A 423,765-nucleotide genomic window follows, 5' to 3' on the forward strand; every position below is an offset into this window, starting at 1 on the left:
AAAAGATACGTGTATGCCCAGGTTCATAGCAGCATTATCTGCAATAACCAAAACATGGAAGCAAACCAAATGTCCATCGACAGATAAAGGACTAACAAAATGTAGTATATACATACAGGTCAGCCTTTAAAAAGAAGGAAATGCTGACATACTACAACATGGATGAATTTTGAGGTCATTATACAAAGTGAAATAAGCCGGTCACAAAAAATAAATCCTATAATTCCACTTAGGCACCTAGAGTAGTCAGATTCATAGAGAGAAAGTAGAGAGGTGCTTCCCAAGGGGCTGCTGGAGACAGTTATTGCTTTATGGGCATGAAGTTGCATTTTGCAAGGTGAAAAGAGTTCTGGAGATGAACAGTGGTGAGGATCGCACCACGGTGTGAATGCATTTAATGCCACTGGGCTGTACACTTAAAAATAGTTTGGATAGGGCAGCCTGGGTGGCTCAGCAGTTTAGCCCTGCCCTGGGTCCAGGGCGTGATCCTGGAGACCCGGGATCGAGTCCCATGTCGGGCTCCCTGCGTGGAGCCTGCTTCTCCCTCTGCCTGTGTCTCTGTCTCTGTCTCTCTCTCTTTGCCTCTCATGAATAAATAAATAAAATCTAAAAAAAAAAAAAAAAAAAAACTCAGATAGGAGAGGTGCCTGGGTGGCTCAGTCTGTTGAATGTCAGACTATGATTTTGGCCCAGGTCATGATCTCAGTGTGGTGAGGTCGAGCCTTTTGATGGGCTCCGGGCTCAACAGGAAGTCGGCTTCAGATTCTCTCTCTCTCGCCCTCTGCCTCTACCTCTCCCCTGTTCTCAATCTCTACAAATAAATAATAAATAAATAAATAAATAAATAAATAAATAAAATCTTTTAAAAAATAGTTAAGGAAGTAAATTTTATGTTATGTACGTATTTCCAGAAGTTAAAATAATAATTTTCCTGAGTATTTTAGATTTTTATGTCAAAGCTCTTATTACAAGAAACTTCAACTTTTTCAAAATGTAAGATGCTTTTCACATGACTTTCAAAGTAAATACAATGTTTTGTTAATTCCCTGGGTCTTTCAGGAAACTAAATTTCTTTTTTCTTTTTCATTTTTTTAAAGGCTGTATTTATTTATTTATTTGACAGAGAGAGAGCACAAGTAGGCAGAGCAGTAGGCAGAGGGAGAGGGAGAAGCCAGCCCTCTGCTGAGCAGAGAGCCCCAACTGGGGCTGGATCCCAGGATGCTGGGGTCATGACCTGAACCGAAGGTGTGTGCTTAACCGACCGAGCCACCCAGGCACCTCCAGGAAACCAAATTTCTTATCACTGTTCATTTGAAGAAAGCCTTTGTCTTCCTATTGCTTTCATATGCTTTCCCTCTGGCTCCACGTATAGTCAGATTTCATAGCTATTTGTGGTGATCTGTGGCTTCAGTGGTCTGGTCTTTATCGGAAAATGAAGTGGATGGTTGCAAGCTTTGGTAAACTTGAGAAATGATAGCTGGGTGCCGATCAATCTTTGCCTTGAGAAGCCTGTAACTGTAAAGCATGTTCTTAATAAAAATTAATGGTCTACCCAGTTCACAGAGCTGTGCACAGAATAAATTGCACAAGGCCAGCAGAAGGGCCTAGAGACAATTGACATGCTATCCTAGTAGATATTTGCTTATTAAGCAGTAGCAAGGAACCAGAGCTTGATGTCCCCAAAGACATGATTTTTATCCCTGTTTCCTGGAGCACTAGGTTTCTGAGCAGGTCTTTTAGGAGGCACAGAAGACAGAGCTCTAAATCCCCACTTCTGTGTCATGGAGTGAAGCTCCATTTGTGTATATGTTAGATATTGTTTGAAACTCACATGACAGTGTGTTGCTTGACTGTGCACCTTTCTCTCCTTCCTCCCTCCCCCACCGTTTCAACTCCACGTGGGTATCCACTCTCAGCAATGGGAACGCACCTAGGGCCACAAGCCTTAGGCCTGGAGGATCAGCGCTCTCCATCCCCTGTGGCAGTAATTTCTTCAGGGAGAGGCATTTGAGCTCAGGAGGTGTGGCTAGAGGAAATTCCAGGTCTTCTGCTGATAACCCTCATTGGCCCTAAGACCCTCTCTTTGTGCTGTCCAGGACTGAGGGCTTGTATGTAGCCCCAGGAAACAGCTGGAAGCCTTTTTACAACCAAAGTGTTGGCAGAAGTCAGCCTGAGATGAAGTAACACCAAGGAAGCAGAGCCAAGAAATGGTGAGGGGAAAATTGGTTCCCCATTAAGGCGTTCAAGCTAGCCCCGAAGCTCTTCAGATCTTTTTGGGCTTTTCAGTGACATGAACCAGTGAGTTCCCTTTATAATTTAAGCCAATATGAGCCAGCTTTCCTGTTACTTAGAACCAAAAACATCCCCATACATCATCCATCCATGTGAGGTGGCCCCTTCATTTTGCAGAGGGGGAAACGAAGTCCCACAGATGCTGCATGGTTATTTAAGAGGCATGGCGGTCCCAGTAGGAGGCTTTTCCCTTTCTGCTCTTCTAGTCATTTAGAGCACGCTGGTGATGAATTTGGCAGCAGTGAATGAATACAAGGTTAATTCTCCTTATTACTAAGCACTAATTGGATGGGCTTCAAAGTGCTGACACTGGTTTTCTTCACCTTGGACTTCTGGCAATCAGTCTCATTGCTTTATGGCCACCCTGTGTCTTATGGGTCCTGATGACTCATTAGAAAGAAGAAAGGATCAAATAGTTGCAGCAAGGTGTGGGAACCGAGCTGAAGAATTTTATTCAATTTATAGCTAGTTTACCAGCAACTTAGGCTCACCTATACATGCTACCTTGCCATTTGCTTCTAAACTTGTCATATATTTTCACTTCTTGCTCATCATTCCTATTTTTTTTAATGTTTTATTTTTTTATTCATGAGAGACACAGGCAGAGGGAGAAGCAGGCTCCATTCAGGAAGCCCGATGCAGGACTCGATCCCAGGTCTCCAGGATCACACCCTGGGCCGAAGGCAGGCGCTAAACCGCTGAGCCACCCAGGCGTCCCCCTATTATAATTTCTTAGCTTTCAAAAGCACAACCTCACTGCCCTGGCTTCCTATCTTGTGGGTCTCTCCTCTAGAGCTAGAGTTTCCAGAATTTCCAGGCTCTTCCTCTATAAATATTATATCCTGAAATATTCCTCTGAAAATTATAACATGTTTATCTATACATATCCACCCCTCTCACCCAAACGTTGATCCTATTTTTCCTTGGGACTGTGTTATCTATCTCTAACCCTAACATTCCTTAAGAAAATACTCATTAACTCTTCAAAGAAATGACTTGCAATGGGGAGAAAAGAGAGAGGAACCCACGTTTATTGTGCTAGGGGAGCTCCTTGATGCCTTATAGGTTATTCTTACAACCACCCAATGAGAAACAGATATTAGTGTCACATTTTAAAATGAAGAAACTGGGAATCCCTGGGTGGCTCAGCAGTTTAGCACCTGCCTTTAGCCCAGGGCATGATCCTGGAGTCCTGGAATCGAGTCCTGCGTCGGGCTCCCTACATGGAGCCTGCTTCTCTCTCTCTCTCTCTCTCTCTCTCTCTCTCTCTCTCTCTCTCTCTCTCCCCCCCACCCCGTCTTTCATGAATAAATAAAATAAAATAAAATAAAATAAAATAAAAAAAATAAATAAAAAATAAAATGAAGAAACTAAGGGGTGAGTTAAAGGGCTCAAATTCAAACCTATGTGTATGCAGTTCCAAAGACAGTTCCTTCTACTGCTGTATTGGTCTGTAGGCTTTGCCCCCCCACTTTTTTTTTTTTTGCCAGATCCAAATAATAACAACCACCTGAATCTAGTGTTGAGAAGACCAAGGCCTTATCCAGGTTTAGAGGGAAAGAAAATAGAGATGTTTGTCAAGCTTGTTGAAGGCGAGAGTGACAGCCCACACACCATGTATTTTACATCTCTGTATAACCATGTCACAGCCAGTTCTAGAAGTTTCCCCAGAAGGACATGTGCACCAGGGAGTCAAGCTATAAAGTTTGTAAACTGATGTATTATGGGGACATTAATTAGGAAAAATTATAGGGAAAATGATTTTGCATAAAGATAAGTTTGCATCTGAAGTCTGTATCTGAGAAAACTAGAAGTCAGAGAGCTAATCATTGTTGGCTGGAGGCAAATCTTGAACCCGAGCAGATGAGAAGTTCAGGCCTGGAATGACCAGTGCACTTTTGTACGGGATGCACTGGGGCAGCACACCAGCATCCTCTCACAGAGGATGAGAAGATTTCATTCATACCAAAATATGTGAATGTCACCCTCTGGAGTGACTCATTTAGAAGGAACCAGTTCACATACCACTGTGCAGGCTGATTCACAGGGTCTTTCTGTCAGAGCGTATGGTGTGGCACCTAAACAGTAGTGACAAATGGTCAACTTCTTTTTCTGAGGGGATAGAGCCACCAGGAAAGGAGAGAGGTATTAAACTAGAAGAAGGGGAAGCCACATTCCAGCTGCTGCTTTGAAGACATGTTCATTGTGCATAGACCTTAGCTGTGTGGTAGGCAACACCACCAGAAGTGATATGCCAGATGGTTGCAAAGATGGTGGGCCTCACATGGGGTTATTTAAGATATTCAAAAGGAAAGAAGCTAAATCTGGTGACAGAAGTCATTCCATAGGAAAATGGAGGAATGAGGAAGTGATGTAGTGGAAATTAGTACAAATTATGGATTTAGAAGAGCTGAGCCATATTTTCCTTTTCTTATCTGATGGAGATCTATGATTTTCAGTTGTCCAGAGAGGAATCTTTGTTCATAAAAGGTCAAGAGGCAGATTTGGGGTTCAGTAAGAGGTGGGGGTATCTGGGGTGGAAAGCAGTGCAGAATGATGGCTTCACCAGAAGGCAAGGGGGCATTGTCCAAAGGATAGCACTGAGGGTGACCTGGGAGTCTGAGCCATTAGAACTTTTCTATTGGAGCAGATTGTGGGTTTATCTGAACACAAGGGAAGGAGGCCATCCCCAAGAATGCATACCAGTGGATTTGAAGACAATCTTTAAATTTAGACAAACTAAAGACCAGATATTCACAAAGAGTTTTGTATGATCTCTAGATCCCAGAGCTCTGATTCCCAGCCCTGGCTATACCGAGAGTCACCTGGGAGCTTTTCAGACCTACCAATTCACGGACCCCTCTCCCAGAGAGCTGATTCAATTGTCTGAAGTGGGGCCTAGGTATCAATATTTTCAAAAAGATCTCCAAGTGGCTCTAAGGTACCACCAACATTAAAAATCTGACTCCAGGGATGCCTGGGTGGCTCAGCGGTTGAGCGTCTGCCTTCAGCCCAGGGCCTGATCCTGGAGTCCTGGGATCGAGTCCCACATCGGGCTCCCTGCATGGAGCCTGCTTCTCCCTCTGTCTCTCTCTCTCTCTGTGTCTCTCATGAATAAATAAATAAAATCTTAAAAAAAAAATCTGACTCTAAAAATAAATAAATCTGACTCTATGTATAAGTCAACATAGGTAAATTTTCAAGATTCCATGGCTGAACTATGAAATTTTGAAGCAACTCAAGAGAGACATTTGGGGATTATTGATCCACACCACATGCATCCCTGATTTCTCACCAGCCCCTAGTCTCACAGCCTGGCAGATTGCCAGGGTGACTTCCATCCAGGGGCCATGCCTAGAGGGTCTGGGAAGTGCACCCTTGGAACTGTACTGGGCCAGCTCTAAGGATGAAATCTCCGTGTCTGAGTGGCCTGACAACGTGGGGCAGGAGAAACCACAGTGGGGGGCCTGGAGCAATGGGAAAAGCAAAGGTTAGGAGTCCTGCCTTTCACACTGGACTCTGCAACTTCCCTACGCTGTAGTCCTGGGCAAGTGACTCCACCTCTCTGGGTTGGAGCTCTGTCACCTGTCCACTTCAGTCATAAGTTGCATCTGCAGTCATGACTCTGATTCTAACTCCATTTCTGAGGCCCTGCCAATTTGAGGTCTCAAGGTCACATGAGTTTCTGGCATTGGGGGCAAAAAGGAAGAGGAAAGTGTAATAACGGAAGAAAGCAAAAAAGGTGAGCAGAGGTTATTTGAGCTTTTAAGAGACATCAACAAGGTTCTATAACAAGGGTATTAAAAACATTCTAAAATGTATTTGGTTTTGGATAGAGAACTTAATTAAATTGAGGGAGAAAAAGCAGGACTGAATGAACACTTCTCTGGTGAAAGAAAAATCCAATATAATAATGATAATAGTAATAATGGATACTAATATAGCACGTGGCAGTTTACAAAATACTTTCACATATTAATAACTACTACTATATAGTATTTTATGATAAAAAATACTTTTCAGGGCTTTTTTACCCATCGCTGTAGGAGATGGTATCGGCCTAAAATGGAAACAATACAGTTTTATGCAACTGCCTAACAAAATGCAAATCTCCTTTGTACATATGAAGACACACTTACCCCTCCCAGAGAGGAGGGACACAAAAATCCCAAAAATAAAAATACCCACTTCTGGATGGCAGCCACAGTATCTATCTGTCTCTGGGAGATGTGAATATCAGTGCCATCCCAGGGTTCTGCAGCCAGAGACTAAATTTTGAAGTTTGTGACTGCCACCGATACTTATATACATTCTAAGGATTTTACTTATTTATTTTATTTTAGAGAGAGAGTGAGAGATAAAGAGAGTGCACAACTGAAAGGAGGGGCAGAGGGAGAGGGAGAGAATCCCAAGCAGATTCCATGTCCAGCTCAGAGCCTGATGCAGAGCTCGATTTCACAACCCCAAGACCATGACCCGAGCCAAAACCAAGAGTTGGGCACTCAACGAACTCAGCCACCCAGGTGCCCCCTTTTATACATTATAAGGGAAAGAAGAGAGAGAAGAAGTAAAGGTGTGTATATAGAGATGTGTACATAGCATGTAGGAAAGAAATCATGCATAGTTGTGATAGTCTTTGTTTCCGTAGCTGATATCTAGTCAGAATTGATATTTATAACTTCCTTCCTCCGCTACTCATTCCATGTTTCCTTCCTTTGCCCTAAGGCGGGATATCAGCTGGTGTGGGTTCCTTATATGGTAGACTGACCTCAACTTGCATTTCTTTTTTTTTTTTTTAATTTTTATTTATTTATGATAGTCACACAGAGAGCGAGAGAGAGAGAGAGAGAGAGAGAGAGAGAGAGAGAGGCAGAGACACAGGCAGAGGGAGAAGCAGGCTCCATGCACCGGGAGCCCAACGTGGGATTCGATCCCGGGTCTCCAGGATCGCGCCCTGGGCCAAAGGCAGGCGCCAAACCGCTGCGCCACCCAGGGATCCCTCAACTTGCATTTCTAAAGGGTCTGAATCTTCAGTGGTTCTGCTGGTTTTTCCATTACATAATACTTTTGGACATGGAAGTACTAAGAGGTGCCCCCCCCCCCAATCCTTTGGTTTCCAGACATGGTCCTCCCTTCCCTCACTGTGTGGCAGTCATTCAAGTACTCCTTGGTTACTAGAACCTACCACCTCCGCAGGGAGAGTAACTCTCTTCTTTGCCTTCAGTTTAGTGACCCAATGAGCCCATGATGGTTGACTTCAGTGGAACCTGTTGGATCTCTTGGTGGAAGCATTCTTCTTTTGGGTACTCAGGCCTCCAAAAGAGCAGAACAAAGTTCTATAAGTGCTTCCACCCCTTGGTACTTGGACCTGTGTATTTTATCTGTGGGGAAAACAGAAGATATATTGGTTGCTGATTCAGTATATACCACTCCCTATAAAATAGAAGCCTAAACTTTCACGGTGTGGTCTCCCATTTGTTGCCAGAGATAGGTTTTCTGTAAGCTGTTCTCCCATCTATCTGGCTTGCTGTTCCTTATGGGGTAAGAACTGTAGATCCCATGAGCACAGGCCTGTTGCCTCATGTCCTTTGCCATGAAATGTGTTCCTTGAGTAGAAGTAATGCTGTGAGGAAAACCATGACGGTGAATAACATATTTTGCAAGTTCATGGAGTTGAGACTTATAGCTTAGTATTGGCTATAATTTGCAACAGCTGGAAGGCATCACCACTGCTGGGCCTGAAAGGGCAAGGGGAAGAAATAGTGTTTCTGGCCCAGGTAAGAGCTAGAGACAGGGAGGAGGCAAGTCCCACTCACCCCAGCAGGAGCTGTGGTCAAGGGAGGACACAGCTATTGCCAGGGGCACAGCACCCAAGCAGAAAGGATTTAAAAAAAAAGACTCCAACTTAATCCTCTATTGCCCCTCTATAGCCAGTGCCTCCCTTTGTCTAAACCCAAAGGAAACCATAAAGCAAAGGGCTGCAGCAGTGTTTTCCAGAGGGTTAGCCATCTAGGGCCCAGAGCAGGGCAAACAAAGGCAGATACTGGTCTTTGAGTGATTGGAGTGGGTGTGTGTGTTACCAACACATAGAAAGAATAATTAAGGCAAATAAATCTGGAAGAAATCTCTTGCAGCCTCGAAGTCCTAGTTAGGAAATGGAAGGGTTTAGGATCCCAATTAGGGTACTCATTTCTTCTACCAGTGGTAATAGATTGCCAGAGATATGGCATAAATATAGAGTCCAGCATGAAGATAGGGCTCAATTGTTGGCTGTTAATAATAAAACTTCAATTTAAGTAAGGAAGAGGAAACACATGTCCAAAAAAATAGGATAATAATGATATGAAATGACACTGAGGTTCTAAAGGGCAGGTTCTCCCTATCTTCTCCATCCTGGCATCCCGGGCTCCCAGCCTGGCTGTGGCAGTGAGCACCCACCCAAGGCTGATACGCGAATGGAAGTAGCATGCAAACAGTTCTAAAGGGAGAGAGAAGAGGTCTGGGGCAGCTGGCCACAGGCGGGATGAAGTTAACAAACACTCCAAAATTGGAGTTTCCATCTAAGGATGTACACATTATCTCACATCCTTGGGATGTGGGGGAAGGGAACTACAGCTTAATATTGTTAGAGAAGCCTGAGCCTGTTCAAAGGGAAACAGTGAAAGAAGAGAGTGGACAGAGAGTCCCTGCAAGGGAAGGTCTGAACACACCTGTTTCTGAGAATGAGAACCCAGTGGAGTAGCCAGGCAGAAGCATGGGAGGACTATGTGGGAGCACCTTGGGGCCATTGGCTTAAGGAGGCTGAGAACAGAGATTACCTTAATAATAGCTAATATTTATTAAATCTTTCTGTAAACCATCTTCTTTAGGTCCAACCTCAACCCCATTAGGTTAATACTGTCATGTGTATTTTATAGATGTGGAAATCAGAGCTCAGAGAGGCTAAGTACCTTAATTATGACACCATAGCTAATTCATGGCAGAGGCAGAATTTGAACCTGGGTCTTTCTGAGTCTATGCTCTTAATGACTTCTTGTGGTGGCCAGCATGCGAGATTTCCCCCCAATGATCCTGGCCTCCTGGTACTCATACTCTGTGTGTTCCCCTTCCCCACCCTTTGTGTGGCCTCAATAGGATATGATAAAAGTGGGGGCATCTGGCTGGCTTGGTCAGTGGAGCATGTGACTCTTGATCTTGAGGCTGTGAGTTCATGCCCCATGTTGGGCAGAGAGGTTACATAAAAAATTTTAAAATTTTAAAAATAATGTGATAGAAATAATGGTATGGCACCTCCAAATCTAGGTCGTAAAACACATCACAATTTCTACCTCTTTCTCTTGAACCACTTGCTTTGGGGAAGGTAGCCACCATGTTGTGAGAAAAGGCCCAGTTGATGAGGAACTGATACTTCCGTCCACCATCTAGCCAGGAAGTAAGGCCTTGTGCTAAGCCACATGGGAGGCTTGGAAGTCAATCTTCCTGCCCCAGTCAAGCCTTCAAGTGACTGTTTCTGTGTAGTCATGCAACCTTATGAGATACTATAAGCCAGAACCACGCAGCCAAACCACTCCCAAATTTCTGCCCCACGGAAACTGTGAGTTAAGAAATGTTATTGTTTTAAGCCACCAGGTTTTTAGGCAATTTGTTACACAGAACTGGATGAGTAATATAATGTTATAGTAGCAACACAAGCTCAGAAGCCTCCTGTCTTTCTCAAAAGTCCAAAGATTCTAATCTGGACCTTGAGAGGTGAGTAAGAGTTTATCTGGAAAGAAGGGGATCCAACGCAACATGTGCAAAAATGAGAGAATACAGTGCAGCACTTGAGAACTTGTGAATAGCATGGTTCCACCACAAAAAGAATATGTTTAGGAACAGAAAGAAATGGGTGAGCAGGTTGTCAGGGACTAGAGTATAAGGGTGCTGTTCATGTCATCATAAGATATTTGGACTCTATCCTATAGATAATAAGGAGCTGCTGACCAATAATGACAATGGACCAAGGCAGTGAGGACAGTTTCTTTTTTTAATGATATAAGGAAAAGAAATGACCCAATTTTTAAAAGAGCAAAAGATTTGAAAGTACTTCACTAAAGAAAATATAGGGATGGCAAGCAAATAAACATGAAAAACCAAGCAGCGTTAGCCATTAGGGAAATGCAAATTAAAATCACAATAAAATAAAATAAAATCACAATTAGATACCCATACACACCTATTTGATGGCCAAAGTTTTAAAGAATGTTTTAAAATCTGAAAATGCAAGTGCTGGCAAGGATGTGGAGAAACTGGAAGTCTCCTATAGCAACTGCACACATATGCAAGGTAAATGAAAAGTCATGCTCACACAAAAACCTGTACATAAAGGTATATAATGGCTTTATTCATAGTCACCAAAAACTGGAAACAGCCCCAATGCCCTTCAACTGATGTATGGCTAGAGTACCAGTGGCACTTTCATGCACACAGCAACAAACCAGAAGAATCTACTGATTCATTCCTGCAGCAATGACGGAGAATCAAATGAAGTCAAAGTAATATTGTTAGAGATCTAAAGTTGCAAATGATCCCGTCATTTGAAAATCGGTGTTTAACTCCTTAAGAGACATGATAATTATGTATTTATTCTTGCACAGTTGCCCTACATCTGGCAAACACAATAAAGGTTTGATGAATGTGCTCAAGAGCCGCTCTTCTCCATTTATAAAATGCAGTATAAAATGCAATACAAATGATTTGTATTTTCTATCATTCCAGTAAGTATCTATATCATCAGTATGTGGTTTTCTGTATATGCCCATGTAAGTTTGAATTGGAATGATTTCTGACAGCATTCATTTATCATTGTAGGTGAATAATCATAAATGCAAAGGATTTTTATCAAATCAGACCTAATGTTTTATGCATTTTTTTCTTTTTGTTTTAGTTCTTGCCTACTCTCAATTGTTAAAATTTCTTTATTGCATACCCCAAGTTCTTTTCCTATTGCTATATATAAGAAAAACCAGAAGTCATTTGAAATCTGATATTCAGACCACGTTTTCCTCTCCCTTACCCCAGAATGATAGGAGACCAGAGGGATGGATACTTATTATTAGGAGGCTTGTTGCACAAGTCCTGGTGGAAGACCGGGGGAGTCTGGAGCTGGACAGGGATGTGGGGGTAGAGAGGAGCTAACAATATGGAATAGAATTGGTAGGAAAACTAGGGGCTCTAGAGGAGGTTTGGTTGTGTGTGAGAGACACAGAGACAGACAGTAGTCCTGGCACAACAGACACTGATCTGTTGGTCTTTTTATTCTCAAGATAGAAGGAAAGACGAGGAATTAACACATCAAAGAATCGATTAAAAAAAATCTTAAAAAAGTAGAATCTTTTTTTTTCTTTTCTGCACAGGGGGAATGTTTAAGCTCTCCTCAATATGGCTTTTCAAGTATGAAAGACTTCTTGCGTGCTGTTGAGATGAGCAGACTGGAGAGACCAGGATAAGAGGGAAGGGGAGAGCTGAGGGCTCTAGGCACCTGAAGAGGATAAGGAGCTTCTGGAAAGCTACAGGAACCCAAATGCGGTGTCTTCTCCAGGAGAACCAACCCCTCTGAGGGAGGGGGTGGGCAAGAGGCTCCTCTTGGTGGGGGTGGGGGGGTGGGGGGGCTCTCTTCAGCTCTGCTGTCTGAGATCTGGGGGCAGACGGAGCTCTCTCTAATCTTGGACTCTCAGTGCTGTTCCTGCAATTCAGAGTGTCCTCTTGTCATTCCAAGAGCTTTTTTTTTTTTTTTTTTTTTTTTTTGCCTTCTCAAGTTCCTTTGTCAACAGTCTCCAGGAAGGAGCTGAGGCTGCTGCCTGCAGAAATGAATGCAAGCTCACTCTTCATTTGTGCCTGCTTACCCATCGCCTTGATCACCACTCCGGCCCTGCCTTTGTTTCCAAAGGTTCCCTGTGAGAGAACTGCCCTTGCTATATTGAAACGAAGAGCGGGGCAGAGAGAGTCCATTGAATAAGTAGAACCTTAAAACTCACATTGAGCAAGAACTTTGCTCCAGCATGTGCGAGTGAGCCATGAAGCAGTCAGATGAAGCGATAGCAGCTATCATTGCAGGGTAAGACATTTCTAAAAACATTCTGACACCTCCGTACACTCACGCCCCTCCTCCTGGGCCTGTAAGACAGACTCAGCTGCCAAAACAGGCAGCTGAAAAGAAACTGAAGCTTAAAACAAAGCAAAAAAAAAAAAAAAAAACATTCTGGGTTCAGCAGAAGTGATAGGGTAGGTGTAAAACATGGGAAGGGGGCAGGGCTGGCCCCCTTTCCCTCTTGGGTTTTTTCCATAGCATTTATAACTTGGCATTTATTTGGTCTATACATTTGCTGCTATTACTGTCTGTCTCCTCTCCTAAGATGAAAACTCCTTGGGAGCCAGCCCATATTCAGTCTTGTTCATCACTGTGTCTCTAGAGCCTTGACTGGAAGTAGGCATTCAATAAGTATCTGTTGACTCCAAGAGTGAATGAATGAAGGTGACCTCAAATATAGACTTGGGAAGGTGGGCCTGGGCAGAGGTTTTCTGCCTCTGTTCCATCCGGCTGGGATGCATTCACTTCACTTTGTCATAGCAAGTAGAAAGTCTCATTTGGGCAAACCAGCATCCCTGTGAGCCGCAGCCACCTGGAGTGACCGGGTGGGGGTGAATGGCCATTCCTATCTAACCCGGATCTCAGCCTGAGTGCTTCCCAGGGACAGTGCAATACGCTCCCCAGCACCGACGACATGGGCATTAACAGCAGGTAGACACTGGAGAGTAGGAGAGCCTTGATGCATCCACACTGGCCTGGGCTTAGGACCAGAGGGGAAAGCCCTAGCAGTCAGAGCAGGCTGGTGGAAGAGCGTCCGATGTAAACTGTACCTACTTATTCACAAGTGCTTCAGACAGCTGGGCTCGTGCCTTGGAAAGAAAATACAATTTGTTTCTCGTCTCCTTCTTCTACATCCCTTGGCCACAGGCTCTGCAGTACTGGAACTTGGGTCAGATCTAGTTTCTTCATTTCCTTTTTGAATTCATTTAGTCAATGGTTACTGGGCACAAATTAGTGCCAGAAATTGGGCCTATGTGTCCTCAAGGGGTTTAACTTCTGAATTCCAAAAACTTTTGTGATCTACTGGGTAAAACCTTGCTTTCTAAGAAAATGACATTCTGACAGCTGAATAACATATTTAAATTACCTTGTGGAACACTAGCCATTATTAAATTGGGATCAATCTGCATTGCCTTACGCTGTTAATGAATTCTTTCCCGGGCTGATTGGCTGCTCCTTGAAGATAGGCTCCAGTCTAACCACGCAGTACATGTTGCCCATGCAGGGGTCTAATTTTGCTGATTTTGTGGTTGCTGTGTGGTTTGTTTATCTCTGCTGTTTCCTGTGATTATTTCCTTTTGTGTTTGTGAGTTTGACTGTGGGCTGACATTCAAGAGTGTTTGTGGGATTTCTGTGTAGCCTGGGTTGTAAGTGTGTCTTCCAAGTGATTTTTGCATTTGCTTCTGGCAGCCCTTGTTACCAGGTGCTCAGGATGTTTCTCATGTTGAATTACTGGGGACTCTCTGTCACCCAGGTAGTATACGCTTGAACCTCAGACCCCGGTGTGTATAACCTTTGAGTTAGAATTGGCTTCTGGTTACAGTTTCTCAGAAGACATTTATTTTTAATTACCCAGAGCCCATTACAGGTGGGCTGCATTTCCCCAGAATGTGCTCTTAAAGGTATTGGCTCCCTGCAAGGTCCTCATCGAGGGCCTTTTCTCTGTCCCTGAATGGGTAGTAGAACCCAAACCTGACAGCTCTACCTCCATGGATTGCCAAAGTATCAGATACCACTTGAAACTCCTTTTTTTTTTTTTTTTTTTTTGGCTTTCACTCCACTTCTGGAACCTGAGCATTTCCTTCTTTTTTCCTTTTGCAAAAGTGTATTGCAGTGGGTGTCTGTATCTACCCTATGACAGTGCTCTAATCGTTCATAATTCACAATAGACACTGTTTCAAGACTAAATCAATAGATTTTTCAAAATGTGCTACACAAGACTCCCTATGGGACATGAAGAGGGAGAAAATACTGAGCCCTTGTGTACCAGGAACACAAGAGTGTTCCTCACTCTTAGGAAGCTTCATATATGTTGTCTTATTTGATTCTCATGGCAATCTTATGAGATAGTTATTATCCCCATTTTACAGATTAGGAAACTGAGGCAGATCCAGTGCCTTACTCAGCGTCACACACTAGTCAATAAGAGAACCAGCATTAAACTCATATCTGTCTGACTGCAATGTCTATGTCCTCCCACTATGTCAGGTTGAGGGTTCATTAGAGAGAGAAAACATGCCCAGAAAAAGGCTAAACACAATATGAAACTATAAAAATAAGACACTAAACACCATATTGCAAGAGATGTTCCAAGGAAATAAGGACTTGAGTAATTGCTAGTAGAATGGGCCAGAGGCTATGACTTCAGAGGGGCCCTGGCAGGGATAGAGACTTGGTGGAGGCCTCAAATGTACTGTCTCAGGGGAGAAATGGAGAAGCACATTCCTGACAAAGGGCAGAGCAAAAAACACATGCACGTATGGTCTCCATGAGTAGAAAGGGCATGGTGGTGCAGAAGGATGGCTGGGACATAAGACAGCAGAAGTTTGAGGCCAGGTATAGGAGATCTTGATTGCTAACAGATTTGTACCATATTGGGTAGGTAATAAAGAGCCTTTGAAGGCTTTTAGCTTGAGAAGATGTAGCCAAGGCAGTTGGTCTAGGAGTATATAAATGGAAGTCATGTACAAGATTGGCTGGGAAGGAATGGAGAAAGGAGAGAAACTAGTGGGTCTGGATTAAGGGGAACCAGTGAAAAGCAAATGGAAAGGATAGATAAATAGGCATTTCTCCTATTAAGGGTGCCAAGGCCAGTTGTTCTCAATTAAGCACAAATTCAACGGAATTTGTGCTATTATCAGGGTATATAGCATTGCCACATTCTGTGGATTCAGCCTCAGCTGGATCACTGGGGCTAAGTACCTGGGACCAGAGCTGGTCCAGTGACCAATTAACCAAAGTTACTAAGGAGGTCAGTGCAGGCCACACCCTGGGAAACACACTGAATGTCAATGCTGGGGAGCTTCTGAGGTTCTATCTGTAAGCTCATGGGTGGGTATGACCCAGGGAATAGAAGGCAAAGATAAAAGGTAGAAAAATAGATGTTGACATATTATAAGCAAATGGGTCTAGAAGGCATGAATGGAAACTAAGGCTTGTTTTAGTTGGTCTTAGGTTGCCTAGAATATTGTGGGTCAGTTTTGTTTAAAGATATAAGACTGGAGTGAGCAGCTTTAACATGTGAGCTAGAAGGGAATATAGAGAATGCATCCCCTTCTCTAAACTTCCATGCCTCTGCCAGAATGCTTACTGCAATGCACTGAGGCCACCTAGCTCCATATCTGCCTTCCCCACTAGACTATGTGCTCTCTGCTGCAGGGACCAGGTCCTATTTATCTATATTCCAGGCAACTGGCACAAAGGCCAGCACAGAGTAGATGCCCACATAATAGTTAATGATGATTTGGACCAAGGTAGGAGCCGTGGTGGCGGTGAGCACTGGTCAGTTTCTAAATACATTTTGAAGGCAAAAGCCAAATGCTCTCCCGAATCATTAAGATGTAGAGCATGCAAGCAAGAGTGGGGCGAAGAAGGAGTCAAGGTTTTTGGCTTAGGAAACAGGAAGGATAAAGTTAGAATCATCTAACATGGAGAAAGCTGCAGGAAGAACAGGTTTCAGTGAAAAAATCAGGTGGTGAGTTTGTGCGTGCTGATTTTGGGTGCCCATTGGATATCCAGGTAGGGGTATCAGTGGCAGTTGGCTTCTCAAGTTTGAAATCTGATAGAGGTTTGGACCAAAAATATAAATTTTGGAGTCATCTGCATCAAGTGGTATGAAAAACCTTGAAAGTGGGTGTTATCACCAGGGGAGTATGGGCAGAAAAGAGGCCCAAGGTCTGAGCTCTGGAGTATGGCCATGCTGAAAATCTGGGGACAAGAGAATACACTAGCAAGTAAGACTGATAAAGAGCAACCAAGGAGATTGAGGAACAAAAGACATTCCATCAAACAAACAAACAAGAACAACAAAAACAAAGGAGAGGAAAGGGAGTCCCCAGAAGTCAAATTGAGAAGGCCTGTCAAGGAGGAGGGAGGCACCAAGTGTGTCACATGTTGCTGCTGAGTCCATTAAGATGAGGAGTGAGAACCGTCCCTTGGATTTAACATGGAGGAAGACGTGAACTCATGGGAAAAAGAAATAGGGAACTAAGTCATTGTAACCATTGTAACGTGGAGATGCTTGTCACCATGAGGAGACTCCGGTAGCTTGGTGGGGCCCAGCGCCTGGATGGGGTGAGTGTGAGAGAGAATAGGAGGAGTGACATTAGAGATGACAAGTAGACATCTCCTTACAGAAGTGCTGGAAGGAGAAGCAAAAAGATGGGGCAGTAGCTAGTGGGGGTCAAAAGGAACCATTTGTCTTTTGTTCATTTGTTCATTTGTTAAGACGGAAGAAATGCCAGCCTGTTTGCATGCCGATCCAGCACTTTGAAAAGGCTGAGATCTTAGACCTGGGTCAAATCTGCAGTCTTCCATCTTCTAGTAACGACTCTGTTATGAACCGAATGTTTGTGTCCCTACCAGATTCACGTGTAGAACCCCGGCTCCCCTCCCACCCTGTGATGGGCCTAGGAGGTGGTGCCTTTGGGAAGTGATTGGCATTAGATGAGGTCATGAGGGTAGAACTGTCCCCCCACGAATGGGATTCATGTCACTGGAGAGCTTGCTTCTTCTCTCTGCTCTCCAGATGGGAAGACCTGGTGAGAAGTCAGAAGTCTGCAACCCAGGAGAGGGCTGTCACCAGAACCAGTTCACGGAGACTCCCAGCCTCCAGGCCTGGGAGGAAGAAGTTTCTGTTGCTTAAGCCCCCCAGTCTGTGGCACTTTGTTATAGCAGCATGAATAGACTAAGACGGACTCTCATCAGGACGCTCTTACACATTCTGAGCTCATCAAAGGTGAGGACTAAATGTCGTCCCGTGATTTTTGACAACTGATATATAGTAGCCACTCTGTCATGGTTTATCAAATAAATGTGCGTAAAATATTGTGTAATTTCTTTGAGTCACAGTTCCATCTGTTAAATAAAGGTAATAGCACCCAGGCCAGAGGGTTGAATAAAAGAAGGCATAAGCCGTGCACAGAAAGGGGCCTGGTTCTGAGTAGATGTTTAGTGAATGTGACTTTTATTATTAGTTCCGTGCCTTCATTTTACAGATTAGGCATCTGAAGCCCAAGAAATCGTTGGCTCAAGATTGCACAGCTAGTGGCAGATCTAATCGTCTTAGGACTCACATTCCTTAGTTCTCCCCACATAATCAGGGGAGTCACCCACAATGCCAGAGGAAATGGATGTGACAGTGTTGAGGGTGGACCGGTGAGAAGCCTGGATATTAGGAATTACTAGCAGCTCTGCAGTCTCCCTATGCGTAGGTGAACCAACATGTGCCTCCCCGCTTAATTTCTGTGCGAGGTGATCCTCACACAGTGTTCTCTATTTTTTTCACGGCTTTTTTTCTTGTTTTACCAGAATTCTGGTTTTAGCATGTTGGGTGGCAATTCTTGTTACTCTCTTTGTACCCAAGTCAAGGGACAAAGCTATGCTATCTACCTGTTTTGTTCATTATTAGTCATCATGTAATTATAAATCTTGATGGCTGATACTATTAGTTGTGATAATATACATGTAGATCCAAAATATGTTTCTAGGCAATATTAGTATAAAATTTAATAACCTTGGAAACACCCTCTCTCACCATACTTTCAATAGATGAATAGCCTGTCCCTGGCAGGATGAATGGCAAATGTTTACTTTTGTCAACCTTTATTAGTGGAGTACTATAGGCTGCTATTCCTTTCATAAGACAGTAAATCTCCAGCCCAGTTTATAGTTTGTCTTTCATCCAAAGACCTCAAAGTAACTTTGCTAACACTGTGTCATTATTAATCATCCAACTTGCCCAGAGAGGCAAGCCGTGATTGTTTCAGAGGGAGAAACTGAGGATCTATGAAGGTTATGTGACTTGACTTCTTAGGGTCATGAACAGGGTCAGAAAAAAGAGCTGGGCACAGAGCCCAGATTCCTGTCTCTCAGACCGAGGACCCAGCCTTCCCCCAAAGCTCTCTAAACATTTTTTTTAATAGAAAGTGCAATTTTCTACCTTGATGTATTAAGCAGAAATGAACTCTAAACTCTTCTTCAATCATTTGGGGGGGGAGGGGGAGGGGGAAAACAAAGTTTATTTTTGAAGTTACTTCAAGTCATAAAATGCTTGGTTCATTATTCTCAATAATCACATTGAAATAAGTAAATAGCTTTGTAGTCATAATGATAGCTTGGTTTTCAACGGCGCCTGCGCTCCAATTCACAGGCTACTTAAACCCTGCAGTCATTGGGGCTGCCCCTTGTTGGGACGTCCTCCCCTTCCCGCTTCCTTCACTCACACTCCCTCTCCTCTAACTATTTCTTCCTGTGTACCCAGAGCTTTCAAGATAAAAGGAACTCCTTGCTTTTGCTGGATGCAAAGAAAGACTTCTGGGCCCCATGGAACAGGCGGTGCAATCCCACAGAATGGGATTCTCCAAGAGTTTCTTAGTGGGGGTGAGTCTAGATCCTGTTCTGCTTGGAGGTAAAGGATCAAAGTTACAAAGACTGACTGGAATTCATCAAACATTCATACAGTCCTCTAAATGTCATCCAACCGTCCCCCTCCCACCCTACCTTATATTTACACTGGGGCTTTATAACTAGTCTGGCCAAGGAAAGGAAAAGCAGCTGAGGACAGCATTCTTCCTCTCCCTCTCCCTCAGTGTGCTGAGACACTCTGGAGGTCACACCTTCCAGGCTGCCATAACAGAAATCTAAGTGGTGCAGCGCTGGCTTAGTGGCCAGTCTGGACAGATGGCAGTCCATGATATGTGACGGCAGAAACTGAGGGAAGCGGGGCCTGCAGACTTGAAGAGCAGACCACGGGCCAACTGCATTTAGAAGCATGAGGCAGAGGTCAGCAAACTTTTGGTAAAGACCCAGGTGATGAATATGTTCAGCTTTATGGGCCTTATATGGTTTCTTTTGTGACTACTCAGCTCTACCCACTGCGTCATGAAACCAGCCATAGAGAACATGTTAACGAACGAGCACAGCTATGTTCCAATAAAACTTTATTTACAAAGAAAGGAAGTGTGCTGGATTTGGCCTGCTTGCCAACTCCCGGTCTGAGGAAAAAGTCCGTATAACAGAATGCTAAGTTTGTGCTGTCCTTGCCTGCGTTCGGCAAATTTCAGGTAAGAGATGGGTCTCGAAAGCACTGGCTGGTTTGCGAACAGAAGTTAAAGAAAGAGGTCAAAATGTGAGACCTCCAATTTTCCATAAAATTTAAGTAGGCTAAGGATGCTGTGTGGCCCCCGCAAAGCCCATCAGAAATGGAGAAGGAAAATAAATGAACAAGAAGGAACCTCCTGGAGAGCAGAGCAGGGGCAGAGGCAAGGATGAGAGGATTCACAGTTGAATAAAGACCTAAAAAGAGTGAAGGACAAGTTAGGTGGGTAGTTGGGGGAAAATAGAATGATAAGCAAGTACAAAGGCCCAGAGGTAGGAGTGTGCTTCATGCCTTCGAGAAACCACATGGGTGCCTGTGTGGCTGCAGCAGAGAAAACAAGGGGTGGAGAGTAGTAAGGGATGACATCAGAGGGGGAGAGCAGATCGGCACAGGGGGGCGGGGGGATGGTTCCTAGACAATAAAGCACACAAGGCCTCGTAGGTAACTTTGAAGATGGTGACTCTTCTCAATGAGTTGGGAAGCCATAGAGAGTATTGGATCATGTGAACAGAAACACTCTGACTTCTGTTCTCAAATGGATCGTTCTAGTTGCTGGGTTATGCAAAAAAAAGTGGGAGGGGCAGGAGTGGGGAGGATGTAAACAAGAAAACAGCCAGGAGTCTATCGCAGTAATCCAAACAAGGGATCATTCACTCATTCATTCATTCACAGAACAAGCTTTTCTTGGCCACCTCTTGAGAAGACGTCACCACAGATAATATACTAATACGATGGGACACGTCCCTTAAACAACAATGTTGTATTCATGCCATTAGAGAAAAAAAGGTTAAATGTGGTAATAGGTTGTGGGTTCTTTGAGATTTTAAAGGTTTGAAAGAGCATGAGAAAGCTTTTTGTTCGTAAGTTTTGAGGAAAGTTTTTAAAAAGATTAATTTATTTATTTTACAGAGAGAGGGGGGGAGCAAGGGAGGGGCAGAAGGGGAGGGAGAAAGAGAATCCCAAGCAGACACCACACTGAGATGGAGTCCACCGTGGGACTCAGATCCCACGGCCCTGAGATCATGACTTGAGCCTAAATCAGGAGTCGGACGCTTAACTGACTGAGCCATACAGGCGCCACACTTTTGAGGGAATTTTTAGTAAAACTTTTGGCTTATGAATTTGAGGAATGAAAAATAATTTAAGATCAGATGACATCTCCCCTATGTTATTTGTTATATTATACAGTAAGACACTTTTTTAAAAAAAGATTTTATTTATTTATTCATGAGACAGAGAGAGAGAGAGAGACAGAGAAAGAGAGACAGAGAGAGGCAGAGACACAGGCAGAGGGAGAAGCAGGCTCCATGCAGGGAGCCCGACGTGGGACTCGATCCCGGGTCCCCAGGATCACGCCCTGGGCTGAAGGCGGCACTAAACTGCTGAGCTGCCTGGGCAGCCCCAGTAAGACACTTTTAATGTAAATCTCTCTCTCCCCTACCAGGAAGTCAAAGCTGTAAACAAATGCAATGTGTGATTTTAGATTGGACCCTGAATTGGGAAAAAAAAAAAAAACTATAAAAGCATTATTAAAACAATTGGCAGGATGCCTGTGTGGCTCAGTGGCTGAGCATCTGCCATCAGCCCAGGGCATGATCCTGGGGTCCTGGGATCGAGTCCCACATTGGGCTTCCTGCACAGTGCCTGCTTCTCCCTCTGCCTGTGTCTCTGCCTCTCTCTCTGTGTCTCTCATGAATAAATAAAATCTTAAAAAAAATCAATCAACAAATAAAACAATTGGCAATATTGGAATATGGGCTATAGATTAGATAATAGTACTATAGTGATGTCCCATTTTCTGAATTTTATCATTTATGAATTTATTATTATACAGCGTTTATATAAGATAAATATCCAGGGGAAAGGAGAGAAAATGAGTGGGAAATATCAGAGAGGGTGACAAACCATGAGAGACTCCTAACTCTGGGAAACGAACAAGTGGCAGTGGAAGGGCAGGTGGGCGGGGGGATGGGATGACTGGGTGACCGGCACTGAGGGGGCACTTGACGGGATGAGCAGTGGGTGTTATACTATATGTTGGCAAGTCAAACTCCAATAAAAAAAATTTACAAAAAATAAAATAAAATAAAATAAAATAAATAAGTCACAGGAATTTAAAAAGTACAGCCTAGGGAATAGAGTCAGTACTATTGTAATAACATTGTACGGGGACAGGTGGCGATTACACTTCTCGTGGGGAGAGCTGAGTAATGTACCGAATTGTTGAATCACTAAGTTGTAGGCCTGAAATTAATGTAACATTGTGTGTTGACTATACTTGAATAAATAATAAAAAATAAAAAAAATAAGATAAATATCCATGTTCTTGGGAAATATACACTGTGTACAAAATCTAAAGGGGCACAATGCATACAGAAGGGGCATAATGTATTCAACTGATCCTCAAATGACTCAGAAAGAGATATGTACAATACACGTGTGTATGTGTGTGTGCACAGATGGATCGTATGTGTGCGTGTGTATATGTAGGGATGTGTATTACGTATATATGTATGTGCATGTGTATATATATATATGAACAAATATGACAAAATATTAACAATCAGTGCTTCTAGATAAAAGTGTTCAAAAAATAAAAATAAAAAATAAAAGTGTTCAAGGGCTGGGGCGCCTGGGTGGAGCAGTCGGTTAAGCACCCTACTCTTGGTTTTGGTTCAGGTCATGCTCTCAGGGTCGTGAGATCAAGCCCTGCGTCGGGCTCTGCTCCCAGCATGGAGTCTGCCTGAGACTCTCTCCTTCTCCCTCTGCCCGCCCCACTGCCTGCCTCTCTCTTTCTCTCTCTCAAATAAATAAATCTTTTTAAAAAGCACACAAGGGCTTTATATATTATTCTTGAAATTGCTGTGCTAAGTGTGAAATTATCCCCCCCTCAAAATTTTTAAAAACATTTTATAAACACTACTAAATCAAGTTCACTCCCTAAAAAGTTACGCTAGTTAAGCTATAGAGGCCCCCTTCCAAAGGAAGCAGTAGAACTATTTCCAGCCCCAGAGGACATTACAGCATCATCTGAAAGGAAGGATTCTGAGTCTTCTCTGCTTGAACGCTTCCTTTTCCAACCAGAAGCTGATAAACCTTCTCTCCCTGCTGGGTCCCAGGGTCTCATTGTCATCTCAACCACTTGACATGGCTGGTTCTCAAATTTGGTCATAACTTAACATCACTGAAGAGTTTGAAATATGACTGATGCTTGGGGTCCTCCTACCTCCAGAGGGTCTGAATCATTGAGCGTTGGCTGTGGATGGCCTGGGCATCCGGATTTTTTAAAACTCCTTCATGTGATTCTTTCGTGCAGCCAACTTGGAGAACCCACTAAGTAAGCTACACCATGTTGCCTCCTGCTCTCAGCTGGGCTCGGAGCCTGGTAGGACCTGCGTATGCTAGAATCACCCCATCTCTGGCTCTGTCCTTTGCCAGTGAGTACCCTTCTTTGACTGATGGCTTTGGGGTCCCATCTGGGACACAGGACTGCTGGGGCTTGGAAGGTCCATTCTGGAGGGCCTCCTGCATCACCAAGACCCTCATCTGCTCTAGGGTTTCAACTACAGTCAAGCTCAGCACTAGAGGAGTGGGTGGGGGTTGTTGGACGGTATGTGGGAAGGGGACCCTTTGCAAGAGCGACCAGTGGAGGCGGAGTCCCGAGGGTGCCTTCGGGAACTTTCCTTTCAGTTCACATCTCTGTTCTTTCCTGAAAGCCTAGGACTGTTTCTCTAACGGACACTCGTCAACAACTGATGATCATGGGATGGGTCCCTGACTGACACACAACGTGGTCAAGAGGGTGACACCCAAATCTTTCCTCCCACATGGGTAGTAGCTCTCTGTTCTCTCTCCCCGTTCAGCCACCCTCCTTCTACATCCTTAGAAAAAAAGTTCTTTCCAGCAGCCTCAGAAGGCCAGTTCAGAGCAGCCTCTGGCATCACTCTGCACACGCACTTTCCATCTCTAATCGCCCCTGCTCCCCTATTAAAAGATACATTTTCAAAGCAATGGGAGCAAGTTACTCATTCAAATGCTGTTAACAAATAACAGGATTAAAGTGTGTAATAGGTAGGTACTCAGCTTTGAAAATTTGCCCCGAAGAGTTAAAATTTCTGCTTCATTGGAAAAGGGGGTGTGTGTGGGGGGAGGGCGGGAAAGTCCTGGTGGGAGGAATTTTCAGCCCCGGAATTTTATGTCTGATCTCCCTCCCCTGCATCTGAGCTGGAAGGTGAGATGCAGGGTGCAATTGCAGGAGAGGGGGGCTGGGGACAGTTCTGGGGCCTGCAGGTGCGCGGGGCTGCAAGGCGGTGAGGGCTGGTCCCCCACCCAAGCGGGCGCACACCCGCCAGGACTTGCCGGAGCCCATGGCAGGGGAGTGGCCTTGTAAATACTCTCGGGAGGATCACTCCCTGTTGGATGGGATGACGGAGGGCAGAGTGTGGAGGTGCTGCAGCCTAGGCTTCAGGTGGAAGGCTTCTCGGAGAAAGTCCACCAAGGAAAGGCTGAGCCGGTGATGGGGAGGCAGGCTGGTGCACATGGCAGCGGTGCCCTGCCATGACCTCCCCGCAAACTCAGGAAGGCCCTACACCCTACACCTTCCCACTGTTCCTGCCGCCTCCCCAGCAGCCCGGAGCCCGGAGCCTGCACCCTCTCCCACCTCTATTTTAATTATTGATTTTATTTTATTTTTAAAAATATTTTATTTATTTATTCATGAGAGACACACAGAGAGAGAAGAGGCAGAGACACAGGCAGAGGGAGAAGCAGGCTCCATGCAGGGAGCCTGATGTGGGACTCGATCCCGGGTCTCCAGGATCAGGCCCTGGACTGAAGGCGGCGCTAAACCGCTGAGCCACCAGGGCTGCCCTGATTTTCTTTTAATACACATTTCCTGAAGTTCTCTAGTCTGAGGGCATGACACTGAAGTCCTGTGCTAGGAGATGTCCTCCAGCATGGGGACAGCCACACCCTCCAGGGAGGCTGAGGAACCTGGGCCACAAAGTACGAGCTCAACAGAGTGGTATTAAGAGGTAACCTGTGAACCCCCAAATGGGGTCAGTAGTAAGGCCACAAGCATGGTAAGGATAAGACTCCACCCTAGGGCAAGAAAGGGACCTCACGGGATCCCTGGGTGGCACAGCAGTTTGGCGCCTGCCTTTGGCCCAGGGCGCGATCCTGGAGACCCGGGATCGAATCCCACGTCGGGCTCCCGGTGCATGGAGCCTGCTTCTCCCTCTGCCTGTGTCTTTGCCTCTCTCTCTCTCTCTCTCTCTTTCTCTCTCTCTCTCTCATAAATAAATAAAAATTAAAAAAAAAAAAAAGAAAGAAAGGGACCTCACCTGTGTTGGTCAATCACCAAGGAGTCTCAGCTTTGGCTCTTCTGCGGCCAGGTGTGAGTTGAAAAGAGTTCTCATGGTGTAGGAATTCAGAAAATATCGATGAAAGGAAGAAACAATGACTGGATTAGAGGTGAGAGAGGGGGTGTGATGACCAAGGCCAGTGTCTCCAGAGCCGGTAGGCAGAGCTGAGGAGGCAGGCCAGGCCGGTGCACACAGGAGGGCCACTCAGACCCCTCCGGAGCCTCAAAGAGGGTTGCAGGGGAGGGATGGGGGGTGCAAAGAAGCCTAATGTGAAGGGCAGGAAGAGAGGAGTCAGGGGTCAAGTTCTCAAATTCTCCTTTACTAGTGGTGAGAACAGCAGGCTCTCCTCCGGGGGAAATACAGTCCCCCTAATGTCCCATCACGGATTTGACCTCCTCAGCCCCCCCAAGCCTGCCCAGGCCACCCACCGACAGAGACTCACAGATTACAGCCTGAGAGAAGCATTCAGGCCCCAGCCCAGCGCTTTACATATCTCGCCTCCCAATCTAGACAGCTCTGCCCTGGTTCCCAGTGATCCCACACCCCGGCTCTCTCTGCATAAATCGCCTTCAGTGTCTTTGTCATAGATCCAGTTGACACCGATCTACATTTTTGTGATAATATTTTAATGACATTTGTATTTACCCGTGGATTTTCATATCTCGAGTGTCATCCTGAGAAGGACCGGAGGCAGCCTCTAAAGTTGCGGCGCGGGAACCAAGGAATCTGGCTTCCCCCCTGTTTCGAAATAGCTATGCCAGGATCCACAAAACGTAGATGATTTTTTTTTAAAGTTTCATTGTACAAACAAATACAGAGCACCTTTGAAATCTGGCTCCACGTTTTATTTTTTTAATTATTTATTTTATTTGAGACACGCAGAGACAGAGGCAGACAGAGAAGCAGGCTCCATGCAGGGAGCCGAAGGCAGGACTCCATACCCAGACCCTGGGATCACACTCTGTGGCTCCAAGTTTTAAAATAGATGCATTTTACTTAGCATCCCCAGAAGCCACAGGCAGCTTCGCCCCCCCCCGCCCCCCCCCCCCTCCACCGCGGCCACCTGTCAGCAGCCTGAGACACGCTGGGCCCTCCCGCAAGGCGCTGCCCATCCTCCGCCTGGGGTTTGGATCTGGAGCTTAGGATGTCTGGAAGCGAGGCCTTCTTGATTTTGTTCCTTTCATTAAATGACCAGGAAAAATGAGGTACAAAGGTTGATTTGGAGAGAGGGGCGTGGTGCAGCCCGGAGGGGCAGCAGAGCAGGAGGGGTCTCTCTCAGAACCTTCCCCAGCCCCAGGGGACCCCCATCCCATCCGAATGGCTCAGTCCCTGTGGGACCTGCAGTCTTTTGCTTCAAGGCCTCTTGGCCCCAGCCCCCACCCGGGGCAAGGTCCAGCCTTGTCCTTGGAGGTTTGATGTGTGGGGTCCCGCCCTTGGGATCCCTCAGGCCGTGGGAACCAGGCAGGCTCCCCTTCCCACTTTCCCACAGGTGGCTTCTGGGCTTGCGACAGTTCGGGCGGGCTTCTCTGGCGTTGCCTCTGTGAAACTCAGGAATGTCACTGTGCCCTTGCCTGACCCTGAGGCAAGGAGTGGGCCTCCTCTTTCTGCGGGGGACTCAGGGCCAGATCCGTTCCTTCCTCACTCAAAGGGCCACCGAGAGGGCTACGGGCACAAAAAGAGGCATTTTTCTTTGAGTCTAGTTTTCTGTATTGTTTTCTGGTTGGCTGTTCATACATTGAAAACGTATACCTTTCCTCTGGAAACATCCGAGGGGCCTCACAGAAAGCATGACACGGGAGAGAGTTTGCAAACATCGTCGGAAGCCGAATATTTGCTTGCAAGTGCCAGAATGGGCTTGGAGGCCGGGAATGACAGATGAACTTCCGTGTGTGGGAACGCTGGGCCTCGGTTGCCCTTGTTGCATTTTATGGCACCGTCAGGGTCAATGTGGTCACCACATCTCCTAAAGGCAGCAAGGCTCAGATAAATGCAAGAAACTGCCCCAAAACCCACAGCTATGCAGTGGTAAAAGCAGGGTCAGAATCCAGATGGGGCAGGTCTAGATCCCTGCACCACGACACCGCGGAGAGTGCGTCCCCTGTGCTGTCACTGCCTTGGCTGGTGGGCCTTGCACTCCCAAGCCACGGAGGCAAGGCTAAGTTATGCACAGGCTCAATGAATCTGGGCCCTCAGGGGGGCTGAGGAGCCTGGTGTGGGTTTTCTGGTTTGGCTTTAATGGTGAATCCCCGTCGATGCTTCACATGGGGCATCGCTGCCTGCTCCAGGGGTGCATCCGTGGTTACTGCCTCCCAATTCCGTGGACTATGAGAAATTGCAACCTTCTCTCTTATTTCGACACCTGTACACTTTAGGGCCGGCCTCGGGACGCTCCTCAATGCAATCCAATGCTATAGGGCTGCGAGAAGCTGATGGGAGCATGGAAGAGTGCTTGTGCTCACTGAAGGCGGTCCCCCCTAGGCCTGAATCCCTGCGGTGATGTTTGGAAGAAGAAGAAGAAGAAGAAGAAGAAGAAGAAGAAGAAGAAGAAGAAGAAGAAGAAGAAGAAGAAGAAGAAGAAGAAGAAGAAGAAGAAGGGGAAAGAGGTTTGCAAAGTCCTTTCTTTGCTTGGGGGTGGGGTGGGGAGATGCAGGCGAGGTCGCAGCCCTTGGGCAGATGCGGGTTTTCCTGTTTGCTGGCCTCCCGGAGAGCAGCGCTGGGCCAAGGCCCTAGGGAAACTTCTTTCCACCTGACAAAGCAAAGGCCAATAGAAAGGTATTTTCTTTCTTTCTTTCTTCTTTCTTTCTTTCTTTCTTCTTTCTTCTTTCTTTCTTTCTTTCTTTCTTTCTTTCCTTTGTAGGGGCAGAAAGAACTTGTGAAAAGAGCGTGCCTTTTTGGAAACTGGGTAGATCAGGGTTCCAATCCACATTTTCCCACCCAGAGCTGTGTAACCGAGCCCGAATTACACCAAGTTAACATTTTGGAATCCAGGTTCCCATGGGTGCCACGCAGAGGATAATAGAGCCCTGGCTGGCGCGCTGCGAGGATCCCAGGTCACGCCGAGCCCACGGAGGTCGGGGTGAGGGTGGGGCTGCACCTGGCCCGGGCGCGGGCTCCATCCACAGTGAAAGGACCGGCTCGAGATTCACTGGGGAAGGTGGGGTGGGAACAGCACCTGCCGCAGCAGGCGCCGGGGCTCGAGAATGTGGAATTTCTGGTTTGCAGTGAAAAGAAACCAAACAGATAACCAGCCAGCAGCACCCGCACCCCTGTCGCCTGCCCACCCGCCCCATGACCCCAGAAACCTTCGGAAAAGTCGGCTTCCAACCCAGTCCTCGGGGCAAGGAGGCCTGACAATGGCACTTTACTGCCCTCTGCTGCCCACCTGGAAAACTCGCTGCGAGCCTTCCGCAGCTTGGCCCCCCTAAAATCCCAAGGAGCTTGGCCCCCTAAAATCCCAAGAAGTTTGGCCCCCTAAAATCCCAAGGAGCTTGGCCCCCTAAAATCCCAAGGAGCTTGGCCCCCTAAAATCCCAAGAGTTCTGGCCCCCTAAAATCCCAAGGAGTTTGGCCCCTAAAATCCCAGGAGCTTAGCCCCTAAATCCAAGGAGCTGCCCCTAAATCCCAAGAGTTCTGGCCCCTAAAATCCCAAGGAGTTTGGCCCCCTAAAATCCCAAGGAGCTTAGCCCCCTAAAATCCCAAGGAGCTTGGCCCCCTAAAATCCCAAGAGTTCTGGCCCCCTAAAATCCCAAGGAGCTTAGCCCCCTAAAATCCCAAGGAGCTTAGCCCCCTAAAATCCCAAGGAGCTTGGCCCCCTAAAATCCCAAGAAGTTTGGCCCTCAGCACTTGCCCAACCCTGCTCAACAGTGTACCCCAAAGATGAGGGTAGTACCTGGACCAGCCATAAAATCTGGGGGGTCCAGTGAAAAACACAGGGCGCCTTGTTAGGATGTGTATTACGAATTTCAGGACAGCGACAACAGAGCATTAAACCAAACCATGGGCACTTCTGAGGGTGGCGCCCTGTACAACTGCAGGTGTCTGTCCCCTGCCCACGAGGCTGGCTTTGCTTCATTACTACCTGCTCCTGACATTGAACTGGGTGTGTGGCATAGTCCCAACAGTGCCCCGAGGACCGGAAATCTAGTAGAACACGTCCGGGGGACAAGAGGTGGGGGGAGGCCTCCCCTCACAAGCCAGACTGGAGGCGCTGAGTGTCTACTCTGTCCATCTACTCTGTCCCTGTGCGCTGCTGGGTGTGAAGAGGCCACGAAATAGCAGGCCTTGTCCTGGCCTGGGAACCAGGCGACACTCAGGAGTTGGACAGATGGAGTTTCAAATGTCAACATTAGTGCAGAACAGCCCCCCCCGACCCCCCAGGACAGTGCTCACCTGCAACTAAGGTGTGTGCCAAACTCCACCCTCAAATTCCACCAGCGGGGAGCCACCCGAGGGGCAATGCGGCGCAGTCGCTGTCGCCCACTCCCCAGGGAAGTCACTGTGCCTCCCGGGGCACGCACGAGTGAGGAATAGGGCAAGAGGCCGCGAGTAATCAGAGGAAAATGCCTCTGTGGAGACCAGAGCGGTGGGGCGAGTGTTTCTCCCCGTCAGACCGCCTGGGAAGAAAGGAAGCACTTCAGGTATTTACAGCAAAGGGAATTTGATGCAGGGCATGGGGGCCCCGGTGGTGGAGGTGCTGAGAGGTAAAGCACAAGAGGAACAGGAAGAAGTCACCCCCATTTTTAGGGTGGAGGGGTGAAGGGCTAAGCTGGCGCTGGCGCGAGGGTGGGGGTGGTAGGTGGCAGGTGGCAGGCCGCTGGCATCAGCTGGAACCTTGTGGGTCCCTCAGACAGGAGCTGGGGTCACGGAGGAAATATGGGCGCTGCTCTTCCAGGAAGAAGGGGTGGGGGGCGGACAATGGCCTGGCTTCCCCCCCCTTCCCCTCCTTCTAGGACCTTCCACGGCCATGCTCACGTGGCTGAGCGGCAGCTGAAGCAGGGGCCTGGGCCAGATACCTGCCAGGGAGCTGTGGCCCTGCCTTTCCCCGCCGTTCCTGAGCCCTGGACGCAACGCTCCCTGGACAGTTCTAAACTCCATTGGTTGCCCTGTGGGAGACTGTTGGACACGAGGTAAGTTCTGTCCCATGACGCGAGAGGTGCCTCCCAGGCCAGACCACTCCTAAGCCACATGCCCTCCTACTGCCCTTTGTCTTGCCTGCCAGCTTATGTCATTATTCTAGGCTCCTGGTCTCGCTTCCTCCCCGGAATGTCTTTGCCCACATCATCCCCCCACCGACACCCTGCATTCTCCTCACCAGAGCCATGCTTCTACTTTTTCTTCTTGTCTACCTGTTTCCTTCTATTCTTCTTCTTCTTCTTTTTTTTTAAAGATTTTATTTATTCATGACACACACACACACACACACACACACACACAGAAAGAGAGGCAGAGACACAGGCAGAGGGAGAAGCAGGCCCTGTGCAGGGATCCCGACTCGGGACTCGATCCCGGGTCTCCAGGATCACACCCTGGGCCAAAGGCAGGCACCAAACCACTGAGCCACCGCGCTGCCCACCCTCCTCTCTTTTTGCATACTTCGTCCCTCCTTCTGTCTTACTTTCCTGCCTTATTAATGAGCAGATTGAAGTCAAGTTCTTTGTGTTTTTTAGCTGCTATAGTTTTCCAATAATTTTTTTTTAAAAAGATTTTATTTATTTGAGAAAGAGAGAGCACAAGCAAGGGGGAGGTGTAGATGGAGAGGGAGAAGCAGACGTCCTGCTGAGCAGGGAGCCCTATGCTGGGCTCAATCCCAGGACCCTGCGATCATGGCCTGAGCCAAAGGTAGATGCTTAACCAACTGAGCCACCCCGAGACCCTCCAATACATATTTCTTAAATATCAATCATACTGTAACCATTAACCCCAACTGCCACCTAGAGGACCCCAAATCCAGGTGTAAGCAGTGGAAACCAGGCCACACTTTCTTTACCAAGCCATGAGGTGGCATCTTGATTCCTCAGCAGGATTGGGAGAGCCGTGCAAAAGCTCCAAACCTGTACACAAAAATTAAGCCTCTTAATATTCGCCCCTAGAACATCAGTCAGCCTTCTGTTTGCAGTAACGATTGCACCAGATTTCACTGGACAGGTATCACACAAAGTGGAAGCCCTGAAAGTGCTGGAGAGTGAAGGGCAGCAGGTAGATTTTGGTGGGAGGTCCATGTAGAGAGAGAGAAGGTGGAGAAAGTGAGCTCCCCGTTTCTCTTGGTTCCAGCCTGGGCCAGGCGCAGGCCACGTCCTGCAGCCCAGTGGTGGTGCTTCTGGAAAAGCAGCCATCTTTTTAGCCAATGAAAATAGAAGCCTGAGTCCAGGGCAGCTACCACTGCTAAAGGGAGGAGAGGGAGTCCTGAAAGGGAAAAAGCCAGAGAGGGGATCCCTAATTCTACTGGTTTTATCTCTGCCCCCCCCCCCATGCTTACAGAGAACAGATGCAAAGCATCTCAGCTAAAGACGAAAGAGTGACTGGGGTTGCTGTCTTAGAAATAGCTTTTAGTTAGAGTCCAATCAAGGGAAGCACCTGTTAAAACAAAGTGAAATAACACCCATTAGGGGAAAAAAATCAGAATTTAGAGCCTCCACAATTAACATTAATTATATATACAAATCCAAAATAACCAACATAGGAAGAGCCAGAAAAATGGGATATACTCTTGAGTGAAAAGACATTATGTGAATGGAATCAAACACAAAGAACTATATTCTTGCTGTATGATTCTGTGAAACTCTAGAAAAGGCAATATTACAGGGAGAGAAAGCAGATCTGTGTTGGCTCGAGGCTGTCAGGGGAGGGTATGGATTACAGAGGGGTCGGGGAACCTTTTTGGAAGTAAGAGATATGTTCTTTATCTTGATTGTGGTGATGCTTAAACTACTACATCTAGTTGTCCTAATTCACCAAATTTTACTCTTAAAATGTATTGGAAACTGTATCTCAATAAAATTGGAGAAAAAGTAAATGAAAAAAAAGAATCACAGCCAGCGGGTTCTTTCTCAGGACTGCAAGATATTGGTCCATATTTTCAAGTTCCTTTGTATTCATTTCATGGTCCATTATAGAAATGAATCAGAATTCATTTTTAATTCTACTGTTGCTAGGTATTCGTAGTATTTCCTCCTCTTCCTCCTCCTCCTTGTTCTTTTTTTCTGATTGGACTGTCCCTGCGACACTTTTGAAAGTATTTGTTATAAACTGAGGTATCAGTTTTACTGGGTTGTAGATGATACATGCTGACCTTTCTTCAGTAATGCTGGATTGTTTTCTAAGGTGGTTGTACCAACTGAGACGTCTACTAGCATGTATGAAAGCTCCACTGGTCCATATTTTTGCCTGTATTTGATATTTATCAGATTTGAAAAGTTTAAATCTGCTGGGCAAATCTTATTTTAACTTGCATTTCTCTTCTTACTAAAGGAGTTGAGTATCTTTCCATATGTTTACTGGCTATGCAGATCTCTTTTCAGGGCAAGGGACTATTAAGTCTTTCTCCATTTCTGACTGGGTTATTTTACACATTAATTCATGAGGCCCTTTGTGTATTATTTATATGTTATTATCCCTTGTACATATTACAAATATCTTTTACTGTATGGCAGTTATTTTCACTACCTTTGTAATCAACAGAATTTATGAGTTATAATTAGTCTGCCATTTTCCCCTTTGGGTCTTTTTTTTTTTTTTTTAAATTTAAGAACTTTTTGCCTAACCAAAACTTTTGAAAATGTTGTTTACTTCTAGAAACTTTATAGTTTTGCCTTTCTTATGTACATCTTTAACTTACCTTGAACTGATTTCAGGGCATGCCGTGAAGTCAAGATACATTTTCCCTTTTCCCTATGGTTAAGCAATTTTTCCACCGGCATTTGTTGATCCGTCTCTTTGTACCCCCACCGATCTGCAGCGCCATTTCTGTCGTGTAGCAAGGCTTTATATATGTTTGGGTCTTTTTCTGATCTCTTTAGTCTATTCCATTAGCAAATTTGTCTAACTCTGCATTATCAGCACAGTTTTATCTACTAGGGCTTTATAATAAATGTCAATGTCGTGATAGACTCCTATAACAGTCACAGAATCAGGACACAGAAATCACAGTAGGTACTGTGAAAATGGAAAATGGAATATAAAGAATTGTTAACTAGTGACTACAAGTGCTTAACTACTAAAAGGGGTAAAGGAAGACTTGAAGAGTCCAGATGTAGCAGGCAGTTACTACGTCCACGATGAAGAAGGGACAAAGAAGGAACTAGACCTTGGAGAATCACACACCCTCCCAATCAAAGGCTGAGGTCTATGCAACCTGCTTGTTGCAAAGAAACTTGACAGGGGGTATGGGCCAGAGCTGATGTGTAGAGATGGTCTACCACTGCCATGGGATGTGGAGCGGGTCTGTTGAAGCTGCCTACTTAGCCCCTGAGGGCACAGTCAGAGCCACTGTGGATGGAAGTGGTCCCCTGGAGGCCCACAGAAGTGCCCATAGTGAGGGAAAGGGTGGCCTGAGGGCACAGCTGGAGCTGCTTCACCAGGGCTGCTGGCTTCTCTCCTGAATAATAATAATGGGGGACTGAGCCCAGAAAGGAAAGGCCTTCTTGCCACTGTCGCCTTGCAGTATAATTCCAGTGCCCTCTATTGGCAAAGCAAAACACAGTGCCAGCTGGTAGGGAAGAGGTGTTGGCATCCAGCTCCACTCTCACAGAGGGCCATAAAGGTGGATTTGGAGGTAAGACAAAATTAGCTGATAACTGGCTCAGTCTTCTCATTTGTTCTTACCTTCAAAAGTTTCCTAACAATTTTTGGTTCCTTGCATGGCCGTGCGCCTAAGTTGGGGAGTGAGAGAGCTGAATTTTTACTTGGATTTTGTTTAATCTATAGATTTACTTGGTGGAACTGACAGCTTTACACAATTCATTCTTCCATTTCATGAATATTTGGATCTTCATGTATTTAGGTCTTCCTTAAAGCTTTGCAATAGCATTTTTATCATTTTCTCTATAAAGAGCTCTTACAGCTTCTGCTAGGTTTATACTTCAGTACTTCATATTTTTAAAGCAAATGGTATATTTAAAATGTTCTATTTCTTGCTATTATACAAAAATGCAATTCATTTTTGGTATGTTGTTTTGTACCCAGCAACATGTTAAACTTACTTCCGAATTCTAGTAATATATCTATATATTCTTTTGGATTTTCTGCATGTATAAGTTTATCTTCCAAGAATAATGACAGATGAGATTCCCGTTCTTAAGTACTTCTTATTCTTGCCTTACTCTACTGTCTAGAACCTCAGTATGTTGAGTAAAAGTGGTAGATACAAGCATCTTTGCCTCATTCTCAACATTGAAAGAAATGCCACTGCCATTAGCATAAAATAAGTTGGGGAGTAGATGTAGAACCAAGCTTTATACACCTTCTCAGATACCCTTGACTGCCTCCTTTCCCTGCCTTGACTGGCATCCCATACATGCCAGGTTTTCCCTCCACTTTTAGACTTTAATGAAATACCACCACGTTACAAAATATGGGATCTGAATTCCTGAACGGCTCCTAAGAGGTGGATGATGCCACCCAGAGGGACAGGCAATTGTATCCCTATGGGGTGATGACCAGTGAGAACTGGGAGATGGAAGTTACCTGATAGCCAAATTACTCCCTTTCTCCACTTCCATGGACTACTTCACGATACTGTTCTTCCTGGGAACCCTGCAAGTAAAGTCCACACAACGATAGTCTCATATGCTGAACCACCTAATATGTCTATTCAACTCATTGTAACGTGATTAATGCATCACATTGCACGTCACAAGATTTCCCTTTACTTCCATTTCCCTCTCATCTACTCTGCCAATTTTGCATTTCCCAAATAGTTTTAGAATCTTAATCCTTGCCTCAGGCTCTGCTCTCTAGAAGCCCTAAGCTAAGACCAAATAGTACTCTTTATTCTATGCACTTAAGTATTGTAGGATTTTGTTTCTTGGAAGTTTGATAATGCTCCCTAGTGAACTATTTAAGTCTGAGTCTGTTAGGAACTAGTGTTTCACTTTCTCTATGGGTTGTAAGACTACTGTCTTCAGAATTTCTAGTTCTAGTTTTCTAAGAACTCATTACTTTTATCTATCCTTACACATTTATTGGCATAAAATTTATATTTTTATCTCTTTCATTGCACTTTTATTAATATCTATAAGATCTGTAGTGATGTTCGTATTTTCATTGCTGTTACTGATTTTGTCTAGTTGGTTCTCTCTCTTCCTCTCCTTTCCTTACTGATCATTCTAAGGGTTTGTATATTTTGTTAGTATTTTTGAAGAACCAACTTTAGACTTTGTTGATCTCTACCATGTTTGTTTTCTATTTCATGAGTTTGCTCTTATATTAGTTCCTTCCATTTTTTGTTTATTTTGTGCTTTTTAACTTCATGAATTGAATGCCTTGCTCAGAAGTTTATAGTCTTTCTTCTTTTCTAATATGCATGCTTCTAAGCAGTTGGTCTAGCACCCTCTAAATACTGCTTTAACTGCATTCTACATATTTTAATAGGTGGTATTTCTTTAACATATAGTTTCAAATATTTCTTAATTTCCATGACTTGTTTTTCTCATGTGTTAGAAATGTTTAAGAATTCCCAAATATATGGGGCTTTTCTAAAGATCCTTTTTATATTGATTTCTAACTTAATTGCGTGTGGTCAGATAACATTTGTATTACAGCAATCCTTTGAAATATATTGACACTTGCTTAATTTGCCAAGAACATTTTTTTAAAAGATTTTATTTACTTTGAGAGAGAGAGAGAGAGAGAGAGAGAGAGAGAGGCAGAGACACAGGCAGAGGGAGAAGCAGGCTCCATGCAGGGAGATGTGGGACTCCAGGATCACACCCTGGGCCGAAGGCAGGCATTAAACCGCTGAGCCACCCAGGGATCCCAAGAACATGGTTTTCATATATTCTATATAGTTGATAAATTATGAATGACAGTGTTGTGAGATAGATTGCATGTACACACACACGTAATCAAGACTTCAATTTTCCTACATATTTCCTGATATTTGTCTGCTTATCCCATCAATTACTGAAAGATGACTCTGGATCTTTGTGGTTCTCTCATTTTTATGTTAAGATAGTTTCATTAAGCACATACCAATGTACAATATTTCATCTTTATAGGGAATTTAACATCTTATGTATCTTATATGAAGTGAAATATTTAAGATTTAATCTTAATGTCTAGTAAGGCATCCAAACAAACTGCACTCAAGTCCTTTTTTCAAGGTCTACTTCTGGGACCACCTAAATTAAGACAGTCATTCCCCTGGAATGTTGTAGCACCACAATCACTAAGACTGCCACCTTTGATAAACTGGCACTGGATCTACACGGAAAGGGACACACTAATCTATGCAAGCTCTAGCATGTGAGGGTGGTATTAATTTATAATTGTGGGATAGGCTGATTATTGCTAAGTGCAATTAGTGCACAGAAAGAAGAAAATGCCATGCTCAACTCAGGGCATGGTGTAAAAGATCTTCCTGGCAGCATTTGAAAAACTCCTTAGCTCATGCAGCTGGACGACAGACTGCCGAAAACCAAGCCAGAAATTACAAATAAAGCTGAACTCACAGCCTTCACAAGTCTATGTTACAGTCAGGCCCTAAAAGTAAGTAGTGGCACCCTGAAATGTGGGGTGGGGACATTAGGGTGGAAACACTGAGAGCTTTGAACCCAATTCCTCTGAACCCTCTGGGCTACTAGGTCTACTTGCTCTTGCTGGGATAGCAGCCTATCCAGTATGGAGACCATATTAAGGCCTCAACTGAAATCGATGCCTCAAAAGAGGAAGTACTAGCCTCCCCAAGATCTGCCCCACCTCGCCAATTACTAGTGTAAAACCTCAGCATGTCCAGTGCGGAAATTTTGTCTTTAATTCAGGAGGAAACGGCTCATCACCAGGAGTGCAGGATTTGGCCAGTCTGTACTCTTCTTCCCTGCAGGAACTGGCAAAACATGTCTGGAAATGAATTTTGAGGACATGAGATGAGACTGGATCAAGGCATTTATTGGTATAGGTCACAGTCTTCTACAACTCAGAATTTAATATCCTGGCAAGAACATGTAGAGATGATCCTGTGTTAGCTGGATGATGTGCTGCTGGGTGGTGCCTTGAAGGTTGGAGGAAATAATGGTGTAGAAGAAATGTAGAGGTGTTGGAACTGCCTTGGTACTTGGTGCTGGGGCAGAGCTCAGAAAGTTCAGAGAGGCAACACTTGGGGGTGAGGGCAGGGTAGTGGTTATAATTTAAGGGAACACCTACCACCTAGGTGCCCCAGAAGGCCAAGAAAATAGTCCCGCCGCTAAAATAGCAAATGCACTAGAGAATAGGGCATAAGCATTGCTAAGAAACTCTGTGGCAGCCTGCAGGCCAAGGTTGATGGCAAGGACACTGATACGGAATGGATTTTCCTTGTGTGTGAGAGAAGATTCTGGAACAGCAGAGATCAAGTGGCAGCAATTAGCTGTCAGATACAAAGCAGTATCTTACCATAACTTGGCAAGGTATGGAAACCAAGAGCCTGGCTCCATTTTACATTCTGTAAAAATGGCTAGTGGACCATGGCGAGATAGGGACAAGACAGATAGGTGGCCATCAGAGGTGTTGCTTGACCGTTATTAGTCATAAAATAGCAAGATTAGGTGACCAGATGGCAGCTGCTACAATGAAAAATCACTATCACGCATCCTTTTCAGATCTAAGCCTGTTTTTAGACCCATAACTAACTGATCGAGGCTGGGATACTTGAGGAAGAATGCTATGATTCCACATCAAGAGCATCAAAAGAATCGATAGCCAATTGTTAGAATACCTACACACTGGGGAACGGCATACACAGACATCTTTTTAGGACCTTGCTTCTTTGGCTTAGAATGGGAGGTAGAAAACAGTTTTAAGGTAAAGAGCCAGGTAGCAATTATTTTAGGCTTTGTGAGCTATAGGGTCTGTTGCAACTTATCAACTATGCCATTGTAGCATGAAAGCAGCCATAACAGCAAGTAAATAGTAGGGGTTAGTAGCGTGTTTTAATAAAACTTTACTTACACAAACAAATAGCAGGCCACATTTGGCCCACAGACTGTCAAAATCCCTGGCCTTGAATGCAATGTTTTCATAAAAATTCAGTGTGTGCTTAGAAATAATGTATAGTCTCCCAATTGTGCTCATTACTTATTTTGGAAACTAAAACAGCACATTAAATTATGCTGTTTAAATCCCCTGACTTATGTGTGCCTATGTGTGTTTTGAGTCCGCTTTATCTATTAAAAAACCCAATGAGTTTAGTTCCTCAAAAACTTCTGCCTATAGACTTCAAATTTCACTTTATAAATTTGAACCTATGTTATTAGGTGCATACAAATTCAGAGTCCTTATTTTTCCTGGGCAATTAAAACTTGTATCATCTTGAAATAATCCCCATGAGCTCCAGTAATAGTTTTTTTCCTCTAGCTATGCTACTGTGAAAATAGTAAAGCTACATCAGCTTTCTTTTGTTTTATGGTATATTTTTCATCCTTCGTTTTCAACCTTTCTATGCCTTTATACTCTAGTTGGTTCCTTATCAACACAGAACACAATTTAAAAGCCTGAGCTTCTTGGGAGCCAAAGCAAATAGGAGATTGTTTACTGAAAAGAAAAAAAAATGCAGTCAGGTTGCTGGCAGGCTATTTGCTAGTTAAAACAACCTAGATATATCTGACATATAAGATATTAAACAGAACAAAGGTGTCTTTAAAGGCAGTTTAAAAAAACTCTAAGGCTTCACAGGCTTACACAATATTGTTTTTTTAATTGGAATTTTATCAGTGGCTCACTGATGACTTAACGACAGCAGCTAATTTGGCTTTCCATCAGTAATAGCTATGTTTATTAGTCTACTGCAACAGGGAGGCAGAAAGAAATGATCAGGGGTTCACAGCAAAGTTGCTCCCTCAACTTACTAGAAGCCCTTGTTTATCCTCCCCTTTGCTCTTTAAATCCCTTTAGTAGGGCAGCCTGGGTGGCTCAGCGGTTTGGTGCCTGCCTTGGGCTCAAGGCCTGATCCTGGATCCTGGGTCCCAGGATCGAGTTCCACATGGGGCTCCATGCATGGAGCCTGCTTCTCCCTCTGCCTGTGTCTCTGCCTCTCTCTGGGTCTCTCATGAATAAATGGAGTCATCAATCAATCAATCAATCAATCAATCCCTTTAGCCAGTGATGTTTACTTAGTGTGTCTCCATCTTTCTGAACCTAGTTGACTGGAACCACAGGGATGAACAAAAGAAGTTTTCAATGTATTAAAGCACTTGTTTTAAGGAGGGGGAGGTGTAGGGCCAAAGGTGCCATACAGCCAGTGGTAGAGCTAGAACTGCAAGGCAGGAAGCCTTTCCCCCCTTCAATTCTTGTCATTAGCTTTCATGACTTTAACGAGGGCTGAACTTCTCTGGGCCTCCATTTCTTTATTGGAAAATAGGAAAGGACTCCTTTGTTCAAGAGAATGTGGTTTAGAGAGAATAGATTTCTAACAGTGCCTGGCATATATTAGGGCCTCAATGAGGTGTCCCATAGTTCCCTTCCCTCTGCCCTGAGCAGCTCAGTGGACAACAGCATTCCTCTTAAATTGAGGCTTGCGGAAAATGGCTCTTTTCAAAGGAGATGTTCCGTTATTTCTTCTTTGTTCCCACTCCCACCAGCGACTCTTGGGATTTCAGGCATGCTTTACCTCAGATTTCAAAGAAATGGGAGAAGCAAGACCTTCTTGAGGTCTAGTTCACAGACTGAAGAATCCCAGGGTGCACTTGGTCTTGTCAGAAGGCCAAGGTCATCATTGTTTAAAAATTTCTCCCCTGGCCTTAAGCTACTTACATCCTTGGATTCCCAGTAAGCCACAATGTGGGGTGGGCGGCAGGGCAGGGGGAGGGGGCAAGAGTCCAGGTCTGAGCATCAGGGTGACCTGTTTACGGCTCCACCACTCACCAGTCATGATTTCAGAGGATGGGTCTCTTCTGAGCCTCAGTTGGGACTAATGTCACCTTCTTTGGAACTCTTGTAGGAACTAAAGGAAACAATGTATCCACATTGTATCGACACGCTTGGCCAGTGCCCAGCACACAGCACACTCAGTGGATGGAAGGCTTTTTTATGCAGGGCTGTGCTGCACCCACACCGGAATCACAAACCCCCCGGTTCACCCACAGCACATAATCACATGCCATTTTCAACAACATACACTTTTGCAGATAAAAAAGGTAACCCACACTTTCATTTTCTTTATTTTTCATTGATACCGTATGAATACAAAGTTTCTAGAAAGCTACAAAATGTCTACCACTTTATCAAGAAGGCATCAAAATGTGTCACTTTGCAAAGACATGAAAACACCTGCAGGAACTGACACAAAAATAGCATTTTTAGAGTGATGAAATAATTGCACTTAACTGTCATGGATATTAAAGTTATCACACATATGTACCGCGAAAGCTAGAATACATTTTTTTTTTTTTACAAAGCACTTTATAAAAAAATTCTCTGCACACAAACCCTATAATTTTCATATAACTATCATACTAAAGATAAATTCACTTTAAAGCCAACACTTAGAACATTTTTTTTAAACAAAAAGGTACCAGTACCTAAACACAGACATTAACAAATACAAGAATACTGTACTGCCAAGAGGTTTAACCAAATGCCTTTTTGAAAGTTTCTGCAAATAGTTTAAGAAAACGTGTGTGAGAATTGGCCCCCCCACCCCCATCTCTCCAATCGACTGAGGGGAACCTTATCACCCAGGGCCAGGTTCCCGAGCCCCCTCCCAGCTGCAGTACAATATCAAAGCGACCACTGACCAGATGAAGCGCTTACGTCACAAGCCCATCGTATACACGGGACACAAAGACACCGACTGTGAGAATCCCATTAAGTCATTTAGAACGTGAACGAACACACGTGGCAAAACCAATTTACATAAAATTTAAGCATATTCAAGAATTAAAGGCTATTCGGGTTTCTTTTTTAAACGTCACAAAATTTTTTGTTGTTGTTGTTTTTCAGGCACGTACTGTTTTTTTTTTTTTTTTTCCCTTCTCTGCAGGCAAGAGCCTATGGACAAAGGCCTACAGAAGTGAATCTTTCAAGGAGGTAACAGGGAGATGTATTTTTTTGTTGTTGTTAGGAAGTGCAGTTAATATCTAATTTACACAGTCAGACTAATCACAGAAAATGACTGATCCAAAATTAATAATAATAATAACAACAACAATAAAATAAGAGACCGGTTTCCAATTGATTTATACCTAGGTTCTGTTAACCTCTCAGAGACAGGGGAAGGGAAAACCATCTCGTAATGGAAGGCAGACGAAGGAGTCTACCTGAGCGAGGTGGAACCTCCTGGAATCTGACCCCATTTAATGAGGAAAGAGGGAACATAAATGCCATTGCAAATAAACTAAGACGATGTAGTGTGGCGTGGGACTGACCCCACGCGAATTCACAAAGAATAAAACAAGCTACAGCCTCAGGAAGTAGGACAATAAATACCAATATTTCATCTCAGTTAATGGTGCAGGACTTCAGCGAAACTACCCTCGCAATGCAGTAAATTTTAAACACAAAAACCTTCATTCTGAACAATATAAGCAACGAGCTTATGAGAGAAAACTATTGCCAAACAAAGCACAGTAACAGCTGAAAAGAGAAGCAGATGAACAAGTATTTGATTCATTTCTGTCCAGGTGCGGTACAGTACTGACAGGGGGCCTCAACTCAAGCGGCTAACTACCGCTCGTGTTAGCTCATTTTCGTTCTCACCATTTGATTTTTTTTTTCCTTGTAGAATTTTCTCTAAATACTCACAACTTGGTGTGGATAGAAATCACTCCTGAAATTTCAGAGCCCAGACAGGGTAATCTTAAAGACACCAGGGACAGACGAAAGAACGTAACGCATTAAGAGTTCAGAGGCTAACTTTCAAAGATGTCTCATGTCATTCTGGAGTCTATATTGGTAAAGGACAATTTTTTTTTTTTTTTTTTTTCTCCTGGCTTTTGTTTGGCTGGTGTTTTCGCCTTCTGGTCCTTTCCACTCCTCTTCCTTACCTCTATCAGTTTTCCCAATCTACACAAGGTTTGGATAAAAGCCAACAGCGGACTCTTAAAGGGCTGCCCTTTGGAGGGCTGGACCATTCTTTGAAAATGCCGAATTGTGAATGGTGCTCTTTGGAAGTTTCTCATAGCACATTCGTACACAACACTCAGAGTCAACGTTTTTTTGCCGTTGAGAAGAACACTTCGATTGTAATGACCCTAACTCATTTTTTGTTTTGTTTTGTTTGTTGTTCTGCGCTGGCATCTCAGTTTGAGGCTTCCAACTTCCAGAAGTGGTGTCACTGCGCAAACCAGAGAAGTGCGCGCTGTCGTCTGCATGGACAGGAGAGCCTCCACGGAGACTGAACACGAACACGAGGGGAAGGACAGCGCTGTCCACCGGCCGGAGAGTCTGTCGTCTGCGTGGCAGTCCCCTGGCGCGGACGCAGGGCTGGGGGGCGGGCGGGGGCCCCCGGGGGCGCGGACACGGGACGCAACAGTTCCCGGGGGCCGTCCTGCCGCGCCCTGGCGGACAGAGGCCTGTGGTTGGTTACTCATCCTGGTAAACCAAAGGCATTACGGTGATCTCAGAATATTTTTGGTCTCTCTACACAAATTATCGTTATATGGCAGCACTTTTCTAAGCTGGAATCTCAAACCAAAGGCACTTCCATGCTAGAGCGCAGAAGATTCATAAATAGCTAAGTATTTGGTCATGAATTTCGAAGGCAACTTTAAAAGTACAATTTGCTTTTCATAGTAAACCACGAAGTTGGAAAACCTTCCGTTTTGGTATATACGTTTGAGAGTGCGGTCAAGAACCGACTGCCGTTCAGTTTCCGATTTTCGACCAGGTGGGTCGGTTCCCTAGAGGGCTGGAGAAAATTGGGCTTACAAAAGAGAAATGAGAACCGTTTTTTGTTTTTTTTTGTTTTTGTCTTTTTTTTTTTTGCCTGTGCGGTTTCCAATACGGGGCCAATCAGTAAATGGACGCGGAGGGCTGGGTAGGACTAGGAAATCACTAAGGCACTGCTTACTGGAACGCTTTGGCAGCTCTGAATTTAAAACTCCCTAAAAAAAGTAACAGTAGTAAGAGAAATGCTTCCAGCTTACAAAAGGGCTCACAGTTCCGAGGCAGCCTTTTGCACTGCACACCCTACACGCAACGTCTCAAAAGATTTAAGGCTTTTCAGAAATGACATGTGCAGGGCTTTGCCACAGAAATATCAACATAAAGAAAGAAGCAATGCAGACATATGCTCTCAATGTCACAGGTGTGAACACCAACACACAGAATTGGTTCTACCCTTCGTCAGGACAGGTGTAGTGTACCAGACAGAGCATATACAAACTTAGACAAATTATATGTACCTGGTTTGTAAAATTGACTGTCATCTCAAGATGATTTAAATAATTTATGGTTGTACAAAAACAGACCGCTAAAGCCACTACAGTATCGAGACCTAAAGAAGACTTGGGTTTAAGCCATCTGGGGGCTTGTAACACCAAGTGCTGGGAACAGGGGCTGCTTTTTGGCTGGTCTGAGTGTGGGACTTTGCTGCTGGGATGCTTAGCAGATAAAGATTGGACTCAGAGTCTGTGGCGGGTGAATGGTCTTCAGGGTAAGCGAAAAGGCTCATCAGCTTTTGTATCTGCTTTGTGGGTGCCTCGTGTAGCTCCCGTCAGACCCGAGGCTCCGTGGGAGAGGTGGCGTTGGCATCGGGGTGATGCCGTGCTCTGGCCGAGGTGGGGGGGTTCTTAGGTCTCCCTCTGTCCTCTGCTCTGAGCTGTGCACACCTTTGTAGGCATCATTTAGGCATGAGCACCGAAGAGGACCAACCTCCACTGGGAGAGGCTGAGGGTTAAGTGGCGAGGTCCCAGAGCCTCACCCTTACTCTGTCACTAACCAGCTGGGTGACTTTGGGCAAGTCACCTCCCTGCTGGGCCCCAACTTTCTCATCCACTAAATGAAGGAGAATAGATTGTGCTCTCTTTTAGCTCAATAAAGGAAAATCTATCAGCCCTCTTCCAGAACTGGTCCCTCTCTCCTCCATCCTTAAAGGTGCAGCATTCCAAAGGCTTTCATAAATTCTAAGAACAGCACTGAGTGTAGGGCAGAGGGCAGAGGAAGACCAGAGGAAGTTTACCGAAATGATGAAAGCTTTGACAATGAGTCCCATAAGCTCACGAGAATAATGAACACAGCTGGAACTTCTTTTAAAGCTGGTAAACTTAAGGAATGAAGAGCGAATCACAGAGGCACCTTACACGGGTGAGCTGATTGTGGGGATGATGGTGACCAGCTGTTCCCAAGATCCTCAAGGGATGAAGGAATACTCTGTAGCAGGACAGACTCTGCTGTGAAAGAGGCTCTGAGTGGGAAGAGACCTGGAAGTAATGTCATTCGAGTAACATTCCTACCTGCCTCTTAACGACCTGAAACAAGGCTCCTAGGATAGCAAAGGGAAAAAGAAAATCTCAAATATGGTTGTGACCTGTGAGGTCTAGGGCAGTGGTTCTCAACTGGGGCGATACTGTGTTCCGTGGAACACTTGGCAACATCTGGAGATATTCTGGGTTGTGGCAACAGCAGGAAGGGTGTGAGAGAGGCCAAGGGTGTTGCTATACCTCCTACAATGCACAGGATCATCTCAGCAGAACAAAGGACTGCTCCCAACCGTCAACAGTGTAGACGCTGAGAACACCTGGCCCAGAGAAGTTTAGACCTTCTGGGATTCCAGAATCTGTCCTGAAGAAGTCCTGATAGTAATTTTAGGTCTTTTGCTAAGATGGAAACAAATGCCAACAGACCAGAGTCCAGTTCTTCTGCTCCTCCCTGTGTGGGCTGGGGAAGATGGGCCTCCAGACTCTAGTAAAAGTATGAGATGTCCCTGACTCAATGCTGGTAGTACAGGGTCACCAGGATATCTGGTATCTGAAAGAAAGCAATAAGGACAGAGGCCTGGAAAGGCTTTTTTACGGTTTGGGAAGCTTTATAGATGAAGGGAAAAGACTGCTATCAAGGATGAAAGACCCAAGACAGATTTGGATTAGGTGCTACAACACAAACCCCACCCCAGCACCTAATTTGGCAGAGACACAGAGAGGGCTAAGGGTTTGGGTAACTGGGATCAGAGGTTAAGAGAGGGAAACTGTCTGCCCTGGAGAAAATTGTAGAGGAACAAGACAAGAAGTAAATTTTTTAAGGCTCTTAGAAATGTTTTGAGAGCAAAAAGCAAACCTCCAGGTTGTTCTTGTAAATACCCCAAACTCAGCTAGGAAGGCATCTGGGGGATGGGGGCATAGCCTGCCTGGGGTATGCCCGTCTCTGGAGCCAACAGAACCACCCTGTAGGGGCTCTTCTTGGGTGTATTTGTGCTTTGAAAAGTAAATCCCGAGAGCCCTCCCGGCAGCACAGAAGAGCTCCATCCCTGCGTGGGAATGTGAATCAGACCAACTTCTCTCCTGGAAGTTCTGGGATGGCTCTGGCCATAGAAGATCCTTTACACCCTGTCACTGGGTCCTGGCCCTGGGAGGGAGGGGTTTCCTTAAGGAAAGATGGAGGTGACAGGAGCAAAAGAAACATCCATAGGAGGGGTGACCAAGAGACGTCATTAAGTATGATGACCATGGAAGAAGCTTCAGTGCCTGGGCAGAAGGCCAAATGGAAGGCCAGATGGAAGGGCAGATGACTAGGGCAATCCTTCAAAGACCCACTTAGAATCAGAGAATAAACATTAGTTTCTTTGCAGAGGGAAGACAGACATCATCCTACCGGCCTATCTGAGGGATGTGTGTTCCAAATGGGAGTTTTGCACTTTCTTCTCTGGTCTTCCCAGGAACCAGTGGCACGAGTTTGGGAGAGGTCAGGCTTGGTCTGGTGTCCTCCTATTTGCCACAAGCCAGCCACACCCTCGTGCTCATGACCACCAAACACTCTAATCAATGTGCCAGCAGGGTCAGAGCAGGTAACGGGACAGGGAAAGGGGTAAGTTCCTTGGATGTGAAAGAACAAGGTAATCATGTTCCAGCTTGATGAGAAAGCCCTGGTAGGTTTCACGACTTTACAAAACTTATTCCACGTTCTATCGTGTTAACCCACTCCTGGCAATTATAAAAAATGTCACTTTCCTCTGGGAAGTTGGGGCGTATACCCTGTCTCCTTCCCAATGAAGCACTTATGGAAAGAACCCAAGACATGTGGCCATTTCAAACCGACTCTGCCTGGGTGATGCTTTGGAATATTTTGGGTTGGAAAGTTGAATTTCTCCTGGGAAGAGAACCTCCCCAAACAAGTCTGTTTGGAAGAGTCCGAGAGAACACTGGGCCTCTCAAACCTCAAACAAGAACTGTGACTTATTGAGAGACGTTGAGGAAACAGATGTCCTTAAAGAATATATCTAGATCTATGGACGCAGACTGCGATATACATACATATCAGCACCGAGCAAACTGAGTGACACTGAATAGATGTTCAATAAATAGGTGTTTAATAACTATATATGTATATGTGTGTGGATGTACACACAAACACATAAGTACACATACAGTTATAGCAGGTTAATACGCGTGCTGGTTCACCAGAAATAATTTATCCACAGGCTGGTGAGGATGCTTGCAAGTTTCTGGGGAGCAGAGACGCTAAAACTGATGAGCCTTTTACTTGTTTGGTTGATGAAATTTCTCCCAGCCACAGGATTTTTCTATACTTTGCAGCTCACAGTGCAGTATTCAATGCCAATTTTAAATTTTTGTTATTAAATTTCAGTGGTTCAAACATTTACTCATCTTAGTAAAAAATTTGGTTGTCCATATAAAATATAACTGCACACACAAGACTATAAACATTGTACGTTTAGATTTTCAGTATTTATCTACTTATTGCAAAAAGAGCCATCTTTTTTCATTAAATAATCATCACATTAGTACAATACAATTTTATATTTTTTAAATATACTATATATGTTAAGGATAAGGGGTGAAGTTTTCTTCCTTTGTAATACCTGTTCAAGAGTTTAATGGATTAAGAGATTAGTTTTAACCTTGAGAGAGAGAGAAAAAAAAAGTACAAATTTGTCTCATTAGAATATTTCTACCAAGCATTTAAGGCTATATTTTAACATTTGGTTTCAAAAAGAAAGAAAAGTTTCATTTAAAAAATAATTTAGTGAATTACATTCTTTCATAACTTCCACCCTAATTAGTTACAAAGATAAGTCTAAAGATTCTTAGTTTTGTGTACTAATTTACATTTATATTTAAAGATTAATTTTACTTGTATCTTAAAACAAGAATTTTATGTTGGAAAAAAAAAAAGAACTAAATACATTTGTATAAAGGCTGTAAATGTCCCATGGCAAATGCTCTGTCTCAAATTTTTTTCTACCACAATTAGAAATAGGTCTCTGCAGACAGAGACCCGGGTTCTTAAGGATCACCTTTCCCGAGGAATTGTGGGCCGTGGATCTAAAGAACACGTAGAAACAACTCGATTTCTCTTTTTACAACTGTACCAGAACTTCACAGCTACAATGATAGTAGGAACACATGAAAAAATGACTTCACTCAAACAGGATTTAGAAAAAGTCAGGGTGACCTCAGGGTCAGGGCACCCCCCTGTGTGGTGAGGTTTACAGTCATTCAATAATGGAGAGAGTGTGTGTGTGCGCACATACGTGTGTGTGTGTATATACAGATATCTATATATATAAATAACCATGTTCAGTCCTTTACAAGCCTGTAAATATGATGCTGTGCTCCATGTTCACTATTTGAAACTTCAAATACACAGGCCATGCAGAGGAGAGTTTCTTGTGTATCCCTGTTTGTTACCACCTGTTAAAAAAAAAAAGTATATATATGTACATATACAGAGAGAGAGAGAGAGAGAGAGAGAGAGAGAGACCCACACGGATGAACACACTGCCCACCTGTGCCACTAGGACTTGCCTGGAGAGGAACTGTCTGAAGCCCAGCAGGTAGACTGCTGGCGATGCCCCAGCCTCCCTCTACTCCCTCCAGCACAAACTTAGGGTACTTATGGGTCCGACCTGAACCCTATCTGGACTTAGTTACCACGTGTAAGAAACTCCTTAAGGACAGGGTCTCACCCATAATTGGAGCCCACAAGAATTCGTGTTTTTTGGGAGGGTCGATTTCAATAATTCTGTCCCATGCGACAGTCATTTATCCCAGGAATTGCCTCCTAGCTTACTCCTAAGCTCCTACTAGATTTGTTTCAGAGCAGCCCAGGACAGATGTGAGCCCCACGAACACCTGGCTCGGCGCTGTTAGCCAGCAGTGCTGAGACTCTGTGAAATACACGCCACGCAAGGCACTGTGGCAGGGTCACGTCAAGTGACCACTCTTTCAACTTACGCAAGGCTTTTACCTTTTGAAATGAGCTCTGAAATATTCATGTGCTTCCCCTCTTGGCTCAAGACTCTGGACTCCAGCTCTCTCCTCCTTGTGCCCATGGGCCTAGTCTGCGTTATCTTCAGAGACAGGATCTGACCCAGGGCGCCGTGGCTGCTGCCCACCTCCCAGGGCCATTCTCAGAAGGAACTTTCTAAAAGCAGATCTAGCCCAACTGCCCAACAGCTTCTGTGATACTATTTTATGTGGTTTCTAGACAGCTCAGTCTCTTCAAACCCTGGGAATCTGAGGGCCTAGCCCAGTGCATTGGCGTGGGGTCGGGGGGCGTGTTCCCTGCCCTGTCAGGCTGCTTCACTCATTCCGTGTCCCCTACCCTCAAGGCATCCAAGGGTAAGGTCTCTGCCTGAAGAATAAAGATGCACACACTTATCATTTTCCCATCAGAGCATACAGTTCAGTCTGTAAATACACCTAGATTTGTGTGACTAAAAAAAAAAAAAAATGCCCACATAGGCTGTCAGTTCCTGAAGAACAGGGACCGTGCTTCCTAGTGACATGCTTGGCGCTCCAGTTTTTTTTTTCCCCCACAGTTGTTTATACATTTGCTGAATGGATGGCAATGGACAGAACAGCCAACATGTAGTGACTGCTTAGCACGTGTCTACTCGGTCTTAAATGCTTCACACACATCATCTCATACGTGTTACATGTCTGTGAGCAGGTGCCGTTATCAGCTCCTCTTAGGCAGAGACGGAGGCCGTGTGTGTGTGTGTGTGTGTGTGTGTGTGTGTGTATGTGTGTATGTGTGTGAGATTAAAGGTTATAGAACTGTCAACCAGGGGATCCCTGGGTGGCTCAGAGGTTTAGCGCTGCCTTTAGCCCAGGGCATGATCCTGGAGTCCCAGGATCGAGTCCCACTTCGGGCTCCCTGCGGGTAGCCTGCTTCTCTCTCTGCCTGTGTCTCTGCCTCACTCTGTGTGTCTCTCATGAATAAATAAAAATCTTTAAAAAAGGAAATGCCATGTCCTGCTGCTTTTACCTCCCCAATGGTTCTTGAATCCATCCCCTTCTGCGCTGCCAGGGCCCAGAGCAGCAGCCAAGCGCCCAGACCCCCCTGCACCAGCCCCCCCTCCCCACCCCCAGGAGCCACGCTGGCTCATACTACTCCCAGGGGTACACAAGCAGCCACAAAAAACCTGTGAGGAGAACTCTGATAACATCACTCTCTGGCTTAAAAACCCTGGTGGCCTGTATTCAACTTCCAAACTGTAGGGTGAAGAGAAAACCTGCCCTCAAGCCTACAAGGCCCAGGAGACCCTGCCCCACCTGGCTGTTCCTAGCCGGCCAGCTCGCTGCTCCTTGCTCCGCGCTCTCTCCACACCAGCCACCCCACCCTATTTCCAGTCCTCCTGCTTGTCTGCCCACCTGCAGTGCTTTTCTCTACCCTCTCTTCCTAGTCATCTGGCAGGGATGCCTCAACCGTTTCTTCCTGAGGGAAGCCGCCTCTGACCTCCCTCACTAGGTCAAACGCTCTTGTCACACGGTCTCTCGGCACCATGTACCTTCTCCTGCCAACCGCCTGCCACTGTTTGGTTTGCCTCCTTTTTGTGATGGCTTGACAAATACCTGCCTGCCTCGGACGCCTCCACGACGGCTGCCCCGCCCCCAGCTAGTTCACACCCCAACACCTGACACTTAAGAACACACTCATGGAATGGCACTTTTCTTGCTAAATTTGAAAAATACCTGTTTATCCATCAACACCAAGTAAATACCATCTTTTAACATCCCTGGGAATCCCCCCACTTCAATCCAGCCACAGGTATGTAAACTATCCTGTATGTCCAGGTGTCTGTTTCTCAAGAGGACCACAGCCATGTATTGCACAAATGTACTGTAACCATTTATTTACAGGCCTCTTTCCTCCTAGCAGGCCAACGTTTACGATGGGATAGGCACTGTGTTTTATCTGTAGTGTTTTCTGGCAGCTAGTCCCATCGTTTAGCTGAATGAATGAAAATATTCTCAACAACCTTCGAGGTGGCGTGCACAGACCTGGGCATTCTGTTTGTAAATGGAGGAAGAAACAGAGTTTACAGACTTTAAATGACTTACCCAAGCCCAGGTCATAAAAATAGAATTGGGTCTTAAACCCCAGTCTTCTGGTTCCATGATCATGAAATATCCAGCGAAGTGTCTTTCCTATTTTTAAGTCTTAATTTATGTCTGTCGCTAGCTCTGTGACCTCAGTTAAGCCTACCTACCATCCCTCATCCATAAAATGGGAATTAAGATGATCTCAGAGTTCTGCAGTGAAAATTTCATAACATTTACAGAAGATTTAGCACTGTGTGCCTGGAACCTCTCTGATCGACCTGACCTTGCAAACTCTCTAGGAGAGACTATGTCCTATTTATCTTTTTCCTTTTCCTTTTTTAAAGTAGGCTCCAGGCCCAACGCAGAGCTTGAACTCATGACCCTGAGATCATACGCCACATGGTCTACCAACTGGGCCAGCCAGGTGTCCTGAATATGTCCTAGTCTTCCAGATTAAGAGTCAAAAGAAAAAAAAATGTTTCTAGAGAGCTGTATGTATGTCTGAATACAACTTCCAAAGGTGACAGGAATACCTGATCTATAATTTAGTTACTGTGGTCCTCAGTCTGTTTGCATATGGTCACTAAGGCCCCACATTTACAGGTTCACTTCAATCTCTGTATCATTCCGATGAAATCAGAGTCTAGCTCACCAGCCAGTAAGGTCGGACTTGATCTTTCTGACACAGGCTTTGTAACCCAATACCGAGTAAAATATCTACAACTATATCCAGCAGCTGCCTACTTCTGAGGAAGAGCTGGAAAGTACTATTTCTCCTTTCATGATCAGTGAGACGACTTGACCCTCATAATCCAGGAGTGCTGGTTTAGTTTCAGTTCCTCTAAAAGCCAAAATATTACTTCTAGCAGATATTTATTGAGAGCTACTGATTCTTCATAGCAAAGAAATTTCTCTAGTTGCTTACTGATACGTTTTGGAATTAATTTAATGTTCTCTGGACATTTGGCTGCTTGAAGTCACATGTTCTGAAGGAGCACTACTGATTTGATTTCATGGATTTTGTGGCTAACAGATGCCTTAAATTTCTTCCAGGCCTTGTTTTCCTCAGCTATGCTCTGCGAGGTAGGGTTAGGGAATGAGGCATATTCCTTAAAATGCTCAAGCAGACTCAGAACTGGTTTGTATGAACAGCTAAGACTGCTTGAGGGTGGGCTGGCCATTCACTCAGAGAGTTTGGGTTAATTCCTAAGGCTATGAACTGTCCCTCCCAAGGGATGAGACACTCATTTTCTGCCCATCTGAGTACAAGAGTCACCTTTGGAACTAGCAAGAAACAGCTGTGTGACAGGTACCTGCCCGCACCCCAAACCGTGAACTGCTCAATTTTCACTAACGACCATTAAAGAACAAGACACTAATACATTTAATACTTATTAAAGAACAGGTTTTCCAAAGTTTCCCCCAGATTGCTAGTTTCTCATGGACACGGCTGAGAATCTGCTGAGAGTCTCTCTGGGGAATAAATGAAAAGCACATGCAAAACTGTCTGCCAAGTTTTTGCCCGTTATGTGTCTGGGAACTCTTGGGACTCCCTGCAGCTCATTCAGCTATCCCCTAGAGCAGTGGGGCTCCATCTCAATGACCCGGGGACCTATAAAAATGAGACAAATACCGTGATGCTGGGCGGGCCCCACTTTCAGGTATTCTGGTTTTATTTATCTCAGCTGGGGCCCAGGCCCCAGAAATTTAAAGCTTCCTGGGTGAATCTGATATGTAGAAGGATTTTAATTTTTATAGTTTTACTTATTCGGGTTTTTCTACTGGTGTGAGGAAACTGGCTCCCACAGGCTCTTGAGAGTTAAATACGAAGAAATTTCGTAAGCTGGACAACGACTGGTGCCTTGAAGTTGACCTTGGAAGTGAATGTATACCATGGGAATGAGCAAATGCTAATATATCAGGGTGTTGAGGGGAGGTTGAGGGACAGGTTTCTTCTTCTTCTTTTTTTTTTTTTTTTTAAAGTAGCATACCACTGATTGAGAACCCTGATCTCAATGGATCCAAAGCCTCTGGAACCCTGATCTCAATGGATCCAAAGATCTTCTGTTCTAAGTACTCTAGTTCTTAATCCTAGTAACAGATGAACAAAGCAGGGCTTCAGAAGGCTGAATACTTGACCATGATACTAGTATCATCGTTACCCCTTTTAGCAAAACTTTCCAAGTTTTGTTTTGGCATTTTTCCTTTGGTTAAATCAAAGAATGTTAATTTTTTCAAAAATGAGCCTTATGAAACCCATTACTATGTATTTCATAGGCAGATTTTTGAGGACAACCCTGTTTTTATAACCTTACCAGGTCTCCAAATGAAGCCCCTAAGAGAAATCTGTTTTAAAGTTAAATATTAGGGGTCCCTCCCCTACTCCCTGGCATTGCCCTGGGAGTAACTGGAAACTTCTCCCACTGGGACCCTGGCCACCACTGCTTTCACTTTCCCTTGAACTGTCCAAGTTTGGACCATACTTTTCAGCCTATTGAGAGTATTTCCTGGGCATGACATTCTCTTTTAATTTGTGTTTCTCATGGTGCTGAGGGTTTGCCCTTTGCTATTTTAATGTCCGTTATTTCCTAGAAGGCCTTGCAATCCATCGTGAAATGAGTCAAAGACGAACCCACGGACTGTTTTGGTCCCAACTCACTCTCTGTATACTATGCTGCTGGGACTTCCATGTGGCCGACACAGGAAAGACCTCGGCAACTATAAAAAATATAAATGCCTGGCTTCTATCCTCAGACATCCTGATTTCATTGATCTAGGATGCAGCCTTGGTGCTGGGCTTTTAGAAATTCCTAAGTTTTTTAAAAGTTCTCTGTGCCTTTCTAACATGCAGCTGAATTTTACCCACTTGAATTCCAGTTTTCCCAAGCTTAGAAAAGCTTATTAGCCCCACCACATGAGACCCTGTCTCGTCTACAGACTCAAGCGCAAACAGAGCCCAAGCTTGCCCTGGCCGCTGCGGATTCAGATGGTGACCGACCACCAGCTCACGCAGCATCCCTACCTGGCCACCTGCCTGTCCCTCCCCACCAGCCCCAGACTGTGTCTGCCACAAGAGGAAAGAGGCAAAACAGTTACCAATAAAATTGTGAAGTTTTCCAAAACGCTGTTCATCATATATTTCTCTGGTAAGTGTTTGAGCTTGTGGATGAAGTTTATCATATATTCACACATCGGGGAGCGGTTTATTCGGTACACAAACCGGCCGTTCTCAAACCTTGCATACTCCGTCTGTGAGGGGAAAAAGGAGTTGAGCACATTTACACTTCTGACTTCAAAATACATGAAAAAGCTATTGCTGCCTGCAAAAGCATTTTTCCTTTTTCAACACGAATCATCTGTTAAGTGCTGTCCTATTTACATAATTAAAAAAAGAGTCCCAATGCCAAACTTAATGCCATGCTCAGCAATCCATTATATTTCTACAAACGAAAAAAGTGGAAACAGGATAGCTATAAAGAAGGGTTGTCTAGGTCAGAAAGAAATATAATCACCTACTTCGTGATTTTCTGCCTGGAAATCTGGGAGAGCGGGCCCAGTCAACTACAATTCTTCAAGGAGCCCAGAGAAAATCCTCCTCTGCTGTTAATACAGGCCTCACAGGCCAACGACCAAGGTAGCTAATTTCTCTATCTCAGGTAAAACAACTTCACAATGATCACGAGCTCCTGACTGGGAGTTATTTATGTTTTTAATAAACACGGAAAAGAAAGAAAATACCGGTATTGAAGATTCCCCAGAAGCACTCAGAAATAACACACCCCCTAGGTAGACTTGGACCAAAGAGTACGAATTAAAAAGGAAATTACAAACTATCTCAAGAGTAATGAAAAGGAAAATACTTGACATGAAAATTAGGGGACCCGACCAAGCTATACTTGGAGGAAACTTAACAAAGCAGCTTCATTGAGTTCGTCATGAAAGATGAACAATTACAGAACCAACCACGTCTTAATTTTTTTTTTTAAACCCACAAAATAAACCCAAGCTACAAAGAAACCAAAAGAAACCAGGAATAGGAAATTAATAAAGATAAAAGCTCAAATCGATGTTAACAGAAATAAAAAATGTGGACTAAATAAATTTAAAAACTGGTTTTTTAAAAAGTCAAAACAAAATCAAGCCTTCACAAGCTTAAGAGAGAAAAAAGACAAAACCACAATTACAGTAGAAACTGGGAGATTTGTAAAAGGTTACTTCATATAATTCCAAGGCAAAAAAAGACAAGAAAAAGTCTGATTTCCCAGCAAAATATGAATTACTAATACTGAACCATGAAGGAGAAAACTTGACAAGGTCCATTACTGTGGAAATGGCCAAAAAATTGTTCAGAGACTCATCATGGAGAAAGGTACAAAGACCAAACAGTTTCATCGCTGAGTTTTATCCAACTCTTAAAGAACAATTATTCTCTCTGTGTTACACAAACTAGGCCAGACCGCAGGAAAAGGCAGGTATCCCAATTCCTTTTATGAAATTGATGGATATAAGGAAATTTAAAAAGGGACAGACTAGTCACTTAAGATCTCATGTCGACTAGTAAAGAGAATACATCAGTGTGTTCAAAGTACGACTTTCCTCAGGAATGCTGTGGTGGCTCCTGTATAGGACACGTATGAACTCATGTCCATAAATTGGAGGAAAATCATACTAAAAGATGCTGAAAAGGCATTTGATAAAATACTGCGGGGTTGCTAATAAAAATCCTAAGGACAACAGGAATAGAAAGAAAGCAGTTAAATATAAAATAAAGATTATTTATAAAATCCAACAGTAAGTAAAACCCAGAATGACAAAACACCAAAACCACCTCTATGGACAGCGGTAACTACACAGGGATACTCACCATCCTACTTCTTTTTATGACAGTGATGGAGGTTTTAACAAATGGAAAGAAGGAGAAAATAATCATAATAGGAAAAGTGGCATAAACATTGGAAAAGAAGAGATAAAATAAAGTCTTCTCTTTTTGCTGCTATGACTATATATATAGAAAAATCCAAGAATCTAGGGGAAAAAAACTAGAGATAAATAAGAGAATGTAATTAAGATGGCCAGATAAAACATATATAAGCAAAAACCAAGAGTGTTTCTCTATTCTAGTAATTAAGATCTAGAAATTGGAACTGCATTAATAAATTACATAATATTTAGAAATATATTTATTTTTTTATTTTTAGAAATATATTTAACAAAAAGGGCATAACCCTGTATGTGAAAACTATAAAATCTTGTTAAGATAAATGAGATGGAAATGCAAATAGGTTCTCGATTGGAAAGATTTAGTATTGGTAAGTTATCAATTTATCCCAGAATAAAATCTAAAGTTAGTAGAATTACGATTAGATTGATCAAGCAAGGTTTTTGGTTTTCTTTACTTTTTTTTTTTTCTTTTTATAGTGATTTCATTTTTTTGGGAGAATAAATGCTGGTCACCAGCTTAGAAAATATATGGAAAAGAAGAATGGCCAGATTGACTTGCATCAGGAGACGTAAGAATGTACCGTAAAGCCACTGTAATCACATCAACGTGGTCCTGGGACATGCACAGATAAAGCAGAGGGTGGAATCAGAGAGACTCCAGGAACGGCTCCCAGGACAGGTGGTATCTTAAAGGGGACAGATCTCAGATTTACTCAGCGGGAAAAGGATGAATCATTTAATAAATTGTTCTGACACCAATGCCTGTGTATTTGGAAGACGATAGAAACAGACTCCCATTTCACACCAAATGCAGAAATACATTCTAAGTGAATTAAAAGCTTAATTATAAAACGCCACCTGCCACACTCACACTACCTTCTCCATGAAAATTCCTGGGGCTTTATCAATCATAGACAACCTTTTCCTGCTTCCTGAACTGACAGAAAGCTTGGGCTGTGTTGTTGGAGGACCCAATGAAAAAAAGAGTTTTTGGAATCTGGGAAACTAAGTAACTCGTCTGGTTCATTTTGTCCAGGCAGGACACGCATTGAGCTGGCTCCCTTCCTCCCTCATCCTTTGATGTCCTCTGCTGGTGTCACCATTCCACTCACCCCAGGGCTGGCTCCTGCTCCCCAAATTTAACCCCTTGTTCTTGTGCTGCTATTCCCTCTCAACATCTAGTTTTCCAAACCCATAGCTTTCATGATCTATAATGCTTAGGGTTCCTGGTAAGTATTCTCAGTCTTTATCTGTCTTCCAAATTCTTATCTTGCATCTAGAATCATCCCGACTGTGGGCTCTTCAAGACTTTTACTTTCTTGTCTCCGCCGGTGGCAGCACTGTCCTCACAAACACACAACATGGGACCTCTGACTCTTTGTCCTCATGAACTTTTTAAAAATATCCAGTGAGTTCCTAAGTTCTGCTCAAATGTCTTACCCTAGATTCCCACTGCTACAGTTTACTGAAGCTCAGGAGACCTAGGCTCCCCTCAATCCTCTAGCCAATTCGCTTCCATCCTCTCTGGCTAGTGTAACCTCCTCCACAGTGTCCTCAGGATGCCTGTCCTGTGCTTGGGAGGCTACCAGGGGCCGCAGCATCCAGGATCCTTACTCTTCAGCTCGAAGTCTTACCAAACCCACACGCTGGCCCGTGCCCTCCTTCCCAGCACATGCTTCCTCTCCTGTCTCCCGACTTGGCACAAAGTCTGCCACAGTCAAACTGGGCTCTGGGACCTGTGGCTCCGGGACCACCGTGAACAAAAGCTACTCACTGAACATGGATTGGCTGGCTAATGGGAGAAAACACTGGAAAATTCGACTTTACGTGGAATGTCAACTGCAAACAGTATTTATTTATACAAAGCAACCCACCTGTTTTTCTTTCAGGGGGTTAAAAAAAAAAAAGAACATACATTTTTGAAAGGGAGGGAGGAAGGAAATATAAAAACTACAAATAGGTATTTGATCCCAGTATGTGCTGTGCTATAATCTGTCTCAAAGAATTAAAGGAATGGAAATGCAGAAGTGCCACCACTCGGGGTGTCAGGGTTTTAGAAGGCAGGTGCTAACCAGCTGAATTTCATCTTGGCTGTTATCTACAATGCCTGCAAGTGCTCTTGGACTTGGGGGTAGGAAGGGCCCCGTCTGCTGGGTGGCAGGGCCTGTATGGACTGACTTCCACACCAGGGCACCCCCACGAGACCCCGGGTTGGATGGGGCAGGCCGCAGAAGGCAGGGGGCCACAGTCAGGGAGGGTTAGCCTGGGGCTTCCTCTCTGCCTTCCTCCACTTGCTTTCAAATCATTTGGTCTTGTTAAGAAGTAATACGAAAAAAAAAAAAAAAGAAGAAGTAATACGAGAGCTGGGAGAGAGGGGGAGAGGGAGGAGATGCCAAGAAAGTAAAACTCTCTGCTCCAGTGAAAGTTGAAAGGAAGGCGACAGTCTGCCCTCAGGTGAAGATTCCGGCGCACAGACGCCTACTTACCTCTACTTTTTCTACTACTTGCTTCCCAAAGGAGCACACTTTGGTGGAACAGGTGACGGTCATGTTTTCAGAGCTCTCGTACTGACTCGTTACACCATAAAAAGCCCCGGCATCATCCTGGATACTGCAGTTCAGGTCAGCCTGTTGGAAAAGAAACGGAGGTGGGGGTTATCATCTCATGGCCGGAGTCATGGCAGATGTGGCCCGGGGAGGCGGTGAGGTGATGCTCATCTCAAAGCAAGTTCCATGGCCCACTGGTTGTTGCTTGAAGAGTGCGCTAACTCCAGCTGTCTTCCCTTGAAATGACAACCCTACACACATCTACTTCAATTTGCTGTGTTCAGTACACAAGAATACTGTACCCTTGTTATAAAAGATCCACGAGGTCTCTGAAATGTGTGCAAAAGCAGTATGTGAGCAGTGTTCACAGTCACTAATCTGTAGATATATTTAAAGATTTGTTTATTTGAGAGAGACTGAAAGTGTGGAGGGAGGGGCAGAGGGAGAGGGAGAGAATCCTTAAGCAGGTGCCCCACTGAGCACAGAGCCAGATGCGGGGCTCGATCCCAGGACCCTGAGATCACGACCTGAGTGGACATCGAGAGTCCATCGCTTAACGGACCGAGCCACCCAGGCACCCTAATACATAGATATATTTAAAAAAACAGGAGATCTATAGCTGACCAGCCATTTGTTATATATGCAAAAACAGAAACTTCATTACAAATTACAGCATCCAAAGGCAAATGGTTCCTAGTAAAGACTGGCTTAGAAACCTGCTAAATAAAGAATAATTCCCACTCATTTAAGGTATTTCATGATTACCTACTATGTGAGGTTCATGCTAGATACTACTTAGGACTACAAACAGGAGTTATATACATAAAATAGCTATTGTAGATATAGAAATAGTACCACCAAAGGTGCTCAGAGTCCACACAATGGAAGGCATGACTTTCAGCCAAGGGAATTACTTACGGAATGGTTACGATGAGCAGAGATGGGCTGAGGGGACACTGGGGGCAGAAGGGATCTAAAAAAAAAGGTGTGGCGTGCAGGCTACAGGAAACGGGGACCCTCTGAAAGTTCTGGCACATAGTGGTTTTGTGATCAGAACTATTTCTGGGATAGATGTCTCAGTGTGGGATAGTGTCCACTGCAGAGGGAGGCTGGGAGGCCACGGCAATGGCTGGGCCACCAATGGAGGGCTCCCTCCCCTCCAATACCTACCAACTGGCTATGGCACACACCAGACACTGGGCATGGAGCTGGGGATCAGAGTGAGGCAGACCTGGGCCAGTCCCTGCTGCCACGGGCTCTCAATTTAGTAGGAAGGACACCACCATGGGGATGAGTGCTCCTGAAAGAGGCACAGAGGGCCACGAGAACCAACGTCAGGGTCAGGGAAGCTTCCAAGAATGATGCAGCTCAGATCCAACAGAAGGAGAGCCAGCCTAGGCAGGTGAACACGCCCTGAGTGGGTAAAATGTATACAGAAACAGAAACAAGGCTAAGGAATGGCTGGGCTAAAGGGAGCAAGGGCAGGAGGATGGCAGGAGAGGTGGGCGGGTTTCGGTCTTAAATTCTCAAACCAAGGGACACAGGAGATGTACATGCACAGGCGGGCCCCGGTGACAGGTAATGGCTGCACCTGTGCTCCTACAGGGCCCCCTGAGCACAGTGTGGAGACGACTCCAGCCGAGTGGAAGCACAGGCACGGATAGGGCCGGGGGAGGTCGAAGCGGTCCACGCAAGGGATGGACAGTGGATCCACACCGCTGTGGGGTCTGGGGACACACGGGTGGACCTGACACCCAGTCGAGACCCAGTCTGTGAGGTTTGGCACATTGCGGCTAGCTAACTGTAACACCCTGACCGCAGTAACCATTAAGAAGACCTGAGTCATCCCCCATAGATTTTTAATAAGGATCTGCACTTGAATTTCCTTCTTGAACTGAGGACCAAGAAAATGTCCCTTTCCTTAGGCAAAACTTATTTTCTGGCTTCAAATAAAAAGAACCAGATGCTTTACATCCCCCCTCCTCCTTTTTTGTTACATGCCAAGAAATTCAAAGCTAAATTCGGAGCTCAACTTGAGTAATTACCTATCCCAGGTAGTTCTCATAGCTACTAAACCGCCAGCGTACGGCTCCTTTTACGGGATTACAATCTGCTTTTACTTGTACTTGTCCAGTTTTATATTACTCATAAATTTAGTAACACTCTTTCACATTTTGCTTTTGGGAATTATATAGGGTGCAAACTGTAAATAAATAAAAATACCCAGGTGTACATTTTTCTCACATTCAAAGGTTTGATGTTGGCTCCGTGAAAGGATAGCGAGAAAGGATGATGTCTGAACCTGACTGCAATCTGCCCCGGAGCTCCTGGCGGCTGCTGAGCTCCAGCCGCCAGGACAACGTTACCAACGTGTCCAAGGCACACACGGGAGCTCCGAGCTGGGATTCCATCTAGCTTTCCAGGGCAGCTGCCACTTGGCCCGCACCTTTTAAAAGTGGGCCTTCAAGGGGCACCTGTGTGGAATAGTCGGTTAAGCACCTGACTCTTGGTTTTGGCTCAGGTGGTGATCTCAGGGTCGTAGGATTGAACCCTGCGTCCAGCTCCATGCTCAGTGTGGAGTCTGCTTAAGATTCTCTCTCCCTCTTCTTTTGCACCTCCCCTCCCCATTTCTCTCTCAAAGAAATAAACCTTAGGGGGGGAAAAAAAGCAGGGACAGCTGAGTGGCTCAGTGGTTGGGCACCTGTCTTCAGCACTTCAGGTCAGGTCATGATTCCCAGGGTCCTGGGAATCAGCTCAGGTACTTTCCAGTGGTGACATTTATGCTTTCACGATTATGGTACAGTTTGTGTCAAAAGTTTTAGTTTTTTTCTTAAAAAAACTTTAAAAACACATGCGGTAAGTAAAAAACAAAACAAAACAAAAAAGTCAAACTGGAATGTACATTTTATTTCTACCCCCAATCTTGCCAACTTCCCTACTGGTGTCCCGCGTTGTTTCTCAAGTGTCCTTTTGGAGATAGCTACATGCAGATACACAAGCATACACATCCGCTTTTGTGTGTGTGTGTACACAAAAAATGGTGCTCTTCGAAACTTTGTTGAAAAACAGTAGAGCTACATCCTAGGACTCAGACATTACTGATATGAAATATCAGTTTTAGGAATAACAGCCATTTTAAAACCTGAGCAGCCCCGCATTTCAGTGGCTGCATACTATTCCATTCCACAGATGCACCCTAATAATTACTAACTGCTCTACTGATGGACACTTCGGTGCCCCCCAACATGGATGCAGTCATGAGTGCAGGTACAGCAGGTGCCAACAGAAATTACTTTTACTCTCTTTTCTTTCAACTTAAAAAAGTTCCCAACATTGAAAGGGGTTTGATGAACTATAAATACACGGATAGTGAATAGATTCATTTAAACTACTCATTATTTTTGATACAATCAAGTTGTTTTGTAAGACTGGTGAACAGTCAAAAGCAGTCTGGTGTTTTTGGTGTGAGTGGAGCGGGAAGGTGCACAGGGTTGGAGACGTGGGTCAACGGCAGAGGCAACCAAACAGCTTATTTCTTTTAAACTACCAACCTCCGGGATCCCTGGGTGGCGCAGCGGTTTGGCGCCTGCCTTTGGCCCAGGGCGCGATCCTGGAGACCCGGGATCGAATCCCACGTCAGGCTCCCGGTGCATGGAGCCTGCTTCTCCCTCTGCCTCTCTCTCTCTCTCTCTCTCTGTGACTATCATAAATAAAGAATAAAAAACTTAAAATAAATAAAAATAAACTACCAACCTTCACCCACGTCACAGATACCACCAGGAGGAAGGCTGCTTTAGAACGGCAGGCACCTCAGCTTCTCAGGCACAATGCTTTTTCTGCCCTTTTTTCAAATGCTCCACATTTTACTTTATGCACTTCAGTGGCATTAACAATGTAGGCTAATTTGGACACTTAATAGCTGAAGCAAGCACAGAAGTAAACACACTACATAATCAGTCCCTATACACAATTTAAAAATGTTAACAAAGTTCAGAATGGCATTTGCCCCAATGTGATGTGAGCAAAATTGCTGGAAACGCCCACAGCCTCCACGTGCGCACCTCTGAGTTTCCACGCCTAAGCAGCGCCGGTCAAAGCCGCTGTCCCACTGCAGCGGCACGCTGTGTAGACATGACTACACTGGATTCGTTTTTAAGACCCTCTTTTGTCTATTTGACAAAATTATTTGCAGTAATAATCAGCACTCTGTTCCACTGTTTTAGACTTTAAACACACACACACACACACACACACACACTCCTCAAGCAGTAACAGAATGACAATTGAAGTAACTCAAGTTCTGTTTTCCTGTCTTCGTAAGGACTTTGCTCTCATGGCTCATCTCTCAACCTACTGTTTAACCGCGGGAAGCAGCAGGACGGCGGGGCTGCAGCTCACATGGCTCTAGGAACCGACACAAGGCTGAGTCCACATGTATTATTAGAGTAACACAACAGCTACTAGAAGTGTGCTAAATTGAAGAACATATACATATATATATTCACACACACAAAGTATGTGCATGTATGAATAAAAAACACTAACTTCAATCATTTAGGACTTAGGTTACAAAAGAAAAAATCTTTTTAGCAGTGTTTTATCAATGGCATTGTTTAGGCCCATGCGCACATGGTGAGAATAAAAGCGAGAATGATTTTCAGATGGGTTTTGCCACTAACCTTCTCTAAGACCATGGACGTCCTTACTGCCGGCACCTGGGCAGACCATCCCCACCCTCTGACCTTTGGCTCACCACTGTCCCTTAGAATTCTCCCAAATAATTTTAGTTAGTTTTAATTGGGAATGGACGACCTGTAGTTTTAACGACAGGAAGTATAAAAAATGAAGCTAATATATACGTTATGAAAACCTGCTCAGAAATTAGGCCACCAAATTATGAGTTCTAAAGTTACGGAAGTTAACTGTTTTTTTGTTTTGTTTTTTACATAAAATCAAAGCCCGACACACATTCAGAGAAATGCCCAGATCACAGGTTTACAACTCAATTAGTTTTCATAAAGCGAACACTCCATGTAACCAGCACCCAGGTGAAGAAACAGAACAGAAGCCCTCCCACCCATGCTCTCTTCCAGTAATCAACCCCATAACTCCCAGGGGTGATCTAGAGGCTAAAACACTGTATTTTAGTTCTGTCTGGTGGTTTCAACTTCAAATGGAATCACAGAGTGTGGACTCTGTGTTTAGTTCCATATGCTCAGCACTACAGTGTGTAAGATGCATCCAGGGCTGTATGTAAGCTCATTCACCCTTGTCCGTACAGAGTATTCCACTGAATGAAAAAAATAGCACGATCTATGCAGTCTACTACTGATGGGCACTGGCGATGTTTCCAAATGGGACTGATCATGAAGAGTGCTACTCAGTAGGGGTGCCTGGGTGGCTCAGTCAGTCGGGCTTCTGACTCTTGGTTTTGGCTCCAGTCATGATCTCAAGGTTGTGAGATCGAGCCCCACATCAGGCTCCATGCTGAGCACAGAGGCTACTTAAGATTCTCTCTCCCTCCCCACCAGCCCCTCTCCCACTCCCCAAAAAAGTGCTACTCTGTACATCCTTGCATATATTTTTGATGAACATGTGTATGCATTTCTGTTGGGTGGAAGTTCCCCAGGAGTGGAACCGCTGGGTCACGAGGACCATGCACATTTTAGCTTCCATTTAGATAAGAGGGATAGATGGTTTTATTTTTATTATTATTTTCCTTTTTTTTTTTTTTAAGATTTGAGAAAACTTTAATTATTAGTATAAATTTAACAGGTTGGTTTTTAAAAGGCTTCTCAACTAACAGTAAACAACCCATTTGCTATTACAACTGCTCTGCAATTACTCTTGAACATGGAAAATAATCATGTAGCCATCCAACCATATCACAGCTGTTCTTCAGGAATTTTCTAGGAGGAGGTATTGATGTGAAAGATAATCATCTGTCAGCTGAGGATGTTACGATTACCTCCAGAAGGAAATGCATTCTCTGAGCTCCTATGGAGCAAAGGTAATATCAAAGACAGAATTTCTAGCATCGAATCAACAACAAAGGAGGCAAACTCTGTGATGAGCCTGAGATTTGCACGGAGTTCATTACCCACCCTCTTGACTCCTTTTTCCCAACTGAAAACTCAGGGCAAACCTATTTCATACAGTTCTGAAGATAAGCAAATAAAGAATGTGCTGGTATCAGAGATATGATTTCTGTCCACATCAGCTTTTCTCTGACCACAGGATAGTTTCTAAAAGCAAATTAACATTAAAAAATCCGAGAAACGGTGAAAACCCAGCAAACTTATCTTCCCAACAAATCCTAAATTCAAACCACGTCCTATCCTTTCCTTTGAGGTCAAGTCAGCTTAAAATGGTTATGGGCCAGGCTCTGGAGTTAAACACACACACGTGTGCGCACACAGCAAGTGTGGCTGGGGAGGGGAATTCTAAACAGGCCCTTCTAAGGAGTCTTTTGCCCATTTTGCTTTAGAACCTAGAGATCCTACATACGAACTGGGTTTAGAGACCAATTCTTTCTCCTACTACCAAATGCAGGAATCCCTTCTACAGTATGCTGACCTGTGCTGCCTTCGGGCTAAATATCTTTAGGTACAGGAAAATCACTGCTTTAAGAAAATACCATGTGCTAGGCAGACTTGTTAGCTCTTTTTCCTGACGTATTAGTTTTCTACTGCTGCTTTAACGAATGACCACAAACTAAGTGGCTTAAACCAACACATTTGGGGCACCTGGGTGGCTCAGAGGTTAAGCATCTGCCGTTGCCTAGGTTGTGATCCTGGGGTCCTGGGATCGAGTCCCATATCGGGCTCCCCAGAGGGAGCCTGCTTCTCTCTCTGCCTGCGTCTCTGCCTCTCACTGTGTGTCTCTCATGAATAAATAAAAATAAAATCTTAAAATAACCCCAAAACCACAATTTATGATCTTATGCTTCTACAGGACACACTTTGACACTGGTCTCCCCAGGGTAAGCTCAGGGTGTGGGCAGCGCTATGACCCTCTCCAGAGCTTCTGGGGTGAGGGTGGATCTGCTTTCCTTGCTTCTTCCAGCAGTGGTCTGGAGGCCACCCACGTTCCTTGTCTCTGGGCCCGGCCCCCCATTTTCAGAGCCTGTAAAAGCAGGCGGTGTCCTTCTCTGGCCACTGCCATCTTTCCCTGGCCCTCCTCTTCTACTTCTAAGGAACATGGTGATTACCCTGGATCCACTCAGATAATCCAAGATACTCTCCCTAGCTGCTAAGCAACCCGATGCCCCTTTGTGTGCAATGCAATATATTCACAGATCCCATGGCAAGGTCTTGGACATGACTCTGCTACCACACACCTCAAGATGCAACTGGCTCCCCTGTGACTTGCCCTGAGAGCTCTGCCTCCTGGAATCACGCAGGCCCGAGAACACCTCTGTTGGACAGTTACGCAGTTTTCATGTTTCCTCCTTGCTCTTACCTGTCCTTTCCCCTTCTCACCGACAAGGTTCTTCAGGCCCTACCTGCTTCCCCGGATTCAAGTTCTACATTAATCTTTTAAAACCCCATCCTGGGATGCCTGGGTGGCTCAGTGGTCGAGCATCTGCCTTTGACTCAGGGCATGATCCTGGAGTCCTGGGATCGAGTCCCACATCGGGCTCCTTGCATGGAGCCTGCTTCTCCCTGTTTCTCATGGATGAATATATAAATAAATAAACCCCATCTTGATTTTGGATCTCCCTTCCAGCTAATCCAGATATTTGAGAAATCTGACTTTTCCTCTGTACTTACTGTATCCCAGCCATCTGACCGACAGCATGGAGAGCGGTGACTTCTTGGGGTCTCTATCACCTACAAAGAAGACTTGCTTCAAGAAGCCACCAGGGTGATGGGAAGACATAATGCAGAGGAGACCTAACTGGCAGCCTTTAACAACAGAACCACCGCTCCTAGTAACTCGGGGAATCCTTGCACCCCAGGACAGATATGGACAGAGCCTCAAGTTACATGGACATAGATGTGACCCCATATAAATGGGGTTCATAATTAATTATCAAAACCAGTCTCCACAAAGCCAGTCTGAGCTGAGCTTCAGTGCACAAGGATCCAGCATGCAGGACAGCTACAACGATGGCTTTTCCCAAAGAGCAAAATCAGCACTTCTTCCAATCTGTGAGCTTACGATCTGTCTTAAGCTTTGAGTCTAACAGCTCAACAAGCACCAAATTGCCATCTTTCCCACAAAGAGATGATTAGAGAGGTTACAGAATTCTGGAAATAAAAAAAAAGGCAATTGTTAATAAATGTGTATTGAATCAATTAAGAACTTCAGGGTCTGCTAGTGGGCAAGTCCTGCAAAGCCATACGAGGTCAAAGGAGAAGCAGGTCACAGTGCCGGGCAGACAAAGCTGACTGCATCAGACAGCAAAGAAACAAGAACGACAAAAAAAGGAAGCCTCACACTTTCCCGAAACTTTCTCTTAAATAAACATTCTCATCTCATACTCCTCAAATGCAGCTGAAACACTAAGTCACCAGACAGTTCTCTGGATTTGTGTCTCATTACCTCTCATTCAGCTAGCCCGTTTATTCACGTCTGTTCCACTGTTTATGTTTCTGAAATTTGAAATAAAAAAGCAAGATACTTCAAAGATACGATCCTTCCCATTTTATGAGTGAGGGAAAATGAGGCTGAGCACTGTTAAGTAGGATGCAGAGTCCTCGAAGGCGAGGGCTGGGCCAGGGGGCCACGGGTGCAGAGCCCAGGGCTCTGGAAACCTGGCTCCAGGTGGCTGAAGGACCAGGAGATGAAAACTAGAGCTGCCAAGAGGAGACCCAAGGGCACAGCTCACCCAGGAGTGGCGCTGGGCTGCTTCGGAGAGAAGAATCCTGCTGGGGGAACAGGGAGGAAGCAGGGGAGGGGGCAGGGGCACCAGGTTAGGGAAAGAGGCGGCAGCTGGACACTCCCTTCCCACCCAGGCCCCCCCTTCCACTCCCCAAGGCTTGGAAGAGCTGGGTGGGAATGGCTCCGTTGCAAAAATGAAAACATCAAGAGGACTGTCCCTCATAAGAGACAGTCCTAATAGGCACTGATGGATACAAGGAGACGCTGGCATTTTCAAACCGCCACTTTGAACCTCTCCTCTTCATCCTCTCTGAGCCATGATCAAAGGCCCAAGATTTCAAATTGTGAAGCAATTTTTTCCAATGGCAGCATCTGGCTCCTTGGCAGGCGGCACTGGGAGCCGGGCCCTGCAGTGGGCGGCCGGCCAGGCCTGCCACATGGCTAGGCTCGGCCAGGCAGGGCACCACGTGGGCCTGCAGCTGCTCCTGCAGGCGCCAAAGGACAATCGCTCTGCACTGGGCAATAAGCCGGCGGGCAGAAGTAGCCCAGGAGGCAGTGCTGGGGGGACCCCCCTGGTTGAGGGGGGGGGGACAGGCGTGAGGATGCAGGCTGCTCTCAAACCCTCCAGCCTGACTCATTTGCATGCATCTGCCCCCTGGCCCACCCCCTTGGCATCAGTGGATTGAGTTGGGGGATCGCTGGGATGACCCTGGGAAACCTCCCCAACAAGGCAACCTGCACTGGGGGAGAGTGATGAAGCTGACCTCGGGAAAGCAAGCCTTTAATACGTTCCCCTCGGACCATTCCACCCTTGCCCAACACAACGGGACAGCAGCTGTAGGGCTCCTGCCACAGCTGTTTTAAATAAGAATAATAGGAATAAACTCAGCCTCACTCTTCAAGTTACTTTCCACTAATTATGGCATATATTTACATCTACAAAATAGAAGATTTAAAAAAACACCACCAAGAGCCCCTTTATTGTGCAGATTGGCACCCCTATTTGAATTTCATAAACATTTAGTACTTCAAAGAATCTTAAAAGCTTGCTTTAATTACAATATGCACTGCTTGAAAGGCTGGCTGTTTGCATTGCAAATTCCTACAAATACCAGCATTCATTTTTAAAAAAATTCAATTAATATCACCCACACAACTTCAGGTAACTGCCACTGGTGACTTCACACAGTAGCTGGGATGAAAGAGCCAAGGTCTCAGCTCCAAGTACAAAGCAGCTGCACAGGGCAGTTCTTGCCAATGGAGGCGGTTAATGAGTCCTGGGCTCCCAGCTGAGCTAGCCCTGCACACATCACATTCTTCAGGTGTGTGAACACTGGCCAGAGACCACCCTTTCCAAGATGGAAAAAGGACCTTTTTCTGGTCTGGAGTTTTTGTGCAAAAAAGAGTCCTTTATGGAAGGACAACAAATCAATTAACAAGCGTAGAGTTGCCAAATAAAATACAAGACACCCAGTTACATTTGATTTTTAGGTAAGAAACTTTTTTATTATGTGTTTGAAAGATTGCACGGGACACATGTGCACTTAAGTGTATGTTGTTTACCTGAAATTAAAATGTGACTGGGTGACTGTATTTTTATTTGCTAAATCTGGCACCTCTACTGGCAAGTCATGTTTACCAAAAATAATAATAAAAATTGGGGACTTACTTTTAAATCTCATTGCTGTAAAAAGACATTTTCTGCTCACGATATTTTAAGTAAGAAAAAAATTAAATCTCACAACTGACAGCCCACTGACAAGTCCTTGAGACAGGCAGAGTGATCTTCCTCTCGAAATTTAACTGCCTTGAGGATAATAGTTAGCTAAGGGCAAAAGCAATCTTGGCTTAACATTATCCTGACCTCCAGGATCCCATAAACCTACTTTAACACGTAAAAATTCCTTTGGGAAGTTCCCATATCTCTACCCCACCCCCACCCCCCAAGCTATATGTTAGCAATCATCCTCAAGCACGTGGCCCACTGATATACATTTGAAGGGCCTCATGGCTAAGGCCCAACAGCTAGCCCTCAAGGTCCTGCAAACCTTGCTTCCAAATTTCCTTAGAGATTTTGACTATCCCTAACCCCTTTGCAACTTGAAAAGTTCTAATTGGCCACCCCCTCATAACCTCAATGCGATTCTTTCTGCCCACAGGTACTACCCCCGTGATTTAAGAGAGCCACCCTACTTGGGGTGTCTGGGTGGCTCAGTCAGTTTGGTGTCTGACTCTTGGTTTTAGCTCAGGTCATGATCTCAGGGTCATGGGATGGAGCCTCACATCAGGCTTCATGCTCAGCAAGGAGTCTGCTTGAGATTCTCTCACTCTTCCTCTGCCTCTCCGCCTGCTCATGCTGTCTCTTTTTCTCTCTCAAATAAATGAAATCTAAAAAACAAAACTGAATATGTCTCAAGGATTCTTTCTTGACTGTTCACTCTGAACCCCAACATTTGCACATCAAAATATAATTTTTTAGTAAAATCAAATAATGTACAATGTTTGTAGATGCATGTAAAAAGTCCAGAAGGATACATGGCTGTGGGGAAACTTCACTTTTTCTTTTATGGTCTTTTGATCTCCTTGGACTAGTTATAATAAGCTTATATTGCTTTTGTAATGTAAAAAGTAAATTAAAAAAGGGTGGGAGGTTGGATGTACTCTGGGTCTCCACTTGCACAGTGGGGAGGGATTTCATATATCACCAAGGGCCTGGGTCTCATTTTAGACAATTGACCAAGACCCCTGAGGGGTTTATGACTATGTCCAAATAAGTCACTTATTTCTTGCAAAACCAGGTCTGGAGATGAGAACACCCTGACACTGCCACCTTAGTTCTTTCCTTCTCGGGCTTTTCTTGAGGTACAGTTACAGCGAAGCTAATTGTGCCACCATCAACAGGGCAAATACTGTTGTACTGTTGTGCAAATGCATCGTGTGTTTGCCTGCCCCTGGACCCTCTGGTTAGCAGTAGCTCTTGGGAAGACAGGGGCTTAGCATCTCAGCCTGTAACCTTGGGGTGTGGAGTTCAACATCCTCGTGCAGGAAAGGATGGACTCCTGAGCTGGGCTGTGTGAGCAACCACTTGAGCCAGATGACCCAGGTCAGAAAGCATTAGAGGAACAGCTCTCAGACAGGATCTCGCAAGAGGTTAAGGACTTCTAATTTACTTTCTGCCTAGATGTCCCTAAGTGTTCAAGTTAAAAAAAAAAAAAAAGTATCCATAGTGACTGAGGTTAAGGGATTGGAGGAAAAGCAGAGTGAGCTTCTGCTCCTACTTTCTAGGCTGTCCTATTCTGTCTTATATTTTCAGGTGGATTCAGGAAGTCTTTTAAGTAAAGGAATGGCCACAGAGATCAAGGTTTCCACCTCAACACTCGTTGTTCTCCAAGTTCTAGAAGACCCAGAGGCCATGAAGACCTTTAATGCCTCCCAGTAGGATTCCTTGTCTCTGAACAAAAGTCTATGTCCCCTGAACTCCTTCCCACTCCCCTTCCACTGACTAAATTCTTTTAAGATCCTGCTCAAATGCTATGTCTTTGTAAGGCCTCTGGAATCTTCACGGGCAAAAAGGGTTCCTTCTACCTCTGTGCTTCCACCTTTCCGACACAACTCCTATCCCATGGTGCTGTCACTCACCTGCCATCCCATACCAGACCCTAAGGTGTGCCTCTTACTCAGGTCTGTTTTCCCAGGTCTCTAGGATCAGCGTAGAGTTCACTGAATGTTGACTAAATGACTCACCAGTGTGTACATGTTTATTACTTAATGCAAATGATAAAACTCTTAGGAGAACATAGCAAACTCCAGAGATGGCCTGGAAAAGCTCTGGTGTGCATCTCTCAAGGTGTCCTCCCCGGCTTCAGTACATTCCTTTAGAAGCATCCCTCAATAAACTATCCTATGCTTCCTCTACCAGCATGTGATGTCTGTGCTGGCTACCTGGCAGGTGTATCATAGCCCCTGATGTATAGCACTTTCTCTAGGTGTATGGAAGGAAATAAAATGACCTTTCAGCCAACAGATTTTTTTTTTTTAAAACTGTTAAAAATCTGCTATATGCACTGCACTGCTGGAGATGCAAAAGCTACAGATGGGATCCCTGCTTCCTGGGAGTGTGGGGTGGGGGGCCTACAAAGTCCTATCCCTGTGCAATAGGGGAAAGGAAAACAGGAAGGAAGCAACAATAGACAGCGGTCAAAGCAGAAAATGCTAACAAGCTCAGGTAGTTTTCTTAGGAAATCAAACCAAAATGGAAGCATGTGCAGGTTCATGGACTCCCCTTATCCACATGCCCCTCCCCCCCATGAAGTATCAGAACCTGCCTTTAAGAGATAGTTTTTTTAAAAAAAACAGACCACTGGTAAAAATGATCACAGAACCACAGAATACCCACGATATGTTATTATGTATTAGCCTCATAAATACCTCTGAACATAGTGGTTTTACTTGTTAATCTTCCTTCCATCTACGTCAAGCCACCACTCGATACTGCTCTTGTAATTTCAGGACTTAACACTATTTTGAGATGAGACGGAAGTACAGAGACATGAAAGGCTTGTTGAACTGAGAGGCCCTTCCCTTGCTGATAGCAGCTTAGGACATGTGGGGAGCAAATCACTCCATTTTGCTAACTTCCTTTTCCACGAATAGCAACGGGCGGGTTTGGTTCCAAATGATAGACTCAAGTCTACAACTCCAATCAAAATCACGCTGAATCCAATTAGACACAGGCTGCCACTCTGGAGGGGGCCATTCGGGCAGCTTCCATGTGCATCCGGTGTCTCTTCTTACATAAAGCCCAGTTGTTTTATTTATAGCGCCTGTCATTTTGTCCAACAAATGTGATTTAATTCCTACCAAGATAAAAGCATCTTCTAAAGGCTGCTGTCCTCTTTCCAGATAACTAGCCTTCCCTCTCTCTGTTTTATACAATCTCCTCACAGCTGCTCTAGTTAGTAAAACTAGCCTTTTTCTTCCCCTAGAAAAATAAGGTAAAGAAAGTTGAACAACTATACTTGTATTTATTGTTGGGTGCCTGGGTGGTTCAGTTGGTTAAGCATCTGCCTTTAGCTCAGATGATGATCTCAGGGTCCTGGGATCGAGTCCCATATCGGGCTCCCTGCTCAGCGGGGAGCCTGCCTCTCCCTCTGCTTCGTCTTCTCCCCCCTGCTCCGCTTGTGCTCTCTCACTTTCGCTCTCAAATACAATCTTTGAAAACAAATATAAACATATTTATCGTTAATTGCTTAGACAAATGATCATCATCTCAAGAATTTTAAAAAGCAAAACATTATGATTAACCACAGGGCAATATCATATATGCTGGTTTCTAAAATACCATTAATTCAATAATAATTTGAAAAGAAAAAAGAAACATTATATAAGTGCATATAAAATCATCTTTAACAATAGAATCCATAACCAAATTCATTTCCACATTACTTATTATTCCAATCAAAGTTTTAAGACTAAGTCTTCATCATGCTATTCTTCTAAATCGTTTTTATCTGTAAGGTTTTAAGTAACATGCTAGTAACATGACATGTTACTAGCAAGTTTGAGCCAAACTTGACAGTTTTCAACACCCCGGTAGGACAGAGCAGAATTTTTTTGAGGCTCCTTCAAAAATATTAGTTTCACTGTGTTTCTTATTTGGTTAAACCCATTAATTCTGTTTATTTCCTTCAGTAAACCACATGTGGCTGTAAATGAACTTCTCTTGAAAGTCAGCTGCAAGTAGGACTTGGGTTTCTGTCTTTTAGGATTCATGATGGAATCACACCTGCACCTTGTCTAGCTTTGGGAATCCTGTGATCAATACCAAGACAGTTGGCATTTTACCTTAAATTAGCTGCTTCATGTGCCATATCGCTGGCAACCCATGTGCGTGAATCTCAGGGCTGAAATGGAGCAGGACTCTGCTTGCAGGTGGACCTCTTCTATCCTTAGGGCCTACACAGCACCTGATGGATCACTATCTTAGAAGAAAAAAAGTCTGGTTCTCTGCTAATGCAAGTCTGCCTCATTTATCACAAATCTGGTTCCACACATGCCTCCTTGATCATTAACTTTAATGCTAGCTTTTCTGAGATGTTTTAAGTAGGAATTCAAATTTAAGCTAAAATGTGCGCTAGTCGTCTATAGTACTAGTGCAAATAACTAAGGTGACGGGAGGTTGGGGTGGTGGTGGTGAGATGCCTTCAATGTTGGCTCAGGCCCCAAAGGGCAGGTGATGAAAACCTCATCTCTGGAGGGGCCGGCATAGTGCTTATGGCGTCCGCTCTAGGCAGCATCCTATTTCTAGAACTGTTAAGATGGGAACGTGTGTATGTCTTAGAATTGAGGGAAAACCAGGGCACCTGGGTGGCTCAGCCAGTTAAGTGTCTGCCTTCTGCTCAGGTCATGACCCTGGGGTCCTGGGGTAGAACCCACCATCGGGCTTCCTGCTCAGTGGGGAGCCTGCTTTGCCCTCTGCCTCTGCCTGCTGTCTGCCTACTTGTGCTTGCTCTCTCTCTCTCTCTCTCTCTCTCTCTCTCTCCCTATCAAATAAATAAGTTTTCTTCTTTTTTAAAAAAAAAGATTGAGGGAAAATAGTACATTCAACCTTATTAATAGTTTCTTTTTTTTTTAATTTTTTTTTAAAATTTTTATTTATTTATGAGTCACACACACAGAGAGAGAGAGGCAGAGACACAGGCAGAGGGAGAAGCAGGCTCCATGCACCAGGAGCCTGACGTGGGATTCGATCCCGGGTCTCCAGGATCGGGCCCTGGGCCAAAGGCAGGCGCCAAACTGCTGCGCCACCCAGGGATCCCTTATTAATAGTTTCTATAGAGAATGAGAAAAAATTAAAATCTTTGAGTAGAAAGAGAGATGAAGAGGGATTCAAAAAGCAAAGTGACAAGAGAAAATTGTTTTGTTTTATATCATGGCACGCCAGGCTCTGAGGATGCTGGCCCCACTTACTCAGTGCTTGACGACCTTAGAAAAATCAGCGTGGTTATTTACACATGCACACACATATGTAAAGTATTATGATCAATACTTAATAAAATAAGAATGGCTAAATTAGGATATACCCAGTAAATAGGACATCACATAGTCATTAAAAATGGTTATTGGCGATACAGTGGCATATGGCCACACGGAAGGGTGTCTGATAGGGAAGAAAAGCGGGATACCAGGTTTAACGCATTTTTCATTCAAGCTACATAAACATGGATTATATTTGTGGTGCATTTAGGAATGAATTAAAAATTATACATTTCCAAGACTGTCTAGAATATTATGATGTTGCTTTTGTAATCATAATGTAAAGATGATGCCACTCCCCTAGTCCCCCCTGCAAAGGCAGCGAATAGTGCTGTATGGATCTTTCTAGTAAGTCTCAGGATCTGACATGCACTTGCTGGTAGCCACAGTCTGTTCCCTGTAAGCCCCCACGTAAATGGACGCCAGGGCATCCCATGATGGCAGGACTTCAGGAAGAAACTGGTCTGCTTCCCTTTGGCTGGCTTCCCCCTGGCTTCCAGGGAGGAGGACAGGTCAGGGGATGGGCTAGGGAGCTGTGCATGCTCCCTGCAGAGGCCATACACAGATTTCACGGAAAGGGCACAGATTCCAGAGTCCAGCTGACCTGGCACTGATTAGCTGTGTGACTTTGCAGAAGTCACTCTGCCTCTCTGTGACTCGATTTCTTCACGTGTTAAGTGGGAATAACCACATGTGCCTCACAAAGATTAAATAATAATCAAGTATGTGCTTATGCCTGGTGGAGTGCCTGGCTCAAAAAGACTCATTAAGTCATGTTCAACTATTGATAAAGAGAGAAGCCCCTTCCTCCCATTTCCACAAAATCCTTTTTCTTCTCTTTGTAATTAAATATTTAAAAAAAATTTTTAGGTGTAGGATTAAGATGCACAAGAGTGAATGACAAGTAGGCAAGAAGGAAGAGAAAGAAAATAATCAGGAGGTGGTCATGAAAAGAAAAACAGAGAAGGCAAAAGGCAAATAAAGCCACTATAATACTTAGTAAGAAGAATCCAAATATTCTCTTGGCTCAAAAATTGTTAAAACCACTGACTGCTGACATCAAATGCTGATTCTTTGTCTTCCTAATTTTTCCACCTACCTGTGCTGTCCATACAAGTGAAGACCTAGGTGCAAAGCACCTCAAGATACTTGAAGGCACCTGAGCTCACCTAATGCACCTCACCTGTACCTTGCATCTTGGCGCTCTCGCTAGCCAGCCCCTTGTCTACAACGCTGTCATCTCTCCCTACCCTCATACTGGCAGCCCTAGTGGTTGAAGGAGCTGTTGACTGACTCTTAATATCTCACTGATGGGAAGGTAAAATGGTAGAAACTGCTTAAGAAAGCAGCATGGCAGGCAACCCCGGGTGGCTCAGCGGTTTAGCGCCACCTTCAGCCCAGGGCCTGATCCTGGAGACCTGGGATCGAGTCCCACGTCGGGCTCCCTGCGTGGAGCCTGCTTCTCCCTCTGCCTGTGTCTCTGCCTCTCTCTCTCTTTCTGTGTCTCTCATAAGTAAATAAATAAAATCTTAAAAAAAAAGAAAAGAAAAGAAAACAGCATGGCAGTTTCTTAAATCAAACATGGAGCCACCGTGGGACACAGACATTCCACACCTATGGAAAAATGCCAAGAAAAGATGCTGCAAAATGAAACCGTATGTCCACACAAAGACTTGTACACGAAGACTTGATAGCAGAATTAATTGATCAAAGCCTCAAGTGGAAACAATCCCCAACTCGATCAACTAGTGAATGGATAAGCAAAACATGGTATGTTCATAGGACAGGCTCGTCCTAGGCAATAGAAAGGAGCTAAGTAGTGGCATGCTGGAAAATGGATGGGACACCCACACTGGCATCCTCACCTCTGCCAGTCATTTATGTGTCGGGGCCCGAGGCCCCGGGGGCCAGTCTTCCACCCTGAGAACAGTGCACTGACCACTACTTGGTGCGCCACCGTGCCGCTGACCTCGAAGTGCAGGCGCTGGGGGTAGCACTCAGTACTTCCTCCACGGCAAACGCCTGACCTTGTCTGGCCTGGCTGAGCCAGGCTGCAAGTGGCTGATGTTCTGAAAACAGTTTCAGGAACAATCATATGAGCAAAGGAAGACAACCCAGAGACTTTTCAAGGCACTTGGAGACCGAGGAAAACGAGGGAAGAATAAAGAATGGGTGTAGGATCTCTGTTGAAATTTATGGAATTCACACAGAAACAAGAATTCTGATTTTGTTACCTGCTGATAACAAAAAATATTTCAAAGGGAGTTTTAAACCTACTTAAGAAACACCTGCTGGAAACACCTGATACCAAAGATAGATGTTTTAAGTATAATTTATTCTCACTGAGGCAGTAGAGGAAGCCAATGAGACTTTAAGTTGCAGCAAATTGTAAATGTAATTCGAATGGCCTTTCTTCATTGAACATTGTTGCAACTGAATGTCTTTAGAAAGGTTAAGTACTGCCCACAATTATACTGAGGGAGGGAAGTCTCTACCACATTCATAGAAGTGCTCTATTTTAATCTTGCAAATGTTAATAAGTTTATATGTAATCTCAGGGCGGTTATTTCTAAATTTGGACATTTCACACTAGTGACCACACTCTAGACCAAACATCTAGACCTCACTACTTGGGGATCTATGACCAAAAGGCCCCATCACTGAAAGCGTTGATTAAAATTATCCCAAACGAAATGGAAAATTTGGGAAGCAAAAACAAGAACAGCTTTCTAAGGACTTTCTCTTACGCTTTATATCCAAATAATATGCTAATTATAAGAAATCTTATTATCATTAAAAAACCAATACCGTTTCATTTGAAAGTGCTGAAAATGGCTTCCTTTCATCATATCCTACAATTACTGATTAATTATAATTAACCTGAGTAGAATGGCCTCTTTTTATATCCTTCACAATAGTGGCTCTCAAACTTTTTGATCTCAGGACCCCTTTCTGCTCTTAAAATTGATTGAGGACCTCAAAGAGCTTTTGGTTCTGTAAGTTACATCTATCTACACTTTCTGTAGTGGAAATTTAAAGTGAGAACATTTAAAACATATTTATTACCTGCTTAAAAAAATAAACTCATTATATCTTTTTAAATTAGACATACCTATATTTTCAAAAACGAAAGAAAAATTGAAAGGGTAGTACTGTTTTACACTTTGGAAATACATTTAATGTGTGCTTTCATGGAAAACACCTAGATTCTCAAGCATGCTTCTACATTGCTTGCCATCATGTGCTGTTTTGGTTCAAGTATACCCAAAAAAAAAAAAAAAAAAAAAAAAAAAAGAAAAAAAAAATCCAGCCTAACACAAATCTGGAACTAGAAAAGGGAAGAGTATTTTAACAGGCTTTTCAGATCATTGTGGTCATTTTTCTGTAATACTATACCAAAATTTAACAAGTGACAGTTTCTTAAAAATTAGCTGCAGCGTGGAATCTGAAACCGTTATCAATGAACTTTTCATACTCTATTCCATGAAAATCCACTGGTTTATCTCATACAATATCAAAAAAATATATCACTTTTGTTAATATGGCTATGGGTCTCACCAGAAAAGTCTGGTAAGTACTGGGAAGCTGTTGGGGCACCTGGGTGGCTCAGGGATTGAGCGTCAGCCTTTGGCTCAGGTTGTGATCCCAGGGTCCCGGGATCGAGTCCTGCATCGAGTTCCCTGTGTCTCTGCCTCTCTCTGTTTCTCTCATGAATAAATACATAAAATCTTTAGAAAAAAAAAAAAAGTACTGGGAAGCTATCAAGTTTATGGAGGTGGATGCAAGTTTTCCAAAGCTCTTATTTTTACTAGAAAGCTGGAATTTTTCCTTTGGTAATAAATACTGTCAGTTGTTTTCCTTGAAGTGGCAGGCAGGCAGGCTCAGTGTATTCATTTGCAATGTGTATTCTAGGTTCAAGATGTAATTAAATTTATAGAAGACCTTCTTGGTGTAACCAGTTCTCTTTTTAAAAACTGTGTGTGCAGACCAGCTGGATGAAGCCAAAGCTTCAGCGTTTTACCCTGCTGGTTCTGAACTATCAGTGTGCCTATCAGCAGTATTCACACGCTCAGTGTCACAGTGCAAATAGCTCTGGCCTTCTCAGCCCATTGAAAGGATATCGATGAACTCCCTGGGAGTCCGCGGGCCATACTTTGAAACCTGCTGTGTTACCACATAATAACTGACCTCCAACCACCATTCTAATCACTAGTGGCAGCCCCCAATTTAGAAAGGTCTTCTTGCTTGTTCAGGTTATCCATGTATATTACCTGTCCCAAGAACATTAATATAAGTAGAAGGCTATTTCCACAATCCTAATTCAATACAGAATCATGAAAAATGAAATCTAGTTATCATGTAAGGACACAAGAAACTAAACAAACTAAATTTACTATGTAAATTCTCCAAGAAATTTAAAACATTTTCCTTAATTTATCCACTTATGTCCCCATTTGTTGGGCTGTTTTGTGAAGGTGTTTGCTCAGTATTGGAGAATGCTCAGTGGACAGATGGACGGACAGACACCCCCTCTCCCCTCCATGGGCTAGGGTTCACAGGGTGTGAAGCAGTCAGGAAAAAAGAGCAGAGGCGCTACAGCCAAACTCAGCTAATAAGAGGCCCTTGTAGGTCCCCACCCTACAAGTAGCCTTGTCCTTTGTCATCTCCGAGTCTGTTTTCTTAGCTGGACAGGAGGCAAATTCCACTTCACACTGTGAGGACTGGAGGAAGTGCCAGAAAGCATTATTAGCACAGCCCCCAGCAGCTATTCAGTAAATGGGAGCTACTATTAGGAGTAAGGTGTCCCGGGGCCAGTCCTCCGGGTCTAGAGGGGGCGTGGGACACACACCCAAGTAATTATGACTCAGCATGGGATCTGGTTAACAAAATGTGCTGGGAGTAAGAGGAAAATCAATGATCTGCCCTAAGGGAGGAAGGTGCTATCATAAAGGAGCCACCATCTCAGGGAAGTGGCCCTGCAGGAGGGCAGAGAAGGTACAGAGTCCATCAGACACAGAGCAGCCAGGCACAGGGCAGACGGAAGGAAAGCACCCTGGAACCAGCTCACTTTGGGCCTCCAGTGCCACACTAAGGAGTGCAAATATTGGAGGAGATTTTCTAGAGACTGAAGAGAACATATAAACACTCATTGCTAACGGGTCATCTGGTGTCCTGCTGCCTTGGTGTCCTCACCCCCACTAGGCACATGTCCTACGCATGCCTGAGACCTGTTAGCAGTCCCCAGGCCTGGGCCTGACTAGTGTAGAAAGAACAGAAGCCAAGCTCCCCTCCAAAGCCGTGGGACAGCAGCAAGCCCCAGCACCAGGGGGAACCGGGCCTTGTGGTTTTAAAGCACAAAGGAGGCAGCACCTTGGGCAAAGCCGTTTGCATTCTCTCTGCCACTTTTAAAATCCTGAAGCAGGAAATTTGATCTTCATTCATCCCAGCCCTGTTCTGCCTCAGGTCCCGTGCTCCAGTGGAATTTCATAGATCGCCTCGCTCAATGGAGCAAGAACAGAAAGAAGGTCCAGGGCCCCCGTGTTTTCCAGCACAACTCGTCACCTGTGAGGTCTCCGGCCTGGCATATGTGGGCCCCGAAGCCCACGGTGACCTCCCGTCTCTCTTGTTCTTTGGCAGGGACACCAAACGCTGCTTGGTGGCACCTGTGCCCAGGGACGACTCAAGGCCAGGGCGAGCACAGCCCCCCAGGGGCAGGCTGGTGTGATGCCCAGCTGCGCTGCTCCGCACCCACCAACAGGATGCAACCGTGCAGAAGAAACCCACCGCCACCACAGCCATGTCTTACTCACCCAGAATTTTACGAGGAAGAAGGCATTTTGAGGGCCTTTTCCAAACAGTTCCTTTAAGCCACCTTTCTTTTCAGGAAATTTGTCATAAATCTGACGAATGTCCACTGATTCGAGCAATGGGTCACTGTAAGAATGGTTGGCATGCCCAATGTGCACGAAGAGGTGTTTGTTGTACTGTAAGAAACCAACAGAAACATTCCCATTACAAACCCTTTGGTCAACCTGGGGCACATTTATCTTGAACTGGAAGAGCAGTAGTCTCAAAATCCCGGAATCATGCCTTGAATGGCCTAGGGTCTGTGCCTTTGAAAAGACGGTGATGGTAAGGAAAGCCATTATAGCTCAGGGTTAAAACAATCAGTTTAAGGGCATCTATTTTCCCTAAAAAAGCGTTTTTGTAGACAGTAGTAAAAGCTGAAGTTACCCGACTACCAAACCAAGAAACTGTTCTATCACCCAGTGTCACCTGACTCAACTGAAAATGACAGCAACACCCTTTGGAGCCCAAGAGTTACAGTTAAGCCCAATGAGGAGTAGGTGTGTGGTCAACTAACACCGTCACTCAGAATGTACTTCTTGCTCCAGCTCCTCTAGCAACAGCACAGATGTAGTGCTCCGGGCAATGGTACCCACCAACTTCCTCCAATACGTGTCAGAGTGCTGAGCCTCTTTCTCACCAGTTCCCTTGGTAACCAGTCCAAAGCTTCTGCATAGGGGCTGGTCAGTACATGGTTGTCACTGCAAAGTTAGGGTCGGGAGTACAGCTCATAGAGAGGATTTGTGGTACGAGGTTATATGGGGCCAGTCATCAGAGAACACAGGTCACTCATTCACAAACCAACCAGTCAACCAATCAAAATCCTGTTAAGTCATTTAAACTTATGAAAGAGACCCTTTTTTTCTCTTGCTTTGGTATAAAACATGGTAACTGGACCACGAAGGAGTTATCCAAACCAATGGTTCTCAAGGAACATTTAAAAATCACCAATGCCTGGGGCCATCCAGACTAACGTGGAATCCCAGAAAATGAGGTCAGGCATCAGTAATTTTTAATGGGCATTAAATGAATTCCAGTATGCAGCCAGGTTTGAGAAATGGCCTACACTTTCTACCCCAGACCCTCCATGCCTGCCTCCTGGGCTGAGAAGACTGTAACATCAGCCTAATGGGACACAGAGACATCTGGGGGTGCTGGTGTTGCAGGGAGATTAGAACCCATCAGGGCTCATACGAGAGATTCCATGTCCCTACTCCCCTGGCAGTCCCTATTTACTTTTCAATTTTAAATGGATATTTTTCTCCAGCTACATACAGTCCTTCAGAGTACTGACTCCATTAAAATGAGAAATCCTCCCCAAAAAGAAGGCTTGGTCGAAGCGCTTACTAGAAGAGTACAGTATCCTGGGTAAGAGTACGGGGTCTGGACTCTGCCTGCTCAAGCACAAAATACTGTGCCCACTGAAAACAAGCTAAGACATTGGGTGAGTTCCTCCCCGGTCTGTAAAATGGGGGAAGTGCTAACCTCTGCTTCCTACAGGTGCTATGAGGTTTAAATGAGAAATTGCATATAAGGTTACTAGAGTTCACAGATTCAATGAATAGTAAATGATAAATGCCAGCTATTATTGCTGTTTTATGAAACCCCCTCCATTGAGTTTTACAGTGGATATTAGCATAATTAAAAAATATTTTTTAACTTGGTATAACCTGAAGTTTCCTAAACTCACATGGTCATGAAACCCCATAAATGTTTCCTGAAGAAATGCTGGTTTAAATCCATGACTTGCTATGCAGGCATTGGCTCTCTGGCTATAGGACCAAAGGGCAGGAGGTTCGACACCCCTTCCGATATCAGTCCTGCATGATGATGGACCCCTGGGGGCTGTGGCCAGGGCCTAGCATCTTCTGGGAGAGGGCTAAGCCCCTCTTCTTGTTCAACATCAGAGTGATATTTTTACCAAAGCTTCAAAATCTCTAAAAGGTATCAGGTGAAATGAAAAAGGTGAACCCAACAAGCTCTGCCTTTCAGGTGAGCCAGAGGGCTGGAAACCACTCTGCAGGGACAGATGTACCTGTAACGGAAGAGAATTTTTAAAATAAAGTCAAAGCCATTGCCAGGTTGAGGAGCTGAGACTATGGGGTATAATGGAATGTCTTTGACCTTTTTGTAAACATTCCCAAATGTTGTCATACCATCTTTCCAATTATAAGCCAACAAAAGCCCACGGAAGTGTCTGAGGCACTCCCGCTAACAAGCTTCCATTCTCATTAGTAGGTAGAAGGCAGAAAAAATAACACATGCAGAAATGGGGACAGTGATGCTGGTGTAAAGGCAGAGCGGGAAAGGTGAACGAGTCGTGTGCACTTCCTGTCTAGCTTCTCCGCTTAGTGTCCACTTACCCAGCATTCTGAGAGCTGAGGGCAAAAGGCACTCTTCTTTATTATCCAGATGACTGGCCTTCTGCACATCTGTCCATCCAACCCTTATCAACAACCTCTGCTGGCAACCAGCTCCCAGCCCCACCTAGCTCTGTGTGGGAGGCACTGTTTCTGTCACGTCCTGTGCCACCTGCAGGCAGTGAGTTTATGGGCAAGGATGCAACACAGGCAGAGCTCTGGGGACACCTGTGGCCAGAAGCGGAGTCTCTTCTTTGACTGCCATGCTCTTGGCTCCTCCTCCTGGGCAGCCGCCCATTGGCAGGCAGAGCTAGGACAGAGGTAAGAAGCTGAGACTTGCAGCCCTTTTTTTTTTTTGCTCCTGACTTCCAAAGGCCCCTGCACTCTACTCCTGGAACTCAGGACCTCTACATGTCAAGAGGACAGAAAGGCAAATGGAGGGCAAAATTTAGCATACTTTAAGGGGGGCCATAAAGATATGGCTGAAAATCAAGGTGCTGAGCACAAAGCACCAAAACTCTGGAGCCAGATGAGAACCTGAAATCTCAGTTTTGCTCATATGCGTAAGGGGATACAATATAGGTAATACACACGGGACTGAAGATTAAAGGAAATAATGCACAGAGGGCACTCGGCATAGGGCCCAGCATATAAGAAGTGTTGGATAAATTGCAGCTGCTAAGATGACTATTGTTGCGGTTTATTATTATGGGAGATTACTAGATCTTGGGGGAGAAGAAAAGAACTTTCCTGCTTCAGCTACCCCTCCTGCCTAGCAAAGAAAAAAATAAACACAAGTAAGCCAAGAGCTAGGAACAACTTGTGAAGCCATGTGACTGTTCAAATCCTTGATTCTGGCCCACTCATAACAAGCTACTCAGGGTGTGGGCCTCTCTTATGCCTGAAGGAAGGAAAGAGCTAGGTCTGCTCTGTGCAATGTGCTTTCTATACATGTGACCTCAGGTAATCCTGGCCTCACAATGACACTGTAGGAACATTTTATTAAAATCATTGCATGTGGGGAAATGGAAGTTCCCAGATGAACAGACTTGCCTGAGGTCACACTTCCGGGAATAGTCCTGGAGTTAAGAATAAAACTTGGGCCTGTCAATGCCACAGCCCATGCATTTGGCGCAAACTTCAACCACACCGTCTCCCAGATGAAAATGCCTAGACCCTTCTCAACTCAGATCTACTTTTTCTGAAAGTTGATTTCAGAAAAGAGAAGAATAAAAAAAGCTAACTAGTGTTTTCAAAAAGTCTAAGAAGTTAAATTAGAATTCAGGATAAACATAATGATTCGCAGATGCAGCAGACACACTCTTCAAAGGCTTCTATTTTGAGGAAGTTACCTTTGTGCCCGAGTGGCTTAAATGAACTGAGAAGGGCAGGCTGTCTTTGCCAAAGGAAACCGGGCACTGCCTCTCCAAGGCTGGTGACGTGAAACTAAACCCTAACTGTTGGCATCTGGGTGGCTTTATTGCTGCCAAGAGGTGACTTTGTTTCTAAGAATACAAAGGACTAAAGAAGGTATCCTGGAGACCACAGCAGTGACACAAACCACCCTTCCTCTCCTCTTAATTCAACCTGGGTAGGTCAGGAATCCCTCTCCCCCCAAAACCAGAAGACTGAAAAAGCAGAAACCTACCTGAGATGTATGGGTTCAAGTTTTGATGAAACCAAAGCTCTAAAAAACCACTTGGTAAGGCTCTACTTCCCATCCAGCCAGTTCTCCTTATAAGGGAAGAAGGCCAGCATGAATACCTTAGTTCCCTCTCTCCTTCCCAAATATATCCCATTTTCTTTTCAGCAGTGGTAGTTTCCCCAAAACCAAAGAAGGGTGATTCTATTTTAAAGAGCAGGAAACAAATATGTGCAAAAACAACATCAACAACTAAAATCCCAAGTATTGGGGGTAATATATAAGCAGAAACAGGGTGAATGTCAAGAAGTCATGTATGCTAAAGCCCAAGACTAAATTTTCTTGATGTCCAAAATAGAGGTTAATGTTGGTTTGTCCAATTATTAAAAAAAAAAAAGTCTCCTTAGGCACTCAGGAGATAGGCTGATCATTAACATATCAATGACAATAACAAAAAAGAGTATTCACTCTGCTTATTTCTTTTATGGATTTCAGTAGAACCAGCTTTCCTAGGACACATTCTATGGTAGGCACAGGGAATGTGTGAGCTAAGAGTACAAAAATCCCTCTCTTCATAGAACCTACAGAGTTGACTGTATGGAGCTACCTTATTGCCTCTAAGTTGAGAATCCTCTTTGCCTATGTAAATACAGGTTCTCAAGGATTCCTGTAGAGAAGACTGTGAATCAAGACAGTCAACATCCCCTCTCCTGTACATCACTGACTTAAATCAGCATTCATCTGCTCTTTTTATATGAATGACTGTATTCTCCAGCACTAAACATACGATGTTATTTGGTGGCAAGGAGAACACACTTGGAGCTCACTTGAAAATACACTTGGAGCTCACTTGAAAATGTGCATAAAGTTTCGCAAGTGGAAACCGTGATGAGCACCAAATTACCCATCACATCTAAGAGTAGGATACACTCGGATTTGTAAAGTTTCAGAAAATTAACCCTTCTTGCAACTATTCTCAGACAGAGGAGGACGTTTTCACAAAATGAGGGAATAAATTGCAAAAAGGAGAAGGGGCCATCATTCAGAAGAGGGAGAAAAGAATGCACCGGCCAAGTAGCTGGGCAGCTGACCCGGACAACAGCCAGTCTGGGGTGGATGAAGAGCGGGAGAGGTATCACCAAAGGGACAACGGACCTGGAAGGTTCCCTGACTAATCTGACCCTCTGGAGAAGAGTTCGAGAACTCTTTTAGGAATGCTGGTGATGAATTTGTTTAGGTATGCAAAAGCTGGATTAAAAAAAAAAAAAGACAATGACGAATCCTAGGAAAAACAGTGTTATAAAAATGATTCTAATATGTCACACATTAACCATGCTGCATGTGAAATTTATAGGCTTGTAATACAAACGCTGAGTGTTAAATCAAACCAAAAATTTTGACATAACCAACACTGGGATAAGGAGGGAAGAGAACAATGTATTTAGAGAGCTAAGTCCTGGTTTTCCATAGTAAAAAGTCAACAGAAACTGTCTGAAAGTAATGAAGTGTAAGGTATGAACATGTTATTTCGAAATATGGAGAAAATATACAAAGAAATTGCTGAAAGGCTATGAGTAGCTGTCCTCAAGGAGTGGGACTGGGAGGTGGGGAGACAGCTTTGCTTTATAGGCTATGATGACTCTGGTTCAATTTGGCTTAAATACAAAATACACATTATGACTTTATTAAATTAAATAAATAGCCAACCAAAAACTATCTTGGAACATCTTGGAGGTTTTTGAGCAAAAGAAAGAACTATAAAAAGAAACAAAAATATTAAGAGCTGTGCTTCAGGATGTTTATTCTAGGTGGTCACAAGTTCCCTGGACTCGAAAGGAACCTGGTCAGATCACAGAGCCTTCCTATGGCTTGAACACTCAGGGTGACTGAGCAAAAGCTGGGACTCTTGCCTGCCTGCAGGGTTTCCCAAAAACACCACTGCTGCACCAGCAAAATCCTACCTGGATCAAGACTTGTCCTGCAGCTCAGGCACCTGACACAAGCTTAATACACAGATTTCTCTTTTGACTTGGGGAAAATGCTCATTTTCTCATTTCATCGCTATAATCCCTTCAGTTATTCTTCACAGCAGTTGCAACCAGGGACAAAGGTGAATGCAATCCTAAAAACTCCACAAAGTTACTTGCAACAGGTTATTTAGCTACCCTGAGGGATTAACAAAGGACTTTTCTTCCTCTCCCAAATCTGTTCTAAGGTTGTCTTCTTTCCCCTCTCTTCTGCTTGGGGAGTCTGGACAGAGGGGTGAGGAGCACTCAAACTCTGGAGTCAGGGATCCCCAGGTGGCTCAGTGGTTTGGTGCCTGCCTTTGGCCCAGGGCAAGATCATGAGGACCTGGGATCGAGTCCCACGTCGGGCTCCCTGCATGGAGCCTGCCTCTCCCTCTGCCTGTGTCTCTGCCTCTTGCTCTCTCTGTGTCTCTCATGAATAAATAAATAAAATCTTAAAAAAAAAAAAACAAAAACAACAACTCTGGAGTCAGCTAGGGTCCACATGTGAATCCTGACGCAGGTGCCACTTCCTAGTGGGGTCATCTAAAATGGGCAAGTCCAGCCCTCTGGGGCAGCTTCTACATCCATAATGCAGGAACAATCACAACCTATCTCGAAGGAGTGTCACAAGGATTAAATGAGATGAGTGGAAAATATATAATGCTGTGCTTACACATAATTTGTTATTATTACTGCTACTATTGCCCCAAATAATCATGTTTCTTTACTTCAGTCATGATAATGTGAAATTAAGATTGTTCCTCTGACAGCAACGAAATGGAAGTACCAAAATTTAGAGCAGAAATTAAGAGAGGAACATTTGAGACACACAGGGTGATTCCCACTAGCTCCCAAACTACCCTTAGCTACTGTAATGTAGGGTGGCTGAGGTGGGGGTGATGTGCACCCGCAGCCTGGAACGATCTGGCCCCTGAATTTCCCTCAGACACGGTCAGTGACCCCTCTCTGAAGCGTGCAAAGCCGGGCCTTGAAAGTGCCCATCATCAAGATGAAGCAAACCGGAACGCCACAACTCCCCAAAGCGGCTACTGGGGCTATTTTCTTTCTTTTCCCTTTTTTGAGAGCATTGCTAATAGACTCTATTCCAGAGATCCCTGGTGAGGCAGCTCGCTTTTTTGCGCAAAAGGACGGAGACACCCGACAAATGGGCGGCAGTGGCGCTCCTTCCTCACACGCCCAGAGCTGCACTACACTGTCTGGCATGAAGATGGCGGTCTTCTCCCAGACTTGTTTCAAACATTCCAAGTATTTCAAGAACGCAGTAAAACCTTGAAAAATGACTGCTGTCAAATAATACCAAGAGAAAAATTATAATCCACTTAGGAATTTAAAGAAACCAAGACTCATAACTCATGTCAAAGGATGTTAATGTACAAGTTGGAACAGAACAGGGACAAATCACCTACATTTGCTTCCTGCCCCTCTCCTTGCCTGGGCTCCGTCCAGACACCCCCAGGGCAGCCTGGGCAGCCTGTGATAACCCCCGGCCCTGCAGGCACAGGGAGGGGCTGTGGGGCCAAGCCAAGGAGAGTGACCTGCACATTCAGTGCTTGGGGGGAGCCCGGTAGGGGTAGGGAGCGCGTGTGGGGAGGGCTTGGCTGGGCTGGCATCTCAGTAGGGCCTCTCCTCAGCTAACTGCTCAGAGGCACCAGCCCCGATCTGGCTGGTTGGCACCTGGGCACTGCTTCACCCCCTCCCCTGCGCTCTTCTCAGAAACAAACAGTACTGAAAGCAAAGAATAAGGAGCAAGTGAGTCCTTCCTGGCCAGATCTCACACCGCCATGCACCACCTCACCCCGGCCATCTTCACAGAGGGGCTGCTGTTTTCTCAGGAAGAAGTGGGTCTTCCCCCACGGAGGTGCAGCTGGAAGGGCCCACGGGCCGCCTCGTGGGGCAGCAAACGGGGAAGGCAGGCGGGTGGGGTGCTGACCTGCCAAGGAAAGCAGATGGAGCCTGGCTGGGCCTCTGTGAAACGTCCATAAAACCCACATTTCCAGATGCTTTCAATTGCCTCATCCCCCAATGGCAATGAAAAAAAGAGGGTGCGTGCCCAGAGCAGCTCAGACACAGGAGTAAACCACCCACCACTGTGAGAGGGTGCAGCTGGGGCAGCTAGGACAGCTCGGCCGCCAGACGGGACAAAGCGGAGGGGGGGCGACAGCACACCAGTGAGCCATCCCCCCACCCCCAAAACCCGGCATCACTGTGTCCTACCAGAAAAACCTGGGGGCGGCATAAACACTGGGCACCGCCAGCCGTCAGAGCAGCTGCAGCCCTTCTCTGAGAACCAGGAAGGTTTGCGCTTTCTGACCGTTTATTCCAAGCACGTGGTGCGCTGGCGAACAACACGCGGATTAGAAGCCAGGCTTTGCTGATTCCGAGCTGGGGAGCCTGGGGCAAGTTGCTTAACCTCTCTGGGTCTTGTCTTCCTCGTCTGAACCCAGGGATGACACCAGGCCTGCTCTTCTCCGGGGGTCACAGTGAAGGTCAAAGGGAAGAGCAAACGCGACAGTCTGGTCGGGCCACAGGGTGCTGCACACGTGCTGGCACGCAGGGCCACTGTTAACGGGACCCCCCCCCCCCCATCAGGCATGCATGGGGGCAGCAGCAGGAGCCTCTTTTCTGAAGGGCCAGAAACCAGCTCTGGCCAAACAGATGTTTCCCGTGACTACACGACCCCCTTTCTGAGAGGCAGTGCAGCCTCAGTGGCCACCACAAGGCCTGGAAGCTTCTCCAGAGAGACCTCGTCCTTCTCCACCCTGTCACAACACAGGCAAGGATTCTCTTGGCACTCCGTGGAGTGTTCACCCTGCTTCTGATCTTACTCCTTTTTTTCTCCAATCTAGTCCCCATACAAACCACCTGCCCTTCATTTTGCCACAGGCCTCATCAATTTTATATTTCCTTAGAGCCGCGCTGGTCACATTTTCCAAACTAAAACCAGGAATTTTCGTTGATCTGTGAATTTAGGCCTTTGAAAGGAGCTATAAAAATATGAAAATTAAATCATTTTTAGGGCCACACTGACCGACTGCCTTCATGGAAAAGAATAAGGTGACGTGCAGGATGTACCTGCAGAACTACTATGTGGTTAATGCTGCTCCCCTCAAACTCCTCAAATCATGGGCTTTGGATTCAAACTTCAAATCTCCACCCTGCCATCTATGAGCTGATTCCTGAGCCATCTATGAGCGGATTCCTGAGCCGCTGTTTCAAATACCCATTTCAGCAAGTTTATTTTTGACGACAAGAGGCAAGGGCATTATCACACAGGAAGTTCTTAGCAATCCTGCCTCCTTCTCTATTCCATGGCTCTTCAAATTTCAGCACCATCCCTGGTCTCAAAAACACAGTCATCTCCACTACGCTCTTTCTCCCATAGCTAATTGGTCCCCCAAAGCCTTTTAGTTTTATCAGCATGATCTCTCTCCCCTCCGACATTCCTTATTTTCTGTCCCCCTTGGGCACGGCCAGGCCGCTGCCCTGGTTTGGTCCTTGCCACCCAATACCTGGACCGGAGAGTCACTTCCCTACCCCAGCTACTCTCTAACCAGCTGCCACTGTCATCTTCCCAAAACACATCAGACCACATCTTCTCTTTCAAAAGAGGAGTGAGGTAGGAGAATATATACTCACATTATGCTGTATATGTATTAAAATATCTGGAAAGATTCACAGGGATCTAGTAACTGTAGTTAGAAGGAAGGGAAGTCTCCCTCCATTCTGTTATGCTTATCGATTTTGGACTGTCTGAATTTACTACATATTTAAATAATTAATTTAAAAAAATTATTCTGGTTCCCACCTGAATTTCAAGAGGGTTCCAAACCACCTGGTGAGAATATCCTCTCAAGCCTGGGCCCTTCCATGTCTCTGGCCTGATTTTCTGCTACATTACTACAAGATGTTCAGGTCTCGAATACATTTGTGTAGTCCTCGACGTGTCCAGGGACACTACTCACTGTAAGTGTCAGAGCAACACAGTGAGACCACTGGTGCCCACCTACAGAGCAGAGTCTGGCTGACTGCATTTGCCCCAAACCTCACACAGCTATTCAGAGACCAGGCCTCTCATTCCACTAGAATGCAGATGTCGCCACTATGGCACGGTGGGAGATGCATCCTAAAGTCCAGGTGGAAACCTTCTCTGCTTCTTTCACTTCTTTGCCCCAAACCCTGAGGAGAATCACAGCACCACAAGTTGGAAAAGGTGCTCAGGGGAAACCCAGCCCAGCTCTCCACCCAAGGTGAAGGGCACTGTGCTATCCAGCCTGTGCCGAGGGAGCTCACACTTTGGAAGGCAGCTGTCTTTCTGTCTGAATAATCTCTTTATTTCTGCACCAGTCCAGGGAGGTGGTTAAGCACACAGAGTGGAGCCCAACCTTGGCACGGTCACTTCCTGGCGATGGATCCTCATGAACGTACCCTCATGTTTCTGACAGACTGCAGAGAAGAACAGTATCCACGTCAACATGCTTGGCACATGGTGCTTTGAACACAGCTCAGGAAGTGCTGGCGACCCTCGTTACTGCTGCAGTACATAAAGGTATTTCCTAGAGTTGAGCCGAGCTGTGCCTTCCCTGTTCATCAGGTTTGTTCCTGTCCCCATCACAGAACTCACCTCTTTTTTCTGCAAAACACTGCTTCTGTGAAGTCTCAAAAGAATAATCTCCTTGTCCCTCCCTCTCAGTTCCACACTTGTCTCCGGCTGTAGTAACTCCCACCTAAGGAAATGCACACTCTGCCTTCCTGCTTACAGTCCTGCTTGTTCTGGCATCCAGAACACCACAGGCATTACAAGTGCAACCCTGTGCCTGGGAAGCCTGAGCCAGTGCGGGGGGGTGGGGTGGGGGGGGCTGGGAGGAGGGGCAGGGGGTGGCCAGCCCTGGAGCAGCATGGGGCTGGGCTGCAGGCACCTGCTGTGCCCCAGGGTAGGGCTGGAGAAATTCTGCTGGGCTTTATCAGGAAAACCACTCCCCGTGCACACACGGAGAGCCCAGATTTTCATCGGCTGCAAGGAGCAGCTGCCTGACTTCGCCAGGTTTCAGGCAAGGTGCTTTTAAATGGCCCACCCTGGGTGGGGGAGCTTGCGCTCAACACTTGAAGTCCTGGGATATGTAACACTGAAATCATGTAGAAAAGTGTATTTGCAGGCATTACTAACCACTTCTAAAATAGTCTTTGTTGTTTAGATTCTTCCTCCCTTCCTTTCTTCACCCTCTGCTGTTTTTCTCTTAGCTTCAAGTGGAGCCAGAGGTAACAGAGGGACTGCCTTGCTGGTTTTCCACCAATATAAACAACCACCGATCGGGAAACGCCGCCGTCTGGTTCGTCCCCGCTGCAGAGCCAGCAGGGGCCGCTCATCCCCCAGATGACTCTTCCTTTAGCTCCTTACGGATTACAGCCGGCCAGGCCACAGACTACACCAAAGAACCGGCTACTCATCAGATACAAATGGATCCTGCGGCCCTTTGGTCATAATCCCAGGCTGCAGAGTCAGCAGACCTGGGCCGCAATCCTGTTTCCAACGACAGCTGACTGCCCAAACACGGGGCAGGCTGTGTCCCGGGATTACGTGAACTGATGCACAGTCCCGGCTGTCACCACCACCACCACAGTGCTGCCGGTGCTGGCACCGCCAGGGACAGCAGAGTCCTGAAGATGTCTTCAGTGGTGGCAACGGGGACCTATGTCGTGAACTGAAGAGTGATTTTCCAGAATGGGTGGTACCAGGGAGGCCACCCTGGCCCGGGAACTAGACGAACCGGGTCTTCCTCTTGCCTTTGTTGCTACACAAGTGTGTGTTCGTGCCATGATCGCGGACTAGCTTAAGCCAGCAATCTCTCCAGGCCTCCTCCATAAAAAGGAATAGAATTACCTACCTCACAGGGCTGTGACAGAGATGAAAGAGATCACGAATGAAAAACTAGCACAGCACCCAGCTCATTGATTTATTTGTTTGGCTGTTGTCACCATTACCTATAACCTCACTGACTCCAAAGAGCCTAAGTCCTTAGTAGGAGGTAGGGGGAAACGTGTGTGTGTGTCTGTACGCAAAGACTAGAATCCAAACACAGAGTTGAAATTATTTAGGGACCTTTAATTATTTATCGCTTTGTTGGCTTCCATATCAAATTAACGAGCTTAAGGCCTGATGTCAAATTTTAAATGCCGTATATCCAACTTTGTTAAAAGGTACCAGTTGAATTCACTTTGGATGGCTTTAAGTTTTCCTGCAGTTGGAATAAAAGTACAGTAAAATTAAAGTCTGAGGAGCCACAGAAAGCCTGAGAGCCAAAGAAGCCATCCACAAGCTACAAGTTTTTCAGTGTGACTTTGGTCTTAAAAGTGCCATTACACACTCATTATAACATCACCCTGTGTTTGCAAAATAAAGCATGATGCATTATGGAACTGGAGAAGCTAGTGCTTGAGACACTGTCACAGTGCTTTAAATAATTTTGCTAATTCTTCCCTATTTTGATTAATCAATCACCTTTTTCTCCCAGGTTCCCCCAAGCACTTCCTCTTTCCATGAGAAGCATCCTTTTTATTCTTTGAGAAGCATCCTGCAAACTCTCACATTTCTACTGAAATAAATTCACGTGACGTTATTCACAATCCCCCATATATTTTTTGTACACATTAACTCAATTGTGTATTACTCCAAAATAAGTGTTTATAACATAGGAAGGTGAGAAGCCACATCAAAAGTGACACGGAAGTTGCAACATGACAACATAATGTCACAATAGTGATAGAGCTTTGTTTGGCATTGACAGGCCTAATTTTAAAATCATGATATGAGCCGGAAGCACCAACTTATATATTAGAAGGTATTATTACTTTCTGAAATGACACATTTTTAATCTAAAGAGCAAGTAATTTTCAAACTGTGAAGAAGGGCTGTTACTCCACAGAAACACTTAACATCACCTTCCATACTGTGTGCGTGTGTGTACTTCTCGTGTCTTCTTTGGAACGCAGCCTCCATGAGAATAAGGATTAGTTTCCTCTGCTGTTGACTCCCTAACACCTGAAACAGTGGCTGCCATGTAGGAAGTATTTAAAAATTGTTTGTGAATGAATTCCAATTTCTTTCAGTCCCCAACTCATGCTCCCTTAAAGTATCATTATGTCCTCAAGAGGCCCAAGGGAGTTGACTCACACTAGGCTTTGCATTTATTTCAGGGCCTCTGAAGTCATGTGCTCAAGTCGAGTCTTTAGAGCCAAACCTTTTCATTCATCAGGTAAAAGGCCAAATCCAGTTGAACCAGTCAGATTATCATGGGTAATCCTCAACACGTATTAAACATGTATCTCTGGACTCTGTTCCAAGGAAGCCGGCGGGGGGGGGGGGGGGGGGGGGCGCGACTGCCTTTATGAACCTATCCACCAACTTTCACCTCCTGCTTCATATACTCCAGAGCCATCACCTCTGGAATGTTCTCCTTTATTCTCCCCCTGTCTGTATCAATCCTCTCTGCCTTTCAGGGTTAACGCTGACTTCCTCAAAGAAGCCTGCCCTGTCCGTTCATCACTCACAGCATTCGGTGCTCTTCCTTCCCAGCACTCACTACACTTCACAATGACCTTGTGGGGGGCAGCTGCTTTGTGTGTGTCTTCCCATTAGATGTCACACGCCACACGGGCAGACACGGTGCCTGCCCGTGTAGCACCAGGCCCCTCCTCGGGTAGTGCCCTGAACACACGTGCAGGTGCTCATCAGTGGTCATGGACTTGGACTCAATGAATCCAGTGATTCACAATCTATAGCCCAATAAACACGCCCAACGGAAAGAGGAACTGGGCATTCATGGCCCTGACAGGTCTGGAACCGGAGAGGATAGCTGCCAGAGGGGGGCTGCCATAGGCCTTTTAAATTAAAAAAAAAAAAAAAATCATGATAAAATATATTCTATCGTCTTTCAGCCAGGGAAACAACTACCATCTCGGTGCCTCGGAGCTCTGTTCTTTAAAAAACTGGTCCCAATCAAAGAGAGAGATCTGCTCCCACAGGAGATATATAGACTGGAGAGAGAGAACTTCGAAATCCAGGGTGGTTTACAGTGGTGGAAAGAGTAGAATGAAATAGATTTGGGCTCCCGATCCCTGTACTTATTTGCTAAACATCCTAAATTGCTGAATGCATCTGGACCTCAGTTTCTTCATCTGTAAAATGGGGAAGGGAAACAGTACTACAGAGACAGAATGAAATAATCAGCCGGGGCGTTCTCTGTAAGCAACGAAGTGTCCTACCAACACCAGTTATGCAAAGTGAAAAGCATTGCTGGGCTGAAACCCAGTCTTTGGCCAAAGAATCCCCTATGCTTTCCAAAAAGAACAAGAAACAAAGACTCAGGAGGGTAATCTTTTTGTTTACATGTCAGTGCCTCTCACGGAGAAGGATTTTATGCCATCACCATCACCCTTCTTATAAAACCGCTCAGCCACATGAGAAGAGCGATAACTCTTTTCAATAACTTGCCTCAATGGACCCAATGACCTATTACATCTCCTTCATTTTTTTCTCCTAATTTTGGAACAGGCTCTAATTTTCTAGAAACTCACAGAGTTCACAATTCAAAGACAGAAATGTCAGTGGTCCACACACAGTTTGCTCTGAGTCTTCACTCTGGGGGATAGCTTGTGGCATCTCCCCAGTCAGAGGCTTTCCACTGAGCTACAGTACCAAGAGCCCAGAGAAGTCCTGACTGTTCGGTAGGTCGGTATTCACAACAGATGGTGAACTCACCCTTGACAGTTTCTCCCGATGACAGAGCGACAGCAAGGCAGTGAACACACAGAGCCTGGCACCTCTGCGCTTCGGGAGCCCCTGAGATCAGGGCGGTGGGGTGAGACAGAGTGCAGGGAAGGGAGCTGGTGAGGATCCTGAGGACAAACTCCTGATTCCTGCATTTTTGCCTTGGACTCACCCACATACAGATGCAACGCTAAGATGAACAGCCAAGGAGTGAGAGTGAAGAAAGGGTCTGGGGCTGGTTGGGTGGGAAGGTGGGGTGCTCACACATGTATGGCAAGAGATGGGCCGGGCCGGGTAACAATGGCGTGATGGGCATTGGATGTGGCAGGGAAGACAAAAAAGAAGAAAAATGACAGAGTCCAGATGCCAATGTGACCAGTGCTGAGGTCATAATGCATCGCCTTCTGTATCAAACTGCTGAAATACCAGCTTGTTAGGGCTCCCTTAAGAAGAGAGCCACTCGCGGGGATCCCTGGGTGGCTCAGCAGCTTTAGCACCTGCTTTTGGCCCAGGGCCTGATCCTGGAGACCCGGGATCAAGTCCCACATCGGGCTCCCTGCCTAGAGCCTGCTTCTCCCTCTGCCTGCGTCTCTGCCTCTGTGTCTCATGAATAAATAAATAAAATCTTAAAAAGAAAAAAAAAAAAAGAGAGAGAGCCACTCGCTATGTTGAGAAAAGACAAGACTTGCAAAGGCAGCACCAAGCAACTGCTAAATGCTTAGACTTGAGTTTTTAAAGACATGAATTTGAATCTCTAATCTATCAGATATGAACTGTGTGACTTTAGAGTAATTCCTTAACCTGTCTCCTCATCTGTCCGACGGTACCGACACTTACAGGGTTTTTGCGGGTGTAAAACATGACCACATCTGTAAGGAGCTCTGCACGGTGCCAGCCACGTCAGGGTTTAGTAACTGTCACCTGCTGCTACAATTTCCTAAAAACAAGAGCCAATGAAAGTCTTTCCCCTTCAGGCTCCCACATTCTCTGGCGTTTGTGGTCCACAGCATTCATAAATATTCGGCTCTAAAATTCTACCAACTTGTCAACAGAAATACCTTTTTCTTTAAGTGAAAGTTTGATTATTCTTCCCCAGGCCCATTTTCGCCCAGGTTATTTGTCAGGCATGAGGGGGTGGGGGGGGGCAGGGAAGGCAGAGGAGTGAGAAGGTGAAGAGGAATGGGATTGCAGGTGCGCCTCGCAGCACACTCACCGAGTCTGGGTCTCGCTGCTGTTCGAGGAAGGCTGAGAACTCCACCAGGCGAAGTTTGGTTGTGCCAATGGAGCGGCCCTGCCAGGCGGGGACCGAGGGAGCTGGGGCTGATGCAGGCTCGAACCCTGAAAAGACCAAGCATCATCTTTAAAGCAGGTGCCTCCCCTTGGGGTCTGAGGCCAGCGCTGGGGCAGGGCTCTGCAAAAAGGATGCCCCCCTCCACCAGAGTCCAGGGGCAGAATGAAGTCAGGGGTGGTGGGATTCTGGCCAAGGACCCTCGAGGCACAATGCCATGTGGCTCCTCACAGGGACAACTCCTGCCCAGGTTAGGGGCTGGAGGACACTTCCTCCCGGGCAAGGGGACTGGCTGGGTGGGGTCAAGGCCGGCATGGCTGAAGGGCCTAAAGTGAATCCCACATGGATCCCCTGAAACGCTTCCTGCGTTTGCCCATCTCCTTCCTTAAGACTGTGGTCACCAGCACAGCAGAGCTCTCTCAGAAGGCTCGGTGGCCCTGGAACAGAGCGCAGCGTGTGAACGCATGTGCCCGTCTGGGACTCTTCCACTGAGTGGCTCCAATGCCCGGGGGTGGGGAGGGAGCAGGTGGGCCGGCCAGATCCCCATTTCCTAGTCGAGGCTTCTCTGGAAGCTCTTCATTAAGGAAAGGGTGTGAGGAACCGAAACCCACTTATGTAATGAAGCGTGAATAATACCCTATCGGCCCTCAAGATCTGAATTGTCCAATTCAGCCTGTTTATGATGAAGAAGGAACCACAGTAACTTCCCCTTCCAAGGGTGACCCAGGATCCCCGGTGAAAGTGATCGGGCTTCTTCCCTTTTTCTTTTTTTTCAGGTTTTTTTTTTTTAATTGAGATATAATTAGATATATCCAAACCTTTTTTTTTTTTCCTTTTTAAGTAAACTTTATGCCCCACGTGAGACTCGAATTCACACCCCCAAGATCAAGAGTGGCATGCTCTACGGACTGGGCCAGCCAGGTGCCCCTGGCTTCCCTTTTCTTTAAAAACCTCCTGGGAGGTGACTGGGGGGATTGAACATGTCTGTGACCCTTCTGAGCCCCAGGCTTAAGGAGGATAGGGGGGAGGAGGGGGTGCCCCAGCACTGCAGTTAAAGGGGATATGCCACTGTGGAACAAAGCGATGGGCCCAGCTGCCGGCTGCGCAGGACGTTCCTCCGAGTGGCTGGCCCTCGGACACTCACCTGGAATGGGGGCTGTGACCGCTGGCTGGATGGGGTAGGCCTGCTGCACAAAGGGCTTGACGCTGGGGAGGGAGGGGTGGAGTCAGAAATCGAGACTGTAGCAGTGGCTGCTCCCCGGGTCTGGCCTTGGCCTCCCAGGGCTAGGGGCCCAACCTGCACCCCACTCTCCAAAGGTTCCCTGCCTGCAGGTGGTCGCACAGCCCAGAAGAGCTCCGCCAGGACAGAGACAAGACGGTTGCTCTCTCTGATTGAGAGGGTCCAGCAAGGTGCTGGGGACCCAACCATCAAGCCTCACGCCCCTTCAAGTGGGACGAGCTGGAGAGACATCAGCCTGATTCCCAGAAGCTGTGACATCTATTGAAAGTCTCTTCTGGTCCCTGCGGTGGCCAAGGTCAGGGGTCACCATTCCCAGGCACAGTCTGGGACAGTCTTTGGGCTCTCCTTCTCTTGGCCCAACAGCTTAGGTTCTTTTGAAAGCAGGAGGGCAGGATTTCCTTTCTGCTTTTATCTCCAGACTACCCTCAGCTTCCAGTTTACGAGGCCTGCCTCCCTTGCCCTGAAAACACCAGCAGGATTGTCTACACTTCAGGTGGTGGAGAGTTGTTTACACCTCTCCTAGGCCTACGCGGTCTCTTTCTCGCTACTGGCCACAGAGGATAAAGGCAGATGACTTTGGGGAATCTCAGGTTAAATCTCTTTTCTCCTTCAAGCCCCAAGGCATTCTGGCCCCAGAGAAACACCACCCAGGCTCTGCTGTGACCAGACCCTTGTTGTCACTGCCAGCCCCTCCCCGGACTTACTCTTGTGAGGATCCTGGCTGCCCTGTTTGTATCATTCCTGGCCAGAACTGGAAGGCAAAATGCAAGAGGCATCAGGATTAGGAGTTCACATCTAAGCACCATTCAGGATGTCTACACGTTGCAAGCCCTGCTAAAGACGGTGGGCTCAGATCATCGATCAGCTCCAGAGTGACCCTCTCCAAATGCAGATGTGGTCACCGGTGTGCAACACGATAGCAACCTGCATCCCTGGCCTAGCAGCCCAGGGCTCCAGATAATGGCCCCGAGGGTAGGACGAGGCAGCAGCTCTTCTGTGTTCTCCTCACATCTTGTGAGCATATTACAGGGGCTCACACAGACTCCATCTGACTGCTCTAACCATGCACCTACCCATCCTTCTCCTCCTCCCTCCATTCTCAAATGCTCCCCATGTAATATTCTGCTTCCACAGCTCACAGCACCAAGGGCCCGGCCAGGAGAGGACAAAACTCTGAGTTAGAGGCCAGGAGCTCCAAGAAGCGATGCGGACGCGTCCTTTGCCGGGAGCTTCCCTGAGGCGTCTGGTGCGTCACCCCCTGCTGGAGAGGCAGCGAAGGGGGTCGGGAGGCCCTGGGTTTGAGTCCCGCCGGCACTATGCGTGGTGATCAAATCACCTCAACTCGCTTTGTTACTCAGTAAGATGGCAATATCAATTAGAGGCATCTAAAATGACTGCAAGGGCAGCCTGGGTGGCTCGGCGGTTTAGCGCCGCCTTCAGCCCGGGGTGTGGTCCTGGGGACCCGGGTCCCGCGTCAGGCTCCCTGCATGGAGCCTGCTTCTCCCTCTGCCTGTGTCTCTGCCTCTCTCTCTCTCTGTCTGTCATGAGTAAATAAATAAAATCTTAAAAATAAATAAATAAAATAAAATGACTGCAAAGATTAATGAGATTATAATGTTAAAACTTCTCAGCCCTCAGTAGGTATAAAAGAAAACAGTATTAGAATACTTTGTCCCTTTTGGGGTTAGTTCCCTGAAAGGGACCCTGAGGACACGTGAAAGGAGAGCAAGGGGCAGGAAAAAATAAATACATAAATAAAGCAGAAGCAGGTGGCGCCACAGAAGGGCACCAGCAAAGTGATACCTAGTTCCATGTCCGCAGGGCCCAAGGATCCTGGTCTCTTGCTTTCTCTTCCTTCTCTCCCAGCCCCTTCCCTCCCTACGCGCTTCCACCACTGTGCAGCCACATCATCGGCTGCCCACAGGTGCTCCTCCCCCGGCACGCCGGGCCGCCCCCGCGGGGCCACCACCCCTGGACGCCGTGACTTACCCCCGGCGCCCCTGGGAAGGCGGGGCGTGGAATCCCGGGCAGCCCCAGCTTGTTGTGAATGGCGGTGGCCGAGACGATCTGTGCGGACGACATGGCGGCCATGTGCTGCAGGGCCTTATCCTTGGCAGTCTGATCCTTGAAGGCGACAGGGACACACAGACTTACTACGTAACACACGGCTACCAGGCAGCTTCAACAGGCACAGCCACGAGCACATGGACTAAATACAGAGCCACAAAGGAGGCCGGAGAAGCAAACATGCACGGATAAATGAACACAGCCAGAAGGCTAAAACACATCAACCCACTGCAACTCTGAACCTCTACTGAGACGGCCCAGTGGCAAGGTTTTTTTTTTTTTTTTAAAAAAAAGGATGTTTTAATCCATTTTTCAACAGAATGGGAAGCTTCTGAGAAGAGCGGACAATGTTATTTATTTTTCCAGCTTCCAAAGGGAGATTTCTCCAATTACTTAACACACTCAGGGAAAGGGGGGCAAAAAAAGAAGGCCCTGCATTGAAGCATAGAGATGGGAAGAGGGAGAGGGGAGAGGGGTGGTTGTGGATCTGGGGTAGGACCAGCCACAGGGTATGGGCAGGACCCGTCTGTGTGCGCTGTCCCGGGGGCACAGTCCAGGAGCTGCTGGGGTCATGCGAGGCCCGCAGGCACCTGGTGGGGAGGCTCAGAAGCAGCAGGGCAGGTGGGGGGCCGTGACGGGGCCAAGCAGCATGCTGGCGGGGGCGCATGCTTTCTCAGGTACCCCCACCGTGGGTCTAAGGCTACACGGGTTCTCTCTATGGCCAAGGACACGGGGGATGCTACTGGGTAGGTGGCTTCTCCCTTTCCTACGTGGGTCTTTTCTAGAAAAGCCAAGGCTGGTAACACAAAGCTAGCCAAAAAGTCTGCCAAGCACAGCTAAAATACAGAATACTCAATTTGGTGAAGATACTTACCATGCTTGTTACCTGGATACAACAATAAACAATTTGTTAAAAGAATTGTGTAGAAAGGCAGGGATATTTTTCTTCTTCACTTAAAAAATATATATATGTTTACACACAAACACACAATATCAGGTACAGGGGAACACATAGGGCTATGGGTCTTTTTCACATTTTAGCAGGAATGTAGGACCCAGATAACGATCTAGAAAGGCAATCAGCAACCAGTCCACCCCTTTCAAAACCTACTCCCAACCCCTCTGAGCTGGTTCTGTGGCTTCCCCAGTGTAGACAGAGAATTGGTCAGACCCTTGGTACGTGTGCCTGATGGTACAGGCAGAGAGAACTTCATGCTTAATAGACATGTCACGGTTCCTGGGTGCTCACAGAAGGTCTATACAATCTATACCAGGCCCAGACTCCACCAGAACACGAACAAAATGGTGGCACCAAAATAAAGGGATGTTTACAGATTTACCCAAAGGTGAGGGACAAGCATGCTGAAGGGGCCAGAGGCTAGGCCAGAGGGAGAAATTAAAATTATAATGATAAAGCCAAACCTACAAAATAACTACTAGGGGCTTCTAAAAAAGATCAAACTAGGTTCTCTCAAGGTATAGACACCATTTGGCCCAGTAACTGCCAGGAACACCATGTGGATTTTCTTTCTAATTAATTAATTAATAATTAATTAATTTTTTTCCACGTGGACTTTAAAAAACCTTACATTACCCCTTGGAAAAGAGCCTAACACTTGCATAAAATTTTGAATTTTATACATTTCTCGGGCCCTCAACTGGAAAAGAAAGAGAAAGAACCTCATGTAACAGCTTTTTGGGGTTGTACATGGTCACTGGATCGTCTTGAAGGGCATGTGCTGCAGGTGAATGACACTGTGAGGGGCCAGTTAGCCTGCAGGATTCCCGGTCCCCAAAAGAATGGCTCCGGGACTAGCATGGTGCTTTGCTGCCCCTGCTCAGATGGCATTCTTTGAGTTGAGCCTCCACTTGCTAATCTGCTGCATGTTCTACCTAAGGCTAGCTCCCTCTGTAATTTTTTTTTTTTTTTTTAAAAGAGCCGAATCATTTCGGATACTGAGATGCCCAAAAAAGACTTATCTTGATGTCAGGGGAATCAACTGACTAGGTGTGCAAATGCCCTCAAGCCAAACTGAGCCTGACACACACACGTCTCAGCACCAGTCAATCCATTCCTAGCTGGTCCCGTGGCCCCACCTGCCACCTGCCCCATCATCCCCACAGAGGGTGACTTAGGCATATGAACAGAAAATGTTCCAGTCCTACTACGTCCAGTCCTACTACGTCCTTCTCTGTCAGGAGTGTCTTGACATCAATACAAGTGCCCTGGTGTGGTGTCTTTTTGGATCCGTCATCTGGTACGCCAGCCCCCAAGCCACCTAACCCCTAATGAGAGGTTATAAATGTCCTTGAGGTGACTTCTGAGCTCAAGTAATGTCACAAGTATAACCACAGGCGCCTTCCACCACAAGGAACAATCCTGACCACTTGTCCAGGGGCCAGCCAAGGGAGCCGGGACAGTGGCAGCCCAGACTCCTTGCTGGTCTGGCTGATGTAAAATTGAGGAGTAAGAGCCGCGGGCCTGGCTGTATTCCAAAAGTCCATCAGTGGCCCCTGTGTTCATGAGACACTAATGACAAGGGTGACTCGGCTCACCCAAACACAGTGTGTGTCTGTGAACACCCGGTGGAGGGAACTCAAGAATTGGAAGTCCAGGTGCGAATGGAAAGGAGTCGCCCACATCTCCATAGCCTGCTTTTATTCTACCAGAGGTGCTGGAGATGTTCCCCTTTGCTAGTCTGACTGAAAAGTTCTTGGGACACCTGGGTGGCTCAGTGGTTGAGCATCTGCCTTCAGCTCAGGTTGAGATCCCGGGGTCCCAGGATCGAGTCCCACGTCAGGCTGCCTGCAGGGAGCCTGCTTCTCCCTGTGCCTGTGTCTCTGCCTCTCTCTCTGTGTCTCTCATAAATAAATAAATAAATAAAAATCTTTGGAAAAGAACAAACAAAAAACAAGGAAATCAGTCAATGAGGAAAGGAGAAATGTCACCAGCTTTGCTGTTTAGGTCACACAGCATCAGGACAGGGCCATTTTCTTTTGCTAAATAAAGTAAGGTTTGACTCTTACTACCCTGCCATCCAGGAGGTTCCAAGGTTTGACTCCAGCCATCCAGGAGGTTCCCAAATGAAACAAATGCTCAAAGGCCAGAGAGCAAATCAATCTTTCCCACCTCACCAACTCGCTCCATCCCAGTAAAGGGGAGTCTGGAGATGTCGCTCCAAACCTGACTCTGCCTGACATTAATGGATTGCATTACCTTGAGCTCGTCACCTAACCCTCTTAATTTTCTTCATCACTGAAATGAAGACTCATACTTTATGCTCCAAAGCCCTTCTGGCTCTGTCACTATAAGCACGAGTTCCATTTATAATCAAATTCATCTTAAAACATAAAGCCAGAGAGTACTGGTGAAATGATAGCAAGATGTCAAAATTTGGGCAGCTCTTGGCTGCCTATCCTAACAGAGAGAAAGCCAAGCGTGGAGAGGAAATTTTATCTCAAGTAGAGGTTCTTTCTGCACTTGACCTAGCTATTTGAGAATAGGCAATTTTCTGCAAATGGACTGAAATGTCTATACCCGTGATTTCCTACCTTTTGAAGTGGAGACACTCTACCTTCTCATTTAATAACATCTCCTCCTTTATCTAAAATATATATTTAAAAATTAAAAGGATAAAAAATTTTTTTGTCTAAAAAAACAAAAGCAGCCCTGCAGATAATAAGCACTGCCAGTGATATCTCAAAATCGGAACCAAGAGCCTGGCTGTAGACCCAATTAATCTGAAATGGGAGTACGGAAGGATGCCAAGCTGAGAGATTTCAATGGAAGGGCCTCTAAATTGTCATTTTTCAGCCTAGAGATACATGCCTGGCTTTGAAGAAATTATAACTCTTAAGTGTCAGACCTGAGTAAATTGCTTCTCTGTGTCACTCTGGTCTAATATGCTGGACTTTTAGACATTCCACTCCACCCTTACCACTCACCCCAGAAAAAAGGAGGAAGTGGAAGGATTGTTAATCTACCCGAACGACTATGCTAAGGCAAATTCAAGAGTATCAGCAACATTTGTATACCAGAGTAATTTTATTCTCAGATGTTCTCACATCAACATTTCTGAAATGCGGGTGAGATTCACAAAGGTTGAGCACGCTGTTTTATCTTGAAAACTTGTTAAGTCAATACCGAGTTACCCCTGTGATGTCTTAGATTATGGGACATTCTCTCGGTGAGTGTCTCTACAAGAGCATGCATGAACAAGAACACTGTGTCCTAGCAAAAAGCCTGGACAGCTTCACAAGGATCCTCATTACTGGTTTGAAGTCCCTCCATCCCTAAGATTACAAAAGAATGAGGCCACAAAAAGCCAAATAAGTTTGGGGATGGAGAAAGAAAAGGCAAATCTCCCTTTACCAACAGAACCCTAACTCAAGCCCCTGACCTGAAATGTGGAAATAACTTATGCAGCAGTGGGGTGGGGGGTAGGGGGGTTGCTAAAACACATGGCCCGTCTGACCGAGGAATGATGGCAGATGAAACACTGCACCTAGGGATGCAGACCTCAGTACCCAGTTGACTTTCGTCCCTGACCCATTTCTGGCATGCTACGCTGTCAACAGCCTCACCACTGCAGCCAGCGGTGGTGAGGCAGGCTGGGTCACGCATAAGCTCCTCAGCCTGAAGCCTTTCAAACTGTTATTGTCACTTAGTAAACAGGCTTTCATATTCCATGACGCAGAGCAAGGCTGCGGCTATATCTCTGGGCCCCGCAGACTGCCTCCCTGTTACGGTTTAAATGTGCATGATGTTTGCCAAGTACCTACATGTAATATACGTGACAGGAAGGCAGCGGTATCACAAATGTGCTCTTCAAACTCCAGGACATCTTATGCCTCAGCCTCCAGACAGTGTGTGAGTCTTAGTCTCACTTCCCTCTTCTTCCTCGGCTTTTGATTATTTTGAGGAATCAATGAGCTCATAATTTTCCGCCACTAACCATCAACAAGTTTTAAAGATGACAAAGGTTCATGAGCTTGCGTGTACAATGTCATAGCTGTCAGATATGGAATTTTAATGAACAGCATGCTCCAGACCGTTGGTTCAGGGGCCATCGGTTTAAAAGGTAAAGCCTCTAAATCTATTTTATTCATAGGGAAGTCCACCAATACATCGGGGAAAATATGTAACGTTGAAAAAACACCCTGGATTCAAAAACTCTGGACAGCTCTTAAAATGTTTTCCCCAAATATACTTTTCCTCGCAGTACAAAAAATATAATACAAGAGAGGAAAGATAGCAATTTGCTTGCAAAATCACTTTTTCAGAAGAAGACAAAAACACAGAATACTCTTCTAAAAAGTCATTCTGCAGATGTTTCTCAGTCTTGCACTGTGTGGATTCACATGACCTCTGCAATTATTAGCGCTAGCCCCCAAGTAGATAAACATCACAAAACTCTATGATGGTTTGGGAGAAAAAGATGGAGGGCACTTGAATTTCTCTAGCCATGATCTCTAATTTGCTTATTAGTAGAGAAAGCAGGAGTAAATACAAAAGGGGGCTATTTCGGTCGGGCAGCGGCATTAGCGGAGGAGGGAAGGCACATTCATACTTCTCCTGACTTGCCGTGTAATGAGTAGCAATTAATTCATCCTATTGTATTTCCGAATGCCAAAGACTCCATTCACATCAAAGAAAAAATTTTCAAGGCTTTTACCATTGTTCATTTTTAAATGTACTTAGTTATATTTAGTATTTTATAATTGTCGATAGTGTTTCTTTTAATTCTGATGTGGGGCTTCGCATCATAAAAGATTGTAGATGAGGATCCAGGTGATCTGTAGGTATGACTCCACCAGGAAGCCTGGCATTTAGGTCAGCTGCAGCTAGGTCTGGGTGCTGGGGAAGAGGCACCCTCTGACCATGGCCCCCTTTCCCTTGGGAGGCGACAGCAAGAGACAAGAAGTCAACCTCCTCTGAGAAGCCAGAGGAACCCATGCTGGCAGCAGACTCAAGTTTGGCTCCAGACAGAGTATCAGCTCCCACCACTTATCTGCTCTGTTGAATTCAAACACTCGTGAAGAGGGGGCTCAGCTGAGGGAGACAATGCGGGAGCATCTTGAGTCAGGGAAATGAGCTCTCATCCTTGACCGGCATTCTTTGGGGAGGCAGCATGACCTCATGCAGGGAGTTTGGGCTTTGGTGCAGCTAGTCCTGGGATCGAATTCAGACTTGTGACCTTGGGAGAGTCCCCTGCCCATTCTAAGCTTCTGCCTCCTGATTTATAAAATGAGGACATGAACACCTACCTTCAGGACTGCTTTGGGAACTGCATTAAGTATTCCACAACACGGTGCCCGCAGCCTGGCTATTCAGTGAACTTGCAGTCTGATATGGGGCTCAGGTGACCCGAAAGGCTTAGGAGCCCTGGTCTTGATGACATAACCTTTTGGCACTATGATACTCTAGGGCACAGTCTACACTGGAGGCCCATTAACAATGGGAATTCTCTAGAAAGGCATAAAAATGGAGAACGAGGCGGTTTCTATTGCCCTTAAAAAGACCACCCAGGAGCAGCCCAGGTGGCTCAGCGGTTTAGCACCACTTTCAGCCCAGGGCCTGATCCTGGAGACCTGGGATCGAGTCCCACATCAGGCTCCCTGCATGGAGCCTGCTTCTCCCTCTGCTTGTGTCTCAGCCTCTCTCTCTCTCTCTCTCTCTCTCTCTCTCCCTGTGTCTCTCATAAATAAATATTTCTTTTTTTTAAAAAAAAAAGACCACCCAGGTATGGGTTGGTTCACACAGAAAGGTAAATGCACTCAGGCCTCCAGTTTACACTGTGAGTTCCGCATCACCACACCGTGGATGAGAGGTTCTAATTCCACCACGTCCAAGCACAGGAAATTACTGGTCTCCAATCTCAGCTTTAACTCTGTTACATTAAAAACAAGGTAGTGAAACTATCGCTGGGGAGAGAGGGCGCGTGTCACGAATGCCAAAGGAACCCTGTGAAGATCGGGAGATGACAGGAGAGGCGGTGTACCATTTCCCGAATGCCACACGGGCCAGGCCAAGTGTCCCAGTGCTGGCGCTGAAATCCAGGAGGTGGTCATTTCAGGCTTCCTAGGCCTGTGGAGCCCCGACGGCCAATGCCTGAAGGAGCAGGGGGATGCAGAGGGGCACAGGGAGCACCAGTGGGTGAAGTGCAGCAAGCCTCTCTGTGGACAGGCCCATTCCTGGCTGGAACCAGGGGTGATACAACCAGGATGGAGCAGTGTGGACGGCAGCAAGGCCCCAGCGAAGTTCCTGAACTCTTTGGGAGAATTAAATCCACAACTTGAACTTTAAGCTCTCTGCTTATTGGAAGGAATGGCAGATTGGAAAGAATGGCTTGTTCAGAAATCAAATCACAAAAGGCCAGCAGGGCGAGAATGAAGAAAACGGCCCCAGGGAGCACATGTAGCTCGTAAATTAGTCACCAACGACTGGACACAATCGGACAATCTCAGGCCTTTTTCTGCTCTACTGGCATGACGCAATGTCAGCAAGTACAGGCTTTTCTTCAGTGCGAGTCCCGGGCTTGACACGAACACGTCTACTGCCTAAGATGTATTCCTGCCGAGGTCAGGGCAGGATGAAGACCTCCTGTCCTCGGAGTACCGCCTGGAGTTGTGCACTCCCCAAAACACGCTCCGGACCACAAGGGGTCCAGTCCATCTTCTCAAGAGGAAGATGATGATGATGGTCCACGGGTGGCAGAAGTCTACAGGATGCCCTTCCGCTGCCGTGAGGACAGGGAGGCCTCTGGGCAGGACTGGACAGCTTCACAGGGGGACTGAACATATAGACCTAGAGACTCAGGGTAGATACTCTGAGTGGCGTGGAAAGGCTGCTTCATGTGTGGGCGATACTCTTGCATTCGTTCTACGTGCTGGGATAATAAATCCCTGGAGCTTAAAAAAAAATCAGTTGAGGGCCTCTTGGTCACTTAATGGTGAGTGAGATAATTCAGAGGACAGAGTAATTTCTCGAGTTGCAGCCCCGTGTTCAGACCATGCCACATGCTGCCTTCTCGGACAGGCCGCCGCGTCTCAGGGCTCAGTAGGAGATCGCAGGCAGGGGCTGACTGAGGGCCACGGAGCAGACACACACTGAACCTGCTCTGGGTGACGCCACTGCAGATGCAGCTGGTGACAGGAGGTCCAAGGGAGGAAAGCCCACATCCTTGGAATTCCTCACAGAGCCAGAGGTCACTTGCACACTGTACCTGCCTGGCTCCATCCTCTACCTGGCTACCTGAACCAGGCTTTCAAAGCCATGGATCACCCACAACCGACCTCGGGCCTGAAGAGCAGCGGGTCACAAAGGATTCTGCTGGGGCAGGGACCACAACAGGGCATGCCCGTCACCCGAGAAATGATTCCCTCAAAGCTAAGTCTATTGCAGACCAGCAGTTAGCACTCTGATTTGTCTCTTAAGGCACTTTAGTGAAGAAGACTGAAACAAAACAACTGAAGGGTGTGTGTTTAATGTCCCAAATTCTGGCACTCTGGCCACAAATGCCTTGCATTTCCTTGTCCATCTGAGCAGGCTCTTGAATCTCAACTGTGCTCTGCTGACCCCTTGACCCCCAGTTCTCCCTAGTGTCCCAGTTTCTCTGCTCCTGGTTCTTCATCTCCTTACATCACTCCTCAACCACTTCAACTGTTCCCTTCAATCTGCTTGCCCCCTGACATCCCTCCCTTATGTCATAGTCCATGTCCAAGGTCATCGCAAATGATGACATTCTCTTGAGAGTACCTTGGCTTAGGCTGCTATACACTGTAGAGAAAAAGTCTCATGTTGGTGGCACTGGCTTTAGCACACATTCAGAGTAAATGATGGACAAAAACCTGGACGCTGGACTCATTTTAGGACAAGGATAAAGGAGAAAATAGTTTTTGCTGGATTTATTTTCCTAGGGAAATAAGTGGCAAGGAAAGATACTGTCGATGGGAGTAGGAAGAAGAGGGACATCAGTGAGACAGGCTGGGGAAGGAGGTTGGGGAGAGGAAATTAGAAAAAGAAAGAATAATGTTTTGCCTCTTTTTAAAAAATCTTCCACTGGAAAAATAAAATAAAAGAAAATACGTCATAACGAAAACAATCATCCCTGGCTGGGATAAGCATAAACATTTTATAGTAATTCTCTGCACTTTTTAAAACTTTGTTATATTTAAAATTTAGCAACCCAAATTCATAGTTAACATTTTGATGCATGCCGTCAGCGAATTGCCATTACTACTTTACGAGGACCCAACCTTCCAAAACCTAGTTCAAGGCTACTATTGAAAAGTTTTGGTGTGTGCTTTTCAGACTGGGTAAGGACAGAAGTTTTAAACATAATTTGTTCTTTAAAAACACCAAGGAAGGAAGAGTACACGGCTGTCAGGAGTGGACTGGAGTGGGAGCCAGGTGTGGAGGGCAGGGAGGGCTGACCTGAGCCACAGACCTGGGCCCCAGGGGTGTGCAGCTGCCCCGGTCCCGGTGCTCACCTCCATCACTCAGACTATGGCAACCCCTGAATTAGGCTCCCTGTGTCCAGCTCTGCCTCCCTCCTGGCCATCCCCCTGAAAACAGGGAGAGCTTTCTGAAGCTTAAATATGAGCACTCCCTACTTGCACCCTATGGCCCAGAAGTGACCCTCACTCTCCCACAGATGATCCAGGACGTTCGCACTGGGCTCTTGCAGTCTCATTCCCATCCTGTGCTTCCAAGTAACGGTGTTCCTTATGATTCCCCGAGCACCCCCATGTCTCGGGGGGAGCAGTCTGCCTTCCTCAGTGCCCAGTTCTAATGGCACCCCCCAACCCCCCAATGGCAAGGCTTTCCTTAACTCTCCCACATGCAGAAATGCCCACTCTATTCATTCTACTGCAGAGGCCCCCTAGCTGTGGGACAATCTACTGGAAATCTAGTATTTCCCCAAACGTGGCCAAAAACAACAGAAAAGTTGAGTGGTCCTCAAGAACAGAGACTCTGCTTATTTGACTCTCTAGGTCCAACATCTACTCGAGGGTATAGAACACACTAGATTCTCAACTGAAAAGTTTGCTGGACCGAATTAATTTCTGTGTTTTATAAAGTTCAAACCTTTGTGGAAACCGTAAGCTTCCACTAAAACAAATTCTGTTATAAAAGTTAAAATTAGGGGCATCTGGGTGGCTCCGTCGGTTAAGCGTCTGGCTTTGGCTCAGGTCATGATCTCAGGGACCTGGGAATGAGCCGTGTCGGGCTCCCTGCTCAGCTTTCTCAAATAAATAAGTAAAATCTTTTTTTAAAAAGTTAAAATTGGGCAGCCCCGGTGGCTCAGCGGTTAAGCACCGCCTTCAGCCCAGGACGTGATCCTGGAGACCCGGGATCGAGTCCCACATCGGGCTCCCTGCGTGGAGCCTTCTTCTCCCTCTGCCTGTGTCTCTGCCTGTCTCTCATGAATAAATAAATAAAATCTTTAAAAAAATAAAAATAAAAATAAAATAAAAATAAAAAAGTTTAAATTGGGCAGCACCAGTGGCTCAGCGGTTTTAGCGCCGCCTTCAGCCCAGGACGTGATCCTGGAGACCCGGGATCGAGTCCCATGTCGGGCTCCCTGCATGGAGCCTGCTCCTCCTCTGCCTGTGTCTCTGCCTCTCTCTCTCTCTCTCATGAATAAATAAATAAAATCTTTTTAAAAAGAGTTAAAATTAAGTCCACACATTTCGTGGTGATCTGGCTCACAAACAAGTACTTTGAGAACCACTTCTGCAATTAGCAGAAGCATAAAGCTGATCTTTGGAACTTATTTTAACTTATTCAAGAGCCTGAATTTCATAGGTAGGTTGACTCATTTTCAACTATGACATGGAAATGACCACTCTCTTCATGAGTCTGTCTACCTGAGAGGAATATGGAAAGTAGACTGCATGCAGAACATAAGCCGTCCCGTAAAGGCTGCAAGGGCAGCTGAGAGGGAAGTCACCTCCTTTTTCCTTTGCCTAAAGCAGGGTGGTTTGCAAACCTTATTCAGTGAACAGCCAAAGAGGCCACTGAGAAGGATAAAAGAGCTTGGGCTTGAATTAAAACAGCATTTAGTCATTTAGGGGTGTCGGGTGGCGCAGTCGGTGAGGTGTCTGTCTCTTGGTTTTGGCTCAGGTCCTCATCTTGGGGTTGTGAGATCAAGCCCTGTGTCAGGCTCTGCGTTCAGCTTGGAGTCAGCTTCAGATTCTCTCTCCCTCTGCCCCTCCCACTCATGCTCTTTCCCTCTTATAAATCAATCTTTAAAAAGAAAAAAAGTGGGGACGCCTGGGTGGCTCAGTGGCTGAGCATCTGCCTTCGGCCCAGGGTGTGATCCTGGACACCCAGGATCAAGTCCCACATTGGGCTCCCTGCAGGGAGCCTGGTTCTCTCTCTGCCAGTGTCTCTGCCTCTCTCTCTCTCTCTCTCTGTCTCTCATGAATAAATAAATAAAATCTTAAAAAAAAAAAAAGAAAAAAAAGCATTTACTCATTTATATATTAAAGGTTTCAGCTAAGATTTCAATCTGAAACATGAGTTTGTGGCTTAAAAAAGGCTGGAAAGCAACCAGCCTCAAAAATTCTACTCCAGGGAAGGAGGAGGAAGGATTATAGGCAACACATGGAAGCCGCACCTGGCAGCAGCCCCAGGTATGAGCACACCACTTATTCAAACTCCCAGGAGGACAGAGAGAGGAAGCTTGGCTTCATGCTTCAAAGGAGGGCTACAGGTCTTTGTCCACCTCAGAGAATAAAAACCTTGACTTCTAAGCCAGTGGGGAAAAGCCCAGCAGCAGGCTGAGGCAGACAGATAGGCAGACCGAGCGCCTTAAATGGCCAGTCCACAGCCACCTTCTCTCCAGGAGGCCTTGCTACATCTTCTCAAGCAGAGCACAACCTCTCTGTTAAGTCTGGGTATTTCCTGCCACCCTCACCGCCCGCCCAGAAGCTCTCCTCGTCTCCAGGGATGATTTCCACCTTCCATAGACTTTACCTCATTAGCTAGTGTGGGGGACCAAGATGATGTGGCCCTCGCCCTGACCCCACAACGATCTCAGCGAGGAGGTTCATCCTTGCCTCCTGCAAACGTGCTGCTAGACTCGAGAGCTGACTGACAGGGTAAACGGGTGAGATCCACCTCTCCTCTGAGACCACTTCCCGGTGATGGCTGGTCAGGAAGGTTAAGGAAGCCCTCTCTAACATCAAATGCCCACGGGAGGTGAAGGCGGCAACATCTCTGCAGGCAGGCGACAGCCAGTCTCTTTCTCCTCGACTGTCCTAACGTCCTCTGAGGTGCAACATGGCAGCTCTGTGGCTGGGACCTCATCGCCCTGAGCTGCACACCTAACTCCAAGGGATGTGAGGAGGGACACATGGTGTGCCAACACAAGGCCTTCTGCTTGAAAACATTCTCCTACCTCCGCTGGATGCAAACCCGCCGGAGAGGCCCGTGGATTAGGATTCAGAAAGATCTGAGTTCAAATCTTGACAAGTGATATGTGCTGGGCCTGGTGGCTTTGGGCATGTCACTTAAATGCCTGGAGCCCTGGTTTCCTCAATGTTATTCCTCAAAATCTGAATAATGGGACTTACTTCATAGTGAGCTCAACCGAGAGAACATACAAGAGGCTCTGCAGCTCGCTCCCTCCTATCTCTGCATTCCCAAGCAGCAGCACCCTCACCAGGCGGATCGTCCCTGGGATTCCCTCCACGTTTGCTCTTGGCTCTTTCTGCTAACACTTATCCCACAGTGCCCTATATTTCACATTCCCATTTCCACGGCCAGCTTTGTGAATAGGGGGTTGACTGTTAACTGCCCACCGTGATGAACACCATGCCCGGAGCACTCAATTGGTATTAGCTGATGGGAAGGACAAAGGCCTCCCTTCTTCCAAGAATAATGTGGTTGGGAGGAAGGAAAGTAACTGCAAGAAGATGGAGGTGGTTCTTGGAGCTGAAACGCTGAGCTGGTTGCTACCCTACTGCCTCTGTTTCCGCCTCCTCCTTGTGTCTGCCCCAAAGGAATGGGCCAGCGCTGAAAGGAGGGGGAATGTCATCTTTTCTTCTTTTGTAAGAACAAACACAAATACAACTGTGTGTCTGTGTGTACACGCGTGTATAAAGTAATGGTAAACTGTTTCCACTGAGGAAGAGTCTTAAAATCCCCAAATGAGAATTTCCTGCATCCCTACTGGACAGGAGGGCTTTCTTTATTCACCACGCACAGTGCTTTTGGACCCAGGCCGTGTGCCCTGGTGAGTCGGTGGGAACCACACGGACGGTAGAGAAATAGAGCAATTCATAACATCGCAGGTGGAAACACAAAATTGAGGTCTGTAAACTTCTTTGTACATCATTAATTCGTTAGCGCAGAGAAACCAGAAACAGAGTCAGAACTTGAGCGAACACTGGGGTAGTTACATCCACATAGAGAGGACGGCACTTTGGTTAAAAAGCAGAGTCTATGAAGTTATCTTAATCTTTCTACTGCTCAGCCAGTGCAGCTAAAAGCCAGCCACCATCAGCCACACGTGCGAGCGAGCCAGCATGCTGCCCACTGCAGAGGGCCACCAAATGCTCCTTCCTGGTCACTAGTCCTGCTCCACAGCCAGCCTTGTTTGCATTAAAAAAAAAAAAGTTGGAGGACTTTGGGAAGGATCCCAGTGTTCACCATTCAGTGCTGTGAAATCATACTTTGTTCTTTAGGTTTAGTACAAGAACAAATTTCATTAATGTATGGGGGGAAAAATAAGAACGGAACAAAAAAAGCAGGCATGTGGGAAAGGCAACAATATAATGCATTTTTATTATAAAGTAAAGCTCTTCTGTACAAACCAGAATCCCTCTGCATTTCTCAAATAGAGAGCATTAAGAAAAAAAAGGGTCGTATACATCTTATTGCAAATTTTGGAAGGGGAGAAAACAGGGAGGACTTGCACTTAAAACACGTCAATGCCTCCGTTTTTGCTGGGAAATGTATTTTCAGAGACTGGAAAAGGAGACACATGTAATAAAAAAAAACAAAGTAAGCTCAAGTATAAATGGAATTACAAACATGGATTTGATTAAGAGCTTTCCCATCTCTAAGATCTTTTCATTTTAAGGCCTCACCTCAAATTTCTTTTTTAGTAACAGAGCCGTACACTTAAAAAAAATATCGAGCAACTTGGAAGAAATCTGGCAGAAAATACTCTCCGTGTTGAAAGAACACGTGAACAATTACATGGAAAAGACATATGTTCCACAAGTATTCTTTAAAATACACAAAAAGTGCAAAATAACTTCTAAATATTCTTTTGAAGGAATTTCATGATAACTGCTCTAGAAGTGACTCTTATTTTATTTGACTTACGTATTCATTTTATGATTTCTACACTAAACTTTGTGTCTCTGGACTTTTTTTCTTTTTCTTTTTTCTTTTTTTTTTTGTCTCTCCTAGCCCAGGGCTGTTTGGTGGACATTTGAAGGTTAAAAAAAAAAATCAGTTTTCTGTGCTGAAGTTATCAAGACCAGCTCTCTGCTGCATTTGCATTGTTATTAGGGACACACACTCACTCACACACGCGCGCACACACACACACACTCTGAGCTTAATGTGAGGCTAGTACAGAAAGAGAGATTAGACACAAAGAAATGTAAACAGCTCTCACATGCGAGGAAACTAGGTTACGAGAATCCCAGCACCAGGCATTCACCAGTCACCATGGAAAACAGGAAGTGAGATGCGTAGCAACCACAAGCCAAAAAGCAGGAAAGCGCATACCTTTAGCTTGGAATGAAAATCACGAGATTTCCTTCTGGCAAGAACCTGAATGTGACTAGACACCTGCAGGGTAGGGGAAAAGGGAGGAAAACAAAGGAAAAGCCTGTAACCATGGAGATGAAAAGCCCCCTACAACTGGGCAAGCCAGACGTACCTTAATGGCGGCTTGAATTTCTCGAACTTTCTTTCTTGCTAAGACCTGTATATGACTAGACACCTACATTGTTCGGGTTTATGAGGGGAAACAAAACAAAACAAAACAAAACAAAACAAAAAAAAGGAAATCAAATATAAAATCGCTACTCCTTGGGAGGGTTTTGGGGTGGGGTGGGGGGGTGGGGGGGAGGTTATTTGCATCTCAACAAAGCTCTGCAGTTAGGAATACACAGTCCCAGCCAGACACCAAGCCCCCAGCGCTGCTCGAAGCTTTTCAGACTGGGTCATCACTGCAGTGACTTGATTCAGGATGAAAGTGAGGCTGCTCTTCGTTTTCTCACCAGGGAGAAATCATGGGCACGGGATCGAGACGGGGAGAGTGGAGCTGTTTTCTTTTGAAATTTTAAAAGGTGGGGCTAGAGGTAAACGAAAATATTTATAGCTTCTCAGTATCAGGAGGGAAAACCCCTTCTTCTCAATTTAGAAGAGACTATCCATAAATTAGCACATTCTGCAGAATCAAAAAGCTGAAGCTGTCGGTTATATTCTGATCTCATTAAGAGCTCTGGATTCTGTAGCAAATGTTAAAATAATACTGACATGTAAATTAGATCTCAAAGAGAAATGGAAAGACCCAGTTAGCAGAGCATTTTTTTTTTTGCCCTTATAAATATCTTTAATCCTTCCACTCTTTTGGATATTGACTGGGTGCCAAGTGGATTTGCATATTATTACAAAGCGAAAAGTGTGAATACAGCCAGCCAGCCATCCTGTTAAAAATCTGGGTTGAAAACCACACGATTTGCTGAACAACAAATTCACATTGGAGAGGTATCACCAACTGCTGCCTAAAAACATCCCCAGGATGCCGGGGTGTGGAAACCAAGCCAAGCCCAGCTTCTGAAACACAATGATTCCACTGGGTAAACAAATTTGCATCTCTTTCAGTGGGACTTGGTTAAATTTAGAAGAGCCCCCCCCCAGTGAAGGGGTTGGGCACATGACCAGAGCTCACAGACCAGTGGGACAGCTCAGGTCCAGTGCTTTCAATTATGTGGGGCAGGAGATCGGTCTGTTTCAAAAATTTAGAACCTTCTAATTTAAAAGTTCAGCAACTCTGAGGCAGTTACTTCATTTCAAATACTTTCCTGACGATAAAAGCAGGATTTATTTATGGTACTAAAAGATCCTTTTATCTTTGAGTTTCGATGATTAATTTTTTTTTCAATTTGCTTTAAATAATAATTTAAAAAATAAGATATGGAGAAGCAGGAACTCCCTCATCCTCTTCGTCCCTCCTTCTGGCTCCTGCTTTTACTTGTTTTCATCCAAAATTTTGTTCTTGCGTGAATCTCTGACTTGCAGAGGGCCAGTGTCCACTGTTGGGGGAACATCCACTGAACAATGCCCTGCCTCTGCGCGCTGGCAGGAGGCCACGGCCCTCCGTGCTGACTCAGCAGCCAGGCTCCCGGCGGGGGCACATGTAACATTCCTGGGGAAAAGCTCTCCCCGCCATAAACACTCATGAAAACAACTCATCACTGAGCAGAGGACTGGAATCTGCTGCTCACACCGAAGGAGACCACAGTGGAGTCTGCCTTTGGCTATGATGATAGTTTTTAAAATCCATGCCAGATAGATCAGCATAGGTCAACATAAAAAAATAATTTTGTTCTGTTAACAACTCACCCATGAGGTTCGTTTGATTTTTCTCCCCCCCCCCACCTTTTCCTTTCTTTTTCTGTTTGTAGTTAAATACGAATTTCTCATCCATTCCAGTTCTGCACTGGGTCAGAGATTGGGGCTGCTTTACATCAGAAGGAACCAGGAGAGCCAGAGCCCTGACAAAGGGCAGAGGGATATTCCTGACACTACTCTGCACAAAGGTATTCCAAGTTGTAGCTTCATTTCCGTCACAGCAGCTACTGACAAAAAAGCCATAGCTTAAGGAGTAACAGTTCCCTGGACGCACATCATTCGGTATTATATTCAGGCCAATACTCACGGCTGCTAGCGTTACTTTTTCATTGAAATCATGACTAATGTGTAATTGTACCAGGATTGTACAATGCACAAAATCTCAAAATTTCATGATTTCCAAGTGTATTTGCACCTGCGGCTTTTGCACTGTTTACAGATGCACAGTTTGGGAAAGAAACGTTAGTATTAAAGTACGGTACAGGAGCAGTGTGTACACTGTCCTTCGGAGTGACACTTTCCCAGATGTGTATAAAAAGAACTCCGGAGACCACACAGTAAGGGGTCACTGAAATGATGAACAAGTGAAAACTGAGCCAATTGAAAACACCTACACCACTGACGTCCTTACAGGGAACTCAAATTGGGGGCTCCTAGGAGCCAAAGCACAGACAGCCACTGCAGCCAAAATGCCTCGTTGGGGCCATTCGCTGACATGCACAGTGTCCAGGCCAGTTGTTTTACCTGTTTTCTGGTCCTCGTCTTGCCTGTCCTGAGTTTGATGTATCTGGCTATCAATTCATTCCTACCTGAAAGAAAGAAGAATTTACAATAAGATGGGTTACCTTAAAAAAGCAAGCCAACAAAAACCAAAACAAGCACAAAAAAAAGAATCAACTGAAAAACAGCCTGGGAAAGCTAAGAAAAGAATTGAGAGTCAAGACTTTTTTTAAGCTGGAGCTGTACACTCACTAATGCTAGAAAAATAAAACGGTATGATTGTTTGCAAAAATATTTACCACGGAAAATGAGGATGAAGGGCACTTAATTACGAACTATGATTAGCAACTGAGGAAAGAAATGTGCCTTTTTTGTTTCTTTACATGCTTCGACCTAAAGGGGTGTATGGGTAACAAACCCAAGGATTTGTGTGGGAGTCCATAAGCCTGTTTCTGTTCCCATCTAAGTTTTCATGCCCACTCCTCACCCAGATTTCTAGTTCACTCTGGTTACAGTCAGCAGAGCCACTGGAGGATGACTGCTGTGGGTGCAGAAACCCTACCATAATATGGAGGTAACTGTGAAAGCAGACGTTCCCTAAAGGTGGTCACTATGCTAATAACTAACTATACACAAGATCATGTTCGTGAAAAAGAAAAACCAAAAACCAAAAAACCAAAAAAAAACCAAAACGACTTAATCTCCTCAAAGCTCTATAACCTGTAGAGGAAAGAAAATGCCTAAAAGTACAAACAAACACCTCCCGTCCCTACCCCACTAGGGGACAGCCTGAGAGGTCGCAGACTGACTTCGAAAAACTACAGCGTCACGGGAAAATATGTCCCTGAAGCAAAGTAGGGATGTGTGTTATGAATACTACATGAAATAAGAGCCCACTCATGTAGGGAAGTGCAGGGCTGGCTGTAGGATTGGTCTGGGCCATCTTACTTGCCAGACATGCTGCATACCTAAAGATGGCAAGAGCTTGGTCTTCAGCCCCAAAGCCTCCCTGGGACCCAGCACGATGCTGGGCACACAGAACAAATTGAGGAAATAACACAGCCTCTAAGGGAAAGAGAGGGACCACCCCCGCCAGATCTCCTCTGGCAGCATGATGAGGACCGACCCATGAGTAGTCCTTATGGGAACCTCATCTGAGGATTCTAAAGCTCCTGAGCACTGCCTAGATCGGGCCTGTCCTCATGGCTCTGTCTGCAGCCTGTGTTAGGAGCACACAGGGCAGGGCCACCATGGAAGGAAGGCAAAGGATCATGGAACCTGGGGCTGGGAAGTTCCTCTGGGTCATCCGCTCCTACCACCAGAAGTCTAAATTCTTAGAAGCCTAACCAAGCACTTCTAGAATTGAGGAAGCAGTCCATTTTACCTTAAAACATATTAAAGAAGAAGAAGAAGAAAAAAGACCCTTCTTATTTGGGGCTTCTTGTAATTCTCATCCCCAGGTTCTCCTGGTTCCTCTTAACAGGAACAAGGCCACGCAGATGACTGGCTTTCAGATATTTATGATAGCTTTCCGGTCCTCTGGAGTTATACCCAGGCCAAACCGCCTCTGCTGCCTGTGACAGCTTTGAGACACTACCATATCCATCCAGTGACCATCCTTTGTCCAGCTTCCTTTCCTAGCCTGGAGCTCAGGCCTGTAGTGGTGCTCTTCCTAGGACAAGTCCACAGCAGAAGTCTACCGCCTCCCCTGTCCTAAAGTACACTACCTCTGTTGATGCAGCCTAACAGCGCACTGGATTTTGGGGAACCACAATGAACTGTCAATTTATGTCATTTGAACTCCTAGAGGTCTTTTTCTTAGACAGATATATCCTCAGATATATCCCTACCTCTGTGTCCAGTCTTTTCATGCATAGTTGCGATTTTTCTGATCCAAATACACAGCCTTACATTTATTTCTACATTTCAACCCACCAGATTAAGCCTATCATTCTAGCTTCTCAGGATCCTCTCAGATCCTGTTGCTTGTCTGAACTTACCCTTTAACCGCTGGAAAAGGGCCTCTAAATTCAGGTTTAAGAATTGCTTCTCTAAGCATTCTCTTTCAAACTTTTGAGAACTACCAATATCCCCTGTAGTGTCATCGGGTCTACTTCTCCATCTCTCAGATGGTTGTACAGATTTTGCAATTTGTCTCAAAGGCTCGCTGACAGCAGAGCCCGGCCAGGAGTGCCTCATTACCAGAAGCCAGACCAAAATGACAATGTCTGCAGACAAGCCAAGCATCCTCCAGCGCAGGGCCTCACTGTGCGTCCTGTTTGGGGCTGAGTGGCCAGAACGAAATAAATCCAAGGTTCCGTATTACATGCAATTTTATCCGAAACTTGTCCAGATGGCAAAAACGTCTGCCCCCACACGTTTTCCCTGTGAAAGCAGATGAGGTTGTGTGATCTGCGTGACATAACCTCTCTAACTGATTTTTTACAGCATTTGGTTGAGGTGAGATCACCATCCAGGACAGCCACATTTGACTGTACACACCCTGGAGTCCATGCAAATGGCACCGTTGGAGTTCAACAATGTCAACTCAAACTCTGATTGTAGCACTTCTAAAAATTATGATGTCTACAACAGGCCCTCAGTGAGCAGTTACCATGTGCCGAGCACGACGTCATAGCCACCATTTCACCGAAATGTGTCAGGACTCTCCTGTCCCCATTCTTAACATAAACAAGATCACCTTTCAAAACCCTGTGTTCTTTCTTCTATAACATGTTTGAAGCCATGAAGGGGAATTAATGGGAAGTTTCTGGGTGTTTCTTGCCTCCATAAGGAATACTGCTGATTCAGATATTAAATTCAAATTCAACTAACTCTGAGCATTGACCTAACAGTGTTTGTTAATCAATTAATTTCATGTGAATTTTTTAACCACCACAAGGACAGCTTTGTATATAGAAACACTATTGGGTTTACCTGGTTTTTTAAAAATGCATATTTTATTCATTTATTTAAAAAACAAACAGACACCTTAGTTCAACCTCAAGTTTGAAGCTCAATTTATATATCCTATAACTTTTATAATCACTTTTTTTTTTTAAAGATTTTATTTATTTGTTCATGAGAGACACACAGACACAGGCAGAGGGAGAAGCAGGCTCCTTACTGGGAGCCCGATGCAGGACCCAAATCCAGGACCCTAGGATCATGATCTGAGCTGAAGGCAGATGCTCAACCACTGAGCCACCCAGGCATTCCTTTTTTGATTTTTCCCCTTAAAGACTGATTGATTGATTGATTGATTAAGCGAGAGAGAGAGAGAGAGAGAGAGAGTGTGTGTGTGTGTGTGTGTGTGTGTGTAGGAGCAGGGGAGGGGCAAAGGGAGAGAGAGAATCTCAAGCAGACCCCACACTGAGCACAGAGCCAGATGCGGCCTTCCATCTCACAACCTTGAGATCACAACCTGAGCTGAAACCAAGAGTCAGACGCTTAATCAACTGAGCCACCAAGGCGCCTCTATAATTGCTTTCAAAGGGCCATTCAAATAATGTTTGGTTCATTTTACAAAGCAATTAAACTCCTTTACACATTTTAAATTACATATTTAATTTAGAATATATTTAATTCTTTTAAGTATTAGAACTGTTTGACCTAACTTCTAAAACCTTTCTTTAAACTCTTAAAAACCTAATAAATTATCTTAAACGCTCTAATACTGCTTATGAATCTAGTAAGACTTTAACCCTCTCAAAAATAAAGTCTAAATCAATCATTTCATTGCACATTTTAATTTGGAAAAACAGGCTGACCTGTTGAGTGGGCCAAATCATTTTAAATAATCACTTGAAACATCAATATGTGTAGATCCTCTAAGTCAAATATTAACACTATGGCTCTGATTCTATTAATGTCTTCTATTTCCAATTCTAAATCTTCCCAGAATTAAAATATGCCATTATGGAAACAAGTATGACAGTCCAAATGATTTAGGAATATCTTTTTGGTACCTGGGGTTGTACATATTTTGGGGAAATCAACTAGGTTCTGAACAGATTTTTGTCAGTGACCTTGATAGAACATCCTGAGTCTGATTTATATGTATTTCTACAGCACGGCTCTCCAAATGGGGGTGGATCCATACAGTCCAGAGCCCTGGATTTGAACTGCGGTCCCAGTGTGCAGAATTCCTTTACCAAGGCCTGGGAGCTTGGGGCACAATGACATAACTGCCAGCCGGCCTTGGCTCCACACAGCATATTCTTGTTTTATAGCCACGATCACAGTGCTGGGTATTAGAAATGTTAACCTTAATTTCTCTCTCTCTTCTATACACACAAACACACTCAGGGGTACCTGGGTGGCTCAGTTTCATTAAGCATCCAACTCTTGGTTTTTGGCTCAGGTTGTGATCGCGGGGTTTTGAGATCGAGCCTCATATCTGGCTCCGCACTCAGCAAAATTGGCTTGAGATTCTCTCTCTCCCTCTGCCCCTCCTCCCCCTACTTGTGCTCTCATGCATTCTCCCTAAAAATAAATAAAATCTTAAAAAAAAAATAATAATAATACAGAGTGGTGCTAGATCCAAGAAAACCTTACATTACAAACATTCAAGAAAGGTAAGTGCAAAGTTAAGCTCGGCATTCCTAAGTTAATCCTACTGTCAAGTGGGGCCCATCTCCTTTGTACCTTATATCATGCCTGTCTGGTGCACTGAGGATATAAACAGAAGGCAGCCTACCTGCCTACACGGAGGCCACTGCCCAACACAAGAGGTTTCTTTTTTTTTTTTAATTTTATTTATTTATTCATGAGAGAGAGAGAGAGAGAGAGAGAGAGAGAGAGAGAGAGAGGCAGAGACACAGGCAGAGGGAGAAGCAGGCTCCATGCAGGGAGCCCGACGTGGGACTCGATCCTGGGTCTCCAGGATCACGCCCTGGGCTGAAGGCAGCGCTAAACCGCTGACCCACCCGGGCTGCCCCCAACACAAGAGTCAAAAGGGCAAATCCGCACCACAGGTCCCACCACGACCACCGCCATGAAAGAGGGTCTGATAACATGCATGGGTAATCTGACACAAGTAATTCAGGAAGTCTAGAACCTTCCTCCCCAAAGTACTGGAACGTCATATCTAGGCCTTTGAGAACAGATGACATTTTCTCCAACATTTTATCATGAAAAGTTTCAGACACACAGAAGTTTCTTTATAGAAAGAATTTCACAAGTGTGCACCACATACCCACCTCCTGGATTCTATCATGCACATTGTCTAGACTTGCTCTGACACGTCTTTCCATTCCTCTGCCCATCCACCAAGGTGTCTTATTTTACTGCTATTGTTGCATTCTGTGTTGCTGTGGGGGTCACAGGTAGGAAAACACTTTTCCTAATACTTCACTATGCGTATCACTAACTAAGGTGATGAGACTGGATTTTATTGGGTGGGGGGTGGCTGGGAGGCCATTCTGGATGGAAGACGAACATTTCCTTACACACAGAAGCAGGGATCCGGAATCCTACACAAAGATTCCACCTGCTGACCCTTAAGCTCCCGTGGCCACTGCACACCTCCTTTCTGAGCCCGTGAGTTTGCAGATTCTGCGCTCGAGCATCTGCAGGTCATCTTCTCCATCAATACGTGGAATAGCTTATAGAGCTGAGTGGCAATGCCACACTTCAGCACTAGGTGTCATGATACCGCAGCTTGTCGGTGGCATGAGCCTGCTTTGGAAACACACACCCTGTTGCTTCCTGGGACCTGAGGCTCTGCAGCTGTGGTGGCCCCTGGTGTTCCCACAGGCAGGACGCAGCAGCAAAAGACAGACAAAGCCTGACTTGCCACTTTTAAACCCGGACCCTCCCCAGGCACTGCCATCCAGCGTGGATCTTATCCTTGCTTTCTTGTGAGAATGTAGCGCAGTTGAAAGTGAGCCACCACCTCTCCTCCGGCATCCCAACTGCAGTGACCTCTCCCGCTAAGGGGGCAGAGGAGAGTGAGACACCGACGGAAAGGCGTGGGGTTTGCGCTGGGCTTGCCTTGCCTAGACAGAAGGCTGGTTAACGTTGTTGTGGGCTGGGTGTGTGATGGGATGTGGCCTCAAGGTCATGTTTGAGGCCCAGCAAATGTAGGGTCTGTGGCTAGAAATTGTAGCCCAGAGACACTGGGCTTTCACCGTGTAAGAGCCACTTTGTAATTGAATGGAGGCGGGGAGCCACAAAGGGAAGAAGTAACAAATGGAACCTCCTCTTCCTGGCTGCAGCCCAGTTCAGAGGCAAACCATGCAGGGGGAGGGTTGAACAGCCCAGGAGCAGGGCAGGGGCTCTAACTCACCCACAATGGCCCTCTCTTTGCCGGGCATTCCCCACATCTTTTAACCATGTTAAAAAAAAAAAAGAGAGAGAGAATCAGAAAGAAAACCCAAACTTCTCTTGACTGCTAGAACAAAGCAGCATCAAATAGGTGCTGATGCTGTAGCTGTAACCTTGCAGTCCTGCACACCCTCTCAAACCAACCCTAACTCAGCCCATGGCCCCATTAGATGACCAGAAGCTTCCCTGTTAACACCTTGATCTTTCTGCGCTCCGCACCTGCACTCACAACTGCTCTCATGCTCTGTATTGCTCTCACCCATCTCTGCGCGTCTGATTCTGCCCACCTTGCCGATGCCTTGTCCTTCAGGAGCCTTCTAGATGGAAGAAGCCTCTCTCCTTTCCCTCAACATCCACAGCCCCTGACTTGGGCTTCTTCGCTGCTGGCTTATGTCCTGTCTGCCTTCTATTCTATCATTTCGGTCATGGCTCCAACCAGATGATGGAGTTGCTGAGAATAAGAACCAATGGCATTCATGTTTTCTGTTTCTTTCCCAGGCAGCTCAATGTTTGTGGAGTGAGTCACTAGCAGGGACAGGAGAAGTCACATCCCTATAATCCAGTAGGACACTGGGATCATCAACATAAAGTGAAAACAGAAAAGGAAAAGATGACCCAGTGAAAAGAAGCAAAGGAGATGCCTCCCACAACGTGACCCCACCAGGGGACATGGCTCTGTCCCCCGACAGGGCAGTGGTGCCCAACAGAAAGAACGGTTTTTGGACCACTTTCTCAGCAAGATTCTCTAACGTGGTGGATAAATACTTTCTAGCCATCAGTTCTTTGTTTTCTTCTTTTTAAGATTTTATTTATTTATTCATGAGAGACACAGAGAGAGAAAGGCAGAGACACAGGCAGAGAGAGAAGCAAGTCCCATGCAGGGAGCCCGATGTGGGACTCGATCCCAGGTCTCCAGGATCATGCCCCGGGCTGAAGGCGGCGCTAAACCGCTGAGCCACCCAGGCTGCCCTGTTTTCTTCTTTTTTTACATTAGCTGAGGTTCATCTAAAGAAAAAAATACCTTAGGCTATGAAAGTCAACACCGAAAAGCACAAGTGTAGGGGACAATGTGAACCAAGCATCATCAGCTAGAGAGAGGTCTACAGAACGAGGATGTTTAATGACCCTGTCCTCCCAAATATATAGGGATGTAATATCTAGGGATACTGCCAAAGGAGGCAGTAAAGAGTCTTTATTAACCAACCTGGGAGTAGTTAATAATTAACCTTTTCTTCCACACTGCTGCCATTGTACCAGCAATAATTGGGTGGGTGGTGGTGGGGGAGGAGGAAACCTACGGAAGCTGGTCAGTCACCCTCTAGTCAGACAACAGATGGCACCTATGAAAGCACAAGTAACATGCCAGAATCAGGAGGGCATAAAGAGGCCACTTTGCCTTCAAGGAACCTACACCTGTGAAAGGCTCTTGCCCATAAGAACGGGGTCAAGTCACCCCATCCTTCCCCATGCCTGTGCCACAGCCGCCACGTCCCATTTATCTGATGGCTCACCTGATAAATGCCTGCCTCTCCCACTTCCAGATAGGAAGTTCCACAAGAGCACTGACCACACACTGGGTTTTGCTCATCACGCAACCCCTGGGGTCAAGAATACAGCAGGTCCCCAGTAAGTACATACTAATGCAATAAATGATTAAATGACAGGGATGGAGATCAGAGTGGGAGGGGAGCACAAAGCTAAGATTGGGGATAAAGGAGGATTTACCTAAAGAAAAAAAAAAAGGCATCTGAACCAACCCCAGAGCACCCAACCCCAGAGCACTGCCAATAAGGAAGTTTGGACACCAGTGTCTCGGTTAATCACCAATATAAATCATTGACCAAAAATAAGCACCAATATGGAAAATCACCAGAAATGGGCCAGACAGCCTGTTCCGGGTTGTGAGGGGCGGGTACTGTGTGTTCCGGATCTAAAGGTTCACAAAATGGACTGATGGCCTTCAGGAGGTGAACACTGGCGAGTGCCTAAAGGAACCTGCGTCTGCATTCACCCAGGGGCTTACAGGGAGGAAAGAGTACACAGAGGAAGGCTGTGTTAACCTCCGGTTAGTCGGAACTTACTCCTTGCATCCCTTCAAAACGCCTGGCAATAACTCAAATCCTGACTCTCCGAGCTCCGATCAGTCAACGGCAGCTGATAACATTATCAAGCGATGGCCCCATAAAGCCCCATGCGCTCCTTCATCTTAGCGGGACAGCTCACAAACGACACATTTGCCGTAGACTCCAAGGGTCAAAGAGAGACAAGCAAGTAAAACTGTCCCATGCTTCACATGAAATACAGCCCTCCTTCACTGGAGATAAATTCTTTTTGTTGTCATTATTTCTAGAAGGAAAGTAAATATGAATGAAGTCAGTTTTTCTAATGGCTCATCTCTGTGAAACAGTAAGAGATGCCAATCACCTTCCTACTCCTCCAATGGGTAATAAGTTAGTTAGCCTTACTACTTGATGCCTCCGGTTGCTGGTCTTTCCAGTCCATCCTATACACAGCTACCTACAAAGCAGAGCTCTGGCTTAGCCACTCTATTGCCTCAAGACGTTCAACGGCCCGCTGCCCGCAGTCTAAAGGTCAAACCGTTTTAGTGTAGTATTCAATGTTGTCCCACCATCTGGCCCTAACCTTTTGTTCTTCTGACACACCACCTTCACCATCACCCGAATCCACCGCACCATCACAATGCACGTGTAGCTTTCAGTGTTTTGCTCATAGTTGCAATGCCCCTTAAGATGCTCAGTCAAAATCCTTCCAGGCCCAGCTCAAAGGGTATCTCCACCATGAACCACCCCCCACCCCAAAACGTGTATTGGACAGGGAACGTGTGAAGAAGAGTTGGGGAGCCTGGAGCTCACCTCACAGACCAGTGGTTGGGAAAAGGCAACATGACAAAGCAAACTGATAACAGAAGATGGTGTGAGGGACAGACGAACTGCTAAGTGTGGCTTGGCTCTGACGGGGAAAGAAGCAGAGATGAGAGTCACCCTTCTGCCCTGGGCCCACCGTGCCTGATTTCGGCATGTGCCAGCCTGTGGCTCTAGTAAGAGTTCCTTGTGTAACAGATCGTAAGCTCCTTAAAGGTAGGGTCTGTGTCTGCAGCATGTTTGTATCCCACACACTCAAGGTGTGCATGGGGATTTAATGGAACCTATGCCTGTGGCTCCCTAAACAATCTAAATAGACCCCCTACCCAAAGGCTCTCAGGGAACTTTTCGCTTATCTTTTGGGCATTTGCCTTTTCTTTTCATGCCCGCATCTGATTATGTTACATCATTAGGTCCCTGGCCACTATAAGAAAAGCACACCCTTCTTCACCTGGTACCTAGGCCTAATAGCCTGTTCCTGTACAGGGCTCCTCTACTCTAGTACAAGGAGCTTCACAAGTCACTGTCATGGTTTTCTGTACCTCTATGCCTCGGAGTGGACCATGTGTCCTTAAATGTTCGTTCCTTTCTCCTTTGCCTACAAACACTTCCTCAGCCCTCTAAGTCCCAACTGAAGTACTTCCTCCCTAAAGCCTTCTGGGAGCCACCCAAACTGAGCTAGCCATATTCTCCTTCACACCCTCGTGTGCCCAGCACACACCCTTCTGCTCTGTACTACCATGACTCACCTGGGGGACCATTCATTCTCTATTTAGAAATGTGACTGCTCCATGGAAAGAATCTATCTAGTTCTCTCTGCCTGTAGGTCTGGCACCTATTAAGTAGGTCCTCAGTAAGTGCTTTCAATAAATGAATGAAGGAGTGAGCTCTCCTATACCCAGAACAGATGACCTAGGAAAGGATCCTACACAGTGGACAGCGCTGACGGTATCACTTGAGATCCGTAAGCCCTTTCACACTTAACGACTATTTCAGTGACAGGCAGCACAATTTTCCAGACCTTCGTTCTGCTCTCTTAACTTGGCACCAGTGACACCAACCCATGCTCCATTCCTCCTCACCCCTTTCTACCCCCACCGACCTCCACATGCCACAGTCACATGGACCTGGTCCAGAAAAAAAAAAGCTAATCTCAACATCAATTCAGGAGAGTCTTGTTAATGAAAAACTTTGCTAAGAACACTCTGTTTATTTATTAATTATTTGGCCTTTAAAGGAGTGTGAAATCCACACATTCGAAGTGCCAAAAACTGTTGGTCTTTGCTGGAGAATCTTTAATGGCGGTGATGCTACAGGCTTGTTTTTGTTTGTGACTCAGGAGTATGACCGCCTACACCTCACGCTTTTGGGGGAAGCTGGGCTCGTACTCATTAGCTGTGTGAATCTGGGCAACCTACTGAACTTCTCTGGACGTTTATTTCCTCACCTGTGAAATGGAGATAAAGAACCTCCCCCTGGAGGCCTGTTGTATGCATTAGCAGGAACACATGAAGTTTCTGGCACCTCAAAGTGATTTAAAGTGGTCCCGGAGCTATTATGTAAAGCCACTGCACTTGGTTTATATGCTCTCATTGCTTGAACCGGTGTATACAAGGGTTCTGTCAGAACACCATGCCACATGGCATCTTACATAAACCTACAATGCTTCTACTGTCAGGGTTATTGAAACTGAACAGCTTTTCCATGCTGCACTGAAAATGTTGTTCTCACAATCTCTGCAGCACCCTCAACTCGAAAACTGGTATGGCCACAGAAACTGTTTTGGAGTAAAAGGAGCCCTTTATTGTGATTATCTTCGCATTAAAAGGGCATCATGCAAACTACTGACTCGCTACAATAACCTTCTAATTTAGAATAGATTCTTCATTGAGTAAGATAGCAGGAATTAGTTTTTTGCCAAGGGCTAAGTGTGGCCAAAATTCTTGTAATTCGGGGCAGGTCGTAAAATTATCTTTATGAATAGGCCGGCGGCATTGCATTAAATAGCATGTCCCCCACTGGATTTCCAGAATTTAGTTCTTACTATAAAACACAACTCTCACCAGAAGAATAAAGCCAGAGCTCCCGGAGCTCCCGCAGCAGTTGCTGGACAAAGGTGGAGTTACCCACACATTTGGTCAACACGATACTCACACAGGATGAGCCACTGCGGGGGAAACATGCTTTTAAAAAAAGGAGGATTCTAAATGCCCGGGCACTTGGTAATTCTTGTGAAAATAATATGGAAATCATGATCATAAAGGACATTTTTTAAAGTACACTCCGACTAAAGAGATTAAAGTCTGAGGACTAAGCACAATAAAAACCTCACTGTGTGGTAAACAGGGATGCGGTGAGTTGGGGGGTGTGGATGACAGTCCCCCTCTACCCCCTGATAGATCAGCACCGGGAAAGCCCTGTGCTTGTAGGCTCAGACGCTTCGCCTCCACATCCCCCTCATTGCAGCTTATGAATGTTGACTGGGGGGCTGAAACTCGAAGAGACCCCAGTTACCAAACTGGTAAGTGGCGGAGTTGGGATTCCAACCCGGCTTTGACTCCCAAGCTCATCATGCCTTAACTTCAGACCGACGGCTCTGAAGACGGCCTCCACACCACAGTACGGTATACTCCTCGCAAGGTCATTACTAAGTGCTCAGTGAGAACAAGATCTAGGAGGGGAGCACAACCCAACCAGCAAGCAGACCGCACCGCAGAGAGGCTTTATGTTCTCCATTCACCACCTGCAACACGGGATCGAATTCACCTCCAATTTCTGCATTTGAGGCCTTCATCATCTGGCCCCAGGGCGCTCCTCTTGGCTGTTCAACAACACCCGTCGTACAAGGCACTGCACGATAGGAGACACGCTGGAATAACAGGTCTCTGCCCTCGAGGTGCTTAGGGTACAGGAAGGAAACTGAGGCAAGAAGCCACATGATAAAAGCAGGGTACTATGAGGATGAGAGAAGCCAGTAAAGAATAGTCTGAGGGAAATAAATGAATAAATGAATGAATGAGTGAATATCCAGAGATGTTTCCTCCCACGGTTGTCAGGCTCCCTGTCACTCACCCAGCTGCTCCTGGCCACATTCGAGTGGTCTCAAAACGGCGAGCGGCCAAAGGCAAGGACATACAGGCCAATCATTAAGGAGGAAACCGCGGCCTTTGCACTGGGCTATTTGAGATCGTGATCAAGCAAACCAGATCGTCTCTCTCAGCTGAGTTTCACACCCAGGATAGTCAACGCCTTTTTATTCTCCTTTCGAAATTTCAAATTACCCAGGTGATACATATGCAACGCATCCTCCCTATAAAAAATTTAAATATTATACACACAAACCCATTTTTGAGTGTGTGTCTGTGCCTTTGTTCCCCTCTCACACCCCACACATACCATCGTATCGTGTTGGATTCTATTGTTTTCGCGTGACCAACCCCTCGCTCTCCACCGGTGCCCTCAGGATCCTGGCCCACATCTGCTGAACACTTACTTCTGAGATGCCAAAAGCCGGGTCAAATGGTACTTTCCAGGTCCCCGCCAGCTAGCGTGGCCTGCCCCTCCAGCTCATCAGACTTGGTGCATAGGTCTAGCACAGAGCTTGCCATGCCGCACTCTTCCTGTGGGTGTTCTCACACACTTTCTTTGACAAATTATGGGCTTCTTAAAGGCAGCAGATACCTCCTACTCCCAAGCTCCTAGCCCCCCCCCCAAAAAAAAACCTCCTGGCACAGGACGGAGAAGGTGCTACTTAACGGTGACACCACTGCTGATCTTAGCCACCTCTTGAAAGGGAAAATATTTGAAGAACTGACATCACGGCACACAGGAGGTAGTGACTAGATGTTTTCTTTGAAGAGGCAGGAAGAGAGGGAGGAAGATAGAACTGGCAGGCCAGAGAAATCACTGTGCGGGCAGATATCCGGGAGATAAAGATGAACACGACAGGGCTCCTGGCTGCTAGGAACCCACAGTCCAGGGGAATGCTTAGGGAATGCCAACAAGCCAGGAACCTCTCCTCTTCCTAAGCTCCAGGAAATGTACAAGGCACCCCTAATCACCACCGAGACACGGGGTGGGGCGAAGGAAGGGGGAGTGGTTCTTTTATTCCCTAACGGCAAGAACATGGAAAACTCAAAGCCCTTCCTTCTTCAAAATTACAGTGTTTTTAATTCTTGTGATCTTCACCAATTTCAGAATTACCATCCTGCCTCAATCCACCACCTGCCTGGAGGATAACATTCAGCATCTAGTAGAGAAAAACACATGTTCTAAGAGACATCTCAACTTCTTCATAGGTAGAACAGGTTAAGGATGAATTGGATAAAACGCAGATGAGCTAGCTAACCATATTTTGAGGAGCCACAGTATTTTTAAAGACAAGGGATACATACAGTCAACGTGGCTTCATCTGCAAGCTCATTCACCACACAAAAGTTTGATTTTTTTTTTCTTTTTTAAGGAAAAGGCAAAGCCCAAACTACTTATCCTTACATGGCTCTAGCCCTGAAGGTTGCTTTGCAAAGATATCTCAGAGTGAAATTATCCAGCAAACCCTTGTGTGGATAGAAGGTTCCACAAGTCAACAACCGCTTAAGCAGTTTAAACCAACAAGCAAGATGCCCTCTATTTAAATGCTATGAGCGAATCTATTTTAAGCCTTTAAAAATCCTCTGGGCAGGTGTTTAAGCTGTGTACAGACTGAGCCTGTGGAGACTCCGGGGGTGGGGGAGGGTGGGCTCCACTCTCCATGCAGGCAACATTTTGTTCAGACAATCTTCCTGCAGCAGGTCATGTGACAAAGGCCAAATAAACAGCATCTGGGGATTTTCAATTACAGACCTTCGCCCAGCATGCCTGCACTGTAATCTCTACCAGATGAGGCTCAGGCCTCCCTATTTTCAATAATTCACACACTGTGTACACATAACATGACAATAAGGGCATTCATGGAGCGGCCTGATTCGCAGATCAAAGCTAGCAAAGGGCCAGCTGTAAGCATGCTCTGCTGCTGGATGATTCGTGCTTTTCACAGGCTTGGAAAGACGCTCTGCAGGACCTGGCAAGCCGGCCTCTTTCCTGTGCGGTATGCTGAGCAAACTCTGAGCATGAACCGGGCACAGTCTCCCTGGGATGGCCCAAGAGGCGACCAATTCCATGTGCATTTGCAAGTACTGGGCAGCTTCAAACTCCAATCGACCCAACAAGCTGCCCCTCACAGGGGCTTGCTTGCCTTGGCCAGTGCAAGACCCGTGCGAAAGCTCTACTGCTCTCGGGAGAAGGAAGTTCTTGAAAACAAACCTGTTGTAGAAAGAACAGTAAGGTTCCGGAACTTAACAAGCCCTAGGCCAGGTACTCGAGTTTGCAAATCCATTGGCTGTGCAGTGTCCACGTAGCGTCACACACATACAAATGACTCAGGCCCAAACCACACGGAGGTCTATTTCTAATGGCTGTCAGAGAGCTCTGGGTCTGGGAAATGAGAGTGGACACTCTGTTGTTACTCCTGAAACCTCTACACCTTCACTTAATTAACTCGAGTGTGTGAAGACTAACGCAGGTAGGCACTGTGGGTGTGTGAGCATGCTTGTGAGTGCTTTAAAAGCATTAGGAATTCTCAAGTCCACATTTCCAAATGCCAGTTGCAACTGGAGGAAATAAGGACACTGCCTCTTCGTATAAAGATTTCATACCCATCAATCAGGGCAGGAACCCAGAGAAAGCCATAATGGTGACTTCCTCAGCAGCAAACACATGCTGCTCACCAGCTGTGGGCTGTGCATCCTTACCCCCTTTTCTCTCTCATTCAGAATGGTTTCCTCTTAATCACAATAATCCCAAAAGTGCTAAAACATATCAATCGTTGGGTAAGCCCTGCCTACAAAGGGCCAGCCGGCTGGCTTTTATGGCCTTGTCCAACAGCAGCTGATACTTCATTCAGTGACAAATCCAATTTAGCAGTTACAAGAGGTTTAGCATCCCTGAAAAAATATTGGGGTTGATCTGGCACTCTAAAGTCAGCAAATGCTCCATTGCCATATTGTTGCAGAGATTATTCTGCTGTCATATTTGGATGTCTACAACCAAGCGTCTCGCACCTTCTCTACCCTTGCCCCCCACGATCTAATGACAGTGGTTGTTGTTGTTGGTGGCGGCGGGGACAATTTAATCCCTGGGTAAGCTGCAATCATATTTGGAAACTGACCCAATGTGATTTTACCATCCACCCCCCAATATACACACACACACTGGAGTAATTGGCTCTACTCTTCAAATGGGAATTTCTAGCATACTGAAGGAAAAACTGTGGGATGAAATTGATTTTACTCTAACCTTTGGGATCTAAGTCAGCTTTGAAGGGTAGAAGGAGATAAACAACATGTGAAGATTTTAATCTTGGATTGAAGTTCATCATATTAAAAACTACTGCACTAATGTAAAGACTTTGTAATTAAAATCTTCACATTCATTTTTAAACATCAGAATGTTAAAACAAAGAAAAGCTTTGAGCCATGATGGAGGGAAGCACAAAAAAATGACAGAAAAATTTTACACATTCAAAATACATGTGTCCTTTACAGATAATTACATAAATTCAAGTTAAAAGAATCTCCACAGAAAGTAATGTGGATAATTTAGCTATTAAAGGGACATACAACCAACAAAATGCCATTTTTAAGGAATACCACAAGGTAATTTACATAAAAAAAGAATGAGAGAAAAAGAGAGAGAGAGAGAAAGAAAGAAGAAAGAAAGAAAGAAAGAAAGAAAGAAAGAAAGAAAGAAAGAAGAAAGAAAGAAAGAAAGAAAGAAAGAAAGAAAGAAAGAAAGAAAGAAAGAAAGAAAGAAAGAAAGAAAGAGGGAAATGATCTAACAGGAACATGGGCTGATTATTCCTTTAATATTAGGCTTTGTAGTCAACAGGTGGTTATTCATCCCAGCTTTAACGATACCAAAAAAGTGACCACAGAGACATCTGGTTTAAAAAAAAAAAAAAAGTTTTCAGTGCCATAAATGAGACATTCGCAATTGTGGCTGGCAAGATATCAGTGATGGAATATTCCATACATGGAGTTCTTATTTCATGTGGTTTGAAAACTTTATTCTTTTCTCCGGATTTTTTTAAAGCATAAACTGAAAATTAAAACAAAAACAAACACCCAAAGCCTGCAGACTAGAGAAGACACTTAGCTTCTGTGAATAACTAGCCATTAGATTAATATTTTGTCAATGTCACTTGTCACAACAAAAGCAGCGGCATTTATAATTTACTCTAAGACTGGTTTAATTAAAATTCAAAAAACCACGACAAAGCTATATTGAATTTCATTTGCCAGACTATAATTACTTACTTTGTAGCTGACTGTAAACAATATTTTATTACATCCACAAAAATGCACTTAAAAACTAACAGTAATGCAAGGACGACGGAAGAACTGAGGGGAAACAAGTCCCGTCACTTCTACTTTGAACACAGAGTGACTTCCTAATCTTTATGGGACATAAGAAAATGGGGACCCATTTTCCCAATTGGAGGGGACCTAGGGGCCCGCCTACATTATTACCTTCTTTTAGGGCAGGGCTCAGACTCCCCAAGAACACAGATTTGTTGGAACCAGATCCATGTACCTCTCTCCCAAGACCAAGAAAGAGTCTCACTTGGCTCAGACTCAACAATGAGACAATAGAGGCTGCCAGGCATGATGAATGACTTAAAGGCTTAAAACCACCATTTGCATCCTCCCAGATAAACAATTAGCCCTCCCTCCAAAAAAAAAAAAAAAAAAAAAATATTCTGGAGGCAACTTCCAATACTGTTCATACATATATGCCTGGCAGGAGAGAGTTAGTTTAGTGAAATTAGACTTTAAAATCATTTGTCTGAGACCTTTTCGGAAAGTGCTTTACTGAAGTGAGAAGAAAGAAACCTTTCATTTCAGATAAAAGGCAAAGTTTAGAATTTTAAAAGTTAGGGAAGGCTCAGAGACACCTAACGCTCCTAAAGCCACTATCAAGGTTTTCAATGTCTCTCATTACTGATTTTTTCCATTCCCTCTTCCCTTATTTTAGATCCACATAATTCTGAACGGCGGCATAATAAAAACAAAAAAAAATTCAGTTATTGAACAAGGCAGGCAGGCATAAACACGATCTAAGCATGAAAGAAAGGGAACGGCCTTCACACACGCTCGCCAGATTAAAAAAAAAAATCACTGTTCTGAAACTGCATGCGGCCAATTTTCTGGAGCTCGTGAGGATGTGGGGACGAATGCCTGAGAAATGACAGTAGAAACAGCTGAAAAGTCAACCTGCATTTTTCTAGGATGAATTTACAGGACAGGGCAAGAGTACCTCCGGAAGTTCAGCAAGCCTCCATTAATAAATGAGGTAGCAGTGCGGTTTCCATGACAACCGAGACTCCAACTCTGGGGCAAGCTTTAGTGCATAACCGCCAAAGGTTTTTCCTCCGATCGCGATCCCGACTTCCCGTTTCGAGGTGCTTGACAAAACCAAACAGACTTTTAAAGCCTCGGGAAATGGCGCAGGGGTTTTCAGAAAGGATTCTCGTTAACCCTGGCTCGGTTCGATAGTGGGATGGCAGGCATCAGAGAACTCTGCGGCTGCATCTCGCTATCGAGGCTTGCAACATGATTTTAAACGGAGTTAAGGCCCCCCTGAGAAGGCTCTGTGGGTTAAATGTATTTGCTGTAATATTATAATGTGTTATGACAAGTTATATATCATTATAATAGGCTCCCATGATTAACATTAGTCCGACTTTTTTTTTTTTTTTTTTTTTTTGCTCTGTAGAAATGATTTGAGGAATTCAGAATCCGCTTGCTCGCCAGAATTCAGCACCGGGGGGGATAACTGACCATATTTCTTTAACATCTGTAACCTTGAGGCTTCTACCTTCATGAGGTTATGACACATTTTCCAATGAGAGCTTTCCAGATCCTTTTCCACACTCTGGATAAGTAGACTCTAGAACTCTGCCATTAACTAGTCACTGATTTGGGGGAAAGTTATTGACCTTTTGGAGCCTTGGTTTGCCCGAAGGTCTAGTACACCCTGTAATGCTATGATGCCACAATGATGAGATCCAGCTCCTTTCATATCCCTTCCAAACACAAGCAGTCAGAGAACATGAGAAAGCTCTGGTATCCTTCTGTCCTCCACTTTCTGCTTCCCTCTGAGCACCGTAAGAGGAGCATCCCCAAGGTCCCAACCAAATAGAGTTGGCATACTTCCCAGCAAATGCACGTAGGTAGTACAAGGACAGCTACTGTGAGAGCAGAATAGGTCGGGGGTGGGGTGCTGGGCATTGAGGATTCTTGGAAAAGCCCAAGAAAATGAGAAACCAATCCTTCCAAAAACAACGCAAAGCTAACATTCACCGTAGAGTTTCCCTTGGGGAAAAGTGATTAAAGAGAAAACGTACAGTCTGTATGCTAAGGTTGGGAACACACTTCTTAACCAGCACCCATCCCCGCTATCTTAAGAGCTGTGCTAAGAGCAAAGAGACACTCTCTAAAGCCAATAGTTTCTGAGCACCCATTTTGGGTGACTTGGAGGTAGACAGCTAAGAGGACCAAAAGAGGACAAAAAGTAGCACTTCTGCACCTGCAGAACTTAGAATCTATCTACATAAGGCTGTATAAGAGATGCAGTTGGGTGGGTGGATGGGGGAGGCAGATCCATGGTGGTTATATACATTTTTGAGGGTTTTCCTTCTTTTTTTTTTAATTTTTTTTTTTTTAAGATTTATTTATTTATGGGATCCCTGGGTGGCGCAGCGGTTTGGCGCCTGCCTTTGGCCCAGGGCGCGATCCTGGAGACCCAGGATCGAATCCCACGTCAGGCTCCGGTGCATGGAGCCTGCTTCTCCCTCTGCCTGTGTCTCTGCCTCTCTCTCTCTCTCTGTGACTATCATAAATAAATAAAAATTTAAAAAAAAGGTTTAAAAAAAAAGATTTATTTATTCATTCAGAGAGAGTGAGAGAGAGGCAGAGACACAGGCAGAGGGAGAAGCAGGCTCCATGCAGGTAGCCCGATGTGGGACTCGATCCCGGGTCTCCAGGATCACACCCCGGGCTGCAGGCGGCACCAAACTGCTGCACCACCAGGGCTACCCGGGTTTTCCTTCTTAATTCTGTTTTTTCCCTTTCACATATGAATAGTCTAGATTGAAGTCCCTCTCTGGCATCCACATACTAATGTAACTTCCCACACCTGGACTGCCTTTAGCAGGTTCTCAAGCTAAAAGGTGTTAGGAGACAGTAACAAATTCCTGACAGCCAGCACTGATAACCTGAGAAGAGAAAAAGTATTCCAGTATTCCATTTCAACTTTCAGACAGGTCTGGCTCAGCAACAAACCAGCTGAAGGACAGGGCGGGTAAATTTCCAGTACCACTCTCCCTGCGAAAGCTATCCAGGGAGGGGAGCAACCCAATGTCCACCCCAACTCTGAAAGCTGCGCATAATCCAATTTTGTTCCTCTCGTGTAGTCGCAAACAGGGAGTCACCATGTATGTATGATCTCCCCTAACACGAAGTCTCAGCAGAAGGTTTTCTAGCTCAGAGAAAAATGAGAAGCTTCTGATGCGAATACCACCCCCCCATCCTCCATCCTTGAGAGGAGATGTGGCTGGGGGCTGGGTATGCCTAACGGACATGGCACTCCCAAACTACATGAAGAACACACAGAGGGGAGTCACAATGACATCATCTCAGCCTAGACCCAGGCATCTGGAGCCAAGAGATGGTTATTTTGCCATGAAAATATAAGTCGGTAGAAGTTGAGAGAGAAGAGACTATTACTCAGAAACAATCAACCCCATTATATGAATTTTGATTGACCTTCCTCTGCAATTTAATTATAGACCTTTCAGTGTGAGTGAGCAATTGGGAGTATTTACTTAGCTTGGTTTATGAAGTGAGTAGCTAGGAGGACAGCAGAAGCTGAGCTAAGTTGGCTGCAGTGAGAGGGCCCCGTGCTGAGAGTTCAGACTGCAGATGCAAAGTGCCATCACCAGGTGGTCAAGGAGAGTGCTTTAAACATCCTACCTGGGCTGGGTCCGGAATGGAGATCTCACTCCTCTCTCACTCCTCGCTCCAGAGAGATCTCACTCTGGAATGAAGACGAGATGGAGGGAGCTACCTGGAGGCAGCGAGGGAAGCCAGGGGAACAGAGCAACAGTCCGGAGGAGGTGAAGAAAGCCTGAATTTGGGAAGCAGCTCTGAGGAAGAGAGGGGCCTGGATCAAGGGGTGGCACTAACCGGGTCTTCTTGACATGCCTGAGACAGAACGAAGGGACAGGCTCTGATGGCACAGAGTGCGGTCTTGGCTCCCAGATGATACTGCCTCTTGGAAACAAAGAATACAGGAAAAACAGGACACTGGAGCGGGGGAGGCAACCAGTTTCGTTTGGGCATTTGAATTTGAGGGCACAAGAGGATGTCTATGCGGAGCCATCCAACAAGCAGCTGGATAGGCAAGGCTGGGGAGTAAGAGATTCAGGCTGAACAGGAGTCACTGATAACGAATCACCCCCAGGCAGAATGCAGAGGGAAGATGGAGCTGGGGAGAGCAGAGGGTTAAACAGAGGGAGAGGAATCAACAGAGGAGGCTGAGAAATAGAAAAAAAGAAATATTCTCGGTCAAGTAATATCACGGTTAAAGGCAAGGTCAGATAAAGCTTCTAAAAGAGCTTCCAAAGCCACCCACTTAAAATACTGGAGAAAGGTCAAGTAGGATGAGAGCTAGGAGTATGTGTCACGGGACATGTGAAATTACATCTCCTCAATGCTACGATGAACAGGCTCACAGGCAAAAGCTGTTGTGCTTCTACGTGCGGCCCACCATCAGAGAGCCGTGGGGGGAGTTCTGTTTGAGACACTGGTTCACAAGTGGGGTTCCGAGGATCAAGGGCCCCTGTGGAAGTTACAGGACTCCCATGGTCTCGTATGTGGGACTCTGGTTGCTGACCTAGGAAGTGGAGGGAATGAAAGGAAACAAAACCCAAGAGCAGTTACTGAACGGGTGTGGCCTGGGAGAGAATGTTGACAAAGCAGGCCTAAATCCAGCAAGCCCTCCGGTCAAGCAGGACGTGAGGCAGCAAGGCCTACTTTCCCAGACCTGAGCAGAGACAGGGGAGTGCCGGGTGACTGCACTCTCTGCCCACAGCCATCGGTCTGGCTGAGAACGTAAGAGATGATACTGAAAATATTCTGTGAGCACCAATTGGCTACCTGGAATTTATCAAAAACTTAAAAAAAAAAAAGGCACTGTATTTTTATTAGTAGTTGTAGATTGTGTGCTACAAATGCTTTAAATCAGTGAAAATTTTAATCAACACACGTGTGGGCATGTGTGTGTGTGCACAAGGGAGTTTGTGTGTGCATGCACATGTGTTTTAAAATCTCTGTCAGTAAAAATAAATAGAATAAAAGAAAATATCTGTCAGCACACTACTAGCTAACCACCCTCAATTTTAGTCACAGCTTCTAAAGTTTCATCAAAGGGGCAGCAGGTTCCCAAGTCAGCTAGAGATGTCACATCTGAGTGACACCTTGCCAGTGAGTTTCCCAGGGGTGATACAACCAACTCCCACAAGTTAGAAACCCCACAGTCACCCACGACTTCCTCTCCTGGCTCTCCATCTTCACATAATCCATATGCAAACATACAATTGCAGAAACATCTGCCCTTCAGGCTCATCCACACCTCTAACCCTCCCCTGCCTTTTCTGAGGCCTCACCATTTCCTTCCCAGGCTTAGGAAGTAGCCTCCCAACTGCTTGCTGATCCTGCATTTCATCCCCCCCACCTTTCGTTAGGGCTACCACCAGAGTGATCTTCTTAATTAAGATATGAAGGCTTCTCCCGCAGCCTTGAAGGCCTCCTTCTATCCCTGAACTTTCTATCAATGCAGTCCTCTGCACCTAGAATGCCAGCTCATGCAGCCACCTGCAGACTGCTATCATATTTCCTTTTTTTAAGATTTAATTTATTAGAGAGAGAGCATGCACGCAAAAGAGAGAGAGAGAGAGAGAGAGAGAGAGAGAGAGAGAGAGCAGGAGCAGGGAAGTGGGGCTCGATCCCAGGAACCTGGGATCATGACTTGAGACAAAGGCAGACACTTAACCAACTGAGCCACCCAGGCGCCCTTCTATCCATCTTTCAATAAAGCCTTTCATGACCCGCACCTGGGGATTCCCTGCTCATGCTCCTTCTGCTCTCCTGCTCTCGTAACCACTGCCAACACTCATTATTTATTTCAAAACCGTCTTCTCTAGTAGTGTCCAGGGTACGAGGGGGCCAGGAGCTTTTTCCCATCACTCCTCCATCCCAGCCCCAGGATATTGCCCAGCATCTTGCAAGATGATCAATTAATAGTTACTGAATGAACGCACCAGCAATATACACAGAGTGTGTATCATACTTCCTTCTGAAGCTGAGGATCTCAAAAAGTTGTTGTTGTTGTTGTTGTTTTAATAAATAAGTTGGAAGGAAAATATTATTTTAGAAAAAGAATATCTTATTCGGGAGTTTTCCCAAGTCTCTGAAAAATTAACGCTTGTTCAGATGTCTTTCATGATATCCTTGTGTGGTAACATGTTTTCTGTCAAGAGAAATTTATAAGCCTGTTTCTCCACTTTGAGCCACACAGTTTCTGCTGAGAAACCCTTTTATGCCATGTGTGTGGTTTCTCATCTACCCAAGCCTCTTAATTACAAAATATTATCACTAAAACCAACAAAAAACAATGAGAATATTTGTAACCATATTGCCTGGACACTCTTTAGAAGAACTGTCTTAGAGACTTTAATAAAAGAGAATCAGAAATGTCTGGCTCTAGAAGGCACTTGAGGGATAATTTCATCTAATAATTTCAACTTTCTTGCAGGCAAGAAAATTAAAGCAAGGAGAAGTCAAAAGACATGCCTATGGCCACACCACTCATCGCGTTTACAGCGGGGAAGAACTGAGGCCTCCAACTCTGAGGCAGTATTCATTTGAGATCCACCCTATAATAAACCTCTGTTTTGTATCGACTTTTTACTCAAATGTTGAATTTTCTCTCTTGAGTGCATCTCAATCATTAACATTTAGTAAATGCATAAAACAGGCCCTTGACTTTGCTTCCAGCAGGATTTAAATCCAAAATTCTTCTTAATCAGAAAGAAGAAAACTAATCCGGATGTATGTGGAATTACATCCCAGAGTCTATTCTGATCACCATTACATAATCAAACAGTAAAGTCTATTCTCCCCTTAAAGAATCAAAGGCCTTCAGTGCCACGTAGCGTTGACCACATTCGACATTATCCAAAGACAATCCATTGTTCCAAGCGTCCCTCCACGGTGGAACCCATCTGTCACACATTCCTCTTGAATGTGATCTATTTCACTATAGAAAGTCCCATATTAACACCGAACACCTCTATTGTTAGGATTCATAGGGATAAGTTGCATGTCAGAAGGTTTTCAAAATCCCATAGGTTCCAAAATTCCTCTGAAGAGAAAGAAGGAAATATCTTCTCAACCAGATTGATGATATGGCAGAGGTATAAAGGAGGTGAAATGACTCATCTTGTGCAAATCCACAGTGCGTCCTCAAACATTAAAGATGAGGATGTAAAGCAGTTCCGTGAGTCCCTGCTTTATCTCATGAAGAGTCATCTACTAGGGTGTCCATGGACTCATCCCTCCTGCCCTGCCCCTCAAGGCCTAGCCCACCCTGCGTGGGCACCTATAATGTTCTTCTCTGCTGGGGGAGGCATTCTGGTCCTCCACCCATGATCTCAGCCTTAAGAGTCTTCTCTCCAACTACACTGCCTCTCTGGATCATTCATTCTCTGACTCATTGTCTACGAATCATTCCTTCGTCCACAAAGTGTCTGAATCATTTAAACTTCAACTTTTGAGATGTACAGAGTAACAAGATTTGAAATGCATTACGCGACCCTCCGCCCTAAAAATCTTCCTTTGTCATTTCTGATGGCATCTACATTCAAGCATTTAGGAAAATACTGGATGAACCTACATTTACCCTTGACGATTTTAAGCTTCCTTCATGTCTACGTCTCTCTTCCAACTTTCTTCTTTCCAGGCAGAAGGGCCCAATGCTTTCAGTCTATCCTTACCCAAAGGCAATCCCCAGGATCGCCTGTCATTGCCAGGAAGTGTGCTTGTCTCTTTCCATCCTCCTGCAAAAGACGCTTAACACTGGGCATAGTATTCCAGGGGCCAACACACAATGGTGGGATTAAATACTCGTATAAAAACACAGACACAGGATTTTATAGAAAAGGCAGCTTGGTTTAGAAAAAGGAGTCCCACCCAGCCTAGGTGTAGGGACACCTGGTTCGAATTTCAGTTTGAACTTCTGTGAACCTCAGTTTTCTTATATGTAAAAGGGGTCTAAAAGTCCCCAGAGAGAAGAGTCATGAGGACCAATAAAGAACATTCCTATGAAATCAGTTGGCATAGTATCTGACACATAACAAACACAATGCACCCATTGGCTGAATCCGAAATTAGGTATAAATAAATTCATTTCTCATTACCATTATAATTTCTCATTCACATCATTTTCAATGCAATCTGAATGCAATTACTCCCTCAAACAGAAACAGACCCACATGCCTCCAGCATTCATCTGCCAGTTAAACCGGAGAAAAGCGAACACTCCTCCTTACGCAGCACCACCGCACCAACAGAAAGATGGTCAAAGCACTTGGAAGGCTCATTTGCAAAAGAAACAGAAATGATCTGACAAGATGAGAAAAGGTTCCTCCTCACTGGTAGTTAAGTCGATGCAACGTAAAACAGCAATATTCCTTCTGTTCCCAAGAGCACACGTTGCTGTTGGGGGAGCACACTGATACTCTGATTCAACCCTGTGAGCCAACAATTTGATAACATCTATGAAAAAAGCCTTAAAACTACCTTTGCTCCTAATGTAATTTAGGGACATAATCTGGAATACTGAGGAAGAATTTTGCTAAGATAACTTAGCAAACTGTCTGTCACAGTTATCTTAGTGGGGAAAATAAGAGAAACTAAAGATAAGGAATTGTTAAGCTCGCTCTGAACAGAACATTAAACAGACATTCAAAATTATTATTTAATAGGAAAGGCTTATGCCTTACATGAAGAAAGCACAATAAAATATACAAAGAGGATGATCACAACTTTGTAAAATAAAAATCAACTCATATGAAGGAAATCCACAGAATGCTAATCCACAGCATGGCTGGCTCTGGGTGGTAAGTGTCACAGGTGGGTCCCCCCCCCCCCCTTTTATCCTACTTTCTGTTTGGGGCATCTGTCTCACTCACCCAGTCCACCTGCTGAACACAGTGCGTGCATCAAGACAGCACCTGCCAATGGTGGGGTGGTGGGGGAGAATCCAACCACAGCAGCACAGGTGTGTAGTAGGGAGAAGGCCACTTGGTTGATCTCATTTCGTAACCCTGACTCTTCATGGATAAAATCCCATTTTGACACTGAGCACTGCTCACAAATCCAAGGACAAGGTACACTGAGTTCTACAGAGCTGATACAAGACTGTAATTTGTGTGTACATGTATTCAAAATCAAGGCTGAAAAAAAAGTAAGCAATTTCCAAATCCAGTCACACTGAATTATCTGCCTCATTCTCTCTCGTGTCCTCTGCACCTTCAAACATGTAGCTTAAGATACTTCTCCCCTCCTTCTCTGCCGAACCAACTCTGGCTTCTATGTCTATTCCCATCTTAGACAGCCCTGGACAGTTAACATGGTTTATAGACTAAACTGTGGGTCCCACCCACGCCCCAAATTTATAAGCTAAAGCCCTAATCCCTAACATGACTCTGTTTGGAGACTGGGCCTCTGAGAGGTAATTATGACTAAATGAGGACGTAAGGGTGAGGCCCTAATCCAATATGACTAGTGTCCTTCAAAGAAGACAGAGCAACAGAAGAGACAGGGAAGGCCAGGTTAGGACACAGTGAGAAGCCAGGTGTCTATTAAGCCAAGAGAGGCCTCAGGGAAAACCAAACCTACTGACACTGTGATCTGGAACTTTCAGCCTCCAAAACTGAGAGAAAATCAATTTTTGAGAAAAATCCATTTTTGTTGTTTGAGCCACCCAGGCTGTGGTCTTTTGTTACAGCAGCCTTAGCAAACTAACATAATACATATGTGGCCTCCGAAGACACTCTCAACCCAATGAGGGCAGCAACCACATCTGTCATGTCCACTGCTGAGGGCCCAAGGCCTGACACAGGGGAGGGTCTCGATGAAAAAATAACATATCCTGAATAACAAATATGAAATCATGAGTATTTGCAGAAATTAAGATTAATTTCAAGCACACAGCCTTAGAAGAAGATGGGGGTGGCTTCATTTAATAGTAACCACCATGCAGGCAAAGAGAGGGATGAGAAGGTGACCAACCCGGTCAGTCCCTTTTATTCTAAGCAGATTTTTAAACAGGCTTGCAGTGTAAACTCCTGGACATTATAAATAGTTAATTTCCAGATAATTATGGATGGAGAGTAAGTTAATTAAGTTGTTTGCCTTTATGCACTAGGGTATATGTGAGTGTGCCTGGCTTGAGAGTCACTATGGGATGCGCAGCACTAATTAACTTGGGCTTAGTTGCTGAACATAAAAAAAGCAGACACATTAAGGCTGAGGTGGTTGTATTTAAGGAAACTGCATTTCATAATACAACACTTTTCAAAGGTGATCTTTGTCAAGGAAAAATAGATCTACTTTTTCTTCTAACAATGAATGGGCCTTTACTGTCCACCTTGACCCCACATTGTCTGCTGCTACACAGTGAGGATTTCTCAAGATAACTCTTAAGGTAGAGAAAAGGGGGGGTGGTTTACCCAGCAGCATAAGAATGGGCGGAAACCAGAAATTGAAAGGCAGTATTCACTGCCCCTGAAAAGACAATGTGCAGAGTTACATTTCCAGCTAGTCCACAAAATCTGGTTGAACTCATGAACCCAAGACCAGCCCACAAAAATCTATCCAACCCATAAGAGTGAGATGACCCACGGTGCTACCTGTCTTCTTTTCTGAGGCTCTAAAAGGAAACAGGGGACTTCATCCACTTGTTCCCTGATCTAGTAGGAAGCAATGGCTTTTTTCTAGTCGTCCTCCCCAATACCTTTACTTCTCTTCCAAATCCTATTACCTTTTTCTCCTAGTGCTAAGTGCTCTAGCCCTCAAGTCAGCTAGGTTAAAAAATTATGAAGCCCCCCTATCTACTCCAACATAAAACCATATTCCTGCAATGCCAGGATCCCAGCCATGGGTCAGGAGGAATCAGTCTCACTGACCTCATTTGCACTACACTCAGTGCCCGTTGTTTGTTATTGCAGGTACAGCGACATTTTTAAAAGAAGATTATTATGACTCTCAAATAAAACTCCAATAACAGCATTAAGGCTTTCACCCAAGCATCCATCCATCCATTCATCCATCAACTGAAAACCTACTCTGTGCCAACCTTTTTATGTGGAAAGGTATGGTGTCAGTTAAGTCCACAGGTTATGTACCAGCCTTAGTTTCCCAAAGATGAGGTGTCTGAGTTTGCCTCCTTTCAGGGGAAGTCTCATCACTAAATCCGCAGGGAAGACAAAAACAATACATACTTCTAAGACAGACATAAGTTAGAAGCCGAGGTTTGTTTGTAAAAATTTCACCATTTAAAATCTCACTGCCAAACAAATCTATTCTCCTACAAATAAGAAAGTGCTTTGTTAAGTATAAAGTGCTAGACCTAGATTTGGAGCCTCCCAAATCTGGAGTTCAGTGGAAATCAAATGCCGGCTATTGCAATGGCAGCTAGGGTGTTTTCTGGTGTAAGAAAACAAACATGGCTTGATATTACATATACTCACTGCTGTGTGTTGGCACCTCACTTCCTGCCCTCCTTCTGCTACATTTTGAGCTACATGACATGATGCTCTGAATCCTACAGAAGTGACCTATGATCTCAAAGAGACAGGCCATCTGATGTAACTACAGGCAGGGTAAAAATAAATAAATAAATAAATAAATAAATAAATAAATAAATAAATAAATGAATGAATAAATAAATAAATAAATAAATAAATGAATAAATAATAAAATAATCACAAAACTCTAACGTACTTTCTCCGTATACACACCTATATCTCAGTCATCATCCTTCTGAACTCTTAGAAGAATCAAAACATTTTTAATGGGTATCATTAATTGAGTGCCTATTGTGTACCAGCCACTACACAACACACTTCCCAAATATCTCTTTACATCTATCTAGAAGTTCTCTAAGACAGGTGCTATCACTATTCTCAGTTTACAGTTGAGGAAGCTGAGCTTCACGTTAAGGTAAAGAGCTCACTCAAAGCACATAGTTAATAAACAGAGCTAGGGTCTGAGCCCAGGTCTGTCAGAATGCACTGCCCTTAAAGGGAGGTTGTGTCAGATGTTCACAAGTCCAAAGCTTCCATGGTTATCTGTTGCAGCCACTGTCCTGCCTGAGTAACGGAGGACCGAAAAAGAATGAATAACCTAAGTAAATCAAATGCTAGATGATCTATTCTGAATCTCCCATACCTCACCCTCTCCTCTCCAAATGGGAACTGAGTAATATCTTTCACACCTCCAAGGCTCATTTTACACCAAACTGTAATTACCCCCAACGCTGGTTGCCAGCCACTTGTTGACACTGGCTAGAATACATATTGCTTGATGTCCAATTTTAATCCAAGTCCTCTTTCTCCCATTCAACCTTCAAATTCTCCTTCCTCAAGATGTAATACTGCAACTCAATTCGACAAACACTTATTAAGTCTTTACATAATTATATGTGTCAAGTTCACAGATAGAGGCCCTGCCCAAGGACTAGCTCCAGCTCCCGTTGGGGAAACAAGGAATCAAATGTGTAAACCAAAAGAGGAAGCAACTAATCTGGTCGGAAGAACTCTAAAATGGCTAAGCCATAATAGACCTTGGAAATACGGAGTGATTCTGTGTAGCTGAGAGAACAGGAGAATCAACAGTGGTGACAGGCTGTGAACATTTTTATGGTGAACATGAAAAACTATCCCGCTGGAAAAAGGGAACCAAAGCTCTTTTCAACAGCATGGCGGCAGGAGTCAATTTAAGTTTCAGAGGATGAGACAATTCATCCAAACATTCTGGGGGCTGACTGGCTCGCTAATAACTAAGAGGCACACCAAATTCCACACCTTCAGAGTTTACGTGTCCGGTCGGTTAGGCTGCTAATGATGAATGTCAAAAAGTAGTGTTTACCTCCCTCCTTTTCTCATTATCTTAATTCAGATACAGTACTCTCCTGCCTTGCATCTATTAGATTCAAGTTGTACCCTGCATTAAAACGTGTCAACCCCTGAAGGCCAGGGGAGAGGCAGGGCTGCATTTCAGCACACCTCTACGGGGTGAAATGCAATGTTCATAATTAAGATGATCTGAATTCCCCCCCTAAAGCTTTTTCCCCCACACACATCCCCCCCCCCCTCCATTCATTGATAAAGTCTTGATTAAAAATACAGACATTTTGTCATCCTTACTACATTTACCTCATCTCAACACTCTCCTGACTGGGTGAAAGCTAATGCTGCTGCTTCTGTCTGGTCAATTATTGCATGGACACAAGGGACCAATTAATGCCATCCATAAAAGCCTGGATCATTCTGTCAATTAACGAGAACTAACTATGTCATCAGATATATTACTGGTGAGCAAGTCTATTTGGTTGCAATATGTCTTGAAGGAGAGCAGTATCAAATGAATCACAATTGACTTGGACAACTGCTAGCATAATTTCGGAAGATGAAAAGACAGATGTGGTAGTTATTAGTGGTCCCCCGAGGAATTACAGCCAAGCAATTGTAATGTGCTAAGACTGCGCTAGCAGGTGCCTGTGGTACAAATCAGACAGAGGGTTAAATCAATATTTTCAATTTCTTAGGATCAATCTGGTGTTTGAACGAGATGGAAACTTGTTAGCGATTGGCAGGATGTGTAAATGAAAAGTCAAACTTCTTATTATTTGTTAAAAAGGAATGAGTGTACTGAATCATGCCCTTGGCACAAGGTAATGCTTTCATGATCCAGTAGCTAGGGCATTCACTGAGAATCAAGCGGTTCTTAAATTTTAATAGAGTGCGAAAGGTTAGCTTTATAAAGGTTGAACATTCAAGATCTTTACAAATGATTGAAGTGTCAATAGGAAAGTTTTGAGCTGTGACAACAGTATAGTTATTAATGATTAGTGCAAGGACCAAAAGGAGACCTTAAACTCAATGTAAAGAGGGGGGAGATGAGGACTTAACCAAGATGGTACAGATTAAATACAGCCTAGGGAACATGACTGCTTTTTCCTTTGTTTTACTACGAAGCAGTCTGGTTTGGAAGGCCACTTACCAAAAACTTTGAGTATTTCCCCACCCCCCTGGTTGTCTATATTGAATTTATAGGCCTCGTGGAGTGTCTAGATTAGCTGAGTGACTATCTCTGACACTGCTTCATCTTGGTTTTTGTTACTTGGCTCACTTTTAATTTGGGGATTGACAATCCTTCATATGCCGCCAAATTATGAAGCTCCAACACAGACCGAGACAGCTCAGAACTGTAAACAAGTAAAACTTGTCCTAATGCATTTTGTGTGTACATAGTAACCAGCTTAATCATTACTAGGGGGCAGTGTGGTTCACGGGAAGGAGTCGGAGAGATGTGGGCGGGAATCTGGGACCTGGGGTTTCCACGCTGTGTGCCTCTGGGCAGGTCACATGACTATTCTAGGATCAGTTATCCCATATGCTGGAAGGGGGGGGTGGGTTGGGAGGGGCAAGGGAGGGTTCCTACCTCCTATACCTGCTGGGGGCAGTAAATCTCCGGCCAGGCATGTCAATTAGAAATGCAAATGTTTCCTTCCTATTTAAAATGAAGTGGCATATTTCAATAATAGGTAATAAGTACAATATGAAGCTTAAATATATAAAGCTAACTTAAGTAGTCATACATAAATTGAGGTTACAGTATTTTCCTCTTGCTTAAAACAAAACAAAAAAAAACAAATAACGAACTTCCCAGAATCAATAAAAAAAACTAATTCAAACAAGTATCTCTTGACTGTATAAAAGCAAAATTTTTGAGACCCAATGATAATGAGGCAGAGCGTCTGCCCTCGAGGAGTTTGAGGGGAATATGCACCCAATTAATGGTAAACAAAGCGGATCTAAGATCAGCTCAGGTCACTGGGGGAATTCAGGGAAAGGAGAAGGCCTGTGGGTGGCGGACGGCCAGGGGGAGAGCGGGCTCTGCAGGAAAGTCCACGGAAGCAGCGGTGTTTGAGAAGGCCCTGAGGAGAGCCAAGATGCGGCCAGGACAAGCTGGAAGGGAGTCAGAGGGAGAGAGAAGCTCGGCAGGCCTCTAGGAGCAAGGGGCTGTCCAAGTCTAGAGGCTGAAGCATAGGTTGGGGAGGGATTTCGGGTACAGAGAGTTTCATGTGCCAGAGATTTCATCTTTGGAACTGAAAGGGGGTGGGGGGGAGTCGGCCTTCACAATGGGGAGAAGGGGAGAAGGACAGGGAGCCACCTTCCTACCATCAGCCATCAGCGGGGGGGGGGGGGGGGGGGCAGGAGAAACTATGGAGGAAGACCGACCTTGGGTGGGGGGTGGAGGCTGGTTTGCCCATACTCCCTCCATCTCTGGCTTTTCTCACTTTTGCACAGGTCACATATAGGAACTACAATGTCTATGTGATGTCATTATACATATAATTAGCATATAATATACATAGTATTCATTTATAACTACAGTGCAAAAACATGCGTAGGTATGTGTGTGTATACACACACACATACATTTATTTATATTATAGGCTAACAGATTTTTTTTAAGATTTTTTTTTTTAAATTTGTTTGAGACACAGCGAGGAAAAACCAAGCACAAGCAGAGGGGAAAGGGCAGAGGGAGAGGGAAAAGCAGGCTCCCCCACTGAGGAGGGAGCCCAACATGGGGCTGGAACTCAAGATTTGGGATTGTGATCTGAGCTGAAGGCAGACGCTTAACCAATTGAGCCACCCAGGTACCCCCTAAGCCTTGTTTCTTAAGCACACACCAGTAACAGACATCTAAGAGCATGCAGGACTGGGCTGTTATCACACAGGCAGGTAGCTCTCCCATGAGCAATGAGGCTCTACAACCTTGAGCACCACTTCCCCCCCCCACCTCTGAGTCTCAGCCCAGAAGGTAACTGGGTGAAGCCTTCCCTTCAGTGGCTTGTGATGAGGACAGATCAAGTCTCAGGCTGTCCAAACGGGTGGCAAGGTTTGGGTTGAGTCCTCTTTAGGGCCCAGTATTCTAGGCTGCCGGGCCAGGCTCGGAGAGCCATAACAAACTGTCCAGGCAGCCCAACAAATGAGGCGAGGCAAGCCAACCAAGGGGAGGCTGCCCGCTTCCTGCAAAGACGATATAGGTAGATATAATACAAGTAGAGGAATGACAAGATGTGCAGTGCTGATTTCACCAAGGGACTCAGAAATTAAAATAGAAAAAATGAATAATGAGAAAAAAACGAATGTCTTAGAATTCGGTCTCTATTTCTTCTTATTAGAGAAGTGCTCAAGAATTTACTGGAAAAACCATGCGGCTTGGAATTTGCAGACATGTAAGAATAATTGGACTTCCTAAAACCCACCAGGGTATTCCCCACCCGTGTCCCTTGCTCATCCCCACTTTTGTATGTCAGAACACTTCTCGCCCCCAAGCGGCCTTTATGAGTCCCTGTAGGGCAGGCTATCCTCCCGCCTTCCCTACCCAGGTGAGATGAGGCCCAGCTCAGTCTCCAGCATGTTCTTTCTCCTAATGTGGTCACTGTCACTTTCAACCACCTCCTCTCTCTCTCTCTCAATTCCCTCCTCCAATTTCAGCCAGGCTAAGCTCCTCCCTTTCCTAACAACAAAGGGGCGTCTTCCAACCCCAGAGTCCTTTCTCTGATGCTCCCCTGGCCTCCAAGTCTTTAAACCTGTCTCCCTCAATCTCTCCACTCCCAAGGCACAGCTCATCAAACTTCTCTGATCTTGCCCTCTTCAACAGACAGCTACAAAATCTCTCCCTGTCCAACTTTTTCATTAAAAAGCCCTTAAATGTGGTGAGTGCCATGGAGCTGGAAAAAAGATGGCCTCAACAGTCTGATACCAAACGTGTATATTCTGTCCTTCCTTACCCATCACCTAAGGGATTTTAAGTGAAGCCCCAGGCACTGTCTTCAGGACATGACATGTGCTTAATATACTCTAACCCTTGTAGCTTCTGTGATGAATGTACTGCAAACACCCAAGTTCACACCTAATCTGTACAACTGTAGAAAGGGGCCGGCAGGGCATCACATTGGGGGATCCTCCATCTCCCATGCTGAGGCCGAGCCTCCAATGTAGAAGATGCTCAATAAATATGCAGATAAAGAAGAAAACTGTTCGTCTCAAGAGGAGTATGAGCACCATCAGTCAACATTCAAAGTCAGCTGGAATAAGAAATCAAGCTCTTCTTTAGCTCAGCTTTTCTTCTAAAGACAAATGTTAGGGTAAGCAATGTTGTAAGCCTGAATCACAGCTGGAGCTGACTGCTCTGGAGGATCCAGTTGCTCCCCGAGGCACACCCACAGTCCCCTGGTGACCACAGCTACATGGCACCGTCAGTGGGCTGGGGGAAGCTTCTCCGCTGCCAGTGAGGTTTAAGGGATGCTTGCTTACACAAAGGAGGGAAGGTTGAGTGGGCTCATCTGCTCATTCATTTTTCTCATATATTTTCTAGAACTCTTGTCTTGGGCCAGGCACCACGAAAGGCTCTTAAGATTCAAGGGGAAACAGGAGTCTCAGCCATGCAGAACTGTATGGTCGATTAGGGCAAAGTGCACAGGATGGAAATCCTCCTGCCTGCAGCACTTCGGTCTAGGGGGAGCTCCTCCAACATGGGAGCCTCCACATCCACCATCATTACATACTTTCAGCAGGTCAGAGAGCTAAAATCACAGAGGAGGAGATGTAAAGTAGGAGCAGGAAAGAAGTTTTTCTTTTCCTTCTTCTTTTGGGTCCATTTTCTTTCCAATACTTACAAATCCTCACATGCTGAAAACAGTGAATCTACGCTTCATCAACATGATCGTTTGCAGAAATAGTCTGCGGGACAGATATAACAGAATTTAACTAATTTGTTTATACTCCCGACTTGCTCCCAAAAGGCTTTGAGGCAGGTTCCAAAAAAAAAAAAAAAAAACAACAAAAAAAAACCACAGAGAAGACAACGAGACAAGAGGAAAACTAAGAGAGAAGTAAGATCATACAGAAAAACTGCAAAGCAAGAGCTCTCCTGGAGGGTCTGTGCTGATGGCCACCTGGGAAAGGACTACGAGAAACCACTCACTCATATTTTTAGTTAGCCTGTACGGTGAAAAATACGTATCATTAGGCTTAAAAAAAAAAAAAAATCACAGTGGCCTGGGGTGGGCTCTGTGCATTTCCTGGGCTTCGGTTTTGCGAAAAGAAAAGCTACGCCTTTAAGAAATCCAACTCACAAACGCCAGCTTTTGAAACCAAGGTTCAGCAAAGCAGAGCCAATAAAAATGCTGTAACTTGAAACCAGCCCACGAGAGCACAAAAAGAAAGGAGAGAGGTCGGCCTGGTCGCCCTCCGACACACCCTTCTAACTCGGTTCTAGAACAGCAGCGCCCAGTCTGCAAGACAAGAAGCTAATTGACTCCGATGTCTGCTGCATAAGCTATAAAATAAGTACATAAAGAACAATATGAACATACAGCGCCATCAGTTACATAAAAAGGCCTGCTGTCCGACGCCACACTGCGCACCAAACAAGCAGGGCAATTGTTTCCGCAGGCTGCGGGATGGAGAATGAATCATTAGCGGACTTGTGAATTAAGTGTCCACCAGGAAGGGCGCTCAGGCCTAGAGCAGAGGCGCGGCGGCGCCCTGGGCCCTCAAGACTCAAGCTGGGGTTTTTAAAGATCTTTATTGACAATCATGATGCAAGCAAATACATTCTTCAGCCAAATCAACCAACGGCTCACTCCACTGTGACCATTTCTTCTTCGCTGAAACACACACACACACACACACACACACACACACACACTCTCTCTCTCTCTCCTAAAGTTTCACCAACTGCTACTTTCCATTACCAGGAAATGTCATTTTTTATTTTCTCATTGGCTAGGGACACGACGCCTGCCAAAAAAGGAGGAATGGTGACAAAAGTATCCATGTGAGCTGTCCTGGCACAAGGAGGCCAAGATACAACGTCAAGTCCAGTCCGTATGTGACTGTCCAGAGAGCTGTGGGGGGAAAGCAGGCTGGGAGTAAAAATACCTCTCGTCTTAGGATTTTTTTTTTCACTCACCAACATACTGAATGTGCAAAAAATAAATTTTTCTTCCCCTTGCAAATCTGGAAGCAAGCAGGATGCGTGGTCTGTTACTAGGACAAAACCTATTGACCTGGCTGTATCTGATGCATGAGACAAGCTGCAACGTAAGCACCAGAAAGCTTACAGTCTAGGGTCAGTAGATCTGAGTTCAAATCTCTGCTCTTTTTTAGCAAGGCACTAACTTATCTGCGCCTTAATTTTTCTCTTTTCTATTATATAGACTATAAAGGTTGTCCTCTCAGAATCCCCAACCCCCATCATTGTTGAGAGAATGAAATGAGATTATGTCTATGAACATCACTTGACATGAGTGAAGATTCCAGAACTTTGTCTATTTGGAAACTCAGAAAATGCCAGGCATGATCCCAGCCATATCATGGCGGCTTCCTGTTTGCTTAGCACTGAGGCAGGTGTCTAGAGGTGCAGAGAAGTAAAAGGTGTACTTCCTGGCAGTGAAGAGTTGGCATGATATGTAAGTTTTAGGGCTAAGGGGAGAGTAGGCATGGTTCACTAGAGATAATAAAGTCTAAATGCTTTTCCCTCACCTCCCTTAATTCTTCTGCACTCAAGAAAAGCCACTGGGTTCCAGCCAGAAGGCCTGCAGCCCTAAAAACACTATAGTAATAGCACTGACGAGTGGCATCTCACCAGCACCCAGAGGTATTCTTGGAGACAGAGAGTTGAGACGAATTCCCTCTTGCCCTTTAGTTACTCTATGAATTCAAACCGCAGGGAGCACTGGAGCCCCAAAGGAAGTCACATCTGGAGTGACGGTGCTCCCAGTCTTTCGATGGAATGGTGTTTTAAAAAGAAGCCTCTGCATGCAACGTCTGGGAAAACCTTGTTCGAGAAGCTTCAGGGACAGATTTTCAAGTCCAGGGACCTGAAATCCAATCTACAACAATATTAATTATTAATGGATTCCTATATGCCAGGTAAAGGGCTAAACCCTTACACACATTATTTCATTGATGTTCAAAGCAACACTGAGAGAAAAGTAATTTTCCTATCTGTTTTATAGATAAAATTAAGGACTTGAGGAGGTTAAAGTAACTGGCCTAAAGTTTGCACAGCTGGTAAGAAGTGGACATGACTTGAAACCAAGCAGGCTGATTTCAAATCCCGTGCTACTTTTTATCACACCTGATGACTGTATTAGCCTGGTCTATATGCATTTCCTACTCTAGTGTTCATTTCTAGAAAACTATCCCCTCATGCTATTTTCTTTGCAGAAAGAAGGACAAAAACCACCCACGATCTCCTTCTGTGCAGGTCCATTGGGCACACACGTAGCAAGGAAAAGTGTAATCCAAAATACAAAGCCCCACAACAACTTCACGTTCTTCTCCAAGGAAATATTTTTCCTGAAAAGTATGGTAGGTCAGGAGAAGATAGGACAATGATCTAGAATAGCCCAGAGGCTTTTAATTTGGAGGGGTTAAGAAATTTTAAAAATTCAACCCTACTACTCTGAGCAAGAGAATATAGTTACCTAATGTATTCACTTTTCACCCACTGAAGAAAGATTTTTAAAAACGACAATCTTTAACGCCACCAAAGGTCTACTGAGATGGTCCCATATGCACTGCTATCCAACCTTCTAGAAAGCAGTTTGGCAAGCTGTGCTTCTGGTTCCATACCTAAGAACTCTTTGCCTAATCCGAAATGATCATAAAGATTTTTTACTGTGCTTTTTTTTTTTTCCTGAAAGACTCCGTTTTAGCTTTCACATTTAGGTTCAGGTCCCATTTTGAGGTAATTTGTGTGTATGGTGTGAGCTAAGCGTTTAAATTTATCATTTTGTGCATGTGAACATCCAAATGTCCCAGCACTATTTGTTGAAAACACTATCTTTTCTCTATTAAGTTGCTGTGGCATCTTTGTAGGAAAAATAAAAAATAAAAACAAACAACTGACACTAAAGGTAATGGTTAATTTCTAGACTCTCCACTCAGTACCATTAACCTATCCTTGCAATAACAACACAGTCTTGACTACTATAATAAATTTTGAAATCAAAAACTATAAGTTCCCTATCTTCCTCTTTCTCAGAACTGTGTTTTTATTCTGGGCACTCTCCATTTCTGTATAAAATGGCAGGAATAGCTCAACAATTTCTAAAAACAAAAGAAAAAAAAAAAGAAAAGGCCTGCTGGGATTTTTACACTGAATCTATAAACCAATCGGGGAAGAATTAACAATACTGTGTCTTCCAACTCGAACACAGACTACCACTCCACTTACTTAGATCTTCTTTAATTTTTCTTAGCAATATTTTATAATTTCCAGTGTACAAGTCTTATAATCCTCTTGTGAAATTTATTCCAAAGAATTTTATTTTTTATGCTATTTTGAATGGGATTGTGTTCTTAATTTCATTTTCAGATTTTTTTTTTTGCTAGTAGAGCCAACTGATTTTTATATATTGACAGGTAGCCTGAAAACTGGCTGAAGAACTTACTAGTTCTGGTGTGGTGTGGTGTATGTGGGGTGTGTGTGGGTATTCCTTAAGATTTTCTACATTCAGGCTCAATTCGTCTGCAAATAAAGACAGTATTACTTCTTCATTTATAATCAGAATATCTTCGATGCCATGGCCTGCAGTGCCATTTTGAACACAGTGGTAAGAGTGGACATCCCTGCCTGTCCCAGCTCTTCGGAGGAAGTGTAGTTGTAGTCTGCACAAAGTAGTCTACTCGAGCTTTCACGAGGACCTTACAGAAGAGAGCTGGATAAATATTTTCTTATACCGATGACCCATGATCGCACGCAAATGAAAAACATACAACTTGAAGGGAAAAAAAATCAATGTGTGTTTTAAATTAAGAATAGAGAATCAAAAAAAGCCACCTAAAAAAAAAAAAAGAAAGAAAAAAAAGGTCACCTAATAGATAAAACATAAAACATTACTAAAAGCTAAAGAGATGTAAAAGCAGCATTGTCTCCTCCACGGAGGGTGTAAAGTGGGAAGAATGGGACATAAGAGAGGGCAGACAAGAGCACCACTGCCAGCTCAAGAGCCCCCCAGGTCAGCCTCAAGGCCAGGGACCTGCCCCACCGACTGTCTCCACCCTCCACACACCCCAGGGCCAGGCTTGGGGGCCTCGGTGGGGGGAAGGGGGTCCCAGCAGTGTGGCCCCAACCCTCCCCCCCACCTTAAAACCAGGGGGGGGGAGTGAACTCTGTGGGGGCCTAGCAGAGGAGGAGCTTGCAGCCGGTGCTCCTCTACAGCAATCTTCACACCACAGTCTCTTAACAAAGCAGGCAGGCATCTTTAAAACAAAAACAAAAACAAACAAAAAAGATCCCAAAAAACAAAACTTGGTTCCAGGCTGGAAAGCATCAGGAAACATCCAGCACTCTTTGAAAGAACACACTGGCCCCAAAGACCCTATTTTCTCTGAAAGGTAAAAGTTTAGATGCCCCAGCAAGAGGCACCCGTGGGTGTTCAGAATCCAACTGCTGGAGGAAACGGGCTTGGACAGGCTCACACACCGCAGCACCTGCCTACAGGGACTACTGTTTACACTCTCAGGAGGAATGCCTACTGTATGCAGGACCCAGGTCCCACAGGAGTGCGCTTGGTTATTTATGGCTTACCTGTTCCCTCACATAGTGCAAAATACCTGACAGATCAATCAACAAGCTAGATGTTACGGGCAGGGATTTTGCAGGAAATAAATTTCAAAATAAAACGCCCAAAGGATTTAAAATCTAGCCAGAGAGAGAGAGAGAGAGAGAGAGAGAGAGAGAGAGAGAGACAGACACCAAAGTGTGTGGGCAGAACTAGAGCTCATTTCCCTAATTTTATAGAACTTCTCCTCTTCCAGTATCTCAGAGAGGGGGGAAAGCCATAATAACTTAGTTTCCCCAAGAATCAGAAGAAACATTCTTTCGGGTTTGGGCAGGTAGACATCTGCCTGCTGAAGGGAAAACTGTCAAAACGTCGGGGCTCCTCCAGGGCCCCCCTGACTCACGGGCACCACACATTACCCAGAAACCCATCCTTGATTCTCACACCCCCTGCACCCCCAATGGCACCCGTCCCTCTCAGCTGTGTCACCCTGGTGCCTGGTACCTAGGAAGGGCTAAGCAAACGTTTCCCTTTCCTTCTTGCTGCCAACAGTACTTTGGACAAAAAAAAACCGACACTGGAAGTATCCCAGCTTGCGCTGTTGTCACATAACACTAATGCACGACACGGGTGGCACGTGTGTCACAGCCTTGCACCCCTCCCCATGTGGAGCTCCATCCACTATCAGAACAATCTGGAGGATGAACAGATTATCTGTGTCAAGGAAGGCCCTGTCCCCCTTTCCCTCCTGCCCTTCCCAACTATAGAAAGCATCCCCAGATGGAAAGGCAAAGAGGCCAGGGTCTCCTAGGAGGGCCCCAGCCACCCCCCGACCCGTGCGGCAGCCTCGGCAGTCTCAGCGCCTGCCCTGGAAAACGACTTTCAGGTGCCTGCTAGGGACAGGTGCTTCTTGCAGAATTACTTCATTTAACCTCAGCACCACGTTGCGAAGCGGGCCGCACCTAAGAGTGGAAGCATTTTTGGGGATCCTTGGGTGGCTCAGCGGTTTAGCACCTTGCCTTTGGCTCAGGGCGTGATCCTGGAGACCCAGGGTCGAGTCCCGCATTGAGCTCCCTGCAGGGAGCCTGCTTCTCCTCTGCCTGTGTCTCTGCCTCTCTCTCTCTCTCTCTCTCTCTCTCTCTCTCTCGAAGAATAAATAAAATCTTTAAAAAAAGAGTGGAAGCACTTTATAACAAGGATATCAGCACTCAGAAGTAAACGGCCCAGGATCACACAACTGGCAAGTGCCCACAATTTGGCTTGGCATTTATTTTTTTTTTAATTTTTATTTATTTATGATAGTCACAGAGAGAGAGAGAGGCAGAGACACAGGCAGAGGGAGAAGCAGGCTCCATGCACCGGGAGCCCGATGTGGGATTCGATCCCGGGTCTCCAGGATCGCGCCCTGGGCCAAAGGCAGGCGCTAAACCACTGCGCCACCCAGGGATCCCTTTGGCTTGGCATTTAGAACTGACCCTGAGGCTCTACACACAAGTCCTGCAAGGTCTTAGTATAGTCCTCAAACATTTCCTAAAGAGCTCGGAGAGGTGGCCTGATTTGCAAGGTGAGGGAGAACCAGGACAGCTGCTCTCTCTTCCTCAGGATTACTGACAAAGATGAGATGTGCTCATGGAATGGAAACTACGGAAAAAGTGAAAATTGACACATGCAAAAAAAAGAGAAATGGGGGGGGCTGGACAATTATCTATTAAGAATGCTGTCTTGCAATGTAAAAACTACAAATTAAACTGGAGCTAGGTTTAAATTGCTTTTTTAGTTCACTTGTTATGTAGTCCGTACAACATGTAATCAGGACATGTTCTGAAGATTACCCCAATAAGCTTTGAAAAGAGCGCAGTCATTAAATAAAATCATGAGATAATTGCATGGTTCTTACGGTTGGGCGTTACTAATATGGATGCTAATTTTTTCTGTGCAACAGCTCTGACATCAGAATGAGGGCGCTCCTAAAACGCAGGTTCCTTTAGCAGAGCCCCACTGCACACCATTCGGCAAGGTGGTGTGACTGGGGAAGGCTCTCGGCCCCTGCTTAGCGGGAAGGAGCAGAGCCCCTGTGCCCACGGTCACCTGCCCGGCCCCAGTCCCTGGAAGAAGCATCTGCATTCACCAGCTACATGCCTCCTTCCTCATCCTCCTCCTCCTCCTCCTCCCCCAGGAGAGAGACTTCACAGGCAAGACTTCCAGCCCACCATCTTCCACTGGACTCCTGCGGAGAAGCCAAGGGTAGAAGGCTTCTTTTTTTAAATATTTTATTTATTCATGAGAGACAGAGAGAGAGAGGCAGAGACATAGGCAGAGGGAAAAGCAGGCTCCATGCATGGAGCCCGATGTGGGACTTGATCCTGGAACCCCAGGATCACGCCCTGGGCTGAAGGCAGATGCCCAACCGCTGAACCACCCAGGCATCCAGGGTGGAAGGCTTAGAATAAACTATATGAGCTCAGCCTGAAAGGATGGAACAGGGCAGATACCCCGCACCGCCTGTCTCTCCCAGAGCTCACACCTGGCGATAGGTAGGTGCATCATGTAAGGCAGTGGCTCCTTCAAAATAACTAATAACTGCCCTACACGGTTTTCACTGGAAGAGGACCAGTGTGTGAGAAACCAGACATCCAGTTTCCCTGCAGGTGAGGCAGAGGGGAAACAGGAGGAAGTGCAAAGAACACAGGAAGAGAACAGGAGAGGCAGGCAGAGGCGGCGGGAGGTGCAGGGAGGGCATGTGCTCACCCAGGTGTGCGCACTGAAACACGGCACCCACCAATGCTCGGCCCATTCGCGTCTGTCCGTAGATTCCACACAGGCTGAGCAATAATTTAAAGGTACATGAAAACGGATCTGCATTTTCTACAAAGCCATTTTCACTCTTTCTGTAAGCTTCAACGGAGTATCTGTGAGGTCAGAGAACAAAAACGCGGCTCCTCCAGAAGAGCCGGTGGTTCAGGGCTCCAGATCATGCGCTATGTGTAATGGGCAAGGCAGGGGACTGGGGGGCGGTGTGTCTGTGGGTGCGCTGGGCCCTGGACAGTGCCTAGAAGAGGAGGAGTTCTGCAGCCGGGTTAATAGGGAGCAGCAGAGCTGTTCGAGGTCCAGAGAGCATGCGGTCCCCCAGCCTGTACCTCAACAGCCCGGCTCCACGAGGCTCACCATGTCACCTGGGCATTGTTCACAAGGAGGCCAACCACCACACACTCCTTGGAGCAGAGAGAGATCTACTTAAAGATCTCCATCTACACAGAGTGCTGTAAAAACGTTATGATGATAGAACTTATGTCCATTGCCTTCTCGATGATCATGCTGGAGCTAAGTATTGGTGTCCCCCACCCACCCAAAATTCATGTCGAATCCCAATCCCCAGTGTGATAGTGTTCGGAGGTGGGGCCTCCGGGAAGCGCTCAGGTCAGGAGGGCGGAACCCTCAAGAACGGGGACAGGTGCCCTTCTGAGATCCCAAGAGATCAGAGTGCTTCCATTCTGCCACGGGGGATGCCTAGCAAGAGAACGGCCACCTACGGACCAGGGAGCCGGCCCGCACCACTAGACACCAAATCTGCCAGCATTCTGGCCCTCACAGGCGCAGCCTCCAGAACCGCATGGGGTTCCTGTCCCAGAGGAGCCCCCCCCCCGGCCCCACGGTGCTTTGTCACAGCGGCGCACACACACACGCGCACCGTCAAGTCTCCTGCCCAAAAAGATTCTATCACAGCCATAATTGCTGCCGCTCTGCCTCCTCTCTTTTGATCTCCCTACTTCTGTCATTACACTTAGGGGATGAAAACTCTGGGGGCTGCAGAGAGGTAGGTGGGGGTGGGGACGGGGGACGGAGCTATGTCCACTCCCACGTCCAACGGGGATTTCCTGATAAGGGAGTCCAACTCTGTATGGAGACACAGTGGAGTGGGCAGTAGGGCTTTCCGGCCTGCGTGGGCCTCACTGAGCGAGTGCCAAGGCTGGTGCCATCCTGGCCAGGGTGGCACCAATAACTCCCGGGGCCTAGTAATAAAAGCCAGGTGATGCACAGAGATGGCAGGGGCAGCGAACTCAGCTGAGAATCATGAGAGAACTCAGCGAACTCATGAGAGAATCAAGGTTAGAGTCAAAGGATGATCAAGGATGGGGGCGGGCCAGGGACAGAAATGAGCACTTATGCTTGCAAAAGAAAATGTGCACGGCTGGGGCTGGGGGAAGTAGAGCTTCATTCCAGTGTCTGGAGCTGCTTGGCGTGTGCGGGCTGCACCGGGTTCTGTCTTGGGTTACGGGTCCACTCGTGAAGTCAGGGCCACTGTGCCCGATGCGGGCAGCACGACTGCGGTGCTCAGTTCCTGGAGAGGCAGGAGGGTCACCGACTAGCCAACAGAGATTGGACAGAGGTTTCTGGAAGCCAAGAACGCTGCCAGAGGGCAGGCCCCAGCAGAGATTCAGGCTATCGGTGCTCCCCACTCATCTGCCAGGACGTCTACGCTGTTCACCAAAATGTCATCACCCTAGTGACACAGTTCCGTCACACCACAGAAAAATGACGCGCTCGCGACTACAATTCCAGCCCACATGGCCAAATGGAATCCAAAGAGGTAAGCCACCAATGAAATGAGACGTGGTCCGCAGTCCATTCCGAGCCCCCCCAGCTCCCCTCCAACGCAGATGCCGGTTCTGAACCCCGTGCTACCCCTAGACCCTAAGTTCCTTGCAAGACAGGAGGCAACCTGCTTCCACCCAGAAGACATTCTAACCAGACAAGGTCCTCAATTTCCTTTTTTTTTTTCTTTTTAAGATTTTATTTATTTATTCATGAGAGACAGAGACACAGGCAGAGGGAGAAGCAGGCTCCATGCAGGGAGCCTGACGTGGGACTTGATCCCAGGACTCCAGGATCAGGCCCTGGACTAAGGGCAGCGCCAAACCACTGAGGCACCGGGGCTGTCCCAGGTCCTCAATTTCCATCTATACGCTGAGGGAATTCCCAGTGAAGACCTACTCACGGTCCCATTTTACTGGGGAAACTTAACTCTGCAAGAAGTTAACTTTCCTCTCTGTCCCCATTAAGTTAGGATGCAACTGCAAGTAAGAGGGTTCTCTCACAGGTGGATACAGCTTTGACGGTTTCTAAATGCCTTCCTACGTATCATGTCATGGGACCCAACCAAGCCTTTTTTTGTTGTTGTTAAGTAGGAAGGGCTCACAGAAAGGTTTTGGGACTAGGCCGAGGTTGCACGGGGCGAGAAAGGGAGTGATAGGACTGGAGCCTGCGCTCAAAACTCCGGCCTCCTCTGCATTCACAATAAGGAAAGGCCAGCCACTGGTGTGCAAGCACCACGTGTTACTAAGGCACTGGGTGTTCAATCATACACTTCTACTCGACGGCTCATGCCGGGGTCATGAACAGAGTCATCCCCCCAAAGAATCTGGCTCTGGGTGGCAACGGAGAAGTAGACAAATTGAGGAACAGGGCACTGCTTCTGGATGCAGTGGAAGCAGCAGGAGTTCAGTTCTTCCAGGTTTAAGGTCAGACGGGAAGGGGAGTGACCGGGAAGGGAAGTGACCGAGGCAAAGACTAAGCAAAGTACGCAGGGAGAGGTACAGCCGCGAGCACTTCCCTTGCTGCCAAGCCCTTTCTGCCTCCAGCTCTGGACAGACTGACGGACAGACAATACACCTTCGTGGGTTCTCAGCTAGATTTTCACTCTCACGCCTGCCATCGTATCATTATTCACATTTGATCTCTTTATTTTTTTTTAATTTTTTACATTTGATCTCTTTAAAGCAGTGTACATCAGTGGCCCAACAAAATCTCTGTAACCACGCACTTACTTTGGGAAACCTGCACAGTCCCACGGCCCCTTCAAGCCAAGGGATTTCATGTGTCTGCGTCCCCTTCTGGTCTGGTCCTTGTCCCCTGTAACAGGAGCCACGATCCTGGAATAGACACTACTTTGTATCCCACTTTTTTCATGTAATCGCATTTCCTCTCTCACGCCTAATGACCCAGGCAAGCTCCTGCTCCAAAGGCTTCTTGTAGGGTGTTTTGATTTCATCACCAGTGTAGACAACTGATCTCAAAGAAGCTCCTCCGTGACATGTCTGACTTGTAACTCCTAAGGTCTGAGATCATGGTTTGGGTGAGAAGGAGAACGCTTTGGGGGCGGGAGGAGAGGAAGAAAGGAAACACAACTGTGCCTTTCTTCTCTGGAAACAAAGTGCTATTCGACAGGAAGGCTCTGGACGCCCCCAAGGGGTGGGGGTGGGGGCAGGGGGCGCCTGTGGCTCTTGGGCGGGGCAGCCTTTGCATTGCCATAGGATGAAGCCACTAGCCATCCCCCACAACAGAAGCACCCTGTGGGTGGCAGGAAATTACCCTAGGGCAAGGGCCCTGAGCTTATTTCCTTCAAACTGGAGCGTGTCACACCCCCAACAGACTTCCCCACTTAAAACCTTTGCCATCCCGCTCAGCACTGATGCAGAACTTTATAGGGCACAGCCCTGCACAGAGTGTCCCTTCAGGCCGCGACACCCAGTCCCCTTTGCCTTCAACCTCCTCACCTCACCACACGGGCCCTAAGCTCCAACCAGCACATTCCCGGCCACCTGGCTACTATGTTTGGCTCCTCTCGTCCACCTCTGACCCTGGGAAAGAGGAGAAGCTGGCCCCCCGCCCTCAAGAAGCTCACAATCAGGGTGAGAAAGCCAGGGTTTGGAGTGTATGCTTATCCCAAGAAAATCAATAAGCCATTTAGTTGTCTGTAAAACGGTAACATGTTTTTAACTCATCTCCAATGGTTTAAACTAGGCCCATGTAATACAAAAGAAGATTGCATCTCAAACGTCTTCTTCTACCACGAAATAGAACATATACATGTAAAAGCCAGCAAGACCGAAGTGTGCTGCTTAAATGAGGGATCACAAAGTGAAGACTCATACAGGTGACTCCGTTTTTTAAATGATGGACAAGGGATCCTCCCCTCTGCACAAGCCCGGCAGGAAGGTCAGGGTTTCCTGTGGATGAGGACACTGGTGAGGACACAGCAGGGGACGGTGCAGCTGCGCCCAGCACGAGGAGGGGGGGCGACCCTGGAGTGCCACCTTTCTCACAACTGCCGGTCATTTGCCTCCCCTCAACACCCCACTGTCTGAAATTCGGTCAACATGTATATTGGGTTTCCCAGGACAGTCCCAATTCCCAAATTTCAGTTCCCTGCCTCCATAAACCATCAAAAATGCCCCAAATCCATTCCTACAGATCTCCCAGACTTCCTACTGAACCAGAAACAACATGAAAAAAACAAAATCACCTTGAACATACCATAAGCCCTAATTTGGGGTTCAAAATCAAGCTGCTGTTGGGGCATCTGGGTGGTTCAGCAGTTGAGCATCTACCTTCGGCTCAGGGCATGATCCCAGGGTCCTGGGATGGAGTCCCACATCGGGCTCCCAGCAGGGAGCCTGCTTCTCCCTCTGGCTGTGTCTCTCATGGATAAATAAGTAAAATCTTTAAAAATACATACATATGTATATTTTTATATATTTTATAGAAATAGCTGCTATTACTCCAACCTACTTTCTGTGTCCGCTTTCTGTTTGCAGTTCTCTTGCAAACCTAAGACGATTTGGTGGCTTCTATATGGGTCCCAAGCCAGTCCTAAGCTGACTCAACATAGATTTTCTCATTTCCACCACTAAGTGTGATAAAGGTTACAAGTATTTCCGGTACAATTATAAATTGCATCTGCACACCCCAGCTTGTGAGTGCCTCAGGACAATTTCACACTACTCTGGTTCAATGTCTCCCTGTCGCCCTCTAAGCTTGAGAAACCCATTGATATTGAATCTCCTTTGACAGCAAAGGCAATTATAAGAGTTCTGTGTGAGGGGAGGCGGGGAGGGCCGAGGAAGGCATGGACAGAGGGCAGTTGTGAGGAGCTGGACTTGACTGACCCTCTGGACTCAAAGGGCTTTCATCTCCCAAGGAGCCGGACGCCCCAACTCTGGGTCATTAGCACTACCACTGACCTCCAAACCAGACATGTCCCCAGAGAGGCCCCAAAGCGCTCCTTCCCCAACTTTTGGTTTTTGACTCTGAGAGGAAACAAATCCCATGTCCTTTGAGAGAGCTTAATGAGATGTGGCCATGTGAGAACTGCTCAGAACATACCCGGTCCTTATACAAATGTTAACAGGGGTTCCGCAGACAAGGCGTGTGACCCCAAATTTAATGGAGGCAGGACCACTGTGAGTCAACATACACCCTGGAGCACATCAGCCGTACGGTATCGTGCGGACAAAAAGTCGGCACTCAACTTCATTCTCTCGAGAGTTTAGAACAAAGGTTAAAAATAAAAGGTGTTTAATGGTTATTAGGTACAACCACCCGCATATATGAAAAGTAATGAGAGCCTGTCTCCCAATTTCCTATAGGTTGTCTGCCAAATTCCTGCCTCCTTCACCAGAAGACAGAATCGGCAGTGTTTTCTTTGCCATACAGATAGACCCCATGTCACTATAAACAAACGCTGCTTTCTTTGCAGCTAATAACCACAATGTGTGGGTAAGAAACCTCTCCAGTATAAATCCGTGGGGACAAGGCTGCATTGTGGGCATTAAATAATTATAACAATCTGACATGAGTCAGAGGATTGTTTTTCAATGGCCCTGTGCACTTCAAACTTTCAAGTCAACCCCAAACTCTCTTTCCTGGCACTCTGTCCATGTGCTGGGCTATTGTGAAACAATCCTCGTTCTTTATAGTTTGGTCCCATTGCAAGGAGCTGGCAACGTGGGCACTCATGAAATATTAACACGTTACATTGATTTTTTTTTTATAAGTGTGGCCAACAGTGGATCAATTATATTACTATGAAAAGCTTTTCATAATTCACTTGGGGGGCATCGCGATCTCATTTGGAGACAGCGCATGGACGGTGAAGTCGACAGTTTTGAAGAGGCCGGCGCTCACATGCACAGAATACATTAAACGCGACAGACGGAGTAATAATACAGCGTCCACAAAAGAAGAAAAATGTTTAAATCTGGCAAAATGATAAGAATAGGGTACATTATGTCAACAAGTTGGGAATTAAATCCGTGGCAGGCTCTCTGTAAACAAGAGGAGAAAAATCCCCGGTGCTGGCAATTCACACACCTTCTGGCTGCCCACCACCGTGTTTATCCCCACACCTCTTGAAGTAAAATTTGCTAACTTCTAGATAACAGAAGAATTATCTCAACCTATCCTTGCTCTGAAGTACCTTTCATTCCAAGAACATTAACAGTTGGCCAGAAAGAACAAGTATCTCCCGGCTTGCATGTGACCACAGATCACCGGGATTCAGGTTCTTGTTGACCTGGAAGCTAGAGAACAGGAGAGACTTTTCTCGTTAGTTGTGCAGCGTACGTAAACCTCACACAGGCTGCCCCGCCAAAGGGGAGCATCTTGAAGAACGTAGGGAGTGGCGGGGTGGGGGGCGTGGGGAGAGAGACAGTTCCCGGATCTCAACTTCCACCTGAGGAGAGGGAGCAGTGTTCAACTTCTCCCCTCCACTGTATTAAGAGCAAGAACCAAGGCTTCTGCATCTTGTTATCCCCTCTCCCGGCACTAGATTTGCACAAAAGATGTGGTAAATGCAAGGCTTCTGGGTCTGGGTGGTTCAACAGTCGGTTAGGCACACAGCTCTGGATTTCAGGTTGTGATCTCAGGGTCCTAGATGGAGCCCCACGTCCGGCTCTGCACTCCCAGCAGGAGTCTGCTTGAGATTCTCTCTCTGCCCCTCCCCCTGCTCATGCATGCTCTTCAAATAAATAAGTAAATTTTTAAAAATCTTAAAAAAAAAAAAATGTAGTAAATGAGTAGCCACAGGGTGTGGCTTCTCCCTCTCACTCTGGGAGCCCCGCACCTGACTTGTGTGTAGAAATTGAATTTATTCTCTTTCCTGCACTGACCCATGAACGTCGCCAGAGGATTAAAGTCACCCAAAGGGCCATCTTCCAGATGTCCTAGATCAGGGGCCCGATGTGGAAATGGCCCCTAGCAAGCCAGCAAATGCTTTCTGTTACGTTAGGGCTTCCAGGCCATTAGGAATACCAGAAAGGGCTTGCATGCATTACATAGTCGATCCAACCCCAAAATCCCCGGGAAAATAAATATGCAGAAGAAAAGAGGCTCCCAGGGGCAAATGATTGACAACCTTGGCTCCAGTGCCCTAAAAATTGAATGACTGCTCGAATGCCTTTCCAACACCCTCTAGGGGGGCTTTCCAGAGGGCTGAGTGGGAACGTGGTCACACGGGCACTAGGATGACAGAGGGTGACAGCAAGGTGGGCAGTGTGAGTTCATCCAGCCTCAGGTGCAACAGGGTCACAATGGTATTAACGCTGATTTAAAACAAAACAAAACAAAACGCCACCGAGAGCTGGCCTGGTGTGAATGTGGAAGGCTCACCGAGACACTTGGCCTCAGCCTGATAGCAGCTCCCGACACAGACAGGACAGGGCAGTCCCCAGCTTGCTCAGGCCCCACAGGGGCCCTGCCTGGGCTCCTAAGAACTCTCTGTCTTCTGGAAAGCTCAAAGGACTTCTGTCAGGGCCAAATCAAAACTGAAGTGCTATAAAAAAGTAATTTAAAAAGATTAAGTTTATGTCATATTTATGATCCTAACTTGCTGCCTGCCTTCTTTCCCCTGAGCTAGTGAAGGAACAGGAAAGAATCCTTCAACCTTTAAGTCGGGCAACAACTTTTAATGTGTTGCTGCGGCCGGCACCTGCTCTCTCCTGGGCCACGGTGCTGAACACATCCATCTCTTCCTGGGCCTCGCCTCGGCATCGAAGAGCATGGAAGCAACAAGCACACGCGTGCACATCACACACACACACAAACGCCCTAAACTGGCCAAATCCCTATGCTTCCGCCTAGATTACAGTTTAGCCCAGGCATCACCCAGTCATTAAAACTACTCATCACCAGGTTACATTTAGCTGAATTTTTCAAGGAGAGCACCTGTTACCAGGGCCATGGCACCCCATCCATGCGAAGGCTTAATTTGGGAGGAAATCAGGGCACACGTCACCACACATGTGGGTTTTACATCTTTGCGGTGTGGGCTCATTACATTTCTGGGACTTCATTTCTTCTCCAGATTCTTGTATTTAATATCCGTATTTACTGAATTATTTTAAATGTTGTGTTAAGTAGGAATGAAGAATTTTGAAGAACCACCACCAAATGGAGTGGGGGCAGAAAACCATTTATTCCAGAGGCAGCTGGGAGCCCTCCCTGTGCCCCAAGGGTCTCCCCTGCAAATGAGGGCAGGGGCTGGGCCATCCGGGAGGGAGGGGAGGGAGGAAAGGAAGGAAAGGAAGGAAAGGAAGGAAAGGAAGGAAAAGAAGGAGGCTTCCGGCCCCCCGCAGGCCTGTCCTCCAGCTCACTGGGAGAGACACAGCTTCCATTTTAAAACTCCTCTCCCTGAGATTTGGGGACAGGGGCTCTGGAGCCCACGGAATGAAACCTACTCTTATCTATAAAACAAAACTGGCTTTGATGTCGGCCAGCTTGCTTGCCTCTTTCCCTTTCCAACTGTGGTTTATCAGCAGCAATATCTCCATTAAGCACTTAGTCAGCAGCCATTACGGGGCCCAGTTCTGCGCTGGGTGCCCATCCCTGAGTAATAAAAGGAAAAAGCATGTGCCTCGTGCACATGGAGGGAGCTTTCAGTGGTGGGTGGGTGAGAGGGTGAGTGGGTGGGTGCGCAGACACACACACAGGCAGTGCTTTAGGTCAACCAGAGGGCGGCTGGACCCGAGGGGGGGGGGTCCCCGCTCTCTCACTGCACGACAAAGCCGCTAACCTGTCTACACCTGTGTGCCCTGCCTGCCGTTGGGGAATGAAAGGAGGGCACCAACGACCCCGGTGCTGTCACTTTATTCACTCACCTGACTTTCTCGATCACTTCTGATCTGGACTTCCCCTCCACTACACTAGGGATCCTTGACAAGGACAAGCCTCTCAGGTTCCCCGAAGCCAAGAGTAGCCTCCTGGCCCAGCCCCAGAGGCCCCCTCCTCCATGCGAGCTCTCCAGCCAGGCCAGCAGGGGAGGGGAGGGGCTGGGGATGGAGGGGTGGGTGGGCAGCGAGCACGTCAACCCACCTCTTCAGTACTACCCCCTTCTAAGGCTCCCGTTGGCTACACACGCAATCTGCTTCAAAGGAGAACGAACTTTCCAAGAGCGGAACCAGCACTCAAGCACAGGAACAGTGGCCCAGGACACTGCCCTCAGAAGACAGAAGCTCCTATGCACTCCCAGGGCGCCCAGGGCACCCCGCAGCCTCAGGACGGGCCTCAACAGCCGGAGTGCGGTCTCCAGCCTCTGCCAGACATCCTCCTTCCACAGAGAGCAAACAATGACCTACACTGTCAGCAGGGCCACTTTCCACTCCTCCCCATACGTCAGCCCCAGTGACCAGCAAAGGTGGCGGGCAGCAAGCAGGAGGTAAAGGGGCATGAGAAGCGGCTTCCAGAACAGTTTGTTTGTGTCCAACTGTCGAGAACCTGGATGCAGTGCCAACGGGGAAAGAAACACCTTCCTTGTAGCACTTCTTCAGGGCTTCAGCCTTGTGGTTAGCACCTCTCAACCTTGTCCAAGAGAGCCGGACCCAGGCCGGACCCCGCCCTGTCTCCTCCACCGTGGGCAGTGACTCAAGAGACTGTGCCTGCAGGAGGAGGGGACACCCGTACCCCAGCTAAATCCAAACACAGCGAGGAGATCCTGGGTGAACTTATGGCTCAGCGTGCTGTCCTCCGGCACCACTGAAGAGGAAAGGGTGGGGTCTCATCTCCCGGAGGCCTTACACAAGCTTGCAAAGGCGCTGCCCACTGAGCCTCAGAGAAGTGAGGCCGTTCACACAAGGCGCACAGCTCCTATCTCATCAGAGGCCTCTGAGGTCCTTGTGTTTCATTTCCAGAAATGAAACTCACAGCTCTTGGCTTTAACATTACACTGTTTATCAAAAGTACCGCTACAAGGAATAAAACACACACACACACACACACACACACACACACACACACACACACACACGTGTGCCTGCACGTGCATGCACGCTATGGGAGCTGTTATTTTCCCAAGCCAGACTTGGGGTGCACAGTCCATACGGGCAGCACAAGGGCAGAAAGTGACTCATGGTGCTAACTTCACCTCGCAGCTCCTCCCTCCCTGCTAGCTCTGAATTTGGCTCTCTCAAAGCTTTCTTAAAGGGGGCTCCCCACTCTTGAGAGTCGATGGAAAGATAGCATTCCTACAATTTTATAGGGGCAAAAACCCATCCAACAGGCTTCCCTGGCCTCCTTTCACCTTTCAAGCACCTAAAGTGGTAGGAGCTGCTGCCGGGGCACCCAGGGAGCCCCCTGCTTGCCCCCACGGCCTCCGCAGCTCCAACAGCCTCAGCCAGGGGAACATCTTCACCAGGACTGAACACCCTCCCAGCCCCAGGCCGGCTCTAGCCACATGGCACAGTGGCTCCTCCACGGCCTCGGCCGTCCAGCAGAGCCCACCGATGCAGGTTCGGCGGGAACGTTCAGACACCAGCTATCCTGCCCACAAATACTCGCCTCGCTCAGACCGACCGCAGGTCCTAACTCTTGGTTCAGAAGATCACGGTCACGAACCCTGGTATACCGGCTACCATAGTAGCCCTTCTTCCAACCTGGCCACAGGTCTTCAGAGGTATTGCTCTAGCACATTACTGCTGTGTTCACAATCCCCCTGGGTTCAGGGATGGCCTGCTCTGAAGCCCTTCACGGGTGATGCTCTGGCTCGGTGTTCCTGAACCCAGAAAAGCACTCAGCCACCACCTCCCCAAAGAGACTGGTTCAGTGAGGATGCACAGCTGATTCTCTCCGGTCCTCAATCTGGAGGATTCATGCTTACCAAAGGGAATCAAGAAAAACTGTAGGCTTCCAGCAACTCCAAGATTTAAGCTTTCTCCTGAAAAATTTCCCAAGTCTCATATTATACGCTGTATTTGAAAGACCGGCTAACACTAATTCAGAATTCTGTTTAAAATTTTGCATTGTTAAAAAACTTGTGCCAATGAGACTCTGTCCCTCTATTATCACTGGCCACATTCACGACAGATCTGTTGTCCTTAAGAGGCTGAAGTTCCTACAGGAAAGGGACAAATATCTTTATCATTCCATCTCCCCAGGGACTAAGAGATAGTGTTCTTTTAACTGCCACCTTTGTTAGGATTCTGGTTTTGAAAGAATACAAGTAGGGATTATCCCTGCATGAGGATGCACTCTCTGTCACCGTGTCTACCCCGCCACCACCTCTCTGTAAACCCCTAAAATCCTGCCTGCCACTCACATCCATTCCCACGTGCCCACACCAGGAAGCCATCACTGAAGAAGCGGTGACAAGAGGGCCATTCCCCTACCTTCCCTGTAAACCCAGGAAGCAATTTTCTCCATCCACAACCACAAGCCCAAAGCCACAAGCTCAAAAGCCCATGTGCATCACAAGACAGTATTTCTGAGCATGGCTCCAGCCCCGTGGTTAGCTCTGGCCACTATCTAACTGCTGAGGGATAGATGGAATATCCAATCACAGGTGTGGGTCAGTATCATACCCCAGGAGAACTCTTAGGTGCTCTTCTCAGCACAGAGGTAAGAGTTTCACAAAGGAAAACAAAACAGAACAAAGTAGAGATCTCTTTGGGAAAAATACATCAGTAACCACCTCAGACTCCCCAAACAGGATAGAAACTGGACCTCCCCACCCCCCACCACCTTACACATAGTCTGTGACAACTGAGGACCTGCACCTCCATAAAATAGAACTTTATTTTAAAAATAGATTTTAGAGAAGTTTTAAGTTCACCGCAATATGGAGCAGAAAGTACAGAGATTACTGATGAACTCTCTGCCCCACATACACACAGCTCCCCCATTATCGACATTCCCCAAAAGAGTGGCACAGTTGCTAAAACTGATGAACCTACATTGTCACGTCATTATTATCCAAAGTCCACAGTTTACATTAGGGTTCGCTCTTGCTATTGGACATTTTATGGATTTGGACAAATTAATGACACATACCTATACTGGGGTCATTGGTAAATGCCACTGTGAGCAAGGCCACTCCCTACTACCATTCCAAGACTTCCCACTGCTCTCTTCCAACCCACTCTTCCTCTCCAGTTCCCTGGGCTTCTGGGTCCACCTCAGGCTGCTGTTCTCCAGAATCCAGACACTTATCTCTGGCGTTGGCCTCCCTAGAACAAGGTAGAAGCCAAGCTTTGAATACGCCTGTCATGGCTGAAGGGAGAGAGGGTCCCTTGTCCCATGAGTACTGATGACCAGTCATGATAGGGACTTGGAAAGATCTCGTTGGAAATTCTCACTGGGAAGAGTCCTCATAACAGGCTACTACATTCTGAGAAATAATTAAATCTAGCTTTTAAGCAAAGAACTGGGAAAGGGGGATTAGAGGCTCTTTATTAACTAAGAAACCTTGTTCTAGCAGCCCTGGATGACATCATCACAAATCTCTCCCCTGCTAGGTTAGCTACCGGTTCCAACCAGTCCAGTCCAGTCTACATGTAGGTTCCTTGGAAGAAAAAATCCTACCACAGTTAGAGACATCATGTCCTCACACACCATCCAGGGAATGTGAGATATTCAACCAAAATCTTCAGCAAGAGAAAGGTTTACTTTTCCAGAACCCCCGGGGTGGGGGGGGGGGGCGGATCTCATCTCCTTCACTGGCTCAGACTGGGTAACCAGTTGCTGTGTACATAAACTGTTCATTTGGCTTATGTCAATCATGGCCCACACCTTCATAGTTGTGACTGACGTCGATCCCTTCCAAGTCATATAAAGGATAGGGGGAAAGCCAGCCAGTATGCTTTTGGTAAGAAGAACAGAATGGATGCTCGGAGGCTTCCAAAAAATGTCCTCTGCAGCCTCTTAAGGAGTGCTTAAGTAGCCCTGGGCCACCCCTGTACAAATGACTCCCAGCTTTACAAGCGGAGATGAAAGCAACCATCTCACCAGTCCAGGGAAAGAAGCATTAACTGCAGGTAGCTTCTGGATAAGGAAGACTCAGTAGCCCAAAGAAATGTGTCTTAGGGCCAGGGTAAAGGAGATAGTTTCTTTAGGGGCACAGATCTGAGACCTCTATGACCAAAATCTCTGGGAAGAACTTCATGAGAAACCCCCATGGTGACTAAATGGGTTCCTGAACCTAAATCCCAAAGTGTACAGGAAATTCCCATACCACCAATAAGCAATTTGTGGACATCAGTCATGTGTCTAAGAATTCAACTCAATCTTGATGCCCATCTACTCAGAGATGCCGTCAGATTCCACAGGTCAAGGGACCAGTCCCAGAAAGTTAACCCCCACCCCCATTTCAGACCCTAATCACATGCCCAGTAGTTACCTGTGCTTCTGATCAAAGGCTCTAAGTCAGAGGTTCCCACAACCCCCTCCTCAGGTTTAATTTGCAAGAGCACCTCACAGAACTCAGAAAAACACTTTACTCACTAGCTTATTTATTTTCATTACAAAGGACGGAAAGAACTTAGCAACAGCTAGATGGAAGAGGTATGGGCATAGGGCAAGGTATGGAGAAAAGGTTTGCAGCTCCCATGCCTGTTCAGAATGCACCATTTTCCCAATCTCTACATGTTCACCACTCTGGAAGCTCTTGGAACCCTGTCCTTGTGAGTCTTCATGGAGGCTTCTCACTACACAGTCATTATTTTTTTTTTTTAAATCTAAATTCAATGTAGTTAACATAGAGTATATTATTAGTTTCAGGGGTAGAATTTAGTGTTTCATCGGTTGCGTTTAATCCCCAGTGCTCATTCCATCAAGTGCCCTCCTTCATGCCCATCACTCAGTGACCCCATCCCCTCACCCACCTCCCTACACCATCGCGACTGATTAAATCATTGGCCAATAAGGACGATTCAACCTCTAGGCCCTAGTTCCTCCCTAGAGGTGGCAGGGACAGGTGTGTGCCCTTGTTCCAACCCCCTAATCACCTGGTTGGTTCTCATGGCAATCAGCCTCCACCCATCCTAAGGTGGGGCCCAAATATCACTTCATTAGCATAACATGAGACATCTCTGCCACTTTCAACAGGAAACTCCTAGGGTTTGGGGAGCTGTGGGGCAGGAACTGTGGAGGAGACCAAATACGTATAAGAAACCTATTCTGGTCATCTGAGTGAGCAAATACACATTTTCCTTACAAACCACAATACTGCAGTATCGTTATCTACTATACTCATCAGTGTGAAGGACGGAGCACTGGGCATCAGCTCGCTGCTGTGACACTGCCAGACCCCGGGAGGTGCAGCACTGCTCCGGGCACACCATAAAGCACAGAGCCTTCAGTCACTAGAAATCCCAGGTCTACAAAGACTCTCGAAAGACGTGGAGAGGGAGGAACATGTGCCTCCACCAAAGAGGTCAAGACAAAAGCTTCCTCAGCTCTCCTGTGGGCAGCGAGCCCAGAGTTCTCCCAGCACACTCCGAGTTTGAGAAAATAGGAAAATGTCTCTAAGTTCAATCTGGCCACTTTCCTAGGCTTAAACCCCAACAGAGAAAATGTTCCAGCTTCCATACATTTGTCCCTAAATTCCCAAGCGCCTTCACTTCTAAAAAGCCTTCACCTGGTAGCAGTTACTGAGGATTAATAGGAGAGTTCTTTCTTTTCTTTCTTTCTTCCTTTTATCATCCAAGGAAGACTCCTTCAGGCCTCAGGGGCATTTCCGTAACAATATGGCAGACTGATGAGGCACGGGGGGGGGGGGGGGGGGGGGGGGGGGGGGGAGACCTCACAAGGTCAGAGGAGCTCCTGGCTGAAGCTGGGGCTGGGGCTGGGGCTGAAGCTGAAGCTGAAGCAGGAGGGTTTTCTTTAACCTCTCCTGGATGTAGAGGTCTCCACGGATCTTAGCAGCTGCCCAAAGGCCTCCAGTGCTAAAGCTCGGGAACTTGGATTTTGGCAGCCCCTCCTTAGGCTTACGTGCAGCCTTGCCATTTATACCTGCTGGAGAGAAGAACGTTGACCCTGCAAGAGAAGAAAGGCTGTGCCCAACGTCCCAGTTGTGTCTAAAGCTGCCGGTGGAGGGCGTTCCTGTGGCCAGATGGAGAAACACAGTCTTTGAAGACCTCGGGGGCCTGGGGGGAAGCGGGGAGGCCTGGCTGGCTCGGCGGGCAGGGCATGACTCTTGACCTTGGGGTTGTGAGTCTGCGCCCCATGCAGGACACCGAGATCGGGGGATGTGCACCTACGACATCAAGCACGTGAGGGACATTCCGCCAGCTGGCACCTCTTCAGTGCCTACGATACCAGGCCGAGTTCGGGAACGGGGCCCGCGGGGAGGGAGACACGGTGCCGTTCTCTCCCGGGCACACTGGCTGTCGGTGGGGAGAGCGGAGGGTTGGAATCTTCCAGATTCCAGATGCACCCTCGCAGTGCGGGATTTAGGGCTCTACCATGGAGTCAGGGGAAGGGGAAAGAGTTTGCACGAAGACCTAAAAATCCTGAGGTTGCACCGACTTACGGGATGTGACGGAGCCAGGGCCAGACTGTGAGGGTCCCTCGCGGAGAGTCCACGGCTCTCCCTTCAGAGCCTGTCCCCTCTGGGGGTCCTCTAGGTCCGCGGGTTCTGACACTTTTGCTGGGTCGGGAAGAGGCTAACTCGAATCATGACCACACTGCCTAGGAAAGACAACCAGTGCCTGCGCCTTATTCAGGATGTGCCGCTTACAGTTTCCACTTCGGGAGGGGTCGAGTTCCTTTTTTTTAACACGGGTTCAGAATTTAAACCACCAGCTCACAACAGGATTCCACGGCTCCCTCCCTCATCTCGCAGCTGCTGAGACTGCAAAGAGGGGGTCACCCAGCCTCATCAACCTGTGACATCTTCCATCCTCACAGCCACCTTATGGGTGGGAGCTCTTCTCCCTACGTGGCAGGTGAGATGCCAGGAACTTAAAGGAAGGACTTCTTTCTAAACGTCGAAAGGAGAAAGAAAATAGTGCTGACGAGTTTAAAGTATGTGTATGGGGATGAGTAAGGGCAGAAAAGTTGAAATTATGCCTGTGCAAGCAATTCTGTGAATCACATGTGGTGCTTTCTTCCTAGTGTCTCAACTAGGAGGGGGTTGAGGACCAGGGAAACCATCCATCGCCCTGCAAATAAGAGAGAGAGGGGGTGAGCGAGCACATTGCTAGGGAGGCTCACACCAGGTGCCTCTTGGTTCACGCTCAGAGCACGGCGGCAAGCTGGGCACTTGTCTCCTTTCTTACAAGGGACAAAACTGAGGCTTCCAGAAGAGCAAAGCACAGGGAAGGTGCATTCCCAGGGGCCGCCAGAAACGAGGGGAGTAGCAGCTGCTCCAGGAAAACAGGGGGCCTCCTGTAATCCCCGCTGGACAGGGCTCCAGGGCCGAACCGAGGACATGGGAATAGTAGAAGTCTGCTGGCCCATCCCATGCGCAATCCTGAATTCACGCTAGGCACTACTGTGCGAGCCTGCTGTGCCCTGTAATTTCCCGGACTATGTCTGAAGCCAGTATTTCATTATTCCTGAGGGAGACTATTTAATAAGCATAAATCACCAAAAATAATGATAGCTGCAAGTTACTTGGGAAGTGGGATGAATAGGGCATTTAGAAACAAAAATAATTCTCCTCCTCATCCTTTCCGTGTATCTTCTGAGGCTGTGCATTGTATTCACTTAGAAAAAGAAACATCTAGTTTTTCCTTCATCCTCTTCCGTTTTATATTCAAAGAGGAAAGATTGTATCCTTCAAAACCACATTGTGGATAAGCACTGAATCCCATCTAGGGCTCTGGCTCCTGAGGACTCCCTGTGGACAGATGGGGACTACCGTCTGCTCTCGAGAAGGTGAGGCAGGGACGGAGCACCCAAGGGCATCACTGAGACCTCAGTACCTATTTCACCCCAACAGGCAAATTCCAGGAGAAGGCAAATTCTCCACAATGGAACTGTGGCCCTTTGGAGTTTTCATAGGTTCTCATGGAAAGGTTCTTTTACCATGAAATGCTGCCTTTATAGAAACCCTCAGGCCTTCCTCATGCAAGTGAGCTAATGATGATTAGTTTCCATGTATTCATCTGTGAATTAACTAGTATTAATAGTTTACTATGAGAGCTAAGCTCTATATTTGTATTTTCTAATCCGCAGCCACCTTAGCACACAGGTGCTATTATTCAACCCATTCTACAGATGAGAAAACTAAAACTTGGGGATGGGTTAGTCAACTAGCTCAAGGTCACACAGGCAGCCAAGAAAGAGCAGAGCCAGGAATGAGAAGCCATCCAACCACACTGAGCCATTGTACTACAGCATCTTGAAACCACGTCTTTTCTTTTTAAGGTTAACACCATAAAAGCTTAAGTCTTCACAAAGCCTGTGCCCTGAGTGGACAGAAACTGAACTATATACACCATATATACACTAAAGGCTGATCAGCTGCACTTTCCTTGGAAAACTAATAAAAACTAAAAATTACCTTATTCTGACCAACTCGATGTGCAAACAAACCAATGCTACTGCTTCCAAATACCTTTATAAGAAAGAAAAAAAATAAAAGGAGAGCTTTCACATTTGGGGATTTTATTGTGAAAACTGGCGTAACATTTCTTTCTGTACCATTATGCTCAGTATTTTCACATCACTCTTTAAAACAACCTGCAATGCAATTTGTTTCCTCAGGGGAAAAAAATGTATTATATTTGATTCTTATTGCAACTCACTTATTACTAGTTATATTTTGTAATTTTTTTCCCCCTAAACAGCCTCAGGATTTTGCCTATGGGAGCCAACCCACCAATTCGTTTGATTGTTCAGTACGACCTGCAATTCTTGCAGGCAATTTCACTGTTGTAGGGATTTCAAAGCACATGTCCACGTGCTACAAACTAAAAAATGACAGAATTCAGATCTGACCTGACAATCTCACCTATTTTTTTTCCCTCCACTCTCAGGCCATGATCTTTAGATCATTTCTAAGGTTAAATGGCAAAAGTTACTTTAGCCAACCCGTTACTCAGTCGTAACCAGTTTCAAGCTCAGAAGCTTGCAAGTCAGTTAGAAATCGGTCATGCTTTCACCCATGTTCAGTACTGTCCTTAGACCCAGGCCGGAGGGTCTGGCTGGAGCTGGAGGCTTACAGCGCCCCGCTCTGGTCCTCCGAGTCAGCCAGCCTCTTCCTCTCCAGGTAATCTCTGAAGGTCATGGGCACAGCTGCTCAGGATTACCTTCTGGACCATGGAGCAAGGACCCATGGCTTTGCAATTCCCAGACTAGATCCCCATTCCACATTCTGGGCCTTCACAGACTACTTCCCTGAGTGTGGCCCCAAAAGGACACTTGGGTCACTAGTGCATGTACCCTTAGGAGCAAGGAGTGGGTAAGGTGCAGCTGGTTGGGGGAACAGGGAATGGAGGAGGCTTTGCCTGTGCTGTCTGGGGTATCCACATAAGCCAGGGCTGGGACACAAAGGGGGCAGGCCCCTAACTTTGTGGTTCCATGTTATCACGATGGTATACTTATCAAAGAAGGAGATGAGAAAATAATTTTATTATCTTGATTTATGACTTTCAAATATCTAGACACACGGAATAGGAGTGTCCACTTCTCTTGCTTCAGGTTTCATGAGTATCAGGGGCAGGTCTGATCACATTCAAACACGAAAGTGGGGACGCCTGGGTGGCTCAGCAGTTGAGCGTCTGCCTTGGACTCAGGGTGTGATCCTAGGTCAAGGAATCAAGTCCCACACTGGGCTCCTTATGAGGAGACTGTTTCCTCCTTTGCCTTGGTCTCTGCCTCTTTCTCTGTCTCATGAAAAAATATAAATCTTTAAAAAAAATGAAAAACAAAACAAACACGAAAGTGCTACCACTGTAAACAGATCAGTGAGCAGTTCACACAGACCCTCAAATTTTTAAACCAGTCTGTCAATTCAGGGATTAAAGCACAGGCTGCAGAATTCCTAGTGAAAGAATATAAGAAATTCCATAAAACAATCTAAAATCAACCTACAGAAACACCAAACAGAGCTGTAAAACTAACTTAATTTAAATAGATCAAATTTTTCGGGTGGTACAGGTGAATCGATGGTTCAACAAGTTTCTATAACTGCTTATCTTTATCTAATCATTCAACTCTTGATTTTGCAGACATAGTCTCAATTTCGGAAACTCCCGAGATAGTCTCAAAACAATGGTAAATAACTATGAAAAGCAAAAAGATCATTATTCCATCTATCATGCATGGAAATTTGTACTATCTTTAGGATAGAGCGTTTTGAAAGTAAAAAGGACAAACCTGTTATAGAGAGACCTAAGACCCCAACTTGAATGGTTCTACATAAAAGGTTGTTTTACATAATCACTGTAGTGCTTTTAAAATAGCCAAGATATATGTTAACATGATCTTTCCTCCTAGACTCAAAAGAAGAATGAAGACCACCCATAGCATGTAATTATGACTTAACAACTATCACAAACTGGCCCAGTGCTATGGTTCTGAGGGAAAGGATCCTCCTGCAATAAATAGTGCCTGTTGCATAAACTACAGTTACAAATGTCCAGTGTCTCTCATGGCACCTAGGCGGTTTGGTCAGTTAAGCACCATTAAGCCCCTGCCTTCGGCTCAGGTCATGATCCCAGGGTCTCAGGATCGAGTCCCGCATCGGGCTCCCTGCTCAGTGGAGACGAGTCTCCCTCTCCCTCTGCCCCTCCTCCTGCTCATGTGCACGAGCACGCTCTTGCTCTCTCTCCCACCCCCCTCTCTCAATAAATAATAATAAATAAATAGATAATGATAATATATCAATCTTTCCTTAAAAAACAATAAATGTCCAATGCTTCTCAATGGATCATATTCAGCTGCCTCCCCAAAGAGATAAATAAGCAGTAAAAAATAGTAGTCTTGTGAACTGTGATACACATCTTCCTTCACCACTAGCATTTTTCTCCTGGGCAGATAACAGGCCTGCTCTAAGACAACATTTTTATGACTAGAAATTTTAAAGGAGACTCACTTTATCATTTGATCTGCATGGCAAACCACCAGAGGGTCATCTGATCCCTGCTTGAACACTTCTCCCTGTATTCTAAAATAGAAGCCTAAGTCCCACCTTTGTAAGATGATTAGAAAATATTATTTAAGGGGAGGGTAGGGAGAAGGAGAAAGAGAATCTTAAGCAGGATCCACCCCCACCTAGCATGGAGCTGGAAGTGGGGCTCAATCTCAGGACCCTGAGATCATGACTTGAGCTGAAATCAAGAATTGGAAGCCTACCCGAATGAGCCACTCAGGTGCCCCTAGAAAATAATATTTTTATAACTAAGCCAAAATTTGACTGATTCCATTATACTCAGGGCCTATAGGACAAAACCGCTTCCTCTTGACCCACAGATGCATCTTTTACATATTTGAAAACAACTCTCCTGTCTTGAAGGGTCTTTTCTAAGCAGGGCCAAATACCCTCAACCCCTTTGATAATTTTGTGCAGTGTGTGGTTTCTTATTCTCTTTATCATCCTCTGAACAAGATCTGCAATGTCTACATTCACTTTAAAGGCAGCCTGCTTTTATCCTCAGCACATGGAAAGGTGCCTGGCACAGAATACACAGGAAGGACGGGCCAGGGGAGGGAAGGGAGGACAACAGAAAGAAAGCAGAGCACCCAACTCCAAGCATCGTCTACTATGGTGGCCATCCTCCTCTCTTCTATCAACAAAGCCTGAGACAACATTCATTTCTGCACAGGTCCCGTCTATGAACTTTTCTCATCTCACAGTCAACAAAACTCACGCGGTACTGCCAAGTCACATGTTTACCATCCACACTGGGACTTCTGAGTACTGTTTCCCCTCTAAAATATCCTCTTTTAAAAAAAATAATAAATAATAAATAAAATAAAATATCCTCTTTTGGGGCACCTGGGTGGCTCAGTCGATTGGGCATCGGACTCTTGATTTCTGCTCAGGTCATGATCTCAGGGTCCTGGGATCGAGCTCCGGATCGGGCTTCCCACTCAACAGAGTCTGCTTATCTCCTCCCCCCCACCCCATCCACTCTCTCTCAAATAAATAAATAAATCTTTAAAAAATAAATAAATAAAAGTATACTCTTTCTTAGATGGACTCACTTTCCAGTCTGGGCAGGGTTTTTGGACTCTGAATCAGGCCCACATCAAGCTCGCTCACCCTCTCCAAGCTTCCTGTCATCTCCACTAGGACTCCATACAAATGTCCAGTGACAACCGCCAGGAAATGATCTCCCATGTTCCTACTCGCTCATCACCCTGAGGCATTAAACCAGCTGCACTTCAGAATCAGAGTCCTTGCATTCAGCACCCAGGAAACGTCTCTATTTTCGACAAAGTAGATGTGATTAAAAATCATATAAGGTGCCTGGTTTATGCTCCACATCAACTGCAGTTTTCTACTGTGTGGGTCTAATAAGCTTTTCAGAGAAAGATACACCACCTGGTGTGAGCTGTTCTTCATGAATCCATGCTAGGTCCAAGTGATCACCATGAGAGAAAAGCCTTACTCCTCAGCCCACAGTTACGGGAGTTAAGTGCCCAACAATACTCCGTTGAACTGAATTCAAAGCCACACGTCACAAGCTTGGAAAGCACTCTCTCTCCCACATAGGTCCCTTTAAAAGGTTGGAAGAATGGAAACATCCTAAGGCACAGTCTTTCCAGATTAATAATTTGAAGAGAACAACATTTCCCTAGGTACCTAAGCTCTGGGACATGTACCTGAAAATAAAATTCCACTACTTTATCACTGGACCCAAGAAAAGCTCATGAAAAACCCAGGCTTCATGATTTTTCTGGATATCACTTAGACATCTGGTTACACACATGCACCACCATATTCTAGCCAGCCCCCTCGGGCAGTTAGTCTCCCAGAAAACTGCAACGTGTGATGTACACCAGCTAACTGGGTCTTTCACCAGGTATGGGCAAAGCCTCACCACCAGATCCCACGTCAAGGAAGGCCTGCATCTATCATGTGGCTTGACTTCAAGGCCAGAGTTTGTGCCCTGTAAACCAACAGACCAGGGTTGGCATTCCACAATCTTGGGCAGGCGACAACTCCAGTGATTTCTCCTGTCCTTAGCGTACTGATAGTACAACGCAGTCTGCAGGATTGCTGCGAGGGGCACAGGGGACCCCGCTCTGTGAAAGACCTGGCTCTGTGACAGGGACACGGCAGGCCCTCAGGAAGTGCGGACTTCCTCCCCACCCGCCTCCCACCTTCCCTTTGTGGGTGTGAGCTAAAGCTCCTCAAAGTCCCAACACGGCGGCCCACACAGTGGCATTCCCTCGACAAAAGCCACGAAAATTATTCTCTTTGTTGCCCGGCTGATGAAAAGCCATAGTCTCCCCTTCCTATTCACCAAAGAGCCACCTGACGTCCTCTTTTGCTCCCACAGGGTTGACTTCAACCACCTCGGCCACAGGTAAGAGGGAGAGGCCCTTCCTTCCTCATTAGGACCAAAAGACAAAGCCGCCCTGACTAATTCACAGGGCGCCTCATAATCCTTCATCCAAGGACCTTCAGAAATGCCAAGACCCTCAGGGAAGTGAAATTTCCTCGAACGTACTCAGAGCACCCGGGGTTTCGAGATGACTAATAACAGACACACACTGTAAACAGGGGATATTAAAGAGCTCAGAAAGCCTCTCAGGGAAAGGGGTGGGCAGCCTCCTAATTCAGGGCCTGGTGGAGAGAGTGGCAGGTTTCTGGCAAAAAAAAAAAAAAAAAAAAAAAAAAGCCCAGGTGAAAATGCTAGGCCTTCCCAACTTCTGTTTTCACAGAATCCGGAGCCCACATTGGTCGTGTGTGAGGGAGAGGGCTCCCCGGCTTCTGGCTACCATGGTGTTTTTTCTATCTTGACAATTCACTTCTCCAACAGGCACGCCGCCAACTCAAATGAGACTCAGAGCAGTGAAAAGCCCTTCAGGTAAACAGTGTGATAAGCTAAACTGAAAAACTAGACAATGTTTTTGGACTATGAGGTAGTTGCTATGGAGACAGTTGCTAATTAACTGCTTTCAACCAGGAGAACAAAGGGCTCGGGGCAGGCAGGCCTCTGTATCTCCGAGTGAGCAATGCTTCCAGCCTTGCGCAATCGGCACATCGCTCATATCTGGAATACCTGAGACCCGGCTGGGTTTGCTACATGCCTGAAGAAATGACAGAAGTGCATTCTCTTCATCTTGACCGGGGCAAGCAGCACCTGGCCACCAGTCCCTCTCGGGGAAGCAGGCACCGCCTCGGCCTCCACCATGTGCTGGGCACTTTCCTAAAGGGTTATCTCCCTCCCTGTCCAGAGCCAAGACTGAACTACGTGGATGAAGGGTCAAGGGAGAAAGGGGGGGAGGGGCAAGGGGACACACGATTGTTTTAAAGGGTATTTTTTATTTTGTACACTTAATTATAAAGAAAACAAAACTCATCAAGTCAAGGGGGAATAGATAAATCTACCCTTCTTGGGGATTACCTCCCTCCCGTGGAAAAAAACAAAAGTGACTGGTTAGGTCTCAAAAACAAACAACAAAAACCCATAGTCATTTCCTATCTGTAAGACCCACACACTGTGGACACTCAACAAATAACAACAAAAAAACTTAACTGTAATCTGCTTAGCACTGATGGATTTTCTCTACCATCGAGCTGGCTGCCTCAAACATGGTCTCATCTCTGGAGGTTAAAATTGGTGCCCTGAGACTGAAATGATCTGTTCTGAAGGGCTGACCTTTGAGCTACATCCAGTTAAAACCAAAGATCTATGTTCCCTTCACGAATATTTAAAGTCAAGCGTGAAATATGAGGAGAGCCGAGGGTAACTGCCTCTACTTACTCCACAGCAACCCCCGAGGGCCTACCCCAAGCCCTCTGCCTAATTTCAGCTTAGACTAAATGTATCTACATTAAGTAAATGTCAAACTCAACCAAGCCATTGTGTGATCCATTCTGCCTCCCCAGAACACAGAACAGAAACCAAATGGTTGTCTTTTTTCTTCTTCTTCTTTTTTTTTTTTTTGCTAGTCAGAAGCACGGATCAATACAGCCTGTGAGCCACCCACTTTCATGATCTGAGGCAGAATGTGGATTAAGGCAGGTTATGATTCTGAATGAAATACAATAATATGATTTTCAGTTTGACTCTGTGGTGACAATGCACATAAACATCTTCAGGAAAGTCCAGTCACCCGGCATCCGTGGAATCCATCCATTTAAGAGCAAGAGCTTTGGAAGCAAACAGGCTCAGATTCAAAACCACGGCTCCTACTTCACGAGCTATTCAGCAGGGACCACTTATGACCTTCCGTGTGCACATCTGCAAAGTAAGGACACTAAAATCTACCTCAGAAAGTTACTTGGAGAAATCAGTGAATTAAAGTGTTTACTACAGTCCTTAGCCTATGGCAGATATTCAAGAATATTGTAGCTATTAATTAAAGCCTCCATGAAGTTACTCTTTTCCTTAAAAGTGGGATTAAAACTATTGGAGTCGGGCAGCCACGGTGGCACAGCAGTTTAGCACCGCCTGCAGCCCAGGGTGTGATCCTGGAGACCCAGGATAGGATCGAGTCCCACATCAGGCTCCCTGCATGGAGCCCACTTCTCCCTCTGCCTGTGTCTCTGCCTCTCTCTCTCTGTCTCTCATGAATAAAGAAATAAAATCTTAAAAATAAATAAATAAATAAAACTACTGGAGGCTCTAGTGTCTACCCCACTCAGCCCAATTCACAAAAAAAAAAAAAAAAAAAAAAAAAAGCAAAACAGAAAAGGCCTAGACTTTCAGGCTGAGTGAGGATGTGCCCCATCCTATGTCTCCCCAACCCAGGAGCCCAGGTCTCTCCCCTGTGGCCCTTTCATACCAGGCACCAACTCAAACTTGAGAAGCTTCCACTAAAGGACAAACTGCAGGCATTAGACCTAATAGTCAAATCAAACCATTTCCGGGACACATTCCGTCTTTTCTTGTGAAACCAAGGAGTTAAATTCTTGCTTTGCAGCCTTTGAATAAGGCTCTAACCCAAGTCCCTCCCAGCCTGGGTTAAATTTCATCAGCCACTGCTCAAGGGCATCTCACCTCTTCTCAATTCATCAGCCTCTTCCCTTTGGCCCTTCCAGTTGTGCTTCCAGCAAGCCCCATCTACCTACCCACCCAACCACATACTCAACAGAATCTATCGGCCACCAGCTCTGTGCCAGGTACCACGCTGATACTGAGAAACAGAGCTGTAACAGACTCCAGAGCAACGGGTTCCTAGGCCAGTGTGGGACACAGTCCTCTGCTCAGGGTATTTCTCACCCTATAAGGTTAGCCCTGTGCTAGGAGAAGTACATGGTCCTCTGGGGCACAGATTGGGGGAACTGGGGATCAGATGACCCACAGTATTCCCGGAGGAGCACACCAAGGCTCCCAAGGCTCTTCCTCCTTTTTATAGCATCATTAGTGTTTATCACATTCCCTAGTGTTCCCATCTATAGGTTAAACACAGGAGTCAAGGAGGGATACTATGGGCAAACGATGGGGGGACGGTGCAGGGAGAGGAGGAAAGCGGACTTTACTCCACACATTAGGGAACATTCCCTCATTGACACTCAGCCCTACCTCAAAGCTTATGACCTCCCACCACCTCTTCAGGCCCCTGGGCCTATCTCCAGCACAGCAGGAACATCGCTGTGTTTCCTGGCAGTCTCCAGCTCTGGCCTGGGAGCTCTGAGAGAGAGAGACCTTATCTCATTTCCATTTCCATCTGGAGCACCTACCCTAGCGCATGGCACGTAGCTGCTCCTACGAGAACTGAACTGAGTCTAGAGCAGTTGGGTGATTGATACAAGATCACAAAGCTAAGTGGTAGAAATGACTGAAACCCAGAACTCTCTTTCATTCGGGGGGGGGGGGGGTGACAGTAGTATTTTTGTAGAGGAGATTATTTAGCTCTGGAAGTACAGGCGGTAATCACCTTCAGACTTGGGTATTTACATACGGTTGGGCTCTCCAGCTTCCAGTGTCTCCTTAAAGGCCTCTGACCCAATTCTGCAGGCCTGTGTGGGTAAAACTGCGAGCCCTCCCTTTTTTCAAACTATATTTAATTATGAGCATTAGGCACGTATTCCCCTGAGGTGTCTTAGTCCAAAGACATCAAGAAAAATCCCCACTAAACTTTCAATCTTTAGGCACCAAAGAAAAATAGGGGGAAAAAAATGCCTCGTGGCATATAATTATCTCCCGTCTATCAGAAAGACTGCATTCTCAAACCCCTACATCCACCGTCTACCTCACAGGCTTGGGATATGGCTAAAAAGACATTTTAAATCCAGGTTACAAGAGCAAAGCACATCAAGAAAAGCACATAGAGATGACAGGACCCCCCCTATGATAGTTACAAGCAGCAGTTGGTGCGGGAAGAGCAACGGATTAGGAGGACCTGGGTTCAGATTCCAGCGTCCTAATCGTGCCAAAGTCACGGCCCGGTCTCTGTCTCTCTAAGCCCCTTATTTCACTTGTCAAGTGGAAATTAATAATAACTCAACCCACTGGGGCTGTTGGACCAAGGGAGGTAATTGTGAAAAGCCCTTATAAACCATAAAGCACTGCGGAAGAGTTTTTTCAGTGGATGCTGAACTACAGACACACAGACAGCTGCTGCCAACCTTAAGAGAGAAACATGGTGCGGCCAAAACCATAAAAAGGAAGCCGAGTGATCGATAGTGACAAAACTCGTAGAACTGGACCTCTGATTGGCGTAAAGAAACATTTGGTCCCTTTGATAATTATTGAAAAAAAAGGGATCCCTGGGTGGCGCAGCGGTTTGGCGCCTGCCTTTGGCCCAGGGCGCGATCCCGGAGACCCAGGATCGAATCCCACGTCGGGCTCCCGGTGCATGGAGCCTGCTTCTCCCTCTGCCTGTGTCTCTGCCTCTCTCTCTCTCTCTCTCTCTATCATAAATAAATAAAAATAAAAAATAATAATAATAATAATTGCCCTGAACTGAACGTGTGATCGTCGCACAAGCCCCTCCAACCGCTCTGTGCCCAAGATTCCTTCTCTGTGAAATGAGGATAATGAGGGTATCCCTGTCACGGAACTGTTGTGAAATTTAAATGAGTTGATATCCATAAAGCACGGAGACCGATCCCTGGTGTGTTTTCCTGTCGGTCTTTCAAGGTTTTATTTTTAACTAATCTCTACACCCATTGTGGGGCTTGAACCTGCAACCCTGAGGTCCAGAGTCGCGTGCTCTATGGACTAGGCCAGACATTTCTAATTTGATAGCCAAGGTGGGCAGGTGGGAGAACCAGCAAGCAGATGTCAGGTAAATACGTACTGGATGTTTTCCTTCCACACCCCTCTTCAGTGGGATTTCAGCGCCCTCACAGACGGGGGGGCCTGGTGCGCCACCTCAAACTTCACCTGAGCGAGCCGACGGATACCAGGCCTTCCAACCCCTCTACTTTGATATGGGAGCCGCGAGCAGGATGCCAGATTTTTTTTTTTTTTTTTTTGTCTTCTCCAGGTGGGACGGTGGGGAGAGGGGAGGCGAGGCGGGCAAGCCAGCCCGCAGACTGGGCCCGGCGGGCAGCAGGGCGGACGGCAGCGCCTCGAGCCGCCGCCGCAAGTCACCACCTCCGCAGAAGTCCGGGCTCCTTCTACGGAAACAGCGCGTTCAAGGTTTCATGACATTTGTACCAGAGGAGGAGAAACAAGTGCTGGTCGGGAGCCAGACTCGACTGTAAATACAAAGTGCTTTTTTTAATTGGTAATTACAGATGAGAACTTTACACTTTTGGCTTACGCGGCGTAGCCACGCTCGGTTTACATATTTAAATAAATATCCCCACCACGGGCTCCAATGTCCTCCCTGCGTTTATTGGGCCAGGAGGCACCGGGTTTCCACTGTGTGCAGAGGAGGGCCCCGCTGCGCGCGCTGCAGGGGGCGGGGGGCACGCAGGCGCACATCTCACCCCACACACCCCTTGCAGAACACCCCAGAACCGCCATCGAGCCGCGCCCTCAGGGAGCCTCCGGTCCGAGTGAACAGAACACACCAGTCATGTTACAAGGGAAAAGTCAATGATGAGTGGAATGGAACCAGTTCCTGGAAAGGTGCTGGAGAAGATGCGTACCCCTCCGGTCGGAAGGGAGGAGGGAGGAATCCAGGGAGGGGAGAGTGCTCAGGAAAGGCCTGGTGGAAATGGAACTGGAACCAGGAGGCTTCAAAGATATGAAAAGCGTGGCTAGGCCGCAGGCAACAGACTGTCCAGAGGACAGGCATGCATGGTCTCCAGCCAGCTGACTTCTGGGGCCTTCCCATAAGCCGATCACAGAGTGTGGGTGCAGAGGGCAAGTGTGGACAAAGCTAAGGGAATGGTGTGGGGAGACTGAGGCCACCAAGGTGATAGTGGAAGATAAAAGTGGGAATATAGGTAGAGTTTACATTTTATGCAAAAAAATAAGGTCATACACACACACACACACACACACACACACACACAGAGGGGGGGAGGAGGGAGAAGGAAGAGGAGAAAGGAGAAGGAGGAGGAGAAGAATCCTAACTTCTACGGCAATAACAGAAAGCACAGTTAGAGGCGCATCGGGTATCAGGCAATTAGGACTGAGGGGCAGGAATGGCAAGGAAGATGGACAAGGGGAAAACGTCCCAACAGGGAACGGAGGAATCAGGCACTGAACAAATATCCCCACAGGGTAAATCAAATGGTGGAGCTAACCAGGAGGTTTCAAGGACCAGGGGCTGGACAACGGCAGATGGCACAACACACTGACACCAAAAAAAGATAGTTGGAAAACAAGCAAGAGAAGTTGGTGGGTTCCATTTTGAGTGTGTGGAGCATCTTGCAAACAAAGGGACATGCAGCTGGCAGGGAAACCGCTGTCCTTTGCATAAAGATAGTAGTCAAGTTGGCCAAGTGGAGGAAAATCCTAGAAAGAGGAGAATAAAACCCTGAAGATATTCAGTTAGTGGAGTTAAGAAGAGAAAGTCGGTCCAGTAAAAGACAACAGAGAAAGCGCTGAAGATGTAAGGACCACACAAGGCGCAATTCAAGGAAGGAGAGCCTGTCAGGAGGAGCGGGCGGGCATCACGGACGCAAAATGCGGCACAAAAGTCAAAGGGAAGGCAGGAGCAAGATGCTCTGAACATGGTCACCTTCTTCTCCAGAACTACTGTGGTGAAGGATTAAAGCCAAAAAGGTCATCGCCAGAGTACCAATCCCTCCCCTCATCATGAGAGCAAAACCTCTAGTTTTTAAGTAGTTAAGAATTAGTCACACTTTAGTCTCATAACTTCTGATAACTCACTCATGTTCATTGATAGATCAAGACTTACATCAGTGTTTTGGGCAGCCCTCTCTACCTCTACTACCTTCCCTTGTACCCTAAAGTAATACAAGGAATTTTCTGTAAATGACAAAATTCTGTAAGACAAACCATGCTGTTTTTCTATGTCCTTTTTCAATTTAACAGATTTAAATTGCCTGCTATGTGGCTATCTCCATACACCTTTCATGCTCCCCGCGAGCTCCAAGTCTTGGTAAACAGTATTTCTAAGAAGTCAGAAAAGCAAAGCGGTGTGATTTTCCTTGGTCTAATATTTTGCATTCCCTGAAATACATCTCCTCCCCACCACGTTTCTGTGTTATTATGGAAATAAAAAGATAACCCTACACAGAATTCTCAACTGTAGTACTGAAGGTTCTGGACACTGTTCCAGAAATGAGCACCTCCAGGCCCAAGTGGTTCTCAACTCACACACTCAATCAGAACTGTCCAGGCAGTTTTTTGAAGAAGCAATGCCCACAGCCTCATCAAAGATCTGATTAGGCAGCCTGGCCGGGACAAGGCTGTTGTCCTTGTTTTTGTTTGTGTGCTTTGTTTGAAGGCTTCTCAAATAATTCTAATAAGGGGTCAAGGGTGGTATCGCAGTGAACTACCCCAAGCCAGGTGCTTCACTGGATCTGAGTGTGTACACACAAATCCCTGGGAACGTTAACTGCATGTTCTCATTCAGCAGGTCTGTGGCAGGGCCTGAGAACCTGCACTTCCAACCAGTTCCAAGACAGCATGATTGTTGCTGGTCCATGGAGAGCCAAAGCCTCTGTGCTTATTAGCTCTCCAAGTGATTGTGATGTACCCTAGTGGAAAGAAAATTAACTGGTTTCAGGGTCAAAGTGACCTGAGTTACAATCCTGATTCCAAAACTTCCCAATTGTGACTGTGGCCAAATTACTGATCCTCTTTAAATTTCCATCCTTTAAAAAAAAAAAAATTCCATCCTTATATACAACGTACACATTATGGATTAAACTGTGTCGTCCCTCCCCACCCGCCAAAAGAAGTTATGTTGAAGTCCTAACCCTCAGCAGCTCGGAATTTGACCTTTCTTGGAAAGAGGATGGATGCAGATGTGATTAGCTGAGGTCACAGCAGAGTGGAGTGAGCCCTTAATGCAGAAGGACTGGTATCCCTATAAGAAGGCAGAGCAAACTACATGTGACAAGGGTGGTGGAGACCAAATGGTGCAGCTGCAAGACAAGGGAAGCCAAGGACTGACAGTGACACCACACAGGCTTAGAGGAGGGCGTGCAACAGATTCTTCCCTAGAGCCTTAAGGAGCTTGGCCCTACTAACGCCTTGACTTTACACGTCCAGCCTCCACTGTGGGACCATATATTTCTGGGGTTTGAAGCTACCCTGCTTGTAGCCCCCTTTGTCATGGCAGGCCTGGTAAACTGATACAAAGCAGGACTGCCACCCCCCCCTTACAGAGCTTCTAGGAGACTGAATCTGGCCAGAGGGGAAGGTGTCTGCACCACTCACCAGATTTCCTCTCCTGGTCAGAAGTAGTAGGGAAAAGCACCAGCAAAAGTCACAGCGCAGAGACATGTTCTAGCACCTGGCCTCTCAGGCAGTTTCCACAGGCTGCGGCCTTGGCAGCGAGGCCTATTATGTATCTGCACACCTGCTCGGGCGCTCCCAGTGGGTTGTAGGAGCAGCTCTGCTCTGTCATGAGTGGGAGCAATTACAGGCCTGGCTGGATCCTGGCGGCCCACTCTGGCCCAGTAGGTCCTGACAGGCAGCCAGTGGGCCACACACGGGGGGATGCTCAAGGTCAGAAGGCCCTCCTGAAGAGGAGCAATCAGCAGGGCTGCAGTATCAGCCCTGGCCCTAACGTAGAAAAGACCTGTTCACAAGTCCCGAAGGGAGGACACTAAGCCCCAAATAATGCAGGACACTCCCAACTTGGTGAACCTTGATTATCCTAAAAGAGGTATTTTTTATATTTTTACATAGGTAGAGAAAAGTAATATGCAGAGAATGTTTCAAAGTCAATTCTGACTCTTCAGAGAGCACTTACTCTTCTATAAGCTGCCTCACCCCACACCCGCCCTCATTTGCTACTCAGGTAATCCCAAAGGGACCACCATATGCATGAGGATACAGAGATGCATACAGCACAAATTAGGCCTAAAAAAGCTTGTGGTCTGGTGGGAGGAGAAAAAATAATTGACAAGCATTTACCGGATCCTTAAGACATGCCAAGTGGATCATATATATCATTAATTTCACAAACACAGCAAACCCAGGAAACTGAGGCTAAGCAATATTACATAATCTATGCAGGTTCACACAGCTGATAAGAAGAGGTAGGATTTGAACTACTGGTTCCAAGCCCTTACCACCATCCCGCAGCTGTTTCCCATCAGATTTGGTGAACACAAACCAGTTTAAGATGGGTTAGGGTAAACCGAAAGTCATGGCCATTTTACTCCAGAGCCCTAAGAATGAGATCTGCTTCCATGATCCTACAGTCATCCCAAACCAATTCTTCAGAGCAATGCACTGCACATATACCTGGGATATCTTTAGGGAATATCCTGAGTCCTGATTTTCCCAGTGAGCAAGGCTTCTGAATATTTCAGTGAAAAGACAATTGGAAATTAAGCTCCAGATGTTGGGTGCTCAGCAGGAGTCCCATCTACACCAATGTAACATAATCACTGGGTTTGAATAAATAAGTCATCCAAGATTAGTTCTCTTTGCATTCCTATTTCACATCCCACATGTCTTTTTCCTAACCAAATCTTACTTTACCACGTTAGTGGGTACCTAAAAATGCTTAAGGGGGTGGGGGTGGGGGTTGAAATGCCAAACTCAATATATCTGCAACATGCATAAAAAGGGTCAACATCGTACAAATTAATAAGGAAATAATACTGTAACAGAAAAATTAGGGAAAATATGAAATAGATAATTTATGAAAAATATGAACGCACTGCAAACATATACAAATAATTTAAGTTCGCCTGTAACAACAAAAGTACAAGCTGAATTAGCAAAAGAAGGTATTTTCTATGAATCAAAATAGCAAAGACATTTATAAAATTAAACATCCAGCACTGATCATAGACCGGGGAAGTGAGCATTCCACTACTATTTTAGTGAGGTGGACATAGCTAGTTTGGCAATATTATCATATAGCTCTTTAACCAGTCTACTGGTTTAAGAAAACAGTCTACTCTTTAACCATGCCATTCCACTTCTTGGAATTAGTCCTAAAGAAATAATCACGTTTTACTCAAGAGCATTCACTTTGGTTACTTGTAGAAGGGCAAAACTACTTTAATTGCTATTAAAAAAGGGAGGGGGAGGCAAATGGTTGAATAAAATATTCCACGTGCCCAGATACACATATTCTAGGAAATTTTTTAAATGACTTTATAGATTTTTTCAATGATTTTCAAAAAATCTAAATTCGGATCTCAATGTTGAATTATACAAAGTAAAATGTACATAGGATAGGCATAGAAAAAAAGCAAATATATAGCAAAATATGAAATCGATTAATTTCCAGAAATTCGACTTTTGTTTCTTATGCTTTTCAACTATTTCTGATGTTAAAGCCAGAAGAAAAACAAAAATGAGTACGTACCTTCAATCCAGACATTCCCAATTATAACTTTTACCAGATAAGATAACTAACTACATACAAGATAAATGGAACTAACACTTAAGCATTTGCCACGTTCCTGCCATGACAGCGGGCTCTGCGCTAAACATCTAATTTAGTCCTCACAGCAACACTAGGTGTTCACTGTAACTGCCCTTATTTCAAAGATAGAGACTGGGGAGCATGCCCAGAGCTGCTCGGCTAACGGCTAGGCCATACATATCCAGGCCTGATGTTTTAAAGCCAGGATATCGTTTAACAGAGCAATCCAGAGGACGCCTGGGTGGCTTAGTGGTTTAGTGCCTGCCTTTGGCCCAGGGTGTGATCCTGGAGACCCGGGATCGAGTCCCATGTCGGGCTCCCTGCATGGAGCCTGCTTCTCCCTCTGCCTGTGTCTCTGCCCCCCCCCCCCTCTCTCTCTCTCTCTGGGTCTCTCATGAATAAATAAATGAAAGCTTTAAAAATAAATAAATAACAGAGCAGTGCATTGGGGGTTCCTGAGAACAATTCCCTATTTCTTTTTCAGTGCCTGTCACAACAACATGAATATACACAGGCTTACAACAAAAAGTGGCAAATAAAAGAAAAAAAATCAACAAGTTTTCAGATTTGCTTATATGTTTATGTCTGGGCCAAAACTTGCTCCATAGTACTTATAGAGTACATTTTAAACTCCCCCCCCCCGCCCCCTCCTTTCCTGGTTACTCTTGTAATACTCTTAGAACTGCCCCCTCCCTGAAAGATGTGGACTCAATGACAGCTGCCTGGAGAAAAAAGGCCCAGAGCAGAGAAGTACTATTTATCTACCGAAGACTGATAGAGATCTCCCTTAAAAATACTCGCTCACTTTTGTCCGATTTCTGTACTCACCGAACAACTTTCTAATCAGTGAAGTGATCTCAAAGAGTCCCCATGCACCTGGAGGAGTGCCTGAGCACCTGCTCCACACCCATCACCCTGCAGCCCCATATCTCCCATCAGGGGCACCTCTGAATGCAACCCCCACCCCATCCTTAGTTTCCAGGAACAGCAGAGCCCACATCTAGCTTGTTTGTTTCTTTGGAATTCCTGTTATTCCTTCAGCTTTAGGTTTCTGTAATTATATGCTGTGGTTCGTGCAGAGATTTCAGTTTGACTTGCTCTGCATACAACAAACATTTCACCTACGTTCTCCAAAAAAAAAAAAAAAAAAAAAAAAAAAGGCCACTTGCCTTATGCTTGCTATTCTCTGCCTACGGTGATCTCGCTTTATTCTGTTATTAAGGAAACATTTTCCCATACTCCATTATAGTTTTATTATAGGAGGAACTTGTATCTCTAATGCGAGAAAATCACTGCTTAGAGAACTGGCTTAAATTGGTCCCAAATCTCAATCAAGAAGCCCTTTCCTCGAGGCTGATACTCATTGACTCCTAAACCTCACAGGCACATCTAAGATGTTCCACCCCCACCCACCTAAAACCCATCCCAGGTTGGGGCCAGGAAAAAAGCCTGCTGATCAGGTGTCCCAGTCACCAGAAACCTCTGTAAGAAGGACCTGCCCACTCCTGAAACTGACAAGGCCCTTATCAGTACCTTCCAGAGATATCCCATTACTGCCAGAATCTTCCATCAGACCAGGGAATTCATCTTCAAAAGCCTGATGTGTTGAGAGCAACTCACATCACAACAAGAAGTGGTCCTCCCCTGCTGATTACAAGGAAAGCTGGAGACCAAAGTCTGGGAGACACCAGATACCTTCACTTGATAAGGGTTTCTACAGAAACCCTACAAAAGACTCTGAAAATTCGTGTTCTTAAAACACAGCCCACACTTAGGCTGTTTTCTGAGAGTTACAATGATGGAGGCCTACGGGAGACCCACAGAACAGACCCAACAGGAGGGCAACAATGCCCAGAAAATCTCTACAGCGTGTCCCAACAGCCAGTCCGTATCCGAAACCAGGGCATTCACACGCAGCCGGTAAGAATGATGCTGCTATCAACACACACACACACACACACATACACACACACACACAAATCTTCGTGTGGACAGAGGTCTTCGTGTCTCTTAGGTACACACCTAGAAGTGGAATTACCCTGTGTTTAACATTTTGAGGAACTGCCAGGCTGTTTTCCAAGAGAGGTTACGCCAGTTTACATCCCACCAGCCAGTGCGTGAGGGTTCCAGCTGCTCCCCTCTTCACCAACACCTGTTAGCATCTACCTTCGTGACTACAGTAGTCTGGGCAGGTATGAGGTGCTATCTCATGGTGGCTTTATTTTGCACTTCCCTCACAGCTAGTGATGCTGAGCATCTTTTCATCTGTCTTTTACTATTTACGCACCCTCTCTGAAGAGAAGTCTGTTAAGATCCACTGGCAAAAACGTAGAAGTTTGAATTAGTTAATGCAGATATGCTAAGATGAGTTTCTTTTTTAAGTCCTGAGTGTCTGAGATTTTCTTACATTGGGAACCTGAACGGAGCAGAAATTAAGAGAAATAAGAGTGTCCTCACCTTACTCCCCTCTGCCACAGTTTGATCCAAGCACATGAACTGTCTCTCCTCCTCAGCCCCAGGCAGGGATGTAGGCAATGTCATCCCCATTTTACAATCGTTTATTTACTGAGCACTTACTACGTCCATGGGATGTGGAGATGAAGACGACACACTATGTATAACTCACTGCCTGCTAAGAGAGGAAACACACCGCAAGCAGTAAACTGACTTACACCAGGTCACTCAACCGGGATGGAGGAGTTCGCATCTTTGTCCAAGCTCTAGCTAGAGTCACATTCCCCTTAGGCTGGGAGAAAACAAAATCCCAGGTTCTCGCTCTGCTTTTTTTTTTTAAGATTTTATTTATTTGTTCATGAGAGACGGGGAAAGAGGCAGAGGGAGAAACAGGCTCCATGCAGGGAGCCTGACATGGGACTCAATCCCGAGACTCCAGGATCACACCCTGGACTGAAGGCAGCACTAAACCGCTGAGCCACCCAGGCTGTCCTCTTGCTCTGCTTTGAAGAGACAGTCCACTGAGGCAGGGCAGGCACTGTAGGGGCAGCAGGACACCAATTCGGGGCCCAGGTTCAGCAACCATGTCTGGAGGCCTGGCGACTAACACGGGGGGCCATCAGGCTGGCCTTTCTTGCACCCTGCTGCTGCGCAGAGCCCCTGCAGAGGTAATGAGCTGAAACCTGTAGCGTGCACACACACACTGCCTCCACTTAGACTGGAAGCAGTCACCAGCAATGATGGATTTAAATAGCAGAGCAAGGGCTTGAACAGCCCCGGCCTGACAGAGGCTGCAAAGCAGCTGGAGGCCACAGCCCCCCTACAGGGGGTGCATCTGCTCCTGCGAGCCCGCTGGGTGGGGGCAGTGTCTGTGCACCAGCTGAGACCCAGGCAGGCCCAACTAGGGCAATGCCTGCCCCGGCCCAGCTGAGCCCGGCTGCACATCCCAGGCCAGCTTGGCCCCCTGATGCCATGTGCTCCTCTCACTACACAGCCACGCCGCAGAAGAGCAGCCCAGGAGACTCTCAGCTCACGTCTGTTGGAGCTAATTATCAACCTGGCTGAACGGGCCATCTGGAGGGCAATGTCAAGTGTAATGGCACATTCAGCAGGATTCTGAGCTCCCACCTCCCACCTATTGTGAGCCAAACTCCCCTGTCTGCTCCTGCTCTCTCAAGGCATTCAAAGATGCTAGCTGCATGCCCAAAACTTGAACTTGGGTGGCCTTGGAAATCATTAAATAGCATAGATTGTACGGTGTCTGTCAGCAATGCCGCTAAAAACGAAACGGGGCACCACTCACTGAGAGCTGTGTGCCAGTTCTGTCCACAAATCCCATACAACTTGTCTCACTTAACTGGCACAACCTCTCCACGAGGCAGGTTTCAAGACCCCCATTTTACAGAGAGGAAACTACTAGAGCTTAAAGATATCCAGCTCCTCCAGCTAGAGATGCTACTGCTAGGGCTTTCTAATCCTACAGTGGAAGTACTTCTCTACTGTAATTCCAAGCTGAGGTCGGTAAAAATCTCAATATATCAAGCTTGGGGATTGAATTACCTTAATGAGGTTTACACTGGATTTTAGGAAACACCTAAAATCGCTAAAATAGGCTTGATCTAAAATGCCCTTCTTTTTAATCGCACAATTTACATTTTGGTTTTTTTGTGTTTTACCACTCACTGCACTGTGTCTGAATTTTTTTTTTTTTTACAGTGGTCAGTCCTGAGATTCTGTATTCTTACAGCCAAAAAAGTCTGCTTAGTCTTAAACAGCGACCCAGTACTTGATATAGTCTTACAACTCTGGCCAAATAGTCCATTTTCACATTTGGAGTATCTGTCTACACTATACATTTAAAAAAAGTGTTTTTGCATCTTCTCAAATAAATTCTAGGGATGTATGCAAAATTTAAAATATTAATAATATTACTCGCCAAAGTTAATTGACCAGTATGCTGTCTTAAGTCAACAGGCTTGTTAAAGATATTTACAAAATACTTGCTACCCCTTTTAGAATTCTCTCGTCACCAAAATTGGCTGACGTTTAAAATGATCTTATTTACTTAAAAGTCAAGCTTTCACAGCCTCAGTATTTTTCTCCAAAGAACATAAATATTTTATAAAAATAAGTTGCGTATATGCCTTTTTATATGCTTTCATAGTAAATGTGAAATGTGTTGGGTTTTTAAGTTTTGGCTTTTTTCCCCCCCATTTCAAATTCAGACTTCAGCCAGGTAAAGCAGAAGAAAGTTGCATACTAATTACGGCCAGCTCACTCTTTTCTTTTCAGAGACTGGAAACAAAAGACATGCTCTCAAATTCTTCAAGATCTCAAAAAATTTCAACTTAATTAGTCCAAAGAAAAATGGCTTTCTTCAACACTGACAAAAAAACAGATTTATTTTAGGCTGTGGAACTTGAGATGTGTAAGTAAGCTGTGTCCAACAAGTATCTTAGTAAAGCTTAATAAGAAGTATTACAGGACTGTCCGTGGAACCAGGTATATCACACAGTGGTTGGCAAAAATGCATCAATAAACTACATCCTTCCCCCTAGTTTAGGAGGAAGGTTTCCCTCAAATGGAGAAGACAGAAAGGAGAACTGAGGGCAAAGAACCTATCAAGTGCTGCTGTGCCCCCATAGCAATGTCCTTTTATTCCAAATGACCTGCAGCTTTCAAATCCCACAGCCCACCTCTGCAGGCAGGGTGACAGACCTGGACCTCAAGCCAGCTTTGGGTCTGTTCTCCAACAACCACGAGTGATTCTACTGAAACCTCATCAGATCAATATAACACTGTGTGTTAACTCTACCAGAATAAAAAAAACAAACAACTCTCATCAGATTACACCCCCATCCTGCTCAATACCCTCCAAAGGCCTCTCCAGGTCAAAATGAAACCAAAATCCTTCCAGAGGCCTCCAGGCCCCCTCGAGCTCTGCCCTCTGACCTCGCTGGCTCCGCTCCCACGCTTTCCCCCCTCGCTGACTCCACTCCAGCCACACGGCTCCTCACGGCTCCGCAGCCACATTAGGCACACCAGGGCTTGATGTGTACGCTGCCCTAGGCCTGGGATGCTCTTCCTCCAAATGTCAGCCTGACCTATTCCCCCAATCCCGTCTCCTTCTTCAGATGTGAACCCCCTCCCCCATACTTCCATCCCCCCTTCCTCACCTTATTTTCCTCTTTACCACTTTTGCCACCTAAGATACTTATTTTCCTTATTCTCTATCACCGCCACTGGATGAAAGCTCTATGAGGTCAGGAACTCTTGTTGGCTTTTGCTCACTGAATACCCCCCATGCCTACAGCAGCATCTGACACCCCACTTGGAGTTCACTAAGTTCATATTCTGCTAAATGAAGGTAGAACTGTGAATGATTACACCATGTTCCAGAAGACAGCAAACTCTGGCCAGGCCTACTAACTAGGGTAGTCATATAAAATACGACCATTGGCATGGGATACGCTTACACTAAAAAATTAGTTTTTACCTGAAATTCAAATTTAACAGGGTACTCTGTATTTTTATTTGCTGAATCTGGCAAGCCTACTTCTCCCTCCAGAATGGTCAAATCCAGGCGATCCAGGTCACCTGGGGGAGGGGGACTCAAGGACGTAGTCAGAAGACCAAGTAAAGAGCTATTTCCTCTCCTTAGACCTTCTCCACTGAGGTCCCATGGCGATGTGGGTCCTGCCAGCTTTGGGTAAAGAAGTGGGCCCAAGCAGGCTGGGAAGGCCACCAGACAGAGCTCTCGTCACCTCCTCGACTCTCAAAAAGGAACACCTTCTCTCCCTAAATCCCCATTTGGCCTGGTCTCAGGGAAACCCAGATGCTCCCGTTCCCTCCCACCCTCTTCTGTAACTGTGGAAACCATACAGACACAGCATAAACAAGTCACTTATTCCCCTGCTCCCCTCACACTCCTGTCAGGAGCCCAGAGCGTCAGGCCCCTGACTCCAACTCTCAAGCTCTACAGGAGGCCACAGGCTCTCAGCGGGAGGTTTCTCTCATTATTTGTACATTACCGGCAGGCCACCTCACGCTACATGTGAGGGAAGACTACATGTATGTGAAAAACAAGTTAGTGCTTACATTAAAAATAGTGAATTATGGCATACCCATTCTACTTACTGGAAATCTACTGAAAAAGTTCCTGGATTGAGGTTCTGAATAGTCACGGATATTCAGGTCTATGTTCCTGTGTTTACTTCCAGGTTTCCCCTTGTGCTGGGGCCTTCCAAAGTGGGAGATCCCTGAGGCTTCCGTTATGTAGACCAAATCTCAAAGGACCAAGATCTCTAAGTCCCTGGCACCCAAAGTCACCCAGGCCAAGGGATCTGGGGAATTGGCGGGGAGGTGAGGGTGGGGCTGGAGCACAAGAACTGAGCTAGAAGTGAAAGCACAGGGAGGAAGATCATATGCCTCAGTTTGCCTGGGAAGGTCCGAGTTCATTTCTGCTTTCCTGGTGTCGTATTCTTAATACTGCCCCGTTTTACTCTCTGAAGTGTTTCCGTTTGGACGTTAAAATACGTGGTCATTCTAGTCACAAGCCAAACTGGAAATGACCTCTGTGCCCTGGAACCCAGGACCTGCAGGACAGGAGGGAACATCCATGTAGGAGCAGCTGTAACCAGGATGCTCGCCCCCGGAACTGGAACTGGGGGAAGGGCATCGATGGGCAGCAGCTTCCAGTATGAAAAGCAAGGAGAGGGACGCCTGGGGGGCTCAGCGGTTGAGCACCTGCCTTCAGCTCAGGGCGTGATCCTGGGGTCCTGGGATCGAGTCCCACGTCAGGCTCCCTGCATGGAGCCTGCTTCTCCCTCTGCCTCTGCCTCTGTCTCTGCCTCTCTCTGTCTCTCATGAATAAATAAGTAAAATCTAAAAAAAAAGAAAAGAGAGAGAGAGAGAGAAGAAAGAGAAAAGAAAGAAAAGAAAGAAGAAAGAAAAGAAAAGAAAAGAAAAGAAAAGAAAAGAAAAGAAAAGAAAAGAAAAGAAAAAAAGCAAGGAGACCAGACCCCTCCAGCTCCCAGGTTCTAAAAGAGCAGCTGGGAAAAGCACTGGCCTTCCCCTCAGCTCCCCTCCCGCCGCGGCCCGCACGGAGCACATGCAGGCCCACACGTTCCCCACAGTTCCCAGGCACAGGACACCAGGAGCCCAGTCCCGGCTCAGAAACATCCTCACATTAGGGTGTTAAATGACTGAAAAGTCAGTCTTTGATCTGACACAGAGAGAGAGGGCAGGCCCGCTTCTTCTGACAGGCCATGCCTCCTGTCGCTGGGTTTCCCAGCTGGCCCCAGGAGAGCAGGCTGAAACAGACTTTGAAAGGAAGCTGATCCCCCCCCACCAGGCTCACCCTCACCCCCAACATGCCTGCCTGGGACTGCAGGGGGCTCCTCACTTCTCTCCCTGGCACACTGCAGTCCCCACTTTGTAGCCGCAGGAGCTACGGGTAAGGGGGGATCAAAGGGGCGGGCTGATGTCTCACAACTCAAACTACCAGAGAGGGCCCAGCAATACCCTCCCGGAACCTGAGAAGGAAATCACACATCAGACCCAGATCAGATTTGGTTTAAGAAAGAGGAAGGAGCTAAACTAGGATCAGGAGTCTCCCCCATTAATTCACCCTAGGAAGCCAGAGTAGAACATGTCAACAGATTCAGCACCACGATACCCTACAGAAAATGTACTATGCTCCCACCCATGCACTGGGAAGAGACAAACTGAAATACTTGAGCATACTTAGTATAATAAACACACTAGGAATTCGGGCTCCCTGGCTCCAGCATGTGTGAGGTTTCATCTGGCGACTGGGATGCTAAGAAGACGGGCACGCCAGCATGAGCAGGATCTTGAGGTAATGACTCTTATGGCTTCATCTGGTTCTCATCTAAACCTTCTTTCCCTTTTCCCTTTTTTTCCTGTCTCCTCAACAATCTCATTCACCTTTAAGGCTTTAATTCTAAATCTTGAGAGGTTATCTTCCAAACTATTCTCAACCCAGGGTGCTGAGTTTCCAAGTACCTGTTGGTCTCCTCCCCACGGTGAGACCCAAAGCCCTGCAAATTCCCTATTGCTCAAACTCACGACTCCAGTGCTACCCCCCTCCCCAGAATCTGTTCTTCGAAGTGTCTGGAAATACACTGTGGTCCACACACATGAAACACCTCTGTCCCTTCTCTTGCCAGGAAGCCCTACCAAGCCTTCTGATCTGTCCTGTATGTAATCTAACTGCCTGATCTCTAATACACTCACCTAATGTACCTTTCCCATCCTAGCCTCTCCCTGTCACTCCTGCAGCCCATGACCTAGAGGTGAAGGCTTCCTCCTTCCCTGCAGGAGTCCCACAGTGACCTCGACCTCCCTGTGGGTCAGTCATCAAGCTTCCACAATAATTTTCCTTAAGCACTAGCTGAATATCCTAAAAATGATAGCTCCCACACCTCTGCCAGGGACGTGCCAGTCACATTGAAAACCTGATCTTCCATGTTCAGATGCAATCATCTAGCACGTCCCTCAAACTCATTCTCCCTTTCCCCTAGCATTAGCCACTCCATCCATCCTTCTCAGCACACTCCAGCCCTACCAACTCCTCACTCTTCCTGGAAACATGTGTTTTCACTCCTCTCCCTCCCTCTACGCCATCCCTCCCTGAGAGGCAGTTCAGCCTACTGGTTGAGAGTCAGAGCAAAAACTGTCTCAGCAGTCAGAGGGACATGGGGGCGTTCTGAGTCCTGGCCCTACCAATCAGTACATGCGAACCTGGGTGCCAGTGTGTGTGGCTAAACATCTGAAAAGCAGCTCACTTGGTTTTCTCTAACACTGAAATAAGAAATTCCCCCCCATAGGTTAATCCTTGGAAAAAATTCTGTGAGACGTGTAAGGAAACAAATGCATCTTAGCAGAGAGTCTTCCCGGCCTAGTTTGCACAGGTTTTCCAAGTCCTAAAAGAGGACCCGCTGGTCCTGGGGCGCGTATGGGTGCTGATCGCAAAGCTTTTGCAGGGACTGACTTCAATGGCATGAGGACTAGGCTCTGCTTGTCTCCTCTGGAGGGTCCAAAGGCCTCCTGCTAAGAACAAAGCGGTTCACCATTGGCTCTCCAGACACTGCCTAGAAAAATATATAGCACAGGGATGCCTTGTGTGGTTCAGCTAGTGAAACGTCTACCTTTGGCTCAAGTCACGATCTCAGGGTTGTGAGATGGAGCCCCGCAACTAGTGGCAAGTCTGCTTCTCCCTCTCCCTCTGCCCCTCCCCCCACTCACACTCTGTCTCTCTGTCAAATAAAGACATTAAATTAAAAGAAAAGAAAAAGGGATCCCTGGGTGGCGCAGCGGTTTGGCGCCTGCCTTTGGCCCAGGGCGCGATCCTGGAGACCCAGGATCGAATCCCACATCAGGCTCCCGGTGCACGGAGCCTGCTTCTCCCTCTGCCTGTGTCTCTGCCTCTCTCTCTCTCTCTCTGTGACTATCATAAGTTAAAAAAAAAGAAAAGAAAAGAAAGAGAAAAAGAAAAACATATAGCACAGAACAAAGATCCTGGTCTCTGTCACCCATACTACAATTTAAAAAGAAAACACACACATCTGGTTTGGGGACTCCTGGACACAAACACCCTGGCCTTTATCACATAAATGGTGATTATTCTTTTGTGAAGAGCATCTGATGTAGTGACATCTGCCTCCTGTGCTCTAAGGTCAACAACATCTTAAGGGTAACTCAGATTTATCTTAACAGTTTTGGGCACCTATTATATGCCAGGCACTTGCACCATATAACTTCACTTAACCTTTACATTCGCTCTCCTAAATCAGCACTCAGCTCCTAGCCTAGAGCTGTCACAGACTCCTCCACCCTATCACCCGGCATCTGAACTGATTGGCATGTTCACCTACTTTCTTACCATTGTCTTCTCATCTCATCTTTACTACTATTATCTTTACTACTAGATTATTATTACAATGGTAGCTAACAGTTACTGACCATTGTCAAGCCATTTTCAATGGGCCAAGTAGGATGCTAACTATACATTCTGAATCAGCTTTATTCAGATAAAATTTATTTACTATACAACTCACTAATGGAAAGTGTGTAATTCAATGATTTTTAGTATATTCACAGTGTGTATATATATTCACACACACACACACACAGATATATTAATCACCCCAAATCCTCCAGTCCTGGGTAGCCACTAGTCTATTTCCTATCTTCTTTTTTCTTCTTTTTTTTTTTTAAGATTTTATTTATTTATTCACGAAAGACACAGGGAGAGGAGAGAGAGAGGCAGAGACACAGGCAGAGGGAGAAGCAGGCTCCATGCAGGGAGCCTGACGTGGGACTTGATCCCGGGTCTCCAGGATCACACCCTGGGCTGAAGGCGGCACTAAACCGCTGAGCCACCTGGGCTGCCCTACTTCCTATCTTTACAGACTGGCCTATTCTAAGTATTCCACATAAATGGAACCACATAATATATAGTCTTGTGACTGCACTCTGTCACACAGCATAATGTTTTCAAGAGTTGTTCATGTCACACTATGTATCAGCAATTCATTTCTTCTTATCACCAAGTAAGAATCCATTGATTGGATATACATTTTATTCATGCCCATATTTATTTATGTCCATCAGTTGATAGACATTTGGGGTCCTTCCACTTTTGTTCTATCATGAATAACCGCTGTTATAAATACTTGTGTACCCATCTGTTTCCATTTCTTTTAGTTCTATACCTATGAGTAAAACTGCTGGGTCTTCTGATAATTCTATATTGAACCTTTTGAGTAACTGTTCCCCAGAGTGGCTGTACCACTTTATATTCCCACCAATAATATAGAAGGACCCTCACTTCTCTATATCCATGGCATCTGAATTACTTATTGTCAGTCTTTTTGATCATAACCATCCTAGCAGAGATGAAATGGTATCTTCCGTGGTTTTAATTGGCATTTCCAAGATGCCAAATGACGTTGAGCACCTTTACAATGTGCAGTCACCTGTATGTCTTCTTAGAATAAATGTTTATATAGATTCTTTGCCTTCATTTTAATTGGATTACTTACTGTTTTGTCAGAGTTCTTTATATATTCTAGATACAAGTCCTATATCAGATTTATGACTTGAAAATAATTTTCTCCTATTCTCTAGGATGTCCTTTTATTTCCATGATGGATTATCCTTTGAAGCACAAGAGTTTGTAATTTGATGAAGCATCAATTTATCTATTTTTACTTTTATTACTTTTACTTCAGGTGTCATATCCAAGGAGGTTAACCTAGCTTGAGGTCAGAAAGGCTTATTCCCACATATTCTTCTAGAGTTTTATAGTTTTAGCTCTTAAATTTATGTCTAAGATCCATTTTTAATTAGTGATAATATAGGATGTGAGTCCAACTTCATTCTTTCCATGTGGATATCCAATAATTCCAGCACCATTTACTGAAAAAAACTATTGCTTCCTCTTTTGAATGATCTTGGCACATATCTTGAAAATCAATTGACCATAAGTGTGAGGACTAGTTTCTGGACTCTTGCTTCTTTCTATACCACAGATACATGTCTAACCTGATACAAGTGCCACATTGTATCAGACTTGTGATACAGACTTGTATCAGAAGTCTTGATTCAGACTGAATCTTTGTACTAAGTTGTGAAATCAGGAAACATGAGTCCTCCAACTTTGTTATTCTTCTTCAAGTATGTCCTGGCTATTTTGAAGACCCTTAATTTCTTTGACTTTTAGGATTAGCTTGTCAATTTCTACTAAGAAGTCAGCTGGGGTTTTGATACGGATTACACTGAAATCTGGAGATCAATTTGGGAATGACTATTGTCATGATGGTATTAAGTCTTCCAATATGTGAACACAGAATGTCTTTTGATTTATTTTAGGTCTTTTAAAATTTATTTTAACAGCATTTTATAGTTCAGGGAGTAAAAAGTTTTACACTTATTTAGTTTCATTTATTCTTGAGTTACGCTAGTTCTTTTCATGCTGTTGTAAATGGAACTTTCTTAATTTCATTTTTAGACTGTTCATTATATTAGAATATATTATACTGTATACACGTAATGTAAATATACGTGTAATGCATATATATAGACTCACACACACAAGATCAAAAGGAGATCATCTTACTTCTTCCTTTTAACCTAGATGCCTTTGCTTCATTCTCTTGACTGAGAACATCTCTGGGGCAGTCCCAGTGGCTCAACGGTTTAGTGCTGCCTTCAGCCCAGGGTGTGATCCTGGAGACCTGGGATCGAGTCCCATGTCAGGCTCCCTGCATGGAGCCTGCTTCTCCCTCTGCCTGTGTCTCTGCTTCTCTGTGTGTGTGTGTGTGTGTGTGTCTCTCATAAATAAAAAAAAATAAAAAAAAGGAATGTAAGAACGTCTCCGGCTAGGACCTCCAACAAAATGTTGAAAAGAAGAAGTACAAACAGACATCCTTGTCTTGTTCCTGATCTTATGACGAAAGCATTCAGTATCTTACTATTAAGTAAACATCATATTACTATGATGTTGGTTGTAAATTTTTCATAAATGCCCTCTACGAGCTGAGGAACTTCTCGTTGGTGTCTAGCTTATTAGGCATAGGAGTTTGTTTTGATCAAAGAAGGACAGGATTTTGTCAAATGCTTTTTTGCATGTATTGAGATGATACTGTGATTTCTGTTCTTTATTCCACTGTTAAAGGGTGTTATATTACTTTCAGATTTTAAACCAACCTTGCATTCCTGGAATAAATCTACTTGGTCGTCATGAGCAATCCTTTTTATATGTTGCAGGATTCAGTCTCTGAATATTTTGTTGAGAACTTTTGCATCTGTATTCACGAGAGGTTCTGGTCAGTGGTTTTCTTAGGACTTTGCCTGACTTTGTTGTCAAGGTAACACCTCCCTCAAAGAATGAGTCAGGTATATGAAGCATTTTAACACATTATCTCACTGAATCCTTACATCAATCTTTTAAGATGGGTACTAATATGAGCCCCATTTATCAGATGAGGAAATGGAGACTCAAATATTAACATGCCCATGGCTACATTATCCAGTGAGGTGCCAGAGCCAAGATTTAAATCCAGGCATCCCTCACTCCTGACTCCATGCCTTTAATAACCATGGTGAGCTTACTCCTATGGGCTGACTGACAAGCCCCCACATAAATCAGCCACTCACAAGATAAGGGGTAGGTTCAATCTGCCTTAACATCCTTCTAAACTCCATGGTGACAGTTTACTTAGTTCATTGTTCCACTTAAGTGATTCATTCAGGATCTACAAAGTCATCTTAGAATAATCTGTGGTGGGCAGCCCGGGTGGCTCAGCGGTTTAGCGCCACCTTCAGCCCAGGGCATGATCCTGGAGACCCGGGATAGAGTCCCATGTCGGGCTCCCTGCATGGAATGGAGAAGCCTGCTTCTCCCTCTGCCTGTGTCTGTGCACGCTTCTCTCTCTCTCTCTCTCTCTCTCTCTCTCTCTCTCTCCCTCCCTCCCTCTCATGAATAAATAAAATCTTTAAAAAAAAAAAAAAAGATCTGTGGAAGTGACTAAATCCAAACCCAGAGTCAGTATGGAAAAAGGAATGCACACACATATGCACACATTACACACCATTTAGAGACATCTCAAATAAGCTTATAAACACATCATACCAAATATATATGGGGGAGAAAGTTGTCAAAGACTAGTTTTCTAGGAATATGTTTTACTACTGTTATAAAAATCCAATCAGGAGGGGAGGAGGATAGGTTCAGTCACCAAATTAACCAAATCAGGCTTGGCAATCCTTTCTGGTTATTGAACATCCCATTTGGGCAGAATCACTGTGATATGGATATAAAACTATAAACTGAGAAAAAGTGTCCTCCCTCCTAGCTCAGGAACAGGGTCAATAAGGTAAGAACAGAAAAACGCAGACAAGGGGATGGTGTGCTATGGGTTCCATAAGTTCTGCTTCACCAGGAGGTTCTTCAAAACAGGATGTCCTAATGGAAAGCCTCCAGGGCTCTGTGCCTCAGTTTCTTTTTTTTTTTCTCAGTTTCTTATCTTTGAGAGTCTAACTGTTGCCCTCATTATTTCATTAGGATGTTGTACATGTCACAACAGTGATAAGAATGCAGGATGCAGCACCTTCTAGAGATGAAAGGTGGAATTATTATTACCAATGACTTTCACCAATTGGAACATTTGTTGAGGGCTTAATGTGTCCCAGGCACTAGGCTAAGGGCTGGAGATGCAGTCGTGCCAACGACACAGCACCTGCCCCCAAAGGAGATGAAGATACAGACACATGTATAAAAACTGTGTCTGAAAGGGCTTTGACAGAGGGTTAAATAACATACCCACACACGCACACGCACACACACAAGAAGGAACAACTAGCTCTGTCTGTGAAGATCAAGGAAGGATTCAGAAAAGAGGGGAGTGTTTTTTACAGGGTCTTAAAAGAACCTCTAAGAGTTTACCAGGCAGAAAATAGGATGGAGAGTATCCCAGACACCAGTAAAGCACATTCTCCCCTTTTCTTTTTTTTTTTTTTAAGATTTTATTTATTTATTCATGAGAGACAGAGAGAGAGAGAAGAGACACAGGCAGAGGGAGAAGCAGGTTCCATGCAGGGAGCCTGATGTGGGACTTGACCACAGGACCCCAGGATCACGCCCTGAGCCAAAGGCAGATGCTCAACTGCTGAGCCACCCAAGCCCCCAACATTCTTTCCTTTTCATTGTGTAAGTGGAACCAACACACTCTCCTACCCTAGGCCGGCGGCAACACAGGGCCACAGAGTTCAGAGAAAAGCAGGCCGCAGTTCTGTTCCATCTCGGAGGCAGCCGAAGAGTAGTGGTTAAGAGTCAGGCTCTGGAGCCAGACTGATGGGGTTCTGACCTGAGATCCAGGACTTACTGGTTGTGTAACCCCGAGCAATTCATTAACCTTCCCGGGCGCCTCGGTCTCCTCATCGGTGATACGGCAATAATCACAGGAGCTCTTCCTAAGATTCATAGCAAGGCTTAAAGGAGTTGATGTGAAGGGTCTGGAACAATACGTGGCACACTGCAAAGCCCTGGATAAACGTTCACCATCATTACTGTGAATCCCTGTCCCAATGCCCGTCCTGGGTCAGTCCAGGCCTCGCCAAGATCCGTCCATGTCAAAAGTCCCATATCCCAGGCCATGCGGTCATCCCGCCTGGCAATTCCCCTCTCCACCTGACAACTGTTTGCGGCTGCTGTCTCAGGACACATGGGCACTGAGAGAATGCTTCCTAATACACGTGGCTTACGATCCAAGTCACTCAAATAGCATCTTCCATAACCAGGATCGTATCGCCACTGCCTCCTGCGTGTTGCTGAGAGACAGCAAATACAAAGGCACACAACGAAGCAAAGGGACTGCGGTAACAGTTGAACAAACACGCAATCCGATACCCCACATCTGGCATGTCCTCGGCCCCAATACCTACTCACCGTCAAATATGTTTAAGGCTGTGGCTACTTTATAGGTAACAAATGTCTTTATCAGGACATTAATGTGCACCGACCCTCTCTCAATAAAAGCAGTCACAAACAACAATCCCTCCTAAGCTGTCACGGAAGCTACTGTGTTTGTAATAGAACCATTCATCGAAGAGACGCTTGCCAAAGCCTGTCTCAACACAATAGCTGGCTAGTCACACGGCCAAGGCAGATCCAGGGAAGAGGGCAGACACACAGTAATTGGGACCTTTCTAAAGGGCTGAAAAAGAACTCAGCTTATTAACATATGTTAAATATTACCCCGGATGCTGCAAAGCTTTGTGGGGATCAACTGCTCCACCACCACCACCACCACCACCACCACCACCCCCAGGGCATTCTCTCATAAGGTAGCCTAAAAGTTCCTCTGGCCTCTGCGAAAGGCACAAGGTCTATGGAAAATTTCAGCTAATGACCAATTTCACTGCCTGTGAAGAAAAGGCTGTAATGCTATAATAAATTTTTTGTAAAAAATTAAATAAGTTGAATGTCCTCGGCAGCAGGTTTCACTGTCACACCTTTCAGACTGTGCTCTAAAAAGCTAAGGAAAAATTGAACACCAATAAAAATTAATTTATAAAAAAAAAATAAAAAATAAAAAGCTAAGGAAAAGAGGAGTACGCCAAAAAAAAAAAAAAAAAAAGAGGAGCACACCGGTACAAAAAGAGGCTTTAAAGAAATAATATTTCTACAGGCTTTGAGGAATGAATTTGGTCTTATTATTTACCTAGATTTGCAGCATTTGAGAGAGGAGAAGGTGGGCAGATAGAATAATCTGCAGTTTACCCACCAAAGGTAAATATCAAGCAAATGAAACCTACCCGTTATTAATTTAGATGATTGTATCAAATGAGAATTTAGAGCACACCAGTCTCCAGAGTATTTTCATCGTCTAAAAGCCACCTACCTCTGCCCAAAGGCAATGCAAGAACAAGACCATTTGCTAGAAACCTGTTACAAAAAATATCAGGATCATCAAAGTAACATTTTTAAAAGAGAGCCCCCACCCCTGCCCCGGCAACCCTCCAGCATAAAGAGCGTCCACTGCTCTTGCCAAGTCCGAGTTAAATGATAAACACTGGCTCGGCAGGGCACGCGTGGGGTGTTAACTCCGGTTAATACTGGTGTGTGTGTCCCTTTGCTGTGAGCAAAGAATGGAGAGATGTTAGAAGAACGGGTTACACTCTCCTCTATCTCTCCATCGCCGCTTTTGCCACGATACGTGAATGTCAGAATCATGCCACTGGTAGTCTGGGCAGCTGACTGACACATCCAACTGTCCAGGGCACCTGTTGAACTCCCGGACCCATGTCCTAAAAGTCTATAATAAGAACACCCTGTCCTGCTTCCTGGCCCCAGCACCACCGCTCTCTGACCACCTGTCCCCAAGATTATTGCTCTGGACACCCATCCATGTTAGGAAGAGCTCAGTGGCACCAGCTTCCCTCCCAGCACCACCCTCCCGCCCACCAAGACCCTGCGATGCCCACCCCCTACATCCCCAAATGAATCCCTAGTGAACAACCACACCAAAGTGGACCCAGGCAATATGGTTGGCTTCTAATTCTTGGTATTTTCCACATTTTTTTTAAGGAGTATTGCTTACTCAGAACCAGAGGAAAAAGATAAACTTGATACGATTATTTTTTCCTCCGATTTCAAAAGCAACATATGTTCACTATTAAACTCCATTAATACAAACGTATAGCACGGAAAAGGAGTCTCCAATAATCTGACACCCCCCCCATGGCATCCACTATTCCTATGCTGTAAATTCCTGCCCATTTTTTCTATGATCACACAACACATATATGCATTTAGATTTACAGAGTTGGAACATTAGCTCTTCGAGATAGCACCTTTACTAAAGAGATCAGTAAAACCCAATCGTAATTATTATTCAAATGACCATCTTAAGTACGATCAATGGAGTGGAATACAAAAAAATAGCAATGGTAAGAACTCAGAGACAAGCTCCAAAGTGAAAGGGAGGGGCCACAGCCATGGGAGCGAGGAAGTGAAGCTCTAGAACTGGAAGTCAGTGGGAGAAGGTGAGAACACCAAGGTCCATCCAAGTCCCCACCCTCTTGTAGGCTGTGGAGACCACCACTGCTCTGGGGCTGCCCACCCTCTGCAGTGCAACGGGCTCCCACTGACCGCCCCACATTGGGTGTTGACTGATCCAGACAAGTCTGCCCCAATCTTGAGGCGAGGGGAGGAGGTGCATGTAGCCGGCTCAATCACTCCCTCCATCAAACCCAAAACACCCCTCTCTACCAGGCCAGGGAAACTTGAGCCCACGTGACAGCTTCAAAATATTCTTTCCTACCTTTCCAAGAGGCCCTAAGGGGGCTTAACCCCACAAAAGTATTATTTTTAGAATTCAGTTCAAAGCACTTTTTCATACATAATTGCATTTTTCTCAGAATTGTTGAGAGACAGGGAGAGATTTGTTGATTTCCTCTTCCCAATCTACAGATGATGGCAACAGAGTACAAAGAGCTGTATGGCCATACAAAGATACATCACAAACAGATATGGGACGGGAACAGCCAAAGAAATTGGGAGAAGGGAAATAGGAAACATTAGTATTTTTAAGATTTTATTTATTTATTCATGAGAGACAGAGAGAAAGGCAGAGACACAGACAGAGGGAGAAGCAGGCTCCATGCAGGAAGCCCGATGTGGGGCTCGATCCCGGGACCCCCAGGATCAGGATCTGAGCCGAAGGCAGACACTCAACCACTGAGCCACCCAGGCATCCCACATTAGTATTTTCTTGTGACCCCCAAATGTTCCTTCTTACCCTGCCCATTTTGCCACCTGCTTTTTATTAGTCCATATCATTTATTTACTTATACCTAACTCATTCCATTCACAGCCATGGGATCATTTCCTCAAAGAAATTCTCCCAATATCTGGTTACTCTGATACACTTATTTACAAATTCACACTTCACTACTGTGCACTTCCACATCAAAGTGATTAATGAACCCAACGCTTATGAGGCTCATCATGTCTAACTTCTTCAATGGCCATCACCCACGCTCCTATCAGTTGACCACATTTGTGGCCACACCTCGAAACTCATCACATGAAATCTCTCCACCTCTAATCTCAGATGCCTCTCCCATGCATGACCACAGCCTCCTCTCCTAACTCAGCAGTGCCTCTGGGCAGCACGTATCATGATTTCGCACCTCTAGCTTCACACTGTCCCTTTCCCAACCCTGACTGGTACAAACACGCTATCACTAGTACCTTGGTGTCTCGGGTCCCAATCTTTGACAACTGTCAAAACATGGATGAACAAATAATCCTGGTTAAAAAGAAAAATGTATGTATGACAAAATCATGCCATCATGCCAACAGGCTTCCCCAAAAGTAACACTTTCCACTTGTGCAAGAATTAATTCAAAATGGATTCTGGACTTAAAGATTTTATTTATTCATTCATGAGAGACACAGAGATAGAGGCAGAGAGAGAAGCAAGCTCCTCGCAGGGAGCCTGACGTGGGACTCCATTTCTGAACCAGGATGAATTCAGGCAGATGCTCAACTACTGAGCAATCCCTGAGCTGAATTCAGGCAGATGCTCAACTACTGAGCAACCCAGGCGTCCCAATTCTGGACTTAAACATAAAACTATACACTTTTTTGAAGAAGACATAGGAGAAAATCTTCAGGATCTAGAGGTAGGCAATGAGTTCTTAGACATGCCACAAAAAGTACAATCTACAAAAGGATGAAAATTAATAAACTGAATCTCATGAAAATTAAAAACTTTTACTCTATGGGATCCCATGTGATGAAAAAAAAAAAAAAAAAAAAAAAAAAAAAAAGCTACAGACCAGGAGCAAATATCTGCAAAACCACAAGTCCTGCAAAGGATTTGTGTTTAGAATAAAGAACTCCTAAAACTCAACAGTAAAAACATAAATAATCCAATTGGACAATGGACAAAGGATATGAACAGACATTTCACCAAAGAGAATATACAGATGGCAAATAAGCACATGAAAAAATTTTCAAAACATCCATTAGTCATCGAGGAAATGCAAATCAAAACCACACGAGAGATCACCACACACCTATCAGAATAGCTAAAGTCAACAACAGTACAACACCAAATGCTGGTGGGGATGCAGACAACTTAGGTCATAGAAGAAAACATGAAATGGTACAATTGGTCTGGAAAAGAGGTGACTAGTTAAAAAAAAAAATGCAGAAAGGCACAACTACCACTCCTGGTCATTCTGTCCCACAGAAATGAAAATTAATGTTCACACACAAAACTGTACATAAACGGTCACAGCAGCTTCATCTGTAATAACCAATAACTAGAACCAGTCCATACGCCCTGAAACAGACACAGCACAGAATACACTCAACAATAAAAAGGAACGAGCTATTGATACACACCAACAACTGCGGTGGATCTCCAGGGATTTTTTTGCTGAAAGGAAAAAACCAATCCCAAAAGGTTACATCCAGGACCATTCCATCATATAACATGTTTGAAGTTTGAAATGGCAACTGAAGACTGATGAATGGTTGTCAGGAGTTAAATGCAGGGGGCCTGGGAGGGGGACAGAGGGGGGGACAGAGTTAGTCGTGGCCATAAAAGGGCGACCCCAGATGGGACACCTGGGTGGCTCAGTTAGCTGAGCAACCAACTTGACTGCAGTTCAGGTTCTTGGGCTCGTGAGATCCAGCCTATGGAGCCTGCTTGGGAGTCTCTCTCCCCCTCCCCACTCTCTTTAAAAAAAAGAAAAAGGGGAATCCCAAGGATCCTCGTGGTGTTGGGATTGTTCAGGATCCTCACTCTGGTAATGGATACTCTAACCTACACATATATTAACACCGTACAGGATGTAATACACCCACACACACCCCACATACACAAAAACAAGCGAGAATGGGGAAACCTGAATGAGATCAATGGATTTTACAGTGAATTACATATCAACATTAATATCCCGCTTGTGATAGGATATAACAGTTTTGCAAAATGTAACCACTGGGGGGAAATGCACAAAATGTACAAAGGATTGCTGTACTATTTCCTACAATAGCAGTCAGTGAATTTACAATGATCTCAATACAAATTTCAATTAAAAAAAGAAAATGAGGCTCTCCAGGTTTTCTTAGGGCCCCCTGCCAATGCTGGGCAACAATTTTACTGACGCCATCCCCCCCATCACCCCCCCACAGCATCTTTACTTGCTCTAGTTTTCAAGAGCCCACAACCCACCTCAGCTCACATGGCCTTACTCCCCATCCGCAGAACCCAACCATCAGGCCCTCTCTGGCCCCTCCACCTATCTGGTCCTGCCACAGTGGCTCCAAGTGAAAGAAGCCCTGTCCCCTTTAAAGTCACTTTTGTCTCATCTGATAGATCTTCACACCTTATCCATTTTTCTCCCCCGTAACCAACGGCCTCTCCCTTGTCCTAAGGGAAGTCTCCCCTGAACTGTTCAAGTCCTTCAAGATACCATCTCATGGCTCTTCCTATGCGTGGCCAAACCTCTCCAAAGACTGGCCCATGGGATGTTCCATCCGGGTACAGAGGAGACATAAACTGAATAATGTTGTTTACTTCCTGTACCTAAACCTTGTAAGGACTGTTTCAAGTGCTGGTCTCATTTTCTGCTCATTTCTCTCTTTCACCCACTCTACAAATGTGCTCCTGTCCTCCGGGCCCCAGGCTGTAGCCTCCTAGCCCTGTGGCTCTCAGGCTGGCTGATGATCCAGATTACCCAGGGAGCTTTTAAAAAATGTAGATTCCCAGACTGTATACTCCCAGAGGTTCTGATTCAATCTGTCTGAGTCAGTTTTTGTTTTCTTTTCTTTTTAAGCTTCTCTAGTGCTTCTGCTGCTGCTGGTCAGGCTGGGAACCACCGATGGGGTCTCCCTTTTTCTTAAAAAGGCAATCTCTTCCTTGTCCCACTGCTCCAGACACCTCATTTAAAATCCATGCCAGCTTCAGCGTGATCCCTGTGAGCCTGCACCTCGCAGGATGTTCCTACCACTCTCGAAGCTTCAGAAGCCACTTCCCTGATGGTGAGCCCCCAGACAGCCTTGCTGGCCACCCATGACCAAACCCAACTCCTCATTCTTCTCTGCTCTACAAACCTGCTCCTCCTGTCTCCACTCCCCACTTCATCCTCTGGCACCCCCCCCGCCCTGGCTCCCGATGCAGGATCCTGAAATCATTCCACTCCTTCTCTTTCACAAATCCCATTGGGTCAGCCAGTCCTGTTGGTTCCACGGCTGAAACTTCTCCGCCCACACTGCCAACACCTGGTTCAGGCCTCTTCCTCTCCCCCTGAGCTCCTGCAATAGTCATCGAGCTTGCCTACATGCCTGCAGAGCTGGCTTCAGTAAAACGCAGGCTGAGTCACATCATCTCTCCAGGAAAAATGTAATGGCTTCCTTTTGTCCTCAGAATGAGCACCAGACACCATGGCGTGGCATTCAAGGGCCTCCATGACGCAGAGGCGGCCCACATTTCCAGGCTTGCCCACCACCACCCTCCTGGACACACCCTCATTTATTTTTTATTATTATTATTATTATTTATTCATGAGAGACACACACACATAGAGACAGACAGACAGACAGGCAGAGGGATAAGCAGGCCCCATGCAGGGAGCCCGATGTGGGACTTGGTCCCGGGTCTCCAAGATCACGCCTTGGGCAGAAGGCGGCGCAAACCACTGAGCCACCCAGGCTGCCCTACACCCTCATTTCTAAGAGCACCAGAGCTATGCTCTTTCAGGGTTCTGTGCCTTTACCACACTGTCCACTTAGACCTGAATGCCCTTCCCTTCTCCCTCTTCCCACAACAGCAAGTCAGAACCTAGGCTCCAGACGTCACCTCCTGTGGTCCGCAGCAATCCTAGAGCTATGCACAAATAAATACGCATCTTCCTGCAGAGAAGAGCCACAACCTTCTACAGATCCTCAAAGGGGCCGAGAATCCAAAGTAAGTGAAAAACAAACATGAAGTAGCCTCTTCCCAAAGTTAGCTCAGAGAAGTCTGCCTCTCGATTCTTTCATTCTTCTGCATTCTCAAGTAGAGACACGTGCACTCCCCAGTCATGAATAATCACACTTTCCGTTGCCCTACCACTAAGCCATGGATAGCTCTAGCACAGAATATACTTCCTCCCTATCACTAGGTGCAGTTGACCCTCGAACAACACAGGGGTTAGGGGCACCAACCTCCTGCAGAGTCAAAAGTCCGAGAATAACTTTCGACTTCCCCAAAACTTTACTAATAACCAGTTGGCCGGAAACCTTACCAACAACCAATGGTCAATGAACATAAATTTTGTCTATGTATTGTATACTGTAGTCTTACAATAAAGTAAGATACAGTAAATTATTTTTTTAAATCATCAGGAAGAGAAAATACATTTACAGTACTGTACTATATTTTAAAAAACAAAACCTGCATAGAAGCAGATTGGCACATTTCAAACCCATGTTGTTTAAGGATCAACTGTAGTTAATTGTATAAACTGGCTTGGTGGGATGCCTGGGTGGCTCAGTAGCTGAGCGCCTGCCTTCGGCCCAGGGAGTGATCCCGGAGTCCTAGGATCCAGTCCCACGTCGAGCTCCCGACATGGAGCCTGCTTGTCTCTCTCTGCCTGTGTCTCTGCCTCTCTCTCTTCTGCGTCTCTCGTGAATAAATAAATAAAATCTTTTAAAAATTTTTAAAAAACTAACTGGCTTGGTTTCAGGTGTTTGCTCTACCACTCATTGTGTGACCCTGAGCAATCAACTTGACCTTGGGCCTCAGCTTCCTCAGCTGTAAAATGGGGATATTCATAGTACCTACATCGTTAGGTTGTCATGAGGAATAAACAAGACAACATGTTCTAAACAAAAAGATAGTGTCCAGCCCACAATAACTGGTCACATGGGTCAGCTTTGTTAAAGATTGTATATCTGCTGTCCCCTTTCACAAAGCACAGTGCTGGCCTAAAATAAATGAGTTACGAATCCAGGTCTTCCTGAATCCCGGGGCTCATCCACTGCGTGGCAAAGCTGTTAGAAAGCATAACTTAGTAATAGTTCAACATTCTTTTCCTTTTTCTCCCTTATGACCAATCCTTGAGCCTTCCTAATTAGCTTTTTACCCAGATTGCACAAAGGCTCACACACCTTGTACATAAACCTTTGCATGCCCCCCACACATTAAACTTCCCATCAAAATGCCAATGACGCTGGCTTTGCTATTCTCAAAAGAATCAAATGATTTCAAAAGCCCCCATTACTCATTTGTTCTGAGGAGTCCTGAACTAACCCTCATTCTAGGACTGTGCCTACTGGACAGGAATCCTTCCTACCTCTTCAACTAACATCTGTCAACATGCAACAAAAACCAGGGTTTCTTCTTTCTAGGACGACCATTATATATACAAACATCTTTCTGCTTTCTCCCCTTTTTCCTAGCCAGTGTCCCTCACAGGAGAGGCCCTGTGGGCTCAGGATTATTCACCAACTTTTCTTTGTTTGAACTGATAATTCTGAAAAGCACATATTTGGCAACCATTACTGATAAACCTTCTATATCTGACAAGACAGACGGGATGGGGTCCTTGCCTTATGGGGCTTATAGTCTGTTCAAGGGGCACAGTTCCTTGTGCTTCACACTTGCAGCCAATCCACTTGAAATGATATCCCAAATTACAGGTTAAACAGAAAGACGACATCAAAGATGCCACATGATGTCCAGATGCAGAAAAACAAGTTCACCTGGGGGCCTCATGCGTCACTTTTCCAAGCAGCCTGGAGATCCCACAGGGCTTGGGTTTTATAGCCATTTCCACATCAGGGCCTCTGGGGCCTCTAGACCTAGGCCACCTTCCTGGTCTTGAAAAGGGATACTTCTTCTTTTCCCAAGCAGTTCTCTGAACGAGGGGCAACCTGGAACCACGGATTTCCATCTTTGCCTGCCTAACTCACGTTCACCTGTTCCTGCTTGTGTGGGCCCATGTTCATGGCCCCTGCCACCCCCTCACTACTACAGCCCTCTTCCCTCCTCTGTCAGTGCTTCTAAGAAGTAGCAGAGGGTTCCTTCTAAGTCCAGTATTTCCCCCAGCAGGCAGGGTTCAGATTGGCAACTGGAGAAAACTGGCCCAGAGACATCTTCCTTCTCATCCCCCCAAACCTATCCAGTCCTCACAGCTCCTGTCTCCAGGGCTAACTAGTAGGCCTGGCACCCCAGCAAGAAAGGGGCCATCCCTGGAGCTGTCCCTATGCAAGGACCTTGATGACATTTGCTCATAAAAGGAGAAAACCACTGCCCCACAACTGCTCTGGCCAGGCCGCCTGTAGGATCCCAAGGCACCAGAATCTTCCAGACAGCTTCCTGGCCACCACCAGGGCCAGCCTTGTGATCTAGGATCCTCCCTGCTGCGTTATTTGAGAAGCTTTCTTCCTGCCAGCATTGGGCCAGGTGCCCTGGACACTGGTGGCCAAGAACAGGCTTCAAAAGGCTAAGTGGAAGGTGACCATCTTCAAAGGGCCCTCAGACTTCCCAGAAAGCTCTGGCACACAGCCCTGACCTCAGGTCAGAGTTTCCTGCAAATGAACTTGGTGACGGCTCCATGAGGGCAGGGACCGTGTCTGTCTGGTTCACTGCTGCATCCCCGACAACCCCTAGCACGGGGCAGGAACACAGGCGGTGCTCAATACGGATTTGTCAAATTAACATCTAATGACCTCTACCAAGGAAGGAGTGAAGGTGAGTGGAAGAGACGCCAGATTTGGGGGTCAGACAGATGTGGATTGGAACCCTTCCAGCTATAACCTTAGAGGACTCCTGGGCATGCTCTTCTTCACAGTGGGGATTAGAATCCCCACCTCAAAATGCTGCTGTGAGCGGTAGATGGAAATCACATGTGAAGCCTGTAGCCCAGCCCAAGGCAGAGAGCACTCTGTTTCCAGTTCAGAGACACCTCTTCAGCTCTCACTCGATGTGGGACACTGTCCCAACAGGGTAGGGGGAGTCCCAGATCACAACTCCTTTGTTTTATCTCTTACCACAATCCCATGAAGCAGAAATCTATTTAAATCCCTTTTGTAGTTGTGGAAATAAAGGCACGAGGAGAAAAAGCACCTTTCCCAGAGTCTGATAACCAGAAGTGGCAGAGCCAAGCCTCCTAGCAATTCCAAAGTCCAACATTTTAAGAGCTACACTTTGCTGTCTCTAAAGCTGTTGGGTCAAGGAATGTTTGCTTCTGTCTCTACCCTGGTTTGATTACGGGAGACACTTGACCACAGTGCTGGACTAGGGGTTTCGGCTGCAAAACAAAAATGCATCCGGGTAGTCCCGCGGTTCACGGCTTTGTCTAAAACGAATGGGCTGTGAAATTCAATCTCAGACAAGTTTGCTGATCAAAAACTTCTCTCTCATCCTGTCCTCCTGCTATCTCTTCTCCAACTATCTAACTGAAAAAGAGACACACAACTATGTCAAAATAGGAAAAAGGAAAAGAAAGCAGAAAGACAGAGCCTGGGCTTGCACGCCCTCAGGAACAGGGAAGTCTCACTCTCCTAACTATCCCTAAGGACAGCTGCCCACACAGAGGGGCCCGGAAGAACTAGTCTGTCCACATGGAGGCCAACCACATCGAGTCTCATGCATCCAAGCAGCAGAGAGAGAACTGAGCCATCTCCTCTAATGCCCCAAACCTCCTCATACTGACAGCTTTCCGTATTTCACCTCCATAAGACTGCATTTGCCCTACTCCAACCACAGAGGAAATGTCATTACCAAAATAAATCAGCGCTGCACTTGACCTTGCTTCTCAACTGGCTCAGGATTAGTCACATCACAATGCACTCTACAAATGCTCAGAAATAGCAGAAAAACCCCCTCACGTCAAAAACCCTTGGTATTTCACTAAAAGGCATTAAATTATTTTGATTTTACTCCATGGAATCTAAAATGCTCTCAGTGTTTTCATTTTCAAAATGCTGAAAAGAAAAACGCTCTTAGGACCTTAGAAATCTCCAACTCCTGGTTCATGGACGGTAAGATGGGGAGCAGGCCAGAAGTCAAGGAACAGTAGCTCTGGCCCCACATGCTCACTGACTCAGTCCCCAAGTGGCGGAGGCTTCCCTGTGGAGGCTCTAGAGGCAAACTTCTCTCATCCTTCAAAGTCACAGGCAAGTCAGGAGCAGCCCAGACATCTGGGCCAGTTCTCCTAAGGGCCTAGTCTTCAGCTCCCAAATCCCTGCTAACCACCATGGTTCCCTCTCAAATTAACAATAGGAGCACAATTCCTCCACGGTGGCCAATGAGATGGGGTTGAGGGTGGGTGTTCTCTACGCAAGGCATCTGCTTGGAGATGGCAAGGCTTGAAAGTCCCTGCAGTGCATGCATTTCCTGCATGCCCCCATCTGCACACATAACCCTGCAGTTGTAATCCCTAGTGCTCCTTGCTCAAGAGACCACCCTATTTTCAACCAGGTTGGTCATTAACACGGTAAGTCAATGGAATGCAGACTAAAGGGGAAAAAAAGAATCCATATATTAAGAACAAGTGCTCTGATGGGACACCTGGGTGACTCAGTGGATGAGCATCTGCCTTCCGCTCAGGGTGTGATCCCAGGGTCCTGGGATCAAGTCCCATATTGGCTTCCCCGCAGGGAGGCTGCTTCTCCCTCTGCCTGAGTCTCTGCCCCTCTCTCTATCTCTCATGAATAAATAAATAAAATCATTAAAAAAAAAAGTGCTCTGAGGACACACTCAGAATCTGGTTATCATGGGTACTAAAGACATACACCCACAACCAGCACTGCATCTGTCACCATACTGGTCACTCTTACGGAGGTACAAGTCACAAAACCACAGTATCACAGAACGTACGGGTCCCAAGGACCCACAGACATCAACTACTTGACTCTCTTTCTCTTCAGGGGAGAAAAAAGAGACGCAGGCCAGGGGTGAAGACTGTCCACTGTTGGTAAAGGATTCAAAGCCAAAGCTTTTCAGTTAGCTTTCCATATTTAGCCCAGTGCCTCTGACACACAATGGCCCACAAGAGCTCTTACACACTTAGTGCCACACCAAAAAAAAAAAAAAAAAAAAAAAATATTTCTATGATGGTCTTCTAAGGCAGACTGGCTAAATCCAGCACGGCTGCTTCCTAAAAAATTTAAATCAACAGAGAAGAAAACGGAACTGGAGTTGACAAAATTAACCTTTGCTTTGAATTAAGTTCCCAGGCCGAAACCTAAGGTGAAAGCGCCTTTCTGGTGTTCCCTGTGAGAGGTGATGGGCGGTGGTCACTCCCGACCAGGATGTCTGACGCTAGGCCGCTATTTCAGATTACACTTTCTGGGCAACAAATGGAAGTTGTACAAGGAAGAGCAACCTGAAGCCACCTTCACAACTACTAGTAAAATCAGCTTCAAAGAAGGCTCTAAGATTAAAGTACTTTCCTTTGCCTTTAGAATGGGTGGAGGGGGGGGGTGTTTGCATTTTTTTTTGCATTTTTAGATAAGAAGAACTTGCAAGCACACAGCCAGGCTGAGAAAGGGGAGCCCAGCAAAGATAAACACACACACACACACACACACATACACAATCAGAGGCCCTGAAACTTTGTGCCCACAGCAGCTGCCATGTTTCACCCTGAGTCCATTTCACGAATGGTCACGAAGAAGCTTCTCTGGCAGCAAAGGATCACATGAGAACATAAGACAAATGAAGACTTGAGCGTGCGCGCTCGCGCGCTCTCTCTCTCTCTCTCTCTCTCTCTCTCTCTCTCTCTCTCTCGTGTGTGTGTGTGTGTGAGACACTGACAGGCTGGAGACTCTAATGCTGCAGAAGGCAAAATTTCCCTTGTTTCCATTACATCATCCAAGTTAGAGCAGGGGAGGGCGGGGAACACAGCTGGTAGCAGCTGCACCACCATCTGCTTTCTCGTGGCCGCGTGTGCTAGTTTGAGCAGCAGCCTCCTACAGCTCCTGACTGAGGAGGCACAGTATTAAAGGTACAACACCCTATTATGGAAAACCTTCCAAATTATTTAGAAATAAATCTCTTCTGCGATAAGTTAACAACCTCAGGCAGGTTGCTGAGCCAGTTCTCTTTGAGTTTCGGGTATTTGTTTGCATCTCTTTAGACTCAGCTACGGTGCAAACTCTTTCAACTCAACGTGCTCAATTAGACAAGCAGAACGTACAAGCAACCACCTGCCATCTGCTTCCCAAAAGGTAAGCAGCCAAAAAGTACAGGTCTGCAGCTGGAAGCATTTACGGAAGGAGCAGGGGGGGTATAGTCAAACCCAGCACACAAGCCCCCCTGGCCTGGCGGATGGCTACCTGCTGCTGCCTTGGGTGTCCCAGGCCATTTTGTTGACCAGTCTTGTCTTCTGGGGCACACGTGAAGCTTCCTTTGAAACACACTGCGAGGCATCCCCTTGTAGAAGGGGAGACTGGTGAGACCCTGGGGGTTAACACCACGTCTGGCCACTCAACTGCAAACATGCAACAAAGTGGGAAAGTGGTGGTTTGAAAGTTTGATCAAGCTACACACGTCTCCTCTGGCCTACATGGGGTTGTGTTTAAAAAACAAAAGTGCTGGCTGTTAGAAAATGAGTGATTTTCATATATAAACATCTATATTGCTAGCTCTTTCGGTGGTAGTGGAGGGGGGGAAATCAAGAGATTTGTCGGCAGGATGCCCCATTTCCATGTGGCACCAATTACCAGGAGCTGAGAGGCCCCCCATGAGATGGGGCATGTGCTCTGAAGAACTAGCCCCACCCGTGAGTTTTTGCATATGCCACGACAACTATATCCCCACATGGACCCTGGGCGCCTTTGCTATAATCCTGTTGAGCATGAAGAAGGACAAGAAAACCTCACTGAATGATTTAACAATGATCTTTTAGTGACTCTTCAGGTTGGTTAGATTCAGCCCCTTGGATGGCCAACTAAAATTCTACAAAGATCATTCAACCCAATACAATGACTGGATTTCAGAAGGCTAGCTGCAATCATCCCTTATGGCAAAAGCACATCGTAGCATCTCAAAGGAGCATTCCAGATCGCTTACCATACATCTTGCCTTCATCTGATAAGATGATTTTCCTCCTCCCACATGGTGGGTAGATAGCCAAGGCCTCCTGAAAGCTCTGCTCAATGTCGGGGCTCCAGACCCCCTCTGCATCATTGTCGATTGGCTTATCCGCAGAGTCGCTCATTCTTTCCATGTTTTCGGCAGGGCTCTCACTGCCGCTCCAGCTGCTGGGCTCAATTTTGGCGGTTGGATTTTCCAAGCCGAAGCCTGGAGCCTTTTCAAGGAAATAAACCTAAGAGAGAAATGAAAAGATAGTGTAAGGACAAGGTAATGGCCAACAATACTGCTCTTACCAGTTCTATTACCGATCTTTCAGTCACCAGCTTTGCTTGGAGAAGAACTCCTAGTGTGGAGAATACAGAATTTTGGGATGGATCTAAGTGGCTTTTGTCGTTTACCTATCACATTAAACACGCATACACAAATGCAATGGCAGGCAGAAACTGGACCATCTTCACAGATGGGAGAATGGTCCTCACTTGGGGTTACACGTTCACAGTGAATGCTGCAAAACCCGACTAGATGCCTACCATCTACCAAAGAGCACTTTGCCCAAGGATAATCAAATGTCCACAGCAAAACCAGTTGTTTAAAAGAAAATAAAGTAGGAAACAAAAGATGTCGTCTACCCCACCATGGCAATAGGCACGATAACTCGAAAATGTCAAGCCACCCTATTTGTCATGGAGAGCACCGAAATGCAAGATGGTAGCAGGATGGTAGGAGGAGGAGATTGTGTTGTTATCACAAATACTCGTTTCACTAAAACAGTGATGCCAGCTGCCCTGGATCTGCTCCTCGATAGCATTTTTCAGCAGGGCTTCTGCCCCATACAGTCGGGCCACTTTGCTACTCCAGCTTCTAGATCATAAACCTTGGAGCAGGGACCAAGTTGTCCCCAGTCCTGCCTTCCCTGAAAGCACTACAAGTGGCCAGCACATTTGCAGAAATGTGTTACACCTACATGGGGCACTTCATCTGGTCGCCTACTTGGAATTTCTGATCACATGAAAACCGTAGGGAGTCTTTCATTTATTTTTCTGTAGCACCGAAGATTACAGAACCAAAAGAAATTTTTCTCAAAGATTTATTCCCCTTAAATTATGCATGTAACCTATGGTCATAATGGGATAAGCTTTCCAAACAAATGTCAAACCGGCACAAACACCGATGTGAAAATGATCTAATCCAGTACCCCCTGCTGTCCGCACACTAACATATCAATATTCCTTTGTTGAAAAGGCATCAGATCATTAATTCAAAGGCTTCCCCAAAAAGGGAGAAGAAATGCTCCTGGGGATGGATCGAAGAGGGGAGGCACCAGGCGTGAGTGGGGAGGGCTCAGTGTAACCACCATCCTACCCGCTGCCCCACGGCACATCCACACAGCATTACAACAGAGGCAGCCAGAAGGGAAGCAGATGCTGGCAGCCCCACGAGGCTGGGGGCGGGGGTGGGGGGGACTGCTAGGTGTTCCAGGGCCATCACCTGAGAGCAAGCAACCTGTCTTCTTTCCTTCTCTCTCCCAACCGTATCCCTTTCACCTGCACTCCCCCAGCTGCGTATATCAACAGATCCCAGGTGCAGAAACTCAAGCGCACATGAACAAGACACAATTAATGGCGTAACCAGTGGGTGCTTTTGGCTTCCTACTCTGACAGTTTTTTGGATCTAGCAGCACCTAGATAAAAGAAACCCTCAGGTCGTCTGCTTTTTAATGCTGCCATTGATCTATCATTCAAAGAACTTGTCAGCAAAATATTTACTGCCTCTTACTGACACATGTACATTAACACGGGACTTTTAAAACTGCCAAATGTTGAGGTATAAATTAATGCCAACAAGAAAGGGTTTTGTGATTGACCTGTGGATGAACTCCATGATGTCTCCAGTGTGGGTCTTTTGAATTCTCAAATTATTACATTTTTTGCTGGGATTTAGGAGTCTCACAAAAATTCAGGCTGAACTGTACTATTATACCCTACGGTCTGTTCCACCTCCAAAGCAGTTTATGGGAAAAAGTATGAGAATATGAGAAAACGCTTTGAGGTTGTGGCTAATCCACCTTCTCCCTCTCCACCCGACCCAAAAACATGACAAAACAAAACAAATGGCACATACAAAAACACAGGCCTGTCCCTGAGCTCTGGGCAGTACACAGCAGGACGAATTCACTGTGGGGAGCCACATTTTAGGGTGAACAGTGGATGTGCCCAGCACACAACTGCTACATTAGAGGGATAGAATCCAGGACACTGAGGCCCAGCGGAGGGACTGGGGGATCTTTATTTGCCTAAGAAGAACACTACCATATAAGTGAGAGCCTCAGTCTCCAGACAAAAACACACCAGCACCCCCAGATCCTATCTGCACTTGAACATCACCAATGGTTAAGGAACACAAAACCTCCCTAATACCACTTCCTTTGTAACTGCATGCTGAAATTTTTTTTTATCTAGGAGGCTAAAACCCATGTCCCAGTTAACTTCTTGGAGGTCTATTCATCCCTTGTGGGAATAAATACAACCGCCCCCCCACCCCGCAACACTTACTTAGTTATGACAGGAACGGCCCCCAAGCCCCTGATTGTGTTCCACATTAGACATAATTCACATCGTCCCTCTGCCCAGCCCTCAAAAATGCATCTCAGTTTGTCCACAACCCTCCATAAAGGACACTTAGAGGTGGACCTATGATCCATAAAACCTCCAAGCTCCCAACTGCTGTTCCTGTAATTCCTCTATTGTGCAACCAGCTTAGGGTGTAAAAACACGAGTTTATATTTATTCCTATTAAATTCCATTATTTTTACCCTTAGGCCATGACTCAAAGCTGGTTAAGATCTTTCTGAATCATTAATTGCCAAGCTTAGTGTCCCTAGACACTGAACAACTTCTAAGAGGTGTCACATGGAGGAGGGTGTACACTCATTCTGTAGAAGTTTCAAAGAAGATTCTGACTCAACATCTGGAAAAATTTCCAGCTAGTTGAACTTCCACAAGGGGTGAAGTGCCGTAAAGACAGGTAGCAGAGTCTTGCAGACAACTTCTTCAAGTTATCTCTAAAGCTAAAAATCACTAGTCCTTGGCTACGGAATGCAATCTTAGCTAGCATTAACTGATCCAGCCATTTAGTAAATACAGGCACTGTTCTAAATGCTCTCATGTTTTTATTCATTTACTGCAAAGGGAAGAACTCTGTGTCCAGGCTCTTGCAATTTGGTCAACTAGAGCTCAGCAGGATGGAATTACCTACTCTGGCCAAGGGCCAGAACATAGCCTCAGTAGCTACCACACACATAATCCACAGAGTTATACAGGCCCTTGGTTTTACAACCCAATTGTAAGATGAGGCCCTGTATGGGCAGAGAGTTTCCGATCACAAGACTGGGGCTGGCTGAGAAAAGCTCCTCGTACTGGATACCAAAATAACCATTCTGGCATTCTGTCCCTCAGGTCCCTTCCAGCCCAGCTCAAAATCCACCTCTCATCCTGGAAACGTGTATCCAGTGGCTCTGAGAGTATCAGCCACATGGTAGGAATATTGTAAAAATGTGTGGAATGGGTAAACTATCACCCAATCTACCTGGCTCCTGAATGTATAGCAACAAGCACCCGCTTATTACCAATAACAAGATCTAATCAAACGTGAGGAGCACAGAATATCTGTGCCTGCAGAGCTAACATCCTTACCTCCTCATACATCCTTTGAGCAAGGAAGCCAACTTTCACTCAATGCAGTAAATGAAGAAGAGCACGGTATTGGGGGCCGGGGGTGGTGGGGGGAGGGAGCATGTGCTATTAAGACTCAACCTGACTTAGCTTCCAAACCTGGTTGACCCACTAGCCTTGACACCCAGGCTAAATTAGTTTATCTCGTAGAAGCTCAGGTTTTAACTTACAAATGGAGATAAATTCAATCCCAACACAGGAAAGCCATTAACTGGTAGAGGAACTCTCCCTTCACAGGACTGCCACAGAGATTTAGTGAGATACTATTGAGTACCATTAGTCCCTATGTGCCTCAGTTCCCATCATCAACACTTCCCTAAAGTCTCATTTTTTCCTAAATTCTCCTTGGCTACATTATAATAAGTTCCAGAAAGAAATGTTATCCATGACCCAAATATTCCTGTTAACTGCCCCAACAGCAGTACATTCCCTAAATGGATCGTTCTTTCACAATTACCCACTGACACTTGAAGAAGGGTGACATGATTACAGTAAAATGACATCATATATCTATTTGTCCAATACACACTTTAATATGAAAGTCTGGGGGAAGAAGGAGGAGAGACAGTCAAACGTAGGTGCTTCTGACACCAACTCCATTCAAGGGACGGATTCACAAGGGGTGTGACACAGGGCACAGGAATCTGCTGCTCCCTTCATCTTAATTCCTGTGGGTCTCTCATAATGGAAACATCTCACCCACTTATATGTGATTTAAGAGCTCTTAAACAAGAGGGCTAGGTTTAACTAACCCTCTTGATTAATGAAATGCCACTGAACATGAGGGTCACAAAAAATCCATATAGCTTCTTTTAGCCAATGTCTCAGCAGTCTATGAGGCAACCAGAAAAGGGCTGGACTAGGCGTCAGGACTCTGTTTCTGCCTGTGTAGGCCAGGACCACAGGGCACTTGTCAACCCCCATGTACCTCAGTTTCTATCATTAACACTGAAGGGGGCCAACTAAGTCATTCATCATCACCTTGCATTCCCATACACTCTACCTACCTAGAATAAAACTTAATAAGCTGATTTGTTGTTGCACCCCATCCATACCCCAGTCTCCTTGAGGGCAGGGACCACTGTATCCCCCAGTGCTAGTGGGCTACCTGGAATGATATTTAATGAAAGAAAGAATGAACCAACAACCAGATGGTGTGAACATTCTCTGATGTCAATGTGACTGAAGTTCTCACTTGAGCTTTCCATGAGAAGGGCAAGAGTTTCAGCCCCTATCCCATCCCTCACCCTGACTCTGGTCAAGGTTCTAATGAGAAAAGCCCCAAAGAAAGTCACCAAATTAGGAAGATGGAAGAGGACAGACTTAAGCCAAGCACAGTTTAAATAACCAAGAGTTGGCTATCTGATCCAATTTCTTATCTATTGATCACAATTACAACCATCATCGTTCTGTGTTAAAGACACAAACATGGGGGTGCCTAGGTAGCTCAGTTAGTTAAGCACCTGAAGTCATGATCTCAAGGTCACAGGAACAAGCCCTGTCAGGCTCCTTGCTCAGGTAGAAGTCTGCTGGAGAGTCCCTCTCTCCCTCTCCCTCTGCTCCAACCACCCCATGTGCACATGCACACTCTCTCTCAAATAAATAAATCTTGAAAAAGACACAAATATTTTGGGTCCTCTAGCAGCTAAGTTTCTGCTTTGACGAACAAACATTATTTCAAGTGGAATGGTAATTTTTGAGATACACTATTTTACCTTCTCTCTTTTCTTTGGGCCCCTAAAGAAGATAGAATCAGAAGATGACAGCTGTTAAGAGTAAGCAAGGCAGAGTGGCAAGGGTGTGAAGGCCAGAGGCCAAAGAGGTGGCCAAGGAAAAATTGTCAAGAGGTGAAAAATGGTAACAAAGCAAATTTGAGTGGGTAGGTGAATGAAAAAGGCAACACAGGTCATGACATTGAAAGGAAAACTGAGAAAGATTTCTACAAGCTCAGAAGAATGTGGACATAGGCAATGGCAGGAACCCATTTAAAGAATCACATGGTTGAAATAATAGTAAATCAACCAAGCATTCGCTGACTCTAAGGTTACTATGATCTTAGGGAAAGCCAAATGTTTATTAGAAAAAAGGTGCCTTCCAATAAAATGACTAGGAAAAATGATGCTTTGCTTAAAGTGAACTGGTACATTAAATCCAAATTCAACCTTCTCCCAATAAACCATGTTTTCATCCACAATGCCAGAAGCTTTCACCTACAACATCTTCAATCACTGCACTACTCCCACTGGGTATTATCTCCACCTATGAGATCCAGAGATCTAAAGAAGTTGACAAAAGTCATATACTACACAAAATTGGAAACCAGGAGTCATTTCGTCAGCTAGAATGCACCTTCCATGGGAATAGCAGACTCAAGTACACTCTCACTAGACAGTGAGCTGGAGGCTGGATTTCAAAGGGAGAGAATGTAGGCAGTGCCGAATGCTCAGCTCTGTCTACAACTGACACCCTCAAGCACAGTCTAATTAATTCCTAATGAATAGTGATGATACTGACTCACCTCCCCGGGTAGTTGGGAGGAATGTCAGGCACTAATGATGGTTCATTGCTTTTGCATATGTAAAGCAGGGCAAGTTATGAGTTCCCTATCATTTCAGACACTAGCCAAACCTGCCAATAAGTATCCTGAGAAATACAGGACTGACTTGGTGGCCTGGATTTTGGAGGGAGCCTCCAGAGAAACAGAACCGCAAAATGTAAGTAAGTCACTGTCAGCGCAGAATGTTCAGGGAATGCCAACACCAAGAACTGAGGCCACGTCTGCCATAAAGCTGGTAGCAGTCAGTGAGCCTTGGTGTCATAAATCCCAACTGCCAACAGGTTCTAGTTTCAGCAGGAAGGAGTGGGTAATTACTTCTTCTCATTCTCAAAAATCACTTCCTTATCAACAGGATCCATCAACAAGCCAACACCTCTTCACCAAGACCCCGATGCTGAGCACTCCGTGAGAGGACTTTGGCATTACCTCCTGAGATTCCTGATTAATACTCCTGCTCCATTAGCCCTAGGTACTAGCCCAGGTGTCAGTCATTCAAGAAAGGCTTTGATTGATTTCATGCTATGTAGCTCTGTATTATCAGCCTTTAGGGGAATCACCTTCCCCATCCTCTTAAGGAATCTGTTAGCCACTGAGAACAGAAATTTGTGCCTCTTCCTTTCCCCCACCATCACCAGCAGTCAACCTTATCACTACTCTGTTTCATCAGAAGACACCTTCAAAACAAGGAGGCCATAGACTGAGGGCCAGTCTATCCAATCTGATCATTCCGAAGTGAAGACCTGATGTCAAGACAGTGCATGCATTAGCTGGATGGCCTGACCTGCATGCAGCCTGGGTCACAAATCCTCAGGAGGTGGACTACTTAACACATTTCAAAGCCAGAAACAAAACTTACTTTCCTGCTCCAAAAGGAAAAAACATGCCACAAGAGTTAGCATAAGTAGCTGTCAGTGAGCATACAAAAGAAAAACTCATAGAACCTTTCCCAGGGTCAAAGAAACCCCCAAAACTAACCCCTCAATCCCAGGTCTGTAGAGTGAACATATATTTAATGTAGACTCACAGGGACCCCTGGTTAGCTCAGCAGTTGAGCATCTGCCTTCGGCTCAGGGCCTGATCTAGGGTCTAGGGACCGCGTCCCACATCAGGCCCCCTTGCAAAAAGCCTGCTTCTCCCTCTGCCTGTGTCTCTGCCTCTCCTCTCTGTCTCTCTCATGAATAAATAAAATATTTTTTTAAAAAGGTAGACTCACCAATTATAATGCTTATTTAAAACAAAGAAAACAAACACCATGAAAAGACTACTCCTTAATCACTAAGTTACGGATAATGTTACTTTCTCAGTTGATGAGGTTCACCATCGGATTATCATGATGCCTTTTTGTTTTAGATGATGGTGAGCATGAATCTAAAAATCAAAAGTAGACAGTTTATATTTTAAAAGATACTAAGACGGCAGGGAAATACACTGTGCTTGGCCAAGCCCTAAGACAAACATTTCAAAAGGGTCCATCTCAACCCCCTACCAGGGAGGAGTGCCTACAAATGAGCCTCATATAATCAGAGGGTTGTTCCCTGGGTGGGAAGTCTGTAGGTCATGACTGGGGTGTCATCCTTCTTACAAAAGGCCATGGGGACTCACTCAATGTTACACAGCTTGTTGCCAGCCAACTTAATGATATGTTGGCTCTGGGCTGACTCCGAGTCTCAACAGCTGACCTGCCCAGATGCAGTTTCTCTGGCTGATGTGGAGTTCTAATTCTATTGCATCAGGAACTGTCCACACACAGAAATGGTCCCAGGCCACCTTCTCCAGCTCCTATGACTTACGGTGCTTCTCTCAGTCTGGCCAAGCCCATGTCTACCCTGGATTATTTACACAGCATGCAAGGAGACAGAAGCAATAGGTAAATCCACGGTTCACTTCTGATTGGCTCATAAGTCAATCAACACGAACTACTGAAGCAAGCTGGCATTTTGAAGTGCTGAACTGTAAAGTCCAAGCTCTGCTCCTGTTCATGTACTGGGTACACTGGCATTCAAGTGCTGCCTAGAGATCCAACAGACCCACATGAATCTCATCAGCACTTGCATTAGAAGATCCAAAATCAGGGCGCCTGGGTGGCTCACAGTTGGTTAAATATCTGACTCCTGATTTCAGCTCAGGTCATGATATCGGAGGTCCTGAGATTGAGCCCCGCGCATCAGGTTGAGCATGGAGCCTGATAAGGATAGCCCCTCCTCCCGCCTGCATGCCCTCTCTCTCTCTCCCAAGTAAATAAATCTTTAAAGAAGATGATGATCCAAAATCTAGGCTCCAGTGTGTCGAAAAAAAAAAAAAAAACTACTCCTTCCGGTCAACCTTCAGGTAACCAAGGACACAATTCGTCACAACGCATTTTGTTCCTTTCCAGCCTCTCAACCATCAAAAATCACGATATCACTTTTTTGTGTGGGTGATGGGTCTGGCCATTTCTAAGGGATGTAAGCATACAGATCCTCATCCCTGATCATTCATGAGTATCTTCAGTCCCAAAACATGATCCTTAAACTCCCTAGAAACAGAAATTGAGCCCCTGAGCCCTCTAGGACCTCGGACAGTGGCAGGTGGCATTAGAAGACTGGATAAAAGTGAACAGGACCGAACAGCAGCTACCACTAATCTTTCTGATTCCATACGTACCTTAGAGAAAAAAATCTATTCCAGGGGCTCTCGATAAATCGCTTTTACTAGAATTATGCTTTTATGTGATGCCATTCCATGAATTAGTCACTGGATTCACTCCAAGAAGTTGGAGATGGCCTTCATCACATTTCACAGAGTGCTCTTTACAAAGATCCCAAAGGAAAGTTCGATAACAAGACACCATGTGTTTTTTTTTACCCTGTAGTCAACTGACTGGGCCTTGGCTTGACTCACTGGCCGCCAAGTGCGCCGAGCCACACTGGCAAGCTCCTTAGAGAAAGCACGGAGGTTATTCTGGTCAGCAAGTTTGATTTCATTCCCACACCCACTTTAGATCCCTACCTCCACCCTCCATTGCCCTTCCTTCTTGCATTTCACTCCTTTTAACTTATGCTATTCTACAGCCTCGCAAGCTGCCTTAAATTCATTCTGAAACAGGGGCACCCGGGTGGTTCAGTGGTTGAGCGTCTCCCTTTGGCTCAGGTCATGATCCCTGAGTCCCAGGATCGAGTCCCCACAGGGAGCCTACTTCTCCCTCTGCCTACATCTCTGCCTCTCTCTCTCTGTGTCTCTCATGAATACATAAATAAAATCTTTAAAAAAAATAAAAATTCATTCTGAAACAAAAGAGAGTAGAAGCACACAGGGGAAATCATTCCTGTTTTCTAATAATCCACTCCCAATGTCCGCCACCACATTCCCGGCACTAGACAAATGGAGAGAAATAAATCTGCCCCCTCCCTGCCCTCAAGGAGCAGCCTTGCAGCCCCGGAGGACAGATACTGAAGTTCATTATCTCTCCTCTGGGAAGCCTTCCCTCTCCCCTCCCTCCATTTTCTGCAGGAAGCACCACTGCTCACCAGGACAAAAGTTACCACCCTTGCTGCACAGGAACGATGTCCGTGTCGGACTCCTCTGCAGATATTCAAGGCTTAGGTCCTAGCCTTCATTTATTTCCCTCTCTTTGGCATTTAGCAGAATGCTTGGCACCCAGCCATCACTCCCCCAAAATGATGACTGAGTGGATGTCAAAAAAAAAAAAAAAATGAATCCATGGGTGGATAAATGAATGAGCAAGTCAATGAATACAGGACATCAGACGAGGAATGGCCATGGTGCTGTCGGAGCATATAGACATGGGAGTTGATCCTGCCTCTTGGGTCAACAAAAGCCTCACAGGAGGGGAGGAGGTTCAGGCGGGCCTTGAAGCCTCAGGACTTACCAGGCCCATTACAAGGGCTCAGGGGGCCCTGTTGGGAGAAGAGTGTCTGCGCATGTGATGTGCCAATGAAAGCACAAAGCAAGAAAGCAGAAATGTTGGAACAGAGCTTAAAAAAGTAAGCTGAGCGGGATCACACAGGGCCCCTCACACACCACCACAAAAGCTCGGGGCCGTCTCATACCATGGCCAACAAGAGAACACCAGCAACGCCAGGAGAGCGCCAGCAGCTCCTGAAGGGGTGTGTGCATCTCTCTGGGAGCATAAAGGATGAAGAACAGGTAATTTTTTAGGTTTGAAATCAGAGTTTTTTAATCAAAAGTATTTTCAGTGTGGTCCAAGGCCAGAACAGTCCTCCAGGTGAAGGCCAGTGTGCCAACGGGACACATTCCTCAAGCATTCCAAGTGATAAAGATGTTGTTGTTGTTGTTGTTGTTGTTGTTTAAGATTTTATTTATTTATTCATGAGGGACACACAGAGAGAGGCAGAGACACAGGCAGAGGGAGAAGCAGGCCCCGTGCAGGGAGCCCAATGCAGCGCTTGATCCCAGGACTTCAGGATCACACCCTGAGCCAAAGGCAGACGCTCAACCACTGAGCCACTCAGGTGTCCCAATAAAGAGGTTTTAAAGGCAGTGTATACAGGTGTGTTTTTAAACAGGCCAGAGGTGCCAGATGAACTCCGCTCAGTACCCTGTCACCCAGCTCTTCGATTACTGCTCACACTTTGTTGTCAAGCACCCTATCTTATTCCCCTGGTCCACTGTGTGTTGACAGCACAGTCATCCCCAAAGCAGCACGGGGACCAGACTGCCACACTCTCAGACACACCCACGTGAGAACAGCCAACATGCAAACACCAGCTAATGGCAACACACGTAAATGGATAAACTGACCAGAAACACACAACCTTGCTTGTTCCCAAATGTCCACTGGCTCCCAATGCTACGGATATAATGCAGCCCCCACTCTTCAACTGAGAAACACAATCTGCCATTTAATGAGGACACAGTGACAGAGCAGCTGCAGAACAGGTCTTACACGGACAGGGATGCAAATTCAGAGACAATTAAAGCCTCACCCCTGCCCCCACCTCTGTCCTCCAAATTTAAACGTGGTCCTTGGTTTATACCCAGTTCAACTTCAGCCTGGAGCATTCATCTTGGCACTTTGGCTAGAAACTGGCCAGGATAAGTACGGTTTCCCTCTTTAGACAATAAGCCACTCATTAAAAATAATAATAATAAACACTTGAGCACCTCCTGTGTGCACAGCACCAGCTCCAAGCAGCTCATAAACACTTAAGGACACACAGTGGGGCAAGAGAACTACCCACAGAAAGGCTGAGGCACCCACTTCTGGAATCAGGCCTCCCTGGGCCTTCACTTCGGCATGCCTTAGGGTGCTCTGAAGGACGGCGGACCACCTGAGGGAAGGCTCCTCCTTCCCCCATCCCACCAGCAAACAAGCCCATATCAAATAAGGCAGGCAGAAAGGCCTGGATTCAATCCACATTTCTGCAGCTCCCCAACACACACACACACACACACACACACACACACACACACACACGAGGAGTCTCTTTAGAGGTTTATGTTTCCTTCCAGGATCTCTTCTTCCTCCAATGCCATCTGTTAACCCTGGTAGAACAAGGCCAAATCTTCAGCTCCTCTCTCACTCGTCAAATGGAATCCATTTCCGATTCCACCTGTGGAACACCACTGCTGTCATCCTCCCTCTAGTGCTACGGTCTCCCTTTCTCGGGTTTTCATGGCGTTGATTTCCTATCAGTCCCACGGACTGCCCTGACTCTCCATGTAGGATCCACTTGAAGGCCAAAAAGGCCCAGGAGCAAACCAACCAAACCCCAACCCTCACTACACACACACACACACACACCTGGCATACCAGGCACTAACGTCTTCAAAGCCGCTTCTTTGCACTGAGGATCTTTCTCTAAAAGCATTCGTGAAAACTCAAAAGATTCCCAAGGTAGCGGGTGGAAGGGGACCCAATCCCACAGCCCCCTCGGAGGGCCTTTACTCCCTAGGGAACCCGGCTGGAGCGGCACCCACAGGGGTGCCATCATCCCATCCTATCCCTCTACCCCTTTCTGATGCAACTCAATCCCGAGAACCTCCACTGGACCCTCCCATCCCTCCCGTCACATGCCCTCCACTGCCCTCCACCGCCCTCCACCCCCATGGACTCGGCTCCTGACTCAGGAGCAGGATCTTACCACCCTTCTCTGAGCTGGACAGCTGCCTCTGTGCCCACACCATCACCACTCCCCACAACCACCTTCTGCCCAGTTCCCAGCTCTGGATGCAAGTCGGGAAGACACAGGCGGCTTCTTAAAAATCATAGGTGGCTTCTTAAAAATATGATCCCAGCTTTGAAGCTAAAAGTGCCGAATCAGAGTTCCCAGGAGATATATTTTTGGCAAGTCTCTCTTGTGCTCTTCTTTGGCCAGAGGAGTTTCCCTAAAATGCAATTATGACTTTTATCATATGCTCATTTAACATCTTTCAGCAGACCCCCAGCCACCCTGGGACCCAACTGCCTAACAGGGGCACCCGCGGCCTTAACCACTTCTCCGCAGGCTGCTCTCAGGCACCTGTCCAGTCCCCTACATTCCAACCACGTGACTACTCCATGGAACCCAGATAGGGCAGGCTGCTTGCATCAGCCCTTCAGCCACCTGGGTCCCTCTGCTCAGAGGCTTCCCTCACCAGCTGCTCCACCTAATGAATACCTATTGGTCCCTCCAAGACCAAAGGCACCAACCTCTCTGTGGGAAGCCTTAGCACATTCCTCCACTCAGAGATGTCACTTCTCTGTCCCCAGAGCATCTCAAAGTTCCAACACCACACATGCATGCTTCCCCATGACTTCTCTTAGGATACAGTCTCCCAGCTCATCAGTAAGTTCCTTGGCATTCCTATAACATCTCTCAACACCAGACAAGTCACTGGCACTTCAGAAAATGTTTGCTGAATGTTTTCCTTTGCAGGTACCCCGAGAGTTGCAGGGACTACACCGTGCATCTGGGGAACCGATATGGCAAAGCAATTAAATATATGTAAAGAGCCAATATGGCAAAGCAATTAAATATATCTAAAGAGTACCTAGGTTTCTGGAACACCAGAGTTTGAATTTTGAATTCCCCACTTGTTAGCTATGTCTCAATGGGTTGTTTATCCCCCCTTTGGAGCAAATGAGAACATTAGCTACTTGTTATAAAGACTATGAGATGATCCATGTAAAGTACAGGTATCTCAATTATTGGCAGTAATTAGGTACATTATTTATCATCTGTATGCTTATAGATTAATGGGTATGAGTGCACACATGTCTTACAACTGTGCCTGACACCTTACAGGTCCTCAAAATAATTGCTGAACAAATGCATATAGCTATAATTACTAATTACTGCTTATATATCTGTCTTTCCTGCTACACCACAAATTTTCAGAAGGCAGGGACTCTGTCCCACTCATTTCTGTACCCTGTCCCCATTTTAGCTCCATAATTATCTGATTTAGTTTAACATAAAATATTAATACAATTTTTAAGACTATTAAGAAATTCATCCTTGTCTAAGGACTCACAAAGACAGCCTCAGGCACACTCTAGACCAAACTCGCAAAATTAAAAAGTCACTGGCTTGAAAACCTTCCTCTAATCTCCCCAAACCCTGACTAGCTGGCCTCTAAGGCTCAGCATAAACTCTGTTGGCCTCCCTTCAAGGCAGGGCCTGTTACCTAATGAACCACCACGCGAGATGACTCACATCCCCCTCCCTCCCAGGTCTGTGGCACCCCTGCTCCGACCCCCTGCCACAGCCCTGCCACAGCAGCTGCTCCACCTGGGACGTGGGCTCCAGCCTTCTCAGCTCACAGCCAGTCCTCCCCCTGGGGCCTGGGGGCTGCAGTAGGCAGGCCAAAGTGTCAGGTTACCACAAAAAAACAGTGGGCCTGCACAGTCCGAGTCCAGGCCAAGTGCAGAAAGAGAAGCCCAGGAGAAAAAAAACCAGACATCTGAGTTTGAGTCAAAGAGGACCTGGGTTTTAAGAAATATACTTTAATTCACAACTACACTCTTAACATCACACTGCAGCCCCTACAATAACTCATTTAGTGTCCCATCCAGAGTAGCTTATATTTATATTATAACTACTTTGAACGTGCTTTTAAAAACATTATGTTAGGGTAAGAGTGGGGGATGGTTTGGGTTTGTTTTTGGTTGTTTTTTTTTTTTTCCCTTAGTTTGCTTATTTAGTTTGCTAATTTTATAAAAGTCAGATTTGGGTCAATGAAGGTTTTAACAAGTATTGCCATTCAGCAAATCCCTGATATTACTCAGCTTTAATTTTCTCAAAACTAAATCCAAACATGACAGAGCTAATTAATTAGCTCTGCTGTAGGAGGGGCAGACCTTCAAGAAAGAAAAGGCTAATAAAAAGCATTTACACATTTTTTTTTCCTTTTTCCCAAAATGAAATCAAAGGTCGCTCCCGTGCTCCCCTCGTGCAGGAACTCTGCTGGCTTGATGTGGGCTGACCCCACCTGCGCACAAAGTTAACTTCAATCACTGCAGTGAGTTAACAGGTTATTGATTCTCCATCCACTGTTCTTTCATCTGGCTTTACTCCGTATACCATGCCTCTTTAATGTGCTCCTGGCAACTGTTTTATTAGAGGCTGGGTACAGACCCAGCGACAAGAAATGCCCTTTTCCAGCTGGGCAGGTGAACCCCAGGCCCAGGCCGTGTCGGGTTGGATTGGGTTTCTCATTGTAACCCCTCCTGTGTGAGAGCCACTTGCTGTGCCCTGGCACATTAGATTCTCGGCCTGAAGGGGCTGAAAGGGAGGCAGATTTAAAAAAAAAAGAAAGAAAGAAAGAAAGAAAAAGAAAAAAAAAAAAAGGAAAAGGAATGGAAAGAAAAAAAAGAAAAGAAGATCCAAATAGAAAAGAAAAAAAAAAAGGCTTCTTTATGAGCTTCCTAAAAAAAAAAGTTCATTTTCATGAGGAAAGGTTCTCCAACATCCCCTTGTTTTATAGTTATTGGTTTATATTTCATGTTAAAATATCAGGGTTATATTACAAGGCAAGCGGGGCTCTGAGCAGGACTCCACTGCAAAGGCTTAAAGGGGAAGGGCGGTAGGTGGGGTCTTTGAAATGACAATCTTGGTGGCACCCAGACCAGCTGGTAAACATGCAGACACCCAGATTGTGTGTTTTTTTCTTTTTTTTTTCCTTTTTAAACTTTTAAGAAATAACCCTCTCCCAATCCCATCAATAAAAACTTGAGAGAGGGCACCTATTACCAGCAGAGTTCTGCAAGGGGAGACTAGCACATAAACAGTGAAATTACCCGCAGTTTCATTCTGTCTCTACAAACAGTCCAATTCCCGGAAGAGAGGCTCTCACCGGCCCGCTCCTCGGCTGTCAGAGCGCACACAGCTCACGCAGGACACACCACACTGCGCGATCACCAACCGCACTGTCACTGCTAGAGGATCTTTAATAATCCTGATTTAAAAAAAAAAAAAAAACGAAACAAAACACCCCACCATAACAGCTCTCCTTAGGAGCCCAGCTCTCTGGGCTCGCTCAGCGTGCCGGGTCACCTGGAGGAGGAGGAGGAGACTCCCAGCCGCGGCTCATCCTTCCCCAGCGGGGTCTCCGCACTGTGAAGCCACGCGCCCCGCCTCCGCGCTGGCCCCCTGGGTTTCAAGCTAGCCGAGCCCCCGCAACCTTCGGGCAATGGTAGCCAGCGGCGGAGCAAGGGAGCGAAGGAGAAGCCAAGGAGAGCTTGCCCACCAGGGCCCCCCGGGAGCCGCACCGTCCAGGGACCCCGAGGAGCCGGGCACCCCTCCGGGCAGGTGGCAGCCGGCACCCAGCGAGGCAGCGGCCACCTCTCCCAGCAATCGACACAAGACCTGACGGTGTCTCCCCGGGTCGGGAAGGTCGGGACTCAGCATCCTCGGCCGCTGCTTATACGTTAATTTTGAAAACTTACAACTGGATTTTAAAAAATGTAACAGCCCTGGTGGCTCAGCGGCTGAGCGTCTGCCTTCAGCCCAGGGCGAGATCGCGGGGTCCAGAGATTGAGTCCCGCATCGGGCTCCCTGCGTGGGGCCTGCTTCTCCCTCTGCCTGTGTCTCTGCCTCTCTGTGTCTCTCATGAATAAATAAATCAAATATTTTTAAAAAATACATATAATAGCCATGGAACACTTCTAAATGTAAAGTTCATATCCACAGATGACCCAAAAAGTGGAACCTGTGGCAACATACACAGGAGAGGAACTGTACTCACGATCCTCCCCCAAACAACACTCGGTGCGGACGATGCATTTTGATGTACTTTCTTGCACTCACAACATGATTCTTATTAATCCTATTTTTTTATTATTATTACTCCCTTATAGTTTTGGGTTCTGTTATTACCCACTCTCAGCATTCACAGTCAGCATTATCCTGAGTCCTGAAATACTCTTCATATTTGTGATTTTTAAGAAGCATAGTACTATTCCATGTAGAGTATTCCATGTTGTGGGTTTGCTATCATTGGACTTTTCCCCCCATGGGTGCATATTTATGTTTTGCCCAACTGTTCGCTGTGACAGCAAACATCCTTGTAATCATTTCCTAAGGACAGATTCCTGGAGTCCACAAGGGCGGGGAAAAACTGGTGCAGACTGGGGACCCTTGAAGACAGGGACTGTGCCTGTCACACTGTAGGGTGTTGTGAATAAAGGGATGTGTCTCGGCACCTTCCAATAGCCCTAAATTCTAATGCGACACTTTCCGAGCACCTACTGGGAGATCACCAGGCCAGCACAACAGAAGTCCCCTCAACAGTGAGACAGAGGAAGCTACGAGCAAGAGATCCATCTAACACCTCTGAACACCTGTCAAAGGCGATTCAGATGCTGCTGGCACCGTCTACACCACCTCCACCAGTACCTCCCCAGTACGGCCACGATGGTTGCTGAAAATACTGATATCTTTCATACGAGTTGGTGGAGAGCGAGTGGCACAAGCCCACCGAATGCCCCTGTCCCCTTGACTCCCACCCCTCTCCAGAGTCCCAGGCCTCCTCACTATCCAAGTAAAGGATAAGTGCCTGGCACACCTGGGGGCTTCCAGGGATTTCCCTTGTGTCAATGTCCTTACAGTCCATTAAATATTTCAAACGTCCCTCCTGTCCACAGACAACTTACAACTCAAGATTGGCTTTTTAAATTTTGTTCATCCTCCTCAGAGACCACTGATTAAAATTTTAATTATCATCAGTTCAGTCGTTTCTTAAATTCATTAAATTCTTTAATATTTTATCCTTAAAACTGAAATGGACAACTGATAAGAAGCCCTTACCAAGACGCCTAGCAGGGAGCTGTTGCCACTAAGTTCTTCTCCACAAGGCACAGTGAGTTAGGTTAGACAAAGATGGACATCATACGCGTAAGATCCATACACCAAGTACTAACACCAGTGATCCTGGCTCCCCAAGGATCAAAGCTATTTGTATGATCACGTGAGGCTTGGAGGAACTCTCAGATCATCAAGTATAATTCTCAGGAAGCTAAAGCAAAAAAAAAAAAAAATCGAAATGCTAAAATCTAGAGGTACGTAGAAGAGTCAAGTACAACATAACCTGTGCCCCAATCACCCTGGTACTGGCTTACCTCTAATACCAGTAACTGCAATATTCTGGAGCTGGGTGTATTGCTGTGCCGTTGGAAGCATGATCTCTACCTTATCTGTCTCTTTGCTAATCTGAATTATTTTCTGTGTCGGGGAATAGATAACTAGTAAGTGGAACAGAATTTCATTTCCTCTGGATGGTTCTATCCTCTACTGCGGATGCCAGGGCAGGAACATCAGCCAGGAAAGGGAAGAACAACAAACCAGAAGCCCGTAAATCAGACTCTGGAAACCAAAAAGGAGCTGGCCTGGATGCGTTACAGCCCCGCCCAGCCCCTCCCAGGCCCTCCCAGTCCCTCCCAGCAGCTGGGGTGGTGGCCCTAGCTGGAATCAGCTCAAAGACAATGCCCATCCACATCTCCACTAGGCAAGAACATACCCCAAATTTCAAGTCACTGTGGGAGCTATTTTTGACTTCTAGTGTCAGATACAATGGCAAAAGCTTACGGAAACACCTTGTAGTCATAACTGAAAATAATAAGCGCAGCTAAGATTTATTTAACACTGCTGTGAGTATGGAAGGCAGACAGGAGCGCCACGACTTGATTTCTATTATTTCTCCTAATCCTCATCACAACTATATTGAGATGTGATATTATTATACTTGTCATTCAGATAATGAAGAAGGTGAAGTTTAGAAACATTACATCATCTGTCTACTTGTCAAATAGTCAAACCCAGATCCGTCTCACCTTGAGTCTAAAGTCTGTTTCTGTGATAGAATGAACCTCCCAGCATTGGAGGTAATCAAGGAATGGCTGAGACATCTCTTCACAGGGATGCTGTATCAAGTATTGGAGTGGGTAAACGGATGTCAGGGAAGGTGCATTCTAACCTCTGACCCATGATAGATGAAAACAGACTGCCTACTGTGTGCTGGCTCTGTACTAGGTGCTTACAGGACATGAGGTGTAGGAGATCCTGTGACTGAAGTGAGCACACAGAGCTAACAGACAGTCGTTCTATTTTTCTGCTCACAAAACAAAAGGCCACTGAAAAGAAGGGGTGTTGGGAGAGTCCAGACTCGGGTCACTGTGATCCCAGCAGGGCTGGCACATGGCAAACACATGTTTCCTTCTCCCTCCCCAGAATACAACCAGAGGGAGCAAGTCTAGCTCTACTGCAGGGCAGGCAAAGAGTTTTTGCCCTTCTCTTTTTAGATTTCCTGCACCTGAACTTTTTTCCAACACAAAGCTAATATTTACAGTAAATAAACGATTCAAATTTGTATTAGAAAATATCAAGAACACAACCAGAAAAAGAGATGAATGGACAAGTCACACAAGATAAGTATGGGGCTTTTCCCTCTTTGCTAGGAGAGGGGATAAAGGACAAATTCAAACAGGCTGAAGGTGTGACTTTAAATGTCCCAATCAGCAAATCTGTGAAGTCGATAGTAACATCTGCAGTGACTAGGACACAGGGAATACACTCACTAGTGGTGGTGTGCATGTGAAGATCCAAATGGCTATAATTAACAAGAGCCTCAAAGCCTTAAATCCTTTGACTTAGTAACCCTCACATTAGAAATCTATTGAAAAGAGAATTCTATAAAGAAAAACATTAGGATCACAAAGATACACATTACAGAATCATCCATAATACTATGAACAGTGGAATGACGAAGAAAATCAGAGTACATGAGTGCAAAGGAAAACTGTCTCTGTTTATAATAAAAACAGACTAATAAGTAAATCTTTAAAAAAATAATAATAAAATAAATTTTTTAAAAAAGGGAAGCCTGGGGAGCTCGGTGGTTGAGCATCTGCCTTCGGCTCAGGGCATTATCCCAGGTCCTGGGATTGAGTCCCACATTAGGCTCCCTGCAGGGAGACTGCTTCTCTCTCTGCCTGTGCGTCTGCCTCTCTCTCTCTCTCTCTCTCTCTCTCATGAATCAATAAGTAAATCTTTAAAAATAAAATAAAGTAAATAAAAAAGAAAAACAGACTGAAACATTAGGGAAAACATCTCAAAGAATACGGATTTTAAAAACCAAAACACAAAATTGCGTGTATATGTATACATTATAAAATATATATTTGTGTAAGTATAAAATTGGGGGCATATATGTATCCATATATAGTATAAAATACATATTTACATGTATTATGTATACATTAAATTGCATATATGTATAGATATGTAATTACTTCAGTTTTATGCCCATACCTACAGAAATAAAATAATTGAAATTTTTTTTTTTAAGTTATTCTCAGGGTGCCTGGGTGGCTCAGGTGGTTAAGTGTCTGCCTTCAGCTCAGGTCATGATCCCAGGGTCTGGGATGAAGCCCCTGCATCAGGCTCCCTGCTCAGTGGGGAGTCTGCTTCTCTCTCCTCCTCTGTGATCACTCTCTCTCAAATAATATATAAAATCTTTTTTAAAAAATAGTTATTGTTAGGAAGGTGACATTACAGGTTTTGTCTTATACTTTTTTTTCATGTTCTGTAGTTTCTGTAATTTTTTTAAAAGGAATCCATTTTTTTTAAAGAATTTTTAAGTAATCAGCTACAACTTTAGACATCCAAGCACTTGAATGCAAAATAGAAGCTTAGAAGTCAGACACCTGTGGCTCCTTGAAGCCTCTCTATGGCCAGGACCCACCAGGAGCCAGTCTGCATCTTTCTATGTCTAGTCACTAGCTTCAAATACAGAAGTTTCAGGCAGACCTGAGAGCCTGATGTTCCCCTAGCATTACAGCAGCAATCACAATAGCTAACACAGAGTGTGTATTCTGAACCCAAGCCCTACTGGAAGCACTTGATATGTCGATTCATTTAACTTCACGTAACAATCCTGTAAGAAAAGTACCATCATCACTCCCATTTAGAAAGGAGGAAACCAAGACACAGAAAGAGAAAATAAATTGCCCAACCTCACCCACAGAGGTGGCAAAGCCAAGATCTGAACACACACTGACTCTAAACTGCTAACTACCAACCCAGGCTGCCTGTACACAGACAAGTCTCCCATCCGGGGCTCCGCTGATATCTCTTTCCCAAAATGTCTTTCCTCCCCTTAGCCACCTACAAAGCCCCCACACATACTTCAGAGGCCAAGTCCATTGCCACCTCTACGGCAAAGCCTTCCCGGCACTTCCACGCAGCACTAATAAGCCTGTGCTTTAGTTTTCCAAGAGAACAGTTCTAGAGAGGGCTAACAATGATGGCAGCGAAACAAAGTGAAGGTACTTCATGCTCCTGAACTGCACACTTAAAGATGGTTGAGATAGTAAATTTACAGTATATGCATTTTACCTCAAATAATTATAGATAAGTAGGTGGGTACATAGGTAGGTAGGTAGACAGATAAAATGGGACCCCTTAAGCAAAGAAATCAGGTCAAGTGAGAGCATCTCTCCCATGGAATCCAAACATAACTCTCAGTGCTGTAGCACTCACTTCACACAACACACAGGTGTCACATGCATCTTTCCAAGACACTTCCCCCTTCAGCAGGGATATCGCTCTCTCCAGGGCCTTCCTGGATACCTGAGTCCAGTCTGGAGGAACCTGGTCACATGCTCCCACACCGTCGTACCACAGCACCTTTGTGAGGGCCTGTACCTGGCTCCCTGTCAAGCTCCCTGCAGGCAGCACCCTTATCTTATTTGAGTGTGTCCTCGGGACCTGGCTCAACACTGATCACCCTTAATAAACACTGAATTAGGGATCCCTGGGTGGCTCAGCAGTTTAGCACCTGCCTTTGGTGCCCCGGGCGTGATCCTGGAGACCAGGGATCAAGTCCCACATCGGGCTCCCTGCATGGAGCCTGCTTCTCCCTCTGCCTGTCTCTCTGCCTCTCTCTCTCTCTCCCTCTCTCTCTCTGTGTCTCTCATGAATAATAAATAAAATCTTTTTTAAAAATAAATAAATAAAATAAACACTGAATTAATTAACTGCTGGAAGAAGGAGAGGGATAGAATATGGCTCTGATTTTCAAAGCTCACAGACAGGGTTGTCTTGAAGGGTGATGAAGAAGACCTGTCAATGCTCGCAGAAAACCCAAAGATTCTAACCTGAAACCAGGAAGGGGGTCCACTTGCAGAGATCCCCACAGGCCTCCTGCCACCTCTATTAGGTATGGGGGATTTTTATCTGTGAACAGGGGATTTTCAGCAAGTAGAACTCCCAGGAGGGAAAGGTCCATGCCCATCTTCTGAAGCCCTGGGCTGAGACTCAGGTGCCAGGTTCAGTACAATGGCTTAGGTCACCTCTGCAAATTCTCTTGAGGTCAAGTTTAAATGGCAGTTTGATTAATTTGTCAGGCACCTACGCTTTGGGCTAAAACCAAAAATCATTCTTTAAGGCTGCTAAATCTTTATTGATCCTCAGGGGTCAGCTCAGAAGGCAGGGGCAGTAATTGCTTGGTCTTTGCATGGTGCATTTTCCATTCTTAAGGCAGACGGTACAGCACAGTATTCTTTCTTGTATGTGTTTCTGCCACAATTACTTCATGGCCCCTAATGCCGCTCTGCTCATCACACCTTCAAGTTTCTCAGTCCATGTGTCACAAAGGAGAACACATTTTTGAATTTGTTACTGAGCCAAGTCTATTTCCTTTTCTTCCTCCCTCTCCAATCACTGGGCAAACCGTAGGAGTGAAGCAAGCATAAGCCAGGCTCATCCATGCTGGAGCACCACAAGACAGAGGAGCTGAGACTCAGGGCATTTTTAAAAGGAGATAATGATTACTCTCTTTTATGTAAATTTTTTTCCTTTTTTCTTTTTAGTCTTCTAATTATTTAGTGGAACCATCTTAATTATAGAAGTTGAGTGACTCTGAGGAGCTGAGCCTGTGCTGGGAAGACAGGGCATAGCCATAGTCACACCTTGAGTAATTCTTTTTCTTCCCAGCCTGGGCCTCGGATTCCTCATCGGTGAACAAGGGAGCTGAAATAGGACTGTATGGTAGCTCTCATGTGTAATGTACTTTCTACTCCGTTCAGCTGTCTACCAGAACAAGTGGACTTCTGGCCCATGCAGGACTGCGTTGTCCAAAATGGGAATCTTTTTAAAGTGTCATAAACATTATAGACTACATTATGTATACTGGCCACATCATATATATAGAGACCATATATGTTCTAACACTGTTCTTTTTTGAAGATGCAGACTATTTCTAACAAAATAATAAAAGATCGTGATTATCTTTGGCTGGGTGGCTTAGTCGGTTAGGCATCAGACTCTTACTTTTGGTTCAGATCGTCACCTCAGGATCATGAGATCAAAAGCCCCATGAAGGGCTCTGCACTGAGGGTAGAGTCTGCTTAAGATAGTTCTCTCTCTCCCTCTCCTGCTGCCTCACCCCACATGCTACTTAAGAGCTCTAAAGAAAAAAAAAAAAAAAAGATGGTAATTACCATTTTTAAAGACACTTTTTGGGGCACCTGGGTGGCTCAGTTGGTTAAATGTCTGCTTTCAGCTCAGGTCATGATCCCAGGATCCTGGGATAGAACCCCATGGAGGGTTCCTTGCTCAGCAAGCAGTCTGCTTCTCCCTCTCCATCTGCCACTACCCCCCAGCTTGTGCACGCCCTTTCTCTCTCAAATAAATAAAAGACACTTTCTAAAAGTAGATCTTATAATAGAATTACAGATAAATTTTGAAAGGAAAAAATATTTTCATTCATAGCAACTCATTTAAAAGAGAAGCAAGCGGGATCCCTGGGTGGCGCAGTGGTTTAGCGCCTGCCTTTGGCCCAGGGCGCGATCCTGGAGACCCGGGATCGAATCCCACGTCGGGCTCCCGGTGCATGGAGCCTGCTTCTCCCTCTGCCTGTGTCTCTGCCTCTCTCTCTCTCACTGTGTGCCTATCATAAATAAATTAAAAAAAATTAAAAATAAAAAAAATAAAAGAGAAGCAAGCAGGGCGCCTGGGTGGCCCTGTCAGTTAAGTGTCTGCCTTCAGGTCAGGTCATGATCCTGGAGTTCTGGGATGGAGCCTGCACTGGGCTCTGGGCTCAGTGGGGAGCCTGCTTCTCTCTTTCCCTCTGCCCCTCCCCCACTCACCTCGGGCTAATGCACAGGCACACACTATCTTCTAAATAAATAAAATCTTTAAAAGAAAAAAGCAAAGCAAGCTTTGTTTGACTATCTCAAAGAAATATTCCCTGCTTTTTTCTTCCTGCTTTACCTATTTCGTTGCAAATGTATCAAAAATCAAGATTCCAGTTGGAACCCATCACATCCCACAGGACCATCAAATTTGGCAAAAATTCTATATTTAATACATTCAACCATTATCCAACAAGCTTTGAAGGCTATACCTTCATCTGAAACAGAAAACAGTGTTTATTCATAGGTAGACATTTTTTAGATTTAAGAATCACTGATAAACTCTATGTTCAAAGGAAGAGAGATAACCACTACTATCTCACTTTACAACAATCTCACTTATCTCACTTGAATTCAACAAGATCACTAAAATCCTAGATAAAATATTTCCAATTTTCATATTCCTTCTTTAAACTTAATTCATCTTTATTTTAAGATACACTGCTACCATGCAAACCTGTCTTTCTTGAATAGTTTGTTCTAGGTGGGGCAATGGGGAAAAAAAAAGGCTAGGAAAAAAATAAGCTCTTTGGTCTAATAGACTGTAAACATGCTCACATATTCTGGTTTTGATCAGAAATAATAAGTGAGAAGAAAAAAGGATGCACTTGGGATTTCAGGACACCGTGCGGTGATTCAGACATCCAACTATTTGCCAGAGTAAACAAATATCACAATCATATTACCATGTTAAAGGAGATTCCTGTCCACAATTCACACACCCTGAAGAAGTGCCTGAAGGACGGCCTCACGGACTTCTCTAGATGGCTAGATAAAGTGTGGCCAACTTCTGTTGGGCTAAAAACCAGTGCTAGGTACGGCCCACTCATAGTTTAGTTGGGTGTCATAAAACACATGCAAGCACTCATTCAATCAGCCTTTAATATGCACATGGCAACTTCGGGCCAGGCTCTGGCTGCAGAGATGGAGATGGGTAACCACCACGCCCCTCCCTCACAGACCTCACAGCCCAGGGACAGGCAGGTAGGTCAGCCACAATCCCAGAATCCAGAACACCGCATGCACATAGCAGGTACCCCCAAAAGGTAGAAAGGAGGCTCAGAGGCAGGAAGGGCAGACAGAGGCCTGCCCAGAGAGCTGCGGTGTGGTAGGGAGCCCTGACTTTGAATGCATGCCCCCCACCCCCTGCAGCTGTGTACCAGGCTGTGCGTTCAATGCTGCCCTGCCTCAGTATCCTCCTTCCGGGGTGACGAGGTAACATACGTGGAAATGCCTGGAAAGGGCAAGACAGGAAGGCCAGATCTGGTCTAGGGCAAGGACCAGGAGGGACAGAACCACTACAGTAGGACAAGATCTTTTTTTCCTACTTCTCCTCCTGTAGAAATCCCTTTCCCCAAGACTAACTCAGACTGAATGAACCACAAAGGATGGAGTGGGGGGCAAGAGGAGGATGCAAAGTGAGTCCTCTGGCTACTAGCCTTTGGGATGAAAACCCTCAGTGGTTCTACAGTGGAAAGGGGGGAAAGGACTCCCAAGCCAAATACCTAAAGCGCTTCAACTTCTCTTCTACTGCCTAGACTCCTCCAGACAATGACAATTAGCGAGAGTTTATTCTCCGCCTCCCATCTCCTCATTTGAAGGTCCTTTACTAATTAAAGTGCCTGCAGCACATTAACACTTGATCAACATAAAAGAAAGGCTAAGCCAAGCTTCAATATCTTAGATCTTTTCCTATTTTAAAATAATATACATGGGGATCCCTGGGTGGCGCAGCGGTTTGGCGCCTGCCTTTGGCCCAGGATCGAATCCCACATCGGGCTTCCGGTGCATGGAGCCTGCTTCTCCCTCTGCCTGTGTCTCTGCCTCTCTCTCTCTGTGTGACTATCATAAATAATAAATAAATAAATAAATAAATAAATAAATAAATAAATAAATAAATAAATAAATAAATAAATAAATAAATAAAATAATATATAATATAATATACATGCGTGTTTGCATATTTCTGTATATCCAGTTATGAGTGCAGATCTGGCTACGTATATATGTACATCCACACACATGCATGTGTTATTTAAGTACACATCTATGTATTTAAGTACACATCTATGTACACAGGACAGGTAAATTGCGTTGTCTACTGCAAACACCTGCAAGCTCACCCTGCATAAATAACTATGGTTTGGCCAATGAAGAAGGTTTTCGGTTTCCAGGATAACCACGGGGTAATGCTGGAGGGGCTCAAACTCTCTGTAACTGGACCCAGCCCCTACAAGAACCTCTCTTTCTCTTCCTGGAAGAAAGCTTCCTTTTTTTTTTTTTTTAAGCAAACAAGAGCCCTGGTTCTAACCAGGACCACCAAACTTGTTAAGGGGTGAAAAGCAGGGGCCTCAGAGCTGCCTTCATGCCTGGAAAGGACCACAGCCACACAGGGGACTTGGGGAGTTGGAACAGTCAGGCTCCTGCCCATTAACTCTCTCGAGGTTAAGTGATGCTGCAAAGTTCACGGTCATGCAATTCAACAGGCCCTGACCTAGAAGCAGCTGTGTCCCAAGCCCAGTGCTCAGAGATTACTTCTCATAGCACCATTTCGTGTATGTTTTGCAACAACCAAAAAAGGCAAGTGGTGTGGTATTATTTCCCTCTTACAGGTGGGGGGCCAAGTATGGCCCCAAAGTGGGTAAAATGCAGGAAACTTCATGCTGCCTCACACACCAGGTCTGCTTCAAGAGTACTGGTTGCAGGAAAAGAATCTGAGCTCCCAGGTTCTGGTTTCAGTTCAGCCTCTGACCTAAGGGTAATCAATCATGAGTAGGTCTTAACTTTCTGAGCCTTAAACTCTGACAGTATAAAAAGAAAAAGAGAGGACATCTTTTGTTCTAAAATTCACGGTATGGAGTCAGATAAGAACCCTCTATACCAGTCACTATTCAACATAATTCTCAAAGGTAGGTGGTTTCTGGTCCTCAGCTCTCCCACCAAACACCATGTCCCCTGCCATCCCTTGGGTCCCAACTCAAGTTTTCACTGCTTCAGGCATTCACACTGATGGCGCCCTGAGGAATCCCTCCACTGTCTGTCTTTCTGGAAGACATCAAGATCCATCTCAACAGTTAGCTCAAGCCCAAACAGTCAACCCCGGAGCAAGCTCAACAGCGTCTGAACTTACCTTCATTGCATCTGCTTCTCAGTTTTTGTCTCTTCAACCTCATCCAGGGACCCAGCCTGGACTTCTCTATACTTATCACTGTGATATCACAACCATGCCTGCATCCCTCCCTGGAGTTAAATCAAAACAACTATTTACATGGCAACATTTTCTAGGTATCTGTTAGGTCACATATGAAAACATGGAAGTGGAAAGTGTGTTTTTTAAGATAAATAACAGGACATGGTTTCAGCCCCAAAGAAGTCACAATCTAGTAAGGAAGATGGAGACGTAAAGGATTGCTGGGATTTGCTGAATCATTTGACAATGGAATTTGCCAGTGACTGGGAGTTGGAAGAGACAGTGACTATGAAGAATGATAGAGTCTGCTCCTGATACTATCTCAAAGGATATAATGACCGGCTGACTTTAACGAGGTGGAAATTTAATAAGGATAAATGTCAAGTCATGCACTTAGGTCCCATTAAAAAAAAAAAAAAAACCCAACTCACAAGTATAGGGTAGAGAAGATCACATGAGAAAGTCTTAAGGGATTGGGTTGCCCACAAGCTCAATGACTCAGTGTGACGAGGCTGCCATAAAAGCTAATGCAATAGCAGGCTGCCCTGATTAGAAATGCTGCATTCAGAGTAAGAAAAGTGAGATCTCAAATCTGGACACCAGAGACTATAGAGGGATGAATGGTCACAAGTGAGCACATTTCAGAGAGCAGTCAGGAGTGTGAAGCCACATCTCAAGTGGGATGAAGATGAGGAGGCCGGGGAATGAATAATTTAGGGAGGCCATGAGTGACACCTTCAAACTAGTCTTGGGCTTGTCCATCCCATTTCCAGAGATGCAGTTTACCTAAACGAGAAAGGCACTAGAACAATCTTTATTACAGCATGGCTTATGACTGCCCCAAACTGAGAGGGTGCAGGCAAAACATCTGGCAAGAGCGAATAAATTACATTCTCGTTATGACATGTTACCAACTGCAATATCAAAAATTTCTTAGTAGGAAAGATAGTCATAAAATTCTATTTATAAGATAAAGAAAATTATAAAATATTATGCACAAATTATCCATTTTGTAGAAACAAAAGCATGAGTTACACACCAAAAGCTGAGTTACTACCTGTCTGGAAGACTATGTCGTGTGGGGCTGACATCACTAAAAGTGGTGAAATTGGGTGGCGGCGGCGGTGGAAAAAAGAAAAAAAGAAAAAAAAAAGTGGTGAAATTATGGGCAGTCTTAAATTTTTCTTTTGCTTCTCCATAGTTTTTCTCTGTTTCCTAACAAACATATCTTGAAAACTCTGAGATGAAAAAAGAAAATCTAAATGGGCTATCATATAAAAAAAGCAATTAGGCTCATGCTGTCTGGCTCCAGCAAGAGAGGGGGGTTAGGATTAATGGGTGAGGATTGAGGAGACCCTGTCTGGGCTCAGTGTAAGAGAGTGGAATAAATATGGTCCTTTGTCGTAGGGAGCTCCCCATCAAATACATGTGCCTCTAGGAGGCATTAAGGCTCTTTGGGAATGCACCGTAGAAGCCTCCATGAGTGCAGGGCTAGCGCCTCCTAAATGACCTTCAAAGTTCCCTCTCATCTATATAACTCCAATTCCTTGGTGGATGCTGAGCCATCCATGTTCCAGAATGCACACAGCCTCTATTTCTCTCCTATAAATTCAAATCCTCTACCAAGCTTGTATGATCTACCTCTCTGCTCTCTCACCAAATCAGGGCCAAGCGGAGTACAGTTAAAAGGACATTCAACCATGAATCAAACTGTTCGGATCCCAGTGGTACCAATGGAAACAATACGGCCTTGAATGAGTCACTTCATCTCTAGAAGTCTGTTTCCGCATCTGCCAAATGACAGTAAAATGTATATGATCTCAAGAGGTTCTGCCGACATTTCAAGAAAAAGCCTGTGAGACTGCGTTGGAAACAATAAAGTGCTATACAAGCGAGAGGTGATACATTCCATCACGAGAGCATTTAAAGCCGAAGCCGATGGCCAGCTGGTGGAGCAAGCTATAGGCATCCCACTCCGCTGGAAGCAGACACGACTCTAATGCCAAGATCCTACGATCCTACTGCACTTGGCTCAAGCAGCATCTGCACAAAGCCCTCCAGTCTGCCGGCTTCCCCTGACCACCTCTCATCCCACAGAGTATAATGATGAATTGCTTTTTCTCCAGCTTCTGAGGATGAGTCTTGATCTTTCACTATGACTACAGGTTCTTTTCACTATGGCTATAGGCTCCCTCACTGTGGCTGCAGGATCCCTCACTGTGGGCTCCAGGTTCCCTCACTGTGGGCTCCAGGATCCTTCACTGTGGGCTCCAGGATCCTTCACTGTGGGCTCCAGGATCCTGCACTGTGGCTCCGGGTTCCCACACTATGGGCTCCAGGTTCCCTCACTGTGGCTCCAGGTTCTCTCACTGTGGGCTCCAGGATCCCTCACTGTGGCTCCGGGTTCCCGCACTATGGCTCCAGGTTCCCTCCCTGTGGCTCCAGGTTCCCTCACTGTGGGCTCCAGTTCTCTCACTGTGGGCTCCAGGATCCCTCACTGTGGCTCCAGGTTCCTGCACTGTGGCTCCAGGTTTTTTAAGACCAGGACCAAGGCCTCTGCCTTTACCCATGATCCCTAGTGCTGCTAGGAACTCATGAAAGACATACCGATGACCCGACTGACCCTAACTGAGTCCTGCTACTTCTAGTGTAGCCTGTGAAGCACCACCACTGGCATCACCTCAGCACGTGTTAGATGTGCAGATTCCAGGGCCCTGTCCCAAATCCATGTGATCCAAATCTGCATCTTCAACAAGATCCCCAGGTGATTCACATGCTCACAACGTAATGCTACTGCTGGGCCACACAGAGCCACCAAGAAGCAAGGGGAAGACTCAGGTAAGCTCATCCCACAAGAGCTTGAAAGCCCAGAAAAGGGCCTCATTCATTCATTCATTTACTCATTTATTCAGTCATTCACTTGTTCAACAACTAGATCTTAAATTCCTACATCATGCCAGTATGCGTCTAGGCACCAAGTCCTATTCTGACCAGGTGTTACTGAATGGTAAAAGGCCCTCCGATTTCAGAGAGAATTTCCCATCACAGCCGCCTGCCCACAAAGCTCCACTAACAACAACTTCAGTCCCTCTGAATTCCGGCTCCTCCAACCCTGGCCCAGCTCCTCAAATGCTTTGCAGGTGTCAGGGCTGGTATCTCTTCATGAACCACCGAGAAGCCACCCACACAATAGCCACGGCCCAATGGTCTGCACCGAGCCCCTTTTTACTTCTGCAGGTGCTACATTCCAAAAATATTTCTTCTTACGAAGCATGGCAGGAATTCCACACTTAGGGCAGAAAAGAGGATAAAGGAGGGCCTCATTTTTCCCAGGGGAGAGAGGAGACTCACAGAGAGGTTTACATTTTTAAAATGTATTTATTTTATCAGCCACATGCTCACAAGTCAAACATCCCCTCAAAGACATTTTGCAGACAGAGATATTCTGGGAACACACTGGAGGCAGCTTATTTATGTGCGGCTATTACAAGACTAGCCCAAAGGGATGAGTATCAGATGCTATCTCCTGCTGAAATGACCGTCTGCCCGCCTGCCACCTCTAATGCCAGGTCAGAGCTACTTCATGCCCCTCAAATACCCCCTGCTTGGCCCTGCCAACCTGCCTCTCCCCCACTGGTCCTCGGAGAGCCTTCCAACTAGCCCGGTCACTCCTGATGGAGGACGGCCGTTGGCTGTCCATGCTCTGTACCATCTTTGGGGCTCTGTAAATGGACAATGAAAAGTGTCATTGATGTCTATAACGGGTGCAACGTTAATCTCGAACACTGTCACGGTGCTGGAACCTGCAGAGGCTGGTCCCAGGCCAACTCAGCTCCTTGATTTTCCACCGCTCCTTGATTTCATTGCCCAATAAGAAAGTGTGCTGTCTCTTACAGCTGCCTCCGAGCTCCCTCCTCTGCTATCTTCCATCAAGTCATCCTTTGAGTAGCAGTTGAGAAGGCTTACCATGTCTCTCCCACAGTCCTCTCCCTCGGCCAGGTAACTGTCTCCTTCCCAACGGTGAGCATTTTGAGGGCAGGGGCTGGGCTGGGCTCAGCACAGATCTCTGGAGCCCAGCACATAACTGGACACATCCCGGTTCCCGTAAATAGTGACAGAATGTCAATACATTCAACAAGCATCTAATGAGGCGTGAGTTTTAAGATTACAATAGAGGTAACCTGGAAATTTAAGCTATGACACTTCGCTCTTATGAAAGACCTACGTGAGTATAGGAAAGACCTACAGGACTACACCAACAGTTTTTCTCATAAACGTGAAAATCCTCTTCAGGTTTCTTTTGGTTGGTTGGAGAGAACAGTTACTGATGTAGGTCTTTCCTTTAAAAGCAAAGTAGCAAAACATGAACTTTTGGAAAACATGGAATACTGTGCCTTACGCCATTTCTGCTTACAAAAAAAAAAAATCATAGAAACAACACTACTTTTTGGGATCCCTGGGTGGCTCAGCGGTTGACAGTCTGCCTTTGGCTCAGGGTGTGATCCCAGGCTCCCAGGATGGTGTCCCTCACCCGGCTCCCTGCAGGGAGCCTGCTTCTCTGCCTATGTCTCACCTCTCTCTCTCTTACGAATAAATTTTTTGAAAAAAAGAAAAAAAAAACTCTAATTTTGAATGAGGGCTGGGCAGGGGCGGGGGACGGGAGCAGAATCTGTACTAAATACCTGAAGATAAGAAAAAAGGAAATGGGATAGCCCTTAAGGGCCCTCTGAGACAAGACAAGAAACAAGGACTGTGAAAGCCGGGATGGAAACTCCAGTGTGAGAAGTGAGGGAATTCCTGGGGCAGCGCAAGCCAAGGGCAACAAAAATGGAATTTTCTTATCCACGACATCTCACAAAGATCCACCCCCAGTCAATAATTCATTGTGTACTGAATACATTTCCCACACGCCAGCCTCTTCTTAGTCTGCAATTGGCCAAATTTCTCATCTTTTAAACCATCAGTACACTGTATGGTATACATCATCTTCATCCTAAATGGTTTCTTTACAAGGAGAAACACAGCTCATCACAAAATGTGCTTTGCATGGGGGCATTCTGACTTCATTCTCTCCCCAGCTGTCAGGACCACGCGAGAAAGAAGGGCAGGGAGGTACTGAGGGGGTAAGAAATGCCCCCAGATTATGCCTTGGGACCTGAGTCTCACCTCTTCCCCCCAAATCCTGTGCTCTCATCAACAACCCCTTTCCCCTCTCAGGCCTCTCTTTGCACAACTAGCATCGCTGCCCAACAAAAGTGCAACGTGAGCCATGCATGTCATGGTACGTCTTCTAGTCGCCTCATTAAATAGGGCAAAAAGAAACAGGTGAAATTAGTTTCAGTAACTTTTTATTAACCCAACCCCAATTTCAACCCATAACTGATACTTAAAAACCATTAATGAGATTTTTACACTCTCTTTCCTACTACTAAGTAGTCGAAGGCCAGTGGTCACTGCATGCTTCTGGGCCATCTCAATCCAGATGCCACCATGGTGCCGCTGGCTACCATGCTGCCCAGTGAGGGCCTCGAGTGAGCATTTCCTACTACCCTTGAGGCTCACAGAGCCTACTGCCTGCCACCTCCAAGCACACAAGGCCTTGTTCCTGGCATCAGCTGCTGCTGGATTGGAGAACGGGAAGGCCCAGTGTTCGGTGCTCAAAGACTGTCGGTTCTACCCTTCAGGTCTCACCGCAAGCACCGCTCCGTTAAGGAAGCCCTTCCTGGGGCACCTGGGTGGGTCAGTGGTTGAGCGACTACCTTTGGCTCAGGTCATAATCCGGGGCCCTGGCACTGAGTCCCACGTCAGGCTCCCCACAGGGAGCCTACTTCTCCCTCTGCCTAGGTCTCTGCCTCTGTGTCTTTCATGAATAAATTTTAAAAATCATCAAAAAAAAAAAAAAAAAAGAATAAGAAGCCTTTCCCAACTACACCCTCACGCCCCCCTACCCCCCCCCACACACACACACAGTTCTGTGAGCCTCCTCTGTGCCCAGGGCACCCTTGGCTTCACACACTGTAGCCCGAATGGCCATCCTGGAGGGGCTGCTCGGCCGTGTTCTCTGCACGTTGTCTGTTCCTTGAAGTCAGGACCGTGTCTGCCTCATTCACAGCCCACGCCTCATCTCCCAGCCCAGCACGGGCTCAATAAACGTCTGCCAGATGCATGGATGCATGGTTGGATACATGAATGGAATTCCTCCTAACGGAACCTCTGTGTCTGTCCAGGCCAAAGTGTCCTCGTCTGTAGGAGCCACATGCTTCCTTCCAGCTCTGCAGGTTAACAGTGGTCCGTGCGGCCCTCACCATTCTGTTTAGCCCTCCACTGCACAGCCAGCTGGGCCAGCCACCTGACACGGGACGGAACACTTCTTACATAGCTCTAGAGTCTCTCGCTCTGCAAAAGGGGGCAATGGAAATTGCTTTCAGGTCTTCTGAAAGTATCCTGTGAACTTCCTGCTGTTCCACAGAACTAGAGACATAGATGTAGTCTCTCTTAAATACCTCTCCTGGCCGATTGGTCATATCCTTCTTACAGAGAATTTTTTCAAATTCTGTCCTTAATGAATCAATGTGGTAAAAAGGTCACAAGGTCAGGTTTTATAGTCTAAAGTCTTGGTTTTCATCACCACTACCTTTCTACCAGCTAGCTGCTTGATCATCAGGTTATTTAACCTCCGTGCACCTGAATCTCCACATCCATAAAATGGGGATAACAACGTAAACAACTCAGAGTTGATGTAACACCAGAACGCCTTATATACTGTCCAGGACCACGCAGATGCTGTTAGCTACTACATAAACTATTTCTTCGGAAGAGTGTCAAAATCAGGGGACAGGCTAACCCACAACTAGCAGAGCCTCAGCCAGGCCTGGGGACTCAGGCAAAGACCAGACAGAGAGAACTCGCAAGCTCACATCACACAGGCCCAGAACCCACGGCCTCACAAAGCCAAGCCCACGAGGTGCTGCTCAGGGGTGTCGAGCGGCCCAGAAGGACAGGCTTCCCCCAGGGAAATCCGCTGCCAGGCCCCACCAGGACGTGGCCAAGGGACAAGACTGCATACTGGAGCACGAGGAAAGAACATTCTGTCTCAAAAGGAAGGGTCCCTGCTGGGCCAGGGGTCCTGCCCTCCGTCAGGCCCAGCCAGGGGCTGGGGGAATGGCTTCATCCACCCCTTTCTCATTCTCCAGCAGTGCTTCCGAGGCACCTGAACTTTCCCGAACCGGTTATGCCTATTTCAGGCAGGAACTAGGCCTGCATGTACGTGCGTGCACACGTGTGTGTGTGTGTGTGTGTGTGTGCGTGTGTACGCATTTTATGATTTCAGAAGAAAGCACTCTGCAGTCCGAGAATGAGTCATCAGTAATCCTTGTCAATGTGCCAGCAGCCTGCCCCTCTTCATTACAAACAGAAAGATAAAAGCTCTTGCACTACATTAGCTGGCATACGCCTCCACAGACAGTACAAATAAATTAATTGTGCCTCATCTCAAACAGCCCAAGAGGTGTGCGGGAGGGGAAAATGCGCTCCGTCTTGTTTCATTAACAAATTAAACTGAAATAGAGCCACGACCATTCTCTTCTTTCTGCACAGACGCCCGGCCTCTGCACGGCCATCAGACCGCCATCCGTTTGGGGCAGCATCACCCCCAGGAGAGGGGCCAACTGTGACAAGCTGTGTCTCCAGCCCAGGAGAGCAAGAGTCTGGCCCTGGGGGGTGGGGGTGGGGGTGACCTCAGGGGCCACTGTAAGGGCGGGGGGGGGGGGGGTGCCTGGGGGACCAGGCTCCTGCAGGTCAGGTGGCCCAGGGGCTGTGGCAAGGCGAGGCCGGTGCAGTCGCTCACCCCAGGCAAGCAAACCAACCAACCAGTTCGGTGGCCCCGGTGTGGTGTGTTCCCAGAGTGAAGGAGTTTGTCATCAAGCAAACTCTTGTCACGCTGAGGATGGTGAGCATTCCAGAGAGAACAAAGTGATTCAAGACCAACTTGAAAAACAAGTTGGACTCCCCTTCACCGCAAGCTAAGATTACACCCTCGAACACACCTTTCTTCGATCCTGAGACATTTGCTTTTGCAGAGCAGTTAAAGGCAATTTGTTACAACGCTGTGATTTGCTTTACGCTGGCTCGTACTACATAATTTAGGCAAACCTACGTTTTATATGCTGAAAGGGGGCACGGCTGAAAAGCTGATCCTTTCAGGGTTTCTCTCCAAAGAGACAAAAACAGTGCTTCCAGGGGAGGAGGGGGGACAGGAAATGGGGGTCTGGGGCGCTGGAAGGAAAGAAGAAAGCGCACTCTTGAGGAGAGGAAAAGCCCCTCTACTCTCCAAATATCACCCCATTAACTGGTGACCTGCAAGGAAGTTAGATCATGAATGGCTAATCCAACCATAAAAATATGTCCTAACTATGTATTATACAGATAGGCTCTGGGGTTTGGTTTGTGTTCATTTGGTTCGGTTTCTTTTTAGCTGTAAAATGCAAGAATCTGAAAAATTCTAAGCAGAAAAATCTAACCTTAAACAGCTAGGCCTCACCTACAAAACAAATTAAATCTTAAAAAATAGTAATAAGGCCATACTCCACTTTATGAGTTGAAGAAATTTCAATCAAACAAGGAAGCACCACTGAGCCAAACCTTTGTGAAAATGACAGTATCTAAGGCGGGCCAAGTTGCTGAAAAACTGGTACCTTCTTGCACTGCTGGTAGCACCGTGAATACAGCCCTCCTGGAAAGCAGTTTAAGCAATAGCCATTGAGAGCCCAAAAAATGTGCCCTTTAACCCAGAAATCCTGCTCTTGGGAATTCACCCTAAGGAAATAATGTACAGTAAGGATGAAGCCATATCTCCAAGTATTATTTATAACAGCACAAAACCATAGGGGGGGAAAAAACCCTAAATGTCCAGTAATAGATGAATGGTTAAATAAATTCAGTCTGTGAGATGATAGATGGTAAGACCATTAAAAATCATCTTGAAGACTGTAACCATTTGGAAAACATTTGCTTAAGGTTTACTGAAAAGAGAATACAAAATTGGGTCTACATATGATTACAGCTATAGAGAAATATGCCTGCATTCAGACAAGGGCTAAAAGAAAAATGAAAACAGTTGTGCTCAGATGGTAAGCTGGTGGGTGAACTTTTTTTTCTTTTGTTTCATTTCCTTTATTGTGGTTGCAGCATTTTCTTTTGTGAAATAAAGAGAAATCACGGGGTGTTATATGCAGCTCAACTCAAAGGATGAATCAAGAATCTGGGAAACCAATATGCTAGTTTGGGGCAACAACACAGAGTCTCTATCTACAGTGCTGTGCCTAGGGCCCTCCCATCACATCATCACTCAGCCAGCAAGGCAGGTTCACCAGGAAAGGGATGCTCAGAGCAGTCACACGACCTATGCAAGGGCGTATGAGGCTACCAGATACCAGACAGAGGATGAGACTCCAGACTACTTTGCTCAAAAGTCTTATCTACTGTGGCCTCAAATTCCAAGATCCCTCCCTTCTCTGGGAAATAGTCTCCTCAGTAAAAACAAAGAGACACACACTTACTTCCAGTACTAGCTGATTCTGACCACCTGCATCTGTTCATAGACCATCTGCATTCAACTCACCTGCACTGCAGGTTAAAACCCAAACCCAAACCTAGGGAACCGTGCCTCTGGGACTAAAGTACCTGAACGTGAGCTTCACCAGCTGCCCGGGCAATTCTTTAGGCATGGGGATAATTGAGAACCACTGGTCTAAGAATCATGCAAACACCTGCCAAGTCCAAACACCCAAACTCCAATGTCCATCTCCCCACAACATGGAAAAAAATATTAATCTGCCGGATGTGGGGAAAACAACATTTAGAAGCCTATCCTTGCTCAGAGGTGCATTTAACCTCAGAGATAAAATGTCAGAACACAAGAGAGTGACCCGTGTTTCTCACATTTTTTTCTGGCAAAGTAACTCCTGAGCAACCAGATATTATCGGATTTTCACGTGGCCTGTGTTTAGCAGAGTGTGAGAAACATAATAAGTGTTCAAAATGCCTGTTGAAAAATAAATGAATGAATAAATAAGCAGGTAGTATGTAGCATCTGGATCCCACTGTATTTAGTATTTGCCCACACTGTGTAAGCTCAGTGACACGGGGGTAGGAGCACATCATCCTTCTTGGTCTGCGCAGTGCCACTGTGGCTGCAGCCACTCAAATCGGCCATGGGGAGCCATGCACTTGTAGACAGTAGCTGAGTAAATGAACAGTAGGCACCAGCAAGAGCAGACCAAAAAAAATGTGAATGCTCCCGGATCTGATCGTCTCGATCATAAATGGATGATACTGTTCAAGGGGAAAAATTAGGGCAGCCCAGGTGGCTCAGAGGTTTAGCGCCGCCTTCAGCCCCGGCGGTGATCCTGGAGACCCGGGATCGAGTCCTACATTGGGCTTCCTGCCTGGAACCTGCTTCTCCCTCTGCCTCCCTCTCTCTCTGTGTCTCTCACGAATAAATTTTAAATTTTTTTAAAAAAGGGGGGGGGGGAATTAGGAAGACAAACCACAAGAGACGCCTAACTCTGGGAAACAAAGGGTTGCAGAAGGGGGGGGATGGGGTAACTGGGTGACGCACACTGAGGGCACAAATGGGATGTGCACTGGGTGTTATACTATATGTTGGCAAATTGAATTTAAATATAGAAAATAAAAATAAAAGGATGCTGTTCCTACTGGAGAAGGAAATGAGAAGAAACAAGCAGCTTCTTAACCTAGAGTGCACACCAAGCCCTGGGCCCGGCGCTTCCACCTTCACGTGTCCTGGAGGAAACTGCACAACTACCTCAAGGAGATGAGCAACAAGTTAGGACCAAATGGTTTGTATCCTGCGACACAACCAGGAGGTACAGAAGAGACATGGAATTCAAAACCACATCCTTTACAGTCTAAGTAGAGGACAATCCAATCCAGAAGACAAGAGAATGAAAGAAATAGAAGTCTGAAATCACGTCCCATAAAGAAGCCACGGTCCAAAGAAAAGCCACTCAAAGATGGAAGGTGCAACAACAACAACAAAAACAAAACAAAAAAAAACAAAAGAACAAAAAAAGATGGAAGGTGCTTCCAGAGGAGGCACGCACAGGGGATGGCATTTGCTAGCAACTGCCTCTTCAAGCCTGCAGACGCTGAGAGGGAGTCTCAGCTGGCCCTAGTTGGCCCCAGCTCCCTTCCTTAAGAAGCAGTCCCATACTGCTCCAAACTGCCAGCAGCTGCGGACACTTCAGCATCCAAGGGACGGACGTTACCCTCAGAGCACAGCAGCGCTGTGCCCAATACAATCACCGAGCACTCACGGGAGCACCTCGCAAGCTACTCCAAGGCCAACTCTGATATCAAGCTGGCCTGGATTCCAATCCTGCCCTTACCGGTTGCTGGCCTCCAGACCTTCATCCCTCGAGCCTCAGTATCCTCCTTTACTCGAGGTAAAGGAGAGTGATAAGAAGCTGCCTTCGGTGAGTTGTTCTGAGGATTAAATAAAACCACCCCCTTAATGGACCTATGACAGGGCGGGCATGGTAACGTCGCAGAGGAGGATTCCTGCTGGAACAGCTACGACAAGCCTTGTAAAAATCTGATCAGGACACGGCTCGCTCCCCCCTATTTTCACCAGCACACAGGCCACCTAGAGGTTCTGCATTCTCTACCAACGTTTTTCCCATTCCACATAAAAAGCTTCACGTATTAACACAGGGCATATACTTGTCATTTTTAATAGGCATGGAGTTAGTACCTATTCCTCTCCCTAGGGATCTAACTTTTTAATGATTTCCACATTAGATTTAACATTAAATGCAAATTGATCCATAAAGTCATCTAATTAGAAATTAAGCAGGCCATAGACATTGCCTAGGATTTAATTAGAAGAGCAACATGATATGATGAGAAATGCCCCTCACTAGGAGGAAAAGCTGGGGTTGGAGCTCCATCTCAGCCAATTACTGCCTGAGATCTGGAACGCTGCTTAGCCTGTCTGGACCCCTGCAAAATGAGGAAGTTAGATTTCAAAGATCCTTTCCAGTCAAAGAAAAGAAATCTATAATTCAAATTGCTTCAGTAACCATTTTATGGAGCAACAGGCTCTGGAAATGCAAAAGGACTCAGTCATGCCTCGAGGAGTTTACAGATTCTGGAAACCACAGCCTGTTCCATCCACCAACACACCCAGGCTTGCGAAGCTGAAGGGTTCGAATTTCCATTGTAGGCAATGCTACCTGGCACATGCTCCTCCCCGCGGCGTGCCCTCCCCTCTTCTGGGAGCCTATATCCTCCGTTTATTTCCCAAAGCAGAATTTTCAAGTCACAAAGTCTCAGGGCTCTTAGCCCAAGACTGGAAGAGCTGGTCAAGCTCTTCACAATTTAAACCAATACCCCCACCCCACCTCCAACCCAGAGCTTCTCCTAGATCAAATTCTGAAAAGGCTGCTAAGATTTTTATTTCGGCACTGCTTGTCCTTTTCAGTGCAAAAGAATCCTTGTGCCTAGCCTGGTCTTTTAGTCAAAAAAAAGTGGAAGTGGGAGAGGAGAGGAGAGGAGATGTGCTGAGAAGCCATCTGGAGTGAGCAAAGAGCACAGTGTCTAAGGGCTTGAGGGGTACGCAGCGTGGCTGGAGGTTACCATGGCCTGCACCCAGCCAGGCCTGAGGCTGCCTCATCGGTGGCATCTCCCTCTCGGGGAGTTTGTGGGATGGCTGTGGGATGGCATCTTACCCTTGTTAATGTGAGTGGTATCTGCGGACACTCTCCTCACATCCCACTGGAGAACAAGGACATCCTCCAGAGCACGCTATGCAGTCCCACCTCCCTCTCCTCTTCCTCCTCCTCCAGGCAGACTCCAAAACCCCAGGCACCTTCATCACTGCTCAGACTGCTCTCATTTTACTCTGTCAGCAAATGTGGGTTGCTGCTTTTGGAAGAGACCCAGAGGAGGAAGCTTGGGATGACCCAGGCCAGGACAGAGTCCCCGGCCCTGAAAAATCTCAGAAAGCAACTACACAACTCAGAAGTGGCTGTTTGGAAGGCCCTCGAGCCCCTCAAGAACATCCTCAGACTCCCAAGAACACCCCAGAGCAAAGCTTTCAAACTCTTAAAGATCTGCCCTTAATTGAACATAATGATACGTGTAAAGCATATGAAAGTAAAAATTCATACTACTCGACCCAAACTCAGGTAGAGGAAGACACTTACATAAGGTAACATTAGTGCAGAGGATAATGGGATTTGATGAAACGTCTTTTTTAAAAAGGCTTGGATCGCAATAAAACAAATGTAAAAAAGCATCTGACTATAGACTGGCCTTGGACTGTACTTGAGAACCCTACGGGGATAAGATAAGAGTGTAATTTAGAGAAGAAAAGAGAAACTGGATTCAAAAATACCCCTACACAAAATCAAAATGTTATTCTTACACAACTCCACATGTGAATTATGTTGATAATTCTACCTGAAAAGGAAGAGGGAGACCATCAAAATTACAGAAAAGCAACATGACTCTGTAAACCTGACCCACAAGAGCTGGGGGGGGGGGGGGCCTGCACAAGGAACAGCTAGGAAGAGCATGGTGACGCCACTGGTGCCTTCCCTCTGAAGAGGAGCTGCATGCTTCCATCACTCCCATTTTCCTCTTCTTTGATGCCCCGAGATAGTACTGGGGCAGGGAGGATGCCCACTTATCTCTGTTTCATACTCTGAGAGCTGAGGAATCCGCTGAAGTGTCCCCACCGCCACCAAGTGACAGGTGTAGCATCTCAGCCTTCAGTCATGCCGGAGCCAAGCACCATCCGTGAGGCACAACCCACGAAGAACCCACAGGATAGTCTTTCCCAGGTGTGTTGAGGCAGCTCTATAGGAGAGATGGTGGGAGGAGACGGCAGGGGTGTGAGCTTATTCTGAGCCATTACTACCAGAGCCAGTACTTTCCCTACCCCACAGGAGGAGGTTAGGGGAAAGAAAGCCAGATTGCCTATGAGCGAGGCATCATGCTTCTAAACACTTTATATACACGAACTCATTTTACTCTTACAACAGCCCTATGAGAAGGCACAGACTCGTAGTAATACCCCACCGCACAGTTCCATAAAGAGTGAGATTAAGTAATTTGCCCAAAGAGCAAAGAGGTGGAGAGCGGTAGGCCGGGAAGCAGGTGATGTGGGCCCAGATGCTGCTCAATGCCTCAAAAGCCATCCCCACGTTAGTGGATTCAAGCCTGCCGTGGACTGGGGTGAGGGGTGGGGTACAGAACCCTCCCAGCTCACTGATAACACCACACAAAGCCTCCTGGACTTCCAGATGCTTCCAACTTTCAGAAACATGCAGGTCACCTCCCCCATCCACCTCCTGTTATTGGGTTACTGCTGGAGGATCGTGTATTAAGGCAAACACCACTTTGACATAACCTAATAACCACCCCATCTCCTAGCATTCGGCAAGAACGAGTGCTACAGGGCACACGTGCAAACTTGATTCTCAGGCCAGGAGTGATTTCTGTGGGAAGTGTAATTCCATTGTCCACCTCACCCAGCACATCTTACATCCATAAAACACGAGACCTCCATCCGTCAGGACACCCCGGGATGAAAGGCCCTGCCTCCTGACCCGGGTCTCAGGTACAGCTAGATCCCAGCTGGTGACAGAAAGCCAAACCTAATCTGATCTTTCCATTTCGAAACATAATACCAAAGGCACACACATAGCTGTGTACGGAAGGCAGCGTCATCACAGAGACCTGGCACTGTCCCCCATTCAGTTCTGCTGCTTATTTATTAGCTCAAAATTACCCCCGATATTGTAGCCTATGATCGCTATACACTGCATTCATCATCATTCTGACCATAGGGCAGACCTGACTGGCAATGGCTCATTCTCTAAAGAAGATTGATTTACAAAATCACTCAGAAACCGTTCTGTATAGCAAACTATGGGATGTGGGTTCATATCTCCATTGGAGAAAGCTGAAAGACAAACAAGTGGGGGGGGGGGTGGGGGGGGGCGGTGTTTGTCCCCCACCCCCACTTAAGATCCCAACCCAGTTGGTCACCTGGGAGCAACAGAAGCTGTGACCTCAGGGCAAGAAGCCATTGGGCTCCCAAGTGGGGCGCAGCCAGCTCTGCTGCTGACTCAGAAGAACACAGTTGGCCAACGACAGTGGATGGGCCCATTTGGACCTACCATCTCTTTTTGTATGGCCCATGAGTTAAGAACGGTCTTTATATTTTGAAACAGTTAAAAAAAAAAATCAAAAGAATAATAAATTACAGGGCTCCTGGGTGGCTCAGTCGGCAAAGCATCCAACTATGGATCTCAGCTCAGGTCTTGATCTCACAGTAGTGAACTGGGGCCCCACGATGAGCTCCACACCCTGTGTGGAGCCTACTTAAAAATAACAACTAATTACATAGCACTTACATTTCAGTGTCCATAAAAAAAGTGTTATTGGAACACGTCTATTGGTTTGCAACGTCTGCTGTCTATGGCTGCCACGCTCCAACTGCAGAGCTGAGGAGTGGTGACAGCGACCATGTGGCCCGTGAAGTCAGAAATATTCACTATGGGGGGGGGGTGGGAAAAAAAATTCACTATCTGGCCTTCTTACAGAAAGAGTCTGCTGACCTTTGACTTGAAAGCACTGCTAGAAACAAGGTCTTGGAAAAAACCTACCAGGAGTCTGAGAAGAACACACGAGTGGTCACTTCTTGACCACTGTCTGCCATCCAGGGATTCAGCCGCAGGAAGGACGGATGGTCCACAAGGAAGGCGAAGAGACATCGGGAGGAGATGGGTACTCCCAGGGCTGAGAAAACCCTGTGCATTTCTAGCCACCCTCTCCACTGCAGAGACACCCCCTTTGTCTAAGAGAGATAATGAGGCAAGACGGGGGTCCAGGGACCCGGCTTGGCCTGCTGCTCCAATGCGACAAGAGAACTGGAGGCAGGAGGAAAGCATTAGCTGAAGTTCTCACCAGGGCTGAGCCCACCCCTCTCCTTCCAGCCCTCAGACACGGAGCCTGTCCTCAGTCCTCAGTCACTAGGCCAGGACCTCTTTGTGATGTTTCTTAGTGCAAAAGAGGCTAATGACAGTCTTGGTTTTGAAGGGAGGGTCCGCGGGGTGCACTTGGATGTAAGCACAATATTCCTTTGTGAAGTGTTTAGGACAACAAATGATAAGGATTGTCCTTGTCCTCCTGTGCCCATACACCTCACCACACCTCAGTTAATCGGGGAACCCCTAGAGCTGGGGTTGCCAGATTTAGCAAACAAAACATTCAGGATGCCCAGCTAAAGTTGAATTTCAGGTAAATGACAATTTTTTTTTTTTTATCGTAACTGTCACAAACATTGCTTCTTGGAAAATGAAATGATGAGAGTGACTTATGCTTAAAAAAAAAAAAAGTACTGACTGTTTTTCTGATATTCAGATTTAACAGGGCATCCTGTATTTTAGCTGGCAACAAAAATCCAAATCATGCACAGGAGGGGACTCCTCGCCCTCAGGCTCTTCTGGTGAAGTTCCTGCAGGGCAGGTCCTGTCTCCGGGAGCCCTGCTTACACTCACAGGGTGACAGCTCCCCCAGGGCAGGGGTGGCCTGCTTCCAGAAAGGAGCATCCCCAAGAGCAGAGCACCTGTGCCCTGAGCCCTTTTCCCAGCCACCAGTTGAATCCCAGCTGGGCTGGATTTGGTTCTCTGGCTCCTCAAAAATCCTTCCCAACTGGAAAGGATGTCTTCTCTCCCTCATGCCCATTCTGCTGGTTACACTAGACTACCCAACCCTGGGCTTTGTATCAACAAAGGAATGACTCCAGGACATGAATTTAAGGGAGTCTGGGAGAGAAAGGTATTGAAATCATACTGTTAGATGGTCCTGAACAGGAGCCAGAATGGGTAACTGAGGGACAGCTACACCCCTGCCCCGGAGTCAGCTCGATACCGGCAAGGATTTTTGTCTGTTTTACTCACATCCTAGTACCCAGGACAGTACCTGACACATTTGGGACATTCAATAGATGATAGGAGTTGTTATCAACTGACCGGTGCCCCCCCCCCCACACACACACACAAAAAAATCACATACTGAAGCTCTAACCCCAAGCACTTCAGAATGTGATGGTATTTACAGACAGGGTCTTTAAAGAGATAATTAAGGTAAAATGACCTCATAAAGTGGACCTTAATCCAGCATGACTAGAAGCCTTATAAGAGGAGATGTGGGCACACAGAGAAGGCAGCCATCTGGAAGCCAGGGAGAGAAGCCTGAGGAGAAACCAAACCTGCCAACAGTGTGATCTTGGACTCCCAGCCTCCAGAACTAGGAGAAAATAAGTTTCTCTTTAAACCACTCAGCCTGTGATATTTTGTTATAGCTGCCCTGGGAAAGTACTATTGGGATGAATGAAGAAATGAATGAATCAAAGTAGGGAGCCCATGGTTCTCCATTTTACCTTGGGTACTAAGGCCAGCACATGGTGTGCTCTCGTTGAAAAATGCCAGCAATGGAAAAAAATGAATTAAAAAAAAAATGAAAATGCCAGCAATGCAGCCGGTCTCCCCAGACCACCACTGGAGGCTGACCAGGCTGAAGCTGCTGGGGACAACGATATATGGCACAATCTCTATCCCTCTACTCTCCAGACCTTTCCACTTTTGGGACCAGCTGTTCAGGAGGCTTCTGTTTTCTTGAACAGAGTGGCTGGTGAACGGGCCTCAGAGGCAATTAGCCTACTGGCTACCGCACCGTAGGTTCCATATGTACAGATAGAAGAAGAGTCTGGGAACAAAGACTTCTGGGCATTAGTGTAATGATGTGATGCCTGGAGCTGCTGCAGCCATTTGCTCACCGTCATACCAAAGGATGGTATGGTGAAAAATGGAAAGAACCAGGTCCTTGACTAGGTCACCGAGCTGCTGAGCAAACAAACCTCTGGACTTCTAATCTTGGAAGACAGATGCTCTCCTTATTGTAAAGCCATATGAATTTGTCACTTGAAGTTAAAAGCCTCCAGCTGTAGTACATGAGCTGGAATGCTGCCAGTATCAACTTTCTGGCTTTACCAGGCAAAATCCACAGATCCTGACTCTTTTCAAGTTTGGGAATCCTTTTTAGCATCACAACATTTTACAGATGACCCATCTAGTAGCAGTAGTAATTTTAGTATCCAATACCTAAAAGCCAACAGACAGACGACCACAACTTCCAGGAACGTTGCTTAAGTGGATCTGCATTTTAGACAGCTTACTGGAACACGTCGAAAAACACTTCAGGCATCATGTTAAGACAATTTTCATTGCATGAAATGAGTCTGCAGACAATCCCTGCTATGCACATGAGTCTGAGGACCCTCACCATTAACCACACCCTGACCCCAAACCTGAAAATCCTCTGCCAAGACAGAGGCCAAAGACCTCTCCCACTTCAGTCTGCATCAAAGCTGATGCTTCTCATCAATTCGAGTCCAAGTTCTTTTTTTTTTAAAGATTTTTTATTTATTTATTTATAGAGATGCAGAGAGAGAGAGAGAGAGAGAGAGAGAGAGAGAGAGAGAGAGAGAGAGGCAGAGACACAGGCAGAGGGAGAAGCAGGCTCCATGCAGGGAGCCTGACGTGGGACTCGATCCTGGGTCTCCAGGGTCTCCAGGATCACGCCCTGGGCTGCAGGCGGCGCTAAACCGCTGCACCACAGGGGCTGCCCTGTGAAGACTCGCCCCCTCCCTTGGAGGCTTCCCAGCTGGCACCCCTCAATCGCTGTCAGTTCAGAATCGCCCTCTGATGCTTTGCATCATCAGCCTCAAGCACGCTGGATTTGATGGATTCTCACCCAGAGAAAATCTTGGGTCTCTCACTCTACTTTTCCTACTATTCCCAAAGGAAGGACACAGTTCTCAAGAGCAGAAAAAGACAGTAATGGTGGCAATATTTTAGCACGTAATCAATACCAGCCAAAGTGCCAAGGACTTGACGTGCATTACTTCAGTTCATCTTTCAAAGCAACCTCTGAGTAAGTATATTATTCCCATTTCACCAAATAAGGATGGGGAGATGGGGTTCAGGTAAACCGCCCGAGGCCACATGGGCAGAGCTCGGGTGTCGACCACATGCAAGCATTCACCGAAGCTGTGTGGGAGCAGGAAAACCGGACGAGCCTCGGAAGAGGTGGTAGTGCCAGAAGTTTCCAGAGGCAAAATGGTCAGACTGGTAGGAGGGGCCTGAGAGACCCCTGACTTTCTTTTTTTACCGCTAAGAATAGGGGTTTGCTCCAACAAGGAGCTCATATTATTAAGATGTATGGAAGGAGGGAGGAATGGTGAATGGATAGATGGAAGGATGAGTGGGTGGGTGGACGGATGGATGATGGGTAGGTGGGGTGGGTGAGAGATTTTTAAGGAGTATCAGGGTGATTCCATGAAGAAGAAGATTGTCCCTCAAAAGATGCAAACTGCCTAAGTGGATCTGGAGAGGGACACTCCACCTTTGACCCAAAGTACCTTAATTATGCCTTTGGACCTGGCACTGCGGGGGTCGAGGGTGGTGGGGAGAAGCCATGGTGGGGAAAGAGGTAGGGAGGACTGCAGGAGAGAGGAAGGTTTGGCAACTTCAGCTCTGGGGACAGGAGACTAGCAAGCCTGGTGCAACCTAACCAGGAGTCAGGGACCAAGGCTCAGAACAGTGACTTCGTAGCGGGAGTAAAACCTTGAAAGGACCCCACGCTTCCTTCATTGTTTCTGTGGTTAATTGGTTACCTTGCTGTCTTGGTTACTTCACCTCTGCTCCTCTGTTTTACCTTTGCTTCTGTATCAGTTAGTTTCCTCGTAGTGATTCTCAGGAAATCCTGAGAGGGTAAAGGGCCTGTGTGCAGTCTTCCAAGGGACGAGGAGGAGGGGACAGAGGGAGCTGCATCCCAAGCCCTCCCCCAGACAGCAGGGAGCAGCCCCTAAAGGACTACAGTGTGCAGTGCAGAGGGCTGCTCTAGCTACCAGGCCTCAGCCTGGCCAGCCAGGACCTCTGCACAAAAGGTCTACGGGTTCCTGCAGGGAGGGGTTCACAGTATGCAATATCTCAGAGGAGGCGGAGAAGCTGAGCTGGCCAAAACCCTGGCTACGCCCTTAGGGGGTCCTTGATGACTTGTTATTTATTCATGAGAGGCACTGAGAGAGAGGCAGAGACACTGGCAGAGGGAGAAGCAGGCTCCTGTAGGGAGGACGATGCAGGACTCGATCCCAGGACCCTGGGATCATGACCTGAGCCAAAGGTAGACGCTCAACCGCTGAGCCACCAAGGCGCCCCCCTTGGTGATTTGCTGGGTGGCATCAGACAAACATGGGCTCCCAGGAACAATCTGATTTCACAACTACATCAGTGTCTCCCAGCTCCTGTTCTACACAAGATCTCTGTTGCTTGCAATCCTTAGTCCTACACATTGTACTACTTCTTTCTTCCTCCCATCCTCTGACGCGGCCTGACCACCTCCTTTAGAGCACAGGCCACCTCCCCATGATCGCACCCTGGAATCCCTGTCTCTTTCCCTTTCAATCCAGCCTCAGAGGCAGAGGAAACTTTCTGAACCACTAACCCTCTCACATCTCTTCCCAGGTGAAGTCCTGCAGGCCAGCCAGTCACCAACAGATACCATCCACACTCCTCAACACGCCATTCCAGCAAAGCCCTGGAAACACCGCTGCAGACTCGCGGCCCATGCAGGGCCAGCTGGGGCCTCTGCCTGCAACCCTGCCGCTCCCCACCCTCCCCTGCTGCTCACACCCACGTCTCCCCTGCACATCGTCACTGCACCCCCTACCCTTAACGCACGCAGAACAAACGCCTGCAAGCATGCTCACCCCTCTTCATCACTGCCCTGATCGTGATCATCAAGACATGTCTGCTTCTCTCTCGTTCTCTCTTCGTCTGCCTCATTCACTGCTCCGTCCCCAGGCCTAGAACGGTGCTTGGCCAGACCGGGCACCTGCCCCTTGCGGAAGGACTGCGTGACCAGAACCACTGCGCTCTCGCTGTGGCTGCTGGGCTGCCCTCCATCAGTCAGCAGCTGTCATCCGGTTTATAATCACATCCACTGTCATCACCGCACTCCTCACTTCGTGGAGAGGACGAAGAACAAGGAGCCGTGTCCCATTCACCCCTGTAACCCACACACCCAGCACGTAGTGGATACCCGGTGATGGCTGCCGTATTATAAACATGAAGCACACGTACAGACTTCCATCCCTTTTTTAAACAAATTATTTACACTTTATTTCTTTGCTCATTACTTGTTGCACAAGTTTAAGGGGCAAGGGAGGAGAGACATGTTACAGCGATAAACTTTTAAAAGGTATAAAAACTCCATTCTATTTTTTTAATATATTTTATTTATTTATTTGACAGAGCAAGTGAGAGTGAATGAGCAAGGGGAGAGGCAGAGGGAGAAGCAGACAGCAGACTTCCTGCTGAGTCAGGAGCCTAATGTAGGGCTCGATCCTAGGAACTCCGGAATCATGACCTGAGCCAAAGGCAGACGCCTAACCCACTGAGCCACCCAGGCACCCGAAGGAAACGAGAAAGGGTCCAGTAAGTCAAAGAACTGGAAAACTGCAATAAGGGCCCAAAGTGGCTGCCTTTCTGAAGTTTATCTCATTTTTCTGGTCTTCCATTTCTGAACAGTTCAAACAACTCAGAAATGTAGGAGGTAGAAAATGAGAGGCCTCACATGATGCTAAATCCTAAATAAATGATCACCATTAGCATCTGATAAAGATTCTTCCTCCCAATCAATACATATAAAAGCATGATAGAAGATGTACCCCATTGTATACACACACACACACACACACACACACACACACAAATGGATCACACTGACCTGGAACCCTCAGGTAACCCCTCAGCCATCTCTCCACCCTAATACAGAAGTCAACCCCACCACTTTCAACAGCTTCATAATATTCACTATGCAATTCTACTTAAGTTTACTTGGCTAATCCTTTATCAATGATTTTTTTTTTTAAAGTCCCAGTTTGGGGATCCCTGGGTGGCGCAGCGGTTTAGCGCCTGCCTTTGGCCCAGGGCGCGATCCTGGAGACCCGGGATGGAATCCCACGTCGGGCTCCCGGTGTATGGAGCCTGCTTCTCTCTCTGCCTGTGTCTCTGCCTCTCTCTCTCTCACTGTGTGCCTATCATAAATAAATAAAACAAAAAATTTAAAAAAAAAAATAAAGTCCCAGTTTGTCACCACACGGTACAGTGAGGGCCACTCTTGCCCATACTTAAGATACCTCTTTCCTTAAACTAAGTTCTCACTAAGTTCTGGGAAGTGGAACTGATGGTCATACGAATGGAAATATGATACTTTATTTTTTTAAGAGTTTATTTATTTATTCATGAGAGACACAGAGAGACAGAGAGGCAGAAGCAGGCTCTATGCAGGGAGTCCAATATGGGACTCAATCCCGGGACTCTGGGATCACGCCCTGAGCCAAAGGCAGATGCTCAACCACTGAGCCACCCAGGCGTCCCAAACCAACACTTCAATCCCTACTGTCAAAACGGCCTGCAGAAAAGCCATACAATTTAAACTCCTGTCAGAAGCTATAAAATTTTCCTCCACCCTCACCTCAACCAAGGCTGTTCTGCATGATGGAGTCATTAACCTTCAGCAGGACAGTCTCTGACCCACAAAACTGTCCACGGCACTGCTCCATACTCACCGATTCCTGCATCTTCAAGAAAAACAGTCAAAGTTCTGTTCTTGCCCAGGGTTCAAAGCCTTACCCGGTCACTGGACTGCACTAGTGGTGTGCACCCATAACTGCACAGGCCCCGGGTGAGGACCACTACTCCACACGGAGGTCCCTGGCTCTGGGCTCTGACCACAAAGCAAAGTGATCACAGGTAGGAGAGCCCCCAGAAAGAACAGCTGCAGGGCCTAAGGTATATATGACTGCTCAGCAGTCGTGTCCCCTAAGGGACAGCGGGAAAAGCCAGACAGCAGAGCTAGGACCAAGGGCACATATTCGAACAAAAGAAGTTTGTGTTTAAGTAAAACCCACTGCCACCAATCGGTGTAGCCTAAGACTTCAAGTCACCGGGGTCCCAGGGGAAAACTATTCTTTGTTAATAGAGTTTCAGGATGAATACTGATCAATGCTTTGAGCAGCAAAACTTTTCATTTTGTAAAGATCATTTCTACAATTCCTCCCTGTCATCCGAAACAGAGGGAGGGTGCCTCGGAAAGGCCACAGCCCTATTATGAACCCCGAGTGCCCCATGTGCTAGATGATCGTGCTGACCACTCAAAGCAATGGGGCAAACGAGGGCTTAGAGACCCCAGTTTAACATGCATTTTTAATGTGCCTGCTACCGTGCTCCCCTCTGCCCACACCGTCAGCTCTCACCTTCTCTCTCTCTAGCAGAGGCCCCTGGTTACTTCAGAGCACAAATGGCTCCCTCCAGCCATCTTTGCTGTGGGCAGAGCAGATTAGGATGCACATACATTAAGAATAAACAAGTAGAGGGGCACCTGGGTGGCTCAGTCAGCTAAAGTGGTTGCCTCAGCTCAGGTCATGATCCAAGGGTCCTGGGATCCTGGGATGGAGCCCTCATCAGGCTCCCGCTCAGCAGGGAGTCTGCTTCTCCCTCTCCCTCTGTCCCTCCCCCCTGCTCATGCTCTTTCTCTCTCAAATAAATAAATAAATAAATAAATAAATCTCTTTTTAAAAAGACTAAACAAGTACAGCCCAGAGAAAATCACCTATGAGTGATTCAGCTAAGCTTGAGAAGGTTGCCTGTGAGTGAAGTTAAGTTCCGGTGCACACTCTGTGAAAACAAATGCAAATGTCATCACTACATCTGAATATGTGCCTTAAAATGGCTTGCAGATAGCTCCACCGTGTCCTTGGGTAGAGGGATTTTGTTTTTGACACAGGCAGGCAGCTGGCTGGCCACCAAAGCAAAAGCATGAGGAGGAGTGAAAGGGGTGACCCTAGGTCTCGGTCCAGTGTTTCCAAAAAGAACAAACACATCAACTGCTTTTTCTCCACAAACCGTGAGACAAACACGTGGTCCCGCAAGTACAGCACCACGAGTAAACAGGTCTTCTGCTGGCATTATGCTTCTGCTAAAGAGAAACCGCCACAAACATCATTTCTTTCCTATACTTAAACTTTCTGGAAAATCTCCAACTAGCCAATGATTTGGAGACAGTCTGATAAACTAAAACTCTCCTCCTAGACACAGCAACTGAGCTCTACAAGTGCAACATCTTGCATGGTGAAAAGATTCCTGGGTCAAGGTCAAGACATGACCTTGGGCCAGTCACATGCCTTTTCTTAGCTTGGTTTTCCCATCAGTGTAAAATGGGGATGAAGAGGACGCTCGCAGAGAATGTCAGGAGCTACCACCGTGACCACTGCTTCCCTGACAGGCATTAGCCAGGCTGACCCTCCAACTCGAGCCCGGAGCGTTCATGAACTGCAGGACGTGGGCATCCAGAGTGTCGCATCTGGTCTGGCTACCCCAGAGAATCCTGAGGGTCCTAGAACGAGCCAGGAAAGAAAGGAGCTCGGCGACAAGTTACCAAGTCAACACGCACACTGCCAACTGCCTGCTTGAGAAATAGCTACAGCGATGGTTTGAACAGCAGCATCATCCCTCCTTCAGAGGAAGCCTTATGTATAACCCTGATGTGTAAGAAAACAGATAAAGTGTAGGATTAAATTCCTTAATTAAGTTATAGCACTGGGGTGCCTGGGTGGCTCAGCGGGTTAAGCATCTGCCTTCAGCTGGGGTCAGGATCCCAGGGTCCTGGGCTCCCTGCTCAGCAGGGAGTCAGCTTCTCTCCCTTCCCCTCATCCCCCTTGCTCGTGCTCTCAATAAAAATCTTTAAATAAAATTTTAAGTTACAGTACTTAATATAAATACAATGAAACTATTCTCATGAACATATAGGTTTAAATCACAAAGGAAGCTCCTAATGTTTCTCTTTTGTCAACCATATACCAAAATACCTGATTCACAAAGAGTTGCAAATGTTAACTATTCTTTTACTTGCAGCCTCAGAAATCCATTCAACTAAACTAACCCAGAAACCCGAAGGTAAGGCAACAGGAAATTTTTATTTTAAAGTTGGGTAACATTTCTTATCAGAAAATGTTCAATTTGGAGGGAGTTGAAGTAATTTCACTGGCCAGCTAAATCTTTTATTTCTGGAGGAAAACACTATTAAAATGTATCTCCTACAACATAATTCAATGTTCAATGAGGTCAGCTCTAAAAATCCCCAGATACTCGGTACCAGGCTCTGACAGATATTTATGTAAAACTTCAAAAGACTCAAATTTATTTTGTTTCGCACATTAAGTTCAAACTAAGTTTCGATTTCATCACTGACGCTCAACTAGCCTTTGTAAATAAGCATGGTGAGAACACAAGCCCATATTGCCTAATGGAGCTCATTCAATTTATTTTAAAAGTTTCAGCAAGATACACAAGGGCAAAAGTGAGATTATATTTGAGAGATTCAGGCGATGGATTTCGTCAGCCAATGTGAAAAAAATGATTTATCACCTCTGTTCTGACATATTTTAACTGAAACTTTCCTCGAGCAGTGCACAAACTGCAGTACAAAAAAGTAAGCTCCCCTAAGAATTATTACCATAAATAACTCATAAAAGATATCTTAGTATAATATACACATTGTATATTACACATACAGCACCATTCTAGAAGGCTAAGTAATAAGCAGAATTTACCTATATGACACCCAACAAACCCGCACTGCAACAATTTCTGCTGCCTCGTTCTCACAATATAAGGCAAAATCTTCTTCATTGCTGTACGTGTCAAGTGTTTCAAAGAACTGGTACTTCTCATCGGAGAGACACACGCAAATACAAGCAAAACATTGACAAGTGCATCCTCCACTCTTCCACCAAGGGGGATCGCAAGAGCATGTATAATCCAGCCTTGGGACTTTGGTTAATGAGGGCCAGCATTCGGGTGCTTCTCTGAACTGCATCATGCTACTACGACACCAACTATTTTCAGAGGATTATGAGGTGAGGATTTTGAGGCCATGAGACATTTTCCATATCTGATTGAATCTTGGTCGTAGAATTCTAGGATTCTGAAGAAGCAGGTGGGGGCGAGGGACACATGGGGTCTAGGAAAGTGTGAGAAGACACAGAAGACCTGATGGCTCTCCAAAGCAGGAGTGACTACAAAGAAGAAATGTGGATGCCCAGAGCCTCAGTCAGCTTGGTTCCTGCTCAGAACCCCAAGCCAAACTCAAAGTTCAGCTTCAGGAGCAGTAGAAGGTTAGTCCTTTCTACCTCTCTTTCCTTCCCGGAAGATGGAGGCTCTTTTCATCCATTTACTGGTTCATTCATTCAGTCATCCCACAGGAAGGCACCCACTGGATATCTACTCTGCAAGGCCAACGGCTCGACAGACGCATGGCGTAGGTTTTTGTTAGCTCAAATACTATATTGTTTCTCGGACAGCTCTGCAATATCCTCAAAGAGAACTTGAAGATACCAAAAACGAGTGACCACCACCAGAAACAGGACTCGCCCACTCATAAAACACTGCTAGCGCTTGGCAAATGTCAGCTCTTACTATCACATCCAAATATTCTGACCTGGGAAGCAGGTTTTGAGCTCCTGTGTACCAGGTGGGACAGAAGGTTCCTGTCCTCAAGGGGGCTGAGAGGGATAAATCCAACACAGAGGGCACTGTGATCGATGCTAACACAGAGAACAGCAGCGGGGAGTAAGGGGGAGGAAGGCAGGCTTAGTTATATCAGCCTGTAGGGGCGGGGAAGGCTTCTGTGAAATGATGAACATTCTCTTTAGAAACAAGAGCTGGACAAGGGCAAGAGTGTATGGTAGATAGCTGCAGGTGGGAGAGGGCAGGGAGGCAGCAGAGACAGTTGAGCACAGCTGAAATCAAGGAATATACTGAGTGAGAGTGGCTGGCCAGGAGGGTGGGAGAAAGTACCAGGACTTTCTCATCAGCAGAGTTAACACGATGCAGGCCACCTGGTTTCGGACACCTCGGTCACCCATAACTTCTCAGAGGGGAAAGAGTGGCTCCTCTGGCAGTTCCACATACCAAACTGAGTGGTCACACTGCACTCTCCCTCCCTGTGCTTGGCGGGAGGCCCATCCAGTATACACATGACCCTCCTCTGGTCTTGGTACATGGAGGGGAGCTCCCCAAACCAACCAACCACAACGCTGAAGCAGCCGTAACAGAGGATAAACACAGGCCTCTGACTCGGCAGGAGCCAGGTTCCTCTGACACACCTCTTGCCACGCTCTAAAACCCATGCAGTGTTTTAAAAAGCACATCCACAACTCAGAACCAAAATGGGATATCACCTCATGCCACTGAGAAGGGCCAACATCAAAACGACAAGAAATAACAAGTGTTGGCGAGGATGTGGAGAGAAGGGAGCCCCTGGGCACTGTTGGTGGGACTGCAATCTGGTCAGTCGCCGGGGAAGACGGGATGGAAGTTCCTCAAAAAAGTTAAAAATAGAACTACCCTACAATCCAGTCATTCTGCTCCTAGGTATTTACCAAAAAGGAAAACACTAGCTCTTAAAGCTATCCGCACCCTTTGCTCATTGCCGCATTATTTACAACAGCAAAGATTCGGAAGCAGCCTGATAGATGATGGATGGATGAATACTTGGTGTGTACATACAATGCACTATTATCCAGCCTTAAAACAAGAATGAACTCTTGCCATTTGTGACAACATGGATGGACCCAGAAAATATTATGCTAAGTGAAAGAAGAGACAAACACCGCGTGATTTCATTTATATCTAGAATGCAAAAAACAAAAGCAGAAAGAAACTCATAAATCCAGACAACTGGCTGTCACCAGACACAGGGGGGAGAGAAAGGGGATAAGATGAACTAGGTGATGGGTTAATTAAGAAATAAAAACTTCTGGGACGCCTGGGTGGCTCAGTTGGTTAAGCATCTGCCTCTTGCTCAGGTCATGATCCCAGGGTCCTGGGATCGAGCCCCACAATCAGGCTCCCTGCTCAGTGGGGAGTCTGCTTTTCCCTCTCCTTTTCCCTCTGCCCCTCCCCACTGCTCATGCTTGCACACGCTCTCTCTCTCTCTAGAATAAAATCTTTCAAAGAAATACAAACTTCCATTTATAAGTCAGGCATGGGAATGAAAACTACAGCATAGAAAATAAAGTCAATAATATTGTAATAATACTGTCTGACAACAGATGGTGACTATACTTATCATGGGGAGCATTTCACAGCATATATGACTGCTGAATTACCATGTTCTACGCCTGAAGCTAATATAATATTGTATTTCAACTATATTTCAAAATAAAAAAATTTTAAATAATTATTAAAATAGCCTTCACCAAATAACAGTAAAATAAAATGAAAGCACACCCAGGGCCACTCTGATTCGAGAGATTTGGAGGTGTAGCTAATTTGCTTAGAAGATAGATGTGCAAATTTGCACTACCCCATAAGCCTGGATTTGAAAATGAGAGGAGGTTGGATCCCTGGGTGGCTTGGGGTTTGGCGCCCGCCTTCGGCCCGGGGTGTGATCCTAGAGACCCAGGATCGAGTCCCCCATCGGGCTCCCTGCATGGAGCCTGCTTCTCCCTCTGCCTGTGTCTCTGCCGCTCTCTCATGTCTCTATGAATAAATAAATAAAATCTTTAAGAAAAAAAAAAAATGGTAAAGCTCACTGGGCGGTAAGGGTGCCATTAAGACACCGGTGAGCCAAAGAAAGTCAAGATCCTCTTCCGGTAAAGGAGGAAGGAGGAAGTCTTCTTCCAGAAAACTTCCTGGAGGAGGTGGCTGCAGAGAAGATTCTGACAGACCCAAGAGAAAAGGTGGAACTTGTCCCTGAGCATGCACCCCTGCCATGCACCACTTAAGTCTCACACCACCAGTGTGTGAGGGGACACTGCCGCCATGGACTGGGCAGGGAAACCCTGGCTCAGCCAGGGGGAGTGACTTGCACAATGTCACACACATCCTTGGTGGCACAGCCAGGCACCGAAGTCCTCATTCTCTGCTAAGGGAAGCCCTCCTGGTACAGGGCACGGCACGGGAATGGCACATGTGTAAAATGACAAGACCCCACGTGTAGGACACCAGGCTGGAAGGACAACACTGAGATCACACAGCTGCGCCCTCAAAAACCAGGCTGAAAAGGACACGCCGCTGGCACACAGGCCAGAGGAGGCTCTTGAGAAATCTGAGTCCAGGATCAGGTGTAGCAGCTAAAAGAGAAGCCAGCCAGTCCGGGTTTGAATCCCAGTTCTGAAAACCACTGGCTGCACAACTCCGGACAAGGTACTTCATTTCTGAGCCTCCACTTCCTCTTCCATTAAATGGTGGGGGGAGGGGGGTGAATACCACCTACCCCTATTTCACAGAATTATTGTGAAAATTAAACAAATTGCAAAGCGCTAAGTATAATGCCCGGTGTAAAAGAACTACTACGGGAGTGTGGCTGGGTAATGATGATGATGGTGTAGCGACTTCATTAACCACAGCCGACACTGGAGTTGGAAGATCATCTCAGAGACGGCTCGGGAAACCCAGACAAGAGAAGATGGTCATGGCTTCAGAGGGAATGGAAAGAAGTCACTGATATGAGAGATCGTTCTCAGGAGAGAGACACTGCATAGAGGCTTGGGGCCGGGGACAAAGGCAGTGCTGGCTGGAGGTGCCAACTCAGCCATATAAGCACCTGACAAAGACTCAGGGTCCCCGGCTGGACTCTGCTCCTTGGACATCCAGGTGCGTTTCTCTGAGCCTCAAACCTATCCCTAAAATGAAGCTTACAGGCCTCACATGTTCTACCCTCAGTTCTGAAGATCGAACAGGACAGTAGACTTGGCCACAGGGCAGTAAGGCCCAAAGCGCTGTGCAGATGGACGGCATGAAGCAGAAGAGGGGGCTTGTGACAAGGACCAGTCTAGGGGATAAGCCAAGGGAGAGGGAAACCCTACTTTACCTGTCCCTGATGTTCCCAGATGGTAAGAGCCAGATTAATTCCAACACTGGTGCCCTGCATGGCTGCAGGCTGGAACCAGCCCGGGACCACTGACAGCTGAGGCTGCTGAACACCCAAAGGGTCTGGTTCAAGGGGCAGACCAGGAGGCAGCCTCCTAGTGCTGACAGCAGAATTCACCACTCTGGGGCAAAAAGGAAGTCCAGAGCCTGGTTCTCCCTCCCCCAGGCCTCCAGTTATAGAGCCCATGAACAGATCAAAAGAAGGGTTCTGGAGCCAGCCAGAGAGACACGGGGTGAGAACACTAGCTCTCGAGGGCTCCTGTAGGCAACTGTGGGACATTCACATTTCCTGCATTACACTGTCATTCACTGGGATTTCATACAGAAATTCATCTTGTTTACGTTGAGAGGTCCAGAGGACAAGCAGCTCACATTCCCAACGTAAGCTGTCTTTGTTTTAGCTTTGGTAGTACCAAACTCAGAACCCCCAGCCCCCACGTCTCTTCTCTAGCAGACCCTCAACCTCCCCACCACATCACATCACTCACCACAGGAGACTGGAAAAATCTCCTTAACACAGCTATCTCTCCCATTACCCTCCTTGATGGTCCTTGAATCAACATAGAGATCTCATTCTCTGAATCCTCAGCACCGAACACAGATGCCAGCATGCACTAAGTTGAAAGTTCACACCATCTTCTGAACTCAAAGAAGACAGGGAGGACTCCCAGGCACAACCTGCCCCAATTATTCAAACTTCCCCTTTACTCAAAAACAACTTGCAATATGGTGGCACCTCATTTATTCAAGCCTCCCTGTTTGGTTTTTCCAAACATCCCATTTCCCAGATCAAAAGCAAGGCCCGATTTAGATTTGAGATCTTAGTCATACTTTGCTGGCTATAGGTCCTTAGAAAAGTAAGAGCCCTTATCACTCCAAAATATAGTTACTAAATTAAAATGCTCCAGAATAGTGCCTTCTCCCTTCAACCAACTTTTTCTGCCAGCTTTCAACAGTTTTAGAGTTGATAAGTCAGAGGAAACCTTTATTTAAAGAAAGGGGGGGGGGATCTAAGTAAACGGTTCCCGATGTTCTCTAAGAATGTGGATTCTAAGAACACAATCTGTCCACACAAGGATAAATGCAGTTTTATTAAAGAAAACAGAACAGGCTTACACATTCCCTTCAAATAGTGTACAGGGTACACACGAAGAAGCAAACATAAATTCAAAGGGGGTGAGACACCGGGGGCCCCAGTGGGGACTGCTAGGGTTTTGCTCCAAAGCTGAACTGAAGGTGGGCCTGTGCTAGAGACAGATCCCTGGCTCTGTCCTTCCCAGGGTGAGTCTTCCACAGACCCTCAAATGGAGCTCAAGGAGGGAACTGCAGGGGCAAGCAGTATGGCCACAGTGACTATTTTCAAAATATTTTTTTTATTGAAGGAACAATCAACTGAACTACTTATAATCTATAAGACCAGAACCCTTGGCACCAAATGTGTTAAGGCCTCAAATGCTCCTGGAGTTTCGATTTATTCCAAATATAGACCTGAAATAGTAGACTAAGAAGCAAAGGCAGCAGCGTTTTAAGTGACTGACCAACTCCATCCAAATATCCCACCCTTCTCGCCTCAGAGTGAGGGGAAATACTGAGAGTTGAGAAATACAATTTCTAGAAATTATTCCATCACAGGAGGAAAAGGTTTTAAGACCAATGTGACTTTTTTTTTTTATTTTTTTTTTTATTTATTTATGATAGTCACAGAGAGAGAGAGAGAGAGGCAGAGACATAGGCAGAGGGAGAAGCAGGCTCCATGCACCGGGAGCCCGATGTGGGATTCGATCCCAGGTCTCCAGGATCGCGCCCTGGGCCAAAGGCAGGCGCCAAACCGCTGCGCCACCCAGGGATCCCAAGACCAATGTGACTTTAAGGATGCTAGCAGAAACTAAAATATATGCAGAACCTCTTTCCACTGCAATCCACCAATAAAATGTCAGTTTTTAAATAATTTCAAAATATAATTGCAGGTTTGTAGTTTGGTGTCCCTCGCTATTTGAGCATTTTTCAAGCACCTGGATGTTAGTGAACATTATTAAAATGAATGAAGATCCTGTCCCTGTCCATAAGGAGCTCACAAGTCAGGTATCTGTGCCTAAAATGAAAGGCTCTACTCAATGGGAGATATTAATTTCTCTAAGGGACTTTTAGAAACAGAAAAAAGATCCAACATTCTTTGCAGTAATCTAAAAAAAGAATTTAACATAAACAGAAGACTCTAAAAGGGAGATGCTGCTATATTCTAAGTAACAGAATCTGAGGCGGAGTATTCACCAAAAAAATGACCTGCTTGGTGACAAGGCCTGTGCTACACACCAGCAGACACCAAACCCCACCCTCTCCATAATGAATCCAGACCACCTTGTCAGCTTTTGTAGATGAAAATACTCCCAGGCCTGTCTTCCTTTCAGAGATAGATAACTAATGTTTCCCCCCCAAAAAAAAACCACCATTCACTTTATACATGCCATATATAATTTCTCAAATGGTAGGCTGAATTCAAACTGAGAGCCAAGTCTACACAATTCTACACAAAACTCATCTTCAACTAATGGGCCAGAAGCTCTGGTTACTGGGATTTCTTTCATTCCAATTCATTTAACTAGTATTTACTGAGCACCAACTGCCAGAAATTGCTTAAACACTGAGCAATCACACTGGCCATAAAGAGACATGGAACCCTCCCTTGTGGGGCTTACAATCTAGGGGGTAAGTCATAATCAACAAACTAATTTCATTGAGACAAATGAACAGGACACAGTGATTACAAATAACAAGTAGCTGAGCTGAGGAGGAAAGAGAATAGACACCTACTGGATAAGACAATCAGGTTAGGGAGACTCTCTCCAAAGATAAAAGCCCGCAGAAGATATTCTTACAACTTTCAAAATAGCTGTTACAAAGGCTGGCATGACTGTTACTGGAAAATGTTCTGAATAACTAGTATACATAATTTAGGAAAGACAAAAATATTTTAAAAAGTAGAATGAGGCTATAATCATCTATAAACTTAATAGAACCCCAATAAAAATAGTTTCTGAAAAATATTTTGAACTAGACAAAGGGTTTCTAAAATTAAATAGATTTAGATAACCAAACTGGTGAGAAAAGACAGGGGGAAAAAAAAAAAAGACAGGGGGGGGAATCTTAAAACGGGGAGTAATGAAAAATGAGTAGCTCTATTGCTATCAAAACCCATGACAGGGCGATGGTAATTAAGGCTCTCGGTAGGTAACAGAACACGTATGAATTCAATGTATAGATCCTTGGAGAAAAGACTGAAGGAAAAGTGTTGGGACAAGCCAAGCATTAGGTATCAAAGACCGGATTCCCTGCCTCACTCTTCGTACACCAAAAGAATTCTAGCCACAGTCAACTATGTAAAGTATATCATGACCTCTCTTTTTTTAAAAAAGTAATAATTTCAAAGTAAGATAGTCTGCATCTTGAAAAACCTAGAAGCCATAAAGGAAATATTGATAAATCTGATTTAAAATCAATTTCTGATTAGACAAGTTATATAACAAGGAAACTCAAAAGACAAATGACGACCCTAGAATGTGTATGTGCAATGACCCCATCCCACAGTCCCCTAGAATGTATATGTGCAAAGACCTCATCCCACAGTCCCCTGAGGTCTCTCTGAGATACTAGCTGTGCTTACCATTCACCTGGAATCTTGTTAAAATGAAGATTCTAATTCAGCAGGCCTGGAGGTTGGGGGGTGGAGGGGGTGGCTCTCAGATCCTGCTGGTCTAACAAGCTCCCTAGAGACATCAAGTAGCTAAATTTTATAGAACTTTCCTAGATAAGAAACCTGGGGCCAGAATTAAGAAGGACTCAGATACCTTAACAGGAATGGCCCAGAAAGGTTTCAGAAGGCCCCCAACCCAAGCATCACCACTGGCCAGTCTGACTTAGAAGATCCAGCAGGAACTGCAGGAATCGGTATTTAAAAACGAAACAAAACAAAAACCTCCCTGCATGAGGAAGACAGTCAGCCTGGTTTGCAATTGAGTGGACAGACCATCTGAGTGCATTCCTGCTTTCTCCGTGCCCTGAACACAGCAGAGAGACCTGTCTGAACTGGTAACTTTCCTGTCCCCAGACCCCAACCTCCAGGCCTCCCCAACGCCCATGTCACCCTTCCGTAGCTGTCCTAACACATCCTCTTCCCACCTCCAGAGCTGGCAGGATGGAGAGTGCACAGCAAAGGCGGCCTCCTGCATGATTCAGCGGCATCCTGGGGACAGTTTCCGCGCTCGGCTGCCCTTCACCCACTCACTGGCTGTAGGATCCTGGACAAGCCTCCTAATCTCTGAAACCCCATTTCCTCACTTGTGAAAGGCAAGTTGTGGAGAGGGCTGAGCAAGTTAGCCTACTCAAAGAACTATGTGAACTGTAAAGCATCAAATGAATCTTATTTTTTATTAGGCAAGGGACCCCTGGGAACACACTTCCCACATCCACGTCCTGATAACGTTCTACAAAGTTTCCCCTCCCCACCACCTCTCGACTGATGGGAGAAAAAACTCTCCAGGTTTCTATTTTCTAAATATACAGACTAAACTTTACCAACTAAATGAATAGGACATAACATGTCATATCAAGCCTACTAAAAACAGCTTCAACTTTTAAAAGACGCCAACAAATACTTCATATATGTCTGCTAATGTGCATGACAAGGATTTTCCAAAACAAATTCTATCTTAACAGCTTCGACTTTGTTACTTCTAAATGTTAAATCTCGTCTAAATTTTCCTCCCTGCTCATTTACACTGCCTTCCCGCCACACGCACACCCCGCCCCAACCTGGGGAACAGTGGAGGAAGCAGGTATTTGGTATCTGACACCATCCCCAAGGGCACACACCTTACTGGTCTCCTCAAGAAGGCATTTGCCACTGAATCCAGTTGCTAATCCAACGAATTTGGAAGACTCCCCGGGAGGAAGTTTAAAGCACGTGCACAATATACACATCGGATTTATCATCAGGAAGCATTTGCCAAAGGCCATGAAGAGCAAGCTTTCCACGTTGATCAGAGATGGGAGGAGAGGAAGCCAGGGGTGGTGCCACTCGGTCTAATGACACACCTGGTTTGCCTCTTTCCAGGTGCTCAGCCAACCAGATCATCCCAGTGCCCTGGGGTATGATGGGGAAATTTCCTCACCAGCCACGTTTAAACGAAGCACCATACAACCTAAAGCCAAAAGGCAAATCAGGCAGCAGAAAAGCCTAAGGAAGGCCTTGAAATGCTCCAGCTGGAGACACAAATTAAAGGGTGATCCTGTTACTACATCGTTAGCTAAACACCCAGGGAACAAAATAACATTTTATTCTCCCACCCTGGAGAACGGGGTCCAGAACACAGCCCTGAAACGAAGCAGAAGCCATGCACTACCTATGGCAAGGACCTGCCTTTGTGAGTAGGGCTTCCCCAGACCACCACACAGGGCCTATCTCCCAGCAACTAGTTGGCCAGAGAACATTTGGTTTCAATTAACAGTAACACACTCCCACTAACGTAAAGAGGGGAGAAAAGACAGGAGAACATTGGCTCATTATAAGGCCAAGGGGTCTATCAGAAGACCCTGAATCAAGAACTGCAGCCAGCCCTCAGGGGAAATGGAAAACCATTCACACTTGAGACTTTTCCCAAGGCCTCTCATCTCCTGCTCTGCACAACCGCTTTGTTCTTCTCTCTCTGCAAAGTAGTTTTATTCCATGCTTCTCTGTACCCGAGTCAACCACCTCCCCAATCAGATTTTGAACTGTAATGTGAACATCAAAGACAAGCGAGGATTGCTGTCCCAATCCCAAAATATTCAGGAGACAGTTGAACTCAGCTTGGGTAAGGGGTCCTTCCCTTGATCCACACATCAGAGGGGAGGTGGGCAGGTTGGTAGAGGACACCCATCCGTCTGGCACAATTACAGAAAAATGACAATCCAAATGACAGCTTAATGAACTCTGACCTTTGTTAAAGCCACAAGGTTTTCCAAAGGTACCATCTTGCCTTCTTATCCTGACTCCGAGGAAGCACAGCTGTACAGCCAGATCCTCAAATAACAGATAAATGTCTTCTTTGTAGCTTGCTGGTTGGTTGCTTGGGTCGGAGGGGAAAAAAAAAGCATTTTGTTGTTTAGTTATCAAATGGGAAGGTATTTCTGGTTCTTCCGTTTCTCTTTGGAGGAAGGTTCTCGGCAGAACCTGGTCAACACACGAAAATGTCCTTGAGATCATGAACGCAAAGGTGGGACAGAAACCCAGCCACCGCAGGGACACGTGGACCACGGGTACACGGAACGGAAGCTTTCTGCGGCAAACATACTAAAAGTCAGTTCCCATAGGCAGAAAGCGGTCAGTGCAAAGGTTAAAGCAAGGCTGGCTCCCTCCTTACAAAAGCCCTTCGGTTTTGCATCAAGTAGCCCCAAAGAGTCCGTCAGTGGGGGGCTATTTCACCTCGGGCAACAAACACATTCCTCACAGATCGCAGGCTGCTCTGTGTGGTTGCTAATAAGATAATCTGTTACAGGAGGCTTACAAATCCATTTACATTGATTTTAATTAGTGAATCAATCTCGGGCCTCGAACAACTTGGTCCCGAGAAGGTAAGCAATCCAGCTCGGGTCTGTATTCCCAGCCTGAAATCTACATTAAAAAGAAGTTACTCTCCGATCAATGAAGGACAAATAAAAATAATTGGGTTTGCATCTTTCACAACAGAAGGAAAAATCTCTTCCAAGTTCAGACCGTAACTCTTCGCAGGTCGATCCGAGCGGTATCTTCTCAGGGATCTCCTCACAGATTCACCTAGGACTAAGGGTCTTTTTTTTTTTTTTTTTTACAAGCCTGAAATCCAGAAAACCAAAGTGTGATCTTACGACCCTCAGTCAAACGTCTAAAATCAAAATGAGCCTCACTTTCTCAAGAGCTGATCGGAACCTTGCAGTCTAGCCTGAAGTTGAACAGGGAATTACCCAAACACAAAATACAAATGACAAGGAAGGACCAAGTGGCACTCACCAGCCTGGCTGTGCTCTGAATCAGCCAAGCTTCATTAAAAAGGCCGGCAAACTTTTGCATTTGCTTTTATTTCATCCTTTACAAAGGCTGAAACAGAATCTGACCTTTCTGAGTCATTGCGGGCCATGAATTGGAAACAAGCTCGAGGTAAAAGACAGCATCAGTATATGACCGCTCATCACTTCACTTTTCCTTCTTCTTTTTCCTTATCTCTTTCACAGAGTTTGCCCACCCGCTCTATTTTTAGACTTCTAGCAGAACTTCCAGTGACTACACATAGACCCCGTGGGACAAAAAAAAAAAAAAAAAGAGTCCAAGTTCAGTGCCATCCTCTCGCTGCTGGCTAACGCCAATTAGCGTTGGAAAAGAACAGAGGAGTTGATAAATGAAAACGCATCACACTCAATTTTAATTTTTTTCAAGATCGAAAAAGTCCATAAATTCACAAGCAAAGCATGAAGCCGTGGCGAGCACCAGCCCCACGGGTAGAGACACCAACCTACACGTCTGCTCCGTCTCGGGGACACAGACAAGGGGAAGCTGCTCATAAAAGAGGAGAAGCTGAAGCTGAAGCTGCCGGGGGCCCACTGCACCCATTGCACCGGGGGATACACACTTCATGTGAATACTTTTTGAAAGTACTTAACAAAATAGTTACCAAGTTGATTTTGAAGTCTGAGTAAGAGTGAGACTGGCCTGCAACACTGCAAAAGGAATTAAATGGAAGAAGGAAGAAAAAAAAAAAAGAATGAAAAAAAAAAAAAAAGACCCTGTTCGCAAGGAAGTAAATAGCAAGGAAAAGCAAGAGACAAGCCAGGGCTCGGGCGGGCTGGCATGGGTGTGTTCTCTCCTTTCTTTCTTTCTCTCTTTCTCTTTCTTTCTCTCTCCTCCCTCCCTTCACCCTCCCTCTCTCCAAAAGGAGAGAACAAAAGAAGTTGATACTTCAGCTGTACATATGGACTCCAGAGCTTTCTGCCTAATGTCTGCTTCCATGCCCACAAGTTTGAAGATTCACTGGAACATTAAAGCTCCTTGGAACATTCGCCTCGCGTTCGTTGGGGCATTTCAGGGGACCCAGCCGGCCCCCTTCCCTGGCCCAGCGTGGGCCAGGGCAGCAGCAGAGCAGGGTATATGCCAGGGCAGCCTCGCATTCAGATCGAGACCACAAATTATAAACAGTTTCAGTAAATTGACTCGAGTGCTTTTGTTCCCCAGACATACATCTTCCTACCGCTTACAAAGGCAGGCAGCAGAACCTAACCACCAATGCGACTACAGCCAGGACCGGGAAAGGAAGTTATTGAAGCCTGGATTTCCTGCTTTTGCTTGTAGCCAAGAACTATGAGGCTTGTAGTGGTTTCAGGAACTGACTCATCTAATGATTCATGGATAAGATACTGCTTTTAATATGTTTCTGACCCTAAGACTCAGGAACTTCAAAACCAACCTGAACCTATGCTTCACTCTTATTTGCAAATGAGTATTCACAGCAAAATAACGAGGAGGGCGATGGTTTAGTGAAATAAAAAGTGATGCCAACGGCAGGAAAAGTGGTGTGCGGACATCCCATCTGAAGCCGTGATCAAAAGCCTGGTCTGTGGGCTGTGACTTGACAGCAAACTTCCCAAAAGTGGATAACAGGTGGGATAAGGTTTATTTTTAGATGTCATTCCCCTAGATGTAAAAATAGATTTAGCACAGCAATATTTTAATTCAGGCGCATCTGGGGTTGTGATCTAAATACCCGAGATGTGAAGAAGCATGTAGCTCTGGATTTAACTGTTAAAGAGTTGCAAACCACAGGAGGGTTGAGGGTTAGCTGACCAATGAGTAATGGGCAATAAAGGACTCCTAGTGGAACTCATTCTCTTAAATCACCCTCTACAGAACACTGCAATTCAGGACTTCCACACCGTCCTCTGCCTCTGAACATTGTTCTCTTCACCCCACCACACACGTGCATGCATGAGCGGACGAATGGGGACAGACATACGGGGACACACACACACACACACACACACGCCCAGGACTGAAGAGCAAAGCTCTCTAAAAGTACAGAGTTGGGAGCTCGTGCCTCTGGCTGCTTCCCACAAGGTCCCCACGGATTCGTTCATCATCCAGAAGTCCCATTATAGGGATAAGTTTTCAATCCTCCCCTGCCCAGTAGGGTTTCCCCTTCCCTCCCACAGTGGACGGCATCAAACACAGGACCAGTTACAGGGATGGCTTTAAAGGGTTTACAGGTTTCAACACCAGCCCAGCGCACAGAGGGGAAAAGGAAAACACTGTAGGCCGGTTGGGGGGTGGGGGGCGGAGGAAACAGTGAGAACAGTTGACCAGGCAAGGCCAAAGTGCAGGGGCTGGCTGGCAGGCGCTGCTCGGCGGGCTCCTCCAACAGATTTACTGGCATGACGTCAGTGGCTCCGGTCCAGCTTTTTCTTTGGTAGCTTTTACCACTGGCCTCCTGAAGCCTCCACTGTGTCAGAGAGCCACAGGACCACAATGAAAATTCCCTTTGTGAAGCGGAGTTTACCTCCGGGCACAGAGGCCTGCCTGCCTGGGAATGACAGGGCTCCTTGCCCTCTCTCTGTGCCCACGGAGGAAAGGGGAGGGAGCAAGCCCCTACAATGCTGTCCTCTGCTTTGGTATAGAGGAACCATTAAATGAAGCTCACTGCCTTAAAAAAAAAAAAAAAAAACAACAATGAAAATCAAATGCAGGGACAGCAGCAGTTTCTAAGTGCATATCCAACATTTCAGAGGCAGGACGCTGGTTAATTTCTCAGGGATGTCATGAATGATGATAATTTCAGGACTATTCACTCATTCTGCTGTGAGGCTGTGTTGGCTGGACTGATCGCACATGGCTTTGTTTCATCAACAAAACAAAAAAAGTATTACTGACGCCTAAACTCCACGGCTGAATGGACCCTCTGAGGACAGCACTGTACCATCGCTTCTCCCTAAAATGAGCTTTTAACTTTCTTTTAATTTTTACTTTTTCCCCTAAGTGCATATTCTGCAATGCACCAACATGGATATCAAAACAATCTCCAAGAAACAAAGATAGGAATTACTAAAAATAACTCTTAACGGCAGACTGGTTAAAGAAAAAAAGCACTCATTTCAGGCTTAGAGGCTTACTATGGTGTTGCCACAAGAGCACAACACTTGCTATGTTCTAAGGACTCCACTGCATAAATCTGCCCAAAACCACAAGCTTTAGGGTTTTGTTTTGGTGTTTTTTTGTGTGTGTGTTTTGTTTTTTGGTTTTTGTTTTTTTTTTTTTTTGCCTATAAAAATAATATATTCATGATAAATTCTTTAAACGACTGAGAGATTAAATATATTCTATTTTAAACACTTCAAGAGGGGAAGGTACAAAACGTCATTCAAGGAATATTTATTCAAACAGATGTGTGTAAATGACCCCAACAATCTCATCAAAATATAGCTTGCAGTCTGAATGGCTCAGAGAGGTAATAAGATAAGGAATTTCTCACCTTCTGGTTATTTAAATAAGGAGCAGAACAAACTCTTGGGTGCACATGACCAATGGCATTGACTGAAGCCTTCTGTAAAGCCTAAATGTGAGCTTTGGCCTTTGTGATGAGTGCCAAACCATGAACTGTCCCTGGGGAATTCCTTGGTTTGGCCTTTTTTCTTAGGGGAAAAAAGGACAAGTGGACAAGCAACGGCATGGAAATGGCAACCAAGCACCAAAGGAGCCAACATGAGACCAGTGTGCAAGGAAACAGTTTATCATGGATCAACAAGCTGACCTGGAAGGTGGGATCCATTTCTGAAAAAGAGGGAGGGGGGAGAAGAAGCAGAGACCCTAAATGCTCACACCATAGCCTTGAAATACCATTTTCCACTAAAAGGAACCAAAAACCCAGCAGAAATGGTTCATTCTCAGTCAAGAAAACACAAGAAGAGAATGGATACCAGGAAGCTATCAAAAATATCAGGGTCACATCCAAAGGAAAAAGGAGCCCACCAAAAAACAACAACTCCTAGTGGCCAAAGATGGTTCAAATTGAATATCAATAAGAGAAACTATAATGTATTCAAAAGCATCCAATCATTTAAAATCTATGATTGCATAATGATAAACAAAAAACAAGACCAGAAATCTTTCCTGTGCAGACTGTACACCAGGTTAACCAATTAACAGGTAAGAGAACATTTCTCCCTATAAGAGTATTCTAGCTAATAAATGAAGAAAAAACAAGAGGACTGGGATATTACCAGTTTACAAAGTCCATAAGAACTAACAGATACAAGCAGAGACCATATACTAATGGCTGTTAATAAAACAAAGAGACAACTGCACATTATGATTACGTGCCTCTTGTGGAAATACTAGTTAGGAAATATTCTTAAAAAAAAAAAAAACCCACAAACAAAAACATTAAAACTGAACCAGATTGAGCTTGTAAATCTAAATCCCCATTTATGGGAATTACAGAGGATAGTGGAACATGATACATGGCACCCTGAGAATGTGGCTGCAAAGTCCAGAATAAGGTGAACTCAAGAGACACGGTGAGGCTTGAATTGCAAGGGGAAACTAAAGGTGGGAAGAGAGATATCTATAAGGAGTTTTAAGAAACACAGTAACCAAATATAACCTGTGGATCTTGTCTGGACCTGGATTTAAACAAATCCAACTGTGGGAAAACACTGATGAAACAATCAAGGAAATCTGAATGGTGACTTTTATAGATAAAGATATTTTATGTCAGGGAATTATTATTAAAATGTTACGATGATATTACAGTTAGTATTTTTTTTTAAAAGAGTCATAGTTTTTAAGCACTTACTGGAAGCCTTACAGATGAAATGGTATGACATCTGGGATTGCTTCAGAACAAAAATCCAGTGGGAGAGGAGCCAGGGGTTTAGAAGAAACAAGAATGGCCATGAGCTGATGACTGTTGCTAAGTGATGATGGGACACGGGAGGTCCATTGCCCTCTACCATACTGAATTTTTCCATAATAAAAATATTGATGATCTGAAATAAAATATAAGAAGATACTTTTCTTGTCACCCTCCCACAAACACACACACACAGAAAGAGAAAGCTGCTCCAGGGAAAGGTCCTTGGCATTCTAATTCTCAGCTATTGGGTGACAGTGATCACCCAGACATGGTGATCAGCCAGTGATGATAATATATGGGACCCTATCTCCTCCACCAGGCACTGTACTAACCCTTGCTATAATCCAAGAGGAAGGCACTTCTATGTCCATTTTATAGGTAAGGAAACTGAGATTCAAAAAGATTAAAGAGGTTGCCCAAAGTGAGAGAGGTAAGTGGAAGAAAAGTACGTAATTCTACAAGTTCATAAAAATGAGAACGAGAACGAGTTACGTCTTTTCAGAAGAGTAACAACTCTTGAGAGTGCTGATAATTTCATAAGCCAAAAGATTCAATGGTCTCCAGTATAAAAAAAGACAGCAAAATCGAGAAGTGGTGCTTTTCTGACGACCATTTTTGGTGAAACTCAGGCAACTGCACAGTCTCTCTCTTAGATCTCCAAGTGATAAGAGCAGAGGATAAAGGGGGGAAAGTCTAGGCCGCACGCATGTGTGTATGTGCGTGTCTTGTGTGTAAAAGTGTGAAAGCAAAAGGGAAATTGTCTGAAGAGAGAAAAACAAAAGAGCAGGAAATCCAGCAAGAGTGGAAGCTGGGAAAAAGCTTAAAACTAAACCCAACAGAGAGGAAGATGGAAAAGCAAATAAATGAGCTCTGGTCGGATGGGATGTGGGGGGGTGCTTTCTGGCAGGGACAAAGCCCTCAGAAACATGGAGCAGGGGCTGGAGGTGGAGGAAGTAGGGGACTACTACAGAACCAGTTCGGGGAGACCCTGGCAAAGCTCACTGCGGGCCATTCACCATATTTTATCCTCTTTTATCACATTAGCATTTTCTTCATTTTTCAGATTAGGAAATGGAATAATTTACTGGCGATCCCATCCCCAGTAAAAGCAGGACTGGAGCTGGAAGCAGGGTCTGACGTCAAAGCCATTCTTTTAGGCTACTTTGCTAAACACACCAAACACTAGAGAAAACTATACAAAGTTATGGCAAGACCAAGATGGCCAAAGGCAGAAGTACCCAAAAAGCATAGGGGAAAAAAAATATGAAGACTCTGAAAAGGGAGCAAACCAGTGGCCTGGGAAGGAAGGAAAGACAAGAGCACAAGTCCCAGAAACTGACCATCAGTAGCCCCAACTTGCCCTTTTGCACCAGAGTCACCAGGCCCAGTGAACAGAAGGAAGAGTATCAACCTGCCTACTCTCTCACTAAAAACCAGTCAAGATGTCAAAGCAACCCCATTAGCAATCCCATTTTGAAGATCCTACTGTATTTTTCAAAGTCCTGATTATTAAGGGCTCTGAGCAAGTCCATGAACCTTTGTCCTCTCAGCCCCTGCCAGTGCCCACCCCACAGCACAGCCTAAGGCATATTTTCCACCCCATCACCTGAAGGAATTCATCCCACCTTCCCAGGCTCCCAAGCACCTCCACTTATCAAGCAGTGAAGTCAAGGTCATCTGCCTAAATCCTACCCCTAGCATGAGGTCATTTCCATATCTAGGTCTTCAGGTGGTTGGGGTGGGGGTAGCTAATTTATTCTGACAGTCTGCCAACAGAGCACATTCCAAAGAAAAACCAGAGAAACTGGCAGGTCCAGTCCCAGGGTTTCAAACAGCATCAGCCTACACACACACACACACACACACACACACACACACACACACACACACACACCAATATGGATCATCAACCCAGGCTTCCAAAACACACCAGCCTCACCTCCACACATACATAAAGGAGTCTGGATCAATTCAGCCCCCAGGAGCCTTACCCTCTCATTTTCAATGGCCAGTATACCCAGTCCCCACAGTCTTTTGAGGACTGAAAACAAAGGGCAGGTGACTCTTGCCATTCTCAAGACAAAATGAAGGGTAAGACAATACCCCGATGAAAAGCTTGACCGGGTCTCACTCAAATTTTTTAGGACCTTAGCCACATGTTTGTTTTGAAGACAGAGTAAAATAGCCCACCAAGAACACAAAATAAAGTTATTGTGTACTTTTAGGGTTTTGGTACAAATGCCAGAATAATAAAACCTGACAAGTGACTTAATATGCCATCTTTTTAGCCTGGCAGCTGTGGCTAAAAGCCAGATCCAGGAACTGGCTTCACACACTGCCCTTGTTCCCCCTTACACTGGCTGTGTGACCTTGGGCAGGGTGCTAAACTGCTGTGTGACCTTGGGCAGGGTGCTAAGTAAACCTCTCGGAGTTTCCCTTCCTTCAACTGCAAATGGAGCTCTTAGGTTTAAATGAGGTGATGCTGAAGAACCCGCTCAGGACAGAACCTGGCCAGTCTTCCTTACTTCCCAAATCCTCCCGAGTGGCCTGGGAATTGGAGCAACCACAAGTTAATAGAGGGGACTCAGCAGTGCCGCCCCTCCTCCACAGACCCTGCCTTTGGGAGGGGACTGTGCGGCTGTGGATAGAATGACCCAGATACAGACATGGTCCTCCAGGACCTTTCTGCCTAGGCTCTCACATTCTAGCTCTTTCTTAATCTAAAAGCTCACCTCCAAAGCGGGCTGGGGGGCCAAGGTGGCCCAGCATCCCCTTTCCAGAGGGAACCAAAGATTCTCAGGTGACTTGCCTGCTCAAGGGCACAGCCCAATTGCAGGGGCTGTCCAACCAAGCCTTCTCTTCCACACGGCTGGAAGTAGGGGGACCGAGACCCCAACCTGTAGAGGACCCTGAAAAATGCCTTCTCCCTATGAACAGCCCCAATAAGGAAACAGATCTCTCAGCTCCACAGCAAAGGCCAGACCTGAAAGACACCACAGGAGACTGAACACCTGCCCGAGTTACTGCCTCAAGCACATGATAAAATAACTAAACAAACTATGGTGTCAAAACAACCACCTGGAACTGAGCGGTGTCGTTACAATTACTTTTGGTATTAGCCGAAGTACTAAAATTTCTTAAATCCCATTCTACTTTCCCTGCCTTATATATTTAGGTACATCACAGGACATGATCCCGCAGTCTCCCAAAGAGCAAAGACAAGCAAACCTGAAACCTAAGGATGTCAAGAGCACTGAGACCACAAGTCCTAAAATATAATCTGAAATCCCCGGATTTCACACAATACAAACCTTTCAGCATTCCACTGGGAAAAAGTTCTCAATTAAACTTTGCTAGTCTAAAAAGGAAATGAACCAATGCTGAATCATTCCTATGAATGGACACATTTAAAAAAAAATACATTATGAAGTGATCTACAGAACAGCAGAGGGTTTGAAGCAATTTGGTTAAAACTAGCACAGGTTTATAGGAAAAGCTCTATAAAAGCTCTGGTCTCAGAAACAGCCAGCGACATGCCTTCCAGAATAATACTGTCAGGACCTCAATCCCTGGCTGCAAAGACCTCCTACCCAAAGATTTTCTCTCTATTCTGCTAAATTAAAGGAGGTCGTCCAGTTTCCTCAATAGTTTCCTAATAGCAGAATGACTGTAGTTTTTCATACAAACTGGGGCATTTGAGGGTAACAAGAGGGTGCTATGAACTACTGCTCAGAGGCTCAGAGATAAGGAGCAGGACTGTATCAGGCAAGTCCTTACATAGCCATGAGGAATGGAAGAGGACAACCCTTTACAAAATCCCAGTGGATAAAAACTGTCATAAACAGTTATTAGGAGGAAGAAAGAGGGTAACTGGGAGGACACAGGAACAAGACCAGATTGCAGTTAAGGAAAAACCGGGCAGAGCAGAACTTGAACTTTGGGGTATAAATTAACCTGGTTCTGGGTTCTTTTCTTCCTCATCTTAAGTCAACTTACAAATCAGATTCGGGACGCCTGGGTGGCTCAGTGGTTGGATGCCTGCCTTTGGCTCAGGGTGTGATCCTGGGGTCCCAGGGTCGTGTTCCACATCAGGTTTCCCACAGGGAGCCTGCTTCTCCCTCTGCCTGTGTCTCTGCCTCTCTGTCTCTCTCATGAATAAATAAAATCTTAAAAAAAAAAAAAATCAGATTTGACGATGCACTGGACTTGTGGCTACAAGTGCCTTCCAGGTCTCTCTATCTCCCGAACTCCCAGTTTTTCCTTGTTGGTATCTACCGAGGTCTTGGATTGCTTAAGTGTGAGGCGCCCGGGCAGTTAACACAATCAACATTTATCATTAAGGAGCAAGTCGTTCCGCATTATTGAAATTACTCTTCCTCAAGTAAGAGCATCTTCCACCTTAGATATTTTTCAATGGACACCTGTAGGCCCCTCACTAAAACCAGGAAACAAGGGATTCCTGGGTGGCGCAGCGGTTTGGCGCCTGCCTTTGGCCCAGGGCGCGATCCTGGAGATCCGGGATCGAATCCCACATCGGGCTCCCGGTGCATGGAGCCTGCTTCTCCCTCTGCCTCTGTCTCTGCCACTCTCACTCTCTCTGTGACTATCATAAATAAATAAATTAATTAAAAAAAATAGTTTAAAAAAAATAAAAAATAAAACCAGGAAACAAGCAGAAACGTAAACTTATATTAGGACGTCACTCTGAGTATCAACCTTAATCATCTGACCAGCAAAACAAATGCACACATTTCATGGGGGGTAGGAGGGTGCCATGGTGAGTACAGCGTGCTAACCAGATTCAGTGCTGTATTGATTCCATGACATATGTCACATACCATAAAATCTACCCTTGAAAATTCTATAATTCAGTGGCTTTTAGTAGATTCACAGGTCGTGAATTGTCTTTAAATGTGCCTCCCTCCTCTCCTCAACGGTCAGCCTGCCTGTCTCCAAAAGCCTGTATCTTTCCCCCTAAGTCCACTCATCTCTTAACAATCTTTAATTTTTTTAAGATTTTATTTATTTATTCATGAGAGACAGAGGGGGAGAGAGAGCCAGAGACACACAGAGAGAGAGGCAGAGACACACAGAGAGAGAGAAAGAAGCAGGCTCTATGCAGGGAGCCTGGCATGGGACTGGATCCCAGGTCCCACACCCTGGGCCGAAGGTAGATGCTCAACTGCTGAGCCACCCAGGCGCCCCAACAATCCTTCATTTTAATTCTTAATTTGAAGGCTGGGAAACCAGTCACTCCGAGTTCCATATACCCTGGTTAAGAGACAACAGGAGAGGTCCATAAAGTGCAGGTGGTCCCCAGCCCAGGCTCACACCTGCCTGGCTCAGACTAGTCACTGGGAGTGGCTCATGTCAAAAAGTATGGGGACACTGACACACCCTGAAGTATAAGATGAAGTATAGCTTAGGACAGAAGACTCTGAAAACACAGCTTACAACCCACCAGCTTCCAGAAGAGATCCAGCTCATCTATCCAGGGTATACCTGGGTACTAACCCAAAGAGACACTCACCTTGGATTAACAAGCATCCTCTGTAATACACAAACACACTGGCAACAATGGATGGACTGCCATTCACACAAGTGTGAATCAGTATTTGAGTATATTAAAGGTCCACAGAAAGGAGTCTAGGGCAACCCGGGTGCCTCAGTGGTTTAGCACCACCTTCAACCCAGGGCATGATTCTGGAGACCAGGGATCAAGTCCCACGTCAGGCTCCCTGCATGGAGCCTGCTCCTCCCTCTGCCTATGTGTGTCTCTGCCTCTCTCTCTCTGTTCTCATGATTAAATAAATAAATCTTAAAAAAAAAGAAGAAGTCTAATACAGGGGGCAAAGATTTCATTTCAGAGCTTGGAGCACTGAGATGAATAGGATGGTCTGGGTTCCAGCAGCAATCACACCGGCAGGTCTAGCCTTTTGAGGTAGCTCTAACCTAGCTTTCCCACAACCCTTCAAAGTAGGTAGCAACACTTCCATTTTCCAGATGTGGAAACCAAGAGCAGAAAAGCTGCCTGGTCCCAAACAGGTATTAAAAAGTCCACTGGGATGGGAAGGGAGCGTGTCGCTGGCTCAGTAGGTATAGAATGTACTCTTGATCTCAGGGTTCTGAGTTCAAGCTCTACGTTGAATGTGGGGCCTACTCTAAAAATAAAATACTAAAGAAAGTTAAAAAAAAAAAAAAAAGTGCAGAGGCACCTGGATGGCTCAGTTAAGCATCTGCCTCTTGATCTCAGCTCAAGTTGACCTCAAGGTTGTAAGTTCATGCCCTGCAGTGGGTACAGAGCCTACTTTAAAAAAAAAAAAAAATTTTTTTTAAGTACAATAGGGGCAGCAAAAGTAGGGGAGAGGTACCTCTCTGCCTCTAATTTTGTCATACCTGAAGCTTGATCCCTCAAGGTTCCAGGGACAATTCCTTAATGGTCTCCCCAGCAGGTCCAGGGCCCCAAGCACAGTCTATGAGAAGAAGAGTTCCATGCACTCATCTAAGAGAACTTTCAGAACCCAAAACCCAGGGGCACCTGGGTGGTTCAGTGGTTGAGCATCTGCCTTTGGCTCAGGGTGTGATCCTTGGGTCCTGGGAGGACTTCCACATCAGGCTCCCTGCATGGAGCCTGCTTCTCCCTCTGCCTATGTCTCTGCCTCTATGTGTGTGTCTCTCATAAATAAAATCCTTAAAGAAAAAAAAAAAAAAAAGAACCCAATCCCTGAGTTAGGAGTGCAGCTTCCAAGGAAGAGTATAAGAAGTAGCTTTCTTTCGGGTGGACAAAGGTGCACCATGCTACCCACCCTTGGAAGCATTTCCATTTAATTCATATTACCACTTGGCAAAGAACAACCTCACATATTATATATTTACTGATGGGTTTCCTCCATCATTTATTAATAGAGGAAGTATGGTTCAAAGCGATTAATGGTCTCAGACTTCACGGGATACCTCAGCCACTCATGCATTTGAATCCATTTGCCTGCGACCTGAAGTCCAGCTCTTCTAATTAACTCTGCCTCGGCCTTGGGTGTTCCTCAAGAGTCACTGTCCAGGCTGACCTGGTAGGAAATCTATGAAGACCTGGCATTCAAGATAACATCTGAAATTGGTATTTACTGAGCATGTATTATGTGTCAGGCCTACAAGAGGTGTTATATTGAAATTCAGAGATGAGGACACCAGAGCTCAGAGAGCAATTTGTCCAAGGCCACAAAACCAGTAAGTGGCTGAGCCAAGTCCAACTAAGGAGTGTCCTACTCTGGATCTGAGTTTTTAAAACTACATTATTATCCTACTTTTTTCCAAACCAGAGTCAGGAAGTTTCCTAACTCCACTCCCCTTGTCAACCAGTTCCCTCCACTTCTTTCAATTAATTGCTCAGAGCCGAGTTTTAGATCTATAGGTTCAGATCTGTAGGAGCTCATGACTGGCAATAAACCTTTTCTATCAGTATTTGAAGGCTGAGGTCACTACTCTGGAGAGTATTTCGGTGGGGGGGGTCATTTTTTTTTTTAAGGACTTAGTTCCAGGGACACCTGGGGTGGTTCAGGGGTTGAGCATCTGCCTTTGCCTCAGGTCATGATCCTGGGGTCCTCCGATGAGTTCCACATAAGGCTCCCAGCAGGAAACCTGCTTCTCCCTCTGCCTATGTCTCTTCCTCTGTGTGTGTGTGTGTGTGTCTCACATATAAGTAACAAAATCCTTAAAAAAAAAAAAAAAAAAGGACTTAGTTCCACACTACTCCCAAAATGGCATCTGGCAAAATAAATAAATAAACTCTTTCCCTTCAAGACCCAACTCCAATATCACCTTTTTTAAGATTTTGTATTTATATATTTAACAGAGAAGGAGAGAGCATGTGGGGGGGGAGGCGGGCGTTGCAGGCAGAGGGAGAAGCAGGCTCCCTAGAGCAGGGAGCTGAATCAGGGCTCAATCCCAGGAACCCGGGATCATGACCTGAGCTGAAGGCAGACACTTAACTGACACGCCACCAAGGGGCCCCTCAACATCACTTTTTTTTTTTAAGGTTTTTTTTTTTAAGATTTTATTTATTTATTCATAAGACAGAGAGAGGCAGAGACACAGGCAGAGGGAGAAGCAGGCTCCATGCAGGGAGCCCAACGTGGGACTCAATCCAGGGTCTCCAGGGTCACACCCTGGACCAAAGGCAGGTGCTTAACCCCTGAGCCACCCTGGCTGCCCTCAACATCACTTTCTCTGCAAAGGTTTCCTCAGTCTCTACCACTGAGCAATACAGCTGTTTGGATATTATCAAGAGCACAAGAGCACTTAGACAACTGTGTTACTTTCCCTTTATTCTGATGTTACATAAGGAAATTTATGCTCCTAAAAACTACACATGGTTAAAAAAAGGAAAAAGCCCCTTCCCAAACTACTCCCTCAAAACTACCTCCCTCAATAATAGAAAATCACTCAGATCCTTTTGGAGAGCGATGCAAACACCATTCTTCAACATTTCATCAGCTCTAACACACCCATAGTTGCAAAATGCAAAATGATTTTATTTCTAAGAAATATTGCTGTGAAACCAGCCATGCCAGAATGCTGACTTATCACTCAGAAATCGAATTTCATACAGACTGAAACTTTTTTTTATCATACAGCGATCATGCACAGAAAAAGGTAAATAAACAAAATAAACCAGGTAAGATACACCTAAGACAACTTCTCAGAGATCAACGTCCGTGCTTTTCCACACAGTATCACCCTCATACCAAGAGCACTGGCAACATCGAGAGCGTCCTTAGGAATGCCCTAGCGTGGGCTCCCGGGTTCTCTCCCTCTCCTGCACCTGTCCCTCAGGCTTGCATGAGTGTATGCAACCACACTGCAGAACACGGCCACTGCCCGGCCAGCCAAGACTGCAGGGCACATCCCAACTTCAAATATAAGAAAAGCTGCACGGTGGAATGCAGGCAGTACGAGATATACAGCTTCCCCGCTGGATCGTGGTGATCTCTCTACAGGCCTGTTTCCCTTGCCAAACTACAAACTTCGCAGGGGTGTTGACTTACCACTATTCTTTGACCACCTTTGCTGATCGCCAAATCCCCGGCACCCAGGAGCACCTGTAAATGTTTAAACATGCAGGGGCAAGTGGCAATCCTACACAGAACGGGGAGCATCTGGATTTCAATGTGCCCAAGGTGGAAGGAAGTGAGAAGAATGAAAAGCCAGGCCTGGTGTAGCAGCAGTAGGCTCATCTCTTGAATGCCGTCAGGCTCTGCTAGGTCTATGTCAAGGGATACCACTTGAGGAGCTCTCCGAGCAGCCTCACTACCAGAAAGTAAAACTGCCTCTGCAAGCAGCCAGACAAGAATTAGCCCCTTCAAACCCTTGCCAGCAAGCCTGACACACACCTCACCTCTATAATCACATCTGGAATCAACTGCTACACTCCCAAGGGGTAACAGATGATTGCCAAACACGGGGAAGATGGTTCTGTTCATTTTATTGTTTTTCCTGCATAGAAAGGTGCAACCTTATTTTTTTGTACAGCTATATTTTTTAAAACCAACTACATCTTAGTGAATTCCATAAAGATTCAGTATTTGTTCACAAATACAGGTGGAGACAAAGTCCATTCGGAGTGGGGAGGAGGGATGGCCAAATTTAAACTGACTGGATCAGAAGAATTAGAATATCTAAAGCAAAGGTTCCCAACCAGAGCTGGACACCACCACAGACCTCTTAAAACCACAGAAACTTTGTACCCAGCCCAGCCCCCCTAAATCTCCAGGGGTAATGTCCGGGCTGTTGAAAGATCTGTGGAGGTCGCTGTGCACACACTCAGGTGGGAACGCTGGTGCAGCAGAGGCACAGGGGCCGGAGTGGACAGGAGCTCACCTGGATCTGAGTCAGAATCATCCTGAATTAGCCACACAGAAGGATCTGTGTACCGTGAATCACAAACCCAGAAGTCAAAATGTGGGAAAAGATGAGAGAGTCCTGGAAAGGTGAGCAAGAACATCCAGGGAGGGTGGGCTGGAAAAGGGCAGGAGGGTCTCACCGTGGTTTCCCCCGGGTGCCTGGTGCATAGTGGGAACACATATTTGATGAATGAGACTCACTCAGTTGATAAGCACATGCTGATGCACATCACCAAGCTTCCACAGAGCCACCTACTGTGTGCAGAAACCCTGAGTCAGTTCCAGCAACTCAGGCTAAGAGTCCCTCTGGCGGTTCCCCACTGGAAGAATAGTTTTCCCTCAGGAAAGACTGTGTAGAAGTGTTCTAGAAGCATGGCCCTCTTTAACAATTCTTAGTCATCAAGGAAGCCTCTTTCTGCCTCCAAATCACAGATGACTCTTCTCCTGGTTCCCAGTTATATAGATCACCCATCAATTTTATATTTTATGATTAAGGTAGAATTCAAAGGTGAAAGGAAATTAGGGAGGTATTCTGAGAACGCAACAAAATGAGAAAACCTTTTACCAAACTAAAAAAGAACAATATCGGCCTTATCTTTTTTTATTATTTATGATAGTCACAGAGAGAGAGAGAGAGAGAGAGAGAGAGAGAGAGGCAGAGGGAGAAGCAGGCTCCATGCACCGGGAGCCCGACGTGGGATTCGATCCCGAGTCTCCAGGATCACGCCCTGGGCCAAAGGCAGGCGCCAAACCGCTGCGCCACCCAGGGATCCCATATCTATCGGCCTTATCTTATCTCTCCAGTGTTTAAAACAAAGGCAGATTTTGAATTACGGGAATTTCTCAGCTCTGCCTCTATGAAAAATGCTATTGGAGGGGCACCCGGCTGGCTCAGTGGTTGAGCATCCTGCTTTTGGCTCAGGTTGTGATCCCAGGGTCCTGGGATCGAGACCTGCATCGGGCTCCCTGCGAGGAGCCTGCTTCTCCCTCTGCCTATGTCTCTGCCTCCCATGAATAAATAAATAAAATCTTTTTTTTTTTTTTTTTAAGAAAATGCTATTAGGTAGCTTGTTTTCTGTTTTGCTCTCAATGCAAACACTTGCTAAGGTCTTCTGAGGGTTCCAGATTTCTGGCCGGGGCTGCCATCCCTCAGCTGATGGGGGGCTCTTTCTGACTCCAGCCACCACGGTCTCCCAAAGGCCTTGAGATGAAAAGGCAGCCAGGGAGAAGGGGCTGAAAGAGATTCCACCAAAGGAAGCATCGCTCACAATGGTTTCAATGGTCTGCAATCAGTTAGCCCCCAGGACATCCCCAGCCACAGGGATGGGTGATCTGAAAATGAAGCATATCAAAATGCTATTGATAAGCTAAATTACCAGACAGCTTATCTGAGGCCCACATCCGCCATATGGTGCCCCAACTTCTGCCGCCTGTTGCGGCCTCAACAATAGGCACGCCTACCCGGAGAGCACCGTCGGACAGAAACCCAGCAGCAGCGGCATGTGGGGCGGCTGCTGTGTTTACATTTTATTCTGCGCTATTAGCCTTGTGCCTCCCCCCATCCCAGGAGGGCCTGCAACACAGCACACATTCGACATCAAAAATATGCGTTACCTACAGGACACACACACACGCCCGCGATGCGTGTGTGTGTGTGTGTGCGTGCGCATGTGGGCACCCAGGTATGCATCAGGTGAAGAGAGCAAACCAGATGTCAGCCCCGGGAACGGAGCTGCCTGGTGGGGGAGGGCGAGCCAGGCGGGCTCCCAGCGAGAGCTGCAAGCAGACAATGCGCTTTTCTCAAAACACTCGGGCGGGCGGGCCTCGGGGAGTGGCTATTTAAAACACTTGGCTCCTTTTATTTCACCACCGTGGAAGTGAATTCGGCTCTTAAGTGCCAGAGCAAATGAAGTCATTTGGTTTCTGCGGGCTCCCTTTGCATTTCAGCAGAAGTCAGAACTGGACGAAAGTCGGAAGGTCCAGCTGAAGTTGTTCTTTCTTCCAATTAAAATTGATTCCACAGAGGATTTGGCGCCTGGGCTTCATTAACTTTTTTTTTCTTTCTTTCTTTCTTGGAAAAGGCTCTAAAGTCGCAGAAAATTTAAAGGACATCAGGCAGTGGAATGAACGCTGTCAAAGATGCCTCCTGTCATAGAATGCCATCAGGTCAAGATGTAAAGATGAACAAACAAATGCAGATAGCACCTTCTAAAGGCTTGGTTGGTATCCAAGATTAATGGTGGTTCTCGCTGAATGAATTCGTAAGATTTCTGCATTTATTGCTTTCTGCTCCGTACCCTCTAAAGAGGTTCCTATCTTCACAGAGATTTTATCATTAACGGTAATAAAATATTCATTTATTTATAGTTTACTACCTATTAGGTAAAAGACACTGGTTTTCAAAGAGACCTCAGTAACACATAGCATCCGGTTGTGCAAAAATGTACAAGATGCAGGTTTGGTTACAGTGCAAAGCAAAAAAAAAAAAAAAGACGACGATCTAACATTCAAATCTAGTTAATTATTACAGAAAAGCACTCATTTTCATATCCCCCCCCCCACAATTACCAACACCTAAGCAGAAAACATTCTTGGATGAACTTTTCAAATTTTCTTAAACATTCTCAGTTAAAAAAAAAAAAAAACTCCTTTCAAGTTAAATTGAGATTGCACTTGAACTCCATCCAAGAGCAGAGCTGAACTGAATTATGATAATTAGAAAGCTGTGCCTATAAAAAAGCGGTGCAGTTCATGCATTTTTTTTAAAAGTTCATGCCAGAGAATATAAGTTCAATATGTTCTCACATAATTAACATTTCCCACCATTAGCAGCAGTTTTTCAGTTTATATATCAGTAAAAACAACAGCACTCGTCATTGTTGTATATTCCGAGTCAATAGTGTTTCAGTCACTGTACACATACATCTAAATCTGTCAGACGCCTAAAAGCAACCAGAATTCCCCACTGGAGACGATGGGGGTGCTTAACTTGTTCATTAATAAGCTGCTTTTTTTTCTTTTAAACCCATTTTCCGATGCTGGGTCCTATTCCTCAAACTAACACTGCTAATGAAATCTTAGGACAGAGCCTTAAAAACGAATGTGAAAAGAGCAGAAAGCATTACATCAGGATAGTAAATATTGATGGGGGGTAGTAAATGTGGGGGCGTGGGGGGGGGTGAGTACAGCCAGGATGGAGACTTCCCTTGGCCTGCCACAATCGTGTAGAAAGAGAACAGCCTCTAAGATTCTCCCTCCCCCTTCCAATCAGGAGAGAGACCAGTGGTTTCACAGTTAGCTAGGACTCCCAGACTATGGAAACTATTTTCTGAGAATCCTCCCAGCCATGCAAAAAAGCCAGTGACAGCACTTAAGAGCTCAGAGGGACCCACCCTGTAAGAAATACCATCCTCAAAACCCACCCTTCAAGGCACCCTATTTGCTTTCACTAAAATAAAAATACATATTTTTTTTAAAGATTTTATTTATTTATTCATGAGAGACACAGAGAGACAGAGAGGCAGAGACATAGGCAGAGGGAGAAGCAGGCTCCATGCAGGGAGCCCGACGTGGGACTCGATCCCAGGTCTCCAGGATCAGGCCCTGGGACGAAGGCGGCGCTAAACCGCCAAGCCACCCGGGCTGCCCAAAATACATATTTCACAATACTCTTACTCGGCACCATGAGGAAGGCTGAACCTATCTGAAGAGATGGCTGAATTTCAACTGTGAGTTCCAATATGGGATGGGGTCAAAGACGCTTAGGACGAGACTCTTTACAGGCTGGGGACTCTCAATAGCTCCCAGCTTTGAAAACAAAACAAAATAAAAACACGCACAGAAACACTCCAGATATATAGATCCGAATATTCGGGCATTCCACAAACTATTCCAGAAGAGGGAAGGCCCAAACTTCCCAGATCTCGGAAGTATGCAGTCATCACAATACGAGGGGGACTAAACTGGGCTTTGTCAGAAAGCCCAACCCTGACACATTAAGGGCTTAACACGGACCTGGACCTGGATTACTTAATTGTATCACCTTTGTGAATGTGAAAGAGTAAAATACATCACTGATATTGTTCAAACATGATCTGGGATCTGATTGAAATACCACAGGGCAATCTGTGGCTTCTACAGATAAAGTAAGAAAAAGCACCGGGCAGCGATCAAAGATTATTCTAGCCATCAATCAGTCCAGGACCCCAGCAGCAGAGCCCAAGTTTGTCAAAGGACAAGCAGCTTACAATATACTTTTTTTTTTTTTTTTTTTTTTTGTGCCTAGTTCAGAAGTAGGACACCAGCGCTTGCGGCAGTTCCAGTCTCTGAACTCTAAAGAGGAAGCCGTAGTGCGCGCCTTGGTCAACAGAAAGGTGGACTCTGATTTCCTCGCCATGCAACCGAGAAAGCCAGACACTCGCTCTGGACAGTATTCTTCAGTCTTTGGGGAATAAAAAACAGACCTGAAAAGTTTTATCACTAAATGGATCCAACCCCTAGGCACAGCTTTCACTCAGCAGCATTTTTATTCTTTCGCAATCTCTTTATTGGAAACAAGACAACGTGCCCAAAATACAAGCTTGAAAGTGTTATCTACCTACTGTCTGCATGTGAACACGGTCACTTTACACTGGATCACAAACGCAGTTATTTGCACCAACCTTTTGAGTGATAAAACACCACGATTTTCATTTGCAGGCAATATAATTATGCTCACAATTAACACATAATAATACACGAGATTAGAGAGAAAAGTGATCCCACAGATGCACAGGCTCTGGTTTGACCATGTAGGAGAGATCGATCCCTTTCTAAAACAAGGAACCTTCAAACACGGTTAATAGTACAGCTCATTTCTTCAAAGGCCTATCTAACATCTGAGATCTACATTCTCTGACTGTTCCTGTTACATACTTTTCTCCTGAAGATATAACAAATATGATCTAGAAATGGATGATCCACTACAAGTATATTCTTCTCAAATTTTCCCATTGAGAAATGCCCTCCTGTACTCACTGTTCTGCAGCGTCAGAACTCAAAACTGTTTCTAAAGGACTAAAGCACAGGCAGCAAAAAAAAAAAAAAAAAATCCAACACCCTCTTCCTTAAGACTTGCTTGTCCTTTTTCTTAATAAAAGGGGACGTTGGTCCCCAGAGTGTATGAATACATAATTCTCCCTGTATAAAGTAACAGAGACAAAAAAGGGAAACGAAGAAGCTGACTTCTCCCAGAGTGCCCCCCTCTCCCCCCCCCAACCCACCCCAAACCTGCCCTCACATATAATCAGTCTGCTGCTGGGGCCTAGGCACACATTGTACCACAATGCAAGGAAGCGCCTTGCAGCCTCTCCCTGAGAAATTTGTTTCAATCCGGCTCAAACTAAACTAGGTTGCACTCCCTCTTTAAATTAAATCTCATTAAGTATATGTCGTGATGAGTCCTGGTTTATGTTTTGGGAAAAGGAAAAAAAAAAAAAAAACCCTCCATCAATGTCTCAAGCATGTTCTCTGGATGGACTTCTATTTCTTACTTTATGAAAGATCACTAAGAGGAGGAATCTATACAAAGATTATATCTTATATTCAAAAAAAATCTTACAGTCAAGGCAAAGTGTCACATTGGTTTTGTTTCAAAATTGTAAAAAAAAAAAAAAAAAAAAAGACTATTCTAATAATCCCCTAAAACTGTGGATCAAATAATACTTTAAAAATAAAATGGTCTACGTTGGCACTTTTATACCATCAGCAAGAACCAGGAACACAGCTTATCAGTTCATTTTTTAATACCAGCAACAAATAAAAGAATTACAAACTCGGTTTAAAATCTGAAACCTGAGAGCTCAACACCGAGTTGCACAAAGAAATACTAAACAAAAATATCTGTGACCATTTATGGAAATAGTGAGATTAGAAAACTAAGCCTTTCCCCCCTCCCCCCCCCAAAAAAAAATAATCAGCAATTCAAAACCTCGCTGTTGACAAAGGTTCAACTAATCCATTTGTCTTTCCTGAGTCACTTTGTAATGAGTTCTACTATTTCCCTCTGAAGAGGAAAGGTTCTTAAGCAAAGTTGGATCTAAGTCTGGCCCCAAAGACCGTCTGTGCTAGTTACAAAAGGGCACAAGCCCAACAGTGAAAGGATGAAGCTCTGGACACAGCCCGAGATACGTTGCCCCAGCACTGCCTTCAGAGTGTCCCCGGGCATGACACCCCGGCAGGAATCCCCGGCGGGCGACAGACACAGAAAGGAGCCCACTGCCTGCTTTGACAATGCAGGCAGATCCCATGCCCCCGAGGGGACCGCCCTGCTCAGGTAACCACCTGCAGGCACTCAGCACACCAGCAACCGGATCAGACCACCAAAACTTCCAGAAACCGTCAAGGAGAAGGGTGGGGAGGAAGAAACATGTGGTTGCCCTGAACTGCTAAGTGTTCTGCTCCTTTGCAATATCTGCAGCATTTTAAATTTTCTTGTTTAACCATTTTGAAACCCGATAGGTTTCGCAGGAAACCTTTCCGTCCCAGGACCTGGGCTCCCTCCAAGGCTCTGTTTTTAAAACAGGCCTTTTTACATTACCCGCTGCTGGAACATCATCTGTCTCTAAGTTTCCAGCGCTCACTGAGGTCAATTTTCATTTCTGCAAATCACAGGCAGCCACTTGCTTCTGAGAAGTTAACAAGCCTCCTGAGAAATGCTGGTGGCTGCTATTTCATTGTTTCATAAATATTTTTATACAGTGACACCATTCGAACCTTAAATAAATCTTAAAAAAAAAAAGAAAGAAAGACAATTAAAAAGCCAAGAAAATGATGATCTGGATTTTATTTATTTTCGTGGAAGAATAAGGCAAGTGTGAGCTCCCCTATTGTTTTCAACTCATTTAAAAACGCTCCTTCAGTCCAAAAAAAAAAAAATCATATATATATATATGTACACACACACACACACACGAATGCATTTTAGAAAAGAGAAACTCATGGAAGTTGAACTTTCTTGAAAACGGGCCTCTGGACTTTGGAAAAACAGTGTTGCTGCTACGAACAAAGACTAAGAAGCACCCCCTGATTTTTCTCCTCTCCTGGGGATCCTCTCTTCCAATAAACAAACAAATCCCCCAGTATTTCCTACCGAAGGCAAGTGTTCCAGGGAGAGTCTCCTCCAGGGCCTGGTGGTAAGTGCGACTCAGTCTTTTTTGGACACAGGGTTTCTGCTGACTCCTGAAAATTTTCCACTTGAATGTGCAATGAAGCGGCGGCGGCGGCGGCGGCGGCGGCCACAGTCCTGGAGGAGCGGCAAAGGCGCCCGCGCCTGCTTTCATCTTAGGGAAGGAGCGGGCCCCGCCGGCGGCCACCCCGCGGCCGGCCGGACCCCGGACCCCGGACCCCGGACCCCCGGCCCGCGGAGGGCGGGGGGGGGCGGGGCCGCGGCGGGGGGGGGGCCCGGCGCGGGGGGGCCGCGGGGGCCGGCGGCGGGGGCTCCGGGGAGGAGGGGGCCCCGGGGAGGGGGGTCGGGGGGGCCGGCCGGCTCGGGGCTCCGAGGCGGCGCCCGCTGCCCCCCGCGCCCGCGCCCGCGCCGCTCCGAACTTCTGACTTCCCCGAGAGAACCGTGCAAAGTGCCCGAGGCTGCGAGCGTGTGCGTGTGCGTGTGCGTGTGCCTGTGTGTGCGCGAGCGCGCGTGCGGGCGGGGGCGGGGGAGGGGGCGGGCACGGGGGGCGCGGGGGGCGCGGCCGGCCGGGGAGCCGCCTGTTGCCGCGCGGGCTCGGCAGCGCGGCCCAACTTGGCGTCCCGGCAACTCGCGCGGCGGCGGCGGCGGCGGCGGCGCTCACCTGGGCGGGGGTGGGGGGGGGCGGGCGCGGGGTCCCGCGGGGTCCCGCCCGCCCGCCCGCCCGTCGCACACAAAGCGGAGCGGCCCGAGCCGGAGGCGCCGCCGGCCCCCGCGCGCCCCGCGCCCCCCCTGCCCCGCGCGCGCCCCGCGCCCCGCGCCCCCCTTGCCCCGCGCGCGCCCCGCGCCCCCCTTGCCCCGGCCGCAGCCCCGCGCGCCAACTTACCTCGGCGCTGGGAGCCGCCGCGGCGCCCGGCGAGTCGCAGGCAAACTTCGGCGCCGCTTCCCCGGCCCGCAGCTCCGCGCCCGGCTCGCTCCGCGGCTCCCGGTGCCCGGGCCGGGCCACCCCACCCCTCGGCCGCGCGGCGCTCCTGCCCCGGGCCCGGCTGCGCGCGGCTGCGGGCGAAGGCGCACGGGGTGGGGGCGGCGGGGGCTTCACCGCATGGCCTGCGTCCCGCCGCGGCCGCCCCGGGCCCGGGCCCCGCCGCGCGGACCGGCCCGCAGGGTGGAAGCGAGTCTGCCAAGTGCTCGGGGGCGCCCGCGGCGGGCGGCGGGCGGCGGGGCCGCGGCGGCGGCGGCGGCGGCGGCGGCGGCTGCAGAGGCTCGGCTCGGCTCGGCTCGGGCGGCGCGGCGCGGCGCGGCGCGAGCGATGCTAAGAATGTTCGGAATGAGGACAGGAATGAAATGAACGCCAGGACCGAACTCGCTCCGGAGGGGTGGGGCCTCGGTGACGTCATGCGGCCTGCCGCCCGGGGCCGGGGCGGGGCCTGCCGCCGCCGGTGACGTCATGGGGCTCCGGGGCGGGCCGCGCTCGGCCGCCTCGCCGCTGGGGCGGCGGGGAGGAGCCTGGCGCCCACGGGGGAGCGGGGCGCGCGCGGGAGCGGCCCCCCCCGCCCCCCGGCCCCCGGCCCCCGGCCCCCGGCCCCCGGCTTCCCGGCTTCCCGGCTTCCCGCCCCCCGGCTTCCCGGCTTCCCGGCGCGGGCTCCGGCTTTGTCCCGAGCGGAGCGGAGCGGGGCGGGGCGCGGCGGGGCGGCGGCGGAGGGCGGCCCGGAGGTGCCCGCGTCCGCGCGGCGGCGAACCCTGCAAGCCCGGGCTCCCCGCGCGGGGCGGGAGCTGCGCGCGCCGCGCCCGCCCTGCCTCAGTTTCCCCCACGCGGGACGCGGCGGCGCGGCGGCGGCCCGGAGCGCTCCGGGACCCGCGGACGCCCGCAGGTTCGGGGAAGGGAAGTGTCTTTTCTGGAAGCGCGGGCGGTGGTTCGTCGGGCGGCGCCGTGGACGCCTCCCTGGGCCCGCACGCCCAGCTGCCCTGTCTTCCCTCCAACACTTTGCGAAAGTTCGGGGCGCCCGTGGCAAGTCGGAGGCGGCCCTTGGACGTAGCGGAGAAGAGCGCAGTCGCGGCTGCTGGCGCTCCCGCCCTGCGCACCGGCCCCGCCGACCCGCTCCGCACACGGGGCTCACTCGCCCCCGCGGGTTGTGCTTTTCGAAAGGAAAGGGATGGGTGCGGGGGTGCGGGGGTGCGGGGAAAGCGCCCCGCGAACCTCAGGATGCTGCGTGCGGCCGCTTCAGGCCGCTCCTGTGCGTGCGGATGAACTGCGCTTCACGGTGCCACGGTAGGGCCCAGCGCCACCTTTGGAGGCGCAAAAGGGACCTCGGGGACCCGGTGGGTAGACCGAATTTATGGACAGTTGAGGGAAGCAGAATGTGACTGAGTACGGCACTTTTTCTACAAAACATGACTTTTACTGATGTTTTTGAATTGAGACTTTTTTGTGGTAATTGCAGATTAACATGTTAAAAAACAAACAAACAAACCAAGAGGACAGAGAAATCTTTTGTTCACTGCCCAGCTCTCCCCAGTGGTAATGTTCCCCGAAACTGCAATATATCACAATCGGGATATTGGCGTTGATGCAGTCCGCCCAGCTTACTGACATTTCCCCCAGTCTTGATTGTGTTCATTTGTGTGAGCCTGCGTTTCTACACTGTTTGCTCACGAGTGTGGGTATCCGCCACCGCAGGTACATACTAATGCATTTTATCTCTAGGTTGCGAGCAATGACAAGGTGATACAGTGAGGTTGGCAATAATGACCTCAGCCGCTTTTGCCCTGGTTTTTGGAAACGTGTTAGAAAAACATAACTAATTTGGCATTAAAAGCGTAGTAGGCGTATCCGTCTCCAAATATCATCTTCTAAAAGTACCAAAGTCTGATGCCGGTGCAAGCCAGACAGTGGGGTTGCTAAACCCCCGTTTGTTGGCCTAGTGCACCTGGACATTTTTCATACTCCAGCTCCCGTCTCACAGCCACCTGGCAACAACACAAAATATCCCATTTCTTGCTGAATTAAGGAAAAATACTTTGACCTGAGAGTCAAAGCTTTTTATGACCAGTATTTTCTCCAACTTCTCCCATTTGCATGGATGTTTCTTGAGACTTATCTTAAAAACCTCTTCTAGAAGGCTACTCAACTAGATAGTTCCTCCCTAAGACCCTCAAAATTCCCTGCTCCAGACACACTATTGTATTCCTTAGTTACCGGTGTATTGGGATGCCGCCGTACCTGAGCCCAAGCGGACTGGGTCTTATTTAGCTAAGTGTACATCGCCCGAGACCTACACATAAATGGGAATGATTTTTTTATCTCTCCACACATTTTTACACTCCTCTGGATAGTGTATAGGACCTATGGATGTCAGGGCCCAGCAGCTGTTCACCCCCAGCATCTGAGGGCAGGAACAGTAGCTACCACCCGCTAAAATGACAGCAATTAGGGTGTGCGACACCCACACTCAGCACGTGGTACTTTTCATTTGCCATTTCAATCCTTATGGCACCTGTACAAGGTAATGAATGATTCGTATCTCCGTTTATACAGGTGAAGAACTGAGGTGTGGGAAGATTATATGACTCATCCAATGATCTGCAGTCCGGAGAGAGTAGAGCCAAGACCTGATTTCCTTCTAACTTCAGCCCATGTTCATAAACACTGACCTCTACTGCCCCTGAACCTATAACAGATATATAGCAAAGCAATTGGATGCCAGGCACCTTTTAAAAGTACTTTTCACTAATTACACCATTTAATCCCCACCATCCACCCTACGAGGTAGGTACTTTCTCATCTTCTAGATGAGCAAACTGAGGTGAAATAATTTGGGCAGGATCATACAGCTAGAAAGTACAGAATGATGATTCAAACCCAGGAAGTCCTCCAGGTCCATATTTCATGCTCTTAGTCTTCCACTTAGCCACCCAAATGCAGCACTATGCTAACTGTAAAAGTTCAACCATGTACAGGGGTGATCTACCGCAAGATGTAACAATTATATGTGTTACCTAGAATGTAAGAGAGTTTTTTACTTCCAAGTCTTAACCAAGGAAGAACCTCACTTGTAACACATAAGAGAAACAATGATCCACTTAATGGTAACATGTCATGCTGAGATAGAGCTCAATCAGCCCAAAGCTTGAAAGGAAGAGTTGGCAGGTTAGCACTTACCCTAAGGAAGCACCTGGCTCGGGAAGATACTGCTTTGCAAAATAAGTAAAGATGTATTATTAATATTAATGATACAGTTTGTCTCATTTCTAATGAAGTTGAGTAGCTTATAGGAGTGTAAATTGGTATGACCTCTGGGAAAGTTTGGTATTAACTAATGAAGTCGAAGATAGGCCTATTCTATGACCCAGAAGTTCCTCTTAGGAATACAGCCAAGAGAAACTCGGGTACATGTACATCAGGATACACATGCAAGAATGTTTGTTGGGGTATTTTTGTAATACCCCAAACAGGACGGGCGCCTGGATGGCTCAGTCAGTAGAGCGTCTGACTCCTGATCTCGGGGTTGTGAGTTTAAGCTCCATAGCAGGCATAGAGAATACTTAAAAACAATTTTTTAAATACATAAAAATATTTTTTAAAAGTAGGAGATCACGAAACTTAAAAAAAAGAAAAGAAACATCCTACATGTCCAGTAATAGCAGAAAGGATAAATGGTGATATAATCATTACATCAGAAGAGTATACAGATCTGACAACAAAGTCCATGCAACAACATGGATGAATGCTAAAAATATAATATCGACTGAAAGAAACATGAAATAAAAGAATCCATATAGTACAATTGTTTTATATAAAGTTCAAAAACAAGCAAAATTAAGCAGCATTATTTGGGGATATATACCTAGGTGGTAAAACCGGAAAGAAAAAATAGAAGAACATGAATTACCAATAAATCTGGAATAGTGCTTACCACTGCGAATAGGGCATTGGGACAAGAAAAATAAACATGGGAGGGGGCTTCTGAAATATAGACAATGTTCTATTTTTGTCTGGTTATATGGTTGTTTACTATAATGATCCGTTAAGCTTTCTACAGAAGTCCCCCTTTATCTGAGGGGGACATTCTAAGACCCCAGTGGATGCCTAAGGTGTAGATAGTGTTGAACCCTATATATACTCTATCTGTTCCTATACATACTTATCTATGATAAAGTTTGATTTATAAATTAGGCATGGAGAGCCTGGATGGCTCAGTGGTGCCTTTGGGTCAGGTCGTGATCCTGGGGGCCTGGGATCCAGTCCCTCATCAGGCTCCCTACGGGGAACCTGCTTCTCTCCCTCTGCCTGTGTCTCTGCCTCTCTCTATGTCTCTCACAAATAAATAAATTAAATATTAAGTATATATATATATATATATATATATATATATATATATGGCACAAAAAGAGATTCACTATAGTAATAAAATAGAACAATTACAATGATACACTGTAATAAAAGCTATGTGTGGTCTCTCTAGCTCTCTAAATATCCATGCTATACTCGCCCTTTTTCTTGCGATGATGTAAGAGGGCAAAATACACCCATGATGAGATGAATCAAGGTGAATGGCACAGGCATTGGGGACGATGGCTAGGCTACTATTGACCTTCTGACGGTGGGATCATCTGCTTCAGGACCACAGTTGAACTTGGGTAACTGAAACCAGACACAGAAACCATAGATAAGGGGCAGGTGGGGACTACTGTATTTGTTTTAGACTCTTTTATACGCATCTGTTGTATTTTACAATTTTTTAAGTTAAAAATAAGTGTTAAATAGAGCCACTAATATCACAATGCCTCCTATGTGCCCAGGGTTTCACCTTGTTCTGAATCCTTTCATGCCCCCCCCACCTCATTTTCATAATCCTCTTGTCCAAATCACAAACTTCTTTCTCTATGGGATCCTTTCCATCAGCATTTAAACAGACAGAGGTCTCCTTCCCATCTTTTTTTTTTTTTTAAGATTTTATTTATTTTTTCATGAGAGACACAGATAGAGAGGTAGAGACATAGGCAGAGGGAGAAGCAGGCGCCCTGCGGGGAGCCTGATGGACTCAACCCTGGGGGGGGGGACCCCGGGGATCACCCCCTGAACTGAAGGCAGATGCTCAACTGCTGAGCCACTCAGGTGTCCCTCCCTCCCCAAAACAACAAACTCTAACCTCATCTGAAGCTTCTACTTTCTCCTCTCTTTCTCAACTGAACTTCTGAAAAGAGTTGTCTGACCTCATTTCCTCCATTTCTCTAACTCCCACTATTCCTTGCCCCTGTCCATTTGGGCTTTTGTCTCCATCACTTCTTCCCTCAAAAGAGATGTTTTTCTAGCCCTCAAGACTCAATTGAATTAGTTCAGTGGGCCTTTCATTGACCCTCACCTTGGGTTATTTGACATGGTTGATTATTACCTCTCTGTAATAGTCTCTCTCCCTGGCACAATTTCAGTTTCCCTATACCTCTGCTGTATCTCACCGCCCTCCCCTGACTGACCCGTCCTCCACTAGCTAGTTGTTAAACTGTGTTGTTCTAGATCCGAGGCATTCTTCTGTTCTTATCCTGTATCCTGTCTCCAGTTGATTTTACCAATTTACTCCATTGGTTTCCATCACTATATGTTTGCTGTTGTCTTTCAAACATGCACATGCAATCCATATGGCTCCTTGAAACTCTAGATGTGTACATCTGGTGTCCTGTTGGACAACATAACCTGGGCATCTCAAAAGCATGTCAAACAGAACCATGATCTTCCACTGGATCGTCCTTATCGGGTGTTTCCCATCCCCGGGAAAAGCACCAAAAACCAAGTTGTCAGTCTCAATGCATCTCTAACTGCTAAAACTTCTTTAAGACTGTCCAACCACATTTCGAAAAAGTTATTCCATGGCTCTGCATGATTGAACCCCTCCCTCCCTTTTCAGGCATCCTGCTTCTCTTCCACCCAACTCCTGTGCTCCTAGCACCCTGGATAATTTTTAGTTCTCAAACTGATCATTTGCCCCCCAGGCCCTTGTTTGTGTTAATACAGCTCCTTAGAATATCTTCCCCCACCTCTTTATTTAAAATTTTTCTCCTGTTTTTCTTGATACCCCAGACTTTATCACGTGATTTTTAAAAATTATTATTTTATTAGTTATCTAGTGCTGGGTAACAAATATCTCCAAAACTTAAAGTCTTAAGCCAGTAATTATCATTTATTGTCTCTCACAATTTCTGTGGGTCAGGCATGGCATTTGGGAATGGCTTGGCTAGGTGGTTCTAGCTTGTGATCTCTCATGAGATTGCAGTCAGATGTCAGCTGGGAATGTGGTCACCCGTAGGTCTGATTGGGACTGGAGTTTCCCCTTCAAGACTTTTCATTCATATGGCTGGCAAGTTGGTGTTGACTGCTGCTAAGAGGACTCAGTTTCTCTGTACATACACCTCTCCATATTTCTTGGTCCTCCTCACAACATGGTGACTTGAATTCAAACATTGAGAAAGTGGGAAGAAATGGAGGGGAGGTTGAGGGGAAGGAAAGAGAGACAAAGAAAAGCTGTTATCTTTTTTATGAACTAGCTTCAAAAGCCAAATAGCATCCCTTCTACCATATTCTATTCATTAGAACTGAGTCACTAGGATTGGCTCACATCCAATGGGAGAAGAATTAGGTACTACCTTTTAGAGGGAGAGTGTCAAAAAGTCTGCAAACATATTTTAGAAATCACATCACCTGTACTTTTCCTTTCTGGACTTATCACAGTCTGTAATTTTATAGAACATAATTATATTATAGAGATGTCGTGTATACTTCTGCGATTGTTTGATCAATGCCTATCTTCACACACTAGAACATAAGGCAGTGAAATAGTGCAACAAGAATCATACCTGCTTTGCCTACCATTTTATTCCTAGTACCTCTCATATTAGGGAGCAATCAATGCAGAATGAATATGGGAGTGCCTGGGTGGCTCAGGCAGTTAAGACTTTGACTCTTGATTTCTGCTCAGGCCATGATCTCAAGGTCGTGAGACCAAGCCCCACGTGGGGGGTCTGTGTTCAGTGAGGAGTCTGCTTAAAAGACTCTCTGCCTCTGCCCCTCCCCACATCCCACACACTCACTCGGTCTCTCTCAAATAGCTGAATCATTTTTAAAAAGAATAAATGTGAATGTCATTAATTATATGTAACACCTGCAGCAGCCTTTTCAGGTAGGTATCATTCTTTCCATTTTATACATGTGGAATTAAAATGGTTGTTTAACATGTTTGAGGACCACAGTTTGAATCTAGGTCTCTGTTGCTAGGCCTCCTCTTTGTAGGACCCCAGACTCCCTCCTTGGACAGCAGAAGCTCCTTTGGCCTGAGTGAAATGATCTCCTCGGTTTCCACATTCCCTCATATCCCACATATCCCTTGTGATAGCTAATTCCACTTCCCAGATATATGGATTCAAGGACAGACCTATCCTTAAAGACCTATCCAGAATCTGGTCAGGAAAAAAATTCTCCAGAACAACTGATCCTTGTGAGTCTGTTTATCACGAGCATAGAGAAGGTGATGTGGAGTTCTGAAACTGCAAACCTCCTCTTGGGAAGGCCAACCAGAGTAGTTTCTGGAAAAACTAATGCTTCTCAATAGCACAATCTCCTGTCTGAACTCTATCCTCCACTGCTGTCTTATCTCCTTCACTAAGAAGAAAGGGGCTATTTAGTAGCTGCTCTGTCCGATGAGGTGACCACTAGTCATTTGCTCTTTTTAAATTAATTCAAATTAAATAAAAATTCAAAATGTGGTTCCTAATCCCACTAGCCACATTTTAAGTACTCAAAAGCCACCAGGTAGCTGGTGGCTGGCTACCATAATAGAAAGTGCAAATATAGAACATTTGTATCATTACAGAAAAGTCTCCTGAATAGTGCTGCCAGAGAACCTGGGAAATCCTAGCCCCAGAGACTTCCAAGGCTATGGGAGAAGACAAAGCCAGGACTGGAGGAATTTATCCACCCCTAGGAGAGCCCCAACTTGCTCATGAGAAATGGTTCCACATCATGGGGTCTGGGCATGGATATGCCTCTGCAGGTCTGTACTCTCTCATCAGGTTTCCTTCCTCTTTCCCATCTATCCTCTGAACCTCTGATCCTATTTTAAATCATCACCATCACTCTCCAAAACAGACTCCTTGTCCGCTGCCCTGAACCCACTGAGCCTAGGCTCAGCCCAGGACAACACATCTTTTACATTTTTCTCCACTCCACACCCATCTCCATACTTAAGCCAGTCTCCATCCCTCCTGCCTCAGAGTATGTGACTTCCCTCCTTCTCAAAGATAAGCTCTTCCCCAACTTCTCCATCAGCGTGGATGTTCTGGATTCTGCTCCCCTTCACCTCTCTGGAGAACACACTTTGCTGATGGTTCTCTCTCCCTTTGTTGTCTTCCATCTTTCCCTCCACCAGCACTGTCTTCCCAGCTTTCAAGTATGCATAGTTTCCCCAGTGTGGTCAATAATTTTAATTTACCCTTTTGGCTCATCTCATCTTCCCCTTCCTTTTCCTACCATTTGACTCTAGGGAGCTGTCTGCAGAAAGACTCTACATTCTCATTTTCCACCCAGGGCCTGGCTCTCATCCCACACAATTGTTTCCCATTTAATAAAGTTTGTTCTTGAAGTGGCATTCAAGGCTTTCCACCATCAGTCCCTGGCCTTTTTTTTTTTTTTTAACCCATTTTGTCTTTTACTTTTTTATTAAGTAAGCTCTATGCCCAATGTGGGGTTTGAACTCATGACCCCCAGATCAAGAGTTGCATGCTCTACCAATTGAGCTAGCCAGGCACCCCCCTGGCCTAACTTCTTGCCCATTTTTTTTCTGTCACCTTCTAGCCATACTCATCTCTTCACCCTCCACCACACAAGTCTGAAACATTCTTGCCACTATATCTTTATTATTACTATTTCTCTTGCCAGAAAAACTTGCTCCACAAACATCCCTCCACCAATGGGGGCTGACGAAGTCTCTCTGACAAAAAAAGCCCAGACATCACTGAGCACAGACTGCCTGATGCTACTGTGTGCTGTTGTATGGACATTTCTCTTCTCTCTCTAGTTGAATTTCAGAATACTTCCAGGCAAGAAATTAGCATTTACATCTATGCACTCCTAAGTTTTTAGAAGAATGCAGAATCTTGTGCATCGCAGATATTCAAATAATGGTTGATTGACTCATTCCCAGACATATCTCATCATCAGTTCAAAAAGGGCCAGTGGCAAACCATGCCGCACTATTTCAAATACCTCCTGAAAAGAATATCATAAAATGGGGACTGTGACAGCAATTAGCTATGTAAATGCCCTGAGGATGAAGTCGGTGCATTAAAAAATAATACACCTCTTTGGAAGAGCCTGGGAAGACAGGTATGAATGGGTGCCGAGAATTGCAGAGCTTCACAGCTGGTAAGCTTCAGTGCCATTATTGATACATTTTGGTGGGTGAGAAAGAAATCTGTGCTATTTTTTTTTCCTGTCTGGGGGCAAGGAGGTGGGGAGGCAGCGCAGGGTTGGGGGAAGGTAAGGAGGCAGGCAGGGGAGGGGAATGCAGGGAGAAAAAGTATAGGCTGTGGAGAGAGGCAAAACTTGTCCTGAATCTCAGCCTCATCCCTGACTTGATGTATAAAAGTGGGTAAGTAATCTCTTTTTATGTTGTAGCAAAATATGACTGGCTGGAGGATAGGTTTATGATAAATTTGTGAACAGCATATCATGTTTATAATTTTTTAAAAAATATATGTGAATACATATGTATGCACAGAAAAAAGCCCAGAGAGCTACATGCTAAAATATTATAGATTATAGATGATTTTTTCCCTTGACTTTTTCTGTGTTTCCCAAGATTAAAGCTCTGTGACTTTTAAAAGAAGGTCTATTTAAAAAAAAAAAAGAAGAAGGTCTATTTTAAAAATTATGGGTTAAAGAACTTCAATATGATATTTTTAAATGATTTGAATTATTTCACTGGTTTGATCAGAATGTATGTTTTTCTTCCAATAATCTCAAATATGGGAAACCTGGGTGTCTCAGGGTCTCTGCCTTTGGCTCGGGGCATGATCCCAGGGTCCTGGGATAGAGCCCCACTTTGGCCCCTCTGCTCAGTGGGGAATCTGCTTCTCCCTCTTCTGCGGCTCCCTCTACTGTTCCCCCTGCTTGTGCTTGCTCTCTCTCTCTCCCTCTCCCTTTCTCTCACTCTCTCTCCCTCCCTATTAAATAAATAAGATCTTTTTAAAAAATAATCTCAAATACTCAGAAAAGATGAGAGAAAGTTGCTGACATGACACCCCGTCACCCCCAAATTCTTTATTGTGTCTTTCCTCCAAACAAGAACCATGCAACCACCCAAATTGGGAAATTGACACTTGTAAGCTTCAAACTGTATTCAGGTTTTCCCAATTCTCTAATAGGGAGCTAAGGACCTATCCCAAATCACGTGTCACATGTGGTTGTCATGTCTCTTTCGTCTCCTTTAATGTGAGTCAGTTCCTCAGCATTTTCTTAACTTTCACAATTATAATGGTTTTGAAGATTATATGTCAGCTATCTTGGTCCTTTCATTTGGGTTTGTGGTAGCCAGGCTCCCAAATGGCCTGCAATGATTCTCATCCCCTGGTATTCATGTTCTCATGTAAGTCCCCTCCCACATTGAATCAGGGGTGACCTGTATGACCAGTGGACCACTACAGAAATGACGTGTACCTAGAGGCTAGGTGATGAAAGACACTGCAGCTTCTGCCTCGGTGTCTTGGACTGCTTTGCTCTGGAGGAAGCCAGCCATTGAATCATGGGGATGTTCAAACAGCCCTGCAGGGAAGCCCTACCTGGAGATTAACTAAAGCATTTCATCGTTGGTCACACAAACTTGCCAGCCATACGAATGAGTCACCTTGGAAGTGAGTTCTCAGGCAACCTCAGAGAAGAGCCTAAGCCAGAGCCTACCCAAGTTGTGCCCATATTCCTGACCTACAGAAACTGAATGATGATACATACTGTTTTGATCCACAAAGTTTAGGGGTAAGTTTGGACTCAGCAATAGCCAGCTAATATAGGTTTGTCTGTTTCCTCATGATTAGATACAACTTCCCATTTGGGGCAGCCGTACCAACAGTAGTTATGGTGTGTTCTTCTCATTGCATGCTGTTATGCCATGCCTGATGGGAATTTGTCACATCATGGGTGATGTTAAGTGTGACCACTTGATTGAGGTAGTGTCTCTCATGCTTCTCCACTGTTAAGCCACTCTGCTTAATAAGTAATTTATGGGGAGATACTTCGATAGCATGTAACTATACTGTGTCTCACCAAACTTTCACTTTGCTCATTTTTTAAAATATCTGTAGAGGGTAGCCCAGGTGGGTCAGCAGTTTAGCCCCATTTTCAGCCCAGGGTGTGATCCTGGAGACCAGGATCGAGTCCCACATTGGGCTCCCTTCATGGAGCCTGCTTCTCCCTCTGCCTGTGTCTCTGCCTCTCTCTCTCTCTCTCTCTCTCTCTCTCTCTCTCTCTCATGAATAAATAAATAAAATCTTTAAAACAAATAAAATATCTGAAGAGATGCTTACACTCTTATTTTATTCAATGGGTTATAATCCATTATTATCACTTATTTTGATGATCAAATCATACCATATTTGGCCAGTCAGAGCCCCTTCAACAGGCTTCCATGTCCTACATGGCCCATCATTTTTTGAGCACATTGCCACTTTCTGATTCAGTGCTTTTGGGGTGTTACTTTTCTCAGTATATTATTTTTAAAAGATTTTAAAGGTGGAGAAGACCTTCTCAGATGTCCTCACTCTCATGTCTGAGGTCCCAGCTGAGATGACTGGGATGGCTTGGCCGCTCTGCTCCTGTTGGTCTTTCATCTAGGATCTCAAGTGTTGCTGGAAGTGTTCCAGGAAAGCAAAAGCAAAAAGGCCTCTTAAGTCATACAACATCACTTACAACAGATTCTATTAGTCAAAGCAAGTCCCAGGACAGCCCATATCCAGACCTCAGCTCTTGATGGGAGGAATTGGACCCGCAGAGTTACACTGCAAAGGAGCACTGACACAGGGAGGCATAATTCATTGGGGCCATTTGAGTGATCACTTGCCACACTTTCCTAATTAAATGATAAAAATGTTAGTTAAAAAAATATATATATATATATTTTTAAAATATTTTATTTATTCATTCATGACAGTCACAGAGAGAGAGAGAGAGAGGCAGAGACACAGGCAGAGGGAGAAGCAGGCTCCATGCACCGGGAGCCCGACATGGGACTCGATCCCGGGTCTCCAGGATCGCGCCCCTGGCCAAAGACAGGCGCCAAACCACTGCGCCACCCAGGGATCCCAAATTTTGAGAATTTCTATGTGGACTTTTCTCCATTCTACCAAGTTATTCTATGCATGTATTTTAAGCTTGTCATATATTTATTTAAACATATTGTATTAGGTAACTCAGGCTGCCATAACAAAATACCATAGACTTAAACAACAGACCTTTATTTCCTCACAGCCTGGAGGCTAGAAGTCTGAAACCTGGATGCCAGGACAGTGGGGTTCCTGGTGAGAGCACCTTCTTACCAAGGCCTCAGATGGTGGAGAGCGCGCCAGCTTTCTGGGGTCTTTTTCTCTGAAGACACTAATCCTATCAGGATCCCATCCTTATGACATTAAACTTAATTATTTCCTTACCCCTAAACTGTCACATCAGGGGTTAGGGCTTTACCATAAAATTCTAAGGAGACACAACTCAGTTCACGACACATACTGAATTTGGTTACTCCAAAGGGTGATGGTCTAGTGTCTGAACACATAAAGGCTCTGTTTCTACCTTGTATTTTTTTCTGCTGTTTCTCAAGACGATGCCTTGCTTCTTATTATTTGTCTTACAATGAGTTTCTCATTTTTGTTGGAACTTCATCTGTAAGAATTTTTGGAGGCCTGGATTGAGTTTGAATTTTTCCAGGAAGGATTTTCAGTTTGTACCTCTCCGTCAACCAGGGGTCTAAAAATAGGGGATTGCTTTAAATAATACCATCAGCTTGCTTTTTTCCCCTCCAAAAAACTGTGTGAACCCATTTGATGGCCCATTTGTGGTTACGAATTTTCAGATGATTCTTTTCCCTGACATCCAGAACCGAGGACAAGTCACGCACCAAGTTTTTTTCCTGCTGTGTCCTTTTTTCAGTAACAATGTTTTTCTCTTTCCTCTTACAGTAAGAGTAGAGTCCCAGCTTTATGTCAGGGTCTCATATATGATTCATTTTTTGTAGTTCCCAGCCAGCTTTGCCTTCTATTTCTCCATGTACCACCTATTAAGAGGTCAAGTTCTTTCCAGTTCAGAGAAACATTTAAAATAATGTTTAAAAATATATTTTTTTAGGGATCCCTGGGTGGCTCAGCGGTTTGGTGCCTGCCTTCAGCCCGGGGTGTAATCCTGGAGACCAGGGATCGAGTCCCGAGTCGGGCTCCCTGCTCTCTCTCTCTCTGTGACTGTCATAAATAAATAAATAAATAAATAAATAAATAAATAAATAAATAAATAAATAAATAAATAAATAAAAATTTAAGAAATTCTCAAAATTTAATTTTTAATAGTTGAGAGTAAAAAACCCATTTGAAAGATGGGTTCCACCACTGGAGATAGAATTAGTTAACTGGATAATAGAGTTAATGGATCTATATTTGGAATATAAAGAGATTGGGAAAATGAGAGGTTATGAGTTATGTTGGAAAAGTGAGAATGTCTAGCATACAGTTAGTCATATTTCCAGAAAGGATAATGAGGATGGAAAATTGAGGCATCACATGCTGGGATACTGGGGATGGAAAATGGTGCAGTGGCCACTTTGGAAAGCAGTCTGACAGCTCCTCAAAAAAAATTCTAAACATAGAGTTAACATAGGACCTCGAAATTCCATTACATAGTATTTACACAAGAGAAATGAAAATATATACCCACACAAAAACTTATATACAGGTGCTCATGACAGCATATTCACAAAAGCCAAAAAAGTCAACCCAAATGATAAGTGAATAAACAAAATGTGGTATATCCATACAATAGGATGTTATTTGGCAATAAAAAGGAATGAAGTACAGACATATGCTACAACATGAATGAATCTCAATAACATTATGGTAAGTGAAATTAACCCCTAACAAATTATCCTACATTGTAGGATTCTACTTATATGTAATTTCTAGGAGAGTCCGATCTACGAAATGTCCAAAATAACAGATCTATGGGAAAAGAAAGTAGATTAGTGATTTCCTTGGACTAGGCAGGAGCAGGTGGGGTAGGAATGCATAGTGATTACTAACAGGTGTAAGGATTCTTTTGGAGGTAAAGTGTCCTAAAATTATGATCATGGTGTACAATTCTAAATATTCTCCAAACTGTATAGAACTACACACTTAATTTATTATTTTTCATTTTAGTTCCAATATTGTTAACATCCAGTGCTATATTAGTTTCATGTGTATAAAATAGTAATTCAACAATTCTATACATTACCCAGTACTCATCATGAGGAGTGTATTCCTCATCCCCTTCACCTATTTTATCCATCCTCTCCCACACTTCCCTTCTAGTGACCATCAGTTTGTTCTCTATAGTTAAGAGTCTGTTTCTTGGTTTATCTCTCTTTTTTTCCCTTTTTTGTTTTTTAAATTCTACATATGAGTGGAATCATATGGTATTTGTCATTGATTGACTTATTTCACTTAGCATTATACTCTCTACCTTCATCCTTGTTGCTGCAAATGGCAAGATTTCATTCTTTTTTATGGCTGAATAATATTCCACCGTGTGTGTGTGTGTGTGTGTGTGTTTACACTCATAGCACATTTTCTTTATACATTCATCTGTCGATGGACACTTGGACTGCTTCTATAATTGGCTACTGTAAATAATGCTGCAATAAACATAGGGCTGTATATATCATTTTGAATTATCGTTTTCATATTTTGGGATAAATACCTGGTAGGTCAATTACTGGATCACAGGGCAGTTCTATTTTTAATTCTTTGTGGAAACTCCATGCTGTTTTTCACAATGGCTACACCAGTTTGCATTTCTGCTAAAAGTGCACGAGGGTTCTTTTTCTCCACATCCTCACCAACACTTGTTATTTCTTGGGTTTTTGATTTTAGCCATTCTGACAGGTGTGATGTGATATCTCATTGTAGTTTTGATTTGCATTTCCCTGATGATGAGTGATGTTGAGTATCTTTTCCTGTGTTTGTTGGCCATCTGACATTTGTCTTTGGAGAAATGTCTTTTCATATCTTCTGCCCATTATTTAATTGGATTATTTGTTTTTTTGGTGTTGAGTTGCATAAGTTCTTTATATATTTTGGATACTAACTTTTTATCAGATATGTCATTTGCAAGTATCTTCTCCTTTCAGTAGGTAGACTTTTTTGGTTATTTCCTTTGCTATGCAGAAGCTTTTTATTTTATTTTTGCTTTTATTTCCCTTGCTTAGGGAGACCCATCTACAGCCCATGTCTGAGAAATTACTGTGTGTGTGCTCTTCTAGGATTTTTATGGTTTCAGATCTCAGATCTATAATCCATTTTGAGTATATTTTTGTGTTTGGTGAAAGAAAGCACTCCAGTTTCATTTTTTTACACCATTTGTTGAAGAGACTGTCTTCTTCCCATTGCATATTCTTGACTTCTGTCAAAAATTAATGACCATATATAATTGTGAGTTTGTTTCTGGGCTTTTTATCCCGTTTCATTAATCTACGTGTCTTTTTTTATACCAGTAGCATGCTGTTTTGATTACTACAGCTTGGTGTAGTAGTCTTTGAAACCGGAAATTGTGACACCTCCAGCTTTGTTGCTCTTTTCCAAGATTGTTTTGGCGATTTGGGGGTCTTTGTGGTTCTGTACAAATTTTAGGATTATTTTTCTACTTCTGTGAAAAATTCTGTTGGTATTTTGATAGGGATTCATTAAACCTGTAGATTGGGTATTATAGACATTTTAACCATATTTGTCCTTCTAAGAACTATACAATTTAAACAGGTGAACTTTGGTTATATAAATTATATATCAGTAAAGCTGTTTATAAAGAGATAAAGAAAATAAGATTATATTCAAATTCATAGTAAGTGAGAATTTTTCAGAGGTGTTGAAAACATCTTTAAATGCAGGAATTCCAGTGAATCCCAAGCAGGATGAATAAAAACAAAACTCATCTCTAGACACATTATCAGATAACTGAAAAACACCAAATGAAAAGAGATTTACTTCATTTACTTTTATTTTTTATTTTTTAAGATTTTACTTATTTATTAGAGATAGTGTGTGTATGAGCAGGGGGAGGGTCAGAGAGACAGAGAAGCAGACCCCTTATGGAGCAGAGAGCCTGACACCAGGCTGATCCCAGGAGTGTGGGATCATGACCTGAGCTGAAGGCAGACTCTTAACCAACTGACCCACCAACGTGCCTCAGAAGAGAATTTCAAAACATTCAGAGGCAAAAGACACATCACCTATAAAGGAGCAACATTGGTGATCGACTTTTCAACAGCAGATCTGATGGCAGCTAGAAGCATAGCACCTTCATTATGCTGAGAGAAAATAAACTATAATTCTAAACCAATTAAATATATATATATTGTATATTTCAAGAATGTGTTAGAAATAAGGAAAAAAGTTTAAACAGATACAAATATGGGAGATTATTCCACCCACAGATATTCACAGAAGGAAATTTGAAGGGCTTTACCTCAGCCAAAGGGAAAAATGAACCCATATGGAAATGTGAGGAGTATGAACTAATGATGAACATACTTATAAATATGCCAGTAACTCTAAGCAAATATCGCATAAAATTTAAAAAATAATGTCCAGCTGTGGAGGAACACTGGCTACAATTAAAACACTGGACAACCATACCCTATAAGGCAGGGTTGAGTTCATGTGCCCTAAGATCCTTGATGGCTGGTTCCCCAACTCACCCCTGTCACTGTCCATCCTGTTAGATTGTGTTTGTTTTCCTCTCAGTCCACTGATTTGACGAGATCTGTCCTAACTTTCTCCTGTTAACCTCTACATCCCAACTCCCTGTCCTAGTTGCTACTGGGCACATGTCAGTGAAGGAGTGACTGGGCCTGTTGGAGCAGTTTTGCCTTTAAATATTCAAAAGCTTAAACAGGCCCATACAAGGATCAGGTTCTTAAAACTGCCTTCATTCCAAACTGTTGGCTTACTTTATAGAATGCTTTTCTTGTGTGTGTTGATTCAAAAATAAAACATGTCGATTATATCAAAATTGAGAAAATCATAAAGAAGAAAATAAGGATCACCCATGTACTATATCCTAAAATTAACCACTGAATATTTAAAAATTTTTAACTGGTCATAAAATACAACAAATAGCTTAATGTAAAATAGTTGTGTTTCCACCACTTAGAACTGAAAATTGCTTACATTTTGTCATATTTACTTCTAGACAGTTACTTACATTTTCATAGTCTAGGATAGATTAAAAATAGAGGTCCACATACTTTATGTTTAAATATCTAGGACCCAAACCAAGCCAATAAACTATTAAATTATATTTTAACCTCCTACACTGATAGATGTATTTTTGTTACAAAAAAATTATAAAGCTATACTTTAAAAACTTAGTAAATAATAAAGAGATTTAATTTTATTACTGTTCCTGTGTAGGAGTTTGCTGATAAGCTTGTGATATTTAGATAATAAACTAAAATATATCTGTTCCTTCACTGCATGCTCTCTCTCTTTTTCTCTCTCAAATAAATAAATAAATCTTAAAAAAAAAAAGTAACAGTGGAGAAGCTAGGCTATAAACTAAAACATATAATTCATGAATACTTGTGTATTTTCCACCAAATTTGTTTTTCTTGCCTTCATTTCAGCAAAATCGTTAATAGTGTTGTTACAGTTAAGGGTTTCACAGCGGGGGCACCTGGGTGGCTCAGTCAGTTGAGTGACCAACCTTTGGTTTCAGCTCAGGTCAGGGTCTCAGGGTCTGTGATCCAGCCCCATGTTGGTCTCCTTGCTGGGCTCCTCACCCTCTGCCCCTCCCTGTCTACCCTTCCCCTCCCCCCACCCTGCCACTCTCTCTATCAAATAAATATACAAAATCTGTAAAAAAAAAAAAATGTGTTTCACATACTTTGTTTCTATTGATCATAAAGCCAAATGAAACTTTTCTTTGGTCTTTGGGTTCTTAGATAATTTTTTGTTAATTTCAGTTTAGGCAACTTCAGACAGTTTCAACTGGAATTATCAGTAAAATTCTTGAATTTCAGAAACAAAAAAACTCCATGAATTTTACATATGTTAACATAATAAGATTGTTATATGAAATAAACAAAATCTTTAAAAGAAGATTATTATATGAGAAATCATTAAATATATTTTAAAATGCTCATATTAATTGTCACTTATATGATGATTCTCAGTCTTATAAAATATTTTCATATAGTAAAGAAGTGATGCCATTCTTTATGCATGTTGCATCTTATAGCACTGAGCCCAAATCCCTGTGAAAGACTTATGTGCATGTTTTAAAAATATGTTGCTATTTTTGTGAGTTTGTGATTACATGAGAAAGTTTAAAGTGCCAGGCCAAGTCCTAGGTGTGAGTTTGATACTGTTTGTTCTGTTTTCTAAATGGGGGGGGGGGATTACTGACCAATTCCAAACTTTTTAAATCTCTTCCAATTTCCTTCTCCCTCAGAAGCCACCACTATCATATAATTGCTGTGTATAGTGCCAGGTATTGTTCATATATCGAGTCATGAATTATATTTGTATTGTCTTCAGAGTATGTGTTTAAATTCCTAAATATGACATTATACTAGGCATCATATTCTGTGACTTGCATTTTTGAAATTTTCTGAGATCTAGCCATGTTGGAGTCTACTTAATTTCTTTTCAATGTGGATTATATCATTTTCATATCTATCCAGTTTTGGGTTTTTTTTCTTATAAATATTTTATTTGAATAAAACCATTTAATGGGCATTAAAATGATCTGAAATAAAATGGTCATTCTAAAAGGAAGTTTATAGCATCGTAGTATTTACAGAAGAAGAAGCTGCAAAAGGGAAACATTTACAGAGATAAGCTTTTGTATAACATGTGAATTTTGACCTGCTATGAAAGTTTAAATTAGCAAAAAGCCTTACAGTTTGCATAAAATGATTGTGTGCCCTAATTTCACCCATTGCTAGATCAAGACACGGAAACCGAGGATTCCTTCTTTATGCTACAGCTTTATTCTTGATAACTCTCTAAAAGGAGACTTAAATGATTGTGGAGCTAACACCCGGAGTAAGTAATTACACAATACCACGATCACTAACAACAAAAGCCAAAAGAAATATCCTACAGTTGCTGAACTTTCAGCTTTCAACTGCTGATGTTATGTACAAAATGTCACAAATAAGCATAGTTGTACATTCATGAGTTGTACTTTCATGAGTTGATGATTCCTATACAAATATAGGAATGAGCACATCTGAGTATTTGGATCCTTATCTTACAAAGGAAAAGCACGCGTTTTCTACTTTAAATTTTTTTATTTCTGTGTCAAACAAAGACTAGACTCCTGGGGATCAAACAAGGAAAAGATACACCACCTTCAAAGCACAATTAAGTCATGGAAACAAGAAAGAATCTGAGGTAGAAGTCAAGCAATATAATCCACACCCTTTTTAGGGGAATATTCATTCCTAGCAACCATCACATCTCTAATGAGATCTTTTTTTTTTTTTTAAGTCACAAGTTCCAAAAAGTTAATAATCTACTCTCTGAAATCAGATGTGAAACTATGACCAACAGAAAATACAATCTTTTGTCATGTTAACAGAAAAAATAACTTTAGTAAAGGCTGTTGACATTTCTAACAGTACTAACTGTTAGACCAGTTATTACCAGACTCAACTAGCATAGTCGTCACTGTTAGACCTTCCTGTTGGGGTGCCCTTGGCTGTCACCACAGTGTCTGTATTGGTGGGGGGTAATAAGGTTCTTGTCTGTGCTGTGGGCAATTGTTACCCCATGCCACTGATTGGATTGATTGTCATTTGAGCCCCTGTCTACTACCCTACCTCTAAACTGTCTATGGTCTTGCAGCTGATTGCCTTGTTCATCCAATTTTGTATTGATGAATTTTCTACAACTTAGTTTTTTAAAAATATGACTATGTACCTTGAAGAATGTTTCACACCAATATAGAAAACTCTTCATTCTCTGTTTTATATGATGCATATTTCTTTGCGTGGAGGTAGCTTATTTAGTGGCCGTTTACATTCTCTCCAGTCTTTTGGATTTCGAATAATACTGCAATAAATGCCCTTGAACATTATTTGATACAGTGTGTGGATATGTATAAGATGTATTATCAAAAGTGGGGTTACTGGACCAGAAGATATGTAAATTTTTAGTTTCGAGATATATTGTCAGATCCCTTTTCACAGAAGTTGCAGCTATTTATATGCCTATAAACAGTATGAAAATTTCTGTTTCTCCTATTCTTTTTTTTTAAAGATTTTATTTATTTATTCATGAGAGACACAGAGAGAGAAGCAGAGACAGGCATAGGGAGAAGAAGGAGGCTCCTCGCTTGGAGTCTCGCTTGGGAGCCCAAAGGGGATCACGCCCTCAGAAGAAGGCAGATGCTCAACCACTGAGCCAGCCAGGTGTCTCCTGTTTATTCTACCCTTAAAAATTAAACTTTTTATCTTAGCTAATACAGTGGATTAAAAAATGCTATCTCCTTGAATCTTTGTTATTATAAGTTTAAATAATATGTCCCTATGTTTTATAGCTAACTGCATTCCTTCTTTTTGACTATATTTCTTCTTATGAAAATTGTTCATATCCCTTTACCCATGGTTCTCTGGGGTTGTTGGATTTGTATTCTAGCTAATTTGCAGGAGCTTATTATATATTGGAGGAATGAACCCTTTGTAACAGGAGTTGCAAATATATTTTCCCCAAGTTTTTGTCTTTTGGTTTGTTCTTAAAGGTTTTGTGATGGATAATATTTTAATGAGTCAGATTTATCAATCTTTTGTGACATTTGTGTTTTATATCATATTTAGGAAGGCTTTCTCTACTATATGGTTTTAATTTCAACTGAAACACTTGATCTATCCAAAATTCATTTGGTGTGTAAAGCAAGCACTCAAGTTAATTTTTTCCCAGATGGCTACCAGTTATCTCAAAAACACATAGTTGAATAGTTCTTGTTTTGCCTACTGATATGCAAATAAATACTGCTTTATAATATGAATTCCCATATCTCTGAATCTAAATTCTTTATCATAGGACACTGATCCATTTGTGTATGTTGTTTAAATTACTACATTGTTTAAATTACATTATTTAAATTACTATAGATTCATGTGTGTGAGGGAACCTACAGATTGGTAAATCACATACCATAAAATATACAAATCTTAACTTTAAAGCTAAAATGAGGGTTTACCTGTATATAAACCTTTCTAACCACTACTTGGATTAGGATATAGAATGTCTTCAGTACTCTGGAAGAGCATCTTATGCTCCTTCCCTGTCAATACCCTCAGTATGTACTGATGTCCATCATTATTAATTATTTTTGCCTGTTCTTGAGTTTCATATGTATAGAATCATATAGGATTTCCTCTTTTGTGTTTCTGCTTTCCCAACATTATGTCTCAAAGATTTATCCATTTCATTCCATTTAGCAATTAGTACTTTTTCACTACAGTGTAGAACTCCATTGTATGATCTATTCTATGTTGATCTATTTATTGATCTGTCCTACTGTTATTTATTGATCTATTGTTGATATACATTGGCATATATTGATCTATATTGATCTGTTCTGCTGATGTACACTGGCATGCTTTCCAGTTTGGGGATATTGTGAATAATCTTGCTTTGAATATTCTTAGATGTATTTTTGATGGATATAAGCATTTATTTCTGTTGGGTATACTCAGGATTGAATTGCTATAGAGTCACAGAGTATAAATTGACTCTGAGTTAATAGATATTTCCAAATAGTTTTGCATGGTGGTTAGACAAATTTAAACGTCCTCAGTAATGTAGGAGCATTCCAGTAGCTACATGTTAGTATAAACACTTGGTATTACCTATGTTTTTGGAGGGTAGGTGTAGTAGCATCTGATTATTGTTTTAATATGCATTGTTCCAGGGATCCCTGGGTGGCGCAGCGGTTTGGCGCCTGCCTTTGGCCCAGGGCGCGATCCTGGAGACCCGGGATCGAATCCCACGTCGGGCTCCCGGTGCATGCAGCCTGCTTCTCCCTCTGCCTGTGTCTCTGCCTCTCTCTCTCTCTCTGTGACTATCATAAATAAATAAAAAATTTAAAAAAATATGCATTGTTCCAGTGATTGACAATATTGTTCACTTAACCCATCTGTTAGTGATTTGGTCATCCTCTTTTGTGATCTACTTGTTTAAATTTTAGGTCATTTTTGGGAAAGTCCCCTAACTTGTACTTAGTGATTTGCCAGAACTTATTTTATATTTGTATAGGATCCCTTTGATGGATATGTACACTGCAAACAACTATTCCTTCCAGTGGCTTACATTTTCACTCATTGATGGTGTCCTTTGATTGGAAATATTTAAGTTTAATAAGCTTCCATTTATTATATTTTCCTTTGGAGTGATTGTAATTGACATTGTATTTTTTATTTTTTCCACTTGTTCATTTCTAGAATATAGAAATAAAATAGATTTTTTTATGTTGCTCTGTATAGTGGCCTTGCTGAGCTTTATTTATTTATTTATTTATTATTTATTTATTTATTTATTTATTTATTTTGATTCCTTGGGATTTTCTTTTTTTTTTTTTTTAAGATTTTATTTATTTATTCATGAGGGACGGGGTTGGGGGGCAGGCAGAGACAAAGACAGAGGGAGAAGCAGGCTTCACACAGGGAGTCCGATGTGAGACTCAATTCTGGGACTCCAGGATCATGCCCTGGGCCTAAGGCAGGTGCTAAACCACTGAGCCACCCAGGCATCCTGATTCCTTGGGATTTTCTACATATATAATTGTATCATCTGCAAATAGGAACAGTTTTATTTTTTCCTTCCCAATTTGTATGCCTTATTCCTCTTATTGTCTTATTGTACTGGTTAGGCCTTTTAGTATTTTGTTTAACAAGAATGATAAAAGCAAAAAAAATGATAAAAGCAAGTTTTTTTTTCTTGTTTTTTAATTTAAATGGAAGACATTCAGTCTTTCACCAATAAGTATGCTATGAGCTGTTCAGTTTTTTATAGACTTTATCAAGATGAGGAAGGGCCCCTTTATTCCTAGTTTGCTCAAATGTTTCTTTTTTTTATTTTTTTATTTTTTTATGATAGGCACACAGTGAGAGAGAGAGAGGCAGAGACATAGGCAGAGGGAGAAGCAGGCTCCATGCACTGGGAGCCCAACGTGGGATTCGATCCCAGGTCTCCAGGATCGTGCCCTGGGCCAAAGGCAGGTGCCAAACCGCTGTGCCACCCAGGGATCCCCTCAAATGTTTATTTTTTAATCATAATTGGGAAATTAATTTTGTCAAATGTTTATTTTTGCATCAACTGATATGATCATGTAGTTTTCTTCTTTGGCCTGTTAATATGGTAGATTACATGGATTGAATTTTGAATATTGAAAACACCTGTATATGTTTTAAATTTCTCTCAGTAATATTTTATAATTATCAATGTAAATATCTTAAACACATTTCATTAGATTTATTCTTATATATTTGATGTCTTTGTTGTAAATGATACTACTTCCTTAATGTTTCTAAATGTTCGTTAGTGGTATGTGCAAATGAAGTCATTTTTTGTTTTTTTACATATTAACTCTGTATTCAGCTATTTGCTAATTTACTTAATAATTCTAACAGTTGGGGCACCTGGGTGGCTCAGTGATTGAGCATCTGCCTTTGGTTCAGGTGATGATCCTGGAGTCCTAGGATCAAGTATGGCATCAGGCTCCCCACAGGGAGCCTACTTCTCCCTCTGCCTAATACTTGTCTCTCTCTGTGTGTCTCTCATGAATAAATAAATTAAAATCTTAAAAAAATAATTCTAACAGTTTTCATGTAGATTTTTTATCTGTGTACTCGATCCTGTTTCTATAAATAAGGACAATTTTAATTCTTCTTTTCTACTCTTTATTTTTGCTTTTCTTGCCTTATGGCATTGGTTAGGATCTCCAGTACAAAACTAAATAAAGGTGGTGATAATGAGCACCCTTGCCTTATTTCTGAAATCAGTCTGAAAACATCCAATATTTGATCTTTAGGATTACAATTACAGATTTTTGTGTTTTTCTTCATGCATAATATTCAGAATCACTTTTTAATTATATCTTTTAGCTTCACATTAGTAAGACCTACTGTAAACTTAGAGGCTAGCTAAAAGAATATAACCAATGAAGAATAAGTAATTCACATTTGATTATGACTTAAAATGTAGTAAATGTTTTTCGTTTTTAAAGATTTTATTTATTTATATGAGAGAGAGAGAGAGAGAGATTGAAGGGGCAGAGCGAAAGGGAGAAGCAGACTTTCCACTGTGTACAGAGCCTAATGTGGGGTTTGATCACAGAAACCTGAAATCATGACCTGAGCCAAAGTTAGGTGCTTAACTGACTGAGCCACCCAGATGCCCTGAATGTAGCAAGTGTTTATAGAATTTTTAAAAGTATTTTAAATCAAAGCAAAATGTACAGCTCTTATGTATATAATTGAATAAATTTATGCTCATATTTCTGGTACCCTAATTAAGATTTAAGATACTTTTTTATGTCTCCAAAACTTTATTTCTCCTGCTTTCAATCACTACACATAGCGCATAAGTAACTATTGTTCTAATTTCTGTCATGGTTTTAGTTTTGCCTGTTCTAAAATTTCATACACATGGAATTGTAGAGCATATATTCTTTCATGTTTGGCTTATTTGCTCAGAAGAATATTTTCACTATGCCACAAATACCATAAATTTTTATTTATTCTCCTATTTGATGAACATTTAAGCTGTTTCTAGTTTGGGAGTTTTACAAATAAAGCTGCTATCAGCATTTTCATACAAGTTCTTTTGTGAAAATAATGTTTAGTTTCTGTTGTGATAATACCTAGGACGGGAACTGTTGTAAGTCTATGTTTAACTTTATAAGAAACTTCAAAACAGTTTATCATAGTGGTAGTGCTGTTTTCCATTACCACTAGCAATATATGATTTCCAAATGTTTTATATCTTCAACATTTGGTGTCAGTCTTTTTAAATTTAGCTCTTTCTTTTTTTCTTTCTTTTTCTCCTTCTCTTTCTCCCTTTTTTTCTCTCTCTTTCCTTCTTTTTCTTTCATTATTTTTTTGGTAATAATCTCTTCATCTGATTAAGGAGGTTCTCTTCTATTTCTGTGAAATTGTATCATTTATAGGTGTTGAATGTTTTAAACCACTTTTATAAAAAATGAGTTTATGTGACAACTGTTTCATTAGTTTCAGGTGTACAACATAGTGATTCAACAAGTCTCTACATTATGCTATGCTTACCAAAAGCATAGCTACCATCTGTCACCATACAGCACTATTAAAATACTATTGACTATGTTCCCTATGCTGTCATAATTATTAAATTATTTTCAAATATTGTATTCATTCATTTGAGGGGGAAGAGGAAGAGAGAGAGGGAGAGCGACAAGCAGACTGCAGAGCCCTACTCAGGCCCTATCTCATGACCTGAGATCACAACCTGAGCAAAAACCAAGAGTCTGATGCTCAATCCACTGTGCAACCACAGGTATTAAATTTTATCAAATATTTATGTTGGATCTATTGAGATACTTCTTATTTATTTTGTTAATATGGAGAATTATATTGCTTATGGGTTAACAAATTTATTGAAGCACAATTTACATACTTTAAATTCATCAATTTTTGGGGTGCCTGGGTAGCTCAGTCTGCTAAACCTCTGCCTTTGTCTCTGGTCATGATCCCAGGGTCCTGAGATTGAGCCCCCCCCCCCCCCACCAGGGCTCCCTGTTCAATGGGGATTCTGCTTCTCCTTCTCCCTCTCTCTGCCGCTCCCCCTGCTTGTGTTCTCACTCTCTCTGTCAAATAAATAAATAAAAATCTTTTTAAAAATTCACCAATTTAAAAAATAGTTTGAGCTCTAGAAAATGTACATTCTTGTGCAACAATCATCACAAACCATTACCCGGAAAGTTTCCTTGTTCCCCTTTGCAGTTCGTTCTGTTCTTATTCCAGACTCCAGGTAACCTTTGAAATGCTTTCTGTCTGTACAATTTTGTTATTTCTAGAAGTCCTATATAAATGGAATAATAAAAATATGTGGCCTTTTGTGCCCTTTCTCACAAGGCAAAGAACCGAGGCCTCCTGCCAGAGACCATGTAAATCAGTCATCTTCGAAGCAGATTATCTGGTCTCCATCAAACCTCCAGATGATTGTAGCCTCAGCTGACATCTTGACTACAACCTCAGGAGAGACTCTGAAAGCCAAATCTATCCATTTGAGCAACTCTCAAACTCCTAATCGAGAGTAACTATGAGATAATAAATATTTTTTGTTTCAACTATTAAGTATTGAGGTGCCAATACTTACTTTTTATGATACTGCCATAGATAACTAATAAAACACTTGCATTCCTGGAACAAGTTCAGTATTCTTTTTTACATATTCCTGTACTTGATTTGCTAGTATTTTATATAGAATCATTGTGTTTAGTTTCCTGCGAGATAGTGATTTATAATTTTCCTTTCATGTAATGTCCTTTTGATGTTATGTCAATTTTATGATTAATTTTATGTCAATTTTAAGATTATGCAGACTCATAAAATGAATTGGGAAGTAGACTCATGTTTTCTAGATTTCAAAGAGTGTTTTTACAAAATTGGTAATATTTATGTCTATAAAAGGATTCAAGACTAAAAACACTTAAACCTGGAGTTTTCTCTGGCGAAAGTTTTAAAACTCAAAATGGAATTTAAAAAATTTGATATGGAACAATTCAAAATTTCTATTTCTTCTCATTTCCATTTTGTTAACTTTTTTTAAAAAATATTTTATTTATTTATTTGAGATAGAGAATGGAGAAGGGTCAGAGGGAGAGGAAGAAGCAGACTTTCTGCTGAGCAGGAAGCCTGATGCAGGGCTCAATCCCAGAACCCTGGGATCATGGACCTGAGCTGATGGCAGACGCTTAATCAACTGAGGCACCCTACAACTTTGTTAACCATTATTTGTGTAAGATTATATCCATTTTATTATAATTGTCAAATTTATTACTGTAAATTCATTTCTAATATCTTCTTATCCTTGTATCATAGGATCTGAAGAATTCTTGGAATTCATAATTTGTGGTTCTTTTTCCATCAACCTTTCTGTGGATTTATTGATTTTAATAATCTTTTCAAAGAAACTTAGATCTTATTATGTTTTTCTATTATGTGCTTGCTTCCCATTTTATTGATTTCTGCTTTTATCTTTATTATTGCCTTCTTTCTACTTTATTTAGGTTGATTTCCTGTTCCTTTTCTAGCCTCAACAGTTGGAAGCTTTCATAATTTATTTTCAACCTTTCTTTCTTTTGTAATTCATACAGTTAACATTTAAAATTTCTCTCTAGGCACTGCTTTACTGTTTCCTAACAGTTCTTTTATGTAGTATTTCTTTTTTGCTATTACCCTGTTTAAAATATTTTCTTATATTCATTGTGATTTCTTTTCTGATCCATGAGCTATTCAAAAGTAAATGCTTGAAATGAAATCTCTAGGAATAGTCTAATAATCTTTTATAAAACTGACGTATAGTTTAAATTGACTGTGATCAGATTTTATGATCTATATTCTTACTATTCAAAGTGTAGTTTACGAGCCCAATAATATCAATATCATCTGAGAGCTTGTTGGAAATTCAAAATCTGTATTTTGTCAAGATCCTAACTGATTTCTGTGCTGATATCTAAAGTTTGAGAAGCATTGCTCCATATTATTTTAATTCTTTGAAATGTGTTGAGACTTGCTTTATGATTCACCATATAGTATATTTTGGTATATAGTCTACCTGTGGTTGAAAATGTACATTGTACAGTTGTTCAGCGTGGTATTCTATTCTATAAATGTCTTTTAAGTCAGGGTGCTTAATCACACATTTCAAATCTCTTATATCCTTACCAAGGTTTTTTGTCTGCTTGTTTTATCGGTTCTTAAACGAGGCTTGTTAAAATTTCCAACTGTAATTATAGATTTGTGTGGTTCTGCTTTTAGTTCTATTAACTTCTGTGTCATGTATTTTGAAACTATGCTATTAAATGCATACCTGTTTAGAGTTTTTAATCTTCCTGTTTATCTTTTTATCATATGAAATTTCCTTTTTACCTTTATTAGTATTTTTCCTTAGAGTCTTATTTTAAATATATTTAAGATATATTTATAAGATATATCTTAGCTTTTTGGGTTAGTACTTACATCTTATTCCTTTTTTTTCTCTCTCAATCTGTCTTTATATTTAAAAGTATTTTATGTGAATAGCTTATATGGTTGGTCTCTTAAAACAGTCTTTTAGTATTTATGTATATATGTATATTTTAAAGATTTTATTTATTTATTTTAGAGAGAGAGAGAGAGAGAGAGAGAGCCCAGTCCTCTGCTGGGGGAAGAGGCAGAGAGAGAGAGAGAAGCAGACTCCTCTCTGAGCAGGAAGCCTGATCTGGGACTCCATCCCAGGACTCTGGGATCATGACCCAAGACAAAGGCAGATGCTTAACCAACTGAGCCACCCAGGCACCCCAATATTTATATTTAAACTGCCTTTTTAAAAATCCACTTATAGTTAATGTATATACTTAGTAATATAATTGAGTTTAAGACTACCATCCTCCTATTTTCCATTTGTTCATTCTACTTGTTTGTTTCTTCATTACCCCTCCTTGCCCTCTTTTGGATTAACAAGATATTCTTATTTTTACTTTTCTTTCTCTATTAGCACTTGAGTCATAATTCTTTAGTTATTCATTTAGTTGTTACCAGATCAATGACAATATGTCTCCTGATTTATTAAAGTCCACCTTAATTAATACTTATACCACTTCCTGAATATGGAGCAATTTATAATAGTTTAATTCCATTTACATCCTTCTTATCTTTTATGTTGTTGTAATGTATTTTGTTATCACCTACGTTTTAATCCTCACATGACATTATTTTTCTAAGTAGTAAAATTCATTTATATTATCTACATTTTATTCTTTCCAGTGGTATTTCTTTCTTTTTTTTTTCTGTTCCATTTTTCAATCTGGGGTGATTTTAATGCAGGCTGAAGAACTCCCTTGAGTCTATCTTGTAGTACAAGTCTTCTGGTGACAAAATGTCTCAGCTTTTGTTTATTTGAAAAATATTCGTCTTAATTTTGGAGGATAAAATTCTAAGTTGGCAGATTTCTTTAAAATTTCAACATTTGAAGATACTATTCACTGTCTTCTGTCCTCCATAGTTTCTGCTGAAAAGGCAACTACATTTTAATATTTTTCTTTGTGGGTAATGTGCCTTTTTGCCCATTATTTGTTTTTATTTACTCTGCCTTTGATTTTTAGCTGTGTTTTTTATTTTAGCTTTAATGAGGTATAATTTACAAATGACAATGTAATTCAGTTTGATATATAGTTTTCTTTTTATTTGAAGTTTGGAAAACTCTTTGAATCTGTGTTTTAGTATGACACATTAGGTTGGAAATTTCAGGACTAGTGTATCTTGAAATACTGTTTCTGTTCTCTCATTTGCTTTTGGGATGCCAATTATTTGTGTATTAGATACATTGAATCCTATACTCCATTTATACTCCTTTCTATAATTTCCAGTTGTTTCCTCTCTTTCACCCTGTATATTTTCACTTCTAGTTAATCCCCCCCCCCTCTCTTTTTTTTTCTTCCTATGGTCAAATCTGCCCTTAAACTCATCTATTGAATTCTTTTTTTTTTTTTTTTTTTTTAATTTTTTTTTTTTGTTTTATTTATTTATGATAGGCACACAGTGAGAGAGAGAGAGGCAGAGACACAGGCAGAGGGAGAAGCAGGCTCCATACACCGGGAGCCTGACGTGGGATTCGATCCCGGGTCTCCAGGATCGCGTCCTGGGCCAAAGGCAGGCGCCAAACCGCTGCGCCACCCAGGGATCCCTCATCTATTGAATTCTTAATTTCAGTTACAATTTATTTTTCACTTCTAGAATTTCTACTTGGCTTTTTAAAAATAGTAGCCAGTTGTCTGTTGAGATTTCCTATTCTTTTTTACACGTTAGTCATAGTTATTCTAAAGGCTGCTTGATAACTCTGATAACTAATTCACTCTGAGTCTTTTTCTACTGTCCCCAGATAGGAGACCTCACTTTATATACCACCGACATTGCCTAATTGATATCTACATTTAAAAAGTGTTGTTTAATACAATACTAAAAGCACAGACAACAAAAGTAAAAATAGTTAAATGGACTACATCAAAACTGAAATCTTCTGGACATCAAAGGACAAATCAACAGTAAAAAAGAAACCTAATGAGAGAAGCATTTACAAATCACATATCTGATAATGGGTTAAAATCCAGAATATTTAAAGAACTCAACCACAAGAAAACGACCTGTTTGAAAGATGGACAAAGGACTAAAATAGACATTTCTCCAGAGATTTATAAATGGTATGAAAAAGTGTTCAACAGGGGCACTGGCTGGCTCAGGCTGTTAAGTGTCTGCCTTTAGCTCCGGTCATGATTTTAGGGTCCTGGGATTGACCCCTGCCTTGGGCTCCCTGCTCAGCAGGGAGCCTGCTTCTCCCTCTGCCTGTCACTTCTCCTGCTTGTGTTCTCTCGCTCTCAAATAAATAAATAAATAAATAAATAAATCTTTAAAAAAGAAAGAAAAATGCTCAACATAACTAATTATTAGAAAAATGCAATTAAAAGCCACAATGAGTTACAATCTCACACCCATTAGAGTAACTACTATTTAAAAAGCAAAAAATAACAAAGGTCAATGAGGATATAGAGAAACTGGAACCCTTGTGTATTGTTGATAGGAATGTAGAATTGTACAACCACAGAGTAAAACAGTATGGTCGTTCCTCTAGCAAACCCACCAAAGAACTGAATATATACCCCAAAGAACTAAAAGTATAGTTTCAAAGAGATAGTGGTATACGCATATTCATAGAGGCATTACTCAAAATAAACAAAAGGTGGAAGCAGCCCAAGTGTCTATTTGCAGATGAATAGGAAAACAAAATGCATCATGTGCATGTAATGGAATATTATTCAGACTTAAACCGGAAGGAGATTTTTTTTTAATAAATTAATTTTTATTGGTGTTCAATTTACCAACATACAGAATAACACCCAGTGCTCATCCCGTCAAGTGTCCCCCTCAGTGCCCGTCACCCATTCACCCCCACCCCCCACCCTCCTCCCCCTCCACCACCCCTAGTTCATTTCCCAGAGTTAGGAGTCTTTATGTTCTGTCTCCCTTTCTGATATTTCCCACACATTTCTTCTCCCTTCCCTTCTATTCCCTTTCACTATTATTCATATTCCCCAAATGAATGAGAACATACACTGTTTGTCCTTCTCCGATTGACTTACTTCACTCAGCATAATACCCTCCAGTCGGAAGGAGATTTTGACGTATGCTACCATAGATAAACCTTAAGGACGTTAGGTAAGTGGAATAAGCCAATCACAAAAAGACAGATACCACATGATTCTACTTACATGAGTAGTCAAATTCATAGAGATGGAAAGTAGAATGGTGGCTGCGAGGGGCTGGGGGAAAGGTGGAGGGGGAATGGAGTGCATCCATCGTTTAATGAGTACAAAGCTTCAGTTTTGCAAGATGAAAAGTGTTCTAGAGATTGAATGCACAACAATGTAACTGTGCTCAACACTGCTGAGCTATATGCCTAAAAATGGTTTAGAAAATAAAAGTTATGTTGAATGTATTTTACCACAATTAAAAATAATTTAAAAACTTGAAGTAGTAAAAGCAGTATTGCTTAATATTATTTGTTGCAACAAAGACGAGCTTTTAGAAGAGGCTTTTGGAACATATCAGACTGGAAGGTAATATGGTTTTTGAAAATCTATTAATGTTGTAAATTAGTTGATTGGAATTTTAATGCGAAATCATCTATGTATTCTTGGATTAACCCAAATTAAGCATGATTTTTAAATTTTTAATATCTGTATTCAATTTGCCAGTTTTTTTAGGACTTTGAGTCTGGATTTATTGGACGTGTCTATGATTTTCCTTATTTTCTCCTTGTCTAGTTTAGGTACCAATGTTTTATTAGATTCATAAAACAAATTGTGTCTTGTCTCTTTATCTTCATTTTTATTTATTTAAACATTTAAAAGAATGTATTTAATCTCTACACCCAACATGGGGCTTGAACTCAGAACCCAGAGATCAAGAGTTCCATGCCCTTCTGACTAAGCCAGCCAGTGCTCCTCTTTATCATCTTTTAAAGGAGTATATAAAAGAAGGTTATTTCTCTTTTTAACATTTTGGTAAACTTCTAACATATATTGCTTTTTGTGGGAGAGATATTTCGCTATTCAATTCCTATTGGTCTGTTGTTTTTTTCAGGTTGATCTATTGAGGTTTTCTATTTCTTTTGGAGTCAATCTGGTTATATAGATTACTATAGGTTGTTAATTTCATTTGAGTTTTATTAGCATAAAACATTTTATTAGCATATACTTGTTCACCATATTCTCCTATGATTAAAAGAAGTATCTACTAAAACAAGCACCCTTTTGGTTATTATAAGTATCCAGTCAGATTCTAGAGTTCCACAATGTTATTCAAGCAGCCCTTTTTAGTTCATATATTGCTTTGGTGAAGAGACCAACTCTTAGAACTTCCTGCTCCACCATTTGCATGTCACCCTGATCTGGGCTGGCTTCACTTTTAAGAAAAACTGAAGGGATCCCTGGGTGGCGCAGCGGTTTGGCGTCTGCCTTTGGCCCAGGGCGCGATCCTGGAGGCCCGGAATCGAGTCCCACGTCGGGCTCCCGGTGCATGGAGCCTGCTTCTCCCTCTGCCTGTGTCTCTGCCTCTCTCTCTCTCTCACTGTGTGCCTATCATAAATAAATAAAAATTAAAAAAAAACAACAACGAAATGACTTAAAAAAAAAAAAAAGAAAAACTGAAGCCAGGAACAAGCATGTTGGGCAATTTTCTTTTATTTTATTTTCTCATTAAGATTTCTTGTAAGACATATCTACTAGTGATGAATACTCTTAACTTTTGTTCATATGAGACTGTTTATCTTACTTTCATTTTCGAAAAATAGTTTTTTTGTTATACATTAACAGCGTTTTTTCCTCTAAAACATTTTTAGCACTCTGGATATGTCATTTCATTGTCCAGTGGCCTTTATTGTTTCTGATACAAAGTCAACAGTTAATCTTATTGGTTGCCTAGTACAGTTGACTCTTGAATAATGAGGGGGTTGGGTACTATCTCTCCCCCACCCCACAGTCCAGAATCCATGTATAACTTCTTTTATTAAACTATAATTGACTTACAATGCTATATTAGTTTCAGGTGTACAACATATTTGATGATTTTACACATTATTAATGCTCACTGTGGTAAGTATAATCACCACCTGTCACCATGTTATTACAGTATTATTCACTATATTCCCTCTACTGTACTTTCATCTTTGTGACTTATTTTATAACTGAGAGTTTGTGTCCCTTAATCTCCTTCTTCTGTTTTGCCTGTCTCCTCTCAACTGCCTTGCCCCTGGCAACTACCAGTTTGCTCTCTATATTTAAGAGTCTGTTTGAAAGACAGAAATGAACTTGTGAAAAATATATAAAACTGTTTTATGATGACCATAGTTAATAATATTACATATTTAAAAGTTGCTAAGAAAACAGATCTTCAAAGTTCTTATCACCAGGTAAAAAGCACACCTGTGTGGTGATGGATGATAATTTGACTTAGTATGGTGAGCATTTCACAATATGTATGTTGTACCTGAAATGAATAGTGTTATATATCAATTATATTTCAATTTTTATTTATTAAAAAGATTTTATGTTTTTATTTATTTGGGAGAGATAGAGGGAATAAGCAGTAGGAGCCAGAGAGAGAGGGAGAAGCCTGATGTGGGGCTCCTGTGGGGCTCTATGCAAAGCTTGATCCCAGGACCCCAAGATCACAGCTTGAACCAAAGGCAGGTCCTTAACCAAGTGAACCACCCAGATGCCCCATAAATCTCAATGTTTAAAAATAAATGAATAAACAGGACAAAAAGAGTCTGTTCTTTGTTATAGAGGGCATATATGTATGTTTTTGAATTAGTGGTGTTGACTTTTTTGTTAAATACCAAGCAGTAGAATTAGTGATCATATGGTATTTCCACTTTTATTTTTTGAGGAGTCTCCATACTATTTTCTATAATGGTTGCACCAATTTATATTCCTACAAATGTGCACTAGGGTTACTTTCCCTCTATACCCTCTCCAATGGTTGTTATTTCTTGTCTTTTTGATTTTAGCCATTCTGATAGGTGTGAGGTGATGTCTCATTGTGATTTTGATTTGCATTTCTCCAATGATGAGTTAGCATTTTTCATTGGATTATTCATTTTTTGATGTGGAATTGTTAGCATTTTTCCTCAGATTATTCATTTTTTGATGTTGAATTGTATAAGTTCTTCATATATTTTGGATAGTAACCCCTTTTTGGGTGTATCATTTGTAAATATCTTCTCCCATTCACTAGGTCACTTTTTTGTTTTGTTGATGATTTCCTTGCTGTACAAAAGCTTTTTATTTGATGTAGTCCTAATAGTTTTTTTTCCTTGTCTGAGGAGACATATCTATAAATATGTTGCCAACGTCAATGTCTAAGATATTGCTTCCTATGTTTTCTTTTGGCATTTTTATAGTGTCAGGGCTCATGCTTAAGTCTTTAATCCATTTTGAGTTTACTTTTGCTTATAGTGTAGAAAGTTATTAAGTCTTATTCTTTTGCAAGTAACTGTTCAGTTTTCTCAACAGTATTTATTTATTTATTTATTTATTTATTTATTTATTTATTTATTTATTTATTTTTAAGATTTTATTTACTTATTCATGAGAGACACAGAGAGAGAGAGGGGCAGAGACACAGGCAGAGGGAGAAGCAGGTTCCATGCAGGAAGCCTGATGTGGGACTCAATCCCGGGTCTCCAGGATCAGGCCCTGGGCTGAAGGCAGCATTAAATCGCCGAGCCACCTGGGCTGCCCTCAACACCATTTATTGAAGAAGTTGTCTTTTTCCTGTTATATATTCTTGCCTCCTATTTTGTAGATTAATTGACTATAGAGGGGTGGGTTTATTTCTGGGCCCTATCCTGTTCTATTTATTTATGTGCCTATTTTTGTGAGTATTATGCTGTTTTGATTATCGTAGGTTTGTGGTATATCTTGAAATGAAGGGTTGTGATAGCTCTAGCTTTGTTCTCCTAAAGATTGCTTTGGCTATTTGAGGTTTTTTGTGGTTCTATACAAATTTTAGTAGTATTTGTTCTAGTTCCATAAGAAGTACTGTTGGTATTTTGATAGGGATTGCATTAAATCTGTAGATCGCTTTGGGTCGTATGGACATTTTAATGATATTAATTTCTCTATGAGCATGGTATACATATATTTGCATCACGTTCAATTTCTTTCATCAGTGTCTTATAATTTTCAGAGTGTAGGCCTTCCACCTCCTTAATTAAATTTATTCCCAAGTATTTTACTCTTTTTGGTGTAATTATAAATGGGATTTAAAATTTTTTTTCTTTCTGATAGTTCATTATTAGTGTATAGAAATGCAATGGGTTTTTGAATATTGATTTTTGTGTCCTGCAACTTTACTGAATTCATTAATTCGTTCAAATAGGTTTTGTTGGAATATTTAGGATTTTCTATGTAAAGTACCATGTCATCTGCAAATAATGACCATTTTATATCTCCCTTACCAATTTGGATGCCTTTTATTTATTTTTCTTGTCTGATTGCTGTGGCTGACCTCCAGCACCATGTTTAATAGAAATGGAGAGAGTAGACGTCCTAGTCTTATTCCCAACCTTAGAGGAAAAGCTTTCAACTTTTTGCCATTGAGTATAATTTTAGCTTTAGGTTTATCATATAAAATCTTTATTATATTGACATATGTTCCCTTTCTGCTTCCTTTGTTGAGAGTTTTTACCCTGAATAGATGTTGAATTTCATCAAGTGCTTTTTCTGTATCTATTGAGATGATCATATGGTTTTTATCCTTCCCTCTCTTAATATGATGTATCATATTGATTGATTTGCAAATATTGAACCATACTTGCGTACCTGAAATAAATCCTACTTGATCGTGATGAATGACCTTTTTCATGTATTATTGAATTCAGCTTCCTAATATTTTGTTGAGGATATTTGCATCTCTGTGCATCAGAAAACCTATAGTTTTCTCTTTCTTTTTCTTTTCTTTTCTTTTTTTTTTAAGTATCTATGTCTGGTTTTGATAGCAATAATTCTGGCCTTATAGAATAAATTTGGAAGTTTTCCCTTTTTTTTGGATTAGTTTGAGAGGAACAGGTATTAACTCTTCTTTAAATGTTCAGTAGGACGTACTTGTGAAGCCATCTGGTCCTGGACTTTGGTTGCTGGGAGTTTTTTGATTACTGACTCAATTTTGTCGCTAGTAGTTGGTCTGTTCAGATTTTCTATTTCTTCCTGATTCAGTTTTGGAAGATTATATGCTTCTAGGAATTTACCCAGTCTTCCTACATTGTGCAATTTGTTGGTGTATAATTTTTCATAATACTCTCTTATAATTCATTATATTTCTGTGGTTGCTATTTCTTCGCCAAGTTCTGATTTTATTTGGGTCCTCTCTCTTTTTTTCTTGATGAGTCTTGCTATTTTTTTTTCAGTCTTTCACTTATTTCCACTCTAATCTTTATTATTTCCTTCATTCTACTAGCTTTGGGCTTTGTTTTTCCCTGTTTAGATACTCCTAGGTGTAAGGTTGTTCATTTGAGATTTTTCTTGTTTCTTGGGATGGGCCCACACAGCACCACAAGCACCATAAATTTCCTTCTTAGAATGCTTTTGATCCCAAAGGTTTTGCACTGTTGTATTTTCATTTTTGTTTGTCTCCTTGTATTTTTAAATTTCCTCTTTGATTTCTTTATCGACCCTTTGGTTGTTTAGCCACATAAAACTTTTGAGTCCCACAACATTTAACAATGAATAACTCACTGTTGACTGCAAGCCTTACTAATAACACAATTAACACATGTTCTGAATGCTATATGCATTATATACTATATTCTTACAATAAAGTAAGTTTGAGAAAAGAAAATGGTATTAAGAAAATCCTGAAGCAGAGAAAATACATTTACAGTATGGTACTGTATTTATTGAGAAAAATCCACGACTAAGTGGGCCAATGCATTCAAACCCATGTTGTTTAAAGGTCAACTGTACACGCCGAGTACATTTTCTCTTCCTGCTTTCAGGATTTTCTCTTTATCTTAACCTTTTGATTATGATGTGTTTGAATAAGTATCTCTATGTGTTTGTTTATCTTACTTGGAGTTTGTTGAACTTCTTGGATGAGTAGTAGGTTAATGTTTGTCACCAGTTCAGAAAATATTTGCCATTAATGTTTTGAATAATTATTTCTTTTTTTTAAATATTTTATTTATTGATTGATGAGAGCCACACAGAGAGAGGCAGAGACACAGGCAGAGGGAGAAGCAGGCTCCATGCAGGGAGCCTGACATGGGACTGGATCCCGGGACTCCAGGATCACGCCTTGGGCTGAAGGCAGGCACTAAACCGCTGAGCCACCCAGGGATCCCCCTGTTCCTTCTTTCCCTCCTTTCTGATACTTTTATTACATATTGGATGGTACACTTAATGATGTCCCACATTTCTCTGAGACTCTATTAATTTTCTTTTCTTTTCTTCTGTATTCTTCAGATTGTGCAATTTCAGGATACCTGAGTGGCTCAGTTAGTTAAGCATCTGCCTTCAGCTCAGGTCAAGATCCTAAAGTCCTGGGATCAAGTCCCACATCAGGCTCCATGCTCATCCGGGAGCTGCTTCTTCCTTTGTCTGCCACTCCCCTGCTTGTGTGTGAGCTCTCTCTCTCTGACAAATAAAAAACTCTTTAAAAAAAGATGATATAATTTCTTCTTTTAATATACTTTTAGAGAGGCAGGGAGGGGCAGAGGGATAGGGAGAGAAAGAATCTCAAGCTGACTCCCTGTTGATCTTGGAGCCTGATGCAGGGCTGGATCTCATGACCCCGAGATCATGACGTGAGCCAGAATCAAAAGTTGGATACTTAACGGACTGAGACACCCAGGTGCCCCCAGATTGCATAATTTCTATTAATGTGTCTACCTATTAATGGATTTTTTTCTTCTGCCAATTCAAATCTACTACTAAGGTACTCTACTTAATTTTTTACTTTGATTATTGTTACTTAAGGAGTTGTTTTTCAACTCCAGAATTCCATTGATTCTTTTTTTCCCCCCAAAGATTGTTGTTTATTTATTCATGAGAGACACACACACACACACACACACACAGAGAGAGAGAGAGAGAGAGAGAGAGAGAGGCAGAGGGAGAAACAGGCTCCCTGCCTGGAGTCTGCTGTGGGACTCGATCCCTTAACTCTTGGCATCATGACCTGAGCCAAGGGCAGATGCTCAACCACTGAGCCACCCAGGTGCCTCTTAAATAATTTCTTATTTATTCATTCATTCATTCATTCATTCATTTGATACACACAGAGAGGCAGAGACACAGGCAGAGGGAGAAGCAGGCTCCGTGCAGGGATCCCGACTCGGGACTTGATTCTGGGACTCTAGGATCACGCCCTGGGCCAAAGGCAGACGCTCAACCAGTGAGCCACCCAGGCATCCCTTAAATAATTTCTTTATTGATATTCTCTTTTTGATGAACATTGTCATCATATTTTCCTTTAATTCTTTAATTGAGGTTTCCTTTAATTCTTGGAACATATTTGTAATAATTGCTTTGAAGTTTTGTCTGCTAATTCTACATCTGTTTGCCCTTGAATGGCAGATTTCATTGCCTGCATTTTTTCCTATATATGGGGCGAAACTTTCCTGTTTCTTTTCATATGTTATCATTTTTTTTTGAAAACTAGGCATTTTAGATACTATATTGTACCATTTTGGATACTTATTTTCCCTTCCCAGGGAGTTGTTTATTTTTCTTTGCTTGTTTGTCTATTTCTTTGGTGAGTTGGCCGAACTAATTGTGCAAAGTTTGTATTTCCTGTATAGTGCAGCCTCTAATCTACCTACACAGATCCCCCCACCCCCACCTCTGGTTTTATCTGTTAGCCTGAATTCCTAAGGATCACTTCTTGGCCACCATAAGTCACTTATTGGTCAAAGGTTAGGCTTCAGTTCCCTTAGCCACTTGGATTGTTTTGTTGTTGTTGTTGTTTCTGTTTTTTAACCTTTTACTAACAAATGTGTGTAGTTTGTAATCTGCTATCATAATTCAGGAAGTTTACATTTTTCGACCACATTCAGCCAGTGACAGGTAACTTAGAAATTCCTTCTCTGATCCCTCCTGGGGACACTTGCATGTGCACCACGCATGCTTCCAGATTGCCAGTGGTGAGTGTGATTTTATTTTTAAACTTGGCTTCTTAGGAGTTATCTCTGGGGCAGAGTAGCTTATTGTTCAGTTGGTGTTTTGTGAGATGTTTTCTTTAATCCCCTTGTTCCATTGAAGCTTCACCTTGTGTTGACGGGCCTGTGTGTGGCTTGGGGAATGCTTTGGGGTCTCCCACATGTCTACCTTTGATTGCTTCTGTGTGGGTGCAGCGATGCACATGCACACAGCCTTCAGGACACCAGAGTTGATCATGATCCCAGAGGCCTCTTTGTGGCTATCTCTTTCCCTGGCAATCCCTACTAAACTTTTTTCTGCTCTGCTAGTTGGCTTGTATAATGGAGCTACCAGCTTCCTCTTCCTTTTTCTCCATCTGATTGTCACAAGTTTCTGACAATCTTCTTAGGTGTGGCATTCTCCACTATCTGTTCCAAACACTCAGTTCCCTTAGGCAGACCTGCAGAGTTCTTTATCTCCTAGCCCACCTCTCCCCCTGGGCATAACCCTTGTGCCTCTGTACTTGAATTGGGGATGGAGATCTACTTTTATTTTGGTGACACCCTGCTGTACAAGAGGATACTGGGTTCAGGGGTTGGGGAGTGTCAATCCCTTGTCTTCTTAGCTTGACCCACCAGACATGGAAATTTTGCTTATTTGAGTACATGTAGTTAGTTCGGTGAATGTGGGAGGTGAAAGGAGCCCCTGAATTAGCAGCCTTTCATGCTTGGGGAAGAGTTTGTATCCTGGGAGTGGGTGCTGGATAGAAAAGGGGAGTCTGGTCCTCTTGGCTATGCCTGTCTGGAATAGAGCTTCTGCAATATGAGGTTGGCGGTAGGTGAGGACCGTGGTGGTGGATGAGAAACCCCAGCAACATGCCCTTACTGGGCTGAACCTGTAATTTCAGACTGAGAAATGTAGGGAAGAAGGAGTCCTCACTTTCCTGACTGCTTCTTGACAAGTATTTCAGTGTGAGTTTGAAAACCTGGGGTAGGGCTCATACAACAGGGTACTGGAAGTGAGTAAAGGAGTGAATGGTGGTTGACTATTTTTACCAAGATTTAATATTTTCTTAAATGAACGTTTCTCCATTTGCTGTACATCTTTAGGACAATTTTCAGAGACTTTAAACTGTCATTTTCTTAAAATCATTTTCTCTAGTTAAATTGTTGTTTTACTGGGGACAGTGTCCACTGAGCTCTTTGCCATTCTGGAAGTCCCACCCATAAAAATGATCTTTTAAAGATGGAAATTTATCAATAATTTTCCTGCTCTGATACTATTCCTTCTAATTTAAAGTAGTTTAATGAATTTATTGATTTGCCATTGTTTTTAGAATAAATCTAAAAACTCTTAATTTGACCAACCTATCTTTCTAATCTAAATTGAAGCCAATTGTGTCCCACTGGACACACAAGATCTCTCCTAGTTCCTCAAACATGTCAAAGTCTCTTCTGCCTTAGGACCTATTTACCTTTTATGTGCTTAGAAATCTGTATTATTCTTTCTTTCTTCCCCTCCTGTCCTCCCTCCCTCCCCCTTCCTCTCTCTCTCCCTCTCCTTCCTTTTCCTTCCTTCCTCCCTTCCTTCCTTCCTTCCTTCCTTCCATTTTGATTCCAGTATAGTTAACATGCAGTTTTAAAGTAGTTTCAAGAAGTAAATGGGTGGTTCAGTCGGTTAAGCATTTGACTCTTGATTTTGATTCAGGTTATGATCTCAGGGCCATGAGATTGAGGCCCATGTTGGGCTCCTCACTCATTATGGAGTCTGCTTGAGAGTCTTGAGAGTCTCCCTCTCCTTCTACCTCCTTCAAATAAATAAATAAATAAAATCTTAAAAAAATAAAGTAGGTTCAGGTGCATAATATAGTGATTCAACAATTCTATATATTACTCAGTGCTCATCAAGGTAAGTGTACTCTTAATCCCCTTTACCTATTTTACCTATCCCCCTACACACCTCCCCTCTGGTAACCATCAGTTTATTTTCTACATTTAAGAGTCTGTCTCTTTTTCCCCTTTGTCATTTGTTTTGTTTCTTAAATTTCACATATGAGTGAAACATATAGTATTTGTCTTTCTCTAACCTATTTTGCTTAGCAGTATACTGTCTAAGTGTTGTCGCAAATGGCAAGATTTCATTTTTATGGCTGAGTAATATTCCATTATAATTCCATAATATTCCATTATATATAAATTATATAACATATATTATATTGTAATATTCCATTATATTATAATATATATCATATATATACACACACACACACATATATATATATATACACACACACACACATACCACATCTTTATCCATTCATCTATCAGTGGACCTTTGAGCTTCTTCCATAATTTGGCTATTGTAAATAATGCTGCAATAAACATAAGGATGCATATATCATTTCAAATTAGTGTTTTTATATTTTGGGGGTAAATACCCAATGGTGTGACAACTGGATCGTAGGGTAGTTGTATTTTTAATTATTTGTCTTCCACAGTGGCTGCACCAAGTTTGTATTCCCATCAGCAGTGCACAAGTTTCCTTTTTCTTCACCATCCTTGTCCACACTTGTTGTGGTTTTGATTTTAGGCATTCTGACAGGTGTGAGGTGATATCTCATTGTAGTTTTGATTTGCATTTCCCTGATGATTAGTGATGTTGAGCATTTCTTCAGTGTCTGTTGGCCATCTGTATGCCCACTTTGAAGAAATACCTTTTCATGTCTTTTGCTCATTTTTTATTTTATTTTTTAAGAAGATTTTATTTATTTATTTTAGAGAGAGCTCAAGCAGGGGGAGGAGCAGGAGGGAGGAAGAGAGAGGAGAAAAGAATGTCTAGCAGACTCTGCACAGAGTGCAGAGCCTGACACGAGGCTCAATCTCATGGTCTGAGCTGAAATCAAGAGGAGGATGCTTAAACAACTGAGCCACCCAGTTCCCTGGTTCTGCCCATTTGTTAATTGGATTATTTGGTTTTGGGGTGTTGAGTTGTATAACTTCTTTATATATTTTGGATACTAACTTCTTATGGGAAATGTCATCATCTTCCATTCGATAGATTGTGTTTTAGTTTGGTTGTTCCCTTCACTACACAGGAGTTTTTTATTTTAATGGAATCCCAATAGTTTATTTTTGCTTTTGTTTCCCTTTTCTCAGGAGACATCTAGAAAATTCTTGTTATGGCTAATGTCAAAGAAATTAGTGCCTGTGTTCTAAGATTTTTATGGATTTAGGTCTCACAGTTAGATCTTTAATCTATTTTGAGTTTATTTTTGTGTATGGTGTAAGAAAGTGGTTCAGTTTCATTTTTTTGCATGTAGCTGTCCAGTTTTCTGAACACCATTTATTGAAGAGACCATCTTTCCCCACTGGATATTCTTTCTGGCTTTTTCTAATACTAATTGACCATATAAGCATAGGTTAATTTCTGGGCTTTCCATTCTGTTCTTTTGATCTATGTGCGTATTTTTGGGCCAGTACCATATTGTTTTGATTACTATGGCTTTGTAGTATAACTTGAAATCTGGGATTGTGATACTTTAGCAGTGTTTTTCTTTTTCAAGATTGCTTTGTATATTTGGAGGGTTTTTTTTTTTTTGTGGTTCCATGCAAATTTTAAGATTATTTGTTCTAGTTCTGTGGAAAATGCTATTGGTATTTGGATAGGGATTGCATTAAGTCTGTAGATTGCTTTGGATAGTATGGACATTTTAACAATATTTGTTCTTCTAATCCATGAGCATGGAATATCTTTCCATTTGCTTGTGTTGTATTCAATTTCTTTCATCAGTGTTTTATAGTTTTCAAAATATAGTTCTTTCATCTCCTTATTTAAGTTTATTCCTAAGTATTATTTTTGGTGCAATGGTCATTGGGATTGTTTTCTTAATTTCTCTTTCTGTGCTTCATTATTAGTGGGTAAAATGCAATGGATTTCTGTACATTTATTTTGTATACTGCACCTTTACTGAATTTATCAGTTCCAGTAATTTTTTGGTGGAATCTTCAGGATTTTCCACATATAGTATCATGTCATCTGCAAATAGTGGAAGTTTTACTTCCTTACCAATTCAGGTGCCTTTTATTCCTTTTTCTTTTCTGATTTCTGTGGTTGGGTGTGTCAGCCGTTTTTTACTTGGCTAATTTCTACTCCTTGTTAAGAACTCAGCCTAAGCACCACCAAAGTCCTCTCTTTGTGTCCTGACATTAGTAAGTGTAATGTTCCATCTGAACCTAGAACATTCCTTTCCACACCTGTAATACTTTAATTTGTTGTTATGAGTTGTTTATTATTCAATAATGTTTCCTTCTCTATTTGATTTTAAGTTCCCAGAGGAATTGTTTTCTTTCATGCATTCCCAAAGACCTCAATAATTCTTGACTGATAAAGTGAGCAATCTACTAATGAGCCTTTTAACATAGAGAACAATGCTAGATTATCCTGTAGTATAAAGTGGGGGAAGAATGCAATGGTTACTATGTTTATTTTTTACTTTTCATCTCTTCACAATTTATGCAATTATTCTAAGGCAATATGTTTTGGTCAGGGCATATAGATTCTTTTGGAGTTTGGATGCCCAGTTCAGGCACCCTTAAGTCAATGAGAATGGTGGGAGGATACTTCTGATAACTCCAACATAAACAGGGAGCTTTCTACTTCCCTTTTTTCCTCTGGTCTCTCTCTGAAATCAAAGACATCCTGGCTGAGGGAAACTTGTGGAGGCCAACACAGGGAATATGCTGACTCATGTCTCCTCCCCATCCCCATCTTCCTTTTGTCTCATGTAGAATTATGAAAACATGTCTGTCTTATTCATTGGCACAAGTAGACACTTAATAAATCTTTTTATTTCTTTTTTCAGTACATGGATAATTGTTTTAGTCAGTTACATAGCTGTGGGCAATTAGAGTTCCTCCCATTGTTTTCTAGCTCTTTCCCAGTTATGTCTGGAAAATTCCTCAATAATAGTCTTGGTTCTATTTGGCTTATAGCTCCCAAATGGCCATGCACATGCCAGTTAGTGCACAAATATTGTTGTAAATGCACCTATATCAAGGACAAGAGAAACAGTGCATTCAGAAGTAAAATTACAACCAAAAGTAGTGTAACTCTCTGAATGCCTTGACAGTGACCAGAAGTTCCTTTCAGAATCTCTGTGAAGGGGATCCCTGGGTGGCTCAGCGGTTTAGCGCCTACCTTTGGCCCAGGGTGTGATCCTGGGATCCAGGGATCGAGTCCCGCATCGGGCTCCCTGCATGGAGCCTGCTTCTCCCTCTGCCTGTGTCTCTGCCCCTCTCTCTCTCTCTCTGTGTGTGTGTGTCTCTCATTAATAAATAAATAAAATCTTTAAAAGAAAAAAAAGAATCTCTGTGAATGTTGCCAATATGTTTGTTCATCCTTTTCTAAATAAACCCCAATAAATGGCTTTTGAATGAATAATATCTGCGTATCCTAAGTGACTAGGAAAATAAGTAATTTTCTTATTGAATTTTGTTTTAGTTTTGTTCAACCATCACGTGTGTAGACACAGAATGCCTCCTAACAGTACTCAGTGGGGAAATGTACAGAATATTAGTTTCAGTATATGTTTCTCCCTTCACTAGATTTCTAGGGGTAGAGCATGTAACCTCTGTGTGCCATTGTTTCTACCTATGGGAGACAAGATCTGCATTCTAAATAACTGACTTACAAGTTTGGAATGTAGCTGGCTCTAAATTTCAGATCTGTGTATTACTAAGATACCAAAGCAGAGTAATTTCTTTAGGCTTTCTTGACTTGATCTTTTTGTTCTATTTCCATTTGAAATTATTATTTAATAAAATACAGAAGCTGGGGTGCCTGGGTGGCGCAGTTGGTTAAGTGTTCAACTGTTGGTTTTGGCTCAGGTCATGATTGCACGGTCATGAACTCAGAGTTGTGAGATTGAGCCCTGCATCGGGCTCCTCACTCAGCGTGGAGTCTGCTTCGGTTCCTCTTTCCCTCTTACTTTCTCCTTACTCTCCCTCCCACCCCCAAATAAATAAGTACATCTTCAAAAAAAAAATAATAAAATATAGAAGCTATTGCCACTGTGACAGTTCTCATTTGTCTGTCACTCCGTGATACATGCTGTAGCTCAGTTGACTGTCACAGCGCTTGGGCCAGAATAGACAACTATCAAATGAATGGAGGGTTGGTTGGATAAATGAATGAATGATAAGCAAGTGAATATCACATGGAGTGTAGTTGAAGGGGTTGGAAATTTTAGATTGGAGAATATTTAGATAAAATGTGATTGTTTTCCTTTTTTTAAAAGATTTTATTTATTCATGAGAGACACAGAGAGTGAGGCAGAGACATAGGCAAAGGGAGAAGCAGGCTCCACGTGGGTAGCCCATGTGGGACTCGATCCTAGGTCGCCATCATCACTACCTGAGCCCAAGGCAGATGCTCCACCACTGAGCCGCCCAGATGCCCCAAAACGTGATAGTTTCTTTACATATTTGGAGGTTTGGGGTTTGTTTTTGAAATTCAACAGGTTAATGAGGCAGATGCCAGTAGAACCAAGACCAATACACAAAGGTTTGTTTCCATTCAACAGGCCCTGCGGGGGGCAGGAGGGGGCCTACTATGTGATTTGTTTGAACCACTGAAAATAGAATCACTTAATGGTACAATCCTGCTTTGCCTTTTTGGGATGAGTGGGAACCTGTGGGAGCAATGAGGTTTCTATAGAGGAAGTGGGGACTGGGATATGTCTAGAAACTGAGTTTGCACCATTAGTTCAGTTTTGACTTAATTGTGTTCCTATTTGGAATGTGTAGGGAAAAGCTGATAATGTTTACTGTGTGTGTGTGTGTGTGTGTGTGTGCGCGCACGTACACACACCCATGTGGCAGATGCAGTGAAGGTGCCTACTGGCACCATCACTTAGGTTAATATTTAATGCTCTATGAATCTATCCCCTAAAACCTTCACTTCCCCTTTTTTAAGATTTTATTTTTATGTAATGTCTACACCCAAGTTGTGCTTAAATTCACAACCTCTAGATCCAGAGTCCTGTGCTCCACCAACTGAGTCAGGCGCCCCCCAAAACCCTTTTACCTAAGGCAACAGGGATGATTCTGCTTACTAGGGAAAGGCCAGGAAGTTCCTGGAAAGAAAGATAAAGATTACTCCAAGGAGCGCCTGGGTGACTCAGTTGGTTAAAGCGCCCCGCTCTTGGTTTCGGCTCAGGTCGTTGTCTCAGGGTTCCAAGATCAAGCCCCACATCAGGCTCCAAGCTGGGTGGAGAGTCCGCTGGAGATTGCTTCTCCTCCCTCCACCCTCTCCGCATGCACGTGTGCATGTGCATGCATATGCTTTCTAAGATGAATAAATATTTTTTTTTAAGTTCAGTATTTTGAGAACTTTAGTCCCTACCCACATAAAAGCTGAAGAATCTCTTACCTTTGGTAGAATTTCTGAAATACTACAATTAGAAATAACCCTACTTTAAAAAGATTTTTTAAAAAGGAAAAGAAGTAACCTTGCTTTGGTAGACGTCCTGATTGGTTTTGTGTGGACACTGTGGTCCCCACCTGTATGGGTCCAAAAAGGGCTGCTGACCAGCTACAGTCTCCAGAAAACTGAGCCTTGGCCCAAAGTGTCTGAATTAACTTGTGCAGAGAGCTGGCTGTTTTCCTACTTGTACTAATCCCTCGGGGGTCTGGGGAAGGCCTGCGATCCCCTGGTCCCAAGGCCGGTGCACCGGCTGTGAGCCTGTGAGGCTGCCCAGGGCAGGATGGAAGGGAAACCTCAGAGTAGATCGTGGGGGTCAGGCACCTGCATCACCTGAGCTTCCTCCTGGGCCCTGGAGGGGGCCAACCCCCCCCCCAAAGGGGAAGCTGATGGCTTTTGGGCCCAGGATTTCCCATCAGGAGCCAGCCGCCCCTCTGCTAGCAGCTAAGGCCATCGGCCTGCCAACCTTCCACCGGGGGACGGCTTGCTTGCCGGCCGTGGCCTGCCCTGCTGCTCCTGGGTCGGGGAGTGGAGGCCGAGGAAATGCACGTGTAAGATTGGTGTCCACATTTTCCTCGCCCTACCTGGGGGCCCAAGATCTGACAGGCCTGCGTGGGCCTGTGGGACCATGACCAGAATGTGTGTAGTCAGAGCTGCCCCAGAGACCTGGCATCCGTGGTGGGCTGTGCTCTGAGTGGTGACAGCCCAGCTCCGATGGTCCTCATGGCCCTGACAGCTGCCTTTGCTGATGCTGCCATCCAATGGGTCCACTCTAGGGGACACCCAAGTGACAGTGGGAATCTGTGATGGTGCCAGAGGCCTCGAGGTGGCCCAAGGAATAATCATGTCTTGATGCAACCCCAACTTCAGTTAGGATTTTCAGTGAGGATGCTTTTCAAAAGCAATATTGGCAGTAGGAGGCCATGTTCCTTCTTTTCTTTTTTCTTTTCTTTTCTTTTCCTTTTCTTTTTTCTTTTCTTTCTTTCTTTCTTTCTTTCTTTCTTTCTTTCTTTCTTTCTTTCATTGAAATATTTAATTTATTTGCTCATGAGAGACACACAGAGAGGCAGAGACATAGGCAGAGGAAGAAGCAGACTCCCTGAGGGGAGCCCAATGAGGGACTTGATCCCAGGACCCCGGAATCATGACCTGAGCCGAAGGCAGGCACTCAATCACTGAGCCACCCAGGTGTTCCCATGCTCCATTTTTTAGATGAGCCATATATATATATATATATATATATATATATATATATATATATATATATATATATTTCAAAGTAGGCTTCATTCCTAGCATAGTGCTTAAACTCACAACCCTGAGATCAAGACCCAAGCTGAGATCAAGAGTCACAACTCAACTGATTGAGCCACCCAGGTGCCCCAGTAATATATTTTTTTAATGATAATATTTGCTTTGGTGGCATGTGAAGGTGAGATGGGTACTGCAGGTAGGAATATATATGTTAATAAAACTTTTGTGAAAAGGAATTTGCCAGTTTGTGTAGGGAAAGAGCCTTAAAAAAAACAAGACAGATTAAAAGTTCTGTTACCATATCCTGTCTCACGTTGCACTTTGACCCAGTAATTCCTTCTATAACAATCTCCTCTGAGGAAATGATCAGTAGGGACAAAGATTTGGGATGTTTTTGTCAGTATCGTGAATGCCAAAATAAGAAAATCTACTTCAATGTCTAACAGTAAAGGGATGGTTAAATCAGTCACATTAAACATTAAATAAGTCACATAAACTCATATATTATGTCTCCATGAAAAATGACCTATCTAGAGAAAATACATAGTTCACAGAGGAGAAAGTACAATTCCTCTTAAAAACGAAAAGCTCTGATTCAGTGTGGGAAGAGAACACTGAGCACCAGGGGAAGATTATCAGGGCCACCTAGGAAGCCCACATACTCTGCAAGCAGGAGGGAAAATTCTGCAAACTTCTTGCAAGATAACTGGCAATTTCTAGCAAATTTTAAATGTGCAAACTTTTAGACTTAGTAATTTTACTTTTAGGAATTTATCTGCAGATACATTTGCATTTGTGTCTAATGATTTGTATTTAAATGACAAGAGCTGGGGACAACCCTAGTGCCTCTAGTAGAGCATCGTGTAGATAGAGTATGTACACTTAGGAAGCCCAGCGCCCTATGCAGCTGTTAATGAGAATGAGGGAATTCATTTAGTTCATGACTGCTATGGAGCTATATTCTAAATAGATTAAATGAAAAAAGTATGGCACATATGTGTGTGTGTGTGTGTGTGTGGAGTGTGTGTTTAAATTTATAGACTATCTCAGGAATAACAAAAAGTTATTAATGGCTTCTTTGGGGAAAATGAATGAAAGGAAAACCTATTATTCATATTAGGTTCTTTCATATTTTTCAAATTGTATGCCATGTGGGCATATAAGCCATTGAGAAATTAATAAAAATAAAAATAAAATTTAAAAGCAAAAAAGGAAATAGAAATATCTTTCAGAATTACTGGGAAAATGCTCATAGAATAAAAATGAAATACCCCCCAACCATATACACAGTATAATCTCCTTTGTATTTTTTGGGGGGGAGGGAAGTGGGGCAGAGGGACAGGGAGAGAGAGAGAAACAGAGAGAGAGAGAGAGAGAGAGAATCCTAAGCAGGCTCCACACTCAGCATGGAGCCCAACACCGGGCTTGATCTCATGACCCTGAGATCATGACCTGAGCTGAAATCAAGAGTCCGCCACTTAACTGACTGAGCCACCCTGGTGCCCCATGCTTTTAAAATAATGAACATAGACCAAAGACTGGAAAGAACACACCAAAATGACACAAAATGATACACAAAATGTTTTCCTTAATATTTCTGTTTATTTTCTAGATTTTCTACAGTGACTATGCATATTATTTCTATAAACAGAACAACAAGAAAAAAGAACTTTTCTCCAGTTAATGAGATTAAGGGAAACCTATTTTCTTCATTATTCTTTTTGTTATTTTTTGCATGGTGGTTTAGTACTATTTTAAATATGAAAGAAAAAAAATATTTAAAAACTGATTTGGATGGGATGCCTGGGTGGCTCAGCGGTTGAGTGTCTGCCTTCAGCCCAGGGCATGATCCCAGAGTCCCGGGATCGAGTCCCACATCGGGCTCCCTGCATGGAGCCTGCTTCTCAGTGTCTGTCTCTGCCTCACGCTCCCTGTGTCTCTCAGGAATGAATGAATGAATAAACAAATAAATAAAATGTAAAAAAACTGATTTGGAACCCTGGATCAGTGTTTTTAAAAACTATGTTTGGAGCTTCAGAGCAGTGCCCTGCAGGGTGAGAGACATCCATCCCCAGCCAGTCTCTGGCCAGACTGGGCTTGGCCACCTGGTGACTACCCACTGGTTCTGGGTGCGGGAGAGAGCTCTCCCTTTCTCAGTGCTGTTACCCAAGCAATGACCTCTCTCTTCAAGTGGCCACATTTGCTGCTGCAGAGGGACCTGGGAGTAAGGAGAAGGGGAGAGGTGAGAGGAGCCAGAAAGGCAGGGGCCAAGCGAGAAAGCCAGGCACAGAGCAGGTTTCAGGCTGTGAACATCTGGGCCACAGTGTTCTAGGCTGCTTGGAACTCATCCTAACTCATGCCCTTTGCTTTCCCAGGTTGTTTGAGGTTTCCTGAGTACCTCCCATTCGGGAATTCTTTGCCTTTCCATCTTCCCAGGGCTCTTCCATAGACCATGAGTGTCTACCGATGTGAAATTCCTGGCACAAAACTCTGGCCTGTCTGAATAGCTGTTTTCCTAGCGAATAGCAGCCATTTAAATGTAGTGTGTGAAACTCAGTGGTGTGAAAACAAAGGGCAGAGGAAAGACCATTCCCTGGGCGTCAAATCTGAGGTGGCTGCCATGAACAGTTGTCTAGGTTGTCCACTGCCACGTCTTCCATTCATAAAGTAGACCTCATTAATCTGCATATTTAGTACAACCACTTTTTTGGCTGTCGATTGCTTAACAGAGTTAGTATATTAGGACAATTTTCAGGCATATAGAAGAAAAGTGTCTTGAGAAAGGGCACTTTTTTTTCTGCTTGGTTGTTTGGGTCAGAAGCAGCCTTGTTAGCAAATGCAGAATTTTAATTCGGGGGCCACACTGTGCCCTTGTGCACAAACCAGCCCAATCTGCTGTGACACTCCTGGAAGTGGGTGTGGGTGATGGGACATTACTAAAAAGATAGTTTTAGATGCGTATCTATCTATAAATGCTGACAAGGGGGCAGAACCGCAGGCCTTTTTTTTTTTTTTTTTTTTTGGCATCTCCCAGTGTTCAGGGGAGAGGGTGTGGGTCCTGCCCTCGGAGTTCGGCTTCCCCAGTCATGAGAACCGCATGCTGATGTGTGGATTTCAAAGCACTTATTGAGACCTAAGGGCTCTATTAAGCCGAAATTGCTGCCTGACTCGGCAAGCTTCAGTAACTTGGTCACTATGGTGTTTAATCCTGACTCACGGACCCACGCGGCCCTCCCGGACTGCGGAACACAGATCCTGTGATTGGCCACATCCGACTGCTCGCACCCCCTGCGCCGTGTGTGAGTATGTGTGTTTGCACAAGCATGTGTGCAAGCTCACTCGTGTGTGTATAATGAATGCACCTTGGCTTCCCTCTACAATTCTTAGGGAAACACTGATACAGATCACTTCGGGCCACATTTGGTTTCAAGGTGGGAAAACCTAGTGCGCTCTGGGAGATAAATACAGCTGAGACGTGTCAGCACCCTTGGGTCGCCGTGTTTGAGAAGGCGCTTCAGTAACGAGGGTCCTAGGTCTGGGAATGGCCCGTGGGCCCCCACCCGAGGCCTCTCTCTCCCTTCCTTCCCTCTTGGCTCTCCACCTCCTCCATAAGCTACTAGCAGACGGAGCAGGGAGGTGCAGAAATGCCTAAGTCCCCTGGTGTGGTTCTGTTTCCTTTATTTTTTTTTAAGATATTTATTTATTTATTCAAGACAGACACACAGAGAGAGGCAGAGACACAGGCAGAGGGAGGAGCAGGCTCCCTGCAGGGAGCCCGATGCGGGACTCGATCCCAGGACCTGAGCTGAAGCCAGATGCTCAAGCACTGACTGAGCCACCCAGGTGCCCCCTCTTCTGTTCCATCTCCTTTAAGGAGCCACCTGAAACTCCTTGTCCCATGAACTCTTCCCGGGCTCACACCCTGGTGTTTCAAGCCGGGCAACCCAAAATCCGCTTGCTCATTCTCTAGTTCTGTGCCATTTGCCGGGTGCTGAATGTCTAAGAGGAAAGACGTATCACGTTCGGTATTCCCCCGCAGTGATGGCATTAGCCACCTTCCTCAGTTACCTCGGCCTGCATCTCCTGAACTCGGCTCCCGGGGCAGAGGCTGTGAGAGTGCCTAGCAGAGCTCCACTCACAGGGGCTGTAGTTGGCCAAAGGCCCAGCCCCTGGGCTCTGAAATCCACAACCGTCTGTGTGTGTGTGTGCATGCACGCACGCATGCGGTGACCGTGCTGACCGTGGGCTGCTCCCGGGAATGACTGCACATGGCAAAGGTACCAGTGCACATCCATTCCTGGTTGTTGAGGGACATCTCTGACGCCTGACTTGGGCTTACGGGCTCCCTGATGGCCTTGCAGAGCCTCCCATAGACCACATGGCAGTTGAATGCTTTTATCCACACTTTGCTCCCTCACTCCAACACGCGAGGTCTCTTGCATTCGTGATCTCCCGGGGTTTCACAGCTCCTTCTCCATTTCCTTAAACCAAAATCTTTGCATACGTAATTCCATCTTGGCATCTCTCTCTCAAGGATCCAAACTAACAAAAGTAGTACTATGAGTGAGGTAATAGCACGATCGGCCCCTTTCATCTTGGGAGGACGGGCTTCTTGTCCTCACGGGGATAGATGCTTCTTGTTCTGCACATGGGTTTGCCTTCCCAGCCTCTGGATGGTGTGGGAAGCCATGAGATCAGGGCTTGCTCTTGCCAGAGGACATAGCAAGGTCCTAGGAAGTATAGGGCATTAACATCAAGACTCTTTTTCATCAAAAGACACCACTAAGAAATGAAAAAAATAAAATCCTCACAATGGGAAAAGACATTTGTACTACATGTGTCTATATGTATGGGACTTGTGTGCAGAATGCATGTTTTTTTAATTAAGATTTTATTTATTTATACATGAGAGATTGAGAGAGAGAGAGAGAGAGAATGAGAGAGAATGAGAGAGAGAGGCAGGGACACAGGCAGAGGGAGAAGCAGGCTTCATAGGAAGCCCAATGTGAGGACTCAATCCCGGGACTCCAGGATCACGCCCTGAGCCAAAGGCAGATGCTCAACCGCTGAGCCACCCAGGCGTCCCAGAATGCATGTTTTCTGACAAGTCAGTAAGAAAAACAGGGATAGCTCATAGAAAATGGGGACAGGACTTGAACGGGCACCTAACCTGAGAATACCAGTGTGGTCAGTAAACATTTGAAATGATGTTAAGCTCCACCATTTGCTTTAACGTGGATGGAACTGGAGGGTATTATGCTGAGTGAAGTAAGTCAATCGGAGAAGGACAAACAGTGTATGTTCTCATTCATTTGGGGAATATAAATAATAGTGAAAGGGAATATAAGGGAAGGGAGAAGAAATGTGTGGGAAATATCAGAAAGGGAGACAGAACATAAAGACTCCTAACTCTGGGAAACGAACTAGGGGTGGTGGAGGGGGAGGAGGGCGGGGGGTGGGGGTGAGTGCGTGACGGGCACTGAGGGGGACACGACGGGATGAGCACTGGGTGTTATTCTGTATGTTGGTAAATTGAACACCAATAAAAATTAATTTATTAAAAAAAAAAGAAATGATGTTAAGCTCCACCAGTCATTTGGAAAATGTAAATTAAAGGCTCAGTGTGATGCCATTAGAAATGGCTAAAAGGAAAACACCAGATGATGCCAACTAGGGACAAGTCACTGGAGTTGAGAAACCAGAAGTCTCACCCTGCTGGTGGAAGTGTAGACTGGAGTAACTATTTTGGAAAACAGTTTGACAGCTTCTACTAAATTGTGTATACCCATTTCCCATGACCAACAATTCTGTGTGTACCTAAGTTCACCGGAAGAGAGTAAGAATGTTCCTGGTGGCACAATTCATAATGCCAAAAGTGAGTAATGACGCAAACGTCCACTGATAGAAGAACAGACTGATAAACTGTTTGTGTGTTTGTGCAACAGGAAACAGCTGTGAGGACCAATGAGCTACAGTGACATACAACACGGAGGCTCTCGGACCACGTTGCATGAAAGACCTAAAGCACAAAGGGTGAGTCCATTTGTAAATGCTTAAAATCCAAGAAAACTAGTCAAGACTATTAGAAATCAGGATAGTGGTTGTCCTTGGAGGGTGAGCAGTGACTGGACTGGGCAAGAGGGTGGCTTCTGGGGTGGTGGCAAGTTATGTTACGTGATCAGAGCACTAATTACACGGGTGTGTTCACTTGATTTTGATAAAGTCATCAAGCTGTATTAGGATTTGTGCAACCCTTCTGGAGGAATGTTTTGGTCAATTTTACCAAACGTTTTACTTTTACTTTTTTCCTCCATATTTTCATTACCGACAATTCAGAAGAGAAAAAGTAAAAAAAAAAAAAAAAAAAAAAAAAAGACCATCCACTTTGAACATTTTAATGGTCATCTTGGCCTTTTCTGTATATGCTCAGATGTCCTCTCCAGATCCTCCTTCAGATAAAATCAAGACCATGTTCTAAATGCTGTTTTGAAACTGCTTTTCGCAACTTCAATTATATTTATTCAACTCTATACATTGTAGCCAACATTCTATGTCGTTGACATTCTTCTATGGCATTTAAAGAGCTGCTAGTTGCCCAGGGAGTTGAGCTTGCAATATCTGTATAAGAATTCATTTTTCAAGTTCAAGGCTTTCAGTCTTTTAGTATTCTAAACAGTAATGTGATGGTCAACCCATAGCTAAATCTCTGCCCCACATCCATGATTTTGTCTTCAGACTCAAGTCCTAGAAGTTGTGTGTCTGGAAATAAAAGGTGAGTACGCTCTTGAGGTTGAGACATCCCATGGTTAATTTTTTTTAACAACTAAGTAATAGTTTGCAGAGAGAACATATTTTGAAATGGGCCCCTGTCCATGTCAGGTGGCTCTTGGCAACCTCAGAACAACAACAATGAAGACAATGACACTGTTAATAACTACTATGGCGCCACTTATATCATTTATTTCCCACCGAAAGGCTGGCTGGGCGGGTATGAATAGCTATCTGTTACAGATGAGAAGCCAGGTTCAAGTGAAGGGCCTGATTCAGGTTCTCTCAGAAGAACTCTGGGTTCAAAGCCAAGCCTGTCCAACCCTGAAGCCCTCTCCCCACATTCAGAGCTATTTCCCAGGCAATGGCAAGTCCCTTGAGTGAGTTGGACCAGGGAGCCCAACTGGCCCAGGGATTACAGTAAACTAGAATATCAATACTTCATAATGAGCATCGTGAGAGCTAATGCTCAATGCATGTTAGGAGACTGAACAGAAGAGAAAGAAGGCCTGACACTGAAAAAGAGGAGTCTGGAAGGGCGAGTGCATGTGCGGAGGAATTCTGAGTGTGAGGGAAGTTACCAGAAGATAAAAAATTGAAATCCCGTGTCAACCCACTTGATGACATGTCACAAGCTTGTACACGCCGCCTCAGCTACCAGGGCACCGGGCTGTTTGGTTTCATTCCCTGGAGTAAGATTGATAAGCACATTCCAGTGAGACCAGATGTAGCTGGGAGAGGCCAGAAGCCAGTTTACGAGAAGACACGGAGGGAGTGGAGAGGTTTGTGCAAGCTTTGTGATTGTGGCTCAGAGTTTTTATGAAAGGTCAAGCAAGTGAAACCCTGGGGATGTTCCAGTGAAATGCTGGATTAAGCTACATCCATTTTTCCATGACGCTGTTAGGGCTGCCTACTCAGAAATAGCAAGAAAGCTCTGTGTGTATGTGCGTGTGTGTATCTGTGTGTGTGTGTGTGTGTGTGTCTGCATGAACATCCGAAAAGGATATGCTGTGATTGACAAGTTTGAGGGAAACGTGATGTGGACTCCTATCAACAGTGTGTTCTTCGTCCTTCTCCCTGCTGACCTGGGCAGGTATGGAGAAGAGGCAACATGGAGAGGTAGGAGGGGACTTGGAATGCCACTTATCTCACTTCTAGTCCAAATTTAGCCACCACTTAGCCTCGTGTAAACTAACAATAGCTAACATGTATTTCAGGATCTGTGCTAAGTGCATCTTCTGCATCTCATTTAAATTTCAAAACCACTCCACAACAAAGGTCCTCCCGTTGTCCCTGTTGTACAGACAAGGATACTGAGGCTTAGAAGGCTTGGGAAACCCATGAGCGATCTCACAAGATTTACTAAGAGACAGATTTGAGCTGAGGCCCGTCTAAATCCAACACCCCTGGTCTCCTGCATGGCATGACTTGGAGAAAATATTGTGAGCCAGGCCTCAGCTTCCTTTCCTTTCAGGTGAAGATACATACACAAAGCCCAGGGCATTGTCTGGAGGCCTAAAGTAAGTCCGGTCTCTTGCCAGACTCTGGCATATACTAGGTCCCCAATGACTTAATTTTTCGTCCCTGCTGAGAACTTTCAGGAAGGAGAAGAGGGTGTATAAAAACCATATCAAACCGAAGAACCTGAAAACCTCTGGTGGGTTGGATGATGCTAGACTGGACAGGGTGCAGTGCTATAAACAAGAAGGAGGATTCAGATTCAACTAACAGTAGGAGCAGGACGAGATCATAGGGCTCAGCTCTGTGCATATGCTGACCCCACCACAAATTGTGGGGATGATGGGACTGAGTCGAATGGTCAAATGGGGAAATGATGCCGCACAAACGAAGGATCTTGCCCTAAGTCATGTTGCTGGGATTCCCTCCAAGGAGTGAGCATGACTTTTAGTTTTTATTACAATTCTTTCTCAATAAAAAATTCACATACCATGAAATTCACCTTTTGAAGTGTACAATTCAGTGATTTATAATATATTCACAAATAAGTATAACCATCACCACTGTATAACTATCTAATTCCCAGAGTGCATAATTGACATATAAAATTATGTGAGTTTCAGGTGTACAACATAATGATTCAGTGTCTGTATTTATTGAGAAATTATCGCCACAGTAAATCTAGTCAACATCGGCTCCAAACATAATTAGTTTTTTCCTTGTGATGAGAACTTTTAAGATCTACTCTGTAAGCAGCTTTCAGATATACAATATAATATTATGAGCTATAGTCACCATACTGTACATGACATCCCCATGACTGATTTATTTTATAAGTGGAAGTTTGTACCATTTGCCCATCTTCACCCAATTCTCCTCCATCTTTGCTGTATCCCCTGACTCACAACCACCAATCTGTTCTCTGTATCTATGAGCTCGGTTTTTTACATTCCACAGATAAGTGAGATCATATGGTATTTGTCTTTCTCTGACTTATTTCACTTATCTAATGCCCTGAAGGTTCATTCATGTTGTCACAAGTGACAAGATTTCATTTGTTTTTTATGGGTGTGTGTGTGTGTGTGTGTGTGTGTGTCACATTTTCTTTATCCATTTATCTATCAATGGATGCTTAGATTATTTCTATATCTTGGCTGTTGCAATAATGCTGCTATTTACATAGGGGTGCATATATATTTTCAACTTAGTGTTTTCATTTTCCTCGGATAAATAGGCAGGAGTGAAATTGACAGGCCAAAATTAATTTTTGGAGGAAACTCCATACAGTTTTTCACAGTGGCTAAACAAGTTTGTATTCCCACCAACAGTTCACGAGGGTTCCTTTTTCTCCACATCCTCACCAACACCTGTTATTTCTCGCCTCTGATAATAGCCATTCCAGGAGTCATAAGATGATGTCTCATTGTGGTTTTAATTTGTATTTCTCTGATGATCAGTGATATATTTTTAAAATATTTTGTTTATTCATGAGAGACACACAGAGAGAGGAAGAGACATAGGGAGAGGGAGAAGCATGTGGGACTCGATCCCAGGACCCCAAGATCATGACCTGAGCCAAAGGCAGACACTCAACCATTGAGCCACTCAGGCATCCCTGATGATTAGTGATGTTAAGCACCTTTTCATGTACCTATTGGCCATCTGTATGTCTTTGGAAAAATGTCTGTTCAGACCTTCTCCGCATTTTTAAATCAAATAATTTGGGTAGTATTTTTTGCTATTGAGTTATGTGCATTTTTTTTAAGGGAGGGAGGGAGGGAGGGAGGGAGAAAGAGAAAGAGAGAGAGAAGGGGAAGGGCAGAGGGAGAGAAAGAATCCCAAGCAGGCTCTAAGCCCAGTGTAGAGCCTGATGTAGGGCTCAATCTCACAACCTTGAGATCATGACCTGAGCCAAAATCAAAAGACAGACACTTAACCAGCAGCTTATATGCATTATATATATATATATATATTATTATTTTTTTTTTTTGGGGATACAAAGTCCTTATCAGGTATATGATTTGCGAACATCTTCTCCCATTCATTTTGCTGTTGGTTTCCTTTGCTGTGCAGAATCCATTTAGTTTGATAGTCCCAACTTGTTTAGTTTAGCTTTTGTTGCTTTTCCTTTCAGTGTCAGATTTTAAAAAATCATTGTCAAGACCTATGCTGGGGAGTTTTGCTTATTTTTTTCTTCCAGGAGTTTTATGGTTTCAGGCTGACATTCAACTCCTTGATCCACTTGAGGTGATTTTTGTGTATGGTGTAAGATAATGGTTCAGTTTCATTCTTTTGCATGTGGCTGTCCAGTTTTCCCAGCATCATTTATTGAAGAGGCTAGCCTTTCCCCATTGTATCTTCTCTACTCCTTTGTTGTAAATTAATTTACCATATATGCATGGGTTTATTTTTGGGCTCCTGATTCTGTTCTAATATGATGACTCCTTTCTTTCTTTCTTTCTTTCTTTCTTTCTTTCTTTCTTTCTTTCTTTCCTTTCCTTTCCTTCCTTTCCTTTCCTTTCCTTTCCTTTCCTTTCCTTTCCTTTCTTTCCTTTTCTTTTCTTTTCTTTTCTTTTCTTTTCTTTTCTTTTCTTTCTCTTGCCTTTTGCCATGACTAGCTCCTCCACTGCAGTGGTGATTAGGAGAGGTGAGACAGACATCCTGGTCTTGTTCCTGACCTTAGAGGCAAAGGAATCAGTCTTTGTGCATTAACTATGTTAGCTGTGAATTTTTTATAGATGTCTTTAATCGGGTTGAGGAAGTTCCCCTCTATTTCTACTTTGTTCTTATCATAAGAAGGTGTTGGATTTTGTTAAAGCTTTCCCTGCATTTATTGAGATGATAATGTGTTTTGTTCATGATTAATTTTTGTATGTTGAACCAACCTTGAATTTCTGGGATTAATTTCATTTTGTCATCTCTACTAAACAAGGTGAGACATTCCTAGACCTAAGTGTAGATATATGTTGCATGTGTGTAGCATTGAAGAACTTACCTGATTGGAGCTGTGTATGGAAAATTCAGGGAACCATGCAGAGCATCTTTAGAACTTGGAATGGCTTTAGGATTCTAGTCCACCATTCCTTGAACTACATTTCTGAGTATATTTATATCCCACTAAATATTAATAAATGTCTTCCAATTTAAAAAAATTTAAGAACTCTGGTCAAATCCATATGGTGAATAGTGTTCACCAGGTCTTTATGGAAGGGTGTCTTAAAGTCTTCTTTAAGCAAATATGCAATATGAATCTCTGAAGGGAGATGCAGTATCCAATATTTCCCTACCTTATTTGGCCATGGAGTCCTGTTTTCAAGAAGGTTCAAGCAACATAGTCAAGATAGAATGTTCCAGGAAGTACAGATGGTAAAATGTTGATCTAATCCAACTCTCTTACTTTTCAAATGTGGCCTGAGGGAAAGAAGTGCATCCTTGGGGTAGTTGGGTGGCTCAGTTAATTAAGCATCTGCCTTCAGCTCAGGTAACGATCCTCTGATCTTGGGATAGAGCCCTGCATCTGGCTCCCTGCTCACTGGGGAGTGTGCTTCTCCCTCTCCCTCTGCTCCTTCCCCTGCTCGTGCTCTCTCACACTCTCTCTCAAATAAATAAATAAAATCTTAAAAGAAAAAAAAAAAAGAAATGCATCCTTAAAGTCATATATTAAGTCAGAGTCTGTGCTAGTACTGGAATCCAGGTCTCCAGACTCTGGATGAAGACCATTTGTTGTGGGTCTTGCTCACCGTATCTGTCAGTTGGGGAAAACTTTAGATGCTATAACAATGCACATTTCAGTGTGTTCAAAAGAAGTGTTGGTTTTTTTTTTTTTTTTTGAATTCATATGGTAGTCTAGCATGGGAGTTGTGGTCAGTGGGTCATCTGCTTCCCTGTGGCTAATCGGAAAGTTAGGATCCTATAAGAAATGGTGTGGTGCTATTATCTCCTGAGATCACAGACCAGACAGAGAAGCCCCACTTGCGTTTTAAAGGCTTTGATCCGAGAGGAAAGATAATGAAGTAGTTGACAGTACAGACTCTGGAATTAAATTTCCTGGGCTGGAATCCCATCTCTGACTCACTGGCAGTTTTCCTCTATATTCTTCAACTCTTCAGACCTCTAGTTTCTTCATCTGTAGACTGGAAATAATGATAGAACTTACTTTATAGGATTGCTATCCCAGTAATGAGTTAATGTTTGTCAAACACTTTTTTATACCTTGCACATAGTATGTGCTTATAAGTGTTTCCTTTTTCTTTTGTTTTTAAAGGCTTATTTATTTATTTTGAGAGAGAGAGAGAGTGAGAGAACAAGTGGGAAAGGGGTAGAGGGAGAGAATCTTTCAAGCAGATTCCCCACTGAGGAGAAGCCCGATGCAGATGCGAAGATCCAGGCCCACAACCCATGGGATCAGGACCTGAACGGTAACCCAGAGTCAGACACTTAATAGACTGAGTCACCCAGGTGTCCCTGCTTTTAAGTGTTTTCTAAATAACATAAACAATAACAATCATAATATTAAAAAAAAAAAACACCCAAAAACTCTTGCTCTATACCTGGCTGCCAAGAGAGCTTAGGCAGCTGTTTCCTAGTGGCAACTCTGGAAGGGGAAAGAGGATTTTTAAAGTTTTTGTAGAGGGAACCCTGGGTGGTGCAGTGGTTTAGCGCCTGCCTTTGGCTCAGGGCACAATCTTGGAGACCCGGGATTGAATCCCACGTCAGGCTCCCGGTGCCTGGAGCCTGCTTCTCCCTCTGCCTGTGTCTCTGCCTCTCTCTCTCTCTCTCTCTGTGACTATCATAAATAAAAATTAAAAAAAAATAAAGTTTTTGTAGAGAGCTAGTCATCTTAGCCAATCTAAACATTAGAATTTATTTATTTATTTATTTATTTAATTTATTTTTAAAAGATTTATTTATTCATTTATTTATGATAGACATAGAGAGAGACAGAGAGAGAGGCAGAGACACAGGCAGAGGGAGAAGCAGGCTCCATGCAGGGAGCCCGATGCGGGACTCCATCCAGGGTCTCCAGGATCACGCCCTGAGCTTCAGGCGGCGCTAAACCACTGCGCCACTGGGGCTGCCCTAAAGAGAGAAATTTTAAATTTTCCAGAGAGAAAGGCATGATACTAAGGAATTTATTGTGTAGAATCTTTATTGCTAATTTAATACGTATTTAAAAGCTAATGCTATTTGGTGGGCTGAAATGATTGTAAGTTTAAAATATTTACAAGATATTTCAGTGGTCCTTACTCTACTTTTCCCATAAGATTGTATATTTCTCTGATTTAAAGTCTCCTTGTAGCAGTGGGGGTTATTTATGCTGTTGACGATATTCCATCTCTCTCTGCAGGCACATGCTAGCATAGCATTTCCCTGTGCCCTTTTAAAGTTAGCCCTAACTGTGGGACTTGCCTTGACCAAAGAAACCTGAGTGGCCATCATGTATGTCACTCCCAGGAAGATTTAAGTGTGATTTCCCAAGTTCTCCTCTTTCCTTCAGCTCTGAGGGTCATGACCCATTATAGCCTTCCTCCCCTTGGGTCCAAGTATCTACAGAGAGTACAGCCCCACTGCCAACCAGCAGCACACATGCAGCATAAGCAAGGAAGAAACTTTGGTTACATTAAGCCACTAAGACCTGGAGATGTTCACTGTAGTGTGATAACCTAACCAATCCTAACTGAGGCAAGGAATATCAAGTTAGCAGAGGACGACTCTAGGCTTTTTTGATGATCTGATTATGGCGTGCCGCAGAGAGGGGCAGAGACACAGCTTGGAGATAGGAATATATTTCTATAGACTGAATACCCATGTCCCACCCTCCCTAATTTATATGTTGAAACCCGTAGCCTGATGTGATGGTATTGGGAGGTGGAGTCTTTGGGAGGTATTTCGTCATGAGGGTGCTAAGTATGTACTAAGATACATGTGTTATACGACAAGGGCCTGAGCTGTACTGACTACAGTGGGAAGAAAGGACAATAAAAAGTAAAAACATGACCTACACCATGTTCTTCTTCTTCTTCTTCTTTTTTTTTTTTTATGTTTGTCCACTTTGTTGAGCAGATTTGTTCTACACCATGTTCTTAAACACTGTGTTCTCTTTCTAGCCTCAGTCAGCCTTAGAGACAGAGGTGACTTATAGCTCTGCTTGGCAATCATAACATCTTCCCAGGGAAAGATTTGACTTTGCCTCTGAATATTTTTTTTAATCTAAGGCTAATTATGTTTAATGCACCGTACAATTTGGTTATTGGTTTATTGGATATTATCTAATTGACAGGGTTTCTTCCTATTTTGTAGACTCAAATCTTTTTAACATGATAATTATTACTGGACAATACAGTATTCAATTTATTCCGGAGGTAATCATGCTGTAATATCAGGCATTGCTTTTTGCAATCAATGGAGATTATTTTTTTCATTATAACAGAAAGAAATACTAATTTTAGGAGCCACAATAGAAAGATAATGTCCAATGGAGCCATTATTGGTATAGGCAGCTGATTTCAGATGACTAGCTAGTACTGTTTGCTGAATCACAATAGAGTGAGGTACCAGGGCCATTTGTGAAGATAAAGGTACTGATATAAAATATATACCTAACCTGCGGGAATTACTGAATGAGCCATGTGCTTTCCATATATCAGCTGAAATACAAAATCAGTCCCGCTCTCTTCTTGGTCTATTGACAATTAGATTGGGAAAAAATCTTTATAGACTCACCTGATAACTAATATCTGGGATCTAAATTTAGTATATGATCACTTGTCATTTCCCCAAATCACTAATGGACACATAGAGGAAGGTGTTAGTCCTTTTGTTGATATATTTATTATTTTAAAAATTGAAAAGAGAACTGGGTTAGGAGAGTCAATTCAGTGAATATTTTCTGAGCACCTACTTCTTCTGCTTATTATAGGCAAAAGCCCTCACTGCAGTGGATTTGCTCACTCTGCAAAGTGAGGGGCAGTGAATGAGAAAAATGAATTTAAATGGTATGTCTACCAGGTTCCCCTACACACATTAAGAGTTTTAAAAATGCTGCTTTAGAATTCGGTTGCTTTATGAATGTGTTTATATTTTTAGCTTTTTATTGGCATCTAGTTCTTTAAGTCCTCCAACATTGGTCTTTTTTTTCAAGTTCGTCTCGGCTCTTCTCCGCTTTTGCTTTTTTATACACATTTTAGAAATGGCCTGTCAGTTTCCCCTGATAAAACATTGCTGACACCTTAATCAGGATTGGATGCAATCTACAGATTATTTTGGAAAGTATGGGTGTCTTTAAAATGTTAAGTTCTCATTTATGAAAATGATATATCCTCCCATTTATTTAGATTTACTTTCATTTCTCTCAAAAACATTTTGTGGTCTTCAGTGTTGCACACCTTTCATTATATTTATTACTAGATAATTGATGTTGTTGATGCTACTTTTGATAGGCTGAAAAATGGTCCCCCAAAGATGTCAAGTCCTAACCTCCCCCCTAAAACCTGTAAATGTGACCTTATTTGGAAAAAAAGTCTTCACAGATGTGATTAGGTTAAGGGTCTCGAGATGAGGAGATTGTTCTGAAATATCTGGATGGGCCAGAAAGGCCATCACAGCTATCATTATATGAGAGTCAGAGGGAGGTTTGATGAGGCACAGGGAAGAGAAGGTCATATGAAGATGGGCCTGAGAGAGATCTGAAGATGCTGGCCTTGAAGAGGAGAGTGATGTCACCACTTGTCCAAAAATGCCAACGGCCTTCAGCAGCTGGAAGATGCAAGGATAGGTTTTCTTTTAGAGTCTCTGGAAGCACAATGTGGCCTTGCTGACATCCTGATTTTGTCCCAATGAGACTGAGTTTGGACTTCCGGCCCCCAGGACTGTGAGAGAATGAACTTTTGTTATTTTAAGATACTTTTTTTGGAGTTGGTATCTCTAGGTTAAAGTGGCCCCGGGTTCCTAACTACCTCTGTGTTTCTGCTCTCTCCTGAATCTTGGTCCAGCAGTTCCCAGTTATTCACAGTCTCAGTACATTTAAACATTTTTACAAATCCAGGGTGCCTGAGTGGCTCAGTTGCTTAAGCATCTTATTCTTGATTTCAGCTCAGGTCATGATCTCAAGGTTGTGAGATGGAGCCTTGCCTTGGGCTCCATGGTGGACGTGGAGCCTGCCTTTTAAAGATGCTTTCTCTCCCTCTCTATCTGCCCCCTTCCAGCTCCACCACCACTCTGGCCTGTACTCTTTCTCTAAAAAAAATTTTTTTTTTTACAAATTCGTTTTTTATAGATGTTCTCAGATATGTGCTTTTATTATCTAATCTTACATTACTCACTTTAATCTCACCTGCCATTTTCTTATGTGTATTATAATATTTAAGAGTTTATTCATTTCTTGAATTGTTTCTAACTTCTCTACTGTACTCTTTCTCTTCCTTTGTTCTTTTCTTCCTCATGTTTCTATGTTTTGCCACAGTCTGTCATGTTAAAACATAAGCTTTCTCCAAATGTCTGGTTTTAGATATATTTAAATGTCTTTTTTAAAATGTATTTTTAACACAAGGCACTAATTGCATTGGAGGTGTGTGTGTATGCATGCTTGTGCATGCATGTGTATGGAAAGAGAGAGATTGTTAGTAGACTTCTTCATCGCTCAGGGGTAACCTGGCCATTTCCTTGAAGAGACATCGAGACATCAGAATGTCAGTATAAGTAGGTCCTTTCTCTTGAGCAGAGGTACACTCCTGGTTTCTAATGTTCTGGGAAGTCTCACCATTCAGTTTAATGACTTTTCACTTATTTTTCTCAATATTCAGTCTGTTGTGTCCCCACTTTCTTGAACTATTCCTGAGTTTAGGTCATCTGAGCCAGGAGGTAGAGTCTGACCAGCTCAATTTTAGGTGTCCACTTCTGGTCCAGTCAACTGTGATGGGGGATTGGGTCACAGTATATAGGGCTGCCACTTGAGCCTACTATTCTTTTTTTTTTAATTTTTTAAAATTTTTATTTATTTATGATAGTCACAGAGAGAGAAAGAGAGAGAGGCAGAGACATAGGCAGAGGGTGAAGCAGGCTCCATGCACCGGGAGCCCGATATGGGATTTGATCCCGGGTCTCCAGGATCGCGTCCTGGGCCAAAGGCAGGTGCCAAACCGCTGCGCCACCCAGGGATCCCTAGCCTACTATTCTTAAGGCACATTTTTGCATTTTGACTTGCTTTTCTTGGAGTACTTTTTCAAGTCCCTTATGTTTCCTCTTGACTTGAGTGAGTGAGGAAATAATCAAGCTCTTTTGGATCATCAGCTTCTTTTTTCATAGACTTAAAAGTTTTCATAAGGTCAACCCAGAACTCATTCCAGGTGGTAGGATGTCCCTCTGCTCACAGTGGTTAGTACCTGGACTCTCTCTTAAAGCAACATCATCTGTGGGGTATGCAGGGACAATAAGATTAGGGTAGAAACTTCCTCCTTTCTCTGGCTGAATTCTGTTCCAAATCTTCATGGGGAGACTTGGGGATAAGCAGCATCCTGCGATCTGCTCATATTCCTTGGTAGCTGCTTGGAGGAGTTGAACAAGTGGAAACACACGTTAATCAAAGAAACTTCAGTTTGAGGGACGCCTGGGTGGCTCAGCAGTTGAGCATCTGCTTTGAGTTCAGGTCATGATCCCAGGGTCTTGGGATCTAGTTCTGCATTGGGCTCCCCACAGGGAGCCTGCTTCTCTCTCTGCCTTTGTCTTTGCCTCTCTGTGTCTCCCATGAATAAATAAATAAAATCTTAAGAAAAAAAAAAAAGAAACTTCAGTTTGAAATGGAGCCACTCACTAGCTGTATGATCTAGGGTGTATACGTATGTACATATTTATTTATAAAAGATTGTATTTATTTATTTGAGAGAGAGTGCAAGAGCAAGCACCCACCAGGGGGAGAGGGAGGGAAGGGGGGAGGGGCCGAGGAAGAAGCAGATTCCTCCCAGAGCCAGGAGCCAGGAGCACTATTTGGGGCTCCATCCCAGGACCTTGAGATCAAGAGTTGAGCTAAAGGCAGACACTTAATCAATTGAACCACCTAGGCGCCCTAGGGCATGTTTTTAAATTTAGGGTTTTCAATTTCTTCCTTTCTTTAAAAGGGGAATAATAAAGAAACTTTGTTCTGCTCTTATTCTGTGAAAACAGTAGCCGTGTCAAACACGTGTAGTTATTCCTTACACTCTTATCTTACAGAATTCCAGTGGTTGGAAGGCACCTTGCCAAGTTTTCATCCTCACAGGAGACCCAGCTTGATTCTGCATCCTGTTCTGCTGAGGACACGGCTAGATTGGGATCTAGTGTCCAAGGAACTTGGGTCAATGACAGGTTGAAGTATCATTCACAGAAGAGCTGAGATGGATGGTCTGATGGAATGATGGGAGAGAAAGCAACTCACAGAAAAAGCAAATTAAAAGCTAGGCAATCAATTTGTCAGTTCAGAGGAGCTGGGTCAAAAGTAAGAAGCTCAGTTGTGTACAGACTGAACTAAAACTTGAAAAATCAACCATGAATGAAACTTTGAAGTGGCCTTGGGAGGCAGAGTCTGGAGTATTTCCCAGAACCAGGAGGTAGGGCTCCTCTGCTCTGGGCAGGGCACAGCCTGAGGGCTGAAAGGCCAGGCCCCTAAATAAGACAGCCTTCGATTTTTATTTTTTCTGTTTATTTTAGTGAAAAATCTAACATCTACTTCAGCATAAGGAGTGAGAAAAGCCCAGGTCGCTCTTCCCCACTTCCAATCCTATTTCTGTGTATCTACACATCTCGGCAAAATATTGTTTTTGACATAAATGAGATCAACCTGGACATAGCACTATTTTTTATTGAACAATATTAATTAACTCCACAAACATTGATTGTGCACTATTTTAGGTGATAGAGATGTAGAATAAACTAGAACTCCTTCTTTTCAAAGATCTTTTCGGATCGATATGTGTCACTTATTTTTAACAATGGCAAATTTATTCTACTGCTTAAGGGATAGTTATTTTCTCTTAGTCTGAGTCTCATCTTTTCATTTCAGATGGTGTCTTTCAAACAACAGTTTTCAAGTTTGATTAAGTTCAGTTTGTGTTTTTTTTTTTTTTCCCTTTTGTGATTATTGCTCTTTTGGTGTTTTAAGGAAACGTTCCCCTACTCCAACGCTGTAAAGATTTTATCATGTTCTCTTTTAGAAGTATAATGGTCTAGCTGAAATGTTATATCTCTCCCTTGATTAAGACTTGGCCTGGTCTGAATCACAGAGATTGGTCCAGAAATGGGCAGCCACAGCTCAAACTAGTGCATGAGAGACTCATTACCTTTTGCGGTGGTGAATTTTGTGGGATAAATCCTGGCGCTGTCTTTGCTGCCTGAGAATGTGGAAGAAAGTGGAGACAAGGGATGGGAGGAGGTATGTTCCTGATAACATTGTTTGAATACTTGGATCCCATTGTACCTGAAACTACAAGCTACATATATATCCTTGAGCCTTTCAGCTATAGGAGCTGATAAACCCCTCTTTTGACCTCAGGCAGTTTGAGTTGTATTTATTTTAACTACAATTGGATTTTAGGTGACGAAGTTAACAAAGTAAGGATGACTAATCTAATCAGTCCTTTATGGATGGACATTTAGGTTGCTCCACATTTTAGCTATTAGAAGTCTCTGACCTCTTGTGGCCAAGGGGAGGAGAATGGGCGTAGAATTTGCACAGATGGAAGGGCTGTGTTTTGAGGGAGATGTGGTGAATGTCAAAAGAAGAACAAATTCACTGATGGGCTACTTTGGCTTGCATAGCTGAGCCAAGGAGAGGGAACTATTTCATCAGATTCTCCACTGGAGGACTGCAGTCCTCTTGCCTGGGTGGAGGAGTGTCCCGAAACAGACAGGGCCTCCTGCCTCAGCACCAGTGCCAGGGGAAGGAGAGGCAGGGGCAAATGGCTGTTGCCATTATGAGTGCTCTGCGCTGGGCTCTGACCCAGCCAAGGTCATGCTCATGATCACGGTCCTGATTCCCGCCCTCTCCACAGATCTCTTCCTATCACACACTGTCCTTTCTGGAAGGGACTCTTACACCCGAAACCCACAGTCTTTCTGTGACCTTGATATAATCTTTTTTTCTTTTAAGATTTTATTTTTTTAAAGAATCTCTACACCCAACAAGGGGCTTGAACCCACAGCCCTGAGATCAAGAGTCACGTGCCCTACTGACTGAGCCAGCCAGGTGCTCCTGCCTTGATATAATCTTGAGTATAAATAATCATTTGAATTACTTTCAACTTTGCAAGGCAAGATATGTGATAAAGGCATCATCATCATCATTACTGAGGCTTATTTGAAAACAGAATATACTGGAGATAGGAAAGTACTTTAGCATAAACTTTGGAGTCAGAATGATCTCAAAGACTCTACTGGATTATAACCTTGGGCAAGTTGCTTCCTATGTCTCAGTTTCTTAATCTATAAAATGGGAATACCAAACGTTTCCTTCATATACTATAAGGATTACATGCGAAAAATTTTGGTGGCAAGACACATGGAACAGCCAGTGAATGGTAATAGACATTATTAACAAAGGCTCGGAGAAGTAAACTAGGGAGAGCCCTGAAAAGTCCTGAATCCATGACTTCTGCCCCTTGTCCTTTCCACTGCACTACATAGCTTCTGAGATGACTCTCTCTCTCTCTCTCTCTTTTTTTTAAGATTTTATTTATTTATTCATGAGAGACAGAGAGAGAGAAGCAGAGACACAGGCAGAAGGAGAAGCAGGCTCCCCATGGGGATGCAGGACTCAAGCCCAGGACCCTGGGGTTATGACCTGAGCCAAAGGCAGATGCTCAACTGCTGAGCCACCCAAGTGTCCCTGGGATGACTCTTTTAAAAGGACACATGGGAAAGACACAGAATAGTCTCTCAACCAGTGTGAGGAGATTGCGGAGATAACAGGATGTTCCGTAATTCTTTTTCCTTCAGCGTTGAGCAATTTTCCTTTCTCAAACCTTCTCTGAATCCTAGTCTTCATGGAATGAGGTCCTCGCACGAACCAATGCCAGCCCTCTCAAGTTTCTCCTTGCCTGGACAATGTCTTGAGTGAGCTCCCGGCCCAGGCTCCCCCTGGTGGCCGCTGCGGGGCGCACCCAGTCCCCATTGGGCCGGGAGGCCTTGGCCAGCCCATGGAGAAGTGAGGTCATTCCCTAAACCCAGTAAGACCCTTCACAGAACATACCCAGCTGTGATGGAGTGCTTCCCCAGGGGGAGGTTACACTCCCATTCTGCTCTGGGATTCCAGGTCTAAGGGGATACACAGTGATAGAGGACTCAGCTGAGGGCCGACGCATGGCTGAGGACCAGGGCACAGAGGAGGACAAAGCCTTTCATCACCCCTTGAAATCTTGCATACTCTCCCATATTGCTCAGGGCCTCTGAGCCTCACCAGTTGGCTTACCAAAGGGACATTCTCATCCAATCCGGCCTTGCCCCTGGGGAGACTGGCTCCAGAGGTCTGTGCTGCCTGTACCTATTCTTGGTCAACATTCAAACTCCTGTCTTTGAGAACCATGAGTCTAATCAATTTTGGTGGAAGCCTGTGCTATTTAATCCCCCGTGAGCTTAATTCTCTTCCATTATCCCTGTCTTAGAGATGAGGAGACTGTGATTCAGAAGCCCTCCCTCTCCTGCCAAAGATCACACACCCAGAGAATGGAAAAGCTGGCATTGGAGCCCAGCGCTGAGAACTTCAAAGGCTGTTTTCTTTCCACCAGGCTACCCTGCACCGAACACAGTAATTATTTGTTACCTACAGACACTATCAATCATAGAACTGAATAAAAAACTTGGAATCACAGCAGAAAGGAAAAGCCTTATTATCCATAGTTCTCCTTGTATCTCTTTTCCCTGCTCCTTACCCATCTTCCTCCCTCTCTATGGTTTGTCTGACATGCCTTCTTTTTATCTAAGAACTGCTGCCAAGCCACAATTTCCTGTGTTTTGTCTTGTTATTCAGGGAAGAAAGTAGCGTCTGCTGGCCTGATCTGTGACTCGGGGCCGTAATTACTTCTGGACTGTTTGGGTCCAAAGGACTTGCTAAACATCTCAAAGAAATACCACAGCCTTCCGGTTCTTTCATCTCCATGGTGGAAATTAAATAGAAGAGGATTAATGTTATTGGAACACGGTTAAGTATCATATCCTGAGGGGAAAATATATATACATTTATTCCTCATTATAACTATCAGTATTTTCACTTGTATAGATGAGAAAACTGAGGATCATAGAGATAAAGTGGTCAGTCCAAAGTCACATCACTGGGATATAAAGAGCTGAGATTTGTACCCAATCTGTCTGTCTACCAGTCTATGATCTATCTCTTATATTATACTTCCTTCTTGTTAAAAATATTTTTCTTTTTAAGTCAACTCTAATTATATATAATTAACTTAAAATACCCTCATTTTAAGTGTACAGTTTGATGACTTTTGACACATAGGATATACCTTGTAACTGTTACCATAATCAAAATATAAAATATCCATTATCCTAAAATGTTCCCTTGTGCCTCTCTGTGGTCATTTCCATCCCCAGCCCAGGTAACCATTAACCTGCTTTCTGTCACTATAGATCAGATTTGTCTTTTCTAGAACTTCATATAAGTGGAATTATACAATATGTATATTTCAACACATGAATTTTGGGAAAACATAGACATTCAGTTCATAGCAGTGTTTAGTTATAAATTAATTTTTAAAAATAAGATATAGGTCTATTCAAATTTTCTATTTCTTCTTGGGTCAGTTTTGGTAAGTTGCATTCTTTTAGGGTATCTGTCCACTTTATATAAGTTGTCCAATATGTTGATATTATATTGTTCATAATCTTTCCTTATTATCTTTTTAATATTTGCAATATCTATGGTGATGTTCCCTCTTTCATTCCTGAATGGCACTTTGTATCTACTCTCTTTTATTCTTGAGAAGTCTAGCTAGAGTTTTTTCAATTCTGATCATTTCAGAGATCCAGTTATTATTTTCATTGGTTTTGTTTGTTTATCTGTTCTAAATTTTACCATTTTCTGCTCTTGGTTTTACTATTTCTTTCCTTCGCATATTTTGGGGTTAATTTACTCTTTTCTTTCTAGCTTCTTAAGGTGAAAGCTTAGATCATTGATCCCATTCTCTGCCTACTGATTCAGAGTTTACATTTTGTCCGCTTGATCTTTCATTTCCAGTGTTGTATAAATGTTTCCCCACTATTGCTCATTCTTCTATTATTTTGGAACATGTCTTATTTTGTCTAATATAATGTGTTTTGATGGATTTAATAGATAGAACTTTATTCTTCTTTGCATCCTGCACAAATATTAATGTAGTGTTCTGCATGTAGTAGGTACTTAATAAATAGCGATTAAAATAATAAATAATATTTCAGCATGTTTCCAAGCAGCAGATACAAATGGGCAGAAGACAGGGTGTAAAATAGGATTGGGGCTTAATATTCCTATTTGGTTATCAAAAGTCAGCTCTTCTTGGAAGGAGACTCTAATGGTGGAGAGCATCATTCTCTCATTAAGTTTTCTTTATCTTTCATATACTCATATCATTGCACACATATTGTATCATAATATTTAAAAACTTAGTTTACAGGTCTGTCTCCTACTCTAGTCTTAATTTTTCGGCAGCAGGGCCCTGTCATGTTCCTCAGGGCCTAGCACAATGCCTGACATATAGAAATCATTCAATAAGTGTTTATTGGGTAAATGAGAGGAAAAAAAGGCCTTCCTCTGCCTCTGGAGTCTGGTGAAACATTCAGAACATATGTAACAATCTGTGCATTCTGCTGTGCTATATTTCAGAGGATAAGCATGCAGGCCTATTATATTTTTGAAATGCATTTTAAATGGAAAAACATTCAGCATGTGTTGTAGGTTACTGCTCTCACTCAGAGCAGGGTCCGGAATCAATCAATGCCTGGGACCTGACATCTAGTGGACACCACCACCATCCCCCTTTCATTTGTCTGGAAAGAAAATAACTGGCTTAAACCAAATGAAGCTCGCCTGTCTTTGTTCCCAGAGGTGACAACTGTTTCATGAAGAAAGGAGGGTCTGCATCTCCACTGTCTCAGAAATACTGAATCCAGAGCAATTACATAATAGGAGATGCCCCTCAACTCCAGCCAGATCAATATGCTCCCCTCCTAGGGCTGCTATCACAGTGCCCTTGCTGATACTCTCAACTTCATAATTTCACACGTGCTTAGTTCTTGTTTTCCAAGTTCCTTCCCACGCATTACCTTCTCCAACCATTACAACAGCTGCTATATGTTCTGGAGGACACTGAATAAAAGAAAAAGATCCAGCTGGAGCCAGACAGCACTGACTCAGCCTCTGCTCCACCACTTACTGATGGGTGACAGTGGGTAAATATCTTCATCTCATTGAACCTGGGTTTTCTCATTTGTAAAATGGGGATGATAACAGTTCCTCACAGGCTTCTTGTGGTGTTTGGAGCTAATTTGTACAACCCATGTGTTTGGCACCTGCTAGAAGCTTGATGGATGTTAGTTATTATTTTCATGTTTGTAAATGCTGTAATTATTTTGGGTTCTTGTGGTGATTCAGGGTGAGATTAACCCAGGTGCAGTAAAACAATGTGAATGGACATCATATTGCTGCCAGTTTATTGCCTCCTGGAACAACTTCTATGGGCAAGAATAGAAGGAATGTAAACAAACAAAAACAATACTAAAAACTTTGCTCCAAATTAAATAGAACAGAGGGAGGCCCTGTAACTTAAATAATGCTGGAGGGCAGCTCAGTCTATCCTGGAATCTGTGTAGACCCTGTACTTGAGTGACTGCTTTGGAGAATTTGGTAGTAATCTTTTTCAATGAAAATCATTCAACAAAAATTGAACTGGCACCTCCTCTGTGCTAGACGCTATGGTTAGGGAGATAAACGAATGAATAAATCAGTAACTGAAAGAACTTTCGCTCTAACAGAAGGCTTTACAAGGAGCACGGAGGATGAACTCACTAACTTTGTCCAGGAGAATTGGGGAAATCTCCACAGAAGAGTTTTGAAGGATAGGTGGGTTTTCCTCAGATAATGTTATCCCTGAGTCTTAATGGCCTGATGAGATTTTACAAAGGTCAGCTGTGGGAACAATGAAGTTGCAGGGATTAGTTTGGCATGATGGTGGAATGTTTGCTCTAGAGTTAAACAGAACTGAGTAAGAATCCATGCTCTGTCATTAATGAGCTGGGAAACCTCAGAGAAGTTGGCTCAGTCCTTGTGTTTACTTAACGTAAACTGGAGATACTACTAATACCTACTTTGGGGATTTTTAAGAGATTGATAATTTCCCATATAGGATTGAGCTAATTGAAAGGGCAGAAATTAGATAGACAAATATCCAATGCTGCTTTATACTAATAAAGCTGTATTCAAAAACTTGAATGTTTAGAAATGAAGGGCTTCCTAATACTATGCCCCAATTTTAGACATATTCACCAGGCACAGGCAGAAAAGGAAGCCACCAGCTTCTCTCCTGTCACAGATCTGCTCCACCAAGCTTGCTCTGAGGCTTCCCAAGCAGACCAAAGTGTATCTTTTCTTTAGGTGGACAGATCAAAGTGGGATCTTGGATATGGGTCAGCCATGTGTGTCTAGTTCCTTTTCCCCCAATCTGCCAATGGGATGAGTGACTCTCCCCAAGGAGATGAGGGGGTGAACAGGAGGTCATGAGTTTTATTCTAATGGAGATCCTTCTGCATGAAAACATGAAGCTACAGAAATGGAGGCTGCATCCAACACCTACAGCAAAGTGTTATTGTGAGGATGAACATGACATAAGATATACAAAATACTAAGCACAATGCCTGGCACACAGTAAGTACTCAACAAATGTTAGCCTTTATGATTGTTGTGATGGTAGCAGATTAGCAGGGTCATATATATTTTCTGATATTCTTCTATTAAAATATCCATGGAGATATGCAAAAAAGACAAACATTGGAAGCTAAAGAGAACATATGCCAATGTGTGGGAGGGAATTTCTTCCAATTGTACTATTAATAAAGATACACATCCTGGACTATATTCTCCTTTAGAAAACATGGAACCCCCTTTCAGGAAGGAGTCTGAACTGACCCCAAATCTCAACAAACTATGCAGCTACATCCTTTCTGTTTTGGGGGATTGATTATCTTTTGAGCTTGATAGATGTGGTCCTATGCTCTCATGTCCATAAATTTCACTTCACACATATCCAAAAGCTACAATTCACAGGACATGTGATGTATTTCTTAAAATGTACATTCTGGTAGAAATGGTAGAGTTTTGGCAACACTGCAGTAGGTAGAGATGGCTAGTGGTGGAGGAAGAGTCAGGAAAAAGGATGTGTTTTTTTTATGCTCAGACAAAAGAACTAATGGAATCATCAGATCCAAACATCAGGGAGAGAGGAAAGCTCACCTCAGTCCTGCTCAGTCAATGAGATGCTTACCTCCCACCCTGGACTAGGGGCTGTGTACATCTATCCCTGTTCTAAGTCTAGATCTTAAACAAGAATACACTCATACTCTTGTGCACAGGGAGAGAAACCAAGGAGATTCTGTGGTTCCCACCTGTTGGCAAAGATTGGGCCTTGTTTAAGGATAAGACAACAGTAAAAAAGGATTCCTATACAAATCATAGCATAAAAGAAATGGAAAATTATTCCATTTTCAAAACCTCCAGAAAAGGTTTTGAAAGACATTTCCTTATTATTTTCAATGAGATCCAAGAAGTCCTGGTCTGGTCTCTCTGTAAAAGGGTGAGTTTTGTCAGCAATGGTTTGAGATAAAAAGAGAGTTTGCAAGCCAACTCCAAAAGTAAGACTAATAATATCAGTGTTGGACATAATTTTATAAAATTGAGTTGTTCCTGAAGAAAAGATGAGAACAAACAAAAAAATAAGAATCTAACTTTTAATAGGAGAAGCTATTCTTCAGTGGGAAGAAAGGCCAGAGACTGGAAATCAATATGGTTTGGTATGTTCTAGTGACATTAATATACATTCCTGATGATATTTTTTGAATTTTAAGGAAAAGAAAAAAATTCTGTAAGAATGCATGAAAAATAAATTAAAAAAAACAAAACCCCAGATTATCTACAAAGGAAGCAAAATCAGATTTTTCTTTGGCAGCATTGATTAACTTAAGAAAATTGAGCAATGTCTGTATAGTTTTAAAGGGAAAAATATTAACCATGCTTTTGTCAGAGAAACCAAGTGATAGATGAATCTAAATAATCCGAGAGGGTTAAATTGTTGTATAAAAGGGTAGGGGGTGGGCACCCCGGGTGGCTCAGTGGTTTAGTGCCGGCTTCAGCCTGGGGGCATGATCCTGGGGTTCTGCCATCCCGTGTCAGGCTCCCTGCATGGAGCCTGCTTCTCCCTCTGCCTGTGTCTCTGCCTCTCTGTGTCTCTTATAAATAAATAAAATCTTAAAAAATTAAAAAATATAAATAAATAAAAGGGTAGATGGTAAGCATTAAAAACAAACTTGAACATAAAACACTCAAAAATTTGACTGTGTCAATTAGGGTCCTGTCAGGAAGCAGTGACCATCTAGGCATTTCAAACAGAGGGAATTTAAATACAGGCATTTTTTTCTTCCTTAGGGGATGGTCTTCTTGAAGACACAAATAGGACATTACTTCTCAAACTTTAATGTATATTCAAATCACCTGGGACCTTTTTCTTTCTTTTTTTTTTTTTTTTTTTTACCTTTTTCAATGCAAATTCAAATTCAATAGGTTTGGAGTAGAGCTGTGATTCTGCATTTTCAAGAAGTACCCAAGCAAAGCCAATACTGCTGGTTCCTTAGTCATGTTTTTGGATAGTAAGGAAACAGGGGAAGTTGAGGTAACCAGAGATTTAGGAATAGTGGGAAGACATACTTTTCCTTAGAATTGAAAGAACACTGAGAACACATGGTTTCCAAAGCCTAGAATTTGGTACCATCAAGGGATAGCTAAGCAACATGGTGAGGCCTTCTTGATGGGAGCTGGGACCAAGATAGAGGGGCTATCTGGCAGGATCTGAAGTTACAGTGGAGATGTAGCTGCTGGAGACCCAGCTGGAGGCAGAGAGATAGGCAGCCAATACCCTGTCCTCTCCCCTCCTTCTAGCCTCCGATATTCTGCAAGCTTTTGCCACTAGCTAGAGGTACTTTCCCAATACAGCATGCAGCTTCACTGGCTCCCAGCTTCTTCCTCTGGGTCACTCTAAATTTCCCATTCCTTTAGTATGCTGAACAATTAAGCTTGATTTCAATGTGGTTCCAATTTCTACTTGCAAAGGGGTGCAAGTCAAACATATCACACAAGGTTCTTTAGGGTATAGGATCTACCCTGTTAGAGTTGGAGAGGTGATGTAGGGAGTGGGTGAGGAGGAAATAGCAAATATAGTTATTATTAATAACAAATGTAGTCTTTCTTTTATGCTTATTATACTCTGCGGCTCCTATCGTTCAGGGCCTTGAACACACCAAGCTCACTCCTGCCTCAATGTCTCTGCAAAGGCTGATCCCTCACCACGAAATGATTTTCCTCATCTGTGGCTTGTTAACTCTTGCTCACCATTTAGATCTTAGCTTAAATGTCTCTCATTAACAGAAAACTCCCTAACACTCCAGACTAGGTAAGATATGCCTGAAGCAGTTCCTCGTAGCATCTTTTCCTTGCTCTTCAATTTCAGCACAAAATTATATATTTGTGTGATTATATTCTGTGTCCCTGTTCCCCACTAGGCCATAAATTTCACGAGGGCAAAACTTGTGTCAACATTGTTAAATGCTGTATTTCCCATGCCTGGAAAACCAATAAATGGATGTACCTTTCCATTGCATTTATATGAAAAGCGAGTTGGGTGTTTTAGTGGCTGAAGAACATATTCACAGTTTTAATATTTGCACGTGAATATTGAAATAATGTAAAAAAAATGTGATTTTTGGAAGACATTTTGCCTTAGTAATGAACTAGTTAATCAGAAGTTGATTTTCTAAACTTTCATATGTTGCATTGTAAGTGTACCCATCTAAAGCTGGTCTTGGGATCCCTGGGTGGCACAGCAGTTTAGTGCCTGCCTTTGGCCCAGGGCACGATCCTGGAGACCCAGGATCGAATCCCACATCGGGCTCCCGGTGCATGGAGCCTGCTTCTCCCTCTGCCTGTGTCTCTGCCTCTCTCTTTCTCTCTGTGTGACTATCATAAATAAATAAAAAAATTAAAAAAAATAAAGCTGGTCTTTAAAAATGGAAAATAGCAGTTTACTATTTGAACACTTACTCAGTGCCAGCCTCTGTGCTGTTTTATAGACATTATCTCATTTAATCTTCACAACCACGTGTGAGGTTATTACTCCTATTTCACTAATTGAGGATACTGAAACTCAGAGAGGTTGAATGATATTCCACAGCTTGTAAGTAGCAGAATAAGGCTTAAGACCCATGTTTTTTTGTATTAATCAGCCAATGTAATTAACTTTTACAATTTCTATATAACAGTTTTAGGTTTTACTTAGTAGGCATATTTCTCCCTTTTTCTAACTCAAGGAAAAAAAGGGAAATGACCTAAGTTGTGAATACAATGTAATCTCCAGGGAACTTTATAGCTTGGGTGAGAAAGGTCAGTGATGTAGGCACCTGATTGTGCAGTGTGGCAGCCTCAAGGAATCCAGTGTGGCATATGTAGGCCTCCCACCTTCAGAGTCCAGAGAAATCTTTGTGGGAAGTTAAGTTCAAATTGGAACCACGAAAAAGCTTGGCAGGTTGAATTCAGTGGTGTGCCAATGCAAAAGGACTGACTTAAATTTTCAGAAACTTTGTGTACTAATTATTAGCTGCAGCCATTATTAAAAATTCAATTTTACAAAGTTATAATTTAAAGTTATATTAACAATGAAGATAATACAAACTTGAAACTCACCATTTCTTAATGATTTTACTACAATTTTCTGTTATCTGTGCTCTTGAGTTGTTTATATTGACTGAAACTGAATGGTAAAAATACATGTAGTGGTGTGCCACTGTGCATCTCTTCCTGTGTTCAGTGATATTATGCAGGTCTCTTAAGGTGGTCTATTGTGGAGTATTTACACCATGGAAGTCAGCAAATGGTACAAATCAGCTTCTGCCCTCCTCATATTTGGTGGTTAAACATTTATCAGGACACCATTGGTTTCATCCCTGGGAAAAGGGCAAGGTCCAAAGCCAATGTTAAAAGCGAAAGAACAATAATGATTAAAACTGCAGTTCCCTGGAGAAAGAAATCAAGAAAACAGTCCTATTTACAATTGCACTAAAAATAATGAAGTACTGGGATGCCTGAGTGGCTCAGTGGTTGAGCGTCTGCCTTCGGCTCAGGGAGTGGTCCTGGAGTCCTGGGACAGAGTCCCACATCAGGTTCCCCTTGAGGAGCCTGTTTCTCCCTCTACCTATGTCTCAGCCTCTCTCTCTGAATCTCTCATGAATTAAAAGAAAAAAAAAGTATCTAGGAATATACTTAACCAAGAAAGTGAAAGCTCTGTACTCTGAAAACTATAACACACTGATGAAAGAAAATGATGAAGACACAAACAGATAGATATGCTATGCTCATGGATTGGGAGAAAACATATTGTTAAAATGTCCATACCACCAAAAGGAGTCTGCAGATTTAATGCAATCCCTATCAAAACCAACAGCATTTTTACAGAACTAGAAATAAATAATCCTAAAATGTGTATGAAACCACAAAAGACCGTGAATAGTCAAAACAATTTTGAAAAAGAGGAAGAAAACTGGAAGTATCACAATTCCAGCTTTCAAGATATACTACAAAGCTGTGGTAATCAAAACAGTGTGGTACTGGCACAAAAATAGACACCTAGATCAATGCAACAGAATGGAAAGCCCAGAAACAATCTAATTATATGGTCAATCAATGACAAGGAGGCAAGAATATCCAATGGGAAAAAGTCTTTTCAATAAATGGTGTTGGGAAAACTGGACAGCGACATGCAAAACAATGAAACGGATCACTTTCTTACCCATACACAAAAATAAGCTCAAAATCAGTTAAAGATCTAAATGTGAGACCTGAAACCATAAAAATTCTAGGAGAGAGCACAGGCAGTAATTTCTCTGACATTGGCCACAGCAACCCTTTACGTCTTCTAAGCAAGGGAAACAGGAACAAAAATAAACTCTTAGGACTACATCAAAATAAAAACATTTTTCACAGCAAAGGAAACCAACAACAAGACAAAAAGGCAGCCTACTGAATAGGAGAAGATGTTTGCAAATGATATATCGGATAAGGGGTTAATATACAAAATATATAAAGAACTTATGCAACTTAACACCAAAAAAACCGAAACAATCCAATTACAAATGGACAGAAGACATGAACAGACATTCTCCAAAGAAGAGATATAGATGGCCAACAGACTCACAAAAAGACGCAACTATCACTAAGCATCAGGGAAATGCACATCAAAACCACAATGAGATACCACTTTACACCTGTCAGAATGACTAAAATAAAAAAGATAAAAACCAACAAGTGTTGGCAAGGATGTGGAGAAAAAGGAACCTCCGTTCACTGCTGGTCAGAATGCAGCCATTGTGGAAAACAGTACGGAGGTTCCTCAAAAAATTAAAAATAGAATTACCATGTGATCCAGTAATTCCACCACTGGGTATTTATTCAAATAATACACAACATTAATTCAAAAGGGTATATGCACCCTAAGTTTATTGCAGCATTATTTATAGTAGCCGAATTATGGAAGCAGCCGAAGTGTCCATTGATAGACTAATGGATAAAGACAAGGTGAGATCTGTATCTCACATACACAGTGGAATATTACTCAGCCATAAGAAAGAATGAAACCTTGCCATTTGCAACAACATGGATGGATCTAGAGGGTATAATGCTGAGTGAGAGAAGTCAAAGAAATATGAATATATGACTTCATTCATATGTGAAATTTAAGAAATAAAACAAATGAACAAAGAAGAAAAGAGGCAAACAAAAAACCAGATTCTTAACTATAGAGAACAGACTGGTGGTTACTAGAGGGGAGGTGGAGGGGGGATGGGTAAAATAGGTGAAGGGGATTAAGAGTACACTTAATTGTTGAGTCACTGTACTCTACAGTTAAAACTAATACAACACTGTATGTTCATGACACTGAAATTAAAAAAGAAACCAACAAAACTGCAGTTGCCTGTTATTTGGGATAACTAGCCCTCAAGAGGCCAAAGAACGGGGTTTTGGTATTTTACCAATAGAAATGTTTGGTATAGGTGTTCTGACGAGAGTGTAGTTATGAAGTAGAAATCACACACTATTAATATAAACGCAACTGGTAAAAAAATTTTAGGGGCTAGAAAATGTCAGATAGTTATAGATGGGACGATGAGATTTGTGATCAAACCTGGAGGTAATGTGTGAAGTTTAATCTGTGTTTACAAATTTTATACTTGTCACATCCTGCCGCTGTCCTGTTGTCCATGTCCATGGGAAGTGTTTATCTTCCTGCTTTCTGTCTTTAACTAGTCAACATTTACCCCACTGGGAGTTCACTCTTCCCCACCACTAGGTTGCATTATCAGGCTTTTTGGCTGCTGTGGGCAATCACATCCCATACCTTCTGGGGGCTGTCATCTGAGTCTGCAGATTATGGGAGGAGCTATAAACTCTAGGTCGGTGACTGGCTAGCCTCAAGCAGCAGACACACAAGGCCTGCATGAAGTTCTGTGGCTGGGGTGGTGAGTGAAGCAGAGCAAATATTTGGGAATCCAGGAGAGAAGTGAGGCTGAGATACTATCAGAATGTACAAAAATAGGTCGGTTTATGGGGCTACTACCAGTGTCTACATCATAGGGCTGTTGTGTGGATTAAATACATTAGTAGCTATAAAATACTTAGCAAAGTGCCTGGTATGGGATGAGGTCTCAGATACTATTAGCTAAAATGAATCCAATTTATCATCTTTTTCTCTATACACACTGATCTTTGTGAAATGCTCAGAGAAGTCCTCTCAACTATGATAAAAATAGAACCATCTGGATTTTATTTTGGCACACGAAGTGAGGTCAGAATCATGCTTTATGTTTTTCCAAATGACTTGACACCAGTCCAAACACTATGCGTTGAGTATTCTGTATTTCTCCCTTTGCTTTGAAATTTGATTTATAATATATTAAATTTGTATATTTATTTGCTAATTTACTTTTCTGTTCTATTGATATATCTATGCTTTCTGTTGTACTATTTTAAGGATTGTAGCTTTATGATAATGTATTGTAGGACGTGATCCCATTTCTGGTCTTCTTTTTTTAAAAAGGATTTTCCCAGCTATTTTCACATGTTTATAATTTTAGATGAAGTTAAGAATCATTTTTTTCAAATTCCTTCTTCCAAAAAAATCCTGCTGGGATTTTTATTGTGAATACATTGAATTTATGTTTTAAGTTAAGAAAAATTTATGATGATAAAATTTACTTTTAAACCAACATACCACTCTCCATTTATTCCAGGCTTAATATTTTTTAGTAGGATCTTATGGTTTCTTATAAATCCCGAATATTTTTATTACATTATTCCTGGATAATTTATAATTTTCTGTAGTTGTGAATGGAATGTTTTCTTCTATCACATATTTAACTTGATTATTTTTTATCAGAAATCTATTAGCTTTTAGCTTCTTAAAAAAAAAAGATTTGATTCATTTATTCATGAAAGACACATGGAGAGAGGCAGAGACATAAGGCAGAGGGAGAAGCAGGCTCCTTGTGGAGAGCCTGATGCGGGACTCGATCCAACGTCCCTGGGATCATGACCTGCGCCAAAGCAGATACTCAACCACTGAATCACCCAGGTGCTCCTAGCTATTGGTTTTTAAGCAGCTTTACTGAGGTAAATTCTATAATATCGTTGAATTCACCTATTTCAAGTGTGCATTTCAATGATTTTTAGTAACACTGCTGAGTGATGCCACTATCACCATAAATTAGATATTTTTCTTTCTCCAATAAGATCTCACATGCCAATTTAGAGTTAATCCCAGCTCCCATCCTCAGCCTCAGGTAAATAGGAATCTACTTTCTGGCTTTATAAATTTTCTGGATAATTCATATAATGGAAATATGTAGTCTCTTGTATCTGGCTTTCTTTCATTTAGCATAATTTTTTTCTAGGTCATTTATGATGTTGCCTGTGTGGTAGTTTAGTTTTGTTTTTGCTGTTTTTTTTTTTTTTTTTTACTGCTGAATAGTATTCCACTGTGAGTTTATATCACATTTTCTCTATCCATTCACCAACAATGGATATTTAGGTTATTTTCAGTTTTGTGCTATTATGAATAATGCTACTCTGAACATTTGAATGAAGTCTTTGTGTGACCATATGTTTTTATTTATTCTGGGTAGATATGTAGGAGTGGAATTGTTGGGTTGTATGGCAATTTCATGTTTAACTTTTTGAAAAACCACCAAACTGTTTTCCAAAGTGGCTACACTATTTTATATTCCCACTAGCAATGTATGAAGGTTCTCTACTAACTTTAAAATATTTATCTTGTATGTGACTACCTTATTGAATAATCTTTTACTTCCTAATAGTTTTTCTCTTGATATTTGGATTAATATATATTTTCAATTGCAACTGACAGTATTTCAACTCAAAGTAAGGGGAAAAAAAAGAATCGTATTGGTTTATGTAAATAAGGACAAATGAATTGATCATATACAACTAGAATCCAGAGACTTAAAAGATAATCAAAAGATCTCTCTCTTCCTTTTGCTTTTTAATATTTATCAGTCTTGAGTATCTTAATGGTTGCTGAATGACGATACAGATTTTTCTCCTTTGATTTTTTTCTAATGAATTATGTTAATCAAGTTCTTGCTAGCGTACCACCCTTGATTCTCTAGTAGCAACCCTTTGGCTATATTATCTTACTATTTTATATATTTCTTTATTTTATTTGCTAATACTTTGTTTAGAAATGTTCTTTGTAAATCAATGGGCAATCTTGATCTTCTTAGTTTGTTTTGTGCTATCTTTAACCAATTTGGTTATTACAATGTTCGCTAATAAGATGAGCTGGGAAGTTCTCTATATATTTATGTGGCTTGAAATAATTTGAATTAAAAAATAATTTGACTAGAATTGTTATAATTTGTGCTACAACTTAGACAAAGCTTGTTTCTAAACTCATGTGGACTTAGTGCCATTTTCAATTGGTAGATTTCTTGTCATTTTTTGACTGCTTTTAAAATTTATAATTTGAAACTGAATTTACAGTCTGAATCTCATCAGATTTACTACCAAAATCAATCCTCTAAAGGGAATTTTAATAGAACCCAGAACTTCACAATACAATATTAAATTATCTGGGATATAATCCTCAATTACTTGACATACAAAGCATCAGACAAGTGTGGTCAATTCTCAAGAGAAAAGACAACAACAGGTAGTAATCTCAACATGCTCTAGACATTGGAATCAATGAGTTTAAGCAACTATTGTAATTATGCTACATTAGGTAAAGGTAAATATTCCTGAAATGAATAGAGAAATAAAAACTGCAAGAAGGACCAATTGGGAATTTTAAAACTGAAAAGCATAATATCTAAAATAAAAAATTAATTAGATGAGAAAATGACAGAAAAAAGAGTCTGTGAATATGAAGATGGAGCAATAGAAATTATCCAATTTCAAAAACAAAAAGAAAAAAGATTGACGAAAAGCAGAAAGAATTTTATTTATTTTTGATGGTATCAAAAAGTCTAATATTTATGTCATTGGAGTTTCAGAAAAAGAGAAGAAAAGATGGGTTCAGAAAAAGTATTTGAGGAGATAATGGTGAAAAACTACCTAGGGGTGCTAGTGGCTCAGTTGGTTAAACATCTGCTTTCAGATTAGGTCATAATGCCAGGGTCCTGGGATTGAGCTCCACATCAGGGCTCCCTCCCTGCTCAGTGGAGAGCCTTCTTCTCCCTCTCCCTCTGTTGTGTTTTCTGCTTGTGCTTGCTCTCTCTCTCTCTGCCATATTAATAAATAAAATTTTTAAAAAAGATTTATTTATTTATTTATTTATGATGGGGGGGGCAGAGACACAGGATGAGGGAGAAGCAGGCTCCATGACGGGAGCCCGTCGTGGGACTCGATTCCGGGACTCCAGGATCATGCCCTGGGCCAAAGGCAGGCGCCAAACCACTGAGCCACCCAGGGATCTCCTAAATAAATAAAATCTTAAAAAAAAAAAAAACGAATCCCAAACAAGATAAACTGAAACAACCATGACTATATATCCATCATAACAAGGCTTTTGAAAACCAAAGAAAAAGTAAAGAATTCTGAAATCAACCAAAGAAAAATGACATATTTCAAACAAGAAAATAATACTTTTTAATTAATTAATTAATTGGAGTTCAATTTGCCAACGTATACCATATCACCCAGTGCTCATCCCGTCAAGTGCCTCCCTCAGTGCCCATGACCCAGTCACCCCAACCCCCCCATCTCCCTTTCCTCTACCCCTTGTTTGTTTCCCAGAGTTAGGAGTCTCTCATGTTCTATCACCCTCACTGATATTTTCACTCATTTTCTCTCCTTTCCCCTTTATTCCCTTTCACTATTTTTTATATTCCCCCAAATGAATGAGACCATATAATGTTTGTCCTCCGATTGACTTACTTCACTCAGCATAATACCCTCCAGTTCCATCCACATCGAAGCGAATGGTGGGTATTCATTGTTTCTAATGGCTGAGTAATATTCCACTGTATACATAAATCACATCTTCTTTATCCATTCATCTTTCGATGGACACCGAGGCTCCTTTCACAGTTTGGCTATTGTGGACATTGCTGCTATAAACATAGGGGTGCAGGTGTTCCAGCGTTTCAGTGCATCAGTATCTTTGGGGGAAAATAATAATTACTAAGACTATGGATTTCTTATCAGAAATCTTTTTTTTTAAAGATTTATTCATTCATTCATGATAGAGAGAGAGAGAGAGAGAGAGGCAGAGACAGGCAGAGGGAGAAGCAGGCTCTATTCCAGGAGCCTGACGTGGGACTTGATCCAGGAACCCCAGGATCACATCCTGGGCCAAAGGCAGGTGCCAAACCGCTGAGCCATCCAGGGATCCCCTCTTATCAGAAATCTTGAAAGCCAAATAAACAGTGGAATTAAATCTTTAAGGGAAGAAAACCGCTAATCTAAATTCTTTATCCAGTAGATATTTATTGAGAAGAAATGTGAAATAAGATACTCTCATTTGAATAAGCGCTAAGAAAATGGATTCATTACCACTAGACTTGGTCTTAAAGAAATGTCAAAGGAAGTTCTTTAGGTTAAAGAAAATTATACTAGAGAGATCATTGGAATTTTAGGAATGAAGGGAGAGTAACATAAATGGTTAAATACCTCAGTATATGGAATAGATGATTTTTCTTTTTGTAAGTATTTTCTTTCTTCTCTTAAATATTTTAAAAGACGTCTTTCAGTCTGACAGCTGAAATCAAATACTATAAAGTTGTCAATGCATCTAGATGTAATACATTTGACAACTGTAAACAAGAAATAGAAAGGTAATGGTTGTAAGACATCTACATTTTACTTGATATGGTGAAATTTTTATTCTAAAGAGGCTATGAAGTTAGTCATGTACCTTGTAATCCCTAGAGCAACCACTAAACATGAACTTTTTTATTCCTGGAAACGTTCATTGGCCTGAAATCTACCTTGTTAACAGCCACTCTAATGGTCTTTGAATTAGTCTTTGCATGGTGTATATTTTTCCATCTTTTAATTTCTTCTATTATCTCTTTATATTTGAAATCAGTTTCTTAGAGGCAGCACATAGTTGGATTTCACATGTTTTTATCCAAATTGATAATTTTTGCCTCTTAATTAGGACAATTAGGCCATTTACATTTAATATGATTACTGATACAGATAGGTTTGAGTCCATTATCTTCCCTTTTTAAACTTATCCATCTCTACTATGCTTTGTTACCTTTCCCCTTTTGTGCTAACTTCTTTAGGATTAATTGGATATATTTTTGTGATTTTATTTTATTTCCTATGTTAGAATATTAGCTATAACTATTGTTTTAAAGATTGCTTTAGGGTTTATAATAGACATTTTAACTTAACATATTCTAGCTTCAAGTGATGTTATACCACTTCATATATAGTAAAATAACATTTCACTAATAAGCTTCCACTTCTTTCCTTCTAAGCTTTGTGCTATTGTTGTCATATATTTTACTTTTACATAATTGTTAAACCCCCATTAAATAGTGATTGATTTTGTCTAAAGAGTCAATTACCTTTACAGGCATTCATTTGAGAGGAGAATCTTATATATTTGTGTATGTGGTTACCATTAGCAATACTCTTCTTCCTTTGTGTACATCTGTATTTTCATCTGATGTCTCTTTGCTTCTGCTTGAAAGATGTTTAAAAATATTTCTTGTAGTATGGATCTGGTAGTGGAGAATTTTTTCAACTTTTTAAAATCTGAAAAAAATTATTTCACTTTTATTTTTTGGAAGGTATTTTTGCTGGGTATAGAATTGTAGGCTGGCAGTTTATTTTCTTTCAGTATTTTAAGGATGTTATTTGTTATCTTCTCACTCACGTTGTTTCTGGCAAGTTAGCTTTGTTTCCACATAAGTTCTATAATGTTTTGTTTTAGGTTTTTCTTTTCTTTTTTTTTGTAATTGGGCTGCTTTTAAGTTATTTAGTTACTGGTTTTGAACAATTTAATCATGGTAGATCTCGATATAGTTTTCCTCATATTTATTGTGTTTTCATCAAATTTTGGAAAAATATGGCCATTATTTCTTTAAATATTTTCCTACTATTACATTTTCTCTTCTTCAGGGATTCTAATTACAGGTACATTAGCCACTTACCATTTTCCCATTGCTCATTTAAAAAAAATTCTTTCTGTTTCTTCTTTTAGATGGTTTTCATGGTTCTATGTTCAGGTCACTAGCCTTTTCTTCTCCAAAATCTAATTTGCCATTACTTCTATCCAGTGTATTTTCTTGCAATTTTCTTCTCTAGAAAGCTTTATTTGTTTTTTTAAAATATCTTTCACATCTCCATTTAATTTCTTAACATGAAGAATATAGTTTAGTAACTGTATTAATGTTTGCTACTTCCAATGTGTGTGTCAGTTCTGATTGGTTTCTATTAATTTATTAATGAGACATTATGGGTCTTGTTTTCTTTCTCTTTTATTTTTTATTTTTTTTAGAGATTTTTTTTATTTACTTGAGAGAGCATGAGCAGGGAAGAGGGACAGGGGGAGAGGGACAAGAGACTCCCTGCTAAGCAAGGAGCCTGATGTGGGGCTTGATCCCAGGACCATGGGCAGCTGAAGGCAGACGTTCAACGGACTGAGTCGCCCAGGTGCCCTTCTTTCACTTTTATATCTGGAATTTTTGTTGGGTTGTATACATTATGAATTTTTCCTTAATGCATTTTTGAATATTTTACTTCTTCCCCTTTGCTCTGGGGCCTACTTGAGATACTTGAAACAGTTTGATCCTTTCTGGTTTTGCTTTTAAAATTTATTTGGCAAAATTGAAGTAGTGCACAGTAGAGGACTGATAAGTCCCCACTCCTGAGAAAAGAGATTTCTGTGTACTCTACCTCACACTCTGAAAATTATAAAGTTTCCCAGCTTGAGTGGTGGGATCAGGAAACTACACATGTTTCTAGCATGAAACAACAGGTTTCTAGCATGAGCTCTTTACATGAGCAATGGCCACTATTATTTCTAAATCTTTTAGGAAGTTCTTTCCCCAGCTGTGGCTAGTCTTGTCACAAACACATATTTATTCTCAGCTTAAAAGGCAAGGGGATGCTTTTTTAGATCCCTGCGGGTCTCTATCCATGAGATTCCATTTTCTCTTGTCCCACAAATGCATGTCACCTTAGTTTGCCCAGGCTCTTAGCTACCTCTTCTTAACTCAAGAATTATTTCCTTTTGATGAACTGACTCCTTTAGTCCCTCTTTATCCATGGCAATAATCTTTGTTCTAAATCTTGATATCATTACTTATATATCATCACTCCAAGTGTTCTACTCAATGCCCTTGAATTGTGAGGGTTTTCACGCTGGCTGGCAGGAAAATGAACTCTTTCTGGCATACTGTGAGCTTTGGGTATTGATTCCTCTGCCTTTTTTGGTTGATTCTTTCCCCAGCTTTTGGGCAGTTTCCCCACAAGCACAAAATGTACCCGGTTGAAGACTTAAGAGGCTCTGATGGTCTCTGGAGTGCACTCTTGGTATATCTTTCTTTGCGCTGGTTCCTTGTTTTGTATGCTCTAGGCACTCATCTCTCCCTTTCTCCCAGCTCTCTCTTCTCACCTCACAGAGCCTGCAGACCTCTGCCTCAATTCTCCAACCCTCTGTTGTGGCCTGGAAATTCCCTCCAAGCAGTAATCTGTGGCAACTGTTGGGCTCCTTTCTTGACTTCCTGCTCTCTCTCTCTCTCTCTCTCAGGTGTCACAGTCCAGAACTGATGTCCAATATCTGGAAACCATTGTTTAATATATTTTGTCCTTTTTTTCTTTTGGTTGTTTCAGATGGAAGGGAAAATACAACTTTCTCTTATTCTATATTGGTCCCAAGTGTAAGTTTTTATCTAATAACTTTAGAAGTATCTATTTTACGGATATACTGTATCTAAGGTTTCTGGAGATTGTGTTATATTCTAGTGGTGCATACTGTTGTTCAATCATGATGATCTATGTTTTTGAGTGTTTAATATTGTTATTTTTCGTTATGAGCTCAGCTTCAGTTGTGGTTTTCCTTTTCTTTTTTCTGCCAGCATCTTATACAGCCTGCGTTGAGGGCATCTTTCTCCAGATAATTTAGTGTTTCCTTCTACCAGATTATGTTAATTTATCAGCTGCACAGTGTTCCCATGGATAAAAACCATTAAAGATGGACTCACAGGGATGCCTGGGTGGCTCAGTGGTTGAGTGTCTGCCTTTGGCTCATGGCGTGATCCTGGAGTCCTGGGATCCAGTCCCACATCAGGCTCCCTGAGTGGAGCCTGCTTCTTCCTCTGCCTGTATCTGCCTCTCTATCTATCTCTGTCTCTCATGAATAAATAAATAAAATATTTTTAGAAAATAAAGATGGACTCACAAAATATGTGAAGCGATTGTTTTTAGACATTGGACATCCTCGATGTCCCCCAATCATATGGAGAATGTAAAGTCAAAGTCTGAACCCACGTATGGTATGGACCCACAGTTTTTCATTGCCAAGAGAGACTTTTTTTTAGTCTAGAGCCTAAGAAAACACTGACAAACTTTCTTATGATCTTTGCATGCTGATAGTTTTTTTTTTTTTTTGCTAGAAGGTGATATTTCATTTCTAACTCCTAGCATTAATAGGGCTTTTCTGTCCTCACAGGGTGTTAAAATCCAAATCCCTAGATTACTAAAAATAGCATCTCTTTCCTTCCTCTAAAACCTTTGTATAATCAGTTCCCATATTTATTACTCCAATTTTCAGTTTCCTAGGATGGAAATTTCTCTTTATTTCTTATGGTGCTAGCTATTTTAAAAATATACATGTAAACTATTTTATAGTGTTAACTACACACACACACACGTGCACACACACACACACTTTTCAGATAACTATATTTTCTTTTTGATTGCTAGTTAGTGGCAAAACTTGTTGAGGCTTACAGCTTTCAATAATTTGAAGTTAAAAATAAGTAAGTATAGGTAAGAGAAAGAATATTAATAAAGAGATTGCCAGTAATCAAAAGACATGGTGGTTGGGTAATGGTACCAGGGAATGAAAAAAGCAAGAAGAGAAGAATGGGATAAGGTAGATGAGGACAGGTTTAGTGAAACTAATAATCACCATTTATTGGGTGCTGACTATGTGCAGGGTACTTTACATGTGGTATCTCACTGATCCTTCCTTTAGGGAAGGTAATAGTGACCCCAGGGTCCAGAGAGGAGAATTGGAGCCCAGGGAACCAGAATGTAAGAGAGCTGATTTTAATTGGATCTGTTTTTTCCCATTAAAGTATGCTGCCTCTCAGGTGTGTAGAGCATATTGGATACTTGTGAGAAAGAAGAAAAAGGTAAAATTATTATAGTCTCTTTGAATGAACATTTTGTTCCTAGCCTTACTGTTATTTTGTAGTAAGAGTATGCTACTATACATAATACACAACGTATATAGTTGGCTCTTGAACAACACAAGTTTGAACTCTGTGGGTCCACTTACATGTAGATTTTTTTGATAAATATACTACCATAAATGTATTTTTTCTTCCTTATGATTTTCTTAATAACATTTTCCTTTCTCTAGCTTACTTTAATATAGCATATAAAATACGTGTTAATTGATTATGTTATTGGTAAGGCTTCAGTCAGCAGTAGGCTATTAGTAGCTAAGTTTTTGGGGAGTCAAAAGTAACATGCAGATTTTTCACTGTGTGTGTGTGGGTCAGCATTATTTAATCCATTCATTATTTAAGCATCAACTCTACCTATATGTGTATATACATATTCACATACATACACATTTATGTACTTATTTATATGATAATAATGATAATTTTATCTGTATCTATATTTACATATCTCCAAAGCAGGATTTTTAATGGTGCTCCAGGCAACATTGTGCTATCATGTCTGTCTGATTTTGTTAGTGGGAATTAGCTGGATGCCAGATGTGAGCACTCTTGAACAGGGCTCAGCAGAATTTTTAAAGGGCTAGATAGTATATATTTTTGGCTTTGTGGATCATGTGTTCTTTCACCACGAGTATTCAATTATGTTGTAGCATGAAAGTAGCCATAAACAATAGGTAGATGAGTGGATATGACCATCTTCAAATTATATTTTATTTACAAATCAGGCCATGGGCCAGATTTGATGTACGGGCTGTAGTTTGCTGACCCTTGCTTTTAGGTCTATTCCATGATGAAATGCCATAAACACAAACATGTATCAATAAACCAAGACTTCCACTGTACACATGAAACTCTCAGAGGCTGAATCAGGTAGAGAGAATCTGGATGGCAACCCTTGGAAATTCAAGAGAGTCGAGAGAAAATGAGATGTAACTGATGGCAGAGAGAAAGCAAATAACAGGAGCTTTTCATAAAGATAATGATACTATTCCATAGACTTTTGACATCATCATCCCAGAGCCTGGTGGGGCCGATAGAATGACAAAGTGAGACTATAGTTTATATTTATTATATGTTAGAAACTGTGTTTTAAAGAAAATCTTTAATAGACTCAGTTTAATTTCAATAGTTTAGTAATTTTATAAAAAGACAAGGTGGCTGGGCCAAATAGTGATTTTCTAGTTATGATAAATTTATTTTTGAATGTCATTGATCTTAGTTTCATCAAGGGTGTGACAGGCTGGGCTGAATTCAAATTGGGGCCCACTGACCTGACTTGGCTACTCAAGAATCTAGGACTCAGAGAAGAGATGAGTTCAGAATAACCCTGTTGTAAGCAATGAGGTTAAATGGATTCACTGTGCATATCGCATACCATTTACAGAGAACAGTGTGAATTTTAGTTTGCTTCCAGTTTGGACTAGGACTTTCTTATATAGCTTTTTCACTTGTTTCCTTCCTAGAGTTTCTAATTACCTTTCTGTTTTTGTACTGACATGTGGATAATGTGCCTTTATCTTATAATGCAATCTATCTTGCTTCCATTTTTAAGTAGAAAGTTCTATTTAATTTTTTTAAATATGGAATATATTCCCACAAGTCAAAGATCGGGAGTTCTAAAAGAATCCCCTTCCCGCTTCATTCTTATATTTCTTCAGTTCCCACTATAGGTAGCTACTTTTATTAGTTTCTTAACAATCCTTTTATCAAATTTTTCCTTGTATGTAAGCCAGAGCACCTAATTTTTTTCTTTTCCCCTTTTTTACACAAGGGACAACATAAATATTTTTCTGTGTCTTGCTCTTTATTTAACAGTATATCTTGGCGATCCTTTTGTGTTAATCCATAAAGAGCTTTATTGTGTGTTTTTACAGCTGTATGGTTTTCCATTGTATAAATAATCATGTTATATTTAATTCTCATGTTATTGACATTCTAACCTTCGGCTAATGCTGACAATGTTGTAGTAAATAACCCTGTCTGCCTGTCATTTTACATGTGTCAAAGTATAGGATAAACTCCTAAGAGTAGGGGATCCCTGGGTGGCGCAGCGGTTTGGCGCCTGCCTTTGGCCCAGGGCGCGATCCTGGAGACCCGGGATCGAATCCCACGTCAGGCTCCCGGTGCATGGAGCCTGCTTCTCCCTCTGCCTATGTCTCTGCCTCTCGCTCTCTCTCCCTGTGTGACTATCATAAATAAATAAAAATTAAAAAAATGTTTAAAAAAAAAAAAACTCCTAAGAGTGAATTTCTGGATCAAAGATTATATCCATTTGAATTATCATAATTATTGGCAATTTGTCTTCTCTACAGGTTGTACCAGTTAAAACTTGTAGTAGAAATGTATGAAAATATACATTTCTTTAGCAATGTCACACTGTTCTAAAATCTTCTGGATTTTTGCTAGTGTGATGAGTGAGAAATAGTAAGTATAGATTCAGTATGCATTCCTTTTATTATGAATTGAGTTGATCATCTTCTCATGTGTTTTGTGAACCACTTATATATTTTTCCTGTGAATTTTTGTCCTTAAAATTTTTTTTATTAGAGTTTAGCCTCTTTGTTGTTTATGTCTGGATATTTTATGTTCAAGGGAGATTAGCCTTTTGCCCTCATGAATTGCAAATATTTTCCTGATTTGTCATTTATCTTTTGCTATTTTCTTAATTTAGTAAGCTAAATTTGACTTTGGTTATAGTAATTCTTTTTTTGCATTAGAGTAGTTTGTTGGGTTTTTGTTGTTGTTAGTTTTTACTGTAGTCAAATTTAACAATCTTTCTTTGTGGCTTTTCGATTCTATGCTTTAATTAGAAAGGTCTTCCCCATTCCAAGATCCTAAAAAAAAATTCTCCCTTAGTTTGATCTACTACTTTATGATTATTTTATTATCTGATCTTCTGGAATTTATTCTAGAATACAATATGAGATATGGATCTAACTATGGTCTATCTTATTATTCACAGATGTTGTATATACAAATTCACTTCCTTGCTAAAATTCATTTGTAACCCCAAATCAATACTTGCAGTGCCTTTGCCGACACACAAGGATTGCCACAAATCTGGGTTGCCTAACACATGCATGTTCCTAGCTAAGGCTGAACAAGGTGACACTCTGCCTTTGTGTTTCAGCTTTTGTCCTGTGGATGGGTGTGCTTTTTGTGGCCTATTTAGTGCCACATTTTTCATATCTTTGCACACTTTGTTGGTGATTTTGCAGTTTAAAATGGCACCCAAGAATAGCACTGAGGTGCTGTTTAGTGTTTTCAAGCACAGAAGGCTATGATGTGCCTTATGGAGAAAATATGTATGTTTGATAAACTTTGTTCAGGCAAGAGCTACCATGCTGTTGGCCATTAGGTCAATGTTAGTGAGTTGACAATGTATATATATATATTTTTTTAAGGATTTATTTATTTATTTGAGAGAGAGAGAGAGAGAGCAGGGGGAGGGGCAGAGGGAGAGGGAGAATGGGAAGCAGACTCCCCACTGTGCAGGGAGCCCAGTGTGGGGCTGGATCCCAGGACCCCAAGATTGTGACCCGAGCTGAAGGCAGATGCCCCACAGACTGAGCCACCCAGGTGCCCCAACAATGTGTATTGACAAGGTGTCTTTAAACAGAGATACCTAAAACAAGGTGTGCATTGATTAATTGATGAAAACATATTGACCAAAGGCTTGCAGAAACCTAACCCTTTATTTCTCCCAGTGAAACTGTTTCAGTATTCACTAATTTAGTGTTTCCAGTGTCTTTATAGAATATAACTGCTGCCAATGAGAATCAACCATATGTGGATTTTCCAGATGACTACTAACTGCCCCAACACCTCCACTGGATGGTTCACTTTTCCTCACTGGTTTGATATGTCACTTTTATTGTACATCAAGGGTTCATTTCTTGTTTTGTTCTGTTGGTCAGCCTGTGGATTCATGTGCCAAGACCACATTAGGCTTTGTTAAAAAGCTAGCATAGTGCCCTTCTCATTTCTCTTCTTTTCCAGGATATGTTTGTCTTTCCCATAAACTTTTAGAGTCTCTTTATCTAATTCTGAAAAACTTATTGGTATTTTTGTTGAGTTAATTTACAGGTTAACTCAGGGATGATTGACATCTTCATGATATCGAGTCTTGCTACCCACTCAGGCGAACCTTTTAGTTCCTCAGGAGGTTTTTAAAGTTTTCTTCATACATACATCACACATTTCTTTATAATTATTTTAATTTTTACTACTATTCTTTCTCTGAGATTGTCAATCTCAGAAATCTGTGGAAGATGGGAAAAATATATGTTCTGAGACTAGTTGATATATTTAAATATTTTTCACATAAATATTTAAGGAGAGAAAAACAAGTCAATTTTAGAATGATGAGAAGATTAATGAAAATGCAGGAAAGGCTTTATGGATCATTTTACTTGTTTTAGCAAATACTTCCAGGGCTTTATACACGTGTCAGGTGCCGTTCTGTGTCCTTTACAATTATTAATCCATTGAGTCTCACAACAACTCCATAACATGGGTGTATTGCCATTATCACCCCCCATTTTACAAACAAGGAAACTTAGGTGGACAGAAGCTTGAGGTTGAAATTGTTGAGAGGAGCAGCTGGGTTCAGGCATAGCCATACTGACTGACAGGGCCATACTCTTCGCCAGAAGCCTTATTGTATTATATGGAGGAACAATTGGAATGGGAACTGGATTATTATGGCCCCAAATATTGAAATACCAGTGTAGGGAGGTAACTTACAGAACAAATTTGATGTGATTCTTCAGTACTTGAGAAGGACCTCATGGTATCATTGACACTATGGAGACTGGAACTGGACTGGAATGTGGTGACAGAAAAGTCACCTTTATTTCGAGAGACAACCCTAAGAGAAGGGGCAGAGATGGAATGCGGGTCACTTGAGTGAGAATCCATCAGCCTGGGGCTGGTGAGGATACCTGTGCAACTGTATGGCAGGCCACATGGCCATGGGAGGGGGGCACTGAATGACGTCATTTGACCCAACCAACAGAAAGGGCACAAGTGGCACATGTAGCCAACATAGGGAGGGAATCATCTCTGCATCCTTTCCCAAAACCTCAGATTCAGCTGCCAGCAGGATGATTAACAAGCTGATTTGTAAGTGATTTCATCTCCAAGGACTCTAAGAAGAAATTCAACTGTTTCTTATTCTGATCAATGAGAAGATATTGGCTGGCTTAATAGGACTGGAAGGAAGCTATGTTATATACAGCTATACCACTATAAAAATGATTTGGTCAAGTGACCATGTTATCTCACATCATTAGAGATTAGGGTAGTCAGATATGTACCCTAAAATCCAGGGTGAAAGATTCTAAATAGATAAAAAGCAACATAGGCATGAATGTATAGATTGAAACTGTGAAAAAGAAAAAAAAATATAAGGAGGTTAAGAAGAGATGAAGAAGATAATTGATGTTAATTCTGTGCCAGCTGTGCTTGTCCATTTTACACACATGTTGTGGCTCAGGAATAGACCATTAAGACAATGAAGCATAATAGAAAGTCTAGAAACAGACTCTTGTATTTATGGAAATTTAATTATGACAAACATAGCACATCAAAGAATAGTGATAGGAACACTGGGTCTCCACTTAAAAAGAGCCCAAGTTACATCCTAAAATAGGTTCCAGATGGAATATAGAGTTAAACATAAAAATAAAATGTTAGACAAAAAGAATAAGAATATTCTATTATTGTGAGTAGGAAAGGACACAAAATTCAGAAGCCATATGTAGAAACAAACTGATGGATTTGATTACACCAAATTCAAAAAGCTTTTTAGTAACAAAATATATCATATCAAAAAAACAGCCTAGGTGAAACTTTTGCCACGATTGTAATAATATTCAGTGTTCCTAAAGAACAATAACTAAAAGACAGAGAACCCAATAGAAAAAATGAGCAAAGAAAATGAGCAGGTGATTCACAGAGAACTACAAATGGCCAGTAATCAATGTCCCGGTAGACCAGGAAGTATTTAGTATTGTAAGTTTAAATGACTTAAAAATTGCTAACACCTGTTATTGGCAAGGGTGTTGGAGAGCAGTTCCTCTCAAACGGTGTGAGAGTGAATTTAATTGGGGCAGAATTTTTGGTGTGAAATGTTCTTTCTTTCAGACGCAACAGTTCACCCTTGGAATATTCATCCAAAGGAGGACAGTGATATGAGTCTGGCTTTACCTTTGGGAGCAAGGTTCCCTGGCAGCTAAATCATTGCCTATTTGCTTATTCCCTGCTGACTTTTTTTGGCGAGTCATTCAACCTCAGTTTTGTTACCTGAAGAATGGGAATCAGTTTTGTTACCTGAAGGATGGGAATGCTAACAACAGCACCAACCTCAAATGGCCATTGTGGATATTAAGTAAGTTAATGCATATAAATTACTTATATTAGCATAGGGAGCACCCAGGTGTGGTAACTACTGCCATTTTATAAACACGGTGGGGGCCAGGATGTTCACTATAGTATTACTCATAAAGGTAAAAAAAAATTGGAAGTAATCAAAATGATTGCTTTAATGGGAAAAGGTTGAATAAATACCATTGAAGACCTAGAGGCATTAAAAGAACAAAGGAAGCTGGTTATTCATTAATTGAATCTTTACTGAGTTCTTACCTATGTGACGGGTACTGTTCCGGCACTGGAGATACAGTAGCAGATGGAACAAAGTCTTTTACTGGAAAGGAAAATGCTCTGGGAAGTGTTCAGAAGGCAGATGCAGAACAATGCGCTTAGAATGAGTCTATTAATGATCAAAACTAATAACCCTACAAAAATCTGCAGAAACGTGGAAAACAGAATATTTGGAAAGATACTCAATACACTGCTGTATCTGATTCCACCTTTTGACATCTCCAGAACAGGGATGTGTCTCCCAATGGACGGCTAGCACAAAGCGTGGCACGAGCAAGGGTTATCCTGGAGGTAGGACCTAAGGCTGGGGAAGTAGAGAGACCTCTGTAGTTACTCTAGATCCTTTGATGTTGTTTGAAACTTTACCAACAGAGAGTGTGTGTGATTTACTTGTGTAAGAAAGTAACAATGACAAACCCGCTGGGGTTTGCGGAGGGCAGCCCAGACCAGGTAAAGCGTCGCAATCTCATCCGGATGCTCAGGTAGACAGTCTTACCCTGCCAAGCGCACCTGAACTCCTGCTGTTCCTACGTTGGCCTGTGGGCCTTCCTGTGCTTCTGCTGTAGCCAATGTTCTGGTTTTAAGTAACTGGAACCGACTCATTTCAGCTTAACCAAAGAAAAATGGGGAGAGGGATTATTATAAGAATGGGTAGAGGGTAGCCCTGGTGGCTCAGCAGTTTAGCGCCGCCTTCAGCCCAGGGCCTGATCCTGGAGACCCGGGATCGAGTCCCACGTCGGGCTCCCTGCATGGAGCCTGCTTTTCTCTCTGCCTGTGTCTCTGTCTCTGTCTCTCTCTCTATCTCTCTGCCCCTCATGAGTAAATAAATAAAATCTTAAAAAAAAAAAAAAAAGAATGGGTAGGGAATCCAATCCTTGAAGAATCTAAGGATGTGATCAGGTCTGAACAAAGATGCCTTTAGGAGCCAGGCTCAGTGTCTTTCAGGGGCTCTTTCTCTCTCTCTCTCTCTCTCTCTCTCTCTCTCTCTCTGTTCACCTGGTCAGTTCATTCCCCTCCTTCTCTCCACAGAGAGAGTTTCAGGCTTTTCCGTCTACAGGATAAAAGATGGCTTCCCCACTGCTGCCAAATTGCATCTCTTTAATTCAAGTGATGAAGTGGTATATCTAGCATCTCTGGACCCCAAACTAAACTCCTGGATTAGAGGATCTGATTATTCAGTTTGGGTCAGGTGTCCACTTATGATCATTTATCTCGGGGGTGGGGAGCAAGGCATATGTTCAGATAATGCGATAGCCCAGGGCTACTCTCGTGGCCAAAGGAATGCAGCTTCTCTGGAAGGCAGATTATGGGCAGAGCAGATGACTTCATTGTTATGGCTCATTATTGTCACTTCCATGCCATGTTATTTCCTTGATTCTTTCTGTGCTGGTCCTAAAAGGCTTGTAAAGTCTTAGTGTGCTGTGGTACCAACGAAGTCAGGATGCTGTTTCCTACCCTAGATATGACTGTTTCCCCTCCAAATGGTCCCTTCCTTGTAAGCTTCTTAGCCTGGTTTCCTGGCTTTGGGAGAGGCAGCTCGCTTTCCTTTCAGTGGCCTTAATTAGGTTAAAGCTTCACTAATATAACCAGTGACCTATTGGTTTGTCTCTTAGCTTTTGGATATGGAATGAAAAGGTGGCATGGTGCAAACAGCTTCCAATGTCTCCATTCCCTAGCCTAATGGTGTGTGGGTGAAACAAAGTCCTTTCTCAACAGCCCAGTTACTACGGAGAAGTCTGCTCAAGTGCTCCCACTCCCTGGTACCAACGCCACGGAGTGGGGGAGGGAATCAGGACACAGGGCTCCCTCCGCAGACCTGGAGTTCTCCAGAGGGCTGGTACCAGAGATGTTCTGGGGACACACACAGAGCCTCTAGGCACAAGTTTCTTTTTTTAGTGTGGTCACAAGAAATTTTCTTGTGAGCTGCTCTTTGAGGGAAACTGTGATCATCATAGGCTTCTAATTTTAGAAGGAAAATCCAGCTTCCATCATGATCGCTGTGGATCAGATGTAGCCTTTTAAAAGCCGGAGGGAGTTGTGATGTGCAGTTTTAGCGACTCACCTGGTCTCTGGAGTGTGTGTTAAAGGACACAAGGAAGTCCTTGAGGAAAATGAAAATGCATTGGGTTTGAGTCCTCTTCCATGGGGAAGGACAGGGACAGCTGTGGGATGGGGGGAGGGAAAAGGAGGGGTTGGGGTGGGGGGAGGGGCGGCTGAGCATATTCCCCTCAAGTCATTTTCTTTGGAAAATGGAAAGTGGAACCGAGTCTAAAGATCAGCTGAAGGAGTGGGGCTCCTTGATGAGATTCTTTTAATGAACTCATATCCGCAGCGGTGCTGGAAGTGGCCTGTACCATTCAAGGCCGGGGCAGCTGTAGGAAAGAACTGGTCGGTGCCAGTTCCTGTCTCTATTTGCAGTGTGAGCAAGGGCGGAGACTTTGCTGGTCCTCTGCAAAGCATCCTTGGACCAATGGCGCTCCATGCATTTTTCTGAGACTTCGGAGCATTTGCAGTTTGCTCCACAACTCCCACACATTTGCCTCTCCGGGTCCCAAAGCTCTCACTGCTGCAACAGTTCCCATAGGAATGTGGGCCCCTGCCAAGCGACCTCATGAACATTCCATTCATCTCCTTGGCTGGGAGGCAGCAAGGAAGCCAGATTGGCTGACTGTTTAACCGTTTGGGTCCCACACTCACCCTGCAATGAATGGTCAAGCTTGTTGGCCTTTCCCCACAATCATAAAGAAGCACAGATGATAGAAGGCAAGAGAAGTATTTATTTATTCTTATGATCCTATCTGGAAAACAGCTATTTTTAAAGGTAGCCTAATGAAAACCACATTCCCTGGTTCTCCTTGTTGTGAAATCATCTTCCTCCAGAAAGGCATTTTGAAGTAATGAGGCTTTGTGAGGTGTGACTAAAAACAATGTGACTAATTTTTTTTTTTAAAGCAAACACTTCAGAATATAACCATCTAAATAAAGGTTGTTGCCTTCCAAGTAATCGCAATGGGACATTATCCTGCAATTCCAAGAAGCTCAAACATGCATAAAATTCCTTTTAGGGAATTGCTGGCTGAGTCTTGCTCTCACTGTTTTGCTTTCTGTTTATCATTCGCTCAGCATGTATTAGACACCTCCTGTGTGCCAAGCGCTCTGCTGGGCCCTGGGGGACAGAATGATGAGATGCACTCTCATTGAGTGTTTGATCAGAGAAGGTCCTTGGGGACCCATGGAAAAAGTTAGCCTGACCTAGGTTTGAATCCTGGGTCAGCCTGGTGTGGGTTGTGTAACCTCAGGCAACTTTCCTAAACTCCTTGCATCAGTGTCCTTGTTTCTAAGATGAAGACGGTACAATCTACTTCATAGGATTGCTTTGAAGGGAAAATCAGATGAAATGTGTAAGTGGCCCTAACACGAGGCCGATACCGTGTAATGGCTCAGCAAATGAGAGCTCTTGTGATTATAACTGTTTGAATTATATAGTTAGAGGGACTGTCTTTCTTCGGGCTAGACCCTGAATATGGTTTTTGAAAACCAACCATTTAATCACCACATATACGGGTAACACACGATACAAAACTCAAGCACGTACAAAATTGACAAAAACTTCTCCTTGAGCCTCTGTCCCTAGATCTCCTGCTGGAGATGATTAGTATGACCAGGATCTTAGGTATTTTCAGATTTAATTAACTGTATTTCATATTTCTTGGTTATTATTTCATAATAACACCTACTGTTTATTCTTGGTGAATCACTTTTTTTTTTTTTATGATCATTTGCCATTCTATTGACTGGATGTATCATACTTGATTCACCCAGTCCCCTTTCAATGAACATTTGCTTCTAATCTTTGGCTATGGCAACAACGCAGCCAGACCATCCCCGTGCCTAGCTTTGACTAAGGATGATAAACCAAAGACCTGCAACAGGCTCCTAGGACAATATCATTGGAATAAAGTGCCTGGTTGGAAGCAGATAATGCTGATGTGATTGGACACATTCTGGATCATTTTTTCTTTTCCCAAAAAACTCACTATTTTAATTCCTAGAATATTTATATCACTCCCCAAATGCTACCTGTTTGAAAAGTGTAGAGTCTGCATAATAATATTAAAGAGCAGTGGCATTTTAACTCAGATGGGGCTGTCTTAAAACCCCTCCAAGATATAGAACACATGGACGAGCGTTTCTTTGGTTGGCACCACCGAATCAAGGATGCAGAGATTCCAGACAGCCACTCTAGGAGCAGCTGTTAAGAAGATTCACACTCTCAATTTGCTGCCACAGCTTGAGACAGTGAAATGTATTAAAATGTGCCACATCAGTTAACATGGCTTCAATGAGCTGAAGGCTGCCAATTTGGAAGGAGGGCAAATGTTCTCTGGCGGCCATCTTTGCTGATGTTCAGGCCTGCACAGGCTGTGCGTGGAGCTGAATCAGAGAGAACCTATAGGTGAGGTCCTGGCACAATTCGTGCACAAGTAAGACCCAGGGATTAGTTTCTCTGGATGGATAATTATTTCTGAATCGTGAGACAGGCTCACATGGAAAGGAGGGAGGGAAATGGAAGTCTTTCTAAGAAGTCTCCACCGTCAGAGGCACGGATCCTCAAATGAGCTCCATGCAAATGAAAAACGGTCCCAACAGCAACTGGAGCCAAAGAAAATTCTTGGTTGGGGTTGAAAAAATGTCAGATAAATAGTTTTTCCTTGCTTCTCAGCAGGCCCCAGCTATCACTGCAATCCAGATCTGGCCTCTGAGCGGTTCTGGCAGGTTTATCTTGGACCAGCTGCTGTGATGAAATCGCAGTAATTCCAGGTTTCCCTCAAATCCAGACTGAGCCAAAGGCAATCCGGGCTTCTAGCATCCGGCTTACTTCATTGCCCTCTCCAGTCCCTCCTCCACGTTCAAGCTCCTGGTTTTTTTTTTTTTTTTTAATTTTAAGAAATTCAAAAAATATTTTTTTAGAAATTAAAAAAATTTAAAGCAATCTAACTCTATACCCAAGGTGGGGCTTGAACCCATGACCCTGAGATCAAGAGTCACATGCTTCATCAGCTGTGCCAGCCAGGTGCCCTACTTCTGATTTTTTTTTTTTAAACCAAGATGGGCTGATGGAGGAAATCCTTCCAGGACAGCCTGAAAAATCTAGAAAATGTTTATTTCAGATAAATTCAAGAAACTTCTATCAAGCACTGGTGAGTCTACTTAGGTGGGCTATGTGGTATGATGCTGACTACTGTGGATTGTGTATTTGACAATATACATGAAAGATCCCATTTCATCCACCAAGAATACTATGAACTAGGAACTATTATTCCTATTTTACTAAGGAGAAAATTGGGTCTTAGAAAGAAAGGTTGAGTCTCTTTATCTTAGGCCTTACAGTTGGGAGGTAGAAGTGTCTGGATTTGACCCTGACTGTGGCCTCAATCTCAGGCCTCTGCTGACTCTTGTTAGGCTATAGCACAACCATGGGCAAGAAGGCCTTACCTAGAGTCCAGGAAAAGAGACTGGGACAAGAAAACTAAGGCAAACAAAAGGGAGGAGGGAACTGAGACCCAGATGAGAGAAGGTAGAGGTAGATGGGTAGAGTATGTGGAAAAAATGACAGGCTTAGGGAGAGCTGTTTATTGAATTTCTTATAATTTTTTTAAAACAGGCTTCTTGGGCTCCATGGGTGGCTCACTGCCTGCCCCCCAAATTCTGGACTCCTACGAGGATGGCAGCAGATCTGCTTTAGGGCAAAACATTGACCGGGAAGTGAGATGGATTCTGAGCAGAGTCCACCTCAGTAACATCCAGCAGCTTACGTTGGCGAAAAAGAGGAGGATGGATTCATAATGGAGCTGTGGGGTCCTGAACCACATGACATGTCAAGAAGGACACTTCTGAGCAAAGCTGGTTAACAAACGTCTTTTATTTTTACCAGTGGCATCTAAGAACATGTTCTCTGGATCAACCTGAGGCAGCTCCAGAAGGCTGCTGATAAAGAGGTTTGACATTCAAAATGGTGGAATTGCTGGATTCCAGAAATGACTCACCAATGATTCTGACCTGAGGAAAATTCATTATCTACAAAGTAAAGAGAGAAGAAGTGTCCCACTTCCCTGACAGTGGGTTCTTCTGGCAAAGTCTTCAGCCAAGGGAGAGGAGACATTTTAATCTCTTGATTATTTTGTTGGAAACTTAATGTGAGGTATTAGAAGCCAGAAGAAAACGATAAAACTGCCCAATTTTGCATGTCTTGGTAGAGAAAGGGCAATCTCCACTGAGTACAGAGCAAAAAAGACAAGGAGATACATACAAAAATTGGTCTTATGAAAACTTTTGGGACCCACATATTCATATACGGGCTTAATGTTATGTTTTCTTTCTTTCTTTTGTTCTTTCTTCTTCTATTGGTAAGCTAGAGTATTTAGTAGGTTGAGAGGCACAGAGAATACAGTTGGCAGAAAGAAGGTGGTCTTTGACTTAGGTACACCTGAGTTTGTTCTTGGGCACCCATGAGCTGTGAGACTTTGGGCAAGTAACTCCTTGTCCCTGAGCATTCTTATCTGCCAAACAGGATACAAAAATTATCCTGAGCCCTGCCACGAATGTTTTATATTTCCAAAATGTCTAGCATATTATATGTGCTGAGTAAATGCTGGTTGAAAATAACAAGAACAGTACTATTTAATAATAATAAGGATGATGATAACCACAAGGTACCAGATGGTAAGCTCAAGCATAGAGACTCTGCCTAGGTCTTCTTTGTATCTCCAGCACCTTACAAACCGCTTGGCACATAGCAGGGAACCCCTATATGTTTGTTGCATTAAACTGAGCTGGTTGGTTGAGCTCTACCTACATGTAAGGTATTGTTTTGGAACCTCTTGGCGATTATGGCAGGGTGTGAGATGCAGGGCAAAGACCAACAGACAAGGATTCAAGTTCATGGAGTTCTTAATCTCAGGGGTTTTCACTTGCAAGTCTGAGAAAACAGCATCTCCCAAGGTCAGAGAGAATTAGCTCCCCCAAACCATCCTCCTCTTTTTCCTTGCAGATAGAACCCTGGTTGTAACCAGAACTCCAGGCCTCCACTCCATAATTCAGGGAGGCACAGTCCTCACTCTTCAGGTCCGGCTTTCTGGCGATCTCATTTGCTTTGCCGGTGAGTGGCTTGAGGGTGGCCATGAGGCTCTGTCCTGGCCAAGGAGACATGAGGAGGGAATATCACTAAAGGCTGTGAGGAAGAAGATACACGGGATAAACAAACCAATATCCCCTCACCCCTCTAAAAAAACCACCAAAAAAACGTGTCCACTATCTACTGGCTATTGCTAAGGCAGCCATTGTAAGCCCGAGTAGAGAAACACTCCCTGAGGGTGGCTGAGCCAAATGCAGGAAAGAACCTGGGGCCCTGATGACATCATGGAGTCACTAAATTAACCAGCGCTGGACTACGTGTTATGTAGATGAGTTTTCCTCATGGCTTAGTCCAATCTGGTCACAACTTGTGCTTTTTTGTAGGCTAATGCCACCTAGATAATACACTCCTTCCTGGCCTTGTTCAAGTGGGTTCCCCTCACTTCCTCTTCCGGGAAACATGACGTACATCCCCCAGGAATATTATAGGAGGGGTTCCTGCCTTGTGTGGGAAATGCAGAAGGTCCTTTCCAGCTCTGGAATTCTCTGCTCCTGCGCTCTGCAGGAAGGAACTCTGTGGAGCCCCTGGGGGGAGTTCCTCAGGGAGGCCACAGGCTGTGGTTGACACCAGGAGTGCAGGGCTTGGAGGCAGACGTCCTGAGCAGGATCCGGTGATTCCGTGACCAATCCTGGGGCTCCGGCTCAATCACAGAAGGTCTCAGAAACTCAGTTTTCTTACCTACGCAATGGGGATAAAAGCAGCCCCTACCTCAGGATAAGGGTTGAATGAGAAAACCATCAAAGTGCCTTTCAATGCGAAGTCCTATTTATAGATCATTACTTTCAAGAAAAACTCAACACAAAGAGCAGAAATGAAAGGCTTTTGTTTACCTTACTGGAAACAGAGAACTGAAGTATAAAGACATTTGTTGGGAAATAGTTTGGGGCAAGTGGTGGTCTTTTCCAGGGAAGATTTCATGCCCTTTGCCCCACCAGCTTTTCCCAGTAACACCACTGTTTCTAAGTGCTTCTAAAGAGCAGCACAGCTGAGAGCAGGGGAGAAAGAGGAGTCTCTTGGACAGTGGCCTGCAGCCCCGCTGCCACCAACTATTAATAGCCTATAAACCCTTGGAGTGGAGCCCCGGCCGCTCCCCACCCCCCGGGACAGCAGAGGGGTCAGAGCACTGCCTGATATGGTCTCAGAATACTGGTGATCCCTGGAGTTCTCCCAGTTAGGGAACTTTTCTCCAGCTGGGCGGGGCCTGGCTGGGCTTCCTCCTGCAGAGACCCCAGCCTGAACCGCTAGTCAGGTTCACATCCAGCGAGCTTTCATTGACCTCTTTCTGGGTCCCCAGGCCCCACACCAGCTGCCTTCACACACAGGATCTCATTGTACCTTCACAGCAACGAGCACACTGTCCTATGGAAATGGGAACCCAGCTCAGAAAGGGGTCATGACCTGTTCCAGGTCGTTCAGAAAGGAAATTTGGTTCTAAAACCCAATTCGCCTGTCTCCAAGCCAGTGCTCTAAGCTTTGCATGGCACTGTGCAGTCTGGGAGACTCCTGGGTCTTCAGCAAGACCATCAAAATCCTCTGGCCATGCTGGCAGTAAGGGTGAGGGGCCTGAGGGTAAAGTGAGTCAGAGAGCAAGACCAAAGGCAGCCTGGCACCCGGACTCTGTGGATTGGAGACGCTGACATGACCCTACTCTGGAGGCCTGGGAGACACAGGCTCAGAGAGCAGATGGGGCCCCTCTTTCCCTCTGTTCACGGGCACACCTGATCCTATCCCTTCCCTGCTTGGACAACCTTAGACACCCTCTCCAGTCTCTGAATGCAGCACAAGGATAGTCCCTTAGCTTGACATTTGGGGTCCTCCGTGACCGAACTCGTGTTCTTTCAACATTTACTCCTATTCTTTCCCTTCTGTTCCCATCCACACGTATTTACAGGTGCTGGGATAGTATTTTGAGGGCAAGGATCACATCTTAGATCTTTTTTGGACCTCCAGGCCCTGGCCCAGCTGTGATGCTCAGGAACTGCAGGAAGAGCTACCCCTTGTCAACAGCGTCCAGAGGGCTGGAATAGAAGGGATGGGGCATAGGATGTGGGGCAAGGAGACCACAGACTGAGGAAGGTCCAGACTGCCCCTTCTGACCCCAGGGCTGAGTTCAAGAGATCCTAGGCTGGGGCACCCAGGTGGCTCAGTGGTTGAGCATCTGCCTTCGGCTCAGGTCGTGATCCTGGGGTCCTGAGATCGAGTCCCACAGTGGGCTCCCCACAGGGAGCCTGCTTCTCCCTTTGCCTGTGTCTCTGCCTTTCTCTGGGTGTCTCTCATCAATAAATAAATAAAAAAAAATCTTTAAAAAAAAAAAGGATCCTAGGCCTGGGATGCATGATCTTCTCTCCTTTAGGATGTGCTAGGGCCTGGGGCCTTGGTGCTGTCGAGGGCAATAGGGCCAGGCTGCTTCCAGAAGGAGTCCTCCTCCAAAGAGTTGGGCACAAGTATTAGACTGTGAGCGTCGGTCTTCCTGGGTGCGGATGGCAGTGCATCCTGCGGAGGAAGGACAGCATGAGCGCTGCCTGAGTGCTGGCAAGGAGCCAGGAATTGTTCTGGGAGCTGCTGTCCCAAGAAGCACACCCAGAGAGGAACCAATCTAACTCAGATGTCATCCTCCCCACCCTCCAAAGAGTAGGAAGTGGGGGCGGGGAGAGGGGGGGACTTCTTTTCTTTCCATGACCGTGGCTCTCAGAGTCTGGGGGCCTGGCTGTGTTCTCAATTCAATCTGTGTGTGCTCCGTCCTGCTCCAGGTTGGGCAAGAGTCAGCTCTTCCCCGGGGCCTTTGGTAGAAGTCCTTTCTCTGTTGTGGCCTCTGTGCAGCGGCTGCCTTGGGGAGAGCTCGAGCAGGGGCACTGCTGTTTGGTCGGGCCGCACCCTCGGGTGCACACTCTCCTCCCTCTTCCCTGTGCTCTTTCTGAGTCCTCTGGGAGACTAGTACCACTCTCGTTCTGCAGAGGAGAGAAGAGAGAAGGGGACTCAGGGAGGAGCTTCCCCCAACCGGGGAGCTGGCACTGAGTCTGGAACCACTGGCTCTATCCAGAGCCCCGTCCTCGGTACCGGAGTCCCTCCTTCGGCTTGATGAGGAGGACAGCACCCGCTCACGGCTTGGCCCTCCATGCCTGTCCCAACCACCGGGGGACCTGGAAGCCGCTGGCTGCCCTTTGAAGAAGCATGTGTTCACTGAGACATGATGAGCCAGCTGCAGGGGGGACCTGGGGCTTTGGCTGGTACGTGCTTTGGACCACGGACAGTGCCCTTCCTCCCCAGGCTGAGTCATCTGTGGACAGTCACATCGGGTCACTCGCTGGTCTCATGTTACTTGTTTTACAACATTTCTAGGGCTCCTGCAGACCTTCCTGAGCCTCCTTTGGGGGACTGGTTTTGTAGGCAACCTGGTTCCCGAGACATCCTCAGCTCACTTGCTTTTTCACCTTGATTTCCACTGCTTCTCGCTGTGGCCTGTGTCCCTAGGGAGGGAAGGAGCTCCTATTCCACGAGGACGCCTCGTCTGCCAGGTGTGGTGATATACCATCGCCTTGAATATAATCCTTATAACAGGCCTCCGAGAGTCTATTCCCATTTTTACAGTTCAGGATGGTAAGACAGGAAGGATTTAGTACCTTCCCTTACACAGCTAGTCAGGGGCAAAGCCAGAATTTGAACCTGGCCTTTTAACCACACCTATACTTTCCCATATTTCCACGGTCTTCTAAGGAGACTGGCTCCTACTGTGGTGGCTACTTCAGCTCAAGCCCAAGCTTGGGCTCTGCTATGGCTCCAGACGGGCTCTCCTGAGATGCCCCAGACTTTACTCTCCTGACCCAGGTGCTCTGCTCAGTCCTTTTCCCTAGTGATTTTATTTGCTGAGAATCCTAGGCTCTGAGAGCTAGACGGGCTTTCAGAAGTCACCCAGTCCCCCTCCCCTGGAGCTTGAACCTCCTGCTCAATCCTCACAGCTTCCTTGTAGGTAAGCAGGACAGGTATTGTTTCCCTCTTTTTTGGATAAGAAAATGTTTTCAGAGGGTGTGTTGAATAGTCTCAGTTTGCCCCTGCTTTCTCTCCCCTTCTCTGTGCCCCAGGAGGCTGCAACAGCTCGGCTCCCTTGGCCTCTGGGCAGAAGGCTGGACGGCTGGAGTAGAAAGGAGGGGGTTCATGCTCTCCTGCTTCCTTCCTGCCTGGCCTCAGTTTTTTGGTGGCAAGTAGATTCCTTCCTCGCAAGACACAGCCCCTGTCCAGCGGCACCTCCCTTGCAGCTATAGGTCTTATTGGGCCCCCACAAGACTCCTGTGACCCTGGCCCTGGCATGGTGCTGGCTGCCCAGTGTTACTTGTCTCCAGCATGTCACCATGCCTCAGCGATTCCCTCAGCCCTGCCCCCAACTTTAAAAATCATTCTTTCATTAAATTCCCAAGAAAAGTTCCATTGTTCATCTTTCTCACTCCTTTAGAGTGGCCCATCCATTTCCTTTTTAAATTTTTTAAAAAGATTTTATTTATTTATTTATTCATGAGAGACAGAGGCAGAGACACAGGCAGAAGGAGAAGCAGGCTCCATGCAGGGAGCCTGATGTGGGTCTCGATCCCAGGACCCCACGATCACAACCTGAGCCAAAGGCAGATGCTCAACCCCTGAGTCACCCAGGCGTCCCAGGCCATCCATTTCCTGCAGGGACTCACCTGAGACAGAGGTGAAGTGACACATCCAAGGTCTCTTGGCAACCGGGGGGGGGGGTGGAGCTGGTTTTTGAACAAGGGTTTTGTGACTCCTTGGACCTGGGCAAGCCGTGCTCTCCAGCCTGAACCCCTCTGCCCAAGACTGAGCACAGGTCTCCTGCATGTATTCCTGGGTACACCATTGCCTACTCTGGGTCACTTTTTGGGGATTGATTAGCCTTGGCTCTTCTCAGGTCAACATGACTAAATGCATGAATATCCCTGGGTCAAGACCCTTCACTTTTCACCCTGGCTGGCCCCACCTTCTCAAGGGCATCATTACTCCCCCAGATGCAGCCCAGTCCTTCAGTCTAGGAGTTAGAGGGTCTTTCCTGGCCTGGGGCTCAGCCCTGAACTTTAGGGATTTCCCTGAAGCTTTGAGTCTGCCAAGCTCCTGGTCACCAGCTGGGCAGGTGGCCAGACCGTCCTTCTCTGCCTGATGGGACAGAGGGATGGATGGATATTAGCCACCCTGTCTGCCAACAGGATAGCCTCTTCCCAGGTCCACCCACCTAAATCTTGTCTGAGCTTCAGAAGCCACAGTGCTTCCTGCCTTTGACCACCCTTCCCGGTTGGGCAACCCATCCCCAGAGCTCTGGCATCCTCCACAGTCCTGAAGCTCTGGAACTCTGTCTCCTTGAGGAGGACCACAAGTGATGGCCAGATTTTGGAGCAGAGATACTGACATCCCTTACTCCTGACCCCTAGAGAAGGAAGCCTGGGCTGGGGATGCTCTCTGAACCTCAGTCAGGGAACTTGGACTCAACATCAGTAACAATTCTCTGGGAGAAATAAGAAACTGAGGCAGAACTCTGGTGTGTTGGGGGTATGGTGATAGGCCACTGCTCAGATCCACAGCCTCTTAGACCTCGGCCACCAGGCATGAGTAAAATAATGTCACTGGGGCTCTGAGGGTGCCCCTTTGGACTCTGGGCCTGAAGGAGGCTGGACCTTGCCTGGGGTACACAGGGCCCAGGGGTATGTGTGCACACGGGGAGCAGAGCAGGGACCTGCGGGGACCGGTAGGCCTGTCCTCCTGGTTTTCTGCCCATTTCCCTTGTTTCACTTCTCTCTCCCCACTGGTATATCACGAGGCTTTTGTTTCATTCATTCATTCATTCATTCATTCCCCCCATGCGGGGCTCAAACCCACCACCATGAGATCCAGACCTGAGCTGAGATCAAGAGTTGGATGCTGAATCAACTAAGCCACCCAGGCACCGCTAGCAATGAGGCTTGTGCATTCGTATTTCCCTCATCGTGTGTCATCCTAGAAGGATCCTACTGCCTGGTCATCAAGTCCCATCTTGAGTTGCAATAATTCTTAGTCTAGTATATAGACCACGAGTGTGACATATTTCTGTCTCCTTTGGGGACATCCTTGGGGAGCAGCCAGGCATTTGGTTTGAATCCTGATGCCGCAACCTCTGGCACCTCTGGGTGGGAGTGGCGGCTGACAGGGCTGCCCCGAGGAATGAATGGGAACTTGACCCGCAGAAGGAGCGACTCTGCACATGGGCCACATTTGGGCCAGGACCCATGTGTGTGGGGGGGGTCTCACATGCATCATAATCAATCCAAAGTCCCCATATTTCCCCCCCGAGAGCTAGAGGCAGTGTGGCAAGTGCAAAAAACACAGGCTTGAGTGGCACAGATCTGGCCTCATTTAACTCGTTTATGACATCTGTAATATGTGACACTAATTAGCCATCACCCATGGGACTGTGAAGCTTGGGAGACATGCTTATACACGAGTGGGTGTCAAGCACGTAAGGAACTTGAACATCACCCCGCAAAAGCAGAGGGCAGTGAGGTCAAAGGCTCCTGGGGCCAGCTTAGCGGCTGCCAGCTCTGGGGCCCTGGGCAGGGTGTCCACCTGCGAGCTGGCAGGCCCAGATGCAATGGGATACACCTGTCGGGAGCGCAGGTCACAGGACCAACAGCACCTAAGAGGAGGCAGCTGTGGTGGGTGGGGGGCGAGAAGCCAACCTGCCCAACACTTGCCAGAGGGGCTCTGTCCTCTCACCTGAGCGGCGAGACACCCTGGAAGGATGGAAGGTACCGGTCCTTGTGTCCCTGGGCTGGGGTGGGGGCTTCCCTGGCTGAGGCTGCGGGTGCAGTAGGAGCAACTGGGAGAGGTGGGGAGAAGGGAGGCATCAACGCCGGGCCCAAGGGGGATCTGGGTGGGAGCCGTAGCCCCCCCCCAGCAACAACCCTCCCCTCCTCTGCACCTTTATAGAGGAGGGATTCGGTCAGCTGGCCTGGCCTGCCCTTCCCCAGCGGAGGAGAATCCGTGTCTGTCCACGAATACTCGCCCTGTGCGCACGGGGCTGCCAGAAATTCTGAAGGCAAAAGCTGAGGAATTTGAAGCATTTATGACTTAGCGGGATTGTTCCCAAACTGCAGGCTTCTCTAAAGAGCCTTCTGGATTTCATTGTGGTTGCTTCTCCGCTCTTAGATCCCGGCCAAGGGCTCCTTGGGTCTCACTTTTCAGGGCTGGCCTCTGGCTGCAGGGTCTGGGCCTCTGTGAGGTTGGCTGAGTGAAGCATGGGTGTTTGCAAACCTTGCTGCCTGCCCAACGGTAAAAAGCACAGAAACCGAAGTTGGCAGTTCTAGCCCTTTCTAGAGGGGTCGTCTGGGCCATACCATTTAACATCTCTGGGCTTTTGTTTTGTTTTGTTTTGCTCATTTCTCACATGGCTTGGTACCCCGGAGAACCTAGGGCAGTGGCTTTTCTAGAGGAGAAAAATCTGAGTAGAAAAACATGCTTTTTTCCCCTAGGAGCTGTTGGTTTCTCTTGAGTTTGAATGGTAACTACTATCTTCTCATAGATCTGCCTCTTGGCCTTACCCCTAGTCGGCCTAGGGGTGAGCATCTGACCCTAATAGGGCTAGTGATGAGCATTTAGGCACTTATTAGGAGCCCCGCATTGGCATCCTAAACTGTAAATTCTGTGCACAACGGCACATGGCTTTCCTTTCTATATTCCCACCCCCTCCCACTCCGCTGCAGACCTCACCGGCCAGTTAGAGCACCAGATTGATTAGTAGTGCTTGCCCCAGGTGTGTGAGGAGCGGAGCAAGCACGGTGTTTGCGGACTCTGGTCCTATGCTTGGGACGATGAGCAGTGAGGATTCCTCCGTGACCCCAACTCCCAGCTGGGCCCCAGGTCCGCAGCAGCACTCCCTTGGGTTCCCTGACCAGCCCCGGGTGACACGGCCGTCCCGCGCAGTCTGGGCTGCTTACTAGCACACTTGGAGCACAGCTGTAAGACTGAAGAGGGCGAGGCAGGAAGGAGACACCGGAGCCGGGCAAGCAGAACCAGGCCCCACCAGGCCCCACACTGAACAAGTGACAGGCCTCGCTCACATCCCACTGCAAAGAAAGAGGCTCAGAGGGGTAAAGTGGCCCACTAACACACAGCTGGCGCGTGCCGGGCGTGCTTTGCTCTAAATAGAAGTTCCCAGGGCTTCTGGCTCTGCCCAAAATATGGGCTTGAGCACTTGGGTCCATCCTGGGTCAGTGTGACTCGATTCCCTGAAACTTCGAGAAACCGTCGGAAGATGATGGCTGCTCTGTGGCTTGCTTGCTCTTCCCTGGAATTCCGGTTTGAGATATCTGATGGAGTTATTGTAAATATGCATCACCGTGGCCCCTCCCGCTTAGAGCACCCACTCCAGGCCAGCGTGAGTAGTCCTGGTCGTGAATGCGGGAAGTGGAGACTTGTGGGGGGCATCGGTGCATGCACAGGCCGGGCCTGGACTGTGTGCCAGGACAGCTGTCCCCACGCTTCTAAGTTCCCTGCTGCAGGGTCCACAGACCTTCCCTGAAGCCAACCCTGGCTGCGGGGTGGGGGCCAGGAGAGGAGGGAGATTGGACAGGGTGGAGGGGACAGCTCATGGGTGGCAGCCCTGGAAAGGTCTGGCTGCTAAAGACCCAGGGTCTAGCTGGAGTACCTGGGTACCCAGGGCATCGCCCTCCTCCCTGGCTCTTTGGTCCGGCTCACATGCCCGGGTTCCTGCCTCCAGCCCTGCCCGTGGGGCTCCCAGGCCAGCTGGTTGGTCCCCTCTGAATGCTGTCCCCTCCCTCTGACCTCAAGCTTGCTTCCTGCCCAGGCTCAGCCCTACCTCCCGGAGTCCTCCTGCCAGAACTGTGTCTAGCCTGTGGGAGCCTCACCTGTGAGATGTCAGCAGGTTTGGCTGTTCTCCTGGGCACAGCAGTGCTTGGTCGCCTTATCCCCCGCCCATACCCCCTGGCTCTCTCCCTCCCTCCAGACACATGTCTCATGTTCAGCCTGTCCCTGCTTTCTGCCCAAGGCCAGACAGCCCCCAAGTCCCCACTCCAGGGCAAAGGCAGGCCACTTCTTTGCTGGAGAGAAAATGAGTCTCCTTCAGCCCTTAACACCTGCACCCCTTCCCAGAGCACCTCAAACAACCAAGTGTTTGTCAAGAAAAGACACAGAATGTAACACCTTCAAAATAACACCTCTGGAGTTTTGTTAATTCTTTCTTCACTCAGAAGAGTTAGTTAAGGAAAGCTTCACCATTTCCCCCTCTGCCAACCAACTAACTAGACGAGTACGTAGTCAGGAGGAAACACAGAGATGTGAGATGTGAGAAGGAACACTGACCCACAGCTGGAGTCAAACCCCACTGATCTTGCTCTTGACCCCCATCCCCAGTCCATGTGGCCCCAGAAATCTAGGATGATAGGAATATGGAGGCAGCAGGGGATTGTGGGAGAAATAAAGACTTCAGAGTCAGAATCAGGTTTGAGTCTCAGCTGGGAACCTCTGTTTTCTATAAAATAGGTATAACAGTTGCACCTGAGAGGTTGCTTGTGCAGTTCTCTGCAAAAGCCAACCCAGTGCCTGACACATGGTTGTGACCCAACAAGAGTTTGTCTGGAGTCGTTCCTTGACCTCTGGAGCTCATCTCTGAATCATGGCCTCCTGACCAGAAAGGGGCTTGGAGCTGAGCTTTCCTGAGAGGGAGCCTCTGTCCCCTGGCAACATCCTTAGCTTTGGCAAAACATGGGTTATACATGGCAAGCAAAGGGGGTCTGAGCCCTCTA

At 44.5% G+C, this 423,765-nt stretch overlaps 1 protein-coding gene across 9 annotated transcripts; it reads right to left on the reverse strand.

The window, feature by feature from the left end:
* Nucleotides 1-40,425: 40,425 nt before the first annotated feature.
* Nucleotides 40,426-309,422, reverse strand: TEAD1 (TEA domain transcription factor 1). 9 transcript variants are annotated; one of them, XM_055317566.1, is made up of 13 exons: nt 309,124-309,422; nt 222,045-222,300; nt 116,669-116,733; nt 114,225-114,287; nt 114,071-114,133; nt 99,241-99,375; nt 97,956-98,002; nt 97,156-97,217; nt 95,937-96,061; nt 79,891-80,064; nt 58,160-58,300; nt 53,829-53,981; nt 40,426-48,095 (listed from the first exon to the last, which is right to left on the reverse strand). In XM_055317566.1, the coding sequence occupies exons 2-13, from the start codon at nt 222,199-222,201 to the stop codon at nt 47,982-47,984; spliced, it is 1,299 nt and encodes a 432-aa protein (XP_055173541.1). In that variant the 5' UTR covers nt 222,202-222,300; nt 309,124-309,422; the 3' UTR covers nt 40,426-47,981. The 9 variants fall into 9 exon arrangements, with proteins under 9 accessions (XP_055173541.1, XP_055173536.1, XP_055173542.1 ...); XM_055317561.1 differs by lacking the exon at nt 309,124-309,422 and adding an exon at nt 308,205-308,355; XM_055317567.1 differs by lacking the exon at nt 114,225-114,287 and having other exon boundaries at nt 309,124-309,421.
* Between the last annotated feature and the right edge of the window lie 114,343 nt (nt 309,423-423,765).

The sequence above is a fragment of the Nyctereutes procyonoides genome, unplaced genomic scaffold (assembly GCF_905146905.1).
Source record: "Nyctereutes procyonoides isolate TBG_1078 unplaced genomic scaffold, NYPRO_anot_genome, whole genome shotgun sequence".
Classification (NCBI taxonomy): domain Eukaryota; kingdom Metazoa; phylum Chordata; class Mammalia; order Carnivora; family Canidae; genus Nyctereutes; species Nyctereutes procyonoides.

Coding starts and splice junctions, on each gene's coding strand:
- TEAD1 (XM_055317566.1), bottom strand. CDS start 222,201: ATGGAAAGAATGAGCGACTCTGCGGATAAGCCAATCGACAATGATGCA. Junction 80,065..95,936: donor AGCAGCGAGACCCAGACTCG/GTGAGTGTGCTG, acceptor GGTTTCTTACAG/TACAACAAACACCTCTTCGT. Junction 58,301..79,890: donor TCTTCCTCGTAAAATTCTGG/GTGAGTAAGACA, acceptor CTTTTCCAACAG/GCTGACCTGAACTGCAGTAT.